Below are 576,716 nucleotides of genomic sequence, written 5' to 3'. Positions count from 1 at the left end.
TCAGGAGATAGCTATAAATGCCACAATTGTGCTGGATTTTGAATGTCCAATGAATCGAGAAAACTATGAAAAACTGTGGAAGCTTATAGCTTACTACAGTGAAGTACCTGTCAAATTAGAGAGGGAACTTATGCTTAGAAAAGAGCCTAAAATAAGCTATCGGTACAGGCAAGGCTCAGATTATGATGCTCTTTACTACACAGGTGTAAAAGCTCAAATACTGGCTGAGCCTTCCTGGGTCATGCAGCCTCTTATAAATATCCAATTAAACAGACGCCAGAGTACAGGGAAAAAAGTGGTGCTATCCTTTTTCACTGTGTTTTCTCAGACAATTCATACCAAAACTACCAGGCAGCAGAGAAACTGGGTAATGATAGAGCAAAATCAGAGCACAAGGACAACACAGATTGTGATGGAGGGGTCAGAGTGTCAGCTGAGGTGCAGTGTGAGAGCTTCTGAGAGTCCCTCCATTCAGTGGCTTTTTCCAGATGGAACTAAACTACAGGCACCTTTTAATGAGGAAGACAGTAGGTTTTCCATTCTCAGTAGTGGCCAACTAATAATCAAAGCAGTGAGTTACACTGATGGAGGTGTGTACCACTGTGTTGCCCAAGTGAGGGATGATATGGACATAATGGCTTACAGACTAGTTGTGCAGCCTGCAGCTATTCAGGTAGCTGATTCAGATGTAGTGAGAGTTGAAAAAAATGTAGGAGATCCAATAACTTTGCCATGCAATGCAGTTGCCATCCCAGACCCGCAGTTGAGCTGGATTCTTCCAAACAGTCAGGTACTCAATGATGTATCAAACTCTTCAAAAGGCTATATGCTGCCCAATGGTACTTTGCTTATTCCAAGGAGCCGTGTCACTGATAGTGGCCATTACAGATGTGTGGCTGTCAATCAGCAGGGATTAGATCAGTTTGTTGTAAGGGTCACAGTAAATAAAATGGTGTCTGACAGGTCATTTAAACGCATAAAACTAAAGAAGCGCCCAGGCTCAAAAGGTTTGTCAAAAACAAGAGGGCAGGTCATAGATGATGAAGAGGGATCAGGTACAGGAGTGGTGGAGGAGTTCCCACAAAGAAAGAACCGCCTAAAAGACTGGGAAATCCCTTTTAAACAAAAAAGTGACCAAGGGCCAGAGGCTCAAATTAAAAAGGGGAAGAAGGGTAGAAGGAAAATGAAAATCTGGAAAAGTACTGAAGAAACCCAAGACAGCAATGTTGCAGAAGGCCGGAGAGTATTTGAATCTCGAAGGAGAATTAATGTGGCAAGCAAACAGATTAATCCACAGCATTGGGCTGACATTTTGGCAAAGGTCCGTGGGAAGAATCTTCCTAGAACAACAACAGCTACAACCATCTCTGTTACAACTTCACTGCCATCAGTCATGCAGGAAACTACTCCTGCACCTTACCCCTTAGCCAGCCCTCCACCTTCAGAGACAGGAGCTGATGTGGTGGATTCCTCTGCTGATGCATCACCTGTGGGTGAAGATGAGCAATTCTCCGTCACTGTATCACAGAACATGGAAGTGTTTTCAGTCCAATCTGAATCTGAACTCTTCTCCAACAGGGCTTTACAAACACCTGCAAATATAGACACTGTAGAAATTGCTTTATCAGGTCCATATTTGACTCCTGTCTCTGCAACTCCACAACCACAAGGGGAGCAGCATCTTGATGTCAGGACAGATGATTCAGTTGCCCTTACTGAAGAACCTCTAGCCAAACAAATTGTGACAAACTTTCCTAATGTTCCGAGCAGTTTATTCACGGTGCAAAGTGTAGATAAAACTGTATCTTCTATATCTGAAGAAAATTCTGCTTTTGCTGAGCTACCACTTGATGCTACTCTCCTTGCTGAGTCTCAGACTGTGGATCTTCATAGCACCTTGGAGACAAGCTTGAAATTTAATGTCGGCCCAATTAGAGTTGACACCATAACTTTGGCACCTTCTCAGTTTGATGAGATCATCCCATCAGATTCTGTAGGCACTACTACTGTTCCTCCACCTACTTTTCCGTTTGTTAGAGAAATGGGCAATGATGCAAGAAAGCAGCACAAAAAAATATCCACAAGTCATACAAAAACAGCAGACTTAAGTAACAGTTTTCCAGCTGTCACACCAATCAGGGTTCAGAGCAGAGAAGAACCTGAAACTCACAGGAATACAGTGACTCAAGAAAGCATGCCCAGCAGTTACACAGACAATTCTCAGACAGAGGAACACAGAAACCTCGCTATTCCAAAACAAGGTCCCATATTCATTTTGCATAGTGCTTATGCTCCTCATGAAACTGCAGAGGGGTTAGAAACGGCTTCTTCCATCAGTAGATTGACTTCTGTTGCCACTACAACAACTCCATATAGAAAGACCACCCCTTCACTTATTACTCAGCATGGTAGAAAAAGGCCTTATGGCAGAAGGAGGAGGCCAAACAGAATCCGACAAAGACCAAAGCCTTTGCCTCGTGTTGTTTCAACCACAGAGGCAATACCTATAATTCCAAGGACATCTGAAATTGACGCTGTTACCAAAACGTCTTCTCCAACTCTTGAAAGTCCTGGTCTTAAAAACATCAAAACACAGGCTAGGAAAGAGGAGCATATGGAATCCACTCCTTCATTAATTCCTGATTCAGGTGTCACAGAGAAAATTACAAAAATCAGAGATGTGATCACAACTTTCTCTTTTAGGCCTACTACTTCTCCACCTGAAGGTAAACATGTGACACACCCTACCAGCCCTGAAACCTTGGAACTTCCAGTGACTGCACCCATCACAATTTTATCATCATATGCTGTACATAACATGCTTCCCACAAAAGAGTCAAGTGTACCTTTGAAACCAGAGGCAAGTGAAGTGCCAGCATACCACACATTAGACAATGTCTATGCGGAGAACACGAAAGCAGATTCTAAAACTGTGGATCATAAGGCAGAACAATCAAGGACAACAACTATTCCTGCATATAGGAACAGCTCAATACTGTCAATAAAACCAAAATCTCAAGAAGAGCCCAACCTATTTGACGTAGAAGTTGTGGTTAATGAAACAACTGCTGGAACATTCCAGCTGGCATATCCCACTATGAGTGACTTAAGTATTCCTGTTGGCACAGTCGAAGTTTTTAAGGACCTCTCAGTTTCAAAGGAGCCATGGAAGCCCAAAGTGTCTATAGAAACACCAGCAAAAGCTGAGCCACCTCAGCAGTATGAGATATCTACTTTTTCCTCCTCTTTCAGCACTGCAGAAACTCAGACTTCTCCAGTTAAAGAGACAAAGAAATATGTTACTTCTCAGGCTGGGACAGAACCATCTTCCTTGGATAGAGAGGAATCTATGTTACATGTGTTTCATCATTCTCAGACAACTGAAAAGCCTCTTATTATATCCACTGCTTTTATTCCATTTATAAAACTTGTCACTCTTCCCCCTTCCATTTCAAGCACTTCACATCCTTCTCTTCATTATACCACCAAGGAGAGTAATGCCTTCAATCAAGAAAGATTCCCAGAAGCAAAACAAGTTGGAGCAGGTGGTGACAATATAGTGATGACCTCAAAACAGAATGTTCACCCTACTTCTTCCTCAAACGAAAACAGGATTAACATGCAGTCAAAAGAGACGCAATTCAAAGAGTTGTACAGTAGCAAGTCAAACAACAGTTTACTGCTAAATCCAAATCTTCCCCATCCACCTGCTGGAATGATACCAAACATCAACCAAAGACTACCTGTTGTGCCTCCAAAGCACATTCCAGTAAGAGGCACAGTGAAGCTTCCTGTAACACAGGGCCCACTTCGCTATTTTACAGCACATCAGCCTCTCCACTACACAAACAAACCAGAGATAACAGCGTATGCAGCACATACCATCCAGGACAGAAAACCTTTTGCTTCCCAGAGAGAAACAACTACCCCAACACAAGCCTCTCCATTTAACAAAGCAAATCTATTAATCGAAAGCAAGTTCAGTAATCAGGGTCAGAACAGATACAATATTAATTCAAGATTTTTTGGAAATAACCATCTTCCAGATAACAGAGGCACAGCAGGGAGACTACCAAGTCAAGTGATCCCCTATTACTCCGGTTCCAGACTACCATTCCTTTTCAACAGAACAAGGATATTCCCTCACTTAAATATACATCCTAAACCAGATGTTCCTAGTCAGCTAGTGCCAAAGGACACAAATGAGAAGAAGGTTGCTCAGGTCTTACCTACTGGGATTACAGTGCAGAAAGCTACAGCTGTTCCAGTGCTTCCAATGCCACATGCCACAACAACCACATCACCACCACTGATTTTAAAGATTACCCCTCCAGCCTTGTTCTCTCAGCGCACAAAACCACAAATAACCACTACAGTTCATCCTTTCAAAAGTGTCCATCATCGTCATCAAAAATTTCCGTCTGTTCCTTACATGGGAGGCATTATGCCGCACAATTCTACTCTAATTCAATCTTCCACTAATTTTAGGGTACATGGAGAAAGACCTAAAATTATCACAAAAGCATCTCAGAGCATATCCATCCTTGCTGAAACCGATGCTTTTATCCCTTGTGATGCAGCTGGGGAGCCCAAGCCTTTTATTACTTGGACAAAAATCTCTACAGGTAAGACAGAGAAAAACGTGTTCTTCCACACACTTAGTAGGGATATTGCACAGAGATACAGCATGATCACAGTAGTAGTTCAAAAAACTGAAAAATACTTCTGTTCACTTAATAATCATTGTAGTGAAAATGATTGATTGCAACTAATCATTAAAAGGAATAGTAGATTTGCAGTGTTTCTTGTAATAAAAAAAATCTACCATTTAATGAGTTCATTTCTGAAGAGTAATTTTTGGCCATGAAAAGCAGCCAGCTCTACCTATTCATAGCAGTTAGAATTTATTATGGTGGCAATACTTGTGAGTATGGGTTTATTAACCTTGCTACCGTAAATATTGATATGTGTGTCATCTCCATATGCTAAAGGAACAGAAAAGTTACAGAAATATTTAATAGGGATCCTAAAACATAAGGCCTTCTAAAATTTCCACACTGTCCACGTTTTCAAGCTAGTCGTTAGTTCTGCAATAGAAACAAAGACTAATTTGAGCAATGGAGAATGTCAGAAGATGTCATATGAGCCCTCTGAAGTTGTAATTGGTGTTGACTAAACCTAAAATCTCATTTAACACTTCTTTATGCAATAATGTACATTTTAAACCCTTTGACTTTTTCTTTCCTCTCACCTTCACAGGAGCTCTAATGACAGCCAACAGCAAGTTACAAAGGTTTGAAGTCTGGAAAAATGGTACTCTCCTTATCCGAAATGCTCAGCTTCAGGATCGTGGACAGTATTTATGCACAGCTCAGAACCTGCATGGTGTAGATAAAATGATTGTTGTGCTCACAGTTGTAGCCCACCAGCCCAAAATTTTACTTTCCCGCTATCGAGATGTCACGGTCTACTTTGGAGAGACCATAGCAATGGAATGTCAGGCTAGTGGGACTCCAAGCCCACTTATTTCATGGATTTTCCCAGACAGGAAGATTTTGCAGACAGTCACAACCACAGAAAGCCGAATAATGCTTCATGAAAATCGAACTTTGTCTATCAAGCAAGCCACTTTTTCAGACCGAGGAGTTTACAAATGTGTAGCAAGCAATGCTGCAGGAGCTGACAGCATTGCAGTGAGGCTGCACATTGCAGCTTTACCCCCCATCATCCAGCAGGACAAACAAGAGAACATTTCCTTGCCTCTTGGTAGCAGTATTAACATCCACTGCACTGCCAAAGCAGCACCTTCTCCCAATATCCGCTGGGTGGTCTTTGATGGCACACAAATCCGACCTTCTCAGTTTGTCAATGGGAATTTATTTGTTTTTCCCAATGGGACTCTTTACATACGCAACGTCTCCCCCAAGGACAGTGGGAGCTACGAGTGCATTGCTGCTAACATGGTGGGAGCTGCCAGGAGAACAGTACAACTCCATGTGAAGAAGTATGCATCTAATGCCAAGATCACTGGGAGCTCTCCTCAGAGGACAGATGTGACATATGGTGGCATCCTGCATTTGGACTGCAGTGCTTCTGGTGATCCTTGGCCTCGGATATTATGGAGGTTGCCTTCCAAAAGGATGATTGATTCACTTCACAGGTAAGTTACTATTTGGGTTGTTGCAGGTAAATTGCAGTTTAAATGAACTTTGAGAAAAGCCTACTCCCATATGTACAAGTTTCATTCCTGACTCCTGTGGGTTTTGAATGATCCACCCAATCCTTAAGAAAGAATTTGAAATTATATCAAAAGATAGTCAAGTTATATCTTAGCATAATTTTCTTGAAAGCAGTACTAGTCTTGAAAAGTTAGCTTCAAGATTTTAGCATAAGCTGCCACTATTTGTCTTTTACAGCCACTTGTAAACATAGTAAAAACTCCAGATATACAGCTTCTATACTGCTTGTTCCAATGTGCTTAGTCTGAATAGTATTGCACAGGTGCTTGCTTTTCCCCAGGAGAAAAGGAATCATTGAATTTTATCTCTTAGGCAAATCATTACACACAGTAAATACAGGGTAAATAAGTCAATTTATAATTACTTAAATACAATCATTTAATGTCATGTATAAATTAATGTTACCACACAATAATGTCTGTGCAAACCTGGTTGCATATAAATACCTAAAACAATACGTTCTCCAATGTTTGCAAGTAAAATACCACTTCTACAAACCTACAATAATTGTTCCAACACTTGGCTGAAAACAAATTTCTGTGCTATAAATTATTCATAGCTCACCTTTGAGAAGTATAAACAGACGAGAAATGCACTGTAATTAAAATGCGTAATTGGGCACAACTTTCTTCACAGCTGAACATAGTCGTAACTTTTTATACTGACAAAAAATATATTTAAGTAACATGTAGATAGCACAAAATCCAGATTGCATTTTATGCCTTATAGTGGTAGCAAAAAAAATACTGTATTTCTTTTTCATTTTCCTTCATGATCTTTATGTGGGCTGCTTTTCACATATTGGAGATCTTTTTTTGGGGAGAAAATTGTGGCTACTGAGGAAGTTGGTTTGGACCACAATACACCGATTCGACAGTGAAGTAGAGAGGACTCTTGAGTATGCTTTTTATAGCATACTGGAAACTTTCTTTTCCTTATTTCAAAACTTAGTAATATTTTGCTTCATTGAAACTCTTCTAAAGGTTTAATATTTATACCCAAAGCCAGGGGAAGTTTCTCATCTTTGTTCTTAGCTGAAGACCCAGGTACCAGACTCCATTATGGTCCATGTAGTTTTGTGTGGATTATATCATTCAAAGATTTCATATTTCAATGTTATAGAATAATTTACATGTAGTCAGAAGAGTCAAAACCACCATAATTTGGTATTTAGTGGATGTTTAATGGTCAAAACCAGCATTAAGCTCATTAAACACAACAGAATTGCTTCGTTACAAGTGAGTAGAATTATTTTTTTCTATTTGCTTCTTGGTGGTGAATATCCTGGAAATTTCTGACCATCTAATTATTTAACAATATCAATTTTCCTCTCCTATCCTTTTTTTTTTTTTTGTTTAATACTGTTGAGTTGTTATTCCCCCCTATAGATTTCTCTCAGTAGTTAATACCTAAGATGTGATTTTGTAGCTCATGTTAGATTCTTTTTTCTTTCCTTACAGCACTTCAGAGACTAGAATCAAAGTATTCAGCAACGGGACTTTGATTGTTCATTCAGTTACAGACAAAGATGCAGGAGACTATCTGTGTGTGGCCCGCAATAAGATAGGGGATGACTATGTGGTCCTCAAAGTGAATGTGATGATGAAACCAGCAAAAATAGAACATAAGAATGAGAATAACCACAAGGTCAAGTATGGAGGGGACCTGAAAGTTGACTGTGTAGCCACAGGTCTGCCAAACCCAGAGATCTCCTGGGGTCTTCCAGATGGCAGCATGATCAATACCTTCATGCAGTCGGATGACAGTGGCAGCCGGACAAAGCGATACGTGGTCTTCGATAACGGAACGCTGTACTTCAATGATGTTGGACTGAGAGAGGAAGGGGACTACACCTGCTATGCTGAAAACCAGATTGGGAAGGATGAAATGAAAGTGCGGGTCAAAGTGGTGGCAGAGCCTGCAACCATCAGGAACAAGACATACATCACTATTAATGTACCTTACGGTGATGTTGTCACAGTAGCATGTGAAGCCAAAGGAGAACCCACTCCCAAAGTGACCTGGCTTTCCCCAACCAACAGGCCTATTCCTGCCCTATCTGACAAATACCAGATATACAGAGATGGCACCCTCCTCATCCAAAAGACCCAAAGGTCTGACAGTGGTAACTATACTTGTGTAGCACGGAACAGTGCTGGAGAAGATCGGAGGATCGTTTGGATCCATGTTGATGTTCAGCCTCCCAGAATCAATGGTCATCTCAGTGCAATAACATCTGTGAGGGAGACAGCCACCAGAGACAGCCGAAAACTCATGGACTGCAAAGCTGAGGGCATCCCTGCTCCGCGTGTCCTATGGGCCTTTCCAGAAGGAGTAATTTTGCCAGCTCCCTACTATGGGAACAGGATCACTGTGCATCGCAATGGCACGTTGGATATCAGAGGAGTGCGGCCGACAGACGCCGTGCAGCTCGTATGCATTGCGCGGAATGAGGGCGGGGAAGCCAGACTGCTTGTGCAGCTCCTCATCACAGACCATGTGGAGAAACCCTCCTTCAGAGACCCTGTCAGTGAAAGGATCACTGCCATTGCTGGGCACAGCATCAATCTGAACTGCTCAGTCCAGGGGAACCCCAAACCCAGCACAAGCTGGATCCTTCCCAATGGCTCTGAGGTGCTAAGTGGCAGTCGCCTGCACAGGTTTTACCATAAGAGGGATGGGATCTTACACATCAGCAGCTTATCTGCTGGGGATGCTGGGACTTACCGCTGTACAGCCAGAAACCCAGGAGGTTATGTGGAACGAGTAGTCTTCCTGAAGGTGGGACTCAGGCCAGAAATTAGCAACCAGTACAACAACCTGGTGAGCATCATCAATGGAGAAACTCTGCACCTTCATTGCATCACCCAGGCCAACCACCGGGCGCAGATCTCCTGGACACTGCCCAATGGTATGGTTATGGATGCCCCCCAGGCTGTGGGTCGCTTTTCACTGATGGAGAATGGCTCATTGACAGTGCGTGAGGCTTCTGTGTTTGACAGGGGCACTTACCTGTGCAAAGTCTCCACAGAGTATGGCACTTCTGTGATGACTGTGCCTGTCATTGTGATTGCCTACCCTCCTCGGATCACCAGTGAGCCAGCACCTGTCATTTATGCCAGACTTGGAAATTCAGTTAAACTGAACTGCATGGCCATTGGGATTCCTAAAGCAGAAATAACATGGGAGCTTCCAGATAAATCACATCTGACAACAGGAGCTCAATCCCGTCTGTATGGAAACAAATTCCTCCATCCTCAGGGGTCATTAGTCATCCAGCAGTCCACTCAAAGGGATGCGGGCTTCTACAAATGCACTGCTAAAAATATACTAGGCAGTGATTCCAAAACAACCTACATACACATATTCTAACATTAAAACAAGTGCCTTTGACTGGATACTCGTGTTCAAGTCACTGCCAAACGAGTGCAATGAGGAACGTACTGCTTGCAACAATGGCTAAGGAGAGGGGGAAAAAAAAAAGGAAATAATTTGCATTTCTTTTGTACTCAATATGGTAGTAAGTCTGGAACTGAGAAGACTAACATGTTGAAAAAGGTTTTCAGATTGTTAAGACAGTGTAATGTTTTTTCATGCTATCCAATAGCATCTGAGACCTAAAGTACTCAATTGACAATAGTCCAAAGCTATTTCTTGTTCTAACAAGCACCTTAAAAGTACCAAAGAAGTATTAACTGTTAATAAGTGAGCTGCAGTGATAGAAGTACTTTAGTAAAACATAATTTTTTTTAATACCCTGCAGTGCCTTTACATAATCTAGGCTTATAGAATATGATTATTAACCTTTCTGTTCATGCTTCAATCAGCTCTTCAAAATCAAAGACTAAATTAGCAAATAAGAGTGATCTATTTTAATAAAAATACATGCAGAGATTAGCTACCTTAATGTATGAGCATACATTTGCCAACTACTAAGGACGCTATGGTCAATTATTCATTATATATTTTATATGTATTTTTTAATCTGACTATGAGACTGGAAAGAGTAACAATGAACTTGGTCTCATTTTATAAATTATTGGTCTTTACAAGACTCTGATACATTACAGTGTTTTATAATATTAAGGTCAATATACTGTACATTTTATAATAAAAAATATTTTCCAAAGAATGTATTCATTGGTTTTCTTTTATTTTTTTAAAAAAAGAAGGAACTCCAGAAAGTGGGGGTATGGACTTAGGTGAAAAAACCCCGAGTAATGTAGTGCTATATGTAGTTGTGTTTGAACCAATTTCTATTTGATTCATTTATACATGTTTTAGGGAAACCAAATTAGTATAATTATCTTTTTAGAAGTGATTTATTAAACGAGGTTTATGTATATTTCAGCATATATTTACAATGTCAATACTTCTTCTGCAGTCAAGGATTGTTTACTGGATAATGTGCATAATTTTATTAAGATTTATCTCTTGTGCTATAGAAATATTTGCTACAAGGTGCTGAATATGCCTGTTTCAACAAACTATAACAGTCAGAATTTTGCAAATGTTAACTTACCTTTAAACATATGGATTCTCTCAGATATTCCTGAATTCTTAAAGTTCTGCTTGTTCATAAAACTTATGCTCATGTTTTAGAATGTGGTTAGAATAAAAGCTTTATTTTTATTTTTTCAGTTGATCAAAACGTGTCAGTAACATAAAGCGTTTTGCTAATATTTACATTTTGAAAAATGTAAAGCAAAAATTTCCTCGCCCCACAAGTTTGTCCATTTTAGAAAATAGTAAGCTGTTGAAAAATGCATACTTAACATAATGGTAAACAGAACTGAGCTACTTAAAGGTATTTGATTAGAACAAGAATACAGAATTAAATGAGAAGAGCATTGCTGAAGATACAAGGGTTACAATTTAGATTATAGAATATTTTATAAAACTTCATTTTCAAAAATTCAGTGCAGGCTAAAAATCTGTAGTTTGTACAAAACTTTATTAAAGTTGTGGATATATTGCCTAATTAAATGGCACTTAATTATGTATTAGTTTCTTTTTATGGTTTAAACCCTTGGGCCCTAGATGACCAAGCAGTGCTCAAGGGGAAGCATGTCCCTAAATACCTGGCAGGTATGTAGCTGCTTGTGAGAGTAGTTAATGAAGAAAAAAAACCAGGCATTTAAGATTTTTAACTAGATGTCCCATGTGGTTCTTTCTAATCTGGCTATTTTCCTTGAATATATCAGATACGTCTTTAGATCTTTTATAGTAGTTTTCCAATTTGGAAAATGGTTACACAGTATTTAATAATAATACATCTTGTAAACGAGTCTGAAGTCAGCATTTGGCATTGCAGTAGGAGTCAAGCACTTTTAATCATTTGTCCAGCCTTCACTTAACAGTTATGTGAATTTAGAGATGTTCTTGGGTGCTGAATTATTTCTGTATATTTCTATTATATAGATTTCTTTTTATGTTAAGGTAAGAAAATAGAATCCAAACCCAAATTCAAACATTTGATCTTCTAGGATCAAAGAAAGCATCTGATCATGTTTTATTCCTCAGTCCAGAATTTTCACAGCTGCCAATGAAAGTTTTGGAGGCTAAGAAATGAAAGATTTGGCTCGATACATTTTCTTAAGTCAAAACTTCATGCTTGCAAAATTCCATTAAAGGTGGACTTAACATTTTTTTAATGTGTTGCAATTTCCATTATGTTTGCCTTTACCCCTTTTATAAAAATATATTCCCAATGAGAGACCTGTAAAATATAATTTTCTCTCAAAATAAATATAACTACAATTGAAAAACATCAAATGAATGCTTTTTACTCAAGCAGTGTTTGGCCATATGTTGTGTCTATAATACTCTTTCTCTGTTGAAATGCCAGTTATCCAGGATATCTATCTTGAGTCCCTTTTATAGAAATAAAAACTTACACAGGGAAACTAAGTCTATTCTAGGACTTACATTCTTGGGCCTGAATCTACATGTCATTCCATGTGCTGGAGCATCCATCAAATTAAGGCAGTTGTAGGACACTGAATTTAAAACATAATTTCTTCTTTTATTTCCAGGTATTTCCTGCAAGCTGTGTTAAATAAATCGATGACAAATTCACATTACATCAAGGATGCAGCATGTCATTAATTTTTTTTTCTTCAAAAGTCTTCATTCATTTTTCAGACCAAGCAGGATCCATGCATTCAAAGGCAATGTAGTTTGTTCATTTCTGCTTTGGGGAATGCTGGAAAATTAAGTGCTTGCTCATGGTTTGGGAAGGTTTCTCAGTTTTTACTTGATCAATCAAAGCAGGTTCTGGATAGTTTCAATGGAAAGGAAAACCATTCCTTGCTTTTGCTTTGTAAATGGGGAAGAAAGATTTGTTTATCTTTTATTTGGAGAAGCAGAATAACAAGATGTCTTATTACAACTGTGCAGATTGAAAATTACTGCAGTTGTAGATATATTTTTTGCAATGGCCTTTACAAAAACAGGTTCACTGTGACCATATCCAGAACACAACTAGCAACTAGTTACAAAATGGGTGTAGAAATTTAGAGCAGAAAAGGTCTCCTCATACTGGGGAGTTTATTCCATTTTTGGGGGGGGTTTCATTACATTTCTATCTTTCCTAGATTTTCCTATTAATTAGATGCACTTGTAAAAGAGAGATCTGTTTGCTAGCTTTAGTTGGGGCTTGTGATTTTTATCTACGTAATCTTGATGATAATCTATGGGGTTTTTAACCATTTAGTACATAACAGATATGGGAACATGACACATAGGTCCACTGTGACCACATCTTTCTGGTGGCAATCTCATGGAGAGATTTCTAGAAGCACTTATGTCATAGGATCTTTTTCTCATTCATATAATTTGCTTTACAAAGGCATCTCACACCACATCATTCACAGGGTTGTCCAGAGCAGAAAGAAGGAACTGCAAGGACTTTATGTTTCTTTTGCCTAGCCTGGGTTTTATTTGTCTACATGTTTACAAAAATGCATCAACAATCTTTCAATACATACCATGAAAATATCCTAAAAGCTGTACAAGCATATGTATAGCTTGTAATATAATTTCCTCTCTTTTGTTGTTTGCAAATTGACCACAGCAGGTTTTGAATGATAAAAGGCAGTGTAAAGCCTCACGGAGAACCCATTAATCACCCCTCAATCATGTTTCCCGAAAAAGATGATAAGACAGAAGCCACTGCACACAGTGGGGAAGCACATGAAGTAGACTGTGGAGGATTATTATCCTGCAGAAGAAATAGTGGTTTGTTGGAGATGTTGCGATTTCTTAATGTCTAAAGTTAAAAATTTGTTTGCCCCAAAGGTGTGTATACTTTGTGCAGCTATTTCTGTTGATCTAACAAAAGATACTGTTTTTTCCTGAAAACATTTTCTTTCTGATTCAGTCCAGTAACACCAGCACGGAACAGTTCATTAGAAGAAATGCTAGTAGCTTTTGTAATTATCTGAGTTAGAATCTCACCTGCCATAAACCAGTTGAGCCTGGCTCAAGAGCCACCAAAATGTTCACCCATTCTGTGAGCATCCCCACCTTTTTACTTGGAAGGAAGTTGAGTTTCATAGGTGATGTAATAGTGAGTGAAAGAGAGTGCCAGCAATAAAGAGACAGTGTAGTGGTGATTGAGGACACTCCTATTTTTCAGGAGTCTTTAGTACATGGAAGTTATGAGCCTCTCCTTACTCTTTTGAATAAGCAAATTTCTTTGCCTGGGAGGTACACCTCTCATGTTTCTTTCTTTCCCACATGCAAGACCCACTGCTACTCTTCATACATGGTGAGAGGGATGCTTCTGACACATGGGGTAATGCAACAAGAAAGATGCTATAGTGTTGGACCGTGGATGTTATGACATTGAACTGCAGCTGTGCACCACCTACCAAGCACTTCTTTGAATGTGGGACCTCCACAAAGGGAAATGCTTGTTGGCAGCAGTACTGCTGCTTCTTCCCTTCTCTATGACCCCATTCATCATGCACAGCTGGCTTTTATATCAAAGAATTCACAGACTGGCCATGTCTGATGTGCCAGATCACTGAGTGGTTAAGAGGCATAAATATATGATGTGTCACAGCTGCCTGGACTGGGGATGGCTGTCAGCAGTGTGAGTCTTGACAAGTGAGGGGTAGAATGACAAGAGATAGGTAGTCAGATTATAAAATTTAAAAGAATAAGTGGTGCTGTCACACCTAAGTACCTCCTGTTGTGCTCTGTATCATTCAAAGCACACCTGATATCATATGTATATTCCATAATGCCTGAATTAACAACATATGTATGGGTTTCACTGTTACCTTTATTCCTGGTGTTAAAAAAATAATTCAGGCTCTGACTCAAAACTAGATTTTTTTTTCCTTGTTTCTACCACAAAGGGTCAATGGATTAAGCTACTGTACTCACCTACTAAGAACTGCTCTGTGCTTTTATGAGCTTCTCTGGAATATTACAATAACAGACAAAATGAGGAAATTTTTAATAAAGCCCTATTTACTAACCTGGGAGAAAACCCTGGTAATCAGGGATGACAAAAGCATGCAGCTCCTGTAAAACTAGCAAACCAAACCTCTCTCTGAAATCAATAGGAAATTTCCTGGATTCCAAATTGCCTACACAAATAAATTTTTAACTGTTCCTTAACTGAATCATCTTTTTCAGTAAAGTGAGTCTGGGAACTGATAAGGAAATTTAAAATTTGAGTATATTTTGAAAAAAACAAAGGATAAGTATGGCAACTGGGACTTGAATAAGTGATGCAAAGGGCCTTTCTTATATAAAAATGGTGATTAATATCTAATTGTATACTTTTATAAAGCTAACATCTTGTCAAAGTTTTTTTTACAGTGTGCAAAAAAGGCATTACTGTCCTGTTCATTTGCTTTTAAAAATTCTGCTAATATCTTGCTTAAAATCCGAATAAAAAGTGTTACTGGGCAGTCCTAGTGGCAATGTTACTGTGCGCTTATTAGAGCAAGCGTACATAAATATACGTAGTTATAAGAAAACAGTAACAGGCATCTTATACTACATTCTTCGTATTGTACGCTGTAACTGATATAATTAAAATTTATTTCTCTTCATCTTTAGGTCTCACATCTGTAACACAATATGGGGGGCGTTGGGTGTGTGGATAAGAAGATTGCTTATAAGGCAGTCCGGCAAGGTGGGGTTAACTGATCTATTAGTCAGCTGCCAAAAAAAAAAACCCAACCCCAAATCCACACTCTCCCTGTTTTAGCAGTAAATTTCCCCATGATCTACTTATGCTAGCTGTTTTATGAATGTGTACTATGTCTTCGGCCAGTTCAATTCATTAATTTGCTAAAAAAACTAATCAGGAGGGGTGGGACACACCTGGAGTGTATGGTTTTCTGCCTGGTCAGTAGGCTGAACTGGCTCATCCAGGTTACTAGTGAAAGGTCCCTATGAGCAAGAAAGCAAATATGCAACAATCTGAGATGAAGCAAGGAAAAGCAGGATCACTTTCTCCACCAGCAGCAAACTTAAGCTTACCCTGACATTTCATCTGTCTTTGTTCAGTGAGTAACTGGGAAAAAAAAACCCTCTTACAGTATAAAAAGATGTTTCTCTTATACCTAAGCTGTTTAATGTGCATGATTTTGTATAGCCTTGTGAATGTTTTCCTGGAGCATGCGTGAGTGTGCCTTCATAACTGCATGTAACGATGCTGACCAGCAGACCACTGCAGCTGGGGAGTCAGTGACCCACATCGCAACTTACCTGAGCAGGTGCAGGCCCGTGCAGAACTTGCAGTACCGTGTGACACACACAGCATGGCCTTCAGACTCATCTTGTGCTGCTCACACCCCTTGACTGTAAAATAAACTCGCATAGTAATTCTAGAAGAGAAGCCTGCAGGCAGCTCCCACTCAGTGCCAGTGATTACACTGCCTGCATGGCCTTGCCTTTATCTCACTGTGGGTTCACATGTGCATATCTTCCTTGTCTTTACAGTCAAAACTATGAGTTGAGTTGTTTATTTTTAAAAAATACTTCTAATTACCAAAGTGGGGCAACTCTACCATGGATGGGCTCTGCCCAGGGTTCCTCATCCTGATTAGAGGCCTGTTTGGCATTGCACAGCTCAGGGTTTCCAGAACCTGAAGGGAAGAAAGGTTATCTGTACCACCCTCTCTTCATAAAGCTAGCTCTAACAAAGCTGATTTAAAATACCCTTTACCGAGTGACTTTCTTACTGCAATCATCATGAACCAATACCTCCTGGTGCAATGCACAGTGTATTCATTCCTCTCAATTGCATGATAGCTGTGTATTCTAATAATCATTCAAGGGGAGAAGTGCTTTCTTTATAAAAGGCAGTACTATTGGTAAGAAATTATTGGTAAGGAAACTCAGGCAAAATTTCTTACACAAAATTTTTATTGTTTTTCACAAACTGATTTAATCATGTGTTCTCCAGTCTGTAAAGGAGGAGCTCTTTCAACTGAATTCTTAGGTGTTCTAAGGCCAGAGGAATTTGTGCAGAATTTTCTCTGTGTGCTGGACATCTTGAAGACCTGCCCTCAAACAGACAATATCCTCAACTTTCTCATAACCTTGCACAACAAAAGGAACATTAATCTATTCCCTAGTCACTTCAGCACACTGACGGACAATTATGCTTAATAACAGCCTTGAAGCCAACAATAATGGGAAAAACAAGTGGCTCATTCCTTTTCCCTCATTAATGAACATTTTGTGTACCCTGGGAAGCACTGTAAGACACACACTTACAACAAAGGTCTGCTTGGCCCCATGAACTTATGCTATATGTCATGCTGTTCCATTAATCAGAGTGTTTTCACTCATATAAATGGATTCTTGCTGTGTCAAAAGAAAGACATGCAAAGAGTTAAAAGTAGAGGAGGCATGAGGTGACCCTCTGGATATTTGACCCCACATGACCAAAATTATCTGCAAGAAAAGGTTTGGGGGACTAAGTTTAGAGTTTTCTTTATTGTGACTACTTCTGGTATTTCAGAATTCACTTTGGAATGTATTTGGGATGTGTTGTGCCAAGCCTTTAAAACAAAATATATCCTGTTACAGTTTTTTCCTTCAGCCTTCAGTTCCATTCTTTAAATTGCTGGACAATGTTTAAGAGTATTCAGCTTATCCAGTTCAACTTTCAGAAAAGACCTATTATTAAAATAAAAAGAAGTTCTGGTGATTCATTCAACATGCCAGTGAACATGACGGTGATTCCCAGCTCACAAAAAGTCAAACAAATAAGAAACAGGCTGGTTTTGCATAATCACACACAGCAAATGGCGACAGGCTTAATATTTGTTAGTTAAGGGAATCAGAAAAGTTGTGGGTTTTTTCTCTCTGGTTAACCTCACATAAAACATGATAACACATGGATACATAACATTTGAAAATATAGGAAACAAAAATATTTGATCATGGGAGACTTACTCAGCAGACTGTCTTGAGTCATTCCTCATTAGAGAAATCTTCATACAGGCTGATGTAGCCAATCAGCCAAATGCAATTACTGAAGAGTTGAATTGTTCTTCCTGACACTGTATGGGGTTTCACCAAACGGAGGAAAACAAAAACTTGCATTAATTAGAGATGTCAGGCCACTTCTGAGAGCAAAATGTAGCTCAGAGTAATTTCTTATACTGAGTCATACAGACACTCTTCCACCCTTGCTACAACCTGTCTGTAAAATTTAACTGTAGTTGATTAACATATATATGCAGCAAGGTATGAAATGCGAAATTTTGGTCCCAGGTATGAGGAAACAATATGGCTAAAGACTGCTTCCCATTCAACAATGTCCAAATGGTTTGTGCCATCTCCGTGTTTCAGCTGTTCTTTGAGTTTAAGTGTCCATGGAAAAAAAATGAGACTTGAGATGCTGTTACTTATGGCCAGTTTCTAATAGCCTGGGTCATAGTGACTTACTCCAAAATTAATCCTATGACATGCTGTTCAGTGTGGCTGTCTGTAGCATAATTTGCTTTCAATCTTCACTTAGGCCAAACAGCCAACTAGAAACCCCATGATTATACCATTGTATTTATTAAATTAAAAATTAAGTGTAACATTTTGTACATATATCTGTTTTCTCCAAGGGGGCAGATCCTTTTATGTGTACATGTGTTTGCATATTTTGACTTTTTTCTTTATCTAGATATGTGCATCTTTGTGCATGCAGATATTTTATGTTTCCATACATGTGTTCTCTTTGTATATATGTGTATATCTGGATGCGCATATATAAATTTTTGTTTAAGTACACTCTGGCCTTTCTCTGTAAATAAAGGAGGAAAATAAATTGTAGAAAGAACAAATTGAGTGTGTCCAAATTTGTTTGGCCTGATAAGAAAAAAACACATGCTTTTTCTTTACTGCTGAGCACAAAGTACTCTAGTGTCATGTGGAATGAAATCTTGGATTTGACGAAGACCAACCAGTGCTCCACAAGTCTGAAATATCACACTTAAGCTAGCTGAGGGAACATTTTTTATGATTTTGGAAGTACCCATATATTCCACCTCACTCAGAGGCTCAGTTATTGCTTTTCCTGGCAGGAGAGTATCTTCCAACTCATCTTTGAATAGCCTTTTTTTACTTTTCTCAGCCAGCATGAGATGCTTTGGAAATTGATGACCCAGCTGCAGATGCTACAGTGAAACAGCACATTTTGCAGCGCTTTGATCATCTCAGGAAAATTCTCAGCACTGGAAGTCTTTAATCTTATATTCTGCCAGCATGATCCAGAGAAGACACTAGCAGTAGCTAGCAATAACTAGCATCTGCTAATGGGATATGAATGAGATTTACAATCTAAATGAAGAAAAGAGATTTTTAAAAATTCCATTGTGATTTTCCTTGGCTTAGTAATAACACAAATGAGCAGGAGGATTACACTATATATTTAAAAATACATATATTAAAATGGTATTGATGAAGCTTTTAATTTAATGTTTTCTTAGTCCTGCAACATTCTCTTAGAAGTTTTCAAGGCTGCCAAAATCTATATCCAGCACAGCAAGAGAGAAACAGTGTCTGCTGAACTCAAGCATGCTTGGATGGTGTTGGATATTTATACAACACTTCTTATTTAACCTTTCCCTCTACTTTTGTACTAATCTGCAAGACATGCTGAGAAAGATAATAAGCAAGATTTCAAGATACAAGAGACAAGACATGCAGAAGTTATCAAAAGAACTATTGCTGTTATAGGCAGGCTCATAAAGAATAGATGCAAGTGAATAAATACTGCTTTGTTTCATGTTAGTATAATCTTTTTGACTTTGATGAGATTAGATAGTTAAAAATTAGGAAATATTTTAACCTGTGCTCAGCTCTGATACATGAACATAGCTCAATCCTTGGCAATGTTTTCTCTATAGAAGAAAAATTAAGATGACACAGAAACCTAAGGAATCTCAGATATCAAGTAGCAAGATATTTTTGGGAGGTTGGTGGTTACTTTTTGCTATGATATTTATAGTATCAAGACTATCCTCCCAGCTAGGAGGATATGTTCAGGAAATTTTTGAAACAATCATTATATTTGGCACCAATTTTCAAATCACAGGACAGCAGCTGGCAGGTCTTTGTGTAAGAACAGTGAATTGAAAACAAGTATTGAAAATTTTGGAAAGAATTCTAAGAAATAGAGAACTGAACATGAAAGATGGACAAGAATAGCAACAGAAATCACTGGATTGTTTAAATCAAGTTAAAATTTGTAAGATTTATTTGCACAGTAGTTTGAAAGTGAACTGTCCAAACAGCCTGTTCTTGCCAGTGTCTGATTATTTTACTTCATGTGTTCACTAGATTAGAACAGTACTCAGACAGATTAGAACAATACTCAGACACTGAGTCTTATTTCTACATTAGCTGCATGAAGAGTCTGAAAGATTTTAAATAGAAACCATCAACTAAGTAATCCTGTAAATGTGACCTTTTCATTTTTGGAAGGGCAGGGGTGTGGGGTATTGTGTTATAGGCATAGCAAGTAGTAATGTCTAAATTAAGACTGTCTAACTCAATGGAAATATGAAAAGCTTCAACTTGCAGATATTTATTATTTAGTTAAACTAATTGCTGGATTAAAATTTTCCATGCTTGTCCTTTGCTTATGATTCAGGATTCATGGTGTGTTCAGTTTTTTTTGTATTTTTTTTTCTTTGTAATTCTTAAATGGTATTGCTGAAAAAGGCTCAGTTGTTTTCAAAAATGAAGCTAAGGAAAAACTTTCTGCCAATATCACAAACACTTTCCATCTATTTCACTGAATCTTTTGGTGAAGACTAAGATGTTTGGAAGAAAATAATTTTAGGATCAAAGGAGGTGAGTGTGTGATTTTTTAAATCTCAATCTCAGATGGTTCCTTCTTACCCCAAATGATGTGTATATGGGTGTAACATCATATTGGTTAATATCACTCCCAGCAAGAAACTGCTGTAAGCTAAATTCTCAGTGGTGCCCCCACATCCTGTAAAGATTACAGACTCCATCTTGGGGAATAAGAACCTAAAATTAAGTTGCCTCATGTACAGATGTTCAGCATCTTTCAGAATAGGCTGGGTTTCTTCACTGTGCTGAAATAAACCTCAAGTTAAATTGAATAAGGATTTGATCTTCTTATGAAGTACGGCAAAATTTTATAATGAAGAACTGAATTATAAGAGAAGAAAAAAAAACCACCACCACCAAAAAAAACCAAAACCCAAACATCCACATGGGAAGTCAAGATGAATCCATGCCGGCACAGGAATGCAGTTTTTAAATTACTTGACATTGATGAATGTAGTTTTATTAAAATCAGCTACATTGCTGATTAAAAGATCATCACATTAAAAAGATCAAACAGTATAAAAGTAAAAATAGAGATATAAGCAAGTATTGAAAGATCATAGTCTTTGAAACAATGTCCTACATCTACACAGGAATGAAGGCATATGTGATTAAATAATTTTACTCACAGCAGTCCTGGAAACCTCAAACTGGAACAACAAGATGAAATAAAGGCCTTAGGTTCCCAAATACTGTGCTAATTAATTGTAAACACATATTTCCATGTTGTAAAATTTGGGTAAGCATGATATGCCTTGAGAGCATATTCATTTTTTTTTCAGACATCTGAGAAATAATTATTTTGGCAGAATGTCTCTTTTTGATGATTTTATGTCTCCTTTCAGGAAAATGCAACCAAATATATGTCAACTGAGATCTTCTTCCTCTGGCCCACTTTGATTTCCAGTGAGTTTGAGGGCTTAGAAATGAAGAGCTACTAGAGCAATCAAATCCTTCCTGCTTTATAAAACAATGTGCAATCGAAAAAAATAAATTCATTGTCTAAACTTACCTGCTGGGATTCACTGCAGTGAAAACCATGGTTCTGTCTCCTGTTCTTCCAGCTCAGACATCTGCCAGGGATCCCTGTGAGCTCACACATCCAGGCCTCCTTTCCATAGAAAAGACTTGAATATGGAGCAGAAAGGTGGGTGACATGCCAATATCTTGCCTCAGTATGAATACAGGATACTGGGAAATTGGAATGCTTCCTAGGCTCACTAATATAAATAAATGTGTTCATTGTCCAACAGACTAAGAAGAATATGTTGTTCTTTCTGGGTTCTTTTTATTGTTATTATTTTTTTTTCTTGACCTAAGATAGGATTGTGTTGTAAAAAGAGATGTTACCCAAGTCAGTCAAATTACACTTTTTCTGTGTTTCCTGATGACATTTCTAATGTAGATTCTCAGTTAAGTATCTTTATCACACAGCTATGAATGGGGCCAGTAATTATTTAATTGGGCTTGTGTTCTCACCAACTGGTTTAAGAACAGTCAAGAAATATTGCTGACCAGGGTTTTAATGCAAACCACTTGCATTTTTCTTTGAGGTCTTAGTGTATTTGGGACTTGAATGTAATCACCTAGTTTACCACTCCTGAGATGATATTAGACACAGGCAGTCAGAGGCTGAAATGACCTGATGTTGTTCTGAGTATGGCCTCACTTGTATATTTAAAACATGCATTTGTTTATGTTGTATAGCTTCCTGAGCATTCGTCACCTCAGCAGTTCAGCCCTGCTGTCAGCACTTTTGAACTATTTGCTATTTTATACACTGTGGACTCCTATGGGCTTTTCCTCCATTTATTTTCCATTGAAACAATCCTTGGAGCTTTCATTTAAATTTGTTTTGATTTCTCCTACTGTATTTGATGAAAGTGGTGTCACATTTGGTAGCCAATGATTTTGTTTACTGCCATAAAATGTCCATAACATTACATGTCAAGGGGATTGATGCATTTTTTTACAAAATTTTTGTCTCACAATATAAGAAAGAGTTTTAATAAAGAGTATAGTCATTGATAGGTTCTTTTCTGCTATGAACAAGAAGAGAATTTATTTATTATATAGAAACATATTAAGGTTTAACATATTAAGGTTTAAAATGCTATCACAAATAAAGGTAAACAGAATGTGTGTTGTTCAGCCACAGCAGTAAGGAAAGATTCTTTCTTTAGTTTTCTGCGCTTTTGTCTTCATCCTAGTTCAGAGGATTATTGTCTTTAGGAAAAACAATTGAGTTATTAACTCATAACTTTAGGTAGCTGTCGAGTCAACCATTGCAAAGAGGGTATCCACATGTTTAAGTGCTTTTCTGGATTGGAGCCCTTAGCATTTCTCAAGTCATCTGTCAGGACTGTATTTAATACACTGCAATGTGATAGCCTTCCTAGGCTGAGCTATCCTTCCCTGACTTGGAAAAAATCCCTTCCTTTTCAGCTTTCCTTCGTAGAGTCAAACTTCTCAATTCTTATCTCTATGAATCTCTGGGAGAACTAGTGGTCTCCCCAGAACTTGTCTGCTTGGTTTCGGTCAGGCTGTGTCATCATTTCACCAATCAGCTGGGCCACTAGTCTTAACAACCTTGCAGTCTTCTCTCTTGAATTTGTTTCCTATCATTCCAGAATAAAAAGCAAATTTGGTGAAGGAAATCAGACATTTTTTATTTAAAAAAGAAATCTAAATTAAAGCAAAATCAGAGCCAGCTTAATGCTTAGTGAGCTTTTACTTCTTTACCTATTAAGGCAAACTTTCTCGAACTGCAGGCTAGATCTATTGAAGGATTCAGTATATAGTCTTAACTTGTATTTTGCATTACTTCATGACTAGCCTGCAGCTGAGAGGATGATAATTTGATATCAGGATCCATATCTAATCTGTTTGAGAAAACAGTTTTTCTCTAGCTGACAGAAATTCTGTCCAAAGAAAACACAAGTGAGAAATGCTGTGCAGTTACAGTCTGTCTCAATTCTTGTCCCAAATCAAAGCCCAACATGCTTGCTCTGAAGACAAATACTGAAGTCTATACAAGGCCTAAGGAAAAAAATGAGAGGCGTAAACATGGTATCCTTGCATTCATCTTCCCTTTCCTCTCTCCCCCTCTGCTTCTTTTACTCTTTAGTGAAAATACCTGTAAAAATACTTTAATAAAGAGAATTCTCTGTCTCACTAATATGATGCTTGGTTCAGTTTCTCTCTCTTGCAAATTGGATTACAACAATATCTTTCAGAAGGGCTCTGATTCAGGTCTGCTAGGAAAAGGTGACTCAGTGTTCCTCTTACAGCTACTCTAATTCATATTACACAAATTAGATATTTATGAAATTCAATTAAAAAAGGTTTTACTGCAATATCATAAAATGTGTACCACTCACTTTTCATTTGGATTTTGCTCCTGCTGTCTTATGGGGAGGATGTTTCAACATTTCAATATTTTCATGGTTAGAAGGCTGCTAACATCTATCCCATTATATGTTCTTCATCAGTTTATTCATGATTTTCTCTTTTTAAGATTATTCATAATAACAACAATAATATAATAATAAATATATAATACTCATGTTTGATATAATTAATAAAGAAAAATTTGTTCATCTCCAAGCGTTTCCTCTGAAAGTTTTTAGGCTTTCAAAGAGCTTATTCAATTTGATTTTTCACTATTTCCTTTCCTTAAATTTTTTATTTCACTTAAAAGAAGATTTCTTTCATGAGTAGTTTGCACCTTGTTGCCTCATTTGATAGAATTCTCCCTTATATCTTTATTCTTTCCTCATTAGCTTTTAAGATAGTTCTGTCAAAAACTCTTCCCTAGCAAATTTTTCCTGTGATTTGAATACAACTTCGAATAGAAGAGTTTGGTGGGTTTCTCCTTTTTTATCCAAGTCACTGGTGCACAAACTGTGAGGTACCCCATATAAGTCTGATTTTTATCTTCTGGCCATTTTCATTAACTATTCTCACAGTTTACCAACGATTAATTAAAAAAAAAAAAAGATTGTTAGATTATTTATACAAAATTATTTTAAATACTGTCAAATATTTAAATGTTTATTACTGAAGCTTAGATACTTCTGTAATTGGAGAGGCTTTTGGTTTGTCTTTTGGGGTTTTTAGTTGGGTTTTTTTAAATTACTTCAGGAGTTTTGTTCCACCTAAAGTCAATTGTCTTCTTTAGGGTCCCATCCAAAATTACTTTGTACACTGTTTCTGTACAGTGTCTTCACTACTTTCCAACAAATCTCAAACAGCTTCATTTCTTCCCAGATGTATAAGTGATAAAGATATTTATTATTTCCTTCACAAACATTACTATTATCATTTGCTTCTGAGAAATTAGTGTTTTCTGTAATTGCGTAATTCTCAACAGTTTTTCCCTAGCAATAATTGAGAAACAGACTAACTTCCAACCCAGGGGAAGTAAAGCGAATTCCCATATCAAGCTTTGTTTATACTCAACTTTGAGCCAATTAATTTTAGTTTTCCATGTTTTCTGTTAATATCCCCTGATAAGATGCATGACATAAATGTGGTTTTTTACATTTTTTGTATTTTTAAAGAATTTCTTGTGACTTATCTTCCATGAAGAGAGAACCTACATTGACTGTTAATATTGTTGGGTTTAATGTTAAATCCTGGAGGTATCTAGGATATTATTGACTCTCTGATTTCTTTATAAATATCTCTTCATCAAAAGAAATTATGAAAATTTTTGTTTAAAAGGAGATAACTCTCATAGAGTGAGCAAACTTCCTGACTCCGGCATAAATTTCACATTCTTTCCATCTTCTACTTCTTCCTGATAGATGTAGACTGTGCTTTCTCTTGTTCTTGCTCAAGATATCCTAAACATCAGCATCTTTCTCCTTGGGGTCCAGTCTCTGATACCTTCATATCACAGCTCTGCTTTCTTTCTTATGGCAGTAGATGCCCCCTTTCTCTGCTTTATATCTACATCTCCCATTTCCTTTCTGTATCCATTAGTATTACCAGAACCTTTCTGCCACTCAGTTCCCCACTGTGACTTCTGTGCTCTGATCATCCCATGCTCACATATGTCAGTGTGATTGTTCAGGCAACAGACCCCTCTGCTCAACTCATTCAAGAGATGTCTGCAAATCCTTCTGGCCTTCTCATTCATCAGACTTCTTTCAATCCTGTTTTCTTTTTCAGATCTCTACTCCATATGCTCTGTTAATGACATAAAACAAGCAAATATTGCTCAGGAGATTTTCATACATGCTTTTATCCATGCTTGTACACCAGCATCTAGTCCCTTTTGCTGCCTCTTTATTCTTCAGAAGCTCTCACTGCTGCTCATGACTATCACCTTTGAAAAAGTGGGAACTGAATGTATAAGACTGTTTCCTGCTCTCAGGATGCTGGTGTTTTTGTTGTTTGAGCCTTTCCCACTGGGTAGTCCTGCTGTCTGAAGAGCTTTGAAATAAAAGACAAAGCAATAGTGATGCCAGAGGGCTTCATTCAAGCGCTCAGCTTCAGGATGTCTAAAGACAAAACCCTCAAGCAGACAGCAAAGTAATAAACTGCACAAACTTCATCCCTTGTAAACTGCATCAAACAAAGTATCTTTGGGTGGACAATTAATTTATGTCAAGATAAAAACAAACACTGTTGTCTTTCCCCTTCAAAAGCAGATTTTACATAAACTTTTACTATTTTCTCTGTGTGCGGGAGAGAAATTTCTATGATTATTGTTTATGCAAATATTTTACATGTTAATACTTGAACTGGACAACAATACTTCCATCTTCCCTTGCTTTCCCTATCCCCTGAAGTCAACGTCATAACTTCTATTGCTAACATCATTACGAGCATACTTTCTCTGGGCCTAGAGATTACAGGGCCAGTCTTTGATTAGATACATAAGTTTGTGTCACATATCCTGGTCACAGGGCACAGATCACTGATCTAAGGCAAATGTGACCAGGAAATTTGAATGTGTTTAGACTAACATTTTAAACTGTATCAGGGATCATCTGGTCGTACACATCCAGATCCAAGCTGGGACAAAAGCACACAACTAGCTTAAGCTCCTCATCAAGTACTGGAGATAATTTGACAGTACATAAATGTTGGCATGTGCTTACATCATGACCTGGATGGTAGTTGTGCTCATGGGCTGTGCAGGGTGAGGGGGAGCACAGGCTGGGAAACTCCATCTGTTTATGCAAGGAGGAGCAACTTCAGCAGGTGGGAAGGAGAATATTCTCCCTAGTCCTAAATCATTTTGACCCAATTAAACAGTCTTCCCAGAGTGGTTTGCTGCACCAGTTTTTTTCTCTCTCAGTGTTTCTGGGAACCAGAAAATACTCTCAAAAAGACAGCAGCAGTCAGCAGCTGGAAACAGCTGGTGCTCACAAATGTCTCTCAGTAATATACTGGCTGCTGGCTCTGCTGAATAGCATTCAGAACTAGTTTGTCTTTAGTCTCACTACCTTTGTTGATGACCCTGCTCTATTTCTTTTTTCACAGAATAAAGCATATAGGGGTAGAGATGCACGGAAGGAGAACTGGATCAAGTATTTCATACCTTCCTCCATGTGTTTTGTAAGGAGGGACAGAAGGTTATGCCTCCCTAGCACTAAAGTCTCTAACTGCAAAAGATAGGTCTAGACAAATCCCAGTGGAAGGAATTAGAGAGGGAAAGAATCAAATTTCATATTTAGAGTGAGACTCAGAAAGCACAGCTGTCTTCATCAGGATCTGATGGTTATTTTAGAAAAATTGTATTCCTGACTTTGGCTGTTCTCTAAATTCGTGCAGCTTTTTAGTTATCGCATACAGGGCTTTGATTCTGCTGTTCAGGATAAGTCTATTTGTGCATGGACGTCTGCTTGCCTGATATAGAAATGTAAATGAAAGTGAACTTGACTGCACTCTTTTATGCATCTCAGAAGTATTTGACTTGTCTTATCGGTCAATAACCATCAGAAAACATAAATGGATTATTATAAAATGAAACACTTTTCTGTCAGCACTTCTTTGTAGGTTTTTCTGGCCATGGAAGCCTATTCTTGCTCTGGGAAATAGAAAAAAAAATCTCTATTTTTTAATAATTTATACTTTTTGGACAAAATATTTTACATATCTCAGTGTCCATCATGTATAAGACAAATTTCTTACTTCATGTGTATCTTTTTTATGAGGTGAATTTAATTAACGCCCCACATATTTAAATTTGATGGGTTACCTTAAAAATCATACGGTGATGATAGAATCTCATTTGGTGTGAGTACCAAGTTTGGTATGTAAAATAACTCAGGCAATTCCCTACTTTCCTCACAAGAGCTAATGAAGTCACTCCATATTCTGGCCTTCAGCAATGAACTGGCTGCCACATTCTGAGCCAGTGTGCTTGGCACCACTTGTATAGGGCCATCAGTTGGTGGATTTCAGCTGGCAGAGTTTGAGGGCTGGGTTAGACACCTGGAGCAGAAGATTTTATCCAAATATAAAGTAGGCGTCTTCCCTCTTGCACACCCCCAGGCAATAATTAAAAAAAAAAAAAAAAAAAAAAAAAACAACAAAAAACCCAAAACTTTTTCAGTTTGGAGTTAGACAAAAGAGAGAGATACAGAGATGTTAATTTCTGTTTTATACAGGACTGAATAGTTAATTGAACTGACATGGTGCAAAGCTTGAACGTGTGCACGGCAATCACACGAGCTCAACTGACCTTGGCCTTACATGTGCTACAGTGAATTCTGGAATTAGGCTAGGGTCTGAGGCAGTAGATCAAAAACCCTTCTCCTAACTCCCTGTGAGAGTTAGTTTGGATTTAACCCAAGGTAAGACTCCAGCTGTTCCTCCCTATTCCCATCAAACAGGAAACTCAGAAATCTCAGTTAATCTAGACTAAGCACAATCTAAACTATATCATAGTTAAATATTAAAAGCTTTCCCTGTGCAAAGAGATCTACTTTATTAATCAAACAAGATTAGTTAGTCTTGTATGAAACTTTTTTCTGTTGTCTATAAAGTGTCTTTGTCTTCTGCAGAGATATATATTAAGCATATCAGTATAGGCTGTCTCCTTGAAGTTGTACTATGTAAAGGAACAATTTTGTAATGCATTTAAGGCAAATTACCTGTTAAACTTTTCTTTGGCTTTTTGCACCTTTTTTGTGCAATCAGAAAAAGAAACATTTCAAATTCTGTACATAATGGTAAAAATCCCATTCTGTCATTCTAAAATTATCTGGGGCCATGGCAAGTATTACCATGTGTAGGAGGAAACATCAACCACAGCCAGAGTCAGTACAACAATATCTGAGGTGCAGTGGTGTTTGGACAGATGGAATAAACCACAAAAAGAAGAGACAGGGAACTAAACATTGTAGGACAGGCTGCTTTAGCAGCAATCCAGACTGTCAGGAATCCATGTCTTTCAAAGAAACTGGTTGCAAGATTCAGCAGGAAAGAAAAAAATGAAAAGACACACCGATACTACAGATAAACATTCAAAGCAAACTTTACAATCCTGGGAAATTTCCTTGTCTTGAAACTCTAAGGAACAGTTCTATTCCTATTTTCTAGTGAAAAAAACCAGCTCTTCCACCTAAGACGAGCTGCGGAGTATGCATCCCACCATCTGCCATGACTGCCTGCTGGATATTTGCCACAGTGTAATTGTTGTCTTACTTGTGTACTAGGGAAACATTGTGCAGTTTCCAGTGGTTTTTCCATACATGATATTCCACTGGTGCATGCCTCACCATTACTTAAGCTGTGATCCCTCTGTTTCCAGCTGTTCTGCAGTTCCACCCTTACTTTCAGGGCTTAATAACTCTGTCTCAAAAAAAGTCTTCACAGGGTCAGTTTTAGCAAATAAAGTCTCAACACAAGTAAACACTGCAACATGAACTTTAAATTATCATCATGTTTATTTTCCATTATTTGGATGAGGTATTTATTGTTTCTACTTTCCTAAAGAAGCAAGTCAGAATTTGAAATTGTGAGCTTTACTTTTACAACAGGACCAGTGGTAAAGACATAAAAATATGAGCTCCTCTCATGTAGTGTTGTAACTTCCTTTTATTTATTATGGGACTTATTCTGGACATTGCTATTTGAACAGAGTTTCCTCCTGTTCTGAAGTTCCTTTCTGTTATGGTTAGTCACTTGCAACAGCAACAATATGACACTAAAATACGTATTACTGCATGTAGATTTGGATGTATAAACACATTTCTCTCCTTTTCTAAAATTTGTTGCCCTAATTATCATCAAACTGTCTATATTACAGCATTCCCACATGTATTGTGGCCATATCTCTATTTCCCCTTGACCCTTGAATTGCTGTCTGGTGAAAAAAAAAAGTGCATTTCACAACCCAATAAATGTTTCATAAACTTAGGGGCTAGACATCATAGCTTTATTCTTTTTTTAAAATATCATTTCTTACAATTGGCTTCAAAAACTGTTCTTATAATATAAGATTATATTATAATATAATATATTATATAATTCAGGAAGATACTTGTGCTGTTCAAAAGAAATCTCATTGAAGGAATAAATTACAAGGATATATTTCTGACACCTCATAATTTAGAGAGAATGATTGTCTGATGCAAATGTTGAAGCACTCATGATTTTTTCCATAGAAACACAGATTTTTTAGACATGTAAGGAAAATTGTACAGAGACTACAAGAGAGATGCAGACACCCCAATTTACAAGAGAATGTAGTGACAGGGGGAATGGATTCAAACTGAAAGAGCGTAGGTTTAAATTAGGTATTAGGGAAAAGAAATCATTACTGTGAGGATGGTGAGTGTCCTGGGTTGTAGTATAGGATGTGCACAAAGTATTCTATCACCATCTTCATGGACTGTTGAATCCAGGTGGGACACTGTTTTCCCAGACCCCCTCCCTCTGGGCCGTTATCTTCTGTTAATGGCCCATCAGATGCCTTGCCCATGACTCATAGATAACTCCCTCCAGGAGGTATCTCTGTTTAATGGGCCATCAAGGACCCCCTGCATGACTCATCATCCCATTGTGAGATGCTCCACCCAGGGGGAGGAACCAAGCATTCTCACCTGGATATAATCTGGGGTTTGGGACAGTAAAGGGGGCCCTGACCCACTGGATTCCCAGAGGAACAGAGCTACCAGACCTTTCTACAGGATCACTGCTTCAAGAAGACCACGTCATCTGGACTGCTTCCATCACTCTGCTCAGGTTGTATTCTGACTCTGTCAGTGGTCTTTTGCATTATTGCATCTATTTTATTTTACTTTCTTTCCTTTCTTCCTATTAAATTGTATCTCTGACTTGGAGCCTCTCATTTGTTTTGCTTTCAAACCACTACAGTGAGGCATTGGAACAGATTGCCCGAAGAAATTGTGGACATTTCATCTCTGAAAGGCCAGGCTGGAAAAGGCTCTGAGGAACCTGGTCTAGTGAAAGGTGTTCCTGCCCATGGCATTGGGCTTGGAACTGGATTATCTTTAAGGTCCCTAAATAACAATGTTTTCTGCATTTAACAGTAACTTATCAATAAACTGCAATTTTTACTATAAAAAGATTAGGTAATCAAAACTGTTGAGCAATTGTTCTGTTTGGTGGTCTGTTTGAACTTAAAATTTCATCATATACGTTTAGATATCCTTTGAGTAAGGCTCTAGATATTTTGTCTCCATTGCCACAGGATTTTGGTTTTGCTCCCTGACTAGTACAGCCAAGCTCTACAGCTGTTCCACCCACAGTGAATTTTGGTTCCCTGTTTATTGGAACACATTTCGAGAAAAAACCATGACTTACAGATTTGGAATCTGCTGTCTGAAAACATTTATATGAACAAAAGTTTTCTCAGATTATTCTCAAATGTTAGTATACAATAAAACTCTCTACACAGACTGAAGCCACACCCAGAATCTACTTAGGCTGAAATATTTCTTAAGAAGTCTTTGTACTATTTCACCATTTCTAATCCAATATATTGTGTTTTTTCTCTCTTTTTTATGTACTTCCTTAATCTATGTGTTTTATGAACATGGTTCATCTTAAAGTAGTTTCTCTCTTTGAACCATTTTGGGGTTTGCTATTTAGATCTGCCAAATTTAAATGCATTAAAAAGAAATCACAGCAGATGTGAGGAGAAAGATGTGACTTTTAGATTCAGGTTTGTATGGTAATGCAGTTCGGAAGAGAATCACATACATCTTTCCTAGATAGTATCCTGCCTATATCAGCTATTTCATTACATTTTATTACATTTCAGAAGGCACATAAAAAGGTGTGAAAAGATTTCCTGCACTTCATGCAGGTAGCAGCCTACTGTTGTGTTTCGTGGACTACACGTCCCATGTCACTGACAATCATTTCATTTAAAATAAATTAAAATTAATTTAATATATGAAAAAGACATATGAGCTTATTTAACTGACATCTGGATGTCATCAAGATGAGAGGATTTTTTTTCCTTTTAACAGAAATATTTAATATCATCAGTAAATGGAAAAAAACAGTTTCAAGCTTTCTTGATTTTTTATTCAGATTGTAGATTTTCAAATTCTCTATAAAAAGCGTTCCATGCTTTATGTTTCAGGGTTTTTTTTCAGCATTCCTTCCCTCAATGGGGAACATAGAAGTATTTAAGATAAATAATTCTCAAATTTTTAAAGAATATTGTAGATATATATCTAACAATGAAACACGCTTTGTTTCCTCAAGCTATCTTTCAACTCATTAATTTTTTTGAGTTTTATTTCCAGTGTATTTGCTTTGCACAAGATGTACTCAGAGCTAAGTACATCCAGACTATGCCCACTGGCATAAAGTATAAATAACAGCTATAAGCATAGATGCTTGCTGTTATTTTTAAGAGGTTGAGACTCATGTGTGATAAAGATATTTTACTTTAATAATTTATTGTGAGTTTTTTGTTTCTAATTTTGTCCTCAGGACAAGTTAAGAAGCATTTTGCTTTTTTTTTTTTTTTTCCCATTTTTAACTACATGTTTCAATTAATTAATTTTACACCCCATTTCTTGTGTATCTCTGCTCAACAGTCAAACATATATCTAAATTCCACTCCCTGGGAAAAGGCTGTTAATGAATATGAACTTCATTGTTTGATTCTGGCTGGCAGAGCATCCAAGGGTGGACAAGGGACAGCATAGCCTTAGGGGTACATTGAAAGCATAATTATATATTGCATAGATCATCTGCCATACCACAGTTTCCATCAGGGTGGTTTTTATGTGCCATTGAAGAAAAAACAACCAAACCAAACCAAATCAAACCAAAAAAAAAAAAAAAAAAAAAAAAAAAAAAAAAAACCCAAACAAACAAACAAACAACCCAAAACCAACCAACCAAACAAAAACCCCACCCAATGAACAACCAACCAACCTACCAAAAACTATTTGACAAGTATCAGTTCCATGCAGTCACAGAACACAAATATGAAGTCCAGAGTAATGAACATGACAGTGCTCATTCACAGATGATCATCTCAGCTTATTGCCAGCTACTCTGTCAGGGGACTAGGTGGGTTATAAAGTTATATTTCAAACCAGATGTCATGGCTTTTCCTCTCAAAACTTATATTCTGTTGTCAAAAACAAAGAAGTGGAAATCAGTGGGCACATAGATGTTAGACTTAAATACGATAGTCTCCATGACCTGGAATTTACTTGTGAAATTTGCATGCATTGTAATTTTTTCTTCTGAAATTAAAAATGAGGAAACCACAAATTTTCTCTGTCTGAGCTGACAGTGTGGAGTAAGGGCAGATATATTTGAAGGATGCTTATATTTAATGAATGCATACCTGCCCATGTGTTAAAGCCAAATTACATGGGATCAAGCTTAAAGAGAGGAGGTCTGCACAAGATATTTGTGTAAGACTTCTAAAACATTCCTGAGCTTCTTTTAAGTTGTTGAAGCAGATTTCTTCACATCCCCAGTATCATTAGAGATCACTTGACAGATTTTATTAACAATTTTAAACAATAAGAGGGTTCTTATTTTTTAAGGGGGAAAGAGAGACTTTCAGTCTGAGTGGAGCACCATTCCACAATACTTAAACATTGGCACCAGAGAAAAATGGACACATCCTGAACTACTTTATCCAAGCACTTGCATCTGCAAAACTATCTTGAAAGTTTCACGATCAGTGATGGTGATCATGTCTATGGATTCCTTGCTCCAATTTGTCTGGAAGTACAGCCATAAATACCATGATGATGCCATGTTTATGTATCTACACTAAAACTCATCCAGGAGCCACTTCACAAGGATGAAGAAGACAGCTCAGCATGAAAGGACAGCATAGGACACACAATGCAGCCATGATAATTTTATTTAACATTGATGTAAATTTTGTCTTTGGAGGAAGCAATAAATAATTATTATTACTATTATTATTATGAATCTTTTCCCTCGTTTTGGTGTAAACGACATTCTTTAGGAATGAGTAATTATTCTTTTAGTAAAAAGTAAATTAGAAATTTATATGTCTTCTCTAAGCAACATGAGATATCAGATATGAAAGATAAATGAGTATACAAGAGTCCAAGAAATGTAAACCATGCTTTTTGAAACAACTGGAAATACTGTGAGCAATACTACCAGTAACAATACAAAAATTTTAAAGCAACTGTTTGTTTCTAAACAGTTTATGTGTCTTGAGCCAACTCCGTTCCTTGTGTATACATACGCTCACAGACTTGTTCTACAAAATAGCAAAGGCATTGCTAGGAAAAGCTCCACAGCAGACTCCTGATCAGGACCATTATTCAATATAGTTTTGACCCCATGTGCTAACTTTTTGACTAGAGATATGACTATTACTTTTTTTTACATGAAAATATCTTCAAAGCAAATGTTCTATGCTATCAATTCACGAATATTAACCAGATCACTGAAAAAAATAGCAAAGTAGGTTTGTTAATTAAGTAACAAATATCACATGTCACTGGATGGACACATGCTACATGCCAAGCCAGAAATTTTAATCGCTTTTCAGACCAATTTAAAAAGAAATTATGCACATTAATAACAAGATTGAGAATTCAATCACAGTATACAAAGTCACACACATAAAGTACAAATATGCATAAGGATTACATGGCTCTTTATCCAAATTCTTTTATAGAGGTAGTGTTATGATCGCAGCTTCTTCACAAATTTCCTGGGCCCGGTCTTAACATCAGTCATCCACTGACCACTGAATGGACCTACTCTAACTGTGTGCATGGTGACAAAAACAGCAGTAAAGTCGGCTGTGACATGAGGCAAATGGATCACAGAGAAGATCTATAAAATTCACTGTAGCATAGGGAGCATTTTTAGTGACATCAGATATCTGCCTTGCTAGAATTCACCGAAATGCCTAAGATCAATATTCACCTAAGAATTAGCCATTTTTTTCCATTGTCATATTTTTTTCTTAATGTAAGCCAGTCCTCTAGTTCTGTGGCAAAATAAAATAAATTATCCACATCTGAACAGCCTCAATGTTCTGGGGCTGAAAAATCTATACAACTGGGAGGAATTGTACTTTGCTTTCAACTTCAGATAGTTTTTAACTGAAAGTACCTATACATCTTCAAGAAAACACTTTACAAATAAGAATGTCTGAGGGAGTGGTAGGGATCATTAACCTGCATAAGAAGCCCAGAAAGCAGTGCAAGCATATTCATAATCTCATGACAGTGTAGAAGCTTTAATAGGAGGAAATAAAATCATAGACATCTTTACAGGTCTATTAAATACACTTCTTTAATAACAGTCTCAAAAATAGAGCTAAAATGACTACAGATTATATATTACATGTATAAAAGTAATTAAGTGGTTTTTCTAGTTAGGTCATTGAACAAAACTACACTTAAGTTAAATCTTGTCATCAAAAGTGATTGAATTTGGTTAAGGAAAACCAAAATCCATTGTAGAATTGCTATCACCAGAACTCTGGTACATCTGAATAAAAGGCCAAACCAGTGAGAAATGCACTCTAATTTTTCCCATCTCTCCCACCCCTTAAAACTTTGTTCTGCAATGTTTGCTGCACAGACCAGTCTAGAATATCACTCTGGAGTCTTTAGCAGTGCATAAAGATATTTAATAAGTAACATGGGCAGTAGCACAGTGGAATGTCAATGCAGATTTAGCTTAATGCACAACATCCTAGGCCTATCCAGTCTACACACTGCTCCCAGACTAAGCCTATTACAATGTGGTGTATCTGGCTTAAAAAGCCAAACCAAAACAAACTAGACCAAAACACGAACACGTAGCATTCCATCAGCTTTTTTCATTACAGCCAACAGCTGAAAGTTTATATGTGCATTAATGAAGGGGGAAATTTCTTAACTCTGTCAAAAAATTTTAAAGGTGAGATTCGAGTCTTCTATCACAACTTCATTTTTGTGGGAAGAAAATAAGTCTTTCTCTGTCAGTCTCTTTCTGCCAGACATTTTAATCCACTGAAAACCAGGTATGAGAGGAATTTTAAAATTTTTGTTCTAATATAGAAATGAAACCTTACAGGTATTTTGAAACTTCTGTCTTGAAAAAAAATTAAAATTAGTTCTCTAATGTTTTTTAAAGTAGCTATGGATTGCTTGACTTTTGATTTTATTTCACTCTGCTCTGCCTTGCAAGGACACAAGAACTGATGGATTCTCTTCATTCAAGAGGCCAGATTTTCCTCCTTTAAAGTAAGAGCAAGAAATCTTAGTTTCTCTCATTCTTCCTAGGATATAGCTTTGCATTTTAAATACTAACCAGTACAAATGATCGCATGTAACACTCCACGTGCTATGATCTTCTGTGAGGTACGTAAGCCAAATTTCTACAATGTAATGGGACTAGAAAGGAGAGCTGAAGGGTGCTGTTAGCAGCCTTTAGCTTTCCAAACTTTTCTGAAAAGGGTTTTCTGATGAGATTCACTCAACTGGCTAGACCCTAAAGCACCATTCTTCCTATTCAGTTAATACAGGAGTTTCTTCCTGCCAGTTCTTTTCTGGGTCATATTACCTGCATTAATCCTCTCCTTATGAGTAGACAGCAAGGGCTGATTTAGTTCCTAGCATCTGCCATTCAAACAGGTACCTACATGTGAATGAGCTGAACCCAGACCTCAGCAATATGGTGGAGACTTGCTCTTCTAGCAGAAGTCTGTAGTCATGGCATATTTTAAAAAACTTTCCTAGAACTGACCTTACCTACTAAATCATTTTAATCTGCAGCTTTTTAAGATCTTGAGTTAGCTTTTTTCACTCTTCTTTTTTATTATTACTTTACAGTGAAACAAACTCCTACTAAATATTTGTATATGTGAGTTTGTTGTTAATTTCAACATGCATATGGACTTGTTGAGGTTTGAGCAAAGGGTTTTGCTTATTAGGTTTTGCTTTTGGTGGGAGGATGAGGGAGACAAGAAAAGAAGGGGAAACCTAGTAAAATGTACAATAGATCTGATGACTTGGAAATTGTAACCAATGGTCAAACAAGAGAGACTGAATTCTGAACATGTGTTGGAGATAGAAAATCACCTTCCCATCTGCTCTTTCATGTCCATAACAAAGTGGAAATGTGTAATAAAGGAAACATCTGGGTTAGAAAATAAAATTCCCAAATTAGATCACCACAAATCAGTGGTTAATGAAATACTAGGCTCTCCTCAATGTTGGAACAAATTAATAATTTCTGTCTAAATTGTGGGATAGTCTTTTCTCAACTGAATGGAATGTTTTGCAACATTTATTTGTTTTATTTGCATTTATTCCCTTTATCTAGCTAAACTTTTATTCAGATTGAATTAAATAGTAAATGCAAGTAAGTTAATTTCACAGTGTGCACCATGGAAGTTCACTTAAACAACTACAGATTATGAGATATAATTTTAAAAGACTGTAATGGTAAGACTTAGGCACCTGTACATATCTCATAAATTCTGTATCATGGCACTAAGAATGTACATGGCTGTTCCTTACCTGTTGTAGTCTGTTTAGAGAATTACAGAAGGGGTAAGGTTGGGAGGGACCACAATGGGTCATCTGGTCCAACCTCCCTGCTCAAGCAGGGTCATCCCAGAGCACAGGGCACAGGATTGTATTCAGATGATTCTTGAATATCTGTGCTGAGGGAGACTCCACAACCTGTCTGGGTAACCTGTCCCAGTGCATGGTCACTGCACAGTAAAGAAGTCCTTCCTCATGGTGAAACTTCCTGTGCCTCCGTTTCTGCCCATTGCACTTTGTCTTGCTTGGCACTGCTGAGAAGAGCCTGGTTCCATTCTCTTGACACCTTTTCTTCAGATACTTCTATACTAATTCTTATTTATGGATAAGGTCCCCTCTCAGTTGTCTCTTCTTGAGGCTGAACAGGCTCAGTTCCCTCAGTCTTGCTTCATAAGAGAGATACTCTACTTCCCTAATCATCTTTGTTGCCCTCCACCAGACCTGCTCCAGGAGCTCCACATCTCTCTAGTTCTGAGGAGAGACGCAAATTACAGTTACAGAGTTGGACACAACCCTCCAGATGTGGTCTCACCAGGGCAGAGTAGAGGGACAGGATCATCTCCTTCACCCTGCTGGTAGTGCTCTTCCTGATGACCCCCAGGATACCATTGGTCTTGGCCACAAGGTCACTGTTGGCAGTTTGCTGTCCAACAGGACCCTTAAGTTTATGAGAGCTCCATCTATCATGAAAATTTCTGCTGAATCTACTCTTAATCACTTGGAAACTATAGGAACCACAGTGCACTGTCTTATATGAACAGGAATATTTCTAAATTGGAAGCAGTATAGACAAAGTTAAATTGCCCCATTTGTTTCAAGTAAGTACAGTGTTCTAAACAATGTGGTTAAACACAGAATACTCAAGTATCAATGAGATAGAAAACCGACTGTCATAAATGGCATAAATAGCATATCAAAACTGAAACTCCCCAGAAGTAGCTGTTCTTAAATATTTGTTTCATATGATACACATATTTTGTTTGCTAATCACTGCTGAGCTTTTAATTATGCTTGACTAAAATAATCATAGAATAACGAATAGAATAATAGTGAATTTTTAAAAAATCAAGTTAGTAAATTTACCATTAGCAACAGTTACCTCACTTCTGTGCTTTTTTATAGAATAGTAAATTGCTTTACCATAAAAACTTTGCCATATTTTTTTTTTATCTAATATATACCTCATTTCAGAGAAAGGACATATTTTTGCATGATTACAGTGAGTTGCAGAGACTGTACAGAACCTGTTCTGTCTCTCATACCATCTATACCACCACAAACATTGCAGAAGGCTATTTGTCCTGGGTTGAAGTATATTCTATCACCATCTTCATGAACTGTTGAAACCAGGTGAGGCAGTGCTCCCTGCCTCCTCCACTCTGGCTTATCTTCTGTTAATGGGCCCATCAGCACCTTTGCTACACAGCTCACAGATAACCCCCTCCTGGACTACCTCCTGTTAATGGGCCCATCAGGCCTTATCACATGACTCACCATCCCATTGTGGGATGCTCCGCCCAGAGGGAGAAACCAAGCATTCCAGCCTGGATATAAGCTGAGACTCTGAACACCAGAGGGGCGCTTACCCACTGGATTCCCAGAGGACCCGAGCTACCAGACCTTTCTACAGGATCACTGCTTCAGGAAGACCACCTCATCTGGACTGCTTCCATCACTACGCTCAGGTTGTATTCTGACTCTGTCAGCGGTCTTTTGTATTATTGCATCTATTTTATTTTACTTTCTTTCCTTTTTTCTTTTTTTTCCTATTAAATTGTATCTCTGACTTGGAGCCTCTCATTTGTTTTGCCTTCAAACTACTACACTATTGAATCTCTCCTTCATTTATCTCTAAGGAAGGTAATTAGTGTTGGTCTGGGACCGAGGTATTGATTTTATGCTGCTCTGAAGTACTCAGGCAGTGAGTGACCAGATGAGATACTTAACATCCAATATTGTTCCAGATCAATTTCTCTCTTTACAAGAACAGTATTGAAAGAAAATTGTGAAGGTGATAATCATAATAGCCATCTTGGGAATGCATACCTGCAGGAAATTTTGTTTCAGTTAGGAAACTGGTCTATTTTCCCTATAATTAAAAATCAGTTGCTTTAAAGGCATTGAGGGAAGGCCTCTTTTTTGTACAGAATTTAATTCCTGATACTATTGAGATGAAAGAGGTGATGTTGGCATGTGGAGAATTTCATGTGAGAATTAATTAGTGATAGTGAGTGCTTTTTTTTGTTGTTGTTAAGATTTGGGGAGGTACTTCTGGAGGTTAAGTTGCAGCTGCACTGTGAGGAGGCCTTGTAAAAGTAGAGACCTGTTATCTAACAAATTAGTCAAAGAAAGTACAATAGAAGACTGTAAATTACTTTTGAAAAGTCATGAGGTATTACAAATATATTCCATATTCAAGATAAAAACTTTCTCCTATAACAAATATATATGTGTATATATATATATATATATATAATTACCATATGCTTAGGCTTTTAAGGTTTCGTATCTTGAAGCCAAGAACCCCACAGCAAGACAAATACTCTGCCTGTGCACCTGACTTTATAATCAAGCAGATACAAACCCACCAATATGTACATATAGGTTCACATGCCTTTCATTCCTTTGTATGTCCTCCAGCTATTTTGACTGCATAAAATGAAGCTTATATTAGGCTCTTTGGAATATATTATTTAGACCTGAAACTGGCTATGGCCTGTGAAATGAATTATCTAACTTAATAGATATGTCATTACTTTTCCATCTTGTAGTCACCATATTTGTTCTTGATTAAATGTTTATATTGTGTTTTTGGGATAGATGAAATTTCTGGACAGTGAAAATCCATTCCATTAATAATTTTCTTTAACTCAGTTTTTATTTCTTTCCCCTGTATTACAAGATCAAAAACATCTTGTTAAAAGAATTTTTCTAGCTAAAATTTCATTCTTGAAAAAAATTGAGGGACAGGAAATGCTTGCTGGAGAAGGAAGCCGAAGGAGGGTTTCTTGTTTTGCTCTAGAAGTCACCCTTGCCTATATCCAGGCTGCTGAACTTGGTGTTTCCAATCAAGATCCAGAGGAGTTTCCTACTGTTTGGGACTTGTATTAATTACTCTGTACATCTGTGCCTTCCAAACAGAGGGCACAGATACGAATGTTTGTACAAAAGGCAAAAGTGGTGTGGTTTACAAATATTTTAAACATGTATTTGTATCGCTCTCAGTAGGCAGACTACTTTACACTTCTCCATAACTCTGCCCAAGCTAAAGGCAATAGGGGTCAGACCACAATGGATCCTGCCCTCATGGAATTTTGATGTCTGAACTTTGCATTTTTCTTAAAATGACAGCATTCTCTGGTGAGCAATAACACAGATTGCTTTCACTGATCTGTTACAAAACCACTTTCTAATCTCAACCCTACAGTGAGTTAGTCATCTGAGTGTTGCAGATGATAGAAACCTTCTTATAATACTGCAATCGAGTCAAGCTGACCTGGTATACAAAGAAAATGAACAGAAACATGTGCCTTATGTAATGGTTTCACATGTAATTACTTTTCTATAGGTTGGATTTCAGCCACAATTTCATCATTTTCTCCATTTTTGTTGAATCCCTGTTGACATCTCAATAACTTTCTTCCATCACAGACGGATGTTTTTACCCTGACTGGCTGGTGAAGCAGTATTAATAGTTTTCATGGGAGTTGATGTATAGAAAAATGTGTGTATTGTTGACCACAAAAGCAAATAAAAGGCAATTTCCTTCAAAATCAGAGATGTGTCAGAATCAATCTGTGCAACATTGTATGAGCCAAATTCACCTAGGCTGAAATGATTCCTCAAGAGCAAAGAGAAATACAGTTCTTGGACCGGCAAGCAGCCCCGCTGTGACAGAATCCACCTTCAATGGGGGCAGCTGAGATTCAGTTTCCCTCTGCTTGGTCTATGTTATGAAATTTACTTTAACTGAGCTACAAGACACTGATTTTATGATCACAGAACAATTTCTTAATTCTTGGATAAAGGGGTTTCTCCCCTCTTTTCTTACGTGTTTGTTTTCCTCTTTTTTTCTCTCAATAATTTCAAGTTGGCTTTTTTCATGACATAGATGAAGAACTCAACAAAAGACTCAATTGTAGAGAGACCTGTACATCATCTTTGAAAGTCTAAAGATTTTTCTGCTAACTATTTGACAGTAAAATCAGAAGAAAAAAGATGTTCATCAGAAGAGCTTCTAATATTCAACCTGTCTTTAATTTAATTTTTATCAATTCCATCATGCAAGTCCAAGCAAGTTTTAGAAATTTATGGCAAGGAGGGTGACTGCTAAATAATCAAATACAGGGTTTTCTACATAGTGTCCCACAGATGTTTAAGGCAGTGCCAAACAATACCTACTGATCAGACCAGAGAGTTATTGCTACAGAATCAGACAGAGCAGAGCTACGCCAGCTGCCATGTACTCAAACAATTTGTTGGGACACAGCACCACCTTAACTGAAAGGCATTTTTAGTACCTGAAATACCTTAAGCACCTCCTACCATGTTTCCAGTATGGAAACAGTTACCATCTGAGGAGCCTACCAATTTTGCTTTTAGTAAAAGAGAAGAGATATTGATGCACAGAAAAGGTAATTTAACCTCACCCACTGAAAGAACTGTAAGAAAGACTCAGTTAACAACTTCACTGCTTCTGTGTTACTAAATAAAATGCAAGCATTAAAAACAGACCACCATCCATAATGCAGAATATTTACACATCAGCCAGAGGCTGCAGTCTGACTGCACTACAGTTTACTGTGAGGAGCTACCCCTGTCATCTCTATGTTTTGTTCAATTAGCTTTCAGTACTTTAATAAGTTCAATGTGCAATATCAGTTTAAAAGTGATTCTTGATTTCCCACCAGCTAATTCTCAAAAATCTTTTATTTGACAATATTTTTACTCTTTGAAGTCACTGGGCAGTATCAGTTTGCCTCAATGAACGATATATTATTTTTGAAACAAGTCCTGTTATGTATTAGAGGATGAGGTGCAATGATGCAGCCAAAGATTTAGAAAACCTATTCTGCTTGTAATAGAATGCCAGGGATTTTTTCAGTAGTTTTCCTACTTTTAGCAGCAAAAGAAGCCATGTTGGTTTTTTTTAGACAAACACTTCACAGATTGAGTTGTAACCCCAAAACTGCAGTAAGAATGCAGTCTCCAAAGAATAAAAGATACCTCATTCAAGAGCTGAGTATCAAGAAAAGTTATGTGAAAGGTCATGGATTTTAGCCTGATGAAGTGTGAAAAATTTGGGTTCTCTTCAAACGATCTGTTCCACTGGATTCAGTAAGAACAAAGCCACTATAATTCACAAAAAAAAGGAACAGAGGTGGGTACTTCCTCTTGACAAGAAACTTCCCTGTGCAGCAGAACTCACTTTCTATATGTGCTTCAAAAGTGAACAAGCAAGAAAATAGTGTCATAACATCTGAATAATGAGTCCTTACCAGCCAACACTGGTCTGCTAATAATCTCAATAGAAAAAACTATTTCAGGAGTTACTTCTACTTTTGCTATGCAGACAAGAGAAAGGAGATAGTAAGTTTGGATTCTTTTCCTAGATGATTGAATTTATTTAACCTGTGAACAAAACATAAAGAGCATCACCATAGCCAGAGAAATATATTATTTTGTGCTCTGGAGTACATGTTCATTTTCCTCAGTTGTGTTTATAAACTTTAAAACACATGGAACAAAAGTCAGAGTAAGTAGCTGAGAGATCATTTCCTACTTTTCAGTGTGAGTGGTGATGACTGAATTGCATTGTTAGTTCAATACATTACTTGAATTGGTAAAATTGACTTATGACCAACAAAACCATCACAGCATTCCTCTGAATATCAAAAGTATACAGATAAAATTTCTTCTGTATTTTACTATTGATAATCTTTGAGATCATCCAAAGGAGCAAATCTATAAGCATAAAGTCCTATCATTAAATTACTCAGATAATGCAAAAGCAGATGGGGTAGTTAACTATTTCTGTGCCAAGAATGAACACATTTTATTCCTGTCCTTTTCCCTGTCTTTTACCCATAACTTTTTGCTCCATTTGAACATTTGCTACTTTTCTGAAATGTGTTCCAATCTTCCTAGTAAGATTTAGTGTACATACCACCTAAATAGAAACAACAGAAGCATCTGAGGTTTTTCCCCAGTCTCTGAGAAGTGCTTTGTAAGATGAAACAAGTGTCAAATGGAGAGTTTAAGTTAATCAATATGTTTGAAAATTAAGGCTTTAAGTATGAAGAATACTAGCATCATAGAACCATAGAACAGTAGAACGATTTGGATTGAGACACCCTTTAAAGAAGATGTATAAAGATCCACTAGCTCAGCATCCTTGTCATGGGCAGGAACACCTTTCACTAGACCAAGTTGCTCAGGCCCTCATCCAACCTGACCCTAAGCACTTCCAGGAACGGGATGTCCACAATTTCTCTATAAAAACACATTCCAGTGCCTCACCACACTCATTGTAAAAAATCTCTTCCTCTAAATCCGAAATCTTCCCTGTCAGTTTAAAACCATTGTGCCATGAAAAATGCCCAACTCTCTTAGCCTGTTTCCATAGGAGAGGTGCTCCAGGCCTCTCTTTGTCTTCATGGTCACCCCCTGGACCAAACAGCTCCACAGATTTCCTGTGCTTAAGCCTCCAGAGCTGGACACAGTATTTCAGATGGAATTTTATAAGAGTTGAGGAGAGGGATGGAATCACCTCTCTCATCCCGCTGGCCACACCACTCTTGATGCAGCCCAGGATAAAGTTGGATTTCTGCACTGCAAGTGCATATTTCTGGTTCCTGTACAATTTTTTTAGTCCACCAATATCTCAAAGTCCTTCTCTGCAGAGCTGCTTCAATTCATTCATCCCCCAGCCTGTATTGATTCTGTTGATTGCCCCACAGGCAGGACCTTACACCAGCCTTGTTGAACTTCATGAGGCTTGCACAGATTCCCACTCCTCAAGCTTTTCAAATTCCCTCTGGATGACATCTCTTCCCTCCAGCAAATGAGCTGCCCCACTCAGATTGCTTCTTTTTCTATCCAAAGGAGGGCCACAGAGATCATGAGGGGCTCAGAGGGAAAGCCATATCTGGAGCAGATGAGGTCACTTTGTTTGTTCAGCCTAGAGAGAAGAGCAAGGGGACACCTCATTGGAGTCTACAACTTCCTTTTGAGGGGATGAGGGACAGAACAAATCTCTTCTCTGTGGTGACCAGTGACAGGACCCAAAAGAATGGTATGAAACTGTGTCAGGAGAGATTTAGGTTGGATCCTAGGAAAAAGTTATTTATTGAGAATGTGGCTGGGCCCTGGAATGGGCTCCCCAGGGATGTGGTCACAACACTGGCCTGACAGACTTCAAGGTACATTTGGATGATGCCCTCAGGCACATGGTGTGGGTCTTGGGGTGCCCTTTGAATAGCTGGAGTTGGATTTCAGTGATCAAATGTGAAACAAGTGCCTTGTCAGGCTTCAGCAATATCCATCACACAATTGGCATCCTGGAAATACTGCATATATGAGTTGTCCTACAAAAAGAAGTTGTGATAAATGCTATAAATAAACACTGCAGGATCAGAATATGTATGTGTAAGACTCATCTGCTCTGACTCTCAGACATGTGCATACTCATTTTTCATCCTCACAGTAACTACAGCTTCCAGATAGTGTACAGAGATTTCTATCAGAATACCTGCATAGATTTCATTTGTGCTTGCAGACAGGGAACTACTAGTTCCTTAAGAGGCAGTATTTTCTTTCTAGAGTCTCTTCTGTAAGTACTCCTTGAAATACTGTAACTGGGATATCTGAAAATGTCACAGAATATTTCTAAAATTTAATTTGAATTTTGGAGGTCTTCCATGTCAATTCACTTCTCTGTAGTACATAATATTAATAATTATCTTCTGTTACAGACAAATGCATGAACATGAACTTCCAGTAGCTTTTCAATACCTGACTTTGACATAGTTTTGTTTGCTTTTTTGAATTAAAGTAGCTAGTGGTTAATAGTCTGAGGGATTTTATCATGAAAATATATCTTAAACTTCCCAAAATGGAAAAAGTACAAGCACCTTACTGAAGAGAGTTGAAATAAATGTTGCAGAATATTTCTGACCTGTATGTCTATCAAATGGAAAATTCAAATCACAATACAGAACATATTCTGTTTTTCCCACTGACTAAATGAGAGCTCCTTTGTGGACCAGACTGACATCTGTCCTCCGGACAGATTGATTTGAAGAAAATGAATGCAGAAGTCAATGTATATTTCAATAAAACTATCAACTCTATTTGTCTTATAGGTGAGTACAACCTAACAAAATGTTGTGAAATACAATTTTCTATAACTTCTTTGATCACTTTTGCTTTAAAAGTTAAATGTTGAAATGAAGGTAAATTACAAGTTCTGTTGCTATGAAGTTTTGCTTGCTGTATAATTCAATTGCATAACATGGTTTTATGGCTTTAACGAGACACGTTACCATCAGAAATAGACATATCACAATGATTCAACTTACAATAGGTTGGTTACACCTGTCACATTTAGTTTTTCCACAAAAGCTAAACAGTAAGCCTGAACTGACCTGACAGTAACCCTCTAATCCACTTATTGTCTATAGATTAAAGTAATTTGAATAAATGTCATATTAATTCATTTATATTGCCACATTTTTTAAAGCTAGATTGAGAAGTTATTTTGTGGGAAGAAAAAATTGCCTCATAGCTTCCTTTCTTTCAGGGAAGGCTTTATTTCATTAAACTAGGCATATTAGGGGAGAGGAAATAAGGTGGAAATTAACTTTTTGTGCCTGCAGTTTCTGTCAGATGTAACATGATCTGGATTGTGCAGTAACATTCAGAAATCTTTACATTTCAAAGATCTGTAGTGGCAGATGTGGTTATGTTCTTTAATTTATGTGCAGAACATGCTGTCTTAGTGAGTAGGTGATTTCCTGTCCAGCTTATATATAAATAATCAAGGAAAAAATACAGGAAAGAAGCATTGTCTTCCTTTCCCATGAGTTTTCTAGCAGGCCTTACAATTCATCACAAGATGAGGAGAAGACAGTTAGCAGGGAAAACTTGCTGGTTCCAAGAAAATCCTGAGAGAGCCATAACTCAAAGTGGCTTTCCACTCAATCTACCAAACTCATTTAAAAATGTAAGAACTTGGAGGACTAATGACCCAGGTCAGAGAAAAACTCTCCCTTTCCAAGAGGAAGGTGTTCAGATAGGTATAAAATGATCCACATCATAGCAGTCTGAAGAATTTAGGCAAAGCTTTCTTTCTAACACATCATGGGCAGACAGTAACGTGAAACACATATATATGGGCTTTTTGAAAAGCCCTGCATATGAGTGTGCTTTCTTCTTACAGCTGAGTTGAAAAAAAAAACAAACCCAAAGATATTTAAGAAATAGGCGCAGAAGGGAATTTGGTATGTCATTTACTCCATCATCTGTAGATTATGTGATTCTCATCAGCATCTGTTTGGCATGTTTGTTTTAGCATACTTTTCTTGGGAATGACTTTATATACTTACTGAATGAATTATTCCACAGAACTTATGACATTTGGCAACAAAAATATTTTTTCTTATCTCAATTAATCTCACTTTCTGCAATACAAACCTGCTATTTCTTGTTGGAAGAACATAAAAAGTTTTTTTTATTCCTTTCTGTATTCTGTTGATGCATAGAAAACAGTTACTATGTTTCCCTTAGTTTTCTTGCTTTCTAACCTAAGCTGTCCACGTTCAGTCACCATTCTAAAGCTCTATTTTTATCCGCAATTTCATCATCACCCGTGTTCTCTGATCACTGTCCAAGTTCACATCCTTTCTTAATTACAGTATTCCAGATAATACTTAGTGCTCCAACTGAGGCTTCAAGAGCGTCAAGAAAACTTGAAGGATCACTTAATGTGTCATGCAGACAATATGCCTCCTAAAGTGCCTTTTGCACAACACTGTAGTCTCACATTGTCCTCCACAATGAGCTCAGTTCCTTTTTGTTGTTGTTAGAAAGCTACTCAGCCAGTTCTCTCCCACGCTGTGTGTGTGCACATGGCAGTTTCTAAAGAATACCTCATGTCAAAAAACCCACCACAAGCTCAGGAACCCAGGAACTGCTGTGCAGACCCAGAAAACCAGGACTTACTCAAACATAAAGAGAATCAGGCTTTTCTGCTCTGGGAGAGGTAAAGGCTTGAAGTCCAATGTCTCAAAGGATGCCATTAATGCAGATCAAAGAAGGCAATTAGTTCAGATTCCCTGGAGCCATGACAGGGATGGAAGGAACACAGCAACTGAATTTATACAGCAAACAGAAGCATGGAATTTATCCCTATGTTGGGAAACTTTTATGCACTAAAGTAGCATGTCAGGACAAAAAGGGAGTTAAGATCTTTGGGAACAGGGGAATGACTCTCCCTTCTCTGGAGCTGCCCCTTCACCAGAAGTTCATTTTTAATTCACTTAGTGGTGACAGAATTACCAGAAGAGGCTTGGGGGGGAGCTGCATCTCTCCTTTTCAACCCCCTCCATTACACACACACAGAAACACACAGAGGTTGTCAAAGGACATGGTCCTCATCTTGGAAGACAAACTCTCCCCAATTTTCAGTTGCTTTCTAATCATGTGGCCCTGTAATCAACCCTCTCTCTCTCATTAGTCCTTGTAGATGAAGTTATTGTCTGTTTATGATTCTAACAACTTGTTCCTCAGGGGTGTAAAGCACATATTTTAAGTAATAATCTTTCTTGCATCATGTCAGATTTAGTAATGATGATCATGGCCAAAGGAGTGTTCAAACAGATGCAATTCCAACATTCTAGTTTTCTTTCCCTTTACCACTTTTTTCCTCTCTTCATATAATTTCTCTGCCCTCAGTCTTGGTTCTCTGTGGAGCAGATAGGGAGAGGTGAATTTACAAGCCACTGAAGAACAGATTCAATGTGTAATGTATGTGTAATGGTAATTTTTAAGTATAAATTAAAAGGGGAAGGGGGGACAGATTGCTGCCAAATGGTGAAGGCTGCAACTGGTAATGGAAGAATTATTTTCATGCATTTAGGAGAAAGTGCTGAAGTGCTGAAGAGTTTTATAATCTGTTTTATAAAGCATTTGACAATGTCCTTGTAGCATAAACCTGGCCAGCATAATTACTAGATTCCTTGGCTGTTCTCAGCAAGTTAAAATAAAAGCTCCTTCTTTCCCTGTATGAAGAGTTGTGATTTCTGCCCTTTCAGAGGGAATGAGCTCCTCCTCTTGCTCATTCCATGATATGGCCTCCTCCAAGAAGCTCAGGGCTAAATAAAATGCAAGTGTTTTCTGCTTGTGGCTCTTTATCCCAGTGCTTGAAAGTGCTGCTGGGCCCTTCTCTGCTGTTTCAAAATTGTAATGAGCCCCTGCCAAAGCACAGGTCAGCAGTTTGCCGAAATTATTTTTTTTACTTAATCCTCCTGACAGGCACAGGTCCAGCACCTCTTGAAGATCCTCATTAAGTTCGTCTGCCCTGCTTCAGTCAGGTGAACACTGTGTTGATGAAATAGCCCAGAGGAACAGCTTGGGCCCAGCTCTTTTTACTTACACAAAAATACTGCTTCTACTAGTCTTGGCAGTGAAGGGTGTTGTTCCTCTGAAACCCCCCACTCACCAGGTGGACTTCAACAGCTCCAGCAGCATTCCAGCCATCTTCTTTTGGAGAACAACACAGAAAACTGTGTCAATAAACAGCTATGAGTCACTTGAGCGTAGACAGTACTCTTATTTCTCCATTAATGATGTCTCAGTAAAAGACACTGGTGTTTTAATAAATACATTGTAGAAAAACTCTTACTGCCAAATGCATGAACAAACTCTCACATCAGATGTAAGAGTTCAGAACTGCTCTTTCAGACAGAAGCCTTTGACCTTGAAAAAGTTCCAAAAGATCGAGCAGGCAGAGCCAATACACGGCAGGTAGAGATGTCTGAAAAATCCTTGATGGCTGTAGAAATAGCACATTAAAATCTCTGACTTGGCAAAAAGCTGTGTGCTGTGTGAATACAACTTATTCTGTAACAAATGTTGGTGTGGTCATGCATCTTTTCTTCTTCAGCTAGCTGCTTATGTGAGTGTGAGAGAGGGAAGTCTTGTATTCTTTTCTTTAGAAACCCTTTAGGGGATGTTCAAAGGTAATGTCCAGGTGTGACGCTGTAGTACACCACAACAACACAAAGACTCTGAATTCAGAAGGCTGAAAAAGTGACTCCTTTATTCTCAGGAAGTGTCTCCCCTTTTGTACTATTCTACACAGACCAATTTGATTGGTGACAAGAAGACAAACCTCTTCAATCACATTGGTCAGACCAGAGTGACATCAAGAAGAAGCCCCTCCTAGGGAAAGTTTGTAAACTACTTTACCATCACAACAACATGTCTCTTGTTTACAGAAAATTCCCTGGGAAAGGAATTTCAGAAAACCAAACATCTCAGGCACAAACCAGGGCTACACAGGTGCACGTTTTTTTATTTCCAGAGCATGATTATAGTAATTTTTACAAAGCAAGCATCATGTTTCTCATGAATTTCAAAGGGACTATTACGGTTCTTTTAATTATGGAGGTGATAGAAAATAAATTTTCTGATCTCCCAGCATTTCCTTCAAATTTAAGGTGGATAGGCTACTGTGAATCTAACTACAACTGAATTTAAGTGCCAGTACCTGAGGATGGGGAAAAACATAAAGTTGTGGTCATACAGCCAAAAAGATGTCATTGCCACCAAACTTGTGCAGCTTAACTATTTTTTCATGCAAAAAAAGTTTTCTCCAGAATACCTAAGATTGTAATCCTACAGGAATAAAATGTATTTTCCCAAAGCAGCTGTGACCTTTAATCACCTCTCTTCAGCCCTTCCTTTCCCCACCTAGAGGATAACACTACTTTAACTTTGCCTTAATTTTCAAAAGGCCATAATTGCACCCTGGTAAGTTATTAAGTTAATGCACCTTGACAAAGTGATACTTGGTCAAGAGGAAGACTCTCCCAAGCATGCAAAAAGCAATTTATTTTCAACCACCAGTGGAAGGAAATCCCCTGGAAATAGCTAAGGAAGGTCCAGAATACAAAGCCAGGCAAAAGAAAGTCCTTCTTTCTCATGGCTAGGGGTCCCTTCACCTTGACAGAATGCTGTAGGACATGTCTTATTTATTTTTCTAGATTTCCTGCCTATTACGACTCCCTCATTAGTGAGAGAAACCTACTGAGCAATGAAACAACTCCAAAAATGTTTTCCAATGTTTACTGGAAAAACTGGCCAAGAAATCATGGGCAGGAACTGCAGGGTGGCCTTGTGCACTAGCTCTGCCCTTCCCAGCTGGGCACTTGGGTAAGCTTCTTTTTTATTCTGCTAATGAAACCCGGGTCAACTGCATCTTTTTGCAAGTCTGTCTGACATTGGACACCTAAGCAAAAAGGCCCAAGAACCCCAGCATTTTTGAATTCATTAATGAGAATGGCACAAGGGTGACCAGAACTTACACAACAGTCCATCCTTTGACTCACAGAACACCACACTGAGTTATTTTCATCAAAATCATGAATAGTAGTTTTAAAAGGGAGTGTCTGCATCTCCTGGGACAAGTGCTACTCGACAGCCTTAAGATACCTTCCAAGAAAGAACTGTACCCAAGAAAGAACTGTACTTTTGTATTTTAAAAATAAACAGATCTAAGTAACCAGAAAACTGAAAATGTGTCATCTCCTTCAAGGAAATGTTGGATGATGAAAATCCCATGTCCTACATTTCTGGTTCTGCTACAGGTTTCCTCACCAACTATTATTATTTAAACACCTGTAAGACCCCCAGACAGAAGATAATTCAAAACTCCTTCATTTTTTGTGCAGCACACTTAACAAAAAGATGACTAGAAACCAAAAAAGCTGTATTCTTCCTGAAAATTATGTTCTTGTGAATAATCATTAATATTTCACTTTATCTGCAGTGAAAAACAAAGACAACAACTCTCCCGCCTACTATGGATTTTGAGGCTAGGACACATAGTTCGTAAATATTTGGCAACTGCTTGATTTCTTAGGTGCAGGAAACTGGAGAAGTGTAAAGCCTCATGTAGACTTTCCCACCAGAGCAAAATAAGCATTGCAAAGTAATTATGTAGCACATGTAGCTGTTGCAAAATAAGCAACTGTAGAATTTTGGATATTTTTTCCACATGAGTATTGAATAATACAGTGACCTCAAGGGTGTTTTGGTAACTAAGACCACATTCCTTCACAAGCCATCACAGCAGGTTTTTTTTATTAATAACTATATTACAATGTTCATTAAGTTACAGTAACACTGGAAATATCTCTCTCTTGTACACTCTCACTGTTAGATCATCACTTTGACAGTGAAATACCCCAGTTCCCAAACCAACTCAGAAATGTGTTTCAGTAGACATTAAAATTACTTGGTCCTTAACCAGGTCTCTCTGACTTAACAACAGCCAAAATCTTACAGCAGATGCATCTGCTATTAGAGATTTCTCTTTGCCAAAGTGTTCTTCTGGCTGGGATCAACCCCTTGGGTGTTGTGCTGGAAAGTTTGCCAGAATTAGGGGGCTTGTACTACTTTCTGTCTATTCCTCAGTTTTCATTTTTAGTTTGATCTTCTCTCCTGAAAAAGGTCACAGAAATTACAATGCAGTTAAAAATTACAACACACAATATTCATGTGACATATTTACATAACAATCATATGTTTTCAAAATGTCAATATTTCCAATGCTCTAAATGTAAGGCTGTAGGAGAAGAAAATAGGTAGCAAATTTGTGGTCATGTACATTAAGCTTTTATAAATCCAGTCACTAAATGTAACAATATGGAAAGCAACTTCTGTAATAGTAGAAGTATTTTTTCTTTCACAGTACTTTCTCACAATACTTCGCACAGTATTTTTTCTTTTTCTTTCTTTTTCTTTCGTTTTCTTTCTTTTTCTTTCTTTTTCTTTGAATTGGGTTCTAATGCAAGACTTAAAATTCTCTACTATTTTTCTTTCAAAACATTTCCGTATTAATATCCTACACATGGTAGCAAAAGGGTTGTAGGCCTGTGCAAAAAAAATAAAAAGTGACTGATTGTATGTTTTACAGCCAATCCAAAGCTTACAGAGGCCGATTCAATTCTTTGCTTTGGGTTCTGTTGATTTTGGGATCAGAATCTACAGTAGTGCTTGAGAAGCCTTAAAAGTTAATTTTAAATAAGAAACGATGAACTGCAAGCCAAACAATTTATTTGCAATAGAGAGAGAGAAAGAAGAACAAGTCAGAGATTATCTTCTTTCCATGCTGTGGACTGTGGGGAAACAGTTCTATTAATAGTTTTGCTTTAAAAATTTCATTGCCCATTAAAAAAAACAAAATAATGGTAATAATAATAAAATAATTTTTATTGTTATTATTATTGTTATTCACAAGAAACAATGCTAAGAATATGAAGACATCTCATACCATATAAGGCAATAAAAACTGTGAAGTCTTAAACACATGGTAGTGTGGTTTCATAATTTAGAATTTCTGCCTTTTTGGTAGTTCTCATGAAAATAGCAATTTTAGACACCCAAAACCCCTTTGGATAACACATGTGTTTTGAAATCTGAATTTCCATTGCATACTTAATTTATCCCAGCACTCCTTATTGGAAGTCTTATAAGCAACAGGTTAACTGGATCCCACTATCTGTTCAGCTCATCTCAGAAATTCTGTTCCTCCTTTGCTTTATCTGGCTGTATTCTCTGAAACCTGTTTTCCATTAAGTGGAGAGTTCCTGCCTTTGGAACAGTTACAGGAGGGCTTAAAAGTTCATTCCAGTGAAAAGTTATTCAAAAGCACTTTTCTGGGTCTTAATGGACTCTTTCTTCCTCTTAAGAAAACAGTGGAGCATAGATTTTCTCATGCCCCATCAGACCAGTTACACCACATCTTGTTCTCTGCCAACAGCCAATTCTGGGTGCATTGACAAAAACAATCGGCAGTGAGAGACACAGAACCCACTGAGAACTTTCCCTGGGCTGCCACCACCAAAGAGCTGACTCTCATTGTAATGCTTGGGGTTTATGCTCTTAACATGATGGCCTACAGTTCTACTGGTTACACATTTTTAAAACACTTCTAATGCAGTTGTTCTCAAATTCATTAGAATTCCGTAACTACTGTAACAGAGGAGGAATCTTAGTTATCTCTTCCAGAAGGCTAAGTGTGTTTTTCTTCAGTCTCACCTTAGGTATCTGTGTTAAGAGGAAACAGGTCTAATCTCTCTGATATTTCCTTTGTCTAAAAAAAGTCTAAAGGAACGACGTCAGATTTTTATAGCAATGTCATATATCTTTGTATAATTTCATTTCTGTGTGTATTAAGACAAAATGTCTTTACAAAAACTGAGAGTATTTCAGGTAGAGGAATTCTATAATTCTATTTATTTTTCCAGTAGCAATCTCTTCCATTTCACAAACTGAGTTAATTTCTTACAAGATTTATCTGGCATGAGGCGAATGGTTTTGTGAATCAATTCATTTCCCAGACTGAACTTTCTAGGGTTTTCAGGCATCAGAAATTTTGATTGATTTTGAATGGTGTGCATCACCACTTCATTATTCCATGAGCTTTGCCAGCTCTGAAAACCAAACTAACAAAATGCAATATAAACTTTACCTTTCATAGGTCACTTTGTTGCTAATTATTGTATAGCACTTTTCTCCTCAGGAAAGCAATGTCTAAACTACATCACATTTCTTCACATTTAATTTTTTTTTTTCCAAAGACACGCTCTTTGGCAAAATGAAGGCTATAATTCCTGCATGTGATTTAAAGGATAAGCAAAAAGGGGGGAAAAAGTCTTCTGATTCAATAAAATAATTCTGCCAGAGGAAAACCATAGCTAATGTCAGATTACTGTGAAAGCCTACTTGGGCTACTTGTGCCTTATCTTTCCTTGAGGCTGCCTTTCACAGCGGGATGGTGGTCTCTCACCAGCAGCTTACTTTCCCCTTAAACTCCTCATTTTTGAACAATATATTCCTCTCTCTGTCTGTCATAAGTTATTCACAATTACAGCAATGCATAAATTATGTGGAGTACAGATCTTTAATTTCCTGAGTAACTGCGATGAGAACCTGAAGTGCAAGCTCAGTGCAGAACATCTCTCAAGGCAGATGCTTCCAGCAGTTCCCCTCCATGGAAGCATGGAAATTACCCGGGTAGCTCCATATCTAATGCCGAACAAAATACCAGACTTTTTTTTCAATCATTAATATTAATCAGTTTTACAGTCTATCTTCATATTCTTATAAAGGAAAAAATGTCATCATATAAATCTATGCCAAAATAATTTTCTGAGTACCCTTTCTACACCAAAAGTTGTGGCGGGAAAGTTCATCTCCTTAGAGGTTCCAAGGTGAAAGCTCAGACAGCATTAAGGACATTGTGTGTAACAATACCAGCCATGGTTACTGACTAATACCACCATGCCACAAACTGTAACCTGTTCGAAGCCCAGTAGAGGCTTGGAAGAAAACACCAGTCTCTCAAGGGGACAATTGACACTACGATGTTTAACAGCTATGCAGTTGGATATCTAATGCATATAATGGATCCCAGCTACCCATTCAGAATGTATATATTTTTTTCTTCATTTATTACTTATTGAGCATGTGCATCTATGTATCCAGAAAGGATAAACACATGTTGCTCAAATCCAAAATTTAAGGTAGAGTTCCTTGGGATATTGATATTAAAGACATCACTATCAAGTGTTGGTACTTAAACTCTGGAAAAAAATATTCAACAAATATTAGATTTGTTTAAATCCATCAGTGGATTCAGAGACCTAACCTTACTCTCATCCAGAGGAAATTTTACCTTGATGTTTCATAGGCTTTTATTGTAGTATAATCTATATTTAAAATCAGGGCAGAAAAAGAAATTTTTTTATTATCTAAATTAGAACATACATTTTAATTTGTTCAAATTAAATTTAAAATAATAAAAGAACAGGTTTTTTTGTGGGGAGGTTTTTTGGGTTTTTTGGGTTTTTATTTGTTTTGGTTTGGTTTGTTTTGGTTTGGGTTTTTTGGGTTTTTTTGTTGGTTTTTTTGGGGGGGTTTTTTTGGTGTTTTTTGGGGGGGGGTTTGGTTGGTTTTTTTTGTTTTTTTGTTTTTTTTTTGGTAGATATATTTTTGTTGTGTTCTAAAATAGCAGCTGACTTAATTTTCCATACTTGAACTCTGACCATGGCTACTTCGGAGACTGCACTCAAAGTGCATGTAAACCTAAATCTTAAACTCTTAAACAAGCATTCAGTTCTGCACTGGCCAAATTGATTTCCACAAAAATTGCAGTGATTTCGGAAAAACACTGCCAGAGCAAAATTAAAATAACAGAAATGGGGATTATTTTAGCAGTACTGCCTTTAAAATCAAATTTTTTACAATCTCAACAGTAGAGATTAACACAGTACAAAGTAATGCACTTGGCCTTATAATAGAAGGGTCATATGTTGGATCATAATCTTTCTTTAGAAGAAAATCCTGCCTCTCCGAAACCAAATATGTAATAACTGTAACTTCATATCTGACTTTTCTGACTAGTCCTGGTTCTCATCATCCCCAAGTTGATATAATGTCTGGTCTTTATTTTCTAAGAAATATATAAATTTTTTAAATTTTGTGGTTCTTCAGAGCAAAAGTGAAATGAAAGGAATTACACTTATCCAAAAGTTCTCATGAAACAGTAAAGAAACACAGTGAAATTGTTGTCCAGAATTTTAATAAAGGTTAGTTGTATGAAAATTAAGTTGTATCTCAAAAGTGAACCATAGGTTTCATGCAGAGTTCATGGGTAATGCAGTAAAGCCCCTTTTTAAGGGCTTGCATCTACTTTTATGCAGCAGATTGGATTACAGCAAAGATTTTGTGCAGCTCTAACATTCACTCTTATTTTGTCTTCCAAAACCGAATTCCACAGCTGTCAAGAAAATGCTGTTCATTCAGCAAAATTCTGATTTTGGGAGGTAATGGACGCAATGAAACACTAAATCCAGGTCTACACAGCACTACACTGTGCTGGTTATGCATTTTAGCAAAGCTTTGAACTCTTATTCCAAGTCACATCCATCAAAATTCATTGTATTGGGAGCATGCTGGGATAAACACATTTTTTTGTAATTTGAGACAGCCAAATTCCACACAATGAATGAGACTCAGTCAGCTGCCTCTCACCCCAAATCCTTTCCCCAGTGCCTTCATCTCCCTTTTTGTGGTGTGATGCCTCCACCTCTTCCCTCTTCCTCAAGACCTTCCCATTTGTCTGCCAAAACCCACCACAACCACAGCCATGGAAGCCCATGTTCACAACGACTGTGTCCTCATGCATTTGGCACAATCTGCCAAATGTTAATCTCATGTGTTAGCATTTAAGTGTCTTAATGTGATCCCACTTTTCCAGAGTGTGTGCAAAACTGCAGCTTTTTCAGCAGCTAAACAATGCTGTCTTTTAGCATCATGTTTCATTCCTAATACATGTGCTGCTACTTTCAAGGAGAGGATTATTTGCTATTCAGTTTAATAGTAAACATTAATACTTCTCAAAGGCAAATGAAACATTGGAGTTCTGCTGTGATTTTCCTATGTTTTTAGCTGGCTCTCTGCAATGTAGAGGGTGGCAGAAAAACCTAGCAAAGCAGTGGCACTGTAACAATTTCCTCTGCAGAAATGGACTTCTACATGACGTTCTTATGTGGAAGCAGTGACATTTTGCAACCAAATCATTCTGAAATCAAAATTTGCTGTGCAGGTCTAACTTAGAAGATAGGAAATTTACTCTTTTCCTAACTTTGTTCCTAGTCTCATGAAACATTCTTTGTAAAAAGGACAAAGGTGGTGAAAGAGAAGCAATGTGCAAATTTCTGCAAAATATCTTCATCTTACTATGACATCAATACCTGAAAAGACAGGAGTCACAGCTGAAAATGTGAATCCTATCTAATGAAAATGCAGGCCAAATTAAAAACTGTATCTTTAAATATAACCAGAGTGATATTTAAGTAATACAGAACCTTAAATTTTTAAGTACTCTCCTGACATATTTTTAATTTTTTTCTATTATTTTGATTTAAATAATATAAAAAATAATAGACTAAAATTTGTTCTGCTTTTACAGAGAAATTGTGATGTTCGGAAAGTTGTGACTACGGAGACAGAAAAGTAACAGACATACACAGCAAGACTGTCTTGGTTTAGATAGGTATCTGTCAGGGAGGGTTGGAGTCTCCCTTGAAATGTAAGCCTTTCTTCTCTTTTTCTAAATTATTATAAATTTGCAATTAAAAGGCGTTCAGGCAAAGATTTTGGGAATAGGTATAGCAGTTCTTTACTAGGGATATAAAAATACAGATGTTGTAGTACAGAAGGATAAGCAAGCAAACAAACAAACAAGAAATCTTAGAAAAAACTCTGACAGAGTCAGAAATACAACTTGACACCCTGTTGGTCAGGGTGTTGGAAGCAGTCCACAGTAAGCCCTCCTGGAGTGGCAGATGTGGTTCTGTTGGAGTAGAGATGGTCCTGTTGAAAAAAGGGTCCAGTAAGGGTGAGATGGGTTCGGTCTTCTTCCAGGGATCTGGTAGAAAAACTGAATACCTAGTGGGACTGTGGCTCTTTTTTATTTAGGTTAAGATGGTTTGGCTTCTTTTCCTTGTGTGGAGCATTTTACAATAGTGCACTGTAATGTGTAATGTCATTGATGAGCTCTTAATGGTCCATTAGCAGAAGACATTCCCATGGAAGTAGTGAAACAAAGAGAGATAAGTAGCACTCCACCATCTGATAAGCGACACTGACCCATTTGGGCAAAGATCAGCAATTCTGCTTCACCCAGATGGAATAGAATAATATGCTCTTTACAAAACCCATGACAAAGACAAAAGGAGCAATTCAAACTCACAGAAAGAAAATGAAGGAGGAAATATACCTATACATTTATGTTCATCAAATAATGTAAAGAAATTACAGTAACTAGAATAGCCATAGTACCAAAAAACAAAAAAGCAGCAACTGTGAGGGCTAGAAAAGGTGAAATAAAAAACTCAACAACACAAAAGCAACTTGAGAGCAACCAGTACAGTGAAATCTGTACACCAAATGAACAATTATCTACTTGTACTGTACATTGCTCAAAAAAAATAGCTACTGCTAAAATCAGTCTCAAGGGGTATGTAACAAACCACACAGAAAATGTAACAATTTACAGAGGAGAATATTCAGTCTAGATGTTACAATCGTCAATCCAAGCCTAACATCAGACAGATGTTACCTGCCAATCTAAGTATTAAAAAAAAAAATAGATATCCATGAGCAGAATTCATTCATAAATATCTGAAGACAAATCATATAGACACAATGGTACAGAGGGAAATTTCCAAGTTTTAAGAGCAAGGTAGTTCTGGTAGCACAAAAAAGGCATGATGCTGAATAATTCCCTAGAGTTAAAGCAAAATAAAACTAAAATAAACAAACAAAGCCAAAACCAAACAAACAAAAAGAGAAAAAATAAATTGGGCTATCTCCAGCCTGAATTAGCAACTGACTGTGTTTTTTCAGAAATATAGCCTTGGACCTATATATCTGAAGTCTATATAAAGTCAGAATCCAGCTTTTAATTTTTTCACTGGATCAAGCTTTTTCACTCAATTCTCAACAGCTGCCAGAAGTCTCTGTGGATGATACATTTTGCCTCTGGTTTTTGTTTTGCTTTGTTTTATAGCTTTGTAAGTGTTTTCAATAATTTCCTCCTGTGACTTAAGTCTGCTGCCCAGATACACCAGAAATGAGTTAACTCAGAATAGTAGGATGTTTTAGTGAATTGCATAAATCAAATATTTTGCACATAAGGAGCTCTTTTTATAACACAAGCTGTTCCACCTCCTGTTAGAATGCTCCTGTTTCTAAATTTGTCAACAGCATGGATAAAATGCTGTGGACTCTGAGAGCTTTTAAGTTTGAGGCATCCAGAAACTCTGAGCTTCAGATGTCTCAGTGAAGGATCCAGGCTGTGAAATATACTGGAAAGTACCCAAATGAAGCATGTGCTCTTTGACCTATCTCAAAGAGCCTGGGAATATCAGAAATATCTATGCATGACACAATGGGGGCCTGAGGGGCTACTTGATGTGAATGGGCTATGAGCAGGAGTAGTGAAGACTCCAGCCCCTAACATGAGTGCCAGCTCCCTTGCAGAAGTACTTTCCCCCACCAGGGCCTAGGAGTAAAGCACAAAGAATACCTGTCTCTTCCTTTCTGGATGCCCACTAGTGACTTCATCTTAATGGATGATTCACAGTGACGTTCTTAAGAACTTGATGGAAAAAGAAGTTAGGTCAGATTTAGAAGTGCATGGAAATAAATATTTTGAACAAACTGGTAAATGGAAGTTAACATTTTCCAGCTCTAACAGCTAACAGCACTCCTGAGTAGTGTGACAATGACCTACTCCTCACACCTCCTAGGAAATGTGTAAGAGGCTTGGAATCATAGAATCATAGGATCATGGAATCACAGGATCATAGAATCATTAAGGCTGAAAAGACCTTTAAGATCCAACAGTTAACCCAGCACTGCCAAGTCCACTACTAAGCTATGTCTTTCAAATATCTCCAGAGATGGTGCCTCAACCACTTCCCCGGACAGCCTGTTCCAGTGCTTGACAACAGTTACAGTTTCCCTGAAGAAATCTTTCCTAATATCTAATCTAAATCACCCCTGCTGCAACACGAGGCCATTTCCTCTCAACCTATCACATGTTACTTGGAAGAAAAGACCAACCCTCACCTAAACGCAACTTCCTTTCAGGAGCCTTATTTTCTCCAGGCTAAACCACACCAACTGCCTTAGTCACTCCTCATCAGAACTGTACTCCAGCCCCTTCACCATATCTTCATTGCCCTTCCCTGGACAGTCTCCAGCACCTCAATGTCCTTCTTGCAGCGAGGGGCCCACAACAGAACACGGAACATGACGGGCAGCCTCACCAGTGCCAAGTACAGAAGGACAATCCCTACCCTGGTCCTGCTGGCCACACTATTGCTGATACAGGCCAGGATGCCAGTGGCCTTCTTGGCCACCTGGGCACACTCCTGGCTCATGTTCATCAGGCTGTTGACAGCATCCACTCCCATACAAACTCCTTGTCTAACCTCAGCACTTTTGCCCTTACAGCCTCTCTATTAATCACAGTAAATGATTTGTGGATTCTAAATATGCTTTGTTAATCTGCTCTTTATAGAATGCATGCAGACTGCAGGCAGAGACAGTGCTGCAGAGGAAATGCAGGTTTAGCTGCAGGTAAACACACAGAATTGTTTGGCTAGAGCCCTGAAAAGCACACAAACTGCAGACTGGAATGGGAAGAGTGGTTGTAAGCAAAGAGTACAATCTGTGTGTGTACGTGGGAAGAATTTAGGGGTGAGAAGTTGGAATGAAGTTAAAACAGATTTGTAATCCATGGGAAAGATGGCTTTCTGACCCTTGCTGCTGTCAGGGAGGAGGAAGGTGTTGAATTGGGAAAGTGGTGTAGTGGCAGCAAGGAAAGAGACAAGTCAAAGGATAGCTTTTCTCATTAAAGAGCTGCAGTCTTTGGGACTGGAGCACTTGACATGAGAAAATAGTAGGGAAGGGGGTAGAAAATGTCTGAATTCAGGGTGGGAAAGATGCATTGGTTTGGAACAGGAAAGGGCCACACGGGAGTTTGGTAGGAACAGAGCCAAAAGGTAAATGAGAACATAGAAAATGTTTTTCTTCTAGCTCAAGTTTGTTGCCTTTTATTGAAAAGAATGACAAGGTTTGAAAATCAAGAGGTTTTCTGCTTTCAGTCTGAGAACTAAAAAACCCCAAAGCATCTTTAATTATCAATGCTGTATCTGTGCCTCCTTGGGTGCTTCATTATCTTCTTGACTGTGTGCAAAAGAGTGGCTCACAAAAAGGATCACAAACTTGTTATACTTGAAATGAGGGGGAAAGTGCAGTTCTTGAATAACTTTCACCTTGGGGAACTGAAAATAAGCTCCCTAGTGTGTTTTTAGATGTACTTGATACTTTTTTTTTATTATTTTGTGAACATCAGCTTACACCCTTTCCATTTGAATGGACTCAGTGAGTGTTTTCCTAGACTCAGAAGTACTTTCACACTTAGATGCCAGTCATCCATGAGGGCACCATGCATCAAGCTGAAATGCTGCCAGGCCCGCGGAAGCATTAATGGTCATGAGAAACTAGAAATAAATATCAGCTGCCTGTACAGGTTATACCTAACCAGAAAAAAAAAAAAATCATCTTTAAACTCACTTTGGTTCTCACACTTTTGTAGGGTATTAATGAGATTTCTCATGATAAAAACTGGTATTTGTTCATGTGCTTATGTTGCCTTCCTATTCAGAAGACAAGCCAAAAGGAAGGTAGCCTCTTGCCTCACCTAGCTCTCCTTATTTCTGGATGAGAGGTATTTTTCTTTTCAGGAAAAGGAATTGTGAATGAGGATATTATGCTGAACACAGCTGAGAGCAAGCAAATGTAAACATTATTCTGGAATATGTCAATAGCGACGTGCATCACCACTTGACTGATTGATGTCACTCCCATGTAGGTGAACTTCGTAAAGGCTCCTTTATGGTTCATGAGTATGATTTCGTATCAATATCAAATTCCAAGGCAAGGCTTTGATGACCAGCACAAAATCTAAATTAACCATATCTTACATAGAGATGTGTTACTGAAGCAGATTTTTTAAGTTAAGTTTGGCTTCAGCAATGTACCCTTGCAAGACAAGCAGCCTAGGATATCTTGTAAGGTACAACGTATGTTCAACACTTGAAAAAATACACTAATGGTAGTGATATTAAAGCTCAGTGTTGGTCTTGGCTAATAGGTCTGTCTCTGCACAAACCTTTCACACAGAAGGGTTATCACAGAACCATAGAATCACAGAATGGTTTGGGCTGGAAGTGACTTTAAAGACTATCTAAATCCAACCCCCTCACCTTTGGCAGGGACATCTCCCAATAGACCAGCTTGTTTGAAGACCTATCCACTGTCTTTGAACATTTCCAGGGATGAGGCATCTAAAGCCTCATTGGGTGGCATCTTCCAGTATCTTACCACCCTCTCAGTTAAGAATTTCTTCCTGATTTCTTATATAAATCAACTCACTTTCAGTTCCTTAGAAATACCTTAGATCTGATTCTGCCAAAGATGAGCACATTTCAGTTACTAAACTGTAGTCTGGCCAAAAGCACTAACACAAACCTTGAATATCTCCAATAATTTTAAGGGACATCTTTTCTGGCATGTAGAGGAAATATTTTTTTAAACATCCATGTCTTAAGATGTATAGGTGAACATACATTTAAGTCATGTTGCTCGATTTGTCAATTCCTTACCATGTGATGAACTATGCCAAACAGAGATCCAAATGTCTTCATTTTTTCAAAATTGCAATCAAAGCAAATAGGAAAATACTAGTCTTATAGGTAAGGAGGAATGTCATCATGAATTGTCAATGGTGAAATCCAAATACTGGCACTCTGTTGTGTTAGCAGAGCCAAATAAATGAGCATAAGAAATAAAAAATGTAAGTGAAACAGTCTTTTCCAATATTTTTCTGCTTTTGCAGTTCAGTTCTTTCAAATTTATATTAGCTTATCCTTTCAAAACAATTTCTGACCACTGCATAGGCATTTTTTTCTCTAGATAAAATTAATTAATTCTGAGTGGCATTTCAACAGCTCTTGAGCAGATGTTTTTAGTTTTAAATGGACCCTGCAGACTCAAAACTAATTTGCTGAATTTTTTCACCATAGAAAGGAAGTTAATGAGTGTCTACTACCACATTCCTTTCACCTTCAGTCAACTTACGGTTTTACAGTGGTTTTAGCCCCTATGTAACAGCAGTCTCATATTTTAAAAACCTCAAAATCTAATAACAATTCGCTTTGATACATTGCATGAAAATTATTGCTTGTAGGGGTTTTTTTCCATAGAATATGCTAAACCTTGTATGATATCATTTTATTTGAAAGACTGACCAAAAATTCTGGCATAAAATTTATTAAATTTTTCTTTTCTTTAAAATAATTGGAAGAGACCTCTACCATGATAAGCGGCTGGAAGTCATATTATTTGCTGCATCAATAATTAGACCAAATGATAAAAAAAAATTGAGTCTACAAATGACCTTTTAAACTATTCATTTTCTTGTAAAAGTGATCAGTTCTTATAATCCATTTAGACCAGCAATAAGTATTCAATTTAATTCATGCAGAGTCCATACATCTGCTGATCTATGGGCATACATTTGATTTTTTGCATATTTGTAGCATCACTGGATTTCTCTTCACTGAAAAGGAATACTGATTTCCAAAGCTCAGGGACTCGATTTTGATTCAGAATGAGAATCTGTCCTGTGTTAAGAATATTCACTGAAAGGAAAAACAAATAAACAAGCAAAACAAAACAAAAATTCACACAGGCAAAATCCTATACTCTGCAAATGTTCACCTGAGTTTTAGCCATAGATAAGATGATTTAATTTTGCTCTTCTCTGGCCAAAGGGTGGAGACTGCTGCCCTCTGATGCCTCCTTGCTATGTGTGATAGAGATGATAATCCATCACAATCTGTGAATAATGAACACAGTGCTCATTGTGCGGTGCTTTGTAGATGTACCTAAAGCAGATAATAAAATTCAGATGTCTTTACAAAGTATTAACTCAATTGGAAAAAAACCAATCTGCTAGGAGTAGCCACACAGTATGAGGCCATTGAGACACAGGCTTCTGTCAAAACTAGTACATTGCTTTGGCCAGAGTATCAGGGACTGAGTGGAAGGTCTAAGAAGCTGACCACAACTTTTCCCAGTATAGATCATTACTGAAAAACAGAAAAGCAGCAATTTATACACTAGCTAATACTAATGTTACACATATGCAGTAGATAACACAAATTCTACTATTCTGTTTAGCAGTGTATGGCACTTGCTCCCTTCTTCCCTGCATGGGTAGAAAACTAGTTGACAACATCAGCATTGAGGAATTGCCCAATCTGTAGCAAACAAGGCTGTAAATCTGTTATTAAAAAAACCACAAAGAAACACAACACCAGGAGCATGGAAGAAAAGTTTTTAAAAATACATGCTATGAATAAAAACCATAAGCAACAACAGAGAAGTGTTTTCAGAGAACAAGGATACTTGAAAAATATTTGACCAAATGTATGGGCATGCAGGTTACATAAGGATCTACCCTCCATCTATGTTCTTCTTCAATATCAGAGATTTTTTATAAAGATATTTCTCTAGTTTCTGTAGGTAAAAAAATTGAGACTCCATAGTTAAAGTATTCTGACACATTTACTCCAATTGGATCCTGCTCTGCTCTTCAGTTAAGTTTCAGTAATTTCAGTGAGACTGTTCATTAGGTATGGGTGGCTAGATCTGGACCTCTAGAAACAGAGCCATACTTCCACATGGGTTGGCAGGTCTTGTTCTGCGTCAACATCAATGTCTTTTAAGGCAGTAAGGCAGTATCAAGTACAAGTTGCAGCTCTTCATCAGGTTGCCCAAGTTTTCAGGCAGGGATACCTCAAAATGTTTATATATTATTAAGGAAAGATCTACTCCATTTTTTCATCTAAGCTGGCCAAACTTCAGCAGCACTTCTGTGAGCTCCAGATGCTGTTATGCCTAAATTTCCAGTGCACGCGGTTCCCGTAACTAAAACCAGCTCAGACATGAGTAACACACTCCCCAACAGCTTTCTAGTCCATAAGCTTAAAGAAACAACTGCCTCACCTAGCAGCACTGCATTCTTTGGTCCAAATATCACTTTTTAAAAAATATGTACAAAAAGGCATGGTAATTTTGGCAAGCTTTTTGAGACTTATTGCTCCTGTCAGTTGCAGACTGTAGGAGTTTTCAAAGTAAAAAATTCAGCAGCTCAAGGGATGAATGGCAAAACTCCTAATGATGATATGCAGACCTCCACCATTTTTAGAAAGGAATCTTTTTTATGTCTCAAAGTTGGAATCAAAACTGATTTAATAAATTTATACACTGGAAAATATCTTTGTGCTTCATTTAATTTCAGAAGAAAGGACCAAAATAGCAAAAAAATGTGATCACTGAAGAACCAAAGCGAGTGGGCCAGTTCATTTATTCTTATTTATTTCATAGTAGGTATCTGCTGCATCTGTGTGAAGCCAGTCTGGGCTTGTTTCTTTGTCTTCACAACTCTCTGGTGCAACAAAGATCACTTCACAGGGAAACCTCATAGGATTAAGGGAACCACACCTGTACTGAGTTCCAGCATCATTACCACTGTACAAAGATCAGCTTTAAGCCACCAATGTAAATCAAGACAGCAGCATGTGGCTTAATTGCACAGCAAGACCTTGCCAGAAACCCAGCGGTTTGAAGGTTGCATAGTCTTCCTGGAGCCATAAATACAATTGTAGCAACCATGTCAATAACAGCATCTACAGTAGCATAGTCCTGCATTACTTTGCAGTTTTATTCAGGCGTGGATATTCCGGTGTGTTCATGGAGAATCAGGGTTGTTTATGTGCTCATCATTTGCTTTGGGTATTTAAGGATGGGTTCCATACCTAGTGGGATTTTCTAAAGCATCTGAATAAGGTTGGTACCTTGATTTCAAATCAATTTTTCAATAAGCTGCTGAAAATCTGCTTCTGCATGTGTACTAAGGATGCAAGTTTTGTTATTTTTAAGTGACACCAGCTCCAAACCATCCCCTGCTGTGCAAACAATCTCTATGTACTACCTAGGTATAGTATAAATGGAAAAAAAAATTCTCCAGCAAATATTTTCAGCCTTGTATTTCTTCAGGGATTTCTCCAAAAAGTCTCCCAGTTCAAACCTTGGCTCCCAGGTTTGTTAAGCAGCCTTTCCCTGCTCCCTGAAACTCCTCAGGCTGCCTCTGATCCCACAGGGCTGCTCCACACGGTGCCTTGTCTGCTGGACCTTTCTTCAGGAATAAAACATATTGAAAGTCATTTGGGTGGTTACCCAATCTGCAGAAAAATAGACTGATATAAAGGTGCAGTTTGTAGTCTACACTTCCTATAGCCAAAATTGCCTCACCTATTTCTTAATTTTACCTGGGTCTTTGACCATTGCATATTCTTGGATGCAGTCTAGTTAAAAAAAAAAAAAAACAAACAAAACAAAAAAAAACCCCAAACAAACACAAAAAAACCCCAAACAAACGAACAAAAAAAAAGCTATTATTTTTGCCATTAATGAACACTCAAGACTTCCATACCTTTCATTCTTCAGTGCCAATCATGAGAAAGACAATAGGCCTTGAATTTGAATTTTCAGGAACTATGAAGTCAAATAAACATCTGTACAGAGAATAGGCATATTTTAGATCTTTTAAAAGGCTATGTTTAAATGACAGTTCCATTTTTGTGATTTATATGCTCATATATTCAAAGAGTCAAGTGCAGTATTGTAGATCTTTACTTAATTGCTTTTACAAGTTGATTTACTATGGGTCTTAAATTAGCCTAAAGACTGTCTCATCTTTTTAATAAAGAAGTTACAGAGTTTTTTCCAGGCAAATCTGTTCTGGAAATCTGCGCTTTTCTTCTTTATTTGTTTTACTGTCACTCGGAGAATGAAAATGTATTTAAAGAAGACATCCATGAAATTCCATGCATTGGTGTCATAACTCCAGGGGCTTTGAGTCTTCATATTTGAACAGTTCACTCAGACATCTGACTTGATGGAGCACAGATGTCTATGATATCACTAAGTTCTTTGGAACACAGAGCATATCGTTGCATATTATTCATTAACATTGAATATGTTTCTGCTTAATATGTGTTCCTGAGATTTAATTCCCAGTGTCATCTAGGATGCTTTCTGCAGATAAAGAACAAGTTAATACAGTTCTGCTGGCACTTAAAGACTAAGTCCAAAGCCAACAAGTGGAATTAATCTAACTAGGTAGTTTGTTGTGAATGCTAATAGCCTACATGAATTCAAAATTAGATCAAACAAATTCAAGGAAGAAGCCAGTCAGGGCTATTAACTATAAAGCTTGGGAAATCTAATGGTGGTGAGAAAGTATGCTGCTATTCATTCCCTGCTAATATACTTTTTCCTATACAGCTGTTATTATCATTTATATAAACAGGAAAAATTAGATCATCTTTAGTCTGATTCATTATGGCTTTTTATGTGGACTTATCTATATTCTGGAGAAAGAAATAAAAATTCAGAAAAAATGGTTTACTGATATCAGTAAATTAATAGACCTTCCAATAAAATGAAAGCCACACAAGGAATACTAAAATAACACTAAAAAATACTAAAATCAGTGGTAAAAATCCTTTGGATTTTAGTGAAGTCAGTGATGAACAATACTATTACTGGAAAAAAGGACCCAAATTGTCACTAATACACAAGCCTAAAACTAAACAATTTGCAAATTCCAAAGAAGTTATATTTCGTGGTATATGAAAATTCTCCATTGACTGCATGCTGAGCTGTCATACACAACATTTAATTTGTTGAAATTCCACTCTGTCCTATGCCTAAGGTGTTTGGAAGGTTGCTTGCTCACTGCTGTGGAAATTCCAGTGCCACTACTAAAATCAGAGGTCACTCTCCCTTGTTTAAAGTTCTGTCACAGCTCCTCATATATCAGTACTTCCTGAATTAACAACAAAGAGAGATCCAGAGTTTCCCATTAAAATACCTAGGGGAGAATTCCTGACTTCTTCTCCCTCCGTCTCCCTCTCCCACTATTACCTGAACAGATGCGGACTTTATTTTGGGGCAGCCATAATTCTTACCACATCCTGTGACTGCAGTTTGTATTAAATTCCTTTCTTATCTCTCTAATGCCCATTCTAGCTTTATGCCACAGTCTCTTCACAGGAAGAAAGTGAGTGTTGTTTTAATCAATATAATCGATCATTTATAACCCCAGTAAAAACCAATAAATGCTGATGTGGTCTTATGTTGTTTCAAAATACACCTTAATGAATATATTTGAATCAAAGTCCAGTTAAGGCTAATTTAAAAGATAAATGGTTAGGAATAAATATTAATGTACAAAACTAACCATCATTAAATTGCTGCTCTGCAGAATACACAGAGTTTTCAAACATAATTAGTGTCTAGAAGTTTAAGAATCCAGCTGCAATTTATTTATGTTAACCAATCTCTCAGGCTTTTAAATTCAAGATACTTTGAAAACAGATCTTAAAAGTCTCCTGAAACTCCTGGTAAATTGTCACAGTTCCTTAAAGCGATGTAATTACATTTCTCAGAGTTCATTAGAAAGTAACAGTTCATTTCTCCTTCTCCTGACTGCAGAAAAATCTGGAAATAAAAATTCTCGTTCTCAAAGGCTAGAAGGGGAGAAAAAAACCCCATTAAATCTTAACTTTAGATGATATTTAAAGGAATTCCATTATTTGGGATGTTTTACTCATATTCATGAGTAGTTGGAATGAAGAAAATCACAGATTTTTTGTGGCTTATCTACTAATATCACATGTATAAAATGAAGGTGTGACTATAGCGTACAGCAGCATAACATGCCTTTTTCAGGTATGGATTGACGGTGTAAATATTTTAGCACTAATTAGGAAGCAGACTATGCAATTTTAGGGTCTGAAGCCACATTGCTAGTACGTATCCCAGGTATGTGGGTTACTACTACTGCTCCCCACTGATTACATTTACACAAAGAATGCTGGTGTGCGCTGTCATCACATCTCTGTGCTGCTGTAGACAACACTATCTCATATATATTAATTAAGTGATTCTACTCTTTGCCTAGCCTAGACAAGGGAGCGAAAGACAGCGGGTATCCATTCAGGTATCCATCTTGATGTGAGGTGGGGAGGAATCTTTCTAAAAATTAAAAATAATGTAGCCATAAAAGTGAAATTTCATCCTGATTTTTAGAGTAAATCAGTCTGGAATTTTAATTCTAAACAAAAACTGTGCAAGGATATTTAAAAAATCATTCAACATGCTGAGGAAAATACAAGGCAGTATAACACAACCACATTTGTCTTCACAGAAGTTTAGAGAAGTTTTCATAACATATATATATGCATAAGAATATCAAAACAGAACTTGGTTCTTTCATTTATTTTAATGTCTCAGCACCACTCTATTCATAACCCTCAATGTGAAATAAATTACATTTTTCCTTCCTTTTTTTTTTTTACCTGAGATAAACACAAGCATATGGATACACTCTCAGGAAAAGAGATTCATTCTATGGTAGAGACATTAAGAAGATGCAAGTTACATCTGTGCATTCACAGTGGGCTCCAAGTAACGTTGGCCTTTTTACCTCTCCTCCAAACCAAGATCCAGGAATCAGAGATCCCTTTTCTCTGAGGATTTGCATTTAACATGCCATTTACATTGACCAGAGAGGAGGCTGGGCACCTTATTTTCTTAGAGCTAAAGTTGAATGAGATTAAACATTCCTTCTTTTCAAATACCACATTCAAATATACTAATACTTTAAAAAATTATTATTACAAAGATATCCTCATCCATGTGCAGTAGATAAATTATTTGATAGCAGATATCATAAATCTAGGGATAACTAATTATTCCTTCCCATGTTCTTTAATTGACTGTAGAAATTCTACAGTTTAATATTTTTAGTGGTTTATAGATCAAAGCAGAGTTTGTTTCTCAGTGATAAACACAGATGTTTCTCATAAATAAAGTAATAGTAATTAAAATTTGAGTACAGATCAGATTTTATCTCTGAAGTTAAAAGCAACTGACAATGATGGATTATATTCAAAAGTATTTCACTGCATTCTGAAGGGCTGCAGACCCCCAGTCCAGCACCTGCTGCCAGCTGCCCAGCCACTGTTTGAGATTGACTGTGCGGGGCCCGATTTACCTGAAACTGCTCCCTGCAGCGTGAGGCCTCTCAAGCTCTCCCCTTAGAAAAATTAGACTTTTGGCACTCCCTAAATCAGAGCTCCTGCTAAAATGAAAAGCACAAGCCAATCCCCTCCCCACTACTTCTTCCAGTAAGTGGGACAAAAGGCAGGGATCATGAGCCAGAATAAGAAAAATTTACTGGAAACAGCAGTGAGATAAGAAACAGTAACAGCAACAATGTTAAGAGCAAAAGAATACAAAAAAAGAGGGTGATTCACATACAAAAATTGCTCTGATTGGAACCCATGTGGAAAGTCTTGAGACAATAAGCCACCTTCTTGTTCCCAACTGGAAGCTACGCTCCTCTCTTTCCTGCAAGTGATAATCCCTTACTTCCGTCCTCCAGTCATGACATGAATGGTAGAGAATAACAAACCAGTCATGCCCACATGGCTCCAGGCTCTGCCACCTCCCAGCTACTGCAAAAAACTTAACTCTGTCCTGGCAAAAACAAGGAGAACTTGGAAGAATTGCTCACCAAACCTACCAAGTTCGAAAGCTACTGGTTCTGCTTGAGATCCAAAGTCTTGTGGAATAAAAATTTAACTGCTTTTTCAAAATACAAGTAAGCAAAATGAAAGCCATAATTTTGCCCTGCGAAACTGCCTTGTTTGTATCCTCAGAAAGTCACTTCTACAATGTGGCTACTCTCACTCACCCAGTCACATATTTTTCATATGAAAAAAATTCTGTCTACTACTTTCTCACCTAAGTACAACTTTCTGACTTAACAATAGATAGACAGATATCCTCAGATACCTTTCCAGAGATTTGTTGTTAGGTTCACCTCCGGTTTATGATTCACCTGCTCAGTTACTTATAATAATCACAGAAAATAAACCTTCAGGCTTCACAAGGTTTCCAGATCTTTTCACTTTCATTTTAGATAATGCAAGAAACTAAGCACATATAAATCTAAACACCTGCATTGACTTCCTTGCATCATCCAATTTAAAATCCAAGAAAGCCCTTTGCGTAGATTAAAAGTGTACGTTCCTATTACTACTTCTTTGTGGGCTTTTGTAATGTTCCTATACCCAAGCATGCTGGTTAAACAAGACAAGCAGAAAAAATTAATACAAGAACTGATGCCATTTGTAGAAAAGGGTGAGCCAAAGCAAAGTATTCATTAAATTACCTTTCACTAAAAGAGGGTTTAAATGAGCAAGGTTTGAATTAAGGAAAAGGAAAAACGGCAGAAATTAATTGTGAACTGTAACCATTCCAAGTAATCAAAATAAAATATTTTTAGATTTCAATCAATGCACTTTCCCATGGAGATGATAATCATCACTGACATTCTTCCTCTATTTCATTCCTCAAACACCCAAAGACTAAAACTTCCTATGAAATTTTCCCCTAAACTGAAGATTTGGCTCATCCTTCTAAGCCATCTGTTTTGAGAATTTTTTGGATTTTTACAGCAGATCTTGTGATGAAATCAGTGTGTCATGGGCATTTTGGGTACTGCAAAGCAGATAGCTTCCTCCCTTCATATATATGCTCCCAAACATTTTATCATGTCATTTCTAATTCAGTCTTCTGGTAACAGATTCCTGCTAGTTTTTCTGGCCTAGGTAAATTTAAATTGTGAGTTAACTTCTATAACAGGACTGAACTTGGGAATGCGTATGCCATTACCTAGCATGCCCTTTCAGCTCATGCCTGTGATCATTTTCCAGTAGTGCTCATGTCAGAGAAAGCTGAAAAACATATCTGTAAAATTATGTGCAGAATTGAAAAAGACCCCACCAGATTAAACAGTACCAGTTAATTCAAACTTCAAAAAAAAGTTCCATTACACAGATACATAGAGCTACCTCCAAAAATAACACTTCATGTGGCAGATACACACATAGGACAGAAAAGTGGTCAAAAGGAGCTGAGCCTAAATGATTATTGCATCCCAGCTTGGCAGGTAGTGCATGTCAGTTCTACAGGCCATTCAGAGTATCCTGTCTTGTGCTTGAGATGCATTTCCACATACCCCCCTTTTATGGACAAAATGACCTCATCCTACTTTCAGTCTTTTCCACTACCAAAAATAGATATTCATGGACTTCATTTTTCCATTCCGTTTTAACAACAGGCAGGTCAGACCTTTCTGACCACTGGAATGGAGAATATTAACAACAACAATACACTAGTTCAGTCTGGTTCTGTCCTGCAGCTCTTCCATGAAGTATTCAGAGTTGAGAGATGTTTATGGACAGAATATCAATCCTACTACTGGGTATTTCCCTATTGATACAACAAGTGCCATTGTTTTCCTATGAAATGATGACAGCCATCTAGAATAATAGGGAAATGAGCAGAAATCTCTTCAGATTAAATTACTTTTTTTTCCAATTGTGAATCCAACATCTGAAAGCAAGGCATACAGAGAGTTGTGAGCAATTTACAGTTTTCTCTATTACAGAGATCAATGGGAGGATTTTCAAACTATTTCGTTCTTCCTACAGAGTTAGCTAGCAATGTAAGTCAAGAATGAAAATTTCCAGTTTGTAACATTTATTCCCAATACTCTGCTTTAGACATTCTTATTCTGCTTTTTTGAAAGTTGCCAAAGGTTTCTCTGATGGAATAATAATAATAATAATAATAATAATAATAATAATAATAATAATAATAATAATAATAATAACAACTCTCTAATTCACATTTTAAATATGTTGTTGATTTATTCCAACACAATAGTCAAAATGCTGCTTCATTCTTTTCACAGGTTTCCAAACTCTGCAGTGATCATTAAACAAATCTGCAAACACATGAGGAAATAAGTTTTGCCATAATTAAGCCATGTCTTGCTGTATATTTTCCCTTTTTTTTTGCAGAAAATCAAACTTTTTTGAACTGTCTGAATCATGATGATGACTCTGATATTCTTATATCTAACATTTTAGAAAAACAAGCAAAACAAACTAAGTTTCAAATAACTAAAAACATCAAACACCATTATAAAATGTATGTACCTGCCATAAAATACCAGCACAGTCCCAATATATAATCAGAAAATCTTATTTCTGCTTCAGATTTTTGTATCTGGGTCTTGTCTGCAAGAGGGAATTAGAACGTTTGAGAGATTCAAGTCAAATATTACCAAAAAAATCCCATTTTCATTCACATAAATGAAATGAAGAGCCCTGGAAGAGGATATCAAAACAGATGGAGGGCTAGAAAAAGCTATGGCTAACTTCTTGTAGTGCTGGTGGCACTAGATTTGTGGTAGCTTGGACTACGTAACTTCCAGTATTTCCTTCTAATTGACTCTAAAATTAATTGATTTCAGCAAGATCAGCTGCTCTGGTTTAAATGGGTGTCAAGAGCATACTTACATGGTCTGATGTCATGCAACAGCTTACACTGATTTTATGCAGATGCAATTTACAGTGACTTAGTGCATTTTGTAGAACAATATCCTTCCTCAAGCTCCAGACTGACACCAGGTATCTAAAACCAAGTTCTATCGATTAGATTCAAATAAGAACAGCATTATGGTTTGCCATTCACTTAGTTGAAACACTGTACGTGACTTAATATTAGCTGTTCTGCATTCCTTTCTGCATTCTACTCAAATACTTAGGCTGAATAAGATTTTTGTACTCTTGGCTAATGCATCTGATTAGCAATCCAAATATACAATAAGCAAATGGCTAAGATATCAATATCATCTGATTAGATCATTAATATGTCTGTACACAATAACAAGGCCTTTCAAACACAATTAGAAAGTACTGTCATTATATCAATTATGGGATTTTAAATAGAATTAATTCAACACTATATGATGAAGAGATGGGGGGGGAAAAGTGAGACATCCTAACAGAGCTCTATTTCAAAAAACATGCTTGTTTGCAGTTTCTTTTACAACACAGGTTCAGGAAATTAATTTATGACCTAATTTCCCTCAACAGCATTTGTTCTGAAGCTACGTAGTAAGGAGCTCTGCAGTGCCCCATGCTTTGCTGATTGCAGCCCTGGTGCTCTGCAACTAATGGGGCCAAGATGGGGCCAAGAAGAAACAAATTGAACTGGCTGTGAAGGGATTGATTTATAGTCCTACTCATTCTACTCCCCCTCCAAAACAAACAAAGTTAAGGAAAGGAAAATCTACTTGGCTGCCACAGAAATCTCCAGCCCGTGTGACGTGTACGTGCCTAGAAGTCTCAAAATGGAGCAAGAAAATGAGACCATCAGATGTGTTCCTCCTGACAGCACAGACTACTTTGTAGCTAATATAACTGTTGTTCCTCTCTTGCAGTCATTGTCTCAGAGGAACATTTGGCCTAAGAGGGATGGTAGAGTCAGGTAAGCTGTGTGTGATATCTCCATTAAATGGTATGTATTTTCTCTGTGTATGGTAGGGCTTAGGCTCTTCCAGGACTGTTGTATCTGAGAGCTCTAGCACAGCAAAAGGCCAGCCTGCTTGTGAGTTTCTGTCTGCTCACACAAGCTATCTACACAAATATTGAATACCTGGCATATTATGAATTACTGGATAATGCATGAAATTAGGTATGTTTCCTTTAAATTAAATCCCATCTAGATAAAGAAATAAATCCTTCTTTCATATACAAAACCTCTCACACACAATTTTTGCCCTTTCCACAATTGTTTTCATTTTGCACAAAAAAAAATAATTTTGTTAATGCTAAGTAAGACTCTTGTGTAAGTCAAATTTTAGAGGGTATGTTTTTTCATCTGGCCTTCATGTTTGTTGCAAAGTTTAGTGGTGATCCAAGAACAATCTCATTCAGATAAAACTGAAGTTACAACTCAGCATGATTTCTTTGCTACCCCTCCACCTGTAAGCTGGGATGCAGGATTAAATGACATCTTCAGTAATATTTTCAAGTTTTTTTTTAAAAGTGTTGTGATTTGGAAATCAAATGCACATTTAAACATTATTTGAGCTTCAAAAGTAGGACTCTGAAAACGGTGGGATCACACCTGCTGTCTGCAATATCAGTAGTATGTAGAAAAACCCATCTCTGATATTACTGAAACTGAGTGTGTGGCCAGGTGTCTGTGATTTCACCAAAATAGTGCCACACAGCACTCAGACAGCATGGTTTCCCCATCTCTAGTCTGAAACTGGCCTCCTAATTGTTTACAGAAGCTCCTGACAAGTAGGAAGTGGTCATAAATGCATGCTGGAGTGTCAGTTTTAATGTGCTAACTAAAATAAATATCTTTCTTGCATAATGCAATCTTGTCATTTGTGCACTTTTGTGTGCTGTATTCATACTGTTTTGTAAAACTTCTTAATCTACCCGTGAATCTTTGCAATAAGCAGCAAGAATCAACTATGGCTTTGTGCACTTTCTCTTGAGAAAATTAACTCCCTGCTTAGAAATTCCAAGACTTTGGAAGAATGCGGTCCCCCTTGCAGTACAGGAAATCTGTGTCTGAGCATTACAAGAACAAAAAAGAGAGATGAGGAAAAGGTTCTTTTTAAGATAATCAACCAAACTAGTAATTTAATGTCCTAGAAGGAGTTAGCTGCTGGCTGAGGAGCTGTTTAATAATGTTGCAGCAAAGAAAAGTAGAGATACCCCAAGGATATTTGTATTGCTCTGCTGTGACAGTGGAATGGCTGGTAACAAAAGAACAATTCCAATGCCAGGAAGAAGGAATGGCAAGCATGGTCTCCACAAGAATCTCTCCAAAGTCATCCAGATGAGGATAGCATCCCACACTGCTATACATCTAAAAGTGCAGTGATTTTTTTTTAACTTAACTATGCATTCTTGTCACAAAATTAGATTATGAAATCTTAGTATTTCCCTAGGAAGAGAAAGATGCTCTTTAAAAGAAGGCAAAAGTCTCTGCTTGTTGCCATCAGGCTTTTGAGTCTTTTGACATGGAATTTGGGACCTGAGCCAGCAATGTGGCCAGGTGATTGCTGCAGAGCCTGAGGAGTGACAGGACTGACCTGAGAGCCATGGATGAAAAGGGATTGCATGGGAGAGGCTGAGAGGGAGGAGAAAGTTATATCAGTGAGACCCACCTAAGCCTAGAAGTACTCTGTTTCAGCCTCCAGAGTGTCTTGATCTATGCTTGGGTTCATGGCTTATCGGTGGACTTGGTACTGTTGGGTTAACAGTTGGACTCAATGATGTTAAGGATCTTTTCCAACTTAAATGATTCTGTGACCGAAAGAGTTAAAAGCAGATGTGTATGTGTTTAAAAGGAACAGCATAATGTTGCATTTCTACTGACTTCTTGTTTCTTTTAATAGGAAATAAATAAATAAATCACCTGGGAACAGAAAATCACAGCTGCCCCAAAATTTCAAAGAACAAACCACCAGACTAAGCATGACAAACTATTTTTGCTGCAGGAGCATCAGTGTTTTTAAGCCTTTGTCCTATTCTGTGGGGGATTTTAAATAATTTTTCATTAAGATTGACTGCTTTGCAAATGAAGCCAGCTAGAGGGTCTGATGCCCTCTGTTTGCCCTTCTACACGAAAGGTCAGCAGCAGCTGGTATAATATTTTGTTTTGCCCTGAGCTGATTTTGTTTGTAACACAAATGTGGCAGAGAATATTAAGGGTGAGCAATGTGGTATGACATTGCTCATCGAAACATTTTCACACTCTGCTGGCTATAAGGGTATTGATGTTCCTGAGTTTTGTGAATGATTGCTGTGAAAAGTGAAGAATATCTGCATAATTTTATTTGACGTGTAAACTACGCTATGTGTTCCAAATCTGTCATCGTAGTGCTGAAATCCATCCTTGACACTGACTTGTACAAATGGCAGGTCTCACAAGGAGGAAAATTTTTCTGGAAAGCAGTGCAATTAGACATTATAGGAGGCAAGTTTTTGTAGGGCTCTTTGCCAGTCATTAAACTATGGCTATCAGCTAGATGTGTTTCCCACGTAAATAAAACTCTCTCCACAGTGTACTTTTTCCCTCCTGGAAGTGCTGTGTTCAAATACAAATGAATGCAGATAGTGATCACATTTCTTTAAAATGGAGATGGAGAAGCTCATGAGTGTTGATGGATAGGATAGCTGGCTTTCAAAGATTTTGAAGTTTCAGATAAACTTTTTAAAAGCATAAAATTTGGCTGATTTTGATTTTTTTCAATAGACTTTTGTGGTAAAAATTAATTTCTCTGACCAGTGTATTCAGAAATTAAAAAGCACTTATGCAGAAAGCCAGCCTAAGACCTGGATACATTTTGCATTTATATTAAACACCAGCACATGCCATGATTCTTTTTCCAGAGAGGAACTCTACTGAAAATTAATGCTTTTCATGTAGAATATAACAAAGAAAACACTGTACCTTAAATAATTTTTGAAGCACTGCATAATTCCAGGGATACCAAGCATTCTCTACTCTCATTGATTTCAAAACCTAAGGCATTAGGCCCCAAGTATTGTTAAAGGGATCCTAAGCTATACAAAACTCTCATGTCTTTTCTAATGAAAATCCAACTCACTTGTAAACCAATTTAGTGCCAAGCATATCCAAATCTGAAGGATTTCCTGCAAGACTTTTGATCCAAAATAGAAAGAAATCTCTTTTCTTTCATCCGTACCAAGCTTTTGAATGGCAGTTCTCACAGCCACGACCATGAAAACAGTCAGAAAATGTGATATCCGTAATTCCAATGTCTTTAACTCTGTCTGCAGGCACACCAAGTGGGTTAATACAGTGAGCACCTCAGGAAGGACCCTGTCCTAAAGACTATTTTACTCTAACTGTATAATGACACTGGAGTGAAAACAGGCCAGATAGTAAGGAAAATTTTGAATCTTGCTGACAAACACATGTAGAACTCCCAGAATATCAAATCTTTGTCCTTGACATTGTTTAAAAGGCAAGCTGTCCCACCTAGATCCTTCCATTTTATCCTTAAATAGAAGTATTGAGTAGCTTGGTTATATGTGCAATTATCTTTCAATTCTGAGTTAAGACCATCTTCCATCAGGGATGTTACTGAGACTGCCATGCATGAAAAGTACCGTATTTTTCCACAGGCTGTTGCTGGCTGTTTGACTCTGTCTGGGTGACTGGGATTGCATCAAGCAAGGTCACCAGAAAAATCTCAAACTCCTTCGCAACTGCTCAAGTGCTTCCCCAGTTGCTTGCAAAACCTTCTGCTTTTCATTGTGCTCTCACACCACAAAGACAAAAAGGAAAAGCTTTCAAAAGCAGAAAATGTTTTTTTCATCTTCGAAAACTCAGAAGGCTCTTTTCATGTAACTCCAAGACCCCATTATGGGACACAGGACTCCTGCAGCCCTGGTGGGTCTGCTTAGGTCAGACTTGAAGTGACTGTGTCTTGCTGAAAAAGCCAAGTAATAGTTATGAATATAAACAAATAATATTACTCCATTGCTTCTTTAATATGTTTATTTGTGTACTGTTATGCACAATGGATGGTAGTTTTCTGTACTGAGGCTGAATCCCAGCACCTCCTCTCTTCTTTCTGGCTTTTAACTTCCCCAAACAATTTTCTGTTTGACCTAATTTTTCACACATGTGTTAATCCAAGGATACTTAGAAAGCAGAAAGAAAATTGCTTCAAAAATCCCCAAGCTTCGATTTTTTTCTGAATTCAATAAATTGTTAAGGGATGTTTGCTATTCATTATCTGCTTCTAGTTTATGTAATGGTTATTCTTTCTTCCTCTTTAATAAAGAAATTTCCAAGCAATACTCTGGGTATGACCAAAGCCCGAAATGCAGTCCTTGATCCAAAAGTCTTACAGTCAACAAAAGTTTATATAATATTTATCATATTGCATTTATGTTCTCTGCTCTCCAGAAAGGAATGTAGTATATTGACAGAGTAATTTGAAGTCATCCAAAGGAAGCCGGAGGAAAGAGTCAAAACCAAATTATTTTCTTCAATATCAGATAATCATATCTGTCTGGAATTTTAATCTTGTTTGTGAAGAATTCCAGTGTGAAGGACAGAAGCTTGCATATACTGTTACTTAATTTTAGAATAACACACACAGAACTCAAACTGAATATAATCAAGGAAATAATAATATTAAAAAAATACTCCTTCCTGTTCTACACAGGGAATGAAACAAAGATTTCTGAAACAAGAAAACTACCCCGCTCCTTCTTGCCACCATTTCTTTTTTCCCTTTACCCTCATATTTGTCACCTGCTGAAAATGTTAAATCTTTATCCAGAATGTGTGATAGGTATATCTAAAACTATTTGTTCATCCCAAATAGATTTATTGGAAATTGATGTCTCCTTGGTCAACTTCACTTTTGTAAGGCAAAAAAAGTAATACTGTAGTGTTGGGCAACTCCGTCAAAGTTAGCTGGTCAAAGCAAACCTCTTCCTCTGAATTTTTGCCTCTGCCTTCTACTTCTGTGTGAAATAGTGTAAATTATTCTTTTTCTGGAACACCCACTCATTGACCTTATCATTCTTACAGTGTCAGAAGTGGAAAAATATTGTAATTTGTATCTGAGAATAAGACTTATAAAGAAGAAATTTATTCTTTTTTTATGTACCTTTTTGGACTTGTAAGTAGAATAAGCCTTTGGATGTCTAAATTTCAATGTCATATGATCATTTACACTCAGTAGAGGTGTGGCCTTGGGTTTTTGATTTCCAAGAGGATGCACTGGATAGTATAACATTATTTCTATCTTACTGGAAGTGATAATAATAAATCTTTAGTGATTTTAATATGTTTTACAATAAAATATAAAATCCTACAGTTTCCTCTAGGAAGGTGAGAAAGAGGTTAATGGAACTGGAAGGTAAAGAAGTGACCAGTTGATTTGACAGTTGCACAAACAATGTGCAGCTTTATCTAATATGGTATTAAATGAATTGGAGTGTCTATTTTATAAGATACTGAGATGCTGAGCATGAGCCACTTCATAACAGTAATAAAGGATACTGCATACCCCAAAACTACTAAAGAAGATGTTTGGTATGCCTTTTTCACTGATTAATTGTTTCTGCTCTGGTAAATATTATTTGGACAAGCCAGCCTCTAGACGCTTAGGAAGCACGAGGATATTGGAAGGGAAGCAGAGGAGCAGGTCAGGGCTGTGTGCTCTGTACGTGCTAGAGTTTAATCACGCTCTGAGGTTTCACCTCTCCTAACTGCAAGCAGATGACTTCTCAGCAGCTCTACTTTGAAGAGGGTCTTAAGTGCTACAGCACCAGCAACAAGGTCGTTCATCATGAGCAAAACAACAGTAACAAAAATTCAATAATGGAGACAAGAGAAGATCATCTGTATTGGTTGGGGGAAAAGGAGGTGAAGTTTGCTATTATCTCTGTGTAAGTTCCTTCTGAAGTAAGTTTGTTGTCACCTCTGTAAAATTGTCTCTAGCTTTAATTCCAGCAGCTCTGTTTTAAATTGTCATGTTTTCTAAAACTAATTTCAATATAGTACTACATTGGCAGTGTTGTAACCCAGCTAGAATTTTGTCAAGTTTTCCATTGTACGGATCTCTTTTCAGTTGTCTAAACTAGAACTTAGTGGGGAGAAAAAACTTTCTGGGGAATAAAGGGATAAAATTCAACTTACAAAACCTTCAGTCCCAGGGAGCCTATTTTTCTGAACTGCTTCTTAAAAGTAAAGAGAGAAAAAATTGTTAAAGGATTACATATACAGTAAATTTTTTATTCCACCGTCTCAAGTCTGTTGAGTTCTCCTGTCAAGCAAAAAACAACAAGTTTTGATATGATCAATAGGCATAATTATTTGGCATACAAAGCAATTTTAATGTATTTTGGGTTTAGTTTTTTTGAAGTAATGGTATTTGGGTTTCTCATAGGGCTGGACTGGGATTTGATCCAAAATATTCAGATTCATTAGCCGTGATTTTGTATCCCAAGGTAACTCTTTGGAAGAAAATAAATACATCTGGATTTCACATATATTGTAATGGAAATCTGCAAAAGGAAATGCTAAAGTAACTATTTCATTGCTAGTGCATTAGACCCAAAATCTAACCAAAGTCAATTAGACTTGGGGAATTTAGGTAGCAACCAGGTTACTCACAATATTTTACAGTGAAGATCTTATTATTCTTTAAAATAATGTTACGTCATGAGATGATGAAAACCATATAGAGTTTTCCAGAATCATAAGTTCCATGTCTTTTCTTTAATAATAGTTTGACATGTCTTCTTTTCTGTTTTTCACAGAACTTCAGAAGAATCAAATGGAGTGAAAAATGCTTCTTTTTTATTCAGAGTTGCTTTGATCAAAGTTAAAAGTCAAAGTCTACAACCAACAAAACAGTTGTTATGATCTCTGTGGGAAATGCCATGAAATTGTGCAGCCACATATGAAATACAAGCTTTTATCAAAATGTATTTTTTTTCTGAGCAGAGCTCAGATAAAAATGTCTCTTTCTCTTTAGTATCATTATGCAAATAAGTAGCCTCTAAAGTCTGCCTCCAAGGGAAGCAGTTGGAATTAGTTTCCCTTTAATTTAGCAGTAGTAAAATAGCCTTTTAATTCTTAGGGAGAGAAAATAATCACTCTTTCACTGTATAATATTTATTGGCAAGCAGATTTGATAGTCCAATTCTTCAGCTGCCTTAGAACACCTGTAAGATATCCAATTTTTAAGCTGGAGAAACTGTATCCCATGTAGAGTCCAACAATAACAGCTGCTAGACAGGTGTGATAGGCAAGGAGCTTGCCCAGAGTGAGCTGTCTCACTGCCACCTGTGTCTCTCAGGAGAAGGATTGCTTTGGGACTCAGAGAGGAGGTGCCTTTCCAGGACTTGGCAAAACTAGTACTCAGACTCCCCAGGCTCAGCAGGAAATGGGCCGTAACCCCTCGACGTGTACCCACATCAGTGTGGGAGTTCCACAAGGTCTGAAGGCGTACACTCTCGTATATTCAATCTTTCCCCTCCAAACAGGCAAAATCACCTAATTCCTCACCTCTGGCCACTGTTTTATCAAATAAGTGCACAGATAAAGAAGATACAGTATATTTAGGCAAACACCAAGTTAAACTCTCATTATAAAGTTGGAAACAGCTCAGAAAAAGAGTGTAACTTCTCTTAAAAAGAGTTAGATTTGTTTTTGAAAGTCCCATTTTTGGCTCTGTAGCTTTCACTTAGGATTTTTAAGAAATGCCTCAGCTGTTATACCTGCAGAAATAGCTCACATGGCAACATCCCCTTTCTGCTCAACAGACTTGAAACTTCAATTTCTAGACCAAAAGTTGTGTTTGGGAGAGTGAAAATTTGGTGCCACTCCTTCATACTTCAACTTGCACAATCGTTTAACTGATCTACTCTCTCCCTTTTTCACTGTAATAGATCATCTGTTACTGTGGCTGATGCCACCTCTGCATCAGTTTCTACATCAGGTGTTAATCAGCATCAGAGATGAGCCAAGGCTGCAACTGGATTGTGTTCTCATTTTATAGGAGTAGCAGTAAGCATGGGAATTTTTTATTCCATATATAATTGTATTGGAATTAATCTTCACTGTATCAATACTCATAATACATTCATATTCATCTTTATAATATTACTTTTTATTTTATTACAATATAACCCTCCTTTATTTTATTGCTTATGTGAGTTGTATATATTTCACAGATCATCAAAGATACAGCGTTCACAGGGTACACTTAAAATAAAGAATAATGATTCTTCTCACTCATCTCATGCTTTAGTTTCACTGGCACAAGACAGTGCTAAAGCACATAAAACAGCAGGGAAAGACAAACTGTAATTGTATCATTTCTCAAAATTACAGGATTTCTCTTCTGAGTATAGTTTCTCCTCAGCTACAAGAGATTACTAATTTGCTCCAATACTTCAATGAGCAATTGCAGCCTTCTTCGGGTAGCACATATTGTCCACCCATAATAATCTCTGCATGCAGGGAAGCTTCCTCTTGTTTGGCTTGAGGCCAAATCTCGCTCTCCAGGCACAGCAGGGCCCTTGAGAGCTCATCTTTTCCCAGCAGCAACTCTTCTCCAACAGCAACACTATCTTCCAAATAGAGGAACACTGACAACAGAGAGAGAGTAGTTTCTAGAAGAAAATCAATTAGTCATTCTCTGTATGTCTCCTGGAATAAGGGTCCATCTTTTCACTTTGCTTTGGAGAAACAAAGGAAAGAGGAAAAAGAGTTCTAATAATGCTCCGTGCCTAAAAGCACATTAAAAATTGTTAAGCGGATTTTAAATCCATGGGAATGTGTATGAATATAAAATTGGCTGGGCATTTTTGAAGGTATCAGGCCCCATTATTTTCTAGACAGTTATGCACATTGGTAAACTAAAAGCACAAACTGCACAAATATTTTGTATGTTCCCTTCAGCAATGAACCATCCCTAATTAGCTCCTGTAGGAACTTCTGGCAGCAGCTGTCAGTAGGTCTCATGGCAGAAGAATTTCTTTCTGTTATTTAATGTTGCAGAAGCAGAGCAATGCACACAGGTACATCTTTCCCTTTAAGTTTTTTATAACCTTCTTCCTTCAGTGGCACATATTCAGACATATGATACAGAAATTATTATAAACTTTTACTGCTGGATAGTATTCATAATAAATTTTTCAGTTCTGAATTTTCAGTAGCCCTAAATACAAATATAAAATATATGGCAGTCTTAATAATATACCAGCTAACTTCGCACAAGATAATGGAAAGAACTTGGTGGGTCCTAGAGTCTGATTGTCTGCCTTTACAGGCAGATATGTCATTTGATTATTTTAAAAAATAAAGAAGTTTATGTAAACATCTGTTTTAATTAATTATAAGTCTCATTATTATACAAAGGGTGTTGTAGAAGCTACCCTCCTAAAGCCATCTTTCAACTGTTTTGTCCTTGAAAACATCTCTCTCCTTGAATCAGGAATTTTTTTTCTATGTTTACCTACCTGATATGTATATACGGAGGATTTATGAGTGATGCCACTCTTTGTTTCATTACCTTCACTGCAAGTTCTAGAAATTCAGATGATTTATTAATGAATCCACCTCCCACCAAATACAATTTTCTGTCAATTTGTAGACAGAAAGAGAAAAGATCTCCTTAATAGTTACTGCTCAAGGTACCTCACACAGCTTGGCTCTGAGAATATTGCATCTAGTTCTTCTAAAATCATGTGTCTTTGACCTACAACTGGTCTTCAGAGTGCTCAGCAGAATTTTAAACTCCCCAGAGTTGTGACTAGTCTGTTCAAGGGTAACACTGGTGGTTGTCAAGTAGTCTTGGTTCATAAGCAGTAAAATGGGCAGTACATTGTTTTTGTCAGCATCTGTAGCAGGTGTCAGTCCTCAATGAGTTCCAAGAACCTGAGGGTTGACTTGTGCACTGCCATGCTGTTTTCCCAATAAGTGCATGGTTAATTGAAGTCACCCATGAGGACCTGGTTCTGTCAGTCCAAGACTTCCCTGAGAAACCACTATAAGGGATCAGCCTCATCATCCTGATCCTGAACAAAAGCATTTTTCTTTAAACCTCCAACCACATTATATGTATGGACAAATGTCACTCATATATAAGCATATTCAGTTCTAAATAAATATAAAAATTACCTATCTCCCACTTTAATTTTGTTCAGATCTCTTGCAGAGGAACCAAACCAGTGTCTTGTGTAACTTGTTCATGTTTTTCTATGGCTTCATGTCTATAAGAAATATACTTGTAAACCTGAGATGTCTTTAGAGTTACTTGTCATTTTATATGTGTATATTTTTAAAAACATTAATGAAAACTATGGTTTTCAAATAATGAATTACAGAAATTTAAATTTATAGAACTCCAGAGGACTGCACAGGATCACTATCTGTAAGTTCAAATAATGAATTTGAACTGTTTATCTACTTATTTAATAACAGAGACTGTTTTCATTCCCCTTAGGTAATCAATCTTAATTATGTAAGCTATGTTGATTATCATAACATTTTTTTTTTTGGTACAGCATCACACTGATTAGGACAGTGGGTTTCCTTCTAATAAGTAAATTATAGATGAGTCAAAATGGCTGCCATTCAACTATCTTTTTTCCCTCTAAAGGATCACAAGACTATTTACAAATATTGTGTATTCAGGAAATACTTAATCATTGATACATATCCTTCTGGGAATGAGGGAGGGCAGGAGCATTGTAAAGCATGTTAAGACTTGAAGCAACCATAACAGAGTCTTTGTTCAGAGAGGAAAAAACTGTAATCTATTCACAGCACTGTGTTTGCCAACCAAGTTTTTGTTGGCAGTTTTGAGAACCCTGATCCAATGGCTGGGCATGCCTGTGCCAGACACGTCCCTACCCACCCAGTGCTGGTCAGCTTGAAAAAACCCTGTCCATCCCACAATCCAAGGCTGCTGAACTTGAGCCAGTTTTAACCCAAAGGCTGTGATGTTCAGCAGAGATTTGTCACTCTCTAAACTGAGCCCCACCAGAGCCCAGTGCTGACCCAAGAAAACCATTGGCTTCCAAGGTGGGTGTGCAGCAGCCTCAGCACACCAGGGACAAGCTGGAGTTTGTCAAGCCGCACCTAAGCACACCTGACATAAGTTTTGGGCTGAAGTTGTACAGCTCAGCATTTAGCTTGCTTTTGGATACTTCTGCAGTAATATATTTAAGAGACAAGACGTATATTTCGCTGAGGCTCCTTGTTTTAATTAGCATTACAAAAAACAATTCTGTAACTGACAGAAGAATTGACAGCATAAGATTTATATGAGATTTACAACATGATTTTTTTTTTTCCACATAGCTCCCTCCTATCCACTAAGTGAACCCATGGGAGGTTGTAAGCATGTTGTAGTTCTGAAATCATAAGACTGGCCATTGACTAAGAAATGCCTCCTGCATATTAAAGGATATAGGAGTTTTTCTACTTGCGAGCACTACATTCCCCTGCATTGTAGCCATCAACAGATCAGGTCATGGTTATGGTTTTAATGAATATATCTACTTTTCTGAAGTAGTTCCCCCTGCACTTTCCTGTACACAGCCCATCATTTTGCATGAAGGTGTTAGTGGAGCTGAACAAACTGGATTTCTTTCAAGTGTAATTAAACTGAAAGATGACCTGGAGGACCGCACGTAGTATATTTCAGCAGTTTCAGCTTTCAGTGTCTGGGAGAAGTCTGAAGTTAGTTTGAAATTAAAAAAACCAAAACAGCCCTCAGATGTTGTGAGGTTATAGCACCAACTGCCTCATGTTGCAGATCCAGAAAATGGAGCATGCATTGATCCCTGATCTTTGCTAGGATAGACATTCTCTATACCATCTTATAGATGGAGTTTTAGCCAAATTTTATGCTTTGCTTTAAGGATGCAAAGATACTTTTCATAAAGAATTGAATATCATGATATATTTAGAATTCATATTTCCACACAGGATAATGCAGATTGTGTGTAATGTTCCTCTTGTAAAATAGCCTTACACCATGAACTGTCTGGCCATCTCCACATGACTGTTTTAAAGAACACAATTATCTCCTTATGTCCCATTTTAGGTTGCTTATCTTTTATTTCTTTCAGTATTTCTCATAAAATTTCTAGGGTTATGGAAAATGAACTATCAAGTAACTAATATATTACTTTCATCAGTAAGAAGTCTTGAAAAATTTGGTAGATAACTTCCTGAAGAATGTGAGATGAATGTTCCGTAAGCTCTTTGGCACCACAGACTAGATGAGTTGAGGGTTAAGGGTGACATAATACATTTTTCCATGTAAATGCTAGGAAGAAAAAAAGCATAAAGGAATCTAGGTTTTGTCCATATTGTCACAAAGTCTGGTAAGTGCATCAGCTAAGGGCGGTGATTAATTCAGCACTCCTGTAAATGAAATGTTCCATCAGAGTAGTTTTTAGCCTTAGTCCAAGTATAACTTCATCACTGGCTGTTGGCAACTTGTCACTTCCTAATTTTGATTACTTCTCATCTTCATGCTCACTAACATAATAACTATTTTGTATTATCACAGTAATGTGTCTTTTAATACAATTGTCCCAGTGTTTTCATAATACTAGCAGAACATTTTCCAGCAGCAATGTACTTCCCTTCACATATGATCTCATGACTAAATTATTCCTGACTTGCTGCCATATATACCCCTAGGTCATATATGTATTTTTCTTAACGGGTGAACATAAATTCTATTGTATGGAGAGAAGTAAAATATGCCTAACAGGGAAGAAAACACATCCCTACATAGGATGGAGGCAGGAAAAGAAATGTTGCTCAACTACTGCCCCCACTCCCCTGCTTCTCATTTATCTTTGCTCTTATTTTCATATAATCATATGTGACGGAGAAATTAAATTGAACATATTGCGCCAGCATTAGGAGGACCAAAAAAAGGGACATCATTTTCATGATACTTAAAAGCGAGACCTCAGAGAAAGAGAACTAGTGTCATAGAACCTGCAACAGAGGCTATTCCAGGTCTAACTTTCTTGAAAGCAGGGAGAAGACATTACAGCCAGATAAGGTTATACTCATAAGGCACATCCTTTATTTTTCCACACTGGACTGAGAGACTGATGACCACCTCTCTCCACCTTGTACCCACTTGTCAGTCTTCATGAATACTTGCAGAATGTACCTATATGCTTGTCAGGCTGTAAAGACACGTTCCTCTCAAGGAATTCTTGGGAAGAAAAAGAAAAAAACAAAAACAAAACAACACAAGGAGCTGAGAGCTACAGCTCAGTAGTGTTAATAAACAGTAAAGCACCTGGAAAAACATTGGCTGGAATAGAGAAACCTCATGAGTGTGTGTGGGAGCTTTATTTTCTCACCAAGCCTTATTTCAGGACAATGTTTAAATCAATCACACCATTTAGATCATTCCCCAGCCAACTAAATTTTGCTTCATAGCATCATTGTTGTGATAGAAACTTCTGCTTCTAAAAATGGAAGAATCAGCATATGCAAATGTTCCTACTGAAAACAGCATGACAAAGAAACTGGAGGCCTGTTGTGAAATCATATAAAGTTTGCTTTGCCACATTAACATCAAGGTGCAAAAATTCCTGGCCTCTGACAGCTGAACTGTTTATGCAGTCATGTGCCTGAAACGAATCAGACATTAAAATCTGCAAGCATTAAATTTGAGGATTGTTTGGGGTCTGCAATAATAACCCACCAGATACTTGCAGTCATGTGAAATGGCTCAGCCATGTCAGACAGACCATAATGGCTCACTGGCATCAGTCTGGGTTTCTGTTTGTGCACTCAGGTCTGCCTAAGGAATATACTGCATGAAACTTGCAGAAAGAAATGCTGGTTAGAGGAGTCAGAGCCTGGAGGAAAGCCAGGGAATTTTTTTATCCACAGGAAGTTAGATTCCTCAGTAAAGTCACAAATCTGGGCAAATATGGATTAGTATAAGAACTGGATTAGCATAAGAAATATGGAGTCCTTTTGTACAACATCTTTACACCAGCACAATACATAAAGCTCTAACTGTGCTTACATTTTATATCTGCAGATGGTTGAAAGGCAGAAAGGTTATGTCAATTTCTCTATTTGCACACATAAGTCTAGTACTTACACTGAAAATAAATGGAGGATTTAGACTTACAACCCCTGAAAAAATTACATTCCACAAGAAGATCTTATTAAGAAAGTCCTAGGCCCTCAGAATTTGGGTATTCAGCAGACCTGACTGCATCTTGTGAAAACCAAGAACTGCTTTTCATAAAGTCAGTATGTCCTGTTCTTGAGCAGACCCTTACAACTACAGCCAAAATAATTTTAAAAGGTAAAGAATGTAATAGTATTTATAGTTCATGTAAAGTGACGCATGCACAACTATAGGAGACCTTTAAAAAAAAGATGCAATTTTTTCTACACTAGATTAATAAAATTAATATATTAATATAAAAGAGAGGATGAAAGAAATGAGAAATTTGTTTGTAACCAAAACTTCAGATAATTTTGCTAATCTGCAAAATCAATCATGGGGAAGGAGTAGATTTTATGAATGGAGAACAAAATATACACTGTTTTAACAGTGAACATTTTGTATTAGCATGAGAAATATGGCATAATTGTTTTTTCATATGCTCAGGAACTTGACTGAAAAAAGTACAGTAAGTTGGAAAAACAAAATAAAGACTGTTTCAGAGAAGCATCAGTAGCTTTCAATTGCTCCCTAACTAGACAACACCTTTCTTGCTATTTAGGCATTAAGTTTGCCAAGGACAAATGGTCCAAGAAGGTCCTTTTTACTTCAAGGCCAGTTTGGCTTTTTTCCTATACTGTACCAGTGAGTTTGATTTTATAATGAAAAAAACCTTCCAAAACAGCTTAAAAACTTTGGTTCCTCGTGTGTGCTTCAGTCCAGACTGTCTTGTCTACACTGAACTGTTCAAACATGTTGGATATCAGGGTTTTCAGAGACTCATGGAGTTGTACATCAATGGGGACAATTACATCATCTAATCTGAGCTGCAAGATAGCAAAAGACCCTAGGTTTCATTCCCTCATTTCTGTATTATACCAGAAAGGCATCCAAGCTTGAGCTGAGCAAGTTAAGAGAGAAGTCTACAGAATTTTTCTTCACTAGTTTGTTCCTGTGTGAGATCAAAATGGTGGCTTATTTCCTGTTTGTAATTATCCATCTGGATTCTGCTGACAGCCACATGTATTTATTAATATATTAGTGACTCTAGTATTCCCCCTTCCACCCAACAAACCTGCATACTTTTGCAGTGCCACCTCTTGGCACATTTTCTAATCAAGGCTTTTTAAGCAACCCATTATAAATTGTCTTCTGTGATACTAATATTGTTTTTCTGTGACTCCCCTGTTTCTCAAAAATTTCCTTTAAAAATATATCAGAAGAACAGCTCTCTATCTCTCTGCTAGTCATTTTTTCTGTGCATAAATTCACCAATTACAAAATCTTTCTCTAGACTATCATTCTGGCAGTGAATGACAAGCTAAAAGGACAGTATCACTAGCCTCTTTTCACAGTCAGTGCTTCCAGGATATGACCCTTTGCCTTTTGCAGTCCATCATGTGAATGCCCTGCTTTTGTAGGAAAGGACCCAGCTTACAAAGCAATCTAAAATCACTGTAGGATTGACTTGTCTTGATGATTATTTAATTTTCTTCAGTTCTTGGAGCAAAAGTTCTCAGCTGTAACTTTTTGCTCCAAGTCATAAAGACTATGTCAGTTGTGCTTGATCTAAGTCAGACCGTAGACAGATAAGCCGGTCTTAAAATAACATTTGCTCACTAAGGACTGCCTTATTCATAATATGCCAGTTATTGTATTCTTAATCCATTGCATTTACGTTTCACTGGTACTGTGGAGTATTTTTCTCTAAAACTAGAATTCATTCTGTGTTATAATAAGGCTTTCAAAGCCCTTGGTAGATTGTAAGACAACAGTAATCCATCAGTTATGACCTCCCAAACTAGTAATTGCAAAGGAAAATATCAGTTTAGCTGGTAAAGTAGCTGGTTTAGGATTCCTTTGGTTAGTCTTCCTGTGCATTTTAAATATCACCATCGTATCACCACTCTCCTGCTTTTTTAAAATTTTCCTGATACTCTAAGTATTTATTTTAAAAGCATGGCCTCAAGCTAAAGATTTCCTCTGACACCTATTCAACTATATATATATATATGTAGTCAATACACCATTCAGTTCAAGATAGACAAGAAGGTATGATGTCTCTGCATAATTATCTCAGCCAGTCTGGGTCACATAGCTAAGCTGCTCACTTCACAAAAAGGTCATGGATGAGCTGTGCCTGAGAGCTGGTGGTCTATCAGTATCCACAGACTTCTTGTGTGTGCTCAGGAAAGGGCACTTTTCCCTCTACCACCACTCACAATGCACATGGACCCATGCATCAGCTGCAGTACAGAGATTGAGAGGAAGTGTCTACTGGAGATATCAGCCCACAAGAAGGACAAAGCCAAGAATACAAATGTAATGAGAAAATTGAAGCATCAACTAACAGGCACGCTGTGAGCAGGATGCCAGTCACTCAAATCCTGTTAGCAGTGAACACAACTCTTCTACAAGCACAGCACAGAGCAAATCATCAGCTTTTTCTGGGTCTACCTCCTTATCCACAAGCTCAGACTGTAAGAAAGACAGAAAGACTGTCACATCCCTTCTCAAATAGCCTCAGTGTCATGCTCTTTGCTTCGTTTCCAGCAGCATTGGCACACAGGGCACAAAGCAACTGCTTTCCTCTGGCCGTGCTTCAGGAACAGAGCTGGTGTCAGTGCAGCTGACTGGACCCAGTAGGTGGGAATAAGCCTTTCCCCACAGCTGTGGTAGGTTGAAGTAACCCTTTCTTCTCCAGGGAACAGAGAGGCTGCAAGAGATAGACTAGAGGTGATGCTCTGGTAGTGCTCCATTACACAGGTGATGCTCCATATACAAAGGGTTGGACTGTTCAGCTTCCCCCTCACCCTTATCAAACAGCCTGTGCCAAGGAGAAAGTTTAGAGGAAAAAGTTTATTAGGAAAAAGTTCTTCACCAAAAGGGTGGAACAGGCTGCCCTGGGAAGTGTTTAAGTCCCCATCCCTGGAAGTATTTAAAAGATGTGTAAATGTGATGCTTAGGGACATGGTTTAGTGGTGGACTTGGCAGTGCTGGGTTAACGGTTGGACTTGATGATCTCAGAGGTCTTTTCCAACCAAAATGATTCCATAGTAGAAATATGGAATAAGCAGAGTTCAGGTCATTCATTCACATCAGGCCTGTGTCTGTTCTCATTTTGTTTTTCTTTGCCTTAGCCTGAGCTGAAGCAAAGCTCTTGAAATGTATGGCAGCAGGCAATGAAAGGTGACTGTTTCAAGCAGGAATTTTTTACCACAGATGTTTTTTAAATAAAGTGGGGGGTTTTTTTCATCTAATGCTTTTAGCAAACTTTAGGGAAGTCAAATTCTGTTCTGAATATATGAAAATCCAACTTTTTTGAAAGATGTGTTTTTCTTCTTATTCTCTTTTACTTTACATATAATTTGAGGAAATCTTTTTCTATCTTTTAATTACAGGAATGCTTCTAAAACAGGGTTAACTGGCTTCTATCATTTCTTTGCTGAGAAGTCAGATAGCAATTAATGATTTATTGGGAAAGGAAAATTGTTTTGGTTTTTGTTGGGTTTTGTTGTTGTTTTTTTGGTTTGGTTTTTTGGTTTGGGGGGTTTTTTTTCTGAGCGGGTTTTTTACTTCACAGAAGCAAACAGTAAATAAAAAAAAAACCAATTATTGAGCAAAACATACAGAACACTTGAGTGCAGGAATGCCATCTCAATCCTGTACACTATGTATATCTCTGAAGAGTTAAGGAACCCGGTAAACCTATCTGAGCTGTCTGCAACAAAATTTTGCGACCTGCAGTTGTTTTCAGTAGAGAATAAATTTTATTGGATTATGTTAGAAAGATCTTCCAAGTAGCAAAATATCCTCTATTTCATGCATTTTGTTTCCACTGTATGCACTCAAAAGAAGTTGTCTTAGAATTTAATTATCCAAATTGTAACTTACAGATGCTTTAATTACAGTGCATCAACATTAGGATAAATTTAACCAAGAAGTTGAGTTTAACCCTGAGGTGCTGCACACCACATGCTGTTCTTCCATAAGATATTTTAATTATATACCATACTTTAATTAAATTACAAGATGGTTAGAAATTAGCTTAATTGCATTTTAAACATCTACATATTCCCAGATGCTAGGATATCTTGCATACAGATAAATTCTCTCAGATAACTGAAAAACACATCACAAGAATGGTTATCATGATCACAAGACTTTTGGACTTGGAGGACAATTACTCGTCAGGAATCCCACCACCACTCTGAAAGTAGGTTTACTAAAGTACTCGTGTACTTCCATATGTAGTTAAATAAGCTACCTAACACATAGCTCATCTTCAGTTCTCCCACCTTAGAGAAAATCTGGGCTCAGCGTTGCAAACTTAACACTGAGAAGAAAGTGAATCCTGCCATCCAAATGTAGGATGGCAGAGGACACCTTGCAAGCAATCAAGGTAATTTTCTGGTTTTGATTCACCTCTGGGAGCTGTATTCAGTTTCATTTAGTCCTTCTGAACAGTCACGTTGAAAGGAATGCTGGAGGAGCCTCGGCACCCTAACAGCAATAAACAGCTATTTTCTTGGCAGAGCAAGGAGTTTTTACTTGCCGGCTAATATTGTGTTTCTCCACCCTCTAGTGGTGAAAACGCTTGAAAAAAACCACTGTGCTAAAAAAAAAAAAAAAAAAAAAAAAAAAAAAAAAAAAAAAAAACACCAGGATTTTAGGAGAAGATATAGAAGCATTCAGAAGTTCTTGATGAGAGACAAAATAGCTTTGTACAGTGAAATAGGTTACCAGAGCAACTAGGGCACCAAAACATACTAGGATTTCATAATTAGCAAGTTCTCTATATGAACAAACCCAGCCTCAAATGAGGTGTGCAGTGAGTTAGAGTGTGCACTAGTAATAAAAAAGGGTCTTGATTCAAATAACTGTTTGTTACTTATTTCATAGAATGTTTTATCTAGGCATCTCCTTGGTAAACCTGGGCATAGATGAAGCCTGATGATAAAAAGCTAGGAGAGAGCTCCTAGAGAAAAACACTGACTTTGGCAGCACAGTGGGAATAAACTACCTGGTATTACCGAACACTTATGGTTGGACACCAGTTAAGTCATAAAACTTATGTAGGGGAACTGTTGTTTTGTGTAATACTCTGAAACTGCCCGGTGCCTGTTAATACAATATGGGAAGGCAGGCAGGCAGGCAGGCAGGCAGGCAGGCAGGCAGGCAGGCAGGCAGGCAGGCAGGAAGGAAGGAAGGAAGGAAGGAAGGAAGGAAGGAAGGAAGGAAGGAAGGAAGGAAGGAAGGAAGGAAGGAAGGAAGGAAGGAAGGAAGGAAGGAAGGAAGGAAGGAAGGAAGGAAGGAAGGAAGGAAGGAAGGAAGGAAGGAAATCTGTTCTGCTTCATTGGTAAACCCCAGCTGGTAAATTCCAAGGTAAAACTGAAAATAGAGAGACTTTCAAATGAATGCTATAGTTAGTAGACACATGGCATGTAAAATACAAGGAAATTTCAATTGTTTTTTATTAAAGTATTTTATTAATTATTACAGACATGTTTCTTTTAAAAATGAAAGAAGAGGATTTTAGTTCTGCTTCTGAAAATCGGCTTCATACAACGTCACCTGTAAAATCACTACTTAAACTTTTGTAACAAGAAAATAAAAGAGAATTCACAATTTCAAAGATATTTCTTAATGACTCAATAGATAAATATTTGTGGGTATATTCTCTAGGGGTGTCCTTCCCCAAGCTACACATGCAGTAGAATTTACACCACTGGCCCTCAAAAAGGGGGCGTTACAGTACTCAATTACAAACTGTAAAAAGCCAAGAGGGAGGGCATGAGTAGAAAAATCAGACATATTAAAATAAAATGTACACACGAAGGAGAAGGAATCAAATCCTTTATTTTGCAAACTGGTAAGTAATTGGCATTCAGAGAGCAAGATACAATACTCAGCATTTTTATAAGGCTACAGATGTCATAGTATTTGGATTCCAAATCACAGCACTTAAAGTACAGGCAAAACTTCCAAGGGTACTTTGATACATTTGTCTGCTCACCTCCCTCCAAGCCTGTAGATGTTCAAATGAGATGTTACAAGATACAGTACATTCATGAGTGAAAATCACATGGCCACATCCATTTTCAGAGCACTCAAATGGCAAGGTGGAATATGGTACAAACAATCAGTTCTGCTGAAGATGAACTTCGTTTGAAAAAAAAAAAAAAAAACACAAAAGACTTCTAGCATTTTATTTCATTTTAGCCATTTCTCTCCCCCCAACACTGTGACAAAAACGCATTTCACACTTTTGACCAACGTAGCTATGCCTGCAGAAGTCAGTAGCACAACTTTGGTTTCAGAATGCCATTGATATAAAAATATTTCAGGTCTCTGAATCATCCATGTTTTTGTTCTGTGCAGACTGTCTAAGCTGTTTCTTTGTGACTTCTTTAGAAATGTTCCCACCATTGTTTTCTGGAATAAAACTGCATTCAACATCCCTGTGGTGAACCTGCATGTCTCTTTTCTGCAGTGCTGGAGCTGCCCTGGTGCTCAGCTGTTCTCAGTGAAATGGATACTTTTTGTGACTTGTGATTTTAAATAGGCAAGAGGATCTACTCTGAGGTCAATACTCAGTTCTGAAAGACAAGTGCAAGCCTGTAATGCAAGAAAAATATTTTGAAGGGCTTTGATTTAACAAGACCTATTTTTAATGCTGTGTTTCAAGGTCAGTGTTCTCCTTTTTCTTTTTTTTTTTTTTCTCCAGTCATGAAAATTAAATTTCATAGGCTTGAAGCAAAAAATGTTTCATGGCTTTGGAAATGCTGAACTTGGAATTCAGAAAATTACTGAAACTAGTTTTAAGCTGACTTGTGAAGTGTAATAACAAAGAACAATGAATATGAAGTACCAGAAGTTGTTACACCATTAATTTTATTCGATTATTATGTAATATTCAAATATTAATAACCATTAGTATTAATTTCTAGTTAATATGTAATACTTATCTGCTTCATCTTGAAAATTTTTTATAAAATATATTAGCACAAAAGCATTCATTCTACTTGAGTTTACAAAAACATTAAAAAACCTGTGACTCCTTGTGAATGTCTTACCTAATTTGTATTTACTGACAATGATTGCTTGTGGCTTTTCAATATGTTATCCTATAAATTAGCATGTTATTAAAAATATTTTATGAAATTCTCATAGTGATTTTTCTTAATAGACTCTGCTTATGTGAATATATTGAATATCAGCATCAGAAGACAGTCTAAAGTGAAATACTGTAGATTTTTAATCATTCCCCGTAGTTGTAATAGCATATATAACTCTTGGTATCTGAAAGAATAGTTTTAGTGATGAAAAAATCATAAGGCAGCAGAAAATTGGATCAGGTAATACCTTTAACCTCATGCACTATTGTGACTTATCCCAGCCTCTTACAGATTTAAGCAGTTTTAAAGGACTGGGTTTTCAAGGACATTCTAGATATGTGCCTTGCTTCCACCAGCTATCAAAATAAAAAATTGGTTTGTGTACCATATAACTTGTCAGATAAAATCATGTTGGTTTTTGGGAAATTTTTTTTAGATCACTCCACCATGTTTTAATCTTACTACTTGTGGAACACTCTTTTTTGTTTTGGTTTTTTTAATCTTTCCATTGTGAGCTTTAGTCGAGCAGTCCCAACTTCCTAAAAACTCTTCTAAATCTATTTGTCTCTTTTTCCCATTAAAAAAAAAATAGTAATATTTGAGTTATCTCTATAAATTTTAGTATGTACATATATATTCACGCACACTGAGGTATGACTGACTTCACTTCTTTAGAATGACAACAATACAAGAGCCCTCTTTGCCTGTTATTCAGCACTTGCCTTACATATGACTACTGCTAAAAAACTGTGTCCGTGCAGACTGCCATGGATGCACACATGGCCTGCAATGGTCTGAGAGGTTCACAGCAGGGATGATGATACAGTACTTATGAGGCAGGTGCTTCCCTGGAGCAGCATACATGACATGGCCACCTCTGTGGGACAGCACAAGGGCTGTGTACTCCTGGGTGGCATGAGCCAGCAAAAAAAAAGAAGCTGTAAATCTATTGATGCCTTGGGAAGGCTGATCTGGAACAGGGACTGGACAGAGCAAGAAAATAAAGTAGATATTTATTGAAGGGTCTTTAGGGTACACCTTGGGCAGGACAAGAGCCTTCCCAGGGCTACACCCAAGGTGGACTTAAAACGGTCACAAAATGGAATGATGAGTCACGAGATTTCACACTTTTAAAAGTTTTGGTCCGTTTGCATATTGGGGTTTAATTGTCCAATTATAGCTTCAGCTTGTAAGATCTCATCCTTCTTGTTTTTCTCTTCAGTCCACTGTTGTTTATGCTTTTGGGCCTGAAAGTTGTCCTTGGTCTTCAGCAGGAAAAGGATTTGTTTTGTATCCTTACTCTGTGAAGAGAGCATATTCATTGTAGTAAGAACTACACCCCTAGGCAGCACAGAACCTGAAAAACATGAAAGCTAAAACTCAAGGCATCATTTCTCCCCTTGAGAGGATTGACAAGGCCTTTTCCTTGTCCAGTTTCTATTCTAAATATCTAATAATAATAGGAATTCAATAACAGATAAGTATCTAACGAAGAAAGGTGCACAGCCACAGGCAACAGAAAGACCTCAGGAGTCTGAATTAAGCACCCTCTTATGCAGGAAAGTACAGGAAGGAGTTTCTTTTCCTTTTAAGATCATCTGCAGCATTTTTTCTGGACAGACTGCTCATGACACTTTTGCTTTTAGTTACCTTATAGCAAAGGCAAGCTATTCTGAAGAGAGTTAATATCCATCTCTCTTGGAAAAGGTGAAATTCCTAAAAGGGAGATCCATAGCCATGATTCCTTCGAAAATCCTCTTTATAAACTTTATTGATGGGCTTTACTACCAAAATAAATAAACAATGGGAGCAAGATACAGAAGGAAAGTTTCCATTTTTAGCTAGTTTCTTATCCCTCTTCATTCCAGCTGAAGAGTTAGATCATGCCTCCATGCAGGTTCCTGCCACAGCCATTTATACTGGCCAAAGTAGGCTGGCAGCACAGGAAATTGTTTGGCAAAAATGGAAAGACACACTGATTTTACAGATTTCCTTGAGAGGTTAAATCATGTGTCTGTAATCTGAATCATTCTCTGAGACCTGTGAGCAGCAGCCTTCTGAGAACATGTCTAAGGCTTCTATGACCTCAGCCTTCCATAAGGAGAATATTGCCTCTGTTGATATAAACATAACTGCTTAAAACGGAAGAGAGAGAGATAGAAAGAAGGAAAGAGAGACAGACTGCATGGAAGGGTTACTTTCCTTCAAATGACTGAACTCAGGCAGCAGTGGGGTACAACTGATATCCGAGCTTCTATTTAAAACTTTTATGTAGTCTGTAATGAGCTCCCAACTGCATCTCTAGTAGCAAAACAATTATTCGTAATCCTCTGCCACCTCCCTTTATACCAGATAGCCAGCCTATGGCTTCTGTAACTTTTCCCATGGGAGCCTGAATGCCTGTGGTCCAAGATATAAGAAGGTGAAACAAATTTCCTCCACTTACTCTGACACCTTGAATGTAGAACCTATCACAATTCAATATGAAGAATCTCCCTCTTTCAGAGAAACAACCTTTTTTTTCTATTCTGTAATAAAGCATGTATCTGTACATTGCATACATATTTATACACTAAATCATCCAGGCTCTTCTATGTATTTATCATATTTGTACAAACATTATTACAGGCTCTTCACTGCCTCTATTTGGCTTCTTACCTTCTATTAAAACCTGTGTAAGTTTACCTTGGAGGGCCACCAGGACTTCATCTTTTATAGTTTTATTGTTGTTACTGTTTGGGTGTTTTATAGGTCTCATAGCAAAAGGCTCTTGAGCACTGTCTGGAATGATATTGCAATATAGTTAAGACAGGTAATAGATGTAATGTTATCCCAGAACACCTGTCCAGTCAGATAGGGGAAAGTCACAGGTTCCCTGTGTGATGTAGCTACTTATACACGTTCTTTCTAACACAGTAATCCTATTGACAGAAAGGATCAGAATTTCAGTAGTCATATATGGCCCCATCCATAAACTTGTACATTAATGCAGGTCACTCAGTGACTGGGATTGAGTGGTGGCAAACTCTAGCTGTGAGTCACCCTCATGTTCCTGTGATGACTCTGCTTTGCCCTCTTCACCATCCTTGTCCATCCTTATGGGATGAGATGATTTTCATACACAGTTCCTGCGCACAGGAGCAACTACTTACCAGCACAGGCTGGTCTTCTGGTTCATCTGCACTTCCCACTGTCGAAGTCTGACTGGCTGTAACGTCTGTCCACTGGGACTATGAGCAGTCATCATGCTTGTCACAGGGGTTAAAGTATCTGGAGCTTGAATTGTCCCAGTGCCTGTTAATAGAACGTAAATAGCTGCAGTGCATGTCAGAGGGATGGAAGTGGACCCAAGTGCCTGTTGCTGGAGTGGCTACAGTGGTTGTCACAAGGATTGAAGTAACTGCAATGCTTGTCACCAAGGCTTGAGTAGCTGCAGTCCCTGTTGGAGTTTAAGTCCCTCTACTCCTCTGTTGAACTTAAGGGCTTTTCATGGGATTGGGGGTGCCCTCAATCACTTAACCCAAAATTTCAACTATATGCAAGCCCGTTGTGATTCCCAACAAGTTTGTTCCAGAGGTATTCAGAAGATATTTAGAAGGATGAAGTGTCTCTCATATGAAGACAGGCTGAGAGACCTGGGTGTATTCAGCATGGAGAAGAGGAGCCTCCAGAGACTTTGTGGGGGCATATAAACAAGATGGAGATACAGGCAGATAGTGACAGGACAAGGGGCACTGGTTTTAAACCCGGAGAGGGCATATTTAGATTATATTTTAGGAAGAAATTCTTTTCCTGGAGGGTGGTGAAGCACTCGGACAGGTTGCCTAGAGAGGTTTTGTATGCTCCAGCCCCAGAAGTGTTCAAGGCTAAGTTGGATGGGACCCTGAGGATCCTTATCTAGTGAAAGTTGTCCCTGCCTGCAGCAGGGGGGTTGGAACTAGATGATCTTTAAGGTCCCTTCCAACCTAGGACATTCCATGAATCTACAGTAAAAATGTTTCAAATTCTCAAATGCTACTGCAACCAGCCTAGAGGGCTGGGGGGCTCCCGAAGAAATTGGGAGGAGGGAAAAGAGGAATAAAGAAGAAAATGCCGCGAGCCGCTTCTCCCGGCTCCCCGAGGGAAGGCAGGGGTGTAATTACGGGCAGTGCCCACCGGGCGGCGTGGGAACCACGGGCACGGCGCGGCCCGGGCACAGCGCGGTTCGGTCCCGGCACGGCTCGGGCACAGCGCGGTTCGGTCCCGGCACGGCTCGGTCCTGGCATGGCTCGGGCACAGTGCAGTTCGGTCCCGGCACGGCTCGGTCCTGGCATGGCTCGGGCACAGCGCGGTTCGGTCCCGGCACGGCTCGGTCCTGGCATGGCTCGGGCACAGTGCAGTTCGGTCCCGGCACGGCTCGGTCCTGGCATGGCTAGGGCACAGCGCGGTTCGGTCCCGGCACGGCTCGGGCACAGCGCGGCTCGGTCCTGGCACGGCTCGGGCACAGCGCGGCTCGGTCCCGGCGCGGTTCTATCCCGGCGCAGCTCGGGCACAGCACGGCTCGGTCCTGGCGCGGCTCGGGAACAGCGCGATTCTGTCCCGGCGCGGTTCGGTCCCGGCACGGCTCGGTCCCGGTGCGGTTCGATCCCGGCGGGGCTCGGTCCCGGCCCAACCCAACGCAGCACACAGCACCGATAATCCTCGTCCAGAATCCACAGGACATGAACATCACACAGGGAACACAAGCCAGCAACAACACGAGTATATGTGTTCTTCTGAGCACACACACGGGAACTCTGAGAGCAAACAAAGCAACGTGATCACCACCAATTATTAAACTAACGTAATAAAAGTTTATAACCAGATTTTAACAATCTCCGATCAGATCTATCACTATCTCAACCCTTCATGCCTCATGCTGGGTGCCAAACAAGGACTATCATGGTTTCACCGCAGCTGCCAATTATTTACTATGCAGCCTCTTGCTCTTTCCCCCACCACTTCCCTCAGTGGGGAGGAGAATCAGAAAGAAAATATAAACTTCTTCGGCTGACATAGGAGAAAAACGATTTGAGACAAAGTATAATAATGATAATGAAACTAGTAGTTATGCTAATATAACAATAATTGCAATGGAAAGGTGATGGAGTAACAGAATACAAGAGAAACAAGCAATGCACAATACAGTTCCTCATGATCCATGGACAGACACCCACGAGACCCTTCTGGGTGACTATAAAGATGGTTTAAATACTGGGCATGACTTTCTATGGTATGGAATATCCCTTTGGCCATTTCATGTCCTAGTTATGCTTCCTCACAGCTTCTTTTGCAGCTCCTCACTGACAGAGCGCGGGAAACTGCAAAATCCTTGACTTAGGGTAAGCACTGCTTAGCAACAGCCAAAACATCAGTGTATTGTCAACATTATTCTCATAATAAATTACAAAAACCCTAGCACTATACGAGCTATTAAGAAGAAAAACGACTCTGTCTCAACCAAAACCAGTACAACCAGGGTGCTAGAACTGAAGTGGTTCGGATGGATCTGGACTAAGTACAAAAGGGTGAGCTATTTATAGCACCACAGTACAGAAGTCAAGTGGCTAAAGCCTTTTTGGCACAGGGGATGATGTCTGAAATACCACTCTGAGGAAACATGGCAGGTTGATTATATCATGCTACAACAAACTTCCCTTGGTAAGCACCAGGTGCTTACAAAGGTGGAAGCAACTGCTGGATGATTGGAAGCATATTCTGTGACCCATGCCACTGGCCATAACACCATCTTGGGCATTGAAAATCAACTTTTGTGGTGACACTGCACCCCCAAAAGAGCTGAATCAGTTGTGAATGTGACTCAAACAACCTCATAGACACCTGGGCCAAGGAACTTGGCATTGACTGGGTACATCACATCCCCTGTCATGCACCAGCCTCTGGGATCATTGAACAGTACAGTGAATTGTTAAGCTGTGCTGGGACATTCAGGCATTGGATACAAATTTAGCAGAAGCCCTTTCTTTAGTTAACATTACAGGATCTTCTAGTTGATTGGCCCTGCCCAAATGAAGCTGCTGCCCACTGTGGAAGCAGGTGGGGTTCCTGCAGGTCATGTAAGAACATGGCTGAGAGAAATAGTCTGGGTTACATTATTTATGCCATTGGCCTTCTTGGTCACCTGGACACACTGCCAGATCATGTTCAGCCAGCTGTCAACCAGCATCCCTAGCTCCTTTTCTGCCAGACTGCTTTCCACTGATACACTCTCACACACCACCAATGCAAACCAATGTGCTGACATTCCCACATTTTCCCATCAGAAAATGCTGAACAACATGCTGTAACATGCACAAAAACATTCAGTAGAAATGCACACATCTAGTGTAAAACAGGGACCTTCTTCCTTCCCTTTCCTTTGAAGCTATAGCCAGAGGCTGTGTTTTTAAGATATGTAGTTGTATTTTTAAGTTGCACTTATTGGCAAGTTCTTCTGTTTCCATGACAATTTCGATCAGTATTCTTTCTTTTTCTAATTTTGCGTTGCCTTCACTTGTTGCTGTGTCTCTCTTAGAGATAATTTTTATAGTAGGAAACATCTGTTCTCTGCAGTAGAGAAAAGGGTTTGGGGTTTAGAAAAGAATCCACATTAACAGGAGGAAAGGGTCTGGAGGTAAAAAAACTCTCACAGCAGAATTACAATGCCAATAGTTGGCGTTATTCAGTATGGAGAAGGCTCTAGGGACATTATGTGGCCTTTCAGTATATGAAGGGGGCTTTATAAGTAACATGGAGTGAGACCCTCTACCAAGGCAAATAAACAGAACCAGAGGCAGTGGTTTTAAACTAAAAGAGGGTTCACTTAGATGGGACCAAAGGAAACATTTGTTAGGGTGAGGGTGGTGAGATGCTGCCCAAAGAACTTGAGGTATCTTATTCCTGAACCTATTCAGGGTTGTGTTGGATGGGGCTTTGGGCAACCTGATCTAGTGAAAAATGTCCCTGCCTATGGCAAGGGTGTCGCTTTAGATGATGATGTCTAAAGATCCCTTCTAATCCAAAACATTCCATGATTCTATAACTTGGAGAAAGGAGCACGCTCACCTGCTGCACTTTATTTCTCATCCCAAGTGCTAAGGCCCCTTCTGTCCAGCTCCAGACCGCATTACCTGACCCATTCCATTGTTAGCTGTTGACAGCATGGCAGGAATACAGACTGCCCAAGCATGTCAGGCTTAGGCACAAGGTTTGGAAAATCAAAGCCTGCCTGATTTGTATCTGGTGAGTCATATCAAAGGAAGAAGAAGGTGCTTGTTTGAGTATGTAGGTTACAGAAAGAAGGCTGGGGAAAATATGGGCCTCCAGCCTAAAGGAGCCAGAACACAGTATGTCCTCCTGGTTGTAGTTCCAGTTCTTGGGGCTGATGGAGTTCCCAAACACCTTCCACTGTTGCTGTTGGAGTAAGCAGAAAGTTACACCGTTTGGCTATAAAGGGCTCACAGAAATGAACAGCATTTGTCAGCAACCTGTGCTGGTGTACTTCAGCAGGAGCTGCTTCTGTTGCATTAAAATTCTCTGCAGAGGCCATCAGTTTACCAGGGTTTAGTTGCAGTTTTGCAGTCCTCTAAATGTAGTGTTTATCTATAGGTTTTGGCATAATTTCTCTCTCTTTCAGGGTAAATGAAGTTAATAATAATTTTGCAAAACAATTTGTAAACAACCGTGCTCAGTGTTACCATTCATAATACATTTGAAAAAGCACACACACAAAAAAAGCGTATTTCTTAGTAGATGTTTCAGCACAGACTTTAGAACATCTTAAGTAAAAAAACTCCTGATGTATATGAGGAGTATTCCTGATTTCTTGAGTGCCACAGATTTTCTTCTACATGCTCTTGAAAAGTGATCTCTTTAGTGCCAGAAGATGGTGTGCTTCCACCACATCATGTTCCAGTCACCGTGGAGAAGGGATTGTGTTTGCTGTGTAGAATTATCTCTCCTCATAACATAAGCAACAGTTATGATGAAATCAAAGGGAGTTTGTGGTTAAAAAAAAAATTCATATTTTATTAACGCACTTATTACTGCATTTTTAGATATATTTTGCTTCGACTTTCAATGAATTTTTGGAGATGGCAATTTTATCAAAATAAGTTTATAAAATAATTTTGAAATAATTATTAAATTATTATTTGGAGATGATAATGCCTTTAACTAAAAAAAAGAACAATTAAGATTTAAAATACTTTATTGTCCCTTAATATTTGAAATATAATTCAAGTGTTTGTACTGTTTGTATATAAATATCTTTTACTTGGTTTCTTATTCCTTTATGCAGACCCTGCTAAAATTTTTGTATTAAAAATTTATATGAAAACTGATTTTGATGCTAAACAATTTATTCTATGAAAATTAGAAATATTTTATTTCTGTGTAGAACAGTAAACTGTTTTTGAAACCAAAAAGTTTTGCTCCACAGTGTTCCAGATATTAGTAAAATGTCGCAGTCATCAAAAAGAAAAAAAGTTTGAGACCCAGTAGAACTGCACCATCACAGCATGTTCATGTGCATATAACATAAGAATCTTTAACTGAATTTTTCATCTTTCATATTTATTTTTCTATCTAACTACCTGGAGTCATTCATAGAAGTAGAAAGGATAAGAAAATAAACTTTCCTTTTTAGGCATTTCTAATTGCCTTCTTAAAGTTCTTAAAGCACACCTTTTATAACCAGCCTAATTTATAATAATTCATATTTTTATATCTTATTGTTAGGGCCTGGTAAGAAGCGAAGCTTAGAAGGCAGCAATGTAAGGACTATTACTTCTGTGTGTGAGTTGCTGATGGGTTGAATCACAGAATCCTAGAATGACAGAGTTATTTGGGTTGGAAGTGACCTCAAAAATCATCCAGTACCAACACCTCTGCCATGGGAAGGGGCACTTTCCACCAGAGCAGGCTGCTCAAAACCCCATCCAACCTGCCCTTGAACACTGTCAGAGGTGGGGCATCCACATTTCCAGTGCCCCACCATCCTTGTAGTAAATAATTTCTTGCTAATCTAAACACACAGTCTTTCAGCATGAAGCCATTCCCCTTTTCCTGTCACTACGGGCCATTGTAAGTAGTTTCTCTCCAAGTAAATGTAGACCTTCTGATGTCTTTAAAGGTTTTATTAGTTGAACGCGTGTTTATGACGTTAGCATGAGAAAATGACAGAATGAGACCTACTGTCTCATGGCTTTTCCTCATTGGAAGCTCCATACACAAACAGAACATGGATGATGCAGTAGCAGCAACAAAGGAAAAGCTTTGTTGGCAGTGTGTGTTTTGTCCTATGTAGCAATTTGCCTTGGTTGCCTAGCATGGTGGTTTCTCACTGAGTTTTTGCTGGAGGTAATGCCAAATTTGCTGGTGTATGTATGCCAAACAAGGAAGCACTACATATATCTTTAGCTGAATAGGCTGTAAAGAAAGGGATTGGCATGTGCGAGGTTGCTGGATTTTTTTTATTTTTTTCAGATATCTTCTTATCTCAAAATGAAAAATGAAATAAATCTTTGCATTAGCTGCTGAGAAAGAGGCTAAAGCAAAACGAATGCTAATTGAACTTGTAAAATACAGGGGTTTTTTACACATTTTTCAATGTCATATTGAAAAACATCTCAGCTTCACTAGGAAGGATTAATAAGATTGCACTACAGCTAAACCCAGATATCCTTGCAAGTTGTTGAAGAACTGATAGCAGTGATGCAGCAAGACTGACGTAGATATAAAATCAGGTTTTACCAATGGAATCCTGTGATGTTCATCAACAGAAGGTTTTACCCAGGTCTGGGGTGTCTGGCATACCATAAATGAAAACAGTAAAAGAAATTAAATACTCCTGCTGCACCATGTTTATTTCAGGAGTAGCAGCTATGACAATAAATAACAGTGTATGTCCACAAATATTCAAAGCCAACTTCAGAGTGGCACAGTGCAAGTGTATGTCATATGTTGAATTTCAGGCACGTGAAATGTTGTATTAAACTTATCTTGTCAAGGAGAATGAACATTTAAATAAGCCTTTGCAAATAAAAAATATTGAGTCTGACAAAACCAGATTTGAATCTTCATATGTGCTGAAGTGATTGAAATTTATTGCAATTTTTGAAAATTCTGTCCATACCAAGTGGAAACTTACTGAAGGGTTTGTTGGGTTTTTTTTTTTGCAAATCTTTAGAGGTAGATCACAGACTGATGACTGAAATCCATTTCAGGATATTACTTAGAGGGTATTTACTACATGGTTCTTAAGGAAACGTACAGTAAGACTGCATTAACAAATCTGTGAAACATTTAATACCTAGATGTGTATTTCCAAGAAGGCCTCATTTTACACTGGGGTACTATGAGCTAGCTGAATCTGAGTCACTTCTAAACAGAATCCTACCCGTGAAGCTGTGTTCAAGTTTTGTACTTTACCCAAACTAACAAATCCTACTCAGAGACCTCCTCTTAAAAGTCTTCTTCATTTATGCTTTTCAAGTGCCAGAACAAACTCTGAGCTGTCTGGAAAAGACAAGACAGATACATAGCTAATTAACATTTTGGAAAATGTTATTCATTTAACGCAAAGCAGAGAGATCATTTTTCTACACCAGAGAGGTGGGATATCTTGTTTTTTTCAGACAGGAACAGGATAGGTCAGCTCTCCAACCATGGCTATGTGGTGGATGAGGCAACAGAGCCTTTTAATCTGTTACTTAAGACTCAAGTCCACTTTTGAAGTCAAATATCCTCAAAGTGCAGTAATGAAGGAATTACTTCATGATACTCTACCCCTCATGAGGGGTAGGCCTATCTCACTTGCAGCTACTGCAACACATTAAAACACTGAACAAACTGCTTAATAATATCAGATTTTAATTTCTTAATGCTTGCAAAGAGGAGAATGATGATGTCCTAATCATAACCTACAGCCAGCTTTTAAGAAATGGCAGTGTTTTATGAGGAAGGCAGAATTAATGCCAGGTGACCTGTATCTTTAACAAAGAGGATCTCCTTCCATCCAGCATCATTTGCTGTGGCACATAACTCAACAAGAAGAGTATTTGTTGTGATGTAGACTGGAAGAGAGCTTTCATAGTCACACAGTACACAGATTTTCTCTTTCCCTCAGCTCTTCCTTAGAGGTAAATATTAATACATTTCTTTAAAATAATTTATAACCGGTAAGAATAAAAGCTTATTCTCAACCATTTACACTTCAGCATCCATGCTGTGAAGAGAAGAGGAAAAATACACTTTCTAGAAAAGGCAGAGGAATAAGGTGTTTAATATATCTTCACCATCATGTCACCATGATGACAATCAGAGTATTGCATCTACTTACAAGGTGTTGTTTGCAGATTTTGGCTACTCTGCTATAAGGAAACTGCATAAGCATTAGGAAAAAATCTAGAGGAGATCAGTGGAATAGGCAAATGCCATTGAAAAAGCCATCTGTTAAGTAGGTTTAGAGGAATTAGATTCAAACAAACTCGAAAAATAAACTAGTATCTTCAGGTGCAAAACCTTGCTATAAAGAAGCTTCATGATCAATTTTCATTCACCTTGTACTCACAAAGAATGAAGTTCAGTGCAAGAGGAGTTCCTCTTTCTGGTAAGTGAGGAGCTTTGGTTATACACAGGAGGACATATCATAGCTGTAAGGACTGTGGCACAGTGGAACTATTAGAGTGGTTCTCGAGTCCTTGATTTGCTTTAATAGTTTTAGTAAACACCCAGCCAGGACAAACTGCATAGCCTAGAAACACCTCAGCACAAGGAGTTCAACTTTGCTTGTCTTTCCTGGCATTGCTTTTCTCAGAGTTTATAGGATTTTTTCAGATCACAATGAAGAAAAAACCCCGTAATTTGAAAATCCCTGTGTGATCAGGGATGAATGAAGTAATTCCTGTGTCCCATGATCTAGAGTATTAAACACTGTTTATTTGAGCCCAAAAAGGAAACACATGGTTTAACTTGTATTATCTTGAACATTAGTCTATGAAGTCAAGAGAGAACAGCCACCTGTGAGTATGATAAACAGTTATAAAACAGCCTGTGTTTACCTGGGAAGATTGCTAATTAGTGATGAGTTCCTTGGAATCACAGGTAACCTTTGTCATGCAATTAGTCTGTAAAGCAAAGCTGCATCAACCAGTGAATGTGTACAGGTTATTTTATCCCTTACCACTGGAGGAGCTAGAGAGAATGCAGTGATGGAGCAGCATCTCTCCCACTGCACACCAGAGCTGGTCACGAAACTTTGCCTTCTGCTAAAACAAGGTGACTCTCCTTTGAAGACCTAAATAAATATAGAACAGTGAGATCCATGTGTACTGTGGTGTTTTGCAAGCTGGGAACTTCAGCTTTTCTCTGTACAATTGAAGAAAACATTACCTTCTCAGGCTTGTGTTAGTGCCACTTCTACCACAGAGCCCCTCTCTCCCTGCAGCAATTTCTAACAGGACTCAGCTATTCTTACTACCCTCTGACACCATCTTTTCTCCCTTCTAACCCCCACTCTCTGTCCCTTTTACCTGACCAGCTTGTATCCTGGTTGATAAGTTCCACTCCGAGCACTGCTATCTGTCTTGCAAGAAATGGGATACATCTTTCAGTGACTATATTACAGAAGCCAAAAGGACAAAAACAATGCTGACCAAAATGTAATTGCACAGGGTAGAAGAAAATGTACAGAAGAGAAGAACAGTATGGCGCAAAGAAATTGTGCATCAAAGACATTGAGAATATATTTAGTGAAAAAGATTAAAAAGACAACCTACAAAATTTTAAAAAGTTACTGTCTTAACTAAACCTGGAAATATGAAGCAGCAGATCGAATTGCACTATCGTAAAACTGCTCAGCCTATGTGAGAAACCATGGTTTTGAAATCTGTCCAAGATGTATGTGGAGCTCTGAGTAGTCAGATACTCTCTGAAATCCACAATATCATCTTGCTTTTACTAAAAACAGTGAGCATTTAAAAGGGAACTGGTTCCTTCTCTATATTTGTAAAGCATTATTGTTTGTAGTGGCATATAATTATTGCACTAAACCAACCCTGTCACATATACAATTAAAACAGAAATAGTACTTGTGTCATTACCAGGCTGAAGATGAGAGACTTCTGCTGAGAGTTTTATGGTAGCACATTTCCTCCCTACACCATGGAAAGTTTTCAGATCCTCCTCTAACCACTGTTCATCTGTAAACACTACCTTAGGCTGGATTCAACTCAAAACCTAAATTGTCTGGATGCAGCTACTTTTCCTACATCTCAAGGAAACATTTTGTGGTTTGTCACTTGGGACATAATGGATAATTACATGTGGGACTCTAGTGCTACCTATTATTAAGCCCCTGTTCCAAGCTGTTTATCATATTGCCAAATCAAATTAACCATTTAGGCTTAAATTTTCCATGGCGGCTGTCTGCTCCAGACCAATTTTTATTTCCAAGAGGGAAAGAAGAAGAAGAAGAAAAATGTCCAAGGTAAACACATTGTTCTGTGAGCAGTAAAGCCACTTAAAAAATTGTGGTTTGTAACTCAAATGCATCCTCTGACCTTTTGTAATCATCAAATGAATACTGATCCTTTTACCCTTACCTGTATTAAGTATGTCTCTCTTCTGAACAGATGGTTTTATGAAACTTGTAGTAGCTTGATACCTCTGGGGCTTCTACACTCTTGTGGAATTGGTTAAACAAATAAAGTCCTACAGAAGCTGTAGCAGAGTGAAGGATTGCCTGATATGCACATGAGTCCACACATTCTTTCCTTTATGAAAGAAGGTTAAAAATCTGGGTGAAATGCACTTTCTTAAAATCCTGCCAACCACCCCCACCCCAGGCAAAGTGGGAGGGATATTTTGCTTCCCAGTCACACAGAGAATAGGAGTCTGAAACTGGATAAGCAGCCCACAGGAAGGCTTTGGGTGAGGAAGAGTACCTTCCCTAAGCATGGAACACAGCCTGTTTGGGCAAAGAATGAAGTAGAAGAATCAGAACAGAAACACCTAAGGGAGCTAAGGAAAAGGAAGGGTGACAGTTGGGACAGATTCAATTAAGGGCAGCATCCTAAAATGCATTCACAAAAACCTGATTAAGATTACATAACTTTCACATCTAGCACATCCCATCTTTTAAGTCCTTGACTCTGTAATTTTAAACTACTCCTAATGTAGTATTTTTAGATGTATATTAATTTATACACCTGAAAATAGGCCATCTTAGTCATTTGGGCCTTGAAGTGAGCTGGCCCTAAAAACTTTAAAATTCTGGGTGCAAAATCCAGGCTCTGTGACGAAGATGGTGCACGTGATACAACATCAGACCTGGCAACCTCTAGCTTTGCAGTGAAAAACAAATTCAAAATCTAGGCAATTCTCAGTGACACCTGGACTTTGAACTGGAGATTGCTTATATTTACCAGTTTTTGCACACAAAGGGCTGTTTATTCACTTACATTTTCCAGTTGTTACCAAAAAACCTTAGAAGTAATCATAAGAGGTGAGAAATTAATAAACTGTCCTTCCCATGCCATGAGTGATAGTTTTAGGCACTGGTTTAAATGATTCTTCTCTTTTTGAGTACTTCTAGCCAAATTAACTTTGAATTATGAATTTTATATTGAAGTCTCTTAGCCCTCTCCACTTTCTCTTTACTCTCTTTCTTTCTCTACCCCAGAAAAGTCTAGCATGTAACCTTATTTCATACTGAAGGTGAATTTCTAAGAAATGTTTATCAGTCTTTCAAGTGTTATCATATGATGTGGGAAAAGGTGATTGCTATTAAATTTGCTGATTTTATAGGGAAATAGCCACAATCTATATGTATTTTGAGTGGCCCGATCTTTTTACTGTGTTTTAAATTACCCCGTTAGGAAGAATTGTTTGAAGAACCTGCAGCTTAGGGCTGATTCTTCCTAGTTTTGGATCGAATGGTACTTGCGTGGGACTGTGACATTGCTCTGCTCAAGAGAACTTGTGCCAGGCATACATACAAAGAGCTTCAACATCAAAACCCAAATTTAAAGCAGTTTCCATCCTAACTAAGAGATTTTGGGGTTCTACTGCTGTACTTAAATGTAAACATATACTTTTTCAGGTCTAATGCCAGCTGTCATAAATCTAGACTGTCCAGTCATCTTCTGTTCATGTGGTTAACATGATGCATCTCTATTTTTCTTAGAGCTGACTCTTGTATGACTGATTCAGAGTTAATGATTACTCTCTTTATAGAGTCCTCAGAATGCCCCGTAGAGGTCCTTATGTCTCTTCTCTGTCACTTCAGGGCCAGCTGTTAGATCAGGTTTATCACAGCTTTACCAAGTCAGGTATTGGAAAACTTCCAAAGACGAGCTTCCAGTCTCCCTGGAAGTCTGTTTCACTGCCTGTCTGTTGTATTAGCAAAAATAGTTCTCTTTTTATGTATCGAGAACCTCTCTTATTTCTGCTTATTTCAGTTGCCTATCATCCCTCTGAAGGGCCTGATTTACTTCCTCTTTGTTCTTTCCCTGTAGGCACCAGGGTGGCTGTGAGGTGCCTCCAAAACTGTCTCTGTACCAGGTTGAACAAATCTCAACGCCCCCACCCCTACTCCAGCCCTCATCATCCTGCTGGCCTCTGCTGAACTTGCTCCAGTTTGCTGATGCCTCTGCTGAAGTGAGGCCACAAAAGTGCATGCAATGCTCTACGGGGTCTGTGAAGTGCCAGGTGGGGTGATCCACCATTTCCCTTGAGCTAAGTTACTTGCCGAGTAGAAATCCTATTAAAACCCAAGAACATGGTTCCTGTTAATAAAAAAGAAGAAGAATTTACATATTCTGTTTCATTCCTTTCATTTTTTTTCTTAACTGCTTCTATCCTCCTGTCCTCACATGATTACACTGCATGGACTTCACAATGATGATATGTACAAAACTAAGACAGCTTCTGTATGCTGAAGATTGCCTGTTTCACTGTAGTATAATTCTTGTACGTAATCAATATTTGTAGTAATCTTCCCATGTCAATGTTATTGACATTCTGCTAAACAGTATTCTCATCCTGTAATTTTCCTTTGAGAAGACAAATCCTCCAAATCATCTTTTTTGTTAATGGTACTGTTTCTATAAGGACGCCAAAGGAAAATGTGCTGCCTATAGCAATTATAGTTATGTTATAGTGGTGAGCCATAGAAAGATTTGATTGAAGTTATTGGCATATTCATTTTTAAACTTCAAAAGCTATCCAGTGTACATAAAGGATGCAAGCATGTGGGAATGCTTACAAGCTGCTATTCTGAATTTTAAATCAAAACAAGCTAGGTTCTGTGCCACTTTCACAATTGCATGTTCCTTATGTATATTCCTTACCTTATGTACTTTTAAATGCACTATGAATAAAGGCATAGAGCACAACTACATTTCTATACAGTTTATTTTTGTAAGCTCTACTGGGGTACAGAAGATGACATTGAATCTGTCAAAAAGAAGTAATTTGATGGCTTACAGGTAGAAGTAAAGCTTGTTGCCAGAGTGAAATCAAAATTATAACCAGTGTTTAATCTTCCTGTTAGGCTTTCATTTCCTGCAGTTTTATACCTTTCAGTGGAAATAAGAATGTTTGCCAAGTTGAATGCAGGCAGATTCACATGTTTTACAGGTTCTGAGTTCAGAAATGGTCACAGCACAGCAGTATAAATAATGAACACAGATGGAACAACCAGCAGCAAGTGTCATTTCACACCACATAACTGGATGAAAAAGCATACACTCTTAAAGGGTCCAGGTCCACTCTTCTGTCAATTAACTAATACTGCTAAAAGGAGGGGGGGGGGTGGGGGGGAAATAGTATATGTATAATAAGTATTAGGCAAATTGAGAAATCAGACCTTGATGAAAATTGATGAAATTTAGAAAGTTTCTAAACACAGAAATAGAGGTATGCATATATTTTCTCCTATACTAAGTATAGATATATGTCTAAACTGTTAAAAATACAGATATGGAAATCTGAATATGGACATATGAATGTACATATTGGATGAATCCCACAGTAACTGACTTTTTGCTGCCTTTGAAAGTAAACATGCCCACCAAAAAGTGAAAAAAATATGAGGGCAATGTAAGAGTAAATCATGAAACCTACACCTCCATCTTTGCATTCCCAGAATTACAAAAAATAAATCTGTGTATCCTCATCACAAAATCAGGGCTAGCTGTTCTTTAGAGGCAGATAGGAATTTTAGCTGGAGAAATAGCTTTTAGTTACTGATAACAGTGTTCCTACTGCAGCTGTTGAAAGCATGTTCCTGTTGTCCTTTAGAACAAACCTTTCCTTGCTCTTGGAGATAAAAATTACTTTCCATTCCATTCTTCTTATTTATCCTTCCCATCAAAATAATATAGCCCTTTTAATGTTTTCTTTTAAAATATGCACAATCTCTACCCTTCTTGCTACACCTTCACATATTTATTTTTAGTTATTTTTTCCTTAATTAATATTACAAGCTGCCTGCAGAGATTGGAGCCCATCACTTATTCACCTCTTCTGACGGCACTTTTTGTGTTTATTTCTGGTGTAAATGCTTCTTCATGATTGATTTTAATTGGCTATGAGGTTGCTTTTTTTCCTTGTTCCAAGCAGAAACAGAAATTATCTCTTTTTATGACATATTACAACTAAGCAGGCCTTCTTTCTAAGACACATTATTCTGTATTTGTTTATAGCACCTTTTACTTGAAATTATATTATTACCTTATTTTGTTGGCATTCCCCACACTACTTTATAATATTGAATAAAAGTAGCACTTGCAATGTATTTTCCCAAAAACATTTACTTTCATCATAACAAATGTTAAAGACTATCAGATGGATGAGCTAACATATTAAAATTTCATTACAGTAAATGAGTTTTTATTGTTTTCTCATTCTGTTAAGTCTTTGAAAAAGTTTTTAATTTCTGAGTGGTCATCATCTCTTTCCACATGGGCTTTGAATAAATGCAAAGGGGTTTCAGACAAAAAAAGTTTTTTCAAAACTTCTTCATTTATAGCAAATAGAATACTAGTTTTTTAGTTTTTTCTTTCATGGAAAAAGTTAATCACAATAAAACTTTAAGCTGTGATCTTGTCTTGCTCTGATATAATTTAAAATAAGAAATGTTTAAATACATGACTCTGGTTCCTTTTAATCCATTCTCATCAGATTCATAATTTCATACAAAGCTGTGGTTGAATGTATGCATTCCTTGACCTTGAATGACCTTGACACGATTTATGAACCTTTATTAGGAAAACATGTGAATGAAGTAGCTTCATGTTACTCAAACCTTTGAAGTACGTACGGTAATGTTGTAATTCTGTACCCACCTTGCACCTGCATATTTGTAACCATTTTTGCTAAGGCCAGAGGACAGCTTCATTTTTGTTTTTGCTATTTTTTCAATTATCCTTTTCAGTGAAGCTTCTGGTTGTACTTCTGTCTCCGCAGTTGCAATACCATCTTTAAATAGATCTACTCAGAAGCTATTTTGACATTGCTAATTTTGGAATAAAGAAACAGCGTGAGTTAAGAAAGCTAGGGAAATGCTGACTCTTTCTGAGTATGCACATTTTACAAGAGCATCTGGCATAAAATATTAGTTCAGAAATCACAGAATAATCTATGACATTGAGTGTAGAGAAATCCTGGTGAATTGCTTAGTAGAAAGGCTGAAGTGAAGGTGGTTCACATTAGTAAGAAACAAAAGGAGATAATTATAATGTACATAACAGTGAACTATACGTTAAGATTTCTGAGATTAACAATATAGAGTACTGTTTGAAACTAGAAGCAAGGGCAAAATGCAAAGGTATCTTTATACTGTGGAAAAATGTTTGAGTCTTCAAAATATTCTTGACAAAAGGCTGAGAGATGAGAAATACAACTAGTCTTTATAAACAGTCTTTATGTGCCAGTAGGTGGAAGTAGGTATTTCACAAGCCTTTAGTCTTCTTCCCTGCAATGCAGGTGTTAATGTCAAAGGAGTGACAGTGAAGAAGTTTATTGCAGATAAATAATTTTCTCCAAAGTATTCCAGAATCTGAGGAGGTTTGCCATGAGCTTTGTGTGTTTTGTTTGTGTATGTAAATAAAAGGACTTTAAACCAGAAATCAGAATAAAGAAAGCCCATCTCCTCATGGATTAGAAGCTCACGTTTTGTTTTATCCAGCATGTTTTGAGTCCTATTAAATAAAATGAAATATTTTCTAAAAGAAAGTGATACCATGTTTACATCCAGCTGAAAGTATTATTCTGAGAGGCAGAAGACATGAGTTTAATTCTGCTTTGGGAAGGAGAGTGAGTAGATTTATGTATGCAGCTAACTGAACTAGCACTCTGGTTTTTTGACTATGGGAACAGATTTCCTAGAGGGATTGTGGGTACCCCAAGCTGACAGTGTTTAAGGGGCATTCAGATACTGCACTTAATAATGTGCTTTAACATTTTCCCAGGCAGTTGGACTAGATTATCATTGTACATCCCTTCCAGCTGGAACTATTTTGCTCTTTCCTTTTCAGCAGTAGATATTTCCAAAGTTACCTTCCATATTTAATCTCTCACTTTGGAAAGTGAAAAGACATTTATCAGAGAATTAATTACACTTAAATTTGTATGGAATAGCACATATCAGAGGTAGCTACTTGAGGCTCCTTTAGAAATTGGTAAAAAAACCCAGATAAATCAGATGAAGTAGACAAACATCTTGAAGTAGACATGCAAACCATGTCAGAAAAATATTCTCTGTAAATATCTATTTACTGTGAAAAGAATTAAAAATTTCAAAGTCAGATGTAGGCAGTAAGCTTATAGACATATATATTTAGGGAAGAAAAACCCCAGGTCTAGTTCTGGTGTTCTACAGAAATTTAGGCCTGGTGGAATCACCCTACTTCTTTACTCTTCCAGGGTTACCAGAGCAGAATTTCAGAAAATGTGGTATGCCTTGAAATCGAAATGATTAGTTTAGATTAAGTCTGATTAGACTGACTGCTTTCTTGGAGCATAAATTTTCTTTGCAGTAAAAAAGGATCTTTCCACATCTGGCAAGAAACATTTCAGCAGATGCTACTGTTCGGCTCTGTCACCTCACTTTGGCTTTTTATGTACAGGCAACCAAGGTATGGAGTGCTGAAAGCAAGGCGTCAACCAGAAACTACAAAAATTCACTGATAAGAGGGAAAAAAAAAAGACTCTTGATCCAAAACACAGTGAAATCTATTAAAGTTTGACCTCATTTAGTTCTGGGACTGTTCCCAGATGTGCTGACAGATTTAATCCTGTTTCTACCTTTTCTGATTTTCAGAGACCACATTTTGTAGTTTTCCTTCTAGTATTAATTCAGGCAGAAAACCAGCTCATTTTAGTTTGTCCTTTTTGGCAGAATAGTGTTTGATGTAAATTGAATATTCTTTTTGATGTATACAACCATAAAAATCCGTGACCTTATAATTAAAGATATTCAGCAGAAATAAGCCACTATACAAGACTTTCTGGAGTGTGAACAGGAAATCTGGAGTTTTATTTTTCTACAGACCAGGCTTTAAGAGGTTTTGTACTGCAGAATCTCAAGAGCTTGTGAGTAATTCAGTAACTTAATCCTTGAGGCATTTAAAAATATTCAAATTGGCCCACTTATTTTTCCAGCATCAGCAAAAGTTTGCTGCTTTTTCACTTGTACAATTAAAACTCACCAGGCAAACTGTGTGTCAGTCCAGTTCCAATGTAATTTCATAGCAAATCAAAGTGATCAAGAAGAGCAATTCTAACTCCAACCGTGCTCTCATGCTGCTGTGATTCATTAGTTACAGTACCAATATTCACAGAAGCTACATATGCAGCACAGATATGGGTAGAAAGAGAATTTAGATGTAGGTTTCAACACTCAGAATCACTTGAAACTTCACATTTAGAAAAATTAATTTCAGGAATAGGGCAAGGTACACCCTTGCAAGTTGTCATAGCTTAGTAGTTCACTCTCATATCTCATATCCTGTGCTACAAGGATCTGGCTCAATCCATTTTGCTGTTACATATTTCAGATTGTTTGTAATGGAAATAAGATCAAAGTATATAAACCTTCCTTGGAAGATGCAAAATATTCCTTAAAGGTCTTTTCAATACCTTAAGGCATCTTGGTAAATTTCCCACTGTCACTACTTTACATTGGCTAAAACTCTGTAGCTCCTTTTCTGGCATAGTCCAACAGCAAAAACCTCTGTTTAATTCAGATTACTCTGTGCAGTAATTCCTTTTTCTTTTTTTTTCTCTTCTCTTCTCTTCTCTTCTCTTCTCTTCTCTTCTCTTCTCTTCTCTTCTCTTCTCTTCTCTTCTCTTCTCTTCTCTTCTCTTCTCTTCTCTTCTCTTCTCTTCTCTTCTCTTCTCTTCTCTTCTCTTCTCTTCTCTTCTCTTCTCTTCTCTTCTCTTCTCTTCTCTCCTCTCCTCTCCTCTCCTCTCCTCTCCTCTCCTCTCCTCTCCTCTCCTCTCCTCTCCTCTCCTCTCCTCTCCTCTCCTCTCCTCTCCTCTCCTCTCCTCTCCTCTCCTCTCCTCTCCCTCCCCTCCCCTCCCCTCCCCTCCCCTCCCCTCCCCTCCCCTCCCCTCCCCTCCCCTCCCCTCCCCTCCCCTCCCCTCCCCTCCCCTCCCCTCCCCTCCCCTTCTCATCTTGCCTTTGTCGTTTCAGTAACATAATTCATTTTAGTGTTTTACATCCTCATAAACCACTTGGGCTTTTATGTTTATCTCCTTTTCTCAGAAACCTAAATCAAAATCCAAAATCTTACAGTGTTGCTCATCCAAGATATGTACACACAAGAATAGCATTTAAGGCCCTCACACTGCAGTGGAAAGGGCAGGTTATTTGGTGGCTCGTTTCTGCACCTCAATAGGCATTAATATCAATTTTATTTAAGAGTAAATTAATTCTTCATAAACTTCTTGCTTTTACCAGAAAACATTCCCTGGGGAAAGATTTTATTAAAAAATGCCAGACAAGCAGAACTTTCATATTTCATGCGGTATCCTGACTCAGTTTAGGTTGCATATGCAGGGTTAGTACACTCTTACAGAGGATTCCTTATGACACTTTCAGGGGACATAGTGTGTTATTACCATTAACCTTAGCTAAAAGCAAGAAATTTTAAAAACTGTTGGCTCCTAGTCCTAGGTTCTGCCAGCTTCTGAAGATCTTTCCCCATGTATATTAGCTTTCAGCATTTAACTCCAATTTAATAGCAATAAAAATAGACTGGGGTTCAGTATTTAAAGAAGCTTTTGTCTCATCCCCTGCTTCTCCTTGAGGTGTTAGTGAAAAACCTTTCAGCTTTCTTTTCCCTGGTGCTGTGTAGCTGATGCAGAGTGCCGGGGAGCTGCTACACTGCCTCAGGGCAGCCAGGACTGTGAGCTACACCCCAGCTAACTCCAGGCATATTGGAAAAATTATATTCTTGTTCCTGGTCAGAAGCATTAACAATCAGTAGAAAAGTGGAAAAGCTCTAACTTACATTGATCTTTCAATTTCTTGTAGGGGTATCATATTACAGAAATGAATGGTAGGTTTTGGGTTAAAAGTATGGGGCAAAACAAAAGGCTGTCCCTAGGTGCCATGAGCTAAATTATATCTTTTACCCATTCTTGTGATTAAGAGACTTCAGCAATGGAATATTAAAGACAAGGTTTTTCTCATTCCAATTAAAGTAATTTCAAAACAGATTTTGAATAGCCATTTCTATGCACCAAATCTCAGCCTGAAGGATACTAATAATGTAGTCAGACCACTGGTTATGTCAAATTCCAGAGGAGAAAGCATGAGAAAGAAGAAGAGAGGATAAAGAAGAAAGGTGTGTGCTGGGCATACAAAGATTGTAAAGTTACATTTGTAATTTAAGTCTGCACAATGGGCTTTTTTTTAAATTCTATACCATTTGTTTGTAAAGGAAATGAACCTTTATAATAATCAACACCAAACACCTCCCAAATGCAGAGATGACCTGTTTCAGGACAGACCAAGACCAGTGATCTCTTGCCTTTTTCAATACCAGTGGATCTTGTTTGTTACCCTATAACTTGTATATTTCTTTTTGTTAGTTCCTCAGAAAAACTCTGGATAATCTAGGAAGTGGAATATCCTTGAAGTCAATTTGAAACCCTTTTTCTCCATCATCTCTTTTTCACAATTATTACAACAGCAAGTAAATGAGAAGCAGAAGACCATCCACAAAGAAACAGTGGCAGAGATGGGAATTTCATGTAGTGAAATTCTCTTTCGAAGGAATTCCCAATGAACCAAAAATTTGTCTCCAGAAAAATTAAATGGAGTCTTGCTGTGCATTTCTTAATGCATTATAGAATACAAATCGTTGGCAGTTTCAGTTAAGTTAGTTTAATAAAGACAAATTCAAAATTACTGAAATAGACCAAAAATTCCTTGAAAAAATAAATATGGATAGTATGATGTATCTGTAACTTTAAATAAAACCATGTCTAACTCCAGTGGGAGTTAGAGACATGGTTTTATTTAAACTTACAGACACAGCATATCTGAAAAGAGTTTTTATCAAGGAATGTTTGTATCCATTATGGGTTACAAAGCAAAATCAATTATTTTAAATTTTATTAGTTGTTCATTAGAAAATAGAAGTCTTTAGCTTATAGTGGGAGTCTGATGCAGATTTATGGCTGGGCCATGGGACAGGAAATATTAATATATGTGTGACAGTCTTAATATCTGAAATCTTTGGAGACTTCTAGAAATGGGTATGCAAAGCTCCTATTCTGAACTAAAATAATACAGAACTTGTTTTGAATGCAAGATTGTAGCGGAAACTGGTTTAATATGGAAAGTGTGGCATTGTCATGAGAAACAAAGACTGAGTATGGCTTCCTAAATCCAGCACAATACTCAAACTGATTTTTTTTTTACCTTAATAGGAAAAATCTTTTAAGAATCTATTAAAAAAACAGTAGGATCATGTGTCAAAAATCTTACTAAACCATGACAATGAATGATGAAAAATACACACTTTTCAAAGTGTAAAAAGTGAGTTATCATAGCAGACATATCAGAGTGCACTCAGCTTGAACATGATTCTTAATTCTGATAGCATATTCAGGACTTTAGGATAATGAAAATTATGGTGGCAGGTGTTCTTGTATGTCACCTACAAAAGAATCTTCATTTATTTTAGCATTTAAAAGCATGTTCAAGTCTGAGTATTGTTTGTTTTGGACACTTTTGTCCCAGGTAATGCTGAGATTATTTTGTCCAGTACACCCAGTGTTATATTTCAATACAGCACATTGGAAGTTCTGCCTTGGTATAGAAAACACAGATTTAGTTAAGCATTAGGGTTTCTTTGGAAGGAATCTAGAAATGTTTTGAAAGATTGACATTTAAAAGAAAAAAAAAAGTACTTTCCTTGAGAAGATTTGGAATGTGTTTCGTGATAGATTGCCTCACAAAATCATTGGAGACTAAATCAGCCTTTGGATATAATAAAGAAGCAAAAAGGTTTAAAGAACTTTGTGGGTTTTAAAATCAATAAGTATCTAGGAAAGAAAAGACCAAATAAAGGCATGAAAATAAAAAAAGATTACAGAAAAAGCTTAAAATGTGGAAAGAGATATATTCACATAAAATTTGTGAAGTATCTAATTTCCTTCCTCACACTGAATTTGGATACCTCTTCTGCATAACAGATGCAACTTCAAATTTAGCTTTAGGCAACACACAAAAATTTAGAAGATTCAGAGAAATAGTGTACTGAGTATGACTGCTAGGAAATAGATAAAAATTTGTTTCAATTTTCCCTCAAAGTTCCAGAAATCTACACCAGTTACACAGTGACCTACACCTGGTAACATTATTTTGTGGCCTGCTTTTGCATGTCAAATAATGCATGTTTCAGTCTTTTTCAGCCTCATATATGGAAGTTTGTTTTACAAAACAATTTCAGGTTACTGGTAATTAAATGCTGCTTTTGCTTTATTTTCTCATACATAAATCTTTTATTCTGGCATGTTGCAAATAGAAATGTTGTTTGTGAGCCACATATGCAGCTTCTACCACATCTCTGTCAAGCTGGATTGTGAAAGGAGGTGTCTTATCACAGAACTATCAGTGAAGCAAAGCTAAACAGCCTTGTGCAGATAAAACATATCTGCTGATATGCCTTGTGTTGATAAACCCATATTAGCAACTTATTGCCGAATTACAGGGAAGAATATATACAGATACATAGCTTTTATTATAATAGCTTTCAAAGACTTTAACTGCCAATAGATGAGATAAACTTTATTAAATCATTAGCACAAATCTGATAGAGCAACTTTATCTAAATCCCACATTAGCAAAGATAAACACAGATATTGTGATTTATGTCTGACATAAGATTCCTCTAGCTGCTGATATAAATTCTTCCATGCACCCTAAAGGTAAGCTAGTGGAGAAGGTAACATAGCATAAGCAGATTCTCATATTTGTGCATGTTTTAGGCAGTGCTTTAAAGGAATCTAATGTCACTCTGTAACTGAAGAAAGAATGAAATTTATCTGTTTTCTTCTTGAATTACTACAAAGAAATACCTGTTACATTTGTAGTAATATTTTTTTTCCTCCTGTTTCCTTCTTACACCTTCCAGATCCTTAATTTTAAGAAATTTAGAAGACCTCATATATTGGGGAGTTAAAAAAAAAAAAAAAAAAAAAAAAAAAAGTGTATATCCTTTTCCATGGTTTAGGAATCTAGAAGAATATGTAAGTTATTATTACTAAAAACAAAGATGCACCAAGAGGCAATATCTGCAATTCTTCTGGCATACTGCCATAAATTTAAGGCAGTTCATATTTTCTCTTTTTTTACCAAGCAAGGCTCTGGTGAGATTGTGGGATTAAACACTCGGTTGTGGAGTTGGTAAGAAGCAAGTGGTGCGCTAGCTCAGGTGTCGGTCATTGCTTCAGGGGCCTTCCGAGCAGCCTGGTTGACCGCAGAGGTAGGAGAGGCTTTACCTTGCACTCAGGGTTGTTGGTATCGAGTAGCTGCCACTCCTGGATGTCACTGCAAAATGCTTCCAAGATCTGCAGTGCTTTTTGGAGCTCTGAGGAGACTCTTTCTTCTTCCCCCTCCCATATATTTCTTCTTTTCACTCTCCAAGTTTTGATTTATGCAGCAGTCCTCACTTTTGCTATTCATAAAAATTTTCCTCTTATATTTACCTGACACCTATACATGGAAAAACAAAGTCAGTGACAGATTATTAGACTGAGTCAACATTAAGGAGTTATGTGCAGAGAAGAAGCAGACAGGAGGAAAATAATAATGAAGTTCATATTCCAACGTTTACTTCAGACTAACACTAGTCCAATCCTGGGGACTAGAGGCTCACTACTGTTTGGTGCAGGTTAAGAGTCCATATCTTGATTTCATTTCAAAAAATTATTTTCCAAAAGGAATCCAGTTTGTGTGCTCTGTCTCAGAGCTCTGTGGCATCCTCTAAACACAGTAAGTGGGGATAACTGGGAAATTTGCTTGAATATCACTTCTTACATGAAATAAAACACTAATACAAATGCATCCTTAGACTTCCTATCCTAGGTCCAAAAATTAAACAGTGGGCTTTGAACTTGTCAGACTGGAATTTTAGGCTTGTAGAAACTATTTGGCTTTTCATCCAAATTTAGAACTCAAGATTATGAAATATGAAACTTTTAATTGAAGAAAAACCTGTTTCCTATCCAGTTCTGTCCTGGTCTGCCAGCTATGTGGAAGTGGGACAATACATGAGAGTATCCAAACCAGCTACAGCAAGTTGCACTCAAGGCGTTTTATACGCTTGCTTTTTTTTTTTTTTTTTAATTTTTGGAAGTTTTCTCATCTGTTCTGCTCTGCTCTGAAGTCTTTCATCTTTTTTCAGAATGAAATCTCCACTGGCACTTAAAATCTTTGGAGGGAGGATGAACAGTAAAGCATTAATTTACACTGTTAATTGGTGTATAAATTAAACCATGTTCCCTTGAGAGTAGCTGCTTCACAAGTCAGATATTCACGAGGAAAGTTGCACTGGCAGTTCTGCAGCAATATTCCTTTCCCTGCAATCTTCTGTGGCAAAAATGGAGCAAAACTAGTTAGCAAAATGAGATTCAGACAGAAGGAAAAGTGGAATAGCAGAAGACAGGGATTATTGTACTGCAAGTAACTTAGTTTCTGATTTTTTCTCTGTGTCACAGAAACAATATCTGAATCAGAAAGTTTCTGTTTGTCAGAGTTTCCTGAATAGTTTCCTGAATTTGTGAGGCCGTGTCCTCATCTTCTCCAGTGCTTGTCCCTAAGTCCCAATCACATGGTTTTCTGTGCCAGTGCTAGCAAACACTGCAGTAAAACTGTTTTTACTTTATCTTACCTTACCTTACCTTCTTCTTGTACTGTAGGGTGGGATTGTTTATCCTCACTATGTGCTTTTTCTGAATAGTATTTAGGAAATGTTCTGGGGAAAAAAAAAAAAAAAAAAAAAAAAAAAAAAAAAAAAAAAAAAAAAAGAAATCTTATCACTACCTCCCACAGATTTTATTCCGGGCTGCTCTAAAATACTGGTGAACCAAATTCCCTTTAACTCATTACATGTCCCCAAAACATACTGAAATGGATGTTTCCTCATGATTCTTTCCACAGCACTTAAATGCACAAAGATCACCACTCCAAAATTATTATTTTCCCTCAGTTCTGCCCTAATGTCTTCTTGCCATAGTGAAGAAGCACCTGGGGAAGCTGGAGTTCCTGTGACTATGACCATGATCCTCTCTATGGATCATCCTACCTGCTGAACTAACCTGCAGCCTCAGTCTGACAGTAGCTGACACACAATACCCACTCAGTCTGGCCAGAGGTCTGACTAGGACACTTCCCACTGAAAATACCAACCCACAGGAACTGGATCACCCTGTAGAAATATTCTCCTCTTGACAAATTGTTGAAAAGAGCAGAAACAGGTTTCCACTGAAGTCAATCTGATTCTGGCCAACCTGACAAGGGTTAGAGAAGGTTTTAACAAGATTTCCTAAAGCACTAAAACTTCAGCACCTTTTTGATTTTCCATTGTTAATTTACTTCTGGTAGCCTCATCTAGACAGAAATAATTTCCAGACTTGAAATCATAAGCAAAGTAGTGTTTCATGTTACAGACCAGTTCTAACCAATGGGAGTTTGGAGCTGGATATGTAATAAGCAGAGGCTAATAGCTAGTCATAATTGGTTTGTACTCCCAATCATAGATCTTCTCCTTTTCTGAACTGTTTGACTGAAAATAATTATTCTCTAGGAACAACCTAATGCTGGAGTTTGCCTGACTCCACAGAAATGGCAAACGGATGCTGTGACCCTAAAGGTTTGTTCAGGAAATCACACCGGAACTTATACATAATTCATAGGGCAATAATTTCTAACATGCAGCACTGTTAGTCAAACTATTCAGGGGAAGCCTGTGGAGGATCCCTGCTGAAAACTTCTCTATGTCCATCAAAGATAGATTACAAAACATTTCCAAATTTGTAGCTGTTGCACAGCTAGGAGTAGAATGGAAGCTGTGGTAGCATACTTTTCTCATAGTTACTGTTTAGCCCATGTTTGTTGTTAGCATCTTGTGGGGCTGAGAACCTTAAAAGCTCTTTTCATCTCTAGCATATCTGAGTAATCTGATTAAGGTTAATTTTTTTTTTTTCATGAAGTGATAAAATAGTCAGGAACAAGTCATCCCATCTAGGTGTGCCAAGGGTCCCCATTCAGTAACTAACAGAAATTTGCTCTACCATCTTCTTCCTGGAAGAGATGGGAGACAGCTTTGTGAATAGTCTGCTGAACCAGAGAGAGCTGCAGGGCTCTGACAAATCCTGCCAAGAATTACTTCTTCAGTCAATTCCATGGGTGAGAAGAAAATGCAGATAGAGAGATACTTGGTCCTGTGCCTATGCATGGCTTAATACAAAACCAGGAGCCGCTGCTGCTCTCATCACCTTGGTACAATTCAATAATCTTTCTACTGAAATTCCAGAAGGTACAGTTTAGGAAGTGAACATGACAACTTCCTCACCAGTGTGGGAGCAGGAAAAGTGAAAAAGGCCTTGGCTCTGCATTAGCCTTGCTCAGAAATAACAGAAAATATCTCTGTATTATCAACCTTGTGTTCAGCACAAATTCAAAATACAACCTCATACCAGCCACTGTGAAGACGACTAATCTTATCCCAGCCAAATTCAGCACAAGCATCAAACTAGGATCCAACATTAATAAAAGAAAATAATTCAACAAATTTGCTTGTGGGCCTCCTAGAATACAGACCTTCTTTCCATTGTAAGAATTGTAATATATTTAGGGTAAATGCTTGCCTAGGTACTTCCTCCACATCTTTAAATATGTATGTGAAGACTGGGATACATACTGCTGGATGATTTAAAGAGTTACGATTTGTATTGATATCCATAAAGGGAGCTCCAAAACAAAAGCAACGTTTAGATTTTAAATTAGAAGAGATCATCATGTTAATTTTGGCCTTTTATTCCTCTGCATGAAATTAGAAAGTACTTAGCAAGTCTGCCAGGAAAAACAAGCCCCAGATAATTTCTATGCAATGCACATTCTCTCTGAAATACTGTATCACACACTATACTGAATTTGCAATGCTGAACATAATTTGCTAGAAATTACATAGTTCCTATATTAGTTTGTATTAATGTCATTTTATCCACAATGGTCCAATTTCCTGGATTGATTTGATGTGTGCATTTATGGAAGACTGAAACTTTGGGTGTTTGTTTAGCTTGAAGGAGGAATCATCATTTTGTTTGTATTGAGCTACTGTGTCAATGCGCATTTATACTTTTTTTTTAAAGTCACACTCTATGCAGTGTGAAAATTTGATGTATGTAACAGAAAAAACTAAGAACTGATTTCTGCATCTAAGATTTAATCATAATTGCAAACCAATAACAGATGCAAAGTCCCCACCTGCTGAAGGAGTATTTTTAAGTGTACTGTTTAAAGGAAGTGGGGTTTATACTACTGTTTTTTTTGATCTTGTGCATTTTGAACCTGCTGGCCAACTTCGAACAGACTTGATAAAAAGTGCAGAGATGTCAAGCATATTCAGAACTTTATAGTCTGATGAAGATGGGCAGCAGACTGCAAGGTTACTGCTAGCCACACAGAGTAAAAGGTTTATAATCTTATTCTTAGATGCTAAAAACTCTGTGTGCACAAGATATGAAGGAAAGTAAATATGATTAGTTTGGCTGCTGATAGAATTATCTTTTGAAGTAAACTTTCCAGGTATTGAAGACTTACAGTTGAGGATGCTGAAGAAAAAGTGATGTTCTCAGAAGGAATTATGGAAGAAGGAGGCAGAAGGCAGTGTCTCAGGCATCAAAATTCAGAAGCTACTGAAAAGGGAAAGAGAATGGTGGGAGCTGAGTCAGAGAAGAAAATAAAATATATAGAGTCAGGTACTTAAAGACTGAAGTTTAAGGATTTTGAGAACACTGTCCTGTAAACTCACACTCTTACTACATGGGAAAGTTTCAAAACAGAGAAGGCCTCACAGGCTGTGTGACAACCAAGAGAGTTGAATAAAAGGGGGTTTTTAATATACAATGGGGTTTTTATGGTGTTATGCTGGTTTTTGTTTTGGGTCTTTTCCCTTAATCTGTTAATGGAACTTACTCTCTGCATTGACACTTACCTAGGAAATAATTGTGCTTAGAATTTTATTTAACTTATTTAACATTCTCCCCAGTTTTTACATATTTTGGTGAGGCACTGAGGTAGTCATATAATCTACTTGAGTATTCCGTCTATAATGGATTGCTTTGATAATTTGACCTCGTAGTCTTGTGTATATTTCCATAGCTCATTTCTGTGAACTTCTGATCATGTCAGAAATACTTGCCCTATTCATGCTACTCAAATAATTAGATGACAAATGGCATAGAGACTCTTGGGGACTCAGTTAAGTACTTAAAATGTTTTAAGTTGTTTCCATTTAAGGGGATTCTTTTCTGTTAGTTTCACTTTTATTTAAGAAGAAATTACTGTTATGGCTATGAAGATTATAATTATTTATTTACTAAATATTAGTAAAAAATGTTATTTTACCTTACAAATTTTAATTGTGTTGATGAAAAATAAACACTATGTAATGTCAGAATTTTTCAAATAAAATTTCATCTATACTCACTTTAGCAGTGAAATATCAGCCAATATTTATTTCCCACTGAGTTTAAATTCATCAAAAATAATTAGAAGTGTATTGTATTCAAATAAGTACGTATTAACTTTGTCTACTGTCTATGCTCATCAATATGCCATGTGTGAATTGTGTGAATTCTGTTTGTGGTAAAATCTCTATGCATGAAAACATATATGAAGTGAGTCTTAATATGCAAGCAAATAAATTGTAGCAAGTGCTTTAATTGCATTTTGTAATATGACTTCCATGCATTTGTACTCATATGATGTTTTTTTCTAAAATATTTAACTTTCATTAGGCTTTTCATATTAAACATTTCATTTACAGATCTGAAAACTTATTACAAAGGCAGGCAAGTATCATTATTTCTGTTTCACTGCAAATTAATAAAACTCAGCAGGAAGAACTTGCTTCATATAGTGTGGCTAGTTAAAACATCTTTAGATATTTACATAGCTAGATAATGATTGAAGGCTGGCAAGCAACAAATGCTCTTTCTTTTTTGTTTCCAACAAATGAAAAAAATGGGCACAGAGTAATAACATTTTAATCACAGTCTCATGGGATAGTCATGGTGGAGCTGTGGAGGAAGAGACCAGAGTAACATTTTGGCCCCACTGTAGTTAAAGTATGTGCTGTCTTTTCTCTCTGTGGGCAGAGCAACATACAAGGTCTTCTGATTTCTGTGTCCTAGGGCTGCTCACACTGCCTCTCAGAGTTAAGTATTACTGCAGCTTTCTGGGTCATTTTTTAAAAAAAAATCTCGCTGTACTTTGTGAATTGTGAATCCTCTTTCAAGGATTTTCCTTTTCTTTCTTTTTCTTTTTCTTGTTCTTTCTTGTCAGATGCATATGTTTGTGTTTGGTGCAAAAGAACCTCTCCATACAAAAGGATTCAATGCTACCTCAAAGCCCATGCTGGTTCTGTTTGTTTGAAACCTACAGAAAAAAATAGCAACTGTCACTAAATACAAAAAAAAAATAGCTTACTGGTTAATACCCTTTTTAATGAATTGTGGTCCCAGGCAACATCAGCATCCTCCACATTTTGCTATTTATATGTAAGGATCCATCTGTCTGCTGAAGAGCTGTAGGAGAGTAACAAATCTACAGGAAAGCCTTTCATTTACAATTGCCTTATTTAGACTGGGTGGATTAATTTTCTCTACTGCTGAGAAGCAGGTTAATAGGTCCTCCTACTTAAATCCGAGAACAAAGTGAGTATTGCAAGCAAATACATTGCAAAGATTAGCTCATTTACTTTGTGAGGAACATTTATCTTATTTTTAATTTTCACTGATTGTCAGCTATGTTCAACTACATACTAACAGTACAAAACACACAGCTAAGCTACACTAGCCATGTGGGGGCTTTATCTAGGCTGTGACAATTACTGTGTTAGCACTCTCTCTTCTACATCAAGTACCACTGAGTGAATTTTTTGCTATTTTAAAATATTAGCCATAGCAGAAATAATTTAGTATTACTATTGCATCTTACTCTTCTATGCATGAATGGCTGTTGTATGCAACCCAAATCATTGTGACAAAACTACAATAACCCTATGTCCACCACCCAGGAAGAATTTCTTCCCTGCAAGAAACTACAGCATAATTACTGAAGAAATCCCAGTGAAACTTAGATGACATGTAGGGTTAAGTATTATGATGCATTAGCTAGCAACTTTACCACAGGCAGTCTCCACATTGTTTTTGAAATGACAGACATTCTGAAAACAAATTCTGGTATTTGAGCATGCATGAAATTTTAGTACACTTTGTAGGTCTTTTCAGTTGAAGAAAGTCCTAGATCTGTAGCTATCACCTTTCCTCCCTCAAGCAAGGAAATATGTTTCCTTGCTTAATAACAAGGAAATCATATTTTACTCAATTCCAGCACCAACCACTCTCTGTCAGATTGAATCCTATGAAACAAAAGTGGAATAATATTTGTAATAATTGTTTCTCCCTAGTTTTTTACAGCATTTGATTAGCTGTATCATTAATATAGAGCATTTGCAAACTATTTCCTTAAATGAACAGCTGACTTTCTTAAAGGAGAAATTAGACCATCCACAGGAGATTAAAAAAAAAAAAAGTTTGAGAGGGATTTAAGTGCCAAAATTTCAGCACTGAAAGAGATTTGATTATCTTTGTTTTTGTGACAATCTTCCACTGCAGAACCTAGAGAAAAGTTTGTATTGGCTCACAATGGCTCTCATCCTTGAAACTGGATAACTCCCCCAGACCAGAACTTGACTGCTGCATTTCACTCTTTGCTGCTGCTAAGATTATGGAATGTTGCACAGCCTGAATTCTTTCAGGGGAATTTAATTATTTTGTAGGAAAAAAATCTACTTTGTTAAATCTAGAATCAATTTCTATATGATATTGTGATTATATTTATGTGAAAGTTATTTTGAGTGCTTTTTTACTGTTGAGCTTTCTTTCTGTTTTGAAATGCAAAGTTCAATCCATTTAACTGACAGGTCAGTTTTTAATTAAATCAAGTGGCTCACAATATTGTTTCACACCAGTGCTAATTCAGTGATTTTAATGGCTTCCAATCAGGCTTGATGACAACCACCTGGCTTATTCTGGAACACTAGTGACACCACATATTTGCAGAGTAGGAATTTATAGTACAAGGAAACCCAGTGTGAGGAGGACCCACTACAAATGTCTCCTCTTACAATGGCAAAACCTTCCAGGGTGACCTCAGACCTGTCTTGTCACTGTGACCCTGCCAGACACCTAGGGCTGGGGCTGCCCAGGCTGCTCCCCATCCTGCCCTGCTCCTTAGCTGAGGCAGTAGGAAGGGGCCTGGCTGCTCAACACTGTCCAGACAGAACCCATGGTGATCTGCTGCAGCTCCAGGTCCCATGGGAACCCCCACCCCTGACGGCACCCAGGCACTGTCCTTCCTAAAAGAGCCTGCTGCACCTGTGCCTGGCAGCACTGCTGTGGTGTGACCTGTCTCACCACACTTCCAGCAGCCCCTGAGACCATGGCCCTGTGTCTGGTTTAACCCCAGCCAGCAGCTCAGCCCCACCCAGCTGCTCATTCCCTCCCACCTGCTGGGATGGATGAGAGAATTGGAAGGGCAGAAGTGAGAAAACTCAAGGACTGAGATAAAGAGAGTTTAGTAGGTAAAGCAAAAGCCATGCAGACAAGCCAAAGAAGAACAAGGAATTCATTCAAGGGTATTGGGGAAGTGCTTAGACAATGGTATTGCAAGTTTGATGAGGTAAAATTTTCTTATCGTGACCTGCTTGATACCTCAGTTGTTCCAGCCTGCCCTGCAAAAAATAAAATAATTGTAGACTTCTATTAATTTCCTCTTTATATATTAATTGTCTAAAATCAAAGTTAGGGAGATTCAAGAACATTAAAAAAGTCTCTTCCTCTCCTTGTTTCCCATACAGAAGCGCCCAGTAACAACATTGGGAACTCAGAAAGCTAGTTCATTGAAGTGAGCTGAAATATCTTTCTTTCATGAAACACATATTAATGAGTCAAATCTGTTGGAAATCTGACTTCTTCTTGGAAAGAAGACACAGACCCACTTTTGAAATTGATTTCCAAATTAGATGAGGTAGTTGCCATGACCTTTCCCAGCTACAAATCAGCGGCAAGATGAGAAGTATTTGTGGGCACCAAGCTGACACACTGATTTTGTGCTGTACAGATTGAGTCAAAGGTTGAGGAGGAAGAAGAGACATTTGTCATCCTGATGGCAGAACATAACATTTCTTATTCCTGTGGTGATACTTTAATGAAACTTATCAAAGTGTCCTTTCACAGGGAAAAAATCTGCCAAGGCCACAAACACATGAGTATCAAAATCATGAGAGAAATGCAACTTTAGTGTGCTACTGTGTTACCGATTTGTCTTTTTTAAGTCAGTTGTGTTCTTTCACTTCTTTCATGCCATTGCCAAACCCTCCCTTTCCCTTCTTTGTCCTGAGCTTTTCTTGATGAGCGCAGCATCACATGGAATGGAATACGATCAGTTTGGATCTCCCATCCTGGTAGTGTCCTCTATCAGCCTCTTGCTACTCCCACTTTTGAGGCAGAAAAGAGAAAAGACCCAAAACTTTGATTCCCAGGGTGGGAAATGAAACCTACTGGATTGTCCCCCCTGCCCCCCACCCCCATCAAAAAGACCTCAAACTGAAGGTGCAAGAGGCTGGCAAGGAACTCTTCCTGCCCAGTGGACCCAATCTGACACAAGGGATGCTCCACACAGAGTGATGTACTTCAGCTAGAATGGCTCCAGTCGAGACAGAGAAAATGAGGATGTTTGTTGTGATAGTATTTGTCTGTGCAAGCAAGCATTATTCATGCTGAGGGTCCACTGGCCAACAAGTGGCTGAACATCTCTCTGCCAAGGGGTAATAATGAATGAATTCCTTATTTGCCTGGCTTATGTGTGCAGCTTTTGCTTTTCCTATAAAAATGTCACAACAATGATCCACAAGTTTTTTCTTTTCTTTTGTCTTCTCCCCATCTGCAGAAAATGGAAAAAGTGCAAGGCTGAGTGGGTGTCAACTAGAGTGAACCCACCACAGCTATAGATGACAATTCTTCCCTGGCACACAATAATTATATTGTTTACTTCTAAGACATACAAAACTATGCTAAAAAAAACTTGCATTTATTTAGTAATATACCCACTTTTGTCCAGAACTTAATGTTTTTAATCATACTGACAGATTTTGGCATTAGATCATATAATTTGTGATTCTTCACTGTGTCTATCCCTCTCACAAACAGCTTTTGAGATGATGTAGAGCACCGTTGGAGAAAGAAAAATGTGCCCAGAGAGGCAGTGCTTGAGAATGTGGGAGCAGAGCACCTCAGGCGGTTTGCTGAGGGTGGTTTGCAAAGGATTAATGTGAAATCGTGATCACACTCACCAAAGATGTGAACTTTGTTGTCACACTTGAAAGACAAAAGTCACTCAAAAGGAGACTCCTTCAGTTAACTCATTTATTGGAATCATATTTGTACTCCTTTTCTGTTTAAGGAGAGAAACTGGATTATGAGGAAAGGATAATAACAGTTGGATTAGCTGGATTACAGGCTGAATAATAAGAGTTGTCTGACCAGACAGTAGTAAAGCTATAGGGGAAAAAAATTACAATAAAGTTGCAGTAAAAATTTTTCCTGCTGAAGTCATTGGTAGGTCTATCACTCTTTTATATTAGTAGCTTGTATTATTCTAAAGCTCCCATGTCCTGTATCATTTGTACATAGCACTTTGTAAAAGTTTAAGGCAGATTTTTTGGGGGGAAACCTCCTAAGGGGGCCCTCCCTCCCCTCCCCCAACCAGTTCAGGGAAGAAAAAAACCTCCTTCGAGAGAAGTGGAAAGAACCCTGTTTATTAAACAGACAAAGCACTCCCCAGCACAATAAATTCGACAATACCAGATGACAAGAACTTTGTGCCGCTCTGGAGAGATGACAGGATTAGAAAAGTAGTCCTTCCTGGAGGTGGTTGCTCTGTCTCAGTCCCTCTGGTGCTGGGACACGCTGCGCAGGATGGATCTTGGTGGATGCCAGGTGCGAGACCCCACAGTGCTCCCCCGAGTCATCGGTCCAGAGAGATTTTAACAGTTCCAAGGGAAGACGAAAAAAAAAAAAAAGGAAAAAAAGACAGGAAAGAAAAAAAGAAAATAAAAAAACAGGAGGAGAGGAAAAAAAGGTGAAGCTTCTCCTCCTCTGCTAGCTACTGCCTAACTAGCTAACTAACTACTAAAGAAGAAAAAAAAAAATCTCTCCGTCCCTCACCATGTGTTGCAGAATCCGACTCTCAAGGTCATCCGGCGGAGGAAAGTTTCTGAAAACAAACCGCGCGCCTCTCCCTTCCCCCTGCTCCCAGACCCCACACCAAAGGCACACAGGGCAATATCCAACAGAGACCCAACAGACAATTGGGGATACAAACCTCACAACGTCACCCCAGGACACACTTCTAATATATACTCTTTAAGAGAGAAAAACACATGAATTCATGTTACCAAAAATATGTTCCCTTACTCATTGCCAGCTAATGCCTGACTGTGAGTCCTCTTTTCCTTATTATCTCATCTATTTTTTACAGGGCAAAGGGATTGAACAATTGCTTAAAGCATTTCTCCCTCTATTTGTCTGTATTCTGTATTTTTTGACTTTGGCAAAAAAAATGTAAGTGGCAAAAATTAGTTTTTTCAGTATCCCAATTGACACAGCTCAGATTTATTTAATCTCTTAAAAAATATTAGGGGGGGGGGCAATTTCACCTGATTGATAATGTACAATCTAAAATTAAAGACAGCAGGAAGGGGAGGGAAGGAGGATGGAGCTGCTGCCCTGAGCAATAATTTGGCTTTATAAGTTGTAAACCAGTAAATGTAGGGTTTGAATAGCACCTTATCTTTATGTATTTTTGATACTTGTAATATGTGTTGCAGATCGGGAGACACACATTCTGTTTGCAAGCTGACAGTGTCTGTTCTATGGTCTGCTCCCAGCTACGTGATCAGGTAACGTAAGAGAGTTCTGAGGCACTTGGCAGCTGCACTCTGTTTACAAATAAGGGCTTTGGTGGAGCTTATCTTCCTTACACAGGATCTTTTTCTTTGACAGCCAAAGGCTTGACGCTGCTGAGATTGTTTGAATGGTATAAATGCTCTTAATATAGAACCTAATATGCACAAAATGCATATTAATACAGCTTCTGGTGAGTTTTTCTTTACAGACAGTTTATGCCTTATGTTTGAACTCTTGTAGGAATTTCAATTTAAGAATAAAGAGCTATAAATAGTGTACTTACCAGAAAGAGGTGGATTGTGCTCTGCAAATAAATAAATAAATAAATAAATAAATTCAGATTATTTTGGCTCTTGTAATAGCTATGGGCAGCTCACTGTCAGGATTATCAGGTTAGTGTGTAGAATATAGGAGTCAAGGATAGTTTCCAGCAAAGTAAATTAATGTTGAGTTCATGATTTGGCCTTAATATTTAATAGGGAACTGATGCCTCTAAACTTTATTTTGCTTTTGCTTTTCACTAGGCTTTATTAACTTAATAAAAAGAAAAAGTAGAGAGGAAAGTGGTCCAAGCAACCTGGTCTAGTGAAAAGTCTCCATGGTGTCCCTCCGCATGGCAGGGGCATAGGACCTGGATGACAAAGTCCCTTCCAACCCAAATAATACTATGATTCTAAGATTTTATGTGGGACCTGTGCCACATAAATTCTGACCCTCCAGATTTAGGCTTAACTTTACCGTTTTCATCACCTCAATCATTTTACTGTCATGGCTTCATGTATGCTGTCTGCTGTTTTTCTAATAATTAGATCTCACTGAAGATTGTGCTTAGACTATTTATGGTCTAAGAATGCTCAAACTTCCTATAATTTCCTCACTATATAAAATAACTGTCCGTTTTTATTTTTATAATCCATGAGAAATCTGTGTATTTGGAAAACTGTAAAAAAGTTGATTTAGCAGTAGTTCAGGTCCTGTGCTCATGGAGTTCATATAAAACCTAAAATGTTAATCTTGCTCTTTCTCTATCCCAGCAGTTTCATGCTTAGAATATTTAATGGTGATTCTAGGACTTCTGTTTTAAAACACAGCAAGTTGAAATGCAGATTATAGCACAACAGTACTGTAACTATTTTTAGGCAATGATCATTTAGAAAAGCCTTGAGGGATTTCCTGGAGCTATTTTATGCTGCTCCTTAATATAAAACAAACAAACAAAAAAAAGCCAGTTACTTTATATAGACTTTATTTTGTTCTCTCTTGGATCTTCTTTTCAGATGACAGTCTATATGCTAATTGAAACAAAATGCTGAGATCAGACTTGTCCAAATATCTAGAAATAGAACAACAGGTTTTTAATAAAGATAAAAATGTCTGCAATTTAATTTTTTGTTGTTCTTTCTCAGTTTATGTTAAGGACTAGTAGATGGTTTCTCATTTTCTGAAACTGATGCTCAAAAACAAGGAAATGGTGAGTCTGTATTTAGGTTTCATTTATTAAAAAAAATAAATTGTAAAGTAATCTTATAATTTGCCTTAGGTAGGATGTTGCTCATACATTCAGAGATAATTCAATTCCATTGTAAATAAAGTTTCTTGCCCCAGGGTGTCCGAGTTTGTTAGTAGGTGTCAATATGGTTTGAGCATCTGCTCTACTGAAACAATATTTTACAATATTTATCCAGCTCCTTATTGAGACATGACAACGTGTGCTCTGCCTCCTTAGAAATATGGGGATGTTTTTGTTCCCATAGACAAGACTTGGCTTAGCAAACTGTGCCTGATGAACGATAGGATCCCTTAATGGATGCCAGTTGCTCCAGGAAAATGTTGTTGCTCTTCTATCATAGCAGGACAAGATAAAGAGCCTCATATTAGTATGAAGGAAAGCTTATTTATAAAAATGCTTAGTCCAAATAGATCTTTTCTGAGCTTACCAAAAGCTGTAGTGAGAAACACAAGTAATTGAAGACACACCAAGCATAAATTCCAAGTGAAAAAATTGTTGAATATCTTCTGAACTAAATTCCACTTCAAAGAACTATTTACTCTCTTCAGCCTTGCCTTAAAGGAATAGATTTTTTTGTACAACATGGCCTGCCCAAAGCAACAAGCAAAGTCAGTCATTGCATAAATAACTGAGTAGTATCAGCAAAATGAAAGTGACCATCATCGGTGCATCCTGTGCAGCAATTAATTACATCTTCAAACATTTTAATAACTTTTAAAAATATTTAACTCTATGTAAAGTCCCCTTTTCCTTTTAAAAGGTCCCAGTGACTTTTTCCTGGATCATCATCTGGGTTTTACTTCCCTTCCCATTTGGCTCTTCAGGAAAACAGTGTCCAGCCATTCTCCTGTGCCCAGTGTTATAACACCAGGATACTGTTTTTCATGGACACTGTGAGAAATAATATCTTCATTTTCTACACTGGCAGTGATATAGAAGGACTAAGGCAAAAAGCCTCTGGCTATACACGGACTTTCATGCAGGACATCTACAGCACCATGCCTGGAAGAAATTCATCAGGAGATTAGTATCTGTAAAGTTGTTGTTCCTCTCCAGAAGGAGTAATTCAGTAAGAAGTTGCTTTTCCCCAGCAGTGAGAAAGCAGGGGATGGGGATATTATACTGCTGGGAAGATATCTGTTACCATCCCACTTGATTCTCCTTCATTAACATGTCCATGAATAACTTGGATGCAATACTCAAAGGTATGATGAGGAAGTTTGCTGATGATAGTAAACTGGAAATATGCTGCTGACTCTCTCAAAGGCAGAGAGGCCCTGCAGGGAGACTTTGACAAATTAGAGATCTGGGCAGTCACCAACTGTATGAAGTTTAACAAAAGACAAGTTACAGATTCTGCACTTGGGATGGGGCAACCCTGGATGTACAAACAGCCTGGGGAATGAGATGCTGGAAAGCAGTGCCATGGAAAGAGACTAGGGGTCCTGGCTGACGGCAAGTTGAACATGAGCCAGCAGTGCCCTGGCAGCCAGGAGAGCCAACCTTGTTCTTGGGGCATCAGGCCCAGCATTGCCAGGTAGGCAAGGGAGGGGATTGTCCCCTCTGCTCTGCTCTGCTCTGGGATGGCCTCACCTCGAGTACTGGGACCAGTTTTGGATACCACAATGTAAAAAAGATATTGAACTCTTAGGGAGTATCCAAAGAAGGGCCATGAGGATGGTAGAGGGCCTTGAGGGGAAGCTGTGTGAGGAGCAGCTGAGGGCACTTGGTCTGTTCAGCCTGGAGGAGACTGAGGGGAGACCTCACTGCAGTTACGGCTTCCTTGTGAGGGGAAGAGGAGGGGCAGGCACTGATCTCTTCTCTTTAGTGACCAGTGAGAGGGCCCAAAGGAATGGCCTGAATTGTGTCAGGGAAGGTTTTTCTTTTGGATATAGCTTCTAAGTTAACCCAGTTAGGACAGGAATAGGTTCCTAGTTCCTAGTGATTTTTTCTAGTATAAGCAAGGCTAAAAAAGTTCCTTAGAACTCCATGGTATTTTCCTCAGGAAGTCTTTTGTCTGCAATGGGAGAGTGGGTGACTTCATTTCTTCAAGGTCATTACTGTCCTAGGTAGCTACAGTTTTCAAAGTGATTATAAAGTATAATTTTCTTTAAAAGAACAAAATTAGAAAAATAGGTTGATTTAAACAGAGGTGATAATGAAGTCTTCTTTTCCACATAACTTTCTTCAGCTGGAAGCCATAACTCACCAATACATTGCCATTACTAAGATTTTTCCATTCCAAACTGTTGTTAGATCCCTAATTTGTGAATATAGCATTTTACACCATTTAAAAGTGCAAAATGCTTTCCTCTTTGGTTGATTAACACTAGCTAGATACCCACAAGAGTATAACCCTGTAATGCATACAAATAACAAGATTTAATTGATTCTTCTATGGCCTATTAAAAATGCATTGAGGGCCTAAAGGATTTAAATGGGTAAAATAGAAGAAATCCCAGACTGGCCTCCATCTGACACTGAGACTGCATCTGAAAATTCTAATAAATGAAAAACCACCCCATATGCAATTTTCTAACCAATGTCTAACTGCACAGAAATAATGATATGGAAGTTAAAACAAGAAATTGTTACTTCATGCTAAGTGTAGTCCTTTATTTTGTGGGGGCTTTAGACTGAATGCAAGATGAGGCAAATAAGTTGAATTCAGCCTCATACATAATTCACAGAGACTGAGCTAACATGATCATTCTTTTTTGTTGAAGCCCCTGCAAATAGCACAGCTATTCATTCTAGCACTCTTAATACAATGAAGACATGTTAATATGGAATGTCAGTGTCTTAAATCTCTGGTACTATTCTATCAAATCTATGTATCTTTATTTTTTCTCTCTATTCTTATCTTTTCTAATTTTGCTGCTTTCCACTTAATTTTTAATGATTCAAAATACATGCCAATGTAGCACAAACTGAAATAGTTTACATTTATGCAATAAACTCATTAAACCACGTTAGTTGCTCTTTATTTCTTGCACTAGTCTTGTATTGAGAGGAAATAATTAATGGTGAAATTCTTGTTAATGGGTGGCCTGATGACAGGTCTTCTGAGTTCATGTTGACCTCTGTTTGCTTGCAGGCCAAAAACCTCCCATTTTTAATGTCTGTAGCCTTCCTGACCAATTTAGATACTATGGATCTGATTAATTGTTTGGAATGCAGTAGCCCCAGAGGATCTAATCAGACACTAATGTTGTCTAGGACAAGTGTATCCCTTTTTCACATGTGCATAATTGTGGCCATATAGATAGTAGCAGTGCTCAGCAGTGTTACAATAAAATAAGCTTAGTAATGCATACTCCATTTCCTAATTTTTTAGGTGTCTTATGAAGACAAGAAACAGAGTGGGGAAATGACAGATGACACAAAACCTGTTACAGACCTTGATATGTAGCCCAAACTTTGAGATCTATTCCACTGTCCTGCTTGAAAAGCCAGCATACAAGACAAGCATGCAGTGTTTGATTTGTTTCTGCTTTGTTGATTTTTTTTACTTCTTTGTACAGCTATGAAGCGGTAGTGAGCACAGTGTTTTACAACATCCTTAAAAACACAGCCATGTTGTTCTTCACATGCAGACTTCCATGATGTGATTGTAATATTTGACACCTTCCTCTGTGAATGCATATGCCTCAAGAAGTGTGTGAAACCTATGCAGAGTTTGGATTTCTTGTAGCTAGACATGGAAACCTGTCTGTATGCGTTTGTGTAAATCTACAGCTTAGAATAACCCTATGACAAATCTAAGAAATGGATTATCAGAATAAAAATATTGCACTATCATTTTAAGACTCTTGCAAGCAATATCCCAGGCTATTCTGAAAGTAAAAGCAGCTGTTGAAAGATCACCCACAACAAACTGTTTTGTCTCAGGCACTTTTGGCCCCCTCTTTGGGAGATGTCTAATCTGGCTTCCTCCTTTCCTTTCTTTCAATTGTGGCATATGGCAGTCTAGCCCAATAACCTCTAGGAAATGCTTAATTCAGTTTTTTAAATTCACCTTTGATTTTAGCCCAGTGTTATTGCTGAGGTTCATCTGAATTAGGTGTGAATGTGCAAGGAATTGTTCCAGATGGGAACACACGGATACCCTCTTGACATGAATGTATGCAATCCTAACTGGCATGGACTTGGCAGCAGTTAGTTACGTGCTTGATTAACTCGTGGGGTTAGGTTGTGTGATCTCCTGAGCCAGACTGTCAAGCTTAATCATCTTATAAAAAGGAAGGCCTCATTAACCCTCCCATATCTACCAAGAACCACCATTTCTGGGGCAATCGTCAGTAGCCAGAGGCGGTCAGCAGAACAAGAGGATTTTGTGAATGTGAAGTACCAATCACTCTGAAAAATAATAATAAAAAAAATTTTAAAAAAAATTTAAAAAAAGAAAAATATTTCAACCTATGAAGAATAGCAATTAGTCTAATGACTTGGATCCTTAATAGCAGATATAAATTTAAATTCCCTCAGCCAAAAGAAGTATTGAAGCTGCATCTCCCAGAACCTGTATGAAGCCAAAAACCACAGAATTCTTGCTTTCATATGAATGAGAGACATTATGGAAAAAAAAATTTAAAAATCTCTTATAGTGTAGAAAACCAAAGTGGTGGAAGATCATGACAATTTTTTTTTCTCTCTAGTAATTTGGTTTATCTGTTTAACTAAAGCATCATTTTTTAAAGAAATTCCCATTGACGAGGTCAGGCAGCAAATGGGGATGGGGGTGCTGTTATCTAGAGAAAGACAATAACAGGGACATGCCCAGGATATCCTTCTGGACCTTTTTGCCATTTTTTGTCAATTCTTCTTCTTTTTCTTTCTCTCTCATACCTGAGAAAGAAACATAGACTAGGCTTTCCTGTTACTGCTTGAGCCTAAATTCCAAATACTATATATAGCATGAGACTGCTTTTCTACTTGTTTCATTATAACTGAAAGCTGGCAGATAATTCCTATTTAAAACTCAAGCTAGGGCAGAGATGCAGTACAGTGTAGCAGCAAGCTCTTTGCCAGAGTTTTGAAATCTGGCACTCAGTCAGCCATGTGAAATGTGGCTTCCAAGTCCTCTGTTACTTGCTTACTAAATCTACTTTTTATTCATCACTGAAAACTCTGACATTTTGCTACAGCCTAGTAAAAGCCATACTTAAAAAAACTTCAGCACCACACTATTCCTATTTTGTAGGTGTTATTTGGCAGCCGAAGGCAATTCTACAAATAAAAGAGAAGGATGGTCAAGACTATCTCAAAATTCAGGTAAGAGAAGAAAAAGACAATAAAGATATCGCTCTCATGAACATTTTGTCTGGGAATAGCCACCTCCAATGTGTCATCCAGAAGTGGTAAAAGGATAACAACATTAAAATTAATGAACCAGACTAAAAGTCAGAATAGAAAGACAAGGATTTGCCTTCTGATTGTTCCAGAGAAGGTTAGGTCCACTTCTCCTTCCCAGCCGTCTTTCTTCTCCAGCTCTTGTCTCACCACCAGTTTTAAACCAGCCTGTACTCTGTTTTCCTCTCTTGCCTGGCTTTTGTCTTTTCTTTAAATTCTACTCTGTTGAAACCCTGAGTGCCAGCTTTTCAGGATTAGTCTCTTCCTACTCTGGACTCCATTCAAAGCTCTGATCGCTGCCTAGCAGTTGCAGAGTGTATCCAGCTCACCCACTGTACATTACTTATAAGATAAGTACCAGTCTCAAGACACTCTCAGAGACTGATTCCCACATTCATCTTTGCTTTCCTCTCTGACGCTCTAATACATGATGATTTGTCTTTTGGAGGCACAGACTGCTTGAAATACTGTGGGATTTCACAGCCAGCCTCTGTTGCCTCTCTTTCTCCCCAGCTATTCACTTCCCTGACACCTTGTTCATCTAATGTCAAGTCATCTAATGTCATCTCATTTGCAAACTGCTTCAAGTAGAAAAGTGGATTCAGAAGCAAGACGACAATACCTGAGGACTGTATACATTTCTGTGTGTTGCTCAGATGTGCCGTACATTTGCGTTATGGTGGAAGGAGGGGACTCTAAGCAGGGCAAGGGTGACTTGAAGATAACACAACAGGCATGAGTAATAGTACATGATTATGTTGAGATTTAATGTCAGGGTTACAAGCATCCAAACAGCAGATTTAAATCAGATGCTTGCAGAGGAAGAATAATGTCTAGAGCAGGGTAAGGGAACTTAAAAATTACTCAAAAATTATCTCTGAAATTCCCCGCCAAGTATAATCACTTCCTTAGTTAGCTTAGAGCACTGTCCAAGCTACAAAGCACCAAACTCTGTAGTCATCAAGGGACTGTTTTAGTAGATGTGAGAGAGAGTTGGGGGATGAGAAAATTGTGTTGTTCTCAACTGCATGAATTCAAAACTGTCCCAGGATTCCAAACACTCGAAAACTCTAGAAAGTCACATTTACAGATATCTTAGGCTACGTACATAAAGCAATAGCAGACTCAAAAATATTGGTTCATAACCATAAGTAGTAGAAAAACAACTGAGGGCAATAAAAGATTACCATCATTATCACTGTTACATTTTGTCACCTGTGTGCAGTTGTGAATGAGACTGATTCTAGTCGCTCAGTCAGTATAAATAATTCATGCTGGTAAAGCTGATGAGGGAACAAGAAATAATGATGTGGTGTTTGATACTATGTCTTCCTCTGCTCATTCATTTGTATTCTGTCAGAGTAGGGGTAGAGTCATGCTGTTTTGAACTTGTCTTTTTAAATGTTATAAATTGTTTTGGTAGATCTTGGTGGTGTAATTACAACTGTCTATATATCTGAAATTTTTTTTTTTTTTTTTAAATTTACAACTGCCTATATGTTTTTGTGGGGTTTCTTTTGGGGTTTTTTTGTTTGTGGGGTTTTGTTTTTTTTTTTTTTTTTTTGTTGTTGTTGTTGTTTTGTTTAATTGTAATGGTCTTAAGCAAAGGGATGTAGCAAATCTAAAACATTTAAATTTTTGCCATAGTGCTGTACCTTTGATTTCAAATAAAGTGGAAAAAAATAAAGGAGGAAAAAAAATGTATTTTGGGCTGTAAGCCAGAAAAACAGTTATTGCAAGCAGTGCCAATGATAAATAATCATCATAGCAGAGGAGAATGATGGAGTGTGAGGAATTCCTCTTTGCATTCTTCATTACAACTCTCTTTAAGCTTGAGTTACTATTTTGATCATTTTTGTTCCTTTCTATATAAATGCAACACAGAAAACAAATTGTTGTCCCATCAAGTGAATATTGTTGACATCATCCTTTGAAAAATAGGAAAATGAAAAAGTAACTTATCATTCCTAAAACTGTTTGGCAAGTGTAGGTGAGTAGCTATTTTCAGTGCCAGATACTCTATTCATCATTATCTTGAATTTGTGTTAAACCTTCTGAAATTTGTGAAGCAGAGCATAAAATTTTGTGTCATGATTCTGTTGAGTATATGAAATGTCTATAAATGTTGCAGCTCAACTGAGATCCCCCTGAGATGGAAATCTGTGTAAAGAATTTGCAGATGCAAGGCTGTGGTCAGTTCTCCTGCTCCAGCTTCCTAACATGGTAACAGGGAGAACTTGTGCTGCAGAATGGGTGTCCAATGCCTTGTCCCCAGGGCTGTGGGAGAGAATAGAAGGATTGATGGCCCCAAACATTTATTTGGGTGCCTGTGTGGGGGGGGATGCAGACCTGGCCTTGTCTGCACACCCACCCCCCAACCCAGGCTTGTATCCCAGCCCTGCAGTGGCTGCCAACCCCTGGCACAGCAGAGCCAATGCTCCACATCCCAGCCCTGGAGCCCCTAACCCAGCCCTGCAGTGGCCAAATTACTGCAGTTCCTCCTGGGAGAAGAGCCCAGGGTGGCCAAGGGGTATTTAAGGCTGAACATGCAGCAAGCACACACCTTGCCCCTGCCTCCTCTGGGGATTCCTGTCAGCTGAACACCTCTGGCACCCAGGAATGGTAGTTATGTAAGTCCCCTTCTGTGTTTTCTGTCTTTCTTTCTCTTTGTTCTTCTAATTTCCTCTTCTTGGAATTTTTGAGTAACTTAAAATTGAACGGGCTTAGAGTTTGCTAAATTGAATGAATTATGTTAGTGCGTTAAGAAGTTTTTTATGTGATTTAATGTTGCTCTTAAACTTTTGCCAAAGTTCTTTCATTTTCTAAACTTGCCAGTAAAGTTTCTTTTTGTTGTTTTGACCTCTTGGGGGTATCTTGTCTGTATTTCTCCCATGTGTCTAACTTTAAGTACATGAACAACTGTAGGCCCTTTCAGAAGCCTTACTGAGAGAGTTTTTTGGGACCTGTAAGGTGCTGCTTTCCTATATATCCATTCATCATTCTCAATGATGAATGTAGGTGGTGAGTAATTTGAAAGGTGTCTAAGTCTTCCTGGTTAGTGCGGTGCCTGTGGGGAAGCAGCTGAATATCAGTACCAAGGCCAATGTTCACTTAAAAGATGGATATCTAACCATCTAACTATCTTTAAGAGTACAGATCTAACAAGCTTCATTTCATAAAACAACAGATGAGATCCTCTCAGGATTATATGGTGGCAGTACTTGAAAGAGTATTAGGGTTGGATTTTTTTCTTTAATGACAGTGCCATTTTTAAGATGGTGTTAGCGCATTAAATAATTTTCTACAAAGCAGAAACCTAGTTATGTTCCTTCCTGAGGTGTAAAAGGTATGACCAGAGAAAAAAGAAAATCATCAAAAAGCAGGTAAATTGCATGAGCTGTATGGTAGAATACTGCCAAATACAGGGAAGTTATTTGAGCTATATGGAAAAGTACTCCCAAATGATCATCTCTGATTTTATTGCAGTGCCTAAAAACACCAGCAAAAGGGAGAACACTCCTGCTCAGGAAAGTGGGCTGTGTTCTGCCACCAGTACCATGCTAGCCCATTAAGACTAGTCAGGCTGCAGGTCCCAGGCCAACATGCATAATCTGTGCTATTGTCTCCTCCATTTTCAAAGACTAGGTATCTCTTCTTGGAACTGCCATACCTTTCAATTACAGAATCAAAATCAAACATGAAGTGTCTTAGAAATGATAAAGCAAAGCTGGAAAAAAAACCCAAGAATGCAATTTCAGACAAAATAGAAATTTTTTCCTATATTTTTTCCACTTCTTGTTTACCCTTTTGCCAATATCTGAAACAATTGAAAAAACATTACCAACATATCGACTGGCATGGTAATAGATGAGACAACAGAGAAGAAGCTAAATTGTTAAAACATTATGAAAAAAAAACCCTTTAAAATTTTTAGTTCAAATGCAAAAATAGAAAATCTTTGAAATTCTATAGCTGAATATATGGAGCCAGCAGAATCCAAATTTTAGAATACAAAATATTTTTCTGATTCTTACATTAGGAATACATTAATATATACAAAAAAATCACCCAATGAAAGGTGTTTTAAATTTAAAATCCATTTTAAAACCTTACTTGAAAGGTTGATAAGAAGTGCAGAGGAGTAATTGGAGAAACCTTTTATGTCTGTGAAAACAATGGCAGGTTGAATGGCTGGATGATCACTTACAGAAAGACTTGGAAAGTGAAATTTAATTTTGGCAGCATTTTAAATATATGTATTTGGCAGCAACTACAGCCAAAATGTATTACATAGGTGGCAGAAGACAGAATCTAAGATCAGTTACTACTTTTTGCTGGAATTGCATGAAAGTTCATTCACTCTAACTCATTCCTTTGCTTTTTACTCACTTCTTCATCCTTGGCAGGGAAAATGCCTGAGAGAAGCATAGAAAAAGTGCTGCAAAGAAGGACTCGTCAGATGATACCTCAGTCCATTGGGCCAAGGTTTACAATAATTTACATCAGTAGAAAACCCAGAGTTATCTGCCAGCAGACTCCTGGAATCAGTGGTCTGTGACTACTCTTAGATTTCTTCTTTCCTTCATTTCTCAATGTCCTGCAAGAAAGAATGGATTTGCTAGGATCCCATCCAAAAGAAAAAGTTAATGGGTGTTTATTTTTCTTTTTTTTCTTTTTTTTTTTTTTTTTTTTTTTTTTTTTTTTTTTGAAAAGTGGAAGGAGTAAGGAAATAATATCTTGCCTCTGTTTAGAATTAGGGGATATTTATGTGGTTTGGTATGGTCTTGATCCATTATTGAAATAACCATATACATTGGTTATAGCATGGCTATGATTTGAAGGTTTCAGTATTTTCTGGCTTTTGCATGTTAGCAAATACACTGTATTGTTTTGTGGATTAAACTCTTATGGAAGAGGTGGTGGGCAAATAAAAAAGAAAGCACCACCTAACAAAGAAGCCATCTGTTCTTCTGTCACAAATAAAAAAATCTATTTTGAGTCACTTGCATGGCTTGGACATCCTGCCTTCTCAGTGTGCATATACACTACATTTAAGCTCAGATCAGAGACCTTCCTGGTTGGCATTGACTAAAGACTCTGTGAATATGCTGAAGATATGGGCTCTGAGAAAGAAAAAAAGAAGCTGCTGAAAACAAAATGTTAGCACTTTTGTAAATCTGCCAAGTTTTTCAATATAACTGCCAACAGTTTGATGTTCAGAGGAACTCAGCAGAATTGCTAACATGCATGCTGCATAAATGGCTATTCATTAGAAAGATGCTGTAGTTAATATGTGACTGCTTTCTTTGGCTGGCTAATATATCTAGTATGGTACTTGTTTTGTACTGTGAAAAACTTTCTCCATTACCATAGTAACCTCTTGCGTGTTGGCGGAAGCTGATGTCATTCACGGTATTATTCATTCTTAGTGAATTGGTCCTCAAAGTGCTAACAAGTTCCAGGGAGATAAAGAACACTAAGTATACATTCTGGTTAAACACAACTTAACCCTTTTATCTCACTGGCTCCCTAGAGATAATTAGGTACCTATATTTGATATATACATATGTTTAATTTCTTTAGTATTTCTTAGGTATTTCTGAGGGAAAAGGTTAAAATGGCACATTTGTCTAGCATAATACTGGACTAAAGTGAAAAGGCAGTAGTCCTCTGTCATTTCCTATTTATTTGCATATATCTCAGCATTGCAGGTAAACTTACTGAAGGAAAAATAATCTAGCAATCTTTTCTATTTATCTCTTCACCTAAAGTTACTTCATTCTTTATCATTACCAGTAAGAGCTATTATAAAATATAAACTGTTCTCTAAGTATCTTTACCACTGTTATTAAATAATTCTAAAATTTGAATAGGGTTTTTGTTGAATATACTCTTCAGATATTCTGTTATTAAAGTGCTATCACAAAACTGAGCACTTGATTTTGATTGAAGTGGGAATAGGATCAAACTATAGAAGAAGACAACTTTTATCTGTACTTATATATAGCCTAGAAACCTTGATATCTTCTATAAATCATTTGTCTTTGAATTTAATGTTTCAGATACAGTAGTACAGAGAGGGAGGTATGGTAGCAAAGGGCTCTAAATCAGTTCCAAGTCAAGGACAGGGAGGCAGAAAGACTTTATCCTCAAACTTTTTACTCTCCCTTTCCATACTTATCTACACACAAACATAGGGAGAAGGAGAATATCTATGTCAAAGCCTGAAGGGGCAGAAAAGAAGAAACAAGCCTCTCTTGCTGTGCTGAGTGCAGCAGTGTGACTACAAGAAGGGGAGACAAGGGTGGCATGGAAATAAACCTGTTAGAGATTGGTTCCACTGGATTTGTTGAAATCCCCTCCAGCACAGCCTTACTGGAAGAAGTATAAATTTTGCTGTACTTTTCTCTTTAGTTCTATAGAATATTTGCTGGTTGTTCACCAAAGTTCTTCTTAGGTAAGGGAAATCTGACCTTCCGTGGGCAAAACTCATCAAGAACTGGAGCAAGGCATCACAACAAATTGCATAAAGGTCTATAACTAAAGCAATGGCTCAGCACTTTTTCATTGAAATACTAATGATGTCATAATGTATTTGAAACACTGTCTGACTGAAATGAACAGGAAGGTTCATTAGCATTGCTGTGTAGGTGCTGTCTAATCTCATATGGACACCCTCCACTCTGCTGGTGCAATATGAAGGGCATTAGATCTCTGGGTGATTTTGTCATAATAAATTGAGGATTAGAAACACAGTGCCGGAAGTGTTTGCCTTTTATTTAAAGAAAATTGAGATAATGGTGGACAAGACAAGTTGACCCAATCTAAACCCTGTATTTATTGCCTACTAGTAAAGAAGTTGAAGGGACTGTGAATACCTGAGCTGTGGTGTTGTAATTTGAGTATTACTATTAAAACGAATCTTTCCATGGTCTCTGTACGTAGTAAAGGTAGTCAGTTTGTTGAGCTGAAATAACACTAAGTTCTAATTTTTTCAATAATGTTTTCTTTGCTGTTCCAAATAATTTCTTTTAAATTTGTAGATTAAGGTCATTTACTTTGAACCATACAATTTAAATGAATATTGATTTGCTGATTTAAACTTCAGCACTACCCCACTGAAGTACATCCATCTTTATCTATCTGTTTTACCTTAAAAATAAGTATTGAAATTTGTACATGTATAAAAATTTAACTAAATCAGTGTCTAAATTTCCCAGCCTTGCCACTACCATTTTAATTTCATTAGTAAGACATTTGAATAGGGATTATTTTGGCTTGTGTGAAGTCAGAGATCTAGTAAAACTAATGGAAAGATAATTTTTTTTTATTATGCCTAACTGATTGGTTGAGTCATCTGAAAAACTTTTCTTTTTCTTGTGAGAAAACTTTTCCGCACCGAAATGTTAAATTAAATAAGGTATGTTCTATCTGTATTTTAAATGTAAAAATTGAAATAAGAGCATTCCCTAATCCAGGATGACAGATAAAATTCCAGTTTTGCTAGCAGTAAACAGAAAATCTCAGGAACCTGCCAGAAAAATGTGTAATTTACCCTGATTTGAATTTCTCCTAATGAATGAAAAAGTGGTTAGCAAACACTTTATTTTCTAAAGAAGCTTTAAATTAATATTAAAATCAATATTTATCATAAATTTAGAAAAAATGTATCTTTTATATCTGGATAAAAATCAGGATAACTCTCAATTAGAAAAATAGTTTTCTTTTTCCAAACAAAATGGACAGTACTGGTAAGATTCATTTGACTAAATGATTACTGGCACCACTGAGAATCACTCACTCTATTCAGATTACCTAAGGTTATGACATGTGTAGATTAACCTTAGAAGTTCCTGCAGCACTTTCATTCCCAGTCCTTCAGCCCAGTTCAAAGGAAACTGGATGCAGAAGGTCAAATTTTAATTTTTATTTCTGGATATATTAATTCCACTCGTTACATTTGAGTAGCTTCACAAAACCTGTAAAGCCAGTTTCAGCCTACTACCAAAGTGTGAATACCCAGCAGATATTGAGCTATTGCTAGAACCATGGGAAAAATCCAGGCAGTCTCCTTGAAAGATATTCATCAACAGCCAGTGGAGGCTGATTTTCCTGTGGAGTAGAGGAATATCACTGCTGACTGAAGGCACTGTCCTCAGCTGTGTCTCCATACAAGGTGAGTTACTTGCAGAAGATGCAGAATTGGTCAGGGTTGATGCTGTGGTCCTGAATAATGAGATCCTCGTCTGTTCACCCAAGATCATGAGGGTAGGCCTAAGGTTATGTAGAGATATATGGCAGGTAAGCACTGTCATCATCTCTGGAAAGGATAGAGACAGAAAGGAAGATGTCTTTAAGGATGAAAGTCTTTCTGTTTTCCAGCTCCTCCCTTTCTTCCTGCCGCTCCCCTCTGTTCTCCTCCACCTTCCCTTGTGATCACGCCCAAGCTGTCAAGCTCCTTTGAAACACCTCAGAGCAACACACTATACATTTCTTGCCAAGACTATCACCATTTTTTCCCACTACCACTAGATAGAAACACCCTCTTTTATCACCAGGATGTAAATAAAACCTTTGGAAAGTGTGGAAACAGTGAAGCAAAAGATTAGCTGGCTAACCCATGGAGAACCCAAGAAGTATACAGGACATTGTCTTGGTGTGTCAAAAAGTCATTTTTAGTTTGTGGGTCTGTCTTATTCAGAGTAGTGGCTAATCCTCATTGGAGTTATGAGGAACAGATCTCATCCTAACCAGCTACACTGTCCATTTAGTAACTCTGATAGGTTACAGGCAGGCACATTATTATTTACTACGCTTCACTGATTGCACTTTTGCATGCCCTTCTCCTGAGAAAGCTTTTCCTGACAAAGTGTGGTTTTGAACCAGCAGTATGAAGGAACTGGTTTGGATTCCTACAAATAAAAAATTCTTCTCAAAATACCAGTTTCTAAAAATGCTTCACTAAGAATTTAAAGTAACTGTAGCCATACTGTTACTGAACTAAAGCTAAATGCAAATATTCCCTGCCTTGCATTGCTGTAACAGACATGATGTTCATGTGTTTTAACCTTAGAAACAATGTTTTAACGTAGAAACAGAATATTTTCTGCACCTAACTCCAGCATGTAAATCACTTGCATAATGATGAAAATGGTACAAATCTACAGAAGAGTTATCTCAGATTAGCATTTCAGCACAAGTCTGTAAAATGCCTAAATATAAGTTTTCTGAACAATTACTTCTGCCAATGTAACATATCTCCCTCTGTAAAAGCTAATGGCATCTAATTCAATATTTTGAATGCAGCCATAACCAAGCAGCTGAAGCTCTTGGTAACCTAATCCCTCATTAACACATCAACAATTAGTAGTTTTATGCTTGGGATAGACCCTTGTGGTGCCATAAATTCAGATCAGCAGTGGTGCTATTCAGAGGTTAGTAGCTGCTCCAGTATTTCAAATCATGTACTTCCCCAAACTAATTGTCAAGAAGATATGTGGCATATTAAAACACTTTGTACCTTGATTAGTGCAAACCCATGAATAGAAATCAATGTCTTTGTCAAGCTTAGCATCTGATCCACTTTTCAGAAGAGATCAAGATACAGGGAAAATCCATAGCAAAAGTGCTATGTGTTTCGTGCTGTGCTTTGCACTATGGATTCAAAGTGAACCTTTCAATACAAAATGTGAGACAAACTTTTACACTTTGTTTTTAATTTTTCTTACCAGTTTTTAAATGCCAATCCCACTACTGTAATTAGCTCACTGGCAGAATAGAAAATGAGATATGACTCTCCAGGTTAAGATACAGAAATCTGAACTGGAGAACAAGTCGTTATTGATGAATTTAGATAGTAGAGCTGGAGCCAGAAAGCAATCTGATCAGGCTATTGTCTTATCTGAAAAAATAAATAAACACTGATGAGTATAATTTGAAATGACAGACACAAAAATACTGTGAAATTCATACACACTTCAATGGATACAAAATTTTTCTCCTTGACTAACTTTCATAATGTTTCATTAACCTTGGCGGAAGACTGCAGCAAAGATATTTATTCAATACAAGTGAGCCAGGCTGCTGTGCATTGGTTATGTATAAATAAAGATATTCTCTGTTCAGAAAAGATGACTCCTTATTTCCCTTGTTCCTTCCTCTGATCCCTTTTCACTTTTCCTGATGTTTCTGTTACTCTGCATGACCTCTCCTTTAAAAATAATGGTCTTTAATGTGGGTGTTCAACAGCAAGCAATATATTTATCCTTTGATGTGTATATTCTAGGTCACTTTCTTCTCTTCACTTACTTCATATTTTTGCATCACCTGCCATGTTTGTAGCCATAGTAGATTTACTTTTTAGTTTTACTTTTCTGTCCATTTATTTTCTTTGACATAACCTGTCCACTTATGTCCATGCAGCAAAACTGGAATGCATTCAAAGATAGAAAATTAGGTATGTTTGGCTTGATTAAAAATATACCCTCTCCCTTTCCCTGATTCAAATCTTCTCTTACCCACTTTTCTTTTCTGAGACCACTTTGGTTCTAGCTGTCTAGAAACCTTTTCCTGTCCTTACTTCACCTCATGCAATTTGCATGAACAAAGTGTCTCCCGGCTTTCAGGCAATGATTCACACCTCCTACCTAAGCTTTTAGCTGTCAAACTAGAGATGCTTTTCTTCCACAACTGACTACTCCACTAAAAAGCAACCAAGACAGCTACAGAGCGTGTATTGTATCGGCATGGAACAAGCAGAGACAGTATCATGCCTCTGTGTCTCCAAGGTACATAGCTGAAATTATATTTCTGGAGAAAACCATTAAGTCTAATAAAATCATAGAATCATAGAATAGCTTGTGATGGAAGGGTCCTTAAAGATCTTCTAGGTGCAAGCCTCCTGACATGGGTAAGGATACCTTCCACTAGACCAGGTTGCTCAGACCTCCACCCAGTGTGGCTTGAATACTTACAGGGATGAGACATTCACAACACAAGTTGAATATATCCTAAAGAAAATGTAGAGTTAGCATGATCTTTAGTTTGAATTGACCTGCTGAAAATATCACTTACTCAAAAAAAAGGTGGAAAAGTGAAAGACAATCCTCTTGAACATAAGAAGGAAACTTCAAAACAACAACAGAGGTTCAGTTCCATTTTGTATGAAACAGGAATTTCTGAGTTGCAGAAGGAATGCTGCCCTTATTCCTGTTATTCCAATGGCATGCTTGGCGTTTCGGTAAAGCTCATGCTGTGGAAATGGCCATGTTTTCTAATGGATTCTCTCTAGGGTTTTACTTATAAAAACACTGTGTGGACCCTAACTAGAATTTCCTACCAACAGTAGCTTACAGAAATGAACTGATTATTTCAAACTACTTCAAATTCCGTCTGATTCAGAATTTCATCCCCTGATAATGACAGTGCTCTGGGGGAGAAGCAAGGAGCAATGATTTGTTTGAAGGTTAGTGTCAAATGTGACACTAATGTGACACCGTGAATTAAGATTCATAACTATCAATACAGGAATGAATGAGTGAACTGCAATATCGTTCTCGGTAGAATACACAAAGACTGGAAATTATACTTAAGTAACTTTCTGCTCATATTGGAGTTTGAATAGATGCAGTTAACACTATTGGTTGGTTAGCTCACCATTACAAAGATTTTATCCAAATTTTTGGGTTTTTTTAATCTGCAGTCGCGCTAAATTATTTTTACAGTGAACATCACTAACTTCAAATATCTATGTGGGGAATTTTTTTGTTGCCTTCCTTCTAATTTGTGGTTTTGCAAAAGAAGAGTTGTGCATGTTTCTATGTCAGAAAACTAATGAAAACTAAAAAACTGGGAAGCATTATATACATCAGATGTAATTATAAAATTACCTTTGAGGTCTTCTAATATAAGAAGAATCAGCTTTAGAAACAGAATCAATATTGTTATTTCAATGAAATATTGCCAGTTTAGTGGAATAATCCAATATTTTATTAACTGTGAGAATTAAATGTTCATATGGTTTGCCTGCTGGAAAATAGTACATCTACAGAGCAGAGTTCTGTATCCTGCAGTGCCAGCAGGGATAGCTTGGGTACAGGAACCACACAGACAAGCACTCCTGCTGGGATTATGTTGTGATGCAGATGCTGTCAGTGCCAATGTGTTGAGAACTGGGGATGTATTTCTACCTGGCACTGGAATTTGGAGCTAGAGAATTTGATGCAGGAGGAATGACTGAGGACACTGGGGAAACTGGACTGGTTTGAGGCCTTGTTTGAGTACCTAGATTCAATTCTTCAAGGAAGCACTAGCGATGAGGTCTTCTCTCACCCTGATGGTGTGTCCTAATGACAAAGGAACAGAAGCTTTCTCTTTAGCAGCTCACTGAGCCAGAATTATGTAAAATAATAGCATAGGAAGAGCAGATCTAATGTACAGTCTTTTCTGAGAAGGTAATTTTCCAATGAAGGTGAATTTCACAAGACAGCTCAGCCAAACTGTGGGCTGCCTGCTGCAGTCCCCATCTCCTTTTGTTGGCACTACAGCTGCTTGCTCTCTGCTTCCTTCTCATCTACCCAGAACTGACTCTCAGAGAACTTGTTCAAGCATCTCAACTAGCTATGGAGAAATGTTTAGCTTTCTTCAAATTCTGCTCCAATAGAGGAAGCATTAGGAAGAGGACTGCCACCTTTAGGACAACAAATACCGCCCAAACCAGCTTAGCTGCATTGTAAATGTACACCCTTAGGGGAAACAGCAATCTAATTTAGTGCTGGAGTCTCCTTCTGGGGGACCTAAATATTTCTTTCTTTTAAGTGAAGCAGGCACCAGCAAGCACTAAGATATAAACTTTTTTTCATACCAGTGCTCCACTTTCTCTTCTTCTAAGAACAAAAAAATGAATGGCTTGTTCATTTCTAGATACATAGTTGTGATTATTTTGTAACTTTTTAGATTTCACTTTTGAGAAAGTCTTTCAGCTTGACACGCCTCAATGATTTGAAATACAATTAGCCCTGTAAATAAACTTTTGGATGTTGGTGTTTACAAGAATGGAGCTTATCTCATTACTACTATGATTTCTATTTGACATGAAATACTGGCTTTAAAGTACTTTACTGGGGTACTTTAGACACCCATTGCTTCATTTCAGTTTTAGATGTTTAGCCCCTAGTCCCTCAACAGAGAAGGTGGCACTAGAATAAATCCACATTACAGAAAAAGTCAAAGGAAAAAGAATAGACATCACAAATCTGGGAGATCCCTTCTACCTGCGACATCAGTCTTTCTCTACAGAGTAAAAATCAATAGGAAATGACAGATCTTATACATGAAAGTTGCTTACAGAGCACAAGTAAGAAATTGCCTTCCTTTTGCATAACCATTGATTATTTAGTGGGCTGGACGAACAAGCAAAGAGCCATTGAAGGCCTTCCTCAGCCCCAGAGGGTTTTTGTCCACTTTCTAAGAAAGTGCTTCAGAGAGAAGGCAGCCAGAATTCAAAGTCAAGGAACTAGAAGGCAAGGATTTAACCTGCAGGTGCCTGAATGAGGGTCTGAATTCTGATACCTATAGTGTGCAATACCAGGATAAAAAATATTCTGGGAGGATATTTCCTAATTGATTACCAATCACAAAGACTAGGCTCTCCTTTTCTTCAGTCCCCATAGCTCCTTCACTCTTGTGTGCTGGTTCAGTTTGCAGATGTAGGGAAGTGTGTGCTCTGCCCTCAACGCTGCACTCCACACCCCCTGCTGCCTGTATCTAATCTGGCTACAGGAACACCAACTGTTCAGTTGCATACCAGCTCCCTATAATTTTGTCTGGAGATAGCTGTGGTTAGATCCATGATTCATAGCTTGAGCTTCTCTGGAAAATCTTGGGACCACTTACATGTGGATCACAGTCAAGCTTTAAATGAGGGACAGCTGCTTATATCTCATACAACCAAAACTGAGTCAGCAGTGCAAGTGCCATCATCAGGTAAGGAGGAACCACTCAAGGTGAAGGGTAATCTAATAAGTAGGTATTTATATTCTACAGCATTTCATAGAGTGTAGGTATCTGGGTATTGTGTGTATCTGTGGCATGCCAGCTAGGCCTAGAAAGGGTTGTGGGAGAAGGTAACACATCTGTAAATACAACCCTGGAAGTGAGTTTCAACCCATGTGGGGTGCAGGGTATAACCTGCAAACAGAGGAAATCAGTGGATGAATCCTGCTCGGATAGCAAAGATGACTCCTTTTGAGAAGATGTTGTGGAAGACTACATACCATGTGTTCTGTAGGGCAGTGTTTAGTGAGGACTTTGCTAAGGTGCTTCTCTTAAGCGTCCATTGAAAAAAAGATGCTCTGATGAGCACTTTAGCTAGAAGTTAGGCAGGGATCTCATCTGTGGGCAAAATATCTTAACACCTAGTCTCACTACTCAATAAGTAGGCAAAAGACTGTCACTGGGACTTGAAACTTCCCTGCCTTTATGTTTTTGCAAGATTTCTACCTACAGTGCCAGGAAACACAGCTCTAAAGCAGTAGGACCTGAGCAGGCTGCTTATAGCACCGGGACAGAAACAAATGTATCCAAGCTGCCATTTGTTTTGTAAGTACAACCTCGTAAGAGGCGTTGATTTTGCTTCCATCTCACGGGGAGATAATTATGACATTCCAGCGTTTCTCTTTCGTTGGGCATTAGGTGCCAGTAGGGAATCAAGTGGGTTTTTGTAGTGTTGAAGTACATGTAGACTGCTCCCACACACACAGCCTTCCCGGACCTCTTCATTCGAGCAGTTTACCGAAGGAGAGGGGCGGACAAAGCATGTCAAACCCCGAAAAGGCAGCAGCCCTTTCCGGCGTGCCCCGCGGGGCCGCGTGAGCCCCGAGCACGGCAGGTGAGTACCGCAAAGGGAGGCAGAGGGATGCAAGAGGGGCTCGGCAGGGTGCCCGCTGGGGTGCGGGCTGTCTCCTCTGAAGTGCCCCGGCAGGTAGCGGGGCGGGGCGGCGCCGGGAGAGCCGCCCCCGGCCGGCCCTGCGCTCCCGGCAGCTGGGCGCCGCTTCGCATCCCTTCGCTTCGCTTCGCATCGCTTCGCATCGCGGGGAGGCGGTGGCGAGGGGCGGGCGGGGAGGAGTGCCGGGGGAGGCAGAGGCGGCGCGGCTCCGCACGGTTCGGCACGGCAAAGAAAGACCCCCGCAGAAAGTGGAAGCGTGCCTCGCCCCGCCGCGCCGCCGCTGCCCGGCATCGGCAGAGAGGCGGCCGCCCCGGCCCGGCCTCGTCCCCCCGAGGTGAGTGCCGCCCTCGGGAGAGAGGGAGGGAGGAGGGCGGCGCGGGGCCCGGCAAGCGCGCACCGCAGCGGGCGGTTGCCCCGCGGGTCTCCCGTACCGGGAGCGGGCTCATGAGGAGGATCCTTTTGCGGACGGATTTGGTTGGTGGTGTCTTGTGAGTATTAGGGGAGCGTGGAGGGTGGCGGTGTGTGTGCTTTTTCCTCTGTTCTGTGTTCCTTTTTGTCCGTGTGTCCGTGCCCTGCCCGTGGCCGGCGGCTCGCAGGCTGGCGCCAGCCCCGGTGGGCTCCGCCAGGGGCGGCAGGACTCGCCTCGCTGCCGGCGGGAGAGAGCCAGGGCGGCTCGGGGCCGGTGAGGTGCGGGGCTCAGCCCGCGCTCATTGTGTGCTGGGGGCACAGAACTAGCCCAGGCTCCGTCAGATGGGCACTTTTCTTTAAATCAGCCCTTCCCGAGCCCCCGGTTGGGGTGGAGAGTCTGTCGCGGTCCTGCCACCCAGCTAGTGGAAATCAGTGCTGGCAGGGAGCTGGATGGCGATTTTCTGATAAATATTTTCTTTCATTGATAGTGTCAGTCGGTTAAATCCCAATCATTTATGGGAGCGTGCCTCCCGAATGGGTGACAGAAGGACTTCAGAGCAGTGTTAGCGCCAGGCTGGTTTCCAGCACCAGCTGGCCTCAGGTGGCTCCTCACCTCTGTCCTCCGCGCCGCCGTGCCTGGCTGGATCCCTTCCTGTTCCCGGGTTTCGCCATTGGAAACTTGCGGGTACGAGGTTGGATACCAGCAGCCCTGGCTTTACTCCAGGGCTGGGGCTGCTGGCAGTGGGAGCCTGATCTGGAGGATCGTTCTGGGGAAGAAATGACTTTTCCTTCCCTCTGGCAAGATAGCGAAGAGCGTGTCAGGATAACCCCGTATGTTTCAGGAAGAGAGGTATGATGCAATTTAGGTGTTTACACAGTCAGTTTAGGAACTTTTGTCTCCTGCTGTGGGTTGTTCCTGGGCAGAATCTCAGGCAGATCTTTTTTTCTCTCGACTCCTGTTCCCACAACTTTAAAGGAGACTATTCTCCTGTGGAGCTTTCTATTCTACTATGTATTCTGCTTATTAGTCCTGTTAGCACCTTTATCGCTACATTACACCAAAAATGAGGAGGCAGTGCCGAGGTAGTAGCCTTTTTAGGTGATGTTTTGCTTTGGGAATGATTTTGTGAGTGTAAAAACATTCTAGATTCCATTGCCAGCATCTGAGATGTGCCTGGGGGTTAAAAAAAAAAGGGAATAAAAAAGCGTGTTATGTGTGTAGTATGTGTGTGTTTACAGTAGATTCAAAGTGATGGGACAAGTTCTCTTGAGTGGGCTATTGTTCTGTAACAGCAGGGGTGCCATTAAAAGTACCAATAAAGACTGGGATTGGGGTGATTGGTAGAGCAGAGCTCTGAACCGTTGCAGTAATTTTGTGTTGTAGCAGCATTCAGAAATCCCAGCTGCAAATCACATTACACAAAGAGAAAGCCAGTCCTTGGCCTCAAAAGATGACACAGGTACAGCAAGCAATTTGTAAGGGGAAGGAACAGAGGGGAAGCCAATTGTCTAATATTACATGGGTCAGGCCAGAGCTCAGTTTCCAGACAGCAAATGGCTTTATATATTTTGTCTCTGTTATAATACAACTTCATTATGAATTGAATCTTTCCTGCTTATAGAATAATTTTATAAGTACTAGCAATAATGCTTGATGTATAGTATGCAGAACCTGTATTAATTGTGTAACAAGAATAAACATCAAAATATTATGAAGTGGGAGATCAAAATAATTCCAGCTGGAAACGTACAGAGTTATTTGAATACATCAACATAGGGTATCACATATTCTGTAATTGTACAGTAGGAATTAAATCGAGCTTGATTTGCTTGGAATTTGTCATGCTGGTTGAGGCAACTGACCATCATGGTAAGAGTGGTTTATTGCACTGCTTTGAAAGAGCTCTTGCATTTTATGTTGTCATTATGCTACTTTTAAGCAGTACTGTTATTTCAAACAGCATAATGAGATTACAAGAATTTGGCATTCACCCCTGTAAAACAAGATATTAGTGCTAAATTCAGATCCCTTCTTGAAGGTATCTACAAAATACCATGCTTATGCAGAGTGTCATATCAAGGAAAATGGACATCTAGGTTAAAGCTGCCTTAAAACATTCTTGTCATGAAATCACAGTCAGAACAGCAGCTTCAACCACATTTTTACTCCTTTGGAAGGGAATGATTTTTTCTGACTTTAGACATGGGTGCTCTGACAAAGTGAACATAAGGTAAGTGGCCATAATAAATGGGACACGTCTATGAGTTCAATTACAGATTTTTACATCAGCCTCTTCTGTCTCATCCAATTTTCCTAACCAACAAGTTGCTTCTGGCTGATTTCTTTAAATATGCAATCTCAATATACACATACATAGTAAAGGGTTTTTTGTTTAATTGTGAGATGCAAGAGAAAATATTCTTCCCATCTGAATACTGCTTTTATTCATATTTCCATGAACATGATTTTTTTTTGTCCATTTCTATAAAAAAGTGACAAAATATTGAGTTTCTCATCTGACTTAATCCCAACAAAACATAAAAAAACCTAAACAATAACAACAACAGAAAATCTAAACCTCGAAAAGGCAACATGGTCCATTTTATATAGTCTGTCAGTAACATCTCAATCCTTTGTGTCGACTTGTTAATGTCTTTCTGATCACAGTCTAGCAAACATCACTTGCACATTCTCTGTGTTTTTTCCACCTTGTCTTCTTTCTGCTTCTAACTGTTATTAAAATAATTGTAGCTAATGTACATAGAAAAACGTTATGATCCTGCACAAAATTAGCAATAGCTGGGGATGCAGCTGATAGTACCTGGGAATATTGTGTTGTCACAGATTAGCTACAACAGCAGCTACTGGAGATACTTGCCATTTTGTGGGACAGACCTGCTTGTTTAAGACTCTGCCAAGTTCATGTGAATACAGTTTGTTGTGTCTTTCTGAAAAAGACGACAAACTTTTTTTTTTTTTTTTTTTTTTTTTTTTTTTTTTTTTTTTAGCTCAATAAGATGAAAAAAACATCCTGGCAGGCATCTAACTCATACCTTTGCACTTATATTTGTAATTTTCTTTAACGTGTGTTTTCAATGTAGTGCCAAGCATAGCTGGTAATTAATTTTTGAGACATTTCACAACAATCAAACATTAATATTTGTGTATATCTAGGACTATTCACACAGCCTTTTTGTGGAGCAATTATTAATAAATCATGTTCTGATTCATGGCTAAAAGTGTATATATTCCTGGCATCTCTTAGGGATAATGGATTTTAGCTTTTGTTCATTCTTTCTAAATGTTTCACTTTAAAATATCACTCTGTGTCTGTTCTGTCTGTTTGGTCAGGGAAAGATTTTTCTCTTCCCTAAAATATTTGGGATCATAAAAGCAAGGCGTGGCACCTGAGGTGTTTGACCTGGCTTCAGGTCTTGATAGTGACTATGTAAAGTCTCAGCTAATGAGTAATGTAACTGAAATCTGTGATCATTACATTTCCCTCCAAAATTGCATACTAGATTTGCAATATCATTTGCAGAAAGGCTTTTGTTTCAGCAAAACTTGTTCTTTCTGACAAAACACCCAACCTACTTTCAGTCAGAACATCTCTGTGTTCAGTCTGAATGAATATTTTAATACAAAGGGTTGAATATATCCACTGCAAAACAACAGAGTTTATTGGAAGTTGCAATAGCAGAAAAAATATTACAAAAAATCATTTGCTGCCTTGTGCTGTTGGAAGAGATGACTGAGGGTTTTTTCCTAATGGTATACCAAATGGATAAATCCATTATCTTTTTAATGGGCTAGTCACATTAAAAGGGACACTTAAAGTTGGACTAAAAATTAATTAAACTCTCTCAACAATGAAGCTTCACAGGTAAATGGCTTCAGGGAGGTTGTCTTAAGTGTGACTTTTGTATTACACATAGAGAAGTACCTGGTTAATTCCAGTCATGCTGAAAATAACTTTTACTTACTGGAAGGAATGTATGTCTTGGCTAAGGTATCAAATCTTGACTTCAGTGGCCTTCAGAGCATGGAAGAGCACATGCATCCCCAGCAGTGCAAGGCTGACAGTTGTGTTGACTCAGACATACAGGCCCTGTGGTAGCCATGCTAATTTTTCTGGTGCTTCTAGGCTTAAGTCCCTCTCAACTGAGTTGCCGAGAGAAAAAGTTCTGCAGCTGCAACACAAGCATAGAACAGAACCACTTCAGACAGTAAAAGCCAGGTAACTGAAAGATACTGCTTGTGGTTCAGAAGACATATTAGTTTTTATGATGATCAGTGTCAAACTGGGGGGGTGGGGTGGAATTCTTCTTGCAAATAGAAATTCTGTGTTCACGTGAAATGATGTTCAGAGAACTTGAAATAAACTGGTGTAAACCTTAAAAAAAAAAAAGTTCTGATACCTAAAAATCTGTGCATCTGTTTTTCTGAGAAAATGGATTATTTTGTTTAGAAATTAGAACAAGGTACAAAATGTTTGGAAAGACTATCTGCAGGATATGTGACATGTCAGTGTAATTGTGGGGTTTGTTTTGAAGCAGTTAAATACCTTTGGTGTAAAGGGGCCCCGGAAAAAAATTGTAACTGTTGTTGTTTGTATTGAAGTAAATTATTGTGAATCAATTCTCAGTTGAGAAGCGTTTGTTTCAGGTGGTATTTTATTACGTGTAATAAAACAAAAACATCTATCCAACTGTATTTATCTTAGAGTCTGAGAAATACCATGTAGAAGGAGGGATTGTGTTGATAGTTTTACATTTTTATGTATCAGCAGCTAAATTCCATCAGAGAAGCTTAATCTGAGCAAGTGCCCAGCCTTCCTGTGTCATCAAAAGAGAGTTGAATAACTTTCTGGTGATAGGTGTCTAAATTTATGGCCATGACTCTTTCTACTATGCCAGTCTGCTTTGGTATCAAAGTGGAGGGGGATAGGCATCCTTACCTGTAATTGTGCAAGTGAAATGAGCCTTTCTGAAGGGAGTACTGTGAGTGCCTAGCATTTCCCTGGCAATGTCCCAGATGTCAGCTAGAAAAGGAAAGTCTGTGCTGTTTTGTCAGATCTAGATTGCAGATAAATATGCTGTGTGTCCTAATTAGGAGTTTTATTTAAGGAACATTAGTGATTTAACACCCCAGTCTAATTACTCGTAATCTTCCTGCTAATTTTGCAGTTAGTGCTGGAGCAAAACTTTTTATGGAAGATTCACCCTTAAGGAAGTCAGAACCCCTAACTTCTAGTGCTTACAGAAAGCTTTGTTTCTCTGACAATGTTGTGTAGACAATGTCTGTAAGGAAATAGTAGTACTTTTACATGATGGCAAAGATAAAATGTGTCAAGTACTTTCCACAAAAAGTTATAGTCAGTTTTTGAAACCCAAATCACTCTGGCTTTAGAATGTGCATCTGTAGGATCAAATTCTGCTCAGATATTACCTAGTGGAGAAGGCATTCTTGAATCATGTTATACCACAGTCATCTTTGGCCTTCATAGGATGAAAGGGAGGACTCAGGGTGTAGCCAGGGTTTACTGGATGTATGTTCTTGCATTTTATAGCCAAGGCTGCTTTTTATAAACATAGATGATAAGGTGCAACTTGGAGCAGCCATAAGGCCACTCTAAATCTAGCATGGCCTTACAAGGATAAAGGTGTTCCTGGTCGCTTGTTTTCAGGTAATTGATGTAGTGTTTCAGTTAGACAGAGAACCTGGTGGAGAATATCCTGGCCCATCAACCAGTTTTCCTTATTGGTTTACTCCTCAGGGAAAGTCTCTCAAGCGTTGTCTCAGTTTCTGTGAGCAAACTTGTTCTTCCAGATATTGATAAATTTGTCTAATACTTAGTACTAAAAGGCAGTTCATGTTTTGCAGAATTAAAGCTTAATAATTTTCTCTCTTTAAGTGCTAGATTTTTAATGTTTTGGAAGATGGGGAGTTTTGTATCCACTCTGGAATAATATAAATATGGAGAGAGAGATCTGTTTATTAGCTAAATGGATGTAGCTGGAAAAGAAACAGGCAAGCTCTCTGGCTCAGAATACCTTATTCCCTGATTGGACTGATGAAGCAATTAAGTCTAAAAGCTTGCCTCTTGTTTTTATTGTGCGACAGTTGTAGCAGGCTTTTAAACTAATCTTTTGCTTATTTGTCTTTGTAAAAGAAAATGGTTCATCCATAGGCAGAGCCACTGTGTGCTTGGTAGTGTGGACATGTGCGTTTAATGCAAAACAGTCAGAGCCACTTCAGCATGCAAGATCGTGCCCTGGGCTCATGATTCCTCAGTCCTGTCACATCTCTTCCTTTCCCAGCAGGACATGCTTGTCTACATCCCAGTGTGCCAACACAGCCGTATAAAGGAAAGGATCTAACAACACTGCAGGGTACTCTGCTCTGCTTCTACTTCCTACCACAGATACTGTTTTCGATGTCAAGTGGCCCGGTACTTCCTTGACCCCTTTCACTATTCCTCACTGAATGTGTTTTAGCGTCAAATAATTTGGCTCTCACTTTAGTCCTGGGTTCAAGTCTCCTGAACAATCGTTCACACTGCATATATGCTAATGAATTCAGTATCCTTACCAGTGCTGGAGAAGTAGTTCCTTGTGAAGAGGGACAGGGGGCAAATAAGGCATTGTTGGCTGGCTAATTTGCTTCAGGGTCTGCTCTGGACCAACAGTATGGGCACAAACCCTGCCAAGTTTGGCTTCCTCTGCCTGGGACATTTCTCCAGCACTCTCACAGGAGGTCTTCTGCCTTTAACTAACCTCTCCTTCCTGTGATAGACATGTCTTGGAACCACTCCTGAGTGTCAGATCTAGCTGGGCTTTAATATGAGCACTTCCAGTAAAGAGACCCTAGCCCTGATGGGGACTATGCCTTAATATGCAGAGGGGTAAGTGGACGGTGACAACCATCAGTAGTTTTACACCAATTCTGTATCAACTGAGATTTGGGTATCTAATCATCTTTTCTATGCTTCCAGACATATTCTTCCTTGCCCTGTGAAAGGAGATGTGTGTACAAACAGCACACAAGACCTGCAGGGCAACGTAATAGACGGCTGGTGCCTTGAGACCAAAATTGTTCATCAGGGTGGGGAATCCTATCTCAGTGAGTTAAGGCTGGCGCATGGTAACTTTCATCCACAGGGTGAAGTTTTTGTGTTTTTCATCTATTGGTGGAACTACTAATCAGGCTTTCTGAATTTATGTGTACCTTAATACTCAGTTGCTGCAGCTATTTCCTTCCAGAATCCTGAGGGATTTTTTTTTGTTTGTTTTGTTTTCCTCCAAAAAAAGTTATATTTTATTCCTTGGTACAGGACTGGTAGCTTTTGCATTGGTGATGTTCTCCCTGTCCCCCCATCATATTTCCTCAACTTTTAGTCAGAGAATGTTGAGGTTGATGTTACATTTCCCTTACAAAGCTTAAATCAGAGGCACCAGATTAGGGGAACTATGCAGTTGTTGCAGAAAGAGGAATCCTGGGCACGCAAAGGGAGAGCCCACAGCAGCTGGGCAGCGTCCTGCTGGCTGCGACATTCACTGCTGCTGCTACAGCACGCCATGGGCCAGAGGGAAGTCGTGTTCCAGTGGACCTGAATACCTGATCAGTAATTAATCTAGTTCCCAACTGTGGAACTAGATTCCAGGAGTTCCACAGGAGGGTGGTGTGAGGTGGCTTGACTATGTTTTTTTAAATACTTTTCCAAGAATGGAAAACAGTACTTTCAAACTGTCTTCTAATTATTAGTTTTAAATACTGCTACTGTCTGCTAAAAGAGCAAAGGTCCTCATTATTTAACATAGACATTGAAATGCAGTAGCATTTCAAAACCTTTGGGCTTTGGTGGCCTAGGTCCTTTACAGACATACAATAAATGGCAGTTCCTCCTCCCCAAAAATTTTCAGTCTGTCAGGTGAGAAGAGTGAGGGGAAATTAGATAGTGTCCACAGAGACAAATGAGATAGAAAACAAAATTTAAGTCAGAGGAGTTTCATTAGCTAAGAACGCATTCCATTTCTGTTTTATATAGTAAGCCACCGTTATACTAGCTAGATCTTAATATTTTAAATACTGTAGTTTAAGTAAAACCCGTAGGATTTTAAAAAGTAAGTTCAGTTCCAGTGAGTAGGACTGACTTTGTCAGCAATTCAAGAGCAAGTACCACAGAACATACTGTACCCTGGAAATAGGATGGAAGGAAAATATTGGTCTATTTTTAAGGGACAAACCATTTATTCAGTACTTCAGGTTATCTGTAGGTGTGTCAAGTCATGCATAGCCATACCCATTCACGTAATGTAATGACTGTAGGTAAATTTTTCTGGTCTGGTTTGTGATGCTTGATGAGGGTGATGGACCACAGCAGTGTACTGTGGCTGTTTGCACCAGTTGTCTGGTCTAGAAATCCAAAAAATGTACACACAAAGATAAGCATAGGCACTATGTCATCTACCCTTGGCTCTTGACTCAATGCAAGCATCCTCTTCCACACTGGGAACGAGAATGTTTGAGAGGCCAATATGAGGTGCTGGAGTGTGAGGTGGTGGCAATGGTAGGCTGGCTGTGTGCATTCCAAAAGGTTTTAATCAGTGCTGATTAAATAGGCTGACACTTGGGAATGCCTAAGGGTGGGTCCGGCTGTCTTCCATGCTTAAATGTTAGCTCATCTTCTCAGAAAGGACAGCAGTGTTGTGGCTGCTATTGCAGCATATTTGCTGAACTCACAGTTGTAAAGGAAACATATCCTCTTTATTATAGGTCCTACTAGTGGGCTGGGTGCACATATGTGATTTCTTTCTCATTTCAAGCACACACAGTTCTCACATGGAGCCTGCTGGTGGGAAAGGCACATTTATTTTACAAAAGTTGCAGTTTTGTATATAAAACATGAGATTGGACCCAAAGCCAGAAAATATTTGTGTAATTTGGCTACACAATCAGCTACTTGGTGACTCCTGCATCTTTCCTGCATTGTTTCTACATTTTTGTCTTCTTTCATTGCTGGTAAGACATACAAGTCATGGATATTGAAAGAGTAAATACATTATTTAGTCTCCTTTTATTGATGATGTCTACTTTCACAAAAACTTTGCAGCCATAGAGGAGAGGCATTCAGGGCATTTTAAGAGGGAAGTGGATCAAGAGTGATACAGAATGCTGTTTTGCTTTGGTGTTTAAGCATAGAACATGGGTGAGAGTTCTGCTAACCTGGGAACCAGTGAGACTGAACAACTTGCAATACTTTATGTATAACTATAATAATATAATGAACTCGGAATTGCTCTCTCAAAATCCTTCATTTTTTCTTGCTAATTTAAAAAAGCTACAGATTTGCAGATCATTTCATATTGACACTTACTAAACTTCAGCTAACATTTGACAGCTGAAAACTACAAGATCCATTTCCAGCTCCCAGCTGGTGCTGCCACTGGCTACTGATGACCTTTCCTTTTCTCTTCCACAGACATAATGGTTCAGAAGTGAGATAATAAGATATATTAAAGGAAAAGAGAAAAAAGTAACCCCAAACACTCTCATCCCTTAACACCTGGTTTTCACTTTGTGACTCCATTGGCTATTTCGTGAAAATTTGGGAAGCCATGAGTTGCAGTTCTTCTCTTTCAAATGGCATTTAAATTCCTTTCAAAACTGTTTTTTTTTAAAGTAGTATCATGACTACTGAAAAGAGGTGAAGACATGAATGAAAGTTAGTTAAAATGCCTGTCAATAAATAAAAAATACATGATTATTACTGAGATAAATGGTCAAAATTATTCCCTGTCAAGTGTTATTTCTGGTATTGTTTTTACTATTATCCCAGTAATTAGCCTGGGATTAAAGATTTCCATAGATGAGTATGCTGTCTTTCTTCTTCCCCTACCCCCTTAAATAGTGTGGCTTCTTCCTGCAGGGACTTGATGACAAATCATCTAAAGTTAATTTGTTAGTATCTTAAACAGTGCTGAGCAGAATATAGCTGTTCTCATTAGCTATCTTATTACCTAAGTGTCAGCACAAAACTCTTGAGGACCTGTTTGTAACATGAGTATGTCTTGATTTGTTTAATACACATTTTTATCCAATCATGGAGATGGCATTTGGCTGTGCTGTGACTTCCTAGTCCTTTGTGAATTACTCTTAAGTGACCAAAATCAATTGAAAATGTCTAATGACTTAGTGTGATTGATGGACATATGGTTTTATTTGCAGAGTAATGAGGTTTTAAAATAGTTGAAAGTTTTCTTAAACATCAGGCGACAAAGTTTTTTACTGCTAAGGGAAGAATTTCTGGTAGCTGCGTACTATCAGCACATGCCTTCTTGTCAAGTGTGCTTCTTTTTGTGTTTGTGGGGTTAATATGATGTCATGCTGTCATAGCAATGCAAAATATTTTATGTGATCCAAGATTAATGTTGCAGCTTGCTCTGATCCTGCTTTGGTTGCTGATTTCCTCTGGATTTTGTTTCAGAAGTGTACTCATGCTCACAACTGATACTGAGATCTTACTTGTGTGGATTGGTCATGCTGGAGGATACTGAAAAATGCTTTGATGTGTGTATGTATGTAATCATAGGCATTGAAATCTGCTAGATGTTGCTCATGTTTCTCAAAGAATCAGGAATTAAACACACTACTATCCTGGAAAAAGGAGCATAATCCAAGGAATGATAATCCCTGAAGAGGACTGACAGTCTTTGTTCAGAATACTACTTTATCTGTTTATTGTCCCTACAAAGAAGAATTAGATTCCTTTGCTTAAGTAAGTTTTAAGGAGTTTAAAAGAAAATCAGTTTAAGAGTTTAAAAATGGGATTAATATCCCAAGGTTATCTGGAAAATTTTTGCTCATGTAATGGTCAAAGATTGCTTTAAATGTTTTATCAAGGCATCACTGTTAATTTCACTGTGAATTGTGGGTGTCCTGAGAAGGTGAGAGGACTGTATTTTGAAATGTTCACTGAATCATACTTACTTAATGCACTGCTAATTTGAAGATGTTAAATTTTACTTTAAAAAAAAGGGCATTTATAATGTCAATATGAGTAATGTATGCTGGGATGCAGTTTTTCATCTTCTCTCAATTTTGGCCTGGGAAGAGAACAAGTGAAAAATGTGTCTGTGTGGCTTTATTTTTTTTGTTGTTGTTTGGTTTTTTTTTGTTTTGTTTTGTTTAAATCACAAGATAGATAGAATACAACACTTTGAGCCTTTGTGCTGCAGAAAATGAGAGCATAAGCAGTCTATATCTGTGACATGACAAATGGGGCCATCATTTAAGTCTTCCATAGTATGTTAGTAACACAGCTCAGTTAATGCTGGGGCACTCATACCCTGTCACAAAATTTACAGTATTTATTGGTGCTGGATATGACTTCCTCCAGTGCTGCCTGGCCTCTTTCCAGTTTGTGATGGTGGCAACACATTTACGTGTTCTTCATTATCAAACACCCAGAGGCCACACATGCCTGAGTGTAACAATCAAATATGGCAAGATATTTCTATTGTGTGCGTATCTGTGTGTGCACAGGCATGTGCATGTGTGGACATATATATTTCTGATTAATATTTCCCAAGAAGCTGGAAGTTATCCTTTATTACAAATTAGTTTGTACAAAATTAACTTTAAGGAGGAGGTGGTTCCTAAAACTTAGTAAAAGTACCTTCAGCAGTTGAACTTTGTAAAGTTGATGCTTTTCTGACAAATTCAAAACTCATGGCAGAAGGTGTTTGTTCATGAAGGTTAGAAGATAAAGTGACCACCTTGTATAAATGTGACTGGCCTGTATCCAGAGCTTAAGTGTTCAGTTAGATATGCTGCTTTATTAAAAAAAAAAAACACCCAAAAGTCCTGTGCATGCACTTTCGCAATTTGTCATTGCTTTTCAAGCTTATTAACTCATTAAGTAGCATTTAATGAGGATAAGCACAAAGTAATTAATTTATGCAGAATGTTTATTGCTTCCCTAATGAATTTATGTATTAGAGTTCCTCAACAAATACGTTAATCTATTTCTGCATTTTGTTTATATTTTGTTCTCTAAACAAACAAAAACATTTATTTGAGATCTTATTCCCGACTAAAGATTGTTTTTATAATATCACCTGTTTTAAGCATGGCGTAGAGTTTTCTTAAAACAGACCTTGCCAACATCAATGCTTGTGAATGAACCTCTTTGTCCTGTTTGATGTGTTCAGTAGTGACTTGTAGCAGGGAAAAGCTATCCTCAGTTATACTGGGAACTTAGTTTATTGTTTTTCCTAGTAAATGGTAGTTGTTGTATATTAAGTTCTTGCTTTGGGAGAGTGAGGAATTGAGTAGACTGATGTGATGTATGGAAATAACCTATTTGTCAGTAAATAAGTGCACTGGGTGCGGGTATCTGGGCGTTGATAGGGGTGGGGGCTGCCAGGGCTGTTGGGAATGGGAAGAGAACAGGGACTGCCCTGTGATATACATAGCTCCAGCTGACTCCACGGACCCTCTGTACCCACATCTGAGCCCCTCAATTGGGCATTGCTGGTGCCTCTATGAAAATATATTCAAGAAAGGGGAATACAGAAAACAGCAGTGAGGGCAAAAAAGGTGCGAGAAACAACCTTGCAAGCACCCAGGTCAGAGAGAAAAAGGGGAGGAAGTGCGCAGTGACTGAGCAGGTATTTCCCTACATCCTGTGGGAGGAGTGATGGTGGAGAAGGTGTTTCCCTGCAGCCCGTGGAGAACCATGCCAGAACAGCTAGGTGTCCAGGCTGCAGCCATGGAGAAACCCATACTGGAGTGGGCAGACATGACCTTCAGGAACTGCAGCCAGTGCAGGGCCCACATGGGCCTTCAGCTTCTGAGAAGGGCCCATGTTGGAGTCACTTACTGGGAACTCACGTTGGATCAGTGGAAAAATTTCAGGAGGAAGGGCTGCCACAGAAACTGGTTGTGGTCCATAGACTAACCACAAACCCCATTCCCCCATCTCCCTGCGGGGGTGGGGCAAGGAACCAGAAGAATCATAATGAAGGAGGGAAATGGAAGGCCTGGAGAGAAGGGTTGAGAGGAGGGTTGGGTTCATTTATGTCTTTGTTTCTCACCATTCTACTCTAATTCGCAAATATTTAAAATAATTTTCCCTAAGTCAAGTCTGTTTTGTCCATATTGGTAACTGGTAAATGATCTCTCTGTCTTTATCAGAATCCATGATCTTTTCCATCTTATTGTCTGCTTGTTGAGAAGAAAGGATGAGAGAGCAGCTGGGTTGGTGCCTGAAAGCTGGCCAACATCAATCTTCAGCAACAACCACTGCAATTATTTGCATATGGACTACCAACTCATAAATATGAAATCCTGTAATCTGCAACTCAGCTGTCAGATTATGAATCTCTGAAATTTTTTATGGTTTGTGATCTACAAGATTTATGAAAATAATGGACTGAAGTGTATGCAGGGGTTTTTTTTCTCATTTTTGGAGACTAAGTCCTGAACCCATGCTATCTTGCAACTCTTGGACTCACTTTTTTAAAGAATTAATTGTAATAATTTGTGGGTATGAGTGACATATTTAGCCACAAAGCTCCTTCTGTCTTCCAGGTAATTCACCATACTTTTTCATAATTCACATTTACAGCATTGAATGTGGAAATTATGGATTAACACTTGGGCGTCTGTCTTTTTTTATGGTGATGTGTTTGGGCAGTAAAAGAGAATAGGCAATTTATTAAAATAGGTTTGGGGGAGGGGTGGCAAATTTATTTGAAAAAGGAATCCAATTATTTTAAGAATGTATAACAAAACTAAATGCATTGTGCATTTTATCATGTGGCAACAATCATCATACTGGAGCTTCAGGAGAAAAATTTATCAGTTGCCAACACAAACCAATTAAGGGCTGGTTTTGAAATTGAAACTGTCCTCCAAATTGCAACCTCTGTAGGCAGAGTGGGAACTATAATCTCTGGCACTGAATGTAGTGCAGCTGAAATGCACTTGCATCTTTACGGATGTATGCTCAATGCATCTTTTTCCCTTGAAATAATGAGTTGATACATATAGAAATTGTGTGAGAATGAAAAAAAGAATACCTTTGAGAAAAAGAATACCTTTTTCTTGCTGTAGTCTAAAGTTCAAGGCATTATGTGTAATTGTCAAATAAATGGGGCTCCCAGCTATGTAGTCAAAAAAATTTTCTGTAAGCATGTGGTTTTGTATATATTGCAGCTAAAAATTACTCATCCTTTAAGGGACATCACACTGATCTTGATTTAGTCTATTATATTATCTGTGAATAGATTATATTAATTGAGTTTAGATTAATTTAATCTAAAAAGCACATCACTAGTATAATTTATTCAGTGTCTTTAACCAAGAAAATTGCATTTATTTAAAGTAATTCAAAAGAAGCAAAGACTTCTCTCTCATTAAATAAAATATCTGCAAAATCTTGCTTCTTCTCTAAGCACAAAGAAGACTGCAGTTTATTGTTTAATACTTCATTTTGTAGCAGTGTGGAAATACTGCCTTTTTAATTGCAACCACTGTAACACAACAAATGCAGTTAATTTCTGCCAAAGGACTTTATGAACTGTTTCATGAACTACTGTATGATAGAAAGTATCAAGCAAAATCCATTAAAATAAGATGAACTACAGGGTTCTGTGACAAAACCTCTTCATTTGAGGGGAAAGCATTGCTTTTTATGTAGGTATTAATATTCCATAATGCCCATATTAATATTCTTATAACCAAATTTCCCCCTTTTCCTGTCTTTCTTTCATGTATGCATTCCCATGTACTGCACCATGTCTACTAAAACCAGTGGAGTTGACAAAAATGTATGTGAACAATTTCAGATGCTGAACTGGCTTTCACTGCCTTATGGCCTTGGCTTCTAATGACAGCTCTCTCTGTTCTGACCAGATTTTGTGCTGTAGAGGTTTACATTCTTGATTTTCTTCCTGTGCGAGTGATGAGATTAAGGATTTCATTCTCTGTTTGGATGTGAGGTATATACTATTTATCTCTGCCCAGAGAAGGATAGCAAAGGTTGTGAAGGGTCTGGAGCACATGTCCTATGAGGAGCAGCTGAGGGAGCTGGGGGTGTTTAGCCTGGAGAAAAGGGGGCTCGGGGCTGGCCTTGTCGCTCGCTATAAATACCTGAAAGGAGCCTGTGGCCAGGTGGGGCTCAGCCTCTTCTCCCAGGCAGCCAGTGACAGGACAAGAGGATACAGTCTCAAGCTGCATCGGGGAAGGTTCAAGTTGGACATCAGAAGGAATTTCTTCACAGAATGAATGATTAGAAATTGGAATGGGCTGTCCCAGGAGGTGGTGAAGTCACATTCCCTGGAGGTGTTTAAGGATGTGGCACTCAGTGCCATAGTCTAAGTGACATGATGATGTTCAGTCATAAGTTGGAGTCGATGATCTCAGAGAGGTTTTCCAACCTAGCTGATTGTGTGATTCTGTGTATCAGGTCTGCAAATCTAGAGTGAATTATACTGTTCCTGGTGCAATTCGGTTTAGCTCCAAGGTAAACCAGTGCTGTCCTACCAATTTGCAGAAGCAAAGGCAGGATCTCAAAAATGCATTTACTATACTACTAATGTAATAAATAGTAATGTTTATTAGTAATAAATATAGTACAAATATAGTAATACTCTATATCAGAAATCCTGTAGGAGAGCACTGAAATTGGGTAAATATTTTTTATTATAGTCTCCCAAATTTTCTGTTTGGTTTAAAAGTACGAAGAACCATTTGTAAGGAAAAATACCCCTGTATCTTGTTCCAAATTAGGATGGGCTCCTTGCTTCTGCCTTCCAGGTAGGTCACCATACCTTTACATAATTCACATTTAGAGCATTAAATGTAGAAATTACTGATTTGACATCTGTCTTTTTTTCTTTTTTTTTTTTTTTCTCTTTCTCTTTTTCCTTTTCTGGTGATGTATTTTGGGAGTAAAAGAGAATAGACAACTTATTAAAATAGATTTGTGGGAGGGGTGGCAAAACAATCTTATTACTGAAGGAGCAGAAGTTGGGTTCATAGGTATGATATCTAATCCTTCCAAAACTGTCCTACCAGAGGTCCTCAAAGACAGAAATTTGGTCATACTCATTTTGTGGGTGAGAAATTTTGTCCTCAGAAGAGGAGGCAAAGTAAATCTTTTAAAATACCACAAGCTTGCTGTAAAATAACTGTCTTGGTTATGTAGAAACACACACTAGAGAAGCGTCACTGGCAGTGGATCAGTTCCACTCCTTAGAAACACTGCGTACTAAAGAAGAACCATATCTATTCTTTATTTGGTCTCTGCTTTGTTTCACAAGTTGCTATTTTTTAAAATTTCCTTTTGTGCATATTTAAAACAGAAAATAGTGAAGTTCTCGTTAAGGATTTTTGAGAATGAGTAAATGCACTTAGTAAATGTGTGTAAGAGATTTCCTGTCTCTAGAGCAGACCTCTTACCAGCCATACATCAGACTTCTATATACATGTAAGAACCAGTCTTTGAAATAATTTATTATTCACAGTTATTAGCAATACATTCTTGGACTCCGATTAAGCATTAGCCAAAAAGACAATCTTGCACTTACACAGTGATGACTTTATCTGTTTAATGAAGCCAGAGTTGAATCTCAGCAGGTATTTTAGCCCTATTGCTACCTCAGCATTTCAAAGTGCTAGTCATTTAATCATCATGTGTTCAGTCTGGCAGTCCTTAAATTAATGTTTTTAGATTTCAAAGGATGCTTCTGTTTATGCATGTATATATGTAAACATAAAAGATGTACATGTATATCTGGCAAAGATGTGTTAGTGAATTTGATTGCATGAGATGTTTTGCAGAAACTTTCAAAAAAGAATCCCTTTTTAGCTACCAATTTTCTGAGGGTTTCTCAAGTAGTTTTACCAGGAGTGTCTGCCAGCTGTCTTTTGAAGGAACAAGTGTTGGCCATGGATGCCATACTTGAGGGAAGACAGGGATAGATTATATCAATGTTACTGGTAAACCAAAAATGAGACACTCACACATGTTGCACTATGTTGTACAATGCACATGATCATATTGTAATATGCAATATAAAAAGATTAATGACAGAAGTGTACTTAATTTTTTTGGATTCCTCGTTTAATATGGGGGGAAAAGTGATTTTCCATTTTGCATACACTACAAGTGACTGAAGAATGGAAAATGGGAAGAAGAGAATTCTTCAGCTAAACAGTCATTTTGTGGGGAGCCCAATAATAAATGAGAAAACCTAGTGCAGTGCCCCTGTTTGTAGGGTTTTTCTGTGTGCCCAGTGGTTTATGAAAATTCTGATGTTATAGACTCCTGAGATTTACAGGAGACACTGTGCATCTGGGGCTTCTCTGTGGACACAGATAACATTTTCAAGCTGATGAAATTTATTCTCTTGGATAGCCTAAATGATGTGACCTGTCAAGGTAATGAATGAAATATTATACTTAGGCAGGAATAATACAATGGCTACTCCATGACAAGATGATGTTTCCTAAATTGAAAAACAGGTTTATTAATGGTGCTCTTATAAAGGCAAGACTAATCTAGAATTCTACTACCGTATTTAATTAACAAGTCAGCTATTAATGATTCATGCAGTTCAGATTGCAAAGTGAGTGATGATCAATTTTTTGCTGTGCTGTGTTCACAGCTGTGAAAAGGTGGTTGCACACCTCAGAAAGCTAATCCAGAAATATAGATCAATATTTGATTCTGTCTTTTGCTGATGTTCATCAACTAGGAAGAAGTGTTCACATATTCCTAACTTTAGTTTATGATTTAAGTTTCCTGCTTTTTTATTTCTTTGAAAATACTATTTGTTCTGTGAAAAAGTTTTATCTGATAGTGTTGTATCAGGGGAATTTCTTGTGAGCAAACAGGCCATCCAAAGTACAACATGTTGCTTCTCAGGTCTTGAAATCCATGTATTGTAAATTACTTGGTACAAACCAGGGGATGAGTCTCCTGTTTTCCTGAGGAGAAGGGCATGGATAGTGCTGGGAGCTCAGCCTTGTGCCCCCAGTTTCGGTGACTGGAAGCTGTCTCTGCAGAGCATGTGAAGGCAAACAGCAGAAGTACTGGACTGTGACAATCACAGCAGCAGACGTGACTGGCTGGAGAGCAGAGTGTGACCCCTGTGGCATTGTCTGCAAGCATATGTACTGCTGTGGCAGCCAGCACAGATGGCAGGAGTGTGGAAGGGAAACCCGATGGGAAGTTGGGCTGATTTATCTGCAATTGCCTCCTCTCCTTTTGTTGTGTTATTAGTGGTATGCGGAGGAAATGGGACAATAAAGATGTTCTCTGGGAGGATATAATGGTTCAGCAGTGAAAAATGTTAATGAAGTGTTGGAAAAAAAGCTTTTGGGAGTGGAGTGTTCACATATCAATATATATTGCCTTTTTAATGGGAAAGGTTCTCTAATGTTAATGTCCTGGTCATGATTTAATGCAAAAGGTGCTGTCTTTCAGCTCTAAACAAGCAGAAAGCAGGAAGGGAAATGAGAAGAAAAACATGTGATTCTTCTGTATTTAAAGGATGCATTAGCAAGCTTTATGAGCTGTGAGCAGTGAACAAAAGAAGGATGTATGAAGTGATATAAAATAGATCTCAAGAGGACAACTTAATGTTTGAATCCTAGGCAAAAAGCCCCCAAACTCTTTAAAATTGCATAGATTGCAAATTTTCCAGTCAAGTGACACAAAAGATAAGCAGGGAAGAAAAGTTTGGAGTGCAGAGTAAAGCTCTGTTTATGCTGGAGCTGTTCTTTAAGGCTGGTGCCTGGCCAGTTTTAGTCAGAGCAGACTAAAAGCTCTGACATTTGGCCAGAGCTCATTGCTGGATGTAGCTGAGATTATCTGAACTACTTTATCGCTAGGTTGCTGATCCAATGAGCTGCTTTAGGGTCCTAAATATTGTAGTAGCCTCTAAAAGGTCATCCCTTCCTCCAGACTGGTTGTCCGTAGCTTCATATGGCATTTCCAGTTTTATTTGCAAGGGAGGTAGCATTAAACCAAATCAGTCAGCTGACACTTTCGTCTTCTGTGCCAGTCTGCGCTGTCTATCCCTGCAGAGGTAAAATTATAGACAGCATTGTTCTCTCACTTTGCTGGGCCATATATGCAAGAACAAATGTGTGATGAAGAAATGAGTGACTTCATGTCCTGAAGTTACATATCTCACTTCAGTCTCCTTGTAAATTTGTGATGGCATCTAAGGACAAATTATTTAAAAGGATTTTCCATAATAAAGAGCTCTTTCCCTTCAGTGTGCATTAAATTATTCTGTAGATCAGACACTGTTTTTTATTTAATTCCTTCAAATACTAGTATGAATTTTCTTTTTTTTTATTTTAAGTGCATCATTATGTGGCTATGTCTTTAACTAAAAGCAAGACCATACATTTTGCTTGGGGAAAGGATCTATAGCTGCCTTTCTTCTTTCCCTTTGCATTACACAACATACTGAAGAACTGGCACCCTTCAGGCTGTATTCTCTTTTGCAAATATCTGTGAATGGAGATGAGACTGTACCCTGGAGTAGATGTTTGAGCCACGTGCACCCTTAGGCTGCACAGAGGTGTCTAATACTGTGGAACTCAGCTGATGGAGTGAGCAGGCTGTCTGTTGTTTATTTTAGGAGATAATGGGCTGTACCAGCTAAAAGGTAGAATCCTTGCTACATGGAGCATTCAAATGTAATCTTCCCTTTATTGTCATTCTGGGCATTGAATAGTTCAGCTAAGCATATGGAATTTGCAATGAAATGCTGCCCAAAATAGTCTATAAATGTTTTATGGTGCCTAGGCTGGTAAGGGGTAAGAAATCTTTTAAGCACAACATGCTGCCTTGTCTGTGCCTCCTGGCCAACTGGCAGGAAAATAAAAATGGGTGCAGCTGCAGCAGCATGTATTCTTTATGGCTGTGAAGTGCTTGGATGCAGATTCTGTCCAAAATAAAGCTGTCCTAGAGCAAGATGTCACACAGAGTAACACAAGGTATGTGTAGTAAGCTTCAGTCAAAGCATACCAGCTCATCATGCTAGAAAATTACTTGACTACTAGTTTTAAAACTAATTTTTCACTTTTACTCTTCCTCATGATGCTCTGGTGAGGGACTGAGCAGCAGCTGTGTGGTGCCTAGTTGCTGGCTGGGGTTAGACCCTGACAGTTTTTTGGTACCTGAACAGGGACTTGGACAGTTGGAGATGATAAGACACTGACCAGAGCATATTAGAAGGAATTTAAATCTGTTAACGTTTGCAAGTAATGATATTGATTCATCTGTTCTTGATATTAATTTGCCTGATCTGTGCCATGCTCTTTTTCATTGGCTGTGTATGTTAAAGCTTGGTGTTGACTTTTGCTGTTTCTTGTGATCTGTAGCAATTAGTGATGTTTTACCTTGGATATTCCTTACTAAAACACTGCCCTTACACTTAATCTGCCATTTGGGCTCTGTATAAAGCCGCTATTGTGCTTTGAGTACCATCTCATGGAGACAATTAACAAATATATTTCTTCCTCAGAGAGGTTTGGTTTTTGTGGTGGTTGTGGGAGGTTTTTTTTTGTTTCGTTTTGTTTTGTTTGTTTTGTTTTGTTTTTTTGAGGAAATACAGAAAAGTGGTCTGAAAAAACTACAAAGGATGTAAATCTGAAGCTGTTAACTTCTTGTTAACACTTGTTAGCATCAGGCCTAGTGCAGAAATGTGATAGGAGATGCTGTGGATTAGTTTTCAAATGGATGTTCTGACTCTCAGCAGTTTTTCTGCAGGGGTTTCCTGCGTCAAGTTGTTCAGGTGTCACCAGCAATGGGCTTAGGGTCAGCATTGGCAGCAGGTGCCATCAGCTTGGTGTCAGACTGTGTGTGCATCTGTGGCTGTCTCCATCCCAAAGGAAAATTCTCCCACAGGACATTCAGTCCAGCCCTTCTCCTGCTCCTCTCATCCCGAGCCTCCTTCACAGAGGGAAGCTGAGCCCATATAGAGACCTTGCCTTATCTTGCTTTTGACCCCGTGCCAGAAGTTTGAACTTTGCCTTGGGTTGGGTTCATGGGCCAGGTTCTGTGTGTGGGATAAACTTGGAGAATCTGGACCTACCAGTTCTGTGAATCCGCTGCAAAATCAGCACATCAGCTCATCATCAGCATTTCTGAAGAAGATTCTTTTTGCTGCTTAATTAAGCATCTCCATAAGTTCAGAGGGAAGTATTGTTGCAGATGCATGCTGGTTTTTAAGTAAATTAATTCCTACATATTCTGTGGATGCTATATCTTAGAATATGAAAAATTATATCAATTTGGCAATTTCTTTTGTTTTTCCAATCTCTTATGGTAGACTGTGGAACCCTGCGACATTTGCATTTTTAAATTTTTGTTCTTTTGGTTTATTAAGAATTTTCTTAGTTATTGTTTGAATATCCAATCCTCTTTATTTTTTCCTGAAAATGTTCACATAACTTAACTTGTGCATATTAGTGCCGAAGTAGATGACACTAATGTAACGGTTGTGTTTGTCTTCTTGTTTTCCATTTCAAAATGCTTGTTTTTAACACTCAAAAATTTACCTCCTGGGTTTATAGTGTGCTGCTCTTGCCTTAAAGATTTTAGATGAGGAGGAAATGTGGGGAAATTAGTTTACAATATGACTTCCAAAAGGAAATTTTGAAAAGGAAAGCTGTAAAAGAGGTCTTGCATATTTTTTGGTCACTCCAATGGTGCACAAAGGTACACACAAAGCTAGAAGTGCAGACAGGAGTAGGCAGGACAAAACCCCACCAGAACTGTAATATATAGTCCTGTATCAGTGAACTGTGGTGTCTTTATAATAAAGCTTTTTCTCGTGGGGCTATGAATCCAATGGAATGATGAACTGCCCTCAGTGCTAAGAAACCTTTTTAGGAAATGATGGTGATGTACAGCTCATTTCATCATTGTTCCTCACAACACCTTTCATAAGGTGTAGACAGCAATGTAGGAGAGCTCATAATTCCTAACCTAATGCTTCTGTAATCTACCTATTACCATGTTTTCCACATGGGAAACCTCCCACGTCCTATCTCAAAAACAACTGACTTTTCCATACATCTTTGCTTAATGACTGCTCTAGATTTACATTTCAACTCTATTTTTAAGTATCTGACTGGTCTGTTACTGAATCTTAATGTGTTATTTTAGTATAATAATGCTTTCTTCCATCACCCTCAGATCTCAAAGCACCATGCCAGTTTCTTTTTCTTGAGGCATTGTAATTATACTTTTTTACCAGAAACAGAGCAGCATTGCATTTTCATCTAACTGTGTTTAAAAAGATGTTTGAAGGTGTTACTGTATTTTAAGAGTAACACAGAACCTCACACCAGGCCTAAGTTCATATGCTCTTAGCCTGAGGTAATCCTATAAAAGTCAACATTAAACCTCTTACTGATTTCAGCACTACCAGGATAAGCTGATGTGCTGAAGGGTAATGAATGAAAATGTACAAAAATATCCACAGTATTTTTGTTTGATCAGCCTAATAACCTGCTAATGAATGGTTTGCAGACATGTCTTACTCCAAAAGGTCATATAACATACTTAATTTATACCCCAGGGGGATGTTTATTAAGAAAACTCACCATTGTCCATATTTTTCTTGAAAGCCATTTTGTTCAATTCTTGCAAGTATTTTCAATTAAATGTCCACCTTCATGCAACTTAAAAATGGTTATAATCGTAAATGAACTTGGAATTGGCCTTTTCTCCACAGCCTTTAGAGTAATGTAGTCATATTAAGTTCCACAGCAGATTTTTTTCAAACACATTTGTCCTTTCCATGCCAAATCTATTAACAGTACTTGCTTGTGCTGCTGCATTTTATAACCAAGAATAATATGTTTACTTATAATCAAAGTTTTTCCTTATAATAAAGTCCATTTTTCATGACACCCTTGTTAGCAAAATGTGTTGCATTTGGTTCTCATGGATCCAGAAAGGATAGGTGAATGGAGATTAGGAAGACTTACAGAGCTAGCCAATAGGGTGCTGGGCTGGTAGTGACTTGTTTCTTTGCTCAGCTCTGGAGCCCTTTCACTTGGCCCCTGGGAAACAGCAAGGTCTACAAGAAGTGCTACTCCTTTCTTGAGGTCCCTTTGATGGTCTGGATTTCTTCTGCAAGCTTCCTTTCTTCAAAGGAAGCAAACAGTCCTTGCTACTGATGCATGTGCACAGCTCTTCCATGCACTCTGCCTTGCAGTCAAGCACATAGCAGAGCACTTTGCTTGTCCTGCTTCAAGTAAACATGTCATTCATAGTCCTCTTTCTATTTTCAGCCTTTTTTAGTATTCTTGAACAGCTGCTTCAGGTCTGTTAGTATGAAGCATTAACGTGTGGCTGTAGTACACCACAACATTATACACATTCCTAATGGGAGTCTGCTGTGTGATGCCTGCCCACAGGATCTGTGCCTGAGCTTTGTGCTATAGTATTTAGGGCCAGACTTAGCAAACGAGAAGTTTTTGAGTGACCTGAGGATATTCAGGGTCTTGCCTAGGCAGGCTATCTTTCTGAGTATTGGATACTCTGGCAAGAGAAAGGTTCAGATATGTAATGCGTAAAAAAAAGGTGCAAAAGCTAGAATGAAAGACTCTGCTTCAGCTAAGTTAATGAAAACCAGGATGATAAGTGATACTAACAATGTGTGAAGCAACTGAAAGTAAAGCCTGGGACCATAGCAGAATGGTCACTAAGTGTCTAAAATGGATAAGTCTTTCTTGAGTTATCATGAACTTCTTTGCTGGGTAACTAAATGAAATTTGTTAGGATGAGGTTATGGGAGCCTAGTGATTTGTGCTGCATAGCCATTTTGCTGTTCATTCAGTGTTCGGAATGAAAAACCAGGAATTGCCTTGTTGTGGTCTCCAGAGATGTGAGTTTAACTGTGGCTGTACCCCAGGGGCTCTGTTGCCACTGTAAGTTCTTGATTTTTCCCTTTCTTTTTTGATTCAGTGAAGTTGCTGTCTTGAGGGAGGTAGGATCCAGGTAAGAGAAACCCATATATAGGTACAAAGCGGGCAAGAGAAACTGAGAAGACATTTATGGTGCCATTTCCTCAGCTCATTAGACCCAAAATAGAATCATATGCTTAGGCTTCCCAGTTTTTTAGCAACTTAAAAGAAAGTGATCCATCAGCACACCCTGTTACAAGATTACTATTTGTCCAAAATCAATCTTTTAGTAATGAGATCTAGATAATGATAAGTTCCATGTGTTGTCTTGGTAACCTACTGCCTCAAAAGTCTTATGTATGGCTATAGGACTTGCAGGGGTGTGGGGTGGGAATGGAAAAAAAAAAAAATCAGTATGCAGACAAATGTCCATGTCCCCCATCCAAGGGACAGATCCTGCAGAGAACTTCTCTGTCTCATCATATTCCAGGATTTTTTTTTTTCCATTAAAGTGGACTTTATCGACTACAGTTATGCTGATCCAGCTTATGTGAAATGAGATGGTTTTTTGCTTTTAGACAAACCCAGAATCTGTTGCTAATTAAAACAAAAAATGCAGCCCAAGTGTGATCTCTTTTGGTTACCATATAAAAGCCAGATCCAGCATCAAGATCTAGACTTTCTTTTGTGTAAGTGAGGGGAAGAAGGGAAAATCATTAACTCTACTGTATTTTTGTGAAGAGGAGTACTATGTCTTTAAAACACAAGAAAAAATGGTTTTATCAATAGCAAAAAATGCTAATTTTTTTAGACAGTTAAATCACTTAGTTTGTGATCACCATGTACTCTGATTTAGCAGCATTTCAGGGGCTTTACCACTGCCTGAAGGACCTTGTGTGCCTGGTTTCCCAAAAAGCTTTTTTTTTTCATTGGTGATGAGTTTTTAGGAAGAGACAGAGAAATAGAAGACTTCTGTGGAGTTTTCTCTGTCTCTTAAAGAAGCTCAGCAGTTCATAAAGTTAAGAGGGTGACTCCAAAACAGGTATTGCTCCACTACTTTTCCTGTAAATAATGATGTATTAAGGATCTGGTTTTGTGTTATATAACCTTTGAAGTTTTTTAAATATTTACTCCTGTCATAAGGTTACAATGTAAGGAGTTAGTGGAGCTAACAGAGCAGGTAGTTTCTGAATAAATGAAAATATACTCAAGAATGAAAGAAGATAATTAAATCCAGGTTGTGCTTTCAGTGAAGCTTGTGCAATTATGGCAGTGTGAATTCTGGTTTTTTTCTCAACATTCCCTTCTCAAGTTTAGAAGAAAAAATAAAACTCTTCACTTAAATGGAAAATAGAGGAAAACATCTTCCTTAATTAATGTAATAGAAATAAGATACACCAGTTGACAACCATATCTCAGTGGCTACACAAGTCACAACTAAGTCCCTGTCTTGTGAAGTTGATATAGTTTGATGTTTTTATGCAGTGGCTGACATTTCAATCAAAATACTCAGATTTTTTTGCTGCTCTTCAGGAATAACTTGAATCAATCTACCTAACGAATTTTAGGTATTTATAGATTTATAAATATATAAATATAACATTTATATTGTAGGTATTAATTAAGGAAGGTTGAAATCAGTGAAATGACAAAAGCTGCATTAATGCAAGGAAATCATGCCTGTTAAGTCTTTCTGATTCTAGGGCTTTGTTATGTGTAGACAGCAAAAAAATACAAACCCCCTGCATATGTTAAGTAAAGAATGATGCAAGATTTAAATTACACCTGTGTGTGGTAAAAAAATCACAAAATTACCATCAAAACCAAACTGATGAAAAGGGTGCATGTGAAAAATTGTCCTATTGCTTTTGTTCTTTTTGCTCTGTTAGAAAAAATTCATACAGTGTAATAGTAGAAGCTAATTATAATGATCTCTTATTTATTGGCATCTTGCTCAAACAGTTTGAAAAGCAGAGAATTGGAATAACTTCATATTTTACAATGCCTCTCTTTTTATCAACATTTCTGCAGAGAGTATAATAACTTTCGAGTCAGGAATTTATCTGATATCATTACTCTTATCAGTCCCTCCAATTGCTCAGCTGCTACTGCGTATTTAACAGTTTCTTCCTTGCCTGTTATTCACCTTGTGTGTTTTCTGCCCAGCTTTAGTTGTCCTGTCTTTCAGCTTTCTGCCACTGCAAGGGCATAATGTGTCCATGTATGAAATGCAAATAATGATACACTCATCATCTCAAAGCAACTTCAAAGAATATCTACTTTCAGTGCTGGTATAGCTATTTCCAGACAATGAGTATGCATTACTAGAATCTTCTTTTGGGGCTAAATTTGTTTGTGGAATAAAGTTAAATTCTAGTCTTGCCCATATTGGGTAGGTACCCCACAAGTAAACTTCTTGTTTTCTGCAGTCATGCTCAGAGCAAATTCATTACTTGAAATCAGACAGGATATGAGCATATTTCATCTGTAAATACTGATTAAATCCGGTGTGGCTTTAAGATATGCTGGCTATACTCAGTATGTTATGAGGGGCAGTCAAACTGCTGCAGCTTTAGCATGGTGAATCAAATTATATTAATTGTGTCATAGCAAAGATAGATAAGTTCATATCAGTTTATTGGAATCAAGGTAGCAACTTTGCTACATCAAAGTACAAATAAAAATATATATTTGATAAACAACCCTAATAAATAGAGCCACTGACAGAAACACAATGATAAAGCTGTGGAAGACCCAGTAACAATATAAATCAGGGATCCTGCTACACTATCTGTTTCATTATCTTGTTGAATGCCTGAAGGAAATTTGGCTTGGTTTTAATGGCTCTTGCTTTTCATAGATGTTTTCAAAATTGTAACGGCAACTAGTAACTCTTCTAATGTTTAGTCAGCACTAGATGCCAAACATAATAATTTAATTATTCCTGGCAAGTTTGACTGTGTGAGGAGGGATATATTTTCAGACTTTTGCTTTAATTTAGCATATAAACAAATTTTATAGTATTAATTGATTTTTGGGGAAAAGTATTCTTATTTTCAAGACCTGTGTATTGTTGTGAATTGACAAACATAAATGTGAAACAGTGCAGCCTTTTCTTCATTTGTTTTGTTAATAATACTGTTCTACTGTCAGCCTGTATAGGTAAGGGAATAAAGATTCGAAAGCAAAAATTTTGAAAGAACTGATGTGGCAAGGAAGCATGAGCATGAGATTAGACAGTAATATTTAAAATTAATATGATTGCAATTTGAAATATTAAAGTAAGCAGTGTGCACTCCAATTCTGACTTGTTAACTTGCTGATACAAATTAAGTTTTACAGGTTCTTATCTATTTTGACTGTCCTACACAGGCAATTATTACTTTATGCTTACTGTTAGTAGTAGTAGTATTAAACCACCTAAATGTGTTAATGTAATCATTAAAACTAACAGTGTGATGGGTATATGACCTTCCTTATCTAAAGAAAATGAATGTGCTAAAATCCTTGTAAGAGTAGATAGCAGTTGTCTCAATTGAGCCTTTTTAAAAGTTCTCATTAAAAGTCTCTTTACCTAATCCTTGTGATGCAACGGACTATAGGAGATGCATTTCTTCCCTCTGAAATCAGTTTGCCATAGGAGACTGTATTTAAAAACCCCAAAACTATGTGATATTAAACAAGACCGCATTATGCAGTGATGGTAATTTTTGATGATACCATAAATACCTGTTTGCCATTAAAGACAGTCCACTGCATGTCAGTGTTGGTTCATCTTAATGAAAAGAGAAGGGTGCAATCAGTCAAAACCACTATAATGTCATAACAATACATGTCAACCCTAAAATAGCAACTCTAATAAAGATCTCTGAGTACAAACAAAGGTATCACCAGTTGTTTTACTGTATAGGGACAAACTTGCAGTCTCTTTGTTTTCTGCTTGCATCAGCTTATGTGACCTGATGATTGCTTATGTTGGAATCAGTTTATTTGCTGACAACCCCTTTTGTCTGGTTGAATCACCCATTTTATCAAGATGGCTTTCTGCTGTTGTGATACTGTCCACTGATTTAATAATAATAAAATAAAAAAAAATCTGAAGAAAATGCTGCTCAGTCTGTGAATGCTTTTCATCTAGGGTGTTTTACAAGTCTCAAAGGTGTATTTGCTGGTTTTTACAGACTAAATTCCCGAGAGTCTCAACAAGTTGAAATTCCACTTGTATAGAGCTGCATCTCTGCTAAAATAATACAGGGGTACTCATGGGTGCATTTTAAAGAAATTATATATAGGGATGGGGAACATTATGTAAAATCAGAGTTGTTATTCCTTTCATTTGATCTAAATCAACAAATAACTGAAATTGAAGCCAGAATCATGTTCTACGACTTTTTGTTTTACTTCAGAAGAGTCTGATTGGCAGCCCATGGGGCAGATATGACTGGATATAAAATGGGGTTTGAGATGTGGCCTTGCTCAGAGAATAGACACAAAAAAAAAAAAAAAAGAGATTCCTGGCATTTTATGAAGCCCAAAGCTGTCAAAGCATTCTAGTGTGACTGTGTAGCCCTTGACACTAAGGTCTGTGAAGCACCCACTACGTCTATGGGTTTGTGGCCCTGGGAAATGCCAAGTCTGGAGAGGGGCCCATGAGAGTTCCCCCAAGGCGACATCTGCCCTTAGCAAAAGCAGGACTATGTTGTTGCAATTTAGTGCCTGTGTGTGATGACTCTGTGACTTGAAGTAAGTGTTACAGTCTGGTAAGTAAAATGTTGCTTTTATTCTAGCAGTTGCATTCAGTTTGCATAGCCAGGTTTTGATAGCAGGGAGACTACAGAGGTAGCGTCTGTGAGAATCTTCTCCAGAGCGTTCCCCCTTGTCCAACAGACAATGCCAGCTAGCTCCATGGGGGACCCACTGCTGGCCCAGGTTGAGCCCATCAGTGATGGTGGTAGCATCTCTGGGATAACTTAGTTAAGAAAAGGAAAGAAAAAAATTAAAAAGCTGCTGTGGAACAACAGCCAAAAGAGTGAGAATACAGAGCCCTTCAGACACCAAGGTCAGCATAAAAGGAGGAACAGGAGGTGCCTGAGGTGCTGAGCAGAGCATCCCTGCAGCATGTGGTGCAGACACATCATGGAGAGGCAGCTGTGCCCCTGCAGCTAATGGAGGTCCATGCTGAAGCAAATATTCATCTGTAGACCATGTAGGACTCCATGCTGGAGCAGATGGATTTCCAAAGGAGGCTGTGACCCCATGTGAAGCCTGTGGTGGAGCAGGCTCCTGGTGAGACCTGTTGCTCTGTGAAGAGACGAGTCCACACTGGAGCAGGTTTGCTGGCAGGACCTGTGACCCCGTGAGGGACCCATGCAGGGGTGTCGCAATAGGACATGAAATAAAGGTGCTTGACTCCAGTCAGAAGGCAGTAGAAATCAGAAGGCTTTATTTACAATTCATTCAGCCCTTTTATAACTTGCTGTGATAAGAAGGCATGTTATTGGTCCATAGGGCTGACACCTCTCTCATTGACTAAGTAACAAAACTAGCAAACAGCACCTGTTGTTATGGGAAAGGAATATTGTTTACACAAGGTTGTTTTGGGAAAAAGAAAACTGTTGAAAAGTTTCCCTTGGGAAGAGTTAGCAATTCTCAGGCTTAGAAAATATCGGGTCCACACAGGAGCAGTCTTCCTGACTGGCTGTACCCTGTGGAAGGGATCCATGCTGGAGCTGTTCATGAAGAGCTGCTGTCCATGGGAAGGACCCACTTTGAAGAAGATTGTGCCATTGTTGAGACCTGAGAAGTGAAAGGGAAGTGAGGGTGGTGTTTACTGGTGCTCTTTCTGAACCTTCATATGGATTTAGAGTAGCTGCTAGTGACTTTTAGGTTTGATTATTATTGAGTAGGATTTTATTTTGTTTGCAGATTCCTCATTTCAGGATTATGTAAAGGCTAAGTATTCATTTGGAAGCTGTACTACTGCTACTGTACTATTCCTTGTTTTCAAAAATGTGTCCATGGGACACATGCCTGTAGGAATGATGTTGACTATCTCTACATATTCATGCCCTGTTTATGGCCTTGAGTTTGCAGTCCATGTATGCAAATATAGCTCCCATCTGTCCCCTAGTTGAAGTCCTTCAGATGGAAGAAGATAACAGCTCTGGGGTCAAAGATTCAAATACTTTAATGAAAGGATGAAGGGGACAGCAGACACCACACAAATTGCCATTTTGTTTTGTTTTTACTTAGATGCCTTTGCAGTGTAACACCTGTAAGAGTTCCAGAAAAGGTCATTACAAACTGAATGTGTACTTAGATGAAATAACCTCTCACATTAAGTGGAATGTAATATTTCTTTATGACACCTTTTCAGAGCTCCTTATTTGTCAAAGAGAAAACTAAATATATTAAGAGAATTAATATTGCAAATTGCCTAGAAGTGTAGAGCATCATAAATTTTGTTAGGAGAGCAGAGCAATCACCTAACTTTTTGCACTAGTGTAATAGTAGTACATAAGGTGAAAGGTTATTTCCTAGCACTGTGTTGATATGAATTAATTGTTTTTCTGTTTAATACTCCCAGTTCCTCCTATCTCCCTGTTTAGCCTGATTCCCTCCCCACCTCACATCCCCTCCCCACCAAGCTGGCCTCCTAGTGCTCTCAGTGGAAACACCAATTGTAGGATCATTACTGAGTGCATAGAACTCACCTCTCCTGGAATTTGCAATAATGTTTTTAGTTGAGAAAAAAAATCAAAGCCAAGTAAAAGAAAATAGTAATAGAAACCCATTTTTCCATTCTGAACAAGTAATTCTTCTTTTGCTGTGCTGAGGCACAATGGAATTCATCTTACAGCAGTTTCATAACTCTTGCTTGTTTGTTGGAAAGCATAGTTAGGAACTGGATCAGCTTTTACTCAAAAATACTTTTCTTCATCTTCCCTTTGTTCCACACATTTTTCTTGAACAAGCCTGCTTAAATCCCAGACCAAAATGCTGGTTTCAGTTCTGTGAGGGGAAGATATTAAAGTCCTTGGTTGTTAGACCATACAGATGTGTTGTGGTATGTCTCAGATCACAAACTGTACTGTTACACCAATGTGGCAGTAACTTGAATTTCAACTGTGAACCACAGAATGTCTCATAGATTTTTTTACACTTAGTCTAAGGCCGCCCAATCAGTTTGACTTTTGAGCTTAAGCGCAGTGAGATCTGAGACAGTGGTGATGTTATTAAGTAGGCAGAAAGAAGTGTCCTGGTACGTTACCATGTTCAGAGATGTGTTGAGTCCTAAGGCATTGCTGGTCTCCATGCAGCTTTTCTGTGTTAAGAGTGGTCAGAATCTCAGTGTTTTATGTGGCTTATCAAGAGCGTCTGAGGGCAGGTAAATCACTCTTCTTAAAAACCATTTAGGTCAAGCTGTGCTGCAACCTAGTTCAAACAGAAGTATGTTTCCTCTGTGAGTAAGCACAGTTGTTAAGCAGTTGCCAGCTTGTGAAGATAAAGACTCAGTCAATGAGACAGTTTCAGCTCCCACTCATACTATTGCCCTGGATGATTGCCTAGTCTCCTCACTATGATCCAAATCTGTGTTTGGGGATGCCCTGATTTACATAGTATTGATGTGTTAGACTTTGGAGCTTTAAAGACTCTGCTGCTTGCTGCACCAGAGATCCCGCTTTTGTTCTCACATGTTGTTCTGTTTGAGTTTCATTTTATGTAAATGCAGAAGACATACTACCTTCATTTAGTGATTCAGAGCACGCTCCAAGCCCCCACTGATCGTGGGGAGGTTGTGGAAACAGAAGCTACTGGAGCATCCCTGCCTGCCTTCTGAGGGGCTCACCCACATGCTGCATCCCTTCTAAAGACAAAGCACCATCCCTTTCATTAGCCACCATCCAGTTTGGTGGTGTGTTGCTAGGGAGGCATGGTGGGGGTGAGAGGGTCCCCACTCCCTCCAGGCCACATGCACCAAAGGGAAAGCTTCTTAAATGGAGCATGTGCGCACAGCCATGCTAGCATTGTCTTATCTATGATTTGCATATGCTTGCTTACATGGCGAAAAAATGCAAGAATGCTGGGGAAGCCCTAAATTTTGGGGTTGGGAACAGTGCTGTTTATTTTTCTGGTTGTTCATGTGTGTCACTATGCAGTAGTTTGACTTGTAGTCAAAATATATCCTGGTTTTAAATTTGAGGATGTAGCAATTTTTGTAATAAAAACCACTACAGGTTAAACACTGTGAAGGTCATGACCAAAGATTGCTAAATGCAGAGTTAAAGTGGTGATGTTAAAGCAGTAGCCTAATAGTAAGAAGCAGAGATCAATATACATTAAAATAGGCTGTATGTACCAGGCAGCAATTCACCATATAGTGTGAGGTGAGCGGCATTGCTTGGCTAACATGTTTCCATGTTGCCGAGTTGCTATGGCAATATCAAACCAATGAATAAACCACATCACAGAGACAGGGAGGTAAGTGTGAAATTGATTCAGTGGAACACAGGAATATGTGGGAGGAAAATTGGTCAAGAAAAAATTTCTGGTAGGAATATCTATTTCTTTTCAGATTTTCAATAATATATTATAATTACTTTTTAAAACATTGAAATCTTGTAGGTATTTTTTCCACCATAAACTCTTAAATGTTTTTTATCTGATGCTATGTGTGTGTTTCAACATATATAAGGCATTTAATCCATTAATAATGAATATAGCTAAATATAAAAAGTATGTAATTTTTAATATAAATTATTTAGTTGATAGTTGTATAAAGTCTTGGTAAAATAAAATAAGTTGACTACAAGTTTCATTAACATCTGTAAGCTAATATTGTAGTAGCTGTATTTGAAAACATGCTTTTACATACACCTGACTTAAACTTGTTCTTTATTTCTTAGTGTGCATTACAGTGATAGAATCCACAGAAAGGTCCCAGAAACACTGCATTTTGGATAGCACATTGATGTAAAAAAAGACAGATATCTGTGCTTATAAATGGATTGCACTAATATTGATCATGCTTCATTGCCCCATTTTGTGATTTATGTGACCAGTGTTTGGAATGTCTTAGGAAGAAAATTTTTTGGATTTCTTTTTCCATTTATTTTAAAACATTCTGTGAAAAAAACAATTACACTAAAATGGGCTATTGGCAGTATATTTTTGTTGTCTATGGAAAATAAAATACATATCAGGCATATTTTTAATTAGGATTTCAGTTTTACTAATTTGTCTCAGTTCAGTTGGATGATAAAACAATGATTAAGGTTTTATTTCTGGAAAAGATCCTGCTATAGAGGAGTAGAAGGTTATTTTTTTTGTGAGTTATTAATGTTAGAAATTGCTATTTTTCTAAGACATAAATCTATTTTTAGAACATTTTTAGGCTTTCTGACAGGAGGTATACATCCATGACTTTCAGTGCTTGCAGTTCGTGTGTTATTTGTTTGATCTAAACTTGATGCTTATTTATAGCTTAACAAAAATCTTAATATCTTAGATGTGCTTTTGTTTCATTCTATCTCCCCCTGTGAGTGTATCTCTGTGTTGACGCCCTCTTTATTTTGTCTCTGAAGAAAGATACATGTGATAACAATACTAAGTTAAATAGCATTAAATTAGATTTTATTTCATCCAAAATGGTCTTATCAGATACAGTCAATAAAATGAAGACTGTAGTTTGTCTGAAGTCCTACTCTGTCACATAAAAGCCAATGAGGTCCTGCTTTGGTTTCTCTAGTTCAAAGCAGAACTTTATTTATGGAACAGAAACCTGTAGGAGATAAGCAGTACTTGAGACATCCAGACTGAGCCATAATTGCTGAAGCCTCTAGGCCGTGGCACTGAGGCCTGTAAGGTTGTGGCGCAGTTAGAAATTTCACTTAAGGTGTTGCTAAGGGTCAAAGGGTTTCATAGTAGTTAGTAAGTATTGTAATTGGTGTGGACATAGTAGCTACCTTAAACAGTTTATTAAACAATAGGAGTTTGCATTCTTCCGTGTGCCATGTACCAATGAAATGTATCTGTAAGTGTAAACTATATAGAGTGTGTAAAACCTGCCACCTTACATAGATTAAAAGAAAAAATATAGCAGTAATCATATTGATCAGACCTGTGTTTGCTTTGCCGACTTCTCTTCATTATTTCTGAGTTCCCCTGCGACTTCAGAAACCAATATTTGTTTGCATTTAACCTTTTGACTTAGTTTTTAGAGAACAATATTTGCCAAATTATTGGCAAAGAAGTTGCTAACTAATGCTTTTTACATTGGGATGTAATGATAAAGCAAAGACAAACACAGAAGGACGAACACTGAAGCTTTTGTGATTTGGAGTTTTGAAGATAGGAATAAAGCTCTTTTGTGATACAACAACATCTTGAAAAAGTCCTTCATTTTCCTCCGTTTCCCTGCAAGTGTTAAGTTCTGAGTAAATAATATACCTAAACTCAGTTCATGTGCTGATGAGCAGCTGGATCTCAAGAGTATTCATTTGTGTTGTTTTCATATGTGAACAAAATCCCTCAATTAATTGATCAAACCTAGATAGATCAAGGTTAAACAGATGCTAAAGGAAATAATATAGACCAGGATCTAGTTTTTATTGTACACTGTTTGCATATGAAGTGTCTTTCTCCATTTGTCACTGACCATTTTACCTGTGCACCTATACAAGACAGGCCCAGCCTGGTGATACCCAGCAGGGACCTGGCAAAGGCAGAGTTGTCACTGTTGAAGCTTCTGCCCCAGCCCATTGGAGAGCACTCCTTGAGCTGTGCTGATTATCAGTCTGGCCTGGGTGAGGACAAGCACACAACTGAAACAGGGGAAATTTCTTTTTGAGGAAAGATGCTTTCAGAAGAGGTTCAATTTTCCACCTACTGCTTTTACTTCCTCACTTTTGGTGCATATGGTGCCAAAATTGCACTTGTTGCCACTTTGAAAGCAAAGGACCATCTCTTTCATAGGTGTCTGAAAGTCTCCTTATCAGCAGAGCATGGTAAGGAGCCCAGTGTGGGTATAACCCCTGAACCATTGCTTGCAGAATCCTTGAAAGTTTTTTTAAGGCCCAAGATCTTTGCGAGACAGATACAGCTAAGAAGCAAGTCTTTGGGGTAGGGAAGAAGAAGTGTCTCTTCAGCAGCCCAGAGGAACTCTCCAGGTCAAGGGCTTCTTTTCTCAGGAATGCACATTGCTACATCTTCAGCTTTTTTATTTCCTACAAAATGAAATCGCTTAGGTTAGTTTCCCTGAGTAGGCAGGCCAAGTTAGTTTTCTGTTCCCCTCTATGAGTGAAAAAAACTCTGTCAAACTACTGGTGACTCCTCTTGCTGCCCTCTGAAGCAGATGGTGACAAGGGTTCATTTAAACAGAAGCCTGTGTCCAGTCTTGTAGCTCCTCAAGTGCCGCCTAATGTGACGAGTGCCACGCGGTCCGTCAGCAGCATCAGAGTGCCCTTGCTGGCAGCTCTCATGCCACTGTATGATGCTCAGAGGGACATCTGGAGCAGCACACACAGAAACAAAAGGATGCCTGTTAGGGGAAATGCATCCAGGCATCCACTTCAGGTAAGCAGCGGAGCTGGACATCATATGGCCCTGGAAATGTTCTCCTCTCTGAACTGTTTTTGGGTGTGTGATGCTCCTCACTGTCAATTACCTTTGTGTCAGTCCATCCAATGGAGATGGGTATAACTAATGCATGGAAAAAAGGTGCTGTCTTTACCCCAGTAGCTAACTACTTATACAGTCCAGAAAATCCTGATCTATACACTTTCTAAGACTCAATAGGATGGAAGTGGTATTTTGAGTAAATTTCTCGTTATAAATTTCTTTTATACAGAAGTCAGCACTGTTGTAGTATTTTCTCCATATCTATTCTTATACATTCTCGGTGTTTGGGGTTGGTTTCAGCTTTCTTCACATAATCCAGTGTGCCAGCAATGGAGCACTGGGAGCAGCATAGGAAGAGTATCTGCCTCAACAGCAGCTTCAGCCTGGTGGTGAAAGGGATGGAGACATGTTCAGTGCAAGCAGAATGTTATCAGGCACTAAATCCTCTGAATAATATGGCTGTGTAAAGTCAAATTCTTTCATTGGATTATAACCTCACTTAATATGTAGCTTTTTGTAACAGCAAAACTGCTTTATTTTGTGTCATAATTCAACATCACACCTGCTAAAAGCCCCTACTTATGTACAAGCCATTGCTTCTTATACAGTTAGTCTGTGCATTTTCAGTGGGTTTTATTTTTTTGGTGTACAGAGAAAGGGAGGAAAAACCAGAGTCTGGCCATGAGATTTTTTTTTTTTTAAATAGAGATTTATTAATCCTTTGGATTAGTTTCTACTGAGACGTCAACTTGCTGGTTCGTAAGTTACTGAGGTAAATTTTCCTTGTTCTTTGGTTTCACTTCTTTCTTTTTTCTTAAACTGGGGATTCATCTCTTTAGGAATATTTTAATACAAATTATCTTATTTGAGCACCTGAGCTAACTTTCTGGTGCTAGAACGTTTCAAGAGCAACTTTTTAGGATTGAAGAAGATACTCAGGTGAAGGCAATTTTCAATTCACTTCAGTGCAGGATGAGACACTCAGCTGTGACCATGAATAATGACTGCACCTGTGACCCAACCTCTGCCATTCTTTTTCTTGGAGCCATCTAGTCTCATCTGTCTCGTTAAAGCTGTCAGATGTGGACAGAGGGGACAGGGCAGAAGTTAGAAGGCTTCTGAGGTAGGCTGAGAAGCTTTATTGTCTTCACCGGGGAATGTGTTTTCTGGTATCTACTGAGCAATTCTGGGAGAGCCCTTAGTCACTAATGCCCTTTGTACTTGCTTTGGGGTTGGTGATGGTCTCTTTTCATCCTTTTGGAATATATGACTCCTCCTTGAGCATAAAAGTTGTCTTGGGAATTTCTAAGTACTTTTCAGGTTTCCTGAAGTGTGTACATTTGGTTAATCATTTATTGTAGCCCTTGATGCCATCTACCACTCTTTTGTACATCACTGCCAGTGGTTTTTATGGTCTACCTTTAGTCCTGTGTGAGATGTCTGTTTTCCTCTGTTGTTCTTCTGTGCATCTCTTTGGTGGAGGCTGTATTTTTATAGGATCTCAGACAATCTGCTTTGCCTTACTGTCTGTTTTCTTGAGGGATCTCATTAGCTGTAGATTTAATTAATTGATATAGCTCTATTCTAAAACTCTTTGTGCCAATATGTACCACTTAAATCTGTTAGTTGGATGTTCCAGCTAAATAGTTATCTTTTTGTACTGCATGACTGTAGAAAGAATAAAGCACAAGAGTGGCGCATATGATAGGCTAGGTAGTGGGAATGGGAGCACAGAAACAGCAACAAGTTTGTCTCCTCCCTTGGCAGTTAAAAGAGAATCAAAGCACAGAATCACTGATCTTGTGACTGAATCACTATTGTGACACTACTTGGTTCTTCCTACAGTCCATGATACACCATGGTGAATCCTGCAGTCCTGGTTCTCTACGTGTTGAGAAAAAAGGATGCACAGGAGGCTTTTTTCTCCTTCTTTCTGCCCTTGTCTTTGAAGAACTGGATGGCACGAAGACTATGAGCTTACCTGTTGACACCTTATGAATTGAGCTGCAATAATAATGGCTCTGGTGCATGAGTTCCTGTAAAGGCATTGGTTTCCTGACCTTCCAGCACCTGTATTTTTGGTATTTAATCCTTAAATTTAAATGCACCAGATTAATTTTTATTCCTGTAATAGGAAACTTTGTGTATTGCAAATGTACTGGCACACCTCTCCCATGAGGAAAGGCTGAGACATTTGGGATTGTTCAACCTGATGAAGACAAGACTCCTGGGAGACCTTATAGCAGCCTTCCAGCTCTTAAAGGGGGGCTTATGAGAAAGATAGGGACTTTTTTTTTAGTAGACCCTGAATTGTTAGGACAAGGGGAAATGGTTTTAAACTTAGAGGAGTTGATTTGGATTAGGAAAATATAAGGAAGAGGTTTTTTTACAATGAGGGTGGTAAAACACTGGACCAGATTGCTCAGAGGGCAGTGGATGCCCCATCCCTGGAAGCATTGAAGGTCAGGTTGCATGAAGCTCTAAGCAACCTGATGTAGGTGAGAAATATCCCTGCTCATTGGAGGGGTGTTGGACTTGTTGACTTTTGAAGGTCCCTTCTAACCCAGCCTAGTCTGTGCTTCTGTGTAGGAGGATGGGTTCCAATGGATCAAAACCCAGATGATAAATAAAATGTTCCCCATGCTCAGTGCTACAATACCAAAACCACTGAATTAAATTTTGTGTCCTTTGGGGTATCTTCTTATGCATTTGCTATGCCTATTGCTAGCAGTGAAGATGAGGTTTTAATTTTCTTCCACTTCTACACAAAAATTTAATGCCTGATTATCTGGAGGAAAGTCAGTTTTCTGTCAGGGCTGGTGAGAATAGATGCCACACTACCTTTTCCAATAGTGCATAAGGAGGCCAAGGTGGAAAGCTCCTAGAGAGGGCTTCAGCAGGGCAGAAGTGAGTATTTGACCTGGTTTCCCCATGTTCTTGACTCTTCACTGAACTCAGCATTAGGATATTCTGTGTCATTAGTCAATGGTGTGACAGGTGTGACCTGGATTACTCGGCATTAAAAAAATTGCAGGACATGATTTTGCCAACTCAGGATTCTTGACTGTAGCCCTGTATCCATTTCAACTGCTTTAATTACATCCTGATTACATTTTTTGCTTTACTATTTCTATTGGCTCTAGCAGACTTGTGGTTATTAAAGCACTGTGAGCTACTGCCATTGCTCATAAAACCCTGTCATGTTACACATTATTGCTTGTCTGCTTCTCTTGCTCTCGTAAAAATCATACAGGACTTGGAGACTTCCATGCAAATTAGGTGTTTGTTTATGAATAAAGTTTTTCCTAGGAGATTCAGGCTGTCATGTATAGACCCTAATATTTACAAATATTAACACTCCAGTGTGTGAACATAGCTATATCAGCTGAAATGTACTATATTCAATAGGTCATTGTTTTTAATTTAGATTGTTGGTGAGAATTTACTGTCACCACAGAATATGTACATATTTCTTAGAGGCATGTACTAATAACTAAGTTGGTACTTATTTTCATTTGGTAGTTTTATTTGTGAGATTAAGCAGAATTGGTAGGATTATTTCCCTCTCACAGAGAAGCTTCTGACTGCTTCCTCTCACAGAGAAAGTTCTGAACTTACAACTTCAGCATGGTCTTATCCAAATAAAGTTTATAAATCTCTGGAAGATAAAACTTTACAGAAAATTTATTCAGCTGAATGTTTCACTGTGGTATCTAGCACTGCAGTTAAACCTTAGGCTGAGATGTCCATGGGTGTTCATTACATATGCACTTGACTGCTGAGATGGAAGTTACGGTTTCTTTGAGCACTCTGGGTATGTTGTAGTTTTTTCAGTTGCAGCTGGGCAATAAAATCCCTTCCTTGTGCACCTAAATAGGATTTGGAAGCCCAGAATAACTCCATACTAGAGTATTTATGGAAGGTATTGTTGCTGTTGTTTTTCAAATGCCATAAACATTTCCAAATTCTATGCATTCTTCACAGAATGAGCTGGCAGCCCAGAAAACCAATTGTATCTTGGACTGGCTAAAAAAGAGGTGACCAGCCAATTGAGGGAAGTGATTCTCGCCCTCTGCTCCGCTCTCATGAGATTTCACTTGGATTTTCACTAAATATCCAGTTTGGGTGTTCCCAGTACAAGACAAACATGAGTTTGTTTGAATGGGTCTAGAGGGAGGCTACAGATATGATCAGAGAGATGGGATACCTCTTCTGTGAGAATAGTTATTCAGCCTGGAGAAGAGAACTCTCCAGGGAGGATTTCCAGCAGCCTTCCAGGACCTAAAGGGGCCTACAAAAAGGAGACTTTCTACCAGGATCTGGAGTATGAGAGAGGACAAGGGGGAATGGCTTTACACTGAAAGAGGGTTGATTTAGATTGGATAGAAAGAGGACGCCCTCTACAGTGAGGTTGGTGAGACACTGGAATAGGATGCTCACAGAAGTTGCAGAAGCCTCATCCCTGGACCTGTTCGAAGTCAGGCTGGATGGCGCTTTGAGCAGTCTTGACTTAAAAATACCCCTGCCCATGGAAGTGAGGTTGTTCTGGGTGATCTCTGAAGTTCCCTTCCAACCTAAACCCTTCCATGATTCTGTGATCCCTGGTCCTGATTATTTTAGCTATGGATAGATCATATAAGTTACTTCTAGCTACTGTAAAAGATATTCAGAGTGTAGTTCAGAAACTGGGACAGCTGAATCAGCTACTATGTAACTTGCTCCGTGCATCTGGGAGGAAATGCTTCTCCAAGGAAGTGGCAATACCACAACAGGGCCGCTGCAGAGATCGAGTACCCACTGAGGATATTTATCAGTGCTTTGTGTTGCTCTGGAGGTATGAGAAGAATAAAATTCCTTTTCAAGATTCTTTTTCGTTGTTGTTGATAGTGAAGAACAACATCGTTTTATTCTGTAAAACTTTATATATGTGCATTTTTAATTTTCCCTCTTCCTTCTGTTTTCTTAGGGCATTAAGTTGATTTTTTTCTGTACAAACTGTTGATACTGTGAAAAATCAAAGGATAGGTCTTTATAGATGAAGAAGGTGGGCATTTTAGTTTTGAAGCTGAAATAATGTAGTAGAACACAACAATTACTTCTTTTTCCCCGAAGAGCCAAATCAAGGTTGATGCCAATTTTTCTCTCTGAAGATTGAATGAAAAAACACTCAGGAGATTTCTTCCTCCATCTTCCCTTTCTTCCACCAAAACCAGGCTCCCCATGAACCACTCCCCCCTCCCCCTGGATCTTACATCCTGGGAGACCTAGTTTAAATAGGAAATTTTATCCAGAACTGAATAAAATATTAGATCCTAATCATATTTCCCTACAGCCTTTCTTTTTACCCTGAGGGGAGTAAGATTGTGCCTTCTTAAAATGAGAGAATTAATAATGCTCCTCTTTCACAGACATGCTGTCAAGAGAGATCTGTTGTGACTTAGAAGTATAGGCTGGCAGGCTGCCCTCTGAGCTCAGGAAGGCGTGGCACCATGCCCAGAATCTTTCTCTGGGCTTCAGCTTTTTCACATGGCTGTGCAAAAACCAGTCAATACTTTCTCCTAACCTTGCTTCTCCTGCTGAAGATCCATCTGCACTACCCAGAGGTTTCTGTTCTGTTCACTTCGACTTACAATTCACTTCTTCTCCTCCTTGTCAGCTTTCTGCCTGTAGCCTGTGCATCTTAACTTTCTTACACGGACTGACTTAATTCAGCTCAGCTGTTGGATGGCTTTTCCAACAGCACAGTACTTTTTGATGAGCCTCCCCTAGTTAGGGGTTTGTAATCCTCTGGATATTGCTGCAATGATGATCTGTCTCACTTTACTATGAGTTCAACCATTCTGAAAAAAGCTAAATTATTGAATGCATTGTTAATGCATATTATATAAATACCCTGAATCAGATTTTTTATAAATGGCTTCCATTTCCTGTAAAGTGATTGGTTTGTAAGAAGTTATAATAGCACTATAAACAGTGACCTTTTAAAAACATGATTTTTCTTTTCACTCTAGTAAAAGAAATTAATTTTTTCTTGGAATTCCTAAAGAAGTAAAAGGAATAACTGCAAGCAAGGAGGTGACACTAAGGAGGGAGAATACCATGCCATTGACATTTTAGCCTGATCCAAAGTGAATACTTAGTCAACCTGACTGACAGTGAGAAGGCAAAAGTTTTAAATGTAGTTTTAAATTCCGTTTTATTTAATATTCAAAATAAATCACTTAAAATATATTATAATATTGAATTTTGAAATACCATTATATCCTCAATCTCTACAGATGGTAACTTTAAAACTATTATGATATATACTATGTGATATATTAATTTATGAACTGTGCTCAGTAATTCAAAGAGGAAAATGCAGAAAGCTGATGACAGTTAATGAAACGTCTATTATAGACTTAAGCCTGCTTCATCAAGACCTGCATCATCAACACCTTCCTGCCTGATTCTGCCAGTCCTGAAGTACTCTGTTTCAGCTTTCTGTGCCTGTATGGTGTATCTTGCTGGTTCTAGGCAGGGTACAAAGGCAGGTGACACTTCAGCTACCTCTCCTGTCAACATCACTGTGTCAGGAATCACATTTTCATTTGAATTTATTTGTCTGGCAAGGAAAACCAGAGCCAAAGAGAACACAGGCTACAATTCCACTTACAGAGTACTACAAACATGAACTATCTCATGCATGTCACCCTGGGAGAGTTCTACTAGGATTTTGACAGCTGCATTTTTAAAGGTCTTGGAGTTATCATCAACAATTCCCAAATACCATCAGCTTTGCTTGTAGAAGCACCAGTCAAAAAAGTTGTTAAAATGTTTGTCATCATCAGAAACAGTGTTGAGAACAAGACAGAGAGTGTCTGCTTTGTGTTTTGCTGTGCTGTACAACATTAAGGTGCCCAAATCCTTACAGCTGTGTGCAGATCTGGTTTCTGCCCCTCAGGAAGGGTAGTAGAGGAACAGAGAAAGGCCACTAAACTGATGAAAGGGAAGCATCTGTCTTTAAGGACTTGAGTCACAGGGAAAATATGAGTGAAGTTTAACATCATAGGCCTATTACTGGAGCTGTATGGCATTTGAACTTTGGAGGAGATAGTCTTAAACCAGATAAAAATAACTTTTTTTTTTCCTTGCTATAAGAGCTTGTGAATGCAGATAATGTAACATTTTTAAAGAAGAAAACCCAAAGAAACAGAAAACAAATTCGTGGCAGTAGACCCACACGTACTAAAAGGAATAGACAGAAGAACAGTCTAGTTATCTTAGATGTGTGATAGCCTGTGCAGGGGATTTTTTAGGAAATAAGCTAAAGGAGATGAGAGAAAGGAAGGCAGGAAGCCTAAACAGCTCCTCAGATGTCAGCGGCAGAGACAAAGTGGTGTGCTAGGTGGTCTGAACTTTTTTGATTTCTTTTTTCATGTTTTTTCAAAGTGGTCACAAGGGTTTTATGATATATTTGTTTGGATTAAAAAAAAGGTTTGAAATGAAATACTGCTGAGAGAATATGGTAAGGCATAGTGATCTTCCTTTTAACTGGCTAGAAAGATGCCAATGGCTCGGCAATTGCCAATACAATACCAATTGCTACAGGAGACTGACATTCATTACAGGCATTCGGGAGGCTTTCGCAGGTATCATTATTCTGTAAGGGAATCTCAGCCTAAAACCTTTCAGTTTAACTTTTAACATAATCTTTCAGTTTAACTGACATTCTTTACTGATTCACAGAATCAAATAATGAGCAACTGATATCACTTTTGGCCAAAATAGCCATTGCCTTTTCTAGTGAAACGCTATCCTTTGACTTATAAGCATACTATATTCCAGACACTAAAGAAATTCACCTTAGATTCACAGGTTGCAGCCTACATACCTACCTCAGAATTTAAATCCTTCTGTTCCCAAGCAAGTTGGATGAAGAAAGATGTTTTTATGTTTACTTATCAGCAGTTGTGAGCATGCAGTTTGAAGTGATTAAATTGCATTAGTATAGAAAGACACCATCAGACAAAATCAGTGTGTGTGCTTATAGACTTCCTAAATGCAAAGTAAAATGCATTGGAAGTCAGTGCGAAGGGCTAAAATTGTGCACATACAACTAACTACGTGACAAGCATCAGGTTAGAGTAACTTAATAATTTTGATCACATGTTCATGCCAGAATGTGCTGGAGTTCACCCCTCTGAAACTGCTTATAAGACACTAATTTATTGGTTTGGGTCTTTTGATGTTTTTTTGCTTGTTTGTTAGGGGGTGGGTTTTTGTTTTGCTTTGTTTCTGCTGCGTACTAGAGGCAGCTACCTCTGTCCTAATTCACACTACTGACCATGAGATGTCTACTTTTCAAATATGTGTGAGAGTATCAGGATCTAAACAAAATTCTGGTTAATGATGAACATCCTTCCCTCGAGGCCAATACAGAGCAAGGAGCTGTGAAGTCCTTCAGCTGTGGAACTGCTTAAGAATAGGTTTTCCCCTGGACACTTTTTAGCATCACTTGACACCATGGACATCAGCAACACAAAACTCTCAACAAGGGTTCTTTGGTCTGAGTGATACTGGTTGAACCAGTGATGTTGGTGTCTTATTATTGATTAAAATAATTTCATAAGGGCAGGACAGTTGTTTGGAACTAAATACACAGGTGGTTTTTTTAGGGAAAAAAAAGGTGATTTGCAGCATTTGAATTCGTGGCATAATCCTTCATGTGGAAGAATACTCCCAGAAATGTGACCAATTACGTGTGACTGAAGTATATGCCTTTGATGGAATAAACTGTTACAAATGTCACAGACCAGAACCCATGCTCTTGGTTCGCAGAGACTTCTTCAGCCATCCCAGAACATTTATGTTCAGGGTGCTTCTTTGTTTGGACTGAGTCCATCCAAGAGACTATTAAGTCTTTAGGATAAGGATGATAGCGTGTGTAGTCACTGCTTAACACAACTTTGTTCAATAAATTTGAAAATTGTTGTCATCAAAGCATATCTGTATGGGAAATTGAAGTCACAGCGTGATGTGAAGTACCCAGAGATCTGAAAGCCACCATGAACTAGGAATCAGCTTTCTTAATCTATGTTTGGGAGTTCCTGTACAGTAGAAAATGCAGAGTATAGTCAAGAGCCAACCTTATCTCCCCTTCACTGACTTAAAAGGAAGCAGGCTGTTGAAGTTGAGGCTACTGATGTTTTCTTTGTATCACTAAGGAAATTTCCTTATTACTGCCTCTTTTCTATATTTTTCCTCCCCACACAGCTGAAGTTTTGTTATGACATTACTGTTGCGTGCAATATCTGCATATTTTCCCAATATGATCATTTGAGTCTATTGAGGTCGAGGTTTTACTTCCAAGTTTTTATGAAAGACAATAAATATATTTTGAAAAAACTAACTGAATAGAATTTTACTTGTGGGACACAGAACTGCAATTCTATCCCTCACGATTTTGTTTTGCTCTCTCCTCTGGGACGTGTTTCAAGATATTAACCATCTACCTGGGTTCCATATATAGCAAAAGAATGCGATCTATAGTGTCCGCTGAACAGTGAGACTATATCTTTATGGACCTGCTTTAAACCAAGGACAATCAGAGCTAGTTTTGGTGATGACACTAGTCACTGAGTGCACTGCTATCTCATTACATAAAGACTAACGGTGAATAAGGGTCTCCTTGCTTGTTTTGATGGAGGTTTGTAGAATACTTTCATTTTCTAACTTTCTCATGTCTTTTATTCACCAAGAAGTCATTACTAAGTTGCTGTAGACAAACAAAATCCTCATTCTTGGTTTGAAAAGGACAGTTTTAAAATTCTGCTTCTTTCTCTATCTGTGTTTTTATAATTAACTTGCTTAAAATAGAAGGAAATGCAAGACCAAAGACTTGGATTGTGTAGGAACAAACCTGAAAGCATGCTGAGATGCAAAGAAAGGGCAGACAACTAAACCAGATTGTCACTTAAGGAAAGGCCACTTTTGAACTTTGAAGTCTCCATGCCAAACCATAGGGTGTATTTAGTACATTGCAATGGTCTGTGACTGCCATTCTCACAGGAAATTGGGAAAAGGAGTGTAAAACTAACAAGATTCTGGTTTTAGTAGGGACTAAATAAGTATAACTGAGGGGAAAATAAAGCTCATTTCAGTATTAGAATGAGTGTTTTTCATCAGAGTTACGTTCAGGTATCATCTTAGAATTATGTTCAGGTATCATTACTGTGCATGTGTCTCTGCTGGGAGATGAAAGATCCTACAGTGTCCTGCATGGAAGCTTGAAACAAGATCATTGTTTATGAGGTTGTGATGAAAAGGAGTTGACCAAGACTGATGTAATACAGCTTGCATGTATATATCCCCCCGCAGCCCCCCAGGCTAGCTCAGTTTCTTGAGAGGCCTTGGAGGGATATCACAGAGGGACAGGATAAAAGATTCCAAAAGAGGCTCTTACCCCAGGATTATTCCAAGGCGTTTATTCTTGAAGTGTTCCAGGGGGGCAAGAGAAATAACAAGGAAATACAGGGTCTTTATCTAGTCTCCCACTATGGGAGAATAGCTGGCACTGAGCCAATTAGGTCAAGAAAGGAAGGAAAGGTCAAACCATGTGGTTACAGGCATTAGGGATCTTGGGGGGAAAAACCATTCCCCAGAGAAATACAACTCTTGCAGAGGCATTTTTCTCCTGTCTTTATCCCTTCATGCTAAATGAACTTTGCCACAAAACCAGCTTTCCAAGGCTGGGGTCAAGCTGGTGGCCAAGGGAAGCGCTGGAAGCTGGACAGCCCCTAACTCCAGGTCTTGTTCTTTCCTGCCCTGGTTTGCACAGGCTGCACACAGATGGCAGCATCCCCACTGGTGCTCCCACCAGTGAAAGCAGATGGCAATGGGCAGCTCTGCCTGCTCCCAGCCTGATGGACCTGCTGTCCACTTCACTGAAGCTCTCTGCCACCATTCCTCTTTTTGCCGTTCCCCTGCAGAAAATCTGTTTGTTCATTTATCATGGATGTGTATTTTATTCTGCAGAACAGGAAAATGACTGCATGCACTCCTGCAGCTCATACAATTTGGGATATGGCTTTGCCAGCTACACCAGCCACTGCTCACTGCCAGCTGACAGACATGTAGCCAGTTGTTTGCTGAATTCTGTCAAGGTGGTCTAGACTAGTTTTGTAACTTTTTTTTCAAAATCTTTATAAAATAGGCTGTTTTACTGCCTTGTATGACAGGCAGCAACCACTGCAGTTATGTTGATAAACGGTATAACAGTGAAGATCTGGGAAAGAAGCCACCCCTTAAATCTGGTAAAGCAGGAGTAGAAGCTGGGGAGGATGCCGGCACAAGTTCTGTTTACTGGTATTTCCAGTAAATTTTAAAAAAATAAATTACCCAAACTTACCCTGTTTTATTCTATCTCAGTATTGGATTTGCATTGTGCTTGGACTATGTACCTTTTTTTTAATATTCTATAGCTATGCTATGTTTGTGTGGTTGGAGCAATCCAGTCTGTGGAGAGTATACAAGATGTGCACAAAAATAATAAAAAAACCCCACAATATAAGCAGAGTGCCTTAGGTGTAAGCCCAGAATATTAAGTTGAAATATTAGCATAAAACTTAAGTGCAAGAGCCTAAACAGTCATGAATAAAGCTTCAATCCTGTGTTTGTACCCACATGGTCATCAAAGTCTTTTAGTTTTTCAGTCAGTGGATGCCAGAAGCTGGAGCCAACTACTCTATGCACCAAAATGAGTTATGGCTCTTGAACCTGTTTGGATATCTGAATCTGGTCAGATGCAAGACTAGACTTAGAGAAACATTTAGTATCTTGGATTTGATATTCTCATGTGGGTCTATTTCAAAATGAAATGAATGTATTGGGTGTATAATTCATGTTAGGTTCTTCATGCATTAGATTTTTAGATTTTTTTTCATGTATGCTTTAGAAATTGGGTTTCCTAGGCAACTGTGGCCACCTTGTGGATTCTTCAAAAGAAAATTATATTTTATATTATAAAAAAGCAGCTAAGACCATTTTGATAATTAAAAACTATTCTTTTGTGTTGTTAGTCCTGGTTAATAGCTTTCAGTCTACACTGTTTCTTAGTAAATTTAAGTAGTTAATTTTTGTTAGTAAATGTAAGCGGCAGTAACACTTCTAGGACTGTTAAGTATATGCTTTCCACTATACAGTTACCACTGTTCATGAAAAGATTACTGAAATAGATAAAATTCAGCTGTGAAGGAGGAGAAAATAATAAATATCAGTCATTCTGTACATCTCTCTTGGAATTGTGGTTCTTTAACATCTCACTCACTTCTTAAAAATAGATTTTTGAGAAAAAACGCACTGAAGATGGGGTGAGTTGACCTTGTTTGCCTGCTGGATGTCCACCCAGCTGCTCTCTCCCTTGCCTTTATCAACAGGATATGAAGAAAATAAGACAAATGTAGCGGGTACAGATAAGGACAAGGATACTTGTTACCATCATGGGTCAAAACAGACCAGTAGCATGCCCCACTGATAACATCTTGCCATGTAAATCCAGTAAAGAAGGCAGATGAGGCAAAGCGGGTTATTGCCTTTCCAGTATTAGCGTACTTGCCAGTCCTGCTCTGTTACAACATTCAATTCTTTACTAAGAACATCACCAGCATGTGTGAAACTACTTGGCCTGCCTAATGGAGCCTCAAATGGCTCAGACTGTGCAGCCAGAACAAGTTTCTCATGGTGTGAGAGACTCCCAGAGCTGTCAGACCTCTGGACACCAGCAGTCAAGATAATTAGAAGCTTCAGGATCTCTGGGACTGGTACAGGTTAAGTAATGGGGATGTCCAAAGTGCCTCCTCATGGCTAACTACTCCAACTTTGGACATGTTGGTACTCGAGGCTTCCAGCCACCTACTGGGAAGTCAGGCAAGATTTCAGTTCCATTCTTTGAAAGCTAAATCCAAGGTGGTTCATTAAATCAGGTTAGATTCAGCTGATGGCTCTTTCTGATGTGACTCTTGTTTTGCCAGACAGTTTCTGAGTGGCTCCATTTCTGACCATAAAAGTGAGTATTCCTCATGCTACTCTGAAATGGCTGCCAAAATGGAGTAGCAGAAGCAAAAAATAGTTTGAAGAAGTGATTTGAAAAGATAATAAACCCTGTTCCAAAAGATATTGGACAAGGTGATAAATGTGTAATGTGTGTTATTCCCTTGTGTCATTATTTCTCTCAAGGCTGCACAACAGCAATGGGCTGTTACTATATGACACTGTAGTAATGGAAAAATGTGTCTTGGTAAGGCCAGACAGATACAAAGCAACTCATCAGCAACTCAAATAGAATGCTACAGTAGGGATACACCAGGAAAAGGTATTCAGGCTTTTTAAAAAAAAGGGGGAAATTGCAGTAAATTGAAAAAAACCCAACCCCAACATTTTTTCTTCATTCCTTCCTTTTTGAGCACCCTTCATGGTGTTGTAAACCATGTATATTTTTTCTGTTTCTTCATTTTACATGTCTTATGTATGCAATAAACAGTATGTCTTGCTTATTAATTCTAAAAGCACTTGTGGTCCGGAGGCCCTTCTGTAACTGCAAAACCACATTTTTTTTAAAATCAAAATAATTTTTTCCCTACCTTTCACATATGAGCCCATCAGCCATAACTACTACACATTGTACACAACTCCCCTAGAGGATCATTTTAGTACCTTTGGATGCTCAAGATTCTTCATGTTTGCTGACACATTGAAAAGTTCTTAATTGATTAGCTTTAATAGTTTTTTTATGCATTATTATACTTTATATAGCCTTTTATTGGTTTTGCTTCCTGAATTCTCTTTGACTGAATAAAATTATTTCTTTTTCCTTCTACAGACATTAATTTAGTAAACTCATGAAATATAAATCAGGCTTACATATTTTCCTTTAGTCTTGGTTACAGGGAAGAGCTCAAGATGCAATATGATTGCATAGAGAGCATATCTGTATGTTGTTCTCACAGTAGAAAGAGAACTTATGTATCAAACTGGCAATATATAAATGGCAATATTCCATGGAAATGTCCCTTCCTTAAAACTTCTTGAATTTCAATCAGAACTTAAATTAAAAAAAAAAAAAAAGACACATTTGTGCTCTACACTCAATGATTTTTAAAAAGGTTGAAAAGTTAACCTTACAGTCATGCTTATACCCAGATCCTGCTGAATCAAGCAGATATAATTTACATTAGATTAACTGAATTTGAACCTATGTTCTTAAAAACATCATTGCAAGTAGAAAAATCATGAAGGGGTGTCTTCTTAATCAGTACTTTCTTTTGATAGATCGGCAGTGTGAGATGTGATGTGCTTAACAAATATGCAAACTTCCATCAATACCAAGAGAGTTTTCTGGTACAATTTGACCTTCAAGAAAGTTTGTTATAAACACAGTGTCAAGCAGTCAGCAGTGTTAGGAAGAACATTTGAAGAACGGTGTGAGATTGTAATTGTACACAATATTGCAATCTGCTTCACGAACAATCTATCGTTTGTCTGTGTGTTTTGTTCCCAGTGTTTAATACTGGGGAATGTTTTCTGTTGCTTTGTTCATTGTACTTAAACACTATGCCAAGATTTCTGTCTTAGTAGAAGTGAAGTGATGACTTACCATGGTTTTAACTATGGCGTTATTATCTTTTGTTTTGGAGGTTTTGGAGTTTTGGGCCCAGCACTGGATACTTGGGGCTTTATTCTTCTCTCTAGAGGACTGTGGTCAGGAGCATCAAGATACTGGCAATTAAGTGAGAAAACTCAAAGCAGTCTACTGAGGCAGGTCATCTGCTAGCTCAACATTTGAAATCACTTTTTTTTTTTTTTTTTTGAGAGGAGGAGGCAAGATGAGTATATCCCTCCCATCTTTCAATTGCATGACTTTAAAGAGAGGCTGATCAAGTGCTCTGAGGAGGAATCTCTAGGCGCTACTCAGTAACATCAGTAGCAGTATGAGAGATCATATAATGTTCAGGAAATGCTTTGAAAACAGCTGGAGAGAAGGTAAGTATCAGGTGAAGAATGAGTGCCTGCAATGTTTTTGGTTTTTCTTAGACTGATGACCCCAGCTGGAGCTAAATGGGCTAAAAAAAGCTCAATACAGTGACAGTGTTTTGGGGAAACCTGTGTTTCCCCAGAAGAAGAATAACAATTATGAGAGGATGGGGGATAATGATTCTTCTCATTGTGAGAGCATACTTTTTCTCGTGTGGGTTGTTCAGAATATGAATTTTTGACGAAAATTATCCACTGAAGTTGTTCTTCAATGGAATTTTCTCAGAAACGTTATTAAAATAATCCCTGATACTCTACCTCAGTGCACTTAACTCTGAGCTTCTGCTGCATATGTAACTCCTATGTAGAAGGCTTGTGTAAGTTTTTCAGTTTTGGAAAGATGACTAAAGTACAGTGAAATTACTTGTCTGAAGTCATTCAAGAGGTTTGTAGCACTTTGAAGGAATTAGGGAATTCAAGGTATAGAGAGTCCAAGACTAGTTGGAGCTCTGTTATGCTCGTGCTGCATGTTGCTGGTAGTCTGTAATCCAGATACTGGCTAAAGCAGACTTGTGGGAGTGAGTACTGATGAATAAAACAAAGATGGCCAGTTTAGTCCTAGGCAAATCAGGAACTGCAATCAATAGAGTTAGACCTTTAGATGATATTTCCTGAAAAAACAAGCCAAATGGAAAATGCACTCCCAATCCTGAACTTAATTTAAAGGGGAGCCTTCAAACAAATAAGATTTCCTTTAGAAACATCAAGGTGGCAATTTATAAGATAATGTCCAGAAGAACTGATCTTAGAGGATGCATTTAAATGTATAGGAGTTTAAAAATGTCCAAACTTGCTTTTTATGCTGGTCTTGAGAGAAGTGTTTTGCTCAAAATTTTAGATGTATAATCTTTCCTCCAGTAGTACATGTTTTTTGAGTGTAAGACAAGCGTCAGCCTGGGAGCAAAGTAGTTTTCTATAGAATTGTCAGTGAAGAATAAAATGTATGTAATTTAAATAAACTGCCTAAATTCCTGCCCATTGAATTGTGGCTGAAGATGAGACATGAATCAATTTGGACCTCAGATGTACTTGTGCCACTCTGGATTCTTACTTTTGCAGTAGAATGGATCAGTGGAAAACAGCATGACAATAATAAGGGTCTCAGTCAGACTGTGGAGTCAAATGTTGATCCTTATTTATCATTGTTAAATAATAGAATGGAAGCAGTCAAGCACAAATTCTCAGCAGAATACATTTTTTTGACAGCTTGTAGTGGTTTGAAAGCAAAATAAATGACAGGCTCCAAGTCAGAGATACAATTTAATAGGAAGAAAGGGGGGAAAAAAAAAGTAAAATAAAATAGATGCAATAATGCAAAAGACCACTGACAGAGTCAGAATACAACCTGAGCAGAGTGATGGAAGCAGTCCAGATGAGGTGGTCTTCCTGAAGCAGTGATCCTGTGGAAAGGTCTGGTAGCTCTGGTCCTCTAGGAATCCAGTGGGTAAGGGCCCCCCATACTGTCTCAAACCCCAGATTATATCCAGGTGACAATGCTTGGTTCCTCCCCCTGGGCAGTGCATCTCACAGTGGGATGATGCGTCATGCAGGGGGTCCTTGATGGCCCATTAAAAAGAGATACCTCCTGGAGGGAGTTATCTATGAGTCATGGGCAAGGCATTTGATGGGCCATTAACAAGATAATGGCCCACAGGGAGGGGGTCTGGGAAAACACTGTCCCACCTGGATTCAACAGTTCATGAAGATGGTGATAGAATACTTTGTGCACATCCTATACTACAACTCAGGACACAGGTGTAAAGAAAGATGCCTGGGCCATTAGAAATTGATGCTGCACTCCCTAGAAACTTTTTTTTTTTTTTTTTTTTTTTTTTTTTTTTTTTTTTTTTGTGAAAAACAGAAGAGGGAAAAAATAAAAGATGACCCTGGCTTGGAATCCCAGGTGTTGTGACCATATGATCAAAATGATGCTATCTGTTATTGCAAAACTGGGACTGAAACAGCAGTGAGATGACATTAAGTCATCTTTTTGTCTCACCTGGGTGCTCCCACATTCCTTTGGATATAGTTGTCTTCACAAACACTTTGGCTGTGAAGAAAGATTGGATGGAAAGGAACAAAGGGGGAATGAGGCATGGCTTGTCAAGGCGTTGATGTTGTGCTTAAGTGGATACTTTTGTGTTGTAATATTCCCACAGTCCTGCTCTCCTAATTTTTTTGTTTAGCGGCCTGGCCACAATACGCTGCCATTCCCATGCAGGCAATGGCCTTGAATTTATTCTTGAGGGCAAGGATTATTGTACACTCAGGTTTTATCCCATTGCATAGTAATGATGTGGCAGAGGTGCTTGCCCAGACACAAGTGCCATGACATGCTTCTATATTCTGCAGTTCTGACATAGTCTGTTTGCTTTGATAATTTAATCATTCCTTAATACTTGAATCTAGTCTATTGCTTATGATTAAAAAAGGAAAGGGCAATAGTAACTGCGGAAGAGAAGCACAGACAGTAAGACCCTTGTTCATTTGTTGGGCTCTTTCTCTGGAGCTGCTGTGAGAAAGTTTTTCTTGGGAATTTTGGATGATGGAACAATAAAAACTAATGGGGGGGAGGGAGGGAGGAAGGGAGGGAGTGAAGAGAGGGGGGTGTGAGTTACACTGTATACTGTTAAATTACAGTGGAAACTCTCAGAAAGGAGGACTTTTATGTTGCTCCCTCCAAATTTTGTTTTCGTTTCCCTGTGAAAGTGCTATGCTGTTTCCTTACTGATCGGGCTAGGTCATATCCCAGGTCATCAACTTCACATAAGCTTTTCTTTGTCACCAACATTCATGTGTCCCAAGTTTTTCTGGCTAGCTAAATGTTTAATCGACTGTGCTTCATCAGTTTAATGATATTTAAGTTTCACTATTACAGTTTTGCAATCATTTTATCAGAATGTCCTGGACTAGGTAAACTTGAGACCCAGACGTCGTGTCAAGCATCCAAAAGCAGTCAGTCTTTACACTCCATTTTCCTACTATGCAAGGTCAATTTCTATTTTTCCTATTAAGATTAAACTGGTTTATACTATTTGGATAGAAAGTAAGCAGTTTGTCATGTAAATTATTTGTTTCCAGTATTCATATTCTCCTCTGTTTGCTCAGAGGTCAAAAGAGGGCTATGAAGAGCTGTGCCTTTAAAGTGGCTTTTATTAGAACTAATTAAGCTATGTTATTGTCTTGTACAGAGGCTTTTGAGTACGAGTCAGCTGTAATCCAGGCACTGCACGAAGTTCAATTCTGGCTGGTTTGCTGTCTTAGAGTAACTATCGGCACATAAAAAAATATAGTAAATACTCTTTCCTGTTGCATGTAGTTTTCTTTTAAGCATCTATAGTAGACATTATAAAATTCATGCTAAAATGTCCATTTGTACTTTCCTGCGCTTTTCCTTTCGTTTTCCCTTTGTGTGTGACATATGAATACCACTTCCATGATTTTTTTCCAAAGGTACAGTAGGATTCCTTCAATCTTTGTTAGAAGCCAACAGGGAGTGTTTCACTTCCAAGCAAAGCACTTGGGCTCATGGTTTTGAAAGAGGAAAAACAGATTTAAAGATGCTTCCCATAAGCTTGCCTGCTGCCATTTTCCATGGGAATTCATTAGCTGCTAGGAAAATGTAAATAGGCCCTTTGGAGCTATTATTCTGACAGCCTTATGCTGGAATTTTTTCTTAAAAGTGCTACACAATGCAAAGTTATCTTACATAGATGTGGTTTGGCATATTTTAAGGCTTTGTGTTTGCTTTCTATGTTAATAATACTTGTCAAAAAATAGCAGAGAAAAAGGACATTTGTCACATCTTTGGCAAACACTTTCCTCCATTTTCTTTGTTCTAGATTACAAGCTGAAAAGCTTGTTTTGTTACATTGGCTTATGATGTTCACTCAGTCATTGTTATTTAATAAAGTCATCTAGATGAGTACTTTTGTATGTAACTGGATTTTTAAGCTCATAAAAGGATATTTTTGGTAGTTGTAAAACTGTGGACCAGTAATACAGTACATGCAAATTTTACTACTGTGTAAACAGAAGAGCTTTGAAGTAAGACTGTTTCTGCAAGAGTGTTTCTAATGAGGGAAAAGATTTAGGTTTTTGGGTTATTTTTTTTTTTTCCAAATCAAGGCTTTCTTATCTGTTCTATTGCTTTGTCTTTCTGTGATGGCACTTCTCAAAGGAAATATGATTACATGTGTATTTCAGTCACCTTAAAGTGTTAGTTCATCTCTTGGTCCTTTTTTGTTTTGGACTTTTTTTAAATAGACTTCTAATGCAAGTATAATTGTGTTATCAGTGTTCTTTGTGCTACAACTCAGTTTGGAACTCGCAGCCATATTTTTAAAGCCAAAACTTCTTTCTCTTCTTCTTTTTGCACAACTGAGAAAAGAAAATAGTATCTTCCTGTTAATGAAAAGTGTTAGAACTGTATGTCACAGTGTGACTGTAGAATGCTGTGAAACTGTCACTGAGGCAGGCCGTGGGTCATGCTGGGTGTCTTTGTTTTATTTTTAAATTCTCTTTTCTTTTGAGTACTCTTGACTTTGGTCTATCTATTTTTTTTTTTAACAAGATTCAGGCACTAGACTCTTTCAAGCTAAGCCAGAAAGTAGTTCCCAATGGGAATATTTGTGTTCTGTTTAAATCTACTCACCCAGAACACAGTAAGCGGGTCACTTCTAATCCAATATTTTTTTCAGTGTCCTGTAAAGTTCGTAGTAGGCTCATACCAGTGCTTCAACATTGCCTGAAAAAGAAACAAACAAACTCAAAATAATAAAAAAAACCCACATACAAGTGTATAATATATTTTTAAATGCATGAACATTTGTTAGATTAGGGATAAGTACTGAAGTGTGCTATTCTCAAACAACTCCATTCTGATTAGAGTCATATCTTCTTGTTGAAATTGTATTTAAGGAGAAATCGCTCACCTTGGTTGCTTAGCTGATGTGTTTCCTTCCTGCAAAGTACTTCTGCAAAACCTGAATCATAAGCTGTTAATTCAGTATGGCCTTCCCATTCATATTTGATTTTATAAGGAGAAAAATTTGGTAATTTGGAGGGTATCCCAAAGTGAGAGAAAAACAGAACACTGATTTTTATTTATGTTCCTCACCTTTTCTACTCTTCTACTCTTACCCTTCACTGTTGCTCTTTGCTGTCTGTGACGCAGGAAGATTAAGTAGGGTTAAATGATATTGCTGTACTTTGAAGCACTGTGGGGATTTTTCTTCTTTGTTTCAAGAGTAACATTTCAGACCCTAAGGAGTGGCAGTCAGTCATCAGGAGATGGTGCTGCACTAGGCAAGGGAAGGGAGGTGGGCACCAGGCTGCCTAGTGGATGCAGGGTGTACCTGGGGTGCTGGGCACCAGCTTCACCAGCGAGGCCTGGAAGAGAGTGAGTGAAGCAAGGTTGGCTTCTGGGGAAGTGGAGAGCAATGATACCGGAGCAGGTGCCAAGGCAGCTGCTAATGTTGCAGTGAGCTAAAGGCCCTGGCCTCCATATGTAGTCAGATACAAAGCATTTCAATGAGAGTCATAAAATATATGAACCCTGAGAAGCCTGAATTTAGTTTTACATGCATCTGGATGTTTCTTCCATGGAATTCAGAATTGGTTAGGTATGAGTATGATCCCGATTCTTCCCTCCAGTGATTTGTACCACTGTCATGGTTTCTGCTTGGTCCAGCTGAACAGAAAGTCTTTACATTTACACCCTACCTTTTTCTTTGTACAAATTTAGAGTAAATGAAGTTAGTAGTATACAGGGAATTGAATTGAAGCATACAGTTACATTATACCATGGTCCCCTGAGGATTGAGATATTTGGAGAACTTTTCCCCAACAACTGAGGATTTTAGTGTTTATTTCTGTGCTGTTACAAGGAGTGTTCCCTGGGAGTCCTTGAGGGCAGTCATCAGTATATACAACCTGTCTCCTAGGAATTTCACTTAAAGATACTATTTAGCACATGTCACGGGAAATTTTCAGTGCACCAACAGCATCTTGCAGAGGACATTTGGCAGAAGAAAGAACAAACTGTGTTTCCTGCAGCATCCAGTTACTGAGTGTGTCAGGATAGAGCTGATGGTGATGATAGAGAAAAGAAAGAACTCACAGTCTTTTCTTTTGTTGTCGCAGTACAGGCTATAATGTCTTTTGCACCAGGGAACTGGGGATTTGTAAGAGTGGCAGCACAAGAGTGATATGATTACTGGGTACCAAGTGATCATATTATTACTGGGCACTGATGTGAAATAGGAAGCAGTCTCAAGAGTACTCTAGAAGTAAATATCAAGCAGGTCATTCTAGGAATATTTTAATATGGTAATGCCATTGGGTTTTCTCCTGCTGGTGCTGTTTTGGAGAGGGGGATCAAGAAGACTGTTTCTCAACATCCTAAATGTTTTGAACAGAATTTACCTGCTGTGAAGCCAAATATTCAATATATTCATAATGATCCTTTAATTTGAGTGTGATAACTGTGTATTGCTGACAGTAGCTTAAGTCAGTAACCCAAAGGAACCTCTGTAAAGATTTCATTATGATTAACTCATTTGTCATTAACTGTGGTATAGGATTAATGTTGATCGAGAATTACATTGCAATTTACCAAAACACAAAATGGAAAATAGTTAGTAAGCCATCTGACAAGGAATATCTATCACTGCATGAGAATTAAAATCAGCAAAACAAATGACATGACTTGTTATAGCTGCTGACCTAACGCTCCTTCAAGTGTCTTCGAAGCATGGTAATTCCAGTGCAAACATAAGTGTGTGTGGTTCTGCATTATGCATAGTTTTAAACCACCCCTCCCACATTTTAAAAATACTTGAATAGTTAACTCTCTGGCAGCAGAGTTTCAAACACTGTTTGCCATGGCAGCTGTTCGGCAACTGGCTCTATAGATGGAACAGCCTGCTTCTGGCAGGTTGGCAGCAGGTCCTGGCAAAGAAAATGAGCTAAAAAGGGGAAATGACCATGTCAGCTCAGGATCCCACGTGCTAACCCTCGTAGCTGTGCAGTAGTTAACACTTGGTGTCTGAAGAAATGCAAAATGCAGGGTAGTTTTTTCAAAACAGGCAAAGGCCCAAAGTTGATTTGATTTTGGGCATGTAGCAGTTGGAAGCAGCTGGACTGCTGTGGTTTAAGCTTTTTATATTCAGTTTAGTTTCACTGTTTTGCCCTTTGGACTTGGTTATATCTAGCACATTTTCATATCTTTGAACACAGACACTCAGCACATCAGGGTAAAAGACTGCTCTCTCATCCGTTCTTGCAGTCTTCCATACACTGTGGCTTTGATCACTTCTTGAGGCCCCATTTGAAATAGATATGATTACCAATGTTTAATAATAACTTTTGTGGTGCTGGAGTATATTTTTCTCATTCTTCTGACACTTCTTGTTTGCTCTGAATATTCTTTCACTGAAAGCAGGAGGATCTTTTTATAACCTTGAACATACTTTTGGAGGCCCGTATATGTGGGGACATCATTACCAGCCAAAAATAAAACTTTAATGGGTGTGCAAACAGACTGCAAGCTTAAGCATCTGATGGGATACAGTGTGAAAAAAAGGCCTCAGGCAGCTTGCAGAATGGATATGTGCATGGTCCCAAGTTTCAGTTAAACCCTGTCTCTGATTTTGCAGTGATTTTCCTTTGAATGTGTGATTTCACTTGAGTCTGAAAGTGATATAAATCTCAAAATAGGCATGTCATCTTCTGGTTTGAACAGGCCTGAATGTTTTGTGTAAGAGAATGCCATAGGGTTTCACACACAAATTATCCTGCACAGGTAATGAGAAAGAGTAGGAAAAATCAGCAGGCCGGAGGTAATTTATAAGAGCACAAAGTGACTACCAAAGTTTTTTATTTCCTTGATAGACATAAAAGCTAAAAAGCTGGGCTTGGGATACTTTAACAAAAATGATCACTAGATTTTAAAAAGGAGAGAAACCCAAGCCACGTTAATGTGAAGATATGTCCATTTTGCAGCCATCCTGCAGAAAAGGCTCTTTTTCCTGGTGATAGTGGTAGGCTGTAGTGAACTTAGTGAAAATTTGAATAGAATTTGATTTTCAGTTTTCTAAATTGTGTTTGTATATTGGTCTCGGCATAATTTCATCTTGTTCCATTGAATGAAGGATAAAAGTATTATTCATGCAAATAGAATTCTTTGCTACTATTTCATGATCCTCCATCTTTTTCACAATGGAAATTTTTCAGTGCTGGAGAGCAGTGCCACAGAAAAGGACTTGAGGGTCCTGGTTGATGGCAAGTTGAACATGAGCCAGTGCCCTGGCAGCCAGGAGGGCCAACCCTGTCCTGGGGGCATCAGGCCCAGCATGGCCAGCTGGGCAAGGGAGGGGATTGTCCCGTCTGCCCTGCACTGGGGCGGCCTCACCTCCAGTGCTGGGGGCCAGTTTGGGTGCCACAATATAAGAGAGAGATTGAGCTGCTAAAAAGTGTCCAAAGGAGGGCAACAAAGATGGTGAAGGGCCTTGGGGGGAAGCCATGTGAGGAGCAGCTGAGGTCACTTGGTCTGTTCAGCCTGGAGGAGACTGAGGAGAGACCTCATTGCAGTTACAGCTCCCTTGTGAAGAGGAGGGTGTAACTGCAGCGGAAGAGGAGGGGCAGGCACTGATCTCTTCTTTGTGGTGCCCAGTGACAGGACACGAGGGAGTGGCCTGAATTGTGTCAGGGAAGGTTTAAGTTGTATATTTGAAAAAGGTTCTTCACTTGGAAGGTATTAGTGCTTCTGAAACAGCTTCCTTAGGGAAGTGGTCACAGCATCAAGCCTGACAGAGTTAGGGTGGTGTATGGATAATGCTCCTGGCTCATGGTGTGATTCTTGGGAATGTGGCTGTGTAGAGACAGGAGTTGGACTTGGTGATCCTTGAGAATCCACTCCAACTCAGCATATTCTGTGATTCTGTGATTCAGTGATACTGGTAGGGATACAACATGGATACTTAATGTACTCTTTAGTTTGGATTAGATTTAATTTGAACTTTTGAGAACATTGGAACTTTTATTTTCCACAAAATTCTTCTTAAAAAAAGGCACCTTTCAGAAGCAAGTCTTCTACAGAAGTGGTAAAATTATTTTGGAATAAGATCATTTGTTCAGTTTCTGTAGGAAGCTTCAAGCTCAAGACTAAGATTCTTGGCTCAGCCCTTGTCTTATTCTCCCAGGCAACTTTCTCATTGTCATCTCTAGTGGGAGTCAAACAGTCTTGGGAGCCAGGACTTCCAGCACAGGGAATTCTTGAAACAGTGACCTGCAAGATGCCTGTGTGGGAGGGCTTTCCTGGAACTGCAGTACTTAGAGACCTCAGGATTCATGATGTGGAGGCAGGGAGGGCTTTCCTGGAACTGCAGTCCCTAGAGACCTCAGGATTCATGATGTGGAGGCAGTCCAGATGGCAGGACTGCCTGGAGACACTGCAGGCTTTGTTCTCTTTCAGGTCACCAGCCAAGCTGGCAGGAAACCTGGCAGGCTTTTGATAGGATCTGCCCCTCTTGTAGCCAAATCATATATTGATTGCTGCCCTGTTGTCTGTTCTGGTGTTTTGTTGTGTTTTAACCAGGAAATCTATTTTGGGACCTGAAATCCTTTCCCAAAAAGAGGTTCATTTATATATGGGAGTTTCCATAAAATTTTCCAAGTTTTGTGAATTGGCATTGTACCCCAAACCCTAACAGACTCCTTTTTATCCTGTTCCTGAAATGGATAGCTGAATGACCATCAGCTACAGTTCTTGATAGGGAAAGGCCAGTTTCAAAAACTCTCTTTTGATCTATCTGGAAATTAGGCAAAAAGTAAACTCTGGGTCTGATGCTATCTGTACAGATGTGTCTGTCTCACATCAAAATAGTGACCTTTCCTGGTAAGGCTTCTTTCTTATGCTACCTTAAATTTACATACAAAAGCTAGCCCTTAAAATTCATAATTTAAGTTTCATATCTACTTTTTTTTCCACCTCCTCTATGTATTTACAGTTTTACACACAGACACACACTTTGTTTTTTTTTTTTCCTAAGACATAACACTACTTCTAGTTGAAGAGAGGTCAGACCTCTAGTTTTACAAGCAGTCTCCAAGACATGAATTTCAGGAAAGTCATAGACTTTTTTTTTTTTTTTTTTTAATTATTTGTTTGTTTTCATGAGTGCTATTACAGTTTTAAAGGTGATGTAGTAGTCTAGCAACTTTGGTATTTGCCCAAATACAAGAGTGCCAGGGACCAATAGTTTCCTTTTGTGAAATCGTCTTTTTTGGAGGTGGCTTCTAGCCCAAAAGCAAACCATATCTGATGCTTAGTGGTGCTCTGATGGCTTGCCAGAATGGATGTTGGAAATGAATTTTGTTGATTGCCAGGGGGAAAAAATACCCAACTGGCATTTAACTAAAACTTGTGCTGCTGCAAAAAAATGTGATTGGCAACACGTTTTAAAGAAACACCAGAAAGATGATATTAGTGATCAATATTTGACAATGAAAATGCTTGTTTCAGTGAGCAAGTCTTTGCTATACCAGAGAGATTAACATTAAGAAATTATAATTATAATTTGTTTTGGCAGCTATGTTTAAATCCATTCTAACTTCCTTCTTAATCTTTACCTTATGTATATTTTGTAATGAGGAATCAGGATTCTGGGTACTCTGTTGTTGTTGTTGTTGTTACTGTATTTATAGAGAATGTCTATTTATATAGACATTGTTTCTGTCTTGATTTTTATATTCCGTTGAAATAATTTCTTGCTGTCCTTTAGACCACATACAAGTCTTACCAGGATCTTGCCAACATGGCCAGCAAAGATTTGAATGTACAGTTTTATAAACTAGTTTATAAACGTCTTTCAAATTGGGCAGATGAACCATGCTGGTTTATATTATTATATGTATTTTTAGATTTTTTTTTCATCTTGAAATCTCTGCAGTACTTCTTTAACTGTAACTGAGCATATTCCTCTCGGATTTATTTTTTTAATTGCAATTTTCTGAGCAGCATAGTTGCATGAAAGAGCTTGTGCTGCAGCTTTTCCTGTCAGACTTAAGGAAAAGTGTGTGACGTGTGCCTTGGAAAACTGGCCAAATGCTGTAAATTCCCTCTATACTATTTCAATTCACATCTTTATTCCCCTTGTGTCCAGGAGAACATCCTTGTATGAGCCCACCTGCCAACAGCTTCAGTCTGCTAAGACAGTTTTGGGTGGCCTTGGGAATGCTGAAGTAACCTTCAGAGCACCTTGCCAGAAATATTTAAACCTAGTGCAGCAGCTCTTACTCATCTGGCAAGTCTCAGGCTTTAAAGAGCAAAGCATGCTCCTAGTCCCTGTTTCATCTTCCTTCCTGTGGTACCTGTATTTCAGATTTTAGCAGCATCAGTTTCCCTCTGTCCCAGGAATGGATTTCCTTTACCAGACTTTGCTGGTTCTATTTCATTTGCCAGATTTGCCTGGTGCACGTGATCTCAGAACTGAAGAAAAGTATGACCTAGGGCAGGTACCAGAACTCAAAATACATTAAGTATGTCGCAGCTACCATCACTGATCACCATACAGTCCAGGGCACATATTTTGAGGGTTTTTTTGGTAAAATGAAGACTTTGGTCTTCCTTTTCAGGTTATAACACCTTTCAGGAACACATTTTCTATCATTTAGCATGATCATTTCTATCTCCCTCACTGAGACATTTTTACTGGTCAGGAAAGGTGCTGGTAAAGGGCTTGAGGGAAAAAGTACTAAATGCCACTGCAAGATGATGTCCAGACAGTAACCAAGCCAGCTCCTCATCACCCTGTCTTGCATCCTGGATGTAAAACGCCTTTTCGGTGTCATTTGCAGAGACTCACATGGTCTGGAAAGGTGATTTCACAATGTGTTTCAGGTGGCTGTCACCTGTACCTAGCACACCAAGTAGAAGAGTGTAACTGCTATGGATACACATAGTCGGTTCCATGAAGCATCAAGGTTGTGCCCTGTACAGATCTGGAGACCAAAATGTTCATCTAACCCCATAGATCTCTGTGTTCTCAGACCAAAATGAGTAGGTTCTTCATCTCAGGAACCTTTTATCTGCCTACTTAGATACCAGTTTCCCAATCTATCTTGCGTCTTTCCCCATAACCTTTAGTCTGTCTGTACTGTATTAGATCTTAGCACTCTGACCTTAACATAACTTTTAATTTTACATATCCCTAATGACAGTATCTGTGCTTGTTAAACTTGCATATTATATTAGGAATGGAACTGTCTCCAGTAAGACATTTGAGAAACCGTGCACTGGATCTGACACCCACTGGTCAGTGGAAACATTTTTATGACACTTTGCTTGACACTGATTCAGGCTTTTAGTAATTATGTTTTAAAACTAAATAACTATTTAAAAATTCAGTAAGCCCCAAGGTTATGTTGTAGGAGTTGCTGTTTGCTTTACCAAAAAGTTCAATGTTTTCACTTTAAGACCAATTTTCTAATATAATTTGTACACTGCACAACTGGTGTCCTGGTGATATCTCTGTCCTTTTGATTACACAGCCGGACCTTGCTCCCCTCACAGCCCCAGATCTCTTATTTTATCTATGGGAATTTCCCACTAGAGACTGAACACAATAAGACCATTCTTGAACATACATTCCATTGTAATTCTTAGGCTGTAAAAAGATTTTGATTTAAAAAGCAATCTAATAAATAAGAAACTGTTTTTGTAAGAGCAAATGGTGAAGATTAATTTAATCTGTAAAGAAACATCTCAAATTTTTGTATGTAATACAGGCTCTACCTAATCCCTTCAGCAGTACATGTTAGCATTCTTGCCTTATGTTTGCTGCTATGACTTACTGGATTTAATATTATCCTAACTCCAGTCTACTGTATATAACAATTCCAGGCATGCTTTTCAAGGTAATATACTCTAAATGAAATAATTGCCCATGTATTTTCAGTATATGATCTTTTCTTTAATTTTTTTGCTCTTATTGCATATTCTGATAATAAGATTGTTTTACACAGAACAAACTAAAAATAACTCCTCTGCTTTTACAAAAATGGTATCCTAAAAAGTCTTGAGTCTAATGATCTGAGGTAGAGAATCTTTCCCCAACACATGGATCCACTGTAGATAGGATTACTCAAAAGCCTTTTCTTTCCTGAAGATCTCCTTCTAATCTTTGCAGACACATCTCCTTTTCTTTAATGGCCTGATCTCACAGTTCTGATGAAGTGTATTGAAAACAAGTTTTCACTCATATACTTTTTTTCTCCTTTATTCTCAGAATTTTGCACATCTTTCTTTCCCTCTTAGATCTCTCCTTATGCTCTCTGGGCACCATTCATGGTTCTTATCAAGGGTTGTTAATAGTCTCGTAGTCAGGTAGAAAATTCTCTCTCTGACATCGTTCCCTTGTCCTTTAGGTTACGAACATTTCCTTTGTTCATGTGGTAATGACTTCTATCCCATCAGATAAAACCTTCTTCAACATTGTAAACAACAATAATTCATGAAAGTAAATTAATTTATGCAGGTTTAAAGATATTGGCTATGTCACACATGAGGTGAAAAGAAATGAAATGCAAGTGTACTGTTTTTATGGCGGTTTGTGTTTTTCTCCCAGTCGTTGTGAATTGAAGGGAGCTAAGCGTGTGAGAAACAAGCAGGGGATGCTTAATGAGAGATTGTCTTTTCAAGAAGGAGGTGGCTTCAGCTCTTACATTTAAGAACATACAAAGCAGGCTGAGGGCACTTGTAGGGCACAGCTGAAGGTGTCAAATAAACTGAAGCAGTATTGCATCTGTTTTCAGCTGGAGTCATGCCTGGTGCCTTCTGTATAAAATAGAATATACCAAATAATCTGAACTCTATGTTTTAAAATATTTAGATTTTTACAGCAATGGGTAAAACATACCTTGTATTTTAGATTTGTGGCAAACAAGTGACTGTGGTAATCTGCTGTCAGAGCTGTTTGTATATTTTATAGGAACAGATCATATGTTGGACTCATAAAATGACTTTTGAAATAGGATTTTTTTTTCATTTTAAGTGTTCATTAAAAAAGCTAGAAACTCAAGTTACACAATTTACAGGTGTTTTCTTTGATTTTGTACATAAGGGATTCTGCTTAAGAACACTTGGGTGTTTAACAAATGTGTGTGTTTTCAGAAAATCAAAGCTTCTCCAAAACTGTTCAAGTTGTTCAGAGATTCAAAGATACTATTGAAGCTGATTGGAACCCCATTTTTTTTGTAAATGTACAAGTAGTGTCCTTGTGCCTATGATTTTCATGTTTTGTGCCAAGGTTATTGTGGAGTGAGATGTTCCCACTGATGACATTTCTCATATTACTGCAAGTGTTCATACCTGCACCAGGAGAAGCTGTGCTCAGTTCACAGCAGTTTTCTCTACACAGAATATTGGTCTGTGTTCTTCCTTTGTGGTCAAACAGATTAAAGGGCTTGAAGATGCATTTGTCTGGTGCCTCATCCTTATGCATAGTTGTTCATATGTCTCAGGTGACTTTTTATACAGCCTTTTCAGTCTGAAACATGAGGGACAGGATGGGCTGGCTGCTGGGGTGGCTGCTCCCTTGCCTGGGTGTAGCCAGAGCTCCTGTATGCAGAATCAGAGAAGAGGTTGTGTTGCTGTACTTTAGGGGCAGAGATGTAACACTCTCTGATGGGACTCTGAATTCAGCAGGCTCTTGGGACATCTGGATGGGATGGGTTGCAACACTATGTCATACTTTAAAGTCCATCAGTTTGGGAGTTCAGCTGAAGCTCTGGCAGCATGACAAAAAAACTAATCCTCCCTTGCTCTTTGGAGGCCACAGATACTCGACTGCATGTGCCAGTGTAGAATCCTCACATCAGTAAAATTCCTCTAAACATTTGCATTGTTCCTTAAGGATAGAAGCAAAAAAATTAATCATAAATTCTGTGGAAGACACATACTCATGTAGAGAGGTGTAAGTTTCAGAGAAGGGGTGAGAAAGATTATACCACTAAATGTTTCAAGCCCAGCATGCTTTTCCTGTGGGTCATATCCGTGAAATGAAAAATACCAGTCATGGTAAAGGAGGCAAAAATTAATTTAAAATTCCACTTAAATTCAGGGTAACTACTTTTTTTTTTTTTTTCCCCCCAGTCACATGGCTAATTCAGAAGAGACGTTTTCAGCGGAGTAGCAGCATCACAATTTCGTTTTGCTACACCTTTCCATTGCTTATGATTTATATATTAATTTCTGTGGTTACCAATACTATGTCTTCTATAAGTAGCTCTCTATTTTTTTTTTCACTTTCAGCTTCTTGACAATAACTTCCTGTTTGTAATATTTGATCCCTGTAAAATGTGATTTCAGTACTCTTCTTGAAATCTGCATATGAACATATACCTTAATACCATTTTCATGTAAAACTTTGGTGTCAGTTACTTGTGTTGCAAAGCCAACCCTTGGTATGTAAATCTTATTTGTGAAGCATCTGTCCTTCATCGCTCAGGTATAGTTAAATATCATAGATCATCTGAAAAAAATAAGATTTCCTTACCTAGTTTATCAACAGAGAAGCTGCAATGCCACAGAGAGTTAGAGAGTCTTTGTGCTGCCTTTCAAAACTTCAGTATTGTCATAGTTAAATTGTCTTCCTTGATGTGTTATTATTCCCTTCAGATGTAGATCTAAACAGAAGCTGAAAGGAATATAGTCTAGCTCCCACACTGATTTTTTTCTTGAATACTTCATACTCTATAAAAATGAACACTGATGTTCTTTGTGGTATTCCTACAGGGAAATAAGTACAATTGGGTCATCCAAGAGCAGTAGATGGACCATGACATTACCTATTCAAACAGTAGCCTGTGTGTATTTGCCAGCAAATTCTCTCTGCACAACAAACCTACTGTTTCAGAAAGTTACACAAGAAATTTTGTCCTCAGGTTTTGTTTAAGAGTTTCCTTGTAATTTATGTGTATGAGTATTTATAAAAAGGCCCAAAGATATACAGGAAATGTACTATAGAGATGCTCATTTTTAGAAGACCATTCTATTAACTTAACATTCTAATCTGCTGGAATATTCCATCAATGACCTCGGTACATAGCCACACAGTGAGCAGCCAAAACAGCTAAGCAAAAGTGTTGTGTTCCTTACCAGGGAGGGTCTGACTCATTCTTTGGCTAAGAGGGATACTGGGATGCGAATAAAACTAAAACTCAGTGACACCAAACCATTGCAAGATCAGAGTGTAGACATCAACGTCAGAGATTCTGGAAGACTTTTTAAGAGACATTTTGGAAAATGAAGCTTGGACAAGAAAATGCTATTAACGTGTAAGGCAATATCATGCAAAGTCAAAGACTTTGTCTCAGGCTAATGCATGTCAAAGCAGCATTTTCTTCACCTTACTGCTGTCAGTCCTCTCGTCTCCTCTCCCCCAAATTTTCACTGGAGAGAAAAAAGTTTTTCAATCAGGATAGACACTGCTGCTGGAGCTCCCCAGCTGTGGCACTGCTGTGCCGTCCAGCTCCGATCTCTTTTCAGTCAGGCACAGCTCTGCCCCTCCTTATCCACCAAGGCATTTTGCAGTCACTCAGTCTTGCCTATTCCTATGTTCTAGCCTCCCACTGTCCTAGGGTGGTGCCTGCTCCTCTGTCTTTCAGTGTGATTCCCATCAAACATGATTGTCAGGGATTGATAAGCTACCACCTGTCTGCAATATGCCGAGCTGCACTGTGAGCCATGCAGATCTCTGTTGTACCTCTCTGCCTGCCCTCGCTGTGCTGCGCCTGAGTTAGGAGGCCCTGTGTGTGGGCTGAGCCAACACCTGAGGGCTCTGACACTGCAATCCTGGGGCAGCTCTCCCAGATTGTGTCACAGAGGTGGCCAACTGGAGCTGGACTGATGGATGTGCTTCTGAGAGCCCTACAGCTGACAGCAGCTGCTCACCCTTCTCTCTGGTTTCTCTGCCCTTGATGTGCTTGGAGCAGCTGGTGGGGATGCAGAGCGAACAGCTGCAGATTTGCCTTTCTCTTCCATTGTGACTGACTGAGGGCACACTCACCAGGAGGACTGGAAGCAGTGCACCAGTCCTCTCATTTTCTTGCCTTCACTTCTCTGATAGTCATCCTTGCTGCTGCCAGCATTGTCCTCTATCACCATTTCTTGATATCCTGCTGATAGAAGAGGAAAAAAGAATTGTGGAGTTCCCAGGACATGTATGAAAAAAAAAGCTAGAGGAGTACAATACAAACTGCCTCAAATCAAAGAATGGCTAAATCGCAACATTGGTTGTTTAAAAGCTGGACTTTAAAAAGGCATATTTGGGGAGGAAAGCATTTCTTTTTCCACTGTATAGTGTGGGGAAAATCCAGAGAAAGAAAAGGGTCTGTGAAGAAGGTGGTGGCTTCCAGCTGTTTATCGTTGGTTTATTTGTTGGAGAAGAGTAGCGGGATCTCTGTGTTTAATAGCTGAGACAATCTGGGTGCACCTTTCTCCTTTCATCCATCTGTTTCAAGGAAATAATTTTTGAACTCCTTGGTCTTTTCCCACTCATTGTTATTGCTTGCAACATATCAGAGAGCATCTTGGGAGCTGCAGGGCTCTCAGTTTACAGGTGGAGGATCATTGGGGAGCCAGGGGCTGCAGCTCCTCTGAGGAACAGTGTGAGGTAGCCATCATGGCTTGTAGTGGTGTTCTTGCCTATGCTGGCAACCTAGATGCTCACAACAGAGGCCTTTTACCGCCTGTACTGGAGTCATAATCATGACTAATGTGAAGTTCTTTGCCGTTGGCTAGCTACTTGCTTTTAGTTTCAGATAATTGTAAACAGAAATATAATATGCAAAATATGTTATAGTTTCAAATTTTATGCAACTAGAAAGAGCAACACCAACAAAAGAAAAATTAACTATTTATTTTTTTCTCAAAAAAGTTGAAATCTGAAAACCCTCCTTCCTTCTATTCAGTTCATTTGCTGCAGATTTTCTGAGCTGCATTAAGGGGATTATTTTTGCCTAATATCTCAGATTGCATTCATGAGATTGCACTAACTGTTATCATTTTTAAAATTTATTTATTTTTAATTTTTTAAATGTCTCTGCAGGGGCCACAGTCACATTTATAATACTTTGGTGTATATTAATGTCATTTATCCAGCTTGTTGTTCCTCACCCCTCCTGAGATAGGGTGTCCCTTTGGCACATCAAGGCCTGTCTTTCATATGCCCATCATCAGCACCTTAACGCTGTGAAGAAAATCTTCTCACCTGCCTTGTCACCCCCAGGCTCACTGTGAAATAATCTGTATCTACTGAATCATATTTTTTCTATCATCTTTTATGTAGATTTTATAATCTCCTTAGTTTGTCTTTGAAAGACCCTGTTAACTCACTCTCGACCTATGCCAATTTTGAAGTATTCTAAATGTGGTTGTGCATTTTAGATTGAACCTCAGAAAATCATCTCTAACTCATCTTCTGTATTATTTATGGTATTCAAATCAAAAGGAGAAAAAAGTCAGAAACACACAATAAAAAAATGTTAATATCACAAAGAATTTGAACTTTCCATCTTCTTGTTGGTGTGTATGTGTGCTTAGCTTTTATAGCTGTTTTCATATGTTCAAAGTCCATTTTTGAAATTTGCTTCTGATGATTGAATGCACCCTAATACAAAACTGTCCTTATCAAATACTCTGAATGTGTATTATATTCAGGCACTAGAATTACGTTTAGCAAATGTTGATATTTTTTAGCAGTTATATTTTTTTTTCCTTAAAACATACAGAACTTAATTCAATAAAGCTATGCCAATGAAATGTTTGATTTACATAGATGGAATATTCATAAGGATTGATAGTAAAAGGTGCCAATCCACTCTTGACTTCAGCCAAGGCAATAAAATGTTCGACCTGGATTTGGTGAAAAAAAAATCCCACTAATTTCTCTAGTCAAATCAGCATTACCTCCTGCAATGTTGTTCTCAAATATGACAAATATGTTGGTAATGATAAGGAAAAGTGGTTTTGAAATGAGAAATGGATAGATGCATAGTCTCCAGTTAACACCAACTGTAACAGGAGCATTTGGGAGATGTTAAGCAAATTAGTCTTGGTGTGCTATGCATCATTGCTAATTATTTTTTCCAAGATAGCTCATTTATGCCATTTTCCAATAATCTTAGGTCATTCACTTTAAAGTGTTTCACTTTGCATCCTTTGAAGGCAGTGATAGACCCCCTGCTGATGTTGAGGTTAAAATCCAAAAATCAAAGAACGGTTTATAGTCGACACCAACTTGCGTGGCTTTCTCTTCTAAGAATTTACAGCTTAGAAGTAGCAATCCATGGAGATTCCAGCATAAGGTATTTTGGTTAACATATGAAGGAAAGAATTTCTTGAGCAGGTTGGCAAGGTGCTGAATGCTTCTCTTCTTTCCAAAGGAAAACTCTGCTATAAATGAAAGCAAGAAAACCCAGTCAAACATTAAAGCATTATGAATTGGTTGGAATGATGTGATTTACCCTGCTGGATAATTCTTCTTTAAAGATGTGTTTTACCCTATTATACTTGTACATTTCTTCTTCTTACTTTCTCATGTTTCCTTTGCTGTTTGAAATTAAAGGTAATTGCTACTGTATTTTCAAGAAAACAAAATTAAAATAATAACTACCTTTGTAATACAGTGTTTGATTAAAAGAATAACTTCATTTGAGAGCAAAGAAATAAATCTTGTTTGTTATGAACTGCCAGCTATTGAAGTAAAAAGTGAATGTACTCTAAGAATAAGTTCCACAGGTTTTCAGATCATAGGGGATGAAATATTCAAAAAGTTTATTATTAAAAAACAGGAAAACTGGGTTCCGGCTATCTGAATTTCAACAAAATTCAGCTCATGTGCTGATGGTTGTGGATGCTCTAGGGGTATGTGCAGTAACTGTACAAAAGTGCCTTACTCTTTACTGGGTCATGTGTAAACCAGCTGTTTGCTGACTTTTGCCTTTATTTTTCATGTTTGTACAAAACACAGATATCTGACCTGAATATTTCATTTATTTCTGTTCAAAGGCACTTATTATCAAGAATCTTGTGTTTATTGATTAATCCTCAGTGCTCTTCACATCATTTTAGTCTGTGTTTGGGGAATCCTCCCTTTTATTGTTCTTGGTCACTGGCATCTCAGCTGTGACCTGTCCACTGCTCATATAGAAGTTCTTTTCCAAGATCTTTCTGACTGCCTTTGTTTGTAACTTACTTCACTGAACGCCCTTTTTTTAACCTTAGAAAATATTTTTAAAATTATATAGATTTACCTCTTTCTAACTGTTGCTTGGACACCCCTATAAATCAGTGCCATTAACAGTCATCTTACTATACCTCTGTTTCCTTGTTTCTTCATATATTTTTCTTATTCCCCCTTTCTTTCCAAAGCATCTGCCTAATTCTTGTTAACTTCTTATCTATTCTTTGTAATTTGAGAATGAGATGTAGTTCTGTTATGTTCAAGCATAGTGTAGTAAATTCTTCATCTCTCACTTGTGCAAAGTGCAGTAAATTCTGCATGACTCTCTTTTTCAGTGAGTTTATGGACTTGTCCATATCATCTTCAAGCAACATCATGTTATCTTATGTCATGTCAAAAGTTCTTACCATCATACCCTTTGATTTAGTTATTGTTTTTATCAAGTTGGACTCTTACCTGGTCTTTGTGGTCAGAATGATGAACTCCTTCCGTGTTGACACAGACAAAGAAAAAAAGAGGAAATAAGTAAATATGTACATTGGAATCTGAAGAAAGTGCAGAAACAGAGACCATCCCAGCTACATGTTGCTACACTGTGCACATATGGCAGCACAGTCAATTTGATAAAAGTGTGGTTTTCCATACTTTGCACCCCTTCCCTCCTGTTTTCTCTGTGCTTCATAAGAAAACACTGTAAGACAAATATGCATTAACAGCCTGTGCTGAGTTACATGAAAAATGAAATGCAGAAAGGCTTGTGAAAATAAGTGGTATTGTATTTAGGGTGAGATAAAATGTACAGTAGAAAAACCAGAAAATAAAATAAGCCTTGGTTAGCTTTTCTAAGATTAGTCTTTTCTAATTCTGAGATTAGTCTTTGTTTTTCAGATTTTTTTCATATATAATTTAATAATGTTGCATTTTGCTTACAGCGTCTATATTGGAATTGCAATATACATCATAATTGTCAGCACAATAATTGTCAGTTGTCCAATACTCATGTTGTACATGCAGAACTCCCCTTAGTACCTTGTAGTTTCAGTTTAAACTTAAATTCATTCTGGTCTTGGTTTATAGCACGTGCATATGGTACAGGTGGTTTTGTTTTGGTAGGTTTTTTGAATGTTATGGCTGACTAATTTAAAATAGTGTCACTTCACCACCCCTTACAAATCTTCAAGAAAAATTCTTTTTTTTTTCCTTTTGGGACACCAAGTATTAGAATAATTTCTAATTTATTTAAATTGCCACTCTGTCCTCTGTGCTGTCCTAAAGTTCCAGAAGAGTCTGATTCTATCACTTACTTCTTTGGCTTTTGCAGCTGTCCGAGTTAAATTTTTCCTAAATTAGGAATACCTTCTATCTCAAGGACTCCTCTGAAGTCCTTTCAGGTTTTCCCTAATTATACTTCAAGATTTACTTCATTGTAGTAACATTTGCTCTGATAAAGGATACACAATTCCTCTTGTCTACTCTTGACTTTTTATGCATCTAATAGTATAGTCATTATTTGTCTCCTGGTTTTAAAATGATCAAACCACTTAGAAAAGAAAAAAATCAGGAATACAAAACAGGGTCATCACATTTGCTAATTACCAAGAGGATAGCGGTACATTTTTCATGTTGAATTGAACTCGTTTTCTTGCCTATTTCTTTCCCGAATAGTCTAAACTTAAAAAAAAGAAAAAAAAATTATCTGATCACATAATAAGTTTTTACATGGAAATTCATGGATTTTTAATTTTTTTTTTTTGTATGTCTAGGCATTGTGATGGCTGTCATGTTTTTCTGCTTATCATTTTAACATGTCTTGGTGGTGTCTTTTCAGTCTCTTAAGGGGCTTTGCATATAAAATGTCTGCAGCCTCTCTCTGTAGCAGTCTTTCATCAAATCTATTAAGAAATCTAATTTAAAAAAGCATATTCGCACATAGTAATGAAGAAGTTAATTATCAAGTCACTACCGGTGCCAAACATAAACCTAACCATATATGAAACTATTGGGATTTCTTCTTGTATTTGGCCTTGTTATTACCTCTGTTCTAGGTTGTCCCACAACAAGTGAGAGCTTCTTCATCTCATCCAATTAAGGAACTGTGCTAGACAAACTTACAGCCTAAAAATCTGTCATTTTGGGTGTGGCAGGAAGTGAGTAATACTTTCTAATGGCACATGACTTCTACGGGTAATTTTGCAAACTTCATCAGTAGTGGCTCTATAATATCCTGTGATTTTATCCTATGGCTTTCAATACATAAAAGAACAATTACAGATTAGTCCAACCATATACATTCAGTTACAACAGTATATAGGGAAGAAGAAAAAGGATTTTTTTTCACTTTTCTTAATCTCTAATAGAAGAATGAGAGGAAGATTACCAGCTTCCTGAAAAATCAAGGCATTTCCAGTGAAATGGGAAAACAAGGAAAGGGTGCAAAAGTTGGAGGAAGGGAAGAGGGAAGAAAAAAAAAAGTCATCTGGTTCTCTAATGGTTAACCACACTGAGTGATTGATTGAGTGATTAGATTTAACTTATTGCTGCAATCTCTGGAGCAAACCTCACATCCATCTGACATGCAAGTTCATCTAAAAATTTATTTGGAGAAATTGCTCTGTTTTGTTCTGCATTGACTCTGTAGAGAAAATTAGTAGAGAGTCCTTCTTTCTAAGTATCTACATCTGCTAGGGTTTGTCCCAGCTTCCTGATAAAGCATACAGCTACCAGATGTTATTTGAAGAGTGGCTTGTTGGCAGCTGGATAGAATGGCTAAAGTTTGATTGCTAAGCAGTATCACTTGTCAAAACATATGAGCCGTGTCAATGTTACTCTGCATTCCACTTTTTTTGTCTACAGTCTTAAACCCATAAGTAGTGCAATGAAGTTGTAACATCTGAAGGAATATAACAAGCTTTGCTGCACTGAGCAAAAATGGCATAAATGGGGCGCATCTGTCATGTACTTAAAATCAGTAGTCACGGTGTTTTTCTCATTATTCAAATAACTTTTGGATAGTTCTGCGTACCTCTATCAAATCTTTCAGTTATATGTGAATTGCAAAATACTAAGATGTTAAAATTATTAAATGTTCAGTTGTTTCTGACACCAGGAGACACTGGAAGAGTAACAAGATATTTACATGACATGAGTACAATACAGTGTGTCAGTTTTTGACAACAAAACCTTATTTTAAAATGTTCTTGTTTTCTAGGTTGTTTTAGGAAACACTTCTCAGGTGCATTTTTAAGTCAAGGTCTGAGCCTTGGAAACTGAGATATGAAAGCAGTGTCTACTCTGACATGGTGATCCCTTGATGGGTGTTTATCCTAAAAACTAGAACAATCGTAGTGATGGCAGACCTGTTCCAAGATTCTCTTTAAATAACTCTGTAATTTCATTGAATGCTGAACTTCTACAAAGAATGAAATTGGCTGTTTTCTCTCTATAGGGAGAGGCGGCAAGGAATTTTTCCAGAAGAACTAAATATATCTTGTTTTCTGACCTTGATTCTATTCTATCTATGTTTTTGCTGAGCTGGACAAAATCAAATACATTAAGTGTTTTATCACCAAATTTAGTACCAGCTCAGTCTTTGTTCCCAGTTCAAGAGCATTTGTTCCTTTTTGTAGACTTAAATACTGGTGTAGTCTTTAAAGAACCACTGCACCTGTGATTGAAATCCTGCCAATGTTACCTTTGCTTTAGAGAAAGTAGATTTAAAATGCCCTCAGAGCCTGTCTAGGTATAATTCCATGGTTAATATGGTCAGATTGTAAATGTTGTTTTTATCTTTTTTCTCTTTTGAATTATTGCTGGAGTTCAGTCAGGAGAGAATACCTAACATAGTTAATATCCCTTTCTTGTGAATAAACAAACTGAACGATTTCTTTTGTAAAATTACTGACAATGAAGTATTCCCTCCTTTGGACTCATTCCAAAAAACCAAGTCTTCCTATTTTTTTCTTACACTTGAAATCTTGGTTTATGTTGTGGACGGCCCACCACCATTGTGGTTTCTTCTCTGCCTTCCTCTGCTCTCCAGCCTAGCAAAAGATTGCACTGAAAATAATGTCTTTCCAGAAGGTGAAACAGGCTTCTTAATTATTCCTATTGTTGCTTCCTTTTGCCTCAAGTTTAGTTGCGACGTCTCCTGAAGGTTCATCCTGTATCTGCACTTGCAGTTATCTATTGTTCTTGTTTCTCTTTGATGTTGCCCTTCAATATGTCAGGACTTCCTGCTGATAGCAATATACCTTGCTTTCCATGTTTGCTTTCGATTTATGCTTTCAGTTCTTTTTCAAAACGTATTAATGAATATTACCCACAAAATAAAACTAAATATGTTACAAAATTAAAAAAAATATATAAACTTGGTATTCTAAATTAAAAGGCCTGTTGAAGTTGCCATCTGCCAGGTGCCACTTCTTGAAAAGTTTGTGCCTGTTTTTTTTATTCATCTGGGGACTGTTATTCGTACTTGAGCAACTGGCCACATAGTTTTGACATACAGACTCATGGAGAATGCAAAAGTGCACGGTGCCCTGCTGCAGGTGGATACATGCTGCTCATGGACTTGGTTAGTCCAGCAGTCCAGCTGAAGGGCACAGAGTCAAGCTGTGGTGTAGCAGTGCAACCTTCCTTTGTCAAACAGTCCCACATTTTTCCCTGGTGCCATGGACCAGTGCATGTTAGGAGAAAAGAAATCAGAGCATGAAGAGAGCAGCACTGTTCCCGGTTTGTTTGAGGCAAATATCAAGTCAACGACTTGACACATTCCAGAGTCTGTTCTGTACCTTAAAGCTCTTTGTAAAGGATGTAGAATCATAGAATATTTTGGATTGCAAGGGACCTTTGAAGGTCATCTAGTCTAACCCTCTTCTGCAATGAGCAGTGTCACCTTCAATTCGATCAGGTTGCTCAGAGCCCTGTCCAGCCTGACCTTGAATGTTTCCAGGGTTGGGAGGTCTCATAAGGGCAGAGGAGAGGGGCAGGAACCCCTCACTGGATCTGCCATATTTCTTTTGATGCAGCCCAGGACACAGCTGGCTTTCTGGGCTGCAAGCACACATTCCTGGCTCATGTCCAGCTTTTCATCAGTAACTCCCAGTCCTTTTCAGCAGGGCTGCTCCCAGTCTCTTTGTCCCTGAGATTGTATTGATACTGGGGGCTGCCCCGACCCAGGTGCAGCACCTTGCACGTAGTGTGGTTGAGTTCTCTCTCTCATTCCCTGCAGGATGGAGGATGTAGTCTAGCCTGTCACATAAATGCTACCAAGTTCCACCATCCTAAATTTTTACTGTGGCCATGCAATACATAATCACATATATTACGATCTAAAATGAGACAGATCCAAGTACTTTTTCTTCACAATTTTGGTTCAAGCCAAAATCAGGTACTTTTTCTTCCTTTAATGTCTGTCTGCTGAAAAGCATAATTTGTCCATTTCTCTCATTCACCAGTGTTTACCAATATGCTCCTGGTTTTAGCCAGTGTGGGATGGTGAAGTGTGGTGTTATTAGATATGGCAGGCTGTTTGCCTGACAGTACCACCAGAGATGAACCTGTCAGGAATGTCTCCACCAAAAAGTATTGCTCAAAGGCTTTTTTGTCAGATTACTTGACACTTGCTCATGAACTGTGACTAACATTGCCTCTTAAAACACTCTGTATGTTTATTTTATAAGCCATATGGCCCAAACTGGCCTGGTGTCATACAGGTGTGAAAGACAGTCTGGATAGATTTAATTACTTTGGACTTCTGAGCTTTACAGTGAAAAAAGTTTATGGTGATGTAATTACTGTATTGTGTTTTGTATAATTTATCCCTATGTCCCCCTGGTTATTTCTTGATTTTTTTTCACTTTCTTTTGGAAAACTATGATTTCAGGAAGAAAACCAAAACTCCTAAATAATTAGTTCTGAAAAAGAATTGCTATGCATATTTAACTTAAAACCAGATGTGAAATATATGGCTGTTAAGAGCTGAGAGACTTCACCTAAGGGTTTTGTTAATGGATCACTGGAAGCCTGTGAATATATATCTTTCTGCTCTTGTGGGAACTTTGCAGAATTGTTAATAGAATCTGAATTAGTGATCCTCACTAATTAGTTAGACCCTTTTTCCTTTGTAATCCTTTTAACACTTTGTAGCTGTTAAAAATGTTATGTATACAAAATAGTAGGTGAGAACCCTTTCAGATGAATAAAAGATTTAAATATGGATGGGCTATCAGTTTTCCTTTACAAGAACTCTCACTCAGTAAAGTGTTGACTGTGGTAAGCGTGATGCATGGTAAGCAAATGGAGGTCTTCACTGAGTACAGTTTTCTTAAATTATTTTTTGATACTATAAAAATATTTTACTGCAGTTCAGCTGTAGGTTTCTCACAGAAGTAGTGACCAAATTAATGGGTAACTGTTCCTGGCAAAGTAGTGCAGGAATTGCTCTCAGAGGATGCTGCAGCCTGGGTGTTTAAAATACAATGCAGGTCTGCCGTTTGTGTGCCCTTAATCTGAAACCGGGTAATGCGTCAGTGTACATTGACTTGTTATTCTACAGTGTGATAAATGATTGTATGGACTTGTTCTTAGTGATGCATTTTCTCAGGCTTTTTGTCTTGCAATCAGGGATTTAAATGTCATTAGATAACATGTGCATAATCATGATATAAACCATACAGAGCTTACAGTTTTTTGTCTCCTGGCATAAATATTCCATCTGTGAAAAAGATGCAATGTAATACAAAGAAATGATAGAACAGGAACATAGCAAGGAATGTGCACACAAGCATGTCTTTAGCTCAATGTAAATTAAACCATGCATAAACCATGAGAGTCTGAAGATGGCTGTAAGCTCTATCCTGATTTTTACTTTATAATATTCTGAAAAATGATCTGTGATGCTAAAAGATGGTTATTTTTGGCAACCTATATCAATTTCCTATTCACACAGCAACTGGTGGCAACTAAAAATAATCCTGGTTTAGTACTAGCTAAAAATCTGGTTGCATTTGGCATACGTACAATATGCACAAATAAAATTTAAGATCCCCTGTTCTGCGATTTCATTCGAGCCCACTCATCAAGCTTAGTTTGCTGCCATTTGAAAGCTATTGAAAAGCCATTAACTGGCAGGACTGTGAAAGCCGCAGTGCAGCAGCACACCTCAGTGCTGGAAGAATGTGGCTGCAAGTGCACACCAATTAAATCTTTCTATTCCCGGGGATGTGGGATTAGGAGCGGTGTCAATCAATTGTGCTACAATAGCACGTGCAGTAGTCATGGTTCAAGACGCACAGAGGTTTATCGTAACTCCAGCAGCCGGGTGAGGGTGACTTGGAAGCCTCTGCAAGATCCTGGAGCAGAACCTGCACTAAATAATGTATTCTGAGGTGTACTGGATACCTGAGGAAGGGCTTTAAATAATGCATTTTCTGGGCATGACAGCTGTAGCAGAAGAGAATGCTGAAACCTGTAGCAAGACTACAGCCTGAGATGAAAGAATGTCTCATTACCATTTTATCAAATGCTGTAAGTAACAAAATGGTTATTTTGCTTTTAAAACTGCCTTTTTATTTTCTGAGGTGTGTCTTTTCATTACATATGGAAAAAGTCGAAGGCAGATGCTGCATGATGTCAACATAGTAGTGGGGAAGGGGAGTTGTTACTTTGCATGTGAATATATAGGCAGAGCCCAGTATTTCTTTCTTTTCTCTGTTCAGAGGTAACTTCATTATGTGTGTAATAATGCTCTTGTTCTGAACTTCATAATGATCAGCTTTTAAAACTTTTGTATAAATTAATCACCAAAGAATGTAATGTCCGAAAAGAAGAAACGTCATTGACAGCATTATGTTAAGGACACCTTTAAGGACAACCTTGGAACATGGCTCTCACACTTCGCAAGGATATACAAATGAGAATAGCTTTATAATTATGAGCCCAGCTCATCATCTACTATAGATCAAATGCTTGTATCCTCTTCTTTTCAGAATATTTATCTATTTGGTGTGACAGACTTAAAAAAATAATAATGAACTTTTAACCTTGAATCATGCAAGCTTGCCTCCTTAAAGACATCCTGAAATTGGGATCTATGCTAAATGTATTTGATTCAGTGCAGAGGAAATTCCTAACAGCATTTTTTTTCAAGGTTGCTTGTCTTCCTAGCTGCACATTTTTCAGTGTTTTAGGATTTGCCTTTGAAAGCATCCAGGGTCTGAGGGGAAATTGCTGAGTTTATATTAGAAAAATGAATTATTCTTTAAATACTTGTTATGGACAGCCAGCTGTAGTTCAATAGCCATAGATATTTTTTACTGAAGGACTTAGAAAACTTCAGACTTTAGTGATTATGGCACAGTTTTTACATGTCAAATAGCAGACTGCTTTAAAAGGTTTTTCTCTCCAGATCATGGTCTTTGATGACTTAAGTGTGCCAAGGACATTTTGTAACTATTTTTAATATAACTGTGTTATAGTTAATAAACAAGTAATGTGGTTCTTTGCTGTCTTAATATGAAATTAAGGTGCCCTGGATGTATTTTACTAATTCAAGTAAAAATGATTTATATGGGTTTCCTCTTGTCTGGATTCAATGGAACTGGTGTATGGACTGCTTTAAATACTAGTGGGAGTTACAATTTACTGTTCATGCAGAGAAGCACAGGTTAGTTTTACTGCGCAGTTTTAAAGGTGCATTCTAGGAATAAATCTTTGATCTTGTATTGAGATTTGATAAATGCAAATGAGGAATTTGCAACATAACTGTCTTGAAGATGCCAAAAGAGTATTGTTTGACTTTAATTCACTTTAAAATTACTGTTACAGTGAAATTGTAGCACATCTAGATAGGCATGTGAGTATCAATAGCATATTAAATAAGTAACTCTTCAGTGAAACTATGGGAATGATATGAGGATTACCATGAGGTTCTTCTGTTAAAAGGAAGCAAATGATGACTGATTGGGGTGGTTATTGCATTGATTGTAGAGATGAAGGACTAAAACATAGCAGAATGAAAGGTGAATGTACAGTATCAATTTGTCAATAATATTTGTTTCCTGATTTTCAGATTTGGAATTTTGACTAGTGATTTCTCAGTAAAACAGGGTGTTTTACCACACAGATCTTTTCTTCCCAAATGGTGTACTTTAGAAGACAGTGGATGCTGGCTGGAGCCTGACAGGAGTTTCTTTCATGGCCCATGCTTCTCAGAATTGGCAAAAGTGCTTCCATTTCCACCTGTAATTAGTGAAGGAGAAGCACTTCCTCTGCGGTGCTCCCCTGAGCATTATTATTTGACTTAATGTGCCAATATGTTGCAGATATTTGTGCTTGGCAGAGAGCTAGGATCAAAGATGGGCCAGGGCTTCATGCGCAGTTGCAGCACCAGCAGTGTCCTGAGATGTGCTGAGAGCAGCTGAATCTCATAGGGGTTGGAATGTGACTCTTCACACCCCACTTTGCTTTTAATTCATTTCATCAATGATTTCTATATCAGAAAGAAAAGACACTGATCCAGAGGAAGCACGGTGGCAGAGCACTGTCTCTTGGACTGCTTTGGGTAGAGAGGAAATATCTAAAAGGCACAAATTAATGATGCTTTAAAGCTAGTGTTTTATGAATAATAGTGCTATGTACCTGGCTTTTACATATATTTGCATTTTGTTTCTTTAATCTTTGCAGGAATTGGGTGTGGAAATCTGAGCTGAGAAGGGCTATAGCTATTCTCCAATGATGCTAGTACAATTTTAATACTATTCTTTCATTTTTTCATGGCATTGGTCCCATTAGAAGGCTGTGAAAATCAGATGTACTTCACCATATAAGTCACCATCTTGTCATAAGACCTTTCAGGCTGGAAAGATCCAGCTTTGAAAGCTCTCCAGTCCACCACAGACTCATAAAAATATTAATGGTGGAAAAGACCTCTAAGATCATGGAATCCAACCATTACCCTAACACTGCCATATTCACCACTAAAAGATAGGAGTCTCAGTTCCAGGGATTGCTATTAAACCAATTCCCTGGGCAGGCTGTTCCAGTGTTGGCCACACGTTCAGTGAAGTAGTTTTTTTTCTAATATCCAATCTAAACATCCTCTAACATCTAAACATCAAGTCAGAACTTGAGGCCATTTCTTCTTGTCCCATCTGTTGTTACCTGGGAGAATATACTCATTACGGCCTCCTTTAAGACAATTGCGGAGAGTGATAATGTGTCCCTTGAGCCTCCTTTTTTCCAAGTTAAACAACCCCATCTCCCTCAGCTGCTCCTTGTAAGACTTGTGCTCCTGACCCTTCTCCAGCTCTCTTGCCATTCTCTGGATACTCCCTCCTGCTCTGAGCAGGGGTAGCTGCGTGGTCAAACCAGATTTTCTGGGACCATGCCCAGTGAGGTCTTTCATCCCAGTAATACTCTGGAATTGCGCCTGCTGCAGCCATCATGTTGTCTTTAGCTGGCACCTGCAGCATTAACACACAAGCCAAATGTGTGTGTGTCTGCCGGTTGGAGCAGCTCATGTTGTCACTATGTGTGCCCATCTCCTTTTTGCAGCCAGGTATTGCTGCTGCTCAGAGCTGTCCCTGTCTGTGCTGGTAGCTTATCCTTGGCAATCTGTGAGTGTGAGCATTTAGGAAAGAGAACAGTATCACATATTATCTGCCAGCTGCAGGGTACCATTTTATCTTGATGATTTGTGTGACAGATTGTACAAATGAGTGCAATTTTGCAAATTAGGCAGCCACCTTGCTGTTTTCTTCTGTCCATTGCATATCTAGTTATGATATAAATATCATCATTTACATGCTATGGCAGTAGTTTTCTACCTTTGCTCTGGACTTCCTCTGAGGGATCTGCAAAGGTAACTAAGAAAAACAGTACTTTAGCAAGGAGGCTTAAGTTTGTTACTCCGGAGTCTGATTTCCATTTCAAATGCTGTAGAGGTGCATAAGTGCAAACAGAATAAAAACCTTGCTAGAATGAGTTATAGTCACGCCCAGTGGAAATCCAAGCAAAGTGAATTTATCCAAATATTAGGTTCATAAAATATGAACATCAGCTTCCACTTCTATTCTTTCTGGTTTATCTGTTTCCAATTCTTTTAAATCCTTTGTATGAATTAAAACCCACTGAAATGTGCTATGATACAGCCCAATACCTACAGTGATCTGGGATGAAAATACTAATTAGATGTTTATTGATAATTTTAATTCAGGATTTGAAAAAGGGTATAAAATAAAATAATTTTCTTCAATATCTATCCCATATTATCTTCAGGATCTGATTATATGGCAAGGATTATCCATGAAGTGGTAGCTCTACCTGAACCTTATGGAGCTTGGAAAGGGTTGGGGAGAGATGTGATGTGATACATTAGTTTCAGTTGTCAGAGGATGGAGACCTGAACTTGATTCTCCCATGGATGAAGAAGTAATACTGAGGGTGAAACCTGATACCTTCGTGTCAGTTTTCTTACTGTGAGACAGCCTGTGAAACTTTTATCTGTGCCTCAGTAGAGTGAATTTCTATAGTTTAGACCAAATAAGAAGGAGCCTGAAAAGAAAAACTGGGGAGCTGTAGTTGGTCTGTGACACAGGAACCCTTTACCTCTGTGGCAGCATGTGCAGGATGTGTGATGACCTGAGCAACAGTGACACATAGGTGTTCTGTCACACTGGATGGTTAGTGACATAAGAGAACTAGCAAATTTTTTGAAGTGTTTTCTCCTTCCCATGAGCAGGATTTCTTCTGTTCCAGGGTTAAGCAGGAGGTGGTAATAATTTATTTGTTGTATATTCTGGTGTCCCGAAGAATTCTCACATCTTCTTGGACATGTCCACTGCTTCCAATAAGGAGCTCAAGGGAAAAAATGGTAAAAATATGCAGGTGGTAGAAATGAGAGCTGTAAACACAAGCAGGATGCCTGTGACAATCCTTATTCAACACCTATCCCATTTATTTAGGTTGATAGCTCATGATAGTGTCTGCTAACTCTCATGTCATGGTTTATTTCTGCAATAACAAAGCTAAGCACACTATGGCTGCAGGGAAAAATTCCTTTTCCTTGTACATGCTTATAACACTGTGACCTGCACCATGAGGTTAAGATTGTTACTGAAATGAGATGCTTAGCATGATTGAGTGATCCTGCCTGCTGGAAATGAAACTGGGAGGCAGAGTCAGGAGTCATCTGCCCTGGGAATCCTGACAGAGCAGGAGGAGTTGCTCTGTGAAATGAACCACTGCTTGGAAGTTTTAAGGTCCTGTGAAGGCACATAAAGCAAGTCTGGGGGAGTAAAGAGGTTTTGATGAAAGGTATTTGTTTGAGAAGTTTATATTGTAAAAATATATAAAAGTATGCTAATACAATACATGATATTTTATATTCCATTTTGACAGACTGTGTCTGATGTATAAGTGATATGCAGTGCAAACTTTTTTTAACAAAAATGTGATAATTCAGGTGTCATGAAAGATATCTAAAAAATTAGGGTTTTATTTATTCAGTTAAGATCGAATGGATTTTGTCTTCCTAACCTTAAAACAAATAGAGCCACAGCTAGGATAATTTTACTTCTATTAAACTTTTTATCTCTCTGTCTCTCACTGTCATCACAGGATAAATGCAGGCCAACAAGGAAAATAGGATATTATTTACCACCTACGAATGCCAGTATGTCTGTACCAGTTAGATGTGTTTATCTATTTTTATTCTCCAGTTCCTGAGTTCATGTGACAATGACAGAAATGCAACATGAATTTTTAAATTTGAACTAATTTTCTACCTAATCTAAATATTAACAAGTTTGAGATTCATTACACTGGGTTCAAGGAGAGAGATAAAAAATATTTTTTTTTATCAGTATGTAGACATAGGAATTTATACTTAGAGAAACATTTTTTGAGCTGTCAATAAGCCAATTAGCTTGGCACAGTCATACTAGTAGTCTAATAAATTTCTAAGCGTGTTCCCAGTAAATAAAACTCACCTCACAGTAACAACTTTCCTAACAATGACAACCACATCGAGTAACATTTAATGATTTTATTAAGATGAATTTTTATATTAAATTGGTATTTTGAAAAATACTCTTTGAAATAACAGCAAAAGGAGCAGTATTAATTTGGACAGTTGAAGACTATAGCATTGCCAACTTTGCATTCAACTAACAATCGGTTCTATTTTAGTAGTTTAGTGGAAATCACATTCACTCATCAATTTTTTTTGTCATTATTTTGTTTTCCGCTGTAAAAAATCTGCTGATAAAGAGAAGAATCAGCACTTTCTGTGGAAAACTTTACTGAGTGCTTGTAAGAAATTCCTTATAAATTTGGTATTTGGAGTGCTTTTTTCTTCTACAAAGTTATTCTGCAAACAGCAGAGAAATCTAGCCACCCTAAAAATTAGATGAAGATTATAAAGGTCAAAGTACCATATTTTCTCACCATATTGGCACAGCATGTGTGAAGCTTCAGATTCCAATATTAAATTTTTTGAGAAAATTGCTGCAGGAACAGAGAGCAGAAAAAACCCCCCTAACACCAAACGAACAACACAGCCCTCCTAACCTCTTTATTTCCATTTATAAAATTGTAGCAATATAGCCACTTTTCAATCCTGAAGTAGCTTCTTGCTCCAAATAATCACATTTAGTTCTTTTTCTTGTTTCATACAAATTAGTATACGGCATCGTGGTGAGTTTTGCACAGTTTCTAAGTTATAAAAACCAAACAGAAAATATTCTTAGGTAATTCAGTTAACACCTGAACCAAAAATACAGCAGTATAAACATGATTATTTTAAAGCAAGTGAAATCTAAGATGGAACTAATTCTAATTTGTTCTTAAACAAATGAAAATAATAGAGTCAGTAGAAGCTTAGTTTGGTTTGGAGCAAATTAAGAGTTGTCCTAATGCAAGCTTTTTATTTATCATAAATGAACACAACCAATTAAAGTAAAATGCTGTTTGTTTATTGCAAGAGGTCCTTTCCATTTGAGCAAATGCCTCTAGTGAAAACAACAGCATGATAAGACCTACTAAGAGAAATCTGCAAGTTTTGATTACTGGAGATCCCTTCAGCCAACAGATGGGTTAGTGTAGACCCATCTTGCAGAAACACAAATGGACGTAGTATGGCCAGAACTGGTTTTCCTGTCAGTGCCATTCTTGTACATTGAAAGACAACAGTCCCTGACAACTTCCCCCCCATCTATAAGATGGTGTAGAGAGCCCTGATTCAGTCCACTTTAAACCTCTTTTTGATGTAAGAGTGGGACCTGGCAAGGAGTGTGGACAGGAGGGCACCACATACAGTGGAAGAGCACTTGGTCATTTATTTCTAGCTTTTCATCCAGCTAGAATACAGATGTTCCTGTTGGAAGTGTACTTTATTCTCATTTCAGAGTTGATTTTAAAACAAAAAATGTTATTCTTGGAAAAAAGAGAAAGATAAAATCTGATATCTTTTGCTGTAAATCCTGCTGTGGATGTCTCTCTGTGCAGTATGACTTTTCAGAGATGAAAGCAGTATTCAGAGCACATAGGCAGCAGTAGATCTGGGCCACTCCACCTCAGGTTGGTGGACTCCTGCTGTGGTCCCACTTGGTGCAAATCCTGTTATGAGGTACAACATATAAAATATATATGGGACCTTGTAAAGGCATCTAGAGAAAACAGAGCAATGTATTAAGGTCATATTTTGAGGCTTAATTGACACCTTTCAAATGTGATCCCTTTCCTATAGAAGGAATCAAAGCTTTCTCCTGTGGAAGTTTGTAAATGTTTTCATGTAAACTGAGAAAGGAGAGGAGCAGGCATGGTGGAATTTCCTCTTTTTTTCTCTCTTTGTGGGAAGAATAGTATTTTTGTCTTTAGGTAGCTTATTGCAGGAGGCCCTAAAAATGTTAGAACAATATATTCCTTACTCAACAATCATTCTATGTGAGAGACATTTTATGTTCAGTTTGCACATGACTTGAAGAGCTTGTTTTTCAAATGCTTTCCTTTCAACACAATTATTTGATTCTGTTAGCTGCAGTACTAATGTTAGTTGCAGAAGTGGTATGTGTAAATCATGTAGACATAGTTGTGAAAAATAAGGCAAACTAAATGACTTAATTCCTTTCAATCAGCAATGAATATATAGATTTATTTTGTCTCGGAGTTACATTTTTCTTTCTTGTGAGCAGTAATGTCGGAGTTGCAATAATAATTTCTATTTGATTTCTACTTTAGTTTCTTCAACATCTGTAAAACCCTTTTATGGTCATCCAGTTATTTCTTCAGTAAAGGTGCCTGAAGATTTGTGTAGACTAGGAGTCCACCGTTAGACACTATGCTTTTTTTCAGTTGGTCAAATTACATCAAGCTGTTCAGTTTCTTCTTCTTCTTTCTCTTCTTCCTCTTTTTCGATTTACCAAGCATATTTCCCCGTTTTAATTTAGCACAGAAAGGACATTGCTGTATGTGTTCATTATCAGATGTTATAATGTTTATCTTCACTTCTGTTTCCATGTCCATGCAGTTGTCCTGCAGTAGTATATGGCCACAAGTGTAATGCTTGAGGGTAGATATGGAAGGTGACCTTAGAGACATTTGTAAACACTGTTGTCAGGAAAGCCACTAAACCTGCTTTTATTTTCACTTATCCATCCACCTCACATTAGCAACGATGCTTGCTTTTCTAGCCTTAGCCAGGCTTACCTAGGACATATCCCATAATTACCCTGCCAGTGCAAGGGAAAGAAGCCTTTCAGATGCCAGTGGCGTGGCTTTACATGCCAGAAATTCTCATGGGTTGGTTCTTCACTTTACTGAGGGGCTCTCTTTCCACAGCTTTACAGGGCCATTTGGAGATTTCAGAACTGAGTGAAGGAGCTGACCTGAGTGTCAGAAACACAGAGCTGCCGTGCCTGTGTTGTTGCTTTGGTGTGTCTGTCCACCCAGTACACCAAGGCAGGAATCTTGTGATCTTACCTGTTAATCTCATCCATATGTTCTATTTTTGTCTTGGTACTCTGCCTAATTTTTCACTATATTAAATTCATTTTATTGTTCCATATTTTCTTCATTTTTATGGTATATAACCTTTCTGTTTTCCTTTCACACTTTAAATTTCTGTTAACTTTCCTCTCCTTAGTCACTGCTTAGCTAAGCTTTGCATATTTAATTCTTTTCATCTTTCCTCATGAATCAGTCCCTCGGGCCCCAAACCCATTTGTGGTAGTGTCTTTTGAACTGCTCCAATTTGACTGTCTAGAATTGAATGCAATATTCCAGATAAGTTGCCTTTCTGCAGAATGGAGGAGGGCCAGTTTCCAATCCTCTTGCTATTTGAAAACTGAGATGGCAGTCCCTTGATGTGCACAGAACACTGACCAAAGGCCTACATATTAGCTCTGCTGCAGAATTTTTGTTAGCTCCACTGTGTGGTAAACTACTAGTGGTAAACTACTTTTCCATCTGCTTTTACTTTACAGTAATCTCTGTAAATTATTAGATTGTGTGTAGAACCACAATTCACTTGGCACAGGACTTCCTTTCCTGTGTGCTTGCCAGTCCTTCTGGTTAGGTCTCTGAACCACTTTTCCTTTTTGACTTTTAACTCTCTGTAATTTATGATACTCAATATCCTCTTTGTCTTGATTCACATAGTCCTTTACTAGCTTTTATACATGCAGGTTTTTGCAAATTTTGATTTATGTATTTTTCTCCTATGTTTTCTGTAATTCTCATATGCTGTATGACTCTTGACCCCTGGCATATTTGCTGACTAAAAAGTGATATCTGAGAATGTCTGATGAAAGAACTGTCCCAGGTTTTCAATCAATCTGATATTTTGTTTCTTTATTCAAGCTGTTGGTTGTTAAGGCTTTTGTGCAACTTTTTCAGTACCCTTGAAGTGTGGCTACTGTAATTTTGGCTTCCTCTCACTGTGCGCCAATGTGCTAATTCACTTTCACAAATTTCAGATTTACAAGTATTAACAACAGTCTAATTGTTTTTCACTGTCTAATATGCTAAGTACCTGTGTAGGAAAACTTTTATATTATATTGTGATGACAGGAAGAAATTTCTGGTGCATCTCTTCCTGGGTGCATGTGCTTCCCTTTTCTCCATCCTTTATCTGAAAGCATGGGCTAGAGATCCATATATTACTACATCTGCATTTAATGCACTGTAAGGAAATAAATATTATTGTCAAAACTTAATTGTCACTTCATACATCTTATATTGCAGTCAAATAAAGACAACTAGCTCTGTGCAAGAACTAGAATGAGTTATTTTTTTCTGGAGGATTTCCCATCTATTCCTTCTTATCTTTCCTTATTGTCATTTGGCAAGACCAGTTCTTCTTTGTTCTCATTCTACCTTCTGATTTGGAGCTTCTTGAGTTTTACTTACTCTTCGTGTGATTTACAGCAATTTGGATTACTCAAATATGACCAAATATTCTGATGCTATTTCCTCACAGGCTCTGCAAGTGACAAGCATTAATTAGTATATTATTCTAACAAATATACGTTGCTTGCTTCTAAAAATGCCAAATAAAATGTGACATAAATTCATAGATTCAAAAGTTGTAAGGGTTAGAGCAAACAGCCAATTTGTCTTCTCTCCTAAGTTGTCTATATATAGATCTATATCAAAAATGTGATAGTGCAGGCAGTGTTAATCAGATGACTGTTTTCTGATTGCTTTAAACTCTTTTCAGAACCTGACATAGGGACTTGGATTATTTCTTTAAAAAAAAAAACAAAAAACATTAGCTGCTTTATCATTAAGCTTTGGGAAACACATAAGCATATTTTGCTTTGATATTTCTAAGGAAACAAAGTCTTTGTGATTATGTCACTTGTATGTGTGCATTTTGTATTTTTTCTTGCCACAATAATTTCCAAACCTGTTACCCTGTTGCAGGAAAATGTTTCATAACCAGGTTAATCATGAAATGATTTATTCAAACAAATGAATATTCCGTTGCCTAAAAGTTTGTACAACTATTTCATTGTGGTTAGAAATTATAATGTGCCTTTTCTACTACGTGGATGTCGGGTTTAGCTTACAAGCCATTATCTCTTGTCACACAAGGTACAAAGTGATGTCAAGTACCTTGCAAGGAAATTTAAGCATGCTGCAAGTAAGTTTCTTCTTCTTGGTGTGCGGGTTTCAGCTGGGGTAGAGGTGATTTTCCTCACAGTGTCTAGTACAGGGCTCTGTTTTGAATTTGTGCTGAACACAAGGTTGATAATGTAGAGATGTTTTTGTTATTCCTGAGCAGGGCTTGCACAGAGCCAAGGCCTTTTCTGCTTGGGAAAGGAGGAAGTTGTGCATGGGAGGCTGGGAGGAGACACAGCCAGGACAGGTGACCCCAGCTGACCAAAGGGATATTCCAGACCACAGGACCTCATGTTCATAATAGAAAGTAGGGAGGAAGAAGGAGGACGGGTGTGCATTTGGAGTGATGCTATTTGTCTTCCCAAGTAACTGTTACATGTGATGGGGTCCTACTCTCCTGGAGATGGCTGAACACCTGCCTAACAAGGGAAGCAGTGAATTAATTCCTTTTTGCTTTGCTTGTGTGTGCAGCATTAGCTTTCCCTGTTACACTGTATTTCAACCTATTAGTTCTCTTTTACCCTTCTGATTCTCTGCCCAATCCTACTGCTGGGGGAGTGACTGAGCGGCTGTGTGGGGCTTGGTGGCTAGAGTCAAACCACAGCACTGGGTGAGAAGGAATGCCATGCACACTTTGCACCAATTACCTTGCTGCAGGCAAAAGAAAGACAAGGCGGTGGTGGTGGGACAAGCTTCAGAGGGTGTGTCTACGCTTCATAAACCATGAAGGGAAGGCATGGGACTGCTGATGTTGTACGGAATTGTTATTTAGCTCACTGGATCATTTTTGAAGTGTCTCTACTAGTCCTCTCTAAGACAAAGGCTATGGATGGTATCTACAGATCCTTCCCAACAGGCAGGGAAATGAAACTCCCCCAAGTTGTGTGTTCTATCCCCCGTGCAATCTTTCATCTATTTCAAAAGGCTTTGTAACCTCAAATGCTGTTCGCTGCCTACTTAGACCCTCCTACTACTTACTAGAACATACATAAACATCTTTGAGTTTATGTTGTAGAACAACTTTTGCCTTTGTTGCAGTGCAGTCTTCACTTTAGATGCTGTGAAATTTAGTAGCCACACAAAAAGATAATTATTTCTTAGAGCACAAGGGCACAGCAAAATCAAAGGAGAGCTAGGACTAAATGCTGTACTTTCTAGATGTGTTTAATTTGTTTTGCATGAACCTTCACTAGTGAACATGAGCTGGTATACAACATTTAACTGAAAAGCTTTTTTTTTTCCTTCTGTTTTTCTGTTTTTCTTTTCTTTTTTTTTTCTGTTTCTTTTTGGTTTTCTTTGGTCAGGGAATACTTTTATCCTAAGTTTAGTGGCTGATTGCACAAAAAACTTACTTAAATTCCGAAAGAGCAGTGTTTAAATCTATTGTCTAAATAATTATTATTTAAAGAAGCTAAATTAAAGCCCTGAATTCACCTTGAGCACAGACTTTCATCTCCAAAAAGCCCATCTGATATATTCTATTAGACAAATGGGTTAATGTTTTTTACTCATATCCAAGACTGTGCACTTTCTAGTTGGAAACTCCTGTGCTCCGGAGCAGACAATGGCGTCTTACTTTGTTTCACGAAAGGTTCTGATGTGTGGTAGGAGAAATTATTTGAAGTATGCTGTGGTTTGTGGGAATCCAGACTGCACCTTTATTTCATCCTCCAAGGGAGTACAGAAGGATAATAGAGAGGAGATGGAGATAGCAGCTTTACCAAAATAAACAGTATGAACTTGACCAGATCACGTATGTAAATTTTGCTTGCACTCCTGTAGTTTCTGGATGTGCTCCACAGATGAAGACTACTGCTTTGGGACATACAGACATTTTTTCAGACCATTCATACTTGTGAATTCCCTGTACATCAAAAACAAACAAAAGAAAATTATTCTTTTGTGTTTCCAAGAAATGAGAAGAGCCCCGTAAATATGTATTTGAAACCTGTGTTTTATTACTGAAGGCTAATGCGCAGGCAAGCAGTTTGGCTGCATTTGTTGAATAAGCTGGCACACAGTTAATGAATTTTACCTAGAACATAAAATCTCCATATGTCACAGACTGCTACATGGCATAAATCACAAATGACAGTGAAGAGCCCTCTGTTATATTTAATTAGGTATTATTCAGTCTCTCTTCTATCACTACAATGGCAAAATCACAAACTGGTTGATTCTTTGATTTAAATATAACAATTTTTTCGAAAATGCCGGTGTAACTTCACTGAATTGCTGATAGATAGATAATAGAGTCTATTAAAAAGCCTGTAGAGTTGATAAATAGCATCTGATAAGTAACTTTTTCTTGGTATCAAGCTGGAAATTGATTGCAGTTCCTACTTACCAGTCTAGTCACATCGAAAGACTCTTGAAGAGCAGTATACAGGAGTAGCGTTTTGTAAGAGGGTGGCTGCTTGAATATGCTCAGGATTGCTCTTCAGCAAAGACAGAATTGTGTGTTAAGCAGAAATTGAGGAAGCTCTGTGTATCATGTCATTTAAGAGCCCTAACTTTCTAATTACATCTAAAAGAAGCTCTGTGGAGCCAAGAATAGGAGAAGCACATCAGCTCCTTTACTGCAATGTAATTTATTCTCAGATGATGTGGCATTAATTGAATCCTTTACATTCTTTACAAGGTAAATAGTTTACATTTATACTGCTCCCTCGTGATTGTCTGCTTTTGGGGTGGGAAGGGGAACCAAGGAAAAAGAAAAAGGATGAAGTCCATTGCTACAGTTAGCAGGTCTGTACTGATCTGAGGAAGTGTTTCAGCTGTGGAAGTCAGGCTGAGTGGTTGCAAGCACCACACTTCACTCACAGCTTAATAAATGTAATGGAGAGGCTGTTCAAATGGTAAGTAATTTCCTCTGTGCTGAACAAAGGATTTTCTAATCCAAGTATTTTGATGCTGGCCTTAATGTTTCAATTTGAGATGGATTTAAACTAAGCTAGCCTTTCCTATGGCTGTTCTTAGCCACATTTTTTTTGGAAACTGTAAGATCAGTAGAAAATACATAATAACTTCTGATTTCTGAAGAGAGCACCTGTAAAAAATGCATTGATCTGTGATTCAGACACAATTACTTCAGTTATGCTGTAGTATTTATATCACTGATTTCATATGGAATTAATTTCAGCTACATAAACACTAATAAATAGTTATTTCTAATTCAAGATATTAAACTTAAATAATAAGCATTGTTGGTAGAAGAAAAACCTCCTGTACAATAATGTCATTATGTGTACAGCAAAGTTAATTACTGAAAGGGCCAGTGCTTTAATTTCTGGTCTGACTTCTCTTAGCAAACAAGGAGTGCACGTGAATGTAGCTTTTTGAACTGGATGAAGCTGCACTGATTTACACCAGCCGTGTATCTGAATCTGAAAGTGCCAAAGCACTTGCTGCTCATTTCATGCCTTTCCCAGATGTCTTTGTTAGTACTGTGGTTATGGTTAGCTAGCCAGCTTTAAAAGTGTTGTACAATAGTACTGTCTTTATGAAAAAAAGCCTTTTTTAATTTGTTGAATGAATGCTAATCTATTTAAGTATTTATCAAAGTTGTTGAAATTTTGAAATAGTTTATCTTTCTGCAATTCAGGACAATTTCCTTTATCCAAATTAGAATGTAGATATTTAATTGCAGTTGTGAAAATGGGCTGATATCACATCTTTAGCAAGAATACGCCAAGATAGGGGCTAAGTGTCAGAGGACCCAAAATAAACACGGTATATATTTCAGAGGTTTTTTTACCCTTTTTCCTTTAGTGAGATTATACTGCTTATTGTTTTGGTAGCAGTGTCAAGCAGATACATTCTCAGAATCTCAGATTACCATTTTTCCAGGTACTTTAAACCCTCTACATTTCATTTCAATTCCGTAAAGATCATAGTCTTTCAAATGCACAGAACTTTAATTATTTATTGTTTAAAATACCGTAAAAATCAGCATGTTTGCATAAATAAAGGTAAGCATGTCTCTTATTATTTTGAAATTTGTAATTTTAAGCATTATGCACCATCATTCCATGCCACCTTGTTTGAGAGGCTTGCTGCATTAAGCAGTGTCAATAGTTTGATTGCGTGTTTGCCTTTAATGGAAAGTCATGTGCAACATCAAAACACAGTAAGTCTGAGCAGAGAGGTGAGCCTGTGTGTACATGTATGTAGGCATTCAGCTTTACCTTCTGGAAATGTCTTCTGACCTATGACCCAGATTAGACAGGGACATAATCACCCCCATGTGATGTGAATTACCATCTGAGGTGCATTTTTTAGGATGACTAGTCTGCTAATTTAAATGCCAGACCAAGTGACTAAGGTTAATTGACATAAAGCCATAAGAAGCAGTATAAGGGAAAGCTGTATCAGTATGGTTTCTGAAAAGAGGTATGGCAAAAATGTCCCTACATATTGTAAAGTTGCTTGAGCTCAAATCACTTGCAGAAGATGGAAGAACATTTCTGTAACAAGCACATTCTTCCTCTCTTTTTATCTCACATCATCCTTCTTGTGCTCTTCATTTTGTGCAGGAGCTGGTGCTTGTAATGTCACAAAATATTCCTTCTCTCATCCTCACAGTGAGAACCAGTGACAATTCAAAGCAAACTGTTCCTCTTTACTCAGAAATTTCTTGTTTGTACAGGCAGGATCAAAACTGTAATTTGTCTTGTGATGCAGATGTCGCACTCTCTGATTGTGAGTAAATTGCTACAATTTTATGAATGTGTTGTTTTAAAACAAGGATTCTCTTTCTTGTGGTTCACGGTGGACCCAGTCAATGAAGCAGCTCTTTGCTAGCAAGCATCATTGAAACGTTGTTTTTTTTCTTCTTTTGTTTTGTTTTGTTTTGTTTTGTTTTGTTTTGTGTTGGTTACAGTGGTAATGACTTCCTTTGTCCTGTACTAATTAGTAATCAATGTAATATGGTAAAAGTTTCTCTAGTTTTGATATTTCAGTGTTCTATAGAGGTTTCTATATTGTGTTCTTACACAGAACATGCTGACCTTAAAACTATATGCATACTGACAATCATGTTTAATCTAGTCATCTTTGTCTGGAACAGCCCATTAAATAAATAATACCCTGGTAAACCTTGCCAGCCTTTTTGTCACGGGTGACACTGTCAGTGTGTTCTTTGGTGCAGTCTACCATGACCATCACAGTGACCTTATCGAATCCCTACAGATTAGTGTAATTTGTCATGCACTGAGGCAAGAGCTGCATGAAAGAATCTTCAAATCTGATATCTTATGTTATGAGATATAAACTCTTAAGCAAATAGATTCAGAAGGCAACCCTTTTCCCTACCCACAAATCTTTACCATACTGCCTCCTGACTAGCACACTCAAAACCAGCTCTGTTTAGGATCATGTTTTCCATCTATCTTCTGCTGTGTAATGGGGGTCATACAGTGTTCTTGTGGCAGTTTGTGCCAGATTTCCTGTATCTGGGGAAGGAAAGGATGGACAGACCTGCTGTATATGTTACCTTTTTAGGAGGCTCTAATAGCTTTTCTTTGTAGTCTGACTGGCTGAGTTGGCATTCTCTAAGCAGTAACTGGTTTACATCCGCCTAATAAATTTGTGGATTTCGGCAACTATTTTTTTCTGGAGGATTTCTTTACAGCTGAAGCTGTTGCTGCTGTTGGCAGTGCTCACTTAGGACAGAGTAGCTGGCATACTTCAAATTGGGAGCTTAATCCTGAGAACTGGGTTGACAGAAACTTTGGGTCATTCAAAATGGGAAGTGAATATTTTCATGCCTGAGGCAGACTAGCCCTGTACCTCGGTACAGGTTGAGAACTGACTGACTTCAGCTGCAAGCCTGCTGAAGAGTGTGCAGGGATTACAATGGGCACAGACTTGAATGGAAGCCAGCTGTATGTGCTGATGATAAATCAAGCAAACCACACAGGGGGCTATGTTCAGAGGCCGGCAAAGAGGGAACTTACTGTCTGCTGCTACTTGGGGCTACTGAAGATGCACCTGCAAATATGTGGTCTTGGTCTCACCAGTCTAAGATGGACATTGAGGCAATAGAATGAGAGCAGTGGAAAGCTACCAGGGTAATTAACAGAAATGACAAAGCTGAAGTCTTCTCAACAGTGACAGTAGTAACAAGGGATAATGGCCACCAAAAAACTCAAGACATTTTTGATAGAAGTCAGTGCAGCACCTAAACAGTTTACCCAGACGACTTGTAGAATCCATTAATGGGGGTTTTCAAGACTGGGAGACAAAACAAAGTTATCTGATCCAGTGTTAGTGAATTACCTCATGTTTCATGACCCACTAAACCATCCACAGAATTTCCTCCAGAAGCATGACTATAAACACCTGTGTTTGAGTTGAGCTCTCTTGAGGTGTGAAAGGAGCTCTGCCTCTTGTGCCATCATCAGTTTCCCTGCTCAGTGGGACCACAAAACAGAACTCTGCCTGGTTCTAAAACTAGAACTCTGTGGTGCATTCCTTAGGGATGAGCACCTGAAAGATTGATTCAAGGAGTTTGCCTTGTCTGCATTTATACTATGTTTCTTAATCCAGGCTTAATCCAATGAGGTTGCTGACCTGCAGCTGTTATACCCACAGTCAGATACTGATCTCATCTGGGATGTATCAGATTCCAGATGTGCTGAGAAAAGAAATTCCATCTTCAATTCATTAATTCTCAGCTGAGACCAGTGCCCAAATGGATCAAGAGTCCTTTCTCAGTTGTCTTGAACTGCTTTGACTCTGGCCACACGCTGGGAATTGCTATGTGAGGCCAGTTGTGGCAGTCAAGCACAGTTCAACATACAGCAAATAGACAAAGACTCATACAAGCTGAAAGTCATCCCAGTGGAGAGGCAGAGGACACTAAGCCAGGAACATCCTTCCTGAAACTGGAATCTTCCTGTGAGAGCGTCTTTGCTGTGCTGTGTTTAACCAAGACACTGATCTGATTTGTTTTGATTTCTTGCCTTGGATGAGGAGAGCAGTGTGATGGCAATGATGTCCTACAACTTGCATCAGTCTCTATTGTGATATTGCAGCAAACACTACCAGTTCCTCCTAAGAACAGAGACTGCCCATGAGTTAAGCTGAGGAAAAGCAAATATACCATTAAAGCCTTTGGTTAGCAAACTGCAGATTTACAGCTATGACTAGGACAGCAACCACAATTCTCAGCCTCAGATGAGTTTGCAAAATAAAAACATCAAGTTCAGTTGCTGCTGTTGGAGCTGAAGTGCATGGCTGCTTCTTCTTCCCTTCATAAAAGAGAAGGAATGAGCAGAACAGGAGTGGGTTCCCAGCTGCAGGCAAACACAGTTTTACACAATGAGCTAGTTTTCCGTTTGTGGCTATGAGCTGTGCTGGTAGCATTACAGCCGCATTTAGAAGTGTTAGGGTATAAGTTCAGGATGTTACAAGCCAAAAGGTCTGTGTAGGATAAAGTCTTGGCTGCTGAAATATTTTATACACATCAGAGCAATTCTAATAGAGAAGATTTGAAGTTTGCTTGTTCCGCAGTCCTATCATGAGAAAAAGAAGATGCAGTTGCAAACTACCTCAGGCTGAGGAGGATGGTATGAATGTAGCTCTTCTATGGGATTGAATGCTCTGAACACTGAGATTGAAGCCAGGAATAAAGTTACATCTTCTGCAGTGTTACAGAGTAACCCTTTCATTTCCTTGTGTCTTCCAACAAGGAAATAAGAGATGAAACGTCTAATTTTTGCTATGAAATGAAACCTGTCATTAAGGTCAAGTGGAAAATTTTCTTTTATACAACAGGAGTTGTTGGCTTTGACATGCAAGAAGAAAGGGTTTGTATTTTGCCTTAATCCAAGTCAATACTTGTTTCCAGTTTTAAGTTTGACGACTCATTTTCTTCTAACTAGAATGGCATTAGGGGCATGCTAAGAAAGGAACAGAAATTATAGGGAGAGAGTAGCCAATGTTAAAAGTAATTGACTGAACTTGACCAGTAGCATTGTATTCTGTGTCTGCTTCTGTCATAGACACACTCTGGGCACTTTTTAGATAAATGTGTGCTCCTCAGTTTCAGGAAGTCTGATTTGAGACCATGGATTGTAATTTATAGTGAATGCATATAATATTTAATATAATATATAATATAGTATTTGTACTATCTGTAGTTTATTAAATAATATAACAAATAACTTAGCAAATAAATACATAGAATTTGTAAAGTAATTGGTATGCAGACCTAAAATACATTTTTGGATTTTGTTGTGGAATTGTGATACATAATAGTTTATAGAATACTATGCCTGTAAAGCAAACCAAAACATTAAAAAAAGAACACAAAATCCTTGAATGGGTGTACAATGGGACACCCAAAATCAATGAGTAATTTAAAAAGAAAATCACTGTTTTTCATTTCCTTTGTAGAGAGTGCAGATAAGAGTACTCTGTTGTCAGTTTTTATGAAAATAAATATTTGTGAAGCTTTTATGTGCTATGATGACATGAATTTTACAAAATCTGGTCAGGAGATTGTTAATTATGCCTTCAGAGCAGGGTTTGAATGGTATTCAATAGATTAAACAGGGATCAAACCACAGGGGGAAAACTAAGGGGTCATCTAGTCAGCACTAGTCACGTGTGCCCTCAACGAGATAGGGATCCTTTGATGGTGTAACTACACAAAACAGGTAGACAAAACCCGTTTATTAAGTTGCAGAGTAATGCTAATTTTGGTATTTCTTAACTACCCAAAGGGAATTGAGTCTGCATTATCTTCAAAAGGTTTTACGTCAAACTGTGGAGAGGAAACCTCCCTCATCTGGGGTCTTGTCAATCCTTAGAAATTACAGATTTGAGGACCTAACCCCTATATGAAGGAAATTCATATACATAAAGTAAAACATGAGAATCAGAAGTGATGGGATGGTCTGTAGCCACCACATCAAAAGCCCTTAGAGTGGGCTAGTGGGCAAATTGTTGATGGATGTAGATTCACATTTAAGGACTTGGGCAATACAATTATCTGACAATCCATTAGCCTTCTTTTGGAACAGAACAGTCCCTTGAAAGGTGAGTAGCAGCACTCAAGTCTCCTATGGGCTTTGCTCTCAGTGGAAAAGAGAACATACTTGAAAAGAACAGTGTTATTGCAATGTCAGCAAAAATACCATATTTAATGGTAAAAACAAAAAAAGAATCTGACTTAAAGGAAGTGCTGTGAATGTGAGGAATAACTGATTCAAAGACACATTTGTGATTGTTTCCACATTAAGATTTTAGTATCTGACGGTTTCGTTAGAAGGATCAATTTTGAATTCTGCATACAATAAAAAAAAAATTAAAAAATTAGAAAAAAGTTATACACATGGTTCGGAGTGTGAAGTGACTGGTGTTTTTAAGAGATAGTTACCTGAGTGCCCACTGCATGCTAATGAACTCATTGAAATTATGATATGATGATTTTTTTTTCCTCACTGAACAGGAATTTACCAACCCAAAGCAAGATGAAAATGAATAAAAAAGAGGAAAGGGCATCAAATTAACATTAATCTTCATTGTAGTTTCTTGTTTGTAAGCAAATGCTAGCCACTTGAATTGTATTGAAATATTTAGATATTTTGCCCATCTCACATTTGAACTTTCAGGCTTCTTTCTATTCATATTTGTTCACATGAACTGAGCCAGCTTTTAAAAAATGCATCAGTGATTTAATGGAATAAGTTATGTGTTATTTTCAAAAAGTAAATGATAATGACAATAGACTCTCTGTAGTCAACCTTGGTTGAGAAGGAGGAGCTTATGTGGTGGACTTTCACATGGTTAGAACAACAAAATAATTGGTGGAGGTTTCATGGCACGTTTGAAAGGAAGATTTAAATGTGCTTGTGTTTAATTTCTTGCAGGCTGTTTCCAGCTATGTAATGTTTTTCGGACCCATGAGATGGAAATTGAGCAGTGCTTGCTGGAGTCCCTCCCCCTGGGCCAGCGGCAGCGGCTGGTCAAGCGCATGCGCTGTGACCAGATCAAGGCGTACTACGAGCGGGAAAAAGCCTTCCAGAAACGGGAGGGCTTTGGAAAGAAGCTGAAACATGGCAAGAACCAACGAGTCCATTTTAATCTTGCTGATATGGTACAGGATGCAATCATACGCCATGATGATAAAGAAGGTACGTATTAATGTTGTATGATATTTTCCTTCATACAGTAAAAGTTTCAGAGGAAGAGCTTTCCTGCTCTGCTCATCTGTCTTTAAGTAAAATACAAAATGCTAATCATGAAGTGATTTTCTGAATTAAATATGTAGGCATGTATTGCACACAACATGTTACAACTTCCTACTGAAATGAAAAAGGTGTGGAGAGTAAACCTTCAGAAACCTAGTGAATTTATTTGGAGATTAATATAAAATAGTATATTTCAAAGCAAGGACTGTGATTCTATGATTATGCCTGGCCTCTTAAATATCTACACGAGCCATAGAATTTAACACAAGTTACTTTGAAAATTAGGTTCTCATTTTTAGCCAAAATTTGAAGTAAGGGATGCTGCTGTTAGTGACACTGGCATGTCTAGAGCAAGGAGATGGTGTTGACCCATAGTCACACTAGATAGAAGGTAATCTTTCTGCTTGTGGAATTATGTTCATGTCCTTTGAAATATGTAAGCACACTTTAGGCTTCTGTTTTTAGTTTCTTGGCATTGTGTGAATCCCTGGTGAAGCTGACAGTAACCTGAGGAATTTGTAATTTTCTCCCTCAGAAGTGAGCCAAACCTTGCAGGAAGAATCTCCCAACTTCCAGAAGTCCCGAGAAATCCCCATACTGTTGTGTGGTAGGGAAGGTTATAAGAAAAGAACTGATGCAATGTTGTTGGCAACTCGTTTGCAAACAGAGTTTATGGCAGTTCTTTGTAATCACATTAGCATAAAAAGGGGAGACTCTGAGACACATTATGCAAAGAACTTGACAAGTTTCTCCTAATTCTTATCAGTTTGATTAGGTATGCCTTTTTTACTCACTCCTGAATCTTCATTTTATAGTGCATTTGCTCTATCATTGCTTATCACTCAGGTATAGCCCTACACATTTAGATCTTTAGAAGAAATTGATCAAAAAGCTCTTCTTTTCAAGTGAGTGCACAGGGCGTCATTTATAACTAAATTATAAATAAAATTCACAACCTTTCATTCCACTCTTCTAGAGTGTGCAGGAATTATAAACAAAGATCTTCCTCCATGTTCCCATAGCTCCAACTTTCTTTAAAACCAAGCAGAATACTAGGTATGACTTTTAACATTCTGTAAAAGTCAGATACTTGAGGCTATTTTTGACATTCACACTGAAGAAATGTAGGTTGCTCATTGCAGTGGTGGTAGGGCATCAACAGTGGTTTTTTGCCTATACTTGGCCTTGAGCTGCACCTGAATCAGAATATAAAGTTCAGCAAGTGCTGAGACTGAAAAACATAAGCAGAAAGGGAATACACCTCAGGAGAGGAAAGCAAAATGGAGGAAAACTGAGAATGTTGTCCTTGACCTGAAAGAGATAAAACAGATCCCCAGAAGCAAGGAGCTCAAATATCCCACAGATAACATAGTCCTGAATTTGTTGCCTGTGGTTCTTTCCCAGGACTATGAAAATATGTGATTGCTGTCTTTAGGCAGCTTGGGGACCTGCAAGTACCTCTCTGTTGTGTTTTTAGCCAAATGTTCCCAGAACCCGTTTGCTTTGGGGTGAAAAATGCTATATTAAGAATTGTTATCATCAAAAAAAAAAAAAAAGAACAAACAACCCAAACCAGAAGAACAACAACAAAAAAGTTTAAAATTACAGACTTGAAAGCTGCTTTCCTACTGTTGTTGCTGAGTGGAACATCCAACCATGACTCGTCAGAGAATATATATCTACATTAGAATTTCTGTTCAAATTAGACATATTCTTTTGTAATAAATATCCATTTACTGTGTTTGGTCGTGTTTTATGGAGCATGTGATGTGGATTCCTTTCAGGCAAAACTGTACTGGAAGATGTGGTCTGGAAGTACAGCTAGTGCCCCAAAATAGTAATGAGCTTTCAGTCCATAAAGCTCAGCTAGACAGAGCCTGAAGTAATCCCACTGAAGTAGTGGGGTATAGCTGGGGAAGTATACTAGACTTTTGCTACAACCTGTTTTTCTTGTCTATTTAATCATATTTTACAATGTGCTCAGCAATCAACTGCATTGGATAGGTGTAAAAGACACTTAAGAAAGGTGTTTTGCAGTCCTATGAATGAAATGCAAAAAAATGTAGTATAGAAAGTGGAAAGAGGGCAGTAGCTGTCCAAGTGAAGTCCAGGAGTTCAGTTTTTCTGAAGTATCATAAACTATATAGACTGGACAGCACATTTTGAAGTGGTGAGTTGGAGTTCTGGTTTGGTACGTGAGATAAATTGGATACCATTAATATATACAGAACGATGAATTTATAATGTGGCTGGTGTAGAGACATTTCACAATTGAGTCTGGTCAGAATTTCAGTCTTACAAATTCATTGTCTTTGCTATTCATGAAAAATGTAATATGCCTTCTCCAAAGTTACTACAGCAGCTGCTACTGGGCACAAAATGCATTGCTGTTACTGCATGCTAACAGGAAGGACCATTAGTTTGCTCTAAAATTAATTTTAGAATGGGCTTTGAGAAATTTTTACTAGTGACCTGCTTTGTTTCAAATTAATAAATGAAATATATGCTCATTTGATTTCTCAATCAGTTAAAAATTAGTGAAATGATGTATTTTTGCTCTTTTTTATTAACTATATATTTTTAATTATTATTTGTAACTGTTTTTTAGTATTTTATCTGGCCTGGGGAGATTGAAGGGGAATCATCCTTCTCTGTCTCCTTGAAGCATCCTGTAGTTTCTCTGTTTTAAAGCAATGTGTTTCTACTGCTGTTTATGGGCCACATTCACCCACACTACTAGCAGTAAGCATTTTGGGAGATTCTGCAACTATGATTCTCAGTGTTGACATGTATGGAAGCAGAAGCTGATGAATAAGTGAGTGCAATGTTTTTTGACACTGATTTTGTACATCTTTACTGCTGGCAGGGGAATACCTCTAGTTAATTTTCCTTTAAATACTATATATTTTTCTTCTGTGAGATATTAAATTCCTAATAAAAATGGACAGCAGGGAATTTGTCTTGCTGACATCAGTCATATAAATGTACTGCAAAATGGAGGATGCAGCCAAGCAGGCTTCTGCATCCCATTCCTTCCCACTGCGAACTAGGCATGCTTGCACATGTGGCATTATCATGTGGACTCAGATCTTTTCTGATACACACACAAGTCATGCATTGTTATTTGCTGAGCCTGCACATCAGCTGAGACTATCTACAAGCAATTAGGAAATTAACCGAGCAGTCAGGAAACAAACTGAACGAGTCTCTGTCTGAGTTTCTGCTTCAAATACAAGGTAATCAAATGGATCCTTAGTATTTGGACCTCTTGAGAATAAGGGGTTTGTATCCTTCCTGAGACAAAGGTGCAGTTAATGGCAGTGACAGCAGTGAGAAACAGTGGCTGCTTTGAAAGATGTGATTTTTGGAACGTGAGCTGGTAGATAAGCTTTCTACGATGAGAACAGTAGCTAAAAGTGAACAGTGACAGTCCCATACCTGAAATCTAACATGGGGGAAGCTAAAGGACTGGCTTTAGTTTCTATCATCTTTTGGTATATTCTGTAACCCACCTTTTCTCAATCATCCTGTAGAATTACTCAAGATGTAGGGTTGTCAGAAAATCTTTGCATGTAGTATCTTTTGTTGTAAAACCTCCAAGCTGTAATGCAGTCATGATGCGTACCATAAAGTCTGCTGGCAGGGGCTGGCAGGTGGTGATAGGTCAGGGTACAAAGTGCAGAGAGCCATCAAATTCAGTCTGGAGACAAAGGAGGTACTCCTATGAAAATCAGCATAACAAAAGGGAAATGCAGATTTCCTAAACCTATTTAAAGCCCATTTCATCCTTCTGATGAGCAATATGCTGATTCTGTGACAGCATTGTGATTCTAAGTAGCAGCAATACCAGGGTGAGTGAGTGTTAGCATAATGCTGAGTCTCTAGTAATGATTCTTTGTCCTTTTGCAGTGACTCTCTGTTTTAGACAGCCCTCCTCAACTCTCCCAGAGCTTCTTCCTGACCCTGCAGAGTTGCAGGTGTGACTTTGCCTTTAGAGGTAGAATGCTAGGATATGGTGGCTTGGCACAGCCTTACCCTCCCTTCTCTCACCAGGGTATGTCAGAAAAGGGTGATTTAAAAAGAAGATGATACCAATATCCTACTTTTCCTGCAGTGTTCACTGTCATGGCAGGTCTCCTGGGACTGGCTCCTAGCCCATTGATTGACTGCCGAACATAGTGCAGGAAAGAAAACAGAAATCCTGTCTCACTTCCCTTCATGTGATGCCAGTACCTCTAGCTGTTTGAAAGATGTAATGTTATAGTGAGTCTGGTCGTATCGTGATATTTGAATGGGTTGGAATAATTAGTATAATCAAAGGGTTTAGTGTCATTAGTTATTTTAATGAGCACTTTATAATGTACAATGTTATGATAAATTTCAGCTCTATTAATTTAAAGGGTGTTTAAGTGAGCATAAAAGGGGGTACAGGTGGGGCAGGTGCTGAACTGTAATTTACATCTGAACAACTTTGGGTTATAAAGAGGTCTCAGGGGAGGGGAAACAAAATCTATTCAGAAGAAGAATGTATCTTTAATTTAAGGTGGCAGATGAGTTGACCATTAGCTTTTGTTAGGAGAATGTGACAGACATGTTGTAATAATCATTCCTATTCATGGAAAAAAGATAGAAATAATCTGAAATAATCAGAAAACTGAGGCTGAAACTGAGCTGAAATAAACCATTTTTTATTATTTCCTTGCATTGTTTTCAAATCTACTAAGTGCTTTTTTTTTGCATCTTATTACATTAGGCTTGGTTATGCTTTATTGTCTTTTTTCCAGTAGAAACAGCTTGGCTGGTTACATACAATATGTTCTGTAAAACAGTGGATTGCACTGACTGTGTCTGGCAAACATCTCAGGGCAAACTTACTGATCCTCAGCAATCAGTTTTAACATTGCCAGCAGTCTTTTTGAAAAGCTGGAAGAAGCAGGATGTGGGCAGTAGTGACAGGTTGGTAAGTGCAAGGCTCCACTGTGTGGAACCTGTTGTCAGGCAACAGGGCAAAACATCAACTCTTCTTGGCAAACAGCTTTACAATTAAAAATGGGAACATATTCAGGTAGCCTGTCTGCTGTTGGAATGCTGACTTTCAGACTACCTTTTTAGATGTTTGATGATACCTCCTCTTCTCAAACTGATTGCAGGCAGCTTTTCTGATTTTTGCGTATTCTGGAATGAATGGTGAGAAACAAGGCTCCAAGCATAGTAATGCCTGGTTTTTAAAATTCACCAAACTGTTGGATGAAGATTGCATTTTTGTGTGCCAGAAGTTCAGAGGCATCTTTGCTACTAGAAGAGACTGAAGGATAAAAGAATATATTTACTAAAGACAGAGAATTTTAGTAATATAAGAGTTTTACAGAAACACAAAAAAATAAAATACATTATTATGCTTTATGTTTAGGAAAGAGGTGAAAAGCAGGTGTAACATTAAATTTCTAAAGTTAGGTCCTTATCATTAAGGCAGCGTTTCCTTAAATTAGGCAAAAATAACTCCATCTTGAGTTTAAAAAAAGGATGACTGGAAAAGAGAAGGATGTCTGTGTGAAAGTGCAGATTAGTCTTCTGGCCATGATAAATTACCATAATCCACTCTTGTTTGCTTCCACTTTAAAAATCTTCCTGCCTTGTTTCTTATGATTAATATTTAATATCACCTTCTTTCATTCTATTTTTCTCCCAAAGGTACTTTAATTAGCATTTCTTTTGTATGCTGTAAGTTGCAGCTACAGCCTTCTGAAGAGGCAGGGCTAAAATAATAATGAATGATAATAAATAATCATAAATGAGAAAAATTAAATGTATGGGATATGTATATTTTATATAAATGGATATATACACACATATATATATACACACATTTTTTATAGATGTATTATACCAAAGGCACAAAGGCCAGAAATATAAACACGGTTGGTGAATCAGAATTTAGTTGTGTAATCTGAATAACTTCCCCCAGTTTTTCATGCATTCTTGATTTTACACTCTCTTTTGGGAAACTCACTTTTACCAGTTATTCCAACTCTGAGAAGGAAAAAATGAAAAATAGTTGTAGTGTGTTTAGCATAGCATAGCCTTCATGACAGAAGAAAGCTCCCAGATTTAAAAAAAAAAAAAAAAATTAAACCTTGGGCTAAAATCTGAACTAATAGGAAATGAGACAAATAACAGGAATTATTAAGGTCCTGCATAGTGATGTCATGAAGAGGGAACCCCCTCCCCAAAAAATCAATTTAATCTAATTTCTGTTTGAGGAATTTAAAACTCAGAATGGTCAAGAACACTCAGAACAATATTAAAAGTATTACATACTCCATATTACCTTGTTTTAGCATGCTCAGTCCTTTTTAAAATTTAAATCAAAGATTTGTCAGATTTTATAGTGCTTTGTTTCATGATTGTTCTAGCATTATTTAATATATTTTCATTTCAGATTACTATTTACTCTCAATCTAAACTTCATTAAAACATATTTTTTATTTTTCTGGGGAAGCAAATGGAATTTATTATGCATGTAATAATAGGGAGACTTCCCCATACAGAGCTATTTTGGATTTTACAGTGTTTCCCTTGAATCAGAGGAGAAAAATGTACACTAGGCAGTAATCTAAAAGGGACTATTTACAAATGTTGATTTGCTGGGAACTATTGTAGAGGAGATCACAACACACATGTATGATAATTTATCCAATTTAATATTCATTGCCCAATCCTTAAGAGACATGAGCACTAGACACTGAATAGTGAAGCAAGAGCCTAACTAAAGCATATGAAACTAATGACGTACACAAATATTCTGCAAATTAGGCTTTTGGAAAGAAGAAAAAGTATATACTGTAAATTAATTCTTTCACAAGACAAATTCATGCATTCTGGACTGGGAATCATGTCTGTAACTTTGGATGGCAGTAACACAACTGATTGTTCAACCTGCAGCTGGTGATTTATTCTGTCCTATGTGTAGGAAAATGAAACATCAATCAACCCTCTCAATCCACCCATTGATGAAGAAGCTTTTCCAATAGCCCAGAAGGCAGAGACATTTCAAACCAGGGCAAGGCTTCAATCCTATAGATTCAGTGTGGTTGTTAACTTTCCATGTGTGCTGAATTCAGCAACACAGGGCATCTTTTTGTTATGACACAGGGAAACATAATGCTTTTAGTTATTGGGTAACAGATGTCTAGTAATGAAAGCAGCCCATTTCAAAAGCAATCATAAAATCACAGGGAGAAGAAATTTGAATACATCTGAATTCCTACAGGATTCCATATGTGCTTTTTGTCCATGTGTTTACATTTTTAGTACTTTGGTGAAGCTGAGAACTGAATATTAAATGATTTGTTGTTTATAAAAATATGTATAATTGCTTATTTACAACACTCATTTAATTGGAAAAAGTAAGACTCACAGAAAAAGGTATGGCACGTCAAAAAGTGAAGAATAGACTTGAGGGTGTAGATTTAATCTATGGTGTTGTTCTCCATACATACTATCTAACCACAGGAGTGCTTCTGCTTCAAGATTACTTTTCTCTTAGTTGTGAAATTTTCCTGGTTTGTTTCAGCTGCAGTTTTTGTCTCTGCACATGCCCAGCACTACTTTTGTTTGAGCACCTATCCTCTGCCTGTACCAAGTGGGGAAATAAAGAAAAAGCATCCCTCTATTTTGGATCCCCCTGAGTAGGGAGTTTCACATCAAGTGTAATTTATCTGTCTTTTGATTGAATGGATTTATGATGTCCTCCTCTCCACAAAAACTGAGCTTGGAGCTGTGAGCCACCCATTTTTGCTGGCCCACAGGTTTTGCCATTTCTGTCTGTGCATTTCTCTGTCCCACTGACTCTGCTGCCCCTTTCTGTCCATACACCTCAAGTATCTCGAGCACTGTCCAGCCTGGGATGGCTTTCCCTTGGGGAAGGACCTGAGAAGCAAATTGGGTCTGGCTGGTCTTGCTTACATTACAATAAACTGTAGAAATTTGAATGAATATTAAACTGTTGTACAAAAATCTCAATGCTATCATTATGTCTGCTACTAACTGTGTTTTGAAAACGGGAGTATGTTCTGACCTATTTGCAGTCCTGTTTCACATGCTTAAGCTCTGAATAAATAACTGAGTTATGTGTTTGAACTTCATGATTCCCTTTTGGTGGTTTTGGGTGTCTCTAAGTTCATCCTGAAGGATTGTTGAAAAACATGCCTTTTTCTGACTAATATCGAGAGTTTCTAGAAACTTAGCTTTTGGATTTTTTTTTTTGAATCACAGATTTCTAAAATGTAGGCACTGAGTTGCTTGTTTTCTATGCAGGTAAGTCCATTCTTGAATTTTAACCCTACATATCCGAACAAATCACATTCAATTAACTAGAAATTGTAAATGTTGCTTCAATCACAAGTGTAAAACATAATATTTATGAGAAAATATTTGAAAAGAGACACATATTCCTAAATTTTTTATTTACTTCTGAGCGTATTTTTAAAATTCTCAAATATTTATTTTGATGGACTATGATATGAAGCTTTCCTGCAGTTGGAAAAGTCAGTATTTATATTATTCATGACTTCTAATCAGACTTATTAAAAAGGCTTTTGCAAACTAAAATGTCAAGAAAAATTATTTAGAAGAACATTACCCCTAAACAAGAATTCAGAGTTTTAAGAGTGTTATCTGGTCTGAAGAGATAGACATATATCTGTTCCTTTTTTACTTAAATTTTAACCTATTAAGCTTATTTATAGTTCCATGCTCATGGGTTTTTTCCCATAAGACCTTCCTTTACATTTTATAATAAAAAGTTTTTCACTTGAGCATGTGTTGTGATTTAATCTAAGATGTGGCCAGCAACCAAGCTCCATGCAGCCTCACTTCTCCACCAGCAGGGGAGGATTGGGGAGGGAATCAGAAGAGTAGAAGAGAACTTGTGGACTGAGATAAAGACAGTTTAATAGGGAAAGCAAATGCCACACACACAAGCAATGAAAAACAAGGAATGAATTTACTGCTTCCCATGGTTGGGCAGCCATTCCAGGAGAGCAGAGCCTCATCACATGTAATGGTGACTTGTGAAGATAAATTCTGATACTTTAAATGTACACCCTTCTTCCCCCCCTTTTATGTACTGAGCATGATGTCCTAAGGTCTGGGACATCCCTTTGGTCAGTTGAGGTCACCTGTCCTGGCTGTGTCTCCTCCCAACCTCCCATGCGCAACTTCCTCCCCACTGTGGTTGTACGAAAAGCAGAAAAGGCCTTGGCTCTGTACAACCCTACTCAGCAATAACAAAAACATCTTTATAATATTGACCCTGTGTTCAACACAAATCCAAAACATGGCTCCCTACCAGCCACTGTGAAGAAAATTATCTCTACCCCAGCTGAAACAAGCACAGCATGTTCCGGCATTCAAGGATGAAGTATGAAGAAACACAAGGACTAATCACTCACAAATTCACTGTCATGCCAATAAAGGTTCGTTAAGCCATTAGCAACCTACAAATTGGCACCTGGCATTCTTCCTATTCATTTGAAAGGGGATCCACAGTGGGATGCAAGTCTCTAAATTGGCAGCAATCAGAAGCCTATTCTCTCTGTGAAAGATGGTATCCACTGAGTAGCAGGTACTGCTGACATTCTCTAGTTATTGTTATAAGTCAGTGATTAAAAAAAATATTGCTGTAATGGCAGAAGATCCTAGTCTAGTCTTATGAAATAAAAAGAGGACAAAAAGTGAATATTTTCTATGTAATTTGCTTTTGATTTCGTCTCCAGTGTAATTATTGTGCTTCATATTGATTTCCAACACTTTTTCAGTACAAAGGGGAAACTTTTCTGTATTTATCGTTCAGTATCACTTATTTTAAAATGTTTACATTTCAACCACAAATTCCACTATGACAGAAATTAGGAAGGGGAACTACAGAAATCAGTAAAGAAAAATATTTTCTGGGTTTTTTTTCTTCTTTACGAGCAAACCTTTATAACAATAATACAGTTCTTTACAAAAAATGAACTTAAATAAGTTTTAAAAACTGTTTTCAATTTTTTAATTCAACTTTAGTAGCATTTTTTCTACCAGGGCATATTCAAGATGCTATACTGGAACATAAAATAAAATAAAATCGAGTACTTAAACATAAGACTGGGAAAAGACCTTATTCTGATACCTTGCAATATGCAGATTTTATTTTATGACTATCAAATTTTTTGCCAGTTTCAGAATATTCCTTCCAAATTTCTAAAAAGTGGAGTTTGCTTGAAGGTTCTGTGGAGTGGGTAACTAAGTGGAGTATCTTTCTCTAGAACCATTGAAGGCATAACTAAATTAGTATAATCAGAACCAGTAAATGCAGCAAATAATTTTTTTTCAGTGCTAAGTCCTATCTCTTTAGGGCTTTTTTTTATTTGTTATTCTGCTCTTTTTTTAACAAGAGCATGTGCCAAACTGTGCACCAGTGTTTGGGCACTCACACTCTCGTGAGTTTAGAATGGGGAATAAGAGGCTGCAGAGCAGGTCTGTGGGAAGGGACCTGGAGGTTCTGGTTTGTGGCAAGTTGAACATGAACCAGCAGTGCCCTGGCAGCCAGGAGGGCCAACCCACCTGGGGGCATCAGGCCCAGCATGGCCAGCTGGCCAAGGGAGGGGATTGTCCTCTCTGCTCTGACCTGGGGCGGCCTTACCTCCAGTGCTGGGAGCAGTTTTGGATGCCACAATATAAAAAAGATACTGAACTATTGGAGAGCATCCAAAGGAGGGCAACAAAGGGTGAAGGGCCTTGAGGGGAAGCCATGTGAGGAGCAGCTGAGGTCACTTGGTCTGTTCAGCCTGGAAGAGTCTGAGGGGAGACCTCATTGCAGTTACAGCCTCTTCATGAAGGGAAGAGGAGGGGCAGGCACTGATCTCTGTGGTGATCAATGACAAGACTCCAGGAACTGGCCTGAAGTTGTATCAGGGGAGGTTTAGGTTGGATATCAGGAAAAGATTTTTCACCTAGAGGGTGGTTGGACACTGGGACAGGCTCCTCAGTGCAGTGGTTACAACACCTGCCTGTCAGTTTTTAAGCATTTGAGCAATGTTCTTAGGTACATGGTGTGACTCTTGAGGTGTCCTGTGCAGGCTCAGGAGTTGGACTGGATGATCCTTATGGCTCCCTTCCAACTCAGCATATAGTATAATTCCTTCATTCTGTCTAAATCCTAGTACCTTTCCCCGTAAAACCACAAATATATCTGAGAACAAAACAGACTTATTTATGTAGTGCCTAATAATTTTTCTTCTTCAGTATAAATTCAAAACACAAAGGGCACATGCTGCTTATTTCAGTCATCTTTCTCTTCTCTGAGACATGAGTTGGAAGATTCTTTCTTCTCAGTGCACTGAGGTATCAACTCAGTCTGCAGCCGTTTTTAGCTGTTAAAACTTTCTGCACTTCAAATTGACAGAGAACAAACTCTGTAGCTGTGATAGAAATTAGTAGAAAGCTTATATGGAATAACATAGAGGAAAACGGATTCTTCTTGATTAACGTTAATTGCAGCCTTTACAGTAATAGCTTATTATAGTGGAGGAATTGAAGGTTTCAAGAATACAGTCAATAAATCTTCGAGAATGGCTAATTTAGCTTGTGTTTCTGTGTGAAATGCATCCAAGAATGGAGGTGGAAATGTGAGTAGTTAATATGAAATTTACAATATTTCTAAATGTCCTCCTTTGAACAAAGGTTTTAAGCATATATGAAGGTTCAAGGTAGAATTCAGTCAGCCTAGAAGCACATACTGCTTTCTAACCACATTTCTTTCTGATGAATCTCTACTACAATGCAGTGTAAATGTGACCTTGAAGCAGCACAGTCATTTTACTGGACAATGAGATAGTTAGAGGAGGTAATTTTCCACACCATGCACTTTTTAGGATTTTGATTATTTTTTGGTTCAAAAGACAAACATGATAGCTGAAGCACTAAATCCTTGAGTTAGGGTCAGTGCTCCAGATTTTAGCAATCATGACTGCTGGTGACTTAAAATGATAGCTTTTTCCAGACTTCCACATTTACCCATTCACAGTACAGAAAATAGGCCTTGAAGGTTCTTAAAGCTGGAAGTATCTGTGTGAAATTTGAACTGCTGCTTTGTTTCTTAGTCTGCTAAAAGGACATCCTGTAAGAAGGATGAAGATACATCCTGTAGAAGACTATTGTACCTTTTAATAATGGTTGTCTGAACTTCACTGGCTTCTCAGTTCCTGTAGAGGGTGAATGTTGGACTTCTTTTGCTTTCAAGCCTCTCCCTAAAAATCCTATGGATCACATATTTAGAATTATACAAGTTGTGCAGAAAAAGACAGATGTAAAGTCCAAATATATATTGTTCTGTTGATGCTTCTGGATTAGTCCTTACCTCTTTCTCTTAACTGAGGCACTTCTAGTGTGGCATTCCAAAGTCGCAGGGGAACCCCAATAATGAGGGAAGTTGGCAAGAGCAAATGCACCTCTGATCAATATGATCAATGCTACGTTTCTCCATTTTTTGTGTGAAGATGGCAGGTTTTATACACTCTACATAGTTTACAGTTACAGGTGAATTTTCATTGGCACACGGTGCAGGGAAGAATGCAAGCACTTATTGTTTAATAAACTCTTAAGGTAGCTACTGTGTTCACACTAATTACTATACTTGCTAACTACTAGGAAACCCTCTGACCCTTGCCAACACCTTAAGCTATAGTTCTAACTGCGCCACACTCTTGCACTGATTTTGCATCTGCGCCACAACCTCCTACAGGCCTCAGTGGTGAGGCCTTTAGGCCTCAGCAACGTGGCCCAGTCTGGGTGATTCAACTACAGCCTATATCTCCTACAGCATTCTCTCTGGCTTCTCCCTGATTTACCAGATTTATGTACCAACTACATGTCAGATGTATTGTTTGAGCAAAAGAGAATATGTGGCACTGGGTATCACTGGGGAAGTTTGAGACCCTGTAGCTCATCACTGCAGTCCAAACCTACCACGTGGCTCTATATGAACATGGACTCATTTGTATGACTCAGAATTGAGAGATTCTCTTTTGTCAGGTGATGTTGGTTGCTCCTTCCCCTTGCTGACATCAAGATTGAATTCACAGTATTAAAAGACCAGTCTGGCTAGAAGGACCTCAGAAGGTACAATAGTCCAATATCATGCTGACTTTGTAGAGGAATGAGATAACTCATTCCTCTGCATGGAATGAGTGGAGAGCAACTGATAATTCTGCTTCAAAGCCAAATAAAACCTTCAGTTTTTATGTCAGACTTTTGCTTTCCATAAACTGTAAAACAGAGGTGATTATCAGGTACTGTGTGAGTGTAATTTTTGTACTCTCCATGTTGGTCTGTAACTCCAGTTCACACTGTGGCAATTCATACGTGTAAACATGAAGTAAAACATAAATAAAGCAAAGTTTGCTTTGTGTTGGTTGCACCAGCTTTGGCATAATAATGTTGCTATTCTAGTGGCTAACGTGTCAGAGAAGAGGAGGCAGAGGGTCTGTCATCCGTCACATTCTGTGTTCCCCAGATCCTCAAATGCTTCACTGGTAACCCTGTGTAGATTCACCTTACGTAAGATTGGTATGTAGATTTGGCTGTCTGTGAGCTTGGTGATACGGAATGCAGAACTGTTTGTGCTTTAAATTTGTCTCTTTGCTTGCATATTTCTTTCAGGTGAACTGTTGTAAATCTGTCATTGCAGTCCCCTGTGTCCCTGTATTTGCATTTCATACTGAACTTTGAAATCAAGTGAAACCTACATTGCTGCAATCTTCAGCTGCCCAAGTCTGACAGCCTTATCTCAAAGCAGATACATGGAGATTTTTTCTTTTGCTTGTTCTGAGGTGGTTTAAGAAAGTGTGAGTCACAGTTTTCAAGTTTGATAGCTCTTTCCTTCCGTGCTGGCTTCATACACATGATCTGTTGTTCTTGGGGCGATAATATGTTCATTGCTTATTTTTCAACTGTTTTTTGTTGTTGGCATATTGCTAGTGGTGGTTTTTGGTGTAACTGATGTGGGAAAATGAAGGTGTTAGCCAGAATGCACTGAAGTTGGTAGCCTCCAGAAACAGCTGTAGGATGTGAGTTGGAAGCAGGATGATTTCCAGGAGGCTGCACTTGTGCTGTTAGAGCAGCCCTGACTGGAAAAGATTATGTCTCCCACCTGGACTTGTCTGTGGGCAATTTGCTGTCCTTGCTGGACCTCTGGGCCATCCATCAGTTATCAGGGAGACTAATAAGGATTACAGAATGTAGTAAAACATTAGTTAAAACATGACCCATATTAGTGTTATTAGGATGCTTAACAGTTTTCTTTTGGTTGCACCCTTGTTGTAGTCACTACTGGCAGAAGACTCTTAGTGTGCGCAAAAAATACACAGTAGACAAGTGTGAAAGTTAGTATTTGGGCTGTCTTGTCAGAAATGAACAAGGACTAAAAAAAGTTGTGTTTTATCATGAAATGTGACAAGTTTGCCCTTTGCCAAGTGTGAAAGAATTCCTTGCAGATTGGGAGTATGGGAGGCAACATGTGAGAGAAGTTCTAGCTATAACTGTCAGACCCTTCATATCATGGGAAGAGGTGAAAAATTAGAAAAGATTGAAGAAGACTTGGACATCAGTGGATATAACCTGCTTGAAATACCTTTAGGAAAATATAATTCATTTCAAGAATGCAGCAGTTCAGACAAATCAAATTCTGGAAAACAAGTAATGAGAAATGAAAACGTCTTTGATCTAGGTGCACAGGCATAATGGGGTTTTTTTGTTGGTTTTTTTTTTTTTTTTTTTGAAGACTTGTGGCACAAGTCTTTCACATAACCAATATGTGAAAATGTTTATATCTGTTTCATGTAGTGGGCAGGTTAATAGAAGGATTTGGTCACCAGCATCTGCAACCAATGTAGTAAGTGCTGAATAGAATTGTAAGGTAATACTTGACAATCTTATCTAAACTGAAGCATTTGTGCAGCATGCATGCTTTTTGTATTCATGTTTACATGGGAGACTCATGACAGGACGCCATATGCTGCTTTCCCACAGTGATTGTGACTGAACTGTACAGATAATCTTTCCAGACCTCTTGTACCAGTTTCTTAGTCACAAATCCTTAGCAATGTAGGAGAGGCTTCACATTGCATCCCCAGAAGCTCAATTTTCTGGATGTGGTGATTCCGTCTCTAAGTTGACAAAGACAGCAAATCCTATTCCATCACCTTCAATAGGAGGTGTCGTTCTGTCCATTTGTACAAGGAGTCATAAGTCTTTTCAAACCTCATGAATTGTGTTAGGAAAAGAAAAAGAAATTGAGAGGTGAGGGTGTGCATTCTGAAGTAGAAAAGAATGATTTAGAAGTATAATGTTATTCTCAGTTGATTTTGGCAAACAGTAAAAGACTGTGACTGGATGCTGATACTGTTGAAAAATGTGTGACACGAATACACCAAAATCCAATTTCTCTCTGTCTATCTTAAAACTCTATAAAAGTGAAGAGGGGGCTGATTTCATTTGTGCATGGGGTTTCTCCATGGCTCTTCACATCTCTTGACCACCTCTGAGATGTCTGACAGAGGATGCTGGTATCAGTAGTCTGAAGTGTGTTGATAGTTTGGAGTTTACCATACACCAGGATGTGTCTCAACCAGAAAGTGTTTCACAGCACACCAGTTTTAATTTGCTGTGAAATGACATATAGGTAAATAGGATTTTAGTCAGAAAAACTTAATTATATGGACATTCAAAATGCCAAGGTAGAACAGCAGAGACTTGACCCTGCTCCCATGAAACCAATGGAAGTGTGGAAGGGACTGGAAATCCTTCTGGAGGTGATAGTTTGTTCAAACTTAATTAAATACAGGTAAATGTTGTAAGGGCACCATGAGGGGCAGCAGCTCCCAGCTGCTGTGTGGGCCACTGGGAGCACAGGGGCCACCCCAGGGCAGCTGGACAGGATCTGGCAGCTGGGGCTTATCCCATTGGCCCACCTGGATGTTATGTCAATGGTATATTTTCCAATTCAGAAAATTTCATTCATGATTTTATGATGCTGTTCCTACCACCATTTTTACTGCGGGCTCTTTGTATCAGATTTAGCAATTGTGTGGCTGCAGAGTAAGACAGTTCAGCAAACTGATCCGAAAGAAAGTGCACCAACCCCTAGAATCAACAGCTAAATTCTGTGTCACCTCTCTTAACCATTTCACCCTCCTGTTGCACAGCTGCCAAGGCTGATGCAGAGACAAAAAGGCAACATTCAGGTGTCTTGGAAACACTGACTTGATTTTGATAGTTCCCTAAGGATATTTCTAATACCAAAAGACTCTTAAAAAGTGCATTTCTAACACAGTTTAAGCTAAAATTGAGGCTACCATTGACTGCTTTCCTTTCTCTCTGGCTCTTCTTCTGTCCCATCCTTTTGTTCTCCCATCTTTATGCTCATTTTGGAATGAGGCAGGGAGATGAACCATCTGGAAACTGCCTTTCATAAGGTTGATCTTCAGCTGGTTTAAGTCTCCATCGCAGTTCATGGCAGTGTGACATGTGGCACTGCTATGCAAAGATGAGGGCAGGGGTGTGTAGATTAATGCATGAGGAAGAGGGAAGCAGCTCTGGTTTTGACAATGTAAACTGTCACAGATCACACACTGTGAAAGGTGGTGCCTGAGCCACATAGGTCAAGTGGTGAGATATTCCTGGAGCTACACATTTTCTTCATAGTTTTGGTCACTCTTATGCCACACACACAACTATTTTGGATAAATGCATAGATCAGTAATGCTCCTAGTTTGTTCTATACTGCCTGATTTAAGTTTGCTTCCTTGTGCACTCCACACCCTGGGAATTCCAGGAGACACGCGGGATGTAACAGCCAGTGGTCTACAGCTGGTAATTAGTACCATTTAGCAGCTGCTGAGCAGGATAGTGGTCTGTTATCCTTGAAGATCTCTAATACAAATCGTAATGAGTTGCTTACAAGGCTTCTAAGCCAGCTGGCATAAACTTGTTCTGCGTGTTGTGAGAGTTAAAGAGGGGCTGACTCTTGCCTCATAAGGAATATAAGTCAGCAGTAATTTGATTTATGCCAATTAAGTAGCATGGGCATAGGATCAACATAAATGTTGGTGAAACAGAGGAGGTGTACAGTCTGTTCAGATGAAAATTTGTGTTGAATGCAAATTCTCTAACTGTTACAATTAAGGAAAAGCATGGGTAAGACAATGGTTTTCAGATTAAGGTAGTTACCACAGAATGAGTTTTTTTTCTGATCTGTGTTTTAGTATTTATCATTTAATGACTATAGGACTGGAAATCTGCAAATTCTGAAATAAATGTAACTTTTTTAGTAAAATGCTGGAAGATCTGAGGTTTTTATTTAATTCTACAATCATTTTAATGTACAGTCAGGTGTTTCTGTAGCTGAAAAGTTGGTCTAAAAATATACTAGTAATTTAATGAGCTTTCAAACATATCTCTAAGGTGAACCTAGTGGGTTGTGAGGTTTTCCAATACTTGACTGTAGCTTGATGATAAAGTTCTTATTGGTTTTAGTCAGCTTTGTCAGAAACTCCAGGAAAATCCATCATGGGAGACAGATAAAATATGTGTAAAAATTAAATACATGACCTAAATGCTAAAATATTTCATTCCTTTTTTTTCTTTTTTTTTTTTTTTTTTTTTTTTTTAATTAACCTTGAAATAAAAAAATCTCATTAACTAACTGGAAGGGAAAGTTTTAAGAAAAGCTATATTTAAGTTTACTGTATGATCAACTACTTTTCCATAAGGTTCATTTTAGAGTGTTCCACTTCTGGTAAATGTTACAAAGCTTTGTTATATTGTAATTTTATCTCACTAACACACATTCTGGATTCAGTCAGGTCTGTGCTTCCAGTTTTTGTTGACATTGCTATTTTGTCCTCAGAAGTAGCTATGCTGGCAAAACCCTGGCTGTGCTATTAGCTGTGATGATAGACCCAGTATTTTTAGCTAGCATGTGTTATTTTGTAAGGTGGTGTGGAATAGTTTTAGCAACACCTCTGTTATATACGCAGGTCGTAGGTGCAGAGAGATAAAATCACAGCTTTATTATTGACAAAGACCTTACCGAAACAGTTCTCTCCTTCTGGCCTGGCCAAAGCTCTAAATGGATGCAAAACCACAAGTCACCGCAATTGCTTTTTGATCTTTGGTGTGCCCCTTGCAGCAATGTCTTTGGGCCATAGAACTGAATGGCTACTTTCAATCTTCTCAAAGTTACTGTGATTTACACAGATGTTTTGCTGTCTACATCACAACTTAACTCAGGGGTGTTACATTTGACTGCTGCCCATTGTCACTTTTGTGTAAGGAGATAGGTTAATTTGTCACTGCCTGGGCATCGTAAGAGGCACACACTAGGATTTTTTAAGCCATTTGGTTTATGGACTTAACACACAGGCTGCATTATATTTAATGTACACAGAAATGAAAGGGGGGGCATTTGCCTGAAGGAAAAGTTTTAAATGTAGTTTAAATGTAGTTCTTGAATCACTGTAGTCCCTTACTCATAAATTTTTCTGGCTGTGTCCACAATGATAGAAATGTCTGTCCCATGAGAGAACTGTGACTCTCCTCCTGGATCTCATTGGACTAGGACTTAGTGAGCATGTGGCTCAGAGACATAACCATTGTTTTCAATATGGTTTTCCAGTTCAAGATACCTCAGACAGCAGGACAGCTGTGCCCTCAACCTCCAGCATGATAGTGCATGGCAGGAACCTGTCAGGGCTGTTGATGGCACAGGGCCTGGCAGGAAAGTGGCACAAAGCTAGGCACAAAGAAAGGGACTTATCTTGTCACATGCTCACCTGTGCTGCTTGCAGTTCCCTTCCACACTGTGAGATCAAGCCCCTCAGCTGTCTGCAAGGCTGGGGTCTGAATGATTTCTCCACAAAGAGTGTATGGGAAAGAACTACCATGGATTTTTATCTTCCAGCATTAGAGCTGGGAAAGATGCTGACTGGGGTGTAGGACTACCCCTGTCAGCCACCATTGGTGGCTTGGCTTGTTTCTTTTAAAGGTAATATTGGGTCCAATGGAACACTGAAATCAGCCTGACATTTCACATCAGGGTTTTAATTTCAGAAGTGAATCAATGACCCAGTTGCTTTGGGGTCATGGTATTATTCTTGGCTCCCTGAAAAAAAATTATAAACCATGGGAATTCGGACAGGGAGGATGGAAATGTCAGTTCTATCCTTGTCAGTGCTCTATTCAAGCAGTGGGCACTATAGGTTGGATATGCAAGGCTAACACGCTCAAATTCAACCAGTATGGAAAGAGTAATTTCCCTCTCTTCATTTCTGAAGTCTGTGAATGGCACACTTATCTGTCCAAATGTTCATATTTTGTTTATGGTTTGCTGCCTTTAATCTTTGTGAAGCAAAGATGGGAATTTATTTCCAAGAGTTCTTCTGAAAATGAGAAGATCTGAACAAGTCTGACAGATGTTGCCAATGAACTCTGGAAATATTTCATGTAAAAAGAAGTGGGATTACAAATCAGTTGTTTGCAAAGCTCATTAAGGGCATGATTGCTCTGAATAAAAGTGTCAACTGATGGGCTTGCTCTGAAGCCTGAGCCATTGCAGTAGTGATAGTGGGGTAGCAGTATTGCTACAGCAAATGTCTTTGTTAGGTAAGTAAGACACTTAAAAAGAATGATTAGATTACCAACATTGGTGCTTGGATTTTAAAATTTAATTTTTGACTACTCATAGCAAAGGTTATGAGGTAAATATTTTTTCTAAGACTACATTAACCAAACATTTATGACATTTTGTATTATTTCACTTGGTGTTCTGATTAAGAAATTACCAGAGACTAGCATTCATCTGTTCTCACATGAAGCTGAATTGTGTAACAGGTTTCTCATAAACCCCTTTGGTACAAGCTGAAAAGTATGGAGTGACTGCATAGGAATGAGAAAAGAGAAATAAGGAGGTATGAATGTGGAAAGAATTCTAAGTGATTAATCTGTACAGACTTGAAGATGCCAGTGGACCAAATATCTGACTGTGGAGGAACTAATGGGGTAAAAACATGACTCTTAACTGGTGGAAGTTGAAGGGGTGGAAGTATGCTATTACACATCTTTCAGTATCACATCTGTTGTGATTCAATTCCATGGAAAGTTTATGCCCAAACTACTTTCAGCTCTTGGTGGGAAGTGGTGGCTACTCCATTCTCCCTATTCATGCCCATTACCCAATGCCACATTCCCTGATCCTTGGTCTAGTTGGAAATCTTTGCTGTGTGCCAAGTGACAAAAATATGCAGCCTGGGGTAGGAGGGAAATGTGATAATCCATTCCAGAATCAGCAGCGTTTTAGCTATGCTTCTGCAGCAGTAAGTCACGTTTATGCACATCATGAGCAAGTAAAGTCTTCCAGCTGGAGTTATTCCTGCTAAACTAAAGAGAATAAAAATAGATGTTAACAGGAATAAAGTTTACAATTGCTGGCTGCTATTCCCCAGAGGAACAGTTAATAGGAGCGTACACTGGTACTCTATATATAGCACAGTAGATGGCCAAATGTTAGGTTTTATGTATGTCAGGTGCCTTTATTTTTGTCTGTTCTGTTACTACTAAAACTGAGTTTGCTGTGGATGCAAGATTGCCCAGTGCCTAAGTTTGTGTTGCCATCAGTAGCAGATCCCTGGTTAGTTACAGATAGACCTGGGACCTCTGAATTCACCTTTCAGGCTCTGCTGTTATTTGAGATCAGTACTCCTTTTGTCTTCAGCGCACATAAGGTCACAGATAGCTCTATATGCCAGCATAGCTAGATTGTAACCACAGTGCAGTGTTAAGTGCTAGTGGCTGCCATGTATATCAAAATCCTTAATGCATTATGCACCACAGTTACACAGAACTAAACAAAACTGTGTAATGTAATTGTCACCTTGTCATCAGCCGGTTGCTCTAACAACTAAAACAAAGCTCAAAGCAAGCCAAGGAAAGCCCAGAAAAAGTAAAGCCTTACAGCCCCAGTTCCACAGGCAAAGTTAGTACAAGACCTGGGCCTGGTAACAGACACAGCAATAATGACTGTACTGCATTATAAGGCTATATTAGAAGTCATAGTGTAGTCAATACAATCAATGGAAAGTGAAAAGGTATTCAGCTCTCTCAAATAATTTGGTTAAATTTAGTTAAAAAGGTCTGTTGATTATTATCTTTATTTTCTGATGAGATTTCAATGCATCCAGTGCTTTCTTTATTAGATATGAAATTAGGTATGAAATTCTGTTCTAAGTTGTCAATAATTTGGTGTGTCAAATCTAAAAAATATCAAAGAATGGATGGACCTGTTTATGCACACACAAGAAGGGCTTCAGAGTTGCTGAAATTTTTTTTACTTTGGGGTTGTTTTGGGGTTTTTTTAGGTAAATGTCACTTCCTTCTTTTAAGTCAGTTTTTAGTCTCATCTTTCTTGTAAACTTTTCTTACATGAAAGATTGCAAGTAAAATGGTTTTAAAAGAAGGTCTTATGAAAGCTGCCTTAAAGTTGCATTTATTAAGAGATAGTTACCATTTCTTGAATAGAGTTTTGTATTACTTTCTGGTTCTCATTAGCACGTTAAATTTGAAATTACTAGCAGTAGGTAGTATTTACTATCTAACTACTTCTATTTAGTAGTTCTATCAAAGGCAAGATATGAACATAAGATGAATACTTTCTACTGACTGGTGAAGTCTTAAGTAAATGATCTAAATGATTTGTAAAGTAGGAAGGGGGATTTTTTTCTGTGATCTTCTTTTCTTGATTTTCTTTTTTTTAATTGTATTTTGCGGAGGGGATAAATTCAAGGAAAGAACTTTTTTTTCTTTTTACTTGTTTTTAAATGCAGAGGCATGTAGCACATAATCCTGATTCAGGACACAGACTTTTGCCCAGCTGAAAGGAGAGTTTGCGTATCTTGTCCTGGTAGTCTGTGTGATCTGAATTTCCTGAAGCAGTGATCAAGCTGTGTGCAATGAGGAAAAAGACACCAGACCCAAAAAAAAAGAAAAAAAAAAAAAAAAAAGAAAAAAAAAGAAAAAAAAAAAAAAGAAAAAAAAAAAAGAAAAACTACTGATCTTTTCTCGGCACTCTGTAACATTTTTTATGTGACTTGGTATTTTGTTTATTGTCACAATTATTCTACTTGAAGATGAGAGTTAACATATTAATTCTTTATGCTGTAATTGTGGTCTACATTTCTGCTGGTAGAAAAAAAAATCAAGGCAAATCAATTAATTCTAATAGATTTCAAACTCGGATCAAGAAATGGTATGTTGGTTTTTTTGGCTTCAACTGCAAGGAGTTGCAAAATGGATCTGGAAAGGCATTACTTTGTTTTGCATAGCTTCTCTATGAGAACCAGGTCTTTGGGGGTTGGTGGGAGGAAGCTATCCAATAAATTGCCCATATTTTTTATACCTGAGTAGCCAGAGTTTCTTTCTGTCTCTTGGTTACTATTTTAGGCTCCAGATGAAATTCTTGTGTAGCACTGTTAGAAATCCAATTTCCCAAGCCAGTGACCTTCCCATGTGTCCTGCTTCTGTCAAAAGAGAGAAGTCTTCATCTTCTGCCTTTGCATAGAAGGCCGTATCCTAAAGCCACTTTTGGTGATCCCAAGGTTCACAATGGATGAGTTCATCTCAGTGACCCAACAAGAAATTCCACATTTGATTTTTGCTATTTGTGTTACTTTTTGTGCCATCAGTCAGTTTCCACAAGCAAAGATAGCCAGAGGTAAAGGTCTGTAAGTCCTTTTGTGAAAGGGGAAAAAGCTCTTTTGGTTAATGCCTCACCTGTTTTATCCCATCTTGTAGAAATACAGATTGAGGATGCTGTTTCATATCAGTCCTAATAAATATAAGACTTCTGCCACCAACCTACAGTGTGCTTGCTCTGCCACCCCGAGTTTTTTCCCCTGGAAAACGGGATGAAGGAAAGGGAACACTCTGGAGTGTTAATTTCTTCAGGTGAAGTACTGATGGGATTGGGAGAATGAAATTACTTTCAGAGCTTTAAGAAATCTTCTGTGATATGGAAATAATGTTTTCTTCCCTACTAAAAAAATGGCATAACACAGGAACATTGGAAATAATAATTCCTGAGGAGGATGTAGTTGCATGGCTGTTTAAGGAAGGAGGATTTAAAAGTCTTTACTCACTTTAAACCTGAGATAGAGCGAGCATCTCCATATGTGGTCAGAAATTTAGGTATTTAAAAAAGGAGAAAACTTAGTTCTGAACCTCTATTTTTTAATGGTCTCTCTCTGGATAAGGACATGTGTGTGCTTCAATATGACATTTGTGGATCTGAGAGTGCAGAAAGGAATTGTTTGCTTTTAATTGTTCATCCATTTCTCCTGATGTTATGAAATTTTGTAAATAATTCTCTACCTTCCTACTCTGATTCTGTGATTTTCATCTTGCTTAGCAGGTGTTGTATAGGGTTTTTTATTATATGTTACCTAATACTCCCATTCTATTTTTGGTGGATGTTCTGTGGATGACCGGGACTTCTAATAATGGCTAACTTTCAAAGTGGCATTTGCCAGAACATGTAAGTCTTTTACAATTATGTGAATTAAATGAGGCAAGACCTTTGGTGAGGAGAAATGGAACTATTCATAAAGGAAAAATTTATACAGTACTTTTGATTGATTTTTGACTTTTAAAGTTTATAAAAGAGCAAAAAGATTAAATGAATTTGCCTAGTTACTGTAAATATTTGTCCATTATACCAGTGCGTTTTTCTATATGATGTATTTAGTAATGATGATACCAAGTGTTTCACTCTAATTTTACAGGGTTGCAACTTTTTAACCAAATATTGGGAGAAATTTTTCTAGGGCACCTGGTCAAAAGCAATTCAGGAAACATTGCTTCTATAAATTGACAATATTTGAAAAGAAAACTGACCCCTTTCAAATAGGTTAAGTAAGTGTCTGAATGCTGTAAGAAGTTTAACTATACAGTGAAAATGGAGTTGCAATATATCCTTGGGAGAAAGAAAGCAGATACAAAAAATGTATAGGTTGGAAAGATATGGTGGTCATGAGTCTGTTGACAGATTCACAGAAGAGCCTTGAGACAAATCTCTGGCCCTCCTGTAGGACAGGCGTCTCAGTGGAACCTGTTTCACGATATTTCTTTGAAGTTGTGTGCACAAGCCCATCCAGGATCTTAACTAAGAATTAAGCTCAATATTTCCAGATGATGAAGACAGAACCACCTGTGCTCTTACTCAGGAGATATTATTGGCAGCTATTCTCATGAAGAGAGGCCTTTTAAAAGGGTTTTTAATGGCAGTTTAATGAAGACAGGGTTGCTGTGCCAGTGTGGACTCTCCTGGTACTGCCAGGCATTGCTACTGCGCAGTTCTATTCAAGGAATGAACACTGTTTCTGTGAGTTAGTCAGTGCTCTGATTCTGAGTGAAAAGGTTATAAAGGCAATAAAGACCATGGGGGAAAAGTGCTGAATTTTCACACTTGAGTGAGCACCAGTGTGAAGGGTTGTGGTTTTGCTTGCACTTATAAGCCTGTTTTCATTTTGAAGGGGTTTGATACATGTAACTGGGAGTGGAGTGTGGCTCCAAATATCGTTTTAAAGATTATGCTGCATCAGTGATGTGACAATGCACTGGAAAGGTTAAATTGAGTGCATATCATTTAGCTTTGGTATGATGATTAATTTCAAGTGATATCAGTTATGAATACTAGTTTCTAGAATTTGCTGAATAAGCCAATGTATTGCATGGGAACTTTGAAAAGTAAAATAACACCCGTAAACTGTGATTTTGCTCCCAAATGAGCTAATCAGGTGATTGTGACCTTGACACAGCTCTTTCTTCCAGTCCTCCCCTCTTGCATGTACAAAACTGACATGCTCACGTACACTTGAAAAGTCCTTGATACTGTTGATGCTTATTGTTTATTATCTGAGGTCTTTTACTTTACAGGCTTAGCTATTAAAACAGGTGAGATAGCAAATGCTGACATGATAGTTTTGCAGTTACATAAGACGTTTGAATATATTATTAAATCCCCTGATGAAGATTAGGAATCAGCCTATTAACAGTTCAGAATTAGGTGTACTGCTGTTAGATTAGGTATATTAGGTATATTAAGTCTTGTTCTTCTTTTCTTTGATATTTCAGTGCTACGGCTGTTGAAGGATGGTGCTGACCCTCATATGATTCTTTCCTCAGGAGGCTCCTTGCTCCATCTGGTAAGAGTGATTGAAGATTAGTGTTAGTGACTGTGGATAAAATGGCGGGATAGTGAGTAGCAGATTTGGCATATTAACAAAAAAGAAAGGCTTAGCAATTATTTTTTTTAATCTACACTGAGCTCTGCCATGGCTATGATTGCATCCAGCTATGCTTTTTAAATAAATGGTCATTTTCAAATTGTTTACAAAAGTGTGGATCATGCCATAGGAGTGGTAGCTAACAAAGGAGAATGAAGAGTTTTATTTATAAATTATCTGTGCAGCAAGAAAGAGCAAAGGAAATACTGCTTGATTCCAAATACAAAATTATATGGTTCAAAGATTCACAGGTCCTATATGAAAAAAACTCTACGAATTAGCATTTTTCTTTTTGTTTTTGTGACACTTTCTTGCACCAGTTTCCTACATGTGGGTATTTAACATATTATCAGCATTTATCTTATCATTATTTGCATAGTAATTCAGATTAAGTAACAAGAAGATAAAAGAAAAACAATTTGTATATAATCATGAAAATAAAAACAAGAGGTAAGGACATGACAGGCAGACAGAAAGAAAATACCATAGGAGTAGAATTTTGGCATTGCTGAAGCAGTAGCAAAACTCAAATAATTCCTGCATCTTTGATCCTTTTCTTTGGTCTTTGGTGCTTCAGTTCCAGGCATGCTGTCTATTCAATGTGAAACTATTTTAAGATATTTGGATCCAGCTTTGTTGCACACTGTGGCTCACAGAAATGCAACTCAGCAAAGTATCAAAAAATCTGCTGGCAGAGTGTTTCATTTCAGAACAGTTGGATTACGTTTCTCATAGTATGTATCCAAAATACAGTAATTTATTGATGAGAAAGAGCCCCTGTAATATTACTGGACTCTAGCCCACCTGTGACTATGTTCTTGCAAGATACAGCGTTTCCATTATGTAATTAATCTGCGCTTTCCATCTTCCATGGCCACACTATTTAACCAAAGACTTTAGAAAATAGAGGCCAAGGTAAGGTGAAAGAGCAGTACTCATTTGGAAGAGAGAAAATTTTAATTCTCTTTTCTCTTGTCTAAGTATTTGTCTGCTGTAAAGATGGTCAATTACTCTTTAAAAATGCAGTCCAAAGAGATTTTTCTTTGGGATTTTGAAAACAGAGGCATCCCAAATCTTACCCCATGTCAAAAACCCTAGGAGACAATCTTTACCTCCAGTATGGATGATTTGACATATATGTCAGGCATTTTAAAATAAAAGAAAGGAAAATTAATCTTCAGGGATTTTAAGTTGCTTTATCTAGTTTAGCTGATGTACAGTTTTTAACTGTAGATAAAATCTGCAGTTAAGCTGTGCCATTTTAGGTTTCTTGAAATGCATCACACCCCAATTCACTGTCACAATCAGTATCTCTCAACTGATGCCTGCTGCTTCACAGGCACACATATGCTTCTGAAGGAAGGAAAGCTTTCTGCAGTAAGAAATTTGCAGCAGGGAGCTATGTGTAACCTACTGCCTCAGTTTAGTCAGAGTTACTTGTAAGTACTCATAATTCATTTACAGGAAAATGCTTATCCTACTGGAGATAGAGGCAAACCTCAATTCAATGAAATTGGGATTTGACCCTGAAGTGGGAGCAGCACAGACAGGAGAGGAGAATCATGATACAGGGAAACAAGATAAGCCAAATTTATTTTCCAGCAAGAATTGAAACTAGTAATTTAGTATGCACCTGTGTTATATTCTTAAAGCCCATTCAGATCCATTCTAAGTGTTAGTTTTACAACTGTGAAGCTGCTTGGTCCAAAGGGGAGCTTAGTGGGTTTTTTTTTCCACTTGGAGGCTAAATGTTTTGGTGTCAGAATGAATGGAAAATATATGTATCTTGACATTCTTTTTAAAATCCAATTCATTATATAATTCCATTTTCCTTTCCCATATCTATTAACTTCCAAATGTGATATAAAGATTTTGTTCCGGTCTCTGTAGAGTATCCCAATGTGTTTGAACCTAAGCAAGCTATGGAGACTTGAAAGGTATTCACGGAACTCTCTTTAGGTTCCATGAGAGGAGAAGTACAATAAAAATTGAGTATGTACTGCCCATACAGTATGAAACACATGATGTCATGTCAATTCACCCAGGCAATCACCCACCCCCACTCTTACATCAAACTATATGTGGCATTGTTTTATTCTGGAACTTTAACTGGGCTTGTCTGACAGTTTCACAAAATCTATTAAACAAAAATCAAGGACCAGCAACAGATATAAGCTGCAACTAATCACAAAAGGCTCTATTGTCTATTATTAATACACAAAATGCCTCAGTGATACCTGTTTTCTCTAGAACTTTTCTAGTTGTTTTTGGGGTTTTTTTGCTTCACAATGGCTTGAAAATATGGTTGCTGTTAGATTATACTGATCTGTAGTATAAAATGTCTTGCCTCTGATTTGTTACATTTCAGCACAGAACAGCTCAATTTAAGTTGTACTGATAAAATGAATGATTCCTATGCAACAAAGCATAACTGTTTCTAGATCTGCCAGATAAGTTACACGAAGTAAAGGAAATACATCAGAATTTAATTTCTGTTCTGTAATTTAATGATCAGTATATTTGGAAATCATTAAGGGTGGGACTAATTTTTATTCTGATAGAATTTAATATTGATCTTCTGGGTTAACTATATTTATGATCACAGGGGTTACATGCAGCCGCTGCATTCTGCTGAAGATCTCAGCTATATCTTGACTTCACAGTCGAATCCAGTAACACGCTCTTCCTTCTTCCCCACTTCCTTTAGTATCCTGGCTTCCATGCCATATTAAAATAAGTTTCCCCATAACTGGTTCTCCATTGGGAAAGAGATAGGATCCTTCTCTAAAGAGTTACTGAGATTGTGAGGCCAGAGTTAGGGTCTTAACTGAGGTGCCCTGATTGTCCTTTAAGGTATTATTCATAACCTTATGTGTAAAAAGTCACAGATGTGACAGAGGAGTGAGGTCAACACAATTTCTAGGCCATTTTCTTCTTCTCTACCAAAGCTGTGATCATGACCAACGTATAGGAACATATAGAAACATAAACACATATACACACACATGTGCATCCCTCCACCCTACAAAAACATCCTCAGTGTGCAGAGTATTTATCTGGCAGAGAGACTTGAACAGAAATCAGTGTAATTAGTGGATTGGAGATAGAAGTGGGGTGTGAAGAGGGGTGTTTTATAGCCCCGAACTATGTAAAAGGCAGAAATTCATGCGTGCATGGACATATGTATGTGTAGGTGTATATATACTTAGATACCTCTGCTCATGATTTCATCATCATGCACTGGTGCCTGTGCACTGATTTGGAATGACAGTATTGAACAGAAAAAAAGCCTCATCCTTATTGTAGATTCAGCATATTTCATAAGGAAATCGGGGATTCTGTGAATCATGCACATGGAACTGGAAATCTCCACAAAATTATTTCTATAGATTCCTCAGCTGTTTTTCCCTACAAACACAGCAGCTTAACTACAATTTGTCATCTGCCCAATTTAAATTGTATGTAATAAATTTACTTGTACACTGAGGAAAACACCATCCCTAATCTGCTCTTTTTTCTTCTAGTGTGCTCGCTACGATAATGCATTTGCTGCAGAAATTCTAATTGACAGAGGAGTAAATGTAAATCATCAAGATGAGGATTTTTGGACATCGATGCATGTAGCCTGTGCCTGTGATAATGCTGATATTGTCCTGCTACTGCTATTAGTAAGTAAAGCAAGCCAATGCATTGTGTGCTTGAAAAGAAGACAAAATGTGGCACTGTGGCACTCTAAGGTCTGAAACTGCTGTATGAATGCAACATATTGCTACTAATCATATCAGTGAAAACATATACAGTGTTTGGTTTTTCTTGACATTGCTTTGGAGCTCAGGATTTTTAGAAGGCATTTTTAGGACTTCAATGAGAATAAATTGCAAACATCACTGTCAAGTGTCTCCTATTTCTCCCCTGTGGTCCAGAGCTTATATCTCTGATAAGCACTCAGTCCCAAATGGGATATTCAGATAATTTCTTTTCTTTTCTCCTTGTCACTTTCTGTTAAGGGCTGAGTTCTCAGACAATCTTTTAAAAAGCTTCCTCCGAAAAGAATGTATTGGCTCACTTACAGTCAGTATTCACAAAATGTGTTTGTGGACATGGTCAAAATGAGAAAAATTTAATATTTATATAGACAACTTTGACTTTTTAATACTGAGTTTGCCCAATATAGTAATAGATATGGCATTCAGCCTTTGTAGGGAACAGTAGTATGCCCAGGTGGCCAAGAAGGCCAATGGCATCCTGGCCTGTGTCAGCAATAGTGTGGGCAGCAGGGGCAGGGATTGTCCCCCTGTACTCAGAACTGGTGAGGCCACACCTCAGATCCTGTGTTCAGTTCTGGACCCCTCACTACAAGAAAGACCTTGAGGTGGTGGAGCCTGTCCAGGGAAGAGCAACAGACCTGGGAAAGTGTCTGGAGCACAAGTCCTATGTGCAACTGAGGGAGCTGGGTTTATTTAAGACGGAGAGGAAAAGGCTCAGAGAAAACCTGAAAGAAGGTTGTAGCAAGGTGGGGGTTGGGCTCTCCCACCAGGTAGCAAGCAACAGGACAAGAAGAAATGGCCTCAAGTTGTACCAGGGGAAGTTTAGATTGCATATTTGGAAAAACTTTCTGTGCTGAAAGAGTAGTCAACATTGGAATAGGCTTGCCCATAGAAGTGGCAGAGTCAACATCCCTGAAAGTATTTCAAAGGTGTGTAGATGTGACAGATGTGGACATGGTTTAGTGGGGGGCTTGGCAGTGCTGAGTTAATGGCTGTACTCAATGATCTTAAATGTCCTTTCCACCCTAAATGATTCTTACGTTCTGTTTTGTGCTTCCATTCCTAGGACCACAAACTCTAGTGTTTTGCAATGGTACTAATGCAGCTCTTTCTCTCAGTTCATGTGATATTGCTCTTTAAAACAGTAGTGCAGAAATAGTTCACAGTCTGATTTTAAGTTTTTTAGTCCTTGTGTATAATTTTAAAATTTTTATGTTTTAAATAGGTTGTTGCAAGGTCAGAGTTTCTTGTCATACTTGTAATTGTATTTCAATGTTACAAGTAAAGGGAAGGGAGATATATTTTTAGACTGTATACTTGATAATAGATTTCATGGAATCTCTTTAGGAGATCATTTAGTCTATTCCCTCTGCTCAGACAAGCCAGGCACATCAGCTTGCCCAGGACCATATTTTCTAGGATGGAAAGTCCACATACTCACTGGGCAACCTGTACAGTAAAACAAACAAAGGAACAAACAAACCAAAAAAAAACCCAAAACAAAAACAAACAAACAAACAAAACCCAAAACAAACCAAAAAATACAAAAAAAAAAAATCAGATATATCTGATTTTAAACATTGTCATTACTCCTGGCCAATAAAGGATAAAATTTCCAGGTCATGCTTTATCTCTTGTATTACCTCAGTCTGTCCAGTGTAGAAACCTCTGAAGCCTATGAATCCTTTGTGTTCCACATGTATTCCTAGACTGATTAATAAATTAGAACAGAGCAGTTTATGTATAAAAACTCTTGTACTATAGGAAACTCTTGAAACGGGGGGAATTTTCAGAAATTCTGAATGCAATGCTGTTGTCATTAATAGGAACAGTTTAGGTTATAGAGGGCACTTGTAAAATTTTCCTTGCCCATTTTTGCAAGAGGCTTGATTGAATTAAACTTCAAGTATTTCTACACAGGGTTATATCCAAAATAATTTTCCAGTGTCCATCATTTGAATGTTTTTTGATTTGGTCGCTGTTTGTTACAAGCTGCCTTCATCTGAAGGTTCTAAGTATTTTCTGATAACTTGGTTTTCTACAATATTAAAATTTCAATAAGCAGGGGTACACATACGTGGATTTTTTTCTGATAAAGTTTGAATTGTCCTTATTATTTGCAATAACTTCTGGTAAATTTGCCCACATTTATGTAGTCAGCACTTTAAAGGCAGGGTTTCCTAGACTAGATTAAATAATATCTTTATATTCTCCCTTCTAGAGTCAAAATAAAGATTTTTAAATTTTGACATTTAAAGATTTTTAAAGAGATGGCAGAGAAATGGAAATATTCTTAAGTTAGCAGTAGGTTTTCAACCATCACATTAATGTTGTCTTTAATAACATTTGACAAAGTGAAGATGAAAATTGAGGTTAGAGACTTAATTTTCTGAATTCTGTATTGCCTTTGCCTGAGCAATTCATATTAGAAATTACTTTGCCTTGAGGTTAGTGTTTCATGGACCATGTCTAATGTGTAGTGTGAGCCTCAATAATACCAATATGAGCTACAGTCAGCTTCTATTATGCCACAGGTTTTTTTGGAAGAAAAAATAACACTTCTTGTAACCTCATTATTTACTTTAAAATAAATATTTCTTCTAGACTGAATTTATAGCCCAAACAATACCATATTTTCTGTTTTAAATATGTGTCCTACACCATAATAGCATGGTCCTTTAATTGTTCAGTTCAGATTTCTGGAAAACTGTCACAGAAGCCAGTAGAGATTTCTTCAGTAAGGACTTAAGACATTTCTTGAAGGAGGAGTAGAAAAAAGAAGAAAAAAAATGGTATACTAAAATGGTATACTATAAAAATGGTATACTATAAAATATATATATATATATGTATATATATATATATTCTTCATTGACAGAATGCTGTCAATGAAGATTTTCTTAAACACTCTCAGTTTCTGACTTCCCCCCTCTTTTGGAGGTCTTAATTTTTCTCTGGCTGAGGCAAGGTAGTTGACTTGTCATTCATCATCTAAACTGTGGTAACTCAAAATTTCTTTGCTCTGGTGGATATCAGTGACAAAACCAAAGCTCATTCACTGCAAATTAGGAGGGACTGTAGCTGTTCGCAATGCAGTAATCTGCTGTTGTGTCCTGTTGGAAGGATACTGGAATTGTAAGTACTGTTTTTGGAATAGATGCAGAATGAAATGCTTGAAGCTATTTCTTTCCATAATTTCCAGCACTTTACCCTAGATGGTATTGGTTTCCAGGGACATATTTATGTCCTCTCAGTTTTGCAGCTGTCAGAAAGGGGAGGGGGAGCCCTGGACTGAACAGCCAGGAGATTCATCCCATGTATGTTAAGCACTCGGTCAATGAGGAGCGTGCCCCGGGGCGGCCGCTGGTGCGTGGGGAGAGGCAGAGATCAGGAGTGATCCGTAGGGGTCTGGCTGCCGTACATGCCATGAGGTGGGAAAGGTCATGTTCATCAGTCACTGCTCCACCACATCAGCACTGCGTATTCTCCCCGTGGCATAGGGAATTGCTTTTCGTGGATTTTGCACGAAGGAGGCTCCTGTAGCAGGTTGAAGAGAATGCTGAAGTGTCTTTCATTTAGGAACAAAGACCTGTAGGCTTATATACATTTGTGCCCACACGAAATCTCTTAAGTGTATGAACAGCAAGCAGATTTATTGGAAGGAGCTCTGCTTTGTCTTTCCTCACTACCTTTTGAAGGCTCAGGACTTGATGCTCTTTCTGCAGTTCCATCCAGTTGAGGTGTAGTCTTTTTCTACATTTGGGGTGCATTGCAACATTGTATTTTACATTAATTCCCTACACTTATTCTATATTGAGTTGAAACACTAGCCAAGATTTGTACCTTAATATCTAATGTTCTTTGTCCTACACTGCCAGAGTTGCAGAATGTCCAAGCACCAGCATTTAGATGCAGCTCCTGCTTTGTCAGCTGTAGGAAGTGTTTAATCCCTTTAAATGGCTACAGTTTAAACTTGTACCCATCTTACTGTTCCTTCAGAAAAGACAATTTTTAGCTTCAAATACTTTTAATTGATACGTAAGAGTGAGTAACCTTCACTTTACTGGTGCACTGTTCAAACTATCTTCTTGTCATGACAGCTCAGTCCCACACAGTCTCTCGTTCACTCCCTCCAAGTCAGGATCACAAGGATAAAAGTGAAAAAACATGTGGGTTGAGATAAAGAGGGTTTAATAGGAAAAGCAAAAACTGCACACATAAGCAAAGCAAAAGAAAAATTAATTCACCATTTCCTTTCAGCAGGCAGGTGTTCAGCCATCTCCAGGGAAGCTGGGCTGTGCTACATTTGTTGGTGTCTTGGGAAGACAAATGTCATCAGTCTGAACATCCTCCTCCTTCCTCCTTCTTTTCCCAGCTTTATATGCTGAGCATGATGCCCTATGGTATGGGATATCCCTCTGAACATTTTGGGCCAGCTGTCCCCTCCACTTGCTGTGTTCCCTCCCAGCTCCTTTGCACCCCCAGCCTGCATTGGTGGGGTAAGGGCCAGAAATGGCCTTGGCTCTGTGAAAGTGCTGCTCAGCAACAGCTAAAACATCCCTGTGTTATCCACACCCTCTTCAATGCAAATCCAAATCACACACTGGCTGCTGGAATGAAAATTAACTCAATCCTAGCCAGAACCTGCACACATGTGGTGGAATAAACACTGATACTGTTGCAGGTTTGTGTATTAACCTTGGCCACTCAGGCAGTAGGGTAGGTCGATAAAAATACCACTTTGTAGAACCTTGTAATTTCTTTTAATTTTTGTTCACTCTGAATGCTTTATTTTTTATCATGAATTATGTGTTTTAGAGGATCAACACTGGTTTACAGTATGGAGCTCCCATGTTTAGTTCTTTTTCTCAAGATAACTATGGCTGTGTTGCAAACCACTGGTTTCTTTATGACTTGCTGTTTACGACACTTTAATTTCAGAGCATAGCACAGGTAATCGTGGAGCTGTACAGTTTGGCTCGCACATTACATGTTGATAACTATGATTTTTCTTTTCTAATGTATCTTTGGTTTTGGTTTGTGAGATGGTTTTTTTCCCTCCTCTCACTCCTAAAGAATCATGATATCTTTTGATGTTGACTGACCTGAGGTTGAAGAGCAACAGAGAAAAAAGAAAGCTGATGAGAATGTGTTTTTGTAGTGTACTTCACTTCATTTTACTGTTGTGAGGAGGCACCTTTTAGTGGGCAACGTGAATGTTGGATTTTCACCATCTTCAATGTAGATCTTGTGAAATGAAACTAGGAAGGTGGAGATGGTATTTTGGTGTTTGTACAGCATGTGACACAGTAGAGATTTATTCCTTATTTAATCCTTCATTAGTCTGAAAGCATCAGTATGACGAACCTGGCACTTAATTAACTAGAAAAGAAGAGATCAGTACTACATCCTCAGAACATTCTTAATACATTTTTTTAATTGACCTTACTTGGAAAAATAAGAGTACCTTCTGTCTGCTAACTAATTAAACATTTCATCACGTACTTTCTGGAACCTAGAACTGAAGCACAAAATGCAAATCTGGCATAGAAGGCTGAAAGTACAAATTTAAAAAATAAAATTGATGCTGGATATTTTTTTCTCTCTCATATTTAAGAACTTAGGAAAATCTGTGCTTGGCAGTGTGCAAAAGGGAATTTTTATTACCATAAAATAATTCATTAGATTTACAGCAACAATAGATGAGCAGTGTCAAGTATATAATAGTATCCACTGGATGTGTAATCCACTTTTGATTTTGGTGTAAAATCCTCTTTCCAAAACCAGATATATTTTTACTGGAAAAAAAACATCTGAACTGACATCCTGGTGGGAGTAGAAAGGAAGTCTTTATGGGGCTGTAACTCTCTTTTCTGCTCCCCCATACAGTTGATAATGGCACATACCTGAAGTCATGTAGTCAGACAGCAGTTAAATAGGTATTTTGCCATTGTTCTTTGCAACTGCATCAGGCAGTATTAGCAAGCAGAGATGAATTATCAAAATGCCATTATGTTTGAAACTTAGATCTTACTATTTCACAGTTCTAGAAACAATTGCTTCCTCAGAGGAAGCAATTCTGCCCTCCCACTTAATATTTCTCAGTATGACTTCCTCCTTTGAGTCAATATGAGAGGAAGCAGGGAAGGGAAAGAATGAAGAGCAGTTAGAGGTCATGAGGAGACAGTGGCTAACAGTTTATAGTATAAATGATCATGTAGCCCAAAAGAAAAATTATTCTTCTGTCTTTCTAGAGGCAGTTACCAGTATTTGTAGTAAGGAAATTAAAATAGCATTTCTTTCTGTGAAAGCTGTTGGTATCTATTTGAATTCACACACAGTTTGCAGAGGATGTGAGAGAAGTGTAGGAGGGAACTTCCAGAGAGTGTGTACTACTGGCTTACAGCCTTTCAGCATTACTAGCTGAGATAACATAGAACTAACTTAGATAAAGGCCACTAATTAACTAATCTAGGTGATGCCTTTTAATGAGTTGCTGAACACCAGATGGCAACACTCGTGGGAAGCTATAGAAATATTAGTCTTTCACCATAAAGACTGGGGAAAAGGGATGAAGCTAGCTAGTCATGCAGCATACAGATGGTCCAAGGAGAGGTAAGAACGGGAACTTAACGGGATACAGCAAAATGGTCAAGAGCTTTGAGCACTATCAAGAAAGTAATGAGATAGCCTAGAAAATAAATGTGGATAATATAAAGAGAAAGAAACAGCATTGAACTTCAATTGACAGGAGAAATAACCAGTGAAATAGAATCTGCAGTTCACTGTACAAAGAATATTAAATAATGGCAAAAATCAAAGCCCTTTTACATGGGAAGTAGCCGCAGAAAGTAAGACTGAAGAGTCTGTAAATAGTTATTTGATGTCTAGGAATTACACACACACACACGCACACTCACACTTTCCCTCTCTGCCTCCCTTCCTCCCTCCCCTGCTTTCATCCTCCCTCCCTCTGTCCTGGTGGAAAATGTTTGGGGTTGGGGATGAGACTTAGGACACAGACCATGGCTATTAAGCAACAGATCTGTATTCTCTGAGGTTCTTAGCATCAGAGCATTTCCAGAAAACAAAAACTCCTGGAGTTTTTGGAAAAAAAATCACCCCCAGTTTTGGCTGGAGCAGGCCAGGAAAAATATGCTGAGAGATGGAAAACAGGCACAAAAATGGGGAATTTTGGATAAGCTTCACTCTAATTCTCTTTTTACCCAGAGAAAGAGGATCAAGGAATGACAATATAATGAAAATCAACATCTGGCTTTGATCTTCAGTAAGCATAGTTTTGTGCCATGAAGAAGATGGTCTGGGGATGTTCCACCACTGGGGAATATTTCTAGAAGGTGAAATTCATTCTTTATGCCAAGCGGTCTCTGCTTGAATCACTTGACATAATTATTTTGTGAGTTGCTCATGGAGTATCTGGGGTATAGAGAAAAACTGCTAGTTAAATTGCAGAAGTGAAAAGCTGCTTGGTAGTGAAAACCTTGGGAGCAAGAGAACAGCCTAGCTATTAGTGGAGAAATGGGCCTGAGAGTTGTTGAGGTTTCATTAGGATTGGTCCTATAACATTATTTTATTTAGAGTTTTCAGTGATAACCCTGAGAGAAAAAATAGGGGTATGATAATGAAATATATTGAAGACAATGCTGTGATGTCTTACCTATTTGGGTCAGCATTATAATGTCTTACAGAAATAATAGGATATCTATGAAGACTTAAGTAATAAAAATAGCTTGAAATTTCAATGTACAAATACAAGGTACGCTCTGAGCAACAGACATTTCTGTGATATGCTTAGGAACCATCAGCTGGAAATTCAGGAAAAGACCTCAAAATTTTTAGTCAGTTTTAAGACAGTTGTATGCTGCAAACATGTAACTGCAGGTGGGGAAAAATAGATTCTTGGATTTGTCAGAATGAAAATGTTTCCAAGAGATAGGTAAGAGTGGTTTTGCTACTGTCAGTCTGCAGTTAACTATCTACAGCCATGTTCAAGAATGGGAAATTGTACCAAAGAATCCTGCAAGGATAAGTGTGGGAGTAAAAAGCTTATCTTGAGAGAAGGGAGAAAAACTAATATAGTATACTTAAAAAATCAAAATAGGGAGGTTGTAAAACTTTCTGTAAATATATCAGGATAGAGGAAGATTTAAGAAAACACTTTTAAAACCTGAAGTTATTGCTGGAATAAAAGTAAATGATTGCAAAAGTGTCCAACAATAGACTTAGGACAGAAATTAAACAAAGCTTTCTTAATGTTAGGAGATATATATTGGAAAGCAGCATTCCTTGCAGGAGTAATGGGGATTTAAAAACCCCAAACCTGAACTGTAATTGGTCTTAAATTTTTGAACGAGATTATGTGTTAGGTGTTACCTGCATTACCAAAGTGATGCTTCAGGAGATCCATTCTAGTATTATATTCCCACATAACAGCTGTTCAGAGGTCAGTGTGGATATAATTATTCTGATTGTGTTCCTAATACAATAAAGAAACATACAGAGGATATTAAAAACATAATGTTGTGAACAATAAAAACCAAGTAAAGTTACATGGTAGATGTTTGATGCCTGTCTGACTATGCTAAATTTCTATAGCCCAAAAACAGGGGAGAAATTCCTGGAAGAGCACAGTTCAGAAAGAGAAATTAAGTACTGGGCAAACATACTGTTTTTCAAGCATTTGAAATATTTCTGTTTGTTTTTAATACTCTTTTCAAATATTCAAAAGCAAAATTCATAATGGCCAAATAGCATGAAATCAAAGAAAAGAAATAAAGGCTTATTTTTTTCCGTTGAAAAAAAACCACCAAGGCCACAAAAGCTAGATGTTTAGTTTCTGGAAGTAAGTTGAGAATGGCATATAGATCAGTAATTAATTGTGTGCCTCAGAAATATTTATTTTTTTTTTAAAAAAATCTGGATTTTCAGTGGGAAAATGGATGTTTTGTTATTTTTTTAAATGTTAATGAATTCTGTTTCCAAAGGGCAGACATCAGGGAAGCTGGACTTTTCCTAGCCAGATTTCAATTAAAAAAAAGTGTTTAATTCTTATATGGGATTGGAACGTCACTATAATTTAGTAATCATGAAAAACAATGCACTTCTTTCTTTTGGATCTATATATCTTTTTCCAACTGTGACAGATTTTGACATCAAGTATTGAAGTAAACTGAACTTAGAACCTGACCTTAAATCACCATATCGTTATGAGTTAAGCCAATTTTTTAAATGAAGTATTCAACCCAATTTTTTTTCATTAAAATATAATAATAATAAAACAAAAGTTGTACCATTAATGAATAAAATAAAAATTATTTTAATATATTATTTATTGGGATAAGAGCTGACCCTGAATGCTAAAAAAAAAATCCCCAAACCACTCAAACCAACAGCCTCCTCTCCCAGTCATATATGGTTTTTTGTGTGCTTTCATTTCAGAAAAACTGGAATGAAATATCACTATGGCACCATTTGTAATGCATAATTTAGAAGGGTTTGGGAGCATGAACCTGTGAAAAAAGAACCATCAAATGAACCTCCATGAATTCTTGAATTTCTGAGTGAGCTAGTAGGGGAAAATGCAGCATTGATACAATTTATCAAAAGTTCAAGGACAACTTACCTTGATATGCCACCATAAAGATTGATGTGTAAAGTCATTGGAAAGAAAACTGCTACAGGAAAAACTGGCTTACATTTTGAAAGCAGATGGTTTAGGTAAATTGTAACAGTGCAGGGGTAGTGGACCTAATAAATGAAGTGACAAGAAGGTCATTAAAAGACTCACATTTGCACATGTGTTTGAAGACTTTTCAGTTATAGTAGGAAAGGTGGAGAAAAAGCATTGACTTTCCAAATCTAGAATAATTGGTGTGGACTATGTGTGGAAAAGTAGGTAATTCACTTCAGTGTTGAGCAATATAAAATAATGAGACTCATTTGGATAGTGAAGTGCAGGAGTTAAAGTCATGAAAAGAAAAATAATGGAAAGTTGTACATACTTTATTTTTTCTTTTTTGATAATGAGCTTCAGCAAGATATGGTTGCTGTCTGCAAGGATGAAAGGCTAAAAAAAGTTAGAAAATGTATAAAAGCTGGCTTATGAAAGCACAGAAGAAAATCAGCTTTTATATTATTTCTGAATGACAGCTGTATCTTCAGCTGTTTGAAGTTGAAGTTTATCAAATCAGACTTATCTTAAATTTCAAATGGCTCCCATTAGAAACTATGCTATATTGTGAATTTTTAAAACACAGTAAGTAATACTTTTCCAAATGTTAAATAATGGAGAGTATTTGTTGAATTAAAGTGAATACTGCAAGGTAACTGACTTGCATTTATTGGAAAGAAGGATGTTCCTTAAAATTATGACAGTATTGGAAGGTGGAAAAATTATTTTCTGGAATGAAGACCAGAGAATGGTAAGGGAAAGATTATGAACAATTGTTTCTTGGCAAGGTGATAGGCAGTTGATAGATTAATGCCTATTACTTCATCATTGACTGCTAAGATTACACTTTATGAACATGAAGAAAAAGAATTCTGATAAAATGCATAGATGAATCCTTGATGGATGGCAGAATATTATGTCTTTGAAGTATTTATATCAATTTTGTGTAAAATTTCATCACTTTTCCCATATATATATATATTAATCCACAGAGACCAATTATTGCAAATAGACCTGGAGTCTTATGTTTGGTTAATATATAAATGTCAGCTGTGGTTATACTTGTATTGCTAGAATTTGTAAGCATATGCTTTTCTTTTCATATAATCAATTTCAAAATTTGGCATGGAGTGTATATTTCCACCACAGCTGTATTAGGGACTAACTTGCTGCAGTCCCACACATCAAGTTACTACTGACTATGACTGGAAGATTTTCTTGTCTATTGCGCTTTATTCATTACTCAAGCACAAGAATATAATAGAGTTTTCTGCTTTTCTGGTGAGTTCTTTAATTATATGATGATGTTCTGAGAAGGCAGTTTTGTATTAATGTGACTGACATACTAAACTCCCTAAACGGATTTGGAATTTCACACAATGATTTGTTTGTATATGATCTAGATTTAATTACTAACCAGCAAGACAGCATCACCCTGAGTGCAGGTTAAGCTACTGTACAGTCCCTTCCCTGTACACTTGGGAACATGTTGATCTTACAATCAACAGAATGAATCTGTCTCATAACAAAAATGCAAATTAGCTGACTTAAAATAGCAGTTTTGTACTCTTACTTCCTTGCATGATACATTTATCTTTGCAGAAACTATACACTGTACACAGCTTTCATTTCTTACATACTGTTTAATCTCTTGCTTTTTACACCAGAGATATGTAGTACAGATTTTCTTTCTTTTACTGTGTGTGTATATACATTAACATAGGCTCTGACTTTTTTCTCTCCATTAATAAAAGGTTAAGATATAATGTCATACCTGAAGCAGTGCTATTTATTTATGTGTGCCATTTCAAGTGTATTTAATTTACACACACACACACATGCACATCTACACATGCATATACACACTATACACATGCACACACATGGGTGTGTGTGTATGTAATCTCAAAATGGACTGGAGAATGAAAATCAAAACATTCGGCATCTGTATTTCCCAAGTTACATAAATACATAGACATGGATATGACAGTATTCATTGACAGGAAGAGAAGATGGCTTCCCAAACCATGGGGATTAAGGAGAAGGCCGTCATGTTAAAACAGGGCCTTGGGGTTTGCCCCTAGTTAGACTTCCTACATTTATGCTATTTACACTGAACCTGTAAGCTACAAGCTCTTCAAAAAACAACTTTCAATCTTTACTGAGCCACGAAAATCAACTTCCTTTCTTTGCATCCATGGGGTTGTTTTATTTGTTCTTTCCTCATCTGTGGTCGACCAGGGGTGGAAACTCTTTCAAAGTGAAGTTACTAGGCAGAGCTTTCTCCTGCAGTTTTGTTTGGAGGGTGTGTGTGTATGTGTATATATATGTGTGTGTTTGTGTGTGTGCCTACTTTCCGACATATATGCATATATATGTATACACATACTAACACATAGAACTTTGTAAAGAAACACATTAATAAAACTTTAACCTCGATGTCTTATATTTCATTTGTATTTATCAGTAGAGTAGTGGATCATCAGAGGTTGCTTCTTATCTCCATTTTGCCTGCAATAAAGCTATGCCTCACTAACTGTCCAACATTGTACACAAGTGACTGTTCTTGCTAACCCCAGGGAGTGATCTTTTAATTCCTTAAGTATGAGATTTGTTTGACCTTATGTAATTACAAATTTGCTTAATGGTTATAAAGTAACTGTTAATTCTGAATGTGGTGTCAGATTAAAAGACTTTTTGACAGACAATTCCAGAGGCTCAGTCCCTGCTGTGTGAAGGAGAATTTCTTTCTATTCGTTCTAAAAATAAAAGACAATCGTTTCAAAAAGTGACCTTTTCTTAGAGTAATATATAAGTATATAAGACAGGGACTGACCATTTTTCCATGTGCTTGTCATAATTTTTAATGATTACAATTAAAATAAAATTAGAAGAAAGTGTACTTCTATACTGTTATCAGAGGCATTCAGCGCTTGAATAATTTCATTTTTTTCCATAAGCTCTGCTACTGATGGGAAGTTTGCAAGTCCCATGTGCAGAAACAGATGGGGAAATTTTAGTCTTTAGTCATCAATGCTCTTTGAAGTTTCCTTTCTAATTCCCTTTTCTTGCCAAATAATTTGAGAGCTGGCAATATTAAGTCAAATACCCCTCCTTCTGTACTTCAACTACCCTTTTTTTGACCTCATTCTGATCTTTTGGATTTTTACTGCAGTGTCTTAATAATAGAACAGAATGAGAATGCTATTCTAGGCAAAGATAACTTTTTTTTTTGTGATATATAACATGCAATCTGAGTTTTCTATAATTTCTTCAATTTTTTAGTCTACCTCCACTTTAAATAAAAATACAAAATTTTGCTGAGAAAATATATTTTGAATTTTTTTCTCTTTTTGTTCATGCTTTCAGATTAAATAGTTTTAAGAGTTAAAAGTATGTCAACTTATTTTTGTGACAGGTACATCCACATTCATGTAATTATTCCAAATAGGGTTTTTTTTTGCATACTAAGCCAAAAGGAGTGTCTTCATGCTCTTAAAACCCTTCTGAGACCCTAATAACTCATCTTTTTGTCCCTTTTCTGAGAAGCCCTCACTGAAAATATGCAACACGTGTTTTGAACCAAGAAATGCCTCCATAAAGTAGGAAAGTGAAAAAGAAACACAGTTATTGTTTTCATTCATACTTGGCTTTGGAGATGAAAATCATAGATATATAATTCTTCATTAGCTGCTTTTTAATGTAACAGGGGTTTTTTTTAATGGAAGGATACCTTTTGGCAGGTAGAATATTGAAATACTGATATTGTATTAAGACAAGTGCCTATCTTGAGGGTAAAGAATTCCTTTAATTCCTGGTTGAATAAAGTATATGTGCAGAGACTGGAGAATTGGATGTTTAAACTCATAGCTGTGTGGGAGCCCTAGAATTGAGTATGTTCTGCCCATGGCCTGTCCCACCAGAAACTATAGATTCTTTTGCCCTACACTGTGGCTAAACTAAAATGTCTCATGCCTGAATGCACATCTAGCCAATAAAAGAGAAAAATATCGTTGATAAGGCCTATTTCCTCACAGATACAAAACCAACAGTGTTTACATTTGAAGACACACTGAGGCTGAAGAAATTAGTGTTCAAATTGTACAGCAAAATTTAGTCATGCATTTGGGGTAGAGATTTGCATGACGTTAAGAATGATCAGTGGAAATTGTAGAAAAACTTCAGAATAAAGTATGGAAGTTAAGAAACAGAAATTGATACAACAAATATAATTATGTTCTTCCAATTTCTAGTCAAACTATCTGGATGATTCTCAGCGTTTCCAGATATTTGTGTGGGAGAAGAGAGAAAATAAGAAAAATTCTTGGAGGCAAAGCTAAGTCAAGGAAATCAGACTATATTTATCTTACAAGTTAAGACCTTAAATTCAAAGAAACCTTGGTGGTGTTTGCAAGGATTCGGAATATGAAGAACCACTATGAAAAACAACTTGCTGTCTGCTTGGATCTTGAGATCCAAGTACAAATCTGTATGCATTTAGAATTAAGAGAATGTTCCCCAATCCTCATGAATGTTTTAGATCTAGAGCGTGGAAATATTGGTAACTTGAGAAATGTACATTACTTTTTATTTGACCGCTTCTGGATTAGTAGGTGTTAACTTTTTATTTCATAACTGCATGTTTAGTTGTATTTTACTTTGAAAGAAGCTGTTGCAAACTCTATTGAAAATCTTTTCTGTGAACTGACATTGCCTACATTCTATTAGTTTAAGGAGGAAAATGCTTTATTCATGAACTAAGGTGATTTCCAAAATGGTTGTGGAACTCTGACAATTTTAAAGTACTATTTTTTACTATTTTGTGAAGTAATTCAACAACCAAGAAGTACATTTTCAAATACAATTGGGGATTTTTGTAGACATTGGTGATCCTATGTATATCCAACTCTGTGATATTTTTTATGAGCAGACACTATTGGCACATACTTTTATCCTTTCTTACCCAGCATGTCACCGAAATACACACCTGGGATTTCTGGAACACTATTTTGTTCTTTATGCTCACTGGCACGCACCCATAAATCTTAATTTCTAGACTATAACAAGATAGTAAATCTGTTTTGATGAGCAGTAAAGTTGCGTATTCAGATTTTGCTGCCCAGTTTTGCAACATGGAACCCAGAAGTGTCATGAATTAAAGAACTTTTATCCACAGAGCAGCTGAAATACTTTACTTACACAAGGATGAGTGAATATCAAGCTGCATTTATGTGATCATTCCTTGACTGGTTTAGCATGTACCTATGATGGAAATGAGTAGTAGTGGCATAATATAAATTTGTACTAATAGAAATGCATATATTTTAGCAATTATGTAAAGGTATTGGTATAAAATTTTCAGCACTGCATTATCTCGTGATTTCTTGAAAGTGTTTTTTGGAGATATGTGTTTTATCCTGTTCAGTTTACTTTATATGCCTGGAGGACACTTGTAAGGCTCCGAATTCAGCTTTGATTCTGTAGGCTGTGTTGTCACAGACATAAGGGACTGAGCTTTGTGTTCATGTTTTTATGATGTGGGTGGGATCAGGCATGCTGAAAATGAATTTAGACCTTTATTATATCACAAGTTAAGCTCATCCAGATGGCAGACAATTCCTACTCTGTGTGAAAGAATAGTTTCGGTAACGTGACAGGCATGGGTTTATAGACAGTAGCAACTCTTACCAAGTTGAAAGCCCTGGAATAGAACAAATATTGTGGGCAGATGATCATCAGTGTCTTTCCTGTGTGAGAGGTGGAAACTCCTGCTGCAGGTTACCACTGATTCAAGGTTATGGAAGGAGTCCTGTAAATGTTGTGCTGGGCCAGCCCAGTTGGCAGAACTATGCTCTCGGCAAGTCCATGTAAAAGGAAGTGAGAGGCTTTTCTATTTGTATTAAGGGAGAATTTGTTTTCATGAGTAGTCTTAACATGATGCCCTACTATGAAGGAAATCAGCTGAGCAGGAGGATTTGTTCCCTGCATTTTCTCTATAGCTACACAAGCTCATGTAAGGCATGCATGAAACATTTGTTAGTGTACCTTTGATTTGTGATCCACAGATTTTAGTTCTGAATTTATATGTATAGGTATGGAGTTTGGATTCTTGTTCAGATTATTTTGCTAAGAAACACTCTGGAAAGAAAAGAAGAAAATATTTTCAGTTTGGAAACTCCCACTTAATGAGACCCCTGTTTGCATTTCTTCAATACTTTTAGTAATTCAAGTTTCAATGCATGAAGACCTTTTATTTTGGAAAAGTTTTGTCTAGGTCTGGCATCCATTATGGTTGAGGAATGGTGGTGTTTTGATGTGGAACTTAACTAACTGCAAGTAACTTAACCGCCCGAGGGAATACAAAGTTTATTATTTGTAAAACCTAATACTTTGAAGCTCAAGTCATCAGCCTGGAGTTACTGAAATTCCCATTTAATAAAATATCAGCTGTGTCCCCCTCAGACTGCAGTGATGCAAATTGCCCTATAAAAGATGAAGAATAGGATTTTAAAGGAGTGCTTTTGTACAGGTGAAATTTCCACTTACTTGCTTTTCATCAAAACATATGAAAGGAAGGAGGCTGCTAGGGTTAGCTGTACAGCAGATATCCCTATTTAGAGAATCATTTTGTATCAGACACACTCTTGTCTTCCACAGAGGGAGTATGTTGTCCTTTTTTTTTTTCCTTTTCTTTTGGCAAGCTACATCAAGGATCAATAAAGCCAAAACTGAAACTAGAGCAGCTTTGAGGTGACTGTACTGTTTGCCATGGGCTGTACTGAACCTGCATGTCTTTGTGGATAGCTTATAAACGTTTGTGATCCCTTTTCATTTCTTGGTCAAGCCCAGGGGGAGGAGGAGTAAAAGTAAATATTTAGAAATAGGTATCCTGCATGATAGACTTCTAGTCCCAAATCAGCCTTTTTCGTGAGTTTCTTTTGACGTTATTTTCTGGAACAGGAATCTTTTCTTTACTCTAGAGTGTGTAGATATTGGTTATTTATCTCCCAAATATATCTAGGTGTCATGGGGGAGGGTCTTCCTTAAAGGAAAAAAGTTAAAATGCAGGTATTAAGACTGCAATCAGTGTTCTGAGAGACACTATTTAGATTTAGTAAAATAGTTTCTAGATTGTTTTGTGCTCATAAAGAGAATACAAAAGAGGTCACTCAGCTTGTGTCTGTCAGTTTTCTTCTTACTAAGCAGGCAAAACTCAGTTATGATGGCAGCAGGTAGGGGAACCTTCAGTGGAGGTTCTATAATTGTAATCACTGAAAACTTTTTTTTCCCCTGCTCTTCTCATAGCTGTATTGTGATTTCTGTGAAATAATTTTCTGCCTACAGAAAATCTGTTGAAATGAGTTGGAAGGAAGCTTTTGAACTGAGAGCAGCTGCTCAATCTCACTTAATCTTTTATTTTGTTGTCTGTGGTTTACTAATATGGTGAAGTCTTTAGCTTTTTTCTTTTTCTTTTATCTTTGCCTTAAGAACTGTTCCTCATCTGTTCAGCACCGTGAATTTGTGTAAAGTGGTATCCAGTGCTAATGACCTAAACCACAACACTGTGTAGAACAACTTTATTCCTTTTCCTTTTTGAATCTCAATCTTAATGATTGAGATTCAAACAAGTCTAATAGGAGCCACAAAGAGGAGCCAGCTAGATTTGTGGGATTTGGTACCTTGAATGAAAATGTATGCAAGCCATTGAGGTTACAGAGTAAGATTTCAGGGCACCATGGAGCCCATAAGCATGTGGGATTTCTTGGATGTTTCCTTATTCTCAAACAAATAGAGCTTTATATCCTGATTATTTTTGCTTTCTTTTTGACTGTTCATGTACTAAGAACTTTGGCAAGGATGTGTGATTAGCACAGTAACTGTGGCGTACATGAGAGCATGCAGGTGTGTGTGTGTAAACCTTGGATATCCTTCAATGACCAAAACCTTTTCATGGAATTAATGTGAAAAAGTAGGTCAATAAAGGGGGAAGAAATAAACTATGTGTGTCCCAGGAAGTGAAATACAGAAGATGTTTTATGAAGAATTACATTTAATCTTGGTCTGTGTCCGTGGTTAATGACATTTTTTAAAATGGTGTGGTATGTAAATCATGTGGTTATATTTAAAAAAAAATATGAAAAAGTGAATTGTTCAAGCTGTTAATGAAAAAAATGCTAGCCTCTCCCTGCAGGAAATTGGTGAACGTAGATGAGTGAATACTATCTAAATGTTTCTACATTTGCGTGTATATAAGTGTATACTGTTATATACCTATGGAATATGTGCAATTGAATAAAAATAGATTACTAATATAAGAATTTAAGTATGTATAAAACAGTCTGGTTTTGTGATGGGGTTGACAGGTGACTGCGCAATTTGCAGACAGCTAGCATTTTATAGAACAATTGAACCATTGTAAGAACTGTGCAGAAGCCTCCTGTTAGGAGGAAATTTTGGTTTTGGTTGGGCTTTTTTTTCCATAGCAACAGATATATTTTTTTCCTGCCTCTATCCTTTCCTTTTTCTCCTTTTCTTTTTTTAATATCCAGACATATTCACATATTCCTCAGGGTCTACTGTATTTCTGATTGCCTTAATAAAACCTCATGGAGCCAATGGTAGTAATCCTATGTGACGGAGGCAATTGCTGGGTCATCATTTCTGTATTAAAAATATTTTATAATGCACCTGGGACTTTCTACTATATGAATAAAGCTAAATTATTTAGTTATTTCAAATATTTAAATAACCTGCATGGCCCACAGGTTTGAGAGAATAATTTAAGGTATGCAACAGAAGAAAGGATTTCAAGAATTTCAGTGAATCGTATTCAGATTTTCAGGAATCTGTCTGATTTCCACCTAAAGTGGATTGATGCTGACTTTGGTTCAGAAAGCAGATCCACCAGAAAACCCCTCTGAGCACAGTGTTGTCTGGGTGAAAAACCTATGACATTTTAGCTGGGAAGGGAAGCAAGAGGTAGTACCTAAGCAGAGAAATGCCCAAATCTCTCCCAAGTCCTTGGGGAACTTTGGTAAGGTTGAAGTCCTCAAACAATGCCTAAATCAGATTACAGTGCTGTCCTTAATGTTGTGGTTGCATTGAGTTTCTGGACATACAACCCCGTGGTTAGAACTCTGTCCCTGAATATTAGAGTTGGCTGGAGAAAGTTTAAGCCCACAGCTTTTCATGTGGTTTTCACCTATCCTGATAAAGTTAGACTGCTGATATAAAAAAATATTGTGGAGAGACTAAAAGAAATAAATAGTTTTAAATCTTTAGATAAGGACACATTTCCTCAGAATGGAGATTCCTGGGCCCTTGTTCTTTTTTTTTTTCAATTAATGGTAGGTAGATACATTTTTTATTTGTGAATCATAAGTTGTATCACAACACTGGAAATAAGAAAGAGTAGGAAGGAACATCAGCCACATAATAAATAGTACAGCACGAAGTTTAAAGACTTTCTAAAAAAATTAATACCTAATGAAAAAAAAAGGCCCCTGTGCATGATGAATTGAATCAGTTAAATATTAAAAAAAAAATAGATTGAGAGATTGATTGTTTATTGATTGCCTCTGAGTTAATAGTATCACTAATTGGACTTCCTAACTGTAGAATGTGGAGTAAACTCAACTTTTAGCTTGTCAGTGGAATTTGGACATTGATCCACCGGATGCAGCTACAGCAATGAAGTCTGAAGAGTTTGTGACTGCATTTATACCTGGGTGCCTGTCCCAGGGGACAAGGGGTAGCTTCTATAGGGACAGAGTACTCTAGGGAGCTGTTCACCCGTGATGATGTCATGAAGCTACTAGTTCTTGTATATTCTTGCAAATCAAAATTTCTAGTAGTGCTTAGACTTCAGAAGCTATTTTGTTCTTTCCCCATCTTCTGGAACATTATCTGGGGAGGAAGATTTCAGCTCCGATGCCATTGTCTTAAGCAAAAGCAGTATTTTTCTCTGTACTATCCTAAATTAACTCCAAGTGTAGCTATACAAAGATGTGATCATGGGATAAGTTGCAGTGGGGGGTGTACATTGTATCATGTATTCCATCTGAAGTTGTTCATCTCTCTTCCACTGAGTGGGAAGTCACCTTAAACTGCAACATGTCGGCAAAAAATGTGGGTGTGCACATAGATTGGTACTGTGGAACTCTGCACATCTGACCTACCTCAGCTGCATTGCTCCTCAGCTCTTTAGCTAATCTTTAGGGTCACCACTTCATGTGGACATTAGCTATTCTGCTCTGGTTTTCTGAAATTAAAACACTGAAAAGATCTGAGATTCTACAGATAGGTAAATAGACAGAAATTAAGACAGAATTAAAAAATACAAAGTAGCTTGATCTTAATAAAAATCGAAGTATTTTAAATCATCGTCGCTGAAGCTAGAAAGGAAATATTTTGTCCTTTCACTAGCCAAAGGTATTTTCTCTTTTGCAGCAGGCTCAGATTTCTGATTGTATGGCAATACTATGGAAATCTGATAATGTCTGCTCAGTTACTATTGATCACCAGAGTTCAATCTCTTTTGCTGTATCTACATATGGATGTCGTTCTGCATAACACAGATTCATTTCAGTTGCATTTTGCATTTAGTGTATTTAACTAGGTGTCTTTAGGAACACTCTAAAATAAAATAGTTAAAGATGTTCCTTCTGTAGTCTTTCTAAAATAGAAACAATTTATCATTGCAGACAAATAATTGCCTCAAAATTTTTTTGGTATACATGGGATATATTACATAAATTTTTTTCAAAATATTTCTCATTTTTTATTGATAAATGACTTGAGAATAAGGTTGTGTTGAGAATAAGTAAGCCAGTAACTTATCTCATACATTGAGCACCACACGCAGAATTCAAGTGGGTTGTGTTGAAATGGAATAAATATGGAATAGCATTTAGAATATAAACAAGGTATGCATGTAAATTTGGAAACTAATATCAGCAGCATGGGGACATTTTTCTTCATGTTTTGTTCAAGAGCAATGAACAGAAACCTAAGGACAAAATAGGATTATATTCAGATAATCTGAATTCTGTCTCTAGTCACATCTGGGTTTCTTACTGTCTGGCCTACAAGGTTGTATATGTAACAGAGCACTCCAGTTCATTAGCACAGTTCTGGCCATCTGAATCTAAACTAAGGTACAATATCTATGATGTTTGCTACCTGCAATGTGTTCCACACTAGTGGTGTACCCCTGGTTAATAGTGGTCTAGTCCTGTTCAAGGTCGCCATTAGTGACGTGGGCAGTGAGACAGAGCACAGCCTCCGTAAACTCACAGATGGTGCAGAGCAGGGAGGCAGGGATGATACACCATATTAAAAATGCCTATTGTTAAATTCATAAGATATTTCTTTTTAAAGCAAGATCCTACTTTTATATGTGCACCATTTTACAGATTTGCTCCTTTACTTAAATTCTGAGAGCTTCTCTTACTGCTGTTGCCACTTTCACCAAACTTGACAAAACTGTTTGGGAGCATTGAAAACATTCCTCAAGAAATTAATTAGTATAGAAATACCCAATACAAATTGCTTGGATCTGAGTAATTCCATATTGTGTCCTTCCTTCTGTGACATTATATCTTAGAAATGAATTAAAAGTGTTCTGCTGACCAAGGTAATTATCCTACTTTTCCTGAATTTGATATGTCAAAGGTCTTTTGATTTCTTAACTCAACAAGGAAGAAAATGTTCTTTTGATATTACCTGGAGATTATCTACATGCAAGGAAGAATACAAGACTTTGTGGGGTTTTGTTATATGCGAAGTAATGAGATCTGAAATTGTTTTGCTTCCATAATTCTACTTTCACCAGCAAACTCTCATGGGTCAGTGAGTAGAAAGCAAATCAAAAATCATACTTCTTAGTAATGCAACAAGTGCAATAAATAGTTGTTCCTCTAAAGATACTATGATCTTCAAATCCACCCTTTATTTGATTTCTTACCATCTTTTTTGATTTTGTCTTGCAGGACAGACAGTAGAAATTTATTTTCATAGCACTATAATGAATGTAAGATTCTAGACTTGGAAGTCTCATTCCACTTCTTTTTCACTAAGCATGGAAATCAAATCCGCTCATCTAATTTAATTTAAAAATTCAGAAGATGTAATTAGATGCATCTAATCTAAATTTGCTCTCTAGGTTTCCCTTACAGTAAGTGTAACAAGATAAGACTAGAAGAAGGTAGTGCATTTTGTAGGAGGATAGATTATTTTGCTGAATAGGATATGGTTTAATAGGATGTAAGTGATTTTTGAGACAGCTGGGGTGAGTTATTTTTGATGCCTGTCTGTCCCCTGGTCACTGTGTTGGAAATTCAGATCACCTCAGACTAAGTTCAGCTTCGAGTTTGATAACGTAAAGCCTACATGAATTTCCTAATTTTTTGTGTCATATTTTACTTTGAGCCAGGACCTGAGCCTATTGCAAGTTTTTCTTTGATGCAATACTTACAGAGAAATCTCCTGAAAAAAGCAGTCATGTCTTCTATAAATTATTTCATATTACATTTGACCTCTGCTGCTGTGGTTTTAAGAAAGGCAGTCCTTGGTACTTCTCATTTTTATTAGCTAAACTCTTTATCATACAAGCTGTTAAGAAAAGTAATTAAATTTACCTGAGGTCACACTTACTTCATAATTCCTTGCCATTAAAAGCCATAGAGAGAACATTTGAAATTATAATGTTACAGCCTCTTAAAGAAGATACATGACAATTCACTGGTAATGTAACTTCTACTTATGTAGCACTAGTAATGTAACACCGGTAATGTAAGCTTCTATGTCCACCAGATATTTATGATATTTTCAAAGATGAGAGCCTTCTTACTAAAAAATACGTATTTCCCTACAAATTCTTATATTAACAATATTTAACATATAAAATACAAGTTTTCTTATCATGCTGGTGGTTTCTTTTCAAGTTTCTCATGAATCTGTTCATTTCACCACCCCTCACCCCCAAGGGCTCTTCTTAGTTGTCACTCATTTATATTGACTTTTGAAAGAAACTTAGAGAAATTTCAGCCTGGCTTCTTTAGAGACTACAGTTTAAATAATCAAGCTCACTTTCATTGTCTCCAGTTGGTGACAAATGGGAATTTTATTTAGCAATGGGTGGTTCTCTTTGAGGTTCCATTGATGGATGAGGCCTTAAGAGGTCAGGCCAGCTGACAAGGTTACCCGGAGCAGCTGTCTGCCCATCCCTGCTGCAGGAGTGTCTGTGCTGCTTGTCAGTCAGCTTTTGAACCACTGCTGGTTACTGGGGCAGCACTTTGAGCCAGGCTGTGGTCACTGACAGCTGACTTCAAAGTGTTGTGCCTCAAATGGTGGTGGCTCCAAAACTCACCAATGGGCAACTCAGACATCTGTGTAGCAAATCCAGACTGGACAGCTAGTGTGGCAACAGTGTCAGCTGTCTCAAAGCAAGCCAACTTTTTTGACATTCATGAGTCCTTCATTTTGTCTTTGCTTTTTTGTGTGTTTGGTTTTGTTTCAGGTTATAATCAGCATGCTAAGAACCCCAGCTTTGAAATATTTTTGAATGGGATCATATAAGAACTCCAATTGTGTTTTGAGATTTCAGTACAAAAACCTAAAGTGCTTTTAATTCTTGTCTGTAGGCTGGAGCAAATGTGCTTCTGCAAGATGTTAATGGAAATATTGCACTTGATTATGCTGTAGAAGGGACTGAATCTAGCAGCATCCTTCTGATGTACTTGGAAGAAAATGGTAAGTCAGCTCTTCAGCTTCTGGAATGCTTTTATTGAACATGTCATAAAAATGATAAGGATGTGTATTGATCTGATGTAAGTCACACCAAATCCAATTGAACTATATTAGTTAGGGGATGAAGGGGAGGAAGGTGGTTTGGAACCACAAAAGTTGTCAATGTGTTTAAATTGGAACAACTAACAAAGGTTAATAGCAGTTGTCATTGTTAAAACTGCTTTTGACATTTTGTAAGGAGATGTTAGAATGTAAATTCTAAGTAGAGAAACTGCTGCAACACAGAAGCTTTTAAAACAACTAATTTAACTATTTGAGGACTAAGTTTCACATTTTGTCTCATTTCCCAGCTATACTCTCAGAGAACATTTTTTTCAAGTGACAGACTTCTAAATAAATAAATCTTTGCAAATAATTTGAAAGAAAATGCATATGATACTTCATCCCTCATTCAGAAATATTATTATTGGTTTACGGTTCTTTTTTAATTGTGAAAATACTGTATCTAGGTTTCTATTATGAATTATGCTTAATTTGTTACAGATGACAGGACTTGTATTGAAAAACTGGTTGTGTTGCTCATCAGTTCTGAACTTAGATGAGAGCTCTGAAAGTGAAATTTATAGCATTGCTTTTGACTATGAGAGGTAGTCTAACATTGTATGTGGCTCATCTTAACACTGACCAAAAGGCATTAAGCAAATATAATGATAAATAATGTAAAAACATGTACTTTCAACATTGCCTCCATATAAGGAATCTTTTTTAACATAAACTGAGTTAAATTATATTCTGTTTATGAACACTTAAGGAAAGTGTTAAGGAAATCACAATGTCAGGTCCTAAACTTCACATATCCTGTGTATTGCATGTTTTATAATTTTGTTTCCCCAGTGCATGGCAGTGTCTTCACAACTCTGGTTTTGGATATTTCTAATGGCAAAGCAGCTATTGGCTTCTAAAAACTGGATTGCCTTGAAAAACACAAGGCAATTTGTTGTCTAAATGTTCCAAATACTTTGACTGGTATTTAACAGGTAACATGCAAAACTCCTGTAGCATACAAGAAATAGTCTGCTTACAGTGGTATCTCTTTTACAGTAGATAGAAGAGGACTATTCCTAATTAAACAGTGATTCTGTGAATGTTGGAAGTTAGCAAATTTAAAAACTTAAACATTTGGAAGGTGACCTCTACGTCTACTAACTTTACATAAGTAAGCTTTAATTAATCATCCAGTCCTTTGGGTCAATAGCGGGGAAGAGGAAATGCATGCATTGTTTCATCTCTTCCTAACCTGGCTAGGTGAGGAGAACTGACTTCCAGGACTATTTTCTTTCTGCTGACTAATAAGAACTTAAGTTGACAAGTTTTAGGGTTAGATTTTTAGGATAAATCAATCCTATCCCTTGACTGCAGTGAAAACCTGGCCTTTGGGTGATCAGTGTCAAAATGCCCATCAGCTTGGCTTGGTCTGCTAGTATTATTCTTGTAACAATAGACGGCTCAAAGTATTCTTATTTTACACTTGACTTTTGAAATTTAGTTGGTACCAATGAAATATCTGTATAGCCTACCAAGATTAATAGTAACTGAGGAGAAGATTCTTGAAGGAAATTAAACTGTATTAAGTATGAATTACTTTGAATTTCCCAGACTCAATGTTTCTTTGTGGATTGTTTGGGTGAAGTTCTCCTCGTGGCAGCAATCCCCATGCATACCTACATATGAATACTTCAACACAGAGCAAGGTCAGGACCAAGCCTCTTTATACAAGATTAGCTGACCTTGTAGTAAATGCCAACTTCTGCCTGTAGTGTTGAGAAACACCCACCCATAGTCACAGCCTTTAAATGCAATGTATATGGAATATTTCCCTATCCTCTAAACTTCCCTGCATTCCTAAAATATTTTCATTTCATTTTCATGTTTCAATTCTCCATTCAGTTGTCCATCCTGGTTTACAATGTTAAGATATTTGTGTGTAGAATCACTCTAATCATTGCCTCTAATTGCAGAGATCACAGAGAAAATTAAAATTTGGTGCCTTATAGTTTAGCTAATGAAAGAAGCAGAAGCCATCTATTTACTTTGATGAAAAAAAGTAAGATTGAAACAAGTAGCTTTGAAGCCACAGAAAACTTTGTTAATTGGAAACATTAGAGTTCTTAGAAGTCTAGCATGTATATAATTTCTTACAGATTTTACTACTGTGGTAGTTCACTGTATCTGTCTAATTTTCACTGCAGATCTTAGTGATTGAACTGCTCTTCATTGTTTGAAATAACTTCATTTAGTCTGAGGAAGTCCTGAAGCCATAAGTGATAACAATAGCCTTGGATGCCTTTAATTATTTTTATGTTTTTAAACATATACTGGAGTTCTTTGAGTTATGCTTGTTAAGAATGATCTGTTAGGGCACAAGAGTACCACAAGTACAAAATATTGTAATCATCTAGCAACTGTCAGAAAGCTTCCATATACACTTTACTGTTATGGAATATAACATATGAGGATGTTATGTGGAGATTTTATTACTGAAGTCTAATGAAATTTTTACTATTTCATTAAAGTATTCTCTTTTCCTGTACAGAAATTAGCTTTATTTGCTGTTGCATTACATTATATAGATAATACTATGTTGTATACTGAATGTAATTATTGACTGAAGAAAGAAATTAGCAGACTTCAGTTACCTAAGAGAATACAATTCGAGGTACATATCCTCTGTATATAAAGAGCATTGTTTCTGTTGGGTAATAATTCTGGCATATTATAATCTTCATTTAAGATATTTTTAATTGAGGATGGAAGGGAAAATACAGCATCCTGGTTTATGTTTAGGAAAGTGTTTGAAACAGCTTAACTGTATCATATTAGATTGTGTTGAGGGGACATTCAGAAGCCTAGTGGGTTCATGAGCTCAAAGACTTTATTTAGATTGATTTATCTAAATCTAGTATCTGGTAGCCACTCTCTAGCAAACCCTTCTTAGAGGAAAAGAGATGCTTTAAAGTTAGGCATCTGTAATGAGGCACATGAATTAAGATCTGAACTGCCTGCTTCTTTCCATGTGCTATGGAGGGAGCCCAGAATAGCCAGCTGAGACGTAGAATTCTGCTGTGTACGATGACTTTTAGGATATTTAAATTTACAGGTCCGTGTATAAGTGCCCATTCAGTCATCTATACTCCTCTCACCAGCAGTGCAGTTCTAGGAAATGCTGACTGTAGTGAGCAGAGGGTTTATTAATTTGACCAGCCACAAGGAAAACATCAGTAAAAGCTGTTAAAATCGTTCTGTGCCAAGATGTCATTGGTTCTCCATGTTACTGGTGTTCCTGTTTTGCTATGAAAAGAAAATCATGACATTTAAGAACTTCAACATCTGCCAAGGCAAGGCCAGCTGAGCGTAGGCCAGGTGGGATGGGAGATTCTACTTCTCTCTAGGCTCCCATTCCAGTGCTAACCCATCTTTATGTCACTTCTTTTCATCTTGTTTTCATTTGAAATTTTCTTTGTTGCCTACCTTACACCTTCAGCTTCACGTCCATTTACTGTTTACTTTCAGGAAGTGTATCTCTTCAGAGGTGAAATGAAAAAAATAATGTGTCCTCATTTAGGGCAAATGTGGGAGAAAACTTCCAAAGGGTTCCCTCTAGAAAAGCAAATTCAAGTGGCCCCTACCCCAGCTGTTTCGGGAAAAGATTTCCTTGGAAAAAGTGGAAAAAGCTGTTTATTTAAGCAAAGTATTTGCAAACATAAAGAGGAATAATTGTAAACAATAAAACCTCTCACTGTTCTGAGGAGATGGCAAGTTCAGAAAGTCCTTGTTGTGGGGTGCAGTTCAGCTCACTCAGTCTCTTATCAATCCCTCCTGTTCTGGAAAATGTCACGTCTGAAGCCCCAGTGGGCTGCAGGTGTGAGCTCCCGGTGTTTTTCTGGAATTTCAGTCCAGACCTAGGCTGAACAGTTCCAAGAAACAGAAAAACTACTGTCACTAGAGGACATGAAAAGAAGGACACTCACACAGTCAGTGTCAGAGCGAAAAAGAAGTAAGTTTATTTTGGGATTTTGATTTGTATAGTTTTTGGAGTTTGATCAGGGATTGGAGGATGAGGTTGCCACTTCTCCGACCCCACTGGTCAAACTAGAAGTCTATCAAATGTTCTTCCTCCAGAAAGGAATGTGAAAACAACTGCTTTGTTTATGTTACAATGCTGAGAACTCCACTACAAAAATGTAAACATCAGAAGGCTGAAAAGATAAGGGCGACAAACCACAGTCTGGGGAACTTCTCTGCCCTACCTAGCTAAAAATTAACTAAAAAGCAAAGGAGAGCTCTCTCCTGCTGTCTGTGCTGCAGGCAACACAGTCCGTGAGAAGGAATGTGGGGGACCAAATGCAGTTTCTGAAAACAAACTGAGTGCTGCTTCTCTCCCCTTTCACTCTCAGAACCAGTCTTAAAGGTGCAAATCTTAATATCCTGCATAAACAGAACATCATAATGATAAAAGCATCATAATGTCACCCTAGGACATAATATAAAAAGGTGATACTTTTTTCCCTATTTGCCCTGCTCTATTCTAAATCTGATTGATTATTGAAATCAACAAGAAAGTCCGCCCAGCACCTTCCATAACCTTTGTTTTGATTAATAACAGCTTTATATTTTAAGGCAAATCTTTTGAGTCATTAATGGTATTTTAAAACAATCAAATTTTAAATGACTGCCATTGTATTCTCTGTTTCTGGAGGCAGAATATTCTTTCGTAGAACAATGTCAGTGAAACTCTGATCATGGCATATGATCCTTGTTTCCTCCTTTTCCATTAGGCTGTTTTAAATATTTAATACTTTGATGAATTCAACATTTTTGTTTATTTCTTATAACAAAAAGTTTTATTTAGTTGTATAGTGGATTGCATGACTCAACTCTAAACTAAAAATGACTGACAGATAGTTCTTGGTTCTGTATTTTCCAAGTCACAGGAGGTGACATATTCACTAATTCATTTCCAAAAAAAGTTTTTCTCTTTTGTCTTCCAAGATCTCAGGCTTCAGTTTTCAGTAGGATAATTGTCCATTTCAAGAACATCAGCCTTGTTATTGAATCTGAGAAAGAATAATTGGACATTTACTTTTTTTTTAAAGAACTGTCTACATAATAGATAGATCTCAAAGCAAACTTTTTTTTTTCTTGTGTGTTGTGTAGTGAGAGTTTCATGCAGTAGCAGATCATTACTTAAGCAAAAGGAAACCATCTGTTGTGATTTTATTTTTTGAAGAATTACTATATTTAAGTAACAAATGTACCCCAAGGTACAGATGGTATTCCTTTCTCTACTGTGACACAGGTACAGGGGAAAAATGGGTATTGCTTTTCTGCAAAGTATTTTTCACAGTATTATTTGCCTTCTGTGGGGGCAAATTAATTTAAAAGAGCTGGTTAAAGGTTATTAACCTTTGATGGTAATAGAGATTTCATGCACTTAAGCAAAATCTATTATGCCATTCCAAGCTGGGGAAATAATGGGTCTGTTTTGTTCTCTGAGTATCAAAAGGACCATGTTCATGTGTCTCAGAAAACTGCATATAGAGCCAAAATCATTGGCAAGCTCTATCCATTTAGGTGGTTTTGTATGGTTTAGGTCAGTTAAAATATAGTGCAGATTTTGCAAATATAGACCATTGTTTGTTAAATTTTTATTAACAAGGGAATTAAGCCTTAATCTTCAGCTGCAAAATAGAAGAAATGAATTTAATTTTCTGCCTTGCAGCAGCATGTAGAAATAATTAAAAAAAAAAAAAAGCGCTACATGTTAGTACAGAACCCTGCACTGAAGACAGCTTTTAACATTAGCCAGAAATAGGCAACTTGCAATTACTACAATAAAGAGAATTTCCCTGAAGCCAACAGTTAACAACATATGGGACATATGACATGTGCAGAAAAATCTAATTTAGAAGATTAGTGGGTAGGGATTTACTGCAAACCTGTCACTTTACAGTAATCCAGAATGTGATAGAAAGATACACAAAAAATATTTTTGATTTAAACTGTAAGTTATTTTGAAGTTATCCATAAAATCTGGTGTGGTTGCACTAAAAACTCCCACAAAGCTGCTCCCCATTCCCTTCTTGACAAGGACAGCAAGATTGCTTACCAGTTACTGTCACAGGCTAAACAGATTCATCTTGGTGGAAATTGTCAACTGGAATAGGCTCAGGTAGTGAGAAACAGGAAGGCAAACATTGGAACAACACTTTTCCTCATCTCTTCCCAGTCTTCACTTCTTCACTCCAAACTCTTCTGCCATCACAAGCAGCACATGGAGCTGGGGGAGTTGGTACACGACAGTCTCTCTCTGCCCTTTTCTTCTTCACACCTTTCCTCTGCTCCAGTGTGGGTTTTTCTCAGGTATGGAGTTCCTTCAGGAGTGTCTGTCTGCTTTGTCATGGGTCACACTTGGCTGCCAGGCTCAGCTGTGTCCTGCTGAGGGTCTGCTGGAGCTGACAGCACAGCCTCTGCCTCTCTCCACACAACCCACCCCTGCAGCCCCACAACTGCCAACACCTGGAAAGTATATCTTGTTTTGTGTTTCTCAGTACTCTGGCACTTTTTGTGAGAAAAGGATCAAAATGAAGATCCCAGTTGTGTGTATTTTTCATTGGGATTGATTGTTATTAGTTAAAAGGAGTGAATGTGTACACCAAAATGTTTTAGCATTGAGGCTGTGGTACAGAAACCCTTAAACAGATCTACTAATCCAGCAAGGGAGGAGAAACCCTTAGAGTTTCTTCAGTGCAGTGAAGAAAATAAAGGGATCTAAATCAGTATTATTTCAGAAAAATTGTGGTCTAGACTTTTAATATTTCAAACTGTTTCACAGACATTAAGGAATTATTGCTTATACACTGCAGTAAGAACTGACTAAAATGCCAACACATACAGATTGTTAGCACTAAAGATCAGCAAGCTTCAGCTAAAACTAAATTCCCTAATACATTTTCTGTTTTAGAACCATATGCACCATGATCTTGATTTATGCTTACAAATTTTCTTTCAACAATATTGATGCAATAGGTTGACAGAAAAATAGGCAATCAAAATGAAACAGCCTCAGGGTGGCTCAAAGTTTTTTCACTTTGATTCTTGTTGATTGGGAACCACCTACCCATAAGATTATCACACACAAAAAATGTATTTTCTGCAGAGAGCCTGATTAATTGATGGTGGGTGTTGGTGTTGGTGTTGGTGTTGCCAGTGAGAACAGAGGAACAAATGAACTGTTTCAGGAGGTCCTTTCAAAAAATGAAGAACATGAAAAATTTGACACACTGGAAAATGTCGTAGTTGAGAATGTTCATTTTCCTTTGGCTTTTGTGTTTTCTAATATAAGTGTGAATGAACGACCTTAATTTTTTTGTAGTTCTTGGGGGGCTTTGAAGTCTTAGATTCCTCTTAATATTTTTATGCTTACAGCATGTTACCCATATGTTTCTAAAAAACTCTTTAAATTCACTATGCAGACTTTTGACACTGAAATTAACATTTAAAATTATAGCCAGTAGTTTATAATCTAGTTTTTTAACAGATGCTAGAGGGAAAACGAGCATATTCTTGACTAATAGGCTTTGCTAAGATTTAAAAAAAAGATTGTGAAGAACATCAGAAACTGGGAATGCCCTTTCAGTATCCTTTTAAACAACTCAACAAGAAATAATCCAATTAATTACCATCAGAAATATATTGTCACTTTGTAATAGAATTCCTAAAACTGTAACCTTCATCAATTTGGAAAAAAATGTCAGTGCCTGCACAGGCCCTGTGACCTCCCCTCCATCCCTGCTTTCTGGGGCTTGGCTGCCTGAGCTCAAGGCCAGCTGTGGTGGCCTTGTGACCTGGGAGCTGTCAGATGGGATAGAGCTAAGCAGTGAGGCAAAGCTTGGAGTAGCATTGTCATGATCTTTCACCCATTCTTTGTCTCTGGAGCCACATTTAGTCTCAGTTCTTTGCCTGAGGTAGTCATGTGCCCATCCATGATCCTTGCTGACCCCAACCCTGGACCACTGACTTGACTCCTTGCTTCATCTGATTTACCTGGATTTGTCACTAGAGGCTTTTCTGGCAATCACAGGACTGCTGTTGGCCTTGATTTCCCTCATCACACCTACTTGATTTTCTTTTTTGGGTACTGTGGGATTGTGCCTTGGTCAGCAAGGATGGTGGTCTGCCTGGCCTGTGTTCACCCTCAGTTTATGTCTCCCTTGCATGTGTTGAGTAGCCTGCTTTTACTGCTCTCTCACAAAAAAACAAACAAAAAACAAACGAACAAAAAACCCAAAAACAAACAAACAAAAAACCTACAAAAAAACCCAAACCAACAAACAAACCAACCCCACACCCAACTATAACATATTAAAAATTTGCAATAAAATCTGTAGCGTAGAAATACCATCTGTGATGATCTCATTTCAGACATGATGTTTACCACAAGTTGCTGGAGACAGTGATATATTTATTTTGCTTCTGTGCTCTAGTATTAATATAACAAATAAAATAATAAACATGCAATACATATTCACAAAAGAATGCATTAATATTAAGCCTTGAAATTGTGCCAACCTTTTGAAATAAATTACAAAAAGTATTTTTGTTTGCATACAAGTTAAGAGACAGTTAACTAATTTTAGCTGAAAGGTTCATCAATGTCTTATTGAAGAAGAGAGAGAAATAAAAGCATGTTCACTAGAGTGGGAGAATTGTCACTCTGATATCTACATGAGGAGGAGGTGGGAACTTCACTTCTGATAGCATATTCAGACTAGAAGGAAATAAACCTTGTCAGCCCAGAAAGCCAACTGTGCCTTGGACTGCACCCAAAGCAGTGTGGGCAGCAGGTCAAGGGAGGTGATTCTGCCCCTCTACTCCACTCTGGTGAGACTCCACCTGCAGTGCTGCATCCAGCTCTTGCCTCCCCAGCAAGGGAAGGACATGGATGTGTTGAAATGATACAAAGGAGGCCACCAGGATAATTAGAGGGATGGAAAATCTCTCCTATGAGGAATGGCTGAGAGAACTGTGCTTGTTCAGCCTGGAAAAGAGAAGGGTTTGCAGTGACCAAGTTGCAGCCTTCCAGTACCTGATGGGAGCCTATGGGAAAGATGGAAATTTTTACATGGGGATGTAGTGACAGGACAGGGACAATAGTTTTAAACTTAAAGAGAGTAGGCTTAGATTAGATATTAGGAAGAAATTCCGTATTGAGAGGCTGGTGAGGGGCAGGAACAGGTTGCCCAGAGAAGCTGTGGGTGTCCCATCCATGGGACTGCTCAAGGCCAGGTTGGATGGGGCCCTGAGAAATGTGGTGTTGTGAAAAATAACCCTGCCCAGAGCAAGGTGATTGAACTAGATGGTCTTTAAGGCTTCTTCCAGCCCAACCCAGTCTATGAAACTAAACATGCTTCACTAAACATATCTAATGATATCTTTAAAGGCAGACAGGCAAAACCCTCTAGCAACAATCAAGTGGTACTGCTGTAGTGAGTTAGATCTATAGGCCTCACATGTTTTATTAGTATACATTGTTTGCAGAATCTGAAAATATTGGCGTCCCTTTTCACATAGTAAATGTTGCTGGCATGTATCTGTTTATTTGCTGACCTTTGAAAATCAGATTCACATAATGCCAAGTGATATGCACAAGGGCTATTGAACAATGTAATCTCACAAAAGTTATGCTGTTTACAAAGATATTTATAATAGCCAGAAAATTATTTCTAAAACTTTAAGCAAATAAAATAATAGCTACATCTGGATATTTCAGTGAATGAAAATTAATATTTAAGGAATAATACCATGATTTTTTTTTACGTGTCTATCCTATTCTATGCTGCACAGAAAAAAAATAAATTCTAAACTGTGGTATCCCCTGAATTATAGAAGAGTAAGAGAGGCTCATCATTTCACGTGGGGTGAAAAGAGCCTTGCTGTATCTACATCTCTGTGCAGGAAGGGCAAATATAGGTAAGAGTCAGAGAAGACTCAAGTATGAGAACAGAGATTGGCTTCTCAAAGCCATTGCAAGTTTCTGATGTACATTTGTGTTTCATAATGAGATGCTGTTGATGCTTAAGAATGTTAAGCCCTATGGAGAAGGAGACCTGCATGTCACATCAAGAGTGGCTGCTGGGGCTGTATGCAATGGGTGTTTGCCAGAGTGCTTCAGTGTTTTGCTTCGTACTGGTCCCAGGAATGGGTGTCGACTTGCACACTTCTTTGTTCTGGACATTTGTGAAAAAAATGTGTTTAATGGCAACCCTCAGTTCTTTTTGCCTTGTATTTCTTTATCACTGAAACTTTTGGAAAGTTACTTTTGCATTATTTATGTGAGGTTTTTCTATTGCTTTTGGTTGTCACTTCTGTAACCATATGCCAGAGAAGGTGAAACAGCCAAAGCACATGAAATGCCCTTGTCAGGTGTTTTTTTCTTAAACAGAGAGAGGTAATTTATTTTGTAGCTTTTAGGTTATGGTCCTGCCTGACATCAGCACTAAAACTCATCACCAAATATGTGCCCTGCAGGGTCACTGCTGTTTTAACTGTTCCTTCCCCGTCTTACCTTCTGCAGAATTTCTGACTATGTAGCTCTTCTGATTTTACAGGGTATTTGGAGTGTTTTTTCAATCCTATGCCTTTTTTCTTTTTTTTTCTGACTTTCCAATTTTTGAAATGTGAATCCGTTTCCATAGTAGATGCCAATGTGTTTTTCTTCCTCTTTTTATTCATGCTGGCTGTCATCCCATTTCTGCTGAATATCTAAACCACATTTCCCCTTTGAAAAGCAACGTGAAGGTCATTCTATGATTCAGGCAGTGAGAGTTACTTACTGTATGAGTAGCATTTTTTTGTTCCATCTAAATTCCTGGAAAGTATCACTCCCTGGGGAGGGAGAGCAAACTCCCCAGAATTATGAACTTGGTTAAGGGAAAGCACTTATTGACAAGGTCTCCTTGTTTGAGCCTCACAGAATGATACACGTGCATGCTTGATAAATCTGCTTCTCAGCTCCCCACCACAGAAGTCTTTGCTTAAAGCCTAATAGCTCCTGAGTTCTTGGAATTCAAAACTACACTTTTAAGACCAAAACTTAGATTATTTTTGCATGTTTTCATTATTTTTTTTAAAGGTAGAGAAAGGGAAACTATTGTTTATGTAGCATTTTCAAATCTACTCTGGATATTTAAAATGTGAAGTCTGTGGAACCATGTTGCTTTTGTACCTCTCTTTTGAGATTTACTTCTGTTTGTTTAATGACATATGTGTCATTCATTTACACAACTATTAGTTTGAAGTCACTAAGCTGTCTTGAATAGGTTTTGGATTCACACAGACAGTGACTTTTGTTGCTCTGTGACATGGTTTATGTGTTTTCTCTGAGCTGATGGCTGCATAACATTTATGATAGAAAATAATATAACAGTTAATGCAACTGATTTCTTTTCTTGATTTCCTCTTCAACATGAGCAGAGTTATCTCTCAATGGCTAGGGTTTTCTGGCCCCAGATAAGTCACCCCAAGGTTCTATAAAAGGCAATTTACAAGGAATAAGGATCAGTATTTCACTGTTAATATAACAATGTACTGATATGTTAATTCTCTGACTATGTTGGGTGTAAGTCAGCAGTAAATTGCTAGAATTTACTAGCAATTTACTCAACCTGTAGATGTTAATTTATGTTAAACATGATGAAGGAAACAAAGTCATGATAAATGTGTTTCACTCTCAATATTTATTTTTCATCTTTTCTTCTTGGAAAATCAGAAACCTTATTTTTAATTTGTGGATTGTGAACTTAGTTTTTGTTTTGAGTGTTTGAGGTATTCTCAGACAAAAGAGGTAGTAAATTAATTTCCACCCATTTCCTCTCTCCTTGAAACTCAAAACTTGTTCTAATTGTTTACCAGACATATCAAGAGAAAGAAAAACTTGACTTAAGTTCTGCCAGCAGTACTTAAACATGTCTGCCTTCATCAGGCATAAAATGCTTCATCTATTTTTAAACTTCAGTCTTTCTTAGTTGAGAATATTTGAAAAAACTACATCTGGACCAGTGAAGTTTCATTTTGTCTACTCAGTCTTCAATGTTTAGTGTTTAAAATGTCAAGTTAACACTGCAAATGATAATTAATTTTGGGTGTATATTGCCCTTAGGTATTTGGCAGAGTTCTGTCACTGGGCAAGAGTGTTATACCATTGATTTACTGTTGCAAAAAACAAAATAGGTAGAAACAGAAAGAAAAAAAAATCTTCAATTGGCATCATGCAGCATTAGTAGTCTGTAAATATCATCAGGTAGATTCAAATCATTACTTTAAAATGTGATGAAGGCATAAAAGCTTTCTGATGAAAAACCTTGATTGTTAGGAGACGCTGACAACATTCTGTGAAATTGGCATAGTGTTCTGGTCTAGCAGCTTTCAGGCAGTAGGATGTCAGACACATCTCCTTTGGGGACATTGTCTAATTTAATCTATCAGTATCATATATACGTTTGTATATACACATATATGTGTGTATATATATACATATATGTAGATATATGTATGTCTTTGTCTAAATTACATTCACGTGAATGATTGCAGGATTAATCCAGATACAAGAAATGTAATTTTATCCATCTCATGTTTGTATTTGTGTTATACCTTTGGTGTTCTTTAGTATCATTTAGGTGACAGGTCTAAAAATAACAGAATAGGAAGACAATGCTCACAGTGAACATTTCACTTCAGAGCTGAAACACTTACAAGTGTTGCAGGCAACAGAACATAAAGCAGCATGTACAGTGGCATGTTGGAAAAAAAAATTGGAATTCTTTCATAAGCTACATATTGTACACCCATTTATACAAGTTCCAGGGCAGATTAAAACTAAGAAATTCAAAATTTACCCTGAAACATCCTTCCATTGTTTTAGTGATGTAAAGAACTTCAAGTACTGATGAAGATAAAATGTTGAATTAAATACATATTAACTAATTTATAGTTTGTCATTTTTCAACTCAGTGACAAATGTGGAAGAGAAACAAAAAATCATTTAGTCATATGATTTTTTGCTATGTCATGGCCAGAATAGAATTTTTATACTCAAATTTCATTTTCTATATATGGGTTTAAATAATCACATGGAACTAAGCAGAAGGATGAAGCCCCAAACTTTGGTTATTTATTCCAATCAAACTACAGCCAGTTGTTAATTTAACCTCTTCACACTTTTGTTGTACCCTGGTTCTTATTTTAAACCTCTTCAGACTGGAGATCATGCTTTCTTTTGGTTACAGACTGCCTTACTTACCTTCTTTTTAATACTGTTCTTTGACAATTGGTCTTCCTGTAGCAGTGCTGACAGAACCAATCCCATACCATTCATTCCTTTCATCCCCTGCTATTTGCTCCTACTACCACACCAAATTTCCTCTTGGTTTATGGAGCCTTGAAATGATCTATGCTTAGCTGTAGAACTAATCCCAGTTAAAAATAACCCAGGCACATATAAAGTGTTGAGTTTTAATGTAATTTGCTTGACTTCACAATCTCTCAAGCAGTTCAGCCACCAAATTTGAGGGACTGGTCTGTATACTGTGATGTATTTGTAGTGTTGTTTTTTGCAACAATAAGTTAATGGTTTAACACTCTTGTCCCAGTGACAGAACTCTGCCAAAGAATGCAACAGCAAAAAAAAAATTAATTAAAAAGTCCCAAACACTTGAGTGGCTTTCTTAAATTTTTAAATTCTTTTCCCAATCACAGCTATTTCACACTCCCAGTGAGTTTCATGATATTGCAGCTCCTTTACCTGCAACTGCTCTTGCAGTCAGTAGGAGATCAGAGTGGTTTATTGGATACTGCTCACTGACTTAAATCATCCATGTATTGACTAATAAAGGTAGGAGTAGACTTTTGGTAACTGTAGGTAAGTAAACACTCAAAAAATATACACTAAAGTCTATTTAAATGTTGATTAACCTTTTAAAAACTGAGAACACAAAATCATATATCTGTTCTTTATTGATGAATAAAATAGCAGAAGGTTTTATCCTTTTCTTTTTCCAGGTGTAGAGCTGAATTCCTTGCGCCAAATGAAGATTCAGAGAGCAATGACAATGCTTACAGATGTCCGACAGCTCATCTCAAGTGGGGGGAGCGTGAATCAAAAGAATGATGAAGGAGTTACCCTGGTGAGTGGGAACATGTAATCCTCACCCTGGGAATATGCATGGTGTTGCAAGAAGTTCAGCATGTTTGCAAGACAATTCTCTTATGAAGGTTTTGGTTCTACCTGGTGTTCTGAAAATAGATGTATGTCAATTCCATGCATAATATGGATTTTAAAATAGGGTAGTGCAACATCTCAATGACAACTTTTTTTTTCTCCTGGCCAATAAATTCGCAACATAAAATTTAATAGCAAATATATTAACACCGTAGTTTAAAGCTCCAGGAAATACATGTGGTCTCTGACATTCTGTGTGAGAGAGGGGCTGAAACCTCACTCAGTGATCCCTGTTTTTGGCTTGTGTCTTCTGGCTGAGCCCTACTAAAACACTGTTTAATGTAGCAATCCAATCTTGATTCAGTGTATTGAAGCATTTATATGGAAAAGTAGTTCTACACTCAAATATGCATGTTATTTGTAGTCAGTGGGTTTTATTATACTTTTTTTGCAAATAGATCTTCTATCCTTTTGTTTTGTCAGGACTTCCATTTCTCCAGCTGTCAAATAATTCTAAATTAATGTGTATTTCCATAGTATATCTGTGGAATGTTACCATTGCACATAAATTCTTCAACACCATTAGCAATCAATCTATCAATCATTCAATCAATAAATGGTAAATCAGTAGCATTAATATATTGAATAAATTTTTTAAGTACCTTGTTTTTTTCTGCAGTGTACTAATATAATTTGAGCATTAATAGTTATTACTGTCATTTCTGAATTTGCATTGAATTACATTGCCTGATACTGAATTAATATACTAAATCATTCCATATTTTAATACCTGTGGAGTGTTTAAGCTATAAGCAAAAAAGTGATCAGCCTTGTATCTGAGTTGAATCCAGCCACTGGCTCTCTAGAAACAGAACACTGTGACTTTTGGGGTGGCAACCCCAAGGCAATTAACTGTATTTCAAAACAGGAGGGAAGCATGAAAGGGGTGGGAAGAAACAGCACAAGTTTTAGTTTATTTCATAAAAGCATTAATTTACTTTCCAGTTTTCTGATACTTTTATCTAAGCTGCTAAATCACATAGCTACTGTACTTCTATTGCTATTTTAGTCAAAATTGTCTGAGTTAAACTGAATTATAAACTTAAATAAATCTTACTGTATAAAAATTCCCTGTAGTTATCTGGAATAGTTGAAATGTATTTCTGAAAGATGTTTAACAGAACTGCAAATACTGAGAGAAGAACACTGTGGATACTTTGGGGTTTTTGCTGTTTGCTTAGTAGAATGTTGACAAAAGGGATACTTTTTGCATGAACAGTTTTTATGCTAAAATCTGATTTTTTTCAAGAAATAGACACAAAGTAGGTAGTTTTGCTTTTCTTTGAGATTTCTATTATGTGAAGCGTTTGTTTGACAAACTGGTGGAAAGTCCAGAACTTGTTAAACCATTATCTCTTTATTCATGGGTGTTGAGTCAGCCAGTCTGTGATAGCTGTGTGGATATCAGAGGGTTCTGGGAATAGTGTTTTGTTCCTCTACATCTAGCTGTACAAAAAAAGGCAACTATCTCTGTTTTAAGTCTCAAATCAGTTTTGCTTTCTCTTGTAAGAATATATATCTAAGTCCCTGTGTAAGTTAAGATGAAGCAAGCAAGAACTTATTGTTTTAAATTTATAAATACACACATTCTCACAGAGTCATAGCATCTTCATTTGTGCACATGCAAAACCAGCAGACACGGCATTTTTACTGCTGTATTTTCCTGGAATAGTTTTTCTTTGAAATATTTCAGCCATAATATATTTCCTAGGTGCTTTTACACTGCTTGAAAATAGCACTTGTCAAGTTGATGTCTGAATAGAAAATGTAATTTCTTCTGTTAAAACACACCCTCCCTCCCCCATGAAGCGATGTCAAATAAATTACAAGAAAAATTTGAGGTTTTTGTACATTGGAAATCATAGCATGCAGAATCAAAGTTCTTCCCCCAAGGGAGTTTTACACCCCTTCCAGGGGAAGACTTTGGATGAGTTGTACTGTATTCCTTGCCTCTGCATCAATCATGTTCATAGCGAAAACTTTATGCATACTATGCGTGTGCAGCTGAACCAGAAATAGCAGGTAAGGGAAATAATATCCCGAACTCTCATTTTAGTGTCTCCTATTCTTACAGTGACTTTGGAACTACAAAGTTGTAGTAACAGGTTTATTGCAAGACCTTTTTATTTCCATTATGCATCCATTTCAGTCACCAGGAAAAGAATATTTTCCTCTAACAGTGCTTTGAGGAGAAAAAGTCATGCAGTTGGGCTGTGTGGTTTGGGGATACAGGGACCAAATATATTCTGACTTCTCAATTTCTGCAGTACTCCTATGCCCTATTCTTACTGACCAGTGTGAGTATTAAGTTCTTCTGACTGGGGATGAGCAATTATATTTTGCCAGATTCCAAATTCAGGTCTTGTTCCCCTTGTTCCCAGAAGTGAAGGGAATGTTTGAATTCACAGCAGAGGACTATGAGAAAGTAAAGACCACTAAACTGTAACCTGGACCAATCTCATTATATGAAATTCATGTCTCAACAGTTATTCATCATGTATAAGAAATTTCCACCAAAACCTGCAAATTACATTTTTTTTTCCCTGATACAGGATTCCTTATTGCATTTTCTTCTTCTACTTGATTATTATGAGAGAAGAGAATTTTGTTGCCCTATTATGTCTTTCCCTTTTTTTCTGTTCACAAGACCTGTTTGGTATTATATGGGTTGTTTTTTTTTTTTTTTTTTTTTGGCACACTTATTATTTGTTTTAAAACCCCAGCATGGCTATTAGGGTTTTTTATATAAAATAATCTCATACTATAAATAACATATAGTGGATTTGAATCCTAATATAAATGCCAAACACATACAGAGCCTTAAATAATAATACATTGCAAAAGATAATGTCCAGCTCCTCAAATCAGCCATTAATAAAGATTTTTTCTTGTGTTTCTTTTCTCCTTTTCTTGCTGTTACAGTTTTCATACTTTATCACTTTTACAGTATTTTCTACTCAGAGTGACAAGCCTTGAGCAAACACAGACATGTTTGAAGTTGTCCCTGCTTTAGCAGCAAGTGGCACTACTTGACCTCCTAAGGTTCCTGCTGATCTGTTTCTCTCACTTTATTACTGCATTTTCCACCCTCCTTCTGCTCCTTTTTGACTCTTAAATGAAGTTTAGAGACACAGAAAATCAACTAAAATTATTTAAACAATTACCAAGTAAAATAATTAAGTATTTAGGGAAGCAATGCAAGTATAGAAAAGAAAATCTTTGTAGTTTAAAACTGAGAAAGTATTTTTTGTCACTAATTTTGTGCTGCAGTCTCAATGTGCTTGGTTTGATTATGTGCTAATGAATTAATTTTGGAGTACTGTCAGCTTAAATCTGGGATATTTGAACTGCCACAAAAGAAACTTAGTTTTAGGTTCAAAGAGAGCTCAAGCTCTGTTGAAATCTATGATTCTACCTTGGCTCATGAGGCCTTTGAATGTGTTTGAATGCATGTTTGCTCGAAGTTATATGAAAAGTAATAGACTAGGTTATTTAGTAGCTCACAAAAAGCTAGAATTATTTTTTTCTGGTGCATCTTGTTTATAAATGCTAAAAAAGGATCCGCAGTGGTTTTCTAGCCTGTAGTAATCACGTGTACATTTTGTATTTGCTGTTACTCTGATTTAGTAAAAGTATGAAGTAGCATAGTGTGGATGAATTCTTTAACTACTAACATATGCAAAATTTAACTTTTATATTGCAGCTGCATGTGGCCTGTGCTAATGGGTACAAGAATGTTGCATCTCTGATACTAGATCATGGGGCTGATCTCAATGTAGTGGATAATCAGTACTGGACACCCCTACATTTAGCTGCAAAGTATGGACAGGTAAAGCATGATTTTTCACCTGCTTCTCTTTCCTTTATGGTAGTCTTCTGTAGCAAAAGCAAATGCTCTCAAGTCAGGAAGACTATTTCTACTTTAATGTAGAAGTCTTTCTCATTCATGTAGTACAGATCGGCATCTCAAATGATAGAGACCATTTGAGAATGAACCTCGTAAATCTATCAACCCAATACAGCTCTATCTACCGCCAGCAACAGTTTGTCTACAGCAAAAATTAGTTTGCACTGACATTTAAAAGGAAGACAAAATAAACACTTTGTCTGGGTTCTTTTTTACAGTCTGATATCAAAGTTTATTTAACTAACTTTTTAACTATGTGTTATTTCTGTGAATAAATGCCCAGGATTCATTTAGCTGTTGTGTTCAAAGTTTTCCAGTCACTGAGTTATGGAAGCATGTCCTGGGTTTGGGATTTAGAGGCCATGCGTAAACATGACTTGTCCCTCTTAATACCTTTTCAGTTTTCAGTTTTCTTCTCTTTTCAGTTTTCCTTCATCCTCACTCTCCCTAGACATCTTCAGTGAGTCTTTGTTACACTTTAACCACTTTAGAAGAGTTTTCCACAGCTCTCCACCCACATATCAGGGCTCACAAATCACCACTTACCCATAGGTGTCTTCCATAGCATCTTAGCTCAGACTTCAGAAAATAAATAATACACTTTATAAAAAGAAAATAGTAAAAATGTACCAAAAGTTATAGTAAAATAATAAAAATAGATGTGTTTATTTAGATTAGTTAGTTCTGCTGGATAATAGATTTCTCCTATTGAGATACCATGTGCCTGTTCCTTTTTAGTGTCAAAGCCCTGCATATTTTCATAATAGATTAAGTCATTGGGTTATATATATATATGAACATACATATATATGGCCTGAAGTGTATCCTCAATAACTTCAGGTAGTGTAAATTTATAGAGAAAAATTTCACGAAAAGGTATACTGAGGCAAATTTTTGTGTGCAAGTGAGCTATCAGGGGTATTTTGAATTTGCTGTAGATTTAATTTTCTCATCCTATCTTACCCTGTGCTGTCCTGTAATTCTTCTACAGTCCTACTACTCTCACTGATCCTTCTGCACTCACTCTGTCTGTGTTCAGACTTCAGTAGGGCAGGAAAGCTCTTACTCATAAGTAAGGGATAGCAGTGATGCAGTCTTGAGCTTCTTATTCTCACGTTTTGGGATGGCTTGCATGTTCGGGCTTTGTACTGCAACCATGTGGCTATATTACAGCTGTACATTTCTTTTATTGTGAAGCTAAACCCAGGTTTATTTGAAGAGGACTTGAAAGAACTCACTTTAAAGGGCTGGTAGAGAACTTACCTTTCCTCATGTAGGTGTAGCATGTGTATGTTTGCAACACTAAGTCTGGATGACTTGAAATACTCTTTTTCTTGTGAAGATAGGTATTTTTCTTTCAGAAATAGGCCTGTACATTTAAAGTTTGTAGTTGAAAATGGCTAATGGAAAAAATATCTTTCTTTTCAAGGAATTCTTGGAGTTCAGATTGCTATTTTTGAAATGATCCTTTTTGTTGGCACTTTCATTGAACTGCATCTCCCTTATATCCCAGATGACAATAGTGTTAATTCCTTACTATTTCAGGAGCTTTCAGTGAGGATTCAGGGACCAGCTGCACTAGTCTCTATACAACCAGTATGGGTACACACAGAGAAAGACCATGAAGGAACCTTGTACTCTTCAGTAAAATTAGCTAAATACTAGCAGAATATCTTCCCTTTGTAGTGTTAGTGAATAATGAAGTTTAGAGGTATCTTATTATCATTATATAGAATTTGCCAGTGTTATTAAGGAGATAAATATTTAGGAGATAAAATCTAGTAAAGATTTCATGTGATTCTGTTTGTAATAAATAAGTAAATAAATTCCCTTATAAAAGAGATTTATTAGGTGTTTTCTACTTCTTTCAGTAACTACACCATCAGGGTGTTTTTAAAATCTCCTTTCTTATGATGATAATTTAAAAATATATTATAGCCTTAGAATGAATTCATAGTATTTATTATTGCATAGAATTAATGCATACCATATTTATAATTCCATTTTGAGTAATTAATTATAGACTAAAGTGAGCATTGTTTCTATTTTGGGTAAATGTAGTTGGGCAGAAAGGGAATAACTTTAGACTAGCCATGATTTGGATAGTTTTTTTTAGATTAAAATATATTTATGAGGAAATAGTTAATTTTAGCCCAAAGTTTTAATGTTCCCTGAGAAAGTAATTATTATAAATTCTGGAGTTGATCCCTTACAGTTTCACACTCTTCTAACATGTATTTGTGGCATATTTTTTTTAAAAAGTCACACTTGAAAAACTTACTACAGTGAAAAAATCTCTATCTTGGACTGGAAGACTGTCATAAAGTCTATTTGGTTTTAGTTTGTTGTCCTTTTAAGTTCTTGGGAGGATTTCTGTCTTTCCAGAAATGTTTTTGATCAGCAAAATAGCCTTTTCCTGTTTTATAGCTTGTCTAATAAGTGACACTTTAACGAGTGGTCAAAGAAATTTCAGCAAACCTCTTTTAAACCATTGTCATTGAATAGTTTTCTAGCACTGGTGCAGCACTACCTGCAACCAGACCCCATCTAATATAGGAATAATATTATATTCCAGGAGTCATAAGGCCTGGTAGTTTTTCCTGTTTATAAAATAGCTACAGATGTATTTTTCATGTGGAGAAGCTTCTCACCTTAATAAAATGATATTGTATTAGTTATAGAAATCACGGGTTAAATTTTTGAACTACTTTATGTTAAAGACCTTACATAAGTATATTTTACATATTATCTTACAAAAAAAAAAAAGTTGTGATATGAAGAAATTGTTACTCTATTTTAGAGTGACATCCAGTCTCAGTTGAAGTACCTGAGCTCTATTCATATACAGTTTTATATTTGCAAATACACAAAATTGGAAAAAACCCACACATTTGGCCATTTGTAGGAGCATAGCACTAGTAGAAATGGTACTGATTTACATTTTCTGGGGAAAAACAAAAACAATGAACTGCATAAATTTTAAATTTATAGTGAGAAAATTTAATTTGCATTTGCACAGGAGGAAACTTGTAAAGAATAAAGGCACTGTAAGCTTCTTGTTACAAATCTCAAGTTTTAAATGAAGTGGATTATAAAAACCTTACTGTTCCATCTTCCACAGTAATTTATATGTGAAACAAACTACTGGTGAAAGATACATCAATTTGATTGAACGAATCATGTGAAAGGCATTGCATCCACACCTTAAAATAAACCTGGCTTGTAGAGATTCCTTGATAATGGCAAGCCCATTTTTATTTAGGATGGGGTTCTTCTCAACTAAATTAAGCCAACTAAACTTAAGGACAAAGTCAAAGGATTTTCTTGTCTAATGAGAAGGATCACCTCTAGAAATTAACTCAGAGAATTCTAGGGGACGGATTTAAAATAGGAGCGATGATTCATTGCTTATAGGTCTGACCCTCCTTGGTTATAGAAGTCATGGGCAACAAGCATATGTCAGAGGTGTAATCTAAACATTTTAAAATCCTTCATGAGGAATCCAGATCATAGTGTGGGGCCCAAGGATGGGGCAACTGCCCACTGGTGTTTTGGGTCTCCCCAGTCATCACAAAGTGGGCATGGAGTTGATCCCTTAAATTTAGAAAACATAAAGTTGCACAGAGTGAATCCTAGAGGAGAAATAGATACTTACAACAAAACCAATCTTATCAAAAGCAAAACATAGCAGAATGCTGTTGAGTTGTTTACAGAGGGGGAATAAGTAAGAGTTATAAGTGTCAGTATGTATTATCTGATGTTGAAAAAGAAATATTATCTGTGTCTATCTTTACAAATATTTGTTAAGAAAACCAGTTTAATGGATAAATTTACCATGTAAAAACATGATTAGCCTGAATACCTAAGCAGAGCATGGGTGAATGATAAATGAATTGTCCTGTTAGTGACAGAATGTGTAGATGCCGAGCAGAATATTTTTCTTGCATCGGAGTACAGGATATTGCTGTCGAGTTTGAGGGTTGTGTACAGGATATAGCTACTGAGTACAGAATAGGGCAGCCGAGGTTACTGCCCGAAGATCAGTCTCTGTAAGACAAGTATCTGCTTTACAGGAGCAGATTAGGTTATTAATGACTGTAATTGAAATACTACCAGTCTGCAAATATTAAAAAGTAGACCTATTTTTACACAATGTAATTCTGAGTTTCTAAGACTGCTGTCATCCCTCGCCCCAATACATTTTAAGGTTAAAGGCAATTTTGTGTTTTTAAAGCATATTGAGATTTTAACATTATACCCAAAAAAGAAAAAAAAAAAAATAAAATATTATTGTGGTATTAAGATTAGAAGTTACTTATCTTAATCATTTTACCCTAATAAAAAGCTGGAAAATAAGTACCACTACAACACACATCAAAATACGCATCTGTGACATACAAAAACCTCTTCAAAATAAGATTATTAAGGCAAGAAAGCTAGCCCCAAGAAATTACAATATGTCAGGGTTGCCTATGTAAATTGAACAGGGCCTTTTAGACATAGACATTTTTAACCCTGTTTTTGATGGCAGCTGGAAGTCCTTTGTCTCCCTCTCACACAGCAAGGGCAGTGCTGGTGTATTTGTGGTTGCTGTCTGTGCACACCAGCCCAGGGCACACATGGTCACTCGGGTACCACCCTGCCCCTGCTGGCACTGGTGCCAACTGCAGAAGGGCCACTTGTATTTCCCAGGCTGGCCCCTTAATTTGAATTTAGCACGGCAATCACTTTGTGGACAGCTAGTTATCTGGCATTGGTAGTGCTGTCCCTGCTGGACATCTTTCAGCTGCTGTGATCAGGAGAGCGCACATTTGCCCTCCCCATGGTGGGAATAGGCTGCAGCTCTGACATTTGCCTTGGGTACGTTGGCACAATTCCCAGGCACAAGCTGTTTCTTTGTTGTTTATCACAGAAATGTCACCTTTCAAAGAGCTATCAGAGACATGCAGGTCAGAGCTGACTTTGCAGTAGCTTAAACACTACCTCTCCCAAAATGTCATCCTTGGGGGATGATGCCTATGTCTAAACTGTTAAATCACTGAATAGAAGAGGACTAGGGATTAAGCCAGGCAACAGCCTGGCTTACATTCATATTGTTTACAGCTAGTTGCCTCTATATGAGATTAGTCATGTTTGTAGAGGGCTGGTTGGAATGGCCCAAAGGAGAGTCAGGGGGAGAGCTAACAGTGTGGATTATAAGGGATACTTAAGCTTGCTCCATTGCACTCTCTTACTTTGTAAAACAGATTTAGCCTCTGGCTTTGAGGTTGAAAGGGTTTCATGATGTCAAAAAAACCCCAGATAACACATTTGTTCAACTGCTGACTGGATCTCTGCAAGAATACCTCCTGTACAAGCAAGGATTTCTTCCAAAGTAAATTGGAAATATCCCACATAAATAAAAAATATATATACAAGTATATGGATATCGGATGCCTACCTCATATTTCTTAGCAAATTATATACATCCTATGTAAATTTCAAATGTGTGAAATTGTCATTCTGTAAGTATGCTCCTCCTTGCGCACATTTGGTTGGCCTGAATCATACCTGTCTGATTAGTTAGTTCATCAAAATACATTTCTTTCAGATTGTAAAAGGGTCTCTGCTCCTTGCTGAAGTCTCAGAGAATACACCCTCTTACTATATGAACTAATTGGCTCATTGTTACCAAAGCAGATTAGTCATTTGACTCAACTATGACTTGTAGATTCTTTTTTTTTTTAAGTGCATGTTGCGCTTGAGACAAAAAAAAAGAAATCCGCATCTGTTGCTAGAATATGCTTCAGTGTAAATGGATATATGAACTCATTTTGGAGAAATGATACTTAATCACATGAAGTTTGGCCATTGCCACAAGAGTTCCTTTGAATGTAGTTTCTGAATTTCTGCAGCTATACTCCACAAATGTTTTCAGTGAGAAGAGCCTAAAGAAGGAGGGGTGTGTTTAGTCTTCCAGAAAGGATATTTTATAGTCACTCAAGGAATAAATATTTTCCTTGTCAAGTAGTTGGAATCTTTAATTTATGGCCACTAAATCCTGTAGAGAACGTTTTATCCAGACATATCTCACCCTTTTTTCTTTAGTCTTTGTGTTCATGTTTGGCATATGTTATTGTAATCAGGTAGAAGAGCTGTATTTCCCTTCAGATCAAATTACACTCACTTTCCTCAGAGAGTCCACTTTGGGATTTCTGCTTGTGATATCTTTTTTCACTCTCAGTAGATTCACAAGATTTCTATAAATGATTCAAATGCTAATTGTGAGCAGAGGACATAAGGCAAGGAATCCTAGATCCACACTATACCAAATGATAGGAAAAGAGTTTGAATTTCATACACAGACTAGGGAAAATCTCAATTTACAAAATTACTATAAAATTCTAAGTGTTTACATGTATGGTTTTAAAGCTAGTCTACAGTATATACTTGGTTATTGCAGGACCTCTCTGATCAATATAAATTTTATTTTCTTTAAAATACCATTTATGACTTTCAAATATGAGACATAAGTATGAAAAAAGAAGTCTAACAAGGCTTTTCAAGAACAAGCTTTGAGAAGTGGCAGATTTATTATGTTCTCTGTAATGTAAGTATTTAACTTGTAGAACCATAATTCACAAGCATCTGTAATCATAAGATCACATAATATTTCCCTGGTTTTTTTTTCTCTGTCTAATTTCCTGGTGAATTGAAAAATAGAAATGCGGGTTATCAGTCTTCAAGTGAAGACTGATGCAGTTTTTACATCAGCTGTGGAAAACCATTTAAGTGACCTTTGTCACTTGCTTTAGTAGCTGAAAACAACATTAGGCTTCCCTTTTTTTCCTGGAACTGTTCCAGAGGTTTAAAAGGCATCCTCTTAGACCATATAGGTTAAACTTGCTGACTGCAGAAAGGTAATGGTGACACTTGGGGAACAAGGGTTCCATTCCAGGCTCTGTGCCTGAACAGACGTAGTATTTATGGTTCATTCGTCTTACACATAGCCTTATTTGTGCCATTGCCTCTAGTCTGTTCCATTCTTGTCCTTATTCTATTGCCTGATTGTCTGATTCATTTTCCTGGCTTCATGTCCTTTCCTTGCACGTCTTATCTGAATCCTGATTCCTTGCACGGTCAGCTTCTGCCCCTCCTCCTTTCCCTGGTTATCATCCAAGCTTTCATTTTTTTCTGCTTTGACTTCCTGCCAACCTTCGTTGCCCTTCTGTCTCACTTGCTTACAGTCCCAATCTCCCTTGTTCAATCTCAGTTTTTTTCCTTACATGTCACTTTCTTCTTTCATTTTTCTGATTAGTCTGTCTCTACCTACATGCTGGCTACTTGCCACATTTCTCTTCTTCCCTTCCCTTTCATTTCATTTCATTTATTTCATGCTGTTAGTTCCAGATTCCAGCTTTTTATCTATGCCCACTTCCATTCCACACACTCCCCCTCATTGCTTTCTGCCCTGCTGCTAGTCTTATTCCCACAACCTACTTTTTCTAATCTGTTCTACTTTGCTGACCACAGTTGCTTCTGGTCCCCTTTTCTCTGCACTCAAACAGGAAAAAAAAAGTCTTCCTAATCTATAATGTATTAAGAAGGGAGGTCTGTAATGAGTTTCAGACATCATTTCCTGTGTTTAGAGCAGTACTGCGGATCCGATTTGCAATTGTAAAGGAAATGCTATTTAGCCTCTGAATGCTATTACTCTTTTCTAGGGCTTTACCTATGAAATTTTATCTTTAAGGGACACAGAGTTTTCTAAGGCATACTACTATTATGTAATGGAGAACAAATACATGATCTTAGAAGCTCAGCTAACAGTAACTCTAATGGCTTAATAGTTACCTTACTCCCTAATATTGGGCGTCTCTGTCTTGGAATTTGTTTCACTCCCCAGGAATAAGGTTCCTAACCTACATATTTCTTTTTTATGTCCTTGATGCTTGGTAAAGTGCCTATTATCACCCCATTTAATTAGTTAAGTAGTCTGCAGTGTTACTCTAAGGAGTTATATTGCTCCATGACTTATCTGATCTTATTTATTCTATCTGTGGAATATATGGTTAGCATTAAACTACAGCACCTCGGTCACAGAAGCTTAGTAATTATAATAATAAAAGTACTGATAAAACTACTTCCCCGATTTTGATTCTTTTAATTGCAAATCTTTTAAACATCCAACTGTATATTCAAATAGAGCAGCTTTTACTGGTTCTACTAACATGTAGGCCTACAGTGGACTGTACTAGTGAAAGGGGGCTCCCTGATTTACCCGTTATAATAAAAAACTGTCTTACAAGCATTGGGTAGCTGATTTTTTCAAAGTTTTGAAACTTGGCTAAGTTTTGATGATTTTCCAAGCAGACAACAAAAATCATATTCTCAGCCTATGGAATTCATCTTCTACCCAATAAAAGTCTTCAAATTATACAAACACTGGAGCTCATAGGGACAAGTAAAATATTTTTCCACACCTGGCTACCAGAAGTGCTTCATTTTTGGTGTCTTTATTTTTCTATCTAATTTATTAAAAAAAAAAAAAAAAAAAGAAAAAAAAAAACAGAAAAAAAAAACAAACTGAAAAAATCAGAAGCATTCAAGAATTCACAGGCAGCAGTCGTAGCAAACTGCCTAACAAAAATCACATGGCTAAATGTGCACTTTTTAACCCAGTAAGATAAATTTTAGTCATATGAGCCATAGAAAACTTGTCCTTATGAGTGCCGAGGTAGGTCATCTTACCCAGTGGTGAAGACTGCAGATTATAGTGGTGTAACCAGTGATATTTCTCGTGTTCCGTCTAGAGGTTTTGTTGTATTTAGTAAACATGCACCTTAGATATAAAAAGAATACTTGGTGATTTTACTGTATTTCACACAGTAGTGTGTGATTGATGGTCAAAAATAATACTGATTTTGATCTAAGATTGTTGTTCCACTGGTTTCTTATTGATCATCTTTGACTATGGATGAGGACGTGATGGGGACCATATCCAGCAAAAATGAAGTGTTAACCTGAGAAGTGACAGCAGGTAGAACAAAATTGCAGGAAAAAGGTGGTGAGGGCTTAGGCAGAGATAACTGAGAAGTGGATATGAAGAAGTGCCTGAGGAATGAAAAATGGAGAAGGAGGTTAGGAACCAATAGGCTGAGGTGAAACAGGTCGCTTGGGAATTATAGAATATGTCCAACATTGAAACAGACAGAGAGGAGTGGAGAAATGGAGAGAAATATTGGTGTTGACAGGGAAGGAATGTGAAAGACTGAAGGATTTTACTGTTGGGGGTTCATGCAAATTGGATAATGCATATTCATTGCTGTGCAAAACAGCACATGAAGACATTTGCATAAAACCTCCAGCTTTCTGAATTTAGGACTTATGCAGGTATCCCTCTGATGGTAAAGAAAAGAGAATAAATGATCTGAGTTAGTGGCTCTGGGACTGGGACTTGGATAATAAGGGCTAAAAGCTCAGGCAGAGCCAGCAGTTTATCCTTTGCAAGTGCTGGTACATATCTAATGATCTGTACATGGCTTCAGAGGAAAACATTTGACCAGACAAGAGAGGAAGACAATTTTCAGGAATACTGGTTCTGCTCTCCAGCTAATTAATTACCAGTAAAAAACAGCATGATTTGAGAGCAGTTTGGAGATGCCTTTGAAGCCTCAAGTGCATGGGGAGATTCTTGAGGAATCTCTGTCACTCCTTCATGCCCCATATTTCACTCTGTCACTGCAGTTACTTATCTTTGGCACGAGGCCTTGCAGTCTTTCCAGCACTGGTGCTCCTAAGTCTTTGTTTTATAAAACTCAGCACTGTTTTGTTCTTGTTGTTATTTTGTTTGTTTGTTTGTTTTGTTTCTTTTTTTTAAGCTATCATTTAATGCATGGTAAAACATAGCCCTTTTTTGGCGCAGGGCAATTGTATTTGGAAGCTTTATAATGTGCATATTGCAGTAAATTTATTTATGCTGCCTTTTGTCACAGAATCACAGAAGGGGTCAGGTTGAAAGGGGCCACAGTGGGTCATCTGGTCCACCCCCCCTGCTCAAGAGGGATCATCCTAGAGCACAGGGTACAGGATTGTGTCCAGGTAGTTCTTGAACACCTCCAGTGAGGGAGATCTGCAACCTCTCTGGGCAATTGGTTCCAGTGTATAATCACCTGCATGTAAAAGAAGTTATTCCTCACGTTCAGGTGAAACTTCTTGTGAATCAGTTTCTTCCCATTGCCTCTTGTCCTGTTGCTCAGAACCATGGAGCAGAGCCTCTCTCCATTCTCTTGACACCTTCTCTTCAGATACATACAGACAATTATGTGGTCTCCTCCCAGTCATCTTCAGACTGAACAGGCCCAATTCCCTCAATTCATCTATGCAAGGGTGATGCCTCAGTACCCTACTGACATGTCACTAGGCACCACTGAAAAGAGCTTGTCTCTGTCCTCTTTACACCCTCCCTTCAGGTATTTACCCAAATGGAAGAAGATTCCCCTGAACCTTTGTTTCTCCAGGTTGAAGAATTCCAGCTTTCCCAGTTTTTCCCCATATGTGAGGTGCTCCAGTCTCTTAATTATCTTAGTGGCCTTTTGCTAGACTCTCCCATGTCTTTTTTGTATTGAGAAGTTCAGAAATGGGCACAGCACTGCAGGTGTGATCTCACCTGTGCTGGGTAGTGAGGAAGGATTTCCCTTGACCTATGGACAACATGCTTCCTAATTGCTGTTCAGGAAACCATTTTCTTTCTGTGCAGCCAAAGCACATTGCTTGCTTATGTACAACAAGGTTTTTACAAGAACCCCCAGGTCCTTTTCTGCAAAGCTCCTTTTCAGCTGGGTAGCCCTCAACATGTACTGGTGCCTGGGGTTGTTCTTTTGCACTTGGCCATGTTGAGCTTCATGAGGTTCTTGTCTGCCCATTTCTCCAGCCTGTTGAGGTCCCTCGGGATGGCAGCACAACCCTCTCACATATCACCCACTCCTCATATTTACTGCCATCAGTTAACTTTGCCCCATCAAACAGATCTTTAATGGGGATGTAAAACAGGACCCACTGCTGATTCCTGGGGTACAGTGCTGGTCACTGGCCTCCACCTAGTCTGCTTGCCACTTACCACCACCCTCTGGGCCCAGCCACTGGGCCATTTTTCAGTCCACCTGAGTGGTGGAATGGCCCATTGCCAGTTTCTCTTCAGCAAGCATCGCAGCAGAGCAGGCTGTGAGTGGATGTTCACAATGTAGCTTTGCCAATAGTTTCAAGACTTCCTCACTCGTATAAGATGCAGCTTAGAAGTATAGAAATAGGTATCTCAAAATGTATTAGTGATGGCCAAAGTCACAGCTCAATGTGCAGTGGGAGCTGAGCCAGAATGCTGCATGAATGGGAATGCATAAAGCGTGGAGAATCTCTGAAGTCCTTTGAAAATGAGGGCAAGGATCTGGCTTGGTGAGAAAAGAAGGAGTCAGGGGAATCTAAAAGGTGGGACTTTCACATTAAAGCATGAGATAGGAAAATATTCTTTGCAGTAGCATTCTCAACAGTCACAGGGTAAGATACCCAGTAAGAGATGCCAGAGAGATGTAGAAATATTGCAATTTGAGCAGAATACCATGAAAAGAGACAACCATGCTTTATGAATACAGAAAAGGTAACTAATTTTTTATTTAGGGAAGGAGGATATTCAGAGATAAGATCTGAATGAAGAAAATTAAAGTCTGAGATGTTTCCCAGTGTTCTTTCTAAAGCTACTGAATAAATAGTTAAGGGTATAAAAGGAGAAGCAAGATAAATGATATTTTATAAACAGATATTTTATAAACTGCCATTACTATGGCATTTTCTGCACAGTAAGTCATGACACTGTCTACTTTTTTTTTTTTTTAATTTGCATGAATTGGCAAACACTACACTGGAAAAAAGAAGAATATATATACATATACACTAATTTTATTCATAAGTTCTACAACAATTCATTAGGTAATATGTTATTTCTTGACATAGTCTTATGTATGTTGTTTGTAACTGTGCAGTTGGAATACTTCTGCTTAGTGGTAATTTGCTGTAATTATTCTACCGATATTTCTTCTGTCTTTTATTTAGGCACAGTTCTGAAGATATGGTAATTTTATTTTAAAATACTCCTTCTAAAACATTAGTGAATGAGGCAAATTCCAACACAAGAGAGTTGCATATCCAAAAGCAGGTTATTGAAATTGTCAGTGACCTGAATACCTTAGTCTTGGTGACATGCATCAAGGAATCCCAGCAGGAGATATTTCATTGGCAGCAGGAAACACTGATATTGGAGCATGGTATTTCTTGTGGTATAAATCCAAACCTTTGCTAACCCAAAAAGCTGTGTATTGCTACTGAACTGAAAGTGTATTTAAGGTCTCCTTCTTTTAATACAACTACTACCACTTTTCAGAGATTATGCAATAATTCCATAACTGAGCATGTTCTTTTTTTCCCTAATAAAAAAAGACATATATGTGTGTGTATTTTTACATATGTTGCAAGTTCTCAGTGGAAAGCAGGGCTAATTGGATTTGAAAATAAACCTGTCATGGCTCCCCCATTTCTTGAAGTTTGCTGAATTTTCTGCTGTTACTGCAAGAAAAGAAAGCCAGCATTAGAAATCTGAGGAGAGCAAGATCTTTTACTTTTTATAGAAATTTGAAACAGTATTTTTGTGGGTTTTTTATGATTTGAAGCTTGGGATTTTCTTTGCATTTAATAGATTTCTCAGTACTGTGGTCTTTTCTAGTAAGTTGCCTCCTATGTACTGAATCCATATTGAATTTTTTTATTGCAATGATTTCTTTTGTATTTATTTATTTATTTATTTATTTGTTGCTTGGGTTTATGCCAAATTACTATCTTTTCCCTTTGCTGGCTTCCAGTTCAAGTCTTATTTATCTCTAGGTCTGTTTTTCTGCTCTTAAGAATTTTTTCTTCACAACCTTTTTTCCCTATGCTCATCTTCATCTCTCCTATTGGTTACACTTATACAGTCTATTTGCTTTAACATATATTCAAAAATGCATATAATTCTGTCATTTAGTTGGGCTCTACATTCACATTCTAAAAGTATTTTTTGTTCCCTATGAAGCCTTTTGCTCATTTCTGACCAGTTTAGGAGAAAAGACATTGCTATAGCCTTTGATGGGAAAGTATCTCTAGAGACTTTGGTGCAGCGATACAGCTTACTAAAAACAGTTCCTTGCAGGAATTGAAAAATATGTGTAAGACTTTTTCATTACAGGATACTCTACCCTCCCCTACCATGCTATAATTTTCACCTTTACTAACAGATTAGATGATTTTGGTAGTCATAAGATAAATGTGCCAATTTCTACTACTGACTGAAAACAGATTTACTTCTATGATGGTGGCTGTGAGTCAGACCCCTTTGACAGTGCTGGCACACAGTTGTTGGATTAGTTAGGCACAAAGAAATATTTGTGATCTAAGTCTTAACAGGTGGTGATGGGTGTTTTTTTCCTTTGTGAATTCTTTTACACAAGTAGGAGTGGAAGGAGATTTGGGGGTGGAGTTTTGCCAAGGGTACCCTGAAATCATAGGAGAATTGAATTTTACTCTGCCACTTGTGATTATAGAAATGTGTTTAGTAGCTGCAGAAGGTGGGGGTTGGGAGGTACTGCCTGTGGTTTATCATATGATTTCAGATAGTGCAAGAAGGAACGAATAAACTGAGTGACAGGCACCTGTCCTACTTCTTAAATTTCAAACACCTCTGGTTTTGCCCACTTTAGACCAATCTTGTGAAGCTGCTTTTGATGCACCAGGCAAATCCCAATCTTCTTAACTGCAATAATGAAAAGCCTTCAGGTAGGTGAAAATCCATGTACACAGTGTATGTATTACCTATTGTGACACTGTTTTCTTTCCTTCCTGCTTTCTTAGATATAGTTTATTTAGTGTATAGACTAAATATACACACTATATACATAAACGTGTGTACATTTTTACATACATTGCTGAAAACTGCTGGTCATGGTAAGGCAGGATATCATATCAAATGACAGAATGTCCTTCCACTCGTTTATACATTCCCTGTTTATTTTTAGCTCTGTTTCTTACTTGACAGTTCTTCTATGCCTTGGTGGTAGCTGCATTTGCACATTTTTGGTGACATCTCACTGAGTTCCCTTCTGTCTCAACTGTTATAGTACATGGCCTCATGGGTTGGAATTTCTATAGCTATTGTCTAAAAGCAAATTCAACACCTAGTTTTGAAGTGTAACTGCCATTTTTTACTGCGGAATACACCTTCTTAAACCAGATAGCATCAGGGAGCTGAAGCGCTGACTCTAAAGTTAATAGAATTGTAGACTCTTTAAGGTTGGAGTGGACTTCAGATAAACTGGTCTAACACCAAGATCAAAGCAGAGCTAATGTCAGTAATGCTAGCTAGCAGTGTGGAAAAGAAGAAACACATGGTTGTTTGACATTCTATGCCTGGAAGAAAATGAAGATGGAAGTCAGTAATGTAGATAATTGAAACTTCCTGTCAGATTATGGATGAAACTTCTCTTGCATAATAAAGCAAAATATGTTATGTTTCAAGCACTGTACTGCCTACAAATGCATTCACAGGGAACCTCATGATACTTAACCTTAGAAAAGTTGTTTGTGATTAGGTACAGTTGTTATTTGTAAAAAAGGCTGTGGACTAAACTCAGATAATCTAACAATACGGTTAACTAACCATATTTAGTATGTATTTAACACAGTTGAGTTAACTGTTTTTCTGGTCTGCAAACAGAACTGATTTCAGCACTTCTGATGTATAAAACATATAAATCTAGTTTGTAGAAATGTAAAACAGTTGAAAAGGATTTAAGTATATGTTCTCACAGAAATAAAATGTTGAAAAGGCTTGTATTGTTTTTCCTGAAATCCTGTAAATTATTGACTACTTTGGTTTGCTACACACCAAGAATGGTTTTGAGGTTTTGCAGATGGAAACTTAAGTCTATACTGAATTTACTTGGCCTTTATTTTTCCAGTAATTTCAAGTATTATTTATGATTTATCTGAGCAATTCCTTTTGTGTTGTCTAGCCACATGTTTAGTCTTAATCTGATCTAGAGATTTTAATACAAAAGAGCTTTCTTGCACCATTTTCTTGTCTGATATCTTGGTGTTCCAATGTCTTAGATGTTGCAGCTTCTGATTTTATTGAGGAAATGCTTCTGAAGGCTGAAATAGTTTGGGAGGAAAAAATGAAAGACCCTTTAGCTGTTTCTACTTTATCTCAAGAAGAGCCATATGAAGAGATCATCCATGATTTGCCCACAATTTCCAATAAACTGTAAGTAAATACTGGTGTTGTTATAGAGCAATTCCCTGAAGCCAGATTACCCTTTGAACCATATCTGTCAGTCTGTGAATCCTAGCTGTGTGTGCTTGGAGATATTCAAATCCCATCTGGACATGGTCCTGGGTAACTGTCTTTACATGTCCCTGCCTGAGCTGGATGAATGGATCAGGTGCTCTCTAGGATGTCCCTTCCACCTCCAGCCATTCTATGATTCTGTGTGATTTGATGGATCAAGTAACTTTCCTTTTGGAAATCTCCTGAATCATCTTCTGCATTTGTATCTCTTGTATCTTTTTTCAGTCTTAGTTTTATAATTATAGATTATGAATAATAAAATATATTCTTATAATTGCTAGCAGAAATTACTTAGGGTTGCCTTAGCAGAATTATTAGAGGTTAATACTGTAGACTTGAACATCATTTTAGATGGGTATGGTGTTAGTAAAACTATCATTGCCTATGAGAAAAGCAAGGACAAATCCTGAAAAGAGAAAAATCAGATATGTGATTGCAGATGAAATGATATTGGTCAAAATCATATTTACAAATTTATATTTAGATTTCAGCTGCTTAAAATTCAAGTGAAATCAAGTAGCATTAGCAGTGAGGACCTAAAACTCAGTATTGGAGAGTCAATTTGTGTCTTAAATTGTAAAATTTGATACTTTTGTATTTCCCTGTGCATTTAAACAAAGATTACCTTGCGTATGTGAAAAAAGATGTACAATAGATATGAAGAACAACTGGCTGTTTTATGGGAGTACAAGACATACAGATATTTCAAATTCTTATTTCCAGATACTGTGATTCAGGGAATTTTAAAAGCTACAAATAGGGTTTTTATACAGCTAGCAGTTGCTGTATATTTGGAGTATATATTTGTTAGTTGCGTGATCTTGCATAACACTGACATTAATTTTTCTATAGTAATCACCAAGGAGCGTGTGAGGAAAACAATAAATAAAATCTCTTATAGAGAGAGATAGATAAGGTATATATGTTTGCATTTCATAGTAGTTATAAATTATGGTTGGCAGAATGTGTTTGGATACATTAAAATTTGGAAGAGGTGAGCAACTGTCGTGAAATGATCAATCTGTTAAATTCAGGACTCGACGGGATATACTGGTATTTAGTAAAGATTGCATATTTCATGGATGGTAAACATATTGTGTTGTTTCTGCTTCATGATTTGTAGTCATTGAAACATGGAGCTGAATAAATGATACTAATGTTTATGAAATTACTAGTTTTTCATGCTTTTTAATTCCATATGAAATAAGCAGTCCTCTACTCCAACTCACTGTTTCAATTACATAAATCATACTCCTCAAATTTATGTGGCCCTCAACTGTCTTCTTAATGAAAAAATGTAATTTTGAGGCATGAAACTAAGCTTTTAGATTCTAAAATGTAACTAAAACTTTTATTTTTAATTAATGATATGTTGTAATACTAGAAGTAGATGGCAGGTCACTCTTGTACCCATGTAATGATGCCTAGTTATTCACAAAGGTTTTAGAAACTTTGAGAACTTAGTCATTATTCTTGCATACAGATGATGCATTTCCATGTGTTTTACATTCTAGAAGTTTGTACTGCAGTGCACATATTGTACTGAAGACTGGTTTTAGTTCTAACACCCATTAATCTCTGGAAGACATAACTTGCACAAATTTTTAGACAAAGGTCTGAAAACATTTTTTCTCTACTCTTTCCTTCCTGTAATACATAGATTGAGGTAGCTAATTTGGGGGAGTTTTCCGTATAGTGATTCTTTATATGACAATAATACAGACCTGCCATGTGTAAAAACCTTCACTGGTGGTTTTGAAAAAGCAAATTCCACTGAAGAGAAGAACATAGAAAAATGATTTATGTGTGGAATTGGATGAGTTTAGCTTCTGTTGCCAACTGTATCCCAGTGTGGGACTGTATCTAGTTTGTGGTGCCTGCGTGAGAATTCAGCACCAGGTGAAGCCAAAGCCCTGTTCAGCTCTGTGCACTGATTTTGGCAGTGATCCTTTGCACATATCCAGGAGGCCATTATTAGGATACAGTAAGCTTGAAATAATTACACTTTGGCAGGTTCTTGAGACTTTTAGCAGTCTTAGGTTTAGAGACTTCCTCAGCCAGAGCTTTGCAGTACCTATCTATCAGGTCTGCTATCAGTGCAGGAGAGTATCAGCTGGCCAGACAGCTATTCTGAGATGGGAGCATTCTTGGAAGGCAAAATGATTGGTGTATTTTGCCCATATATGTCTCAGCTATCACTACTGAATATGGAAAACTGTTGGGGAACCATGCCACACAGAGTTCCATATTACTTTTCCTCTGACCTTAATTTATAGAGGCTTAAAATCAGATATCATCTCAAAGCTAGTTATCTCAGCTCCCTAGTATCGTGCTTATAACTGTGAAAGCCAAAACCTTGCAGAGGTATTATTCCAAATGGTAGTAGACATATTCTTAAGATCTAGTGAATTATCCTCCAGAGTGGCTCCATGCTGCCTATTAAAGAGGCAGCTTAGATGTCTGGTTTCAATTTTTTTTTTGCCCAATGACTAATATTGAAAACAAAGACTTTCATCCTTCATGCTCTGTTAAAACAGTCTATAGAGTGATGTGTAATATGCTAGGTCGAGGATAAATATCTGTGCTGTTCTTATGTACCAAGCCAATCTTTCAGTGCTGAAGAGGAGTGCATAGTAATAATAATAATAATCCACATGTAGCATTGTTTTATTCTTCATTGCATCCATTCTTCATCAGCTCTCCTGATGTAAGAAAGTAATCTGAGGTGGAAAGTTTTATAATAGTTCCTAGTAACTCTCTGTTGTGGCCATATTGCTTTGTGGGCATTTCTCCTAAGAAAAGAGTATTCAAAAGCAGACTCAAAAATTATGAACAAACCATTATAAATAGCATGTGTCCTGTCAGTAAACCTAGTTTTGCTGGTTCAAATTTAAATTACAGCACTGATTTCTGGAAGAACACTGTGAAGAGGTGAATTGAAAGTCAGCCACTGCTCAGGTAGAGGAAACAAAATTTAGTTGTCAGTATTTTTGAAATATGCTGTTACCAAGAAAACCTGGCTTTCTGTATACTCAGTCTTATCAGTGAGGTGTGGGTGGCACAGGGCAGGGTTGCAGTTATTTCTCTGTCACTCCTCTTGCTCTTTTCTTGTGCTTTACATAGGCCTTCCACAAGCTGCAGCACCTTTGCGGCCATACCTGCTCCAGCATAGTTCCTTGGTCATAATTGACCAAGTAAATTAGCTGAAGGGCAGATTTTTAGTAATGTCATGAAGTTACTTGAAGGTTGACCGTTGCAGCAAACCTACTAAGCTCTATGCAAAAAACGTTTTGCCAGTTTTAATTCTAATGGTACAGTCAGAAGAAAATTTTTTACTCCACTGGCAAAAAATACCGGCACAGAATACATTAATTGGCATAGCTTACAGTTCAGAACATTAAATTGACCATAGCTGTTTAAAAGGGACTTTAGACTCATACTATGGTGACAGTGATGACTGTACCTCTACTCCAGTACATATGCCTGTAGAGCACAGATAGTGCAGTCATCTAGGTAGTGATAAATACTAAAAAATTAAGGACTTACTCTCAAAGTAATGCTAACTTAGTCATATTGTATATTTTCTGGTTCATGTTTAAGTAAATATTAATTATAGTAATTATATGTTTCAAAATCAGCACAAAATGTGGAATAAAATAGAAATAGATATGTTCAAGACAGCAAAACAGAAAAACGATTCAATTTTTCTTACATTTCAATTCTTCTTTTCCATATAACCATTTATTTAGCACTTGCCTTTCAATTATTGTAGTGTTTTCAAACACTATTCTAATGTTTACTCTATCCTGATGATTCTTTTCGGTAACTTTAAGAAGATTTTTAGACTGACATTTCAGAGGTTATGCACTTTACAGGGATCAGCTGGCTTAGAAATTGTTTGAAGCATCCAAGAATGGATGCCTGTGGACGGATTACAGAATTTTTCTCCAACAGAAGCTGTAAGCTCAAAGGGCCTATGAAATATTATTGAAGATTCTGCCTTTATATAATTCTCTTATCAAATTAGCAGGTACCCAAGTGCTTCCACTATTGATGATAAAACCTCCAATTACTTGATTGTCAGCTGTTACTTTTTATTTGATTTCTCTTTTTTTTTCTTTTTAAATTACATGGTAGGGGATGGCAAGTTACAGAAAACTTTCTCAGTTTATCTAAAAAAAGTCCAATAAAAATACTCCATACTTCAAATTAATCCCATACATGGGTGCTTCTTTGCATAAAATTTAAAATCACTGCTCCTCCATGTAACATTCAATATTTTTTCTAGTCAGATAGGCAGGTAGAAATTCCTACCATGTTCAAATATTACTCTTGATAACACCTCTTCCTGTCTATTGTGCAACATTATTTTGGCATAAGTCTTCCTTTGTGAATAATTTCTTTATTAATCATCCATTTATTATCCATTAATTTTCATAAAAGAAGACAATGCTAATCTACATGCCTACATTAACATAAAAACTTCCCTTCCACTTTTCTATAGTTCAGCTTTCAGAAGCGTTGCTTGATTTTATCTTGTGACAAATAGAAATACTTTACTAAAAAGCCAGTGCTTCCTGGAAACATTTTATTTCAGTTTATTTTTCAAAGTTTCTTCTTGAGCCTGAGTCATAATGAATTGTCAGAGTAACTTTAATATGTTTCTTTCTTTCACAGAATCATTCAAATTTTTGTTGTAACATGAATTATATGTCACCCTTTCCATCACATGAAGTCCTATTAATATCTCATAAATGTATGTAATTTAAAGGCTATTCTTATGTACATCAGTACATGAAACGTTCCTATTATATTAGGTTATTATTGTCCTCTTAAGTTCAAAATTAATCTGTCAATACAGTAGGCACCCATTTTCCCCCACACTTTGCTGTGATTTACAACCTACTTCGCTTTTGTGACACCTGAAAGCTTTATTTGGTTGTGAGGAGTTTATAGCTGAAGTTTAAAAAGTGTTTATAATGTGTGTTGTGTAGTTACCACAAAAGAGGTAAGATTGAATGGGTAAGGTTCAACTTCACAGCAAAAAAATCCTGGATCTTCACAATTTAAAAGAAACATCACATTAATATTAAGCAAGATGTTAGTGGCAATGCTTTGGTCTTAATTGGATCTTTTGCCCATGTGACATTCGGTAAATTTGTCACCAAATTATCTATGGTGAACCTAAGCAGTAAATATAATTTTTTATTTTCACCAGTGTTTCTCTAGATGTTTTACATTTAAATGTCTGAAGCAAAACATCTTGAGGCAAAAAACCTATCTATAATTCATTATAAAATATTTAAACTAATTCTTTCAATATTTGCAGACTGACAGTTTCATCAAAAGAAAAGTTTTGTCTTTTTTTATTCAGTGTGAAATGACTTCATCTTGTTTTTCAATGAATTCTGTCTAGAACGTGTTTTATCCTTTATTTCTAAAATTTTGTGTGTATTTCAGTTCTATATTATGTGCATATTTCAGTTGTGTTTCCAAGAGCAGCTCTTGTCCCGAGTTGTTATCAGTGTTAGCTATGAGTATTCATTTGAGTTAACTGTATAATCATGGTTTTTCTATAGTCAGTGATTAAACTCAAGTAACAAAGTAAATATGAGATTTATTTTAACTAAGTTTGGGCTTTATTCCATAGTGGAATGCACTATTCCCACATTCTCATATTGAGTCCACATTTCCTTTCAAAGAAATCATGTATTCGTTTTGGCAAGGAGCTAATGTTCACTCCATGAGATTGTCTCATATGCACTGTCAGAATCCAGACAATTATTTTTTAAGATATTTGTATTCTCAACTCCTGCAGCTGATTCCTTGCTAATCCCTTGGACGTCCAACTCTGAAAAATCATCCAAGATGTTGGCATTGGTTTTTTTCAGAAGTGTCACATTGTCTGAACTACCAATAGGGAAAACAACTCCATGTGTATAAGAATAGTTTTTATGTGGATGAATAGGACTGCAGATTGTTTGAGTAATTTCAGGAGTATGCTATTTGCTTGCATGTTTGTTTGGTTACTTTTACCTTAGCAAAAATTCAGAGCAGCTTCTGGTCATAAAATATTTCTTGGATATTGCCAGATTAAAAGTAAGCTAAAAAGTGATGGAATTTAATTTTAATATCTGCAATGGCAATATATGTATTGTTACATTTAAACATACTATTTTTCAAAATAGGATTATGAGTTTAACTGTGATTTTTAAATTCAGTTGCAAAATTGGCTATTGATTTGCTAGCCTAGTGCTGTCAAAAGCAGACTCATGCATATTCTCTTTGGCTTGCTCAATTCTTATTCAGAAAAGACATGCATAAAGGTGAATTTTAAATCAAAAGTATATTGCTCTGTGTCTCTGGGAACTGACCAGACTATGTGAACAGTTTATTTCTCACCAATCTCTTTTTAGTACTTGGACCAGGAGCTTGTGTTTCAGCCCTGAGTTGTATCTCAGTTCTGTGCTTGTGCCACCCACATTTGATTGTCTGTCATCCTCAGTAGGAGTCTAATTGCTTTATTGATTCTCTTTGTAGCAATCCCCTGGCTTTACCGATTGCCAAGCAAGACAGTTTGCTGGAGAAAGATACCATGTTCAAAGATGCAGCTAAAGGCTTATGTAAGCAGCAGTCTCAAGACAGTGCATCTGAAAATATCACTGTGAGCACCACAACCAAACTTGAGCAGGTAACAGCATGCAGTGTCTTGAAATTTTCATTAGTGCTTAGGTATGGAAATTGTAAACTTAATGAAGCTGAAGACCACAGTATTTTTTTCCCTCACCATACAGCAATATCATTTGCACTGCACAAGCCTTGTCACCTTGATCACTCCCTGCAGAGTTTCCTCTGCAAATTGAACAGCTGCTCCCTGCCAGCTCCTGGTGGCAGGTCAGGGGCTGTGGGGAGGGCTCAGAGCCCCTCAAACTCTATTCATGGATCACACACAGGGGAGGGACAACTGTTTGCGCTGCCCAGACTTGTGTGTTTGTCTCAAACTTCGAGTTACAAAAGAAACACAACTTGGGAAACTGAAAAAAAGACCAAAAAGAATATCTAAGGAATATCAAGTTGCAAAGTAAGTGACTGTAATTCAAAGCTAGGAATTGTCAGATTTACAGCTGCAGTGTTAAATCCCTTTCTTGTGATCATGCATTAGATTATGAGAACGGATTATTTGGATACACTTTACAGTTTTCTCCACTGGAGGACAATCTCATTTGGTGTATAGGATGAATGCCAAAGGAGGCAATTATCTATTGCTTATAAATCTAGCACATCCCAGGTTTAGGGTTTAAATTTTTTTAGGTTTTTCTTTGTGTTTGGTTTGGTTTCTACTTTGTTTGGATTTTTTTTTGTTTGGTTGTGGGTTTTTTTTTTTGTTTGTTTGTTTGTTTGTTTGGTTTTTTTTTTTTTTTTTTTTTTTTTTTTTTTTGTGTGTGTGTGTGTGTGTGTGTGTGTGTGTGTGTGTGTGTGGTACAAAAGGGTTTATTTTCTGTTACATGCATTTGGGAAACACATATTCCAGAAATATTTAGCCATTTAAGAAAAGCTACTTTAGAATCAAGGGGGTGGGGGAGGGGAGTATTTCCATTAAAAATAATTACTGTGAATTTGAAGCATAATAAAGGAGGAAGATATTGGTTTGATTTAAGCCACGTTTGGTTCAAAAAAGCTGCGTCTTTATCTTGGCAGAAGAACGCATGCTCCGCTGCTTTTTATTTGGATGTGTTTCAGAGGAAGGGCTTGATCATATGAGATCAATCAGTGCATCCATATGTAAATGATATGAGTCAATCTGTGAAAGAACATCAGCTTTGGAATCCTGTAGAGTGCTCAGTTCCCTGTCCCGTCAGAGGATGCCACAACATGTTCTGCACTTGGCTTACATCTTGTTTTCATGTCACACAGTTTCTGATGTTGCTAACTGATGTGATTTGATGGAAATTGTCATTCCAAGGGACAAGCACTGCTGGTCAAAAAAGTGAATGCTTGCAACCCTTTGAGGAGAAATCCTCCTGTAATTGTAGGAAAAGAGAGGGGAGTATTTAGCTTACGGTCTTGCCCAGACTACTGCTTGTTTCTAGATGTTCAACAAAAGCGTATACAAAAACACAGATACTTCTTTCTACTTGATTCTCTTTTGATGTAAGCCTAGCCAAAATTATTGAGGCTTTCATTATATCTAAGCTAGACTTTTACTTTATAGTTTGTGCACTAAAACATATACAGAAACTGATCAGGATAAGAACAACTAATCGTCCAGGTGAAAACGAGCAAACACAAGTCTTTATGCTGGCAGTTTTATTCTCCAACATGACTTTGAGTCTCCTCAGGGTCCCAGCGCAGATTTTCAAAAGCACTCCTGTTGTTTCACCATATTACAGTGGAACTTCCCACAATAGTTACAATTCAAAGACAAGAGAACAGACATGAAGGTGTATCTCTTTTAGCTCTTTTATTTGAGAAATATCTGCAGGTAGCAGTCTGAAATTCTGCTCCAAACAAGCTAGCTGTGTGTATCCTATGTTTTTTTAGAAACAGGGAAAACTAGAAAATATCTGTAGTTGCTGAATCTGGAGTGATGCTCCCTAGCATGGAAGGATAGGAAGAGTCTTGTCTGAGAAATTATCATTGACAGGGATAGGTTAAAATTTGTGCTATTTTAGTGGGTTTTTAAATGACTGATTGCATTAGAAAAGAATTAATACAACTTTTCAGTTGGAAAGGGCTTAATGGGGTTTGTCTCAAGAAAAAAGAAAGAGAGAGTAAACTACTCTAATCACATCACTAGTTAAATTTTAGGAAAGTAAAGAGTCCCTAGATTTTGTCAAATTAAATGATGTAATATTTTTTCTTTTGATGTAATTCTGATCCTGGGAGTAGAGGGATTGTATTCTCTACTTTTTGCCATGCATTGTGAACTGTAGGTATATATATATATCTATCTCATATCTGTATTTGTCTTAATAATATTTAGACCTTAGTTTTCAAAGATGAAATTTATTCATTTAACACTTTTTATTATTATTATTATTTTTTAATTTCACAACTTGAGAAGTAAAGTTTTTATTTAGTGCTGATACCAAAGGAAATCTTTGAACAATCCCTTCCTGCTTTTCCTGCCTTTTGGGTGTCTTAATTCAAATAAATTTCTAATGAGTTGTCGTTTATTCTTACCAGTTGCACTCAAACTACACTCCAAGTAATCATGTTCTGTTTAATTTTTGAATAGGTAATGTGGAGTCATTACTTGGATTTCATGTTCATATATTATTGAAATATATCAGATATTTTGCATGCTTTATGTCAGAAATACCACACATTCTTAGGCAATATGGCATGCAGATTAGGCCTTTATTGAGGGATCAAAAAGGAAAATTTCATCCTAGCACATTTCAGACATGCGTTTTTAATAGAAAAAGCCTGTAACTTTTTTGGTTTGGATAGAAATAACTGTTCAAATTTATATATCACTTTAGGTTTTTTAATTGCAAAAATGATTTAAAATAGCCTCAAGAAAATATTATTTCCCATGAAGATTTTTATTACTTGAAGTAAAGGAGATCGGGATGAAGTGACTACTTCAAAAAAGCATTTTAGACCTCTCTTGGCTTATATTAGCTCTTGCTTTTTTCCTAGGTAAAAGGTGTTCTTTGATCATCAGTAATGTCAAGATCTGTCCTGCCAAACAAAAAAAGAAGTATGAATAATTTTCAGAATTTTATCATATCCTCAATTTCTCTTCCTCTCATCTGGGAAGGATATTTTTTGATAGCAGATTCAAATTAATTACTTGCATTTGAATTACATGCTCCATGCTGTAAATAAATATAAATTAAATATTTTCTTCCTCTTAATTGAGTCTTTTTTAAAAAATAAAACTGGTTCTTGTTTATGTATTGTTTGCCACATGAACTGTGTGATAGAGTATCCCCTGATGCCCTTTTGACTCTTTCAGTATTAGTTATCACACAGACAAGGCTCAGCTATGCATAACATAATATCACAAATATGAGCTGGGATGTATGTATATTTCAGTGACACAAGTATGTAAATATATCTATATAACTAAATAATGTATATAACTATAAAACTGTATATAATTTAAGACTATTATATGAGCAGATTCTGAATGTTGTTAAGTGTATGTAATTTAACAGAGTAAATAGTAATCTTCATTGTATGCATTACAAAAATCTAAAACTCATCACTCCCACAGGCATATTTATGTTGGAACTTATGCTGTATGGGACTTCTTTAAAGTCCCATAGCATATACATCAATCAATTAGAATGATAGCCAGATAGATGGATTGAGCTAAAAAACACATCTGTGTACTCAGAACAGTAGATGGGAATGGAAGTTTAAGGTGCCCAAAAATAAAGCATTATTAATGTACATAACATTTATTGTTAAGGCAAATCAATGGTGATTTTAAGGGATTTAGACTTTCTTATTTCAATGTGATTATTTGCTTGTTGAACTATAAAATTCGATGCAATGCATCAGGTAGAAAATGCTGAAACACCAAACCCTAAACTTTGCAGAAAAAAAAGAGTTGAAAAGATTTTGATTTCTTTTCTTGGAGGTTTACTGAGCACTTCACATTTCTAACCATACCTACAGAATGAGCAATTTTGACCATGCCTAGATTATGAAATAAATACAAGGCAGTGCTTGTTTGCTGGCCTGGGGCTGTGTGGGATGAGTCTATAAGGCACAGGTAGTGAAATCTGAGCATCAGGTTTTCTGAACTCCACCTTGAACCTATGGCAACTGAGTTGCAGCTTAGAAGTTCTGTGTCAGATCCCCAGTACTAAACACAAGTATCCATAGTCTTTGGGCTCTTCCCCATGACAGAAGCATGCTCCATGTTCCCTCCAGTACCTCCCAGTCTGCTTCTGCCACTGGTCTCCTGTCACTGACGAAAACTGAAGGTGCTGAGGTGTTACATGGGGTTGTTGGTTGGAGACAGAAATGACAGAACTCATGGAGGGTCATCGACAAACAGCCTGGTTGAGTGTTTGGGGCCTCCTTTCCTAGGGGCTTCAAATTTCCCAGGCTTCGACAACTGACTGGTCAGGTTTCAGCACTGCCCAGCTCTCTGGCCAGTGATATATCTGCAGTTAGGATCAAATGGGGTTGGCTGGGGGTGCCCTGTGTAGGTTTGAATCCAACCTCTCCTTACCATACTCAAGGATTTGTTTTTCTTCTAGGCTGGTCAAGTTTGGGGGTCCAATATGGCCAAATTTATCTGGCAGCTACAGGCTAGCTGCAGCCATGACGCTGAGGTGTTCACCACAAAGGGGCAGTGTCTACTTTTCTCCTAAGCCTTCATTTTAAGCAGAACAGTAGAAAAAACCAAGTTTCATCTTGATTGTCCGTTCTCAAAATAGACCCTGACTTATTATAATAAACTCTGAACAAACTATTTAATTCTATTGCCATTCATATGAGAATTTTCTGTTTCTGGGTATTTTGCTGACATAAAAAATGAATCAAACTACGTTTTAAGTGTAGATCATTTTTTATAAGCACACTGGTTAATGTATCAGTGTTTATTTTGTCTTTAATCAAATTTCCATTATCACAGATTCTTTCTTCTTCTCTCTCCTGTCTCAGTCCTTTGGATCCTTTTTGTTTCATTACATTTTTACTTACCCTTGCAGAATTTATATTATTCACCCTAATCTCAAAAACATTATTTCACTCATCAGTTTTGGCTAAAGTGGACTCTTCTGATTGTCTTCTGGTTTCCCTAACAACACATTTCCAGGTTCTTACTAATTTACTTCTATTCTGCAGGAAAAATTCCAGTACAATTTCAAATCCCATATGTTAAAGAGTGGTCTGAGAGCTTTGCTAAATACTGCAAGAAATACTTTACAAGTTCACTAACTAATTTCTTGATTTCCTCTGCTATAAACATTTAATGAAGAGAGCAGGAAAATTGCATTTGATCCGAGAATCTTTATGGGTTTAAGGATTGCAAATGTATGGTGTGGTATGCTCTGGTATGTTCTAAAGACCCCATCAGACTCATGCAGTTATGCACCATAACACTGATAAAAATTTTTATATTCTTCTCTTGATTAAGAATAATGATGTGGATTAATTGGAGAGTGTAAAGTTTTTGGTTTCTTAATGCATTTTCTTCCCATAAATTCTAGAGGTCTTGGTTTATACTGTAAGTAGAATATTATGGTACAGAATGATTGATTATGAAGTTACTTTATTTCTCTAATAAAGAGATAATAAAGTTACTTTATTTTCTCTAATTTGTGTGTTCTAGATCAAGCTAATGCCTCCAGCTCCAAATGATGACCTGGCTTCTCTGAGTGAGCTAACAGACAGCAGCCTGCTTTACGAGATTCAGAAGCGTTTCAACAACAATCAGATATATGTGAGTTGCTATTCACCTACCAGTAGTAAGCTTTCTAAAGAGACCTAAGAGAGAATAGGAAAAATAGGATTACTGTCATAACTACTGCACAGTAACCTGCCCCAAACTAATGACTAGTTTTAAATGGATGAGGGAATGTGTGTGTGTGTGTGTGTGTGTGTGTGTAAACCCTGCAATTCCTCAAGTTTGTGTAGGAAAAGGAGAGATAAAAAGTAGAACATCACTTCAGACAGGTTTGAATACAATTTATGTGTGTTTATTTCATGGAGGAAGTAAGCTGGTAAACACTGATGAATACTTGTCATGAATGAGCATTATAAGGTCATTCCATTACAGTGCGGTTGGGGCGGGGATTCACCACCATGATTCCTTCTCAAACCACCAAATGAGTCTTCCATTTTGAATGCTATGTTAATTTAATACAGCATGATTACTGGAAATGTAAAAGAAATTTAGATTTAAACAGTTTAGAATTCAGCACGGGAGATTTAATTATTCATTTCTTCCAGCATCAGAGAAGTAATTATATTGTAATGTTAATCATCTAGATACCAAAAGAAATTTTTATATCCCTGTTCATGTCTTACCCATAACTTATAACTAACTTACTGAACAGTTGAGTGGAATGTAAATGTGAAACACGCATACTATTTTTAAAATGATAAGTTGATTACACTATTTAGACTAAAACAATATCAAAAACTGTTAAAATGCTGTGAATCCTTTTGAAATTATGGAAACTTCAGTTTTAGGTGTTATGGCATGCAATGGTAAAAAAATTCAGGGGTTTGGAATAATGGATCAAATGCTAAAAAATACTCATTTTTTGAGTATTTACTTTTCTTTATCTCACTTTCGAAGACACAAGATAATTTAAACTGAATTCGTGAAGATCCACAGTGGAAGTATTTTATTTTAAGATACTGAAGATTTCACCTGAAAGGATCTTGTACTCTGGAATTCTCTTAGCTTAAGAGAATTTGTAAGCAGCGATCACTAGTATTCTGCTCAACAGCAGCCGCTGTGCTTTGGTAGAGTGTCAGCATCAGTGCTGAAGATGCTTTCATCTTGACTTGGTTCTTAAACTTAGAAGGAAAAGTCCTTTGACTCCAAATCCAAGCCAAAGTCCTCAGTAGCACAAAAAACTCCCTGCTTCATGGTTTTTGAAACTCTATAAAGTTTTATTCCACTGGAAAACCCAACAGTGAAGTCAGGGTGGGTGAGAGAAAGGAAATAAATTGGTGCTTTTTAGAAGAAAACCAGTACATTTACTATGAAAGACAATATTTTCTACCTCCCCAAATCAAACTGCTTTATCTTGAAAGAGACAACATGACTGGAACTGTTCACATGATGCTTTGCTCTCTGGCTTCTACAGAGACAGAAGTCTGGCAATTTTTGCATTCTAAGAGTGCAATATAGCAGCAGCTATTTATGTGAAGTGAAAAGTATAGCAGCAAGAGTGACCTACAATCTTGCACTTAAGTGCATGGAATTGTAGAATGGTTTGAGTTGGAAAGGACCTTTAAGATCATCTGGTTCCAACCCTCCTGCTGTGGCCAGAGACATCTTCCTGTAGAAGATGTTGAACGTGGGGCCCCATCCAACCTGACCTTCCAGGCATGGGGCATCCTCTTCTGGCAACCTCTTCTAGTGCTTCAGCACTGTCACAATAAAGATTTTTTTCCTAGTAGCTAATCTAAATATTTTCCCTTTCAGCTTAAAACCTTTCCTCTTCATTCTGTCACTACAATCCCTGATAGAGCCCCTCCTTATCTTTCTTGTAGGCCCCCTTAGGCATTGGAAGGTTGCTCTAAGTTCTCCCTGAAGCCTTCTGCAGGCTAAACAATCTCAACTTTCTCAGCCTGTCTTCACAGCAGAGGTGCTCCAGGCCTCTGATCATCATCTTCATGGCCCTCATCTTGTCCTAACCGCTCCATGTCTTTCCTGTGCTGAGGACCCTCACAGCAGGATGCAGCACTGCAGGTGGTGTCTCACCAGAGCAGAGCAGAGCAGAGCAGAGCAGAATCCTCTCCCTCACCCTGCTGCCCATGCTGCTTGTGGTGCAGCTCAGGCCACAATTGGCTTTCTGGGCTGCAAGAGCACAGTGCTGGGTCGTGTCCAGCCTCTCATCCATCAGTAGTCCCAAATATGAAATAGTAAAATCTTGCAAACATGCAATCATTAGATACGGTTTACTTTTTCTGATATGGTCAGGATAGTTTTTCTAGATGCATGCTCATATATTCCTATACACATACACTTGCATAAAGACTTATATAGGTATCAATTCTGCCATCTTACCCCACTAGCAACATATTTTAATGTATTGGCTCTGGATAACCACTATAGCATTTCTAAATTAAGTCATCTATTCCATAAAAAATCACTTGAGGAGCTTGTTTATGTGGTAGGCATGCCAGGAGTTAGACTCAATGGGCCTTGTGGCTCCCTTCCAACTCAGCAGCCTCTGTGATTTCGTGACAGTTTTGTAGTATAGAAAGTGGTAAGACACAAATTAACTTTCAAATAACCTACCAATAATATATATAATGCAATTTTTCTCTGCATAATTTTCAGTTATGAAGAATTCACTTTCATTACAAAAATGCTAATTAATTCTGTTCAAAATGTAAATTTAGATCTTAAATTCAAACTGTGGAGTTAAAAGCTCAGAATTCATGAATTTTGTTTAGCAGGTTGTTAGCTAGATTTAAGAGGCTTTGCTGAGAGTTCTTTTTGGAAGAAAGCCATTAGCCACCTTAAAAAATTAATTTATTACTTAATAAAGCAATTATATCTTCTTTTTTCAGACCTACATTGGTGATATACTGTTGCTTGTTAACCCATTTAAAGAACTTCCTATTTATTCTACCATGGTAAGCACTCTCTTTTTAAAAGTTCATGGATATTTTTTCACAATTCATATAGTTCGTTTGACTGGCCAAAGCTCTAAAATTATTTAACAGATATGCCCATTTTATGTGGGGAGCATCTTAGTTTTAGTATTTTAGCAAAACCTTAATTTTTTTTCCAAGATACAACAATTTTTCTGTGTCTTATTGGTAAAACAGCCATCTTGATAGCACTTTGAATGAGCAGAAGCTCTTTTGGTTGTTTAAAAATAGTTCCTGATAGTGATGGTGATGATATTTAAAAATAGTGGTGGTTTCTGCCATAGTCAAACTTATAGAAATAGATGCATGCTTCATACAGTGGTTGTTTGAGTTCACATCCCCCTTTTCCAAAACATATTTATGGAAATGACAACCTTGAGTGGTGCACAAAGGATCCAAATGTCTGTCTGCGCTCCACACCAGGCCCCTCGTCTGGGACATCACCATGAGCTGAGCACTGCCCTGGGTCAGGCATAGGGATGTGACTTGTGCCAGGCACAGGCAGTGTTTGGGCAAGGGGGATTGAGCCTTGTGAAAACATTCAAGTGTTTTGATCTCTCCTTCATCTTCACCCAGACATTTTAGAGTGTGTGTGAGTATAACATTTTAGGTGTGAGTATAACCGTTAATTTAACCTCCCCTCTTATCTTCTCATTGATGCACTGAGATCACAGAGCTCTGCCTCCCTGGTAGGGAATGTTCAAATATGTCTATTTAACTTACAAGAATTATAAAGGGTTAAAAATTTGGCGAGCATATTGTAATTTGTGACTGTTTGCTGCATCATGTGGCTTTGTGTGTAACAGTAGTAAATCTGAGTGAAAGAAACGCTGTGACGTTCATGGTAGGAGCAGCAGATTCCAAGTCTGAATTTACTTCTAGAAATGGAAGTCATCCATCACCCCCAAGATTTTAGGTGATGGTGTTTTTTCCTGTCACTGTGTATTGTAAATACACAGAGAGAATTGTAAAGAGAAAGAGTTCACGTATTAAAATGTTTCGTGAATGTTTGCAGCATCTTTACTTCTCTGTGATAGATCTATTTAATTAGGTTCATCATGAGACACTTTTTGTCCTGTAATTCTTTGGGTCACCTTGGATAATAATTGCTTTTAATTCATCACTGTAATCTGCACACCGTTGTGGACCATACAGGTATTTCCCAGATGATCAAGAAACCATGGTTGTAAAACGACTTTGTTTTTGAAATGCTCCAGTATCCTGCAGCAGCTTATCTGATAATGTATTAAATCCTCTAAGTGTTAGATGGTCTATATTTTAAAGTAATAAGAAGTGATGATGTCAGTTCCTCACGAAATGCTGACAATGCTATATGATGTGGTCATTAATTAGCATTTTTGTTTCAGGTATGTAGTTTGTTAGCTGTCAGAAAGAAAAGAGATGCAAACATGTCTTGAGCATGATCGTATTTTTAGAACAAGGATGAAGCAATGAAAATATTATCATATATGTCTTTTAATAACACCAACATTTTATGTTTCCTTCTTTTTTTAAAAAATACTGTATATAACTTCTCAACAAACAATTTTGTTATTGTGCACTGACCACCCACACTTTGTTACAATAGAATACTATTAAAATAAATATTTTATAAGCAATTATTCACTCTGAGATGACATAAAGAATCACACATTAATGGACACAAACATACTTTGTTTCTTATGAAATTCAATGCAATTGCTAGATGATAATATTATTGCATTTTAATTTTATTTCATAGAAATACACTGTACAACTATGCTACACATTATAATAGCATTATACAAGGAACATGCAAGTACAGCTTTGAAGGTATCTTAGTGACTGTAGAAGTGCTTGAGCTGTAGTCATGCTGCTTTGTTGCGTTCCTGGAGAATTTACTTGTGCCTGATTAGGACAAAGATATTCTTGAAGTTTGTGTTAGAAAAATATGTAAACTTGGAACATTCTGCATTGAGCATACTTGTGTGAAGTTTTTCCTTTGTACTTGGTGACATTCTGAAATGATTCCTGGAAAATTGGTGTGGATTTAATCTTTTTTTTTGTCCAGTAGCCTTTAAGGCCTGACTGAGAATATATCATGGAGGATTCATTCAGCTACAGTGTTGTACATACCCCAGGATTTAATAGTTGAATATCCAAATAAATAAGACAGGCATGGGACAGAAAGGGGTGATACCCTCAGGAAAAAAAAAAAAAAAAAAAAAAAAAAAAAAAAAAAAAAAAAAAAAAAAAAAAAAGTTTCTATAACAGATAATTGGATTTACTCAGGCTTTAAGGATAATATATGTTGTATATACTTTTAAGTATATATTTTAACTCTTCATGGGATGTTCATATTTCATTTTGTAAATTTTCAAGTCAAGACATTGAAAAACTAAATGTAAAGCATTAAAAAGTCACTTACTAGGTTTTGTTTTACTTAGTGCACAAACCAGTACTGTTAAGTCCTCTAGTTTTGTTTCATTTTGTATCTTAATTAGACCTTTTGTGTTTAAAGCTCTATTTTCTGTAATTAAGATCTTCATAGCCATTTAAAGGTATCGCTTCTATACATAGAGAGATAATGTTCAAAATGCTCAGAAAGCTTTACAAAAGACCCAAGAGTAAGGGGGTGAAACATAATTGTTTTGAAATGTATTTATCATTTTAATTTTCTACAATTTTTCAGGTTACCCAGCTTTATTTAAGTAACTCTGGAAAACTGTGTTCCTCACTTCCCCCCCATATATTTTCCTGTGCTGAAAGAGCTTACCACATGCTATTCCAGGAGCAGCGTCCGCAGTGCTTTATCCTCAGGTGAAAATTTATCTTTCTATTAATTAATTTGTACCTCCTGCCTTTCAGCTCTTTCCCTGGGGCCTCAGCAGTTGAGATTTCCATTTTATTTTTTTCTCTAACTGATTTTTTTTCTGTGTACTGATCTCTGTATCATACATTAGAGCAAAATAGAAATCAAAAAGGTTTAATTACATCTCAAGTTCATAAATTCTCTTGGGAAATTGCCACTCGATGTAGCTGCATCTAATTAGGAGCAAGAGTTAATGGTAAAGAATTCAAAACTGCTGTGTGAGTTTGCTAATATTACATGAATCAGGATTAGAAATAAAATCTATTGACAATAAAAGTGGTAAGTCTTTGACTAAATTTTAAATCTCTGTGGTGAGGTGCCTGTATTGAAGCTTGCACTCTGTCTCACATGTTTGTGTAACCATGAGTTTGTGCTTTAGGTCTCCAAGCTCAAAATGGACTTTAAAATGGACTTTAACATTTTTTCACAGTGTTGTTTCAATGATAAATAGCTTCCAGATTGTGAATAAATGTATTAGTAATCTGTGAAAAAAGTTTTATCCAAATATGCCGGTTTCATAATAGTAAAATTTGGCATTCACCTGGAACCTTTTAATCCCCAAATCTATTAATCCTTTTCTTAAACTCTCTGAAAGCAGTGAGTCTGGTGAATTTGATGTACTCAGTTGAAGAAATTTGTTGCTCAGTCTTACCACTTTTCTATCTTTTCACATTTTACCTACTTTCATATCTTCTGAACCTTTAATCTTAATATCCTCCATGGGATTACAGAACCAATGATATTGTAAAAGACCTTTGAGGTTATCAAATCTAACCTTTGACTGAACACTACCCTATCAATAAGACCATGGCACTGAGTACCATGTCCAGACATTTCTTGAACACCTCCAGAGATGGTGACTCCACTTCCTCCCTGAGCAGCCCATTCCAATGTCTAATCATCCTTCCTGAGACGAAATTCCTCCTGATGTCCAGCCTAAACCTCCCCTGGTGCAGCTTGAGGCCATTTCCTCTTGGTTTGTTTCTAGTTGCCTGGGAGAAGATGCCAGTGCCTACATGGCTACAGCCTCTTTTCGGGCAGCTGTGGAGAGTGATAAGGTCTCCCCTGAGCCTCCTTTCTCTGGCTCTAACAACCCCAGCTCCTTCAGCCGTTCTTCATAGGACTTGTGCTCCAAACCCTTGACCAGCTCTGTTGCCCTTCTCTGGACTCCTGCCAGCACTTGAATGTACTTTCTAGAAGTGAGGAGACCAGAAATGGACAGAGGACTTGAGGTGCGGCCAAATTTGTTACTATTTTACAATATTTTTTTTTCCCAAGTCACTTCACATCTGATCAAAATTTCACTCACTGAAATAGAGCATTTTACAACAGAAAAGCTTTTGGCCAAATCACTGAAGAACTTGTTATCACTTATTCACAATTATTTTCAGTGTGTAGCAAGCCAGCTTTACTCATGTATACTTAACATCAAGAACTGTCTCTGTATAAACTTCTAATGGAAGCTACAGAATAAAATAATTTTATTAGTTATGCTCTTAAATAGCCAGTAGGTGGACTTTTCATAATTAGCTTCCTTCTGACGGCATTTTGCTCCTGCTTTTCGGGATATGAAAATACATTAAGCACTGATAAGATAAGTAAAGAGCTGTCCAGGGAGCCTAAATATAGTCCTGTTAAAAGCTAAGGAGCCTTAGTAAATCAAACCAAAGATTTATGGCGTGATGATGGCTAATTTTGTGAGTTAAAAAGTCATAATGAATTCATAAAATGAAATTATCTTGCTTTTTAACAGCCAGGAGTGTAAATATCCAATGATACTGCTGTGAAATAAATCACATTTTTAAGCCAAATAATCTGTAACAGGGAGAAGTCCCTGTGTTTAACAGTGGAATGCATTTATTTCCTCAGTTTAGCATCACGAAAAGCATTCATTGCAATTTAATATTTATTTTTGAAAGTATAATTCTATATATTTTAAATACAATGGGCTGCTGCAGTACAGTTACAGATTTGTATTAAAACATTGTTTAGAAATACACTGTCCAATTTAGCTTAATTTTAGAGCTATAGCTTCCAACTAAGATGAAAGATTGATCAGTTACAGATAACAATACTGATAACACAGAACTCATTATTTCGTATTTAACAGTTTTACTTGCACATATTTGTTTCAAATCTACAAACCTCAATCACTGGGAGCAAGACTCAGTGTCTCACTTATGTACACTGAAAATGGAGAAGAAATAAATTATTTTGACCTCCAAAAGTGTGTGAATTTAGTCACTCTTCCCTGGGTATATCTTACTATATTAATGGGAATTTGGAGTAGTAATGCTGACTCTAGTCAATAAGAGATTGGTTTCAAAAGTTCATGCAGAACAGCACACCTATCTTCCTTTAAATCTGGTAGAAATCTTAAATTAACTCATTCTGTCAGCAGTTTTCTATAATTTCTGATTATAGTTCAAGTACTGCAGGAGTAAGGTTTTTTTGTTAAAGAGCTCCTGCACTTTTGAGTGTGGTACCTTTGGTCAGAATATAAAATGAAGTGCAAAAAATAAAACCCTGTAATTTATATAATCTTAAATGACAGTATATTGCTCTTTACGGGTTTTGTATTTTGTCATATTTTCCCAAAACAGATGATTTATAGAATTTCTTTATAATGGGATTGTTCTTTATCAAACAGTAATGATCCAATAATGATCCAGTGTTCTGAAATCAAAAAGGTATAGATAAACCTGTCTAATATGCAGAAATTTGGGGTAAGCAAGTACTTCTTACTACTTGCAGAAAGTAATTCTTAAAAATTGCCTGGGGTTGGCTCTTTTCTGACTCTTGCATGGGCTTCCTTGGTTAAGTACTTCCATTTGATGGCTCTGGCTCTCTGAGTCCCCCTCCATGCAATAGAGGACCTTTTGAACCTGGTAGACACCACCAGCAGTGGTGGTCTCAGAGCTGGGGTATTCACACAGGCTTTGAGGGTTTGGGGAGTCACAACAAAGGCAGCTGGAACTCCAGCCACAGCTCTTCACAGCCAGGCAGTCCATGGAGATATCTAGCAAGCACAGGCTCTGCACGAAACTCTGCAGAGTTAGGGGCACTGGTAGCCCAGCTAGACTGGCACAACAAAGCAAAAGAGCGGGATGATAATCAAAATGCCATGGATTTGACAGATGTAACGTCTTTAGTTCCCCTGGGTGTATTATATCTCTTGTTCTTTGCTTCACGACTTCATATTTCCACACTTTCAATTGGTCTTTTTCCTAACAAATATAGATTTTTTAAAATTTCAAAACAGAACTTATTTTTTAAATTTTTCATAGTATTTGAAGGTAAAACAATCTGAGCTGTAATTAAGGTTGTATTAACAAAATATCTATAAAGTAATAGTAGGAAACAGGCCCTCCATCAGGTAGTTCTAAAGAAAAGCTGGAAAGCCAAAAGAAGAATAAAATAAGAAAACTTCGTGGACTTGCCTAAAGCCCTATGTGAACATAAGAGATTTCAGATTTTCCATTCATTTTCCTTTCCTTTGGAATACACTGTTTCTAATTTAACCTTTTTTATCAGTGAAATAAGCCTTCTTTGTCTGTTCCATAATGCCTTCTAAGTAAATATTAGTGCAGAAGAATGCTTTTTTGCTCCAATGTTAATTTAACCTACACTTTGATAAGGCAGTCCAAACAAAAGTTCTAAGAAGCCAGCACTCATATTGTGAATCACATTTTGAAGAATATAATGAAGAAACAACTATTTAAAAGAGAAAACTGGAATTGTTCTCTAAGCAGCATTGAATTGTGAGAGCAAAAATATTGCAGACAGTGGTGACATTGCAAAAAATTTTACTCAGCCTATAATGAAATGGAGTAAACAAGTTCTTGTACAAGACACGATACCATATTACTTTTTCATTATTAAATTGCCTCAAATATTCCAAATAATGGTATCGGCAATGAAAACTTTTTTCTAACATAACATTTATTTCACAGCGGTTCAGTTTGTATTTCACTAGAAGTGAATATAACCCATTGAAAGGTACAGAAAAACTAAGTCACGCTGTGTCTCTCTTCCAGCAACTACATTCTGGTGATTTTTGAAGCCCTGAACAGTAATCTAGCAACCCCTTTGATCGAAAAGCTCCTATGGCAGAACTGTAAAATTAACAGTTGAGCCAAGCATGTCAAATCTTTGCAGCAATGTTCAGAAAACATGACTCTTGAGAAGAAATGTTCAAGAATGGACAGAAATTGTCCACTTTGAACTTGTTTGCATGGTCCTGTGTTACCTGGGCCACATTTGTCTTGCAGTGAAAAAGAAACATAGCTTTATATTAAAAGTGAAGCAAAAAAATGCTTAAGGCGGGAAACTCATGGTGAGCACTCCAGTTCCTTTTCTTAAGTAGGCATTTTTTTGGTTTTAATTTTAAGTGGCATGCCTGCTTTTTAATTCTTGAAAACAATCAAAGGCATATCAACTGGTTTTTTAGCATTCCCTCTCCCCACTGTCAGTTTCTCCAGTTGTGAGAAAGATTTTTGAATCCTGGAAAAACTTTCTGTTGAAGAGGCTGGTTTTTGTCACGTGAGGTTGGGCCTGAACAAATGATAAAAATACTACAATTTGTTAAATATCAAGTCTTATATAGCTCTCAGAATGTTAAAAATACTAATCTGCTGGATATAAAGGGCTGTACACTTTGGATAAGCTGTGAGCTCTTACAGACAGTTAATTAGATCTGATTCTCAAACATAAATGAACACTTTTGTTCAATAGCACAATAACTAACTGTGAGTGACTGTACCTAAACATCAGAGATGTTTTAATTTCAGAGTTCATTAACAGCTGAAATAACTAAAGAGTCACTATTGCTAATCTTTTTTGTAACCTGTGGTATAGTGATAGCAGGTTGCAGCTGTGATTTTGGATTAAGCATGTTGTGGAGGGACAAGACTACTCCATCATCATGACACACAGCTGCCAGTGAACTGGCCAATGTGAGTGGGCAGTAAGAGGGGAGCTATGATTTATATCTGTCTATGAGCTCTCTGACTTTCTGGATAACACAGGTATAAGATCTGTAATTTGCAAGACTGTGAAACGTCTGTAAGGGAGGAATTTCACAGGGCTAATGTCCTGCTTCAGTTTTTCTCTATTTCTGTTAGTGACAACAAAGAAACATGGACGTTAGAGATTGCCATTATAAGGGCAGAAGGCTAATGCTGGATCTTAAGAACAGAGGCAGCATGGTACAGATAGTGCTTGGAGAGTGACGTCATCATCAAGAGGACAGAGATGTGTATTTTGTAGGGTGACATCAAGTACCATCTGACTTTTTAAACTCTTTCAGAAAGTCAGAAGCTGAAAATGTGATGAAAGGATAGTGCACTTAAGGAGAATCTTGCCATTTCTGGAGAATTGCTAATTTCATATTAGTTGTGGCAGTGACCATCTTGACATTACACAATTTATTTTCCTCTTAGACCTGGTTTAAATATGGCTTTTGTGACCTATTAATTGAGATCTTCACATAACACAGAATCATAGAATGTGAAGAGGTTGGTATTGACCTTAAAGGTCATCTAGTCCTAAACACTGCTGTTATAGGCAGGGACACCTCCCCCTAAACCAGGTTTCTCAAGGCCTTATCCAACCTGGGCTTGAACACCTCCAGGGATGGGGAACCTACGAACTCTCTGGGCAACCTGTTCCATTGTCTTGCCACCCTCACAGTGAAAGATTTCTTCCTAACATCTCACCTAAATTTCCCCTCTTTCAGTTTGTACCATTATAGTCCTGTCACTACAGTTCCTCACTAAAAGTCCCACTTTGGCTCCCTGTAGGCCCCCTTCAGATGCTGGAAAGTTTCCATGAGGTCTCCACAGAGCCTTCTCTTCTCCAGGCTGAACAACTGCAAGTTTCTCAGCCTATCTCAATGGGGGAGGTGCTCCAGTCCTCTTACCAACTTTGTGATGCCCCCCTGGATTTGCTCCAACAATTCAATGTTCTTCTTATGTTGGGGATATCAGAGCTGGATGTAGCGCCCACAAGAGTGGAGTAGAGGGGGACAATTGCCTATGACAATTGACAACCAGCTGCCTATGCTGCTAAGGATGTAGCCCAGGATTCACTTGGCTTTCTGATCTGTGAGCACACACCGCTGGTTCATGGTGAATTTTCTTGGGAGTGACCATCACTTCCAAGTCTTTTTACTCAGGGCTGCTCTCAGTGTCTTATCTGCTCAGCCCGTAGGTGTCCACGACCCAGCTGCAAGACCTTGAACTTTGCTTTGTTGAACTTCATGCAGTTTTCATCAGCCCACCTCTCGAGCATGTTAAGGTCTCTGGATGTCATCCCTTCCCTCCAGCATGAGGGGTCACCCCACAGCTTGGTGTCAACAGCAAGCTTGATCAGAGTGCTCTCAATTCTACTGTCCATATCACTGGCAAAGATGTTCAACAGTATCAGCCCCTGTTCTGACCGCTGAGGGCACCACTCATCTGTGGTCCTCAGGTGGACAGTGAGATGCTGAGCACCCACTCTTCGTGTGTGATCATGCAGCCAATTCTTTATCCACCAAATGGTCCATTCACCAGACCTGTGTCTCTCCAATTTAGAGACAAGGATGTTGTGCAGGGCAGTCTGAAATACTTTATGTAAGTTCAGGTAGATAATGTGAGTTCCTCTGCCCCTGTCCACCAACACTGTAGCCCTGGAATAAAATACAGACTGGTTGGTCTGTAGTTCCCTGTGCCTTCTGCTCTCCTCTTTTTAAATATGGATATTAATATTTGGCTTTTTCAAGACAGCAGGGACCTTACCTGACTGACACAGTTTTTCAAAAATTATGGATAGTGGCTAACAACTTTGTCTTCCAGCTCCCTAAGGACCCAAAACTGCATTTCATCAGATCCATCACCATGTAGCCAGGTTGCAAACCATTGCAGTCTTGGACGATAAACCTCCTGCTGATGCCAATAGGAGTTTGAGGTCCAGTGTTAGCCTCCACTTTGTTATAGACACATGGACAACATAGACAAAAGCAGTTTGATATATCACATATATAGTAATGACAAGATCTGTCTCGTCACATTAAGACTAGAGTTTATCAGGCAAACATTAAGATATTCACCAAAGGTGCATGTATGTCCTGTGATAGTTGACTGAGATTAAACGGTGCTATCCAAATATGCTATCCAGTTGCTATCCAAGTATGAAGCTCTTTTTTGTCCTTCCCTGTTTTGTTTCTTCCTTTTCCTTTGACTTCTCCTTTGAAGTGATATTTGAATAGCTAAAGCAATGGCCAGGTTGAAGACAGATACTGTATTTTGCTGCCTTCTCATTTTCAGAACTAAAATGCACAGGTAACAGATTGATCAGCCATCATGTCCATTGTACTTGTGAAAAATCTAACTGGCTGTTGTAGAAGCAACCTTTTAAATTTGATCAAGTGAATAAACGAAGGAGGAGCATCAAATTACATTTTATTTGGTTCAGTTGTCTGTAAAGAAAATGTCTCATAATTCAAGAAAGAAATTCTTCCATAAATTTCCTAGTTAGGCTTCACTAACTTCATCCTTTCCATCTCTTCTTTTCCTTCCTTCTCCATTCTTAAAGTGCATTATTGATTTTGCTTCCTTCCTCCATCCCACCACTTTTCTATTGCTTCTTTCCACCTTTGTCATTCTATTGCCTTTTGCCTTACTTACTTCCCAGTCAGATATTCTCATTCTTTTGAATATTTGTTCCACATAACAAACAAGAAATCACAGTGACCTAGACAGAATCACTACTGTCAAAGTGTATTGAAAAAACTGGGCAGGTTGTAAAATCAATCAGTTTTTTCTTTTCCTTCCTGTTCCTTTTATATTTTCTTTACGTTCTTCCTATTGTATTCTTCACTTTCCATTTCTTCTGATTCCCCGTCATTACCACAGCAGTAATTTCACCATCTGCAAAGAGAACCAGGCACTATTAGTAAGCTCCTTTGCCGGACAAAAGATAAAGGAAAACATAAAATCTGTGCTATAAATACCTTCAAAAAGGCTTGAAAGCATTAGATTTGATTGGTTTGACCTGTGGTACAACACAATGTATCTTGACAGCTCTGACAGCCTTCATGTACATAGACAGTCAGTCAGTCAATCTCCTATGTTCTGTTCTTTATTTGTCATCCCTAAACCTTCTGTTATTTGAAATGAAATTTTGATGGAGGTACCTTAAATCCATTCAAACAAGCTAGCAGAGAATATAAATAACATTTCAATCGTGAAACTAACAATGATTCCTCCCTCTCTTCCTTGCCTGTCATCTTGCAGTGGAGAAAGTGGTTCTGGGAAGACTGAAGCCTGCAAACAGATAGTAAAACACCTCACTTGCAGAGCCAGCTGCAGCAGAAATACCTTTGATACAAAAATAAAGCATGTAAGTAGCATTCCAATCACTGAGTGGAATGAAGCAAAATCTTGGCCTCTTGGTCAGGCAGAGAGATTTGAACTGTAAGGAAAAAGGCGTCAGGTCTGTAGAAATTCATAAATGGCTTGTTTTCACCTTTGAAGTCAAAGGAAGTTTTTTTCCCATGAATGAGAATGGGATTAAGCTCACATTGATGTGATAAGAAGAATCTCCGAAGTGGAGATAGTTTTGTTTCTATGCTTTGGTGATTTTGAAAATCAGTGTTGCAGTGAGTAGGAAACATTCCTGTGATAAGGAGCTGTTTCTTAAACATGAAATTATTTGCCTTCAGTAAATAAATAAATCTGCCTGTGTGGTGTGGTGATTTTTCGCTGGACAGCATAAGAGGTGTTGAGATATCCGAAGTAATAGTATGCAAGACAGAAACTGCAAACTTGCAGGAAAAACTGCAAAGATTGGACGAAGTTATATAGCTCAATATTTGTGTACTAAATATATGTAAGAAATAGGTAAGGGTTCTGAATATTTGTTCAGGCATATTCAATTTCCAAAATATGTTTCCATTTACCCATATTTAATTCCCTATAAAGGTTCATACAGAAATTTTAAATTATGCTGAATTCTGGATTGCCAATTCAAGTTCTTTAAAAAAATTATCTTTCCTGATGAAATTTCTCATCGGAGATCTCAACTCAGAGACAGCTATCAATGGGTCTTAATGGAAGTGGAAGAGCATTATCAAATTTATCAATATAGAAAGATCCTTTAAAACTGGCTTAGATGGGATATCTGACTTTAGATGGGAAATGCATCATATCTTATCCATAGTGAATAGAGTAGAGATTCTAATTTATTTGCCTTTTCAGGTGCCTTGATGAACACACTTGTCTGGATTAATTCCTGCTGCAATTATGCATGACACCATTAAATTAATAAAGCTGCATGGGTTAAAGCAAGTGCTGAATTAGTCTCAAGAGGAAATACATCCTAAGCAACACTACTGGAGTGGAACTGGAACCAAAACTAGGCTTACTAGTTTTCTGCTGCCACCTACTGCACAGACAGCTGGTTTAATTAATAATTGTGAATGGTTTAATTTTTAGAGCTTCTGCGCCACTCCACAGACCTCTTCCCTCCCCAACTAGTTCATCCAGCTTCGTGGCAGGAGTGATGTCAGAACAACAGTGTATATGCACCACATTGCAAACAACTTCAAAGATGCATAGGGGAAAGTTCTGAAGGGAATTTGTCAGAGTATAAGGGGTGTAAGCAACTAATTCTACACAAAAAAGCTAAATACAATGCTTGTGACCATGAAAGCATAACATGAAAATGCATTAGTGAGACATGCCATAAAAATGTCTGAATCTGTTGTATTCCTCAGTTTTGCACTAGTGTAATCCTGAAATTATTTCATTTGAAATCAATGGTTTATGCCATTTCTGACATTATATAAAACTTGTAAATTCCTTTGTTAGGTTATTAGTATTGACTGACTGTAGCTTCATAAGCTGTCTTCCAAGATTTTAATATTTTTCCTAAGTGTACCAGCTCCAGGAATATGACTCCAGACACTCATATCCAAACTACTCTTAGGGACACAGCTCACATGTGAAGCTTTCACTTACAACTTCCACTATTCTGACACTGATTTTTTGGAACATATTTATTTTGAGCTGTCTTACTTTCTTACCTTAATTTCTATTTTGGAAAAAAAGCTTGCCAATTTTTTTTTTTTTTTAATTTCAAGATGAAAAATGGTCTTCTTCCCCCCTCCCCCCCCCCCCCAATTTATTAATCACAAGCCAACATCACTGATATTTTTTGAAATATCTTCCTGTATTATTTCTTCACAATTGTTTTGCAGGTAAACTGTATCTTGGAGGCCTTTGGACATGCTAAGACACCATTGAATGATTTTTCCAGCTGTTTTATAAAGTATTTTGAACTACAGTTTTGTGAGAGAAAAAGAACATTAATTGCAGGTAAGTATAATTATATCTGTAAATTTTAATATCACGCACAGAGTGTTAGGTCAGAGATCCTAGCTCAGAATGCGCAGAATTGGACAGTAAGGGCTTCAAAGTACATGAAAGAGGCCAGGGGGGTTAGGGAGTGTCAGAAGAGCAATTTTCACAGCGTGTGAATTGATCACTTGTTAGGAGCGAGCAGTGCCCTGTTCTAAACAACCACAAGGTGGCAGGGAAAGACAAGAAACAAGTTGGTGCCAGCGATTTCTCCTGTTTCCCAGGAGGTAACGTTTCGTTTTATTTCCCAGATAAACAGAGAGAGCTGTGTAGTGCAACACTGTGAAATATAAGTAAAAAATGGATTAAATTAAGCCGTGCACTTCTACCTAATATTGTATTGAGTATTTTAAGTATCCCTTGAATTAGTGAGTGATATTATCTGTTTATAAAAACAAACAAGCAAACAAACAAAACAAAACAAACAACCAAAAAAACCCTAACAAGTATATTCTGTAATACTGAAATTAGAAGTAATTTATTACAGCTTAATGCCTCTTTTAAAACAAATAGGAACCATATTGTTGTTTATTCTTCTTAAAGGCAAGATAGTGCGAATTTTGGTCCTGCCTTTCGAGTAAGTATGAGTCTTCTAATACCTAGTAAGCATTCATTAGTAGGGAAAAAAAAAAAAAAAGAAATACAAGTGAGCAAACTTTCAGTTTAATTTTGAAAACTCTGCTCTTCAAAAGCAGTCAGAGAGAGCTTTTATTTCTGATCCACATAAGTCATCATAAAGCTACTCACTGTGAAAGCAAGGTATGTCTGCAGAAACAACTACACACAGACAGTTTCCTACTTGCACTGTTCCTGGATGGAGAAACTGTATGTCAAGACACACTTTTGTTCCAAGTAAATTATATTCTGTTAGATAAACGTTTCCAAATCTACTCTTATATATAGATTTATTTACTTATTTATTTATTTATATATTTATATATAAATATATTTATATATGTGTATATAATTTTAGGTGTGTTTAGGCTTTCGGAAGAGTTTCATAAAAAATTTCTTTGGAAATATTTCCAGTTCCATTTTCTTGAGACAGTTCACTATACTCTAGAAAATATGATAGTTTATTCACAGGAAATGTCACTGCATGGGAAATTACTAACTCTTTTCTCTGGCTTGTTTTATAATGAATGTAGGATAATTGTAAAGGAGATTCAAAAATAAAAATGTGTGATTTTGTTTTTCATTTATAAGCTCTTGTGGGAGGAATGCAAAATGAAATATACATTAGCATGGACTGAAGAGCATCTCAGTTCAGTTTGTAAAAATAGACCTCAATCCCTAAAGCTACAATTTTATAGACCCGTTGTACATATTTGGTTTGAGTATATTGTGTTTGGAGGGATGCGCATTTATGTACAGCTTTACTCAGAACTGCCAGTTTAATTCATAGCCATTGTGTGGGAAAGGATCAGTTAACCAGGTTTTTGTGTCAGTTTTCTGGTACATTAATTCTGTGTTTTTATGATTCTCAAGCTATAGGCATCAAATGAGAAAATGTAGGGGTCATCAGGTCAATTAAAAAATATAAACAAGTTACTTATCTACCCTGCTGTTCCCCAATTACTTAGGAATTCAATCAATTATTCTTACCAAATCTAAGGTAGCCAAAAGTTACATAATTCATTGTCAAGAGAGACAAGCCTTACTACAGCAGTAGAATATTGTTTTATATTTCTGAAATTTGCAATTGTTCCTGCTGTTTGATTTGCATAGTAGATGTTGCCTTTTCCCAGCCGCTGCTAAGCATCACATCCAAGCGAAATTATGCCAGGTTTAGACCACCATAAATGAGAAAAGAATCAGGCATGTTGTCTTTAGCAGGGTGAAATTCCACCCAGGCATACTCTGTATGTATTTGCAAGATCATTTGCAGCAGTATTTACTGTCTTGCACTGTTTAAACATAAATGAATAATTTAAATATGCAGAGCACCTGGTTTTGCTGAGCCATGAATTTATAACTCATTGATAATAACGGGGCTAAATATTGAGCCCTGTTTGTAATCAAAAATCCAAGTGACACTAGATTGCCTCCATCAAAGGGTTTAGGTGGTTTAAACTCCTCCATAGACAGATATTTTGGGTGGAGATCCAGAACAATTTGCTAAGGGAAGGACATGCCAAGTGTGTGTGTACAATTTTATTATCGAGGGCAAGCCCAAGGTGGCATTCCTTGCATTTTGAGTGGACACCAGTGAATTTTGTGACAGCTTCTTGTTCATGCTGAAGTTCATTTAGACCCTGGGAATTCTCTGACTTGTGTCACAAAGTTTATTCTTCTAGCAGAAAATACAATATACCTAAATAACTGAAATGTTCCCCATGATTTTCATCATTAGATTTGATTAGTGCTTTAGCATAAACTGTATTTTTGCCATGATGTTTTGAAAACAAGGGTGGAGAGTTTTAGCATGGTTCTACTCAAAGCCAGTACTGATATCTAAAGAGGTTTTATGTAGCAAAAAGTTTTATATTAAAACAAACAGAATAAACTACAGGTCAGTGATTTCATTAGGTTTCTAAATTAAATTCACAACTTAAAGACTGATCTTCTGGAAAAAAAAAATAATATCATTCCTAGAGAATTATTAGCTCCCACAGCATAATAGTAGAAGACTGATTTTTATTTTTTTTCCAGAACAGTCCTTCAGGTAAGTTTATATAATTTCTAAGGTGAAAATTAATGCCTCTATAAATTTCTTCAAATTACTCAAATATGAATTTAGGAAGAGAAAATAAAGTCTGAAAAACTTATTTTCCAAGTTTTCTGCTTTGCTTTTCAGGCATTTATTTTCTTCACTTTTTGAAAAACAAGGACCGATTTTTATTTTTTTTTTTTATTCAAGTTACATTGAAATGGACTGACAAATATTTTCTTGTCTATACAGATAGCTGTGTTTAGGACAGCATGGTTTTTGAGAAGAAGCAATGTAGTTTCTAAGAATGCATAGCTGAAAGAGAGATTACACTGGCCACAATTTTAGTACAGAGTCTGCTTGCTGCCTGTGTAGCTGCTGAGTAGATCAAGTGAGCTGTTACAGGAGGTAGAAATTTGTTTGTGCCTGTAAGCATAATTACCACTGCACAAAAATTACAGACTTTGCTTTGGAACTTTATTATTTTTCTCCCTTTTATTTCACACATAGATTAACAAATATATTTCACTTTGTAGAGAAGCATACTACCATGATAATATTCTTTATGACTCTTAGCACTATTAAGATGATACTGTGCTTGATGCTTGCTGATTGGAAGCTTGGCTTTTCTTAACAGCACTTCCCACTGCTGGAGATGCTAGTTGAGATGGAATGTATTTAGCCTTATTAAAGTGCAGGTGGCTGGAAGTACTTGAAAAGGGCTGAATTAATTTGTGTCATCTGAATAAGTGATGTTGCCCATCATTAAAGTTAAATGATAGATGACCTTTGGTAACATTTTTCCTGCTTGTATTAATCAATGAATGTTAAAAACACCTGAAGTGCTGGTTATAAAAGCCTTAGTGAAGAATATTGCACACAAAAAATGTGATTAAGGATTTGCAATGAACTCTTTTCAAATTAATTGATGGTTGGATTAGTTTTACTGTGAAATAAGTTACAAGCACAATAAAAGATGGAAATCATCTTTCAGGTTCATCTGTTCTGTTTTACCCTGTAGGAATGACAGCCAGGTAGCGATTGATTCTGATGAAAGTGTGTGTCTGGGCCAGTACTGCCATGATTGCATTGCTTCAATTTATAATGTGTTACAAAGTTACTGGAGCCAGAAACATACATGATTTCCCAAGTGTGCCTTTCTACTTCCCATACAGGTTTGGGTTTTTTAGTTTTGTCTGTAGTGTAGCAGCAGAGGATTAGATGGATGATGCACAATTTCTCATAATATTGATTACATAATAGCAGTTCACTGTTACATTTTGTAGGATGATTTAATGGGCCAGATGATGTTTCTTTGCTTCATCAAGTCAGACCTACAACTCCTCTCTGTCAGTCCTACTGTCTCTTAGCCAGAATCCCAGGCATGGTTTTGGTTGCCAGCACAAGTCAGGATTTGTCTGTGCTGTTACATAAAGAAAGCGTAGAGGATGTCCCTGGCTAATGCACCACTGACCTTCTGTACTCCTTACCTGGGATGTGTCCAGGATGGTTTGGCCTGTGCAGAGTAGTTCTTTGAGAGACCTTGCATAGTTATATTTAGTTTATGGACAGAATTTAGCTGCTGAGGCCTTTCTCAAAACAATATGTTCAGGATTCGCCCATTTAATTTTTTCTCCCATCTACACTGTCTTTCAGCAGTATTTTCAAAGACTGTATTCTTTCATACACACAATTTCAAGTAACCTCAGGTTTGCTGTGTTTATTTCAAAAGTATAAACAGAAACTTAAGGAACTTCAAAAGAGAAGTGGAATTTTTAAAATAAAATGACCAGACAAAGGCAGATAATACAGCAATAATCTACCTAGCAGTGAATGAACTGTTGTGGACATTAGCAACTGGATGGTGACAGGAAGCGACATTCTGCCTGCTGGCCTATTCATTAGGCTAATGCAACTACTGTGCCTCTGATACACACTCTCATTCACAAACTGTTTCACTTTGCATTGGGCAATTATGAGTCCAAAACTGGTTCAGAAAATATTGCTTTAATCCCAGCCAGCTCAAAAAAAGTAAAAAATGAGAAAAAATCTATAAAGACATGAGTGGTACGCCTTTAGAGAACACACTTGTTGTGCTGCAGGATATGTACACCAATATTTATAATGACTCTGTTCAAGAGCTACTTCAAGTCCATGAAGAAAGGAGTCCTGAATGAATTTGGTGAAAGCCAGGTAATGGGAAGCTATAGTTTAATATTCTTATCTGCCTAATGGGTTGAAAAATATAGATCCTCCATTGCTGAGAAGTGCAGCTTATGCTCTAAACTCAACAGCCCTTTCCAGCTTGCGAAGACTCAGTGAAAACTCTGCCATACTGCAGATGTTGAAAAGCCTAAAGCTTCAGTAAAATGGACTGTGTCCATGTGGTGGAGGTGCTCAGTTGTGTGTGAAGAGATGTGCTTCTGGTCTTTGCACTGCAGCTAGTATTTAAGTAATGATGAGATAAGTATGCCAGCAGCTGAGTAAGTGGGAGCTGGGATCAGGTTCCCACTGACCAGAAGGGCCCTGACCTCTCTCTGCAGTTGGACATTCCCTGGTTCTCTTAGTCTCTTGAATCTGGAACCACATGGTGTTGTACTCCCATGGAAGAGCTCAAGAGTAGCCTGCCCAAAATGGGAATTTCCCCCCGCCTCTTCACGGGTATCTCTAAAATGCCTGTTATCTTTTGAACAGGATCTGAGGGCTCAATATTTTCTTTGCTTCCGTGCTTTGCCTCTTTCAGAATCTTAGTCGGCCTGAGGTTATGCATGATCCTGTAAGCTATCTTCCTGTAGGCAGATCTCGCTCAGATTCATCCTCCTTCACCTTCTTCCCCAGTCTGCTGATTCACACAGCTTCTCATTTATTCAGGCAGGTCATCATAGCCCTTCCGAGATGCCCATGTTTCCCCAGGCTCAGGTCAGTGAGCTTGTTGAAAACCTATTCTGCAGAGGACTTGTCTCTTTGTAGCTATCTAGAAGCTTGGTAGTTAATGTAAACTGTTAATCTCTGTGTTCTTGATTACTAGTAGAGAAAGAAGAAATGCTTCCAAGTGTGTTTTTTCAAGAGGTCTTAAACATCTTTTCCATCTTTCTCTTTCTGTTTAGAAGGAGGATAGAACAGATGCCAGTGCTCAGATGGCTACACTTTGGTGAGATGACTAATAGCTTGTCTCTTGGAAAGTCTTGCCAAATACAACAACTGGTACAAATAAACATCAGTATCTTTAAAATTAGTAGTTTTAATGGTAATATCAAACAGTAATTAAGTGTGGTAATATGTTTGTTCTGACAATTTTTATGGAATTAAGGTTTTATATGTGATTTGCATCGAAAACCATGGGAGTATAAATGGTAAAACTATCTTTTAAATGCTCCCCTCAGATCATTTTATAAGAAACTTTGTTCTTAACTGTTGCAATGGCTAATGGTTTAAGATATTTACGTTCAGAACAATCAGTATAATGATTAATTTATGTGTTTGTTTCTTAATCAGCTAGGATTTATACATACATGTTGGAGAAGTCTCGTGTCATTTTCCAGCCTCTCAACCAGAGTAATTTTCATGTTTTTTACTTGATGATGGATGGATTGTCTGCTGAAGAAAAATACTCCCTGTACCTCAGTAATTTATCTGCACACAGGTAGGAAAACAACCTTATATTTAGTATTAATAGTTTTCTTATATTAATGCCTCTCTGCTGTTGAGGTCCTTCTTCCAATAGATTTTTTTTTCTAACTTTTCAATGAGTTCTGACATTATTTTTATAGAGTACATGCTCGTGAAGATTTAGTTCTGAAGTGCATATATAGTCTCTTAACAAGATCAGAGTTTTATAAAGGAGAAAAAGAAATTTATTAGCTTTTTTTCTGTCTTATGTGGACTAGAGTAGATCTATTGGTTTTGTTTCTTTTTTTTCCTGATGACAAGTTTGTTTATTAAGGTAAAAACTGTTTTATTTATTTATAATTTTCTTATGGAGTATGTTGATTTTGATGAAGTGTCACTAAATGTAACTGGGATCTCTATTTTAATTTTTATACTTATAGCAAAGTACTTACTTTATATTAAATTTGTAAGAAAAACAGAAACAAAAGTTTTGACTGTTTGAATCCAAGGATAGGCTTCAACACACAGCACTTAAAATTGTGTCTTTGTATATGACTCCACATGAGCGGATTGTCTTGGCTCCCATTGAGTTCCTACTCAGCTGTATATATAGACATACATATAGCTGTGTGCTTTTGGTAAACCACATTTTTGTCTTCATAAACACAAGGAGGTTTTCGGGTTTTTTTCAGGAAATTTTGTGAACATCTCAGAATTTATTAATCCAGGTTATTTTAGAATGAAAAAATATTCCTCACTTAGTTAACTTGCCTTATATTCTTAATTCTTTCCTAAATGACACTGGAATGAAATAAGGCTATTTAGTATTAATGATCTTCTATTAAATTGACTACCTTTAAAATGAATATAGTGAGTAACTGTAAAAAGACCAATAGTAATTAAAATTATGTAAGAAGAATGTTTTAAGGTTTTCACATCTAAGCCTTTTTCCCATGGATTTTTTTTTTTTTTTTCTCAGCTTTTTCATTTTCCACTCTGGCTAGTTACTTGAATAAAATAGATTTAGGACCTGTAAATAGAAAGACACCATATTAATTTTTGCAGAGAAAACCTTTGTTGACTATGATATTTTTCTTAGATGGAAGTCTTCTAATTACCATTGTTTGGTAATGTTTTAAGCTGTTAGCATTTTTGTATTATACAGAATAGCATACAACACTAGCTCTGAAGAAACCTCAGGCTAAATTCCTTTGCTAAAAATGATTCATTTCAAAGCAGGGAGAATAGTTAAATTCTCTATTTTAAATCATTTGAGGACTTTCAAGACCAAAAGTATTCTAAGTTCCTGACGTTTACTTTATTCCTGTTCTAGCATAAGTTGTTTGGAAGCAGTTTGTTCAGAAAATGAAACAGTTTCAAGTCCCCTTGCAAGAAGCTCAGACAGGAAAGAACTTAGAGTAAACCTGAATAATTAGATCCTCATGAACAAGGCTTTATCTGATAAGATATGATAATCTTATCCAGAAAAACCAGAATAGTATTTCTAAATAGATGTCTGAACATTGCAGTACCAAAGCTTTAAAAGTAATTTATATCTGAATATTTGCATAAGTCTGCTTTTATCAATAAAGCTTTGCTTTGCCTGTGTAGAGTAGATTATATCTTGCATTATTGGGAGCATTTGTGCCAAATTTTTCCTACTTTAAACTCCTGAGTGCAGTACTTCAGTGAGCTAGATCTTTCTCAGCTGATAAAGTTAAAATTAGGGACGAATTTCTACTTCATCAAACTCACTCAGGAATCAGGAAGGCAGGATCTGGCCTCTTTTATAAGCTCATTATTTCTGGCTTAGTCAGATTTTGATGAGATCACATCATTCTGGTAACATCCACTAGTGATTTTTTCACGTTTGCTTGAAACAATTGTAATCTTGACTCAAATAGTAAAATTAACTAGGTAGCAAGCCTTTTGAAACCTTTGGCAGGTGGTGTCTGCCCAGTTGTTTTCTGATAATTTTTCTGTTCCTCTTCGCATTGTTTAATATTGCACTTTTCTGCAGAAATTTCAACAATATTAGTAAATGATGGCTATTAAGATCACAAAGTACCCCTATTTTAATATTTTCTTAAGCCATTGTAATGTAAGAAATAAGATGTAGCATGGGTTTTTTATTCTTATTTTAGATAAAAAGTACCTCAAAGATTTGAAGTAATTTTGTCAATATCATGCTGTAAAAGATGAAATAGATCGTGTTTTATGTAATATATAATCCTGGACTGAGAGCTGATGTAAATTGCTTCAAGGGGAAATCCCTCCCTTTTGGAATCACTAAGAATTTCTGTAAGGTTGGGGTGTCGCCCCATCATGTAGGGGAAATTGTTTGGTGCTGTCCTGAGAAAGAGCTTGAGCTCAGAAACAAAAATATGTGTTCCTGCAAGCTTTATAATTGCTAAGGCATCATGTGAAGACAAATAGCTGGAGACTTTCTATTGAGCCTACATACAACTAGGATCTTAAAGTAGCAAGAATTGAATCTGCAGAGGGAAGGATCTGAATGAATACATCTCCCATTGTGTCTGCATGTGGATCATGATGGATAAAGACAGAAATAATTGCTGAAAGGTAAGATCATTTTTCAACACTGAGCGAGGGAAGCATGTCAGAAATGAAGAGAGAGTCTCGAAAGGGCAAGTGGAAGCTCTTTGATTGACAACTACTCCCCTGTGTTCATTATATGCAGAAACTGATTTTTATCAGCAGATGGTTGATTGAAAAGTTCCAAAATTTCTATTAATTTACTGTGAAACTGTGTTTCAAAGAACTTTAGGACTTCTTTATCGTGATGATGATAATTATGTGTATTACAGAGACATTAGCAATTTGAATTTATATTCTCAATTTGCTCTGGATTACTTTTATTTTTCTGGGTGCCGATTACAGTCCATGACTGTAAGTGGTACTTTTGTGGTCTCTGAAGTTTATCCTCACAAAAAAAAGCATGTACTAGCTCTTCTAGCACATTTAGTTTAGCCTCATAGTTACAGTAGGTACTAACTTAGTGATGAATCTTGCAACCAAGGTGAAACAGAGAGCAGTAAGAGAAATGACAGTGGTGATAGATCGATTTGTAAATGATCTTCAGCTCTGGTGAATAAAGGATAGGAAACAAAAAAGGAAAGATCATAGCAATAGGAAAGAAAATATATTGGGAAAATCTTCCAGAAAATAAGTAGAAAGTCCTGATTTTGTTGCTTTGGACCAATTGCTTCATATTAGCATTTCTATTTTAAAGCTGTGGCATTTAGAACAATGTAAGAATATCTTCGTGTAATATGCATATGTAAAATACTCAAACATACTGTTATTAAAAATCATGTTCTTACATTTGTACATTTATATTTAAAAATACAGCTTAAGGCCACTTAACTCTAGAAAATTATTTCAGAAAAGATGGTAGGTTTGAGAGCTGTTCAACTTGATGTCGCCATTTTCAGTTTAAACACGGTTCCTACTTCTAATTCATTGTACTGTAAAAACAAGTGAATAACTTCAAGCTGAGGAAAATGCTATACACACATTGATGCAAGCTGAACTGTGGTCAGGACATGCCCTTTTTGGATTTGCATTAATAAACTGCTGTTTCCAGATGTGTAAACCTTTCCTTTCTCCCATAGAACAATGGTGTGCACTGCACTGCGTGTTCTCTCTGCCTGTGATGTTTCTTTCACCCCTTAAAGAGCAGTGAAACCCTTCTGCGCCAACAGATGTAGATCAGTTTATGGAACTGATGTGTCTTCTTTTACACTTTTTCAGTGCAGGTGCCCTCTTCTCTGTAAATAGGAAAACTTGAATTTAATATATAAAGGAGTAATTTTAGTAAAGTGATTGAATTTTTTATTAAAGTCTAAACTGACCTGAACCTGGATCACTGAAAAAATAATTTCCCATTCTAAATTATAGGGTTGGTCTTCAAAATAGAAGGTTCAAAAATTAGTGTGGTAAAGTGAATGAAATAGAAATGATCCCAGTAAAGAGACCCTTATGTATGATTTTTTTTGTGTGTTTCCAGTCATCATCTTTTCTAACAAGCACTAATACAACATGTTAAAAATAATGATTATTCTAACAACATCCATATTGATCCCCATTCTTCCTTTTCCTTACGTATAAGAGCTCAAGATGTGAATTTTCAAGACTTTGAGTAGCCAGTTAGCACAGATTTCCCCTTTCAATATATTCCGGTGACAGCCTCTCTATTTTCTAACTGTTGTAGAAATGGACCATGAAGACACTGCACATTTCCATACTTTTCCTCTTGCTTTTCTTTCCTTGTATCTTTGGATGCTTTTTTTTTCCCATCCATTTGATTAGGTTTCTCTTAAAATACAACAGAAAGAAATTATAATTTGAAACCACCAATTTTCCATACCTTTACCATTTTTCCACAAATGTTGCCGTGGTAGTCTAACAGTGAATTCATAGAGAAAATTGTGTGAGCTTGGTTTGGTTTTTTGTTGGTTTTTTTTTTCTGTTGTTGTTGTTTTGTTTTGTTTTGTTTTTTCTGTTTGGAGTTGTTTGATTTGATTTGGGGGTGTTTTTTGTTTGGTTTTTTGTTTGTTTGTTTGATGGGTTTTATTTGTTTAGTTTTGTTGGTGGTTTTTGTTTCTTTTTGTTTTTGTGTGTTTTGGTTTGTTTTTTTAAAAAAAAATTTCCCCACATAATTAGAAAAATAGGCATTTTAGGAATGTTCCAGTCCTCTGATGTTTTCATGCTGTTTCCTTATATTCAAGCCTAATAGAAATCTTTTTCTTGTGCATATTGGCTTTGTTTTAAACTTTCAGTACAGCCAAAAGTTCAGTTCACAGAGGTGATTACATGGGACCATTTTGATCCCTTTGCTTCACAATTTACTTGATGCTGATATCTTTGTATGATGACTAGAGGAAAATCCATGTGTTAGACTTAAGTTACAAAATTAGATGGATTTAAATGTTGTGAATGAAACAGCTAGATCTGAAAGAGTTAGATCAGATTTTCCCATCCTGCTGGAATGATAATTTCTGTATGAAGTGCCAAGTTACATCATTTTATCAAACTGCTGTTAGACGTGTGATGAAACTCACCATAAGTTAGTTGTACTAAAAGTCTGAGTCTCATCCAAATAAAGCCTAGTGTTGAGACTCCCTCAACTTCACTGTTGAGGATCAACTTAGTTTTAAAATCCTGCTGACAGAAACTAAAGCTCTAGGCTATCAGGAAATTGGAATTACTTGTATTTAATTTTAGGAGGAGAGTAAAGATCACACTCACAGGTTCCTCTGCTGTATTCCACTTTTTTCATTATGGGCAGTGGCAGCAAGGAGAAGAGAGAAGCTGTGGCAGGAGATGTTAGAATCAGAAACCAACCCTACAGCTAAATGGCCATGAATGTCAAGTTCTTCTTCTTCCAAAGAGATCTTCTGCCAAAGATCTCCTAAATTTAAAACAAGCATTCAAGTTCTGGTTGAACAAGTAAAGTTGTATTTTTTTGTTGTTCTCTGGTACAGGTTTTCTTGTCCTAACTTGATTACATGCAGCACATTCTTTTTCTCTGAAAATCTTGCATTTTAGGTACATTAACATTTATAAAACAACGCAGTGATACTAGTAGCTCCAGCTGTGTACAGTAGCATGCCTAGAGAGCAAAGGATATAAACACTTTTGGAGCACTCTTGAAAATCTTTGAAAATGATATGGCAGTATGAAGATACAGTTTCAAATACCTGGGAGATTTCAAAAACAAGAGAGTTAGCTCTAAGTTATTTGTGCCGGAATTTGTTTCAGTGCAATAAGTGAATATGGATAGGTGAAACCCTAAGTAAAAGAGAATTTTTTTTTTAAAACTGTGTGGTAGCAAATAAAAAAAAAAAAACAAACAACTATACACTTCCATCAGTTTACATTTTTCTGATACGATTTATTTATATTTCAGCTGTCTAGTGAAGAGCTTTAACTGTGAACATTTGTTTCTCGACTATTTTCATGCAATGCTACCATGAAAATCTGATTTACAACAAGTTGTATTATTTTAAGGGCAAGATCTGTACATTCTGAATGTAATGAGGCAATTCCATTTACTCAGATTCCAGCAAGGTCTGACAGCTCAACTAAACCAGGCTAGCTATCAGGAAGGTAACGGGGAGAGATATAAAGCAGATGTATTTGTCTGAGATTCTGGAGCAGATTTAAAATTATTTCAGCGAATTTAATATCTATATAATCTGGAATATTTTCAATGTCAAATGAATTGTCTAAATTTTATCTGTTGTCTTTTGTGCTTTGCTTGTTTACTTTTGCTGCTTACCATGTATTATTTTCCTGTTTACACTGTATTTACTGATGTCTGAACTTCTAAAATTCTTTATTTTTTGAGATTGAACCACCTTTACTGCATGTAGGTAATATGCATATTCCAACAAAATATGTTTTCACAATGTTCTCTTAAGTGTTTTTCCCTGCCCTCTTATAACTTCAGCCTCCAGTTCCCATTTATTTCAACTGATAATAGTGGATAGTTTTTAACCCAATACTCTTACTTTCTTCAGTTTTCCTTTGTTTTCCTCATTCATGCAGGTTTTCTGAGAAAATAGTGCTCATGAGTGTATTCAGCTTAGTTTATTCTTTATGTAAGCAGGAATTGAACCAAAATTAATGTTTATGGTCATCTTGGGGGTTTTTTTGTTATTTTTCTTAGCCTCTTTTTCTTCTCTTATTCTTTCTTTGAAGCTCAGGCTCCATTAATCTCTTGGACCATGATCTTCAAGTGTCAGTGTTGATCTTTGCTCTTCAAAGAAGGAAGTGTTCAGAGACAACACCAGTAAATGATTGATATGTGTGATTTGTTATGCTGGATAGTAATAATCATGACTGACTCAGTTTTATTGAGGATGGACACTAGAAACTGTATTATATCTTGTATTAAGATACAACTTCATGTTTCAAAGTGATATTGATTGACAAGAATTCATTTTATCTAATTCTAATGTAACATTTCACAATATGTATTTTCAGATATATCTGAGATTAAAAAATAGAACAGACTGTAAGTTTGGGGGTTTTTAAATTATTCAATATTGACTTCTAAAAAAGAATATTCAAAAATATTGATTTTTACTTTGTGGTCTAATTCATCTCATTTTACTTATTTGTGTGCTTCACTTCTGTTCAGCTAGCTTTTAGGCTTAGTCTCTTATTTTAGGCTTAGACTGCCCTATTTTAATGAAAACTAGATGGAACCCGAAGGAGCCCATTAGTGTACAGGAGCTAAGAATTTTTTCAGTGTTTTTTTAGCAGGGGAAATAGGACAACTGGACCATATAGACTAAATCTTCCTCCTAAAGATCATCACTGTGCATGTTAATATTCAGGAAATACCTGGCAATAATGTCAATGTTGTTAATACACAGTGTGTTTCTGAAAACTTATGTTTCTTCTATCTTAAACCCCCTTTCCATGAGACATTTGCGGATCATTATGTCCTACAAGATACATTACTAGGAGGTTGGCATTGCAATTACAGAATGTATAATCAGGATCACATCTTAGGTTTTCAAAACAAAACTGAAATGTTAATTTGTGTCATCTGCTTTATTTTTCAAATTAAGTGGTTATTTTTCTATTTGCAGATACTTACACGTCATGCATAAGGTACACCTCTATGTTATTAGTTTTATTTCACAATATTTGTTTTGAGTGTCTGGCTGTGCAGTTGTTTTGAGTGGTTCATCCTGAATTCAGGGTTAGTTGCATACACACCTACACACTTGCATTCTAATAATGTGTCAAGATATCAAAAGCATTTTTCTTCTTGAAAGCAGAAGCAACTGAGCTTCGGATTTTAATGATTAATTTATTTATTCCAGTTTCAACATTAGCAGCTTTTAATATTACTGCTTTATTCCCAAAGGATACTTTAAAAAATTATACCTCCAGTGATGTTAAACAATCATTAGCTTACTTGAAATTCAAGAAGAATTTTTATTTAGCAAGGTAAAGGTAGTAAAATTGTTCTGAGGCAGCTCAGGGTCTTTGTCTGAGGTCCCAATTATAATTGTTGTTTGTCTGGCTTTCAGAATAAATGCTGTAGAAAATCTGCTTTGTTCAAGAGTGCAAATCTTGAAACTCATATTCCTCTGGGTATTTTCTTTCATTTGATGTTAGGTGTTTCATTTGATCCCCTCTTCATTGTATTATTCTTCATGCATATTGATTGACTAGTGGCAGAGAATGTTCAGTCCTCCATTGGCAGACTCTGAGAGGCAGAAAAATCGTTAATTTTGATTACCTCTCTTTTCAACAACTTTTTTTCTCTCCATCATAATTCTAACAAGCTGAACCTGTAAAACTGTGTTTAACTGAACACATGATGTTTTCTCAGGAATAGATTTTACATTCATAGTGGTACAGTAGAGCCAAGGCACTCTTTTGTGTGTTTCTGTGTTTCCTAAATGAACTCAGATATCTGATAGTATTTGGAAAGTTACATTCTCTTGGTGTCAGTCTGGAATAGAAAAAAAATGTATCAGACAGACCATATAAAAGTGCTCATGCTTTTGCTTTTTTATTTGCTTTACTTTTGCATGTTTACTTTTGTTTGTTTAGTTTACTTTTGCATGTTTAGTTTTATTCCACAAACTTGCATTTATGTCATTTGACTGACATTGATACCATTTGACATTTATTTGATTTAGGGAGGCTTTGTCTTTTTTGTCCTCTTTGGTGTAAGCATGATATAGAAACAGGTGCAGAAAATAAGAGAACAATATTCCATCTTTCATGTCCATGGCATGGCATGGCATGAAAGATGAAGAATAAGAGACAAGAAAAAACTGAAATCTGTTTCATTCTAAAGAAAGAAAAAAAACTTGGTAATTAAGAGCACTGGCATCTTTAGAGTCTACTGAACACATCTGTCTAAATTTTAGCAGAAAACTATGCATACAATAAGACATTGTTTAAACAAAATGCTTTAAATGGGGAAAGCAAGTGCAAAAATAAGTATAACATGTACCAGTTCCAATTCTCCAATTTGTAGTGAATTCTGGTGATAAGTATCTTACACCATAAAGTTTCTGGGCCAAGTTCAACCTTTTGTTAGAAAAAAGAAATCTCCACAGGGCTATGAAAATTTTATATATATATATATATATATATATATATATATATATATATATATATATATGTTTATATATATTCAGGTTAAATTTGATCCTCTGTTGGAGAAATTAAGTCCTAACTGTTTAAGCAGCCCACCAGTGTTTCACATCAGACAGAAAATGGATGTAGCTCCTAGGGGTGAAATTGCCGAAGAAACCCTGGCTTGAAAGTAGATGTGATTACTCACAAAAATGGTAGAAAAGTTAATTTGGCTTTTACTTTAAGTACAAAATATGTCTCTGCACTTTACTAGGTTGCTAATCATCTCTCATGTGGAGGGAGATGCAGTGGATTCAACTCCTGAAACCACTTCGCTATTACATTACATAAATCTAGTGTGATAACACAGTTCTGCAATTTATGTTTCAAAAGACAGTCTTAGAATTGTTTTAATACAATTACTGTAGATGAATTTACAGCCAGGATGGGTGTTTCAGAAATTGTTATTGACATACGGAACCCCAGTCATTGAACTCAGCTCATCTCAGTGTTAAATCTAGTGGCTCTCATACCTCTCACCGTTGTTTGAACTTGCTGCCTTCACTCAGCTCCCTGTGCTGCCATGGATTTTTCATTGCACTGGTAGCCAACTCTCTCTCGGAAAGTCAGGCAAGGTCAACCCAAAGTGTAGCAGTTTTCTTCCTCTAGTTCTTTCATTAATCATAACTCAGTATTACCACTACTCTGAGGTTAAACCTGGTTGTGTGAGATCAGTGACATTTACAGTTTCCATTTACTGGATTTCCACAGTATTTTCTGAAGTTAGTTACTGAAACTAAGTTTTGTCTAAAGCCTGAAAGTAACTAATTAAAATTTGCTGAATATGCTAGTTGAGTGCTAGTGACCAGAGGATGTCAGGGTCTCAGTTTTATACAGTTCATGAGAATGGCAACTGTTTCAGTCTGGCTTCTGAATTTATTTTACACAATACAGTCCACGAGGGAATGGTGTGTGAATGTCTTTCAGTGAATCACCCATTACCCAGATCATCTTTAGAGCTTTTTGATTCTGTGAATAGGTCTTGTCTCTATCCAGTTAGCTTATGACACATCTCTTGGAATCATGGCACAAAGTGTGTGTATATGTATATATACATATTTATATAAAATGCACACATATACTTACCTACTGAACCAGGGAAAGCTGTATTTTTACCAGACCTGATCCAACTGAACTCTGGATCAGAAAGGAGACATGGTGGGGAGAGCTGAATAGGTCCAGAGTGGTGTTTCAAGTTTTTGGACTCAATGATCTTAAAGACCTTTTCCAGCTTTATGATTCTCTGATCTGTGGCCTGTCTGTGATAATAAGCCTTATGCTTTTCTGATTGTAGGTTTGTAAGTCTGATTGTAAGTCTTGAATAGTAGTAATATGGGTGAGAAAAATTATTATAACAGATGCAGTTTGCACAAAGAGCAATGCAAATCAAGAAAACAATCTGAAATAAAAAAACTTACTACAAAATTTCTGACTGAAATGGTAGAAAATGGCACTGAAACAATATAGAAATACCATTTGACAAACAAACTGTATTTGTAATCATAAGTGTAGAGGACTGTAATGTATGGCTTCTGACAAGTGCTGGCACGTTCTAATTTCCACTTTAACCTTTGTGGAATTTTAACCTAATCAAATCAAAATTAAATGGATAGAAATCAGTTTAACAAGCTGGCATTACAGCTTAGTATTAAACCTACACAGTAGTTGCAGTGTTTATTTTGATGCTGCTACACTGACATCAGTTTTGTGATCTGTTTTCAACCAAGAGGATTATGAAGACTAAGAGCTAACCACTGGTAAAAATAATTCCGTGGCCTTTCACTGTAGACCTTAATAATTGAAATAGAAAAATAAGGTATTTCATGGAATAGTTTTGTTGAAAAACAATTGGACACTATCCTATGCCATTAGAATTTTCCAGCATTGACTAAAAGACAGAGAAAGTCTGTATGACCCTTCTTTGTTATAAATATTGCCACTCTGATCTAGTGGGTGGCATCCCTGCCCATAGCAGGTGAGTTGAAACTAGATGGTTTTTAAAGTCTCTGCCAGCCCATGCCTTTTGATAATGATGATGATTCTGTGTGTTTTTCTATTTAAATCCTTGTTAACTTGACTTTATTTTATTTTTGTTTTTCTGTCTCAAAGAGAGATGGGTTAACACTGGTACTGCTAGAGATTGTGCATTTTTGTTCTAGTATTTCTGAGTATTTCTTTGTGTTTGCTTTTATGTCACTCATGTCTTTGGTTTTGGAGGAATCAGATTCACTATTAGAATTGCATTTGTACTTCCTTGTAGCTGCAGTTTTCCCCCACTTTCATCATGCCCTCTGACATTCCTTTCCCAGTATATTTTCAGCTTCATTATGTACATTTGCCACATTTAATACGTGATCTCCTGTTTAAACAGGACTCCTAAATCAGGTAGCAATTAAGAGGAATGGAGCAGCATTTATTAAAATATGTCCTATGATGAACTGAACTTCAGTATGTTATGGAATTAGGTTGGCCCCTAAGACAACTGGAACAAATGGGAACATCTTTTATTCTGGAGCCTGTTTTTTAAACATGCAATTGCAATCCTCTCCAATCTGTTTCTATTTTTGCTTCTCATTTATCTTAAGAGGAAAAGGACTAGTATAAAGCATCATTTATTCTATGATCATCTTTCTTCTCTATTTATTTTTATTACCTTCTAAAATTGTTTTTGTTTTTATTTTGATTAGAAAACAATGTATTTGAATAAAACCTAGCTTTGCAGATCCCTGTGTGTAAATACAGTGTGGATTTTAGCACTAAGACCCAGTAGGAAGTCTCTTGACATGAACCATGAAAAGTAATCTAAATCTCAAATGTTCTTCAGAAAAGCTAGTTCATTTTATACACTATGAGGTCAGTGTACCTTCAGAACATAAGTAACCTGTTTAGATACAACCCTTCAATGATCTTGATGTGCAGCCTCTGAGCTTTACTGCTGGTTTGCTCAGCTCCTGTGTCCTCGGTGCCTTATGAGAAGCAAAGGAAGACACTGCCGAGGATTTAACATCAGAAGCATTTCATTTGTGACCTCCCAACAAGCATGATTTTATTGTGAGGGCTGAAAAAATATGAGAGAAACAGGCACATCCATCCATCCTATACACATTTGGGACTGTCCTGGAATGCATTTGGGATAAAAATAGGTCCTGAGGCAGGGGGGCAAAGCTGGCCTTACTGAGCATTGGAGATCAGGTGGAGATTCTCAACTTCTGAACACTGTGTCCGGCATCATATACCTTGGTGGCTGTGTGAAAAGCAGAACACCCTTCCTACATTAAAGGAGTGGCAACTGTTGATTGTGGGTTGTTGTTTGTTAAATAAATAACATGTATAACATGAATTTGCTCCATTTATAGTTGTGTAGTGGTTTTACATTTGTTGAATTTTGTTTTGTTTAATTTAGTGTAGTAGTTTGAGTGTTTACTCTCTTTTTCTCTGGGAGATAGGATTTGGGAGAAAAAGGTATAATAGATTTAACTTAAAGTAACCAGATAGTTTTATTAACACATACACTAAGAAAAAGAGAAAACAAATGAAACTTCTAAACCAACTCTTTCTCTTATTACAAACTGTTTCTTCTGTTTATTTTTTACTTAACATAGAGAGGAACTTACGATTTTTAGTTAGTTGCAACTATTTAAACATAATTTTGTATTTTTTTGGGAGAGGAGTCTCTTTAGACTTTCATGGAATTTGGTGGTTTTTAATGTCACAAGTGTGCAATTGCTTAGAATTTGCATATTTGTGTAGGTTTACTTATTAGTAGCCTTTTTTTGGCTACTTATGTGTTTTTCAGCATATTTGAGGTACTATTTAAGAATGCCTTTTTTAGTATAAAACAAGGAATTTTTTATTATTATTTTAAAATTTTCTTTATTTTAAAACAAATAGAGTTCTGGGGTTTTTTAACTCAGGACCTGGGGTTTTAATTTACTTTTTTTTTAGAATTATTTTTGTTATAAAAGCTGGTTAAAAAGGGTTTCCCAGAGGTGTAGTTAACTCTTTAATTGGTTAACTAAGCTATTAACATTTGTTATAACTTTTTTAGAGCAAAAAAACTTTACATTTGTGTTACACTACTACAAGTTTCAAGGAGAATATTCTTGCTTCGTAGAAGAAAGTAAGATACAATATAGTTTGGTACTGCACCAAATCATCTCAGTGTATGATACTTTCTTAGCCCATGAAAAGTGAATAGTTGTAATTGATTAACTAATTATATTAATATTTAAAAAAAAGAAATCTAATTCTTAAGCAAATAAAAATTTATACGTATTTTCTAGTATTTCAAAAGTTGCCTAGTGTCTTGTCTAGTACCTGTATATAAAGGAAGACGAGTTCCTCTAGTATATCAGCTTATCTGAAACTGATTTGATCTGAAAATGATTCATGAATTACAGTGTTTATATGAAATAATTTTGAAGCATCATTCAGTATTTTAACTGGATCCTGGTGAAAGTTATAAGCCCATTTCCAAAGCACTTTTTATAGTTTAGATCAGATACTGTGGCTCTTAACAAAGTAAGTTTTATTTAATGAATCAGCATTTTAGAAGTAGCAAGTGCTGGTGGGGAAATGCCTTTGAGGCTCATAAACCTCATGACATCTGCCTGGCAACCAATGCCAAAGTCTGAATACAGAAGTACAAAATTGCTTTTAGTTGTAGGAGCAAAGTTCAAACAATTTTTTGCATTTCAGGAAATGGATTGGACCAGTTTGCACTTGCATGCAGACTGGCTTACTGTTTTTACATCTTCAGCAATGCTTATTATTTGCTACCTTTTCATTACCATCAACATTATGCTCCTTATTTCATGCATATTAAACTTCAAAATTATACTTTTAGAGTGGTAGTTCACAGCATTATGATCTCATGATTCTGTCCTGTAAAATATCTGAATTATGAGTCGGACAAACAGTTCAAGGTATGCTGTCTGTATTAATTCTTGTATCACCATCAGATGTGTGAAAATTTTTATTTTGAGTAACTCCTGTTGCACATTCATTTTTTTTCTTTAATTTAATAATATTAAATTTATGTTTTTTGTGTAATTTTAGGAACAGAATGCTTGAGTTTCTGATTTCAACCTATTCCACAGCATTATCGATATAATTAGAAAAACAAACAAACAAAAAAAATACCTGATTGTAGCCTACCAACATTTGGCCTTTTGAGGCTTAAGACCAACATGTATTTCTTTGCTTTCCTTTTATTGTTTTACAGACAGTATATCCACTGTCTGTAAGACTTATGTACTCCATAGTACACATAGTCTTTGTTACAGAACTATTTGAAATTTCATTTTATAAAATATCAAGGCAAAACTACTTACTGGTTAACACATAGGCTTTTATAAGCTTTCTGTGCTAAAACCAGTTTACAAAACACATAAAAACTTGTAATTTTGTTAAAAATAAGAGCTATATTCAGTCTGTCATCAAATCTATGTCCAGTGTTTAGTTAATAATATTTTATTTTAAAATACTGATTTTATTTATTTATTTATTTATAAATAAAATAAAGCTGATACTTTACCTCTTGACATTAACAAAGCTATTCAAATTTTTTTTAAGGGCTGTTTTTGGTACTTTATTGCACGAGTTATGAGCAGAAATGTGTGCACTTAAATGATAAGCAGTAACTCCAACTCAGTGCTACAGGGTAACAAGGTCGAAAGGTACAAAATTTGTTCAGATTCAAATATGTTTAAAAACTGGGGACAAAGGAAAAAAAGGCATTAATACATGCCCTTTTTCCCTGAGAGAAAAAAGCCAGAAGCTATTCATTTTCATGTTCTGGGAATGTCGTTTGCTTCATTGAAGTCAACTGTTTTGCTTTGTCTTTATCTCATTCCTGTTTACATATCAAACTGTGCTAAATGCAAAGCAGCTTTTCCTCACTAAGCAGAATACATTGTCCTCCCATATTCACATGAGATATTTAAAGAAATAAAAAAAAAAAAAGTTTAAATTTCTTACTCTGTGAGTTTGTAAGTATTGTAGAGATTAGTGGAATTTATTTTTGAAAGGTAATGGCTTGCATATATACACTCAATACCCTTCATCCCAGCAGTTCTGAAAGCATTTTTTAAAACCTATGTAGAACTATGAAGTCATTAATTTTCAGTCAGGCCAAACAATCCTAAATTTAATTATACCTGAATTCCATCTTGGGATTTAGTAAGAAGTCACAGGAATAGCTAAACTTTCATAAAAAATTAATGTCTTTCAAAGAAATACTTCACAAATATTTAATATGAGAGCAGTAAACTGACCTAGTTGTAAGAAATCTGGCTTTTATATGTTTATAGTTTGTCTGTAACTAACCCATATCTGAGATGTTATGATTTCTGCCTGAAGTTATAGTAAAAATTAACCGATCTGGTAATGTTGAATTTTTAGTAATGACCATTGTGCTTAATCAGGGCTACTACCCTGAACTGGATAGGAAGGAGAAATGGGGACTGCAAAGGAAAAAGCCATATGCCTTTCACATGATTGTGCAAGTACATGGTTCATTGGGCAGCACTAATAAGGGGAAGGAAGGGATTTAGCTTGTTAATCCATGCTTCTTAATACAATGTCACATTAAATGACACCCACAACATGCATATTGATTGTGTTAGAGCTGGAACCTGATTATGAAATAATGCTTCATCCTGCTGTGACATTGGGTCTCTTGAGAATTTTCAAGCAACAAAGCATCAACTAATGAAGATTTTGTAATAATGTTCTGGTTTAGACTTTATATAATAACAAGTAGAGCTGAAAGATAAGCCTGTGTGGCTCATTGTGAAGTCTCATCAGAGACTGCCCAGATGGTGCTGAGCAAAAAGTGCCATGGCTGTGTTGGGGCAGGGGTTCATCTAAGCTAAATAGTTAAATACTGTGTTTTCTGCACTATGCCTAGGTCATACAGTTACAGTTCAAGAATGTTTATGTATCTTTGGAATCTCCATTGCATAGAGTAGAAATAAGTGTAAGATAACACTTATTATTATTTTAGGCCTTTATTAAGGCCTAAAAATTATGTAAACAGTGCTTGGGACAGCTTAAAGTCTAGGTTGCCAGTACTACTTATTTCCTCCAGTCTCACTTACACACCTCAGTCTGCCTTTCCTTCTTTCTCAGTGAACCAGACCTCAACATAGGGTGTTCACCTGTGACTTCCAGGTATTGATATTTACTTTGATACTAACATTCAGCTGAAATCAGTAGGACAAAGCCCGGGTTTGAAGTCAGTTATGCAGAAGTGTTTTGCTGATTTGGGACAATACACAGTGGTGAAATAACTCATTATCCTACTTCACAGTACTTGTAAACCTGGCAAGAAAAGAAACCAACTTCTTGTTTTTCCAGTGGCCTAAAATCACTAAATATTATGTCATGATGGGCATGGTCTGCATCTGTTTTGGGAACAACTGTTGCATCATTTTATAGAAGCTGGCACAGAGAGCCTACTTGTGTGTGCTTTTTAATGACACATTTTAATTAAGGTCAAGCTGCAAGAAAAGCCTTTACAGCATTAGAAGAATATGAATGCTTCCAGTAGGCGTTCCTGAATCCATTCAGTCTGACTGATGTGCTGTTCTCTAGACTGTGGGCACAGAATTTCCTACCAGTTGCCTATAAAGCTGACTTATGGAGCAGGTCATGCATAGCAAGTGACAAGTCAGTTCTATATCCTGCTTATCATCATAATTAGAAAGAATTTGGACACCTCTGTATAAGGGGAGATATATGCAGGAAATCTTATCCAGCATGAAGGCGATGTTTTGAAAGAGCCTGGTTCAGTCATATCTTCTAAATTTCTTTAACTGGACAGCACGAAAACCTTCTGGCTTGGATAAATAAATGTTAAGTATCAGGATCTCAGTTTTAATATTTTTCTTTTTTTAATATTTTGAATTGGTAAAGGAATATTAAGGCTTTTATTTGTATGTCATTTTGTCTAAAAGAAATAAGGGCTTTATAGACAAAATCCAGAATATCTGATTCACAACATGATCTGCAGTGGCTTACACTGCCTAATTAAATATTGATCGAGAGACCTATATTTAGTGATTAGTTTATCTTAAGTATTTATTCTTTGCTCCTTCCATTTAAATTCTTTACCAAATAATTTTGAACTCCTTTTAGCAAAAAAAAATACTGTATTTTGTGTTCAATTGTGCTAGAGTAGGAGTTGTTATTATTCTATTTCTCTACATGTTAGTTAAGAGGTGTCCTACTAATAGCAGAGAAATGACATGTGGGCAAGTGGACCAGGAGAAGAAAGCACACCATAGAAGTTTTAATTCCTCACAGGAACCTGTTGGCCGGGTGTCTCAAAAAAGAACAGATTATGCCTTTCAGCTCTTCTCATGTATTTATCTCTTTTTCTTTTATCTCTTTTACCAAGAAAAGGAATACAAACAGAGAAAAATAATGTTTTCCTTTCCTCTTGGTTTAAAAAAGTCCTCCAGAGATCTGGTATACAAAGGTCCAAGCCTTTGTATCAAGACAGGATCTACTGTGCAAACAGAGAGGTTCTTTGAAAATCTATTGCCACAGCTGCACAAAAGAAAGAAAAAGTAACTGATCTGTGAGCCAATGCCCCGGCAGTTTCATCTGTGCTGTCATTCATGTTCCCAGTTCTTATCAGGACCATGATTCTATCATCCCCAGATCTTGAAACTTGTGATTTTCTGCCTCAGGGTGGTATTTGGAATAAGCAAAGTTTCTGTTGTGATTTCTAGCCCTATCTTTTTTTTTCACTTCACAAGTGAAAAAGCGTAAGAAATAAAGTCTAAGTAAAGTAAGTTTGAGATCATTTACTGTACACCTTTACCCAGAAGCCCAGTAGAATAAAGATCATATCCTCCCTGAGTGGTTATGTGGAAGAAAGGATTCTTTTTCAGTCATCCGGGTAGCCTTATTAATAAATAATTTCATGTGGAAGGTACTGTCTAGATACAAAATCAAGCTAAGTTGTATTGGCTTACAGATGTTATGGTGGTCATAGCATGTGTCCTGACAATTATTTTGATCCAGCTTGCATTAGATATTTTCATCAATTTCAAGCGTTTGGTCCTGTGCCCCAGGTATTTTTAAAATACTCTAGGTATTTTGAAGATATAAAAAAAATTTAAGAGGTTTTATTTGGTTTCTAGATCATAAAAGGTAATCAAAATGTCTGGAAATTTCCTGATGATAAATTTATCTTATCAATTTTTCTGAAAAATTGAGATTAATTTCTATAAAATTTGAGTTTTCTAAAATTGTAAAAAAGATGATTTAGAAGTTGGTGTCAAAATATTTGTTTTCAAGATCAGAAGAAATTTAACTCCTCATAAAATAATAATGCAGTGCTTTTTTAACTACTAGCTAGACTAGTAGAAAGGGTTGCTGATCTGAGCAGAAGAGCAGAAATATTATTTTCCTATTTTGACTCATCCTTTGGTAGGGGTCTGATGTTTAAGACTGTTCTGATTTTAGAACACTGTCATCCCTTCAGATATTGAACAATGTAAATTTCTGATCAAATTTTACTTGTCCTCAGATATCCTATGACTCTAACACCTGTAGTCAATTTTTGTATTCTAGGGACTACTTAAAGGTCAAGGTAATGTCTGCTACAATTAAAGACCTATCTTTGCTTGATGTCCCACCTTTCTGGAGCCAAAATTAGTGATATTACATGAGATTAAAAAAAAAATAAAAACAAAAAACCAAATCCCAGCTTATCTGAGAAATAAATTTAATGTTTTTTATAGGCTCATTTTGGTAGAGACTTCAGGGGTTCTCTACAGTACTGCCTGCTCTATGCACGGCCAGATGTCAGATCAGATCATATTGTTCAGAGCTTTGTCGAGTCTTGAAAACCTCCAGGTATAGTCCTCCAGACTGTGGGAACTTTTGTCTTTGTAATATCTTTCTCAGTCTTCTGTAGGTGGCATTTAATGAACTGTTTTGCTCCTATTTCTTGTAACATTTTTGCTGCTGCTTTCCTCTGGGATTTCTCTTTACTGGTCCTGATTTTCCTGAAATGGGATGCCCCAAATCGCACAGAGTAGTCCAGTTCAAGCTTTAACTATGCTAAATCTTTCATGATTCTTATGTCAGCCTATGCACATAAGGGTGTTATATATGATAATTAATTTTTACATTATCAAGCATACTTGACTCTCATTTAGTTTTTTACCAGGTGCTGTTCTGATGATCCACTGCCTATCAGCCTTACCTGCCTTGAATTTGTACATTCAGTTATCCCTTTGTCTTATGCTATAATTGTTTGCTCTTGAATTGTATCTTTTTAGTAGGCATTTCTGTTTGGCCATATTTCTGGACAAAATGTGCTTTCATCTGATCCCTGTCATTTTTTCTTACCAGTAAAGCAGGATACCCTTATTCAGCCCCTTGCTTTTCTATGCAGTTCTGGTTGTTTGTTTTTGGTTGGGTTGGTTTTTGGAGGGGGTTTTTTTTTTGGTATTAAAGATATGTCCTCTGTTTCTAATCTGAGCACAGATTGTTCTGAGTGTAAACATTTAGGAAAGAAAGCTTTTTGCCTGTAACCTGAAGGTTTTTTTTACTGAAGATCTTGACTGTGTTGCTGAACTCCTTATTACCACAAGCAGCATTTACTTCACTATCATCTACAATAAAGTTTCAAGATTTTTTTGTAATGATTTTGTACTGTTTCCCTTATATCAAACCTGCTATAGCCCATAAAGCTGTACAACACCATGGAGATGTGTCAGCACTCATTCTCCATGAGGAAAGGAGCCAAGTGGGAAGCAGCTAGATGCCAGCTTAAAAACAACCCCAACTCCCTTTTTTAAATCGTAGGGCTTTATCCTAAAATTTTACAGTGACTTAGAACCACTTAACAATATAATCCTACCAAGAGTTCTTCTAATTATTCATGAAAAGATGTATTTACTTCAGAAAATGCTCTCAGAAAAGACGTGTCCATCTGGCAAATCCACAATTCATATTCATCTTTAATTGAAACCCAATTCTAAATGTCCGGACAAAAGGGAATTTCTGATGAACTGGTCACAACCTACTAATCTCTTTCAGACAGTTTCCCTGCCAGATATGACTTGAACCACTGCAATGAAGTAGATATTTCTGTGTCGTACAGAACAATATGTATATGGGTGTGTGGCATAAAATGTCTGCTCTTACAGAATACTTGAACATTTCAGGTGTCAGATTCTACAAACACAAAGTGGTTAGGATAGTGATTTGGTAATGTTTTACTCACCCTGTTAGTGAAATATCAAGGTTTATTATCAGATTTCAAACTTGTTTACACTGTATTTCCTACATGTTGTGAGGGTTGCGTGATACCCATCAGCAGTTCCAAGTACTCCATATAATTAATCCATCCTTAATATGAGTATATTCTACATTATAAACGTACAACAGTCAAATGTGCAAATTTTCAAAGCAATTTTTTTTTTTTTAATTTTATTAGTCCTTAAACAGTTTGGAAAATGAGTGGGCCTCATGAAATGTTATAAAATAATTTAATTGCTTTTAGACTGGGGAAACGAAATTGAAGTGCACCTTAGAAAATGTCCAACTTGCATCCCTTTCTAAGAGCACCAGCACATCTGCTCATTAAGTCTTCAGGACATGTATAGCTGGGAAAGTCAGATTCTCTTCCAACAGGCAAGTCCCAGCAGATGATGCAGTTTATGGATGGTTTCTTGGAGCCACAGGCACCTGGTTTGGCCGGTGCCCATTTTGCCCCCTGCTGTATCACCAGGCGCTGTGCTGAAGGCAGGAGCTGGCATGTGCTGTCTCATGCCGCAGCTCAGCTCTCTCCTTTCAGAGAATGAGTGCTCTGCACTACTCGGCTGTGCTGCAACCTGCTCTCAGAGGGGTTGGGACTGCTCACACAGCTTTTTGCAACAGCTGTACTCACTAGCACTTCAGCTGTGCTAAAAAAGTACTGGTTAAATGGGGTTGCTCAAAAAGGAGAAGTGTGGAGTATTCTCCTCACAGAACAGGAAAGACTACTCCCTGCTCAGTATAGAGAGAGACAAAGAGTTATTTAGGGAGAAAACCATTGAGGAGGAGGATTTTTTTGCAGAAATGGCCATATGCTTCCAACTCCTACAGCATTCAACAATAGAATATTTTGACAGCAGAGTGGCTGCTGCTGTAAATCTCCTAATTATGGATCAAAAGTGCCACCAACTCATGATGCATAACATGTTACTGGCATAAGCTCATGCAGCAGTTCAGAAAGTGGAAAATTTTCTGATGGATTAAACTTTACACAAGTAGATTCTATGCCAGATTCAGTATTAGATGTATTCTAGGCTCCTTCTGAACCTACAGGCAATGTAAAAATCCCCAGGAAAAGAGAAAAAAACCCCAAAACCAAAACATAAAGCTGGCTATACTTTGGATCATCTGCTCTTGCTGATTTGACAGCTGTGCTATCATTTGTACCTACCTCAGTCTGACAAAATTAATGTTTTAGTAACCTCAAGAAATCAGTGCTGAGCTCTGGCAGTGATGCTCACAGCTCTCAATGGTTTGTTAACAACCAGCTTTATGCACTGATGTGAGAGGCTTGTTCATACTTGAGATATCTGCTGAGTTAGTCCTCCTGTGGGTGCAAAAGCTACTTATGCACCCACGGACACATTTTTAACCCCATCATTCTTCTTCTGCCCACCTGCTGGTGTAAATTATGCCATTATCACTGCAAGGGGAACCCACACTGGTAAATGTGGATTCACTAAAAATGCACGTTATGTTTCATTGTGGGTACTATTTAAACCTCATAATCTGTTAGAAAAGTGCAAATACTAAATATTTCATTACATACATTCATGTAAAAGGGCACCCTTATAAGAACTACCACCCCTACTAGAGAGTTGCCAGACCTTCTGTGGTAATAGGAGTTTATTTTGAAACTATGTCTCCTCCATGGTGGTATGAGAACATGATTGTAAACAAGAATTGTCAAAAATTAAACCAGGATTGTTTCCTATATTTAGGTGACAGATAATGGACTGAACATCAGTAGAGAGCAGAATAATTGTGGGGAATTTTTGTTGTAATTGTGGTGAAGGGTGAGGGCTGGGATGTGTGTAAATTGTCCACTACACTTGATATAGTGATGATGTTGCTTGGACAGAGGTGTGGAGAGTTATTTTGTTTATTTAAGTGACACTTGTGAAGATTGCAGATTGTGCAATAAATGTGTATTTTAATGATTAGGATAATTTAATGAAAACAGTAAAATAAAATAACTTACATTCTCAGCATTATGTACTTAGAAGTCAGATCCTGTAAGATGTTCAGACACCTCATTCTTAATGATTTCAGCTCCATGAAGACACCTGAATACTTTTAATAATACAGACTTCAAGATGGTCAAAATAAATGGTTGTAAAGGCTGGATTGCTGCACTTTTCAATAATCTATTTTGCTGCAGTTTGTATTTAATCTGTTTTGTACTATTACTCTTTATGTTGCTTCTGTTTTTTTCTTTCCTGAGTTAGCTGCTGCACTAGGTGTCTCTCTTTCTGCTAATCATTGTTTTGGGGAAGGTGCATAAAATTTTCTTTTGCTTTGCAGTGTGCAAAGCAGTACAGCTTAAGGGTTGTACACTTACTACTCTGTGTACTTGGTTACTGCTTCATTTTGAGAGATGTTGAGTACACCTATCACCCATTCAGCTGCGGGGCGTAGGAATGATTATTGTGGAAGTTAAGGGCTGATCTATTCCCTTGTCAGCAAGAGGGGAATTTAAAGCAGTCAGAATGGGAATCTCTGGCAGTGCAAGAATGGCAAAACTGGCAGTGGTATAAATCCAGTTTGAACTTCCATCTTCCATGTAGGGCTAAAGTTGGGGTTGGGAGGTGTCTTAAGCAAAAGTTTAAGAAAGAAATTCTTTCTTCTTCTTTCATTCTGTAACTGGTACTGCCCCTTCCAAAGGCTGAGAAAAATCTGCAATAAACCTCTGGTTAAAAATGTAAAGCTGGACTTTACCTTCAAAAGTTTGATCATGCACCAGCCTCATAAATTCCAGATATGCTGTTTTTTTCTCTGTGCAGGTATCTAAGCCAGACTGTATCAGAAGAGACGATGTTAGCAGCCAACCCTCAAAACAGGGAGAAATTATCCATACTAAAACAAGCTCTAGGTGCTCTGGGATTCAATAGCCTGGTAAGTTACATAAGCTTATGTTATTTGTGGCTAAAATAATGATATTAGTTGAAAGCAGGCCATAAGTGCCTCTCATAAATAACCTTTTGCAGGGAAAAGAGGCTCCTTTCTGTCTTTTTTTTTTTTTCTTTTTTTCTTTCCCGTTAGTTAGGACCTTGAAACAAATACAGCACTAGTTGACTCCAGGGAAATTACTGTAATCACTTTTAATTAGACACAGAACCAACAATGTAAATCTTTTTCGTTCTTAAAGATTCACAAAACAGCTTCAAGGTATAATACTCTGAACAATTAAATTACATAGATAAAAAGAAGCAATCAAATCCCATATGACACCTCATAAAAGCCATGGAAATTTTTTTCCTCTTCCTGATTATCTCCCCATCCTTTTTAATTTTGTGAAAGACACATATGCTAACAGCACCTGAAAAGAAGTAAATACCTATTTAGGCAAGGAAAATTAGAGTCAGGTAACTTGAAAGAGCTGACATAATTCCCCAAGAGCAACAAGAAGATAGGCCTGCTGTTTCTCTTTAATCCTATGAAACTAATGAAGAAGATAATTTGGAAAATTAATCAAGAAGAGGTTCCGGAGGACCGAGGTGTCACAGAAATCAGAAAAAACAGAAGGATGAATATAAGAGCTCATGTAAACTGTGTATCCCTTCAGGATACTACAGTGCTTAGCAAAGTCCCCATATATCTTACCTATGTTTATACCTAGCACACTATAGTTGGAACATTTCTGCAAGAGAAATACATAAGCAACAGTAGTTTTAGAAGGAGGTAAGAACTTGCCCCTGTACAATATCATTAGAAAAAAGGGGGCAAGAAGTTAACATAACTCTAAGTTAAAACATCATCAAAAATGACAGGTGGGAAGCACTTGTAATAAAAAATGATCAAGGGCTATCAGCAAAAAAATTGCAAATCTGCTGCAGCTGTTATTTATGTGGGAGATAGACTTCTGTGGAGGTTGTGGTACATCATGGAGCTGTTTGGCATTACCTAGTTATGGCAGTAAGAAATGTCACCTTTCAATGTAATGAAGCATAGGGTTTATTTTCACTAGTGTTCATGAGGCCATGCACAAAATTGAACACATTTTCTATATTTGACAATATTATTCCTTACTCCTAGTGCCTCAAGCTCTGTACTAGTAGATTTCAATAACAGAAGGTCCAGACACTTTTGGATTTAGAACAGTGTTCACAGTTTCATAGATCTCTCTTGCTCTTTCAATAATGTTTCTGATATGTGGAGGAAGAGGTTCAGCCAAAAAGTAAATAATTGAATACTAAATGAATCATGACTTGTAAGTTTGCAGTAACTGTCTGAGAATGCTTCATATACAGTATTCTTTTGAGTCCAGTACTCAATTTCGCTCAGAATTCTTGAAAAAAAGTTTACCTCTCAGAAAAGTGTCAACATCTTGAAGGCTGGTCAATATTCAGGCAGCATTAGTATAGTTTATTAGTCTAATTAGCCTTAGTATAGTTTAGGGGTAAGAAATATGTGAAACTCTCAAGTACTCCAGGCTGATCTCCTGTGTTGAATGTTAGAAGGCAATATGTAGATAAAACACATTCCTAAAATTTCTACCAATTACTTCTGAGTTACATGGAGAGGCCTGTATGTATCATTCCTTGACTACCTATTTAATGGTAGGGTAGATAATCTTTTTTAAGAACTACATAAAAATTCCTTAGCAGTCATTAATGATATCTTCCAAAGTATGTTAATGTTTATTAAAAACAATTACTGTTTTAAAGGTGGAAGAACATGCATCTCACACAATGAAAAAGTGTTTGAGAATCTGGAATGTGAAATATACCTGAGATCTTACCAAAATCACCAGAACCAAAAGCTATCCCAGCCCACTGCCATTCAGTGCTGCACATTTATCCCCAAACCAGTTCTGAGTGAGTTAACCTACAAGTAAGGAAGGAGTGTGCAGTGCTACTGTGCCATTTCATCTTGCCTGAGACACCCAAGAAACAGAGTATAGCACCCTAGTTTGAACACTACATTAGCATAACTTCTTCTATTTTAAGAGTTATCCTGTTCAGACTCTCTCTGTATATATTGGATTTTTTTGAATCTTCAGCTTTGGTACTGTGTTATACTAAAATACACTGTTGCCGTATTGACATCTCTCGTACAGCAAGAGGTTCTTGTATTAAAATGTAGTTTAGAGAAGCAAACTTGCTTAAACAGCACTGGAGGAGCTATAGCCTATCCCAGAACCACTGTAAGATTTCTAATGCCCTTTGATGATTGGCATATTTCTCATGGAAAGGAACATGCAAAAAAGAAAAAGAAAAAGAAGAAAACTTGAGAAAAAAAGAGGATGTATCAACTAAGTATTTAATTAGTAGTGTGTTTATAATCTTAGTCGGCAAACTCTGATAAGTGAAATTTCTCACTGTCACTTCTGCAGTTTAAACAGAATCAGTTCTAAATATTATTTTTTGAAAATATTTCAAGAATTATCAATTAACTTTGCTGTACATAATGCCATATAATGTTATAGTGGATATCAAGTTTCCTGTTTTACCATTTTAATAGGCACCGTTGTTATAAAACTGACCTTAAAAATAAACTCCCAAAAACACACAATAAATCCATATTTTAGGATTTAAGGCTCATATTCCATGGATCATACTTTTCCTTTAATTTAAAAATATTTTAAATATAATTAACCAACCAAAACAACTGAAAAAAATTAGTTTTCTTATTGCTGTGATAAAAATGAGGCCAGGAAAAATCTGCCCCTAAAGATAACTGCTTCACAATCTGAGATATCACAGAAGAGTATGCAAACCTGGAGGGAAATTGTGAGCGTAAGGAAAGTTGCTTTTGTTTCTTTCAGACCTTAATTACAGCTTTTAATTCCAGGAACCTATAGAGCTAGACACTTTGTGAATTCAGTTGGCTGAGGCAAAAAAAAACCCTTGCTGTTCCCAGATATAGAAATTGTCTCAGTGGAAATTCTCCATGGACAAGATATGTTTTATTTCTTGCAGAAACAATGCATTCATTAAAGATATTTCAGTATTTTTATTACATTCAGAAAAACTTTCTTTTAGTTTTTTTTTTTTTTTTCTTCTAGCAGGTAATGTGACTTACATTAAAACAAAGGAAATAAAAAGGGGGTTTATTTGGTTCATGTCCTAGCTAGGTTCCAGTTTGATTTCAAATTTCCTGTTGATAATTCACATGTGAATGCTTTCCAACCTACCAAATGCCGATTATACAAATTAACAGATTTTGTATTTTTATAAAGCATTGCCTTTCACTGGTGTGTCCAACAGATCTTTTCTTTATCTTTAATTCTGAAAAAAAAAATGTGTGCAGGAGGTGGAGAACCTGTTTGTGATTCTCTCAGCAATTCTGCATCTTGGAGACATTCGCTTTACAGCTCTGACAGATGCTGAGACAGCATTCGTGTCTGACCTGCAGCTACTGGAGCAAGGTCAGTAGGACACAGCCTTGGAGCATCCCCTGCTTGATCCCACAGTGGAGAAGTTGCACTGTTCCACCAACAGATGGAAACACAATTCCAGGGAGACAAAACAAAAATGACTTCAGAAAAATCATAAGTTATTGTGGGAAGACAATATCCAATTGACTTGGATGTTTTATAAGTTACAGTTTTTTATGAGATGAAATAAAATGCCAGTACTGCAAATTAGCTAATTAAATGTCATATTTAATGCCATTGTTTGCCAAAAAAACTGTAAAGTGCACTTTGTGCAGTCTTGTTTTGAAATGCTTTTGCACTGCTTGTCAACAGCTGAACAATTTGCCTTGAATTGAATTCCTTGCATCCAAAATCTGTGTCTTCAAAGGGTCTCTTGTTTCTGTGCTTTGAAGTTTGCCCTCTTGATCACTAATAAATCTCCTCCAAGTGGTTTATGGATACAGAATGTCAATAAGCAGCATACCTTCACTGTAATACCACAGAAAGTCTGCCAAACCCTGGGGAAAGTCCTGAGTAACCTCTGAAGGGAAAGAAAGCTGTAATGTAATATACAGATACATTCATACTTCACAAAGTACTGATTATAGTAATCCTATTTTATGTATTGGTTAATTTTGATTACTCCTCTGACAGCACACTTTTCTTTAATGTTTGGATTCTTGCACTGTTCAAAAAGAAATCTACAGAAGAAAATGTGTTGTAAAAAATGAAATATGCAGTATAGCATGAATCAGTCTTTCTTTACGTTTTCTTTTCCTTTCAGTGGCAGGGATGCTGCAGGTTTCACCAGATGAGCTTGCTTCAGCCCTAACAACAGATGTTCAGTATTTTAAAGGTAATCTTTTCCAAGCTTGCATTCTCATACATCAGACGTGGTGGCATTTTGAGCCTTCTGATTTAAAAAATGTAAAAGCTGTCTTTTTTTTGTTTCTTATTTCTTGTATGGTCCTGTAAATACTCCCTCTGAGAAATATGTAGGCTTATCTGCCATATATTAAATCAGACTTGGCCACCAAATTAAAAATGCCTTTGTAATATGCAACAAAGCAGTTTCACACTGTGATGCTCCTGATTTGATTAATATTACAGAAGTGTGTCAAGGTAACAGATTATATATTGATAGAGATTAGTCAGAACTATAATCAACAGGAGTGTCTTGGGATTATTTTCAGGAAAATATTAGTTCTGTGTAGTACTCATACACATTTCTTTTGAACAAAGTATAAAGGCATGTATTTCCAAACTTAAGATCTTTTGAGTGTTGACAATCTTCTCATCTTTCACTGGAGGCTTCAGAAAAAAGCTAACACCATGTTAATGTTTGGCAAAGAAGAAGTAACTGTAGCTAAATTTACTGTAACTAAAATTACTTAAGGCAAAGTTTACAGCACACTTTCATCTCCTTTTTCTGCTTTTCCTCTTAGGAGACACAATTGTTCGGAGACACACCATAGAGATTGCAGATTTTTACCGGGATCTCTTGGCAAAATCTTTATATGGTCGTTTATTTAGCTTTTTGGTCAACAAAATCAACTGCTACCTTCAAAATCAAGATGAGAGTGACAGGTAGGAGTGCCATTGGAAACTATTAGGTGTTTCATTACCTGTTCAAATTCAGAACCATAAAAGAAACATGATTCCATAAAATGGTGGAATTTAATGCACACTGGTAAAGTTTTTAAGAATTTTATAATAGCATGACAGTGATGCTTGGAACTTTAAAGCACTGGCCATTCCCTCTAGTTGTTTCTATTGTAATGTATTTGTTTGTTTACTTGCTTATACGGGGGGCCACGGTACTTCATTCAGTAATCTAGATTGGTGATTACAATTAATAGCCTTTTAGGACTTGACAATACAGAATGAGCTAAGTCTTTCAATGTGGAAAATGCTGCTTGGTGCTTTTTTAATGCAGAGCATACTTGTTCTTTCTTCCCAAAACAGTGACCATAGCACAGGGTTTTAAAACTAGAGTTTTATTCAAAGGTCTTCAAATGAACGTTTAAACTTAACAGATTTAAATGTTCTAAGAATATTCCCTAGGTTTGGGTCTTCTAAATTTGATACTGTTGCTATCCAGGATAGTTTCTTGGAAAAATGAATGCTAATTAATGTGCATCAGTGGAGCAGTCAAGAAACGTATTAAAGGAACAACAAAAAACCAAACCAAACCAAACCAAAACAAAAAGTCAGTAGAATCAAAGTAACAAACTGAGACAGTACACCTAATTAGATGATCATATGCATGTGACTTAATCAAAGTTCAACAGCTCATATGCTCAGCTTGGCTTTCTTACGAACATGAAATACAAGTGGCTTGGAATTACTGGTAAATGGTAATCCACTAATGTCAGATGTGGAACTTTCATAAGTATGTTTTCTTTACATCATATTTCTGTGGCTGCATAGGACAAGTGTTTACAAGGTGCCCTCTTGTAGATTTTGAGGACTTCATAATCTTATTTTTACTCCTATTCATAGACCAATTAGTGACAAATCTCTCCTCTTCTATGGGTTTAGCTAAGAGAAAAAGGTACCATGCCTGAGTAATTTAGCTTTCTGCACCTTAAATCCGTCTGTCATTATATATATATATACCACCAGTGTCCCACTTCCTGCTGAAGGCAAACAGAAGTAACATGGAATGATTTTACTTGTCTGTTTGTGACTCTAAGCTAGAGCAATTTTCCAATCCATGGCCTTATTTGACATACTCTGTATATAATAAGGAAAAGCAGTAGCATAAGGTCACAATTCTTCCTCATTCATTCCTGGGATTTATGGAACAGAGGCAGTGCATGTCTGTGACAAACAATACAGCTCAGGCAATTCTAATTACAGTGAGGTTTTTTGGAAATGATTGTTGAGAAAAAAATTTAGAATTGATATGTTAAAAATCTATTAAAATTATTTGAAATAATTTTTCAGTGTGTAATTTTAAAATTTGATACCTTACATTCTTTCAGAATAGGGTGTTGTGTACTTCAGTTGTTAATATAAACCTATAATTTTTAGTTATCATGGAATCTTCAAATAACGAAAGTCAAAGTTTTGTGATATGTTGTCTATCTTGTAGTCTTTTTCATGCAATCACTAGGTAGAAGAGGTGACCTTTACCTTGTGAAAATATTTCTTAGTGAAACTATTTCTATCTCTGAGGTAACTTGAAGACAGTGTGAGGTTGTAAGTCCCAGCTAAAGCAGGACAGTGGTTTGATGTATCAGAAATGAGGAATTTGCAAAAGTTTCCTCTGGCCACATATCATACCTATGCTTGAAAAGGAGCAGTTCTTCATTTAGGCTGGTTATAGAAAGCTCAGCAGTTCAGTATTAATTGGCAGTACTGACAAGATATACTAAGTTTTATCAGGCCAAAACCAGCTTCATCCCCTTTCCAAATTTGAAGCTAAGTGGCTCATTTTAAGTGGAAATAAGGTTGACCATCCTTAACTGATATTTCAACCTCAGTTGGAGTAGCCCACATACAGCTTTATTTTTTTTGGTCCAGCCTAATCATATTGTATAAACTGGAGGAGTAAATCAAGGCATAGAATAGTTCTAGATGAAAGCTGGATGACTACAATGAATTTTTGATTAGTGGGTCAGATTTACTTCAAATACATCTGAGTAACTATCAGTTAGCAGCATTGTATCTCCAGTTTGGTGCAGTTTTAGTAAACCTCTGCTGAAAGATTCACCAAAAAGATTAACTTATGTGACTAAGTCTGATACATTTCAGGCCACACTTTATTTCCCTGACAGAATTACTACTTATCAGATGGGATGAAGCCTCCATCAGAAACCTGGAATAAGGTTTCTAATTCAGTTCTCTTGTTCTGTTTTGAGTCAGCTGAGCTGTACCTCCATCACACTTCAGAGAGAATTTATGAAGCAATAAAATTAGATTTCTTGGCTAACTAACTCTAAAAGGAGCATTTCTTCTTGGCATTTTTAAGGAAACTGGTTATCCATGTTTAACTTCTATGGTGGAAATACTTGATTTTGGTCCTTAATAATGATTTATATTTACTAAGAAAAAGCTTGTGACATGTTTCAGGCAAAAAAAAAAAGGAATGATTATCATTATATCTAAGCAAAGGAAAGATGATTCTGTGAAAAGCTGCTAAGTCCAAGCTCTAAAGTTAAGTGCAGAGAATAAAAATTGTTGCCAGAATCCAGCAAATTCATCACTTTGAAACACTACTTCATAGGTATAAAGCAAGAATTTTAATGAAGATGTTAAGTGAGATAATACACCTTTAGAAATATTGTTCTCTTCCATAAAAACTTATAATTTTGTCTAGTTTTAACTAAGTTATAACCCTAGATGGTAGTTTTGACTGGTTGGAAGATCTGAAATTTGTTACTTTATTCATTCTGATTTTTTTTTTTCAAATCGACTGTAGAGAAATTATTTTGCCATAATTGGCCCCTAGAGTGGGATTAGAAGAAAGCTATTAACATTTCTCACAGGTGCTTATAATTATCTTTTTTAATTATTGATATTTATCTTCACTCATCTATATAATGATTTTCTCTTCTACTGATTTCATTATTATCAAAATGGTCTCAGTGAATTTCTTCCTAAGACTCTTAATTCTTCAGAGTTTACTCTGTTTTACTTCCACTCAGATAAGTATGCTGATTTTCAGTTTTGTAGATTCATGGTTGCCTTAATGTGGCATTTCAATGTAATTGATTGCACGTTGGCAAAGTTGGATCTGGTGATCCAAATTAGTAATGAAATGACTTAAGGTAATGTTTTAACAATTCCTGACTCATTCTGCTAGAGGGCTTTTTCTTTATGGAGATTTAAGTATGTCTGTGAATTCCTGTGAAATACTGTTTTTCATTTCTCATGGAAGACAAGCTAATTAGGTATATTTGCCTGAGAAAATCTTGATACTGTGTTCCCTGCCTGTTAGTAAGTTGAAGGTATGTTATTTTATCAGCTAGGTAGAAAAGATTTTCTCTATTCATAGATAAAACCTAATAAAAAGCTGATAAATATTTTGTAGATAAAGCCTGGCTGAACAGCAAGTCCCAGAGGGCCTGGGTCCAGCTGGAGGCCTCTCACTAGCAGTCACCGTCAGGGTCCTTTACTGGGCCCAGTATTGTTTACCGTAATCATACATGGCCTAGATGACGGGGTAGATGTCTCCTCAGCAGGTTCACTGAGGACACCAGGCTGTGAGGAGTGGCCGAAACCCCAGAGTGCTGTGCAGCCCTTCAGAAGGGCCTCAACAGGGCGGAGAGATGGGCAGGGAAGAACTGCTTGAAACTCAGCAAAGGCAAGGGCAGGGTCCTGCTCTTGGGGAAGGACAATCCCCTGCACCAGTACAGGGAAAGCAGCTCGGTGGAGAAGATGTGCTGGTGGATAAACTGTCCATGAGCCAGCAGTGTGTTCTTGCGGCCAAGTGGGCTGATGGTGTCCTGGGGTGCATTAGGAAGAGCATTGCCAGCAGGGAGGTGATGCTGCCCCTCTGCTCAGCCCTGGTGGGGCCACATCAGGAGTGCTGTGTCCAGTTCTGTGCTCCTCAGGAGAAGAGAGACATGGAACTCCTGGAGCAGGCCCAGTGGAGGGCTGCAGAGGTGATTCAGGGACTGGACTATCTCTCTTATGAGGAAAGGCTGAGAGAGTTGGGCCTGTTTAGTCTCAGGAAGAGACAACTGAGTGAGGAACCTCATCTCAGTCTATAAAAATCTAAAGGGAGGGTGTCAAGAAGGTGCCAGGCTCTGCTCAGTGGTGCCGAACAATATTAAAAGAGGCAAAAAGCAGAAGCAGATGTTCCACCTGAACATGAGGAACAACTTTTTTTCTGAGTGGATGACTGTGCACTGGAACAGGCTGTCCAGAGGGGCTGTGGAATTTCCTTCACTAGAGATATTCAGAAGCCATTAATGCAGTTCTGTGCCACGTACTCTGGGATGATCCTTCTTTGAGCAGGAAGGTTGGACCAGATGACCCGCTGTGGTCACTTCCAACCTGACCCATTTTAGATTCTTATGTGGTAGTGTTACAGAAAAACAAAGAAAGCTGTCATTCAGTCAGGGTTTCTGTCTGTATCACCAGGTCAGGCATAAATTTCTGTTGCACATGGAGCATACAGAACACTTCTAAAGAAGTAGTTTCTGAAAGCTTTTGTATTCTGACTGTATACTCATACCCATGAATATTCAAATAGTGCCAAAGAGTAGCAATATGAACACTTATTTGGGCAAAGGAAGGACCTCAGCTGTCTCATTTAAAAAATTCTTAGTACATTATATGATTTATGGAACAAGATATTCTGGAATAGAAATCTTCACAGCTTCAGAAAATAAATCAGAAAACCCCCACTAAAACATTTATTTATCTATTACTTAACTCAGTAGAAGGGGGTGCAGAAAGAAGGGAAAGGAACTTCCTGTTCAGAACCTGAACCCACAGCATAATGAGAATTGTTTCTATATGTGGAGGCAGGGAAATCTTCAAAACAGACAAACAGTACAAGACGTCTAGTACAATATGGTGCATCACATCATAATTTGAAATCTGCTTAATTATGGACAATTTCTAGTGTTTCATTCAACAAGATAATGCAATTTTTTAAAGCACAGAACACATTTTACTTGAAAGAGCCGAGGAAGAGTATGTGCTACTAATGAAAAAGCTATAGATCTTGAGTCCGTTGGCAAATATACTTCTTTCCTGCCATAACTGTCATGCCTCTCAAAAAAAATTTCTCAAAAATGGAGCCAGTGTTTCTTTCTGATGTGTCCAGCCACCTCTCTATATGCACCACTCACACCTGGATAAGGGAATATTAAAAGAAAAATTACAGTTGTTGAGCAAGATACCTGAGAGACATGGCAATAACACCAAATCTCAGCAAAAATCTCAGACTATTGAAAAATCTCCCTCAAAAGTTTCAGAAAATAATTTTCTTTAGTAATTGTTTGAGATAAAGAACAATATATCCAACTGGAATTATTCAGCCTATTCCCTTCAAGAACTGTGTTTGTGACAACAGGTATAATCTGGCCCCCTGGGAAAACCAAAGGCTTCTTAATTAGGATTGTGAAGGACCTCATTTGAAGGCTAGGCTATGTACTTCATCTAATCAGAGAAATATTTCCTCATTAATCAGTATAATTTCCAGTTTAACCAGATCAGACATAAGCCTTCCTCATTACTGGCAGAAGTTGGAGGAAGAGCAAGAACTGTTTTATCTTGGGCAGATAAAAAGGTACATTAGATCACCCTTCCACAGCAGATTTACCTCACTGCTTTATGCTGGCAGATTGCAAAAGATGACAAAAGGAATGGACCCTATGGATTTTGGAGCTAAGAACCATCTGCAATGGAATAAAAGTGAAGAAATAACATTCTGTAGGTTTGTCTGAAGCACTGGGTCAGATATATTGTAAAGGGAGTTTTGTTCACCTTGCCAGGAATGGCAAATGGTTTGAGAACCTCTCTTGATGAATGCAAGATGTCTGCCAGGGTGGTAGATTATCAGACAGGATGTCTTCTCTATGTGAATTGTTTTTAGGAGTTGCAGGTAATTTTTATGTAGTTTCTTTATAATACAATTGTTAAGTGTACAAGATCAAAAAGGTATTTCTAGAGTATAAGGATGTATTTACAGAGATGTTCTGAGGAAAAAATGCAAAGCTGGACACATTGTAAAATATTATAAGCTGAAATGCTGTTTCCTGTATCAGAGAACCAAAATGATTTATAGTGAACATCCTTGCTTTTTTTAAAGTATTTACACCTGTGTGCTGGTATAAAAGATAAAGAAAATTCTTCAAACATCAACAGTTTCTTTCTTTTCTACTTTGTATTCTGGGAAATTTTTTAAAACTTTAAATCAAAGCCTCAGTCCCCATTAAAACCATAGATCTTTTAGTTATACATAGTAAATATTAAGTATCTGAAACATAATAAAGAAATGTGTCAGTGATGATCAGTAACCATAAAATAGAAAATAAGGAAATCTTTCAGAACAAAAATGCCTTTTCCTAATATTTGTTCTTTTAGACCCTGGTGACATGCCCTTTCATTTGTTAACATGGAATCGTTCTTGCTTTATGTTGCCTTGGGAATCTCTGCTATGATTATTTAAGGAAAGTAATTTTGCTGGAATTAATATGACTGACAGATAGCCAGTAAAAACATATATGGACCCTCCTTCCGGCAAGAAAAGTGATATCAAAAAGAGAAAGACAAGAAGAAAGCTTAAAATAACAAAGTAATTTGCAACCACATATAAAGCAATGCCTTTAATTTGGATGTTGTGTTTTAAATTATTATTTAGTTTTCAAAATCTAAGCAATAATTACTATCATGGTTGTAGAGATTTTGCACATGAATAGCACAATGTAATAGTAAAATGTCACTGTTGTAGAGGATACAGAGCTTAGTGCTGTTATACTTGCCCCACAGGCAAGATATTAATTATGTAAAACCTCCAGCTCTTTCAATGTGTTGTGTGCATCTCCTAATAATACTAGACCAAAATTGTCAAGAGGAGTTCACAAAAACACTGACACTACATTTTTTTTCCCTCAACAAATACATCTCCAGTATATTTGCAAGCTGGTATATTAGTCACAAATATTGCAGTTTTGATAAGGAATGTTATTTGAGATGGGCAGTAAGCTGGCTGCTAAGGCTTTTACCCAGAGTTTTGGAAACTAGGTTCTTGTTTGGCCTGACTTTTAATAATTCATTAAGCCAGTTTGTATTGGTCTTTTCTTAATGCAAATGCTAATATATTCCTTGAAGGGAAGTAAGAGAGTCTAATTTGACAAAATAACAGTCATGGACTCAACTGAGATGTAAACAATCCAATCTCAAATTATTAATTGAATCAGACAGAGAAGGGATAAGCTGTTTTGTCTGTATTAAGTAGTTCTTAAAAAATATGAAATATGATGCAATACTTCAGCTGTTGTACAATGTTACACAGCAGTTCGATTTGCTGATGATAGGAAAGGCTACATATAAATGGGAGAGAAAAGAGAAAAAAAGAACAGGAAAAGGGAAAAGGGAAAAGGGAAAAGGGAAAAGGGAAAAGGGAAAAGGGAAAAGGGAAAAGGGAAAAGGGAAAAGGGAAAAGGGAAGGCAAGGCAAGGCAGTAAAAACCTATCAAGTATTCTGAAATTTCAAGCTTCTCTTTTTATTTCCAAAACATTTAAATAATAATTCTGGATTTTCAATATTTGTTTCTTTGAGGTAGTTTGTTTTTAAACATTTCATTTTTCTTTCTATAAATGGACGGATTTTGTTGAAAACTTGTTCTGACAAGGAATGTACACCCTCGCATCTCTAATCAGGAGCAGTTGTGAATGAGGCTTGCATTTGAAACCCAATCTAAATTTCATTCATTGCTAGAGATAGAGGTGGTGATATAGCTTTATACTTCTTCTTGTAGAAGTTCCCTTGGAGGCTAATCGACCTCCTGATAACCTCCCCTGCCCAACAAAGCCATTCTGGACTGGATTTATTATGTAACAATCTGTGTCTGACATTTACGCACACAGCTAGTCCTGTGACAATCAGTAGTGCATTGAACTAGTGTGCTTTTGAAATGAAGACAGACTTCTTGGGCATGTTTTCTGAAAAAGGCTCTGCTTACCCCTGAGGATTGTTTTTTCCCAGCTTGCTTTGTAGTCTGCATTTTTTTTTCATATGATTTTACTTTCTTTGTTTGCTATATAGGAATTTATTTTGAGAGCTGGATCCTCATCTAATGACATGGTAGGGGTTACAATGACTGCAATGGAACTATATTCATGTACTTCAACAGTGGTTCACCTTTTTCTCCTTTACATCTATAGCCTGATATGCACTGAGATTTAGACATAGAGGAAACTTGGAATATGGAGGAAAAAAAAAATGGAAGGATCTCAGAAAAAGTAGCCTGCAATATTATCGTTGCAAAGTAGGCAACAGAATGTCCCAAAATATTAATTTTGCTCACTGCAGTGAATTTAGTTTCCTCTCCAGATCAGGCTTACAATGACTGACCCAAGTACAGAATAGTAACATCTCTGTCCTTTTCCCATTTCTTGTGTCCAGATCCAATGGCTGCTCTACTCTGATCCTTCCACTCCTTCCACCTGGCCACAGTAAAATCCCTTCCCTGAATGCATGCAGTGACACACGACAAATTAGATGCAATGTCAACAATTACTCTTTTATTTGTACAGAGAAGAAACATCTGCCTTCTTCAAGACTGACCCGACTGTTCTTTTCCCTGGGGCATGTAACCTCTTGGGCAGCCTGAGCCCAGAAATTCCACTTGATGCTGACACAGAAAGTACTTGTGCTTAACAGGTTTCCCTTGAAGCATGTTCTGTAGAAGCAATTCTGGCTGCCAAAGAAATATAAACAGGAAAGGATAACTGAGTGCAATCACGCATTCTTGAAACTTCCCCACAATGATTATCCATGACGGCAGAAAATGGGTACATATATCCTTAGAAACTGGACTTTAGGAAGTTAAGATTTTTTCCTTCTCTTACAAATTTAGTTTTTAGCATCACTGCTAAAGCAACCTTGAGCCCTGATTTTTTATTTCTGTTCAGTATAATGGGTTGTAAGTAGAATTTTGATTCTGTTCTGTACATGATCTGCTTGTGTATTTCATACATGTTTTTGAAATACAGCCTGCTTTTGTCATAGAACAGAAATACTTCTGTCAGTAACAGCAGATGTATTATTCACTTGCTTGAATTCTTATCATCTGTAATATCTTTTTTCTCCCCAGTGACCAGGTGTTTGAAATTGGAGTATTAGATATTTTTGGATTTGAAGAATTTCAAAAGAATACTTTTGAACAGGCAAGTGTGGATGCTTTGCTGAATTTATTGTACCTGTTGTTTCTCTAATTACCCTTTTTATCAGAATACAAATATACATGAAGGTGAAAATTTTCCCTTCAAATATTTTCTCCCATTATACCTATATGTGTATGAATTATATGCTGGGTTTTGTACAGTTGTTGGAAATTTTAAAATAATATAGTAAATATCTATTGATAATTTGAAGAGGGATAGTATTAGCACTGAAAGACAATCTGAGGGAAATAGTGATGTTTGTTTTCATGCTTGTGGTATTTATACTTCAACTGGAGCAGTGAGTAGAAGTACAATATATTGAATTGGAAGAAAGATCAAAAGGTCTTCAGATGCCTTGGAGAAAAAATAAAATGAAAATGCTGCATTATGCTAAGTGTCATTACTGGCAGATTCACCTCTGTGTGACTTTACAACATGTGATTTTCCAAAAAATTGAATTGCATCCATGGAAAATGAATTAAAATTTATGGCACTTAATGCTTTAAAATCCTTTTAAATATCAAACTGTCTTTAAGATGTTTGCCTGCCTTCAACATTAACCACTGAACACAAGAGCTCTTGTGAATTCCATATTTCAGAAAGCATTAGTGACTCTACACAACACACTCAAAGAAGTGTTTAAGTTGTTCAGTTGTTCATTCTGCAATGCAGCAGAAGAAAATCACAGCAGTTCTACCTTGCTTGAACATCTGAAGGACTATTGATGTGCACCAATATTCCTAGTCATTTTCTCATTGTGAATCCCACCTTCAGGGGGAAATATAAAGTGAAAAATTAATAACGTTTTAACAGACTGAGCATATGAAATTAAAAAAATCCATAAGCCTCTTGACTAATAATTATAAAGTATTCTATGCAATTTAAATGCTTCTCAAATGAGAGGGGTTCATCTTGGGACTTACTGGTTATTTTCCTTTGACCCTGTTCTGCATTGTTTTTCTCTCATGAAACTCATAAAAGATCTGCAATAGACATCATGAAATACCCTAAATTCTCTTTTCTGGGGTAAGTAATTGTCTGCTTAACAACTGCAAAGGATACTTGAAGAGAAAATACAAGATCTAAGAAAAATGAGTAAAAAGGAATTTATTTTACTATTTCTGTGTAACAAACATGGTAATTTCAAAGTCATATTTGCATTTTTTTAATATTTTTTCTTAATAAATATATTTCAAGAGATACTTACTGTCCCTCCACCTGGACTGAATGCATTTTGTTGAATAATATTAAGCAATAATCTGAGTCATTATCTCAGAAGCTATTTAACCGCATTCCTGAAAAAACAAAGCAGAAATGAGAGTTTTTTACGTGAACTCCTTAATGTAATTAACGTATCTGATTCCTGAAGTGGTAGATTGTAATATCAGTGAAGAGAAGCAGTTTGTATCTCCATGTGGTACATACTAATCATGCAGACTTAACCCCAAACAGCCTGAACTTCATAGCTGGAGCTCTCTAGCAGTCTAGTCTAGTTCAGAGTTCTGCCTGGGCTCACTAACCCTAGCAATAAACAGTCTTGTCAGCCCAGATAGGGTCCTCATGCAAAACATTGCATCATGTCTGCAAACATGCCCAGTGTCAAGGCCTGTGATTGCAGAATGTTAGCTTTAAATGTTACAACCAGACAGTAGTGGGGCCATAAACATTATTTTTTAATCACATTCAAATTAGCATATTTTAGAATGTCATTAGAAAAGTAATTTTAGGGAAAATGAACCTTTTTGTTTTTCAAATTAGAGTATGATAAGGCATTGTTTGTGATATCTGTTTTCCTGCTTTCTCAGAAAAAAAAAAATTATGACTGTTTTCAATAAATTTAAAACCTCCTGATTGCCCGATACTGGGGACAGCCAAAGTAGCTGTGCGGATCTTTCTGGTGCTTTATATCAGGCCAGTAGATAGACAGTTTAATATCATAATTAAGAGAGCAATAAGATAGTAAATCACATGTCAGTTTTAATAAACTCTGTTTGAAGATGGTTCAGGCAAACAGAGATGTATAAACCAGATAGAATTACTTGTTTACTTCAGTGCATGTTTTGGAATGACAAGGCATTAGAGTATTGAAATATTGAAGTCAAATGAAGAATTGGTCCAGGACTTGAGCAATGCAAAGGAAGACAGCTGTCAAAGGACTAGAAAAGTAAGAGGAATTATGCCTACACCAAGAATCTGATAAATTCTGCAGGCAAAACGGTGTGGCTGACAGTTTGTAGAGAGAAAACTTTTACAGACCGTTGTAAACAAGAAGGCATTAGAACTTAAAAAACATTAAGTGTTCAGTTTTCCTTGCACTTGGTGAGTATTGGTAAGCCTTAATTGTATAGAACATGTGTGATAGTAGCGCAAAAATGGGACAAAATAACAGAAAATAAGTGTGGAATAAGCAATAATGAGGAAAGTTTTGATTTTGGGTATGAAATTTAAAAGCTGAAAAGCATGGAACAATGTTTATAGAAGCCAGAGTCTGAAGGAGTCATTTCTCAATAAAGACTGAAAGCTTCTGAATTACCAGGACTCAGTGAGTTACTGCTTTTACTGCTCATCAGCTGAGCATTGGTAAATGACTACAGCACACTTTTAGCTCACCCTAATAACAATTTACAATCACTTCCTAGCAGTGATCATTAGCTTGGGAACAGCATTTTCCTGGAGCAGCTTCATACCTGCTGCGCCAGAAGAGCTTTGTATACAACCACACTGGAACATGTTCAGAAGTGAGCACAATTTCTCTTTCCTGTTCTGTAGAGAAATGGCCTTCATTTTGTGGTCATTTCAGGAAATACAAGTGCTCCACCAAAAATATCAATGGCAGTTTCCAGTGTTAATTCAATATTTTCTCAGGATTCCCTATTTGAGAGGGACTCCATTAGTTTAGAGTTTATTCTGTACCCCTTTAAAACTAGAAGATGTCTGCTTCTCTTCTAGTAGAATTTAAAACTAGGTTAGATCTTATTTATGACTCCTTCACAGCACAACTCCAAATAGTACAGTCAAGAAATGCTATAACCTTCATACTTATGATAGTTTGTTTTTGACCACAAACTTGTGACCAATGGATATAACAAACAATAAGCAGGACTTGTAAGCCTGTACCATTTTCCCCCGGCTGTTTCTACAAAAATTGTATTATAGCAGAAGAACCAGACGTTAGAGGAGTAAGAGAAGCTTTTCTTCTCCTTGCAGAAAGTCAGGTCTTTCTACAGAAATGGAAGCCTGTAGTTGCAGATTCATCATAAAGTAAAATAATGCAATAAAGTTAAATGGACAATGCTAGTAGTCTTTTCTGTCTGATATATAATTCAAATGAGAAACTGAAGAAAGTATTTAGTTCTTGCTAAATTATGTGTTTATCTCTTGCATGGTATTTTACGTCTGTAGGCCTCTTAAGTTTTTATTATTCTTTTTATAGGAAATATAAGTAATTTATCTAAATTAGTACTGCAGGTCACTGAAACAGTCAAGTGTCTCTTGACTCCCATGCAACTCCATACCTATTAAAGTAAATGCACACTATCTATGTGATGCAGTATAGCTCTGGGATAGGCACAGCTTCCATGGCAGCTTCCATGGCAGCTCTGTGCAGTACATCTCCTGCAACAGGAGCCAGCTGGCTCTGTGAGCAGAGAGCATTGCCTGCCCTACTCAGGACTCTACTTCAGTCACTATGGTGAAGCAGAAGAGATCATAGAACCCAACTGTATTGGAATTTTCATCTATGTTTATTATTAGGTGTGGTAGATTTTAACTTCTCAGCATGTTACTTCTATGGTTAACTCTGCTGATACTACATTTTTGTCAAATAACATTTCCTAGCCAAAACAACCATAGCAGATTATTTTACATTAAATCGCACTGCTTCTAGCTGTCCAAATGTAGTCATGTTGCCTATTTTGAAGATGGATGGATAGGAATAGAAAAAAGTTACATGACGTAACTTTTCTACAGTCATTGCAGTCTCAGTGGTAGTAGGTGGAAGGTCACACACAGGTTTTTACATTTGGACAGTCTGAAGGAGCATTTCAAGATTTTGTTTTACACAGAAACCAACCATCTTTGGTTTTGCCTGTGCAGAGCATAGATGGAGGGTCCTGTGTTCTTCTGTGGAATAGGCAGCTGCTGGTGCACACTGAGCTCTGTTACTATGTAGGGACTTAATGCAGAACCTTCTACTGCAGTTCCCAGTGCTGGAGTATTCCTTACTCCCCATTCGATGATGGAAAGTGCTAACCATGATAATTCAGTCTTTAACAAGGAAATATGCGGTGGTATTTTTAAATCAGAGTTTTGCTAATCTCCATACCCAGGAAAGTTTTAACCTTGTTGTGGAGCAGCGAGAACCAGCTGATCCTTGGCACCAGGAGGACCCAGAGGATGGGCATGCCCTCTCTGATGGGCAGCATCCCTGGAGCATGGTGGACAGACCCAGGACTGGTCACAGTGCTCATCAGGAGCCCTGACATGGCAGGCAGCCAGACAGGGCTGGGACCCTGTCACAGGCAGTTGAAGAGCTGGAAGCTGGCACTGCCATGGCATCACCTGGGACTGAGCCCATCAGCAAGGAGTGGGGTAGGGATACCAGGAAAAGCTGAGCAGGGCTGTAAAAGCCTCTTCCTTCCCTCAGGCAATCCTGTGTTTTACTTTCTTTCTCAGTCCAGTGCCTGAGGATCTTACACTCTTTATGGCTTTTGTCAGGGTGTACTCCTCCCTCTCCCCTCTTAGTCTCTTTGCTCTTCTTCCAAGTGCACACATTTCTTTCCATTTATGCAGAGCACTATTACCTGTTCCAGTCAGCCACTGGAAAACCAGTGTTACTTGACTTTAAAGCTGGCTTATCATGTACCTGACAGGAAATTTTTTTTTTTATTCTTTTACAGTAGACATTTTGTAGCCAAAAATAAAATAATTTATCTCAAATTGAGATTCCCAGCTCAATTCAATTTGTGATTGATTAGTGAAATATGCAAAACAACATTTAATTGACATCTTACTTTTCCACAGTAGCACCCTTTTTTATCCCATAAAAAGTATGTACTTTTACATACTTTTAGTAAAAAAGTATTACAGTACTTAGTTTCTGGCCAGCATTATGAGTGAAAAAAATAATTTAGAACTATTTCAGAAAAATTCCAAACTCTTTTCGGGGAAAGATTGTTGTTACCATGTTTTTTGTTAGCTTGTTTGTATAATACTTTCATATGTACCAAAACCAGTGGGGGACTATTCCAGTTTGTATTGAAATTGTCCTTTTTTGAGGGGCATTTCAGACCCTCCTTTGCAAAAGGCTTCTCAGGTGATAGCTACCTGTAACAAAGTTTTAATATAGCACCAGCCTCTCTTTTATGTTACTTGAGGAACACAAATCAGGTAATGGCAACTGATCCCAGAGATGACACAGAGTCCCATTGAATTAAAGATCTTCTGACAGAAGTAGAAGGACTATATCTGAATTTGTGTCGGAGCTGCATAGAGAACAAGAAATCTGTGTTAGATCCTATCAGCCCCAAAAGCCAAAGGGAGAAATATAATATGGCTTTGGTTTTGTTATCAATTCATTAGAAATATTCTGATGGGTACTATGCATAAAGAAAAGGGTGTTGAAATGTTTGGGTAGCAGACACAAAAGGGAACAGCATTCAAGATACTTCTGAAAAATAAGTAAGTGTCAAGCTTAGGTTTAAAAATATTTTCTGAGTCCAGCCTCTGAAAAAAGATTCTGTGCTCCGTTATCTTAGAAATTACATTTTTGAGAAGCGCTAGGGCACTTCCTTGCAGGTTAAATTTGACATTGTAACTTCATCATCTCGACCCATAAATTAGGGCCTGATAGATGTGTTGAAATGACAGCTGTAAGCTTTACTCCATGCTCTAAATACCCATTCCTTGGGATATTTAATCCTTCTGCATGACCAAAGGATGTAAATGAGCTTTCCAAAGGGTCTTTACATCCATCTTTCCCTCATTGATTGACAGTCACCAAGTTTGCTTTCCACAAATTTCCTTCTTTGGAAATGCCTTTTTCAAATAGGCATAAGAGCCTTAAAATTGAAAGGAGTGAAAAGGAGGAAAAATTCATTAGTCATGGGTGCTTTTTTGTCTTCAGAGAACAGTAAAATTTTGGTATTCTATCTAAATTTTAATTTGGAATGTACTTAGTGATACTAACTAGTCAAACATGGTAAAAGAAGAGAGATCAAGCTAACTCTGTCTAATGTGATGAACACTTACTACTTATACCAAATGCCACTATATTCTTTTCCAAAATCTACAGTTTGGATGGTGCTGCAAGTTATGGGGTTTTTTTGTTTGGGTTTTGGGGGGTTTTTTGAGGTTTTTTTTTAAACACTTGAACTTATTTTTTTTCTTCTAAAATATTCTAAAAGGACTTCTCAGAGAAGACACACAAATATATGGCATATTTATTTTCACTGAGACATGATAGTGAGGTAATGTAAGAAAGATTGGTAGAAAGAGAAATACTTACAAGACATAATATGGAGCCCATGAGGCACATATCAAGAACAGTTCAACAATATTTAATGACAAAAAGTACCATACGTAATGTTGAGTAATGCTGCTAGGTAAAGCAAATGTGGTTCTTAAAGGTATTCCCCAAATATTTGTTTTAGGTAAAAAATCTATTTGAGTTTGGGGTTTTTTTGGTGTTTTTTTTTTTTTTTTAATTACTGTTATATTCCCATCTAATTTGCATGGGTATGGTTAACCATATGTTTAAAATTGCAGTTCTATGGACTTTTCAGATCTTTGGAGGGAAAGTAGATCATTGTTTTATACAATAATTACAAGACATGAAGCAAAAGAATTTGGGTTTGCAAAGCTAGTTTAGTTCATATTCATCCCACTTCTACATTTCAGCTGCTTTAACTATTATGTCAACCTCTGCCAAGCTTTTGATTTGAAACTGTCGTTTTATTACCTTTTCCCAGCAGGTTTTATAAAGCACTGAAATGGAGAATGATCCGATCAGAATGTGTTGCTTTCCATCAGTCCCTGGCTGGTGTCCTGGTTCTCGTTCTGCAGAGCTGTTCTCTCAGCCTCTGCTCTAGAGAGCAGCTTTGGAGCAGTTTGCAGTTTGTACAAGTGTTTGAGCTGCTTTCTGCTCTGCTCTGCAGTACCTTAGTGGCATTGTGGCAAGTCTGCCAGTCTGGGTGGCATAGTTTCTTATATTGCTAAGAAGCACCCCAGTGTATGCCATCATACACTCGAGGGTAGAATTTAAATTTTTTTTTTCTTTCTTTACCATCTAAGCCTGCAATGTATGAATGCTTTAAAAAAATACTATTCCTTTTATTTTTGCTACATAAAATCAATGCTGTTTATCAGATCTTTGTAAGAGATGTCTAAGACAATCTTCCCTTTGTCTCAAATTGTGTAGTTCAGTAATTTTGCTGCAAAGTCAGGCTCTCAATACTTTTTTTTTCAATGCATTTTAAGAGATTGGCTCATGATAAAAAAGTAAGCTTGAGTTTATAGGCATTTTGACAGTTTTTCTTATTGTAAAATACACGTTTGTAAAGTTGAATGACCTGGTTCTCTAAATAAGTCATCTGCAAATAAAATAAATACAGCACGGATCATTTTAAGGCTTTAACATATTCTGCAAAGTGTAAGCTTGTCTACCTTACAAAATAATGTTAAAAAGCTTCTGGAAAGATTTTGTAATTAGAATTCCAGAAGTGATCAGTAAAGCACATTTTGCCTTCCACACAGTTAAAAAAGCTGTCTTTTCTGTAAAATAAGAAAATACTGAAAGTCAGTTGTATATTTCTATTGTTAATAAAATAAGATAACAATCTGAATGTTTATAAATCCCACTTTGAAGAAATATTGGTTTTATTCGAGGCTGTCTTTTGTCTGCACTGTCATGCATTAGTGGGGACAGTTAATAGACATTTGGTTGGAAAAGGAGCTTTGTCTCATTTCTACATGCTGTTTTTCACACTAGTCTATTTTACTGTATAGCAAGTACAAGTTGTCTATACTAACAAGAGGTGTTAATGGAAAATTCAGGCTACTCTTACACATTACTTGGGTTCTGTTCCCTCATCTCGATGGTAAGCCATGTAATTTTAGGATTTGTCTAAATATTTCATATCTTTTAATATGACTTGGTGGTAGAATTGCTTTTACACACTTTATTCACAGAAGATATAGTAAATGGCTGGCCAACACAAATATGTGACTAGTTTAGACTGAAAAGAAAATGCATGCAGGCATTCCTTGAATCATTCCTCATATGAAGTGTTCTTACACCCTTTTAGGAGTTTCTGTTTTCTTAATTTCTTAGTCATAGTTAGTGTAGCATAGGAGGAGATTTTCAAATTTTCAACTAAAATTTCCACTTTAAGGTGAAAAACCCCTAAAAACAGGTAAAACATTTATTCCACAAGGTAATTAAATATTTATTTATTTTAGCAGGTGAGCTCTGAACAAAATACAAAAGCACACAAATAAGCTGATACAATTCCTATCTGTTTTTAATTGAAATCAGATTTCTGGGAATCTGTTTAGTTTTACATCCTATAAGTCAATTAAAGAAAATATTTTAGAAGCTTCTACACTATTTTTCTCTCCAAATGTTGAGCTTTTCTATGGAACACCATTTTCTTCCCAACCTTCCCTTAGAATATGTGTAAAATGGAGGGCAGCCTCTAGTAAAATGTCCCTAGATGTTTTACATGTTTTGGTAAAACATGAGCTCTTTAGAGACTGCTTTAGACTTCAGTGGCTTTATATGTGGAAACAGGGTTTTGTCTTTGTTAGCACAGAACTAACTACAAACTCAGGATCTTAAACAAATATGCAGGTTTGTTTTTGTTTTTTTTTTTTCTAAAAGCACATTGTATTTGTAAAACCTTCCTGAATGTAAAATGCAGAAGAATATTAAATATACCAATTTATATGTAGAGTTACCCTTCTTCATTCAATGGACTAAGTGTAAATTTCCACTTTATTTGATAATGCTGATATTTGATAACTCTTGTGTGGAATTCACAATGAACTGTGCCAGCAGAAAACTGTATTCCCAATTTAATAGTAATAGTTGTTGAAATCTAAATTTCTCTAGGTTCTTTCTAAATCTCTGGTCTACCAAGAGATACCATTTTTTGGATTGACATTTCTTCAAATTCGATATTAGACGTGCAGTAAAACCTACATCAATGAATTATCCAGTAAACATCTAATACTCATTTTTTCTTCATTTTACAATAGCTGTGTGTCAACATGACCAATGAGAAGATACACCAGTACATCAATGAAGTGCTTTTCCTACAAGAGCAAGCAGAATGTGTACAAGAGGGAGTTGCCATGGAAACAGTGTATTCTCCTGGTAACCATACTGCAGTCTTGGATTTTTTCTTTCAGGTAGTTTCCAGATCCATTTTACACCATGTATATTTATACACAGTCTGCAGTCTGTGCATGTTAGGCTAATGCAAACTTTTCCTTGCATTTTCCAATTTATAAATCTTCAGACAAGGTTATGGGTCAAAGAGGCCACAGCTCATGGCTCACAGAGCTTACGAACAGAGCAGGGCTGAGGAAGGTGCAGCAGAACCTCTCTGCCTGTAGTGGTTCATTTGTCACACCTGTGTTCCGTGGCATGGCGACTGTGCTGCCATAGGATTGACTGGACTCTGTCGTGACCCTGACAGTTTCTTTAGTGCCATAGGATTGACTGGACTCTGTCGTGACCCTGACAGTTTCCTTAGTGCCTGAAGATAGTTCCTGGACGACTTGTAGGTAGCAGGTAACACAATCAGTTTCTAACAGATCGTCAATAGTGATCATTTTTGACAACTGAAATACTTTCCCCTACATTTCCTATAGAAGAACCAGCCTTGAGCACTTAGCAAAATATTTTAATCTTTTTTATTTTTCCTGGTTTTTTAGGTAATACATGTTTTTGTTTACTAAATTACAAGCTGTGTTGCTCTACAAGGAACAACTGAAATTCTATTGCTCTTGTATTAAATAAGAAAAATCTATTTTTTGTTTCAGAAACCATCAGGCTTTTTGTCAATGCTGGATGAAGAAAGCCAATCTATTTGGTCAGTGGAACAGAGTCTTTCTAAACGCATTCAGTCTTACCTGGATACATCAGATACAAATACAGTCTATTCCTCCACAAGAGATGGAAATGGTAACCTTGCCCCAAAGGATCTGGGCTCCACCTTCACTGTTATGCATTATGCTGGGAGGGTAAGTTGTTTGAATATCATTTACATACAGTTAAAGAAAAGAAGTTAACAAAACAAAGTTTTACATGGCTTCTCCAACTCCTGGCTACAAACAGGATTTCAATGTCAAGTGATAAATTTTCAGAGGACAACATAGAATCTCAATGCCTTATCTAGTGTATAAAATGTGTCATTTACATCACAGCATGCAGGATATGGGCTACCTAATTTAGGAGCCTTCTGGCTCCTAAATTTTGTCTTCCTTGTAAGCATCTAATGTAGAAGGGGGTGATTAAGATTCCTCAGTATAAATGTTTAATGGGGTCCAGTAATGGTGAGATGGGTTCGGTCTTCCTCCAGGAATCCAGCGGAAAACAGGAATGACTGGTGACACTTGTGGCTCTATTTATCTAGGTGAAGATGGTTTGACTTCTCCTCCATGGGTAGAGCATCTTACAATATTATGATGTAATGTGTCATGTCATTGGTGAGCTTTAATGGTCCATTAACAGAAGATATCCCCATGGGGGTAGTGGAACAATGAACAGAGATAAGCAACACTGACCCATCTGAGCAACACTGACCCATCTGAGCAACACTGACCCGGTCTGAGCAGAGATATGCAACACTGCTCCACTCGGTTTTTAACAGCTAGCATGTTACCAGAGGAGGCAGTTACCCTCTCCCTCCTGGAGTTATAACAGATAAAGAAAAATCTCCCCAACCGGGTTTCAATAGATGGAATAGAATAAACATTTTTTTTTTCGGTTACAAAACCCAAGATAAAATCAGAAACAAAACCCCCACTTTTTCTGTTAGTAGTCATAATATTTTTTTTCCTACAAAAACTCCAGAACATGATAAATGTCTTTCAGCATGACTGTAAAATTAGATTAATATTTTTATTCCCCTGCCTGCAGTGTTCATAGGAATAGTGTAATCAGTTCTTTAAATAGGCTTCTTACGCTTTCCTTTCCAAGATTTCATTTTCACATTGTCCCCACAACCATGTACAACTGAGTGCAAGCAAGTTAGATATGTGTTTAAAGGGATAGTATTTTTTTTGATAGTCTGACAGTGGTATAAATAGAGACAGATCTATTTTTTGGCTCCCCATTTGGAAATGAAGCTGATGTAAGTCTTGAGTTTGTTTCGACGCAAGCAAATTTGTTCCTGCCCAATGATAGAAATGTGGTCATTATGGAAAAGACTATTGGAGTAGTACTTAAGTTCCTAACCCAAATACTCTGAATAACTCCCTGTAGGTTCTTTCATCACAAGACCTTCTACTTAGAATCAAATTATTTGCCAAAGTTAAGTGGTTTGAATACCTCCACTATTGGGACTTGTCAGTAGGAATGTGGGCACACAGTGGTTAGATAACAACGCAACCAAGATTTTGTGAAACTTACCAGAACTGACCATGAACTTCAGATGTCTAATTTAATTTATAAACTTTTTATACTTGTTACATAAGTATTTTTAATGCCATTCTGGTCGTACAAATTTATCATAAGAGCTCAAAAATGTTCCACACCCCAAAACTCGACATGGAAGCAGCAGCAAGGCATCTGCATTAAAATAACAACCAGAATAATAAGCAAATTTCTTCAAAACTAAATAAATTTTGCAATATTCCCTGAAGAATTATTCAGAAGATTTGTTAAGACCAGTATTTCAGGTGCCTAGTTCTGAAAGTTAAACTGTGAGTGGTAAAGAGGACACTTCATTATCATCTGTTTTAGTCTTGCATGGTTGTTTAGATTTTTGTTTTAGAACATTGACCCTTGGTTTGACCTTTTTCCTAATAATAGTAATGACATTTAATCTAAAAGCATGAGCAAATAGACAGCTCTCCATGTAATGTAAATCCACACATTCTTTTGAAGTCAGGGGAGATCGTTTGATTTACATTGGCCAAGGAACTATTCCAGTCAGGTTGCTCTTTGCATCCTTACAACAGTAAAATGCTTAGCCCTGCCAAAACAGAAAAGTCCTCTTGCAACTGCTTAACTCTCCCTGCTTTAATAGTAATTGAGCTAAATCCTTAAAGACACTTGCATTTTTGGTATCTTGTGGGACTGTTAACTAGCTATCATAGATTGAAATTGCCTGTGTTTCATGATATGTATTTATATAAAACTTTGATGATAGTGTGACTGTTCTAAATGACACAAATTGAGTTTATTCTGAGATTAGTATGTCTTCATATGTTGAGAACCTGAATATGAAAAACTCAGATTTTAAAACTGCTGATGCTGTTCTTTAGATTGCGCTATTACTACATTAAGTAGCTTTTTATAGATGTCACTGGTGATATACGATTTATTAAAATTTTTAAAGGATGGGGCTTTTAAGTATATCAGGATTTATTGGCACTTAAAATAATAATTTCATATATAAAGTATCAATGCAGTTTGGCAGGTTTTGAGACCCATTTTTTTAGTCTGATATCAATTAAATGGGTCTAACGTAAGTGAAATATAAAGCAATCTTACCCTTCATTGTTGCCTTCAGAGATCTCCAAATTTAAAACAAGGGGCCTTAATTATATTCTTACCACAATTTTTAACTGATTTTTACTTCCTTAACTTGGTAAAGGTTCTCTGTATTTACATGAGTATAATTGAAAGATGAATCAGACCCAGAGGGTAGAGAAAGAGTTACCAGCAAATTGTGACAGGTAATCAAACATGAAAGTCTTCATTTCTAGTGTTAATCATTTATGTTCAGGTGATGTGTCTAGGCTGGCAGTTGAGGGGGAAGTCACACTGAAAGCAGCAGGCTCTGTTTTAGAATAAAGCTAATATTCTGTGTTGGCTCTGGTATGAAGCAATTATGACCCTTGTAATTTAGACTTCTTTTCATCAGTAGTGTATGTATGTAGGTCAAAGTCCAGAATGAATTAGGTTCATTTCTTTACTCAGACACTTGCAGTAGCTATTTTAGCAAATAAGAAGTGTGGTTAAACTGGAAAATGCAGTTATTAAAAATATTTCCTCACTGAAAAGACCTACTTTTTTATATATAACTGAGATTGACAGACATTTTTTTGTGAACAAAAGTGTTATATCTAGCTTTATATTCTGAGATAATTACAGCTGATACAGATGTGTCCATGCAGTTTAAAAGACCTGTAATATGTTCATATTTGGTGAAATTTTGTGTCAGGATACAGGTAGAAAAATTATCTTTTCTTCCACTATCAAGTCTTTTTTCATTGAATGTGTCATGGATTGGGAGGTATTGCCAATTCCCTTAAGTTTCATGCTCAGCAACTTTTCCTGCGACTAAATATGCCATGTTATTGATCCAAGCATAATGAGCCTTAAACTATCCTAGAAAAAGCATTACTGAGAGAAAAAGAGAAGAGAAAATGGGTCAGAAGTAAAAGTAAGAAAGCATGGTGTTGAATTGAGCAAATACACAGGAGGCTCAAAGTAGGATGTGAGGGGAAAAAGAAATCCAAATAATTTGGAATCCACAATTAATTTTCTTGCTGAATCAATACTTCAAGGAAGCCTGTTTGTTTGATACCATTCTGAGTGACCTTGGATTTTTTCTTATTTTCTTGTCTGTTTTGGAGGGAAGAAAGAGGAACAATATGCACAGGTTAGCTTCTGCACATGGAAGAAATCAGCACAGGGGTGAGATATTTTAGTGGAATCTGAGAATGAATTTTACACAAATGCGACAGAATGATCCAGTGGAAGAGAGAAAATGAATTGTGCCTCATTTCTTTTGAATCTTGCTATTATTCCTGAACAAGATTAAATCTGTCATTTTCTTCATGGGCAATATGATATATTGCTCGTGAACACACATGAACACATGCTTAGCAAAGGCCACTGTGAGCATAAGTACTTTATCATATCAAGTATTTTACTTTACCTCCTGGTTTTAATTTTACAGCCGAACAGAATCCTACAATGCCTTGACACATTATGAGTCTTTTCTAAGAGCTGTTTAATGTCTTGGTATCTGAGTTCTGTAAGACAAAACGCTTATCTGTTTTGTTCAGGCAGAAGGTAGAAGAGAATGATTTAGGATTTTATGACTAAAAAAAGAAAATAATCCTAGTGAAAGGCTTTATCTGAAAGTTGTTTAACACATTCCTCTGAATACTGGAAGTCTGATTTCTTCCAGAAAATCTCTGCTCATCTGGGGCATTGCTTTGTCTGTGATGCCTGATATGACTGTGGGTACCCTGAGATGCTTCTCACAGAGACTGTCTGGGGGGGAAGAAGTACATGCTACACCTCGCAAACTTGCTTGAGGTAGTGTCTTGGTTTGGGAAGACAGGTATCTGCCAGGTAATAAAAAAAAAAAACAACTGGAGTTTCCTTTGGAATGGAGAGTGTAAACCTCCCCCACCCCTTTTTTTCTTTTTTAATTATAAATTTACAATCAGAGGCTCTTAGGCAAAGATTTGGGAAATTGGAATAGCAGTTTTTTACTAGTATGTATTATAAAGCAAAAAAACACAAAAAAACCTATTCAACAACTACAGCATTAATGACAAACGAAAACAGTACCAAGAACCTTGAGGGTTTTGTTTCACAAAACACAGGGCAGTTTGGTTTCGGTGTCCCTGCAGGATCTTCAGAGCACCAAGCTGGAACAGTGGAAAAGTCCTGGGCTGGTAGCTGGGATGGCAGAGTGTCCCGGCAGGCAGGGGCAGGATGTCCCGGCAGCGCAGGGGGTGCAGGGTCACGCTGTAGCAAGAGGAGCAGCGCCGAAGAAGTTGAAGGCGAGGCAGAACCGGCCCAGCTCCCACGGGTGGCAGAGAAAACTCAGGATTCAGGCCGAACCGGTGATAGTACATTTCCCAGGACTGGATCCCTTTGGCCACAGTGAAACTCTTCTAGCCAGCAAAAGCCGTTCTCTCTCTCCCCGTTCTCTCTCTCCCCGAACGCTGGAAAAAGAAGAGGCCGCAGCTGCCTCAAGCTTTGTCTTTTACCTGCGTTATTTTCTTCTTCTGACTTTGTCTACCTCTTTGTTTCGGTTAAGTACTCTCAAGTATCCAACACTTGGTCTCCTTGGTAACTTATGGGGAAAAAATTCTTTAGAGAAAGAAGGAGCAAACCTAACCCCCAACAGGTAGCAAAGCATTTTATGGGTGCATCTGACCGTCAGCTAAACCTATCCCAAGAATCTGTAATACTGAATTTCTAGGTTAATTTATTGATAACATTAATATTTACATTGTGGGCTCTCACTTAAGGAAGGGCTTCACATGAAATTATATCTGTGGATTGTTGGGCATATCGATAGCCACGACTTTTGAAGAATAACATTTCCATCATTGGACTTTCTCAAGTATTCGAAGTTCTTCATTTTTAAAAATTTTGTGGAAGAATTAACATATCAGTAAATAAATCAGAAACCTTAGCACAGTGCCAAGAGACACATCTTTACCTAATAGTGGTATTTAACATATCAGTATTTGAGATAATTGACTATTTGCCCCATTGTTCATGTCATCTGAAAAATACATTATCATAATTTAAACTTTCTCCTGTTTAAATTAAACTAGAATTTACTAATGAGATAAGCCCCTTGTCGTTGATTACTTTGCCACTGTTTTGATTTTTTCGTACTGTAATAAACTGACCAGACCTGAAGATCAACTTCTTTTCTCTATAAACCAGTGCATGTGATGTTCCTTTAAGTGCAGATCAATGTCTTTCATTTCTCATCTACCTGCACATCAAAAATACCTCTCGGCTGTCAGCTCACCTTCACCCAGGCAGTCTTCTCTGAAATGCCTTGTATATCCCAGGCAGACTCTGAAACTGAACCTCTAAATCAAAAGACAAAAGGAGGTGGATTATCAATAAGGATGCTTTCATTTTCACTATTTTTTTCCCCAGGCTGAATCCCCAGACACAACAATCAAATCAATCTAATCTAAACTGTACCAAGGCCTATAAAAATTACTTGACATAGAATCTGGTTTTCACACTAGCAAGAAAGTCTTGATTTTTTCTTCCTTTCTCTCTCTCTCTTTCTTTCTTTCAGTAGTCTTGATTTGGGATTTTCACTTACTGAAGAAAATGATGAAACACTTTTCCCCACCCATCTATTTTGTTTCTAAATATTTCTTTCTTTCCAAATGCTATTCTATCACAGTGTTAGAATAAGAGTTAACAGACTATAAAATTATTTAGCTCACTCATTGCTTAACAAGGCTTGTTTTGGGAGTGATCCAGTGATCCTTAAAAAATGCAAGTATATCACTCACATTCAAGTACTGGCAGAAAATAAGCAACAAGTGCCTCTCTGTGCACTAAATTTTCTTTGGACAAGTTCTCAAAAATTTGTCTTTTGCTACATGAACTAATTAATTTCTAATTAACTAAAACTTACAATGCAGGCAAAACTGAGTTTCTGAGTTACCTTTTGCTATTGAAATAGTAAAATTTTTATTTTTAACTGGGAATATAGCCAAATTGTTCTTAATATTCCAGGTGGCATTTTCCTAGCTTGTTTTAGGGTTTCTGCCTAATCTGTCTTTAACCATGAGCTTTTTTGCCCTATCACAAGATATGAAAATTATTTACCAGAAAAAAGGAGTATTTTAAAGAAATTGACAAAAACTTATGCGTAAAGGTGATCGTGTTGATAAAGTACATTTGGATATCAAATAAACTTGGAGAAAATCCCTTAGGCAAGTCAGATGTTGTGAGAGAGGATACTTTAGTTCAGAAGAAAATATATACAGTTTTCTGATTTCCTGGCATGAAGATAATTAATGAAGCAAAGAGGCAAGAATATATAAAAATATAAGAGGAATATGCAGTTCCCAAAATCAGGTCTGTGTTTATCTGGTGAGTCTCCTGTTTTCTGCGTGTTTTACCTCTTACTTGTATCTGGTAGTTCTCATGGTATTAAAACCAGCTATGCTAACTTAAACGAGCAGAAAACAGGTTCAAAACAAAATTAAGGGGTTTTTTTAGTTTTTTTTTTTTTCTTATACTTGGTAATTAGTGAGACTCCTTGACACAGGGTCTTAAAAGATACTGGAAATGTTAATGAGATCTGGAAACAGAGATTTGAGGAGGCAAGGCTAGTCAAGAGATACTAAACACAAAGGTGAGATACAGCTTGCAGGACAAGAATGCCTTCATGGGCAGAGCTCTGGAAGCTGAGAAGGGAACTGGTGGCTGGCAGAGAAGAAATAATCCTCAGTAGTTTTCCCTAAATATTCAGGACTAGATGAATATTTGGCCATACCCATTATGACTTATGTTAAGGTGTCTTCCTTTATGAACTTAAATTTAGAAGAAAAGCAAATCCAACTCCATTTTGTTTTAATCTCTTGTAATGAAATAAAATGGAGTGTGAAACGGTACACTTTTTTTTTTTCTTAGTAAAGATAGTTCAGGTTTTCAGATACTATACAAAGGTCTTGTTTCCTTTGGCTAACACAGACATACAGGCTTGCATACTGTCTACCCCAAAAAGTCATCATATAAAGCAAGATAAAGCAAACTGCGATAAATAGGAGTGACAATAAGGAGTATGTTTCATAATACTGGATCCATTATCTAAGCAAGTGCACATTTCCTATCTAAAGCATATAATATTTGCTTGGTTTTTTTTGTCTCCCCAGAATAACTATCCAATGTGCTTGAGTGCCAGCCAGTGCAGAGTTTGGGCCAGGTTTGTTTTACAAACAAAATGGAGGGAAACTGAGGGAAATATATGTGCTTTAGGTGGCATGTAGTTTGCCATCTCTGACCAGGGCAAGATTAAAACAAAATTGGCAGCTGGAAGAGGATTTATTTCTTTTTCTATTTTGTGGGACTGGCAATTTCTGTGAAACCCTAGAGTATCATTTCATTGAGTGAGTTTTCATGTCTTTAGGCAGTGAATTAATTTACCAAGTCTATGGGAAAATTGTTTAGAGAATTAGCAATTTCTTCATAATAGGGAATCCTCCTAACTTTTATCTACTTTATGTGATATGAAATATGTCTTATGAATGTAGTTCTAGAAGTTTGTGATGTATTATACCGGCATCAATACTAAAACTTCTCCCTGTTTCAATCTAGGCAGTTAATCATAATATGGTATCTCCCACTGCTATACTTACCTACTCTTCCCACCAATACTAAATCTCTTCTTCGAAATTAGTCGAAGCCCAAGACACTCAATTAGGAACTGGCATTATGGATTTGTCATATAAGTTCTGTTAATTACCTTTTATGGACCAATATGGCACAACATTTATGTTGAGTACGCTAAAAGCATTTATTAGTATACTTAAAGTATTCTAATAGTTTGCTAACAGTGTTGTATGTTCTTAGGAAATGCAATTAGAAAATACATAACATTGCATCTGCCATGGAAAAGAACCATAATTCTCTTGTTATACATTGTTCATGTCAGATGCCATAGTAATTACATCATTTGACAATTACTCAGTCTAACAGATTATACAATTCCAAGTCACATAATTTCTTTTGTGAGCAAGATAGCATTGGATAATTGTCGAATGACCCAATGGAAAATTAATACACTGATTAGTGTTACTAATCTTAATTAGATATTTATGGCTTTATTAAATGCACAAGGATAAAATTTCCCCAAACACCTTAGGGGTTTAGGATATAGATCCAATACAAAAAAATTTAAAAAGGCTTTAGATAGAAACATGGTCCCAAGGTAAATAAAACTGAACTGTATTCTAAGTTCCCATTAATATCTGCCAACCATGCAAGTGCTGAAATCTATAATTTTCTTCCTTTTTAACTTAAAAATTCCCTTTGAATTCTACTACAGTGCGAGCCAGAGCTGCTTATATCTAAAGTCTGTAAATTAACTAGTTGTTTTTCTTCGATCCCCATACAAGGTTAAAAAAAGGAAAACCAAAAAGCCCCCTGCTTTCTTGGCTTAGTACTCTTTTTCTATACAGTGTCTTCAGGGATGGGCTCAGTATTAAAAGACATTTGGTTGTATTTCTTCATTTTGGATGTACCCTCGGCACCTCTGGTTAGAACTCAGATTTTGCTCAATTTTTGGAGTGTCTACTACATGTGTTAGGATTAATCTGCAGTCAGATGACAGATGCAGGGTCAATCAGCTGTCTATTATTGAAATCCTGACATCAGGCAACTGAGGTGACCCAAAATCCAAATTCCACCCAATATGGGTGTAATTTTTAGAAACGTAAATGGGATTTACATATAACCTATTGACTGAACTTACCTCCAAAGGATATATCAATGGTTGGAACTTGTCCTGAGTGGGAGTTTGGACTCAGATTGTTTTGTCATGATTAGTGGGGACAGTTTCCCATTGACAAGGAGACTGGTGAACTGGGAGTGGCTTGCTCATCCTACAAGGAAAGCGTTGTTTAGGTCACTGTGTCCTGCTTTACAGTACATATTTGATTCAAAGTCTTGCATTGTGGAAATGTTTTAAAATCAGCCCAGTGAAATTTCTGAATAGTTACAGAGGCACATAATGTTCAAAAACAGGTTCTTCTGGTCAGCACTGTAGGCACTTAGAAAATGCCAAAAGACACTACCTGGTGGCAGTCTTTAACTGTTGAGTGGAAAAAAACATAGCTTCATTTCTACTTCTGTAAGATTTTAAAAGATGCATTGGTCATTACTAATGATGTCACAATATTTTATTATAGGTTACATATGAAATTGCTGGTGCAATAGAAAAAAATAAAGATTCCCTTTCACAAAATCTCGTATTTGTAATGAAAAGTAAGTAAATGCTTTTGTGGTTACTGTTGTTAGAAATCAAGATATTATGACTTGATTTTAATTTTCATTTTCGTTTAAAGAGACATTTGTATATATTTTATTTCCAGTAAAAAAAGTCACCCTCATCTTTATGAAGTATTTACGTACATTATTGTTTGAAATTTGCTCTACTTAAAAAACTTTTCGATTCAGGAACATGAATCATCTTTATCATTATCTTTATCATAAAGAGCAAGAAGGTGTAATATGATGGGTGAGAATGACTTACGGAAGACAATGAGTAGGAACTAAAGCAAAAATAAAACTCAGAAAACAGGAGAAGGAAATTAGGCTCCCAAAATTGTAGAGGCTACAGTGGGATGTCCTCCACTGCTTGAGTACCCTTCTAAAGCAGTAACTTGTGGGTGTTCTTATGTTTTTCAGTGAATAGATAAAAATGCCCATAGAAATGCAAAATAAAATGCCTTTCAGCAAGCATATTGTAAAATTATGCCTAATAATAATAATGCAACCAGTAATTAATTAATCATAATTAATGATCTATAATTGGATTAATGAAAACCTGTATCATTTCCCCTTTCTGGAAGGGAAAAACAAAACATTTTCCTCAGGGAAATGCCAGTGTAAATTAACACTGTATTAAGTAACACTGAGGTGTCATTTGTCTTTTCTCCAACCACTGTAGTGTTTTTCACTTAATATATTATGTACTTACATTTCTTTCCTTAGAAATAGAGACCTACTGTTAAAATGTATTGCATTTTAGCAATTTTACTGTAAAATTAACCAAGCTCCCTAGTAAAAAAATTGATGCATTTCAGACACAAAAAGTGTCTAAAATTCTGACTGAAGAAAGAAATTAAAGAAACTATCTTGCATGTAAGCCTATTGATTGTAGTTTTAGAGATATTACAGTTCTCATTACTTGGAATATACATGATAATCTGCCAAAGAGAAGGCATGACAACTTCCAGTAGGTTCAACGAGAGAAAGCATTCTTCCATTCTCTCACAAATCCCTTTTTGCACTTTGCTATTTTGTGTAATCAGCTATGCAATTGTTAAAACGCAAGAATGGAGGATTGGATTGGATATAAAAAGTTAAGTATGATGACGGTGAGTATATATACAACTGAGGAGTCATAATAATAACAATTATAAGTTACGGAAAAATTCTGGGAGCAGCATATTAACAAACATGTAAGACATTTAAGGGCTGAGTTCCTTCTTTTTTTAAGTGACTTCGGCTTAAAACCTAAGCCTTGATTGTCAGTGACATATTTCCTTTAAAGTCAGTTTCTTAAGTTGTGTAGATGTATAGCTTAAGTGCATGCATCCTTTGATTTCCATTGAATTTCATTTCCTGAATCAAAACTTTTAATCATAATAACATTAAAGTAATTTGTATATAGTTGCAGGAATGTGGAACATACCTGCTGGAAAATCATCAGAAGAGACTATTGACATGGGATATATCTGTTTTAATTTGAAAGATATAATTTCAATGCTTGTCCTAATCCTACATTTTAAACATATGGGTATTGATGCCCACTGATTGTGTTGAAATCATTTCAATTATCTGCTTCCATGTCTTCCTCATAATTTTAATGTTCTTATTAAGAAAGGAATAGTAATTATTCTCCACAGAAAAAGGGAAACAAATTTGTTGCATTTAAGCATATAGTGAAAAACTTATAACAGTCACTAAAGAGCAAACTGAGGAATTTTTACCTGCTATGCTTAACTATTATGATGCTTATCCTGTTCATCTTTCTGGATTTTTTGTTTGTTTATGCATATGATGGGTGTGATCATAATGCCAGTTTGCTAGTTCTTAAAAAAAAATGTAACAAGAATTCAGCATGGTTAAGGATGTATCACACAGCGAGTTCTTAGCACTTACTGGTGCTGTGTAAGTGCAAGCAGCATGTAATTATCATGGTCATCTTAAAAACCCTGTGACCATAAATTCATAAAGGATAATTAGACTGAAATTAAGATAAAATATATTATCAGTCATAAAATTCAGATATTTTTGGGTCTTTTGTTTGTTTGTTTGTTTTTTTGTTTAAAAGCACCTCCTAGAATTATATTTATTTTGTACAAGTAATAATATATATGTATGGCAATGTCTTTTTTCTCTAAGTGTTTTTAAGTGTGGTCTTGATGTGGAGAAACCAAATTTTCTGCCCTTCCCTCCTTCACCTTGCCTTTTTTAAAATCCCTTTTCATATTTTGTGTATATATAATTCTTTAGTGCAATGAGTGTCTATAATTTATTTCTGTCAAGTGCCTTGATTGTTTCTAAATACTACATGCTAGGAAATTGTGCAGAACTCACCTCTTACATTGCTTTAATAGATGGATAAATTTGGAATCTGTAATGGAACAAAATTCAGAGGTGATGATTCCATAAGTAATTAAGTTTAGACAGATGTGTCTAAAAGATTTTGGTTTATGCCCTCTATTTGTTCAGCATAGGACCTAAATATGTTAAAAATGGTGTAACTGTTTTCAGACATTGAATGTTCTTTGATAACTTTGATAATGCTCATTTTTTGATTTGTTCATTTGTTTTAGGTTTACTTATTTAATTCTCTCCTACTGTGTGTCTTTTTACTGACAAATACAATATATATAATTTTCTAACTTATATTTTATCTTCATGCTTTTCTTTTCTTTTTATTTCCAGCTAGTGAAAATGTGGTCATCAATCAGTTGTTCCAGTCCAAACTGACACAAACTGGATCGCTTGTTCCTCCATATCATTCCCTTAAAATCAAAGGGTCTAAAGCAGCTTTGCTCAGTAAAAAAACATCTGTAACCTGTGCAAGTGGAGAAGCAAAGAAGTATATTGAACTCAGCAAGGTAAGAATTTAGGATTCTTTCCACTCTTGGCTCCTTGAAATTTTTCTGTTATTTTGTCATTTCTGAAATCATCTTGTTCTTTGCTTCATTCTCTGTAGTCATTACTACAAAAATCATTTCCTTCTTAGTATCAACACTAAAGCAGCAAAAGTGAGAAAAAGGTTCTAATTTGCGAACACTAATAATTTTGGTTCAAGAATCTCTTTCTTGGACTCTCTGAGTAGAAGGTCAAGCAGGATGATGAGGTCCTTCAAGCCTGAGTCATTCCATGATTGCCTGCTCCAGGGCTTATTAGCAGTGAATTCAGTCTTGCTAATTTTTGGCTCTACAGGAACACTTCTCTGTTTTGTCTCCTTGAAAGACTTTATGATGAATAGTTGAGTAAATTAAGACATAAGAAGTGTAAAAATAAAATCTTAATGTCTTTATTTTGTCAACAGGAGAAGATTTCTGCTTTGCTAAATACAGTTTTATGTGGTTTTGTATGAAGATCAAAATGTAAATTTTGGCCAACATTGTTATTTTAAATGGCCTCTCATATGTAAATTTTCCCAGTCAATTTGAAATCAAATCAAACACACCTCATTTCTGAACTTATCTCTTTTCCTGCTAACTAAGTCAGACAAAAAAGTTAAAAGAAAAACCCAAACAAATACCAATAAACCACAAACAAAAACAAAAAAAAGAGGGGAGCAGCAGAGAAACTTTGAAGATTATCAGAAAATTAATTGTTCATGTCACATGGAACATCTCTGTTGAAGAGAAATAATGTGATTTACTGAGTTAATCCATGACAGAGCTTTGGAATTTATCCTTCTAGAAAAGAAGCACACACTTCTCACAATACATCAGCTGCCTCACGAGGCTTCTTGAATCTTACAACTCTATTTTCAGTTTACAGCTGCATAAAATTGATTCTGTCATGGGATTAAGGAGCCTGCTCCCATGTGTCATTGTGGAAGGCTTTGTACATCCATAGAATAGCAATGGGAGTTTCCCTATGGTCCCCTTGCTGATAACAGCATAATTCCTGACTATTGTTCTTGTCAGTAATCTCAGTGGAAAAACTTAAATTGAAGTGAATGATGTTGGTATAAGGCTGTATTTAGCAAACAGCTGAGGCAATGCAACGTGCCTTTAGGTGCCTTTCCACGGTAGTAAGAGCTTCCTAGAGGAAGCTAAGGATGAAAAGATCCCTGTCCCCATACATGGGAGGAAGTATGAAAAGCATATCTGAGTTAGAAGCCGAATCAAACCAGGGCAAAACACTGCACAGTTGGGATCTCTGAAATTATGCTGGTTTTGACATGTCCAGAATAGCTTTTAACCTGTAGTTACTCCCTTGAGAAGCAGAAGACATTCAATTCCTTTGGGAAGCCTGATATCTGAAATCGGAAATTTCAGATTCGGTGAGAATGCTGTAAAGATTTAGGCATTAGTTGGAAGGTGGGAAGAACTTCATCCTTCACCTGTCCACAGAGACAAGGATGGCTTTGCTTCTCAAACACAGGCTTCGAGAAGAGCTGTGCAGGTGGGACACAACACTTTGTTGATACTAAGTTGGCCTAATTTGAGCAAGGTACTGTGCTGCCATGCAGGACTGCAGCAGAACTTTAGGAATCTAATCTGTTCCACTGGCAAAAGGCAACACTTGTTTTTTTGGAATAGGCGCTCAATGCAGGAGCTGGAAGTTGGTAATTGCTTAAATTCTATTGTGGATCAAGCCCAAATGTGTAACTATGCTGTCCCAAATAATTCTTTCCCTTTTTCAATATAGCCTTGAAAATTTTCCGTGATGGACTGAATTAATGTTGGGTTTGTTATTTTATTGCTGTAATTGAAAATGCAATGCAAGGGGCTTTTTCTTGTCAGCTTAAAATTAAAATTATTAAGTGTTGGAAAATCATAACCATTGTATTTTTATTGGAGTTTATCCAGAGGTTAAAGGCAACAAAGAGAAGACAAAAAAAAAAAAAAAAAAAAAAAAAAAAGAGGAGGGGGAGAAGAAGAAGAAGGGACATTAATCAACCAGAGACTGGCATTCCTTTTATATCTTAAATTTGAGTCACAACATGCATCATACTGTAGGCAGTGGGAAACATAAAACGGAAGGTACACATGGTGCTATGTATGGGCAGTCATGTAGACTCTACCGTATCCAGGGAAGGGAAGTAGAGAAAGTTAAAGTTAAATAGGAGTTTGTTGTGAGTCCCCTCCTCTTTGATCTTGTCACTGCAATCCTAGCTAATTGCTACGTTATATAATTATAAAATATCTCCACGTATGGCCATGCATCCGTTTACTTTTCCAGAAATTACTCTTTTCTTGGTGTTGAGCATGCTGACACAAGTAAGGACAGTCTATCTCTTTGAACTAATGATAGCAAGGTAGGATCCAAGGCAAAAATGTATTTATCCTAAGACAGACATGAGAAGATCTGTTAACAGGCCAGAAGTTTGGAGCACATAGGAGTCATAGGAATTTGGGGATGCCAGCTCAAGCCTCTGTGACTTATGAAGATCATGTCCCCTTTTTGAATAAAATATATTTTCATTGATACTCTCACAACCCTTGCTCTCATCGACTCTTGCTCCCTTGTTTTTCTCTAATCTTTTCCTGGCACATATTTTGGCTCTATTGTCTTCTCCTCACTTACTTGGGAAGAATTGGTATGTTTCAGATTTTATACAGCAAAAGTCTTTAGAGATTTTTTAGGAGGAGATTTTTAACTTCTTAACAGAGATTACAGAATTACATATATGTATGGGGTTTTTTTCTGTAGATTAGAGGTACAAGATATTCCAATGTAAAGCTGTATATTAGAGGGTAATAGAGAGGTAAAGATTTACTGCCCACCTTGAGATAAAATTTTTGTGTGTGTGCTTTTCTCTTCCACAGCTGTTGAAGAAGAAAGGAACATCCTCATTTCTTCAGAGACTGGAAAGAGGGGGCCCAAGCACTGTGGCAATACAGCTCAGGGTCAGTGAACATCTTATGGAGAGAAATTTGCAAAAGAATCTCTAGATGGTTTAAAGGCAGGATTGCCCTCTGCAGATTGCAATGGAAGAAAGAAAAATCTTGTGTTTTAGAAAGCCACTTGCATGACCTGGTCAACCCTTTCAAGAAAATGATGTTAAAAAAATTAGGAATAGCACTAAGAATAGTTAGGATTATTGAACAATAATCTTAGCTGCACAAGAATGATTGATAATTGTTTGTTTCTTCCCCAGAAATCACTTGCAGATATCATTGGCAAGCTGCAGAATTGCACTCCACATTCCGTTCATTGTATAAAACCTAATAACGCCAAGTTGCCAGATACTTTTGATAATTTTTATGTGTCTGCTCAACTGCAGTATATTGGTGTCCTAGACATGGTCAAAATTATACGACATGGGTATCCAGTACGTCTCTCTTTCACAGACTTCTTGTCAAGGTAAATTCTTTCAAGTTACACAAAACCTTTTTTCTTACCTACAGTACAAAGCCTTCTGTCGTTTTCTGGTAGTGCTTGCAATGTTGTTTTGCTTATGAGTCTTTCAAACTTTTTTCAGAGAAAATCTTGTTTGCCTGCAAGGGGTTTAGGCCTGTTACTTTTTAATTGAATTAATTATGAACTTTAAAAATATAAATTTAAAAATTTATAACATTTATATTGAAATGTAGAAATATATTTATAAAGATCTTAAGTTTTAAAAGTATGACATCATAAAAGATCTCTTTTTTTGCAATTTATGCTGTTTTTATGATTTTAAAAATATAAAACATTGCATATTGTTTGCAGGTAATTAAAAAGGAGAAGTAGTCTAATTTTTCAGCTTTCTAGGTGTAGGTGTCATAGTTTCATTATTTGTATTTCATAGGCTAGGATTTGTTTATGCATGGTCATGAGGTACTAATGCTCAGACCCCAACTCCATTTTTATTCTTGTTGTTAGAAATTAGTGACATACTGAATTAATGTGAAAAGAAAAAAAGGTCTGTTTCTGTCTGAAGGCAAACTCTTGTTCCCCCTTCCCAGTTCAATATTGGGGTTCTGGGTCACTTACATTCTCAAAAGATTCAGGAAAGAAAGAGGACTGTCTTGCCCAAAAAGTATTTGTTTAGCAGCCTCATGCACCCAAGACAAGTTCCTTCTCTCTGTGTGTTCTACTCCTTGATTGATATATATCAACCAGTAATGATCTGACCTTTGTAATATTTTACTTCTGTAAAACAGCATGGGAATATCAGTTGCCTACACATAACTTTCAGTTGTCTTCTTGGAAGAAGTTGAGGATGTTAAATTACTGCTTGGGCAGAAAGTTTTTCTCCCTGTAAATATTCACAGTAAGAAGTATAAGAGTTTATAATTCCATCTCTTTCATAAATAAACTGTCTTCGCTCTACCATAATATTCATCCTCTGTAGGAAAAGCGTAAAAAGCTAGCCTGTCATTTCTTTCTAGTGCAGCTAACAAGCAATTTGCAAGTTCCCATATGAAGCTATTTTGAGAATGAGAAGTTCCTTTAACACAGCAATCTAAGAGTGAAAAACAAGTACACCTGTAATAGCAAGGGATTTGTCCCATGAGAATCAGTAAAGAAAATATGTAAAAAATCCAAGAATAGATAGATAGATATGATGGACAAGTAAAGCCCTTTTACTAACCAATAGAATAATTAACAAGAAAGCTATTAACCAATTAAAGTTTTCCATGAGGTTTCCACAAACTGTATAAAAGACAGCATGCCTCCATAATAAAGAGAGCCTTCTGAAAATTTTACCGTGTCACTCTGTGACCACTCTGTGACCATGCCGTGAACCGTCTCAACAACAGCAGTCCTCCAGTATGAATCAAGCTGGGCAGGCTGGTTGAGGAGAAGATGCACATAGTGGGAGATCTGGGAAAGCTTTCACATTCTGAAGTTGTATGGGCAATCTCTATATAGCCATATCTATACAACTGAACTGGACCTTTGAGGTACACTTACATGAGCACAGTGCCACAACCTTTCCCGCTGTTAGATCCTTACTGTGATTTCTGGCAGATATTTGCTTCCTTGCCACCCAGCCTTTTTCACTGCAATTCCCAGATACAGGCTAGGGATTACCACAGACCTAGGTTCAGTCCTGGTGGTCAATGTCAAGGTTGCTGCTCTCTTTTGGAGGATAAAGGAAATTAACCACGTGTACAAAAATAATTTTCAGTGCCAGAGAATGGCACTCTTAGGGACAAGTCTTATTTTTTAAATTTTGAGAAGTTTTGTTAAAAATGTAAATTCCGTCTTTTCATCCACACCTTCAAGTACCTACCAAAGATAAATTTTTACATAAAAGTTTAGAGGACATCTGGTGTCTCACAATAAATATTTTTTTGCAGTAACAAGACTAAGACAAGAATAGCAAAAAAACCCAAAAATATGATGCCAGCAACATTTATGCTGGTAAAGTGTTCTGATTATTTTACTCTATAATCTTTATCCCTTTTCCTCCACAATTAATTATCTTTGCAGGTTTTTTGCAGCTGAGCCCCTGACATATTCACGTATTTGCACCAGGTCATAATAATTTTATTGTTGTACATAAAATGAATTAAGCAGTGATGGGGCTAGTGTGGCATCACCAAAAATAAGCTCATTTCATATTCCCTGTGACTGTATGTTGAACCTTCTCATAAGTTAGCAATAATCATTCTGCATACAGTCTCTCAATATTACTGAATTTTTAGATTTGTGTACAAATATGAACACGGAGCTCTTGGTCCAGAGGTATTGAAAAAGACCCTCAGCATTGTGAGGCTTTTTATAGTAGCTATCCATGCTGCACAGGCCAAAGCATCTCTTCCTTTGTAGAGGAGCGAATTTTTCACTTTACTCACTATGACAAGTTTACTTTCATATTTATATTCAGTGTGTTTGGATAATTCTTTCCATATAATAGTTGAACAGTGTGGCTATTTGTTTTTTTATTGGCGGAAAGTATGAAATTTTTAAGCAGAAAATATATTATTAGACTGCATTTCAAAAGTACTGTCGCTTCTGAAAGCTGTATTTTTTTTCAGTCAATAGACTGCAGGTAAGAAAGAAATATTGAATTCAGAGATTATGAGTTACCTCTTCAAAAAGTTTCCTAAAAATCTTTCACTTGTGCTACATTTCTATATTGCCTTAGTAACTGGATAGGATATTTTTAGAAACCAAATAATTAGTTTTGGTGGTTTTTTGTTAACTGTATTAGTTTTGTTGGCTGTTCAGACAAGCTCTGGTCTTGTCTTACTATTCACTGATTGGAATGAGAAATGATTTTGTCATATTTCCATATAGGCTTACAGACCTGAAGCTGATGGAGTTTTTCATCTTTCAAATTTTTATTTCCTTTGCTGTCAAACTGGTATTTCTAGTATTCTAAAGAGAATTTGTGGCCCCAATCCCAACCTGAATTCCCAAAAGATAGGGAATTACTATCGTCCCTCACCATCCATGCAGTTTTTTTGCATTTTCTTTTTGGTCTTCCAAATCATATAGGTAATGTGGTCAGAATTTAAATAGTTCTAATTAAAAAATTAAAACACTTTTTTTTTTTTTCTGGCTATAGGAAGACAGGCTGTTTGAATTAGGGGACTTTGTGGCAAAGAGATGGAATATTGGAAGACCTGTATTCTATCAGCAATCAGACAGTAGCAGTTCATTCTTAATTGGATGAATTTAAATAAATTTCTATTGCTATATAATTAGGGATTAATATGACCTGTCTTTAACCTATTTATGAGTTGCATTTGAACTCCTGCAAAGGCTTTAGGGAGAGTAGCTAAAGAAGTGTTATATTTTGCAAGAGCATATCTTCCTGGGCTATAAAGCTTAATCGTTATTTCTGTTGCTAAGCTTTTGCATTTACTGGTTCTGCTTCTGTCTTATCAAAGTAAAAGTTGACAGCTGTGAAGTGAACCCCTCAATCACCAAATTTTGCTGATCAGAGGAGAAATGTTGTGGAAATTCTCGATATTAAATGGAAGCTGTGACACTTATTTTCAGTGGATATATAATAAAATGAGAATTCATAAGGTCAGATGGTATTAAATCCTGTAAAAATAAAATAATTGAGAAATCATATATGTGATTTGCCAACTCCATATACTGTGTTTCTGCTGAATTTACCTGCAGTGTTGGCTCAATTTCCAAAGCTCTGTGAGCAGAGAGACAGGGATCAGTTTTTACCTATCTTAAAAATAGAAAACCTTGAATTACATGCATTTTACCCTCCTGGAAAAGTTTACACATATTTTTTGCTTAATATCTTCAGAACAGTTCTCAGTGGACTATATTTTTAAATTCTAGCTTTGCTTTTTAAGTCAAGGCAGTGGCACAAACAAAATTCTAAAGGGTTTGAAGTTTCCAATTTGGAGCCCAAATTGTACGCATAGGTAAAGTATCCTCAAATATCTTTTTACTTGGAAGAAAGAATACAGTAAAATAGCCATGGAATTAGTGATGCTCTGCAGATGGCTGTTTCTTTCCAGTATTTAGTGTTTTGATATCTTACTTAAAATATATCTAATTTTAAAAAACTCTAATTTAAAAAATATCTAATTTAGAGTAAGATATACAAAAAGCCCATTAGTATAAACAGTAATTTATTATGGTTTTGGTAGTTGGTGCCATAGAATAGGAAAAGTAAGTATCCAGTGTCTGCTCTGTTTAATTGCAGAATAGGGCTCAGAAACTCTCTGGGGCACACACAGAGCCTTGTTATACAAGCTTAATATCTAGACTCTAATCTCTTTGCATCAGTTAATAAAAAGCATCCTGTCTGACTTCTGTGTCATTCACCTCACATGGTGCTCAAAGAAGACATGTAAAAGCTATTTTGAATATAAATTTTTGAAAGTAATTGTCATGATCAAAGACCCATGAGGTAACTTCAGCAAAGTACAAGAATATAGCTGTTCAGGGATATTCAGGTCAAAATGAGGCACTAAAATGCTCTGTTTCACTCCCTCTGAAAAATTTTATTTTGGTACAATCATCCTCTACAAACGCTCCATCTTCTCCAAATTGAAATAGAAATTACAATACTTCTTTCTTTCTCTTTGTACTTTAATGTTTTTCACCAAGTTGCTGAACTATATCCAGTTCTTTTCTTAGTCTGTATTTCAGTTTGCTTGCCCAAGGAGGAATTTATGCACTACTAAGTTAGAAACTGAGGTTCACATGTCCCGTGTTTCTTGTGTCTGGGACACTGCTTAGCAGTGGATGCTGCAAGGTCCAGTTACACAGGTCTTTAAATGAGGCATCTGTGTCAGCCTTCCCTGCCAGTTTACAGGAAACACTCAGAGCTGTTGAAACTCAGGATAGCCTCCGTGGATTATTTGAACTGAGAAGCAATTTGAGCCTTTCACTTAGCAGATGAGAATGGCAGGATTTCTTTGCCAGAGATCATGTTGTTCAGAAAGCCCAAATTCTAGTGTGCCGTTCCTTGCATTTATTTCTGCACTTTTTGGGTGTTTCTTGGAATTTCATACTGTCTCTCAGGTTTCTAGATGGTCTTTTCTGGGTTTAATTCCATCATGGAGGTCCCATCCTGCCTTCTGTTGCTGATCAAGGAAGAGCAGAGAAAATTTCATAGTCTGAAGAAGAACATGAAGGCTGTGTGTAGAGACATTCCTTACAGTATTGTTGAAAGAAAAGTCACTAGAATGTTATGATTTACTATTTCTAATAATATTTTAAAATTGCTTAAATTGCACCAATTTAATCTTTTAGTTTTACTTAGGCTAATGCAGCCATTAAGCTTTATAAGTAGTTATTTATCCTGTTAAGACAGTGTCAGATGCTGGTTTGGAGGTACAATGTCATACCTTATTCCTTCTCATCCTCCTCCTCCCTGTCCTCTTTCCCTTCCCCCTGCTTCCCTATTTTCCCCTCTTTTTCTCCTTCTTCTCCCTCCACCTTACTGTCCTGTATGAATAACGTAAAAATATCTAAATCATCAACTGTAAGCTTTAATAAAAAAAGGGAAATAAACAGTTAACAGTCTGATGATTTTTTGTTTTAAAGTAACTTCAAAAGATGGCAAAACATCCATTTTAATAGCAAACATTAGGAAGGAAGTATATGGAACACAATGATAATGGATTCTTATAGTAATCATAGCAGAGAGGGTGAAAAAGGTATGTTTGAAGACTGTTCTAATTACAGGTTTTCCTCTGATTTTAGTATGAAGTTCTTAATTTATTCTTCAAGCTACACTGAACTGCAGATCCTAAATTACGTACCTATAGGCAGGGCAGCATTCACTGATAATGAAATGCTCTTATAGTGGTCTTTACATCAAAACCTTAGTGCTTCAGAGCACTAAATTATTATTAACTCTTCCAAATAATTGACTTTGCTTAGAGATCATTCTGAAGAGATACCTTTTTTCTCAGGAAATATTCTGTTAATGCTGATATCATTGCTTTGTCAAGTAATGTCTGTCCTTTTTCTATAAAACCCTTTTTAATAGCTATTGTAATATTTTCACCAAATTCGTGCTATTAGCTGATGATGTATTGCACAGATGTTTTTTATGTTTGTAAATCATATGTGCGAGTCATTATTGTATATCTAAACTCCCTTCATCCAGAAGCATTTTGTTATTCACTTTTTTCTCTTTCTTTCCCCTCTCTCTTTTTTCCCCTCTTGAAAGTGGGGAAGTTATAATGGTTTCTAATATATAATTTTTTAATTTAAAAAGCCAGCAGAACATTTCAGTGTCTCATGAGCAAGTCAGAGCATTAGTAAGAATGATGTGCAGAGTAGATAGCAAAGTGATGGGTCATCATCACACTGGCCCTTTCAGCTTTATTGTCTGCTATCCAGTATCAGTAATCTCAGAGAGCACTACATCGATGTGTGCCATGATACCTTTAATCTTTGCAAGAAGAGCATGAAGTAATCTGACTGGTGTTTAAAAAGCAGTATTTAATTAAAGTAGATGTAATGATAAAATTTATATCAAATGGCAGTCTTGCAATTGTGGAGTTTGTTGCTTCAGACCTAGAGCTGGAAGTGATATTTCTGATCGAGGGTAATCATTTCTGTTTATCCTTCTTTCAGAACGCAAGCAAAGGTGAATAAATAAAGCATCTTAAAGTCATCAGTTTTGAGGGCACTTTAAATGCAAATTCATAAACCTCATAATGACTAACTTCCCATTAGAAATGAGGATCATGCTTGAAGTTTAAAACCGTGATTTTTACAATTTCTGTGTCCTTGGCAATTTTGGTACTTACAGAATCATAGAATGGGTTTGGATTGGAAGGGACCTTAAAGATCATGTTGCTCCAAATGACCTGCCATGGTGTTAAAATACCCCCCGCCCTCCTCTGGGGGCTTTAGCTAGCTCAGTTATTAGGAGGCATTGGAGGGAATTTTACCAAGGACGAGATAAAGATGTCAGAAGAGGCCCTTTCCCCAGGACCTTTGTCCCAGGCGTTTATTCTTCAAAATTCCAGGGGGGAAAGAGAAAGAACAAGGAAGGGCAAGGCATTATATAGCCCCCCGCCCAGGGAAAAGATAGTTGAACCATAGCCAATGGGGTCAGAGAAGGAAGGAAGGGTCACTCTATGTGATAAGGAACTCCGGGGGTCAGAAGGGAGAAACCATTCCCCTAGAGAATTACAACACCGTGGCACCTTCCACTATACAAGGTTGCTCAGAGCCGCATCCATCCTGGCCTTGGACACTTCCAGGTATAAGGCATCCACAGCTTCTCTGAGCAACCTATTCCAGTGCCTTTCCAACCCCACAGCAAAGAATTTCATCCTAATATCTAATTTAAACCCCTCTTCTTTCAGTTTAAAGCCATTCTCCCTTGTGCTCTCATTCCCTGCCCTTGTCAAAAGTCCCTCTCTGGCTTTCCTGTAGGCCACCTTTAAGTACTGGGAGGCCACAGTAAAGTTACTCCAGAGCCTTTTCCTCTCCAGGGTGAACAACCCCAGCGCCATCAGCCTGTTTTCATAGAATAGGTGTTCCAGCTCTCTATCTTCCTGGCTCTCCTCAGGATTTGCTCCAACAGGTCGATGTCTGTCTTGTTCTGAGCACCCCAGAGCTGGACACAGCACTCCAGATGGAGAATCACAAGGGCAGAGTAGAGGGGCAGGATCACCTTCCTTGACCTGCTTGTCACACGTTTTTTTTACGCAGCCCAGGGTATTGTTGGCTTTCTGGACTACAAATGCACATTGCCAGCTCATGTCCAGCCTCTCATCCGCCAGCACCCCGAATAAAACACTTGGATAAAGAAGTGTCATTGGTTAACTTCAGCTGATAGCTCAACCCCATGTGGTTACTAGCTCGTTCCTTCCTCAGCGAGGTGGAGGAGAGAATTAGGAGAGAAGTCAGAAAACTCAAAGGTTGAAAAAAATACAATTGAATAGAGAAAACAAGAAATAGCAAATAAAGAATTCATTCTCTACTTCCCATTGGCAGGCAGGTCTTCAGCTATCTCCAGGAAAGTATTTCATCATGCTGGTGACTTGGGAAGACAAACACCATCACTCTGAAAGTCCCCTCTTCTTTTTTCTACCCCCAGCTTTTACTTGTTCTTCTCCTTTTACCAACCTTTCAGACAGGGGAACCCAGTTTAGGATAAATTACAGCACTCAGAGTTACTCTAAATTACTAATTCCTCATAAAATGTTACTGATAGGGGTTGATTATACTGTAGCAGATGACCAAAACCCAGAATGCTCTGGCATCCTCCCTGACAAGCCTAGCATTGGAGTTAATCACCCTGGGGAATTTCTGAGATGCATCCAGGTATTTGGGCCTGTTTTAGAGGCTACAGACCATTTCAAATCTACTTGTACAATGTGATAGTGTCATGAGAGTTACCTGGCTACTCATATTATGGAAAAAATAAATAGCTCTTTCCACACAGTCTGGCTGGAGATGGACTATTCTGTTTTACCCTCTTTAGAGTTGTTTCTTTCTATCCATTTGACTTGTTTGTCCCATTACCCCCATTAGGTCCTTTCTGATATTTTAGGAACAAGAAATGCACAAGATAACTTTATATGCCTGTGATGATATGGCTTATTAACCAGGACTTAATTTGTATGCTGTGAAGAAAAGCAAACACTTTTAGGATGGGATTCAACTGACTTGTGTTAAGTTTATCCATTTTTGCAGGTATTTTCCAGGCTCAGTGTAGCTCCATTCTATGGCAAGGGAAAGAATTAATGCTTTGTAACAGGCTCTGAGAAAATCAAAGATCATTTTGGAGTCGAGACAGATGCAGTTTTTGAAGCCATACCATGGCATCACCAGTCCTCTAGCACACAGAATTACTATTGTAAATACAGAGTATCAGTCCTTATGTTACATGTCACAGAGTTTGGACTGTCAGGATGGTGAAGCTGCTGCTGTTTCTGGGGCTTACTGAAACTGCACAAATGTCTGACTATAAGAGAAAAGAGTTTCTCTTTTGACTGGAGTTTTCAGTGGGAGGCCAGACACCTGAGTTTATTTAGAAGGTATCTAGCTGTATTTTGAAGGCAAAAATAAATATCAGCATTGTTTGCTGGGCATCTTCAGAATCTTATAATGAAACCCTCATTTGCTAAAGCAAGTACAAATGTGTAAATTTGTGTAAACTATTGAAGTCAGTTGAATTATTCATGTCTGTCATACACTTAACAGTTCTACAAGATTGACAAGAAAAGGGGTCCCTAGAGCAGGAGGATGTAATTAGGTCATTAAATAGCCAGATACAGGGAAATAAAGATGACATGGTCAGTTAAGTCTGATGGTTCCTAACTTTCAAATGTTTGGTGTGCAATCTGAATAATCTGACAGCATTATGTATATTACATTTAGTATACAATGCATAAAACTTAGTGAAGCTTCTTACAGAGTCTGTTGTTTTGTGCAACAGAGAATGTCCCAGATTTTAGGCTGTTTCAGGGAGAATCTCAAGGTATTGTTCTCCCTCCACTATTAGGTGAAACAACTACATTAATTTCCTTAGGCAATAATAAATCTATTGGTCACATAAGCATAATTCTGGCTGAACTGTTTCAACAGTTCTCATAGTTTTCTTTATTTTAATTTCAAGATCTGTGAAATTTTAAAATGTTTATTTCATTTCTAGATTTAAGTGCCACCCTTGGTATCTCTGCTTGCCACTAGCACTTGACATTTTTTATCCCTCAGATTTAACAAAATGTTTATTGGATCACTAAACAACCCTTACAATCCTTATAAAAATCTATGCATGTTTTATATCTGTGAATTTTAAAGTTTGTGCTATTTCTAAATATCGAGAAATGTTTTCACAAGGTACTAAAATACCTACCACAGCACTGGATTTCATCTAAAAGCATGGATTATAAAAATTGATAGAATTTTATTTCTATACAAATAAGCATAATGAAAGTTCTTGACCCATATCTCACAAACTGACTGAGCTCGATGTGCCTGTAACAAGCAGCCAATAACTTTATTTTGTAACCTAAAGGTTCCAATAAAAATCGTTATTGAATACTTCATAATTTGCTGACATCACATAATGACAAAGATAATGGACATAGATTTATGTGTGGTAGTAAGAATTTCAGTTAAATGCCTGCCATAGAAATAAACCTTTTAAAATATTATCAACTACTAGTATTTTCACTAATCCTTACACATTGAAACTCTTCTAAGGACATGCTTGTTAGAATTACTAACCTCTTAATTAATTTCGAACAGCATATAATTAAAATAAATATTTTAAAGAAGTAAGTATCCAGCACATTAGTCTATGCCAGTGGCACTATGCAGGATCTTTGAATTATCAGATTAAGGTGTAAATTGTCACATAGATTAATTTTACTGTATAATTTTAAAATAAAATTGTTATTTGTTATTTAATCCTTGTTATTTGTTGTTTAATTAAATATGCCTGCCTAGAAAAATATTAGTTGATCTAGAGTCCTGCTTTTTTATGGTCATAGGACTTGTATAGGTTACAGGACTTGCATAGATGCAGTCCAGCTGCCTCACACTCAAAACCAACTGTGACCCTCCTGCTGTTTCTTCTTTCTGTGGCTCTGCAACTGTTAAATTCTTTCCACTAAACTCAGATATTCATGGCACCCTTTTTCTCCTTATCCTTATCTTGATATTCTTTACAACCATTTAATCTTCATCAGAAGAACCTGGAATGACACTTCCTAAAGCTAGATATCCTCATCAAGCTGAATGATAGTAGGCAGTTTATACTGGTGGTATCTGGGAGCAAACACAAAATCCTACGCAATATGCACAAAAAATCCTTTTATGCATCTTGATCACTGGATCTTACTTTGCTTTCTTGTTTAGACCAATGTGGCATTAATTTAACATCATCTGTTTTAGCAGAATTACTCCAGCTGTATTCCACTCTAAATGCAAGCAGAATCTAGCCCACTCTTGGCACACAACCTTAGCATATCTTGAAAAATTATGCTTTTGTACAGTTTGTCTAACCATTATACAATCCAGAGCCAGGAGAATCCCTGTTACCCAAACTGATAGCACTCACAGGGTTCAAAGGCACAATGGAGGCTCCCAGAGAAGAGAGCAGAAGTAGAGATGATCTCACAGAAAAGCTATTTTACCATATGGTTTAAAAAGGTCCAAACATCCTTCCCCATAATCCCAATAAACACTGTCTAAGCTACTAGTATGTATTGTGGGAAGGGTTTTATATGTTCCTATTTCTCTTTGGCTGAGTACTGGTTGCACAGGCAAAAAAAAAAAAAAAAAAAAAGAAGAAATAAAGGACTATCTAGGTGGAAGAGAAAATCTAATCCTATTTCTCTTTAATAGCACAATTTCCATTTGGCTCTGGTTTTACTTTCTGCTTCTGCAATATACATCTATTTCAGTATATTTCCCAATGAAATATAAGGGCAGTGCCTTCTTGGCAAACAGTGAGCCACTGAAGTAGCAACGTCACCAGAAGACCAAGCAGGAAAGTTGCACAGTCCCACTTTGGTGTTTCAATTGAAGGACTTTTGATTTTGATGCTCTATTATGTGTCTGTAGAGAAAGAAAAGGAACTTCACTGGATACCAGTCCTACAACACCTTTGTATTAAACAGAATCAAATTAGCAGGTTAACAAAGAAATTTAAATTTATTTTACAGCCCATATATTCTCTGTACAGTGAAGCATTTTATGCCCCTGTGTGCATGTTGCTGGGATGCCCAAGCATGAAGAGGTAGTTAGCTGTGGAAAAGACCTACCTGGCAAGAACTAAATGCAAACATCTGATGAGGTAGAATCAGATGTATATGTTTGTAGATGCAATAGAGCTGCTTGTTTGCTCAATGCTAGTGTATTTCTGAGGCAATGTGTGATTTTTGCCAATTTTTAAAGTAAATATGTTTTGCATTGGTTTATCAAGATGAAATAGGAATGTCAGCTTCAAGTAAGATGGTGCAAAAATATTGTAAATCTTTAGTAAATCTTTAGCAGACGTTACGAATTCATATTTTTTATTTGCATAGTTGAATCCACTAATCCCAACAGCTGAACTATAATTTATATTCCACTCACTATTCTCCTGCCACATTGTCTGAGATGAGGAGGCCTCTGCTTAATTACAGGAAGTATATGAATAAATAATCCAGGACTAAGGAACACATATCTTCATTACTTCTTTTCTTCAGAAACTGAAATTCAGATGTCTAGAAAAGATTAAGGGTTGCAAAGCCTAATGCAGAAAACCCATAAAACTCAGGAAAAAATAATTCCTCCAATTCATTTCTTTATCATCTGTCATAAGGTAGTAACTTTATCTGAGAAGTTTGTCTTACTTTTCATTCAGTCTAAATTAAAACATCCTAAATGGCCACTTCTGCAAAGGTGTTTTTGGTCCAGTGGATTTCAGATTCATGACCCTCCCTCAAAGTCTGTACTGAGCTCCACATTGGTCTAGTGGCTGACTCATATTTGAGTCACTGTAAAATTTTGTTCTGGGAATTTTCTGAGTATTTATCCAGTTTTATTTCTTAGTCCTAAATTTTGCTCTTTTACCTCAGTTACATGTCATTTATTGTCACTTCGAGTATATTTTCCTTTTTCCATAGACGCACTAAATTATGCTGTCTATTTCCCTATGACCCCTTGTACAGGAAGAGAATTTTTAATTGTTGAAGTAAAAAATCAGTATATTTAACCAGAAAAACATCCAGAGGCATATATAAAAACAAAGTAAAAACAACAATAACTGGTCAGTTTGTTGTAAGATCACTTTTAGCATTATTAGTTTTCCAAAATTGCTGTACTTTTATTTGCTCCTTTAATTCTTATTGGTCTGAAGATCTAGTCACTTAAGACTGTGTTGCTTGATATCAATTAAGGTATTAAAAAAATTCGATACTGTTATGGTAGGAAGGTACTTTGAAATTTTGGTTAATTGCCATATATACTTACTAATTATTTCATGTACATTGCGTTTCATCCTCACATTTACAACACTCTGAATTATTTCTGTGGATCTCTGTGAAGCAGCCTTGGTGGAAAATTTTTCCTAAAAAGGTGAACCTTATAGTCTTCTTATACTGAATTTTTGTAGTCTTATAAAAGAAGCCCCAATGCAGTCTCTCTGATGTAATCTGTTATTTCTAAAAGTATCTTTTTCTTCTTCATATCCAAAGGTTTATTCTCTCAAAAAAATTTGAATATGTGCTTTGCTTCTTTATCTTCTACAATAAGATATTTATGTCATATATATTGTACAGAGATTGACAGAATCATTTTTGTTTTCTTGGAAACTATAATAATCTAGTTTCTCTTTTTTAATTATCTGGAATTTCCCATGCTCCTCGTATTTCAAAAATAATTGGGTTCTCCCTTCAAGAAAGAAAGAGTATAGTAGAGGGAAGAGGAATGAATAAATAGGAATTCTTTCTATAAAGGTAACATTATTCAAAATTCCATCCTATTCTTTGCGGCTCACTGATTTTATAAGTTTTTTACTGAAAATATTTCAGGAAATCTCTCTTCAGTAGATAATCTCTCTAGTGTTTCAGCTTTCACTTGATGGACTTTTCAAATACAAACCCTACCTAGCCCCACTCTTCCCATCCTCCCCATAATCCAAACAAACAAAGCTAAAAATCCTGAGTTATAAGCACATAGTGACAAGTCTGGCAAACAAAATCCATTTCTTTCACATACTTCAGTTATCAACAATTAATGATTGTCAAAGAAAGAGAAAAGGGAAAAAAAAGGGAAAAAAGAGAATTTACCAAGACAGCACGAGCTGAACTTTTATGATGGCAATATTTTCATTTCTTCTAGCAGAAATGTGGGGCACATTTTAATTTTGAATGCTGATTTTTATTCACTAACTTTTCAATAGATCTTACTAAGTCACCCCAGTTTACCTTGGCAAACAGAGTGCATTGTAGTTAGCAAAAGAATGAGAAAATTAAACTATAACATAATTAATTATGCTGACAAGAGTGACACTCATTATTTCCTTACATAAGTTGTGTTTGGATATTTAAAACTTAAAAGCACATAACTTACCACTCTTTTAAAGGAGTTGCCTGCCAGCTATATGTGATTTCTATTTTTAAGCAACAAGAGAAAGACATGGAAAAAAGGAGCTTCCTTCAGGAAAGATTTGACTTGTAGTGTTAGAAACTATCATCTTACTGAGGACATTGGATTGTAGTCAGTAGCTACCTCTAAATTTATTATTTTTGGAGTTTCTTTCTTAATTAGGCAAGAGAGAGACCTGAGAATAAGAACAGCAAAGCAACCAACCAACAAAAGCAGTTCTATGGTTTCAGTTCAAAGGCATCTTTTATTAAGCTATTGATTTGGAGCTGCTTGTTTTTCTGTGCTTTTTACTTGCCATGTTTTTTTTTCCTTTAGTGTCTTCTATCACGTTGTGCTACTGAAATTGAGTGAGTTGTGTTTATTCCAGTGCTTAAAGATTTGCTGTGCATACAAAACTGGGAGTAACAGCCCTACAGCCCATTTGTGCACACTCTGTGTAAATCAAATAGCGTGCTGAGCCTTAGAATATTGCTGTGGGTTACTATGCCATAACCTGAACTGCAGAATATTCTGTCTTGGGGAAAAACAGCCTGCTGGATCTTGTCAGCTGTGCACTTAGGGAGGTGAGGGAGAAAATGATTAGATAACATTCTTATCTGTGAAGACCCAAGAGAACTGAGTTTTCCCTATTCACAACCTATTGGCAGCAGTATCTACTCCAAATAAACAAAAAATTTCCCTGATAGAGCACATCATCCAGAAGCAAAGGAAGAGACATCAGAGCACATTTCTGCAACACCAGAGAATCCTGGGCAGTCTGTACATGCTGTGAGCCTGTCTAGCCCGAAAGTCTTTCTTCTGTTTATGCCTCTGAAAATGACAAGTTAGGACAAGAAGGGTGCTAAAGGAAAAAGATGGGGAAAATAGATCTTCTCTCACACTGATATCATGTGGATGGGCACTGGGTTCACCCCCCTTCACCTTGATAGTAGTGTTCACTGTCTCAGCTTGTAACTAGAAGAGGTTTTGCAGTTATTTCCTAATCAACAGTACATTAGTCTTGACATGGCAGTGGAGTGGTGTTGATTCAAATTAATCTTTTAGATCTCCCTGTTTTGTATTTATTTTGGATCCCTTAGTGAATGAGATGCTCTGGCCAGCCATGAAATACTGGGGTTTTTTAGCTTGCTGGCTATGAAAGAGATTCACTTTGTCTAATATTAGATTCATTTTGTCTAATCTAGGCTGGAGGCAAGAGCATTTTTTACTCAGTGGAAAGACATGATGGTCTTACAGTGCACAGTTCATCTGACCTATTGTAAACATCAATATTACAGTAAGGGATATGACACCAGAATACTCTATTCTACTGAATCTTAAGAAAGTAACTTGTAAATCCAAGTTTAGCTGAAATGTATTTCACAGTATTAAAACCCCTTTTTTTTTTTTTTTTGCAAGGTAGCACTGAGTATGCTCTCTGGATTCCTTAGGATCCTCTCTAAAGCCCTACAAATGCATTCTGCATTTTGTGCTGGGGGCAAAATGCGTGACCTGTCAGGCGGGATGAAGCCTGGTACTTAATTGGGTTTGTTCATTTACTTCAGAGCAAACTAAGGCTGGAGTGCTAGGGGAAGAATTCTCTGTAAGGGAAAGTTTCAAAGACTCCCCAGATTGCATTTCCCCAGAAGCAAGCTCCACTGTTGCAAGTAATTCAAGTTTATCTATACAAGCCTGTACCATAATTTCAGTATTGTTATTACTAATATCTGTGATAGAATAAATTCTGAAAAAAATAAGTTCTTTTGCTATTCCTGAGAATGATTAAATTTAAGATATTAAATTATTGCATCTACAAAGAAACACGAGGTTAATCCACCTTCAAGTTTTTATTTCTTTCTTTATATCTTACTTCATTGTCAATTTAAAGAAAAAAAGTTTTAGCTTTTTGACTCATTTAAAACTAAATACAGAAGAATTTATGTAAGCTTGTGGTTAGACCATCACTTCTGTCCAAGAAAAATTTGGGCTGCCACCAACAGGTATAATCCTCTTATTTTCATTTATTCAGGAACTTCCATTAATTCCCTGGAATTGACATGGGTATATGCACAACTGGACTGAGAATCAAATTGGGGAACCATTGTGGCTGAAAAATAGCTGCAAACTTTGTGGTGTTCTTATCTTTATACAAGATGGAAACAGTTGATAACAGATGATAACACAAGACATAAAGGTACTTTTTCATTCTGGGTGCTTAGCCAGTAGATTTGAACCTGTGATAGGACAAATGAGGAAGCTCTCTTAGACCCTCTGTTAGTTACTCTACAGGATGAGTAGCTCAGTCAGACAAGTAGGCATAAAGGTGAGCTTCCTCTCAGTCAACCAGAATGAAAGTATGGACTTCTCCTCTGAGTCCATCTGTGGCCAGTGGAGAAAGGCACCTCCAGAGGGCAATGTCTTCTCATTTTATGGAAAATATCTAGAACCCATAGAACAACTCACCCTGTGGAAATACCTGTCTTCACAGACTGTTTTGAAAACAAGGTGACTAACTCAGGCTAGGAGCACAGCTTTTTAGTGTCTGACATAGGGAAAAGTCAATCATATTCCAAATGTCCTACTGTATTCACAGAGGAAGTTTAGGGCAGAGTTGAATTTCCATAGCTTCCTCTTTCTCTACTATCATAACCCACCGTCCTTTTCTAGGGTAGAGGTTGCTTTCACAGACAGAAGGGGATTGTGAACTCTGATTAGACTTCCAGGATAATGTGATGGAATTTTGGTGACTGTAAAAGCTGGAGGGAAATGGTGGATCATTTTTGTTGGCATCCTATATAATACAGATTGTAAGGAATGGTTGGCTGTCCTTGAATTCTATCGTTTGCATGTCTTTCAAGAAAACTTGAGCCAAACTTAGAACCTGAACCTTTTACATTTTAATTTGGCTTTTCTTTTTCAGGAGAGAAATGTGTTACTTTGGGTTTCTGCTGTAAGGGAGTTTCAGGCTGACCACTTTTGCAGTTGCATCTTCATGCATTGTGAGTCAGTGCTTAGTCATCTTTGCTTCAGTCAGCAGTTGCTAAGCTTTCCAGCAGTTGTTTCTCTAACACCTCTGATTCCCCGTGATTTCTAAGAAAAACCTGTTGATACAAGTAGGGAAACAAGGTGACCCCAGCCTTAATAGAAACCCATTAAATAAATATTTTTGTGACCATGCAGTTAGTGGAATATTGGGAAAGTGCTATCCCCAGTTTTCTAATGCTAATCTGGAGTGTGAGACTAAATACAAGGATCTGTGATGAAGTTTTGGGCCCTTCTTACCAGCATTCCTCCAAACAGTTCCTGAGCACAGTTTGGGAACCAGGACAGGCTAGTGACCAGTCAAAGAAGGTGGCTTAGACATGGTTACACTCTATTGGCAGGGGACAGAGTTTAATAGAACATGGCAGATTACATTCATAATATTAAATGCATAAACAAATCGTCAGGGTTTTGCCAGATGGTTTCTATGTCAGAGAAACAGTCCCTCTCACTTTCTATTTACTAGTATAGACTTATCTATGGGACTGCTACCAGACAACAGAATATTTCCAGAGCTGAGGTACCCAAGGTTCTATGCAGCTACTTGAAGCTAGAAGTCTAGGTGAAATTTGGTTCTATAGCAGTTTACCTGCACATGTTGCTCCAGAGTTGACACAGCTTCTGGGACAATTGAGGTCCCTGGAGTCATTCTAGCACTACAGCTTTGCCTACCATGGTGTGTGCAAGGGGTCCCAAGACAGCTCAGTTCTGGGTTGTAGCAGAGCTATAGGTGAATTTGACTGTCAAATAAATAAATAAATAAATAAATACATAAATAAATAAAATGTCAGGAGATGTAATTAACACACAAACTTCAAAACTTATCAATTTCACTGAGAGTTTAATCAAAAGTGACATGTTTGAAAAGTATATATCCTTTTCAAAACCTAGCTTTTTCTAATGAAAAAGCATTCTGACTTATTACATGCAGTCAGATCTAGACCTCCAGGAAAGTATAGTAATGTTATATAGCATTAAGATGAACAAAATTCATCCATTTCTTTAGCAATAAGTTACCATAAACTTAATAAGTTCACAGTTAAAGTTTGAAATTCATGCTATATTGGACTTTGTATTACTTAAGTTTCCTTCCTTGATTATTTTCATCTGGTACACCAAAGTGCCCTTTAATGTCCAGCATTTTCTGTCTTTGAAGGTACTCAATGCTCTAATCAAGTCTCCTCTTGAATTTCTTTCCAGTAGCATAAACTGATCAAGTTTCTGGAAGTCTCTTCACTACATAACTTTCTGTTCAAAATGAAAACTTATTTCAGACTGATGAAAATCATTTTTGTCAGTGTCACTTTCTTATGACTTACTCCTTAGGAGGCATAAGTTGTATGATACATACTGAAAACATATTTTCATCCTTTCAATGACCCAATTCAGTCCCAGTGATCTTGACTGGGGAGGCTTTTCATTCCTTTGGCATTGATTTCGGTGAGGCATCCAAAGAACTAACAGGAAGCTAATTTGGATTTTAAGCATCAATTGTTATTAACCAAGGCCATGTCTAATAATATATAAGATTTAGAGTGATTTGCCTTCTGGTTTTCTTCACCCTGATCAGAATCTCAAGCTTCCTGTTTGGATACCAAAATTTGAGAGTCAAAGGAAATCTGACGATTTCTATAAAGATGTCAACCAGGCCAACATTAGAGTAACTCTACTTCTGCTGATTTTTCTAGGTATAAAGATTTGGCTGATACAGCAGCAGGAGAGAAGAAGAAATTGAGTGCCAAGGAGAGATGTCGTCTTGTTCTTCAGCAGTGTAAATTACAAGGCTGGCAGGTTTGTGATTTACAAAGCAATTAAAATATCATTCTTTAAACAAGCTAGCTGAGTCATTTCCATTGGTGGCAAGCCACCAGATCCTTTGCAGCAGTGTATTATTTTGACATTTAATAAATGCTTAGGTAAATTATCAAAACAATTTTCAGAGTTTTATGAGTAGCTGGGATCATTGTGTCAAAAAATCTGTTTTCTTGTGGGAAGAAAAAGATTCAATTAACCATGCACACTATGTAAATTTTTATCCAAATTTTTTAAGGTATTTGATATATACATTTTAGTAGTTGAATGGTTCCTAAATAACCCTACATATTTTATTTCTTTAAAATCCTATGCTAAATGCTCTATTGTCATAACAGGACAGACTCTAAATAGCTATTTAGCATTTTTCCAGGTAGTCAGTGCATTTGTAGGTGCCAGCACGCTGATCCACAGATACACCAGAGACCCTGAAGTTGCCATACATAGTTTAAAAAAACAAACAAAGAAAGTATCAAACACTGAACAGGAAACTATCAACTCCCTATCCTGTCTCCTTATCCTATTTATATCCTAGTTAATACTCACCAGTATGAAGACTGCAAGGTGGATGTCTCCATTTTGTCTGCAAGGTAGATGTCTCCATTTTGTCCAGAGCACTCAGTTATCTGCTTTGGATAGCTTTGTAATTGTGTAGGACTGATTTCTTTAATATGTGCATTTTAAAAAGACAAGCCTGTTTCCTTGCATAGTACAGAAGCTATTGAAGAGAAATGAAGCTTTCTGCGGCTTCACATACAGAGCATTCCTGCAGGCAACATGAGCTCCAGATTCAGGCCTTTTTCCAGCCTAGCAGGACTGAAATCCATTACACAAAAGAGCATCCAGACCAATTTCAGGGACAGCTATGAAATTAAGGGCTTGGACAGTGGTTAGGGCACTTCTATAGGCTTCTTCAGTTAAAAAGATGGGGTCTTCTAATTCATGTATGACCTCTGATTAAGATGCCCAGAAAAATTTCTGCAAGCTGTTTATAAAGGCCAAGGACTAAGTCACAATGGGTGCTATGGGTATTTCTCAGTGGCCCAGATTCCTAAGTAACAACTGGCTGGGAGCACACATACATGATCATCTGCACTCAGACACATAAGAAAATTTTTATTTCATTAAAATACCGTTTAAAGCTGCAGTTTAGTCACTGAGAAAAGTAGACGGCACATACAGCCCCTCTCCCTCAACAGGAAAGACCAAAAGACTGAGAAAGATAACAATATTAAATTAGACTTGCTTTTCCTGCCCAGGTTTTGTAAGTTTGTTCTTATCTATGTCCTGCATCATTGCCTCAAGGTTCCCTATTAAAAAAAAAAAGCAAACAATTTTTAACATCTAGAAATTGTACCTTCACTTACAAGTACCTGGAGATGGGAGAACCTCTCACCTTTAGAACTTATATGGAGATGCAAGCTTGACATTGGACAAAAGCTGTGTAATAGCAATTGCATAGTGTGCTCCAGTCACAAAAAACAGATCAGGATGCCTATCAAGTTTATTTCCCTGGAAAAGAACCATTGTTACAGCACAGAAAAAAAGCATTTGGTCATCAGTGAAAGCCTAGAGCTCAAGACTAGTGATTCTGTAGTGATAAGCACTTGAAAACAAGCCTGAAACCTTGAAAGACAAAAATATTAAAAGGAAATTGCAAAATAGAATCTTTCTGTCATGCAGAGGATTGAAGCTCATGATCTCAAACAGATTTTAGAAGTTCTGACTCCAGAATCTCAATAATTCCAGGGGAAGTCAGTTGTGCAAAACTACAGCAGTGCATAATGCATAATCCCTCAGACCAGAAAGGCACAAAATTCTTCAGAGATACTGATAAGTTAAATGGAATAAGAGGGTTTGGTGGTGAGAGTTATACCATTGTCACTCAGTGACTAAGAAGCACATGGCAACAGACTAAACTGGAACGAACAAGGTTTAAAAAAATGAGTGACCTTCTCATACACCCTTTTCAAGCCACAGAGAGGGATAAAAAACAAATGGAAAGATGAAAAGTGTAGAAGAAAATATAAGAAGAAAATTCACTCCAAGTCCAGTTTCTTAAATATCCTGTGAATACCAGTTTGGTACCAACCTATTTTGTATAGGTGATCCAAAACCACATACCTAACTATCAGCAGTAGTGACTAATATCTGTGTCACATAATCTCTCTCTCAATTTTCTTTTTGATTCATTTGACTAGTCATGAAAGTTGAACTTTAAATAACAATCTAAATGAAGAAGCTTACACAATCTGCATTTGTCATGGGTGCTCTCCTCTATGCTTTTACAGCAGAGGACTCTGAATAAAAGAAAACATTTAAAAGGTAGAAAGAGGGAGGAGGAAAGGAAAGAAAAAAAGGAATTAGGAAGCAAGGATGATGTCAGCTAGCAAAGTCAGAAGAAAGGAGTCATCTGTACTGCCTTACTAAAAATCATCCAAAAAGCAGGGGGTTACACATATAACCAGTTTATTCAGCCACTGTTGCCAGCAGTAACTACTTCAAATGAGTCATTCCTGGAACTGAAAATCTATTTGTTGCAGGAGTTCATGAATAAATCAAAAATTATCTTCCCCAACACTGTTACGTGCACTTCCCTGAAGAGCTGTTTCAAATTCAGGTTAAAAAATGAACAAAAAAGATAACTAAAATACCCTCATCAAAGATGATGATATTTAGGAGAAAGCAAGACATCTGAAATCAACCTCCTGCTTTTATGTCATCATCGGAAGATGAAGTTGCCAATAAGATCAAGAGCAGAGGGAGAAAAAGAAAGATCTGGACTTTTTAGCTGAGTGAATCTGGATGATACTTTATTTACCTTTCTTCTGATATTGTACCTCACCATCCCATTTTGAGAAAGGTGATATTAACCTGGGGGAGGGAAAAGTGTTCTGAATTAAAATCCCTGAAAATGAGTAAAGAAAACAGTATCTTTGTATTTATTTCCTGCTTGACAATTTTTCTTTTCCTTCTCACATAAGCTGTGTTTGAAGAGTGTTTTGTTAACCTACAAAACAACAAAGTTCAGACCCTAGAACATGTTCTTTATTCTCTTGTAAATACTGCAGTCTATTCCCAAGTAGCCAAAAAGTGCAGAGGATCCAATACCAGGGTCCAGTTTTGGTTTATTTCGTTTATTTGGTTTATTTTCTACTGTTTTAGCAGAGCATAAGAGCAAACACTATTTGTTGGCCAATGTCTTCTGCTTGCTTCACCAGCTTATGTGTTAGAAGCAAGTAGTTATTATCATAGAATAATTAGGGTTGGAAAAAATCTCCAAGATCACTGAGTTCAACCTTTGACTGAACATCACCATGTCAACTAGTCCATAGCACTAAGTGACATGTGAAGTTGTTCCTTGAACACTTCCAGGGATGGTGACCACACCATCTCCCTAGGCAACCTGTTCCAATACTTCGTCACCCTTACAGTGGAAAAATTCTTCCTAATGTCCAATCTGAACCTCCTCTAGAGCAGCTTGAGCCCATTTCCTCTTTGTCACCAGTTGTCTGGGGGAGAAACAGACCTCCATCATGCCACGGCCTCCTTTCACTGTAGCTGTAGAGTGACAAGGTCCTCTCTTGAGCCTCTTTTTTTTCCAGGCTAAACAATGGAAGCTCCTCAGCAGCTCCTCACAAGAGTACTCCAGACCCTTTACCAGCTCCATTGTCCTTCTGTGGACATTCTCCAGAACCTTAATTTCTCTATTGGAGTTAGGGGCCCAGAACTGGACACAGAATTTGAAGTGTGGCTTCACCAGCGCTGAGTACAGAGGGGCAATCTCTTCACTGGCCCTGCTGGCCACACTATTCCTGATAAAGGCCAGGATGCTATGGCCTTCTTGGCCGTCTGGGCACACTGCTGGCTCATGTTCAGCCAGCTATCAAACAGCATCCCCAGGTCCTTTTCTGCTGGGCTGTTTTCTAGCCATTCTGACCCAATCTTGGAAGGCTATCTGAAGCTGTTGTGGGCAAAGTGTGGCCTGACACTTGGCATTATTGAATGTCATACCACTGGTCTTGGCCCACTGATCCAGCCTGTCCAGATCCCTCTGCAAAGCCTTACTGCCTCCTAGCAGATCAATACTCCAACCCACCTTGGTATTGTCTGCAAACTTACTGGGTGTAACTCAATCCAAACCATTGCTGAAGATACTAAACAGGACTGGCCCCAATACTGAGCCTTGGGGAACCCTACTGGTGGCTGACCACCAATTGGATGTGGAACCAGCCACATTTGCCACCACTCTTTGGACCCAGCCATCCAGACAGTTTTTAACCAAGCAAAAAGTGCACCTGTCCAAGCCACAACCTGACACTTTTCCAGGAGAATGTTGTGGGAGACAGTACCAATGGTTTAACTGAAGTCCAGGTAGACAAACAGCCTTTCCCTTGTCCACTAGACAGGTCACCTGATCATGAAAGGAGATCAAGCTGGTCAGGCAGAACATGCCTTTTCTAAATTCCTGCTGGGTGCTGATTCCCTGATTGTCCTGTAAGTGCTGTGTGGTGACACTCAAGATGATCAGTTCCATAATCTTCCCAGATCACGCTGACAGGCCTGTAGTTTCCCAAATCCTCCTCAGGCCCTTGTTGTAGATAGGCATCACATTGGTCAAGCTCCCATTGTCTGGGACATCCCTGGTCAGCCAGGACTGATGATCAATGATGGAGAACGCCTTAGGGAACTCTTTCGCCAGCTCCTTCAGTACCCTCAGATGGACCCCATCCAGTACCCTCTGAGTGTCTGAATGGGACAGTAGGTCACTAACTACTTCCTCTTGGGTTACAAGGAGTCTATTCTGTTCCCTGGCCCTGTATACCAGCTCAGGAGGCTGATTGCCTTGAAAATACCTAGTCTTTCTGTTGAAGACTGACAGAAATGCCCTCCCCTGACTGAAGGAGGGCATTAAATATGTCTGCCTTTTCCTCTTTGCATCCAAAAAAGGATGGAGGTTTTCCTTGGGCCCACTTTTTTGTTAATGTATTTATAGAAACAATTTCTATTATCTTTCCCAGTGTGGCCAGATTGAGTTCTAGCTGAGCTTTTGCCTTTCTAAACCTTTTCTCTACATGATCTAGTGACATCCTTGCACTTTTCCTAAGTTGTCTGACCTTTCTTCCAAAGGTTGTAAACCCTCTTTTTTTCCCTGAGTTCCAGCAAAAGCTCACTATTCAGCCAGTCTGGTCTTCTTCCCTCCCAACTTGTCTGTCATCACGTAGGGACGGAAGTGTTGATAGCTTTATGAAATGTTTCTGTTCCTTGGGTAAGCTGAGCTGGAGATAACTAAACTAGGACAATAAAATAGTGGTTTCATTGAAGCTGAAACACCATGCAGTTTCAGATATGCACTTAAGTACTGGAATTATGAAAGTGCAGAGCTACTAATGAAAGACAATTTTTGCATCTTAACCCTGTGTGCAGTCTTGATAAGGTATTTTTTCATCTTAAATATATACTTGATCACTACAAGCTTAGCTACTTGCTGTGACTTTTAGGCATATCTAATGTCAGAGAAAATCAGACTGCTAAATCAAAACAAACCATTTCTATTCCAGGCAGAGAGAAAGCAACAGACTTGTTTAAACCCTGGAGAAGTCAGTGGAGTGATATTTAGTAACTTTAGAGTTAAATTGAGCAGAAGTAGTGGGTGGTCCATGTAAAGCCGAAGAATCTCCTGTCCCCCAGAATACGTGAAAGTCTTTATATTAGGAAATCCCCATTTTCAGTGCTATGTTCATTTATTGTCACACAGTGATGCAAACCCTACCTTCCCAATGGCATGATTTAATTTGCAAACACTTTCATGCTTTGGGAGAAGTATGGGCACAAACAGTCCTTGGCTCTTTTTACTGACATAAGAAAACTTTGATTTGTTTGGATTATCATTCCTCACACTGTTAAACTTGCAAATATAAATTCAATAAAAAAGAGTTAGCTCATAGCTTACTGAGATTTCTCATCAAAACTTGGAGCTCTACATTTTGTTTAGCTAAGGTCAGTAGTCTGCAATTAACCCTTCTGAGTTACTTCAGCTGGAGCTTGCTGAAATGCAAACAATTAGTAATATACTAGAAGAAAAAGAAAGCATCAATTTAATTTTGCTTTTACTATGAAGTGCATCTGTTAAATACAATCACTGCAAAGGTCAGACTTCACTGAAAGTGAGTATTTAAGCCTTTGACTGCTAGAAATGCTTATCCAGTTAAAAGATAGCAATCCTTAAAAAATTCTCATAAAAGGTTTGTCTTAGTTTATCTTTCCAATATTTCGGCTGCTTCCTCTAACCCAGGATGATTCCTTCCTATCAGTAGCTTTGAATTCTGAATATAAGAGATCACTCATTTGTCAAAGAATGAGTCTTAAGTTTCAAATGGGATGATCCAAAGTCTTATCAGGTGTGAAATAAGCAATACAGGAGAGTCAGCTGGAATGTTTTAATGAAGCTCCAAATGAGGTAGTTGCTTGAGATAGAGGCTGTGTTAGTGCCAGTTTACACTTTCACAACTACAAACATTGCTGAAGCTCTTTCAGGAGCCAGCAGTGTTTGTGGAGAAATGATCTCTGCCATTGTGGAGCTGTATTGTCAAACTTGCAGTCATGAGTGTTAAAACAGAGAATAAGTCCTCAATACAGAGAAATCCCAGAAGTCCATTTAGAGATTATTGAATTCTTCTAATGCTTCTAGAACTGCAAAGGGAAAACAAAGTCTGATCCACAGTTCTTACCAGTCAGAGACAAAATCATGTTTTATTACTGTTCTATGGGTGTTTCATTTATTGGATTTGATAGAGCCAAATAAGTATAAGTATTTTTAAATTTCAATGTATCAGTATATAATATTAGCATACTATGGTCCTCTTTGGGAAAAAAGTATATTTATGATTAAATAGCAGAATGTAGAATATAAGTAGCATATTGAGTGTGGCCAGAGGAATGAGAAGTGTATGAAACCATACATATGTGAATTTTGTGCCTAATTCAGATAACCTTTTAAGTTATTTTTTAAACAGAAATGTTTATTTTGGCTTAAAATTAAAGTGGTCATACTATAGAACTGCTTTGTACCTGATATGCAGAAGTACTGGAGTACTTTGCAAGCAATCTAATATATAAGGGATTCTTAACTTTTTTCTTTCCCTCAAGTAGGAAAACTTTAGAGCTCATAAATTGTATGCCAGTTCATTCATTTCTTATTTAGTAATTTTAACTGAAGTCAATTTCCTGTTTGTTTTGAATGTCTTACTTTAAAAGTCAATTTTCTTTTAGGCAATTAAAAAACAAAATCCCAGGGCGGAGGGATGCGGTTCATACTAAGAGAAATTATTAAAACACATGAATCTATTTTTCTCTCATATTTTTTTGATTATGTCAGTAAAATGATATTATCCCATTATATTTTGGTTTCATCTTGTCACTCCATTATATGTTGGAAATAATGTGCTAGTTGCAGAAACCACCATAGAGTGACTTTCAACCTCACCAGTGCTACCAGAAGACTGGCCTGGGCCCGACACTGCCCACAAGCTTACTCGGTGGTTGTGTGCCACACTAGACTGCAGTGAAGTGTCCCCCATCCTCGAGTGGGCATCTCTATATAAGGAAAGACTTTCAGTTTACCTTTAGACATTTTAGGAAGTTTAACATAAAAGTTCTGTGCCCTTCTCGTTGTAATTGGCTCGGTGTGAAGACAGAAGCACCTGTTGGACCTTGTCACTGTTCTTCAAATCCTGTACCTCTCTCTATTGGCAACACGCCAAAGTGTCCCTCCTAAAACATGAAGTATTTGGGAAGGAGCACAAAGGAAGTAAAGGGCTTTTTGGAGTGTTTCTAGCAGGTTGTCAGAGGTTTTCTTGAACACCTGTGCATGGCTTTTCTTTTGTTTTCTGTAACATTTGTTATTTTTCATTTTTTAAACCTTTTACTTTACAAAACACCTCTGAAGAGCAGTCTCACCAAGATTATTTTAAACCAATCTTCAAGGGCTCGACCTTCAGAGGTTGATACATTTACAGGTGGCTCATAACACTCTTGCCAAGTGTTAAACTGTATCACTAGACAAATCCATGCTTCCCTTCAGCCAGAGAATAGGATGGATGGTTGACTTTGGCCTCAGAATGGCCACAAGCTCTCACTCTTTCAACACAAAGCTCTATTTTTAGTTCATATTTCTATGAAAAATATATTTTTTTCCCTCTAGAATATATCCCTTTTCTCTCCATCCATCTTTCAGGTTTTTCTTAGGATTACTAGTATGGCTAACTCAATTTTCTTTATGATAGCTTTTGCATATCAGATCTGGATTCCATGTCTTCCTCTTCCTATCTCCCCTCCCACATCTCCCACCTTTTGACACTTTTCTAGATACTTTGTTTCATATTTGGTCTCAGTCTTCATCCCTTATTTGTCTGTGATTAGTTTTCCAGTCTCCTGCCTTAGTGCTTCCTCCCCCTGCCATTGCTATCCCTGGCACCTGCTGCCTGTATTTCTCATTCATGCCAAGACACCCTTTCCTATTGTTTCTTCTGTGTTAATAATGAGTGGTTTGGCCCAGGTTAGGAATGAGATCAAAGAGGAGGCCTGGGGAGGAAGTGGGGAGGAGGATATACCACCACATTTTGGTGCTGTGTCTGTTTCTAGAATTCTGAAAACTAGAATAATAGGTCCGGTAAACACCAAGATCCCATGAGGTAAAACTGGAGTAGAGTTTCCCTTACTGAGTGTTTCTTACATGCATCTTATATTTCCTGATCACTTCCTTTCCTTTCCTGTAAGACAATTCTTCATGTTGCCTCACAAGTAAGAAGAGCTGTGAGGTTTGTACAGTTTAGGGAAAAGGAGTAACCATTATTCTGCCCTTTCCCAGAGACCTGAATGACAGTTTTTCTCCCTAAAGTCCAGCAGCTGACAAGAGTATATATAAATGCTTGATGTCACTTGCTTGAATACCAGACTACTCACATGCTTTATATTAAGGCCATAAATAAACTATGCTAAAATGTAGGTTTATTCAGTATGTACCACAGTGCAATGCCACTAGTTTGTGGAGGCAAAAAAAAGCACTTTTAAAATGTATGAAGCCAAGCAAAGAGAGTAAACATTTAAAAAAAATTTCAGTCCTTAAAAATCAGTGGCCTGTATTTGTCTTTATAATATCTTTGTAGACATGTACACTGCAAGAAGACACATTTTACAATAGCATTAAGGCTTTTTTCTAAATTTCATTAATGCTCTGTGAAAATGTGTGTCATTGTGTAAAATATCATTAGACTATAGTTCTCTGTCTTTTGTAGGTAGCTATTTTGAAAGTACTGCCAGAAACACACAGCACTCCCACAAATTGCCTTTTTTAAACTAAAGAACAGCTTTACACATTCCCTTGACACCTATTAAGTATGAGCTAATACTGCCTCCATGCCACCTACACACCATCTCAGCATCCATTCCGTAGTTTTGAATGTCTGTACTTCTACATCCTACACCTTTTCTGCAAAATTAAAAAAAAAAGAAGAAGAAAAAAGAGAAAGAACAGCTCCCTCCCATTCTCTCTTCTCTTCCAGGAAAAAAAAAAAAAAAAAAAAAAAGAAAAAAAAAAAAAAAAAAGAAAAAGCTGGCCTGTAGTAGCAATTGTAGCTTTGGTAGTCATTAATGACAATTTTACTCAGTCTTTAAAAAATGTGTCATTTTGAAAAATAACATTTTAAATCCTAATGCTTTCCTAATTAAAATAACTATGACTGTAATTCACAGATGGTTTACTTTTACGGGAGTTTGAATGACATTAAAATTTAAGACTCAGATGAGAGCACTCTGTAGTCCAGAAAAAAATATTGAAAAGTGAGTGTTTTAGTGGAAGAACATTTGAACCTTTTTTTCCCCTAGGCAAGCAGGAAACATTTTGTGATTAAAGAGACCGGAATGAAGACAGGTGACAGCCTCAAAAACTGTTCTGATATTGTGACATGTGAAATTCCAATATTTTTCAGCACTATTGCTTTTACTGAACATCAGAACTGTAAAGAGGGCAGTGAGACTATCTTGTACTCTTGGTCAGCCTTAGAGGCTCTCAGATTTACTTCAAAGACTAAGCAACAGAGATTTCTATCTGTACTAACACAATCAAACATGTAATAGCAGTTTCTGCTATACATGCTGCTGTCTAGAGCTCTGCTCTCTGTAGACCTGGCATATGATGTAAAAATCTATAAATAGCTTTTATCTGAATGTAAAAATGGATTTATATTGACATTTTTTATTTCTTCATTCACTTAAAAATTGTAGCAGGCTCCTACTAATGAAGTTCATAGCATAAGTGATGCCACAAAATCTCCATTTATATTGTTCCTAGGGCGTAGAATGAGAGAAAAGAGCAGTAAGGCTTTGCACGTCCCCTAGATAGCTTTGTGACTACAGTGCCAGACACTGGTAGCTAAACCAACATGAAAGCTTCAGCAATTGTCTTGACTGTGATTTTGTGTCTACACACTGTGCAATAAATTGCAACTCTTTGTTTAGTTAAGTTACACATTTCAAATATAGCCTAAATGTGATCAACCAGTGTGTCAATAATGAGACTAATTAGGAATGGGGTTGTTAATTTTGCCATGGGCATTACTAGTAATAAGACCTTTTTTAAGGTTTGAAAGTGTGAATTTTCATCCCCTTTTCTACTGCCAGAGTATCAGTATTGCTGTAGTAAGGGGAAAAGCCAGGACTCTGCGTCATTAAGGACAAAGGACAGAAATAAGGAAAAATTGGATGATTTGGCATAGGCCTGAGACAGGAGGTAAAAAAGCGTGTGATGTAGAGGATTTATGGAAAGGAAAGGTGGAGTATAAAGAGAAAATTTAATCGGAGTAGAGGAATATAATTTTATTAAGTATTTGTTCTCAGGCTTTGTCTGAGAGCTGCTCAGATGAAATGATAATTACAATAACCACATAATAATTACAGCTAATGATATTAAAAATAATTCAGTTACTTTTTAAAGAGGAATTCTGTATTTAAGGCAATGTAAGCAAGACGATGGAGATAATAGTAGCCAAAACTAGTAATAATGCAGGTTCAGTATGTGGTTTGACAAGATGGATGGGAAAAAAACTGTTCAGTGAGCAAAGAGTTAAGATAACCAGGTGAACAGAGAATTTTGAAAGCTGTGGACGTAAGATAAAAAATTTTGTTGGAAGTCATCAGTCAAGAAAATGAAGATAGGAGTATGTCCCGAAGAGCGGCACTTGACTGCACAATTGGATCTCAGGGAGATTGCCTCAGATTAACCACCATACAGAGAAAGCCTATGCCCTATTTCTGAGTTTCTACAATGGAGAGACAAGTAAAAAACCTTTTTTGTCACCTACTTCCACACACCTTGCCATAATTCAAAAGGGACTAATTTACTGGGGAAAAGAGATACTGATTAAAATAAAATTAGAAAGCATTCCAGTTTTGCCATTTGAGTGTATCTGATTTTAACTAAAAGACTATCAATTGCACCATCATTGTTAGCTCAAACTTCAGGATTACAGACTTTTTAAAACATCTGATTCAAAATAGTTGTTCTCTATAGTAGAGAGAAAGGAAGCCAAGGGAAAAGAAATTGCCACAATCATTTCTGAATGTAGTTAATGGAATTTAGCCGTGGAATATATATCCTCGCTTTCAGTCATCCAACACTGCCACGATGTACGTCTGCAAGTGCTGGGATCAAAAACAATTTGGAAGGGTGTGCAATTAACCCTCCAAATACCTGTCTCCCAGATCTAAAGTAAAAAACAGTGGTGGAGCACGATGGTTCAGTAAGAAGAGAGTGAGCTTGTAAGCTGGAGACAAACAAAAGTTGGAATGAATTTCTGCAATTTTTTCCAGACTTGTGTTAATTAATCAGAATGTCTATTAGCCATAAAAAAAATTAATAGTTAGGCAAAAGCTAGAATCTTCTAGGGTAGCACAGCTTTCTGGAACTGTTCCTTTTATTTCTATGAAGTGAAGAAAGTTCGACACAATTCCTGAGAAAAATGATTGGTTTATTGTTTGGGGTTTTTTCCAGTTACTTGCCTGTTGCTAGGTTGTATGTGGGTTTTAGAGTTGCTAAGGTTCTATGTGGTTTTTAGGTCTATTAGAAAGGAATGCTTTTGAAGATGATATAGAAAAGAATTTTATAGGATTGTTTGAGCTTGTTCAGAAGGTATCAAAAGAAAGGTGTTTTCTTTTAGTCTAACTAGCTAAATTTGTCTCTAAAGGAGTGAGGGAATCTAATTATTGTTACTTCAATAACTAGATGAATTAAACCAGGATACTACACAAAACCAGAATCAATAATTATGAGATTATTTTTCACAAATGAGTCCCTCTGTCTCTGACTTTGATCCTGAAAGGAGACCCAAAGCACAGCTTCAGTCAGCAAGGCTGGGACCTAGAATTCATAATTTTACTGGATATTTGGTATTATTGTCATTAATGACAGTGAGTTTCTCCCATTCTCCAACTTCAGTTAAGTTCTTCCTGTTTCACAGATGGCAGCTATCTCACCATTTTTTGTTCCACATGGGTTTGTCTTGTCACCTTTCTCCATGCACATGCCCTTCTGTTGTATAAGACCTGAACCTTATTTTCTATTATGTTGTCTAACACATTAGAGTAATTAGATTCAGGATGCTTTTTTCCCCAACTTTATTTAACTTGAAGATTGAACTATTTGTTCTGGATATTTTTAGAACTGAAGTGGAACTATCTGTCTGACAGCTTGTTCATCCTTTACAAATACATCTTTTATTCAACCAAGTGATAACTGCATTTCTGTTAAAGAATTGGCATTGTACTGTTCCTAAATTGCAGATATTACTTCAACCCTTTGTTGGATTGTTAACATGTGATCTCTATTTACCTGTCATTATTTCAGCCTTATTTGCTGATGATTTCTCTGCTGTTTGTATTCTAGATAGGAGTCCGAAAAGTGTTTCTTAAGTACTGGCAAGCTGACCATCTCAATGATTTGTGCCTTCAACTTCAGAAGAAAATTATCACCTGCCAAAAAGGTAACAGTTACAGAACAAGTATTCCTGAGCTGTTGCTTTGTACATGGAGCAGAATATTGCATAACAAAGAGATTTTCTTCACCTTGAATAGTTGCTATATTTTATATATTTCCCAACAGATATACACAGATTTTTGAGATTATATTAGCATTGGTGATTCTTGCCCTTTCTGTCTGTCAAACATAATTTTATGACAAACTCTTGAATGTAATAAAACTTGGAGGATCTTGAATATTTTCTTTTCAGAGTAAGTTCAGTGATTTTTCAAGGTATTAATATCACCTTTACTTTCTTTTTGCGTATCAAATATTGTAACAGTGATACAAAATTAGAATATTTTCAAATATATCAACACTAAAAACAAAGTTAATAAGTTAGTGTGTTTAGTTGTCCGTATTTTTCCCCATTATATGCCTGCATTTTTCCTAAGGTCACTGACATTTTTTGACATATTTTTAGAGGAGGTACTATCCACTGTCTCCTGTTTTCCTGTTACTTATGCTCCATTTCCTATCAAAGTCTCAAATAGCTGCTGAAAATATGAATATTGCTTTGTTTGAATAAGCTTCTCTCACACCATTCATTATTTACCTAATTGGCTGATGTCTGCAACAGTTTACATTTTCAACTATTTAAAGGAAATTAAAAAGACAAAACCTTATCTTTTTTTTTTGTCAAACACATGACATTGCAAACTTAAGAAATATAAACCCCTTTCATTTTAATTATCTGTTCCTCACTGTAAGCATGTAGTGAAAAAGAGGAACTCAAGAGAAAATCTGAAGCAAGTGAAATTCAAATGGTAACAGTACAGAACATGGAGAATTACAGGTAACACACTGCAGTTCAGCTGAGTTTGTAACTTGGGTGTGATTTTTTTATGCAAATACCCCTATTGTATTTATGCATTTTGAAAAGCAGTAACAGTTTATCCTCTTTCCCTTCTTATGCTGACTTACCAAAGAAAACAAGTATTTACCTTTTGGAATCCAATTTGCAAACAGAATGCTTCTGTATGACCCTACACTAAAATTTAAGCCATCCTCAGATATGTCCATGTTTTACAGGAGTAAGAGAACAGATCACCAAAGCCTGCCTCATGAATGAAGATAAAAGGGCTTCTTGGCTTCTTATGAAATATTTTTCTTGGTTTTGCTGCTATCCTCCTTAATTAGGGTAACTTGAAAAGTCGTTTTTGCCTGAAGTGTGTATTTAAAGCTATGGCTCATGTGCATGCCTTTTATGATCTGGGAAACCTGAGAAAATCAGGAACTTGTATGAGTACATAGTAGTTAGACATCGACCTCATGTCATTAGCTCATGAAAGAAGCTGCCTTTTGCAAACAGGTGCAATTGTAAACTTGCAGAATTAGCATGCCAAAGAGCTCCAGCAGGTTTAGAATTGAGTAGGGTACCAGTCGATTGCTCTTATGTTATCCTGAAATTGGTATTCATATACTTTACACTTACATAGTGACCATTATTACTGAGGAATGGTGTCAGTCCCAATGCACTTTTATCCCCTCACCCTTTACATACAGAGGACTTTGGAAGCTAGATCTCTCCTGAAAACATATTGAATAATAGCCAAACTAGTCAATAATCACAAAATAACAAAAAAAATAGAGCTGTTTGAAAACATCCAAAGGATGACTATAAAAATAGTGAAGGGCCTTGAGGGGAAGCTGTTAAAGAAGTGGCTGGAATCACTTGGCCTGTTTAGTCTGGAGGAGACAGAGGGAAGACCTCAACCAGCCTTCAACTTTCCTGTGAAGGGAAGTGGAGGGGCAGACACCGATCTCTTCTCACTCATGACCAGTGACAGGGCCCAAAGGATCGTCATGAAACTTTGAGGCTTGTTGGGCACTGGAACAGGCTTTCCAGGGAAGTGGTCCCAACACCAAGCCTGACAGAGCTCAAGATCTGCTCAGGCAATACTCCCAGGCACAGGGAGTAACTCTTGGGGTGTCCTGTGCAGGGCCAAGAGTTGGACTTCAGTGAACCTTGTGGGTTCCTTCCAATTCAGGATATTCTGATTCTATGATTCTAATTTCTGTATCAGGCATTAAATGTAGCATCGTATGCCCAGATAAGAGCTTAGCTTTAGGGGAAGCAGGTCTTGCCCAAAATTACTATCCACTCTTTTTACTTCAAATCTAACTAGCATTCCCTTCTTCTAGATTTGGGGGAAAAAACCCAAAACAAAGCAAACCAGAAAAGTCATTTCTGGTATCCTGAAACTTATCTTATACAAGCAAAGAAAGGGGTCAAACTAAAGTGAAAGCATGTGTAAAAACACTTTTACTTATAAATGTATGTGTAAGTTTAGAGACTTTCAAATTTTTTTTTCCTGCAGGTATGAGAACTACAAATGATACTTTTTGACCTGAGTCACTGCGAAAATTATTTGTACCCATAGAAAGGGAAATCATGCTGAGGTTCTTCCATCAGAGTTCATGTAAATGAAGAATTAACTTGAAAACATTGTATACACAATAGTTAATAAATTTCTCACATAACTCAGATCCATGGTCTACTGAAATTTTGATTATTCTAATCCTCATCCTTAGATGAACTCTCAAGTACTAGATATTTTTTTGCCCTGTGGGTGCTAACCTCAATTATTTTAATTTGCATAAGTGAGAATTATTTTAGATCTACATAAATGAGGAGCAAATTCACAAGGCAATCATACTACCCAGTACCCAACGGTAGTAGATGAAACTGAGCAGTAAAAAGTCTAGGAGCTGACAGTTTCATTTCACAGCAGTTTCTTAGGTTATAAAATTGTTTTGTGTTTAACCAAACCAAAATCTTTCAAGTTATTATCATAGAGAAGGGAGTGTGGAGAAATGTCTATCATCTAATGAAAAACCTGAAGTACTCAGTTCATGAAAATGTGTGCAAAAGAGGGATGTCTATCTGCCAAACATTCCTAATAAAGCTTTGTTGAATGTTTCTTCTTCCTTTTGGTGAAAGTGCATAATTCAGAGTAGCTGTACTATCTCTAAATGTTACAATTAGCTCTACTGGATCTCATTTTACTGGACCATTCTAGCAGGCTACTCTAAGCTGCTCATTCATGCCTGCTAACAATGCTATCAGAGAACTGATCTCTTAATTTCTTTGTTTTAACCAACTTTGGTGGTGTTACCAATATTTTTTTTTGTTTTTTGGTCAAGTTAATAGCATACACAGACACAGAGACTCTTGTAAAAATGTTACTTAAAAATACAGATCTTTTTTTTTCCAAAGTCACCTAGGATTTAATGCTTAATTATTTTTGCTCTGCAGAAGATAGATTTAATAGAATATTTTAGGAAATAGCTTTTTTATTATTATTAAGCTCTTTCAAAATGTTTATATTTGTGAGCAGTGAACTCTGATAATATCCTATGCATGTATTCATTCTTTTTTGTAATGGTAACCGTTAGATTGAGACTCAGTAACATCTTTATTATGAATACCCTCATAAAATTGTCAACAATAACTGTACTAATTATTTCCTTTTTAAGTAAATTGGGTAAGTGCATTAATGTTTCAGGGTTTAAAGAAGTCTGATTTTATGGAATGTAATTAAAGGCATTGATTGGTTGTGATTATAAAAGTATAAACCTTCAAAGCTGTCTATCATAAATTATTATTATTAGAAATGATTTCAAAGTATCTGAATTTGAAGGTTTTCAACCCCAAAAAATTTTGAATAGAAGCAGTATTTTAACACTAGCCTTTCTTATATCTTGTCAGCTGGGCACTGAACATCTCTAAAAAATAAGTATTTTTTTAGTGTCTAAACAAGACATCAGAAGATGATACAAAGTACCTTACATTACCCTATGCTTTAGCTATCTATTTTATTCAATAGCATTTTATATTCATAGAAGACTAATTGTATCTTTTTCTGTTGACATTTTTCCTTTAGATTATTTCAGCTTTACTTTTCATCATTTAATGTTGTTCTGCAGTGATCCTAAATCTGAAATTTGACTATATTGTTTTAAATACCTAATGCATTTTAATTTTTTTATCCTGCAATCAACATTCTCAGTATCTTCCCCCAAACTCAAACAAACATCTTACACAGGCTATTGTCTGCTGATTTCACTGACGAAAAACTTTCAGTTGACCGGAAGGAGAGTAACCATGAGAGACAATGATGAAGTTTGACCTGATTTTGATACATGTTAAGTGATGAAAACCGAGGATATTTAATGCAACAGAAAAATTATTCAAAAACAGGTTCTTCCTTGTGAGATCTACAGCCATGGTTCTAGATCTGGAAAGAAACATTGTCTTGTGGAACTTAAAACAAACTAACACTCACTCAAACAACAGTATTTTCAGTTTGTGTATTTCTTCCTTCTAAGCCAAAACATAGGTTCAGAGAATATTGACACCACCTGTTGCACACTAGGATTAAAATGGTGCCCAATTTATTATGACCACAGAGACCCCTGTGCCTTGTGTTTCTGACCAACTGTAGTTCAGAAAATCCAGGGTACTAGGTGGTATTTGGGTAGGATTTGTTGTAATGAATGTACATGCATAGGAAAGTGATACAGAAAGCTATTATAAGAGATGCACTAAAATTTTTTCCCAGCATAAAGCTGACAAAGAGTGTGTATAAAAAGTCTAATAGATACATGAAGCTGATGCAATGTCGATGAAAACTTTTAACTGAAAAATGCAGATATGATGTGACAGATACATTTGAGAAATTTGCATTAAGTTAATCTAATTGTTTTATCTGAAAGGAAATGAGCAGTGAAAGGTCTTTAAGTCAAACAAAAAATAATCCTGTGTTGATTGTGATTTTGATGGGATATTAGGTATATTGAAACATTTAAAACATGTTTTAAAGCTGACCAACAGCAGTCAGTTAATTCCTAATTGCATTCACTGCAATTAATTTCTCCAGGTTTTTATTTTGAAACAAATTACCTGTTGGCCTTTGCAGTATAAATGAATGCTTCCACCATCTGTAGTATACATCTATGTATACATCTTACATTGTGTATATGTAGGATGCACACATTTTATTACATCTATGTTGTAATGTAATAAAAACAACATTGAGTGAAAATAAACATTTTGAGTTATGATAGTTCAAAATAGCTCAAATTACTGTCACTACTTTTTTTTAGGCAGTAGAACATAGAAAGGGTTCCATTTTATTATATTATTTATATGCCCTCAGATTTCTTTCCTAAATTTGAATAAGATACTGATTGAATTTGGCTTGCTCATGTTTATAGCAGAACACGCAGTGATATTAAGTTAATTCCCCAATTAGTTGTCTTTCATTGGTCCATATTTTCTCCTTCCACTATGGTAGTTGTGAGAGGATTTCTAGCTCGCCAGCGCTTGCTGCAGAAGATGAGCGTCAAACAGCAAGAGGTCACCTCAATCAAAAGCTTCTTGCAGAATGCTGAGGACATGGGATTGAAAACATATGATGACTTGGTGATTCAAAATGCCTCTGACATTGCTCGGGAAAATGACCGGCTCCGCAATGAGATGAACGCTGCTTACCACAGGGAAAAGGGAGAGGCTAGGAACAGGCCTGAAGAAGGCCACAAAAGGTAATGAGAAACATCTGCTGTGAAGAATTAATGAGTTTCTTCAGGTTTTTTTAATTCCTTCCCTGCTTAGAAAACCGTAGAAATGACTGAGGGATTGCAAGATAATTCTCAAGTATATGCTCATCCCAAATCAGTACTAGGTCATATTTTTTCCCTGTATATCAGGTAATTAAGTCTAGAAATTCAAGGAGACTACTGTATCCTATTCAGGGCGCACTGAGCTTAGAGGAACTTATTCAAGTCCCTGAGACACTTTTTTTTTACAGAAATACTTCTAATTCTATGATACAGTTTAACTTCATCAGACCAAACAAGAAAAAAAAAAAAAATTCCTCTGACTTAAAACACCAACACTGAGAAATTACCAAGGTAATGAAAAACAGCTAGGAAAGTATTAAAATACAATAAATCCAGACTAAGAAATTCTGATTTCTCACTGAAACAAGTAGATTGATTGTGAGGACGATGTTTTTATTTAAAAATGGGAAAATGTTGGTTTTTTTAACTCATGTCAGAGTTTTCAGGAGTACCTGTTTTACAAATCCAGTAAGTGCTGGAGAGCCGTTCTCTATAAACTGAGTACCTGATTTCCCTCTTAGTGAGCTGAATGGGCAGAGTTTTCACTTGCAGTTAATCGGTATGTGTCAATAGAAAGAATGTGTCTATAACGTGCTGGACATGTAAATGTTTATTTTTCCGTAGGAACTTAATTTTCATCCAGAACAGCTCCCTTTGCTATCATTGCTTTTGTCAGTGACTTTAATAAAAGTGAAAATGGCAGTGCATCTGCTTAATTAGCTTCAAATATCTCAGTGATTACATATTGGAGGAAATGCCTTTGTAGGAAAGACTGTAATTAAACATTACAGTGAAAACAAATTATCCACTGAGCACCATGCTTTTTTCATCTTTTGCTATTTCATTTGCTACATGGGCAGCTGGCTATATCCTGTGCATGAATTTCAGCTCTGCTGATGATTTGCCATGCAGAAATACAATTTAAAAAGACAAATGCTTGGGGATTTGTTTGAAGAATGGTAGTATAGACATCTTCTATCTAATATATTACTATACTAAGTTAAAAGGGTCTCAATGTTTTGATTCTTGGAGGAATAAAATGTTAGAAGAATTTTTGTTAAAAATCAATTTGTCAGAAGTGGCTGGGAGGTTATTTCTCAATATGTATTCAAACAGCAAAAAAAAGGAAAAAATTTGAAAAACTGAATTGTAATTGATAAAACTAAACCTAACTAATAATAATAAAATTAGTAAATAATAATAAATACTATTAAAAGTAATAACTAATAATTAAGTTTAAACTGGAAGACATAGGGATAGCTGGATGGAATTGCTCAAGCAGCCCTATATATAGCTGGTTAAAAAGGTCATCTATTTTTTAAAGATTTGCATTATCTAAATAGAATTTATAGTTGTCTTTTTAGAAAATAATGATAAAGGCTCAGCATTTGCTGCCTCAGTAACTTTCTATTAAAATGGATTTCCCAGAAATTATCATTCAGATTAAAAACTCAGCTTTTATTGTGTGTAGCAATCAAAGTGTGAACAATTCATTCAGTGAATGTCTGGTCAACAATATGAGACTGCTTAAGCAAGGCTGCATTTGTGTGAAAAAGGGCCAGTGTCCTGATTTATCATGAAACAGGAAATGGAAGAAAGCTAGCGGCTCGATCTGGATTTGTTTGTCAGAAGATTACTACACACATCCCCTCAACACAGCAGGGGAGTTGTGAGATTGTTTACCAAAAAGCTGTTGTTACATTTGCATGAACAGGTTCATTGTTATTGCTTGAATAATGCATCTGGGCCTCTTTTCTGTGTTTTCAGAGCTGAAGACAAGGGTGGGAAGGTCTCTGAGGACAGCTTTGCCGGCTGTCGAACGTCGAAGCACTTTCACTCCAGCTCCGTCCCCGTCCCCATGGCAGTAGATGGCTTGGTGCATTCTGCGGCTGGGTCATCCATCAGATCCCCCTCCCTGCACTCTGTTTTCAGCATGGATGATAGCAATAGCCTGCCATCACCAAGGAAACAGCCTCCTCCCAAGCCAAAGAGGGACCCCAACACACGACTGAGTGCCTCCTACGAGGCTGTTAGTGCTTGCCTGTCGGCAGCTTCTAAGGAAACCGCTAATGAAGGTTAGACATAAAGGCATAGACAGTCGCAAATGTTACTCTGAGTTATTGATTTATTCTTCTCACTTTGATCCTTTTAAACACAGTCAAATGCCTTTGAGAGGTCCTGCTTCCTTGAAATATTTCAGTGGCAGTAAATAAAATTAGCCAATTTGTCATTAGTTCCCTAATCAGCAAATAGTACTCATGTGTTCTAATTGCCCAGTTTGTTAACAATCAAAACCTATTTATAGAAATCACTCTAGAAACAAGTATTCTGTCAACATGAGCCATTCTACCCCACTGACCATTTTATTTCACCTTTTAAACTGGTAGAATACCTTGCATGACTAAAACAGAATGCTCAAATCTTGAATTTCACTGACTTAAATATTACACTTTCTCCTACTTTTTCTCTATGCTCACATGAATAACTTATGCATTCAGTGTTTGTATGTTTGGGGGTTTTTTGCCAAAATTGGGTTACAGTGATTTTTGTTTAGAAGGAAAGTGCTGCAAGTGTCCCAAAGTGTCCCAGTGCATTATGGTGCACATAGCATGGTTTTGAGTTCATTTGTTCTATTCTCCTTTACCTTCGAAATGAATGGGTAGAAGATGAAGGAAAGGAATGCATTCTGCTTTCCTTGATAAACCTGACTTGTCAATTTTTGTGTAAATGATCCCAAAGGTTTATTAAGGAAGATCCTTCAGGTTGGGTTTAAAGCTCTCTGTGACTCTCTAGTCCTGCATACAATGGATAGAAATCTTTGCAGCTACTTCTTAAAATAATTAGTGTTCTCATGTCCAGTTCATTAGGTGAAAGTCCATTTTTCTTAACCTCTTCCTCGCTCATTCAAGCTCTGCGTAAGGAGACATGAACTATACTCAACATACTTTTAAACCAGTATGGTTTAAGGAGGTCCATAGTAATTCAATCTTTCTGTGTCCAAATCTGCAAGAGATTATTGTTTCAACCAAGAAGTAGCTGAGGTGTTTTGAAAGAACAACAATGTATATATGTATGTGTGGTCTTAACAATAATGCTTACATATACTCACAAAACAATTTTGGAGTTGTTACACGTATGAAACAATAGGGAAAGCTTCTCTGCCATGAGCTCATTTTCCAAGAATTATGTCAGTTTCCTGAGTCTTTGTCCAAATCCAGCTCTGATTTATACCATCTAATTTTGATCTTAAAAGACCAATCTAGGTATCTAGTCTCTTCACTCCATACATGCCTGGCAGCTATGAAGAGACATCTAGTTTAGTTAAATGTATACTCGCTTGGGGATTTGCCCTTAGGCTATGGGATTCCCTAAAGTTATAAATTATTTCCACACCTGCAGTACAAAAGAAGAGAGGGGCATAATGTCATCCTATAATTAGAGTTTTAAAGACATTATATATCAGAGGGGTATTTCAGTTACTGGCAATCACATATGTGTCAAAGTAGCACTGTGCTGACTCCTACTTGAAAGCATACCCATCTCCCTTGGAGCCAAAGGAGAAACAGGCACATATGTGTTAAAGATCTTTCAGTGCACATTTGGATTCAAAATATACTTCCTCAGGTGTGAGTTCGCATCTTTTAGTGGCAGTAGAGATTACCAAAGCAGATTATATGCCCAAGTAGCAAAGGCCTGTGGTTGGGTAGCTGAAAATTCTGCATTTCATTCCTAGAAATATTTATGCTTTTTCTTGGAGTCCTGTGTTGTAGAACTAAGTGGGCAACATGTGAGGGCTTAATGTATTAGACTAGTGTAAGAAAAAACTGACTTAACTTGTTAATAACACAGACCTTTTTCACTTTCCTAGTACTGACCCGTCCAAGACCACACAGTGATGACTACAGTACCATGAAAAAAATACCTCCCAGAAAACCAAAGCGAAGTCCAAATACAAAACTTAGTGGCTCTTATGAAGAAATACCTGGCCAAAAGCCTGGGGATGTAAAAAAACCAAACACAGTAGTTAAACCAGGTGTCTATGACACTGTGACAGTACAGAGAGCAGCTTCTACTGATGGACCACAACACGGCGTGTTGAATCTCTTTATGTCACAAGAAGAGGAGGAAAATGAGCCTGTCTATATTGAAATGGTAGGGAATGCAGTGAAAAGCAGTTCTGCTGAACCGGAGAGTCCAGAACAAGGAGAGTCTGTATATGAAGAAATGAAGTATTTTCTACCAGAAGAAGGAAGCAATGGTAATGGAATAATTCCAGTAGTGACTGGATCTCCTCCTCTATTGTTTGAAAGCAAAAAATATGTTAACATTGAAGATGGAACATTGGATGGAAACAGTCAAGCAGCTTTGATCTACAAAGACTCATGTGACATTCCAGCCCCTTTCCCTAACTTGCTTCCCCACAGACCACCACTTCTTGTATTCCCTCCAACCCCTGTCACATGTTCACCTGCTTCTGATGAGTCACCTTTAACACCACTAGAGGTCAAAAAGCTTCCTGTTTTGGAAACCAACCTAAAATACCCTGTGCAATCAGAAGGTTCAAGTCCATTATCACCTCAGTACTCCAAAGGCCAGAAAGGGGAGAATGAAAGACCAATATCTCCAGGCTTGATCGTGTTCAGTGTTTCCACCAAAGTGACTCCTCCGTCCACACCACCTCCTCCACTGCCACCACCCCCTCCTCCTGCACCACCTCCTGCTTCCTACCGGGCTTCCACACATTTTGCATCTCCTCCGGAGACTTGTTCTAGTTTTCTGATTAATGCAGGGAAGACAGGTACAAATTCAGATCTCTCAAAAGTATCTCAAAGACCCAATCCTGCTCAGCCTGGATGCTCATCTTCTCCATTCTCCAAACTGCCTTACTCCCCAAAGGTGGCAAGAGCGAATCACAGGAAATTGAACTCAAATTCATCATCTTCATTTCCATACAGCCCTACAAACTCAAGGTCATTGACCAGTCCCCTTGATGAGTTAACTAGCTTGTTCAACTCAGGAAGGAGTGTGCTACGAAAATCTGCAGCAGGGCGTAAGATCAGGGAGCCAGAAGGTAAGACAGTTCTCTGTGCTTCTGTATTGTGTAGTTTTTCTGCATCAAAAATTTCTTACCTTGGAAACTGATAAAGTGGGCAAAAATGCAGAATGAAAACCTTGATTGGTTTGAGTTTTATTTAAGAGTCTGGTGTAGTCATAAGCCACATATAGAATATAAATTACATATAAAAACTATATGACTTCAGGTTTTGTCTGAGATTATCAACTTTTCTTTTACCAAAATGACACAAGTTTAAATGTTCTTTTAACATTCCAGCTGTCTCAATAAAATAAACACACATGCTATATTGTGTGAAAAATGAGTTTATGCTATTAAACTATAAAAATACTTTGAATTAAATATATGGCTAGGTGGCTGGTAGATGTGCTTTACTTTGAAGACCATCTTCTAAAATTTGATCATTTTATTACCATGACATTCTGTATTTGGTGATACAGTCTTTATTATTCCCCTAAATAATGTTTGAAAAGAGAGTCATGCAGTGAACAATATTTAAAAAGTTATACTGGTTCTGCATCTCAATAAGAACACTGACTCCGGTTCTCGCATTACTTTTCTGATTAAAAAAAAAAAAAAAAGTTTCCTATTGAAAAAATTCAGTGCAGTTTATATAGAAATTTTTCCCCAGAATAGCCTCTTCTAAACACAAAATTTTGTGAATTTAAAATTTCAAGTGAGAAAATCTCTCGACTGTTTACTCTGCTTCTTCACTTCTAACTGTCCAAACAGCTTGTCTTAATCAAGAGCTGTGTGCAACTTATTCAAAATAGGCAATACAGAATTATAGAAATACTTAGGTTTGAAAAGAACATTAAGATCATTGAGTTTCAACTGCAAAACTAACACTTTCCATGATTTCAACTATATCATAATTTTCCAGCTGCACAGTGTCTTCCAGCTCCTCCTGTTTGTTGCCCACACTACATGCCTTGGAGTAGATGTACTTCCATTGGCCTCTTGATGTGCCACCTCTTTGGGAAGAAACCCAAGCCATGCTTTTGAAATTCAAAACAATCCTGTAAAGAACAGGACGTATTATCTTATTATTCATTGTCCATTTTCTAAAATACCTACTGCTCCATTGATTTTAGTATCATATCCTAATTTACACAGCTATACTATAGCAGAAGTAGGTGTTTATTCTTGCTCTGTAGATGTGTTTGTCTGTTTGCCACACTACATCTCTCTTTCTGAGAACCTTGGCAGCCTTCAGCCAAAATTGCTTTCAACCAAATACAACAAGAAGATAAAGGTTGCAAAATTACCTGAGTTCCTACAAGCTTTGTGAGTGTTAGTGTCTACGTGGAGAAAATAGTCATTCAGCTATCAGAGGAACTATAGTGGACACAACCCTTATGAGTCCTCCAGACCCTGAAAAAGCTTTGGCTGGACCTTGCTTGTTCTTGTATGCCAAATTCAATCCTGTATGTTGAATGAGCTATGAACTGAGACTTCATCAGTTCTCAAACTCAAGAGAATTTTTTTTTTCTTATGCTAAGTATTCAAATTGATGAAATTGATAAAGGTGTTATTGCAGTAGTTTTGCTTTCTTTGAAAAAATTACTCAATAATATTCACTGCCTATAAATATATGTAGAAAGTTTTCTGTGAGTTTTTTGATGGTTTTGTAGTTGATGTTGGTTGGTTGGTTGGTTGGTTGGTTGGTTGGTTGGTTGTTTGGTTGGTTTTTTTAGGTTGAGAGTGTTGGTTTATCATATAGTTTACACATTTTTATCTGCTGGGAAGTAACTATTAAAGTTAGTTCTTTGAATGTATCTTCTCAAGCCTCTCTCAATGTACCTGGTGAAAAAGTGTTGTAAACCACTCCAACCAGGTCAAAACCAAATAACTTTTACCTTAAAATAAAAGTTGCTTTGGAATGGAAGATTTTTGCAAATGTAATGATCAACTAAATGTGACCAAGATAGAGTTCAGCTTGGGTCTCATGTGGGTTGAAGCTGGTGCATTAACAAAGGGTACCATAAAAAAACCTCTAAATTTACCTTTCACATGGAAAACGTGCTTTTAAATATTTCATCAAGGGAGCACTAAGTATGGAAGATCAAAGTTCAAGAAAGATATACGATAAAAAACCTGAATCAATATTTTATGAGCTAGGAAGCTACTGTATACTAAGTGCAGTTACATATGAATAGTTCAATGATACGTAGATGGATTGAAAGTAACTAAGAAATACAAGTGAATATATGTATGTGTTTTTACAATTTGCTTTTTTTATGTACCTCATGTGTTCATTATTTTCTAGAGTAACAGCTGGAAAAAATGTATTTAACCTTTCATGCAAAGTAATAAGATGTCAGTCATCAGAGCTGACTCTTTACAAGTTGTGTACAACTAGAAGTTGTCATGTGCTACCTTCTGATATTTTTATCACCTCTTGCCTAATGCATATTAAGTTCCTAGAAGACACCTTCCTTACGTTTTATTGTTTGTAGTATTTTATTTATCATTGATGATATGGTGAAAAGAAACCTCAACAGAATTTCATTAAAATGTCATTGCAGACATGGCCTAGAACAGTACTCTATAATGTGCAGTATCCCTTATTTTCAGAAGTTATAATCTATCAACAATCTTTACTAAAACTTAAAAGTAAAATAGTGGGCCATTTTGAAGTCATGGAGAGTTACCTATGGGCATCAGGGAGTTTCTGTATGGGATCATCAGGCTTGGAGATGAAAGCCTCTTTGCCAATATAAGTGCAATACAGACAGATCCCTCAGCATGCCTCCTTCTCACCTGGAGAAGTAATTTCAAGGCCTGAGAACACTTACATCCTTTTGGCTCCTGACCTCTTTGTGAGAAAAGCTCATCCAGAATTACAGTAGAACACATTTGTAGTTTTCTGATGTGCTGAAGAGTTATTGTGAACTGAACTGAACGGAGAGCATTGTCTTTCAGAAGGGCAACAACATCAAAAAAATCAAATGGCAACAACTTTCTTCTCTTGGTGGTTCAGCCTGGTTTGTTTTTTTTTAATACAACACTAGCCCCTGCTGGTTCAAACAATGATCAGGATCATATAGTATGCAATTTCATGCAAAATACTTCACATGTAACAAGAGACATTTTTTGCTCTGCAGAGCTTATAGTTCAAATAAATAAAGCTGTTACAGATGAGAACATAGATAAGGTGATTTCTCAAAGGTTGGAAGGAGTTGTCATTGAAACTGCAGCTATGATGTTACACAAGGATTTGTTTTTACTCCATATAAAGTGAGACAAGTGCAGATAAGTGATAATACACACACACACACACAAATATTTTCTATCCTCTGTGATTTCTGGAAGTGAAAACTTTAGTTTGCAAGACAGATTGAAACTGAATGGTCACGTGCAGAGCCTCTACTCAGACAGGACCTGAGATTTGAAACTAGACTTCATGAAACACAATTCAATCCTTTAATCAAAAAAACAGCATTCTTTAGCAGGATATCCAAATATCTCCAAATAGTCAAAGATAAGGAATGTCTTATAAGGATATAAGAAATTCCTTATATAAGGAGGAGATAATCACATGTTTAAGCATTTCATCTCAAATATTTATGAGCAAGGATAGAATTTTCTCTTCCTCAGTGTAGAGAAATGATACTCAGATTTTGCTAGGTCGAGATGTTATTTCTCTTAATTGGTTCAGATGATATTATATTATTCTATGCAAAGGGGAATCATTTCACCTTCAGAATAGAAGGTAGAATAAATCCTAACCATTCACCTATGCTTAGATTGGCAGAGTGAGTATTCCTGTGGATTCTGAAGGGGAAGGAGCAAGGAAACTATGATTTTACCCTAGCCTGGGTGAATTTGTTACCATTAGTCTTTTGAGATGAAGGCACAATGTTTTCTCTTCTTCCCACTTGTTGAGAAAAAATTAACACAGATACTTAACTTCTGTGTCTGGACAAAAATAGAATACACAAGTTTTCAACCCCACATCTAGCTGCCTAAGAAGTAAAATTAGGAAGACATTTCCTTTATATATGTCACCAATGTATAGGCACCAAGTTTTGTGAAATATTGTTAGTGTTTCAGTACAGGTAAATCCGTATATGCAAATCTACTCATTCTTCAATAACCTATTCCTTTCCAGTTTGGTAACAACAGCAAAGACATGGAAACTTTAGATTGTTAACAATTTATCGCTATTAATACTGTTATTGTTTGTCCAGTATCCTTGACATCCATTCACTATGTGAATCCTTTCTTCACTTATTCCTGAGTGACTTATTTTCAATATGATATGTGAAGCAGGTAGCTTCACATATCAGTGTCTTATTCCCCATTCTCCAGTTTAAGCATTGAAAGTCACAGGAAGATAGTTACAACTGGCAAATAATACAGATATTTAGATGTCCCTTTCCCCATTCTCCAGTTTAAGCATTGAAAGTCACAGGAAGATAGTTACAACTGGCAAATAATACAGATATTTAGATGTACCTTGGGACTAAAGCTTGCCAAACACCCTCTATTGAGATTGACTCAAACTTGGAGAGCAACAAAATATAATGTATATGTATGAAAAGTACTGTCCTGTCAAAGGCAGGTATCCCTTTGATAGCTAGTAAATAATTTTTCCTTATCATCAGATAGAGCAAGCCATTGTGCAGCTAATGTCTCAACAGTGGATTACAAATTAAATCCTTGCTTATGTTTCTGTGATGAAATCCCAGGCCTTTACCCTCTAAGCCACTCAGCTTTTTGTCTTAAGCAACTTAATAAAGATAATAATCATGTTGCCATCTCCTTCCTATTTGTACAGTGAAATAGATATATTTTCTTTGTGGCAAAAGCTAACAACTTACAAACCATGAGTAATACAAAAAGCTGTGTTTTCAACTTTTACCTTTTACATGTAAATGCTGGAGGAATGATTGTATAAGGCATCAGACTTCTACATCTTTAAAGTAAAACCCTCAAATCATTAAAACTTTAGTCAATTAAGCTTCAGCACACTTCTCAGAAGGAGATTAGTATCTTTTTACATAATTGACTTAATTAATAGGGAGTGAGGGTTACTTTCTGTGACTAATTTTCAGATAAGATATCTAAACACAAGAGAGTCATCAACCTTTGATAGAATGTGTGGAGTGGGAAGCGACCTATCAGGATCATCAAGTCTGATTCCAGGCCCTGTGCAAGACACTCCAAGAATCACACCATGTGCGTGAGACTGTTGTTCAAATACTCAAAGTGAAATAGACTTGGTGCTCTGACCTCTTCCCTGGGGAGCCTGCTCCAGTGCCCAGCCATCCTCTGGGTGAAAAACCTTTTCCTGATACACAATCCTCTCCTTGCCCAGCTGGCCATGCTGTGCCTGATGTCCCCAGGACAGGGTTGGCCCTCCTGGCTGCCAGGGCACTGCTGGCTCATGTTCAGCTTGCCATCCACTAGGACCCCCAGGTCTCTTTTTGCAGCACAGCTTTCCAGCCTCTCATTCCCCAGTCTGTCAACACATCCAGGGTTGCTCCACCCCAGGTGCAGAATACAACTCTTGGTAAACTTCATGGAATTGTTGATTGTCCATCTCTCTGCAGGGCCTTTCTGCCCTCAAGGGAATCAACAGCTCTTCCTAGTTTAGAGTCATTGGCAAACTTAGACTTTCACTATAGACTACTTGCAACTCTTAATCTGAATCTCTTGCTGTAGTTGTAGAAAAGTGGGTGGAAGCACTGCTAGTAAGAGTTCAAAGCACCTCATTATAAAAATGCCCTTTCATGACTACAGACAGGTGCCCTATACAGAAAATTACACAGGAGTAGAAAGAACTGCTGACAATACAGTTGCCATTCAGCCCATGCTGGGTGATTTTTCTGAGGAAATAATTGCGGTTTCTATTATTGCAGCGGAAGAAGGTTAGAAGAGTCTAGAGAAAGTACACTGGGTTCCTATTTTCAGAATATCTATGGACTGTTCAGCCTGAAAGATACCACTTTAATTTGCAGTCTTCTCCTGATCTATAAGTCTGCCATTATCTGGATAATGTATCCCAGAAAAAAACTATTGTTTCTGGATAAACACAATGTACTGAGAATAATTTTCCATTTCAGAATGTCTGAAAACTAGTATATTTTACTGCTGAAGACCCTTCTGAGTTTCTGTTATGACCTTTTTTTTTTTTTTTCACTAAAACATTTAAATTTCTGGTTGACTTCACTGTTTGCTGTTACAGCCTAAAACCACATAATATGGAATTTGCTTTGGTTATCTGTTCCAACATGTGAGAGAGGCTTTGTGTGTGATTACCATAAATAATTTTAATTCAAGAATTATTAGAAGAACAAATCAAGTCTAATTTTCAGGTGGAAAAAATGGGTATTGTCTTAAAAATTCATATTTATTTTGCGTTTTAAATGCTTATATTGAAAATAAAATCAGATCTTTACCACTCCTCCTTACATTTCCAAAAGCTTTATCAATGAAATAGAGGTTGAAGGAGACTGTGCAGCCTCAGGATCACAGAGAAAAATATCACTGCATATTTGATTTCTATTACCCTTACACTGTAACTGTCTATGGCTACTGGAAAGGGATCCCAGAGTAGGCAACACCTTGGTCTGACCCACTGCAGTCTCTCTCATATTCATACCAAGTCACTGCTGAAGAGAAGGAGCACTGAGGAAAAGTAATTGCACTGAATTTTCTATTCCTGTTATATGGTCCATTTCTGAGAACTGCAGGCATTTCTTCTAAATTAATCACTCTGTTTTGCATCCTTTCCTTTGAGCTGGATTTACTTTGTGTCCCCTTCATCCTGTCTGATACTTGAGTACAGTAACTACACCATACTGGTTCAGCTTGGTGCATTTCATACCCAAAGTTTTTAGTAAGATCCCACTTTTGAGACTTGGATCATTCAGGTAGATATTTACAGGATTCTTATTTTCATAGAAATGTCTTTTCTTCAGCATCTGATGTGGTATCATGGTTCCAAATTCAGTAATGGTTCAGAAAGATGTCTCTACTAAAGGTGTTATGGTCTTGTTTAAATAGTAAGAATTTTATTTGTAATTCACAATGCAGAACCACAAGTGACTTTGTTTAGGAGCCACCACATCATTAATTATAAAACAGTTGTGAGAAATTAGCCATATCTAAGAGAAATTGATTTGTAGCACACTTATATTCCTGATACCAAAGAAGAATTTGAGTATTTGGCAGTAAATGTCATGTCACTTCATTTTACAAGAATTCTGGCATTTGAAGCACAATGAAGAATGAGATATGGACACACTTTTTAGTGAAGGTCTCTAATTAAATTCTCAGCCTGAGTGAGAAATCTCTTCAGATGTTTTTAACTTCTTTACATCCATCTCAGCATTAAATTATCTTTTGCAAAGAATGTCAGTAGAGAACAATAATTCCATTTCACAGAAAATGTCAAGATTTTGGCATTTAAATTTGTTTTAGGCTGAAATGAAAATGAAGCATTCTAAAATTCTGTGCAGAAATAAATTTTCTTTCATGTTCAGGCTTTCAAAAATGTTTGTAAAGTACTGAAATGGTCTGCCTCAAATATAGTAAAATGCTTCTTACTAAAAATATTAATAACTAAATGTGTTGTTAAACCTTTTTTTGGACCTAGATGAGTTCAAGAGTAGTCATTTCAACATTGGTCGGATTGGCATTTAGAGGTATGGACTGTCTTATAAACAAGCCAAGCTACTTTTAAACTCCTTGGCTCAGGTATCCAAGAGCTGTGCAAACTCCAGCCCCTCAGTGATGACCCAAAGTTCTTGGAAGGGCTCATGCAGCTCATCATGAAACTCTGAAACTCTATAGACCTGGATGTGTGGATTATGTTCCAGTTCCAGCACTGGAATTTTGTGGGGCTGGATGGAGAAGCAAGAGAAGACAATTTAAAAGAGATTGATAAAGGACTTGTTTATAAATGTGAGGGTACCCTGACCCTCATGTTCTCTCCACACTGCTACACTCTGCTGTGAGAGAGTAGTCAAGGGCTCAGAAGTGGAGTACTGGAGGTAGGAGTACCATTTAAAGCAGTTAGGAATGTTGGGGAAGATGAACCAGGGAAACCTTATAAAAATGATTGTTTAGCAAAAGATTCTGAAAATATGAAACCTATAATTGAAATAGAAATAGAAGCTTACTTTGAGTTGCAGGATACCGAGTCTTAGTTACTATGTAACCTGAGAACAATAGCCTGGCCAGCTGAAGGAGAATCCCTTTTGAATGAACAGTACCTTTCTGCTGGCTAAGGGATCCAAAGGTCAATGTGGCAAAACAGAAAAGTCTAAAGAGTAGTTTTTGGAGTTTAAAATGTAACAGAGTATGGTAATGTAGTAGTTCTTATAGGCTATATGTAGATTCTATAGGATTTTGTGTCTTGTATTGGTTGGTCACTGTAAATTAGAATATTCATCACAAAAGGAGATATAATGCATTGTAACAAGGACCTCGCTCCTCTCTTACTTCTACCTCTGTATTCCTGGCTCTTACTTCTACCTCTGGCTCTTACTTCTACCTCTTTTAGCTCTTACTTCTTCCCCCTTCTCTCTGACCCCTGCCACCTTGCTCCCTCGCTCCATTCTCTCTTAACTCTTACCCCCTTGCTCTTCCTTTCGCTCTCTCTGGGACTTCCCTCCAGCCAAGGCTGGTGGCTGAAGGCAAGGCCCTTTTTACCCACGACCCTTGCAATAAAACCACATATTCTAGAATATCTCAGGTCAGCAGAATTCCTTCTCCCTGCCGTCCGCGGATGATTCTACATAGGGACATCTGCCTTCTTCCTGTCACCACTAGTGAATGGGAAAATACAGAAGCCTTCAAGTTCAGTGCTCTTTTGGCTTGAGTTTTCATTCTCTTTTAAAATGAAAAGCATGAAAATTAGTTTTATCCTTTGTGTGGTGAAATTTTCAAAACAAAAATACATATTAAATTAGGCCTAAAGGTTTCCATTTCATTAATTCTCTTAGCTCTTTCCTTAGGGGCTGGTTGCAGAACAATTCTGACATACCAGTAGCATTTAGAGACAGTTTTTAGCCACTGATTATCTGTATTTGTGCACAGTATGGATGTTTATCACACTGCATCTGCAATAACCGTATGTTCTTGCTTTGAGGTTAATGACAGTGTCATTGACCATCACTTTAGAAATCAACTTAAAAACAAACTAAATAGATTTTTTTAAAAATTTTTTTTGTCTTAGAAGCTCATTTTGAAAGCAAAATATAAATGTTGCCTAAGAAGTTTTCCAGAACAGCTGTCCCTATTTGGTGGGCAGGATTACAGTACAGGTGAACCAAAAATATTCCTTGGATTGCTCCTCAGGATCTACTCAAACAATTTATCTGCTCAATGCAGTCACTTATGCAAAGAATTCTGTGTTGCAGTTGCTGCCAGAGCTGGTATGAGATATCTGAAAAATATCTGTAGAAGCATTATGAGAGAAGTAAATAGAACTGATGAATGCTTCTGGAAGCAGCAAATCCCTATCTGTTTGTTTGTTTGTGGTTTTGTTTGTTTATTTTTACAATATTTGAAACTGTTTTTGAGGGGGAGGAAGGTTGAGACAGTGTCTCATCACATAGTTTCTTTCAACAGCAACTAAAGCCCATTAGTAAAGGCTGTTTTGTAACTGAGATACCACACAGAAATGTAAACAGACTTAAATGTCTGCCTTCAAGAAGAACTGCTGTGTGCACATGAACTTGAAGAAAATATTTTAAAAAGGGAAGCTGTGTTTCTCAGCAAATTGTCTCCTCCTTTCCCAGCACACCAGCAGGTTTTTAAACACACAAATATGAAAAGTAGACTCTTTGGTCAGCCAATTAACCCACCTAGCAGCAAATAAAACCATTAAGAGAGTATAATCAACTACTTTTTTTCCATATTAGACTTGAAAAGGTGGGGAACATTTGGATATGGAGAGAATAAATGTTTCTTTTAAGGCAGGATATTGTCTCAAGCAGTGCTCCCCTCCTTCCTGCCCTGCGTGGCCTGCAGAGATCAGTTCGTAGAGAAGATGGGATGAATGAAATCCCCAATCTCTGAAAAACGTACACTGACTGGAGTCTAACTCGCTGCACTGAAAAGGTGTTCCACGTTCTTGCTCAGATACTATCAGGCAGGAGGAATGGCAGCCTGTCCAGATATTCTTCATCCTTTGCCACTGTTTGAGAAGGCTGTTTCTCCACTTCAGAGTGGCATTCTTAGTCTCATGTTGGGGAAAAAAAAAAAAAAAAAAAAAAAACAAACCAAAAAAACCCACTAATTTAAACAATCCAGAGTCCTCCTGACAGGGAAGAAAGGCACTCACGTTATCTCTCCCCCACCAGCTCTGAGAGTTTACCTGATCCAGGAATGTCCCTAACATTGCTTCTAGGAAAGAGGGAAAGGTTTGCAGCTTATGATGATTAACACTGAATTAAATGTTAAATGAGAGCACTGTCTTTCTACCAGCACAAATCCATCAGACAAGAAAGCAGAAGAATCCTTCTTGTTCTAGGTGTGTACTTTCCAGAGCTGTGATTTACAAAATTTTAATTGAGCTGATGACTCTTAAGGGCGGAACCAGACCTAGGAGTTCCTTCAGCTGCTTCTGCAACCTCATTCTTACTATCAGCCTAATTCTCTGAAATTTGGCTGATTGGTATCACGCTAACACAAAATTCTTCAGAGGAGCTCTTTCCTCATGCAGAATGAGTTTTGTCACTTGATATTCTTCATGGCCTGTGTCTCCTTTCTTTTCTTTCCAGTGTTCACCAAAGCTTCTATAAATGCATCATCCCAGACAAAATAAGCAGCCTGTTTCTGTACTTACCTGCTCCATCTAGGAGTATGGCTTCTAGAGTAGCTTGTAACACAATTTGATAGCTCCACTTACACAGCTCAGAGAGAAAGGGTGCTGGAAGTGACAGTACAAATTCATTGGCACCATCCTAGGAGCATCACTGGTGGGGGAAGAATCCTAGACAATTACTGCTGTAAGGGTAGGTTTTGTGAGGTGAAATACACCAATGAATAATTATTTCCCCTGATGGCAGCAGCAGCCAGCAGCACAACTAAAAGGGTGAGACAGGCAGCACATGCTAATGGGTTGGGGGAATCCTGTCTTGACAGTTTGCAGCCTGCTCCATTTCTTTCAGCAAATAAGATGGAGCTGTTTGCCTCCAGCTCTCAGCAAAGTAAACAGTTGTGTTACAGAGGGTCACAGTGTGGCTTCGTAGGAGTAAACTGAATTACTCAGAAGCAATATGCATTTATCCAGCAAAAGGGCACCCAAGACAACCTGTGCTGAGGGTAGCTAATCTCAACACAAAGAATGTCTCAACAGTAAGTCAGAGCAAAACAGGAAACCCCAAGTGTAATTGAAAATGTACAACAAAACACAGGGTTAAACATTTGAGCCAAAATAAAATGGCCTGTTCTTATTTAAACTTCCTCTCCCTTTCCTTTATCAAAAAATATCTGCAAATTTTCTGAAATCACCATATTTTATTTTTTCTCCCCTCATTTCACAACATCCACTTGTCACAGTAAACGTAAAAAATATCCAAGGTCAGCCATTAGGATTCAGTGTATTCCTGAGTTTTCCAAGAAAGAGTGAGAGCACAGATCAGAAATTCCTTCTGTCTGCAATGTCTTGACTTTCAGATGCTGGTTAATAGGGTCCATCAGTTCTCTCTTATTAACATGTTTAATGACAAGCTGTTCGATTTCAAATTTACATTTTGCTGGATACCAGCTGTAGGCTTTAAGGAAATTGAGCTATTTAGCTTTTACATTCCATGGCAGCACAGGTACAAAAAGCTTCTCCTGTACTATATTAATTTATCTGCCAGAATTTATGTGTTTTCCTGTTTTCGTAGTTGCTGATACAGAATGTACAACTGTGGATCTTGATACCTAAAACTCTGTATCGATCATTAGTCACAGAAAGTCATGTTTTCCATGAATGAAGAAATAATGTTTGATTTTATACTGAGATCATTTCAGCTTTAGGATTGAGATATATCCTGCCTAGCTTGTGACACTGAATTTCCTCAGCTGGAAACTCATCCTTAGCTCTCTGTTTAATTAAGGAAAAGAAATGTGTGCCTCGAAAGAATGGTCATGTCAAATCATACTGAGAGCAATGCTGACTTCCATTTATACCAGAGCAAAACTAAGGAGAATCTGCTCTCCCTGGCAGTCACAATGAAAGCTTTAAATGTGGCTTCAGTAGAAGCTGCAACAGTTCAGTGCACCACCAGCCCCTAATGATTTTGAGGTAGTTTTTCTTCAGTATTCTTCCTTTTATTTTTCCTGAGATAGATTAATATTGACCACTGATTTTTGATCGTGGCAAGTAGTGCTGTCAAAGTGAAGGTCTGTATCTATTTTACTAAATGAGCCAATGCCAGGGAATGTCCTTGGAACGACAGCTCACTCCTGTGCGCAGTAGAAGTGCAGAGCATTCCCGAGAATTGTTTGGGACCGGGCAGGCTGGCTCCCTTCCAGACAGATCTGGGCGTGGTTCAGGAAAAGACATAGCCCAGGGACTATTCGCAGTTGATGATTTGAATTCCTCTCTGCTGTGGAGGGCAAGGAAAGTGTGGTAGTACCGGTGTGGGTCTCTTACCATTTGCCTCAGGGCCAGAGAACAGTTGTGATCACATTTGAATAACCAGAATAGGCAAAGCAAGAGTACTTACCCTGCATTATGAGTCCCTAAGTGCTTTGGCAGTGCTGCACAAAGCATCCAAGGTAAGCATGAACAGGATCTAAAACCTGCTGAAAACAGTGGAGCCTTTTGTTGTTATTAATGAGTTTTCAGTTAGACTGTAAATGAGCACTAAATGTTAAAAGAAGTATTTGAAAAAGAACATATGGGGACATATGTATCCATATACATTGTGGATATACCCACATTTAAGGAAAGGAGAACAAAACGAGGGATTTGACAGCAAAGTAAAATACAAGCCTATCAGGTAAGTTACTGCTGGGCCTTTAATATTGGTTTTTCATATCTTGCTGTACAAAAAGTCTATGATGATTCCACCTAAATGCTGATATTAGTAATCAATTTATATTTTGTCTTTAGACTTTATAAAATAGGCTAAGTATATAATTTCCTTAGAAAACTAACAATCTCTGAGAATGTTACAGTTATGCACTTTAATCTGTCATATGAATAGAGCTAATACTGGCTCATTTTCTAATTTGGTGATAAAGAGTTAGTTCAGCCTAAATAGTACTTAGGAAATAACTGTGAAGCTCAGCATTATCCATTTTTTTGTTTGAGAAAAAAAGATTTTAATAATAGGAAATTGGGAAGTCATATCTCAATTAAAAGAATTTAAGTCAGCCTTTTGACAAAAAATTTCTAGCATGTAGACTTCAGTGTATTGGTTTCTTTTAGTAAGTTAAAAAAGGGGGGAAAAATACATTAATTTTCATCATTGCCATGTTGGTTTTTGGTTTTTTTTTTTACAAAATAAGTGCAATTCTGTCCATCCTGTGCCTTATCTTGAGTTGACTTTATCTTGAGTTTTAAACTCAGTCTCTTCCAGGAGCACCAATAACAACAACTGTGGGTTTCATGATCTGCCTCTTTTGCATACTGTTCCTCTTGCACTTTTCAAGTAATGCTGATGTAATTAGTTGTGGATTTGTTGGAATATGGAGCTTGCTTGTAAGGAAATAACTGCTACACTTTGATTTGTTGTCCTCTGATTAAAAGCACTGTACATGTGATTGCTCCCAGCTAGTAACTGTGCTGCAGGTGAGGGACAGATGATGCCCTCAATCCAAACATGCATACATTCTTTTAGTCCATGCATCCTCATTAACTGCAGGATTAATCAGAGTAGGACTTTACTGAGTCAGAGATATCTTTTTGGCAAAGTCAGTTTCCTGAAATAATAATCCAAATACTATTCACTTTTACTGACTTTAGATTTTCACTTAAAACTTGTGTTCCTCTTATAATTATGAACTTCCACCAAGTTCATGATTATAAGAGGAATACATTCCTACACCTAATACCTCTCTGTAGCAAGTCTTTTGCAAGTAGGCATGGATGACTCTTCAAATAACATTTATTACTAGCTAAAAACTGTTAAAGATATTACTTTAAAAAAATTAATATTGAAACCTGGTAAACCATCCATCCATCTTGTGAGAATAGCAGGGTGCAAGTCTGAACAAAAAGCTGAGATTCATCATGTTGGTGAATATATTCAAATGTAGGAACCATTTTTTCTGTCTCCTAAAATATTTCTCATAGTTTCAGAAAGTTGATAAGGGATGGGAGAGCAGCGCATACTTGTATCTGCAAGGTTTGATGGCAGCAGGAGCACAGTGACATTAATGTGAAGAAAAGTCTAGAACTCTATGTTAGGTGACAAAGAAAACATGAGGGGAAAGTGCATTTCAGACCAATACTTGACAGATAAAGTAAGAATCAGTAGGAATTTTAAAGAGAAATATTATGATAAAATGTAAAGAGACACCTTTGTTATGCTCAGGGATATTTTGAATAGTATGGAGGCAGGACAGAGAGGGATACCCCTGCACAAAAGATAAAGCCAGGACCTTCTGGCATGTTTAATGGAAAAGCAAATGCAAAGTGCTGCACCTTGAAAAGTATTACTTCGTACAACGAAATAGGGATCAGGTTGTCTGGGAAGCAGCCCTGGGAAAAGGGTTCTGGAGGCCTTGGGACCTGGACAGGAGCTGGCAGTGAGCCTTGGCAGCAGAGACAGCTAAGAGCATCCTGGGTTGTGTCAGTCATTCCTCCACCCAGCACTCCTTGCTTGACCATGTCTGGGTACTGTGGCCAGTTTGTGCCTCCCAATGCAGAATGATGCTGATAACCTGGAGCAAGTTTACTCCAGCAATCACAGATTCACAGAATTATTAGGGTTGGAATTGACCTCTGGAGATCACCGCGTCCAACTCCCTGCCAAAGCTGGGTCAGCTACAGCAGGTTACCCAGGAATGTGTCCAGGTGGGTTTTGAATGTCTTCAGAGGAAGAGTCTACAAGCCCCCTGGACAGCCTGTTCAGTGCTCTACCATTCTCAATGTAAAAAAATTCTTCCTCAGGAGGTGGAAGGTGAAATTTATTGTGTTTTAGTTTATGGCCACTGCTCCTTGTCCTGTCATTGAGCATCACCAAAAGGAGACTGGCACCATCCTCTTGGCACCCACCACTGAGATATTTATATGCATGGATGAGATCCCCTCTAAGTCTTCTCTTCTCTAGACCAAAGAGGCCCAGCTCCTGCAGTCTCTCCTCATAAGACACATGCTCCCAACACCTCATCATCTTTGTGGCCCTCCACTGGACCCTCTCCAGTAGCTTGTCTATCTTGTATTGAGGGGCCCAGAACTGGACACTGCTCAGGGCTGGATCATGGTCCTGTGAGCAGAGGCTGGGGCAGGGGGAGTTTGTCCAGTGTGGGGCAGAGCCAGTTTCAGGGGCACTCTCCTGATGTCTGGTTGAAGTTTGCTGATGCACACAGTTAAACTTGTTCTATAGACTCACATGGATCTGCTCCAATGAGGAGCTGAAGATGCCTATATATAGGAAATTAGTTCAAGGACCTTTATATAATCCAGATTATTCTGAAATAAAATATAGGGTTCTTTCCCACCCCCAAGATGAGTTAAATAAGGCACTATGAAATATATTTTCTCCATATAGTTTTCTGTTCAGAAACTAAAGGTGTGCATTTCTTACAATGATTGAATACAGCAAACGAGATAACAAATTTTCTGTCTAGATAGCTGTCCCCAAAGATATGTTGCATATGTTCCACTACTTATTTCTGCCAATTTTGTATGATATTCAAGCTTAATTGTAGCTATCCACAATTCTTTGTAGTATTTCATTCTACAGATGCAAAGAAGAGAAGGTAATTTTTTTTCTAGGAGCCCTTCATGAATGCCCTGAAAAGATATCAATGTACCTATGAAACAAAAGGCTTCTGCAAACAGCAATGCAAGAAAAATTCTACTTGCTCATTCTCAAATGAATTACACATGTCAGGCAAATCAATAAATCTTTCAAATATCAAGAAAAATAAGAATCCCAGCCACTTCCCCAAGAAGCTTAAAAAGTGGCACAATAATTATGTAGGTGGATTATGATCTATAGGCAAGTGCACTGACTATTAACATCTAAAAGTGACATTTCCTTTTCAGACAAATTTAGAATGAGCTGCAAAGATGCATTTTGCAGTCAACTTGCTTGTACAAAAGCTAAATCAGGCATGCTCTTATAATTGTACCGTATGCATTTTCCATCTCAGACTTTCCATCTCAGCCTCTCCCAAGTTCAGTTATTGTGGGTAGAGCTGGCCTAATTTTTTCAATACAAAGCACATTTGCCTGAAGATCCATTTTATGAAACAGTGTCACTGAAACAATCCAATCAGATCTGACAAAATAGACTGATCAGGGAATGAGGGCAAGGGAGGAAGGAATGAAAATCAAACAAACATGGAAACATGTTTAATCTGACAGTTTGAAAATGAACTTTTTGACATTTCAAGACAGATTTTTTTTTTTTTAGTCAAGGAAATATTAAGAACAATTCAGTGTTAGATAACTAAAAGCTTAACAAAAATAGGAAAGATCTTTTCAAATAAATGAAATATTTTGTTGTAACCAGAATGGATTTATAGTTTTCATTTCATTAATTAAGTTTCTTTTTATGTTGGTCCAAATCAGATGTGTTTTTTTTTTTTTAGTTCAGGCATAAAAATGAAAAATTGAACAGTCAACATTAGGCTGGAAAATATTCAGGTTAAGTATCTATCAACTGGTGAAAAAAGGCTTTTCCTTCCTCTTGAAAAATTTTCATGTGCTTGAGATTTATTAGAATATATCATATCTTTGGGAAAGCTGAGGATGTTATTGGAACTATGGATGAATGCTGTAATGTTGGTTTTAATGGCTAGTCTTTGGACCTCCATTGGTTCTTGCTGTCATTATGACAACCAAAATCAAAAAATAACTCAGAGCTGTCGTAGAAGGAAAATTTTCATTTTAGAGTGTTACAGGAGGACCTCTGCACCAGAGTCAGCCGTAATACATCAGCCCTGCAGCTAAGGCCAGGCCTCAGAGGGAGCAGAAAGAGTTAGGAAGACTGAAATGGAAAAAGCACCACATTCAGCTTTGTCTTCTATGAATCAAACCTGACTATGGCAAGGAAAGAATATGTATATATGTTCAACACACACACACACACACACACACACACACACACACAAAAAAAAAAAAAAAAAAAAAAAAAAAAAAAAAACCACCCACAAACAAACAAACAAAAAAACCCCAAAAAAACCAAACACCACAACAGAAAAGAGAGATAAATCCTTAAAGGAATGCATGACCTTGCCGGTGCAGCATTTCATCAGCCCTGTCACATGGGAGTGGAGTGGGGGTAGCCAGGGATACAGGTATGGCAGTGGGGTTCCTCCTACTATCCCCATCCATCTCATCTTCCAGCTCTGAACACGTCCCTGGCCCCTGAGCTCCAGTGGGGAGCACCACTTGGCCACAGCCAATGCCTTGAGCCCTGTTCCTTGTGGAGCATGGGGCTGACAAGCCAGGCAAGCTCAGAGGCAGCCCCAGGCACTTCGCTGTGAGCTGTTCTGCTTTGCTGGATGTGCAATCCGTCAGAGAGGAGAAGAAGATAAGGGCTTTGTTTTGCCCTTCTCTTTGAACAAATGCGTGTGCATTGTAAAAAGCTTTGGAACTCCTACAGGATGAGATCTCCTCTTGATGTCTTGAAGAAATTTAACTCAAAGGCTCTGACATGAAAACCTGGCACTTTATAGAAAATGACAACTCATGGCTGGAGAGCCCCAAGGCTGGTAAACAATGGCCATGGGGAGGATCTGCTGGGAGGAATATTGCTACTGTGGTTTAATCTCAAAAGCCAATTTGTTTCTTGTGGTAGGTGACGAAAAAAAGGATAAGATCAGATTCAATCTGTTGTTAGCATCATTTAGTGCAGTGATGACAGTGGTGTGTAAGCTCATGTGAAATAGAATCTAAAATAGAGACAATAGTTACACTTGGTGAGCTATATCTATCCGCTCATATTTGTGTGGGAAGACACAATACAAATGAAATTTTGTATTACCTTTCACTCCCCTAAATTTCAAAAAGCTTCAAATGGAGCAGTAACCAAAAAAATAAACAAACAAAAAAAAATCCCAACCAACAACAACAACAAAAGCCAAACGTGCAAAAATCACTGATTTAAACCTTGCACATTTATCACTGGACTTATGAATTCAGTGATTAATTTGATTAATTTATAAAGTAACTCGGTCTCTCTGTGTTAGTTTAATTTTTATCTACTTGCATGTGAAAGCCACTAGTTAAAATGAAGCTGACAGTCGTTTTTTCTGTTTCTGTCAGGTGCTGAAACTAATCTGAACTTGAGGAGCAGGGAAGATCCAAATACATCAGATCCTGGATCAGAAACGCAGGATAAAAATGCAAATAACCATGGAACTCAGTCATCTAATCCATTGTCCAGTTCTGTGACTGCTGAAAATGGAAATTCGGTATCAAATGGTAAGTCATTTTTAATCCCAAAACTCTTCTAACATAAAATTGCTGAAGTGTTTCCTTGAATGAGCTTTGTAAGATATAGTAAGGCTGGAATCTTCTGAGTTATGAAATATCTGTTTCTGGAACTGGTTTAACTTTGTATGTGTGAACTGATAAGTCCCTCTCCAATAAAAGTTGAATGTGAAGAAAATAAAACAGCCTCTGTTGAGGAATTTGTAATTACTTCAGCTCCAAGTCTATGAGCAGCTTAAGGTATGGAGGACTGACATTTGAGATTCTAATCCTGTAATCAATACAATTGGGACAGAAAATAAAAAAGCAGGATCTCCCTTTGCTGTAGGTGCCTTACTAGTAAATGAAATATTGTTTATCATTGCAATAAAAAATGGCACAAGAGCAGTGACAGAATATCTTTCAATGTTCTAAAAGCATTAATCCTAAGGAAAAAACATTTCTCTCCATTCAGATTTTTAACAGAAGTTGCTTTTTCATTTTATATAATGAATATAATTGCTCTTATTTTTTAGTTTATTTTGAAAGAAGAAGTAGCACCTTTTTACCACTCTGTCTTATAAAATAGTTACCACCACAAATCTTCCACACTTAGCAGAATTCTTAGTCTAAAGAAACTTTTTGCCAAATACACAAAGTAATCAGAAAACCTGAAATAACCTTTTACATTGCAATGCTGAAAGTTTTGATCCTACATCATCCAAAACAGTGCCACAAATAATTGCAGCAATAAACTTAATTTTGCCAAAAAGGTATGCCAAATTCAACTTACCTTTGGTAACTTCGGAATAGTTGCAGGAAAGCAAATCCAGCTGGTGTAGCTTGTACACCAGGCTGAACCCCTGATTAACTTCTATCCTTGTAATTTTTCCTCTGGCCCAGCTAAACTGATGCTTCCAAACTTAGACTGAATTAAACAAGGTCTTACTCAATGCACAACTGTGGTATCCTAATATTTGCTTAGGTGTACATAAAGGAAAGCTCCTAGTGTGTAATCAACTACTCCATTTCTCTTTCCAAATTGTACCAAGCCTCTGCTTGCCATGTCTGAGATAACATGCTGTTGCTGTACATAGAAACTTGACTTATTTGATAAGGCAAATTATCAAAGTGCTTTTTACAGAAATAAACAGAAAATCATTGATAACCTGATTCTTAGCTCAAGGCTGTCCTGGGCATCGATCCTAAAGTGTATTAACATAGTACAAAATCAATATATTTTTCAGAACTTGCTGCTTGACCTAGGAAAGTATTTTTATTCATTTGTGGTGGTCTAGAATTCTGAAAATATTTTACATTCTCCCTTTTATTTGAATTAAAGAAATAGCACCTATTTTTAGAAGGTACTTTGCATAAAATTTTTGATATTTTTTTATTACTTCATTTGAGGTGTATCCAAACTGAATCTATGTAAATAAATTATTCTTTTGGAAAATTATTGGGAAAAAGGAGGTTGTTTTACATTCTCAAAAACTGGGTTTTTTTAGAGAGCAATTTATTTCAAACATTTCTGATGCTGTTGTACACTATAACGATACAAAGATTTTGACTTTAGAAGGCTGAAAATGATTTTTTTTATTTTTGGGATGTGTTTCTTTTTATATACTATTTTATACAGACCAATTTGATTGGTGAAACAAACATAAACTTTTCCAATCATATCGGTTAGACTAGAGGGACATTAAGAAGAAGTCCCTCCTAGGGAAAGAATGTAAACAAAATTGCAGTTACAAAAACATGTCTCTTGTTTACAAAAAATTCCCTGGGAAAGGAATTTCAGAAAAGCAGAACATCTCAGACATGAACCAGGGCTACACACTTCATTCAACCAAAAATGGGATCTTCCAAAAGGAGAATTTTTAGTTGGAGTACAGAGAATTTAATGTAGATAAGAAAGCAGTAGTGGTAACTGACATATAATTTACAAGACTATCAGTACACTAGAGACCTTGGATATCACACCTTTCCCCAGTACATACCTAATATATCTTTTCCCGCTTCAAAAAGTGATAATCCCACCTCAAAACAGCACATAATTCCAATTAGTGAGAGAACAGGGTCAGATTCCCTTTGCAGCAAGCAGGAAAGAACTGAAAGGCTGGACTCTCAGATTTGATCTCATTCCTGAGTTTCAAATGAGGGATTCACCTTTTTCACTGTCTGTGTGTTCAGAGGAAGTCCAGATGATATAGAAAAAGATCCATATTTATGAATACTTTATATGAGCTTTATTCAGAACAAAGAAAATTAAAAAACTGTAGTCACAAAGTTGTGGGAAGGCACTGTTATAAAGGGGAAACTAAAAGGATAGAGGGGTTTTAATGGGTTTTAAGTTTTGTTTTAATTCTCATTTTTCTACTCTGATTTTAATTGGTAATAAATAAATTAATTTCATTTCCCCATGCTGAGTCTGTTTTTCCCATGGCAGTAACTGGTGAGTGATCTCTCCTGTCCTTATAGACCCACAATCCTTTTGTTCTATTTTCTCCCCTCTGTCTAGCTGAGGAGGGGAGTGATGGAGCTGCTTGGGTGGGCACCTGACATCCATCCAGGGTCAACCCACCACAGGAACAGCACTATGAGGGCTGCTATAGGAAAAATGATCTTCAGCTCTGCTAGACCCAGTACACAGACCCACCATGGTGTCTGTGATTCTGGTCTGTGAGGTGCTTAATAATGCCCGTCATGGACCCCCTGTGTTGCTGCTTCTGCCTTTGCTTCCCCTCATCCCACCTTTCAGATCCTCTGTAGTGTTATGGGAACGGTATTCCCACTGCTGCAGAAGTGATGGGGAAGCACAAGCAATGAGCCTCACTACAGGATCACTTTGCAGAGGTGTTTGTGTCTCTTGACTAAAGAAGGAGACTGCCTGGCTGTTTTATGCTGGATGACTGGTTTTTACGCAGCTAAATTTTGGACAGCTAATTCCCACATCAAGAGTGCACGATAATTATAAAACTTACAAAAAACATGTTTTATACTGAGGGGATGAAGTTTTTAATTCTGACTTAATACTGACTTACTGTGTGACACAGAGATACTAATTTGAGAACAGAATGCTGCAGGCATTGCTTCTGCCATGAAAACAAGCCAGGGGAAGAGGAGCCAGGGATTTCTGCATTGCAGGAGGAATCCCTGGCCAGTGTATAGGTAAAGTGTTATTTGCAGGCTTTTTAGTTACAATTGCTTCTTCTTGTCAACCAGCATACATACCTATAATGTTATCCCTACATAGTAAACTAGAATTTTTCTGTTTCTGTAAGCATGGAAATAGTAAATATTCAGGAAATGTGTGGTTTGGGTTTTTCTTTCTTTTTTAGTATAACATATCAAGGTCTTTTGAATCCTATTTTGAAATAAACCAATGCATAAATCTCAGATTTTAAAGTAGTATTCTTCTGCTTTAGGATTACCAGAGGAAAATGAATATTCCAGATTGTCAGCCAGCACTACAGCGGGCTCATCGATTCAAAAGCACAGGGAGAGCCACACTAGTCAGGTAAATATTTCATTGATTGCTTGCTAGAACCTCTAAAAGAGAAAAAGATCATAGTAGGCACATAATGAAAGCTGTCTCTTTATTCAAATTTGGCTATTGGCATTGAAAAATGCAGACTTCTCTAACAGGCTTGTATTGAGGTAAAGACAATAATGAATTTAATACCAACTTTTTTTTTCTTTTTTTTTTTTTTTCTTTCCTGGAAGAATAATAATCCTGAAAGGTTCTTATAGTGAATTCAAAGTTTATGAAACATACTGTGTCTAGATGTGAGGATACTGTTTCCAGGCAGGAGATATATCTTTTAACCCTGAGAGGACCAAGATGTTGTCTCTCTCAAGATACTGATTCATTCATACCAGAAATACTTACATGAACCTTGTAGAATGAAATGAATAATTATGTCATACTTTTTTTAATACAAAAGCAATGAAGACTTTGAAAATTGTCTTCACAATTTTTTTACAAATACCAATGAGTAATAAAATCAAAATATTTATCGGTTAAAACAGCAGTAAGTACTAAGGTAATGTGAAGCTTGCGTTGGTTCTCTTAATATTTCTGAGTTAATTTAGAAATTGCAAAAAATAATTAATTTTGATGTGCATTAAATGAGCAAAAAGAGATAAACATTTCCATAAGACATTTTCTTAATTTTTTCTTCAATAGTTTGTATCTACTGTGAAATACTTTACTTTCTAAGTAGCCAATTCTGGCAGGAGGGCATTCAAAAATTTTATTAATACATTGCTTCACTTAAATGGCATTAGTGTATTCTCCTTATGTCTTCAGTGTAGTTTTCTAAAGGGATAGTCCCAAGTAATTTTATTTAACTGAGATGATTGTATGAAATTTACAGTAAAGCTAAATATTGTCCAAAGAGGAAATAAGTTGGAGCTAAGAGGACTTTTCTCAGTAGAAACCTCTCATTAACCAATTTTACAATTTCCAAACTATTTTACCAGGAAGTAAAAGAGGTGCTTATCACATTAGAAGCTACTTGTCTGTGGGAGACAGCTGACATTTCATAATAACAAAACACTGGCCCAAGCCAAATTAAACAAATGTTTTGCCTTTGACACCAGCAGGAGCAAGATTCAACCTTCGACATCATACTCGGTGTTAACAAAACTTTGAAAAAAAATAGGTTTCAACTGGATAAATCTGTGAGCAAACTAGTATGAAAACTTTTACTTTTTGTTTTTCTGCCTTACTGTCAGAGGCATGTAACTACAGCGCTTATTCTGAGCCGAAAAATTGTGCCAAGACAGCACTCAGGACTACACTTATCCCTTGAGTAAGGCTGGCCAGAGCTTACTGGAGGAACATATCCATCTTGCACACACACCTCACCATACCTCCCAGACTTTTAAAAGTGGACTTTGACCCTATTGTGAAAAAAATATTTGTAGTTCTGCTATCTTCAGGTGAGTATCCTGGATGAGGATGTTTTTTAGTTGTCTCTGTTACATTTTTTTATTACATCAACCAAGTACTTATTACGTATGAGAGTGGCCAAAGAGATCTTTCTAGCAAATGAAAAGTCCAAGTCCCTGACACTGCTCCAGTGACAAACCTCACACAGTGAACTGCTTTTGTCCAGAAGCACCTCATAACTCTGTTGCTAATAAGTTTACCTGGGTCAAGACAGTCATGTTCAAATTACTATATCAGTACAGTACAGAGTGAAATAAACTGGATATAGGAGAGCCACTATCTTCATTTTTTTGCAAATGGAAACAGCATTTAAATGTTCTATTTTAGAAGCAAGTTGTTAACCATTTGCAAACCTGTAGGGTTTATTTTTCCAAGAGTACTTGCTGAAACCTGAACACAATTGCATTTCAGTATTTTGAAATGCCACTTTTCAGTCGGTTTTCAGATGTTTTGCCAAAGTGTTTAAGACATTTTTAAAATAAATTCTGTGCTATGTACTTGGAATTACATACAGGGACAATCTTTAAATGCAAGCCGAGTAAGAACTGTGACAAGTTGAGAAAAGAAACCTGTAGTTCTGTGATTTTTGATATAATTCATTTAATGAATAAGCATCTTCCAAAATGGTGTTGCCAAAAGAAAAAGGGAAAAAAGTTCTTCCCAAAGAAAGAAAAAAAAGCCCTTTTAAAAATCTATACTCACAGAGCTGAGAATTCATACTGTGTAAGGCATTCCTCACCATTGCCAAAGCATGGCATATATTTGAAAATGATTTGGTTTAATTACTGTTGACATTTCTTAGCATGCTGTTAGTGACTCTAACAGCGTACAAGCTGATTGTAAAAGTCTTTGCCAGGCTTCCCTGTACTAACCTTATCACTTAAAATAATTCTTGCACAGCTGTATGAAGTAGGACATATTTTTTCACAGGTCTGTGAAGATACTGATTGACTAATTGTTCTAAATAGAAAAATGCAGGTCCTTGGATATCTTGGCAGACACTGTCACTTCAGCTAAAGGAAAGTGGTTCACCAGCTTTCAGGGGCTTCCAGCATTTATGGGTTTTTTAATATCTCCCTGCTAGTTCCTTACTGAAGTGAGGGTTGGTTCATTTCATTTTTGTCACAGGGTCTCAAGGCTCAAATACATTCCATTACATTTAGACATTGTGGCTGTGGTACCATTGTGCTGTCACATCAGGTGCCGATTACCTGCCTCACTGCCTGACACGTCCTGCACACTGCACATCTACAAACACCAGAGATAATTATTCAGGTCAGTGTCTGTCAATATGCAGTATATGGATCAATCTTTCAACAAACTTTTTTGAAAGTAGTTACCAAGCATAAAACATCATCCAGATGATCATCCTAAAATGAAGTCTGCTGAACAAAAATGAAGAAAAAGGTTCACTGTTGGCCATAAAAACTCATTTTCTAAGGAAGTAGTTACATAGAGGGCAATTTTTACTGAATGAAAAAGAAAAAATTTGGAAAATTCAAATTCAAACCAACAAAATATTTCTCATTAGAAAGTTATGGAATAGAATTCTACCTTATTATTTTAGAAAAAGTGGAAGAGTATTAAAGTTTAATTTTTGTCTCCTCAGGAATGAAAGAACATACATCAAAATAAATAAGCATCTTGCATATCAAAAGGACAACTATGGGGTTTTTAAAGTACTACTTTTTCATAGTGTTTTGTGACTTTATAGCTATAGATTTCTAAGTGTTTTTATCAATAGGTTGCAAAATATCACATAAAAACATAAAGAACCTAACATCTGATGTGGCACTGTAAATTTCTCTTCATTCTCTGTGAAGATGAAAATTGAACCAGGAATTTGGGGGTGAAACCAGTTATTAAAAATTTTCATGTACTTTAGTTTGTTCAGACAGTAGATCTTCTGGAAACTGCTAGTAGAGCCACACATTTTCTCTTCCCCAACCCAGAACACTAGCTTCCCCATGTTTTGTGCTTTCTTTGTAAACCAAAACATTCTAGCTAAGGAAATACTCAAAATTGCAAACCAAAAATCTACAGTAGAATGGTACTGCAAGAAGTAATATCCTGATCTACCCTTACAAGAAAACTTTACTCTTAGCACCTGTGCCTCTAACTCAACTTGCAACAGGAAGTGTTTTGGTAGCCTCTTGCTCCCCAAACAGCAGAAAACAAGGATTCTTCCTTTTCCAGGCCTGATTTTAAATTACAGATTAAAAAATATTTCAATAATTATTGTTTCAAATTGCTTCAGTTATTCGTCTAAACAGTTTGGCAGTTCCAAACATGCCTGGATCTGTAGTCTCAAATTCTTATGCCATAATTTCTTTCCAGAGGCAAAAACCTCAACAAAGTGAATGAGATGTTTCTTCTGGTCATTTTTGCCATAAATTTGCTTAGGTAGGAAATTCTGATATGACTAAAAGTCATTTCTATTCTGTCATGCTCTAGGAAGTGATCCCAAAGCATTCTGGCTACTGCACAAATGTTGAAATTTCTTAGCTGGGTCTAAAATCAAAAACCTCCTCTAAAATAAAAAAGCCATATAAAATATTGCTCCTGTGCTCTTTTTCTTTTATACAAAGTATTTCTCAGTTCCTTAACCAGTCCAGTGGGCTCTCTTCAGAATATTTTTAGTGATTCCTCTGTTCTCAACAGCTGCTATGAGTGTCTATGTTTAAAAGACCATAAAGATCATTGAAACATATAAATTCTTTGGAATGTCAGCAACAGCAGCAAGATGAAATACAATCAATAAAAGAAAACCTCTATATTTGTACCTCACACAAAAGCTAAGTGGCCCTGTCTCTTTTTCACAGATCCAGGGCTGTGAGGCTTCTTGGGGGTTTGGGGTTTTTTAATGATACTTTAAAGTTGTTATTACCATTCACTATGAAGTGGGAAGTGGTGTGAGAAAGATGTAGTGGAATCAAGAAAAGAACACCAGCTGAAAGATTCCTTTCTTTCTTATGTGGGCAGCAAGAAGCAACATGGTCTGTCTGTAACAGGATGAGATGGACAACCTGAAGATAATGAACAGATGGGAAGTAAGGGACAGATTAGAGTGATAATAAGCATGTGTGGGGGGCAGGAGTGGGGAGTAAACCAGGCACAGATAGTGAATGATTCTAAGAAGTAAATCTGGAAAAAGCATAAAATAACTGAGAGAGAAGGTAAATTATGAAATGGAATAAGAGATTTGGAAAGACAAAAGATAGAAGAGCCAGAGAGAAGGAATCAACCCAAAGAAATGATGAAAAAAAAAAGCTAAAAGGAAGATAAGAGCAGGAGGGAAAGAACTAAGAACAGAGCAGAGGGTGATGCAGTAAAAAGAGAGGGACTAAGGAGGAAAAAAGTAGAAAGTCTGTATGATGTTCCAGATATTATATTCATCTTCATGCACATATTAATGTGATCTTCTATGTACGATAAAATAAAAATAATTGTAATGATTGCCTACATATGTAGGGTTGCAGTCTGTGCGAGTTAGATCTTACCCATAGTCTCCTGACAATTCAGTTGTCCCAGAAGAAAGGTATAAAATTTTCTTTTAATAGATGTAAAACCTCTGTCCAGTTTAGCTTTGAATGGCTGAATATTAGCTTATTTGTAATCTGATGATGTCACGTGCATTCAATCCTATGGAAATGCTCCCAGAACAAGACACAAATAAACAAGCAGCTTGCCATCCTGGTAGGTTAAGTAATATCAGACATATGACGTACCCTGGTGTAGGATTTTGGGTACCCCCTTCTAAAATATGCTTTATCTGTCATGTGTTCAAAGAGGTGAGATAAAAAAAATATTTTTTCACATATGGTTATATTAGAAATTCTGCAGTCTTATCTCTTTTATTTTGTTTAAACCCCATGGTGCAGATTGGCAGATTGTAGTAATATAGGAGCCAGCATCTGACAATGTTAAATTGGAAATGTCTTTTCATATTCGTGAAGTATGTATTTATTGTTTCATTACAACTTAAGCCATAGCTCTTATTTCATGAAATCTCATTGCTTTCAGCAGCCTCTTGCCTCAGAAAGACCTGCATATTCATTATGGTTTCAAGGGTCTTCTTTGTTCCTACTTGATTTAATATTTGTTGCCAATCACCACTTTTGTTGACTGTTCAAAAGTTTAAAAAAACATGAATAGTCAAGAATGTGTTGCAATCCCCCACCCTTTGTCACAGTTCTAAACGCTGGGCTCTAACATTCATTATTATTGTCTGTCATGTTTGCCTGTTAGCTGGAAATAATCTTTGATCATCCTTGAAGCAAGAAGTGGCAATCAAACAGGTCTGCTGTAACAAAAAAAAGGACTAACACCTTTGTAAACATATAACATGTAAGAGAAGACATAGAATATATTATCGTTGATCTGAATTAGTATATCCCCCTGCATTGTGTTTTGTTTATTGCTTTGACAGTAACACAAAGAATATTCTTTGTAATGTCACACAGAGACAAAAATCAGGTCCTATAACACGTCACTTTATTTTTAGAAGACTTACAGTCAACAGCATGTGCCTTATAGATTAAATGGTATGAGGTAATGCACAGTGTAAATTCATCAGTAAATACATTATCTTCTGTTTATGTTGAAGAGCTCTTGGAGCGCTGATGCCCCTGTGCTAAGGAGGTATAACCCAGATCTGACCGCTGTGACCTCCACAGGTGAAAGTGCAGATCCTCTTCTTTGAACCAGTGGATGTCAGCGCCAGCTCTCTACACATTCCAGGCCCCTTTTCTGTCTCCAGTGCTTCATCCTCGCTGCATTTGCCCCTGGCAAATCAGATTGTAGAAGAGAACGGGACAAAACCTCCTGAGTATCCCCATGCCCTTGCTAAGCTCTGGTGTTTGGATAAAGGGTGTAATGATCCCACTTGGGCTGCCACAATGGCCAGTGGCTCACCTTAAAAGGCTGCTTCAAATGTGAGCTCAACGGGAGTGTGGTCCACCACCCCAATGACAGCACCTGTGGAGAGTGACTTGGAAGTGTCAGGTGTGAGAGGAAATGTATGGGTTCCTCTGCCCTTCATTCTCTTGCTGTCACACACTGCGGCATGAAGATAGCAGAGATTTAGGTTGCTAACAGACCCTAAATTAACTGATGCTTTCCTCTAACATTGTTTGACCATAAGTGTACTACACTTAGTGTAGTGTTTTTATACAACAAAGGATAATACACAACTATAGCAAATACAAGTTGATGGCTTTTGTAATTGCTTTGAAAACATTGTGGCAAACATAGTCCCTATCTAGTCAAATAAAATATCTCCGTTAATGCCATTAAAAGGCAGTGATCAATTAAGTAGCAACATGACTTAGTTTGTCAGAGTTTTTTTTTCTAGATTAGGTGCAAAGCAATATTAGCATTGTTAGGTGAGCTGTTTCAAAAACCTCAGTGGTCAATGGTTTGTTTTCAGAACTCATCTTGAGAAAGACACAGTTGTTGTCTGAACATATTCTTTTTCTCAAGCATCAGGGGCTAAGAGGATGTCTTGAAGGTTTTAGAGTGCATTGCATAATTAGTTTATCTGGAGATAAATATTACCTTAGAGATAATCAGTGTGCCTGATGTGTGCTGTCATATATTATTGAACATTGTCTACCTTGTGCTAGTATTTTCTACCAGATTGCCAGTTACAGTTGTACTCATTATTTGTGTGCTTATTTTATTTTGCAAAGATATATTATCTTTCTTTGATTGGTGAGATACTTCCAGTCTCTATGGAAGATGAATAACATAATTCATTGAAAATATTGTGATATAAATATTGATATATTTTTGATAATATTGATATAACTACTTCACTGAAATATACAAAATTATGGAAGACAGGTCCTGCTTTTGTGACTAAAATCTATTACTTCAAAAAATAAGAATAAAAAAAAAAAATCACTCCAAACCAAATAATCACCTTCCTCCCCTTCAAATAAAAAACCCAAAAACTAAACAAACAAAAAACCAAACAAAAAAATTAAAGAAACCAAATAAATGAAAAACCAAAACAAAAACAACCAAAACAAAAACAAAACAAAACAAAGAAAACAACTATGGGAAACCACAACAGTATGGCAGAAAATCAGACAACTTCCACCTGAAATAGAATTGTAGTTAAATATCCTGCCTGAGGCACAGTATAGATGTGTGTAGCCCAAGATTCTCTTTCTAATAAAAACAAGAAGCATCTGCTACCCAGGGTAAAGTCAGAGATACAAGATGTCCCTTTTGCAAGTGTGTTCTCTCAGTTTTCAGTGGTCTGTGAGGAAGGGCTTCCAGAGGCAGAGTTCATTTAGTAGATTATTATTCTTTCATGAATTCTTCTGGAAAATCCTATCAGAAAGTGAAACTAAGGCAAATAGTGGAATTAATTTTTTAGGATGACGTTTGAGAGCTTTCCAAGTGCCATGTGATAGCAGAGGAACTGGGTAATCAAAGAGACCTGTGTCTGCATGATCTCTGACACAAGACTATCCCGCTTCCAGCATCATTCCACAACTGATGTTTGGAAAGAAATTGAATCTGTCCCTTGAAAAAATGTCCAAGAGATAGCCATAAATTGCTTGTCAGAAGAGAAAACATTTCTGCCTGACTCGTGACAATGCATATTTGTTAATAAATGCTGTCCCTTTTAAATTTTATTTTAAATACAAAGTTATTTTTAAGATTATCCCAAATTTTTATAGGTTAAACAACACTCCTAAAAAAAGCTTTTTCTTTTCATTTAATTAGAAATTTTAACAGAGAGGGAAAAAAATATTTTCCTTTTTAGAAAAAAGAAAATGTATTGTATTTTCTGTTACGGATTTCATTAATGTTTTGCTGGCATACCTCCTCCAGAGAAATTATAGATTTGTACCAGACAGAGCTCCTGTCTTCTTTGTCATTTTTCTCCTTTCCAGTAAACCTATTTGACATCTATTCAGAGCTTTACTTTTGGACATTGTAAAGCTGCTCCAACACGAAGAAAAATCATCAGCAGTTTAAAAGAACAATTAAATAAAATCACTTTATTTTTGTATATCACATATCAAGTTATTACATTCAGTGGGTCTGCTTTTGCAAAAAAAAAAAAATGCCTGTTCCAGCACTCACGTGACAATTACATGATCAGTTTGGATCCCACAATTACATTTCTATTTGAAGATTTTAATTGGAATTTTGAAGCATGTAAGCTCATTTATCACAGCTGTTCTCTGCTCCGTGCTGGGGTCATTCATGGCCAATGCAGGTTTCCCAATCAAACACAAATTTACACATTGATTTGATTTATGTTGAACGCTTACCTGGGTTCTTAACACACTCTTGGCTTACTGTGTGCTTTCCCCTTTTATATTTAAATGAATATTATGTCTGTAAATTACATGTAGGCTAACAGATTTTTAATTTACCTTGATTCAGTAGTTGGTAGAAAAGCAATCCTTGTTTTCTGCTCTTTTTTTAACATAAAAAAACCCAAACATATCTGTTGGTACCTAAAAGGTCAGGATTTTTAGAGAGGTTGCAGTGTACCTGTTCTGTAGTTTGGAAATAAAGTTGTGACATGCATGTTTTGAAAGAGTCAGTGTAGAGGCTTATCAAATTTTAAAAATTAAATTAAGAAGTCATTAAAATGAGTTAGAAACATTTTTGTGAGAGTTACATACAGGTTGAATCAAAATATGTTGCTCTTGCTAATAATTGCATACAGTAAGAAATATTTTCTGACCTACCAAATTAAATGGTGTCTAGTTTTGAAACAAGAGGTGAGAACATCCTTATCATTTTTGTCTTTAAAACTGGGGATCCACAGAAGAACCGTTGCGGTCTGTGAACTGGTTTTGAGGGCTACAATGAAGTTAACTGTGAGTCACCTAATGGCTGAAGTTTATTTGGCTTTCATATTTAGGCAGCCTACAAACTGAAAGAGATTGTAAACAAGGGTTTTGTCAAGGCAGTTTCATTTCTAAAATAATTAGGATAATTTATCATCAGTGTTATACATTTATTACACAATTCACTTTAAATCCTAAAAAAAGTTTAGAAGGGTAAAATCATTGCTCTTCTGAACTCAGCCTTCCCATGGTTTCCATGATGGGACCTCAACTTCACTAATGGAAGAGAAAAATTAGTGGTGTAATAATTAATTGTGAGCATTTACTGGCAGTTACTTTAAAGCATCCACATTGATAAATCTATTGAATAAAACAACTGGAATTATTTCTCCAAACAAAAATTATGAACCAGCCACAAAATGCAAATTTCTCAGGAACACAGGTTTATATGCTTTTGCATGTCTGTAAATTGCTCTGTGATTTTCTGTTGTGCTTATATGTCTATAAGCAGGAATCTTGCTTAAACTTAAAGAATCAACAAAAAAGAACTGTAATAAAACATGAAGTGCTACATTTTTTACAAAGAAAATTATTTATATGTTTTAAATAATAAGTAATTATCATATGTAATTATCAGATGTAATTAAATACTTCATTTCTGGTGAATATTAGTAAAAACATTGCACTCACAAATGAAAAAAATACTAGAGTAGGATACACGTATTTTTTAAAAGGTAAACCTACATTTGGTCAGTGAGGGAGCAAACTGAGGTGAAATACTGAAAAGAATCTACCAATAATAAATCTTTGTTTGTCAGACTGTGTAATGAGCCCTTTAGTCATGGGCTGATGATAGGCATTTGACACACAAACAGAGAATATAATTTCTTTGCTTCTGAATGTTACAAAACATCCTCTGTAAAGTTATAGTGTTTGATCTTTAAATGCAGAATGAATTTCTTGAGATTCAAGAGCCAAATCTCTAAATTACTCAAATTTAATTTTAAATGTGCCAGTTGGTCATTTTATCTGGCATACTTTTTGTCACAATTTATTTAAAACATGAAACCTTTTACTTTCTATAGTTTAAAAATTGCTGAATTTTTAACTTGCATATGAAATAGACTGTAATTAATATATTGACTTACCTTATAGAAACCCATCTTGATTCTAAGGCAAAGTTGAAATCCAGTATGTCTGCTTTAGGCTGTGAAGTGAAATCTAGGCAGAATTTCCGAGCCTAAATCCAGGAGGCAGTTCAGAGCCTTATTTTCCAATGATTATGTAATACACAAATGTGTATAGATAAGATTGTGCTCTAAGACTTTCATAAGTGCCAGCGTATAACCAAAGTGCTCTGTCTCCAGTGGCTTTTTGTGCATTAAAAAGGGTATGCTCTCTGAGGGATTTCCTTTAGCACACTAATCTGACAGCACAAAGGACAGGAGTCCAAGTCCTTCTGCTCTGCACTCAGAGTCCATCCCTTTTTGTTGGGTGTCCTCTCACCGTGTGAGAACGTGCTCTCTTCCTTAACCTGAAAGAACTGTGGTGGGTTGATCCTGCCTGGACACCAAGTGCCCACCAAGCTGCTCTATCACTCCCCCTGCAACAGAACAGGGGGAAAAAAATAAGCTGGTAAAAAATTCATGGGTCAAGATATAGGTAGTTTACTAAAGCAGAATGTGAAGATTGTGCACATGCAAGCAGGAAAGGAAAAAGAAAACAACCAAAAGAAAGATTTTATTCTCAACTTCTGATCAGCAAGAAACATCTGGCCACTTCCTGAGAAGCAGGGCTTCAGCAAATGTGAAGGTTGTTCTGCAAGGCAAACTTTGTAAATAATGGATGTCCCCCCTTCCCCCTCCTTTTTCTTATAGGTGTGCAGATCTCATATGGTATGAAATATCCCTTTGGTCATTTTGGGTTGGCTGGCCTAGTTGTGTCCCCTCCCAAAATGTTGTCCACCCTTAGACTACTGGTCAGGGGGAAATGTTGGAGAGATGGTGCTGAGGCTGTGCCAGCTCTGCTCAGCAGCAGCCAAAACAATGGAGTTTTATCAGCTCCTTTCTAGCTCCCAATGCAAAGAGGAAAATTATTTTCATCTCAGCTGGGATCAACACAAAGTAGCTGAATCCACATCTTCTCATTTCCCAATATGCTCCAACTTCTAGAGAATTATGAAAGTCCTTCCATACACGTGATGAAATCGAGTCATTGGTGTTCTGTCACCAACCAAAATCCCTAATGCCAGAAGGAGAGAATTTGCTTTTACAGCCTGAGAGTTTGGGCTGTGAAGTAGAAAGAATGAATCCTGAAAGCTCCTCCCATTACAAATTTATTTTGTCCATCTTGCCATATTTTGCAGTGGAGAACATAGATCTGGTTTAAATCCTTCAATCCATTGAAGTTTCCAGTTAATAGCTGTAGTAACTCTGCAAATTCTTCTTTTGTATGTGACTTTGATTTAGCTTTTCTTGTTTGCTCATAAAGAGCTCTGGATACTAAACACAGGGATGGTGTTTCCACCCAGTAGCAGAGCTGTTAAATGCCAAGTATTCTCATACTGTTTGTTTTGTGGGTCTAGCCCAAATTCTCTGTTTACCATGTCTGATGGACCATTTGACTTTTGACGAAAATCCTGGTCTACAGTTGTTCTGACTGATATAGTTAGTGGAAGTTGTTTGTTTATTGTCCATTAAAAAGATCAGTAGTCTTAAAGTAATTAACTCCTACACATATCATTCACCCTTCACAAAATACCTGTTCAGGATATAAAATAATAATGAAGAAGCATAGCTTACTGTTTTAGGTTGTCCTTCATGTAAAATTATTCAGCCAACCTTTTCTATAATGAATATGTATAATAGATATTTAGCTCATCGCAGGTCTAATCATAAATGGAAAAGAGAAAAGATATCCTGTTATTCAAATAGATCTAATTAAATTAATTGGTTCATTTAGAGCTCTGCCACATCTTAAGCATTTTCCCGCATTTCATTTTGACTGCTGTTTCATCTCATGTCCTTCGTCTAGGTTGTTTTCCAGTTTATTTACCAGATCAGTTTCACTGTGAATAAATGTTTAAGATATCTTTTCATCCCTGTTTTAGAAAATGTGATAAAATATGTACACTTATTTGTGAACTAGACCAACTTTTGTCCACCATGCACCAGAAAATGGGCTCTAACTGATGACTGCTTGCATAAGCAGGGCCAGTACAATAAAGCTTCTTCAATGCCTATAAGCTATAAACAAGATGCATTTGTCAATTCCATGCCCAGGCAAAATGTGCTCACTTCTCACCTGCACCTATGTGTCTTTATGTTCCTTGAAATGGCAGTAGCAATTCTCTTTTCAAATACTCAGTCCATCTCTCTATCTGACAATTCTTCCAGACTTCATTAGTCACACTATCAAACTTTTGTCACCAGAGCACATCCAATTACACAGTTTCAAAATATCCATTTTTTTATAACTATATTTATCCCTCAGTGTTCAGGCATGTCTTTGATTAATAATCTCTGAAACTCTTTCATGTGAAACTCTTGCCATGACGGTCTAACAAAGCTTGGTTCTTGTGTGTTACAGCATCTCTCTGAGAAGCATGCCTAGTGCAGATTCATGAAGTATTTGAAATTTAGGTACAAATAAGGTGTCCAAATTGGGAAGACTATATTCCAATCTTTGTGTTTCTAAAATGGATTATGCTCATAATTTAAACCCACAAAAAACTACAGAAACTGTCCAGGAGTGGGTAAGATGTGGTGAGTCACAAACTATCCAGCTGTTCTACAGGATAAAGTCACCTGACCTGTCTTTCACATGGTTTCCAAATGAAAACCTTTGTCTTCTAGTCTTCTATAAACCACTGAAAAAAAGAAAAGGTAGTATGGTTTTTTCTCTGATATCCCTCTAGCAATATATGTGAAATACTTCATTTTCATGAGTTGCTGAGATGCCCTTTGTGTAAATGCTGAGATGCATTTTGTGTAAATATAAGAGCAAAGAGATTTTTAATTTTAAAGTGATATGCAATTGAGATATACTTTAATGAAGTCTTTCAAACATTTTCATTTTTCTTCCTTTTTTAAGAAAAATCACAGCTCTAAACTGTTCCTTATTATACGTTTTATTAAGATATATTATAATTTAATGCATTTTTCTTTGAAGTATCAACCAGCCAGAAATTAAGCAAATTCCCTGGACATATTCAGGCACATCCATATAAGGGCTCATTCATTCTCTGGCAACATGTGCATATGAAAGGTCTGACTTGCACAGGACACATTTGAAGTAGCAGTGTAAAGCCTGATAAGCCTCTGTACCCAGCCACTTGCTTTCCATGAAGGAAGAGCAGGAGCCACAGGAATAGCCCACAGGTAGTTCTTCTCCCCCAGGAACCCCATTGTCTATCAGTGACAAAAATGCCCTTTGTGTCACTCAGCTTTCCTTACAACTGGATCTAATCATGTGTGGGGTGTCTCATGAGCACTGCGCAGCATTTCCTTTTTCATAACTAACATGCAGCCATCCCTCATTATGATAAGTAGAAATGCAACCTTAAAGTGAGGCCATTTTGCGAGATGAAATGTGGGCATTTTAGTCATGCCATAAGTGCTTCTTACAGGTGCTCCTGCAGGGTTCTTAAAAAAGAAGGTAACAGGTTAGGGGTTGTGGGCTATTAGATGTTATGATGGGCTTGTTTCGTATTTTCTAGTTAAGCCTCTCCTGCTAGAGAACGCTCCCAAGCCAATCGATCTCAGTACTTGCACCAGGGGCTGCTGTACTGCATAGGTGTCAAGTAAGTCTTAAAGGATGGTGAGATGGACTTCATTGCTTCATGGACTTGTGCTGCCATGAGGGCTTTAAACTGACTTTAACAAAATAAATAATGACTTCAATGGAAGAGTTAAATGGAAGGGAACAGTTTCTTCTAGGTGGATTATGAATCTAGTACAGAACTATGGCTACTTCAGAATGAATTTATAAATAGATTCAGGCCAACTGAAACTACAGGTAAAGTTGTCAATGTATACTCTGGAGGAAGACAGAGACTGGCCCCTGGTGCTCAGGATAACACCTGTCTGACAAGTCACTACTGATTCTAATATGCAACAAAGATAATGGTTTCTTGGTTATGGCTATTTGGATATTTACATGTAGAGGAAAAACCCTGCTACTCCTGCAGCAGCTGTAGGCAGTCTGCTTTGTGTGTTTTAGAGAATTGTTTTAGAGAACTCAATGACACAGGGGAGTTTTTTCTGTTTGATCCATTTTTGGCAGTTGCTTCATACAACTTCAGACATTGTAACTTCAGACTGTGACTTTCAGACATGAGATTGCAAGAAGGCAATTCTAAATCACTAATGTTCTTTATTTTCAGGTTAAAGAGTTTAAAACCTTTTTGGAGGACCAGTTTGCTTCAAACAGGCTTATTTGATTTGTTTTCTTTATCTACCATTATTGTTATTGTTATGTTATCGTTAATATTTTTTCTTACAGGTTATTCATCAGCTTAGACTTTCTGAGAATGAGAGTGTGGCTCTACAAGAGCTTCTAGATTGGAGGAGAAAGCTGTGTGAAGAGAGAGAAGACTGGCAACAAATATTGCACAACACTGAGCAAAGAATCACAGCCCCACCTCCACCCCCTTGTAAGAAGCCGACGCTGCTGAAGAAGGTAGAAGATACCTCCTGCAACAGACTCTCTTCAGGCATATGGGACACCACCATATGATTCAGATGTGTCTTTGCAGACTGTTAGGAATGGAACCATCTAATGACTTAAATCAGCAAGTTTTCTTCCCTTCACAAAATGTGCAGGGATTTTTTACAAGCACTAATTCAATAGCACAGGATGGAGGAGCTGTTTAGATCTGTCATGTGTGTGTGTGTGTACATGTGTGTGTTTGTTCTTTTCATATATATACATGTATACATATATGTGTGCACCAGCAAGTATATATATGTGTGCATGTGTATATTTATATGGAGACAAACTGCACTATAAGTACTTGGTTTGAAAGTACAAAACCGTCACTTAGAGTTCTCCCATGGACAATGAAGAAGCTATGTCAAGCAAATAATGATGGGGAGAAGTGACTGACAGACATTTTGGAGAGATCAGGAGAGTCTGTGTGCACACTGTACAGCTGTTTTATACAGTACAAAAATATGTTTCTTGTTCCCTAGTGAATGGGTTTATTATATTACATGTATACATATATATATATTTCTTTGTAGATGTCTGTGATCCATGGAGATTATTTACATGTTTATTTCTGGTGTTTTATAACTTCATGCAATTGGTGCTGTCGTTCTTTCTTCAAAATACAGGTAATAAATTCAGTACTTGGATTTTTCTTTCATACATCATCTTCAACAGCATACCAAACAGTTTCAACACTGTGTTATTTTTTTCAGAACTGGCAATATCCTTTCTAAAATCCAATCCTGAAATTCTTGCAAAGCTCCTATGTGCAGGAGTGATTTGGTGCTGTTCACAGTCATGAATTAGAGACCATTACTTCTTTTTGATGGACCTGCATTTCTGACGGTGTGAACTGTGAATTTTGAAGTTACATCTCAAATCTTAATTCATTCTGGGCTATGTGAAATAATGAGGCATTCATTTATATTATAAGTGTGGTTTGAAATTCATACCTGATTATGCATAAGGTCAGATGTCAGTGGAAAGATACGTAATGGTAATGAGATATGAAAAATAGGTCTGTGATTTACTGTTACAAGCCAAAAGGCTTTGCAGAGATGGGTATATCAAAGTATTATGTCCTTATTATGGTAGCACAGTGATGCATTTATACTTCAAATTTCATGTAATGAAATGGTTTCAGAAATTGCAGCATTTTAGTTAGTGTACATGAGTTCTGAGCGGTAATGTTAATTTATGAAAAACATACTCCTGGGAAATGGTTAGTTATTGCCCAGTAGTCTTTGAAATACTGCTTTACCACTAAAAGGTGCAATTTATATATATCTTTAAAAGTACTTTTCCTGGGCTGCTTATTTTAAGTTCTTGGAGTATGTAGAGCCAGTGTGGAAACCTTTTCTTGGTTGGTTGTCCCATTCTCTGTTGGAATCAAGGAAAAAGTGTTTCCAGTTTTGCAAGTGGATATAAAACAAATATTTTCAAATATTTGTTTGGTCTAAAATGGTGTGCTCACTCTTGGTTGGAAGTTGGAAAAGGGAAAAGAAATCCATAGGGATGTAGCTTTTTTCATCATGTTTGACAGAAGTTTCCAGCAAGCTGAATAGCAAAAAGCAATCACATGCTTGTTTGTTTATACAAGGAAGCAGCGAAACTCAAATTGTTCCCATGAGTATCTTCAAGCTGTGGGCAGAATTAAGTACCTTCTCTTGCTGAAGATTAAAATAGACATTTTGAGTGGAAAAGGGAAGGGAGACACCAAGGTGGCTCAGAATTTTACCTTGTCACCACTGTTAGCTTCACAGAAGTCCTCTGTGTAAGGTTATCCATTTCTATTTCATGGAGAATGAGGAACCCTAGTCTCCAAATCTTACCTTTGACTGATGTAAACGGCCACAGATAATGACTTTACCCAGGAGGGGCAGGTAACCCCTGTGAGTGAGGTTATGCAGAAAACAACTCTTACCTGCTACACAATTATGTCAAAATGAGGCTGTGCCTGGAAGAACTGAGGTTTCTGGTTTTTTGCTCAGATATAACCTGGGACACAGAAATCCCTTTGTGAGTGCAAAATGAAACAGCTCCAGAACTGGATACAGGAGAGCTAATTAACCTGACCTTGCAGCTATTTTGCTTCCAGGATGCAGGTTGTTATCCCTACATGGCACAGCATCCCTATCCGCAGCCACAATAAGCTCTACCCAGCCAGCCTAGCAGTGCTGAGCACCTCGGTGCACTGAGACGTGCAGACATGCCCTGAGGCTTATCACTCCCCAAATGGGCCTGGCAAACAGCCCTCTCATAAGCTCTAGCATATTGCTAACCCTAATGCTCACTAGCTGACTCGGCCACTGGTAGCAATCAATCCACAGCAGCCTGGAAGTTTAAGACAAGCTATAAAAACTGACTGAGAAGCCAGTTTAGATCATGCCAAAATCCCTGCTGCTGCAGTCACTTAACTATTTGTAAGGTGAGCTTGTGTATCTCCAGATGACACTGTTGTCATTGCTGCACTTGGAATGCGGGAGTACCCAGAGGGGAGAAATTACATTTGGCAAATGGAGTTTAAAATGGGAAACAGTATAAATATACATTATCCTACTTGCAGTCCTTATTAAAAGTTGTGTTAGAACTGTGAGCAGCCTCAGGAGCTTAACTGCAGAAGCTCAAATGAGGTCTTAAGGAACATTTTTGCTACTCTTTCAAAGTCCATATTGTGACCTATTACAGCAGTATGAACAAGTGTCGGAAAAAAAGTATGTAGATTTTCTAGCAGTTTCATCAATACAGTTACATGGGAAAAGCCAGTACACCCCTGTTTCTGGCAATCTGGTTCTACAGACAATAGGCAAAGCAGATTATAGTCCCCTGTGCAGAAGGCTTTCATGTTATTTTTTGCAAGCTTGGGTAAGTATATTTTCTGGGGCTGTTCTTTATTAAAGCGTGTCACCGCAGTGCAATATGACAAATTTAGAAGACTTTTTTTGGTTTGTTTCAATTTTGTTTTTAATTTCAGGTTACATAATGGCTAACTTTTTACTTGGAAAGATTTTTCATGATATTCCATTAAAGTACAGTACTATAGGAATAAAGCACTTGCTTTAAAACACGTTTTAAATATTTCTTTAATGGCAGTAAGACACTCTAGAGTGTGACTTATGATGTCATAATTCACACCTAGTGTGTTCATTGGTCTCTTGGCCTTTGGCCTAACAATGCAGTTGGTAGGGAATTATTATACCATAATTCACACCCCACTGTGTCTTATTGCTTAAATAACCATACCCCCAGAGGTGTCTTAAAGCTACCATTAAAGTTTATATTGTGTATCAAAATGTGTTTACAGGGCTGGGAAAATATACTATTGACATTTTGAAATGTTGAAAAGTAGTTTTAGCAGAACTGTACAGTGCTTGTAAATTAATCTCCCCAGTGGAGTATGCACCAGCCAATTACAGTATTTCTTGAGTATATGAAGTCCTGTCTTGCACGTTAAGAAATAGCTTAGAAATAAAAAAAGCCTTATGAATTTAATATTCTGAAGGGGAAGATTAAACTCTATGGGCATGCTAATGCCCTTAATATCCAGTGAAAAATCTAAAAATATATTTCTATTTGCAATAAAGCAATTTCAGGATGCTGGGATTATCATCAGATAATCACTCCTCCACATTGTGCCTTATTGCTTAATTTTTAATATGTGAAAAAACCGAGACGCCTAACAAATCAATCTGTCCTTCAGCATAAGGTAAGAGGAATCAGTTACATTTTACACTTTAAAAAGTCATTGGTCTTAAAGCCAAGGGAATTGTGAAATCATATTAAGCCACAAAAAGAAGAAAAACAACATCTTTTGGCAGGAGATGTTTTTTAAAGCTTGTATACCTTACTTGTTATTCCTGAAATAGCACTTGGTGTTTTTGAGTTGCTGTAGTTACATTCCTGTTGCAGTTTTTAAGCAAAACTTTGTTTTTAAAAACTGATTTAGACATTCAGAGAAATACATGCACCGATATTTTTCAAAAGAACTGTGTACAGCATGAAGTGATAAGCCTTTTAAAAATTTGTATTGTTTACAAAAAAATAGTATGATTGTTGAGTAAGTGAATTGCATTTACCTTTTTTTTTTGCCAGTGATCCTTTTTTATTCTAAAAGGTTTAATTACTTTCATTAATAACTTTATTATACTGCAGATCCTTTGTGTGTGGGACAAAGAATTTCATTAACTTGTTAAGAAAGCATAATAGATTGTAGCATAGTTCTAAAGTGATAGTAATAGCCATATTAATTGTAGCTTTTAATTCTGCTGTATAGTATTGGCATCCCTAGTAATCCTGTTATTCTTATCTCTATAAAGCCTGCTAATATTTGAAATGCTCTGAGGAACTTTAAGTAAGTTTTGCCATTCACTTGTTAAATAATAAATGTAACTAAACTCTGTACAAATCAGTTTTCCAGAATGGTATTAAACATTTCATGGCTTTGTGTTTTAAATATATAATTTTTAAAAAGAAAACACTACCTGAGCATAACTATTTGACCATAGCTGAACAAAATAGAAGAAAATGCTTTTCTTCCAGTTCTGCTGTTCTCTGTATACTCAGGACTTTCCTTTTCAGAAGAAATAAATAAATCCCAGTTCTGGCTTATACTGTGGCTGTGAGAATTAGATCATTAGCAAAGACTGCCTGTCCTCCCCACTGTGGTTTGGCCTTTTCACCAATCCATGAATGTATGCTGGATCTGGTCAAATCATGCATTCTGCTGTGAAGCGTCATAGGCAAAAGTTCGGTCAAGTAATGATACGACTTTTTGAGAATTTTTGATTTATTACAGTAAACAAAACAACCTCATCTTGAATTAGTTAGACATATTTATTTCAACTTTAATTAGCTTGGTTTGGTGCTCATATATGTAAATAAAGTCCCCTCTTAGCACTTCCATATTTCCTTTCCTGTCAACTAAGCTTAGTTTTCAATCAGACTTTTATGATAAAAAAGAAAATATTCTTAAATGAAATTACAGTATAAAATTTATAATTATATTTTGAATAAAAAATCCTTTAAAATACTGAAATAAAATATTTCAGTATTTCAATATGTTTTTCACCTTTTCTAGCTGAAATTATGTGTTGGATGCAGTCTGAATTTACCCATAATTTCAACCCTTCACAAAGATACATTTTCGTAAATCCACTCTTCTCTGAAAAGACCACAATAATGGATATTTGTTTTGAGATGCAGGAGAATTGCTGAGGTCTTTTGAGTTATCAACAGGGCAAAGTTGACAAGCATGGGTATATTGCTGTCATAGCAATGATCATATGATGGATATTACCTAATGCTTGTGCCCTCACTCTGTTTTATTTGGGCTCTAGCCCCTTCTCAGTCTACCTGGATATGTAGTCACCTGTCTCCTGATACTCATTAGAGCACAGAAAGAAAAGTGCTGAATCTGTCATATACTCTCAGAAAAAGGGGAGAAACATGTTGCAGACTCTTTCTAATCAAAGCTTAATATAAATTACTTACAATTTTCCAAAAATAAGTATTGGAATGCAACCTCCTCTCTGTCCAACTGTGACCAAACCACTAGGCTAGAAAGTTGTGCCAATAAAATAGCCACAGCTATTAAATAAATTTTTATACAGATATAGCTCCTCTGTCTCACAACATGGTTCAACTTGGTGGTCAAGAAATTATTTCAAAACTAGGGGACTTGATTATGTATCCTTTCAGGAAGACAACTCCATGTGGTTTGTTAGAATGAAAACCATCTCTAGATGATTTTTGTGCAGACCCTCGCTAGATGAGTGGTTAAAGCCTTAAAAATCAGATAGGCAGGCAAGGAGTTGCCTAATCTGACAGGACTAAGATAAGAAAACATTCATTGGTGGATGGGGTAAGTTTGGGTAAATGCTTTGGAAATTTCCAGATATCATGACCTTCCTCATGGTTCTGACCAGTAGCCTGAATATAGATTTGGTCTAAATTCTTGCCTAATTAATCTAGTCCCAATCAGTCAATGCAATTAAAAATATCTTAAATACAAATTACTCCTCTAGTCATCTAAATTTATATTTTAGTAACATGATTACTGAAAGTATTTATTCACGTCTAGCTTTTACTAATGTAGCTGCCATTCACGTAATATGAATTTAGGCATTAGAAAAGGGAGAAAGTAAGAAAAAGGCAATATGGAAATAAGTGCATTTGAAACATATCTTCTATGTTCATGCTGAGACTGGGACTCCTTGGGCTTTAAAATTATGATAAGTAACATGGTAGATGCCACATCATCTGAGATCAAGACACTGCCCCAAAAGTAGCTCTCGTAGTTTAAATACTTCCTTCTGCCTTAAGCTTCTGTCCTATGTAATCCCTGAGTTCTCACGAGGCATGACTAGTTACCAAAGTCAGAGATCATGCAGAATGGAAAGGATACTTTTTTTATCTTCTGGGGGAGACAAACACCCAGACCTCAGCTTCCCTGAGGTGGGAAAGACATTCTATTTAGTTGATCAAAGGCACAATAATGGATGATTTATATCTAATATCCTGTGTGTGTTTGCTTTTCTGGAGGAGATGTAACACTCTGTAGCAGGCTTATTTTTTCAACAGAGGTTGATTTGTAGCTGGGGAATGTGGGTCTACCTTAAGTCCATGATTTTTCAAATTTTTTTAAATATTCAGTTAAGTTCAGGATTTGACCCTAGATAATTTTTGTGGCCCACGGATGATTTATTTATTTCTCTGTGTGTATAAGAGTCCTGCCAAACATTCAAATAAGATCTTCCAACCATAAAAAAAATTAATAAATTATCTAGTATTTTATGTAATCCCTGTATAGGAATAAAAGGCCAGATCCTAGTGAGAATTCAATTCCTATAAGGAAATTACACATGGCCTGCCTTTTAGGTGGCTTGCTTCAGGAGAGGTAGGCAGGACTAAACTGAGTTTCCATATTGGCTGTTCTGGGCTTCCAATTCCTAACTCCATCTGATTCCAATATTCTCTTCAAAGAGACGCTGTACTCAGGAGAAAAAAGGAGAATCATAGTTTTGTTTAGGTTGGAAAACACCTCTGAGATTGAGTCTGACAGTAAACTGAACACTGACAAGTCCGTCACTAACCATGTCCCAAAATGTCACATCTACAAGTCTTTTAAATACCTCCAGTCTAAACCTCCCTGGCACAACTTGAGGCCATTTCCTCTCATCCTATCACTTGTTACTTGTGAGAAGAGGCCAGCCCACGCCTTGCAACAACTTCCTTTCAGGGACTTGGAGAGGGTGATAAGGTTGGATTCCTGCACTGCCAAGGCAGGCTATGGAAACTTCTTTCTTCCACAGGTAAAGCTGCTTTCTGTCCAATCAGCCCCCAACTTGTTCTGTTACATAGGGGTTTTCCACTGGGAATCCAAAATACTAATTTATTTTTGAACAATGTTAATGTTCTGCCAGCCCATTCCTTCAGGCTGCCAGCATCCACTGTCACATCAGCCCTGTCCTCCAGAGATTTACTGAAGCATTGGCTCGTCTTCATCTTTCTGCATACACAGAATTTGCTGTGTGTTATGCACAAATGTATTGTTTGTATGGCTCATTAATAAAGATACTGTTTTCCTCAGTGTACCCTGAAGGAAAGCTACTATGTGGCTGACAGCTGGACTTTATGCTATTGTAATACACTTTGAACCTGGTGGTCCGGCTAATTTGCTGCCGAACGTGAAGTCCACCTACCTGAATCATATCTCATATCTGCTGTCTATGAGAGCAGATTGTAGGCTGCTCTCATAGACAGCAACTTCGGTTCACAATAAAGTAGATAAAGACATGGTTGAAAATAAGTTCCAAGAAAGTAATCATTAGCAAACAAGTGGGAAGGAGAGATTCCACATTGGATCTCTCCTTAAGAGTCATCCAAGACTCACTTCTTTTCCAAATAGTTGTTATTTGAATAGAAGAACTTGTATAAAACAAAGAGTGGCACCAAACTCCAATGAGTTTATAAGAATGCTGGGACAGAATTCAAAATGATAATGAAAAATTGCCAAAGGTTCTTCCACAGTGTGGGAATGTAAGAGATGCTCATTTTGCCCTCAGTGGTGAAAAGCATGCCCACAGTCTGAGACATGACAGGGCTTCAAGACTCAAAGATCTCTGGAGAGAGAAAATATCAGTTTTGGAAGATCATGTCTAGGAAACGAGTATGGTCTGGTGGAGTTTGTGTGTACTGTGCTGAGACAGTGATCTATGGCACGCAGCACTTGGCATGAAACAAACTGTATTGTCATAAGTGTGGTATTGCATGGAGATACACTTTGTGAATGTGTGTGTACATGCGTCTCTTTTGCTGCCTGTAAACTTGACATGTTCTCGTTAGGTGCTACAACAAATAAAGCCCTTATAGGAACACTGGGATTTTCAATTCAAACTTGACAAAAGCTCTGAAAATTCTCTTCCATTTTATATCTTCACATGTTCGAAACATTTTCCTTTCCCCTACAGTTCCTGATAGCTCCAAATCCTGTTATTTGAAAAATAATACTTCCTATGTCTCCCTTTACTTTTCATACATGAAAATAATAGGTGGATAAGAGTTCTGGAAGAAGCTAAAGAAAGATCTAGCTCTGTTTGGGTACAGTCAGAGAATATATCAAAGGTACCACTGAATAGGAAAGTAGTTTCACAAGATTGTGACAGTGGAAAATTAGGAAGCAAGTGATTTTATTACTCTCTTTGTTGCTGTTTTTTTTTTTTTATATGTTTTTTCATTCATTTAAGTTACAAACAATGACTTAAATTATGACAAAGAATCCTAGAATCCCAGAATTCTTTAGGCTGGTAAAGACCTAAGAACAAAGGTCTTGAAACTGCCAATATCCAGGAGTCAACTTTTCATCCAGATACCGCTATTACAAGATCTATTTTGCTTTGTTGCAGCCTTGACATGAAGGCACATGAAGATAAGATTGAGAGCAGCCCTGAGGAGAAGGACTTGGGGATGTTGGTTGACAAGAAGCTCAATATGACCCAGCAATGTGCACTCACAGCCCAGAAAGCCAACCCTGTTCTGGGCTTCATCCAAAGCTGTGTGGGCAACAGATTGATGGAAGTGTTTCTCCCCCTCTACCCTGCTCTCGTGAGTCTCCACCTGCAGTGCTGCATCCAGCTCTGGGGTCCCCAGCACAGGAAGGATATGGAAGAGTCCAGAGGAAGATGGTCAGATGGCTTGAGCTCCTCTCCTATACAAACAGGCTGAGAGAGTTGGGGTTGTTCAGCCTGGAGAAGAGAAGGCTCCGGGGTGACCTTATAGCACCTTCTGGTACCTAAAGAGGGCTACAAGAGATCTGAAGGACTTTTACAAAGGCTGTAGTGACAGGACAAGGGGTAATGGCTTTAAACTGATAGAGGGCAGGTTTAAATTAGATGTTAGGAAGATACCTACAGTGAGGTTTGTTGAGACACTGGAACAGTTTTCCCAGAGATATTGTGGGTGCCCCATCCCTGGAATTATTCAAGGCCAGGTTGGATAGAGTATTTGTACTCCCTTGTCTAGTGGAAGGTGTCCTTACCCATGACAGGGGGGTTGGAACCTGGTGATCTTCCACACCCAACCATAGTGTAATTCTAAGATACCACCATTCCAATATGGCAAGGTAATCATTCAGCTTTCAAGGTTATTGAGATTGCTAGCCATGAGTGAGCTGTGATAGCTCTCTAGCAGGTGATGAAGCCATGAATTCATTTCCCCACAGGATTTCAAACTGCCAACAAGTCGTAGTAAAAGTACTCACTTAGTTTAAGCATTGAATGTTGTCCTATATATAGAAGACAAAAGACATGCTGCTGCTTTCATAAATGTTCTTCTGAATTATAAATGATTACTTAATAGATATGAGAATGTCTCTCATCTTTACTGAGATTAGTTGGTCTTGAAGAGGCTACTTCATTATCAGAAACAAGTGGGAACCACCACAGAAAATCTTTCCCACACCTTGTCAGGGTCAAGTGACTAGCTCTGAGATCTCATTATGGCTTCTAATAAAAGCACAGCTCCTTATTTCTAATTGCAGAACCTTGTTCAGACAATTCCTAATTTAAACACATGTAAACACATAGAGGGATATAAAACCCACAGGTTATGACCCAAGAGCATTTGCACTTGGAAAGGGTCATTCAGACACACAGAAGTTTCTGATTTCAATCTGATCATTGACCCCCATAGAAGTGAACTTTAAGCAAAGTGTGCTCTGAAAACTTTTGTAGGCAAGATGCTTATGGTTTTGGAAGTTTTACTTTTCCCCCTGATTACAACGTAAGAGTCAGTGAAATAATCCAGTTTAAAACCTCAAATGTAGTGAAGCGCAAATGTGAAGAGATGAGCAATCAAGTCCCATACAGATAAAGATTTGGAAGTCAAGAGTGTTTTTGCTGTAGATTGAACAAGATGTGTCTGAAAATTACTGCTGAAGGATAGCTTGGTTCTGAGATCTGACAGGAATCCTTCTTGCTTCATAGATACAGTCATTCCATATGTTTAGCTTTACCTGCTCTTTTCAAGCCAAAAAACCCAGTTTGGCTACTTTTAGAAGTCCTGAACAGGTAACATGTAAACAAATAGCTGTGCTAGCTATTTCTAGTTGTGCTTCCTACTTCAGCTCAGTTGGATCACTGAGACTTTTTGCAGTGCAAATCAGGATAACTACTGACCAACAATTTATTCTCAAAAATTGAACTCTGCATGTGTTCAGTAAGTCAGTCGCAGTGCTTGTGAAAAATACTCCTTTTGTTCATCAACAATCTGATGCAAGACAACTTGTTCCCCTCGTTTGACTCTCACCTCCTACCCAGTCAGATATAGTTGTACTTCTACTGTGCTGTGCTAATATGTTTGAGGTACGTATTGAACACATTGATCCTTCAGTTTCTTTTACAGTATAAGAGTCATAACTTCTGTAGCATAATTTGTAATGGTAGTAAATTCACAGCTCTGTGATTGACAAAAACTGTTGATAGACATTACGTTCTGAAGCATTGTGATTAGAATGAAACCTCTTTCCCAGTCATACAAAGCACTGCGCACTCATGCTCATCATGTTATGAGGAATAAGTTTCAAACCTCTCGTCCTGCAACTATGAAACAGTATCTTTAATTTGAGCTTACTTGCGATTTTTCATAAGAAGCTTCAATGGCACCTGAAGGGAAATATATACTATGAAATAAGAATTGGATAACATTAACCAAAAAGTTTTTTTGATGCAAAGAAAAAACAAATAAAAACAACTTGAAACAATTCTGCTTTCAAATTCTTATCACTTTTCATTCAAATTGAAGTTTTTGACTTTCAGTATCAGAATAAAATGGAATTGAAGAAACATTTCCACTTCATTATGTGCAGCAAAAAAGGATTGACAATAGAGAACTATTTTCCACCTCTCATGTGGATATGGTCATTATTTATTGGGGGCTGTTTTGTAACACAATGACCATCTGTCAGTAAGCACTGAAAACACTCAATCATGCTAGCTGTTACTGCTAAAATGCCACAATCACTGACTGCTGTGAGGGATTAATAGATTTTTTTTTTTCACTAAGAACAATTATATATTTAGAAGGCCAAATTAGCTCTCATTGAAGTTGGTATAAATCCTGCTCTGCTGGAATACAGGTATCAAATCTAGATTTATAGAAAGGTAGCAGATGTCTGTCGTTGACCCAGACCTTTAACAGGAGGATATCAGGGAAGGAGCTCCTTTTTAATTCTTGATTTTTTTAAATACCTGTGACAAAAAAGAAAATGCTTAATTAATTTTCATAATGAAAATAACTGATACCATGTTTTTTTCCCACATTAAAAGGATAGCTCAGAATTATGATCTGCTTTTCTACAGAAAGGTACATATAGTTGTTGTTTGAGAGGTGCTGATTACAGTTGTTCATTAAGCTGTTCATTTGAATGTGGCATCACATTTCTTTGTGCACTTGGTTTGGAGAATGGATGCTCAAATGAACCAGCAGCTGCAGTCAGAAACACAGAATTAAAACTAGATGTAATTCTGCACAAACCAGGATAATTAAACCCTCCAGGGAAAGTCTGGAATGAGATTCGTTCCAGTGCAGCCATGTGATTACAAGTGCACCATTAACAATTTTTTTAGTATATATAAAGAGAAGCAGTTCCCTCAGGGTGGAAGAATGAGTGAAAAATATGGTCTATACATTGAAGGTCATATGCAACACAGAAGTAGCAAAATATTTCTTAATTGAAACCCCCCTCTCCGTATCATTTATTATGACCATGGGTAATAATTACTTAGCCTATTAAAATGCTTGACTCAGATATTGATTTAGTTAGTAAGTATCAGACATTTCAACTGAAGGAGGAGGAACAGGAAAGCAAAAGGAGGGAGTGATGGGGGAACCATAGTCTTTAAGGAAATTGAGTGTCTTCAAGGAGTCTTTGGAAACTGAAAAATATTTTTTGTTTCTTGGGCTACTGAGGAGCCTACAGATGCTCAGCATTTCCAACAGAAGGATCTGATATGTAAGGGAGCTGGTCCTTAAAGTTGCTATCTCATAAATCCTCATTCCCTTGTTGAATCCCATCTCTCATTTCCTATTTCTCTTTGGTGCTATGCTGACAAATGCACTCAGAAATTTGAAACAGGTAAGTTGTGTGCAAGTCTAATGCTCCCCTCTGTTTCCAAAGCCCCTATCATCCCATCACAAGGTGGTCAGACCTAGCAGCAGGCTGCCCAGGGAAGTGGTACAGTCACCATCCCTGGGAGTATTTAAGAAACAACCACACATGGCACTTTGTGCTGTAGTTTAGTTGACAAGGCTGTGTTTGTTCAAACAATGGTCTTGGAGATTTTTTCCAACTTTGATCAGTCTATGATTCTATGTGTGAGAGAGTAGGCAAAGCACGAGCATAGCAGGAACAAGAAAAGGGAAGATCATAGCATGCAGCCTGGCAGAAAGGGCACAGTCCTGCACGTTCTTTCCCTTCTTCCTTACATGCCCAGCATGGAGTGGGAGGAGAAGGAGAGAAAAAAATGAAGCTGTGTCATGTGGCCTGACAAAACCAAGGTCATTATAATGGTATTTGCCTGTACTTGCAGGTAGCTAGGAGTGAGTTCTTAAAGGAACAATCAGAAGCATTTACTTTGAAACTTTATATGTTCAGATCTTCACGCTTATCGGTCCCCAGAATTAAAGATCTTCTGAAAGCAACTGCACCTGGCCACCCCTGTGCCCTTGTCTCAAGAAAGCATGACAGCCACTCTCCCAAAAGGCCACCAGGTGTCATTTTGCAGCTGCATGCAACTACCTGTCCTTAGAGTATTAAACCTTTACTGGTTTGACCACATGCAACCTTATGACACAGTAGCATTTCGTGGGCTATGTAGACCTAGAGAGATTACTTAAATAGTTTGTAACATGAATATATCCTTTGCTTGACTTCTTTTCCAGTTTATGAGCTTCCTATAGGCTGATGATAATTTATCCAAACCTGTATATCACTCACAGTTTTTTGTCAGCCATTCATCTAAACAGATTATGTCCTGGCAGTCAAGCTCCACAGTCAGTCATTTTTGGAAGCAGGTGACTGGTCCCCTAAGTCACAAGGGATTGCTTCAGTTTCCTACTCAGATGACATAAGCCTTATAAACACAAGCTTGATTAAGTTACTAGGCTTTGAGTCACAGGCTGACAAAAGTAGGAGCGTGATAAGAAGGGCAATCCCACAAGCAGAAGACAAGGACAGGTTGATTAGCCAGTTGCCCTCAGGTGCAACTTTCACCTTAAACTTAGTAATAATTCACGGAGTCCTAAGCAGCAGGTTTCCAAGGGCTTGCAGTTCTGAGTATTGAGAAGAATTTTTCAAAAAATTTTTTAACATACAGCAAAATGATTTATGGGAATAACTGTAAAGAAGCCCCAAAGAGCTTCCAAAAGATTATGCTGTATCTTCCCATTTACATGAATATGGCTTTCAACTTCTTATGAGACTGATAACTGCTAAAATAATATACAGGACATTGTATTTACTGTGCTTTTTTTACATTATACATAATCTGACACCAGTGGGGCTGATGAGCTGTCTTAGGTTAAGACATGACACTGTATGACATTTAGCTTTTGTGATATGATGAGATAATGTGACATGACATGAGCATATGCCATGAACCAAAGGTCAGAATAGATTCAAACAGATACACCTGCTTTCAGCCTGACCAGTCACTGCCAATTTGTAAAAAAGTCTTCCAGACCACGCACACATTTCTGACAATAATTGATGGTCATGACATAGATGTATTAATTCACTGGCAGAAAAGCTTACCACCTACTTATCCATAACATCTTTCTATCTAATGGAAATTGATTAGAAAACATTTCTTCTTCTCAGAAGCTTTACTTACTTGCATATTTAATTTTGGGCAGCTGCTTGTGCAAGATTCAGAGAGATCATGCCTATACTGAAGGGCAGAATTTCCCTCTTTTGATATCCACTACTGGCTTGCACAGGAACAATGAATATGTTGTCTCTACTCATATGGCCTGAGGGATCACTTATTCTACACTTCCTGTCTTTGATGGTACCCTATTTCACCCAGTCCTGAACCCTCCATTCATTTAGGGGATTTGTTGAAACTTGCTGTCACTGTCTTCTTGTATGTCTTAATATTCTCTGGCTGAAGACCACAGCCTGAAGAGAAAAGGCAGATGGTACGTGACTATATTCAGTTTCAGGGATGAAGAAGCTGGCAGGCACTTTCACATCCCACAACTTCGGCAGAGCCAAAGGGACTTACCAAAACTGGGACTTGCACAGAATACACAGACACCCAAGGCTAAAACTGTGATCCTGCTCAGCTGTTCAAATTTTGCTAAATTCCATTTCAATATTTCAGTTTAAAGTTTTCCAAATACATTGAGTAACACCTCAGTTCATGCACAGCCCTGCTCAAGTCTTGGCAGATGGAAATAAGACAGTCTCTCTATTCCACAGCACTGACAGAGAATTATAAAATATGGCTGGACCTTGTCATGTGTGTCCTATGTAAGCTCAGAGTTCTTTCAGATGCAAAGAAGACCTTTCACAATATTGCAAAAAATAGAATGTTGGAGGTCAGAAAGCTAAATCATCCTTTCATGTACTGAGTCAGGGCCAATAAGATCTGCTCTCTGCAGGTCTTCACTGAAGGTCATAGGATCATGGAATCATGGAATCATAGAATATACCTAATTGGAAGACACCTACAAAGATCATCCAAGTCAATTCTTGACCCTTCACAGGACAACAGCAGGTATAACACCATGTGCCTGAAAGCATTTTCCAAGCACTTCTTGAACTCTGTCAGGCTTGGTGCTATGACCATTTCCCTGGGTCTGCTCCAGTGCCCAACCACTCTCTAGGTGAAACACCTTTGGCTGAAATCCAACCTAAACCTCCTCTAACTCCATTTCATGCCATTTCCTCAAGCCCTCTCACTGGTCATGAGAATGAAGAGATTGGTACCTGCCCTCCAATTTCCTCATGAGGATATTGAAGAGCACAATGAGGCCTTCCCTCTGTCTCCTGCAGGCTGAACAAACCAAGTGACCTCAGCCCAAAACTGCACAGATTATTCAGGGTAAGGCCACACCAGAGTAGACCAGGACCTGCTCTTATACACCACCAGTATATTATACACTGCTACAACTCCAGTTCCCTTTTCTATAGTTCCACCCTTCTAACAAGTAAGAATTTCTTTCTAGTACCCAAAATAATTATTTTTTATAATGAACTTGATTTCCTTACACTTTCCTTTGTGACTACACAGGTTCATTGCCTATTTTCACCTTTATATACATATGTTATCATGGTGAAGCCTTATTTGAGTGAGAGGATGGAGAAAAAAAAAAAAAGTAAACCTGAGAGTGGAGATATTTCAGGAATGTGTCTTGCAAGAAATGCTCATGGATTTGCCTGTTTTATCACAGTGTCCAAAGATGCTGAGTTTATGAACTGTAGCATTTTGAAACCAGATCTCTCAATGTAATACCACTGACACCAACAGATGCCTTTGTAGATTTGGATGTCAAGCTGTGATTCCTCTTACTTAAGTTTAACTGTCTAACAAGGAGATGAACACTTTAGGCTTTCTACACTGGCTGAGAAGCAAGCACATTTAAAGAACAATTTATTTCACCTTCTTGGATACGTGGCTTAAGGCATCCAATGTTTTCTGTTCACAACAGAATCAAATTGGAAAACAAGCTTAGATTATACTCAACTTTTAGCTTTTACATGTGGAAAGAGACTGACCTCAGCCCACTAAGTCCATAGAAATAATTTGTGAATAGATACTTCACAGCTGATAAGAAACAAAAGAAAAGCATTCTCAGAGCTCTCTCTGCTAAATATCACTGAGATTTCTACAGCTGCACATCCTAAACTTACCCATTTTCTGATATTTACTTTTAATACTGATATCATCCTCATTTTGCCTAGAAAGTCAATGAACCTTCAAGACTAGTAACATAAGAAATAAAACAGATATTTTCATTATGCTAGTCAATTCTTGTCTGTTATTAGTTGTTTTTAATTATCTTGCTTATGAAATGTAAAGTCCTAAAAGATCTGGACACTGCCTTATTGTTTACTTTTTTTACCCATTTGTCTGATCCAGGTTTGTATATAGACCTTTTTCTTGATGTAAAAGTTTTACAGCAGTCAGAGCAATTTGATCACCTGGAAAGGTTGGATAGCAAAGTAGCAGTTAGGTGAATAAATAAAAATGCCTCTTTGTACTTCGTGTTAGGCTTTAACCTCAAGAATTTTAACTGAAAATATTGGTTAGGCCCTCAGCTGTGGCCTGAAAATATCCCCCACTCTGTGGAGAAGGAACATTTTTCTCATTGTCTCTGCTTCCTTAGCCCTGCTCTGACATATTGCTAAATCTGAAAGAGGCTTTAAGCTGCCATTTTTGTATTCACTGTTACTAATTATCCTTTCACTTCTTTGATTGTGCTTTTGTTCCTTTAGTTCTCAAAACTGAAACTGATTATACCAGCTTCTTGTTTTTATTTTTATTTTGTTCTGACATAAAATGACAAATGTGGTGCAATGCACATTCTCAGAGGAAAAAGCACAGTATAAAGGAAACTGATTATGAGACTGTTTTAAATAAGTGCACTGTTCTCATAATCAAATATTAGAGAGAGGATTAAAAATTGGTTTTGTTTTTGTCCCTATAATCAATTCAAAGTTAATTGGATTCAGTATTTGTCCTTTTTCCTATTGATTTTTTGTGTTATCGTTCCTGTTTGATTGCTGGTTTTCTAGCATGTCTCAGGCTTTTTGGATATTATTTCCTCCTTTTTTTTTTTTTTCCTTCTCCCATTTAGCTGCTTCTAAATTCTTTTTAATTAAAAAAAAATGTAATCACAGACACAATATTTTATCTTATGATTACTGGGCAGGCAGTATCCCCTTTCCCTCAAAAGGACCATCTAGGGTCAAACAAGGTTATGTGGTGAATTCATATGCATGAACTGCACTGATGAAGGTCACTTTGGCCACAAAACCATCACAGAAGAGTCTTTAATGAACATTCTGTTTGCGTGCAAAAAAAGTTGAGGTTTCTCTTGACTAAACAGATCTTTAAGTACTCTAAACCAGAGTCTTCAGGAAAGCAGAGTAATGTGCAGATGCAAGATTGGTTGCATGCTCATTCTTCAAGTGTCTGGACATTTGAGCCATGGTCTCCTGTACAGACTGTGCGTGCTCTGAAATATCTAAAGAGCTATATTGAGAGTTAAGGCATAAAACGTATCTGTGTCCTCCTGCTGCCTTGACCACTTGCTGCCCACCTGCCAGCTGCCTCTGCGGTTTGCTTGCTGCTGTGTTCAGTGGTTTAGAATTTACATTCCAGTCACAGGGACGACTGGGAACAAGAGAACAAGAGGAAACATAGCAAGGATATCCCCTCCTGTTGTTATGCAAACCCCGATTCCTCTGATATTCCTGTGACAGCTTCTGAATGCTGGGGTCTGCACATTATTAGAATATTTAATATAATCCTAAATGACACTACAGGAAAGTGAGTTAGTCCCTCTTATCTCCTTGACAATTCTCTAGATTAACACTTGCTGCAGCTGCTATTCCAAAAGTAACTTTCTGATGAGGTCACTCTGCAAGGATGACACCTTGTCTTTATTTGCTGGAAGGTACTACAGCAAAATCTTGGAAGGTACCATAGCAATTAGATATTAAAAATGTATTTTGAGTACATTTACTTAAAATAAAAAAAATAAAGAGCCTCCAAAACAAACAAACTGAAAATACATTCACTTCACTACATGGCTTTACAGTCCTGCACATATGCCACCTTTTTTTCCTTGCTGTCAAACACTGTGAACAGCAGCAAAAAGTAAAAAAGGCAATGAGCCTTATTTCACAATGCCATGCACAAGTCTAACTCTTGTATCATTCATTCCACAAATCTTCTTGATGACTGGATGTTTGGTTTGTGAGGAAATTAAGTTCCTTTAATATCTTCCAAGAGAGTCTGGCTTTTCAAGGTTGATCTTCTCAAGGGGCACCTTCATCAGCAAGTTTTGGAAAGCATCAGAGCCAGGGAGACCTTTTTCTGCTGCGTTGACAAGGGCGTGCACATCAGTTCTATAGTTCTTGACACTCCAAGACAGACCTCACACGGTGTTAAACCCACACATCAGTTGCTATTTTGAAAACTGCCCTGTAGTACCAGGCATCGGAATTGCTTCAGCAGCAATGCAGAACTCAACTTCTGGTCTTGGACCAGCTTTTGAAAAGAAATCTGAAGCAAGATCCTGAAGAGAAGCTGCATCAGAGAGTTCAGATCCAATTGCCTTCAAGCATTTTTTCACTCAAGCAGAAAAGTAATGTGCTTCTAACAGAACAATCTTAAATGGAACACAAAAGCACTGTTTTATCAAAAAAATAATAAGTAGGACTCTCAAGGTGATTTCACACCAAGAGAAGATGAAATTTTAACAAGAAGAAATTGCTTTCAGAAAGCAAAAGTTTTGCATTTGTAGTACTTTCTTCTATGAACAAAAAACTAGCATCTTCAGTTTCTAAATCAAAATATGAAAGTATTTTAGAGCCTGTTAGACTAACAGAGGCAATTTTTTCTAGGCTTTTAAATCTAGAATGGTGATGACAGGTCAGGGGGTGAGGGGTTAGATTATGCCAAACACCACCTCCAGTAAGCTGTGTAAACACAACTGCATGAAATTTGGTGCCTTAGATGTTCTGCTGGTGGGCTATACAATTTGATTCTATCCATAGAAAAATCTGTCGTCCATGGGAAGCAACTTCTGTTAAACAGAGTGGGAAGACTTATCTTGTACCATCTGTCCCATGGGGAACAAGCCACACAGTCTTCAGAGAATAGGAGCTAGTGGTTGCTCCCTTTCTATATCAGAGAGAAATGAAAATCAAAAGTGTGCATCTTTCCTGACACCCCATTGCTAATTTATGGTGATACATAATCTGCCCTTCAGTGTAACCATGTTGTAACAGATAACATTGCATGGAAAACTGAAAGGTACCATGTGGATTACTGAATGCACATCCCCTGAAATGCAATGTTACTTCAACATCTAACAGGTACTATTGTGTTAATCTGCAGATTCCTCTTGTAATCTAGAGAACTAGAGAAGCAATCCTTTAGTTTGGAGTAAAAATAAATTTAGCAGCTATTACTATACATCTACAATTTGTCAATGTCCTTTAACCTTTCCTGACTGCCTTTATTTTGAAGTAACTTTACCTTTCGCTATAACATATAAGCTGACATTGGCTGCCATTCACAGAGAGCATACATATCCAAAGCTTCTCTGTCTTGAGATATATGGATTTTTTTCCTAAACCTAGAGTGACTAGGAGCATTAACTGGTAATTTTTTCTTCTCCAGAAAAAATAAAAAGTTCTGCCAAAGAAATGCAATCTTGACAACATCCAAACACATACTTACAATAATACTTTAAACAGTACAAAGCACTAGTGCTGCAGGTAGATGCAGTTCTGTCTATCTTCCTCCCTTCCCTCACCCTCCTCACCTCCACTCTGTGCACCCAACCAGTGCAAACTGATATGGCTGTGTGAGGAAAAGCAGCAGGAAACTGGCTTGAGCTCTTGTAACAGCTAGTTTCAAACTGGATCAGTTCTCTGATCTGCCTTTTCAAGACACCATGCAGATGGTTCTTTTGGTGCCAGAGCCTGCATGGTGCAAAGGGCAGGAAAACATGGGAAAGAAAAGAAGGTGTAGAAAAGAGGAAGTTGCAACTTGCAGGAGCATTGCCTCCTCATTGTGGTGCTGGGAAAACCACAAATTTAACCTAATGTTGGAAAATGTAGCTAGACTCCATCCAGATTAAGGCAATTCAAGAGATACTTGGGTTCCCATTTAGTGACAGAATGGCAGATTTTCAGGAAGTGGACAGCCCTTGCTCTAACAATAATAAAAAACTAAATTACTATTTTCTGCCTGGCTACTTAGCCCTGTCTCTTTGCAGTATTTGGCCTGCTCTTAGCTGAGTCCTAGATCAATCTCATGGAAGACAAAATGTCATTGAACAGTTCAGTGAGACAGATGATAAATTGAAAGGACATTTATTGGAAGGTGTAATGTTTATTTCTGTACAAGTAAGATGAAAAATAATGAAGCGTATAGATATTTTACCTATTGGCATGCATTGATCACTGTTGTTACTCAAGAGGGAAGTAAGTTTAAGATCTTGCCTTTATCTGACACATTATTGACTACTCAGGTCTGTTCTGTTTCCAACAGACAGACAGAAACCAGGGTTAATATCCATCATGTGATCCAGAGTAGCAGTTCCAGTAATCTTCTTCCTGGGCAAAAAGCGAATCCCTTTTAAAGTGACTGCAAATGCCCCAAAGTCAGAAAGATCTAAGAAGGAGTAAATAAAGTAGAAGAGGGCAGCCAACTCACATAGTTTCCATGTCATATTCTCACAGTCTAACATTCTGTTCTCTCCAAGGAGGAAATAACAATATAATGTACAGCCCTGCCACTACTGCTATTAATATCTTGGAATGCATCCAGAAGCACATGGGTGCAGGAGAATACTCTGTTCCTGGTAATCACATAAATGTTTAGATGTTTTTCTTTACGAGGCTGAGTCTGGATTTCTTTTATATGCTGCACTGCAGAAGTCCTTATTTTCCAGCTCCTCGAAGGCTGGACCAGTCAAGCTTCCCTTTCAGAAGTACTACAAGTTCCAAAACAATGTATGAGTTATTTTAGCTATTTTAGTGCACTAAAAAAAAAACCAAAACAAAACCAAAAAAAAAAAAAAAAAAAAAAAGGCAGTGAGGGAGGATGGAAAGTAAAAGAAAAACAGAAAAGGAAACCAGGACATAGTGAAAACAATTCTTCCTAATGTTTAGCAGAATATGCACAAGCAATTACCCTAGGAAAAGTGCTAATGATTTAAGATTACCTTAAAAAGGTAAAGTTTCTTCTCAATACACAGCTACACATAATTTACATACTTGTGGTATCTCTGAAAATTCTTTCCTCAGAGGTTTTCTATGGGCAACTCACCCAGTGTAGCCTGTGAGGCAAATGCCTCAACGGCCAGCCAGGAACCTCCCCTACAGGTGCAATTGTTCATCATTAGGCACACCTGAGCTCTGGAAGGACACAGGGAAAGACTGACTTCTTCAAGACAGAAGTGAAAAGTGGCCTCCAAGCACAGGCTATAAATAGTTGGGACTGTTTTACCTGTACTGCCTGAATTTTTTTCTTTCACTAATTTAAAATTAAAACCTAATAGTAAAAGTAAAAGAAAACCAAGGGGCAAAATGCTACATCCAGTCCATAAGTAACATCTGGGCTGACTGAAAGTATACAGTTGAAAGTAGCCTGTGAGCCTTGACTTCCCTCCAAGAGCACCCACACAAGTGATGTACCTGCTCAGCCTGGCTGTGCATTGGCTGTGTCACAAATGGAGCCAGTTCTGCTCCAGTGGGATTGGTTCCCTCAAATACTGTTCACACAAATATTGATTTGGGTCCTGAAGCAACAGAGCTGTATGTGAGTGTGATACCTGAGGCTTTAGCCCTGCCAGAGCCATGCTGGAGGAGGTAGTGCCTTGCCTCCTGCACTCATCCACAGCCACAGAGCCCTGCTATGAAGCCACAGGGTCATTCTGGGTGGCACCCCTCCCTAGGGAGCTCTCTGGGGACATGGAACACTGCAACCGCAGCACAGGCATACTATGCCAAACCATTTCCCGGAGAAATCGGAGCTCCTCTGTCTTTGAGCCTGTAGTAGATGGATTCCACTACCTCAGCAAGCTGTTCTGAACCTTCCTTACACTTAGACTGCTTCCTCTTAAAGTAGTGCAGACACACTATTGAAAACAGCCCCCATAGTCTCCACTCATTCTACTGGTGAACCCAAGAGTAGCTTGTTTTTTCATAAATTCTAGAAATTTATGGAAACGATACAGCAAATGATTTTTTCCTGCTAACATTATTGTTATAGCAAGATATCTGAAAACATAAGATTTTGTATTCAGACAAGCTTCCTCTGAGAGCTCTAGCTATAAAGATATTAACAATTTTGTCTCTTTGGGCTAGATTTTTCATAAAATCCTTTCCAGAGAGTGTTCAGAAATCTCATTTTGCAGTCCAATGAAGGTTGCATTGAGCACTAATGGGCTGGCAAGATGCTCAGACATGGTTTTGTCTGAAGCAGAGAAACATATTTGGTGCTGGATAGGAATCCAGAAAGCAGAAGGTACTGTACTCCTGGGGTTTACCACAAGCAGGTAGAAAAGGGCTGAATTAAACATCTGAACATTTGGCCAGCTGTCAAGGATACCGATTGGAATGTTCATTTGGATTTGTCAGTTTGTTTTCTCAATAGATGTATTAGTAAATTTGTTTCTGACTTAGTTGAATTTACAGTGACTGGACTACTCAGTAAATGTGAAACAAGTATTCAGCATAGTCAAACAAGATCCAAATATATTAATAGATCCATGATCAGTTCACTGTAATTCTGTAGGGAAGAAAAGGGAGGGAAAAGGCATTTCTTCCATGACAGTGGAAAGAAACCTTTTGGATTTACTATTCCTGACTTAATAATTAGAAAGGAATCTGAAAGCAATGCTGCTCAAAAAATATGACCATGGAACACACCATGCAGTTTCATAGCCTCAGTACGTCTTGTTCCATCATAAGGAAAAAATTTCTTGTAATTTATTTATTGAATAAATAAATTCTTCTTATTATTTGTGGACATTTTTAAGTAGGATGAAAATTTCATAGATTTCCTTATCACTCATTTTTCTTCAAGTGAAAGCAAAGGGCCACCATGGACCTGGGCAGAAACAGATGCATGAGGACAGCACAAGATCAACATTCCTGACAGAACTTACGCAAATCACACAGAGGTGACAGACTGTGAAAGAATTATGTAGACTCCAAGTGCTCACAGTAACAGACATGTCAAATAAAAATATGTAATTAAGCCTGAAAAGCACAGTCCGATGTATCAAAAATTTTACTTCCATTTAATAGACTTATTTCATATTCCCAGGAAACATGCTTAAATCTTCAGGTAATAGCCACGGACATTAATGGAGGGAGAAAAATCTCCATTTATGTCTTGTTTATAAACACTACCCTACTTCAACAGTTCCCTCTCTATCAAGAGGAAAGGAGAGCTCAGAGTACTCCCAAGGACAGAGCAGAAAAGACTGAAATGGTAATCTTTCCCAAGCTGGCTTGATGAAGAAAAAGAAGGACAAAAGAAAAGAAAAGAAACATACAACTAGCAAAGCACTCTTCACACAAAACCCTGAGAACTTGTGCCTCTTTTGACCTGCTGCCATGATTTGGAGGTGGATAAAGAAGAGACATGAGCAATTAAAGGAAAGCAGCAAATACTTGTGCCTTATTCAACACACAATTACCTGTTGCAAATACCCTCAAGTGGCTAGTGCCCCTAGGAGCATTTGTTGTTGTTGAAAGCCTGTGGGCATTTTTGTACACAAAATAACAATGTGCACTCAGAGCAAGCCCACAGTCCTTAGTAAAAAGTAGATCTGTCACTCTGTTCACCCAGTTTTGCATCCAGCTGGGCTAAAGATAAGAAACCTTTTACAATAATTGCTGTTCTAGGATCCTGGATACAGTTAGCTTATCAAGGGGGACCAAAGAATATGGAAATGCAGGAAAGCAGTCAACATCAGTGTAGCTAAAACATGCAAGGAGAGAGTATGAAATACAGTCACTTCATCAGCCACAGCACCAAGCAGATCATACTTGGACCTAAGATAAGTCCCTTTCAGCGCTATGACACCAAATGGCTGAAATTACCACTGGAAAGTAAAAGCAGTAAGAGCAATACTTTTTACAGTGTCCTGAAAGTCCCCTTAAGAAGATCAAACTGTTAATACAAACAACTGGGGTCACTGTGGGTAGGAGCTGGTATGAAGATGATCTATTTCTATTCAATATTTTCACTCTGCTAGAAGTGGCCTTCCGCTACAGAAGTAAGTCCTTTTGAGGAGGAGCAGTGTTTGTGATGAGCTGCTTATCTCCTCAGTGTTGTGAATAGGTCACTGTGGACCCCTCAAATGTATTCCTGTGGTGCAGCTACTGCTGTCAATGAAACAGCTTTAAAAAGTTTAAGCTACAGATAAAATAGCTACTGATGAAGGAAAACGTTCCAGTCAGAGCAACACAAAGCTCTTCAGAAGCTAAAGAAAGAAGGACACATATCCAGGCCCAATATGTCCTGAATGTTGCAGTTATAGCATTCATAATAACTACTTACAACTATCAAGTATCTCTAATGTTTTTTTCTCAGCTTAGATGTATCATTAAACTTCACTGCCAACTGTTGAAGGTCCTAAGGTATCATTTTGAGATAAAGAACTGTCATTACAGTGTGTTTGTGACTTGTGTAAACAACATTTAAATATGAATCTTACAAGTGTAACATAAAGGAAAGATAGAGGAATTGAATGTGAAGCTCTGGTTACTAATGGCAGACACTGAATTAAAATAAAAACCTCCTTGTCTATTAGGTTTTTCTAGGGATACTCTGAACAATTTGAAGAAAGCAAAACCTTATTAACTGAAAACTAATTATAATTAAAGTGTTTATGGCTGGTTTGCCTGATTAGAAAGCAGCTGGGAGGAGTATCTTTGAGGAGTCCTTTTTCTTCCTCAGGCACAGACTGAGAAAATTTATGGGACAAGCAGGAATTCTGCTTATGCCCCTCATACTCTATGCACTTATCTGTTTATGCATCAGAAGGATTCAAAGCTATACATAGGCACTCCTATGAGATAACATTGACCTAAATTCTTTATGGGGAAAAAAATACACTTTTCCTTAAAGTAGCTATCAGAGACTGATGACAAGTTCGCATTTACCAACAAAAATGAATACTTTTTGCAGTGGTTCCTTCTACTACATTCTACTTTCAGAAGTTTGTGAGCAAGTTAACAGAGACTCCTAGATAAATGTATCCAGGTTGATAGGCTTATCTAAACTCTTCCTCATCATACCGCAGAGGCCATCAGCCAAAAAATCTCTGTGGTATTTTGACATTTAAACACCAACAAATGAAAACTCCATGCTCTGATGAAGAAACTTTTGTGATTAATTGCTTCAGAGGGGATCATGTTTGGTTACATGACCCTCCATGGAACAGCAGCAGGAAATAGGTTGTTTTACATAGATATTAACATAGAGCAGAAGGAAGCTGCCAACAAGTTTAAGATCTGAACATTGACAGAAGTAATTGAGCAGCTCTGTAGAGTGTTTCATGTCAGCTGAGTATCTGATATTATCTTTGGTACTACTACCAAATGTCCATTTGGTTCACAAAAGATGAAAAGTACCTCTGGATGAATAGCAGTAACTGTGCCAGGTGAAATACAATTCAAATAAACATTCACATGAACACCAGTTCAGATACCTGTTCTGAAAGGTAAAGAACAACCTGTGCTTTCTAAAAGATCTCAAAGTTCTGGATCAGATTAATAATCTATAAAAGCAGATTTATGTCTCCCTTTGTATGCGCAGAAGGCAAAATCATCTTTTTATATTCAGAGCACCATAGATGCCATTACAGAGCAAACAATACCACATGAAGACTCAATTCTCTCAGTATTGCTTTCAGGTTCAGAAGAGGAATGAGTTGATGGATCTCAGAGCCCCTCACCACTCAATGCTATTTGACAATTTTTGGCAGACTGAGGAATTCCAGGCAAACTGTCAGGGTAGTTAAGTATGGATTGGATTATCGAAGCCAAAAATTCTTACAAACAGCTTATGAAGAGAGAATCACATCTTTTCACTCAAGAGACAAAATTGATTTCTGAGTTTTGGAATCTGAGAAAATGAATACCTACATCAACATCCAAAAAGGTAAATTTACATGTCTCCAATTTCCCACCCCTGCCAGTATAATTCTCTTACACAGAAAAAAAACAGGTACAGCATAGATGGACAGTAAGTAATAAGATTATTTGGCAAGATTAAACCAACCTGTGGTTAATAATGAAAGGACTCAAGGGCACTGAGCTCTGATTGAACTGAAGTTCAAACTTTTTTTGCCATCTGCTACAACAAAAGGGCCTTTTGACTGTGCATCATTACACAGCAAAAATTCAGTCTTGCTTATGTGATGGCTTCCACTTTCTTTGTTGCATCTCAGTAGTCAATGATTAACTATGAGTGTACATAGTGTTAACTCTAAGTCAGACAATATGCCATTACCTTGTAGAACAAAGGGGAAATTTCATTATCTTTTCTGGAATCTAAATGAATCATTTTGTTCTGGTGAGATGTGCTTTGAGCATGTCTACTCTGAGTAAATATTGGTCTTGTTTTTTAATTCATAATCACTCTGTCACTGGTATACTTGGTGGTCAATACAAAATGCCTACACATGAATATTCCAAAATCAGTTTTAAGCCAATTACCTGAGGTACAGAAACAGCCATACTATGCTGATGACGATTTTGGGGCAGGATGACAACTCTGCCCTTCAACTCATAGGTGTCAGTGAACCAGATGGGAGGTTAGCCTGCCCTCACCTACTCCTAATTCAGATACATTTGTGTATGCACACTGCCAGATTAAAGGACAGCTTTGATATGCCACAATCACAATAACCATAAAGCCTGGCTCAGTTTTGGATCAGATGTGAAAATAATTTTAGTAAGACCCATATAACCAACCATATTTTTAATGAAAGGTGTTTTAGAAAAGACATTAAAGTAAGCCTCTCATTTTTTCATATGATAAAATTACATAGTATTGTGACTTGAGATGATAAATACTTCTTATTTTTCTCAGCTCAAAATAGGTTTTAAAGGATACTCATGTTTTGAGGTTAAAAATAGGGGGCGATTCAAATGTTTGCTCTATATTTCTACTCCCTCAGACTCTGTATAAAAGTGTTGGAAATACTGCTGTGGTGGGTTGGGCCCAGCCAACAGCCAAACACCCACCCAGCTGCTTGCTCACTTCCCTCTCCCACAAGACAGGGCGAAAAAATGAACTAAAGCAAGATGTCTTGTGTATCTAGATAATATCAGTTTCATAGAGAAAACAAAAGCTGTGGTCATAAGCCAAGCAAAATATGGAATTAGTTCACTACTCTGCATTAGCAGGCCCATGTCCAACCAATTCCTGGCAAGCAGGGTCTCAGCACTTGTAGTGCTTGCAGGGGAAGACAAACTCCATGACCACAATTATCTTTCTTTCCTCCTCCTTGCCCTGAGCTTTTCTTCCTAAGAGGCATCACATGGTTTGGAATAATTTTGGTCACTTTGAATCTGCTATTTGGGTCTGCTAGGTTTCCATTCTCAGCATCTCTCCTGTCCCTCAACCTACCCACTTTTGGATGTGTGTGGGAAGAGTGGAAACCCTGATTCTGTGCAAACACAGTTCATCAGTAGCCAAAACTTCAGGGTGTTAACACTGTCATAGAATTCCCAAAAGGCAAAGCACAACACCATACAGGTTGTTGTGAAGAAGGTTAAGTCCATCCCAGCCAGACCCAGTACAACTGTTAAAGTTGGTGAAACTATTCAGAGATAAAATACATCTCACCCCAGTTTTAAATACTTTTATTAATGGGGTTTTGTGGGGCTTTTTTGGTCAGACTGATTATTAATGTTTTTGTTATTATTATCATCATCATCTTTTATTTTTTTAATATTATCAATATCATTATCATTATTATTATTTTCTTGCCCATACTACTACTCATATATTCAGAAATTTGCACTTCTCTTTTATCCTGATTACTAACCTGAACTCTGCAAGCAGCTGCTCAAAATGCACTAAACAATGGGGCTGTTCTAGGAAAACAGGCCCTGTAGCCACTGTACATTAATAATATCATAGGTATTTTACTCTTCTTTTTTTTAATTCAGTTCTCATGATTGATAATTATAAAGATCATCCTGAAAGATGATAAAGCAGTTTTTCTTTTCAGAAGAGTGATTTTGGATTTGTTTATTTGCTATTTTAGCCATGTCAGCAGAAGTTGAAGACAGGCTTGTATGTGGCAAACTACTCTGACTTTTCACTGTCTGATACTTTATGACCGTGTTTGCACAAACACAGGAACATCTGACTTTTCTGTGTAGATTATTCAGGTTTACTCTTCACCAGTTCTCCCTAAGTGCTTCTTCCTTTCTTGGAAAACAGCATCAAACCAAAACAACCAAAATAGATACATGAGGAGAGACTACTTTTCAGTGTCTTAAATTAATACAAATACAAACTTATCTTTGACAAGTGAGGCATACAACAGAAATCTGCTTTAATGCCTCTGTATGGCAACTGGAGAATTCAAGATTGCCACAGGTGTTATGTTTTACACAGGTAAATTACAGATTACTTTCCTTTGCATGTGGGCAATTTTTGGTGTGGCTCTTAAAAAGACACACATTTTTACTGTGTACATAAATGAGGTATCTTCCGAAATACTGTGCAGTTAATCTGAAAGTTTAACATAGACAAAACCACCAGAAAATTAATTTTAAAATCCCCTAATAAATAAACTCAAACCATTTAAAAGCAGCGGTTCAAAATGAAGTTTCCTCACTGACGTGACCTCTCATTACTATCATTGTATCGAAAGGTGGAAATGTTTTCATACTGTGAAACCAAGACCTTTAGAAATAATATCTACTTGTGGCTAATTGAATCTAAATGTTTATATACAAGAAACTGGGCTAAAAGTGCCAGGATGGCTATGTAAGAATGATGTATGCAAGAAAAACAGTAACAGCAAAACTAACAAAAACTTAATTTCATATTGCTGCAAAAAGAATGTTATCTACAACAGTCCCTGGAAAAAAACGCTCCTGAAAAAAACTTTGCCTCACACAGCCCTAGCTAAAAAACAGATCACAAAACCTAAAGAAGCCTTTTGAAAATATGCCCTTACAGCTAGTCAAAATTTAAATACATATATATATTTACATGTAAACAAACATTTTATTGAAAAAGCTCCAACTAGGGGTGGCAGTGGAAAGGAAAGAGCATGTCTGCTTACTTGCCATTCAAGAATATTGCACAGCCCAATGCCTAGAGAAATTTTGTGGGTCTTTAAGTTGAAAGCTGATAAGTCAGCCTAAATAAGGGAAGTGATTTGTGCCTTCATCTCAGTGTGAGTGCTCACTGAGGTGGTATGCTGTTTGTTACGTGAGAATTGTCAAAAGGTTGTAGCTTTTATCCTGATGTGGAACGGAAAATATTTTGAAATTTCAAAGTTTTCATGGGAGAGACAATGTAATCTGCTGCTCTGTGTGTGTCTAATTAAACAGTGAATCACATAGTTCAGGTAATAACACAAAGAGAAAGCTTTAATATTAATAACCAGTACTGCAACATTACTAGTGTTTGTCAAGTTTAGCTTCCTGGGGATTTTGTTTGTTTATTCTGCTATGGAACTTGAATTCATCTCCATGTTATTACTTCAGCTATTTTCAGAGAATGATTCTATAACAATTTTCACTTTTGTTATTCCATTCCAGCATGGAAAAGAAAAAAAGCTTTCAGAACTATTAAATGTAGAAAGATGTTCTTTTTCACAGTATGGTAATATCCCAGCTAAGACCTAACCTAAGTAGAGAATTACCTTTTCCCATGGAGTTGTGTTCTATATGTTAATATCTGCAGCCAATCAATTCTGCCCCAGGCTTGCTACAGTTCAAACCAACAAATAAGTTAAATACACATCAGGCTATTGGCACTAACAGCTACTACTAAAATCAGTTAAAATTTACTCAGCAAATATAGCAAGGTAAAGGCACATAATTATCCTAAAGAGAGAAAAAAAAAAAAAAAAAAAGATCAAGAGATACCAGTACAGCAATTTATGCATATATAGTAAGCCAGTTTTACTATATGTAGAACATTACAGGACAAAATCTTTGTTCAAGAGCAGAAAAAAATATGCAGGCAGTTTCTACACCCTATGAACAATCCATGCATAGAAACTCCCTTCTGGCTCTTTGAGAACATAATATCCTGCCCACTGCCCAGGTCTGAAAAGATTTTAAAACTGTTGATAGAGAAACAGAACTCAGGCCAGCACCCTCAAAGGAAGATGCATGTCTAGCTCCACGTATCCAGACATTTGTGGCTGTAGGAAAACACAGGCCATTACGCTGTAGGAAGGCGTTAAGGACCACAGCAGGGTGCTGACCAAATTAGACACATCTATATTTATAATGGCAGTTAATCAGGTGTTTTTGAAATCTCCAGTTTGGACTTAATTAGATTGCAGCATCCCATCTGAGGACTGATACAAGCTTTCTGGGCATTGTCTTGAAGGCAGTGGTAATTAGGCCCGCATAAATGTCAGTGCTAGCTAGATGGTTAGGAATGTGGTTGACTGAACAAGAGAAGTATGGAGGGAATGACAAAGGCCAAGCACACCAATCATGCAGAAAGACAGAAAGAAGCAATGGAAACCAGAGAGGAAAAAGAGATTGAGAGAAAAAGGGAATTTTCTTTCTCCCTTGCTTTCATGCCGAGACCCTACTTTCTCAAATGCCTTTGACTAAGTTGTGACTTACATCTCTTGCTCTTACCCAAATGGTGTTCAAAGCCTTTTTTTCTGCAGCCTAAATCCACACCCCCTGGTGTTGTCAGGGAATTTGTTCTCGGGGCCTCATACAAGGATTTAAACACTTTTGCTGATCTCTGGCCATTAGAGACCACAGTCCTTGACTTATATTACTGACACATTGCAATTCAGAGACAACGCTTACTAATGTTTGAAGCTATACCTTGTGTTTTTGTAGGTTTAGGTGTGGTTTAGAAACGCATGTTTTCTTTCAGTGCTAATGATTTTTTTCATTATGAAGAGCAAAACTCCTTGGTGCCTGAAGGGAAAACAAATATTGCTGCAGTGTGTTGGTGATGAGGTGGCTAGGCATCAGAAGCTTCTCTTTCCTAGTGGAACACTTTTTCTCTTCCACCCAAGAGGCACAAGTGTGTACAACTACGTTCTCTTAAATTATGAACTAAATTAACTGCAGAACCAGTCAACGAATATTTTCTGCACTAGGATCTAAATGGATAAATGACAACATTATATGGTTTTTACTTTTTTTTTCTGAAGATAGTAAGTGGACATAGTTGTAATCAACAATTTTTTATAGGTGACATACATGTCATGACATTAATAGCCCATTTCAAAATGTATTCAGTAAACTAAATTATTTTGTAAACAAGCAATTAGAAATTATCCCTAGTCTATTTGTTACACACTACAAATAACTGTATTATGGTGCCCCTTATTTGTTCATATTTTTCCAAGATGGATTGCCTATTCATTATTCTTTAGATGTGTGTCTTTCAATGCATAGTATGTTCTGTGAGTCAAGCTTGTATTGCAAAGATGTTGTGAATGCTTTCTTTAAAGATGCTGAAATTCTGTTCTGCTCTGACAGTGGGTATGCAAAAACAGAAACTCCTTGTACATCTGATCTCTGCACTTTGTTTACCCCAGGTCATTGAGAGCACAATATTAATATTGAACACACTTTTTCTGCTTTTTACTGCTTTAAGACTGTAGAATCAGGTCAGACAGGAAAATAAAATTATTTCAATTCAATCAGGTAGCTTTGCCAGACATAATATGATCAAAATGGTTTGTCAAATTGAAACCAAGGCTACTCGTGCTAAACCATTCAAATCACAGGAGTGAGTGGAAGCACCAGTGGGAATACATTTTACAGTCAGTGTCATGATAAACCTTATATTTTTCTATGTGAACTGTTCAAGAAATATCCACCTAACACCAGAGACAAGTGAAACTGCAAATATCTTGAACCAGTTCTGACAAAGGAATTGTAAATCAACATGCAAAATTCTGAAATATGGGTTATTGTTCATACACTGATTCACTAGAAACAAATCTCTTTTATTAAGAAACTTTGAATAGTTATCTCAAAGTTAAATTCTTTTCTTATTTTTAAATGGGGTTTTGATAACACTTCATTAATAGATGTGCTTGAAATATGCTTTTTTTTACAGAACTCATTTGAGCTATAGCCAACATATTTTGAACAGACTTGATTAAGATTGCCAGAGTTAAAACATTTTAGGTAAGACACAAAAAGATATCTTAGGAAGAAGGCACATACCATAGCAATTTAACCACATTTATGGTTTTCTTTTTAAATGACATCAATTAGTAGATCCAGATATGCAAGTGTGACTGTAACAACAGCCCCTTAGCTTTATGTGGAACCAAAGGTTACAAAGGCTTCCTATTTCTTCCAGATGACCTCATGGCCTTTATGGTTTTGGCTGCATATGGTTGGCACTCTGTGGCTTGGGGCTTACTGTAAATAGCAAGCAGAGGTATTATTTTTCTCTGTCCAAAGCTTTCTATTGAGGAGTGCTCTAATTAGTGTTTTATCAAAAATGTGGGGAAGTGAACCCTCTCCTTTCAGATCAAAGCACCTGCTTTTAATTAGTTGTGTTAGAATTGCTAGACACCACCTGAGCTTGTCTATTGAACTAGGCACATGAGGAAACCCATATACAGGGATATCTGGATTTTGAATTCCAAGTAAACATACAGGGAAAGTTAATCAAGATGGTCACATTTGTAGCAGCCTTAAATGAAAATGCCAAAGACTTAGGTGAGTTCCACATTGAAAACTTCAGCTTCTAGGTTTCTGTCCTCACAGGCTCATGGTGATGGACAGAAGTATTGCCAGGCAAGTTCTTTCACACTGGTTCCCATCTACTGACTTTTTAGTCCCCATGAGTTAGTTGTCAGCTTCCTTCATCTGCTGGAGACACTCCAAAGGCTGAGTTATATGCACCTGAAAAGGTGCAATCTTCTCCCCAAAACGAGGAAATTGCAACTTGTCCAACTCGATTTGAGAGCACAAGGAAGGAGAATATGAGAGATGTGCTGCTGAAGGGGAAATTCAGCATCTTGTTACTGACAAGTCATATTAAATATGTTTAATGATAACATGGTACTGACAGCTCCCTGGACTGCAAGCAGCTCTGAATCAGCACTTATGCTTCTTTTGTGCTTGTAAAAAGTAATTGACACTTGACTTCCTGTCATGGGTATTTTCCCCTTGTCTTGGAAGACAATCAGGAGCACTATAAAAATACTTCACACAGACCTTGAGAAAAGGCGGAAATAACAAGTGACTTTCCTTGCTGAACAGTGAACTCTAAGGCTGCAAAACCCACAGAGGAATGCGGTTTCCAGCTCTCCAAACATCTGCCCCTATTCCTTTCAAAATGTAAGTCTTCTGAGATCAGTACATCATTCTCCAGATCCTAGATTCATACAGGTGAGTAATCTACCTCACTTCACATGTGGTCCTCAGTTCCCAAGCCACAGATGATGCATCCGGTTCAAAAGGGAAGAGAACTTGAGAAGAGGGCAGTTTTGCTCTGAAATGAATATCTGGTTCACAAGAGTTAGCTTTAGACTTCGTTTAGTGGAAAAATATGTGTCTAAGTACAATTTTCTTAGAGATTTTCCCAATAGTTCAACTGATGCCAAGCATGAAGTAAATATTCAGCAAGTGAGGCCATTTTAAGAACAATCATTATAGCATAGCCGTATTCAAACAGAAAGTCAAAGCAAACCAAAGAAAATAAAAAAGAAAATCTGCAACTCATTAAAATAACATTGTTTACCTTGTCACTCTTTTTCAGATATTCTTATCTTTGGTTTTCTATTCACACCTTTCACTGTCTCCAGGAGCAAGACTCAAGGAAGTGTGGGGATTTTAGAGTACTTAGGAGAAACCACTTTTTCAAAAAGTGAACTCCCTGCACTGACTAGAGCAAAGCTGTGGCTCTACTGTATCACACCAGAATTGTTTTCCTGACTTACATGTATTTTATATACACAGCTGTGTGCATAAAAATGGAATGTTAGGAAGGTAAGGACTAGACTTAGGAGTTTGGCAAGGTGATCTTCAGCGCAAGTAATGTTTAATTTAATCAATATTAAATCAAAAGTTTAACACTAAGCTCCTTTTAGAATTGTTGTTTTTCCAACAGAGAAGACTTCATGAAGGAGGCAATTTTCCTTTAAGGGTACATGTGCTCCAAATCAAAAAAAAACAGAAAGTAATACTGTTTGCCATCACCTTAAGGCTCCTTCTTTGTAATACTGAACAATTTATGAGCACATCATAAGTGCTTGTTATGCAACAGTAATGTTGAGACTGCTTGTGAACAGTTTTCTGTATTTATGCAATGCCTGATATTTGTTTTTCTCATTGTGTTGATCAGTTGTGACTGGTCAGACGAGTCATATGGTGCTGTTTCTGTTCTCAGATTAGAAGAGTGCACAAATTCTCATGTGCCAAGTAGTTTTGCTAACAATTACTCTGGCAGCTTCAAAACCAAGATGTATGGTAACAATCCATCCTTTTTTTTTGAAAATGAATACAAAAAGAGAAAAAGTGTGACTGAAAGGAAAACAAACCCTGAGCAAAGAGTCACATAAAACAGTTTGTCATGCTTGCCTGTAGAGCTATACACATGAACATTCTTTTGTTTTTTGTTAAATGGGTGCATGTGCTAGGAACCCAGCTCATTACTTTTGCTTTTGAAAAAGTATTTCAAAGGGATCTTTCATGTTTGCTTTACTTTACATTGTTAGTTGGTTTGATGGGCTTTTCTTCATTTTTATTTTAATGATTATAAATCTATACCATGTTTTGAGGCCTAAAATATTACAGCAGGATTCTGGCCACTTCTCTCTGAAGTGCTAAGAGCTTCTGTTGTAAGGGATAAAACACTCACTACAAAAAGGTTTGAACCATAGAAAATGTTGGGCTTACTTTCTAATCACATCTGAATATTGAAATCTTTACATCTTAGCTCTGATAAGAAGTGATGACTTTCCAATAAAAACTTGTCTCATAATCTTCCGAATTTCAATTTATTTTTTTTTGTAAAGCTGACATTTCCCTAATTATTTTTATGAAGGTTAGTTTTGTCCCTGTTTCACAACATCTGTAACAATAAAAAGATATTTTGTAGGGTCTCAACAAGTTTTAGAGAAACTTATTTTTGCATATAATTATCCAGATGACTAAAGGTTTTGGGAGAACATTGCACCATGCAGGCTTCAAGTAGCCTGCATGGAAAAAAATAGAGGCTAGGGTATGGATGAGTGTTGCTGACTTTGAACTGGTTAGCAAAAAAAAAAAAGAAATAGGAAAGTGATCCATGTATTGTGCAATAAATCCTCCTCACGTCAGCAGTGGAGAATAATGTAACATGATACACCACGGGGAGCAGGCTGAAGGAAAGTGAGGATCCCCTCACGTTTCCATCAATACTTCCCACAGGCTGGCATGATAATAGTTATCTTTCCTAGTGATTTTTTTTTTCCAGGTTTTGGTGCTTCCATAAGCACTTCTATAAGCATTTTCTTCTCTGCATAGTGTTGAGAAAAGAAGACAGAGCAAACTCCAAGTGGGGAAATGACCAAATGGCAAAGACAAGAAAAAGTTAAGACTAAGACACTTCAAAAGACATATTAAAACAGACCTGAGAGTTGGACTAGATAATCTGGGTTGAACTGGATGGTCTTTAAAGATCCCTTCTGATACACACCATTCAATGACCCTATTATAAAAAACTTATCAACTTATTTATACTTAAAAACCAGGAACTAGAGAGGAAAAATTTTACTGTGATAAGTACAGTCCAGAAACATGAAGACATTTAAACATTCTTTTGTAGTCACATTCTACTTAAAATCAACATAGATTTTCAGCTATTTGGTGTGCAGTTATACCAAATTTTCTTGAAAATTCCTGGAACTGGTTTTTCCTATCCTAATAAATCCATACTGGAAAGAGAAGAAAGTGAATATCTAGATAAAAGAGAATCTATTGAAGGGTTTGAATACTTGTTTTTACCATCACAGGAAATAAACTCAAGAAGATATTTGTGATTTTTCTTTTTTTTTCCTCATTTTAAAATTTTGATACTTTATGCTTAAAAGGCTTATTTTGGGAGGTGTATTCTTATATTTGAACCATGACCATGGAGTATATGACCAAATTCCTCCCGGTTGTGCTTCTACCAGTAGCTGTTGGACACTTGATGTCACGAGTTTTGTGCACTGAAAATGGTTGTATTACTGATACTGAACTCCAAATACTTATCTGAATCATACATAGTTCCTCTGCTGGACACGTAATAGATTCATAGCATTCACAGGAAACACTGTAAGGCTGGGTAGAAGGGATTTACAGAGATTCTACTCAAAAGTCACAGTCAAAGTAGGAAGCAACCAGGTCAGGTCAGCCACAGCCTTTTTCAGCCAAGTTATGAAGCTCTCTAATAATGGCTACTTCACAAATTTTTTGGGTAACCTGAACTTCTCTTGTGGTTGTTGTCCTTTCTCTATCACCTGCTACTACAGAGTACCTCATCTCTCATCTTTGAAGTTCCTCTACATTTATGTATAATGAGTTCCTTTAGATCATCTTTAGCTCGTTTTCACCAGGATAAAGAAGCCAATCTCACTCATCCTCTCTACATCATGTCCTACTTCCCATCTTTTAGTTAGACCCTCTTCAGTTTTACCTCACCTCTACAGGGAGGTTCAAAACTAGACAAAGTATCCCAGATGTAACCTCACCAACAGCAAGCAGAGGACAAGATCTGTTACGGATGAGATTTGCCTTTCTCATGGTGAGAGTGACCTGACTTGCCTCAGGTTCCCTTTCAGTGTGACTCTTTCTTGAACACCTGGCTGCCAGACTATAATATTGCACAGGGCTGTATGACCTAGCATGCAAAACTTGATGCTTCTCCTTGCTGAATTTCATGAGGTTTGTGCTGGTCCCATTCTCCAGTTTATCAGGGCCTACTCCTTGTTATGATAATTTTACCCTCTGATTTAAATATGCTAAGGGAATACTTCAAAATCATCCAGGTCTTTATTGACTATAGCTAAAAAATAAGGGCCCCAGTATCAACTTCTGGTGTACTCTACTAGTTGCTGACCACCAGCCAAACATCAAACTATTGATCATTACCCTCTGAACCAGATATATCTGCCATTTTAAACCCACCTAACAGTCTGTATTATTTCCTGTATTCTTCAGAGCTTGAAAGGCGAGATTATTTTGCTCTCAATTAAAGATGTCAGGGAAAAAAAAATTACATGTGGGTGCTCTTCTGTCGTGCCTATTTAAAAATAGCACCCTTTTAATGTAAGTCAGGTAGAACCAGGCCCTTCTTTGATGAAGTTAATGGAAAATGTGTAAGGAAATGGCCATAGAATGGAAGCTATCATGTTATTGTGGCTAAACAAGCAGCTGCTTCTCTGCCAATCTTTGAAAAGTGAAACACATTAAATCAAACCACCAGTTAAGCCACAACTCTTTGATGGTGATTTTCTTCTGCACAGTTTCTTAGTGGTTTAAGCTAATGGCTTTTACTCACACAATGGATTCTACTAGGGTATGCACTTTGCCAGTTACCACAGCTCAGTTGTACAGTAGTAATTCAATAAGACATGGTAATTAAACAGTTTTTGACCTTGTAAGTATACCATATATAAGGATAGATGTTGACATCATTATCAGAAAATTTATTCAGAAGATCAGATACATTTTTTTGTTGATACCTTGGCAGGCTGATTCAGGCCTAGAAGGGGTTGGAAATAAAGAATGTTAGAGGGCTTTAATAATAAGCTTAAGTGTTAGAAGTGCAATTCTACTGATTTAAACTAGAGACATATTCAGTGCATGGCAGAATTAGTGTAATGGCAGAACTGGCACACAAGTGTATTAAAAATAAATGGTGTTATTTTCACTCCTTTCATTTGCTACATACTGAGGGATATAGCTACTGTGATATATGCCCTCTGCAAAAGCAACAAAAATTCTATGTCTACTCCCATGTTTGACATATTTATCAGGTAATTTTAGGGATTTTAATCTTGACATACAATTCTTTTCTCTCTTTTTTGTTTGTTTTGGTTTTGGGGGGGGTTGTTTGTTTGTTTTTAATTTTATTTTTGTATCATCCATAGTTAACATAATGTAATGTTTGGTCTCCTTTTCATGAGATATATTTTTTATTGTTACTATACTGGAGTATTCCAATAACATTTCTCTAATCATAACAGTTTCGTTGTTTGCCTTTTCAGAAACATGATCAGGATATTTTAAAGGACGGTGGCATGATTTAACAATACATTTTTAATATGTCCTAAGATGAATAGGGAAAACATGTTCCAGCTTTGTGCAACCACTGAGTATAAAACCTCTCATGGAGGAGTACTGTAATTAAGCCTTAGGAGTGCAAGACTTTTTTATATATTGTGACAATGCCACTGTACCATGAATGACATGATTGGCTTGCTTCCTAGAGACGGGGACCTGGAGAGGGAATGTTAGTCTGAAACATAATTACTGGATAGACTTGGCCAAATAATTAATCTGTAGTTATCACAGCACACTTGTCTTGCTTATAAGGATCCATTTTATCCAAGTATAAAGACTTATCCAAGGTAAGTCTTTACTTATTTTATAAGCAAGACATAAAACCACATACTTATCCTCCCACCCTTCCCTTAGGACACAAAGATGGAAAGGAAGGAATAAATGTATAACGTGCATGCTGTGGTTTTGTTCCTGAACAAACTTTTGATCTTTTGCTGAAATAATTTTTTCTTGCTAGTTTGAAAGGATTTTTTGACTCTTACATAAGCATCATTTTTATTTCTTTAATTTCTTAAAAATCTACCACTGTTTTTTTAAATAAATAGCTTTAAAATGTTCTTGAGCTAACTCCTTTCTTTCTTTATATGATTGTAATTGATATTTTTATGCCTTCGAAGTTTTGCCAGTAGAGGTCATAGAGTTCAAGTTAAACTGATTCTTATGCAAAGGGTAGATTCAGGCAAGTTGGAATGAGCACCACAAGGCAAATGTTTTGAGTCTGTAACATTAATTTGAGAATATCCTGGGCAGGCTTCTACATGCACTATGTTGAAATTTTTATTGAAGTAAAATGTTCTGAACAGTTGAGTCCATTAGCTATTTTGCAGCACTTTAGTAAAAAATAAAATAAAAATAAAAATAAAAACCCTCTACCCTTCACATTCATTTTTTACTACATTAGGAAGAAAAGATCACTGTCTGCTAGTCTTACTGCTTGTACTGTGCCATCTGTGCTTGTAAAAGTAATAATAAGCAATGAACTGCATATGCCATCTGTAGTCAGATCTTTAATAACAATTAGGTAATAATAATCCCCAAGAAATCACTTGTTATCTGTGATAATTGATTAAATCTAATTATTTTTGTATAATAAACCCTAATCAATGTTTTACAATGCTGATAATGTGTTTCTTCACCCCCTTTTTTTTTCATAGTAAATTCCCCAACATGTTTGAGCAGCTGTGCAGGAAAATTACTGATTTTCCTGAGTTAATGACTGATTTTCTACCAATCAAAATCCAAGACACAGTCTGCTAGGTTTATAATAGATTTTTTTGTTTTTTCTTATGAACAAGGTACAGCGTAAATATAAGTAACACTTGGCAAAATTAATTATTTCAAGGTAACTCCTTATAAGTTTAAGGATGAACAAAGATTCACAATTTAAGCAAAACGTTCATTGCCATATACTCCAGTATCATTGGATTGTTCTGTAGCAAGTATTTCCCCACAAAACTAGTGGTAACAAATGACCCCAAGACACAGAAGGTGGTTGGTTGATTTGCTTGCAACTCCAATCCTAAGGCCCCAGTTCTGCAAAGATTTAGATCTTAAAACAGGTGAAGCAGTCCATCAGTTAATTTCCAGTATGTGTCTGAACTCCAGCTCAAACTTAAGCATGAACTTCAGTGCTCTAGTAACCTGAATCTTTACACTGATTTCTGCACAGATGAGTAGGGTCTTGTGCCCTTATGGCATGCTCATTTTCGTAAAGCCAAGCTCAAGCAACACGTGTGCCATGACGAATTACATCTGAACAGCAATTTGTAGAACGTATGTTGCAACAAAAAAAATCCTAAAAAGTGTTCAGACATGCCTCTCCAAGAACAAGACCAAGTATTATATTAACATAATCTACTATGGCAATATAAGAGGGAAAAAAAGAATCTTGGTTTAGTTACTATGACAATATGAATCTCTTCTGTATGACTGATGTAATTAAATCACATACACAGCTTTTAAAAATCTCTTGGAATTTTTTTTCATTTTAATTATTAGAGATGCATTACAAAAGGAAATGCAAGACTCAAAATCCATCTTACAGCAGTCAGTAAACATTTATTAGATGGAAGTGATCCTGATCTTCAGCAGTGAGTTCAGACTGGTAGCTTCAAAGCAAACCAATAATCCAGAAGCATGTAGTGCTATAAAATTAGAGGCTAAATTAGAGACCTGCAGGAAATCACAATGCTACAATCTCACTGGGTTCATGGAGACCTAACAGGATAGTTCCCATGGCTGAAGTGCTGCAGTCACAGGAATGTTTAGGACGGGACCTCTCCAGATGATTTAGTCCAGCCACACTGCTAAAGCAGCATTAGAAAGAGCCAGTTGTCCAGGATGGTGTCCAGCCAGATTTGAAATATCTCCACATATGGAGATATTTCAAATATCCTTTGCCCTTTCTGGGCAACCTGTTCTTGTGTTTGACTACCCCCACAACAAAACATTCTATTCTTGTGCTCATCCTGGATTTCACGGGGTTTGATTTGTGCCCACTTCCTTTGTCCTGGCACTGAGCACTGCTGAAAAGAGCCTGGTTGCTCATCTTCATTTGGTCCTTTAGGCATTTATACACTTTGGTAAGATACCCCTGAGGGCTTTGTTCTCCAGGCTGAAGAGTCTCAGCCTTTCAGAGTCTGAGCCCTCAGCCTCAGATTTCTTTCTGCAAATCCAGAAAGAAAAAGAAAAGAATTTATAGAGACACAGTGATCAGAAAATACTAATTTTTTAAAATCATGTCTCTATAGAAGAGATATATTTATATAGGGGTTTGATTTCTATACTTTTTTTAGATTTCTTAAATGAAAATACCTTCAAATCTGCCCAACTGAAATATATCTCAAAATCAAAACTCTTAATTTCTTTTGCAGACCTTTGTTTTCAAGTTTTATTTGTTTCTTTAAATGAGTTCATAAACATGCAACTGGTCTTCCTGATTTTCACCAACAGGTCCTTGCACATAGACCAACAACCATGGGAATAGGAGGAAGATATTAATTTTAATATGCTTAGAGTAAGACCATTTCTTCAGGTAAGCTTATTCTGGATTGCTACCCCATGCAGTCCCCATAAAATTTTTTGGCCAGTATATTTATTATTTGTACAACACAAAATTCATATCTCTTAAATAGTAAATACTGATTTTGCTAGTCAGGAAAAATACTTCTTAAATACGTAAATGAACTGTATACCTTACTTGTCTGAAGCTCTACCACAATGGAAATCACATTTATTTGTTCTTTTTACTAAGTAACCCCCGATCCTGAAGTGATTCTAAATTTTATTTGCGTCCTTGCTTTTTAAGTCCATTTCAGATTGACCTTTCTACTTCAGAAATAAATACAAGTTTTGCTGGAAAAAGCTTGCTACATGTACATTTAAAAATGAGGAGACCTGATATTCTTTAGATTCACATCCCATAATTTGCATTTTCCTGGTATGTACTACAAGTTTTTTAAACGCTTCCAGTAGGGCTTCCAGTATTACTCTACATATGCCAACTACTTTCAAACAAGTACTTTTGGTATACAGATGTACTATAAATGCTAATACAATGATATAATTTCCAGTGCTTTTCAATTCCTGCAAATATTTCCTACCCTGTTCTTAATATTCTTTACATTTAGTATTATTTATTTTTTATATTTTCATGAATGTGCAAAATAAATAGGGGAAAGTGAAAATGTATATCCAACGTTGACGTAGATTTCCACTTTTCTCAAAATGATTATTTTTATTTTAAAATATACAGAGGAATTATTGGTTGTGGTTCAAATTCAGTCTCAGACATTAACTACATAATAAGTTTCTTATTGGAGCTTGTATTAAAAATTTGTACCATCATCATTAAACTAAGATAAACATAACAGTCAAAATAGAAAATACTCAGAAAAAATTACAACCCAAAACAAAGAAAAGATTGTGGACCCATGATCAGTGTTCTTCTCTTGACAATACACAGGGTATTGTATTGCGAGAAGATGAAGGTAGAGACAGAAATAGTTGAAGCAGCATGAAGGGCTTTTTGAGAAAGTTTTGTCAGTTCAGCTGAAAGTGAAGATGCCAGACCACAGCACAGTTTTTATACCAACATGTTTCAAACAGATTGCCTATTTTCTTGCTGTAGCTACAATGAAATGCCGTATATATACTTCTACAAATGAAAGGAAACAATGAGTGCTTTCCCATATTGTAAAACATGCTGTTTCAGCAATCTGGCGTGAGAATGTAGGAGCCCTTCTTTCAACAGCATAAACCAGGATAATTAGAAGCATACCTGACAGGACTATGGGAGGATTAAAACTGTATTTTTACATTTCTGTGGAGCATCACCAGTATTATAAATAATACAGACAGTTTGCAGTTCCATCAGCAGCTGTACAGTACTTAATGTTCAATAGATAGAAAGGAATGAATTTACACCATTTTCAGAATAGCCCTTTACCTATCACAGTGACTGTTGATCACCTTACACAGAAACTCAGCCACTTGATTCCCTCAGCCTATAATTGCAATTTGAGGTATGCATTTTCCCTGGCAGACCCACACTTTAGCACAGTATGTGTTGAAAATTATGGCTGTACTTTGCAAGATGGGCAATTTCAGAAGGACCCAACTGGTTTCCACGAAGAATAATTCATCTGGATAATACCTTATGCCATGATTTACATCCTCTAGAGCATAAACTAGCCATCAAGGAGTTTTCAAGTGGTGGCTCTGTTTTGATAGCTTTACTGATGTTTTACATTTACAGAGGTAACATAAGTACTGAAACACTGATAGCATTTTTAGACTATAAGAGAAGCGTTACAAAGCAGTGGTTAATAGTACTGTAGCTATCTATCTGTTTTTAATTTTGGAGACTTAAATCTTTATTTCCTTAATAGGGAGGTTCAAAGACATTCCAGCTTCCATTTGCCCATTCTTTTCCATATAAGCCATTATGAATGTGTAGGAATGACTTAAATGTCTCCCTGTGGGCTCCACAAGCAGGTTGCGAGCTACAAGACAAGAGGTGAACTGTTCTTCAGCACAGAGGGAAGGAGAGGTGAGTAGACTGACTCAGACAGGGGTTTAAAATAATAAATTGGAATCAACCAGGTAGTGGACACCACTGGATAATGCTCAGTCCAGTAAAAAACCTCTGACCAGCAACAGAAGGCTATTTAATAAACATAAAAAGATTTTATGTCCTTTTCCGAGTTAAGTAGAGGTGGCCTGTCCACCTGGTCCAGATCAGAATTTGTTGCCCGAATATGGGCAAAGACGCAGTATGAATGTGATGAACCTCTCCCTCCCAAAACCGATTCCCACTATCCAACTCTCACAGAGGGAAGGGGTTCGAGTCTTTATTAGGTAGATACAACTTGCTTAGACTTACTAACAAACATGTAGAGGTTTTCACTTTACCCCTGCTTTCCACCATGGGAAAAAAATTACAAAAAAACCAGCAGGAAGACTTTTTTGTGGTAGCAGTGAGACCTCACTTGATGTTGTCAAGCAGGTCAGCGCCAACATAAAAACCTCTGGCATACTTTTTTGGATGCCAGAAAACCAGCTCAGGCTCTTGGGAAGGGACAGTAGCTGGTGCCCTGTACTGTTAGAGTGCACAGATACTGATAGGGGTCTGTGTCAGCTGGAAAGGATTTTCCACAGCCTTTGCAAAGTGACAAAGGGAGATGGCATGGTAAACAAGCTGGTGAAAGAACACAAAAGGGTCTTCCGACAGAAAAATCTCTAGTTTCAAAAGGATTTTGCCTTCCTTAAAATAAGCATGAGTGATGACATGATTCCTCCGAACTGGAAGAAAGAAATAAAAAGTGCTTTTTGAGGCTAATTTTCCTGGGCTATTTTCCTTTTTCTATTCAGTTTTCAAAACTAGTCTCAAAAATCAAGCAGTGATGTTGAAAACCTTCCACAAAATTATGGTGCTAAAATTACAGCATTGATCTGCCTCAGGGGAAAAATTCACAACCTTGTAGAGAAAAAGGTAAACTAACAAAGTTAAGAAGGCAATCACAGTTAGAGCTGCTAGGGAGAACGAACTTTTTATAAAAAATTCAGTGGTCAAAGTACTTTTTTTTCATGTATTATTGTATAACATGCCACATTTTTCCTGCCTGAGGCTTCTCAGAGGGAATGAAGACCGAGTCATACTACATACTTGCCATGAAATTACTCGTCTTCTGAAACCTTAGAAGAAACACTTCAAAATGCTACACATACTGAAGACTTTTTTTCCTTTACTTCTTCCCTTTTGGCAAAATCAGACTCTCAGATAGTATGTATCTACTCCAAATTCACAGAAAGAAAATATTTGTGTAATCCTGGATTTTCACTCCTTCCCTAGGAGTTTCTACTTTGTTCCTCCACCCTTCTCCCTTACAAAACTAGCTTATAACTTACTTGTTTCTCACATATTTATTGGAAGAGTTTGAGAATAATTTGCAGTTGTGAATGATAATTTATACATCAGTTGGATCTTTATACATCAGGAGTGTTTTGAACTGCTTTTGCATTGTTTCTACACTCTTTGTGCTGATGGTCTCACCAGCTTCCAGTCCTCCTTGCTTTCCTCTTAGCATACTGTTACTCCTCTGCCTGTGCTCAGTATGTTTCTGCTGTTGTCTTTCACAGTCACATTCAATCAATCCCTCTTATTTCGCAACACCAAAGGATATTTGTTAAACTGTATTAGCTACTCCCTGCCCACTCTTGGTCAGTAGCTTCTTTCGTTTAGGTTATTCTTAACCAAAGGGGAACAAAATTGCTATCTCATTTAGCCTGGAAGTATGAAGTGGAAATATAACCACACAAAACGAATGCACTGGCAGATTTGGCATAAATTCTAGGCAAAAGCAGATTGCTACAGAAACAAATTATCTAGCTGCAGGGACAGAGTGGAAGGGGTTGAATTTCAAATTGAACAGACTCAAAACATATTAAAATGTACTGGATTTGCAAACACCCGTGGAAAACTGTGGCTGTACCTCCACAGGAAGAAATGCATGGGTTTGTCTCAAACACAGACTTCATGTGTTTTATGGCAAAATGTGAACATAATCCAACATTTTGGTGAAAAAAATGTTGTAGAAAAAGATATGTCAACTGCTCCTGTTGTAGGAAAAGAGTAATTTTTTTTTTAAATTTATTCATGGTAGTCAATTTCATGAAACACAGTACTTTTTTCCACTATACTCAAGGTTTCTGTGGAAGAAAATTAGACTGCTGGTATGCAGTCTGTTGATCTAAATTTTCCCCATGCTCTCCAAAATAGTCCTTCTTGCGGATAAATAGTTCTCTGTCTCTGTGAAGGCTGTAAAGAACTTTCACAGTAGTATTAAAACAATGAGCAACAACTCTCACAGGATGGTGATTGTCAGAAAGACCACAAAAGACGAAAATTGGAGCACTGATTTCACTGATTTGTCAATTTAGGACACGTTCCATCTTCTACATTATGTTCTGATTTGAAGCAACAGCGCAGTTTTGAAGGACTATCTCCTTGATTGTCCCTTTGTATCAGATTGATTGGCAAAGCATTTTTGTTGCACCAATGAGAAGCCCTTCAGAAGCATGGAAGCTTGTATCTCTGTTCTAGATGTGTGTCTTCATATTAAACCCACAATCCAGAATGACATAGTCCTCACAGGAACTGACCAGAGCAATAAGGGAGAAAAACAAACCTGGAGCTGGAAAAGCCTGGAGATTGTCTAGCAACACACCTTCAGAATCTGACCCTATCTGGAGAGCCTGTGCCTCCAGGAGGACACTGTCACAGAAATAAATCTTCTGCACAGCTGTTTCACAGATTCATCCTTTGAACCCTGTCAGGAACTTCTGAGGCACAGCAAAGAGGATTTCATTATTGGGTCTTACACTGCGGTCTTCTTCCCTCTCATGATTTGTAGTCTAATGCTCTGATTTTTGAAATTGCTTATTTTCTTAGCCTCAAGATGAGCTAAAATCTCATGCAAAATTCAAACAAGATTGATTACAAGACTCATCAAGTGTAGGACATTCAGGCCAAGCTGCAGAATAAAATCAATGCCAGTTGCTGCCTTTCATAATCTGTTTACTTCCTGACTCTGTGATGCTATTAAAATGCTTCATCTCCAAGTAATCTTATTGGCCTTTAGCATTTATGCTATGGCTGAAAGGATTAGCTCTGAAAAACACTTACATATTACCTGTGATATAAACAAGGAGATTAGTTGATGGTCCTTTGGACTGAAGCTATTATTTTCTTTGTTAATTTATGTACTGGATTCCAGAGGCAGAACATATCCCCTTGTACACTTAAAATGCCTGTCACACAGGCTGCAGAGAACCTACTCCTCCTGTCAGAAGGCCTTTTAGAACTCTTTCTGTGAGAAAAATTGCTTTGCCTCTGAATTTTCTGCAACAGACTATTTGAACATCTGGTGCCAGTGTAGCTTGTCCAGCAGCACACTCCAGAAGGTACAAGGAAACAAGTAGGTAACAAATGAGTTGGTTTTCACACACACTATTTGTTTAGTTGGAATGTGGGGCCATTTACACAGCCTAAATTTTATTCATCTGCTAAATAAATTTTGTTGGGGATCCTAACTTGCGATGATGAATACAATCCAGGGATTCAGGGAGCTACTGTTTCACTAAAGGTCACAATGAATACTTGGCTAAACCTGGGAGATAGCAAGAATATATGTGAAAGTTGAGAGATAAAACACATTATATATGTGATGTGTGATACATCGTACATGACATTGTAAAAATATACAGAGAACCACTTCTTATTGTTTTTGTTGCATTTTCCAGCAGAGGTATAGTCTTCAACTTAGGCTATTACATGATGTATGAGTATTTGGTTCTTGTCACAAGGTCTGTTTTTTAAAAGAGGATATTTATTTTTCTGCAGTGCTAAGCATTCATCCTTTTGTCGCTTCTTTGGCTTAGATTGCTGAGGTTATTTTGAGATCAATTTTCATCTCCTATTTAAATCATATGGCTGCTGGTTCAAATCCTGCTTGGGTCAGTAATTTCGCCATATACATGAAGCAAGTTCTTGGCCTGAGCCAATTATTCCTGCTGAAGAGGTTGTCATGCTACAGGGATATAATAGCAGCTCCCTTGGCATTTATCCTACCAGCTTCACTGGAGACATTACCAACGAGGTATACAGGATGATCTCTTCAAGTTGGGACCAAAAAATAGTGTTGTCTTTCTAAAAGCACTGTGGAAAAAATCATTTGGCCATTCACTGTAAAAGCGAAAGTTAATCTATATCCTAATAACATCCTTATTTGCTTACAGATGCAAATATTTTAAATCAGATGATGTATTTAGCAGTGGTGACTTGTTAGCCATAAAAAAAATAATTAAGGAAAATTAGAACTACACTGAAATAAAAGGAAGTCTTTTATCGTTAGCTGTGATGCTCTTCCTTAAATGTTTGCTTCCTTGCTTTAAAAAAAAAAAATCTTTTCTCTACACTGATGTTTTAGTTCCAACCAGGTACAGTGACAAGCGAGATCTGACTGATTTCTGTTCTGCAGGTGATTAGCTAGCTAATGCTGAGAAGCTTTGTTGTGTAATTTTATTTAATCTGGAAGGGTCTCTACTCTCAGAGAAAATTTTAATCTTGATAGCACTTGCCTAGGCAGCAGGAAAGCCATTTTTGTCAGATTCATGCTTCAAATTAGACCTGGAGACTTTTTTCTTTCCTAACATTTATTTCCAACACATATTTTAACTTTCCACTCAGGTGTGTAGTTTTGCCATTGTGACACCTGGTAACGGGAATGGAAAGTCATTAACCTCCCTTCCCAAAGGTTATGACAAGGCCAGGCTGGGAAAACAGCAGTATGGGACAGGGGGACGGCTGGCTCTTGCCACCCACCCCTCGCCTCCTTGGGAGCAGGGACATCCTTGTGGCAATGTGTTAAACCTCTGCTGGGCTGGGGCCAAACCAGTCCCTGGTTCCAACGCCATGCACTTGGGCTGCCAGGCCGGCCTGATCCCCTCCCCTGAGAGCCATCCGAGGGGCAGCAGCAAACACGGTGTTCTGGCCGACAGGAAGAGCTTCCTGCCCAGAAAGCGCTGCCAGGCTGTAACACTCAGCAGGGCAGCAAGGTGCAGTCTGGTGGAGATGCTGGTGGTGGCAAAAGACAGAGGTTGCCCCTCAGTCACTCACACTCCCAGCTGTCTCCAGGCTGAACCAGCCCAAGGGCCACTCAAAGATGCCCACGGTCCTAGGGTGACTTTATAATGCTTGTATCCCTAATTGTCTGTTCTATTTGTGCTGTATATTGTGTTCTGTACCTTTAAGACTAGTTCCGAAAGTAAAACAAAAGAGAAAGAAAAGCGCGGAGTTTGTTTTTGAGCAAGCTGCCTGACTCCTACACATTCCTTCTCCAGAGTGCTCATCAGAGGCACGGACAAAGATCTGCTTTGCTCTTAGTTCTAGCTAGCTCAGGCAGAGAAGTTCCCTAGATTGATTTTTTTCCCCTTTTCTTAGAACTGTTTAAACCTGCTGTAAACTAAAAGACCCAAAAAAGTACCAAGAGCTTGCACCTGTGCCCACTGGGGCCTGGATCTCTGCAGGGACTGACAAGGGACTGAGAGAGCTGAGCTACACCCAGAGCAAGGACTTTCTCAGTTTACCATCTCACCCCAGAACAAGAGGTTTTATTGTTTCATATTATTCATTCTTTATACTTGTGGGCACTTTGTTAAATAAATAGTTTTTTCCACTTTTCTCCAAAGAAGTTCTTTCCCAGAACAGTTAAGAGAAAGAGCCGTTTAAGTTTGCTCCACAGAGAAGCCCTATTCAAGGGTTTTCACCCAAATTTTCCCTAAACCAAGACACCTACACAGGCTGGATCTGCTGTGCTGCCAGGAAAGCACAGTCCCACCGCACTCACTAGCAAAGCAGCCGGGGGTGTTCAGTGCAGAGGGACAGAAGCAAATCTTACAGCATCAAGGGTTTCCTGCCAGCAGCCAGCCAGCAAGCTATACCCAAGAGGGGCTCTGATGCATTTCAGTGAAAATGGGGGAGCTAAGTGGAGCTGATAATCTGCCCTTTTGCATCACTCTCCAGGAATTACCTGGATACTCACTAACTAAAAAAAAACATGGGATCTAAATAAATAAATAATGAAATAAGCCTTGTACCATTTATAAGTAATGAAAATGGAATGTGCCAGATAACATGAACCCATCAGTAAACAATAATGCTTCAAAAGGGTACTGCCAGAGTCAGTAGGTCACAAATTTGGACTTTCATTCTTGTCTCTTTGGAAGAGCATGTAGATCTCCTAATATCAACTTAGATCTTTGGAGCAACCTTACCGTCCTGTAGCAAATAAAGCACTGTTGGGTTTGCAAAGAAATAAGGAAAAGAGCACTAGCATTGCTGGTGTCATGAGCTTTCTTTCAGAATATGAAAGGGCATAAATCAGCAAACAATATAAAAAAATCATATCCAGATTTTTACTAGAACATTAGAAAATGTTCAAATAAAATGTCTTTTCATGTTTTGGAAAAGGACCTCAGGTTACTCACTGAGACTGTTAATTCCATATTTCAAGCCACGTATTTGCACCTGTTCTGAATCTGATTGATGAAAGAAGGGGTGGGGTTTTGTGTCTTCATGAAAGAAAAACAACTAATTTGCTATTGTCTTCTGAATCTGACTGTGCCCCGTGCAGTGGAGTTGATATCCTGACACTTTCCAAAGATATCAGAATATGCAGATGAAATATAAAGACCAAAAATATAAATAAGGAGAAATTTAGGAATTTGTGATTAATTATTTAATATCTGAAATAAATAACATAAATTTTATTTCTACTACCTCATAGCCTGAACTTCACTGTAAAGTTGAAATTTGAGAAAGAAATTTTGATAAATTTTGATGTGAGTTTTTCTGTAAGAGGAATTACTAAAGTAGTCTGGGGTGGGGAAAGAGGTGTTTTATTTAGGAAAAATAGGAAGCATTTTATAACATTTTATCTGATTTCCAGAGGAAGTAAAAGTAAACCAATTCTCCCTTCAGACAACTTCTTTGTTAAAAATTAATACAAATGTTTTGTATGCAAGGAATCTCTCAGTCATTCTTCTGAGAAGTAGAGGCTTTCAATAGGTATGCTTTACTGGCTGTAGTGATAGCAGAGCTGTTGTTCTGTTTAAAAAATGAAATAAAAATTATCACTATTAAATAAAGTTTTAAGCAGGATTACTAATGACAAAGAATGTCAAATAGCCATTAAATTTCTGAAAATGCAAACCATCTGTCCATTACCCTTACACTGAATCTAGCTCAATGTGTCATTTTAAAGTGTTCTATCAAGCTACATCAGTCACTTTTCATTACACTACTCCCACGACATCCAGAGACATGGCAGGCACTTCCTGGACTCCAGCTCAGCCTTTCTACAGCTTTTTGAATGACCAACTTTCCCTCAACATCTTTAGTGTGTGCTAAATTAGAGGCCTGATCCTGCAACTCTTATGAATATATTTCAATTTTAAGGGCTTTAATAAACTCCTATCAATTCCAAGGCAAACTACCACTGATTTCCAAGGAGGCTGCTTGACAACTGACTAAGCACAGAGTAAATCTTCAGGGTTTAGTCCACTGTTTTCAGTGTGCCTAATAAGAACTATTTACCTGAAAAAGGGAAAGAAATACACTGCATCAGGTTTTGATACTGCAGGTGTTTGTCATCACACCTGCAGCTTACAGCTGGAGCTGTAACTCCAGTGACAAGTCTCCAATCATTCTCCTTGCAAGCACTGTTTTCATCTTAAAATCAGTCCTATTTAGGAAATTATTAAGGAAGTGACATATTTTTCTGTCTTCTTTTCAGAAAAAAAGGGGCTATTGTGCCAGAATGCCTGAAATGTCTTGCAAGGTAAAAGTGAAGCAAGCTCCAATGAAAAATGTCTTGTTGGAGAGGTCTGATTGCTATACAAGAAGTATTCTTGCTGCATAATATTTGGTATCTATGCAATATTTCTGTGTCTTAAGCAGAGTATGGGGCATATTCTCCTTGCTTGTGTACAGCAAGGTTTCCATGCTTCTGATAGATTTTGAATTAAATAAATTAATTAAGGAGAACAAAACTTTTAATCTCTGCAAGATGAAGGCTGATTGTATTAAAGGTATGTCGTGCACACCCCCAGCTTTTCTGGGAAATTAAAAAAAAATGTTGATTTAGCAATGTTGTTTCTTTTGGCTAGTGCAGTCACATGTTTTTGCTGCACTTTTTTTCCAGAGGAGAAAGCTTACCATGAATATAAAAGATATTCATAGTCTAAATGTAATTCATTTATCCATGGCTTGTAATTTTATGTTAGATAGTGGTGAGACAAAATTATTTTAAAAGAATATATGAGTAACTACTTCTAAATTGCATGCCAGACTGTTCCGCCAACTTTAAAAATGTCTCTTGAAGTTCATTATAACTCAGGTTGCTGCATTTTTCACTGCCAGATCTGGCACCACTGAACAGCCTTGATTAGTACAGAACATGCTGTATTATTTTGGGTAGTGGTATAATTTAGAAACTTTTGAGATATTGTGTAAAAATTTTCTGTGTGAATTATTTTAGGTGAGGAAGTATTTGAAAGGTCCAGTACAAGCTCCAGATAAGAAGTCAGTGTGGTCTTTCTAGTAAAAAAAAAATTAAAATATGTACATTTGAGTATGATATCTGATAGGCTGAAAACTGACTTTCATAGGTCAAAGAGAACTGTAGGAATTTAAGGATGATTGAAATATGTTAGAAACACTCCTTGGTACACATTATAGTGTCAGCTGTATGGAAAAAATTTCTAACAATTTACAGGAAAAACCTACCTGTTCTAGAATTGGAGGCTGTGAAATGTCTTTTTCTTGTTACCTTTTTTTTTTTTTCTCTTTTCATTTTTTTGCCAATATATTACAAATCCTTAAGTAAAAATTAGGTATTTCTATTATTGTTTCTTGCCAACTGCAAGGATCTACTAGTTCGAACATTTTGAATGTAATAAAAGTAATGTTAGACAATGGAACCTGGTGATGGACACAGTTTCTTTTTCTTTTTTTAACCATGTCCTCTTTGAATGCAGCTGTATTAATCCTTATTTTCAATATAAATCAAAACATTATCAAGTTATGACTTCAAAAACAGTTAACCAGGAAAAAAAGACTGAAAAAGAAGTATTGTACATTTAGAAGACTCAATCAGCTCAGTGCAGCCAATTAATGAGAATTACCTTCAGTCATAGATCAGCAGGCAGTAGTATTTGAGAAGCCACAAAAAAACCCAACACTAAACAAGCAACCTTGCAGACCCTTTATTTGGTGTCTTTTAAGTATCTGACCATTACAACCAATTCTTGAAAACATCTTTATATTCATGAAGTACACAGAGGCTATATCTTTATAAATTAGTGTAGCTCAGTAGTTAGAAAGTGAGACCTACTTTCTGGTCGGCTCATCTATTTGACAGGAAACAACTGTCTTTTGCACAAAACAGAAGACTGCAAAAATGGTATTTTAGTCTGACCAAACATTTAAACCATATTGGATGATTCATAATGATCTTAGTCAAAGCATCTGATTGAACTATAGAATTTATTGCTCATAAAAGAATCTGTCTGCAGCCCATTTGAGAACAATCAACCAAAAATGGAGAAGCAACAATACCCATAGACAAGTTCAGGTCATCTTTTATTATCCACACTTATAGAACCCACATATTAACTCCAATTTTAACTCGAAAAATTTCATCTGCTAAATACAAATATCAAGACACTATACATCTCACCGCATTACCTTTGATTTGCTATCTGGACACTTCAGATTGCAGCTGGCCAGACTATTCATTCTGAACTGTCAACAGGTATGACACCTTTTACTGTTAATAGGTTAACACTGAGCATGAATTTTATTATAGTATCAGACAAAGCTTTTTGTTGAGAGAAACCTTAAGTCATCCAGTTCCAAACCCCCTGCCATGGGCAGGAATACCTTTCACTAGACCAGGTTTCTCAGGACCCCATCCAACCTGGTCTTGAATACTCCCAGGAATGGAACATCCACAATGTCTCTGTGAAATCTGTTCCAGTATGTCAACATCCTCATTGTAAAACATTTCTTACTTATATTCAACCTAAATCTAGCCTCTTTCAGTTCAAAACTCTTATCTCTCATCCTATCACTACACTCACTCCTGACAAAGAGTCTCTCTCCAGCTTTCTTGTTGCTGTGCCTCACATACTGGAAAACTGCTCAAGGTCTCCCTTGGAGCTTTGTTTCCTCCAGACTGAATAACTCCAACTCTTGTTGCCCTCAATCTACTCATCATACCTCTTGTATCCATATTTGTGGTTGCCCCAAACTATGTGCAGGAGTTAGCACTTGGCCCTGTTGAATTTCATGAGGTTTGTACAGGTCCACCTTAAAAGCCTGTCCAGGTCCCTCTGGATGTCACTTCTTCCCTCCTGCATGCTGACCACATCACAAAATTCGGTGTCATCAGAAAAATTCCTGGGGTGCACTCAATCCCACTGTTGATCAACAAAGATGTTAAATAGCACTGGTCCCAATATGAACCCTTGAAGAATACCACTTGTTACTGGTCTCGTTCAGACCTCAAGCCATTAATCACAACTCTTTGAGTGTGACCAGCCAATTCCTTATCTACCAATTTTTTATTATTATGATTTTTTGTGGATTTGTAGTAGTTGCTTAACAAATGAGAACTCTGTAATTATTTGAACTGGATCTTATTGAGTAAATTAAGGTCTCAGAGTGTTTTTCCTCACTTCACCAAGCACTTGCAGCACCCTCATATTTCACTGCGTGATTGGTCACATCATTAGTTATTTTAGCAAAGATGAGAGATGCATAAATGCTGTAATTCCTGCCTCAGTGAGCAAATGAGTCTCCAATGGAAATTAAGCTGTGGGGTTTGACAAAACAATAGACTGGAGGAAAAACTCAACAGCATGCAACCGGATGGGTTATTTCTGTAGGTAAATTAAAATGAATATGGGCCTGTTACAGGATTTTACTGATTTACAAGAATAGAAATTAGGCCAGCATAGAGAAAACACAGTGATTTGGGGAGTGTGCAAGAAAGCATAAAAATAATTTTTAAACCAGTCAAAAAAGAGACTGAATGAAAGCTACCACCCTCAGTGTGGACTGGGCAAGGGTGACATGGTAAAAGGCTGTCCATCAAAAGCAACACACAATGTACAGCAATGAAAAGTACATAGACAAATTGCCTACTGACAATCCCTATATCTCATATTTAGAAAGGCCTGTAGAGAGAGTGTGAAGTGGCTACATTCCTAATTTAGGCACCCTCAATAATCCCATAATTGCACAAGATGAATTCAAAAGCTTGAGGCTTTTAATAATGCAGGGCTAACCACAATTTCACCCTGCAGGCAGAGAGACACAGAAGTGTGAAGATCATTTCAGACCTCAGCACACAATGACTCCTTCAGCTGTTCTTAGAGGCTGATCCCTCTCCCTAGGTGATGTATCATGTTACAGGGACATCATGCTGCCTTTTCAGGTTGAGACACATAGAGGTGTCACTGGACAGAGAGTTTGCTACTATAGCATCACTGTCCTTGCGTTACACCACCTCCCATTGCCCCTCCTGCCGGAGTGGGGTGATGTATCTGAGGTTCCTTGAAAACCACTGGCATTTGACTTGCTCTTCTTCTCATCTCAGAATATCCACATCCTTACCTCACACAAACAAGTGGCTCCCAGCATGTGAAAACAGCCTGAGAGAGGCTTTGCATTGTTTAGTCAGAAATACTGTCTTTGCACATGAATTTCCATCTCTGTTATGATAAATGTGCTCCTCCAGGTGAATTAAAATTGATTGCATGAATATTCATAGGCTAAGGAAAACAATCTACACATAACAGGATGGAACATACTTGTTTGCAAATAGATTTCCCTAAATATTAATCCCGTTCCTCTTTAGAAGATAGGATCATCAGGTTTGCTGTTTTCTTTTTTCTACTTGTTTGGCATTCCTTATGTGCATTTTCACTGATCTGTCCCTCATCACCATGGTCATCATTGTGCTGTGCTGTGAAACACTGGCAGTATGGCAAGCATAAAACTGCTCTGTTATGTTACTGTTTCATATAGAAATCTTTGTCAACTTGTCAAAGGATGTTCTGAATACTTGGAGCAGAACAAGAAATTAAACACTATTTTCCCACTTTCACTGCTGGTGACATCTCCTCAGCATTCTTCCTGACACTTTATTCTGCCAAGGGAAAATTTTAAAAGTGCATTTTTAGTTTGCTGTCCTACCAAATACAAAGTTTTAAATCACTACGGACAAAGTTATTTTCCCAGGCCATACAAAGAACTATACTGTAGTGAACAAGATACTTGTAGAACAAGATATTGTAATGTGCGCAGGAAATATCAAAGGAAATATTGCAAGGAAGGAAGAGGTGCTGAGATTTAAATGCGGGAGGTGATATGGAAACAGCCAGAGGTAACTAAAGCAAAAGAGAAGAGGAGGTAACACTGTGCTGACAGTGTAGCCTTTGTATGGGAAACGAAAACTACAAGCAGGAATCACTGGAAATCAGGCTTCATCCCTTGCAGTATACACGGAATTAT

General features: G+C 37.3%; 2 protein-coding genes and 1 long non-coding RNA gene across 3 annotated transcripts in view; 2 read left to right on the top strand and 1 right to left on the bottom strand.

Annotated features, from left to right (window-relative positions):
- MXRA5 (matrix remodeling associated 5) overlaps nucleotides 1-12,304 on the top strand; it is a 21,107-nt gene extending 8,803 nt beyond the window's left edge. The window contains exons 5-7 of the mRNA XM_066176779.1: nucleotides 1-4,625; nucleotides 5,260-6,160; nucleotides 7,700-12,304. The exon at nucleotides 1-4,625 is cut by the window's left edge and continues 331 nt beyond it. Coding sequence (XP_066032876.1) covers nucleotides 1-4,625; nucleotides 5,260-6,160; nucleotides 7,700-9,611 — 7,438 coding nt within the window. The 3' untranslated portion in view covers nucleotides 9,612-12,304. The remainder of the gene's footprint in view (nucleotides 4,626-5,259; nucleotides 6,161-7,699) is intronic.
- Nucleotides 12,305-156,279: 143,975 nt separating this feature from the next.
- MYO16 (myosin XVI) lies at nucleotides 156,280-521,855 on the top strand. The gene is made up of 35 exons (XM_066176778.1): nucleotides 156,280-156,452; nucleotides 255,252-255,515; nucleotides 280,794-280,864; nucleotides 284,470-284,613; nucleotides 308,047-308,155; nucleotides 322,268-322,392; nucleotides 326,191-326,316; nucleotides 340,155-340,230; nucleotides 341,563-341,716; nucleotides 348,341-348,491; nucleotides 354,099-354,209; nucleotides 357,023-357,088; nucleotides 359,778-359,905; nucleotides 368,234-368,339; nucleotides 370,198-370,315; nucleotides 376,503-376,650; nucleotides 399,875-399,986; nucleotides 403,344-403,461; nucleotides 404,234-404,305; nucleotides 404,895-405,036; nucleotides 414,230-414,302; nucleotides 423,555-423,707; nucleotides 424,344-424,544; nucleotides 434,172-434,247; nucleotides 436,939-437,114; nucleotides 440,013-440,093; nucleotides 440,345-440,550; nucleotides 459,384-459,486; nucleotides 472,448-472,544; nucleotides 477,880-478,126; nucleotides 479,972-480,279; nucleotides 482,073-483,275; nucleotides 501,676-501,834; nucleotides 505,251-505,342; nucleotides 520,102-521,855. The coding sequence occupies exons 2-35, from the start codon at nucleotides 255,290-255,292 to the stop codon at nucleotides 520,333-520,335; spliced, it is 5,712 nt and encodes a 1,903-aa protein (XP_066032875.1). The 5' UTR covers nucleotides 156,280-156,452; nucleotides 255,252-255,289; the 3' UTR covers nucleotides 520,336-521,855.
- Nucleotides 521,856-540,923: 19,068 nt separating this feature from the next.
- On the bottom strand, nucleotides 540,924-541,858 carry LOC136286067 (uncharacterized). Its single transcript, XR_010719724.1, has 3 exons — nucleotides 541,774-541,858; nucleotides 541,263-541,542; nucleotides 540,924-541,162 (listed from the first exon to the last, which is right to left on the bottom strand). It is a non-coding gene; the product is annotated as an uncharacterized lncRNA (long non-coding RNA).
- Between the last annotated feature and the right edge of the window lie 34,858 nt (nucleotides 541,859-576,716).

The sequence above is a fragment of the Chamaea fasciata genome, unplaced genomic scaffold (genome assembly GCF_029207755.1).
Source record: "Chamaea fasciata isolate MVZ Bird 193981 ecotype frontalis unplaced genomic scaffold, bChaFas1.0.hap1 SCAF_2, whole genome shotgun sequence".
In the NCBI taxonomy this organism is placed as follows: domain Eukaryota; kingdom Metazoa; phylum Chordata; class Aves; order Passeriformes; family Sylviidae; genus Chamaea; species Chamaea fasciata.
The sequence above is the reverse complement of the archived record's forward strand: the minus strand, read 5'-3'. Positions and strand labels throughout refer to the sequence as shown.

Bases quoted from the DNA above. Each gene is read 5' to 3' on its own strand.
- MYO16 (XM_066176778.1), top strand. From the start codon at position 255,290: ATGGAAATTGAGCAGTGCTTGCTGGAGTCCCTCCCCCTGGGCCAGCGG. The intron at 359,906-368,233 runs GTGAAAATTTAT...GTCATCTTGCAG, and splicing joins CCGCAGTGCTTTATCCTCAG to TGGAGAAAGTGGTTCTGGGA. The intron at 459,487-472,447 runs GTTTGTGATTTA...TTTGTATTCTAG, and splicing joins GTAAATTACAAGGCTGGCAG to ATAGGAGTCCGAAAAGTGTT.